This window comes from Protopterus annectens, chromosome 15.part0 (genome assembly GCF_019279795.1).
Source record: "Protopterus annectens isolate FY-2018-M chromosome 15.part0, PAN1.0, whole genome shotgun sequence".
Classification (NCBI taxonomy): Eukaryota; Metazoa; Chordata; order Ceratodontiformes; family Protopteridae; genus Protopterus; species Protopterus annectens.
In genome coordinates this window covers 730,271,122-730,847,837 of record NC_056749.1, presented here as the reverse complement: position 1 = coordinate 730,847,837, position 576,716 = coordinate 730,271,122, and the positions used below count along the sequence as shown (strand labels likewise).

At 39.6% G+C, this 576,716-nt stretch overlaps 1 long non-coding RNA gene across 1 annotated transcript; it reads left to right on the top strand.

Moving 5' to 3' along the window:
- Positions 1 to 270,078: 270,078 nt before the first annotated feature.
- LOC122789669 lies at positions 270,079 to 563,280 on the top strand. The gene is made up of 2 exons (XR_006362854.1): positions 270,079 to 270,243; positions 561,334 to 563,280. It is a non-coding gene; the product is annotated as an uncharacterized LOC122789669 (long non-coding RNA).
- The last annotated feature ends 13,436 nt before the right edge of the window (positions 563,281 to 576,716 follow it).

Sequence of the window (576,716 nt, the reverse complement as noted above, 5' to 3'; positions counted from 1 at the left end):
TTGCCTTAAGTGTTTGACCTGGCAACATACGTCTGTTATCGGGAAATTGAAGGAACAGTGTATGTGTATTTTCTGTGGAAATTTTAAAACTGTACCTGCATGAACTGTAAAGATGTTCTAATTCAAAGACATGTAAATATGGAGAGGGTGGTATGCATATATTATTCAGGCAACCGTTTTGCTTACTACTAAGTCATGTGCCACATTCGTCATACATGCATAGTACATACATGCATACATGCTACTATTTTATATATAAAACACCAGAGGTATGTGTTTGGGTATCTTCTTTGCTATTGCTATTACATCATGTTTACGTATCATAGTTAAATCAGCATTAAACAGAATGTAACCTCTGGTCAGTCAGTGGCCTCAGGCTGTACAGAATCTGTATTTTTTAAGTGATGACAAATTTGGCATTGGGTGTGGCAACATTAGCAGTTTTCAAAAGAGTTATTACCATTTTTATTATCATGTTATCATACACACAAAGAAACATTTAATGAATCCACTTTTTAATGGAAAAAAAAAAAAAATATATATATATATATATATATATATATATATATATATATATATGGGTTCCCTGCAGAAGACCGACAGCTCACAACACTGACACCCACATTGTCGACACCAAAAGCCCGACACATGAAATACCGACAACAGCGCTACTGCAGAAAAAAGGAAAATAACATTTCCTTTTTTCTGCTAGCGGGGGGGGGGGGGCTATGCCCCCTTCACCCCTCCGTGGGGGGCTCCACCCCCACCTCCCCGTAACTTTCATATACCAACTCTGAGATCGCACTACAGTGCAGGAATGGAAATATTTCCATTCTGCACTATGGAGACATACCGTTTCCCCATTGTCAGTATTTCGTGTGTCAGGCTTTTGGTGTCGGCAATGTGGGTGTTGGTGTTGTGAGCTGTCAGTCTTCTGTAGGGGACCCATATATCTATATATATATATATATATATATATATATATATATATATATATATATAGTATGGGTTTTGAGAGTTACCAGATGTTTTATTATGTATCTAAAATTTCTAATCAAACTATCCATTCACTGAGACTGCATATCATCAGAATTCTCTCCATCAAACATACTCAAACATAACCAAACATACCTGCTGCCAAATTACAAAATACAATATAAAACAATATACAGCTTTCATGTGGGTGGTCCTTGCCTCCCACCCCTCTAATGTTGTTGTTTGTCTTTCTGCTTTTCCCGGTTAGGGGTCACCACAGTGGAACTCCGGTCTGCTAATGATTGGCAGTTTTTTTTGTTTTTTGTTTTTATGGTGTTGAGTTGCCAGCCTGACGCCCAACCTTTAATAAAGGCACGCCCATTCAATGCATGTCTTTCAAACACCCACTCAACCGCGGGGAGGACATGCAGACTCCACACAGAAGACACTCCCAACTCAAGCCGAGAATCGAATGGGAGAACCTCTTGCTGTGAGGCAACAATGCTACCGCTGCACCACTGCGGAAGTACTCCCACCCCTCTAATATATATATATATATATATATATATATATATATATATATATATATACACTCAACAATCACAAAATATTGCAAACAATGGCAAGCCCAAGAACAGTAAATCCCTGTCACTGTGCTGTGAGGCAATGCATCCCTAACCCCAGACTTCTACGGCCTAATTCCAGTATTGTGTCAGCACAAACTCCCATGAACGTGAATCAGTGCTGGTTCCATACCATGCAATATTGTGGCAGTGACTCTACTCACCACCTTACATCTACATTCCAACTCTGCTACAAACTTATACACAGGCAAATGCTGTTATTGATACACAGATGTTTGATAATAGCCTATAACAATAAAAATAGCATATGATAAAACAACAGCCTACATGCAGTATCTGAAAAATGAATAATTTGATAGCTTGCATGTCTTCCAGGTATATGCTTTGGTCATTTAAATGCATTGAAGACCAGAGTCCCATCAAAACAAACATAAAGGTAGTAGCAGTAGTGAAATATTCACCCCCTCAAAAAAAAACAGAACAAATAAATAAATACAAACAACTGAAATTGTAGAAATAAGTTTTGCATCTAACTTTCTGGAATAAAATTTAATGTAATACAGACTACTAATAGCACCTTTTGTTTCAAAGGTCCCCAGAAAAGAAGGCCACTCCTACAAAAGAAAAAATTAAAAGCAAACAAACAAAAAACAGGGATTATTTCCACAGGTGGTGTCAGGAAGTATCTCTCCCTCTCAGATTCCACGGGTTTCCCTTTTCTTTTCCAGGAAGATGTCCAGTTCTCTCCATGAGTACTCTATAAATTTTCCATGATGCAGTGTATTCCCCAGAGCTGTGTATTGTCAGCATCTCCCACAAGAGGTAGCAATGAGTATTGTGACAAACAAATTAAATTAATGTGTGAATTTAGAAAGGATACATCATAATGAATATCATATCGGCACGTCATCCTAATGGCAATTACATGAGTATGTTCACATGCAGAAAAATATGATCATTCCTATATCAATGTTCCGTGGTCAAGGATGGCTTCTTTGTATGTCTGTACACATAGCACCCAAGAACTGGAGCATACACATGTAAACCACAGTAGTTATTGCATGTGCCATGGTAGCACTATTACCATTACATTGGGAGAACAAATGTGTACTTTCATGAAATCCAAAGCTACATTCACATGCATTTGTGGAACATATCAAAGGATAACACTGATGTGATGTAATGGTTGTTGTGCGATGTCAGTATGTTCACACAAAATTAATCCTGATTATATAATTGAACATCAAGCTGTACAATCTGTCCAAATAACAAGATGGCTATTAATCGCATTCTCCAAAGTGGAAATGTTATCACAGCTGTTGATCTCCACTTGTGTCAGGTCATTCAATCAGCTGTACATTATCTGGCCATACAGTTTATCTGACCGAAGTTGATGGGGAGGCCTCTGTCGCACTTCACATACAAAGTATAATGGACGGTGGGGGGATGCCTTTCCTGTAGAACAGTTAAGGACACAAATACTTACAGTCACTCTATGCTATAGTTTTGAACACTTGCCTAAGCATTGAGAAAATCAACACCATAGTGGGATCAATGAATATGCCCTGGTATAAGTGCATCACCAATTGTCATATGTGTGGTTATGTGAAAGCATTACTTCATGTGTATGAATTAAGGAATATGTGCCCCTGTAATTACTTAGAAAGAATCTTGCTGCATGTCAAATGACATTGTCTGATGCTAGGTATACTCAAACACACCTGTAGCCCCCTTCTGTTGACACTGTGATGGTAGGGCAACACTTATGTCCAATGTGGATATAATCCCATACTGTATCACATGCCTTACTTAGACAACAACATACATTATATCATCTTATGTCCTCAGTCATGAGGAGGTGTTTCACTACAAGTGTGATATAATGACAATCTACTCAAATGACAGCATCAGTCTTCAATACAGCCTTTCCAAGGGAAATGTACACTAAACTCTTGTAACAGGAAACATCCACACCTGAACACAGCACTGCAGGTGACAACACTGTTAACAACATGTACACTGACTGTAAGCAGTCACATCAGGATTTGGACTATATGCCTAACATTACAGGCTAATGAAGTTTTGCTAAAGCACAAGGGAAATTACAGATTTATTTGATGACTGATATTGCATATTTTAATGGATGACATCACCATACTGTATTACCTTCATGCTTCCACTAAAAAATGGTTGCACAGCACAATGTATAGATATACCTCATATGTGTATTTGCAGCCTGTTCTGCACAGTAAGAGGAAGAAACACACAACCACCGATGACAGTCACTCCTGTATTCAAACGCCCTACCTATGTACTTAAATAACCTACACACAAGTGTACGTAACACAGGAGACTGCATGTGACCCATACTGCATCTTTGAAAGGATGACATCAGCTGTGTGATTAAAAGGAGATGTGTGTCCAGAAAAGACTTCTACAGCTCTGTGGAATTCTAAATGTCATCAATACTAAGAGGTGTAAGGCATTCCTGCATCTGCTTACACACACACACACACACACACACACACACACACACACACACACACACACACACACACACACACAAAACGCCCTACCTATCAGCTGAAACAATCTACACACAAGTGTATTATACACATACATCATACAAGAGGTCTGAATGTTGTGGTGTGAGAGCACATTATTGAAATGATGACCCCATAAGTGTGTTGAAAATGGTATGTGTTTATGGACAGAGTGAAAAGAGGATATGGGATTGATTTCTCTATGTAAATGATTCTCATGAGTGGGAGTCAAATATGCATCCCTGTTGAATTGCTCCTACAGTGATGCTATGGACCCACCGTCACACATACAAGTTGATTGTTATGAGATTCGAATCCTTTAGCTATCTAGCTATGCAATCTCTCTGGAGGACACAGTACATAACACAAGCACCATGGCAGAAGTCTAACTTATGCAGTGTGAGTGTGCACTTTATACAGGATGACATCAGTGCAGTTAGGCAGAGTATATGATATTGTAAAATGGGTCTGAAATTGATGTGGACTCACCCTGAGGTTTAAAATTAATTCCAGGTTACTACTGTATTATAGACAATGGTAGTTCAGATCATATCTGAACAATGTGATACACAAACAAGTGCTGGGTGTCTGTACAGGTGAATCCGTAGTGGTTGATCTACCTCTCTGTGGTGCATGTTAGGTTATGTATGAAAAAATGTCTGACAACAGAACATTTTCAGACATATAAAAATATTTCCCACACCACAAAAAAAAAAAAAAGAGAGAGAGAGAGTGAGAGAGAGTGAGAGAGAGAGAGAGAGAGAGAGAAAGAAGGGTGAGGTGAGACAAAAGAGAGAGACAGTTAGATCCATGGCATGTCACATGACTATATAATTTCAGACAATGAACACTTATGATTATCCAGTCTATACACCTTTGTCACATCCAGGTATGATGGGAAAGTCTTACTCTGCTGCACCATTAATCAATTGCACTGCTGTGATATCTTATATACAACCATTTATTTCAGTACTGACATAATGCTCATAATTACAATAGTTATTAGACTCTAGGAAAACCTGATGCATATGTACCTGGTGCCTCTCTGAGGTGAATTAACCTCTCTTGGTGCACCTCACAGTTTGCTGCAGTGTCTTCAGCAGATGTACAAAACAGAAGAAGACAAGAAGAGACTTAAAAGCATATTGAATAACAGTTTTGCCTGGGCACTGTATTCTCCATCATTTAATACAGATAGTACACTTACACAAGTGAGGGATGTCATCAGTTCTAAACTCATCCTCCCATTGGGTATGGATGTCCTTCTTGCGTCATTTCAGTTCACAATAGTGGTAACGGCAATTCTCTCCAGTGTGTCGGATGCCAGTTGCACTAGAGACAACCTTGGCTAACTTGTGCCAAGCCTCAGTCTTATACTGAGGCCCAATGTAGTCCGGGTCTATGTTATTTCATCGAATGGCTATCCGGTGAATAGCCATTCATCAAACACCTATTTAGAGAAGCTGCTCTTCATCGAACATCAAATTTTAAGTAGGGCAGACAACGGATGGCCAACAGAGTGACAGCAAAAAAAATAAATAAATTAAAACCTGCCAAGGTGGGAGGCTATGCACCCCACACCCCCCAATGTGTGGGGGTGTGCCACCCACACACACCCCCTAACTAAATATACCAACTCTGAAATCACACTGCAGTGGGGAAAGGGGCAAATTCCAGATGATGGCCAACTGCTGGTTTGCCCTAGTTAAAATTTGCAGTTTGATGAAGAGTTGCTACACTAAATAGGTGTTCAATGAATGGCTATTTGCTGAATAGCCATTCAACAAAATAATATAGACCTCTGTAGTCCTCCTGCAGTAGCCACAAAAATCCTGGATTCCTCCACACCCCACATCTGTTCTCTAAATTTAGCACCATCATCTCCTGCACCAGCCATGCCTGCATAAGTGAAGTAGCAACTCTAAGAATGAAATGGCACCAAATCCCAATCTCGTGTTTAACAGTTAGTGCGCAAACACACACAACCATGCTAACTGCATTTGCATGATGGTAAGCAGAAAAAGGCATGTGTAAGCAAGGTGAAAGGTACTTTATCAAGCAGCAGTGAAGGCGTGAGACATGGCAGTGAGAGTTGCCATGTGTGATACTGAACAGTCACACTTTTACAGATGGGCATCACTAACAGCCTCATTGTCTTGGCTGGTTATCCTTGGAGTTTTGGAGGTTAAATAGAATGACTTAGCACATAACTTACTGGAGTTGCATACTTTAAAAAGTTAGTTGACCAATGTGGGAATCAAACCTAAGGAATACATAATGCATAAAAGTGATTATTTGTTAGTGCTGTTTATTAGTGTTACCTTCCTAATCAAAGTTTTGTTAGAAATTGTATTCTGACACCCTATTTAAAAAACAAATAAAGATTGGTATCAGGATCACCTGTGTGATGTCATTAAAGACACTGCACTTATACCTTGTGCTACTGAGAAAACTAGGTTAAGAGATAGATTTTCTCCATTAAGTACTGTCCAGAGTGCTGACGGCCATGCTTTGCTGCTAAGTCTGTTTACGCTACAGAAGGCTGCCCAAATAATGTTTTTCACTTTTTTCCTTAAACAGATAAGCCTTTTTGCATGACACTCTGCAGTGATTAAGTGCACAAGACATAAATAGTAAAAATAAGCACATAAAATGATGGTGACAGTGAATCCTACATCTGAAGTAATTTCTGCAGTTCCTTCACATTGTATGGATTTGAACCCCAGAAAACTATGTAAAGGGGTCAAAGTCACTGCATTTATAGCTTCTGCCACAGAAACAGGTATACAATATGTGCACATCACTCATCGGAATTACTGAGCATTGGTCCCAAACTGTTTGCGATAATGAACATTTCAGATTTAGTTTGTACCTTGGACAGTGGACTCTCATTCACTGCCTTGAAACACTACCATTCAACAGTGTGCTCTGCCAAAAGCAGTGCAAATGATGAACACACAAAAAGAAAAAAGAAAAAAATAAAAAATAAACAATTATCTTGTCAGTAGTAACACATATAGGGTAATAAATCTGAAAAGGCAGGATTGTGAAGTGTCCCAGGTCTGTGTGTAGTGCAACCTGATCATATGCTCAGAAAATATGCATTAAGTCTATCCGCCACTACATCATCTGCACCTGAACACTTAACTCAGCTCAATGATAACACACACTCAGTTGTGTTTCTTATCCCTGTTTTCCACCAACACAGGACTAGAAAGTTTTATTATCTCATTTGCTTAAACATGCTTAGGATAATGTCATATTGGCCAGTACTTTACAGTAATAATGGTCCATACCACTGTAATGCCAGGTTGACAACACTCCCAGCTGTTTCTTCTCTTTACTTTCTGAACATCTTCCCCTACTCTCAGCATAGCTACATAAATGCAATGTCAGGGCCGTTTATTTGTATATTAGTTAGTTATTAGTGTAAGAGCTGTTAGTAGGGGAGGATTTCTTTGCTGGTGAAAAACTTTCAGCTTTTTTTAATTTTGAAAGCCAGGAAAATAACTCAGTTATGGCAATGAAAATTTACATGAACATTAATGAGCAATGAGTTATGGTGAAGTAAAGCAGGTTGTGATACTGGGTGTAAAATTAAAAGGACTTATTATCCCAGAGACAAGAGGTCATGAGTGAAAAAGCTGGAAATATTTCAAAAGAATAAAATAAAATTACAGTTCGTGATTGTGGAAATTGGACAGCCTTTATTGTGTCGGAGCAGCGTTGAGTTTATTTCAGTGCCTTGTGGTGGATTTTTGATTTTGGTTATTTGTATATTTGTTTCAATGAGTAATATAGCTGATCAGTATTTCAGACAGATTTAAAGCAGAGGATGGATAGTGTTGTCTTCCTACAAGGATGTCAGTGTTGTTAAGGTTGTTCTCATAGCTCTCAAGGTGCTCATAACTTTTTATTGCAAGTCTACTCTGCATGATACAAACACTTTAGAGAGAACAGTCACTTCAGTATTGCGTGTTGTTATTGTCAGATCAATCATAAACAGTTGCAAGCCACTAGCAGCTAACAATTGTTATTGCTCCTCCTTGCAGTCCTAGGGCATGTGCATGCAATTGTGTAGGTACCTACACAATGTTTACATCCTCTACACCAAGCATTTCCTTGGTATTCATGAATGCTAATGATTTAACATCTCATTAGCACCTTAACAGTGCTCAGAAGGCTGAGTCTATGATAGGAAGGTAAAGATGCAGCTATGAAAGTGGAAGGAGGGGAGTCAGATTGGATACAGACAGAGCGTTGTTAATAGTTACTTGGAGGAGATTCTATAAATCACTGCTCTATTTCTTAAGTTATGTTTGTTCTCTACACACACTGCTTACATTTCATATTTGGAATTTATTTCAATATGCAATGGAAAAAGATTTGTGATGTATGCAAATTTTAAATTCCACTGCTGCTGTACTGCATATATGGCAGCACTTATGGTACCCCCAGCCTGTACGAATGATGATGACTGTGCCATGGGCTTTGTTCCTTTCTGTTTGACTTAGGGTTACATATATGTGTGATGCATAAAGCTGATAGGTACAAGATGGACAGTATGTGGGTAGTGTATCTTTTCTACACATTTCTTCATATACTACAGGTTTCACACTTACCTTAACATTACTGTAGTTACAAGTTGTCAACTTTGGGGCTGTCTATGTTTGATGCTATCCATACACAGCCATTACATGGTTAAGTAAAGTATGTGGACATGGAAAGGCATCACTTTTAATATTTGTATGTGCTTAGATTGTTATGTGTATTCCTTTGCTGTGAGTGTGTGTGCTATCATTTGCCTCTTAGTAGCTGGGTATGTACGCTGATCTTTCAGTCTTAGGTGATGACTGTGTGTGCTATCCTTTGCCTCTTAACCATGGCAAGGGAATATTGTGCATGAGTAAGTCTGCCAGGTCCCTCTGAAGTTGGAGGTTCTTCCACAGATTACTCACTTACAGTCCAGGAATGTGTTGTCCTGGCCCTTGCTGTTCCTGTTGCAACTGTTTCCTCAAGATGAAATTGTGCAAGCTATGAGGACTTCTGCACAGGTGCCTGGATTGTACTGCAGGGTACCCCCTGATGTGTCTGGATTGTGAAACGTGACTTCAGTATGCCAAACACTCACTCCATGATGTTTCTAGTTTGAGCATGAGCATCATTGTATCCTTCCTCTGTGGATGTGCTTGCATTTCTGGTGGGTGTCATGAGCCCTGGTTCCAGTGCATACCATGCATCACCCAGTAGATGGCCCTGTGGAATACCACCCCTAGCAAACCTTGTGTAAAGCCATGATGTATGCCATATGTGTGAGGCATACTAACTGCCTGGGTTGCTAGCATAGGCATTGAGGATGATCTCTCAGGCATTATAGACAACCTGGCAGTTGACTGAGTGGACCCCTTCCTGTTGATGTATGTCCTTCCCTGTTCACCAAGTGGGGCTTCTATTTCTATGTGAGTGCATTCTACAGCCCCCCAAAACTTCAGGGAAGTGTACTACAGTATGGAATTCCTGCATTGTTCTTGCTCTCTCCTCTTGTGTGTGTGTGTGTAAATAGATGTACTCCCTTACATGTTAAAGAGTAGCAGTTAATTGGTGAAATATTCTGGAAGCTGAGGTCTGTGACACCTCTAGTATATCCCCTGTGGGTCTTTGGAATGTGCCATTTGATAATATCCTTAATGCTACACATACCATAGTTTTCACTGGTATAGGTTACCCTCAATTTCCCCTGGATCTGAGATGAGGGCGTCAGAAGCTGCAGATTTTCTTTAGGGTTTCCCTGTCAACCCTGTATTGCTCTACTCTTTTTATCATGCAGTCCATGATATGTTAAATGGGGTTGGGACACCCTTCTTCTCCTAAAACAAGGCATATCTGCAACATCACCATCATAGCTTTGAACCTATTGCACATACACATGCAACAGAACAGTAGCAGCCCCTAGCATTGTCTTTTTTCCCCTAAGTGCAATGGTGGCTGTATTCCAGTAGGTTTTGGTGATCATAATCAAGGGCTACACCATCTCTACACAGTTACTTTATAGCTTTCTGAATGGCTCCTCCATACTGGATAGACTAATTTGCATGTGATTTAGCTGCTTATACTTTAATTAGCATACTGTGTTGTTTACCTTTGTTTGGCGATTCTACACAATGTGTAGAGCTGTTTAATGAATAGAAAACAAAGCTCTATCAATTGGGCATCATGCCACTTCATGCACATGATAGCAACATGGAAAGAACCTGTTCATGAATCCGGCCCATTTTTTTCACATCAATTAACACAAGTAAGTCTTAAGAAATTTGAAAATTAATAACTTGTAAGACAACATGGGTGGTCTACATGTTTCAGCCTGATTGACTGGATAGTTATTTTGGTATCTTCAGACGGCACACATATTTATGTATTTATTTATTGGTATTTGATTACTGGGAAAGTCTGACTAGGTAGAAGCCCATTTTAGCAGAGGCCCAGAGAGAAAAGCTCAATATTATTATAAAACATTTTATGAACAATAATTTTACATTCTTCACAATTAAAACAAAACCATTCCTTATTACATCCAAGTGATGCCTCCAGGTGCATCTGCAATTAACTCCTACTGATGCCTCTAGGCATCAAATATTGCTTGTTCATATTTACATCAATAATTCTAAAACCATGCTATGTGCAAGGTTTTAAAATATTACACAATAGCAAACTCAACTGCATTAATATTTGACCTCTGTAGTGCAGGTAAATAGAGATTAACTGTTGTTTTATGATATTCATTTATATAGGTATAATTTTCACATTTTTCTAAATATCTCAACAACCAAGTAACAGACAGAACTCCTTAGCCTCATATGAAAGCTCTCAGCTAGATGAATAAAATGCTGCTGACAGTATGTGTTCAATTTGAGTAATTGCAGAGATATTTAAGTTGTTTACACAATTTTACAAGTGTAATAGTTACTGTGTTTACTGTGACTTATAAAATTCAGTTTAAGACCTAGAACCTAAAGAATACTACCACTATAAAAATAGTTTTTGCTGAAGAGTTTGCCATTTATACTTCTTTCAGAATCCCTGTGGTTCCAGACATATGAACATTTGTTTGAAATGTGAGGACATCATTTGATTCTGTGAAAAGGCTTAGGCTCCGCTCATTGGAAGTTACAGTGCAAACTTCCTGTGCTCCGTTGGAGTGAATGGAACAAATTAGACATAATATAAAAACATTGCTTAAGAATTGATACAAGTTATATGACAAACATTTAATATTTATAGAACCTTTAGACAGTAAGTAGAGAAATTAAAGGTAAGTTAGTCTAATACAAACAGGAATTGCAATATGAAGTGAGGGAAAAAAACAAGCTTATGGTATATTTAGAGAAAGTCAGGGAAGACAATTTGATAGCAGTAAGAAACTAAATGAAGAAGATCCATGGTGGTGGTGCTGTGGTAGCGCTGTCGCCTCACAATAAGACGCTGTCCAGTTCGACTCTCAGCTAGAGCGTCTTCTGCGTGGAGATATGCGTGAATGGGCGTACCTTCTTTGAAGGTTGTGCATTAGGGCTGGCAACTCAGCATGTAAAAATCAACTGCCAATCATTAGCGGACCGGAGTTCCGCTGTGGCGACCCCTAATGGGGAAAAGCCGAAAGAAACAACAACAACAAGAAACTAAATGAAGAAGGGAGAGTAAGGAAGTATAAGGAATGAAAAAGTACTTGTTCACATTTAGGGATATAGTTTATCCTGGTTTTGAGGAAGAACAGAGCCAGATTTTAGCTAGGATATCTTTCAGAGTGGTTTTAAAAGATAGGAGGGAGGATATAGACCAGTTAGAAACAGGTAAAGAGTTTCATGCCTTAGCAACATTGTACGCGTACAGACAATGCCCAGCAGATTTGCTAGGTTTGTAGATGAAAGGAGTTTTTGGTCACTGGATCACAATGACTGACATATGATAATTACTAGTAAATCAAAGTCAATTGTGGTAATATACTGACTTTATGCTGCTACAGAACTAAGGAACTGTTGTTTCAATATTCAAACTATGACATACACTAAAGATGTGACAACCCATTGTTTTGTTAGCACTGTTGGTGAGCATTAATAATATGGCTGTTAAGGGCAACAAGTGTATTTATTTCCCAGCTTCACCAAACATTACTATTTCTGATTATTTTAGGAAAACATACTATCATACGTTTTCGTTTGTAAACTGACATAGAATTCTGATCTGAGTGGGTCATTTTCAGTTTTGGTCTAGGTTGCATAGTACCAAAAGCAAATAATCGCAGTATTTAATATATGTGTTAAGAGTTAGAAAAGGGGTTAATATTGTTAAGCTAAAAATAGTGACATGCTGTAGTATTTTTATTTAGAGCAACTTGATGTTTACTACATTATTTTTAATTATAGTGTTGTAAAATTTTAATATTATTCACAATGTAGTAATGCAAAGTTGTTTGACAGCATTGAATATGAGATGTGTCAGCAATGTAGCCATTCTATGCTTCAAATTTTTTATAATTAAGGTTTTACCATGTATTAGTATTTATGAGCATTCTAGTAAAAATCACTTGCTGTAGGCATTGATTTTTTTATTTAATAACCTTCCCTTGCATTGATAACACTTCTGTTTTATTAGCATTTTTTATTAGCAGTAACTTGATATTTAGCCCATTTAGTAACTGGAAAAATGACGTAATAATTATCAAGATACTATATTTTTATGCCACCATCATCATATATTTTCTGAATTTATAATAAGACAAACTTTCTGAAAAATAACTCAGGACCTAACTAATATGATGTGAATGGCAGTACCTGCACTACTTTGGTGTGAGCTGATATTTATATTAGTGATGAAAAATTCTTTACTGTGTTTGTCAAGCCAGGTTAAGCCATCTAAGAAGTTTGGCCATGTGAGGGCAATTGTCTTTTTAAACAATGATCATCTATTTCATTACAATTCTATTGGGGGACAACAACTGGGTTAAATAGTGGTCTGCTGTCTTATTAATTATGTCAATAACTATAGGAGGAAGAACTGTCCTTTTGTGCTGGATGTATTTTGTTTATACATACATGTGTATATATATATATGTATCTACCTTGCTTAATCGAAATTACATTTACCCAAATTTGAAAAACGCATAAACAAGGCCATGTCGAACCTATGAACCTATAAGATGACTTCACCAAAACCTTACTATTGTGAATCAACAGATCACCAGTATTTTTTCTAAGGAAATGAACCACTTGGCCACCAGGGTAAACTCTGCCCTTTTTCCCAGTGTAGTGTGATCTCGGAGTTGGTATATTTAATTAGGGAGGTGGGAGGTGAATCCCCCCACTTTAATATGTTTAATTTGTGTATTTTTTTTTCCCCTGGTGACCAAGTGGCTCATTTACCTTAGAAAAAATATCTGTGATTCGTTGCTTTTCAATTCTAAAGTTTCAGTGAAGTCGGTTCTATTTTTAGTGGTTCGGGTAAGTGTAAATTCAATTAATGAAAGTAGACCCATATTTATTTATATCTATAGCTATCCCCAGGATTCATTAAACTAAAGTTTCCGTGCAGGAACAGTGTTAAGCCGCTCCTGCACGGAATATGGCCACCGAGCAATTCAGGAAACAGCTGCTCTGATGTGCACGAGCCTGCCGACACTGTTCCTGCATAGAAAGCCGCTCAGACTGCTAATTACCTCATTTGCTGGTGAAAACCATGCAAATGTGGTGAATTAGTGATTCAGGAAGCAGGCAGGCATCCGTGCAGGAACAGTGCTAGTTGAAGAAATGTGTTCGGTTGCTAACCGAACGCATTTCTGCAAATAGCAAAATGGAGGCATGACAGCTGAAATAAAAGCATGTATTATAAACTTTAGGCATGCCAATGGCCAAATATATGGCCATTGGCATGGGAAAGTGTTTAAATTAATAAAAAAAATCTAAGTTTTTTTTTTTTTGGCTGATCTCGGCTGTTTAAGCATAGGGCAGAGAAGAGCAAACGGGATCGTGCCGAAAATAAAAAAAATGTAAAAACTCAATTTTAGGGGAAATCTGCATTTTGCCATTATAGTCAATGGCATGCAGAATTAAAACATTACCAGGGTACACCAGTTGTCAAGGGGAAAAGCTCCATGTCAGAGCAGTAACTATGGACTAAGGCAGTAGGGTATGCAAATGAGGGGAAATTTACTGAATCACAAAATATTCTAAGTCCACACACTGCACCTAACCATGTAGGTGCTAGAACAGGATAGTGTATGCAGGAGGAGCAGCTAACATGAAAAGGGGGTGTGTCATGCTTGCTGTAAGCAGATTGGAGCTCCATTGCCCGGGTTTGTGCTTAGCTAAGCACAGCTAAGCATGGGAGGTCTGAGGCTGTAATGTCTTACACCATGAAATGAAGAGCATGTTCACATCCAGGTAGGGCCATTTCTGCTAAAATGTGTTTACCTTAGCTAAACAAGTGTGAGCGGGCACACTGGGATTTAAACAAAAAAAAATGGAAATAGCACTGTTTATATTTAGGCAGTGGGTTTGCACACCCCGAGGCTTAAAAGGGGCAGAGATGGGAAGAGGGAAAAGAAAAAAAAGGGAAATAGCAAAATACAGCCACCCAAATGCAAATAAAATAGCTGGCAGGTAGAATGTCTCAAAGTCAGCCAATCACACAGGCAGCAACTGCAGCACACCACTATAAAATATGCAAACACCTTCCAGTCTGGTTTTTCCCACAAACTCTGCACCATAGGTGTACACATAAGGGAGAATTTTAACTGATAAAACTAGCAAACAATGTTAGGGGCTGCTGTCACTTTGATCTATCAGTATGTGCAAGAGGCCGAGGGCACTGAGGAAGATAATGCTGACAACCAAATCAGACTGAGGAGGAGGAGAAGACTGTTCAGACCCAGGGTAACCTATCAGGGGCTACATGATCTGGAGATCATAGAGCACTACAGGGTGGGCACGGACATACTTCAGCAACTTGTCGAGCTGTGACAGCCTCACCTCAGATGCAGAACCAACAGAGGGTACCCCATCCCAGTTAATACCAATGTATGTGTAGCCTTAAAAATAATAGCTACAGGTACTTTCCAAAGACCATCTGCAAATATCATGGGGGGTCTCACAGGCATCTCCTTCCCGGATACTCCAGCAGTTCCTGGATGACATACGACCACATGCCGCTGAGTACATTTACATCCCTGGCACCCATGAGGAGAGGACCAGCAATATGCATCTCTTCCACCATGTAGCAGAATACCCAGAGGTACTGGGTGCCATAGACTCCATACACATTGACATCAAAGCACCACCCAGTGACCTGGGTAGGGTCTACCTAAACTGCAAGGGGTTCTGCTCCATCAACTGCCAGGTCATGTGGGATGCCCAGGGCATTATCATGAATGTGTGTGCTGGCAGCCCTGGAAGCTATCATGACTCCCACATCTGGTATTTGTCACAGCTGTACCAGGCATTTGCCAGTGAAGACATCCCATATGGCCATCTGGTGGGGATGCTGGCTATGCACTGGAGCCATTGCTGATGACACCCATCAGAAATGCACACACACACTCACACAAGAATGCTATAATGAGGCACAAGGAAACCAGGATCATTATACAGCATGTGTTTGGGATGCTCAAGTCACGGTTCCACTGCCTCGATATACCAGTGGAGCCTTACAGTACTTTCCAGCCGCATGTGCACACATGTTCATAGTATGTGCCATGCTGCACAATATGATCCTGTGGAAACTGCTGCAGCAGGAACAAAATGGGGAAGGGCCACACAGCCCCCCACCATTACCAAGGTCTCCACAGGCACAGAGGGACTCAAAGGAGGAACATCCTGAGCCTGCCCCTGTAGGCAGATGGAGGCATGCCCTATATGCCCTGTCCTTGGCAAAGAGGCAATGCATAGCACATACACTGACACTATAGGGCCCGAGGGACTGATATCTGTCTCTGACTCACACACACAGTAAAATGGATGCCAAACATCACACCACCTATACCTTACCATGTATAGGCAGTGAACTGTGTTTATCTGACATAGTCAGCCTTCAAGCACAGTCGTCACAACTGCCTCAGGCACAAGGTAAGTCAGTCTTCTTAACAATAAATGAATGGCGTAGAATGTTCTGATAGCATATCTATGGTATTGATGCAAGCATGCAAGGGAATGGGGTGGCATAGTGGGATAGCAGCAGACAACTGACAGCTCTGTGGGACAGCAGGAAGTACTAGCTTACCCACACTATGCAGTACCACCCTAGTTGACAAATACCACTGCAGTGCATGTGGTTAGCCAAATAACTGGGGGGGTCATAGGTCACATGCATGGATGTCAAAGTGGGGGTCCCATACTCACCCCCAGCCTTACCCAGCAGATCAGCTGTAGAAAACCATACAGAAATGTCTGGCAAACCCCCCCACATGGCAACATCCATGAAATACCCACCTACAGACTTACACAGTGATATCACAGCAGGTCTGGCAGTGGCAGTAAATCTCTGAAAGGTAAGAAGTCTGAAACTAAAAATGTTTATGCCAGAACAATCTGACCTGTGGTTGATACTTTTATGCATGTAGTCTCAAAGATAGGGCACACCACTATGCTAAATGGGACCAAAATGTTAAGCAAATATCATCACAGTCTCTACAAATGTGTATTGTGTACAGCTGTGTCACACCCCCACCAATAGTCCCATAGAAATGCAGTAACATGTCCCTAGCCTTAAGCAGCATCCAGCTGTCAACTAGAGCGACGGCTCAACATGAACAGAAAGCAATTGTCAGTAACACCCAGTCAACTTACTGGTGCCATCCCAGGAGTGTCCACTGCAGGCAGCATGGGAACATATGATCATTAGAATGCACTGCCTTGCTACAGATGGCCTGCCTCTGTCACACCTGGCCTACAGGGCTCTGGCAAATGCCCATACCTAACCCACAGTGCCCTGTTAGGGAGTGTCATGGGGTCCATAACACCAACATAAACAGTCTACAAAATGCAAAGAAAGGCCATGCTACTAACTGCTAGGAGCAACCCTGCCAGCCTCAGAGACCCAGAAATCTGGACAAAGCCACAGATAATGGGGTGATAAAGGTCCAAAGAGAAGGACACCTTTGAAATACTGCTCTAATAATGTTAGAAAGTTGATGGAATGACTGTATTAGCATGGAATGTCTGAAGGGTATGAAGTCTGAAACTGCAATGTCAACTGTCAGTAATATCTGACTTCAACCCTGAGTGACTTGCAGAACACTTTTCCTTGAAAATCACACTTGTTTGGGTAACCAACCAGATATATGAGTCATGAATCTGGACATTCTGTGATACTCTGTAGAGTCAACAGGCAGTGCTAGGAGTCTAAACATGGGAATTGCCCTCATTGCAGGCAATCCTAACTCTGGAAGATGGTGACATATCTGCACCCACAGAACCCTGGCCCACAGCCATGGGGAGTAACACACCCTTCCCTGATCACTCATTCTATGCAGCATCCTGACTGCAAAATGTGGCCAGCCAAGCAAAATGACCTGGGCCATACACATAGGTGAGACACACACACACAACCTTCAGGCTGGTCAAACAGTCTGACACACACAAGACCCTCCATGTGCAGTCAACCTTTGAGAAGACCCCTATGCAAAGTACTGGTAGCTATAGGCCAACATATCTGACCCAGGACACCCCCCACATCCCTTATCCCCTCCAAATCTATCTGGAGTCCGCCTGTCACCCTGATCCTGCCTGACATATATTACCCAACAGTGGACTGGAAATCAGACCATGCCAGGACAGAAATGCACAGAGATTCCACCATCATAATATATCACCAAGGTGCTGGACCATTTCTACAGATACAGCAGTCAATTGGTTGTAGGCACACCTCTCAACAGGGTGGATTGTGCAAGAATGCATAGAATTTGACCCATAATATTGGTGTGTGCATCATCCATCCTGTATTCCTCTGGTAAATCACTGTGATGATCTGAGGAGGTATGTCACGAGGTACTGAAGCAATACATGACAGTGTCAAACATCATATATGTCAGATGTCTGCTAAAACAAACCCTGTAACCCTAGCAACTCATACATTACTGAGAGAAATAGTCACAACCACCGTATGGCCCATTGTCTCCCCATTTTGATAGGCTATCTCCAGATATCCTGCACCAACATGTTGAGAAGTATGGCTGTAGCACAAAACAAACCAGACTGGAGTACAACAATCCCTGGAATGGAGTCACACATTTACTATAGAAGGTCACACTGGGCATGCTCATGAATTGTCAGTAGGATATAGGAATTAACAGGCCTTTCCCACCCAGTGCACTTCCCGTTGCTCTACTTTAGCAGCCCTGAAGATGTCTGTCACCATAGATGTCCCTGTCATCAGGCCTCAGCCCTATAAGCTCTGTGGCACATGCAATAACTGTGTAACACTATATTAAAAATAAATAGTCAGGTAGAAGTTGTAATCTCAATCCTAGTAAATGTACAAGTGTGTGTGTGTGTGTGTGTGTGTGTGTGTGTGTGTGTGTGTGTGTGTGTGTGTGTGTTTGTGTGTGTGTTTATAAGATAAAGCTTTTGGGTCCATTCAAACTCAGTACACTCCCCATTGCCCTACTTTAGCAGTCCTGCAGATAAGCGTCATCTTAGAAGTTCCTTTCATCATGTCTCAGCCCTATAAGCTCTGTGTTGCATGTGATAACTGTGTAACACTATATTACAAATAACTAGTTAGGTAGGAGTTCTAATCTCAGTCCTGGCAAATGTAAAAGTGTGTGTGTGTTTATACGTTAAAGCTTTTGGGGCCATTCAAACCCAGTACACGTCCAATTGCCCTACTTTAGCAGTCCTGCAAATAACAGTCAACTTAGAAGTCCCTTTTGTCAGGCCCCAGCCCTATACGCTCTATGGTGCATGCGATAACTGCGTAACACTAAATTATAAACAACTAGTTAGGTAGGAGTTCTAGTCCCAGTTCTGGAAAATGTGTGTGTGTGTAAGTATGTATATGTATAGTTTAAAGTGTTTTGTGGCCTCCCTCACCCAGTACATCACCCATTGTCATAATTGGCAAGGTCTGGTGATGTCCCTCACCTTAGATGTACCTTTGGACAAGTGTCACCCCATAACCTCCATGGCTTGTGTGATAAATGCATAACAATAAATAGATAGGGGTTCTAATCTCAGTCCTGGCAAAGGTGTGTGAGAGAAGAGTATTGTGTGTGTGTTTGTGTGAGAACAACATCCATTGGATGGGCATGGTTTCATATTTATGCCATGGTACTCACAGTACACATTCCTAGGTCTACTGTATGAGGTCTGCTGTTCACATCAACTGTAGTCTGTAGACACTCTTCAGCCCTATAAGCCCTGTGCAACAGTATGGAATAGTATGGCATGAATAACAAGATAGGTTGGTCTGCTAATGTCAGTACTGGCAAGTGTGTGTGTGTGTGTGTGTGTGTGTGTGTGTGTGTGTGTGTGTGTGTGTGTGTGCGCATTGGTATGTATAGCAGTGGTTGTGAGTGTGTAGACTTGTATGTGACACTATTATGAGTATTCTCACACCCAGTACAGTCACCATTGCCATACCCCACAAGGCCATGTGATGTTATTCACCTTACAGATACCTTGTAACACTCATCACACTAGCAGTCCTGTGCCACCTGCAATAACCGCATAATAGTGTGGTACCACAACTTGATGGGTAGAGATTCCAAACACAACACTGGCAACTGTGATTCTGTGAGTGTGTGTGTGTGTGTGTGTGTGTGTGTGTGTGTGTGTGTGTGTGTGTGTGTGTGTGTGTGTGTGTGTATGTGTGTGTGTAAACAGTTTTCTCTGTGTGTTTGGTCAACACAATATCCTCTAGGGTTGAGAGTGTTAGCAATCTGAGGTGTGTTTCATCCACCAAACTTACCACTGTCCACTCTACTAGAGCTGTAAGCTGTGAGGCACATGCAAGAACTGTTACACAGACCTAGTAAATGTGTGCACATACAACTGTACCTTGGCAGTGACACGGTTGATATGTTACAACACTGCCATACCCCTCGTTGGTGATGTCTGCAGGGCCACAACCTTCTGACACACAGACACCTGGAACACAAACAGAAAAGAGCATGTGAGAACACATTCGCTTAGTGTTACTAACACCAGTAATGCATCATGGCTGAAAAGGTACCCACACACATTCTGTGTACCCATTACAAATGCCAGATGACAGCACCTTACACAGCATTAAATAGCTACACTCTACTAAAGTTACCCTGTGCATCAGACCCATATTAGCATGTCCCTGCATAGATGGTAGGGATGGCATGGATGTGGTACCGGTATCATCATATGCACAGGGTATTGTGTGAGTTTGCCAGAAGCCAAGGCTGGGCCATATGGTTGACATCATGTGTGTGTGTTTGGGGGGATGTTCATTAAATGGGCTGTGCAGGTGCAGGGGTGGTGTGTGTGTGTGTGTGTGTGTGTGTGTGTGTGTGTGTGTGTGTGTGTGTGTGTGTGTGTGTGTGTGTGTGTGTGTGGAGGTGATTTGTCTGATGGTGATGTGTGTGTGTTTGTATGCACACAGTCACGCCATGTGGGTGCCCTACACAGGGGTATTTTGGACAGCTGTGGGTCATACATGGCAGGGTGTACAGTTCACCATCTTTGGCCATGGACACAGGAACTGGGCCTGCCAAGGGTATCACCGGTATCAGCAGGGGCATGTCCAGATGCAGTACTACTCCCCGATGGTGACTGCTGCCTGCTGGATCTGCATCCTTGTTGGGACCACCAGGATTACATGCCCATGGCCTGCTGCATCATGGCATGGACAGCAGACCCCCTTCAGTAGTGATGGTGGTACTGCCAGTATGGGAACGTGATGGTGCATGGCCACATAGACCCTCAGCTGATTGTGGTGCTGCCCTACATCCATGTGGCTCCTGGCCATCATCTGCCAAATGCTTAAGCACAGATATTCCACGGTTGAGGAATGCCAAGGTCTCTTCCCACCATCTATACATGGCCTCAGTATGCTCACAGATGGCTGCAGTGAGTTTACGAATATTGCCACGGACACGAGGGACATGCTAATCCATGACCCTGTGTATATGTCTGGTGTTATGTTCATTACGTACCTGGGCCCCATGATGGCCTGAAACATGTGTCTGGTGACTGCTGCTGTGGCACTTGCAACAGGTGCATGACAGGCTGCAATCATCCTCCAAACACCCCTGCCCATCTGCCTGTGTGGGACCTTGCCAGCACTCTGGCTATGGCTAATGTTTGCACCCTCACTTACCATAGTCACTACAGTAGCCTGTTCCATGCCACCACCCACCAACTGTCCATTATCTGTGGCCACTGGTGATGGGGTATGTGTGGGCATTGTGACCATATGCGGGAATGGGATTGACAATAGTGGGATGAAAACCAATGGCACAGATTCAGCCCATGACAACCACACCTGTGCCTCAATATGACATCAGTATCAGAGTGGGAGGGACCGCAGCCACCATGTCCACCTGTGAGGGAAAAACAACATATGTAAATTACTACTGGCACTATAAAGTTTGCTGGTATATACACACACACACACACACACACACACACACACACACACACACACACACATACACATGTGAGGTGCTTCAAAGACATTACACAGACCTCACAATAGCTGACTGGGGGCATTCACAAAACACAGTCAGACAATAGCATACACACCCTGGACAGACCCTCAGCATCATGCAGTGCAGCCCTTTCTAATTACCGTTACTACTAATATACACCTCTGGGATACGTGAATGGTATTAGTAGGTGATGGCCCTTCACCTAGCACATACTGCACCCATGTAAATTATTGCTGTTCACCTGTATAGCACTGTGGTAACTCCTACATAACATACCTTCCAACTGTACAGGGTTTTGCTGAATGTCTACATGTGTGGTTCATATATTTGGTCTGTTCCTCATAACTCCTGTGTTTGTCTGATACATTACTGGGTCAACCTGTGGATTGGTGCCACTCATTAATGTTCTAATTTGAGGTGCAGAGTGCATAATCTGCAGTACATGTATGTTAAAACAAATCTGGTTACTCAAACAATTTCCCAAGCTTACAGTGGATATAGTAAGTGTACACACACCTGTTAACATACCAGGCTTTTGTGATATATCACACGAGACCTCAGAAATCAAGTCATAACATTGCCATCATTTCATATGACATATAACCTGTGCAATCCAACTGAAGAACATACACATCAGTTACAGGTAACATATGGTAAATGAAATAGGTACAATAGGCTGGTTGCATGAGTGTGCACACCCTTAAAGTAATACTCTGTTAAAGCACCTTTTGATTTAATCACAGCATGCAGTCCTCTTGGGAAGGTGTCTATCAGCATGGCACATCTTGACTTGCCAATGTTTGCACACTCTCCCTTGCAAAACACCTCCAACTATGTCAGATTGCAAGGCCATCCCCTGTGCACTGCACTCTTCAGGTCACCCTGCATATATCCTATTGGACATAGGTGTGGGCTCTGACTCGGCCAGTGCAGAACATTGCATGTGTTCTGGTGAAGCTATCCTTTTGTTGATTTGGATGTATGGTTTGGGCCATTGTTGTGTGGAAAGGTAGAATTCCTCACTATCCACAGTTATGTGGCAGATACCAGAAGGACTGGAGCCACAAGGGACTGGTGTTTGAAACTGTTCATAATCCCCCCTAACTTGGCTACAGCCCCAGTTCCAACTTGTGAACAGCAACCCCAAAGCAGGACACTGCCATCACCATGTTTCACTGTGGGGGTGGTGTTGTTGTGGTGATGTGCAGTGGTGTTATTGTGCCAAACACACCTGTCAGAATTGTGGCCAAAGAGTTCAACCATGGTCCCATATTACGACAGCACATTTTTCCACTTGTTTTTTTGGAGACCTGATGTATTGTTTTCAGAGTTTCACCAGGCCTGGATATTGTTTGGTGTGAGGAACTTCTGCCATCTTCCAACTCTACCCTATAGGCAGGACATATGGAGATCATGGAAGATTGTTGTGACATGTAATACACATCCAGTACTTGCCAGAGATTCCTGCTATTCCTTCACTGCTGCTGTAAGGCTCCTGGCAGCCTCCCTGGCCGGTTTTGGTCTTGTATTCTCATAGACATTTGGTGGGATGTCCACTCCTTCACAATGTCACTGTAGCCCCATATTTTCACCACCTTTTGATGACTGTCTGCACTGTGTTCCATGGTATGTGCAATGCTGTGAAAATGTTTTGGTACCCTTCTCCAGGCTGATACATCTCAAACATGTGGTCCCTTAGCAGCTTTGTCAGCTCTATGCAAACCATGGCTGTTGCTGTAGCAGACAACTCGGTATATGTTAGGATAATCCTGGTAGGACAGCTGACTATTATTTGCTGTTAATCAAAGAGTCTCTGTAAATGATGGCAGCTGTGTACCCAATAAGATGTACTGCTGTAGTTATATCGAAAGCTGCCTCAACACAGTAGTAGCTTCAGCCTGTGCACACATACGCATCTAGTTGTTGTACTATTGTTATGTGTCATTGTTCCCCTAACATATTTGTTTGCTTTACAATTGAATTGTACAGGGTATAGGTCACATAACAGGTTAGTAGTATTTTGAACTTGTCTATTGTGCTCTCATTTTTGTATATCACAAATACCTGGCATTCTAACAGGTGTGTACACCATTTATATGCACTGTATACCACTAATTTATACAATATGATCCTAGTTTTGGGCCTATCCCCCCACCCCATTTTGCCAGTCTTTGTCCAGATGACCTGCAATGACAAGTTGTAAGATATGCTACAGATATGTGACATCTCCTGCAAATAGGCCCCTGTGATGACCACTGTGATGCAATGCAGTAATCACCACCACAAGTGAACATGCAGATATTGCTAAATGGCTGAGTGTAACAGTTGTGTGCATGGTCACATGCATTAACTTTAGCATGTCTGGGGTACTGTTGAGCCACAACAGAAAAATCCCATACTTACTGGCTTCAGGCTGCTGTCCCATGTGCAGACAAGAGAGACCTATGTATTTGTGAGGGAGAAGTATCTTCAGCAGATTCACATTAGGCATTGGTCCAAGATGAATGCTACATTTCTGCACAGGTACAGTACACACTATGATATTGCACAATTTGCTGTCCTTCACCATAGATGTGCACTAGTGTGCATTACTAAACCCCACCCACTAATCCATTTTGCACTGACATATGCATCTAGAGACTCTGTAGAAGACAGTTTAAATGCTACCTCATTATGTTATTGTGCACTTTGGCCTTACCTGGATGCTCCTCGCCTATTGTCTGGGTGCCACCCACCTCCACGACTGCTATTTCCTGTGTTTGAGTTTGTGTGGGGGCTACCCCAAGGTTGGCAAGGAGCTCCTCTGTTGCCGTAAGTGAGACCTGCGTGGCTGAACCCCCACCAGTAGCAGTACGGTCCCTCACTACAGCAGCAGCCCTTTGCCAGTCATGACGTATCAGGTCAGGCTCTATGCCTGACATGATCGTGTGTGTATCCATGGTGGCCCAAGATGTTCAATCTCTGGATGATCTCATCCCACAGGGTAGTCTGCTCCCGCAGAATTTGCCAGCTACGTCCAGAAAGGATGGCATAGTTTAAGATTACATTTTCTGTGATGGCTGCTATCTCCGCATCGGTGTAAGCCAATTGCCGCTGCATGGCACCTGGAAGACATAAACAGGGAAACACATCACAGGACCTCATACATTACCCAGAGATCTTTACAGAGCCAGCACATGAATACGGACTATCATTAGCCGCCACTTAAAAAACACATCATACCCCTGTACCTGGCAGCACTGTATGAACATGCATTGTACTCCTGGTCCTGATGTGTCATGTTCCCCCAGTACATTGCATAAACCACCATTCATCATTCACATTTGTGTAGAGGGATGACAGTAGCCGTGTTCCTTGCAGATTGGATGTCAATGGTGCTCAGGCTTTGCTTGCACACAGTGTGTAATGGAGCTGGAAGCATATGCCTGGGTTCATGTAAGATGCAGACAGGAATGTTATCAGGCCCCAAGGGGACTTGCTTTTGTTAACTTTGATTAGGCAGTTTGCACTTGATCCATGATGATGGGGAGCTGAGTGTGCTGTGCATATCCAGCTATACTGATGGTGAGCCAGGGGAGTGATGTTTGCCCTAAACCTGTCTGTAGCAGGTTTGCTGTAGCCATGGTGTGTGTGTATATGCTGTGATTGACCACCATTAGAGGGTGGGTTGGGTTGTTGCCTCTGAGACTGCAGACATATGTGAAGATGGCCTTCTGATTGCCCTTAGTTGATGTGTCCAATTTGTACTCATAGTTAGCCTTACAGTAATCCACCTGTTACCTAATATGGTCATTCAGACAAAGGTTGACATGCTGCCCAGTTGGTGCCTGCTCCTACTTTGCCTTGTACAGCCAATATAGCATCACATTATGTACTTTGTGCATTGCTGCTGTTCAGGAAAGGGGTTTACTCCACTTTGGTGGAGACAGGTTTTACAGGTAAGGTATTGCTGAGGCCATACAGCTATGTGGGTGGTCATATATCTGTTTGTAGTAGGCATGGACACAAGGTCAGAACACAGTTGGCCACCTCTACAATTTCAGCTGTAGAAATCTAACTCTGTTGGATGCACAGAAACTAAGGTTACACACGTGTACAACATGTGCAGCTTATTTACCTGATGTTTTTCATCCCATGTCAGTTATCAGGCAGCCAGGTACACCTACCCATACATACATATGCACAGGTAATACCTGCTATACATTTCTATTCTATGTCAGTATGGTACACTGTAATTACAGTCTTGCTGCTCAGTCAGTCATGTCAACCTGTTCTGGCAGGACATCTGGAGGACACCGCACATACATGGTGAGCTATGGGCCACAATTAGTGACACTTTCTTCATATTGCTGTAACACGCATATGCCATTTGGGGTCTATATTATATTAGTGAAAGTTGATTTCAGCGAACGCTCACATGAGCGAAAACACTGGAAATCAAACTTCTTATTGTGGGGGGTTGCGTCCCCCACACCCCTCACTAGCTAAATATTCCAACTCCGAGATCACACTACAGTGAGGAAAGGGCAAATATCTCACTCCTCACTGTACCACGACCCCACAAACACCCTTTCGATTTCCAGAGTTTTCGCTTATGTGACCGTTCGCTGAAATCAACTTTCAATAATATAATAGGGAACCACTATTTGATAGTGTAGTAGCCTTTGCATTCGCAGACATACCCTGGAGGATGTCTGATGCTCATATGGCAGGCAGAGAGGAGAAAGGCTAGGGGTGTGGTAGTGAGAGTAGGAACCGTTAATGTTGTGAGTATGACTGGTATGGGGACAGATCAAGCTGATATGCTGGACAGAGGAAAGGTAGATATATTGTGTTTGCCAGAGACCAGATGGAAGGGGTGTACAGCTGTGCATATCGGAGTCTGGTACAAATAGTTATATCATGGTGTGTATGGGAAGGGAACTGGTGTAGGAGGTTACCTGAAGGAACATTATGTTAAGAGTGTTTGTGGAGGTGATGAGAGTCTCAGGTAGAGTGATGTTTAGGAGGCTGGTAATCGATGGTATAATGATGACAGTTGTTAGTGCATATGCACCACTAATTGCGTGTGTGATGGATGAGACAGACGTACTTTGGTGTGGTTGGATGAAGTGGTGATGAGTGTATCCAAGGGTGAGAGAGTGGTAATTGGAGCAGATTTCAATGGGCATGTTGATGAAGGGGACAGAGGGGATGCAGAAGGGATGGGTAGGTATGGTGTTAAGCAAAGGAATGCAGAAGGTGAGATGGTTGTGGAGTTTGCAACAGAGGTTGGACATGGCTGTGGTGAAAATGTAGTGTTACAAGACTGAGGGGCATAGGGTGACATACAAGAGTGGAGGAAAATGCACGCAGGTGGATTATCTCCTATGAAGGTGGGCCTGTTGAAGGGGATTTGTAACTGTAAAATGGTGACAGGGTAAAGCGTAGTTAGGCAACATGAAATGTTGGTCTGTGAGATGACGTTGGTGATCAAGAAGAGAGGGAAAAGTGTGAGGGCAACACCACGGATCAAATGGTGGATAATGAGAAAGGGTGACTGTGAGGCTGAGTTCAGAGAAGAGTTAAGACAGGCAGTGGGTGGCAGTGAAAATTTAGAAAATATCTGGGTAACTACATCCGAGCTAGTAAGGGAGATGAGTAGAATGGGGCTTGGTGTGACATCTGCACAGAGGAATGAGGACAAGGAGACCTGGTGGTGGCATGAAGGAGTACAGGGGAGTATACATATAGGATTGTCAGACAGATGAAGGAAGTAGATAGGTGTATAGGGAGATGGGGTGCATGGCAAAAAGAGTGGTGGCAAAGGCTGAGGATGGAGCATCTGAAGGGTTGTATGTAAGGTTGGACACCAAGGATGGAGAATAGGACCTGTACCAATTGGCTTGACAGATTCACATAGCTAGTAAGGATGTGCAGCAAATAAGGCTGATAAAGGATAATGGTGGAAGTGTACTCACAAGCGAGGAGAGTGTGTCGAGCAGTTGTAAACAGTACTTTTTCATGGGCTGTTGAGTGAAGAGAATGAGAGAGAGAAGGCTGGATGATGTGGGTATGGGTGAATCAGGATGTACAACAGATTATCAAGGGGGAAGTAAGGATAGCTATGAAGAGGTTTAAGAATGGAAAGGCTATTGGTCCAGATGACATACCTGTGGAAGTATGGAGGTGTTTAGGACAAATGGCAGTGGTCTTTTTAACTGGAGTGTTTACTGCAATCTAGGAAAGTGAGAGGATGTGAGGAGTGGATAAAATGTGTTTGAGTACTGATTATGAGAATAAGGGTGGTGTGCAGAGCTGTAGTAACTACAGAGGGATAACACTGATCATTCACAGCATGAGGTAATGGTAAAGGGTGGTGGAAGCTAGGTTAAGAAGGGAGGTGAGGATTACTGATCAGCAGTATGGTTTCATGCCAGGAAAGAACAGTACAAATGCAATGTTTTCTCTGAGATTGTTGATGTGGAGATACAGAGAAGGTCAGAAGTAGCTGTGTTGTGTCTTTGTGGACTTAGAGACAGCATATGACAGGATGCCTAGAGAGGAGTTGTGGTATTGGGTGAGGTGGTCAGGAGTGGTGGAGGAATCCATAAAAATGCTACAAGATATGTACAAGGCTAATGTGACAGCGGTGAGTTCTGCATTGGGAGTGACAGGTGCGTTTAAGATGGAGGTGGGAGTACATCAGGGATCAGCTATGAGCCCTTTCTTATTTGCAGTGGCAATAGACAGGTTGACAGACATGATCAGACAGGAGTCCCCATAGACTGTGCTGTTTGCAGATGACATTGTGGTCTGTAGTGAGAGTAGGGAACAGGTTGAGGAGACCCTGAAGAGGTGGAGGCATGGTCTAGAGAAGGGAGGAATGATGGTCAGCCAGACTAAGACAGAATATATGTGCGTGAAAGGGAGGGAGAATAGAGGAATGGTGAGGATGCAGGGAGTACAGTTTGCAAAGGTGGATAGGTGTAAATACCTGGGAACAACAGATCAGAGTAATGGCTAGTGTGGGGGAGAGGTGAAGACTAGAGTACAGTCAGGATGTTGGTGGTGGAGAAAAGTGTCAGGAGTGATTTGTGATAGACGAGTACCATTAAGAGTAATAAGGTAGGTCTACAAGAGGGTAGTGAGACCAACTATGTTATATGGGTTGGCGATATTGGCATTGAAAACAGAGGCACAAGTCAGAGCTGAACATAGCAGAGTTAATGATGCTAAGATTTGCACTAGGTGTGACGAGGGTGGACAGGATTAGTAATATGTATGTTAGGGGGTCAGCCCAGTTGGACAGCTTGGGGATAAAGCCAGAGGGTGGTAGGATTTTGTTGGTTTGGACGTGATGAGGAGGTATGCTGAGTATATTTAGGAAAGGATGGGGCTGCCAGGTAAGAGGAAAGAGGAAGGCCTGAGATAAGTTGTATGTGGTGATAGCGGACATGCAGGTGGTTGGTGTGACAGAGGAAGATGCAGAGGACTGGAAGAGATGGAGACAGATGATCTACTGTGGCGAACACTAACAGTTACAGCCAAAAGAAGGAGAAGGTGATGTTGTAATGTCAGTGTTCACAGGTTTACAATTATTTGCCAGACATAACACAACTCTTGATGACATAACTACAAATATGAGGCACACATATGGTCAGTGTGCATAACACTGGACAGTTGAATTGTATGAGCTCAGTATATTACATGCAGTTCAACACACACAGCTGCAACAGTATTTCAGTATGCAAATACCCTGTATAGGTCCATCACATGCCTTAGACACACATGTATATCATATTTGTATTGACAATTAACATATCGATATCTGCAACATCCCAGTAGCTGGCATAGCAGTGTCACAGTCAGTACTGTGCAGCACATGCTCCAGTAGTTGTCATATGTGAGATATCCTTTCCTGGGGTGACTCAGGGCCCTGAGCTGTGTTCTATGTCACTACAGACAGACACAGATGCTATGGCCATAGCTTCTGCTCAGCAATATATCAGTGCAGCATGTGTTGTTGAGACATAATATTGTTTGAACTTCCTATTTTCCACGTTTACATACCCCCTACTACATTCCATTACATGCTTAATTATTTGACATACTTGAGTTTTTTTTTTGGTTCAGTTGATATACTCCATCAGTTTCAGTGTGTGTGTCCGTCTGTTTGTTTGTTTGTTTGTTTGTCTCTCTCTCTCTCTCTCTCTATCTCTCTGAGACAGATGTAGGATATACATCTGTTTTGTATAGGGAGCAGCTTGCCTTTAGTAGGTAATGCTCATGAGCAGCTGATGGCCTGTACACCAATTGGAGTCCCCCACTTGCTAATTGCATGTAGAACAGCTGTGGTATCATTCCCATAGCCAATAGCATGGAAGCACACTCCTATAACTGAGTACTTCATGTGGGCGTTGCCCCTTTTCCTTGCCTGTGAGGGGGACTTCATGGAGGTGTGTGACAAACAGCATCACTGAGGGTAGATGGAAATACCTCTTACAACAAACACTGTGGAGACAGCCCAACAAAGTGGAAGAGAATATTCCAGACATAGGGACAGAATGTAAGTATTGCTGTTATAGAGTAGAAGTAATGCTAGTTTGACAGGTTTTGCATGGATATGGCTGCTCTACATGAATTTAAGTCTGATAGTGTTATGTGGTTGACATAACTCTCAACTGTAGGGCTATCTGCAGACTGGCCAGAGTTTGGACTCTTATATTTGGTGTGTTACTCACACATGTTTTGGCCTTGGAAATTCAGTAGCATACTCTGAGGACTGCAGTCAGTAAATGGTAACATCCATGTGTGTTTCTGACTTCATATCCCTCAGAACAGATATGTTACAACAACCCTGTTACACCAGCAACTTCCTCAGTGTATGACAGCAATATGTCAATAATGCCCCTGTGTTTGGGCCTTTGCCCCCAAGTATGTCAGGCTTTGTCCAGATGTCATGCTGTAAGAGGTGGATAGGTATATCATTATATAGTGACTTAATTCCTGATATCGTCCCAGTGATGTATAAGAATGACAGACATGTTATGTGTAGGAGGCCTTATATATGAGGACAAAGCCTGGATGTTCTGTGGGACTCTATACAATTGAGGGGACAGTGTATTTCTGGCAATTGATGACAGACTGTCAGGACTGTGTAGCAGTGTATTGTGAATGTGTTATTTGGCCTTTGTAGGGAGGGGGCTAGATGTAAGTGTTATGGGTCCTTTTCTATTTGACTTTGCATGCTGCTCCAGTTTCTGGTGCTTCATCAGCTGTATATGTTTGTAGGGGCAGACTGACACATGTCCCATACCACATTCAGGCATCAGACTACACTGTGAATTGGGCCAGTGTATGTAGGGGTAGTGTGTGAGTGGCAAACATGCTGATGATTTTATTCACACAGTCCATATACTCTACTGTTCCTGTTTACCAGTATGTCACTTTGAATGTGGTGAGATTGGTTATGGGTATGCACTTTCACACTAGTGTATGTCAGTGCTGTTACATCCCTGTAGTGCCTGATATATTTGCAATTACATGTGTATTCCCCCATAGCAAAATTAGGTTAGTGTTGTGTCAGTCTGCCTGTAGTTTAGACAGTACTTGGTGACATGCCTAACATCTCAGTGTAGTTTCCCTACTGTGATGTTATGTCCAGATATTTATCAGATATACTGTTGCCCAGCCCCCATACATGTTGTGTATTTCTGACACATCAGTGGGATGATGTGAAGATTTATGTCAGTAACTAGTGGAGAGTAATTTAGTTTTGGACTTGGGCTATTCCAGTCAATATATTTTCCAACTGACAGGAAGGTGTTACTGCATCAACTGTGTCACCTTATCTACTTCAGTATTTAGGATATGTTCCCAGTTTCATGGCTTTACCCCCCCTTTTGTAAGGCTTGGTCCAAATTTGTTGCATTAAGGGATTCTGAGCATACCGCTCGACTGGTCAGATTGTTTCACACTGTCCAAGTTTATTGCTCATATTTCTGGTCTGTTCCACAGAATCATTATTTTCATTTCTGTAGTAAATCACTGTGATGTGAGGATTTCTGTCAGTAAATGATGACATACATTTCAGTTTCAGAACTCACATCCTTCTGAACATGTATGCTGACACAAACCCTGTTACTGTAGCAACATTCTGCATTTATAACTGCAGTATGTACATTATGTCCCTGGTCTTGGCCCATTGTTCCCCCATTTTGACAGCCTTTGTCCAGAATTCTTGCACTAAGAGGTGGAGAGGTATGGTGCTGGGTATGACTCCACTACATGTTATGAGTATATATATATATATATATATATATATATATATATATATATATATATATATATATATATATATATATATATATATATATATATATGTATATTCCTTTTTTGATATCTATACATATATCTATATAACAATATATATGTATATATTCTATATGTATTTGTTTTATATGTATAGCTCCATATACCTGATGTATATACTTTTTCATATTTATCTATCACCATACACATCTATATGTGTATATTTATAGCTACTAAACATGACTGATTCCACAGTGTTTGTTCCCTACTATTCTATACCTGTACTGAATGATATATTTGAAAAAGCAGCATTCATTATTACAGCTCAGATGGTATAGTGGTACATTGCACTGACTATGGTGTACAGGGTCCTGGATTCAAGACCTTACAGGGCTGATTATTTTGTTGTTGGGCAGACCACTGGCTAATGGACACAGGGTGATTAAGGCAGTTTTAAGTAGTTGTAAGTGGGTTTGCACAGGATTGCACAATGGTAAGCGATGCCAACACACGGTTAAACGAGAAACTGTTTAATCTGTGTAGGCATCGCTTAGCATCACGCAAACTTGCTTACTACTGCTTATTGCTGCTTACTGCCACTTACTCCCATTTACCCTGTGTTAATTTTTTTAAAAGAAAAGAAAAAAGGGGTGATAGAAAAGAGGTGAAAAAGGGGGCACTCAGAGGGAAAAACAATATGAGAGATAGATAGGGATGTGCAGGACAGGTGTAGGGAAGGTCTATAGCTGTCCATTTCTGATACAGCAACAGCTGTGCATGTGTACAAAATTTGGAGGAGAGTTTGAACACTCAAGCCCCTGAGAGGGGTGAGGACAACAGTAGTGTGTTGTTAAGCCAATTAGACCAGATTGCATGTGTCCAGTGGACATGTGCAAAATGGACAGCTATGTATGGGGCGACATTTTTTTTAGGAACAGATTACCCTTTTTTAATAAGGTGAGAGTAGGATGTTGGGGGAGGATAGTAGGTATATTTGGGGAGGTAAGTTGGGTAGGAAGACAGACAAGACATACAAGACAGCAGACATGGGTGGTATATGACACATGTGGGGGGTAAACACCTTGAACAGGGAGGGTGGTTGGGAATTGCATGCCCACGAGCCCCAAATGGATACAGTGGGACTGAGGTCCACACTCGTGGGCAGTCACCACTGCACCTTCATGGCCCCAAAGGTGGCTGTGCTGGGAGCTGATCAGGAGGGGCAGGCTGACCCTCAAGATGTGCCACATGGCCCTCAAGTTGGTGTAGTTGATCACCAAACTCCTTCAAAGCTCTCTACGGACCAATCCACAGATCTGACTATGGGTGATGGTGTCCTGTCCATGCCCGCTCCCAGGGGGGGACAGGCCACATCCCCTGAGATGGTTCCACCCGAAGGTAGTACAGGACAACTAGATGAGGAGGTCCTGGATTGGGCCTCAGATATGCTGGGGCCTGGTGCCATGGCCAGTCAAAGTGGGACAGGCGGATCCACTGGGATCAGTTTTCCCAGATGTGATATAGTGTTGAGGTTTGTTGTAGTATGTTGGTTAGTCATGAACAACACATTCCAGGATTAGTTATAACAGCATGCATGGGTGTTCCCATTAACCCAAAACAACAGATTTGAAACAGTTGCGTAGCAAACAGAACACATGTATATATGGAACCACAGTGGTCATTATAACTGCATGCAGGTTACATTAATAGCAACAGGCCACCAGTGATAGTATTTGAACAGGGAACATTAATAATCAAACATTTAAATATTTGTAGAGCAATTGTAAAGCAATATTTGTAGAGAGATGTCAATTAACAACTGTATAGGCTTCAATTGCTCACAGTTTTAATGATCATTGCTCTAATCATTACTCTCCAGGTATTACCTGACTTTACATCGACCTATGGCCTTGGGTTGGGCAGTGATATGTTTGTACACAGTGTATAATTACAGCCTTCTTACAGCTAATTTATGCCTTTTCTTACCTGGCAGCCTGTGGAGGAAATTTCTGTTAACACTACCTGATTGTTTCTACCCATATTCACATAGTCAAGGTTACATATGTGCACTCATGCTGTGTGTGTGTGTGTGTGTGTGCGTGCGTGCGTGCGTGCGTGCGTGTGTGTGTGTGTGTGTGTGTGTGTGTGTGTGTGTGCATGTGTGTGTGTGCTACTGCCATACTCCACCTTGATTTCTATTGGTCACCCTTGGTGTTGGTGGCAATGACCACTAACTGTGACAGCTTGATACTTGAGGGACATTTCTTGGAGGAGAATACTTGGTGTATGTACTTATCTTGCTGTCATTTGCAGCCTTGGGGTTGGACAGTGGGTGTTGTACACAGTGTATAATTACAGCCTTCTTACAGCTCATTTATACCTTCTTTTACCTGGCAGACCTGTGGAGGAAATGTCTGTTAATACTACCTGACTGTTTCTACACATATTCACATATTCCTGGGTGAAATTATGCATACAGCTTACTACCACTCCCAGGATTCGAACTGTTTCTGTTTGTGCAAAAAAATACAACAAGTTTGTGTTTCATCAGAATGAGCTATTGAGGAACTGCTGTCTCTTGTTTGATTGTTTTCTGCCTAATGCTCTCTTGGTTGTACAATCTGATCTTGTAATTCTGACATTCATTAATGGCAGATAGTTCTTATACTGTGTATTCAGTTTGACATAGCACAGTCTGGGAAACACTGGGTAACACAACATTACTATTCAGGTATCAGATCTTGGTGCATGGAACATTTCATGTAGTTAATCTCCTATTTTACAACTCCACAATCTTTGTCAGATGATCCTCGATTATTTAATGCTTTCAGAGCTATAGTTGCTGTACAGAACCTGTACACATATAGATTAATGCCACCACATACCAAAGTAAACACAACCAGTTTGGGGTTTTGAGTTTTATTGACAGGTACTGACACTTTTATCGATATATACCCTGTATGTCACTATTACTCTGCTAATGTCTCATTTATTCAGTACAAACAATACCCATTTTTAAGTACTGACAGGTGACATTCTACTCCTTTCTATTTATTTGCCCTGAATACTACAAGCTAGATTTGTACTCACCAGCCATGCGATGCAGCCTTAGCCGCCTGCTGGCTTGGACGTCCAAGTTCATATCCTTGTCATCTGCAGCTGTACAGGAGATAGAGAAACATTTATGCATACCTATTCACCAGATACACAGGCTGGACTTTGGCAAACACTAATTGATACTGATACTTACATGCGTCTGGGACATTCCCTGCCAGTGCATCATAGACCCACTCATCCAAGAGCTCCCTCTTCCTATGCTTCAGGTCAGTGAAATGGTGCTGACCTGCTCACCAGTCTGAAGGATGCCAGTGGCACTGGTGAGATCAAGTGTGAGATAGTCACAGGTCTCCGCTTTGTATTGGGATCCTGGGTACTGGTCCTGCAGCAGTCTCCCTTCATGGTCTTTTACTAGGAGTCCAACCATGATCCTGCACTCCTGAATGCCCAGCTCTGTGCCTGAAAGTGCACACCCTCACTAACCCCAGCCATAGTGCCTGCAGGGATGAGCTACAACTGGTTATGGGCTGTATTCCTGCCTGCGAGGTTTAAATAGGGCTGGTTTCCTGCCCTTTACTGTGATTGGACAATTTTGAATATGCTGAGCTAAGCTAAGTGATGGGCAAACCCGCTTAGCAAAGATAAGCATTGCTTAAAGGGGTAGATGCTAAGCACTGCTTACCAGTGTGCAAATCTGCTTAGCTACGCTAATTATTGCTAAACATTCAAATTTAAGCAATGCTTATACTGGCTAAGCATAGCTGAGCAGAATTTAGAATTGTTCAGCTTTCATTTTTTGGACTATCAGGATTGTGGGGTTGATTTCTCATTAATGACATATTATGATATGTATGTTTACCTTCCATAACATCCCCCTATGTGCTTTCCTTACATTTTATTCTTGTGTGGCTATACTGTATGGGACACTTGTGTTTATATGAGGGTTTCACATCTTTACTACACTTACACCTTACATTTGGACCTGCTACTACTGATTTATAAAAAAAGGATTTTTTAGTGCTGCTTTCATATATAAAACTGAATTGAATGCATTGGGGCTTGCACCATGAATGACTGCATGCGAGGCAAAAGCTCTAACCACTATGCTATCTACCTTTCTTTTTTTGGCTATATATTTCTATTTAGCTCCTTCAGATGTTTAAGCTATGCTGCACACAGCTGAGCGACATGCACACCCAGTCAGCTACACTAAAACTTTAGTGGGGAATGAGAAAAAAAAAACTTGTTTTATTTTTCTTAGTTTAGGCATATGCACATAGCTAGCAGTCATACCTCTCCATCTCTTACCACATAAGATCTGAACAAAGCCTAACATGATGGGGGACAAAGAGGGACAGATTTTAAATATTGCTCTTACAAACTTTGAAAGTTGATAGAATAATAGGTTTTGCATTAGCATGACTTATTTGAATGATGTGGAGTTTAGACTCAAATGTTTGTCATTATTTAATGACTTTGAACCTCAACTCTTTTCCAGGACAGTAGGGGGAACACACCTAACATATGAGGCACAAATCTGGACATTTTGCGAATATCTGTTCAGTTGAGAAGTATGCTAACAGTGTCCATGGACACTGTTTTTGTTTTCCAAGTGCTGTACAGCACTTCCTGAGTGCAGGGGGCATGTTTACTGTGTGAGCACTGCTTGGCCATACCCCCTACACTCATTCACGGATCGTGCCCATACAGGTTATAAAGCAGCGAGCCTTCATGAATGTGCAAGACTAGAATTACCCACTCCAGTGATCTAAATCTGGCCTGTGATTTAAATAGGACATGCTGGAGAGACAAATTCATCTCACAGAGGTTGCTGCTTCTCTGGAATAGGCTACCAATTCATGTTAAGCAGAGCACCTCTATGACTGTTCAAAAGGAGCCTGGAGGAATGGATGGCAAACCACAAATTCTTGCCAGGAATAGCTCCCACATCCCTCTTGGACATAGGCAGTCATTACTAATAATAATCTTAGACACTGAGTAGACTTTTTCTCTTGAAATATAATAGGTATAATAGGCTAGCCTTAAGATGACTCTTAGGTCAATAGTCTAGTAACCTCCTATGAACCTATGAACATAAGTACTGGGGTGTTGAGCAGCACAGGGGCTTACCTTCCTTCAAAAAAGATGTTTTATTTATTTTTTTTGTATTTTGAAACAGTGTTGGTTTAAAGATTTTTTTAATATTTTTCATTTTAATATTTTTAGCTCAGCTAAATTAATTAGATCCTGTATATATCTGTATATATATATATATATATATATATATATATATATATATATATATATATATATATATATATATATATATATATATATATATAGTTTAACTTGACAATCCCGAAGTACTGAAATATCGAAATTTAGTATCTTGAGACTGTAAAGACGAGCACTGAAAAACCCAAAACCCTAAAAGTGCGAAATTCAAAATCGCGACTGCCCACATACACACTCCACACACAAACAAGCATACATACACCTTCCTCCCTACACTACAAACCAACAAAATACACACAAACACAACAAAACAAACACATGCATGGACCCTACATATAAGCAGCTGTGCCCCCCACAACCCCGCTACTTATATATACTAACTCAGAGGTCGCAATAAAAACACAAACACACAAAAACCATCACTACACATTCTACACTCCCACTGCAAAAACACACATCACATATGTACAAATACCACCACTTTAAACACTTACACACTCACAATCTTACCTACCTACCCTAACCCACACCTCAAAACTCCAAACACACTCACACACACTAAAATCCCTAGCCAAAACCCCTAGTAAAACATCTCTTACTTGAACCTCCAGCTACATCCACATATCACACCGCATATAATGAACACAGGGAATCCCATGGCACGTTCGCACCTCCACAACCACAGATTCAACATTTCCGCATTTGGGATTCTGCACTTTCGCGCAAGTGCATTTTCGACACTTCGGTCGTGAGCTACTGAAATTCAATATTTCAGTAGTTCGAGATTCTGAAGTGAAACTATATATATATATATATATATACACACACACACACACACACACACACACACACACACACACACACACACACACACACACACACACACACACACACACACATTTGTGTGTGTGTATATAACTTTATAAATTCATGCCATAATTCTCTGCTGTACAAAACATAATGTGTTGTTGTTACAATCATATCCTCCTCTATCATCGTATCACCTTTATCTTCCTTGTTCTTCCTCGCCCCTTCATGTCTTTGGGCTGTTATAACTCTTTATGTCCTAGATTTTGTGTAAGTCTTTATAGTAAAAAATACTTTTATGTGAAACCTGATAATCTGTGCATACTGATGATACTGTACTGCATATACCTCCCTGTATTTAAAAATACATATATATTCATATACAACCCATGTAACTGTCATTTTTAATCAGAACTGTTTGTAAATGCTGTAACTGATGGCAAGCATGTCTACATAATGGAACTATTGCTCATTAATGTAAGTGAGTGTAAACAAATGGTGTCCATGATGTTTGTATTATGGAGCTTTACCCCCAAGGCCTTCGTTGAAAAAGGCCACTGCTCAGTCAGACATTCCCAGTAAAAAAAGGCCAATGAATAAATAAAATAAATACATGTCAATTCAGTACAGGCACTAGCCTATGATAATCAAGTCATAGTTCAAACAAACAACATGAACATGAACAGTAGATGGTACTTTTGGGCGAATGGTGACATCTACAGTTAAAGATGGTATAGTTGGAATTCACATGGAAACCATCACTGTCAAATGGTCAGAGATTGACTTACTGAAGAATGTCACAAAAGGTTATGAAAAACATGAAATATTTTACATATATAAAGCAATACATGCAACTTGATACTGTCAGATAGGTGGGCCAAGGGAAGTATTGTGAGTTAAAAAAGTATGATATGAAACACTCTTGGTTAAAATAAACTGTTACATATATAAAGATTTATTTAATGTACACCGTATTAATGTTAACATTATCTAATATTTAGACTAATATTTGTTGAATGTTATGATATGTATTAGGAAGTAAGGAGGCATCTGCAAGCTCACAGGAAATGATATGAATTCACAGTGAAATCCTAACTGTGGGATGCAAAGGGCATGAGTTACAGAAAACTATCTACAATTGGTTATAAAAATGTGGAATAGTTCTCATATTTGTGTTAACAAATTATAAATGGAGTATGCTGTTGCCAAATAAGGGAGGACTGAACAAGCAGTGGATACTGAAATATATAATGGTGGTAAACACACCTCGGCAAGAGAAATACTGCAAGAATGTAACTTTTATTTGAGGTACACTGCATTAATATTAAAATTAGTTATATTGACAGTAATATCTCAAGAAAAATAGGTTAGGGGTTAGGAAGTATGGAGGCATTTGTGTGCTGACACGATATTGTAGGTATCCTCAGTGAAAACATTCCTTTGGGATAAACAGGACATGAGTTAACAAAGAATGTTTTCCAAACATTATTGGCATTTTACTGAACATAATTGCCTTAAAGACAATGATAATAATAGTAGCAAAGACCTAATCTTAAAATATGTTAGCTTAATGTCTTCTAGTACATTTTAGAATGTTTTTACTTGGAAATATTTATGCTGAGTGTTTACTACTCCTCATAAAATGCTATAATGTTCAGAACTATTCTTGCTGGGGGTGTAAGAAACTTGTTAAGGCTTTCTGGTGCCATGTATTTTAAACGTGAAAAAAATATTGGTAAGATTTGTGTTCATTTTTAAGAGCATTGTGGTCTGATTGGTGTATAATATCTGATACTCTGATACTAACAAATGCTCTGATGTCTGTATAAATGCTTCACAATACCATTTGATTTGGAGTTTATTAGTATTAGCAAGGAGGATAGTTACTTTAAACAGGAAAAGTAAATCACTGTCAAACTTCAGGGTGTCTCTTTGCTAGACCACTACTGTATGCCATCAAGAAATGAATGTTATAATTTTAAAATCAAATGGTAAAAAAGCCCAATTTATGATTTTGGATCAAATTAAAATTATTATTAGACACATATAATTAATAACGAACTACCGGTAGCACATTTTCAAATATTTTTTACAGTTTAAAGTATGATTTATATATATTTGTGCCCTTCTGAAAATATTGTGCATAATTTTACATATGTTATCTTTGTATAAATAAACAGATCTGAAAAAAAGAATGTAATAGGTTATGAAAAATATTAAGCATTTTAGATACTTGTAATAATAATTCAGAAACAACTGTGATACTGTCATGCCTGGGGTGAGACGCATTGAAAAATAGCACTAGACATTCTTGGGGAAAGACAAACACAGGCACAGTCATAACCACTGGTCTGAGGCACACTGTATCGATATTAATAATATTCTAGTATTGGGCCTAATATCTCAGGAATAATAGGTAATTTATGATGGACTAAAGTACCATCTAACGCCTGATATGATTTGCTAGGCATGCATGATGAAACAGTGAGAGTGGGATACATAGGACTGTAGTTTTTAATGAGTGCTTGCAAAACTTTATGAATATTTGATATGTTTTCCATATTCACATTAATAATATAGAAACTGTGTATGATACAGCCATGTTTGTGGAGGCATATGCAAGCCATGGATGTTAACTAAAAAGGACGAAAAAGCATGATGGGTAATGTGAAGGCTTACAGAGATATAAACATTGACTACATTTTCATCTTCTTTCGGTTGCTCCCGTTAGGGGTTGCCACAGCAGATCATCTGTTTCCATTTCATCCTGTCCTCTGCATCTTGCTCTGTCACACCAACCACCTGCATGTCCTTTCTCACCACATCCATAAACCTTATGTTAGGCCTTCCTCTTTTCCTGTTACCTGGCAGCTTCATCCTTAGCATCTTTTTCCCAATATACTCTGCATCCCTCCTCAGCACATGTCCCAACCAACGTAATCTTGCCTCTCTGGCTTTGTCTCCAAACCTTCCAACCTGGGCTGACCCCCTAATATGCTTTTTCCTAATACTGTCCACCCTCGTCACACCCAGTGCAGATCTTAACATCTTTAACTCTGCCACGTCCAGCTCTGACTCCTGCCTTTTTGTCAATGCCACTGTCTCCAACCCATATAATATAGCTGGTCTCACTACCCTCTTGTAGACTTTCCCTTTCACTCTTACTGGTACTCGTCTGTCACAAATCACTCCTGACACTCTTCTCCACCCACTCCATCCTGCCTGTACTCTCTTCTTCACCTCTCTTCACATTCATCATTACTCTGAACTGTTGATCCCAAGAATTTAAACTCATCCACCTTCGCCACCTCTACTCCCTGCATCCTCACTATTCCTCTATCCTCCCTCTTATTCACGCACATATATTCTGTCTTAGTCCTGCTAACCTTCATTCCTCTTCTCTGTAGAGCATATCTCCACCTCCCCATGGTCTCCTCTACCTGTTCCCTACTCTCACTATGGATCACAATGTCATCTGCAAACATCATAGTCCATGGGGACTCCTGTCTGATCTCGTCTGTCAACCTGTCCATCACCATTGCAAATAAGAAACGGCTCAGAGCTGATCCTTGATGTAATCCCACCTCCACCTTAAACGCATCTGTCACTCCCACTGCAGACTTCACCGCTGTCACACTACCCTTGTACATATCCTGTACCACTCTTACATACTTGCTGGAACACAGCAAAACAACACCAGGAAACCGGACTCTATGCTCGAACAATAAAATTTATTGGTACAAAAGTTGGTTAAGCGCTTTCCACAGTCCACGACTGTCTTCATCAGAACAACATATAACAAAAGTAAATACCTTATATACAAACTTAAACAAAATCAACAATTAATCAATTATATAATTGACTTTTGGATAATGTGCAAATCTTAAAGTTGTACCTTACTCATCCATACATAAAATTAGATCTAGCATTCCCTAAAAATCTGAAGCTAGAACAATGAATAATTCCACACTCATTACTTATATAAAAAATTTTTCAAAAACATAAAACTGTGTTAAAAAGTAACACCTAGCTATCACTTGTAACAAGTTTAAAAAAATATTTTATATGCATTATAAAAGAAAAAGAAAAACTTTTGCATTAACATTGTGTTTGGCAATTATCAATCAGTTTTATGCTTATACATGAGATTCATAAAATTGGGACAAGTAAATATGCAAATCTGCCACCAATTCACATAAACATAACATATGAATAAAATAATGGAGAATATATTACAAATTGCACCAGATTACACCTTTACTAAGGGTTTAGTGGGAATCATCTCATTAAGCCCCGGAGGGGTGGCCGCATCCAACCTAATCTGCCACCTAATCTCCCTCTCACCCACGACTGCCTTGATATTGCCACCTCGTGGGTTGGGGGTAACCACATCCAATATTGCAAATTTAAACACCTTACATTTGGGGCTATTAATGAGATGCCTCGACAGAGCGTTGTTCACGTCACACTTCCTCATGCAGTATGTGTGATCATAAATTCTATTTTTCAAGCAGCGATCCGTCTTCCCCACATAAAAACTCATGCATGTTTGGCAAACACCTAGATACACTATATGCTTAGTCAAGCAATTACCACCTGCAAACCAAATCTTGCTTTTCAAGCAATTTTTGAGGACAATGCTGGACGAATCCAGTATATATTTACAAAAATTACATTGGCCACATTTTTTAGTACTAGTTCTCTGAACCCTACCACTTTGTTGATATTTAGATTTAATTTCAATAATTCTTTTGATATTGTTACCAGCTTTATAAACAAAATGTGGTCTGTCAGTGAGCTTATTTTTTATAGACTGGTCACTAGTCAATATATTCCAGTTTGCTGAAATTATATTCTTCACTTCACTAGAATGTTTGCCATATTTAATAATACATGCCTTTTTGTATTCATTAGCTCGTACCAACTGGTCAGTCTTGTTGGTCTTATCGTAACCTACTGGTGTTTTGTCAATACCCACCCCTAAAAGAGGTTTGTATTTCCGTCCCCATTGATTGCTAACATAGAGAATAATATCCTTAATCATCTTAGAGGGATATCCCTTGTCAGTAAATAACTGCCCTATATAATCCAATTGCATAGCATTCTTGTCGGGCAGCCCGGATGCACTGTCCCTTGATAATGCCCCTTTTGGTGTTGTATGTATGTGCACTGTTGTAATGAAGATACCCGTTACTAAATGTATTTTTCCTATGGATACGGGATTGAAACTCCTCATCTTGACTATAGACAAAGACATCTAGGTAATTAATACCACTACAGTCATACTGATGGGTAAATTTAAGATATTCGGTGGTGTTATTGATGAATTGCATAAAATCCAATAACACCTGTTCCTCGCCCTCCCATAGAATAAAGATGTCATCCAGGTATCTGACATATCTCTTGATATGAGACATCCATACCGAATGCAGTATGTGCTCAGTCTCCCAATCCAACAACACCAGATTGGCATACATAGGGGCACAGGCAGTGCCCATTGCTACCCCAGTAGTCTGCCGATAATGCTCACCCTCAAAATAGATGTAATTATAGTCCAAAACAATGTCCATGAATTCCATCAATAATGAAATTTCATCCTGGCCCAAACCACTTACTCTACGGACACTATTATTGAACCTAGAAAGCCCATCCTCTTTGGGGATGCAGGAAAATAAATCCTGGACATCGATTGTGACAAAAATAATATTAGGGGACCACAATTCTTTCTTGAAAATGCCCAAAAACTCCCAGGAATCCTTAATAATGTGCTCCACAATATTGTAAATGTGTTTGAGCTTGTGGTGAATAACCTGACCAAAAGGAAATGACTTACTAGCACTTCCTGAAATAATGGGACGAAATGGTGGATCTTGTATGTTTTTGTGAACTTTAGGGATGCCTGTTATAGTGGCCAAAATGGGGAACTCCACCTTCAAAAATCTGTATAAATCCTCACTAATTCTATCTTCCACTAAGAATTCTTCTAAATATGAGTCAATTCGACCGTGAGCAATATTCACTTCATTTAAAGAAGAAGGTGTATATTGTGAAGAATTGTTCAATAAGTCGAAGATTTTATTAGTATATTTATCCTGATCGTAGAAGACTATTCCCCCTCCCTTGTCGGCAGACATGATGCGAACATTGTTATCACATAGTAACTGAATCGCTTCCGAGATATCATTCCCAACATGTTTCCTAGTTCTTACTTGCTTGTATTTATTGTGAAGAGAATATAACTGTGTATTGACCACCTTCTCAAAAGAGGTTAAAGTACTACACATAGGTGGTGTAAATGTACTTCTTTTCCTCAATTCATCCGATTGTACCCCACTGGTAACATTTTGATTTCGAAAGAATATTCCCAAATTTAATTTTCTCACAAAAAGCTTGAATTCCACAAGGGTATCAGTCACATCTAAATTAGAATCTGGTATGAATTTCATACCCTTTGAAAATATTTGAAAAAATTCAGGTAGGACTGGGTGGTCACTATAATTATAAATTTTAAACTCCCCACTACTGTGCACTATATCGCATTCATTGGCCATAGCTGATTGCCCCCCATCAATATTGTCCATCCACGAACCACCAGGAACAGTATGGTCCACCTGTTGAATATCAACTATTGATGGAATCGGCGGTTGTTCCATACTTTCCGCCCTTTCCCCTTGCGTTCTACTGTTCTCCATTCCTCTCTTCCATCCTCTAAAAAACATTCCTCATTATTAGTATATTCTCCACCTGCATAATAGGAACCAGAACGCTGTTCAAATCTTTTCTCCACAACATGTTTTCTACCATTATTCTGATTCCATCTATAGGCAATTCCTTTCTCATATTGTACTATATCTCTCTGCATCTTTTTACATTTCCTCTCATATGTTTTTTTATACATGTTTTCTGCGTATTCATATTGTTTAAAATACAACTTGTCCCATTGGTTGAATAATACATCCTTTTGTATTAATCTATCAATTCGCTCGATCTCATTAAGCATTACACTTATTTTAGAATCATTGCATTCAATTATGAACAACATGAACTTTTTGCCAAACTCATCAAACATATCATTGCAACGTTGAACATTATGTACATTCATTTCAACTCCCATAGGTTCTTTGAAGAACCGTAAACCCATAGGAATGACCCCATTGTCCAAACATTTGCGTAAGTATAAGTTCTCCACTTGCAGGTTTTTAACCTTAGTTAACTGGTTGCCAAACGAATAAATTAACTTTTTGAGAGAAGGAAATTCACCTTCCCCTCTGACATACATATTAGAAGAAGCAGCCCTAGAGATATCCTTGAAATCTAGTGGCATTAGCATAAACTCATCCAAGTTATAAGGCTGCCTCAAAATATGTTCCCCCTGTGTGGAAGAACCTGTAACAATGTGCTTGACAGTACCTTTGTTTAATATATTGTTCGCCGCTCTGCCCTTCTCCTCCACAGCATAAGTACGGACTGGCGGTTGGCGCTTGGGTTTGGCGCCTGAGATTAAACACACATCCTCATTAGTACTCTCCACTGTATTGAAAAACTTAGTTGGAACATCACGGTAGCTGTTGGATTCAAGACAATCCTTCCTCGGCGTTAGCCTAGCCGACCCAGACGAAGAAACCCTCCTCTGACCGTTCGGTATGTCATCATCGCTGGCATTGCCAATAGAGGAACGGATTGACGCACTAACCGGCGGGTTAGGTTGCACTCCTTTGCTGTTTGAAGCACCGGGTGGCGTCAACAACTCCACCAGGCGTGTAATTTCGCCTTTGAGAATACTCATTTCCGAATGAATCTTTTCAATCTCATCCCGAGATACATAGTTCGAGGTGTTCAACATCTCGGACATAGAGTCCATGGTAAACGACAATAGAAAAAAGTAATCCCAGTGGTCAACAAACAGGAAAAACTAGCTGGAACACAGCAAAACAACACCAGGAAACCGGACTCTATGCTCGAACAATAAAATTTATTGGTACAAAAGTTGGTTAAGCGCTTTCCACAGTCCACGACTGTCTTCATCAGAACAACATGTAACAAAAGTAAATACCTTATATACAAACTTAAAAGCCCGCCAAAATCAACAATTAATCAATTATATAATTGACTTTTGGATAATGTGCAAATCTTAAAGTTGTACCCTACACATCCATACATAAAATTAGATCTAGCATTCACTAAAAATCTGAAGCTAGAACAATGAATAATTCCACACTCATTACTTATATAAAAAATTTTTCAAAAACATAAAACTGTGTTAAAAAGTAACACCTAGCTATCACTTATAACAAGTTTAAAAAAATATTTTATATGCATTATAAAAGAAAAAGAAAAACTTTTGCATTAACATTGTGTTTGGCAATTATCAATCAGTTTTATGCTTATACATGAGATTCATAAAATTGGGACAAGTAAATATGCAAATCTGCCACCAATTCACATAACCATAACATATGAATAAATTAATAGTGAATATATTACAAATTGCACTAGATTACACCTTTACTAAGGGTTTAGTGGGAATCATCTCATTAAGCCCGCATCCAACCTAATCTGCCACCTAATCTCCCTCACCCACGACTGCCTTGATATTGCCACCTCGTGGGTTGGGGGTAACCACATCCAATATTGCAAATTTAAACACCTTACATTTGGGGCTATTAATGAGATGCCTCGACAGGCGTTGTTCACGTCACACTTCCTCATGCAGTATGTGTGATCATAAATTCTATTTTTCAAGCAGCGATCCGTCTTCCCCACATAAAAACTCATGCATGTTTGGCAAACACCTAGATACACTATATGCTTAGTCAAGCAATTACCACCTGCAAACCAAATCTTGCTTTTCAAGCAATTTTTGAGGACAATGCTGGACGAATCCAGTATATATTTACAAAAATTACATTGGCCACATTTTTTAGTACTAGTTCTCTGAACCCTACCACTTTGTTGATATTTAGATTTAATTTCAATAATTCTTTTGATATTGTTACCAGCTTTATAAACAAAATGTGGTCTGTCAGTGAGCTTATTTTTTATAGACTGGTCACTAGTCAATATATTCCAGTTTGCTGAAATTATATTCTTCACTTCACTGGAATGTTTGCCAAACCCAAGCGCCAACCGCCAGTCCGTACTTATGCTGTGGAGGAGAAGGGCAGAGCGGCGAACAATATATTAAACAAAGGTACTGTCAAGCACATTGTTACAGGTTCTTCCACACAGGGGGAACATATTTTGAGGCAGCCTTATAACTTGGATGAGTTTATGCTAATGCCACTAGATTTCAAGGATATCTCCAGGGCTGCTTCTTCTAATATGTATGTCAGAGGGGAAGGTGAATTTCCTTCTCTCAAAAAGTTAATTTATTCGTTTGGCAACCAGTTAACTAAGGTTAAAAACCTGCAAGTGGAGAACTTATACTTACGCAAATGTTTGGACAATGGGGTCATTCCTATGGGTTTACGGTTCTTCAAAGAACCTATGGGAGTTGAAATGAATGTACATAATGTTCAACGTTGCAATGATATGTTTGACGAGTTTGGCAAAAAGTTCATGTTGTTCATAATTGAATGCAATGATTCTAAAATAAGTGTTATGCTCAATGAGATTGAGCGAATCGATAGATTAATACAAAAGGATGTATTGTTCAACCAATGGGACAAGTTGTATTTTAAACAATATGAATATGCAGAAAACATGTATAAAAAAACATATGAGAGGAAATGTAAAAAGATGCAGAGAGATTTAGTACAATATGAGAAAGGAATTGCTTATAGATGGAATCAGAATAATGGTAGAAAACATGTCGTGGAGAAAAGATCTGTACAGCGTTCTGATTCCTTTTATGCAGGTGGAGAATATACTAATAATGAGGAATGTCTTTTAGAGGATGGAAGAGAGGAATGGAGGACAGTAGAACGCAAGGGGAAAGGGCGGAAAGTATGGAACAACCGTCGATTCCGCCAATAGTTGATATTCAACAGATGGACCATACTGTTCCTGGTGGTTCGTCGATGGACAATATTGTTGGGGGGCTACCAGCTATGGCCAATGTATGTGATATAGTGCACAGTAGTGGGGAGTTCAAAATTTATAATTATAGTGACTACCCAGTCCTACCTGTATTTTTTCAAATATTTTCAAAGGGTATGAAATTCATACCAGATTCTAATTTAGATGTGACCGATACCCTTGTGGAATTTAAGCTTTTTGTGAGGAAATTAAATTTGGGAATATTCTTTCGAAATCAAAATGTTACCAGTGGGGTACAATCGGATGAATTGAGGAAAAGAAGTACATTTACTCCACCTATGTGTAGTACTTTAACCTCTTTTGAGAAGGTGGTTAATACACAGTTATATTCTCTTTACAATAAATATAAGCAGGTAGGAACTAGGAAACATGTTGGGAATGATGCATCATGTCTGCCGACAAGGGAGGGGGAATAGTCTTCTACGATCAGGATAAATATATTAATAAAATCTTCGACTTATTAAATAATTCATCACAATATACACCTTCTTCTTTAAATGAAGTGAATATTGCTGACTCATATTTAGAAGAATTCTTAGTGGAAGATAGAATTAGTGAGGATTTATACAGATTTTATTTTGGCCACTATAACAGGCATCCCTAAAGTTCACAAAAACATACAAGATCCACCATTATTATTTCAGGAAGTGCTAGTAAGTCATTTCCTTTTGGTCAGGTTATTCACCACAAGCTCAAACACATTTACAATGTTGTGGAGCACATTATTAAGGATTCCTGGGAGTTTGGGCATTTTCAAGAATAATATTATTTTTGTCACAATCGATGTACAGGTAAGTGGTTTGGGCCAGGATGAAATTTCATTATTGATGGAATTCATGGACATTGTTTTGGACTATAATTACATCTATTTTGAGGGTGAGCATTATCGATGTATGCCAATCTGGTGTTGTTGGATTGGGAGACTGAGCACATGGATGTCTCATATCAAGAGATATGTCAGATACCTGGATGACATCTTTGGATTTTATGCAATTCATCAATAACACCACTGATTATCTTAAATTTACCCATCAGTATGACTGTAGTGGTATTAATTACCTAGATGTCTTTGTCTATAGTCAAGATGACGAGTTTCAATCATCCATAGGAAAAATACATTTAGTAATCTTCATTACAACAGTGCACATACATACAGGGGCATTATCAAGGGACAGTGCATCCGCTGCCCGCATGACGACCCATTAAAGAATGCTATGCTTCGTGAATTGATATCCTCTAAGATGATTAAGGATATTATTCTCTATGTTAGCAATCAATGGGAATACAAACCTCTTTTAGGGGTGGGTATTGACAAAACACCAGTAGGTCGATAAGACCAACAAGACTGACCAGTTGGTGCGAGCTAATGAATACAAAAAGCCATGTATTATTAAATATGGCAAACATTCTAGTGAAGTGAAGAATATAATTTCAGCAAACTGGAATATATTGACTAGTGACCAGTCTATAAAAAATAAGCTCACTGATAGACCACATTTTGTTTATAAAGCTGGTAACAATATCAAAAGAATTATTGAAATTAAATCTAAATATCAACAAAGTGGTAAGGTTCAGAGAACTAGTACTAAAATGTAATTTTGTAAATATATACTGGAAAAGCAAGATTTGGTTTGCAGGTGGTAATTGCTTGACTAAGCATATAGTGTATCTAGGTGTTAATTTATGATCACACATACTGCATGGGTGTTTAAATTATGCCCTCCGGGGCTTAATGAGATGATTCCCACTAAACCCTTAGTAAAGGTGTAATCTGGTGCAATTTGTAATATATTCTCCATTATTTTATTCATATGTTATGGTTATGTGAATTGGTGGCAGATTTGCATATTTACTTGTCCCAATTTTATGAATCTCATGTATAAGCATAAAACTGATTGATAATTGCCAAACACAATGTTAATGCAAAAGTTTTTCTTTTCTTTTATAATGCATATAAAATATTTTTAAACTTGTTACAAGTGATAGCTAGGTGTTACTTTTTAACACAGTTTTATGTTTTTGAAAAATTTTTTATATAAGTAATGAGTGTGGAATTATTCATTGTTCTAGCTTCAGATTTTTAGGGAATGCTAGATCTAATTTTATGTATGGATGTGTAGGGTACAACTTTAAGATTTGCACATTATCCAAAAGTCAATTATATAATTGATTAATTGTTGATTTTGGCGGGCTTTTAAGTTTGTATATAAGGTATTTACTTTTGTTATATGTTGTTCTGATGAAGACAGTCGTGGACTGTGGAACTTTTGTACCAATAAATTTTATTGTTGGTGTTGTTTTGCTGTGTTCCAGCTAGTTTTTCCTGTTTGTTGACCACTGGGATTACTTTTTTCTACTCTTACATACTTCTCTGACACTCCTGACTTCCTCATACAATACCACAACTCCTCTCCAGGCACGCTGTCATATGCTTTCTCTAAGTCCACAAAGACACAATACAACTCCTTCTGACCTTCTCTGTACTTCTCCATTAACACTCTCAGAGCAAGCATCACATCTGTAGTGCTCTTTCCTGGCATGAAACCATACTGCTGATCACTAATCATCACCTCCCTTCTTAACCTCGTTTCCACTACTCTTTCCCATAACTTCATGCTGTGACCGATCAGTTTAATCCCTCTGTAGTTACTACAGTTCTGCACATCACCTTTATTCTTAAAAATCGGTACCAAAACACTTTTTCTCCGTTCCTCAGGCATCCTCTCACTTTCCAAGATTTCATTAAACAATCTAGTTAAAAGCTCCTGCCATTTCATCTAAACACCTCCATGCTTCCACAGGTATGTCATCTAGACAAACAGCCTTTCCATTCTTCATCCTCTTCATAGCTATCCTTGCATCCTCCTTTGTAATCCACTACACGTCATGATTCACTATCCACATATCATCCAACCTTCTCTCCCATTAATTTTCTCTTCAGTCATCAGCCCCTCAAAGTACTCTTTCCATCTGCTCAACACACTCTCCTCGCTTGTGAGTACATTTCCCTCATTATCCTTTATCACCCTTACCTGCTGCACATCTTTACTAGCTCGGTCCCCCTTTTCATATCAGAATTAATACTGTGAAAACTGTGTGGCCTACAGGTAAACAAATGTTTCCATTTTATGTACAGCATTGTGGCACACAGTTTTATTAAATAACCAAAAACCGGACAGTAGAAGAGCTGCACGTAGAACCAAAACTTTAATCAGTTTTATTAATCACAGCGTACATGTAACGTGAATGGTTTTATAGACTAATATTATGACAGAAAATATTGTGAACATATGATATGCATAATTTGCATCATTTGTGCAGTATCACAAAATAGCAGTGTATTACCTACTGTTGTCATACATTACCAGAAAACTCTTGAACAGATAAACAATTCAATCTCTGATATATACTGGGCCTGTATTGTATAGTTATAAAATATTACCCTTTGTTTGACCATAATGCCAATAACGTTTGGCAGAGGAAATATAATTTTTTTAATAAATTTGCAGTATAAATTCAAGGCTAGAAATATTTTTTTAATACATTTGCAGTATAAATTCAAGGCTACCAGACAGAATTTTGATGCTATCTCCAGTGCATAGTGCATTGTTTAGTGAACTACTTTTGTGTTTTGCATTTATTCGTAATACTTAGCATTTATGAGATATTGCAAATCATACAAGGTATGCTTTTAATAGAGGATTTGGGAGAAAACCTCTCAGGAAGAAAGGGATTTCCTACTATGAAAGACTTCAGGAAGTAAGGAAATTAATTAACATCTGAATGAGTTAATCATACTTAAGATCTGCAGATCATTAAAGCGAGAAAAAGCCATTGTATTTTCTCTCTTTTATTTAGTTTTACTTATTTCATATCAATAACACAGTGCATTTTTATTTTATAATTGAAACGATACACACATAATCTAAAAAGTCTACAATTTTACCTTTTGTAATATCTAAGTCTAGTGTGTGTATATATATATATATATATATATATATATATATATATATATATATATATATATATATGGTCTTGTGACATCTTGTATAAAACAATCAACATAAGTATTGCTGGCAAAAAGAATCCCCAGTAACAATTTTAATTTTCTATTAATTTCTGAAAGTGTGTCAGTTTTTCTTCTCCCAAACATTATGAAATGCTGGTTGAACTGGTAGACCCCAATTAATGGTAAGGCTTAGAGCGGAACACTAACTTTTATTTAAAAGACAGCAGTATTTGTCAATAACTACTGGTTCAACCGCTTTAATAACTTGTTTTGTATATACACTCATAGAATCATGCAATGTACAAGGCAAGAGAACCTTTTTCTTTTGAACTTTGCCAAAACCCTCCCATAGGCTTTACTTCTTTTCTCAAGGAGTGAAAAGCCTTTCAAGTTGGGGTAAAATTTATGAATAACCATGTAATCATCCAATGCCTTTTGAAGGAAGACAGTGTGTCACATTGTGTCATCTGGAGTGGGAGTTTTTTTCCAGAGAAGAGTTAGTCTTTGTGAGAGAAATCTGTCTTTCCATCATGATTTCTTTATTTGCTGCAACAGGTTTAGGTCTCTGGTTCTACTGTTAGCTGGACTGTTTGACTTGTGGTGATGTAAGATGTCTTGGACTGTTTGATCTTTAATGACCTGGAAAGCAAAGCACAGATAACCCCTTTGTAGCCTGTAGGACACACACACACACACACACACACACACACACACACACACACACACACACACACACACACACACACACACACACACACACACACACACACACACACAAAGAACAAGGTCTCTATCATCTCTCAGTAGCTTGTATTTTAGTCCTGATATTTTCAAGGACTTTTTGGTCTCTTCAGCTGTTCAATATGTCTAACAAAATACATCTCAAAAGGGGCATTGTGTTTGATGACAGGCCTGATGAATGTGAATTGCCAAGTTTGCTACTAATTCATCCTCCTTTACCCACAACTGTAAAGCTCTGCATACCCTGAGCTGTCTGGAACTCCCTTCCACCTCTCCTACATTCAAATTGTAACAGTACATAAAATCATACACCAGCCATTAGCCTTCCCATTACACCTTTAATCAACATATATTTTCCAAAAAGAACTCTTAGGTTGGAAGACTGACAACATCTCACCATAAATAATCTAAATAAATCCCCTGGACAAAGCCTATACTCATACTCAGTAGCAGGAAAATGGAACACCTTACCTCTAACCACCAGAACTATTTCTAACCTAATCACCTTTAAATGTTCCCTGAAAGAATACCTTACAAAATCATGGGCCTGCTGCTGTGCCAATCCTGGCTGAACTTACTCACAATGTTTCACTCACCCCTTCAGCCTAGATCACATCTCACTACACTCTGCTGTCTCTTACTCCACTCCTTTTTTGTTTTCCCCACTACCTAACCTTATTTAATTAATCTCTGTACACCTTTCCTCTTTCCTCCCTCCTTACCTAAGCTACCTGAAGACACCCTACCTGCACTCTTCTTATAACCTCTTTCTCTCCATCCTTCTTCCTTCTGTAACCATAGTATGAACACCTGTCTCATACTAAGACATCGCTTAATTCCAGCTCACTGTCGCTAATCATGTAGTCTCTGATATCTTATTAGAATTGTCCCAGGTCTCATTTACCACATATTAATTTGTGTAACAAATAATATGACTATTGAATTTTTCCTCATATGTTCTCTTTACCTCATGTTATTTTCATTGCACCCTGCTATGTTTTCTCATTATTACATTCTTTCACTCTTATGTTTGTAATGTAACATGATACTTCTGATTTAAAATATCTGTACTTGATTTTGAAATATTATGATTGTGGAGCTTTTCTCCGCAGGCCTCCACTGAAAATGGGCACTTTCTTGCCCAGTTGGACTTTCCCGGTAAACAAATGTCAAATAAATAAACTGCTTTTGCTGTGTTTTTCCATTAAGAAATTCCAGGATCATCCATTCTGTGGCAGAAGGTGTTTACCTGGTCTCTCTGAGTGGGGAAGGACTCCAAAGAGCTTAAAATGTGGTCATTTATTGGCTAGAATGCATAGAAGTCAGTTTCCAAGCTTTTTTCTTCTATAAATCAGACAGGTTTCCACTGGACTCCCCAGTGAGCAGCAGCAGTTAACAGGGGCCTGTATAGTAGGAAATGCCTAGACAGTAAAATTTCCCTATACAATTAGAGTTAGGTCCAAAACCTGTTACAGCATGGCACTGGAAGGAAGTAAGCTAAGAGCAGCTAGCTTGTGCATCAAATAGCACTACCATACCCTACCACTATATAACTTCTTGCCCATAACTCCAGAAACTACCCTAGGAGACCCCTGTTAAAATCCAATCCTTAACACTAAACAGCCCACCCTATTACAGGACTGGACAACATGGATATACAATTTCCAAATGTTTTTGTGGCCAGCTTGGTAGATTTGGGCATCCTAAGGCAATGTAGCAATTCAATTGTCTCTTGTTCTCATACAACAAGTTATTCATTAAAGAAAATAGCACGGTATTTGACAGACGTAAATGTACAACTTCCTTGGAGCCGAAAAATCTTGCATACAAATGAGATTGTCAAGAATACCAACACTACTTTCTTCACATATACCACATACCACACGCCGCTCTTATGATGAGGCACTTTAAAGAAGCCTTCCCAAATCTCAAAGACTTTCAAAGTCACCTAAGGGCAATAATGCTCCTCACCAGTCACTAAAATACACACCAAAAGCATCACCAAACATCTCACATAGGCCTAAATCCTGTGGTCACCCAAGAGCAAAGCCCATAAGACAAGCATATACTTTAGCTGATACTCTTGTCATCAGGGATGCCATTGTGTGACAAACTGAAGTTCCACTCACCAGGTTAGACAAAGCTAAGACAATGGTTAGTTGTCTATCTGCAGCCAGGATCCATAATATCACATATGCACTCAAGTCATTGCACCCCAGGTACCAATATGATACTATCATAGTCCATGTGGGTGTAAATGACTTGTGATGTACCTCACTGGACTATGTGAAAGCCTCATAATGGATCTCTTGGAATGTGTGTCACAGATAGGTATGAATGTTGCATTGAGCAGTATTCTGCCTTCACCAAGGATGATCCCACAATATGAACATAAATTGACTGATTTTCATAATTGTCTTAGTTTCTGGTGTCACTACAGGAAAATCCAATATGTGTCAGCATCAGGGGACATGGTTCACAGACCATGTTGCTTTGCCAAGAATGGGGTGCACCTGTTCCCCCTAGGCTTTCTGATAATGGCTAAAACTTTATCCACACCCTTAGAGCTGTTTTCAGGCAATTGCAAAAAGGCAGAACTACCAACATAGTGAAATAGTCTCCAAGCAATCTTAAGGTGTTACTGCTCAATGCTAGGAGCCTAAACAAAAAACTCCACAACTTTCAAGCCCTCCTGACAGTGGTGAATGTAGACATCTTTGCAGTGATTGAGACTTGATTTAAATCCATAGAAAGTATTCTGGCAGTGCAAGACAACAGTGCCTTTCACACATTTACACCAACAACAGCACAGACTGGGGTCAAAGTTGTTGTCTTAATGTACATTGGCAACAAACATACCTCCAGGTTGGTTAAACAGGATGATACCATGGAGCTCATTCACATGCTGGTCACCATAGATAAGGTGTCTCACCATAACATAGCTAACTACGGATCACCATCTATGCCCCTAGAGTCTCACAACTCTTACCTAAAGCTAGTAGAGGTGCTCACCATCCAACCAATCACTCTATTCGTGGGTGTCTTTAACTACCCCTCTATGGACTGGGAAACTTACATTGCCTCACACTCACATGCACTATGCTTCCTGGACTTTACCAGCATAAACACCCTGGAACAGATAGTGCATGCTGCAACCACAGGTTCAAACATACTAGATCTGGTACTCACTACCCCCCCACACCTCAGTGTCACATCCTCATCAGTGAGGTCAGATCACAGAGCTGTCTCCTTTGAAGTAAAAATTAACTGGGAAAACACAGCTAAACCAGTAACAGTCAGGAACTATTTTAAGGCAAACTAGATCCAATTAAGTAACAGTTTTTCAGAATTCAGGAGTCCTACTAACCCCAAGACCACAGCTATCTATACAGAATTATTCACAAAGTCCCTATATAAACATGTGAATGGCTACACAGAGGCTGTCATACCTACCAGAATTAAACCCAAAAGAAACACTAAAAACAAAAACCACTGGTGGAATCCTTACCTAAATAGGTTATGTAATAAAGACAACTGCTCTCTTATGCAACTAAACAGGAAACCAATAGGTCTATTTAAGTCTAACAGGGCCAACTACGAGGTCAGGATAAGCATAATGACAATTACAAGGCCTTCCTCAGCTATGCCCAGAACTTTAAAGGTAACACAGAGCAGTGTGTTGAACTGGTGGTGAATGGTACCTCAGGGTGACATAGGAAATCTACTGGTTGATAAATTCAGCTCAAACGTCACCCCCACTCCTCCCAGGTCCAAAAGGTGGAATCCCCTCCAACATACTTCCTCAACTATTAGCAGGGATGAGGTGCTGGCAGCACTCGCTAAAGCCAAGAACACCACCTCCATGGGTCCTAACTACAAGATGTGGCCACTCTGGACTTGAAGTTTGCTTTGGAGGATTTCACTAGTGCTCTTATTTGCTTGATCAGGCTAAGGAGAGATTGCTTCCAGTTAGACACCTGCTCCTTCTTGGTCCTGGGCAGTAATTTTTTCCTTTTACTATAGAGTTTATTTATTGTAGATGTCCACCAGACAGGTTTACTCTTCCTTGAGGAGGAGGATTTCATCCTGTCTGGTATTCCTGATTCCATGCAGCTATATAAATGCTCATATAGTACTTTGGTGTAAGTTTGGACATATGTGTCAGTTTCTGTGGAGGGTGTGGGGCTGTGAAGCTGTTTATACCTTTCCTCAGGAGGTTGTAATCAGCTTTGGAGAAGTTTTTTTGTTTGACCCTAGCTAGAGGGGAGTTGTGGGAGATGGTGACTTTGAAAGTGACTGCTTTGTGGTCGGATCTTACCAGGGATGATGACACTGTATGAATGTTGGTTAATACCAAGTCCAAGATATTTTCATCTCTTGTGGGGGTGTCAACCAAATGGTCCAAGGGATTTGCATTGACAAATTTAAGGAATCTCTGGACATTTGTGTTTTGGCATGAGTATTTCTTCCAATCTATTTTTGTATAGTTAAAGTCACCCAGGATCAGGGTAAAGGGTTGAATCTTGATAGATTCAAAGAGGTCCAGATAGGTGGAGTGGGGATCTTGAGTCAGAGCTGGAGGCCTGTAGCTAGCTATGATTTGAATAGGGGTCTTATCAGTTGTTAACTGCGCCTGGAGTATTTCCTGTGCATCATACTGTTTGACCAGCCTAGAGGTATGTATGTCTTTTATATATATTGCAACTCCACCTCCTTTTGTTTTGCTGCCCACGGCTTGGGGTCTGAATGAATGATGGGATGGGTAACATGGTATGGCTGGGGTGCTCTCCACAGCTTTGAACCAGATTTCTGTGAATGCACATATGTCAGCTTCTTCCAGGGTTAAGAATGCTTGCAATGAGTGCAGTTTCATGTTTAGACTCCTAGAGTTTAGCAGCATCACCTTTGATTTACGCTTTGATGAAATTTTCATGTTGGTAGTTTTGACCTCATGGCATTGCCTAAAAAAGGCACTATGGGGGAGGCAAGAACCTTTGCCAGGAGCCTGAAGCCCAAGGGAGACAGATGCAGGCCAACCCCGGCAAAACATCGTGGCTTGTCAGTTATGTCATCCCAGGCTGTCAGGTACTGGCTCTCCATTGAATGACACCAGAAAATAAGCCAGTAGTTAAAGCCAGTCATTTTCTGTTTGTATTGAGGCATCATAGTGCTGGGAGGTATGTCTCAAGTCATTCACTCCAACATGGATTATGACAGAGTCATAACAGTACCTGCTGAGAGACTTGAGTGCACTGGTGATATGGTGGATTCTGGCACCCAACAAATAACTAACTGTGACTTTCTGCTTATCCAGCCTGGTGAGAGACACATTTGTGTGTCTCACAATGGAGTGTCCTATGACTAATATGTTGGTTTTATGTTTAGGCTTAGTGGCTGTGAGACACAAGTGCATGGACTATGTATGGTGTGTGGTGTGGTGAGCAGTGGAGTTTTTCATGCGTTTATGCCTCGGAGGTCTCTTTTGTTTGGGTATGATTTTGTTGAGAACTTCTGCATATGTGGAAGCGTGTTGTGTAGGTGTTGGTGGTGTTTGAAGTGTGGTGTTCATGTGTTGTTCATGTTGCCATCCTTCTCAGTGCCATCTCAAGTTTCTTATTGACAGAGGCCATCAATATGAAAAGTATTACCTTAAGTAACATCCACCCTGAAGAAATCCTTAGTTACCCCATGTGACAAAAAGAAGTACTGCCAGCACAGCTAGCTGGAATTTTGTAAATAATTATATGTCATTTGTGAATATCAAACTAATTTATATAAGATGCTTGTGTAACAAATGTATTAGAACTGTATGTCGTGTATATCAAACTGCTCTGTATAGATGTTTGTATTGAAAAGGTATTTGTAAAGTGCTGGTGCTTAAAATGTATCCACAGTGTGCCCTACTGGAAGATAACAGAAAAGTACATGCACTATTGTATCTGTTTAAATGTATATATTTTAACAGTGGAAACTTGAATACAAGAGGTTAACCTCAGTTCAACAAACTTTAGAAAAATATCTGAAAATAAATTACTTTATAGACTAGACCATAAAGAGGCTATCTGACAGGTTTCAATTCAGTTAGAGACAAAAAGTCTGTACTAGGAAACTTTCTGTATAGTCTCTGGGGTGAACTAATTGCTACTTCGGAAGCATGAAGGAATGCAATTGTTTTATGACTTCCAGCACCTGCCAAAGATCTGGGCAAAAGCCCTTGTCTTTGTATTTTTGCATGTAGATGCTAAATGCTATCAGCTCCACCAATGGGGGGTTTTCCCTGGGAACTAAATCTCAGATGACTAGAAATTATATCATTCTGGAAACTATGTCAGTAGTAATATTTTAGATATTATTTTGAGAAGTCTCTTAGAGAGACAGAGCATTCTGTCTTGGACCTGACAACAAGAACCATTCACCACATCTGCCTTGCTCTAATAGTAAATTACTAGGGAATAGTATAATTCTCTTAGATACAGTCAGGAACATAGTGAAGCTTAGTTTAGATATTTTTCTTTATTTGAGTGATCCTGTATTGCAATGTTATTTTAAATATTTCCTGTGGTTTTGAACTCTGATGTCACTGTAACTATATATTTAGTATTGTCTTGTTCTTCTATTATTTATTATTAAATATATTTAAACCTTTCATTGTGGCTGATCTGTGTAGAGATAGTTAAGTTCTGAGAGTACTTGCATATTTATTTGGTGACACTGTGTGGGCCACTCCTAATAGCCTTGGTCTTGGTCAAATTACCATTTGTATTCGTATTAATATTGCACAATAACATTGGACACCCTTTGTTAAGGACCCTAACGTAGCTGATAAGGAGTGACTGATGGCAGTGGTAACTACCTTATATTCTGGGCAGAAGGGGGCATAGCTAGTAAACCTGTGCCAGCCTTTCCTATGTGTGTGCTTGTGTAAATCAAACCTCATAGTGTGTGTGTGTGTGTGTGTGTGTGTGTGTGTGTGTGTGTGTGTGTGTGTGTGTGCGTGCGCGCCCGCTACTTGGGCAGGGGCATGAAGCACTGGTTGGACAGAGAGGGTGCTGGAGATCTTGGCTTGGTCACTCAGCTGAGATCTCAGTTCTATAGCTGTGCCAGTGAGGAGTCTTACTGGGGATCTGGAGGAAGAGGGAGAAACCAGCCCCAGATGGACTGTGGTCTCTGTGTGCTCTTAAGGGAAATTGTACTTGATACATAGAGCTGCAACTGGAAATACTGTGTGTGTACTTGTTATCCTTTCAGTGAACGTCCTTCCACAGGTGCCAGTGGTTGGGATCAAGGCTCCTTGATTACTGGTCCAGTGGTGGGTCATCATATCCCCTACTAACATGCTCCCCCCTATATAAACATCCATGATACTTGGAACCATACCTCTCAACCTCTTAGAACAAGAAATATGGACAGAACCATAAATAGTGGGGGACAAAAGCCCCAAAATAGGGACAATTTTTAAATATTGTTCAAACAAACTTAGAAAGTTAATAGAATAACAAGTTTTGCATTTGCATGCATTTTATGATGGGTATGAAGTCCAAAACTCAAATGTCTGTCATTATCTTCTGACTTCAGTCCTCAATGACTTGCCAGAAAACCAAATAAATTATGAGGAGCTGACCCAAAAATATGAGGTAAAAATCTGGACATTCTGTGAAAATCTGCACAGTTGAAAGGTATGCTTGGAACCCAAATGATTTGGGGAGTATGGCTAGGCTTGTAAGGGTGCTAGTGATCATTAGCTTATTAACAAACTATGAACCTATAATAAACAAGGACCTCTTTGGATCTAGAGGTGATACCTTTTGTGATTAGTTGTGCCATGTACTAAGGCAGAGACATTATCACATAAGAACACAACCTGGGAGCACCACACACCTTCTCAATCCTACACTAACACATACAAAAATTATTGTATGCTGAGTCTGTATAACATTGCTGATAAAAGAAATAATAAGGCTGAAGGTACCTTGGAAACTTATCTGTAAACTGCTTTTAGTGTTAATCATTGTGTAGCATTTAAAGATGTAGCTAGACTTCTCCTGTTTTTTTAAGCTGTGGCTAGACTAGGTGAGCAACTTCCACTAGTGGTGCCACCTCTCACGTGGGGGGGTAGCAGCCATGCCTTGACATACCAGACAGTATGTGATAATGGGTCTCTGAGCCATGAAACTTTTTGACACTTTTATTAATATCATCTTATCTCCTATTTACATAATTTCTGTGACAATTGTTATCTGCATGACATTTTAATGTATCACTATCTTTAAATTTGCCTTAAAAAAGCAACTTTTTATTAACATCAACATTAAACCTAATCAGAAAAAAGGGTGTATCCAGAGGAGACATCCAATCATATGAAGCACTGATAAATTTTGCAAGATGACAATATCTTGAATGTGCCTTTACTTGTTAAAACTGTGTTGTTGATATAAAATTATATATATGAACATATTACTTTTGTGAATACTACGTTTAATTTATTTCTGATATGATAAGTCTATATGAATACTATAATTCTGACTTTTACTAATTTTTCCAGTCAGAGTAAATGGCACATATACATTACTGTTATTAACGATGTATCAAAAACAGAGCAGCATGTCTGGGTAGCCTTACTGGTAATATCTACAAATACAGGACCATACCACTGAAACCATTTGAAATTTTCTGTCTCATTTTTCAGATAAATTTCATAATCATGACACTCAGTTAAAGAATAGACTTAGCTGGTGATTTCAGAAATAAAACATGAATGCTTATCTTCATATAATGTATGTCAGTGCATATCAGCCTAAATTTGGCTGAGGGTGAGCATATATCCAAAGTCAGATATAATGATATAATGACAAATGAGTACAGACATGTTTCAGATGTATTGCTTTCCCCACTATGAACTGAAGTTATATATCCAATTCTAATGGAAGCACATTATAATGCAACATGCTGCACTGTCACTGTGAAATCCATATAAAACGTTGTGCTCTGTGCATCTGTATAAAAGATTATATGATAAACACCCTTCAACAACTCTTGTTAAAGTATCAAATGAATTATACTTTGCAACTTAGGTAACAAAACGCACCTATGATTCCTTTTCTGCCCTTAAGGAATTAAATGGATTTTAGTCAGGCCAGGTAGCCATGATCGATATAAGGGTTTTGGTGGTGGCATCATTTTATGACAGAAATATTCTCGTATTGTAGATAGATATGTACTTTTTTTTTTTTTTTTACTTTTGATATAATTCTATCTCTGTGCACCTATATCCTGGACATAATGCATTTCACACCCTTTTTTCTGATTAAGTTTAATGTTGATGTTAATAAAAAGTTGCTTTTTTAAGGCAAATTTAACCTGCTGGAGGTGCAGATTCATAACCCAGAGGATCCCTTCGCTCTGGAATAGAATTCCAATTCATGTTAGGCAGAGCACCTCACTGACTCTCTTCAAGAAGAATCTTGATGAGTGGATGGGGGATGTAGGTTTGTCCCGGGGATTACTTCCGTGTCACTATTAGACAGAGGCACAGTAAACTAAACTTTAAAAAGGGCACAGTATACTCAAATCAAGGGGTGGCGTAAGCCAAACACAGTCGGGCTAGGCTTATAAATGCCCCAGGGCAGATAGCCTAGTATGAACCTATGAACCTATGAACACTATGAAAACATCCATATACACATACCTTATGCAATTTGCCAGGTTGTCATTGTAAAATGGTTCTGCGTACCTATCACAGCTTTCTCTTTGACATTTCTTAGAAAAACATTCAAAGCATTCTACCTATGATTGGTATTCTTCTCTTAAAACTTAATATGCAACTTTGTATTGAAACTGGCTGGGTAAGTTCAGTGTGCTATGGTGAACAAGGCTCTGTCATGTGCTAAATCTAGTGCCTTACATAGTACGTATGGCCTCATTGGCTATTTTTTTGTTCAGGAAATATTTTCTTCATTCTACATGTTTCACTTTTTCGCATTCTTTGTACACAGTAATTGAAAGGTGTCAGTTCTTGTACGCATCCACAAAAGTGGTATATCTGGGAATATAAGTGATTACAGACTCATTAGCCTAACTAGTTTGATTGGGAAGGCTTTTTAAAGAGTACTGTTCTCTCTGTTTAATGGCTCATTTAACAACTTATATAGGCAACTGTTAGATATCTACCAACATGACTTTTTGTGCAACTTTATAGATTTTTGTGATAGTATTGCTTTCTTCTATGAAACTGGTGTACCAGTAGATGCGGTATAATTGGCCGTTCCAGGATCTTTAACTTTGTTCTTCAGGATACTGTTCTTGTGATTATGGCATCATTGAATACTAATAGGTATGTTGTTAGATGGATTTGTCTTCAGCTTATATACAGGAAATATAAAGTAAGGGTGCCAGATTTTTACTCTTGTATGCATTATGTTTCTTATAGTGACAGGTTAAATGAATTAAAATTGGTTTCTATTAGGGATAGACTACTCAATGAACATGGGATATTGATATTTAAATGTCTCAGAAATGAAATGTAGGCTGCTTTAATTGGCATTACCTTCATTTAAATTATTAGGGACATAAGAATTCAGAGTTTATAGATTGATCTGTCATGTGCAATGTCTAATGTTATGAGGAAAATTTTAAATTTAGAAGAGGTATAATTTGGAATTCCATCATGCTTTAGGTTAGACAATTACATTCCTTGTCTGTAATTAAGACCCGATTAGACGCTTATTATGTGTTTGATGTTCATAACTTGGTATAGACTCCTTGATAGCCTCTTTGAGGCTTGGAGTCTGTTGAAGTATTACATCAAACATTGGTCAGAATAAGAATTTGTTATTTGTTCTGGCATTTTTCTAAATTTAGAAAATATTACTTTCATAGAGGAAACAGGTTCATATATGTGTACAAGGCTAGCAACCACTTGGGCCCTTAAAAGCCTAGCTGTGCAACCCAAATGTGACCCACACATGTGATTTAAATTTGATTTATAGGGGGTGATTTACTGACTGCCTCTGACCATCAGAGACATAGAAGCAAGACCAGGGGTGAATTTCTGATTACCAACCCACAGTTTCAAGTTGCACTTAAATAGGGAAAGGGAGGAAATCTGCTTCACACGGATGGGGAGCCTGTTCCAGAAAATGGGAATTCTCTGACAAATATATTTATCTCGCCAACATGTCCTATTTATGTTGCAAGAAAAATTATGTTTTTCAGTCTAGTAGCTCTGATGTTGCTTAATTTATGGATGTGCAAAAGTGTCATCAAAACAGGGTCCAGGGGTACCTTGTATGTCACGCAAAGATCACCTCTCGGAAGTCTAATACTGAATAAAGAGACAGGGATTTGAGGTGATCAGCATAGGGCATGCTGTTTAGTCCCTGCATTCTTTTTGTAAAGAACCATTGTGGACATTCCAGCTACTGCATGTGTCTGGTCAGTTACATACCGAAGGGAGAATTATACTCTATGATGGGTCTGATAAGAGAGTAGTACAGCTGCATGATAACCTCTCTGGACTTAGATGCCATGCCCTTGTTTATAAACTGAGAAACATAGAAGGATTTTCTTACTACCTTGGACACATGTTGGCTGAAGACTAGGTTACTATCTACATGGGTTCTTGACTAGTGAATCAACTTTTAAGGGTGTGTTATTTATGACATAGTCACCTGGGGTGGCAGAATTCCCAAAAGGTGCTAAATGCATTTCTTGGTATTGAGTTTTATGCCATGGCTTTGATGCCAAGTGTTTGTATTAGACTTTCCTGAAGGTTGCTCTCATTTTGGGGGTATTCAATGACTGCCAGAGGCTTTTGACATTGGCTTTGATGTCAGATCACCTATGTGCCAAAGAGGTGTGGACCTAGCATAGAAGCCTGGGGGGATTCCAATGGTGACTGGCCTTTTTGTGGAGGCGGTCTCACAGATTCTAATCTCATGGGTCCTATCAGGGAGTCAGCTAGATATCCAGCATGTAAAAACAACAGCCACTAGTATCCAGGTGACTCCGCTCCAAAAAAACAGAAATACTATGATAAAAAACAACCACCGTAGGCAAGGCTCCAGGTTCAGGAACAGTATTTTAATAAAACACACAAGCGCTTTCACCAAATGCTTCTTCAGGTGTAACATAAAACTGAATGACTAAAACACCGTATTTAACCATTAAGCTAAAATCACATGACAAGACAAATTACACATTTAAAGATACACATCCTAAAATTCATCCAAATAAAAATATTGAAGAGATATATATGAAAAAATCTGTACATACATCATACAACATCAAATATATATATATATATATATATATATATATATATATATATATATATATATATATATATATATAATCATGAAGGTAGTGTCCAATCATATTACCATTATTATACAAACTATTTACTTTCTACATAGCAGTCTAACTTTTAAAGCAGGTCTTAATGGTATACAATCATTCAAGCCATGTCCAGTATTCGCTCTCAACCTTATAATCCATTGAGCTTCCATTTCTTCTTTTATTTGTAACAGTTTCCTTGAATAAGCACACATAAAGACCTCTTTCTGGATAAATCAGAATATATCTTGAGAGATACAAAACACTTCCTCAGGGACTTGTATGCATACACAGTGGAGAGTAGCTTGGGAAATCATGTGATATAGGCACAATCATGTGATATAGGCATAATCATGTGATATAGGCACGCTAGATGTAGACTCATTATTTAGCAGTATCGCCAATGACGTGGGTACAGAGCATGCGATTAAATATATGGAATCTAATCTGTGTACTAATAGCACTAAGATAGCACAAATGAGGGAGTTACTATGTTTAGTAATAGAAAATAATATGTTCATGTTTAAAGAATCCATTTATTGGCAAGTCAATGGTGTAGCGATGGGTACCTCGTGTACGAACAGCTATGTAAATGCAGTGATGGCCACTTGGGAGGGTGAATACCTAGTAGGAGGTCCCTTTAACAAACACATTTTGTTTTTCAGAAGATTTGTAGATGACCTCTTTTTTATTATGGGATGGTACATCTGAAACGTTGATGGAGTTTGTTGACTTCCTTAATAATTCCACCCAGTTTTTGGCATTCACTGTGAAATGGTCTGATATGAATTTAGACTTCCTAGATGTGACTATTTTCAGGGATGATAGGAATATGCTTGGTACTAGGCTTCATAGGAAAGCATGTCGGGTCAATCGTCTTCTCAGTAGAGAAAGCATGCATCCACAATCCATTTTTGAAATGTGGTCCAAAATCAGTTATATAGGGCCTCTAGACTTAATGTCAGTTATAAAGATTTTCAACAACAGATTAATACTACCAGCATGGAGTTAATACATAGAGGGCACGACAAAGACATGATACATAAGAATATAGAGAATGTGATAAATATGAGAAGTACTAGAGCTAAACCTTATTTTTCTGGACCTAGACAGGGTGACAGTAGTTATAATTTGAGAAGGAGACAGAATAACAATTTAAGAATGTCATTCTGTTATTCTAGCAACATTAGTCAGTACACAAGCATTATTGGGAAAAACTGGAATATCATAGCAACAAATGAGCAGGTTAGTAAATACTTGGATCCTGTACCCCAGTTTATTTTTAGAAACAAGAAGTCCTTGAAGAGATGCCTTTGTGTTACAATGGATGCTAACAGGCTAGTTACACAAGGGATAACTATTCCCTGTAGGAAGTGTTCTTTTTGTCCATATATTAATAGTAGTTCCAGCTTTATGCATCCAGACACAGGTGAGCAATTTAGTTTTAACATCAGGGCTACCTGTACCAGCATGCACATGATATACCTAGCTGTATGTAAAGTATGCAGCTAAGTTTACGTTGGGAAGGCTGACAGGATGCTGAAAGACAGGATCAGGGAAAATATATATCATATAGGCAAGAAAAGCATGTTTAATGCATTAGCGAAATGTTGTTAACACAGATGCTACACATTGTTTTAGTTTTCTGGCTATAGGTATTAATGGCAATAAGAGAGGACGGGATATGAGGCTGAGGATGGAAGAAATGGAAGCTCAATGGATTATAAGGTTGAGAGTGAATACTGGACATGGCTTGAATGATTGTATACCATTAAGACCTGCTTTAAAAGTTAGACCGCTACGTAGAAAGGGAATAGTTTGTATAATAATGGAAATATGATTAGACACTACCTTCTTGATCACATATATATATTTGATGTTGTATGATGTATGTACAGATTTTTTCATATATATCTCTTGCATATTTTTGTTTGGATGTATTTTAGGATGTGTATCTTTAAATGTGTAATCTGTCTTGTCATGATTTTAGCTTAATGGTTAAATTGGGTGTTTTAGGCATTCAGTTTTGTTACACCTGAAGAAGCATTTGGTGAAAGCGCTTGTGTGTTTTATTAAAAGACTGTTCCTGAACCTGGAGCCTTGCCTATGTTGGTTGTTTATTATCACATATATCCAGCATGTTACAAAGGGGTTTATACTTAGTTCTGTATGTTTGTTGACAATGCCTATGTGGGCTATTTATCAAATACCTTCATCAGATCTAGTTAGGCAGTATGTACAGTTTCCCCCTCATCAATTTCCTTGGTGACCTTTTCAAAGAAGTCCATCAGAATCAGTACGAATAACCTTCCTTTGAGAAAGTCAAACTAGGATGGATCCAATGTCTGGAGGTCTCCCATGTCCTTGCTGATAATTTAAATGATAATTCTTTGCAGGGCTTTGTAAATAAGACTAGTCAGGCTAATAGGTCTTTGTTTTCCATGATCTGCTGAAGGTCCTCCCTTAGGAAGAGGGGTGGTGGTCGTACCCCTCCATTCACATAGTATAAAGCCTGTTTTAAGACTCTAGTTAAATAGTGACTCATTGGGGCCTGATAAGTCATATTTTAGACTATTCAGGAGGCATCCTGGGATGTTTATAAGTTGAGCTTTAGTAAGTGCAGTCAGTACATGCCCTCTTGTTATAGTTGGAGGGATTAAGTCTGATGGTATCTTTGAGGGATGGTTGGGGGTGAGAGGGGAGTAAAGTTGGAATTGAATTTGTGAGCCAACAGATTTGCTATTATGCCAGGCTAAGTGAATGTGGCACCATTAACCAGCAGTTCAGTACATTGTTGTGTGCTGACCTTGAGCTTTCTGGCACAGCTATAGAAGGCCTTATGGTTATCTTTAACCTGGGAGGATAACTTAACTTCAAAGTTAGCGTTGCTTGACCTAATTAGCCCTTTTAGCTGCCTATTTACTTTGATGAGAGAGTATTATCTTTATGGGAATTACCATTCCTGATTTTTGCCATAATGTTTTGCCTTTTGTTCTATAACATGTTTAATTTGTGATGCCACCAGGGTGGTTTGTTTGTGGGGTTAGTTCTGAGCTTACTTCTAATAGGTACAGCAGCCTCTGTGCAGCCATTGACATGGTTGCACAGAGTTTATGGGAACAATTCAACATAGGCTGGTGTGTTCTCAGGGTTTGGGGGGAGCATTGAATTTTGACAAACCTTCCATCAATAATAGGTAATTTGCCATGGAATAGTTTCTGACTGTTACTGGTTTTAATGGGATTACAGATCTGATTTTGATTTCAAAGGAAACAGCTTTGTGGTTGGACCTTACCAGGGAGAATACAGCATGGGGGGGGGGCGCAGTGTCCTCTCATATTTGAGGTCCAGTATGTTGGAGCCTCTAGTAGGTGTATTCACTATATTTGTTTATATTTACAAAGTCCAGTAATCTCTGAGCCTATGGATTTGAGGCTGTGTAGTATTCCCAATCTACAGAGGGCTAATTAAAGTCTGCCATGAGTAGATTGTTAGGTTGGATAGTAAGTGTCTCCAGGAGGTCAAAATATGCATTATGAGCTTCTTGGGACTTGGAGGGTGACCCATAGCAGGCTAAGATATGGTACAGGATTTTGTCTCTGGTGATTTGCATGTGGAAGAGCTGCAGCATGTTATCCTGTTTCACCACCTAGTGGTTCACCTGTTACTGATGTATATTGAGACATCTCCACTTTTAGCCCTTGTCTATGGAGCTACTGGTGTAAAAGTGTGGAAGGCACTGAAACCTATGCCAAGCTAGTCTCTGCCACTTTAAGCCATGCCTTGGTAACTGTACAGATATCTCCATTCTAACATGTGAGGAGGGTTTGGAGGGAGTGTAGTTTTTTATATAAGCTCCTGACATTGAACAGTAATACCTTGAGGTTCCATTCAGTTGATATTGCCAAGTCAGTAGGTATATCAATTTTGCATAGCCTAAAAAAGGTGATATGGGGTAGACAAAGCTTTAGCCAGTATTCAAAATCCTAGAGGGGAAAGGTGCAAACTCTCCTTGGCAAAGCAACATAGTCTGTTGACCATGTTTTCCCAAACTGATAGATATTGGATCCCCTTAGAATGACACCAGAAAGACAGCCAGTTGTTAAAATCAATCATTTTTTGTTCATATTGTGACATCATCCTCGGTCATGGTAATATGCTGCTTGGTGTCAGGATCATACATGCCTGAGACACATAGTCTGAAAACTCTGTAATGCCTCTCTTCATGTAGTCCAAGGACTTACATCTCAGGCCATTTACACCAACATGGACTATGATGGAATCAAACTGGTACCTATGGTGTAATGACTTGAGTACATGCGTGATTTGGTTGATCCTGGCTCCAGATAAGAAATTAACACTTTTCTTCTTGTTCAGCCTGGTTAGAGGGGCATCAGTATATCTTACAATGGAGTCCCCTATGATGAGAGTCCTGGGATGTGAGTTTGCTTGCCTTAGGGGCTTACTGTTTGGGGCAACACTGAGAGTGACAGTATGTTTGGTGTTATTTTTTTAGATTGCCTTCGGGCTTGCTGAGGCATAGCTTTGACAGTGGGTGGTCTAGGTGATTTTTGTTGTTTAGAAAGATTGCTTATGTTAGCCTATGTGTGTGTTGTGTGCTATGTGGCGTGGGTGTTGTGTGTGTGGTTTTGACAACCTGATGTGGACTTGTATGTGAGAGTTTAGCCTCCACTGTCATTGTGTAATTACACTTCTTGCATACTCTGTCTGATTCTTTAAGGATTAAGTAATTATCAGTAAATATGAGACAATTGCTACATTGTCTGAAGATACCCATATCCACCAAGATGGCTACAGAGAAGTTAGAAAACTGCATATTCAAAATGTCCAGTCCTTTTATTTGTGAGCTACAAGGGGTGGTGTATGGGTTTAGAAGATGATTAAGGGGGCTCTGTTTGTGCAGACTAATAAGGGTACTTTATTGGGGTAGATTATGCTATACAGTACCAAATTCTATTAACTTTAATGTTGACACAGTACTGAACTCTACTAAATCAGTAGGTATTGTCACAACACCCAACTAGCTGGTCTAAGCACTATATTGCTACTATTGCTGTTTTACAGGTTACAGTTTTTTGGATTGTTCTACAGAGAAAATGTGCTTCCTAGGTGTTTGCTGCTGTACATATAATTGTACTTTTAATGGAATGCCACCTTGGTGCAGATATGTTCCATGTTTGTACTGCATTCCACACCCTGAAGGAATGATTATACCCACACTTTATAGAAACCAAATGCAAGAAATCTCAGCAGCTAGAAATATTTTAATAATCCTGTAGGCCTATTGGTTGTGCAGTTTAGAATAATGTCATATCTCTTCAACTCTCTAGCATTTAATAAAGACAGGCAACATATTCGGAAAGCAAAGATGATGACCTTACATGAAGCAATAATTGTATTAGGAAAAAATACTACCCAGGAAGATGCTGAAGAAAGACAGAGCATCAAATAATTCAAACTATCATTAACAAAATCAGCCAGTAAACCAGCACCATTTACATAGAGGGATAGAGTCCTGGAAAATAAGGACGGTACAAGAACTATGAATAGACTAGCAATAAAAAAATATGCTAATAGTGTGAGAAATCATCATTAGTGTTAACCAGAAAAGGAAGACAAGCAAAACAGAAATAGTAAATCACTGTAGTGAAGGGGACAAGACAAATGAGAAGTATTAATAGAAAATTGTAAGACTAGAAATTCTAAAACAACAGTTATTGAGAAGGAAATTAAGTCTGCATCACTAAATGATGCCATACAAATTATTTCACATTCAGAGACAGTATAGTTAATACTTATACTAGAAAATCTGGCAACCATTAATCATGCAGATAAGAAAGCATAAGAAGTTTATTCCAATTAAAACCAAAGTTAGGCAAGCTATAATAAATATTCTACTGAAAATTTAACAGAAATATTCTGAGGTGTAGATACGACTGAATAAAACAAGGAGTCATCAAAACATTTATCAGCAGCAAGGACCACACACAGAAATGCTGATACAACTGGAGTTAAATAATGGCTAGACATTGCTTCTTGAGTAAATGGTTACCATGCTACCAATATTTGGACATTGGCTCCAATGCCCAGGATTATAAATGAAGTGTTGAAGACTGTCTATTTGATCATTTAGGCAGTTGTCTATGTACCTTGCTATGTACAAGCCTATGTCTATTTCTAATGAATGCTCATATGCAAGCTATGTACATGCTCTGCTTCCAAATTATGTTTATGCAAGTTATTGTATTTTTATCTCTCATGAAATGTATACATTTACTTACATTTTGTATTCCTGCTGATATAATGTACCTATATTTCATGTATATGTCAAAACTGGTATTAAATGTGGAACTTTACTCCCCGGGCCTCCACTAAAAAAGTTTTTTTTATCCCAGTTGGACTTTCCCTGTAAACAAATATAAATAAATAAATAAATAAATAAATAAATAAATAAATAAATACCTTGGAGTAGGGCTGGCACACTATAAAATGGCATGAAAACAGGAAAGAAGCAGAAAATAAATTTTATTAAGTTTGACAACTTTTATATCTTTGTATAGTTACAAAAGAGTTCTGTTGAGTAAGGTTGTCTCTTTGAGATGTATTTAAGTATTAATCATTATTAAGATTAGAACTAGATATAATATTAGGTACTTAGCCATTGTTCCTAAAGCAGATGCAGCTATTTTTACCAATGAGGTATGTAATAAGCTTACTTTTTTTTGTATGCTGGTTATTTAGTTACTTTTTAAATTCCTGTTGTAGGTGATTATGGTAGGCTGGAGTAATCTTTCATAAATATTTTCACAGGTTCATAGGTTCATAGGTGTGAACTAGGGTAATGGCCCTGGAGTCTTTACAAGCCTAGCCCCAAAAAAGTGCCCAGTCACCGTGCCACCTGATGTTAGTTCACAGTGCCCCTATCCAATAGGGTAACTGGAATGATCCCTGGAGTGAACTTTCTGTTACCCATCCACTCGTCAAGATTTCTCTTGAAGAAGGCCTGCAAGGTGCTCTGCTTGACATGAATGGGAAGCTTATTCCAGAGTATGGGCAGTCTTTGGGAGATGAACCTGTCCCTCCAGCATGTTTTGTTAATTGTGGTAATGAGGTTGTGATCTCTGGAGTGTCCTGCGCGGGGGGATTGGGATTTCTTTAGGTGTAGCATTTCAAGTAGGGCTGGGTCAGACATAACTTTGTAAGTCAAGCAGAGATCACCTCTAAGTAGATGATAAGAGACTGAGAACAGCTGAAGTTTCTTGAGTCTGTCCACGTAGGACGCGTGTTTAAGGCCTAGGATTCTTTTTGTGAGGTACTTTTGTGGCATCTCCAGCTGTTGTAGGTGTCTGGTCAGGTACATATCAAATGAGGCGTTATATTCGATGATTGGTCTAATGAAGGATGAGTAGAGAGGGATGATGACCTCTTTCTTCCTGGATGCGAAACCTTTGGTTATAAGATGTGCCATGTAGAAGGACTTTCTGACCAAAGTGGAAATGTGGTGGTCGGAGGTGAGGTGGCTGTCAACCTGGGTTCACAGATCTCTTATGGCTCCTTCAGTGTTCAGTGGGTTCCCATCAATGTGGTAATTCGTGGGAACTCAGTTTTTCCAAAGGGAATTATAACACATTTTTTGGCTATAAGCTTCAGGCCATGGTTCCGACACCAGTCATTGGTCTCAGAGAGGCCCTTTTGTAGGATGTCTGCATCACTTGGGGAGTAGATAATGACTCTTAGCTTGCAGTCATCAGTGAATTGTTGTCTGTGCATGGTTGAGTACCTTTCCTGAGTTTGCTCAGAGGTCATAGTAGAATGTTTTATGTGAATTTGTTGGAGAGTGAGGGGAAGTAATTGTTCTAGAACAGATATAAGGTGAAAGAGAATAGTAGGGGAGTGGCACATGCTGGAGCTGGGAGTCAGCTTTTTGAAGAGTATAACAGTACCTGTGAGAAAGATGGATAAACTTTCAGGATTTTTCTGTGCAGTTTTGTATCCATGCTGCTGATCATCGGGCTTCCCCGATGAGAATTGAGTCAGTTTACTGCTCCATACCTGGTATCTTTAGCTTGGGGTGGAATAACTCTGCATGAAGCCATCATCCAGGCAATTGTGAGAGTGTTTTCTTCCCTTGCTGGTATATGTTATAGGCCCTAGCCTCTCCTCTGGGTGATGGACATGTCACTTACATCATTGTAGGGGCCTCTTTGCCTTCTCCCATGTGACAGTACAGTTTATTCGACCACAATGAAGGCTACTCATATACTACTTGATGGTCAGACACTTGCCTAGAGGATGTCTTGTATGTGACTGCCTCTTCTCTGAGGGATTGTGGCTTTTGGTGGACCCAGCTCCCCCCCCCCCCCCTCAAGGACTGCCACACGCATCCTCCACATGACATTTTAAACAGACACCTGAGCTGCTATTCAAATGTAGTCACCGGGACTGCAGTCAGGGATTTAACACTTTTTGTCAATGAGAAGTCCAACTGGCAGGGTTTGTTTATGGTTGTTTAAATTATTTCAGTGTTGGTACTAGAATTCATGATTAGGATGTGGAGAGCATATTCTGCTTCAGGGAATTAAATCATTTCTGAGGTGAGCTTTTCTTGAGCTGTGGATATAGAGAAAATAACAAGCTCCATTAACTTATTTGTGATGTATTTAGGGAGTGAATGAAATGGATGGGTTTAGCTGAAGTCCTGTCTGTGTGGATAAGCTTGATTCACTTTATTGTTTCTTGCATCTGTTAAGTTTAGGGACAAATAATGTCCTATATTCTGTGTCCTGCCAAAGAGTATATAGGCAGTTTTGGAAATGTTTTATCTTGTTTTTGAGAGCCAAATATTTAGTTTTTTGAAGTCTGTTGGTAAATGTCTTTGTCTAATGGCAGATATGAGATAAATCTATGTGCAGAGTGAATGTAGGTAGGGGGTGAAGCTAATAACACTGTTAAAAACAGTGAGAAGATAAATGCTTCCATCACTGATCCTTGTGGAACTCCTGTACAGAATGTTCCTGTTTGTGACATTCAGTTGCTATTCTTTATATTAATGGTTCTAGGACTTAGATAGCTTTTAACCACTTGAGTGCCCTGAAGCTTAAGCCAAATAGTTCAAGTTTATGATGTAAGAAGGCATGGTTTTCAGACTCAAATGCTGTTTTTAGATAAACACACCACCTGTGAACCAGTTAATCAGTTACAATGTAAATGGCTATAGGGTATTATTACCTGACCAAAAACCCTGCTGGGAGTCTACCAGAAGTACAAAATTGCATATATATTCTATAATTTTAGAGTATTTGATCTTCTCTTGAATTTTTTTGATGAAGTATAATACTGAAGTGGGTCTATGTTCTTCTGGTAAGGAGGGAAATAGGATTTTAGTAAGGGTATAATTAATACAAGTTTAAATTGTGATGGAACTAGGTCTGTAGTTAATGTATGGCTGAAAATGCTGGTAAGGGGCTTAGCAATACTAGGGATAGTCACCTGGAGAATAGTGGATGAAATAAGTCGGCAATGGTATTTATTTTGCTTTGCAGTTTTTCTTGAAGCTTTCTTACAATTTTTAAATACATTTATTTAAAGTAGAAATTTGTATTGTTGGCTTGATAAACAGGAGTTTTAATTTGTTCTAGGGGAAGAGGATTGAGTCTTCAGGTTGTATTAGGGTGTTTAAGATGTGTTGTCAGTGTCTAATAATATGTTTTTGAATTTTATTAGTAGAAACTGATTCTTTGCTGTGGAAGATTTATTGGTGGTGGTGATGTTTTCAAAGTAATCTATATCTTTGATAACTTTCCAGCACAGTCTAGGCTGCACTTATGTAACATCTTGATTTTGAGCAGGGATAATTGGATTTGGCTTATTTACTGGCTATTTTGCATTTTTGTCTCAGGATACTGAGCACCTGGGGGGGCATTAGTGGAAGATTGGAAGCTTTTGCTCAGATTTGTCCTTTTGCCTCACCTGAAGTTTTAGGTTTTGGTGTTGTCAGGGAAACTTTTTGCCTCATACTCTCCTAGTTGTTTCTTGGAATAACGTTTCTGTAAATAGCATTAAGTATGTTAAGGATTGTGGAGGAGTTCGTTTTTTGGTAGATACATGATCAGCTTGTGTTTTGCAGTTTTTCCATTAATTTTATTTCCTTGGATTCTAGGAATGATCTCAATGTTATTATAACTGGTAGTAGTTTTGGCATTCTGCATATAGTATTGCCTCCATCTGGGTTATAGTTACTCAGAGAGTTGAGGATTCATCTAACCTGTTGGCATCTTTGATGTATATTTTTCATTAACAAGGCCAAGAAGGAGTAATTATTTACTACTGGATTGGAAGTCTGCAGATGATTGTAAGGTTGGATTTTTCCCAACAGCAATTATGTTTTTGAAGTTATTCATTTTTATATTGCAAAAATTTGTTAGTCAACTATAGACATGGACTTTGAGTTCAGTGAAAATAAATGCAATGCAATGCAGTTTGGAAAATGAAGTATTAAGACACTGATAATTTTTATCTTCATTCACACTTTTAGAAGTTGATAGTCATGAAGATATGGGGATTATCATCTCTTCCAATTTTTCATTTGAAAGACATGGGAGCATCTAAAAGTAATGCTATGAAGAAATTAGGTTGTATTTTGAACAAAATTTACTATGCATGATACAAATTGCTGAATTTCTTCATTTAAATCCTATATTTGACACATATTAGAATTTAATGGAGAGCGTTGCTCATGTAGTGTGAATTTAATAATATAGGGAATATACAGAGTAAATTTAATAAAATAATTTGTAATGTTAAAGAAATGAATTATATGAATCAATGTCAAGTCTTAAAATTATATTCCCTCCATGATAGATATCTACATGGCAAACTGTTACCTGCATTCTAGGTTTTTCATGATTTAGAGTTACAGGCAATTCTTAATATAAAAACTTTTCAATCTAATAAAATGTATAACATTATAGCAATAACCCATGCCTGGGTGTGGGTAATGCTGGATTTACCCACGGTTAGTGTGGTTTGGTCACGAGGGCGAAGCCCGAGTAGCCAAACAAAGCCAATCGTGGGTAAATCCAGCATTACCCACACCCAGGCGTGTATTATATTATAATGACATTATTTAAGAAAAAAAATAATTACTTTTCTTAAATAATGGCATTGTATAATGCCTCCTTGCTGCCCTTCCGCAGCTGTCTGGTATTCTGCGGCAGTTCTGATGTACTGTGCATGCATATGCCTACGCAGTACATCAGAGATGTGGGCAAAAGCAACAGAGAAAGCAAGATCTCTGTTGCTTTTTACAAACTATTTCGCTATGTTAAATGGGTTTAACATAGCGAGACTGCTTTAAACAAAGCAACGGAGAATCTCCGTTGCTTATTTTAAAGCTGTCTCGCTATGTTAAACCCATTTAACATAGCGAGAGTTTGAAAAATGCAACGGAGAAAGCAAGATCTCCGTTGCTTTTTACAAACTGTTTCGCTATGTTAAATGGGTTTAACATAGCGAGACAGCTTTAAAAAAAGCAACGGAGAATCTCTGTTGCTTTTTTTAAAGCTGTCTCGCTATGATAAACTCGTTTAACATAGCGAGACAGTGTTGCTGTAAGAGTTATAGTAATGGAAAAAGTCTGGGCGAATGGACCTTTTTCCATTACTATAACTCTGATTTACAACATGCACGCTGACCAATCAGCATGCACGTTTTTGAATATTAATGGTGGGTCATTGTATAATAAGCTTTTACAGCTAGATGTCATAAAAAGGTGAGAATATTAATGGATGGGAACAACAATTTATAAACCAATGATTTTGGAAACAATGTTCTTTGATGGTCATTTGGCCGGAACACTTTAATTATTTATGAACTTAGAAACATATGAACATATTAAGTAATGCACATCTGTTTCAAATTACATGCCATTATGTGTATTGTCAATGCATCAAAATGCATAGAGAATGCCCTTCTTATTTACTGCAGTCCAGTTTAGACACACTGGAATCTGAGGATATTAAACAAATATATTAGGCAATTTACATCTAAGAAAGGATATTCAGTTCAACAAGCCAGTCACTCTCTAAGATAAGGTCAGCCAAAATTTTAGGAAGGCCCTTGTATCTGTACATACATACATACATACATACATACAAACAAATATTTCAAGCATGGGCATTAATGCCCTTCTAGCTTGCCAATATACCAAAACATTTGTTCCCATAATAAGTATCCAGGCTGTTCTTAAAAATATCTAAACTAGTACTTGCTTTAATTAATTTGGCACTCACAAGCTACTAGTTTAATAATCATTGAAGACAGCAATGAACAAACATCTAGTGGCATGGATCCAGTAACGGTTAAGATGGTAGTGGGGAACAAATTACTCTAGTTAAAGGAATTATAGATAAGACAGTGCGCGGTCCATATTTATTAATTCTGACATCTGTGAAATGTACAGAGTAACTGTAACAATATACCGCTGATCTAAATTTCTGCAAGGAGACTTTGAAGAGCAGAAAAGCAAAATAATACAAACTAAATTACAGATGATAGCTTGGTAGTCTAGGGACAGTAATATTTTGATCAATATCAGCAAAGTGAATGCATTATACTTTGGCAAATGTACAAACAGGTATAGGTACAAAATAGGTTATGAAAGTATTACTCATAGAAATTATTACAAGGACTTGGGTATAGCAATGGATGTGTTCCACAAAACAGCAAGGAACCACAGTAACCACAGGAATAAAGTAAAATGAAAAACCAAAGGGCCAAAGAAATTCCCAGATGTATACCAGCACCTTTTATTAAACAAAACTTAGGTCCCAAAGCTGCCGACGACGCTTCTCCTAAGCTAGTCACCAGTGCGCCGGTACTCAGTGAGGTGCTTTCGCAGCCCCTGATAACTGCTAATTCAGATTCACAGGCCTCTACTGAGACCCATTCAGAGTCCGGTATACCGCAAGATGCTTCTTCAACTGTGGAACCTGTGGATGTCTCTACCTTGAATGGGTCCAGAGCCACTGTGCAGGCACCGGCTTCTGAGGGTGTATTCAGGCCTACTGACTTGCATATTAAACTGATGCCATCTTCTTCTTCAAGGCCTAAAACTCGATCTATGCCTAAAACACTGATGCCCAGACCACATGGTCAGGACCCTATGCCTAAAAAAACAAATGATAAGAATGGCTGAGGACCTTATTACTCTAATTAGGGGAAGCCACCCTTCTCCCTCTAAGAGACCTAGGACTGATTTTCCTTCTGATTATTCTGATCAGGATTCTGAAATTTCTGTTTTCTCTGATGACCAGGATTTGCCCTTATCTACCTACGAGGATTCTGATGCAGAGGACTCCATTCCCTCTGCTTCCCCTCTAGAGGATTTCTCTTTTGGTGAAACCTTGCATACTCTTAGGGAGCATTTTGTTGGGAAAGCCAGGATTACTTTGACTCCAAAAAGAGGCTTAGGGAATTCTTACTCCTGCCTCAGCACAGGCCTTTAGCTATCCCTCCTGTACTGGACATTGTAGATGATGCCTTCTTGGAATTTAGCCTGGCCCCTGACACTTTACCTCCTGCTCCCAGAAAACCTGATAGGTATTACAGAGTACCTGACTCTCACAAGTTCCTCTTTAAAAATCCTACTGCGGATCCTGAGACCATTTCACAGGGACCCAAGGGCATTAAGGCTACTACTGCCAAAAATTCTATCCCCTCTGATAGAGATTCCAGGGCGCTGGATAGATAGGGTAAGAAGGTATACACTTCTGCAACTTTGGCCATTAGGGTTTAAACTGCCAGTTTCATATGTTAAAGTATCAGCAGCATATTATTGGATTGCTTAAACAGAAAATTATGTTGATTCCTGACTGTGCTGAAAATAAAGGCTTACAGGATTTAATGCATTCTGCTGAACAAGTTGGAAAGCATACTTTGCAATGTGGTTTTGATTCATTAGAGGCATCTTGCAGGGCTGCTGTCCCTGGGTCTGTACTTAGAAGGCATGCTTGGCTTAAGGAGCAATCTTTGCCAGATCATGTTAAAGATAAATTACTGGATGCTCCCTTAAACCAAGACCGCCTGTTAGGCAACAAAGCAGAAGAAGTACTTAAAAAGATGGAGGAAAAAGCTAAATCTGTGCAAACTATTAAAGATTTCCTACAAGTACAACCTCCCAGATTTAGTAGGCATTGGCCCTCTAAGAATTGGCCCTTTCCTGCCTCTTCCAGGCCTTCTCAGTCCAAACCCAGAACCAGCAGAACACCCAGGCTTCAGTCCTAAGGTATTCACAGGCCTCAGCAGTGGGGGGCTCCCACTTCCAAAGGATGGAGTAGTAAGACTCCCCCCATGGTAAACTGTCTCAATTACTTAACTTTAAACCTTCCAAGCCCTGCTCAACTGACTGCTCCTTTAAGGGGAAAGATTGCCCTGCATGCAAAAAATTTGGAACTCATTACCCAGGACAAATGGGTTTTAAATAGTTTCCCAAGGATGCAGATTCCACTTCTACTTCTTACCAACCCCAAACGGCTGGCCAGACCTACCCCCAAATCAGTGGGCAGAGGCTCAAAAGCAAGTTCTCTCTCTTTTAAGCATCAGGGCTATTCAACCGGTCCTAGAAGAAGAATGGGAACAAGGTTTCTACTCAAGACTTTTCCTGGTACCCAGAAAAGGCAATTCCTCGCATCCTATCCTGGACCTGTCTATACTAAACACATTTTGGTAATCCCATAATTACTCTTCATCAGTTGCTTCCCATGCTAGGCAAAGATGCCTGGTTGGCAACACTGGATTTAAAGGAAGCCTACCTACTCATCTCAATAAGGGAATCTTGCAGAAGAGACCTACACTTCCGAGAAGGCTACATGCACTATCAGTTCTCTGCACTGCCCTTTGGCTTATCTACTGCACCCAGGGTATTCACAAAGTGCCTAGCTCCAGTCATTGCATTTTGCATGCAAAGAAATATTCAAATATACCCATATCTGGACGATTGTCTAGTTCAGGCAGAAAGCCAGGACATACTATTAAAGCATCTGGCATTTGCAAACAAATTACTAAATTCTCTGGGGTACATCATAAATGAAAAGAAATCACATCTTGTACCCTGCCAACAAATTGTATTCCTGGGAGCAAGCTTGAATACAACTTCCCAGATGGCCTACCTCACACCAGAGAAAAAAGTTCATTTGACAGCCTACTTCAAACTACTGGCCACAAAGACCCAGCTATCTGCAAGGAAAATTCTGCAAGCCCTTGGGTTCATGGCCTCCTGCATTCTACTAATTCCATATGCAAGACTGTATAAGAGGAAACTACAATGGTATCTAAAAAGCCTATGGTGTCAACATTCTCAGGATCTAGAATCAATGATTCCTATCATACCTTGTCTACAGATAGAGTTCCTTTGGTGGGCAGAAGCCTGCCACCAAAACAAGGGACTGCCATTCACTCTACCCCCTGCCGCCCAAACCCTAGCAACAGATGCATCAGACTATGCATGGGGGGCTCACTTGGGAGGGCAGTGCATGCAGCGTAAATGGAACCCAAGTCAAATGCACCTGCAGATCAATCAAAAAGAAATGTTAGCTGTACAGTATTCTCTGACAGCCTTCAAGGACCACATTCTTCCAGGGCAATTATCGGTAAAGACGGACAACACCACTGTTATGTGGTACATACACAAGCAGGGGGAACCCACTCATACCCTCTCAGCAGACTAGCTATGGCTCTTTGGAACACAGCCTTGAGCTACCAAGTGCACCTACAGGCTCAATTCCTGCCAGGAAAGCTAAATACACTGGCAGATGACCTAAGCAGAAATCTCATGGACCCACACGAGTGGAAACTGGAACCAAAGATATTCAACATGTTGAGAAACAAATGGGGAGCCCAGAGATAGACCTGTTTGCCCCCCCCCCAGAACTACCATTTGGACAATTTATGCACAAGGACTCCCCACAAACAAGCTTGTAAAGTGGATGCCCTGTCCTTCACCTGGAAAAAACAGTTTATGCCTTTCCCCCTCTGCCTCTCCTCTCCAAGGTACTACTAAAGATCAAACAGGACAAACCAAGGATGATACTGATTGCACCAGACTGGCCACGCCAACACTGGTATCCCCTTTTGCGCAGTGTGTCACTGCTGGCACCATGGCCCCTGCCTCAGACCCCTGCAATTTTGCACCCACAGCTTCAAACCCTGAACCAGGCAGCCTGGTTATTTACCTGATCTCTCCTTTACCATCCCTCAGTAAGCAAGTGTTGGATGTCATTCTGGAGGCAAGGAGGCCTAGTACTAGAAAATCTTATGCTGAAAAATGGAAAAGATTCCGTGCCTGGAACCAAACTCAAGGGATGGCCACTGCAGTGCCCAATTTACCTCAGATTTTTCAATACTTAACTGAGATGCTTCACAAGGGACTTTCCTTTTCCTCCATCAAAATTCATGCCTCAGCCATTTTAGCTCATTACAACACAGAACCATCCCTCTTCTCTCATCCACTGCTGAAGCAGTTCCTCAGAGGAGCCAAAAACTTAAGACACCCAGGAGATCCCCTACTCCAGCCTGGGACCTTAACTTTGTATTGGAAAAACTCACTCTACCTCCTTTTTAGCCAGCTGCAAATGCAGAGTTGAAATTCCTTTCTTGGAAAACAGCCTTCCTTTTGGCCATCACTTCAGCCAGAAGGGTGTCTGAATTACAGGCACTCATGGCAGTGGAGCCTTTCTTTATCTTTCATGCAGACAGGGTGTCCCTCAGGACCAATCCCTCCTTCATACCCAAGTTGGTATCCAGTGTGGCCCTTAGTCAGTACATTCATTTGTCAACCTTCTTTTCTAATCCACAGAACAAAGGGGGACGTATACTGCACTCCTTAGATGTGCAAAGACAACTTAGATTTTACATGGACAGGACTAAACCTCTCAGGAAATCTGAACAGCTGCTGGTTGCATTTGTTGCAGTGGCAGAGGGGAAGGCCATTTCAAAGCAAACCATTTCTAAATGGATAAGCCATTGCATTCATTTCTGCTATAAGCACCATGGAAAACCTACCCCACAGGGGATAAGACCACATTCAACCAGGGCGGCATCTACCTCTACAGCCTTTCTCAGAGGTGTCCCCACCAGGGGCATCCTAGAAGCTGCTACCTGGAGTTCTGTACATACCTTCACCAAGCATTACCATTTGCCAATTTTCTCTAAATCCAGAGCTGGCTTTGTCACTGCAGTCTTGCAGGGCCTTTTAGCTGGTCCCAGTGCTATCTAATTTCCTCTTCCCATCCTTAGCTTTGGGAATCTACCCAAATGTGATAACTGCAACAGTGAAACATGAAGAACATAGTACAGTTGTGTACACTTACCATAAATGTAGATGTTCGAGTGTATTCACTGTTGCAGTCCTAGTTACCCTCCCTCCAGCCCCCTGACTTTTATTGGCTATACATCTATTCTTGTTTACTATGCTTAAAGCTTTTTGGTGTATTTGGTATTTGCTTTTTTGTTGGAGGTGTAACCTTGTATATATAACTGCTTCCCATTATGGGGGCACCTTACATCTGGGGCAAGAAAAATTGATGTAATGGCGTTGGCTGCATGCTTTATACCCCTGACTATGTGACGTCATGGAAGATGAGGCAACAACCAGCACAGGACCCAAGACTTTGATAAGCAGGCCGACTGAGGGCTACTGCAAGCAGATAACCCAAATGTGATGACTGCAACAGTGAATACACTCGAACATCTACATTTATGGTAAGTGTACACAACTGTACTTTTAGGTCTTATTACTGATTTTTTTCAGCATTGTGCAATGCCTTTTTGATGCAAAGGTAACAGAACAGCTATATCTTGAACTTCTGAGTATCCACTTACAATTATTGGTAATGTTTTATTTTCTTTTTCATTCTGAACATTTTAAATACCCCAAAACATCACTGTTTAGGAAAATAAATGATAGATTCAGTTGTGATGTTATAACAGCTGAATCAAAATAATACCAGTACAATACTGCCTCTAAAATAACTGCCAGTAACAAGAAACTTGCTACTTCACTGTGTAAGATTTTGGAAACTTATTACTGCCAGCCATTAGAAGGACACCTACCTATCAGGGAACAATCCTATTCATTGAGAAGTAGCCAAGATAACATAATATTACTGGACTGCCCCACTATTTACAGCAACCATTGATGAATGTGGCTTCTCTAGATTAGGCCTAGCTCTGTGGGACAAACTACCATCTGAAGTTATGTCTCATGATTCTGTGTCACTTTCCAAAATGACATTATTAGAGCACTTCTTTAGGGAGGCTGAGTGCTATTGATTTAAGGATAGTGGCTGAGAATTACCCATCAAAGCACAGCAGCTATTTGATATATAATTTGAATGATTTCTTCACTTTACTGAGGCTTACATTGTTTCCCACTGCACACGCTTTGCATACTTTCCTCATTCTTTGCATAAAATGCACTTTCTATTATTATCTTCCTTAGTTGTATTTATATAATCTTAGTTCAGCCAGTTACCTCTGTTTGTGAAGCATAACTCCTCACAGTTTTGCATATTATGTATAACTTCTCTCATTTTTTCCTGACTGACATGTACTTACACTTACTGTTATCATTTTACCTATGTTTGTACTGTATATTTATTGTAAATTTATTTATGCCTATGTGCCTAGGTGGTGTTTGAAAATGGTTGTCAGACCAGCCCACCTACCTGGTTATGAAATAGTAAAATAAAATAAAATAAAATAAATAAACAGTTTATTTATACTTTGATGAATTATGTATTTTCCTGTGATTAAAAATGATTTTTTTTTGGTGTGAAGTGACTTTAACAAAAGTTGCTTTAGGTGTGCAGTGAATGAAGTAACTATTCTACAAGCCAAATCATAAACTGTGTCTTCACTTTGTTCATAAAATATCACAAAATCTTAGTTTTTCATTCCTTTCAAATGCAGACTGTTCTGGTAGAACACACACATGCACACATGCACAAACACACACATGCACACAGGCGCGCGCGCACACACACACACACACACACACACACACACACACACACACACACACACACACACACACACACACACACACTTCTCCTGACAGGCTATCCCCAATAATCAGTTACCTTCATATAGGAATACTTAACCTCATAACCATTTTTGTATTTGGTACTTTTCTAATTTTCAATTAAGTGGTAGAAATTGTGTCTGCAGTAATGTCTTTCAGTTTGTTTCACAAATACACACATGGTCTCCAACTCTTTCGTTCTTTCTGTTTTTCCTCTCATAAAGACATACACACACACACACACACACACACACACACACACACACACACACACACACACACACACACTCACAAAGTGCGTTTGATAAGCTAGAACAACAGTCAGTTACTTTCACACAAAGCTTACCACCATGTGCTCAAGTTTTCTGATTGGATACCTATCTATTGTTTGACTGTGGTCAAGTAAAATAAATTCTGGCTGCAATCATGTATACAATTTTGCTTCAGTGAAGCATACACAGTCAGAGCAACAGTCAGTTGCTTTCACACACAAACTGCCTTTGCACCAAAACATTCTGACTTAGCACTCTTGTGAACTTTGAGCGAAATCAAATGAAAATGTTTTGGTCACAGTAATGTATTTCAGCTTGTGCCACACAAATGCACACATATGCACACACACATATTCTTTCTCACATAGACATGCTGATATTGTCCCTGATAATGCAGATCAATTATCAGTTTCTCTGTCTCTCTCTCTCTCTCTCTCTTTCACACACACACACACACACACACACACACACACACACACACACACACACACACACACACACACACACACACACACACACACACACACACACACACACATGCGCACTGCATACCACCCATAAAATGGCCATCTTCTGGCTATGTGTACTAGTGATGTTTGACTGTCATTGTCTGGTTTCCTGCCAGAAGCAGTATCTATTTATTATATAGCAACCTTAAAAGTAATTCAAAAAGAAGTAAAAACACGGGTTGTCTTTGCAGATAGTGCATGCTGTTAATACTGCTCACAGATTTGTTTAGTTTCTTACTGATAATTTTATTGGTTTTAAAATTGCAAAAGAAAACCGCACCTTGATCATGAAGCATCTGCTTCCTTTAGCAACTTCTCTTCAAATGACAAAAGAATTGCTGGTAAGCACCAGTACTTATTCTCATATAGTAACATGCCATAGATTAACTAGCCATGACATGTTATGATGAGACAGGCGTGGATGTGAGTCAGCATGTTAATGAATAGCAAACTGTCACACATCTTGATTCATTTTTGGGTTATCATTTTTTTTTTTGTTTGGGGTACATCTTTCATTAGTACTTGAATTGTAGTGACACAATATTTAACCTTAAACTGTTATGAGGGGCAGAAAGTTTTTTCTAATTTTGAAATCTAAGTTTATGATCTTAAAATTAAAAACATGGGAGGGTCAATATACATTGGCATCCAGTGCTCTGGCATTATCTGTTGCTGTGAATATCTGTAGTAAAGAGGTTAAGTTTTACTAGTCCGCCTTTCTTCATTCTTTGTTCCCTTATATATCTATACATTTTTTTCTTGGTTGAAATAGTTGCCTTTTTCCTCCATTGAGTCTTTGTTCTTCTGAAATCTGAAACCTATAATTGTTTGGTATAACCAGTGTTGCAGGGGTTATCTGTTGTGTACTCAGCCCTGCATTACATTTAATTGATTTTTTTCAGTGCTGCTTTCCTATATCTACTCATTTTCCTGTGATCCTTACATATTGTAATGATGTGACTTTTTATGTTGTTATGCCAGCTTTGTTTCTTCAAGACTGCTTGTCACTGTTAATGGGCTGTGCATTTGCACGGGGCTACTTCTACAACCAGCACAGCTGCCTGCTGCAGTATTTGGTTATGTGTTTGTGTCAGTATCAGCAGTGTCATGTGTTTGTCTACAAGCATTTTTTGGAAGGGGTGATGGGGATTGAACTCATCCAGTAGATCCTTTACAAATGGTACCTAAGAAGCACTGCAACACTGAGAAGGCCAAAATGAAAAATACCTAATAAAAGAATAAATGAAGATTAGTGAATAAAGACATATATGCTAGTTAGAGATAGTTAAACATATAAAAAATACCATAATAACAAATTTAAGTTTGGAATGGAACTATCTAATTTATGCCTGCAGTGTAAGAAACTGTAAATACATGATGATTTAAGAATCTAACTTCAGACAGAATCAGAAATAAGCACAGAAATATGTTTCTGGTGTAAAGTCTTTACAACTGTTGGTCATTGGTACAGTTCATATTATTTATCACTGTATTCTCAATTTCTGTTGTGGTGCTTGTTATACATACGAGGCTTTTGAAGACTTATATGTTAACTTAAATTATGGGAGTGGAAATAGTAATACTTTATTAGCTTTACATTTTTATCTACTTGTTAGGTATTTAGGCAATAACCCACGGATGGGTGCGGGTAATGCTGGATTTACCCATGGTTGGTGTGGTTTGGTCACGAGGGTGAAGCCCAAGTGACCAAACAAAGCCAACCGTGGGTAAATCCAGCATTGCCCACACCCAGCCATGGGTTATTGCTGTTATACAATGACATTATTTAAGAAAGAAATACATACTTTTCTTAAATGTCTTTGTAAAATGCCTCTGTGCTGCCCTTCCTCATTTTGAATGTATCCTGTGGTTATTTTGATGTACTGCGCATACGTATGGGACTTGTGCCCCAGTGCTTATGCAGTACATCAGTGCTGTGCAAATGTTGCAATGGAGAAAGGAAGATCTCTGTTGCTTCTTTTTTTTTTTAATACAAAAAGGAAACTGGGAGACTTTTTACCTTGGGGAGAGTCAGGACAGACAAAATAAAAGGATAATTAGGTAAGTTTTTTTAAGTTTTGCAAAACTTACCTGATTATCCTTTTATTTTTATCTGCACCATCTCCCTCTGTTGGTTTAAGTCTTCTGGTTTCTTTTTATAGTAAAAAAAAAAGTAAAAGTAAAAAAAAATGCGAGATATACTAACGGGAAAAAGTCTGGGCGACCGGACTTTTTTCCGTTAGTATACTCTCTGATTTACAACGGGCATGCTGGTTGGGCTGGCCAATCAGTGTGCTCATTTTTGAATATTTTAGGCTAGTCATTGTATAATTATCTTTGTTATGTTACATATATAGTTAAACCTTTAATTCTCCCCTTCAATGGTTTTGCAGCAATGACATCACAACACCCTTACAGTTGTCAGAAGAAAAACACGTCTCTGTATGCAATCTCTTTCTGTAGTGTGAAATGTTCTATACTGTAACATAATCTCTCTTTTCTTTAATCTTTTGTCTGACAATGGATAAATCAAAATAACTTTGTCTTATTCTTTTGCTTACAGATTCCACACATATAATCAGTGATGAGTTAAACAACAAAGGCTTCTTAATCCCACTTGGGATTCCAAATGTTCCAAACATTCAGTTTCCAACAAATTCTCTGTGACATTCCAGTTAAATATAGGTGGGTGACCTGAGTGCAGAGTAAAGGTCTGAAGTCAATCCCTGACAGGCCAACTACTGAAATTATTTTAATATGCATAGCCATTTTGATAGCCTCTTAATCAAATATGCAGGTTATCAAGAAAAAGCTAACTGACTTGCACTTCCTGCAGTTTATATCAAAGAAATAAAATAGAATGCAATTTGGTGGGTTTTACCCTCATGCCCCTAACTACATCTTATTAACTCCAGGTGTAAGAAAATCTGTTGTAAATGTGAACTGGCAAAAGGAATTTGCCAGCTTGCACTTTTGATTATAGCTCTGTAAAAGTAACAGTTTCAGATAAAATCATTTCAACATACATTTGTCAAAATATGAATGGACAGTCCACTTGTCACATTATATAAAGAAAATTACCTCAGGCCAATGTTTTTTCATATAACGTTTTTACATATTTAATTTCCTAAAAATGATCTGCATGTATCCCCCAACACTCCAAAGTGCTATAATTTTAGTATAGTTGATATAATTTCTGGACCAGTATGTTATACCAGCTTTACACATACAAGCACCTGCAATACAGTAGGAGTTTGTCGATTTAGAAATTACATTTTTTATTGAATTCTGATTCTCTTCTTGTTTGTGTTTATTAACTCATGTGAAGACATTCATTGTTTACTCTTCAGACACTGCATATCTTTGATTTTCTTTTGCAGTATTAATATATGTACCTTTCAATTCTTCTGTGGGTATATTCAATAAGAAATCAATTTAGTTTGCAATTCAGTTAGTACTTTAAAATATCTGAAGACTTCTAGCAAGCATCTGGACTGGTAGTCATACAGTGCATGGAACTGTAAGATGTTTATACATATAAACAATATTTAGTATGTATGAAGTGTCAAAACAGCTTTTAATGCTGTCATTCTTCAGACATACTTCAATACTTTGAAAAAATAGAGTGCCGTTAGCCAAGATGTTAATTTGCTTGTTTTATGTAATAATAATAATTACACTAATAATAATAAAAGTTATTTTTTTAAATTATCAGGCATCTATGGTGTAGATTGAAAAAATGCTTTATTACCTCTTGCAGTCTGTTTGACTGCATTACTTTGAAAGGTGGTAAAACACTTCACTTTCCAACATTTTTTTGCAGCTGTCAGTACTTGGAGCAGATAAAGCTTCATGCACTACAAAAAACTAAGAGTGGGTATCCAACCATAACCCTTTATGTTGTGTCCTTAATGTTGATGACAAGATTCACCTCTAAAGCCTCACTCCTGAGGTGAATTTCTGGACATCCATGTCTTGAACACATAAGACAGATGATTATGACTGGGTCCTAGTCATAACCAAGACAACTTTATGATGAATGGATGACATATGAAACATGTAAATGATTAGTCCATACTGCCCGTTTTAAGGCTACGGTTTAAAGCTGGACTAGATGTTGGCACTCATAAGAGTTGGGGAAGCCCTATATCATATGTACATACAGTGCTTTTGGGATGATTTTGTGTGAATACCACACTGATTTCATACTGCACTTTTATTTTATCTGTCGGGGTGAGTTATTCTCTGTAAAAACCTTCTTGATGATTGACATGATTTGTATGCTTATTCCTTTTACCATTTGCCATCCTTCAGCCAATCATCATCATGTAAGCTGCTTGTCTTCCCAAACCATATATACAAGATCTCCCGTATTGTCTAAATGGTGTAAGTCTGTGGTACTAGCCTTTGGTGCTAATCAAGAAGTACAGCTGTTGTCTAGTGTAAGGAATTTCATCATAAAGCAGGCAAATGTGAGCTTACTGGCAGTCTTCTATACAGTAATACAATGTATTGTATTAAAAGTGTCATCTTCTATACAGTGTTACAATGTATTGCATTAATAGTGTCATTGTCTGTACAGTGATGCAATTTATAACATTAGCTGTCTCATTTTCTATATAGTGTTACAATGTACTGTATTAACAATGCCATCTTCTGAAAACTATTACAATGTATTGTACGAGTGTCATTTTTTATACAGTGTTACAATGTACTGTATTAACAGTGTCTTCTGTACAATGATACAATGTATTGCATTAGCAGTTACATCTTCTACACAGTGTTACAATGTATTGTATTAACAGTGCCATCTTTATACAGTGATAGAATGTATTGTATTAACAGTGTTATCTTCTATATAGTGCTACAATGTATTGTATTGATAGTAATATCTTCTGTACAGTGATACAATGTATTGCATTAACAGTGTTATCTTCAATACAGTGGTACAACATATTATATTAACAGTGTCATCTTCTGTACAGTGATACAGTGTATTGTATTAGTAGTCTCATCTTCTATACAGTGTTAGAATGTAATGTATTAACAGTGTCATCTTCTCTGCAGTGTTACAATGTATTGTATTAATAGTGTCATCTTCTGAAAAGTGTTACAATGTATTTTAACAGTGTCAACTTCTGAAAAGTGTTACAAAGCTTTTTTTTATTAACAGTGTCATCTTCTGAAAATGTTACAATGTTTTGTATTAACAGTATCCTCTTCTGAAAAGTGTTTAACAGTGTTATTTTCAGAAACGTGTTACAATGTATTATATTAACAGTATCATCTTCTGAAAGTGTTACAATGTATTGTATTAACAGTCTCATCATCAGTGTTACAATGTATTGCATTAACAGTGTCATTTTCTGTACAGGGTTACAATGTATTGTACTAGGAGTGACATCTTCTGTACAGTGTTACAATGTATTGTATTAGCAGTCTCATCTTCTATACAGTGTTACAATGTATTGAATTAACAGTGTCATCTCCGTTACAGTCATACAATGCAATATACTGATTCATCTTCTTTACAGTGATACAATGTATTGAATTAACAGTGTTATCCTCTGAAAAGTGTTACAATGTATTGTACTAAGAGTGTCATCTTCCATACAATGATACAATGTGTTGTATTAACAGTATAATCTTTTGTACAGTATTACAATGTATTGCATTTTATTAACAGTGTCATATTCTATGCAGTGTCACAATGCATTGTATTAGCAGAGTCATGACCTTTAAAGGTTATCAGTAAGTCTACATCTAGGAGAAGTCTGGGTTATATACCCATTCCCAGAATGAGTCAGGTGAAATCTTAACATTTTCTATGTTCATAGCCTGCCTTATCAAAAATGGCAGTAGTGTACTGGCAATACAGTATTTCTGAGTGAAGGTGTTGTCAACCAAATGTAACACTGTTGCATTTTTAGCTTCTAATTTAGGCCCTTTTCATCACACCAGGGGTTTAAAAAGAGCAACTCTTGCCGGAAGGTTTGGGTATCAGAGGGGAACTTAACAATAATTCCCAATTTGCAATCGTCTGCAGACGTAGTAAGCCATAGGTCCTGCCTCCCTGCCTGAAGACCAGAAATGTAAATGCCAAAAAGGAGGGGTCCCAACACTGAGCCCGAGGGATAGCACTGTTCACCTTTATACTTTCTGATGAGGTACCTGCAACTTGTACTGCATGGATTCTGTCGTTTATGTACAGGTTCACATATAAGTACTAGACTAGCTGACGTTCTGGACCATTTTCAGCACCGACAGTTTCCCTTTTTGTGCTTGAATTAACCCATCCCATTTGGCTAGAAATTGACCTTTTACTCATCCCGTGGTCAATAATTATATATTAACCCTAATGAGAATAACTGAGATCACACATTATGTAATTACCCATCCCATGGTCAATAATTATATATTAACCTTAATGAGAATAAATGAGATCAAACAGTATGTAATTACCCATCCCAAGGTCAATAATTATATATTAACCTTAATGAGAATAACTGAGATCACACAGTATGTCATTACCCATCCCATGGTCAATAATTATATATTAACCTTAATGAGAATAAGTGAGATCACAAAGTATGTAATTACCCATCCCAAGGTCACTAATTATATATTAACCTTAATGAGAATAACTGAGATCACACAGTATGTCATTTGAGGGGACACATGTATGGAATAAAATATTTAGGAGCTGCCTCTGTCCATTAGTAGTAGAGGGGTAGTCCTGGGGTAAATTTTCTGTTTCTCATCCATAGGTCTGAGCTGCACTTGAATATGGGCAGGGATGAATTTGTTTTATGTAGCTGGGAAGCCTGTTCCAGAGAAGCAGTATCCTCTGTGACATATACCTCTTCCTCCAAACCATTCTGTTGATGTTACAGGATACGTTTAGATCTCTAGACTGAGTATTTCTGATGCCATTTGATTTGCTGCTGTGCAGTAAATCCATCAGTAATGGTTCAGAGGATGCCTTGCACACCAGACACTGGTCACCTCTTAGTCTGTAGGATAATGATTATAGTGACAGGGCTTTGAGTCAGTTCATGTAGAACGACTCTGTATCCTTTTAGCAAGGTATCTATGTGGGTGTTTCAGTTGTTGCATGTGTCTGTACAGATGCACACCAAAGGGGGCACTATAGTCAATGACTGGCCTAATGAGGGCTAAGTAAAGGCTATACAGGTAACTGAGGATACAGTTTTCTATCTATCTATCTTACCATACAGTGATCTATTTATAAATCATTTAACTTGGTAACTGTTTGAAATGTTGGGACTGAGTAGAGTGAGTCCCAAAGCACATATACTGAATGGTCAAAATAATGGACTTAAATATACTAAGTCCAAGATGGCCATTTCTGGGACTATCCCCTTTTTACTGAGATATAGCAATCTCAAAGTTGGTATATATATATATATATATATATATATATATATATATATATATATATATATATATATATAAGTCTGGGAGTGTGGTGGGCTTGCTCCCCCCTTCAAGAAAGATGTTTAAAGGAGAACCACGATGTTCAAGATTCGCCTTCGTTTTGATTTGCAATCTGTCTTTGGTCTGTCAGCACTTGGCAGTATGAGTGCTGACATTTCAGTCAGGAGACATTTAACCTTGTTATGATGTCAGCATCAGGTATGGAATAGAATGCCTTGGCCAGATCTAGATATGCTGTGTGCACTACCTAGGTACTGTCAACTTGTTCTGTGACCGTATTGAAGAAGTTAATCCGATTTAATAGGCAGGATCTTTCCTTGACAAAGCCAAACTGTTGAGGGTCTAGTTTAAGAAAGTTTTCGATATCATAGTTTAAAAGATCAGTTATAAAATGTTCCATGGTCTGCCAAATGAGGCTGGTCAGGCTGACAGGTGTGTAATTCCCAGAGTCAGTGGTACGGCCACCCTTATGTAAGTGCATCACAACTGCAGTGCACTGCTCTTCAGCGGGAAAACCTTATGTTAAACAGTTTGTGAAGTGCACCAGTAGGGGGTGTGCTTAGCACTGCTTATTAACCATCCAGGTATGCTACAAAGTCCTGCGGAGGAAGTATTTCTGAACTTATTCAGCATCTTAAGTACATGTTCCTTAGTGATAAAAGGGGAGTTAAGAGATTCTGGAATTTGTGGACTATGGGTAGTAGTAACAGGGGTGGTTATCACTGAATACGTTGACAAGTACCTTGGCAATATCGTTTGTGTCTGAATGGGAGGTGCCATCTTGAACAAGTTCTGAATGCAGGTAAAGAAGGATTTATAATCATCTTTTGCTGCTGATGCCAACCTAAGTTCATAATTAGTTTTAGTAGATGGTGATTTTTAATTTCTTTGTAAAGTTCTTAATGGTCTGCTGTTTAATTTAAGAAGTTTCTTTTGTTGTAAAGCTTATTAATGTTAATAGACCAACATGGTGGTTTACTATTAAACTTCTCATGATATTTAAGTCTAGTACGGACTGCAATTTCTATACCTTTATCTAAATGGGTGTAGAATTCCTTCATGTAGCTAGCCCTGCATTGTAACTAGGATTAGTGCAATCATAAGAAAATGTTTATTTTTCATCGTAGAGTAGAATGAGATTTGCATCTTTGTGATCCTTGCATTTGGTGATATTTTCTGTGGTGGGTGTTAGAAGTTTTGAAGGTGAACATTGCAAGTTTGTGGTCCGACTTCACTGGCAGAGTGGATACCAGATGAGGAGCAGTGCATAGGCAGCTATATCCCTGAGGTTCAGGTCAGGGATGCTGTGCTCAGTGATAGGTTTATTTACAATTTGCTCCAGAATGTTTTTTGTTTACTAAGTCATAGAAATTCTGGCCATACAATGCCTTTGCCTTATAGGAGTTCCAATTTATTTATGGGTAGTTTAGGTCACCTAATATAATGGAATGTCTGGTCATAGGGGATCATCAAGTGTACTAAAGGATTTTAGGTGATTATCGGTGTAAATGATGGGTGTCCACTAACAGGCCATGAGGTGATAGCGTTTTCTGTCTAGGATGATTTGAAGTTCAATGTGTTCTGTTTGTGGGGTTCTAGGAATCTGTCTGGAGGTAATATGGCTCTTGACAAATAGAAATATGCTGTCAGTTTCCATTTGGCCTGCAGGCATGAAAAGTGCAAAACTCAGGTATGAGGGGATCACTTCTTTACATTTAAACCAGGTTTTGGTAATTACACAAACAAGGATGTTTCCAAATACAGGACAGCCACAAGAACTGGTAATTTACTGCTGAGACTTCTGGCACTGAGGAGATCTCCCTTAATGTGATCTAATTCTGGGTTTCATATGTTTGTCATTTGGAATGTCCATTAACTGGGCTCTACCTGTAAAATACACTATGGTGGCAGCAAAGGCTTTAGCCAGTATGCAGGACCATGGGGATAAGAAATGCAGGCCATCCTTAGCAATATACACATAACGGATCCCCCCAGAATGACACCAGCTATTTAGCCAATTGCTGTAATAAGTCATTCACCCCTGCTTGATCAAATTCCATGTTGTAGTCATATTTTATAATAACGTCTAATCTTCCAAGGTAGTTACTAACATCTGCTAGTTGACTTGTCCAGTCTTGTGTAGAGGGTGGTACAGCTGACATAAAAATATTAAATAAAATAGTTTTGGAAATGGTATCCTATACTCTGGTCAAATGTGGCATTTCAGTTAGAATTGTTGGGTGTTTCTCACAAATTATGTATTATTTATTTATTTATTGTATTTGTTAACCAGGAAAGTCCACTGGGCCAGAAATAACCCATTTTCAGTGGAGGCCCAGGTAGAAAAGCTCCACAAAGATACATACAAAGCACCACAAGATACATACAGAGAGAATAAAATCACGTAGATACAAAAACAAAAATCATACAGAACAGTTACATTGCATGAGACTGGTAAATAGAAGCAATGGTGCAAGAAAAATACAGTCATTGATGTATAAAAATCATATAGTACAATTACATTGCATGAATTTGTGTAATAGAACATATATATAGAAATAGTTGCATACATAGAAATACACACTCCTTAGAACCTGCATGGAGGATTGGACCTTCTTCTGTGTAGGGCTCTCTCAGAGGGGAGACCCATTTTGTGTAACACCAGAGACCATCAATGCATGGAGTACCTCTGAGGACGTGAACATCAGGAGCTGGCACGAGGAAACCAGAGGTAGGTAGTGTGTAAAAAAAAATATTTATTTTTTCTGTAAGACAAGCTTTGAATAATTGTCATTTGTACACCAGAGCCTTTCTAGGCACACACTAGAAACAAGGTAGAGGACAAGGTAGAGAATCAGTCCTAGATAACTAGACACATACACATGCACACACACACACACACACACACACACACACACACACACACACACACACACACACACACACACACACACACACACATGCACAGACAGACACACATAGGATCATAGGCTCATAGGAAGTTACTAGGCTATTGACCCTGAGGCCCTTATAAGCCTAGCCAAGAGTTCAGCCCATGTATAGACAAATCAGTACCCAATGTCCCTGTCCAGCAGAGACACGGGTGGAATCCCAGCGATGTATTTTCTATTTCCCATCCAGTTATCCAGGTTGTGTTTAACAAGGGGTAAAGATGTACTCTGTTTGATGTGGAGAGGGAGTCTATTCTACAGATGAGGGAGACTCTGGGACACAAATCTGTCCCACCAAGTCCTACTGATGTCACAGACCAGGTTGAGGCGGCATGTGTGGGTTACTTGAGTGGAGCTTGATTTGCGGATATGCAGCAGTCCCATCAAGGAGGGGTCCGAGATCACCTTGTATGCCAGACAGATGTCACCTCTGAGGAGTCTGTCTGAAACAGAGTAGATGGATAAGGTTTTTAGTCTATCTGTTTATGGAAGATTTTTGAGGCCCTGTATTCTCCTGATGAGGAACGTCTGTGGTCTCTCCAGCTGCTGCATGTGCTTTGCGAGGTACATGCTAAATGGGGCATTGTACTCAATAATGGGCCTTATAAGGAAAGAATACAGGGATGTTATGACCTCCTTGTCCCTGGATGAGATACCCTTACTTATGAGGTGGGCCATACAGAAAGCTTTCCATACAATGGAAGCAACACGGTGGTCAAATGTTAGGTTGCTATCAATCTGAGTGCCCAAATCCCTCACGACTGACTGTGTGCTTAGGACATTTTTATTAATGTGATAATTTTTGGGGACATCACTTTCCCCAAAGGGGATGATGATACATTTTTTTGTATTCAGCTTGAGGCCATGTTTTCCGTCATTTGTTTGGGTGAGACCCTCTTGGAGGATGTCCACATCAGGGAATTGAGGACAGCGCCCAGCTTGCAGTCGCCTGCAAACTTGGTCAGCCATAGCCCACTGGTTTTGGCCTGCACCTCAGAAAAGTATATCCCAAATAACAGAGGCCCCAAGACTGAACCCTGGGGTATGTCACTCGACGTCTACTGCTTGAGGTGGCTTCCCCTATTTTGACAAGGTGGGGTCTGTCAGTGAGCCAGTTAGCTACCCATCTGGTAACATACATATTGATGCCTAGTTGAGAGAGTTTATTTATTAGGCCCAAGTTGGGAATAGTGTGGAAGGCTTTGGCCAGGTCAAAGTAGGCAATGTGCACTGTCTTCCCCTTGTCCATGGCTTTGGTGACTGTCTCAAAAAAGTTGACCAAATTTAACAGACATGACCTCCCCTTGACAAAGCCAAAATGTGTGGGATCAAGTGTTTGGAGGTTGCCAATGTCTTTGTTAATGAGGTCCATGATAATTCATTCCATGGCGCGCGCGCGCGCGCACACACACACACACACACACACACACACACACACACACACACACACACACACACACACACACACACACACACACGCACACGCGCGCACACACACACACACACACACACACACACACTCACACACACACACACGCATGCACATGCACACACGCACGCACATGCACACACGCACAGACAGACAGACACCTTTACTTACCCACACTCTGCACATGTATCTATGGATACTTGATAGAACTGACAATTCATCTAATGGCTTGTCTTTGAGATGTAAGTGGAAACTGGAGCAGCCAGGCAAAAAGTCATGGAGATAAAGTGAGGACAGACAGACACTGCAGAGCAGATAGATATAGCACTCAGAACTTATAAAAACTTCTTTTGTTATTTACATTATGCAAAGTTAAAAAAATGCAGCATATCACAACTGAAGTATTTCTTGCTTTGAACTGGTAAGAGCGAGAATTTTGTGTAATAAGCTCTTTAAAGTTCACTTCACCTGAAAAACCCAAATACTTTCTGCCCTTAATGTTCTGCGAGTTAACTCATTATGAGTGCACCTCCAGGCATTTCTGCAGGTACCTCCTACTACACCTCTAGGCGTCAGATATTACCTGCTCATATCTGCATTAATAATTCCAAAACCATATTACATACAAGCTATCAGAATATTTTATCTTGAAGCATGCATGATGGCAAACACAACTGTATTGATATTTGACCTCTTATTAGAACTGTAAGGTAATAATCTCATTTTTTTAAAGGCTCAATCAAGCCACACCCACTGGAAATTAAATGTACACACTGAAAAGAGCTGTACTGGAAGGAATGAGTTAGGTCACAAAACAAGTGACAAGTTATTGCAGGTATTTCAGTGAATTATCTTGGACATTAGGGAAGTGTATTACATTGCACTATTAATTATAAGGTAATTCTTACATTCTTGCAGTCAGTGAAATGCTACAGACGTGAGCTGTGAGTGTAATTAATGTAGCAGAACTTAACCACCTAAAATGGTTTGTGGAAGGAGAGTTTATGCCCAAATGTGTGGTACCCCATCTTCCCACTACTAGAACAGTACCGCTGCTTAGGATAGTTAGGGACAGTTTTGCAGAGTATACATTGAAGATCTGTGATGTTATTTATTTATTTTGAAAAAAAAAGCTACTTTGGATATAGACAGATATGGATTTAGGGGTAATATATGGATATACTTATGCAAATTTCAGTAGGATCTCTTCTTAAGTTTCTAATTACTCATAAATAATGAATGTCTTTCACATGAATCTTCATTATATTTAAATAAAGGAGCTCCTGAACTCACAATATAAAAAGGTAAACACTTTTATGCTGGCAGGGGTCCCTGAGTATCAAAAATGATATATTATGTTCAATATCTTTAGAAATGATCTCTGGATAAAGTGGCCAGAGCTAGCCTGGTGTCACATGCTCTGTAATGTGCAGAGCAATTCCCTTGCCTTAGAGTTATGCCATTTAAATTATGATCCTTTGCTAACTGTTGAATGTTTTGGTAACTAAGTGTATAGTCAGCACTATACAAACTGACTTGTATAGGGTCTCTCCCTCTAGAAACACATTGCTTTCTGTTCAGCAGAAGTTGCAATCCAAACTCAGAAATAAGCAGTACACCAGACACTCAGTTTTTACAAGCGAACCACATATATTCATATCCATTTCAGTGTGACATGTCCTTTGATGAAATGCCAGAAACATTTCTTGACAGGCCTATACCACTGATGCACTGAATGATACCAGAACACATGCTTCTCAAAGCTAGAATGTAATTATTACAGACACAGAGGGGATTCTCCTAGGAAAGCACGACAGAGACAAAATGTCAGTAATAATGTTTCTAGGTTTATTACAACTAGGTTTATTACAACTTACAGCAAAAACAGCAGTGACTGATGTGGTGACCTCATATGTTTGGATGTTTTGGACAGGAGTTTTAGAAATTGCTTCAAAGGCAATAACTTTAAACCAGCATATGTATTTGTAAAAGTCTAGGAGAACTAATGCAAATGCATTTACAGGTAATTAAGTGACAAAGCTTATTATTACTGGTTTACCAACTCCTGGAAGCTTTGTTTTGGGCAGTATTTGTGATAGCTAAAAATATGTCCATATATAGCTAAAAATATGTCCATATTGCAGATTCATGCAATCACCCCTAGTCTGAATTTATTTTAGCTAATTATTTTATTATGTGTATAATGATGTTCAGCCAAATTCAATAAACCCTACACTGTTCATTTCTACCATGTATGCATCATGCTGCAATGCACACATGGTAGCACAAAGGTTTAGAATCAACAAGCATCATGTAGAGGCACGCACCACCATGCAAAGTAGGTAAACAGCATGGCATGCTAATTACAGCATAAGCAGCTGAATTGCATGCTAATCAACTGATCCAAGGTGGAGGAGCTATTCAACACGCTATACAGCAACCGTGTAGACTCAGTGCTGATTTTCCCTGTGAATTCCAAAACCTATTGGAATACAACCATGGAAAGGAGTCTACGCAGAAACAATGTTAGGGGCTGCTGTTGCTTTAATTAATGTGTATGTGCAATGGGCTGAAATCTATGCTGCTGCCTAGAGACCTAAGCCTAGAAGGAGAAGAGTTGTCAGGCCCCATTTAACTTTTCACTACCTACATAATGTGGAAATTGTAGAATGCTACAGGTTGGATAGGGACACACTACAAGAACTCTGCAACTTCTGCCATCCTCAAGTGAGAGCCCTAAACATACATTGAGTGGCATGGGAAGAGACACTTGGAGCAGGTGGAGGAAGGACAGCAGGCCTCCTCTGAGCACCTCTAACAACCTTCCTACATGGCACCTCATCCACACTTTGGCTATGGCCAGAGTCAACAGGCACTGAAGCCACAGTAACAACACTTCCCTGATCAATTGTCTCGCCCTCCACCTGTCTAATACCAATGGGCTCACTGGAATGGGTAGGCTTAGGCCTACTGGCTGTGTCCAGTGGAATTCAGAGGATGGCTGTATGTCAACCTCAGTGTCAGATTCAACCATGCACACCCTGACTGTGCCTCTGTTTGGCCACCATCATCATCAGAGTCTGCTGATATACTGACATCAGGTGGCAGAGGTCCCACACTTCCACTGTCATGATCACCTATGTTGAAAAGCAACAAACACAGGAAAAAATTAATACCTACACTATTATAGTCCAATATATGCTAACAAACTAACAGTGGTGTCACTATTACAGACAGTACAGCAATAGACACAATAGGTCTGACATCAACATGACACACTAAAATATTTCTTTAAATTGCTCAGCAGTACTGACATAAAAATGTTTGGCTTACCATCTGCAGATGGAAGTCTCCTCTGTAAGCCAGATGGTCCTGGAAGAAGTTAAGCAAAAGGTAAGGGCAACATCATCACAATTAACAGTAACACAAAGGGTAATACTTTCACCCCTTTATAAGTCCATTAATTATACTTTCAACAAGAACTTGTCTGACAACTCCAACCTAAGCTAATCAATCAGAATGTGCTGTTGACTGCAGCAATCTTCAATGCCCCCAACAAAAAAATCATTTCATGTGATGCAGAAGTAATGAACTGATTTCAGTTGTTTTACTATAAAAAAGTATCCAACTGTTGAGATAACAAAGCCTACCTGGAAGCTCCTTCTGGGACATTCTTGCAATCCCTGACACTGTGGCACCAGCGTCCAGTACATGCTGTTCTGCACTCTCCTTGAAGCTGTCTGGATCCCTGACAGTGGCCAGGAACTCTTCATTCAGTGTTCTTGGTGGCTCTATAGCAGGCCATCCCCTGGAAATCATCTGGTTATGGCCCACTGCAGCTGCTCTCCTCCATACTGATATGATAATGTTAGTGGCCCTGTGGTGCACCTGCTCATATGTCCTGCCATGGCCAGTCACAGCATTCACATCATCCACAATCTGGCACCAAATTTGCATTCTGTGTGTCATATCTTCCCGTCCCCTTTCAAGCAGGAAGGCACCATGTTGCCAAAAGGCATCCAATATCACCTGATTCTCAGCACTGGTGAATGGGGGGTCTCTGAGGATTGACATGCCTGGGTGGCATACTCCTAGGTTTCCTAAAAGACAACAGGAGGATAATACACATAAGTATTAAACAATTACAAAATAACGATTCCCAGATTAAACAGTAAAGGTAGTCTCTCAGTATTACCCACTGGGGAAACATAAAAGAGTCTAGAGATGTGAAATAAAAAACAATAGGCTGGATGAAATAAAAAGGAGAGCAACGTCAGCAAAATATCCTTGTTTGTGCCATAACAGTAACTGAACTTCCCCCAAAAGAACAGGCAAATGACGCATGTTGTTAACAAACTACCTTTGAAATGCTAAAAGTGTTATCAAAGGAACTGTCCCTGAAATATTTGCGCATATTTATCACAGAACGTTCCATTTTAAGGTATTGGCAATCATGTTACCTATAAAATGCCTTGACAAATATGCCGATGGCATTGGTACACTTCTAAGTGATGCATATAGATACAAGTGTAACAGCCTTTGCTTCAGATTTTTCATAAGTACATTCCAGCATACCAGCTGACAAAATTCAAGCACACCTTCTGAAGTTCATTAATCCTCTGTGCAGATATATCCTGAAGAAATAACATATGTTTAGACTTCTCCATATAAACAAGCCTCCTCACCATCAGTTTGATTTATGTAGACATATCTCAAGTGGACCATGATTTTCTAGTGTGTATGTCATAGATTGAGTTTTCCTCATTTCAACTTGTCCCTGTTTTTCCCCTTTTTTTGCCACTGTTTGTATGAGGCAGTGAGTAGCACAATCATTGGAAAAGAGGAAATGAATGGCAGGTATGGCTGTGCTTATCTCATTTGTGTGAAGTGTGGCAGTGTGCAAACTGGACAACTGGAGCACCCAGGAAGCAGACAGGACCCAGACAGCCAAAGATAGAAATCAATACATTCAATTAATTCTACTGGGCACCAGTCAAACACACTAAGTGGGATTGCACTGCACTTAACAGAGAGACCTTCAGAATGATTATTAAATTATGGAATGTGATTTAACTAGTCCTGTGGCAGCAGGTGTAAGTGTAGAGCTGGAGTATGAATGGTCTTCGGTTCTAGTACAGGATGTGCAACCTTTTTTTTTTACTGTTGTGACACTGCAGGTGATAGCAATGAATACAAACATTAACAACTGTTCTTTAAACTTTAATGTGGCAACAGGTGTAAGTGTAGGACTACCATGCACATGGTCCTGGGCTCTAATACAAGGTATTCCATGCACTTTTACTGTTGTTCCACTTCCCATTATATTTACTCTCAGTTATAAGACTTTAGATATGGAACTGATGTTAATTATATGTATGAGGAATGAGGCACTATTACTGTTTTATCAGATTAATCTTCCAATTGCAATTATTTCATTCCTTACTGCTTGGCACTTCTGTTCTCCGTGCACCATAACTCAAATACATTGAGTGGCTGTGTGCACTCCAGTAAAAGTGATAACTGGAATGGGTGGGAAAGCATCAGTCTCCATTGCTCTAGATCTTCTGGTAGATAGACATGGCTGATGTTAGTGGGGAAGGTGCCAGGTTTAGGGCACAGAGGTGGGGTGTCCAGGATATTTATTGGACTCCTAGTAAAACACCACAGCCACAGGCTTCTGCAGGAAAACTATTCTGGCTCCCAGTACAAGTCTAAGGCTTGGTATAGTTTATCCCAGGCTGTATCCAGTGCCACTGGTATCCCGTGCACTGAGAGTTATGTAGGCAACATTTTAAGGACCTACAGAGAAGGGAGAGGGATAGTCTTGACAGTAGGATTGAGGAATTTAGAAATGAGGACATCCCACACCTCTGTAAGTATCAACTATAGAGAGTGCTTGTAAGAATTAGAAAACTGAATATAGTCATAACTGGTATGCAGAATGGTCTTCTGTTCTGTTCTGCTTTTTCCCCAGCTGCCACTGATTTGGAGTTCAATGTCCAGGCTCAAGGGGCTAGATTGGAGAGACTGAGGGAAACAAGTAGTATGAATGCAGCATAAGAGAAGTGTTACTGTAACATTAAAAGTTAAAGATAACGGGGAGACAGAGCCAAGATGACCAACTAAAACAGCAAACTTTTAGACCTCTACAGAACTACTTTCAAAAACAAGAAAATAGTTTTTTTGTAACCAAATTTGCCAGAACTTATTAATAATAGCCTAGTCTTCAACTTTTCCAGTTCTGGTGAATTTACACAAAAATGTTCCTATCAAAGTCAATCAGAGACTACTTCATCAAATGAAAATGAACAGCTGTAAGCAATCCCACACTGACATATCGTTGAGGAAAGATTTGCAGTTGGAAACTTCCACTCTTCAAGAACTGTCTTTGAGAATGGATGGCTTTCAAGAAAACCTCAGAGAAAACTGTATTAAACAAACTGATGTCTTTAACCAAGCTAAAATATCTGACATTGAAACTTCCTTGAATGATATTGATGGAAGACTTAAAGAAGAGGAATCTCAAACTGACTTTCTCCTTAAACAGAATACATGCCTCCTTAACAAACTAGATGACCTAGAAAACAGACAAAGAAGATACAATATTAGAAATTTTGGTCTTCCTGAAAAATCTGATGGTGAGGACATTATTTTTTGCTTAAATTCCTGGATACCTGAAATGTTGGACTTACAACAGGGTTTCACCTATGGTATAGAAACAGCTCACAGAGCTATAGGGAAAATGGCACCAGTATCATCTTCATCACCACCAAGATCTATGATAATAAAATTTCTATTTTACATTGTTAAAGAACTAGTACTTAAAACTGCCCGGAGGAAAGCCTCTTTGAAGTTTAAACAAAATTTAATCAGGTTTGATAATGATTACTCCATCAAAGTAATGGACATGAGGAAAAAGGCTGCCCCCTTCTCAGGTTCCTTAAACAAAATAACATCAAAACTCAAATCATTTACCCAGCTAGAATCAAAATTCACCTGTCTAATGAAATAAGAACTTTTAACAACCTAGAGGAAGCATCTTCCTTCATCAAAAACAAATCCATCCCAGAAGACATGGACTGCTCATCTTCTTCCATGAAAAGATCTTCAGAAAAAAAATTTTTGGACTGACTTAAAAAAGAAGAACCAAAAGGCAGAATCTGCTATTGTGAATAATATCAAATCTTTCAAAGCATCAACTTCCAAATGACTTCTGTTAAGCTAATTCATTATAGGTTCATAGGTTGGTACTAGGCTATTGGCCCTAGGGCCTATACAAGCCTAGCCATAATAATTCCCTGGCTATTTCTTCCCACAGAATTTATTTCCCTGGACCCCTGTCTAGCAGGGTGACTGACGTGATCCCCAGGGTGAATTTCCTATCTCCCATCCAATCATCAAGGTTCCTTTTGAAGATGGCCAATGAGGCGCTCTGCTTGACATGTATGGGCAGTCTATTCCAGAGTCTGGGGAGTCTTTGGGTCAGGAACCTATCCCTCCAGCATGTTTTGTTCATTGTGATGACACGGTTTAGATTCCTGCAGCGTATGTCTCTGAGGGATTGGGATTTCTTTAAGTGTAGCATGTCCAACAGCTCTGGGTTTGACATGGCCTTGTATGTTAAGCAGAAATTGCCTCTGAGTAGACGATATGCGACAGAGTTTAGGTGGAGTTTTTAAGACGGTCAGCATAGAGCATCTGCTTTAGGCCTGTGATTCTTTTAGTGAGGTATTTCTGCAGCCTTTCCAGTTGTTGCAGTTGTCTTGAGAGGTACATACCAAATGGGGTGTTGTATTCTATAATGGGTTCAATGAGGGATGAGTACAGTGGGACAATGACCGCCTTTTTTCTGGATGAAAAGCCCTTAGTGATGAGGTGTGCCACATAGAAGGATTTCCTGACTGTTGTGGCGATGTGGTTATCGAAGGTGAGACCACTGTCTACCTGTGTCCCTAAGTCTCTTATCACACTTTCGGTATTTAGTGTACTGCCATCTATGTGGTAATTCATGGGTACATGTTTTTTCCCAAAGGGGATAACTATACATTTCTTGGCATTCAGCTTGAACCCATGGCTCTGGCACCAAGTATCTGTTTCTGTAAGGCCTTTTTGTAGAATATCCACATCATTTGGGGATTCAATAATGGCTCCCAGTTTGCAGTCACCTGTGAACTTTGTTAGCCAGAGTCCCTTAGTGTTGGTCTGTACTTCAGAGAAGTAGATGCCAAACAAGAGTGGTCTCAGGAATGCGCCCTGAGGTACTCCACTTGTCACTTGTCTGGAGCTGGATTTGGATTTGGCTGCTTTTACAGTCTGGGTTCTGTCAGTAAGCCAGTTGGCAACCCATCGAGTGACGTAGGGATTAATGCCCAGCTTAGTAAGTTTATCTATGATTCCAGAGTGGGGGATGGTGTTGAAGGCCTTGGCGAGGCCCTGATAGGCTGTATGGACCGCCTTACCCTTGTCCTTGGCTCTGGAGACTGAAGATTTAATTTCATCTGATTTTAAATGCATAACTTCATTTTTATTAAGATTCAGCCAAACACAAGTATCTTTAATTTGTTTAATATGTTAAGTGAACAATTTGAAAAGTTACTCAAACCATCAAATAACAGTTGCCTGCTTAACACAGCAGTACTTCTCACAGGTAATCTCTTTACTTCCATGCCACTTTTAGCAATAATGGATTTGTTACAGTCTTGTACTGTTATTCACAGATGAACTATTCCCTTTGCTGTGGTTTTATGTTTAAATGTAATTTCAAACCAGCCCAGAAGTTGAAAATGTTGAAACACAGGTGCCCAGTAGGAAGGTAGCTGGAATAAAGAAGCTGAACCACGACAAAGTAAAAATCTTCTTTTTTAATACAAAATGGTGAGCGCTTTTGCAATGGTAACCATTGCTTCATCAGACAGTTCATTCAAACAGGAACAGCACTTAAATACTTTAATTCATTACTAGAACAACCAATCCTATCACTCAAAGTTAATTCAGCACTCAGCAATCAATTAATTACTATGGTTACATTTTGCCCTTGGTTAATTGCTGAAGTCAGAAAAACTCTGTTTAAAAACCACATACACAAAATGTAAAGACAAGGATATGTGGATAAATATAAATAAAATACATAAAAAGTCAATGAATAAATACATGTACTCATATTCCCCATTTAGTAACTACTTATGTGCATAGATATAAACATAAAAATATATATAGGTTCATAGGTAGGTACTAGGCTATCTATCCGAGGGCATTTATAAGCCTAGCCAGAGTGTTTCAGCTTTTGCTGCCCCATTGATTAATAACTGATCCTCTGTCAAACACAGCCAATGAAGTGATCCCAGGGGTGTATTTTCTGTTACCCATCCACTTGTCAAGGTTTCTCTTGAAGAGTGTTAGTGAGGGGCTCTGCCTAATGTAGTTTGGAATTTTGTTCCAAAGCATGGGGAGTCTCTGTGACAGGAATCTATCCCTCCAGCATGTTCTATTTATTGTTGTGGTGAGGTTTAGCTCACTAGAGCACATGGCTCGCAGTGACTTGGATTTCTTTAGGTGGAGGATGTCAATTAATTCTGAGTTGGACATGGCTTTGTAAGTCAGGCAGAGATAACCTCTGAGTAAGCGATATGCCACTGAGTACAGCCGGAGTTTTTTCAATCGGGCTGCATAGGACATATGTTTGAGGCCAGTAATCCTCTTGGTGAGGTACTTTTGTGGTCTTTCCAGCTGTTGGAAGTGTCTTGTGAGGTACATCCCAAATGGGGCATTGTGCTCTATGATGGGTCTTATGAGTGACGAGTAGAGGGGCACTATAACCTCTTTATTTCTAGATGTGAACTCTTTAGTAATTAGATGGGCCACATAGAAGGATTTCCTAACTACTTTGGCAATATGATTGTCAAAGGAGAGATTACTATCTACCTGGGTCCCCAGATCTCTTATTACCTCTTCTGTATTAAGGGGGCTGCCACCTATGTGGTAACTTGTGGGTGTTTTGTTTTCCCAAACGGGATGACTATGCATTTTTTGGCATTTAGCTTGAGGCCATGACTTTGACACCAGGTGTCCGTCTCAGTAAGGCCCTTTTGGAGGATGTCCGTGTCAGCCAGAGAGTCAGTTATGGCTCCCAGTTTGCAGTCATCGGCGAACTTGGTTAGCCATAGTCCTCCTGTACTTCTGAGAAGTATATGCTGAACAGTAGGGGTCCCAGGACCGAGCCTTGCGGGGCACCACTTGTGACTGGTTTAGAGTTGGACCTGGAGCCCGCTATTCTTACCGTGTGAGTTCTGTCAGTAAGCCAGTTGGCAACCCATCTCGTGATGTAGGGGTTTATGTTCAGGCTGGTAAGTTTTTCTGTAATACCCGAGTGGGGAATGGTGTTGAATGCCTTGGCAAGGTCAAGGTAGGTTGTGTGAACCACCTTTCCCTTGTCTATGGCCTTAGTGACTGTCTCGAAGAAGTCAACCAGGTTTAGTAGGCATGATCTGCCCTTAACAAAGCCGAACTGGGTTGGGTCAAGTGTTTGGAGGTTCCCAATGTCTTTGTTAATGAGTTCCATGATGATGCGCTCATAAAAAATATATATAAAAGTCATTCAAAGATGGCCGCCGTTATGTAAGCACTGCTAACCTACAGCTCTTCAATACTCATGGAATAAACTCAATCCAGAGGAAATACCAGGACCTATCCAATAACAATTTTTTTATGAATTAACAACTCTAATTAATATCCAGAAACCCAGAAGGGGTAAATGAACCTGAAGAACTAACAAATCTATCAAGATTAAAACAGATTACCTGGGACTGAAGAAAGACTCAAGGAAATAAGCCGTGTGCTCAGGACACTCTACACATTTACATTTCACTATAATCGAAGAAGTTTCTATTTCTACTTTTACAAAATGTCAAAAGAAGATAAAAATATGGACACTACAACAACAAAAACTAAACTCTCAGAACTGTTATCACCTGAGAAAGATTTGAACTCTAAAAGACAGAAAATAACAAAGCAACACGACACTGCAAAATCAGGGAATAAAAATAAAACAGATCAAATGGCAAACCTGGATGATATAAAAGCAGCCTTACTACATATCCAAGAAGCAATAAAAGAACTATCTACTCAAGTGCAACTCTTTGGAACTTCCTTCAATCAAATCTTGGAAAGAATGGACAAATCTGAAGCCAAAATCACAGAGAATGAGGACAAAATAGCCCTGTTAGCCAAAAAATCTGACTCACATGACTCACATGAAGCAAACATTCAAAATATGCAAGCTAAAACGATTGATCTTGAGGCAAGATCTAGAAGAAATAACATAATCATCAGAGGCATGCCGGAAAATATACAACATAATGATCTGATCCCATCTATCATTCAAATACTTGCAACACTACTCAAAGACCCAAAAACTGCACATCAAATAACAATTGAAAGAGCACACAGAGCCTTGAGAGAATCTCAAGCTTCAAGTATTCCAAGACCTGTCTATGCCAAACTTCTTAACTTTCAAGATGTTAATAAAATACTATTATCTGCAAAAACAAATGGAGGATCTCTAATATGGAACAACAACAGAATATCTCTAGCCCAAGACTTGCCTCTACAAATTAGGCAAGCCAGACAGCTTCTATCACCTTATTGCAGATTTTTGATTGATAAAAAACTAAAATTCCAAATGAAGTACCTAAATTCTCTAATATTTTTGGTCGATGGGGTCAAATATTCAGTTACTAACAGGAGAGAAGCAAAATCTACCTTTATGTCTGTTTTCAAATCTATTCCTGCCATAGATGACTAGCTTCACGTTCCGTTGCGGTATACATCTCCTAGCAACAGCCGAGGACTTATTTTTCCTTTATCTGGTGTTTGCCTTGCCCTAGGCCGTATTTTAGGTCTGGTGCGACCTTTTTCCCGTTCTACAAAGTGTGAGAGCTTCAACAGGAAGTACACAACCTGCGCGTCATGCTGGCTTTCCCACGAGAGGAACCAAAAGCTGTTTTACAGCTCTAGAGGTCGTCTTCAAGAGGTGGCGCTTCCAGAAGTCCGTCTGCAATCTGAGTCCCCCTTCGAGAAGCTAAGCGATTGGCTTAGCTGTCTGGAAGCTCAGAGGGAAGATTAAAGGATCTACAATTGAAAAACAAAACAAAAAAAAAGTAACTATTGATACAATAAACACTAAACATATTGATAATACTGTTAAATGACACTCCCATCGCCCCATAGCTATTTATTACCAATTTTAACATATGCATGTATAAATAAAGTTGTGCAGCTTATTATGTTGATTTGAGATGTTAAAACATTTTACTCTGCTGACAGATTTGAAAGCAATATATCTCAATGCAACAAAATACATTTACACAAGGTAGCATAACATTGACTTCATGAACACAAGATTCAAATTTATTTAATTTTATTTATGTTAAATCCATCACAGATTACTATGCATCTTTTGAAATTTTATACAGACTTTATAAGAGAGCCTACATTAAGCATGGTCCCTTATATGAAAGTAAATTTATTTTCTAACTGAAAACTAAACAAGCCATATACTAACAGTCTCACTCACACTAGTGCTGAGTGCTTTAACTCATATAAAATCAGCAATTGACTACTAGTATGTCAGGACTTCGATATGTGTGGCCAAGTGGTATTTCGAAGGTAGTGAATCAGATAATTTAATTCGGAATGAAAAATATAAAAATAGTCATAAGCTCATACCCACAAAAGCACTTGAATAATTTCTGAAGATTCAGCTTTGAAAATGCTAACTGGTATACCTTATTACAGATCCTGACAAATATAAATATATAAACTAATTATGGAGTCTACACCTAGATATGAGCATAGCTTTGTGCTGAATACTTTACAAGTTACTACCTCGAGCAAGTGTTATTGTGAAAATTTGTACCTAGCTTCAGGTCTCTTAAATTCACTTGGTTCTCAATGCCTGCTGGATCGGAACTCAATATAGAATGTGTTGGGATAACTTGTGTGATAAAGAAAATACATATATTAATATATGAATCCTATTACAGAGATTGGAATGGAACAAGGTCCTTTACGATTAGATATAATGGGTGATTTACTAAGGGTAGTAGAACTTTTACTTTCTTTCTTGTTATTAACCCACTTGGCATAATCCCAAAATATTACTGAAAAGGACCATTTTAGATGGTTTATGACCCCAAGAATATATTACACATACACATAACCTTAAAGTTTCAGGGGCCTGAAGCTAGAAGAAACATCTATATGTCACACCTTTATTAAACCCTATACTATGATCCATCGAAGTCTTATACGAAAGATTTTAATCTACTTTACTTTAACAAATTATGGGCTACTAACTACTAGTTACTCAAACCTTTTTGGATTTGATCTCTAATTGAATGTTGAATTATTTATGTTTATGTTTATATATATACATGAGCCTGAACTGCTGTATAACTATATTGTTTTCTCCAGGACTCAGTAAGAATATATAAAATACATTATCTGATGAATATCAATTATATGGTAGAGAGAAGTCACCTCTTGACCTCTTTAACACAGTGCCATTCAAAACCTAAATATTACAGAGCTAAGGTAATTAAACTGAAGGGTTCAATAAGTCTTGATTCACCTGAAGTGAAAAATTTGATTACTCCCCCCCCAAAGCAAGATAAGGTATAATCGGAAATATAAGTATCTGGCCTAGAGAAGGAAGAATCACACACAACTAAGTTTAGACAAGGAAGGAATATACTCCATGAATATAGTTATTAAACTAAACTTGAGACAAAAATCTATAGTTGACAATCTCTCAAATATTTTTAGTGATAAGTTGCTTAAATGGATGTTCCCTGCTTTTAGTTATAACCAGGACTGGTGCAAATGATTATTCAAACTTAATTATGTCAAAATGAACAATCTGGCTTTTTAACATCTAGGCAATCCAGTGATAATACATTAACACTACACACATTAATTTCATATGCTAACCAAAACAATCTAAACATGTATGCACTCATTATAGATGCACATAAGTCCTTTGATAGAGTCAATATAAAATTTTTATTTCGGATCTTACCCTACTTTAATATTCCCCAAGAATTTATCTTAACTTTACAAACACTATACAATAATCCTTATACAACATTACATATAAATAGAAGGTGGTCTAACAGAATCCAAATCAGAAATGGTACGCGTCAAGGATGTCCTCTATCTCCCTTATTATTTAACCTATACCTGGAACCCCTATTCTTAAACATCAAACAAAATGTATATCATAATGCCCCAGTAATTTATAGCACAAAAATCTCATTGTCAGCTTTTGCTGATGACCTTAACATATATTGTACAACACCAATACAGATACCAAAAAAATACTATCTGCCATAGAAGACTTTGCATTAATAGCAAACTATGAAATAAACCTTAAAAAAAACGACATTTTTCCTTTAAAAACTCTGAAACCTTTCTCACTTTTACCATTGATAAGTCAATTAAATTCCGAGGAAAAGATTAAATACTTAGGAATTACATTCTCTACAGATAACAAAAATTTTTATCTTAATAATATTAAACAAAATTGGGAACACATTTTATGTGCTCTAAAGAGGTGGAAAAATCTGAAACTACCACCATTAGCAAAAGTCTCGATTATTAAAATGAATATCTTGCCCAGATTATTATACATTTTTAGGTCTTCATAGTTATTAATACTCAAGATTTTTTTTAAACAAATTCACATTGAATCCGCTAAATTTATATGGGAACCAAAAAAAAGTAGAATATCATATGATAAACTGATGAACCCGAAAACCAAAGGTGGCTTAGATCTACCTAATTTTGAAAATTATTACTTAATCATAAATGCAAATAGAACTTTAAGAATTGCAAACTACGATACACGAAGCAATAATTGGTCCCCACACTGGTTAAGATTATGCTTTAAGCATATTGAAAGTCTGAATATAAATCCAAAATCATTACCCTTTTTAAACAGCGATAATACTAAAACATATAATCTAATGGAACCCATTAAAAATTATATAACATTAACGCAAAATCTTTTTAGATCAGTAAATCTCTTCCAACACATGATGATCCTACAACCCATACACAAAAATCCTAACTGGAAAATTAATAACCAGCTACTAGATCTGAAAAGATTCCCACTTATAATCAACTTAACAGTACAAGACATATATCCATATTTAAACTGTACCACTCATGAATTAAGACATCAACTGGGCCTTCCCAAATCATATCTACTGATCTTGAGACAGATTAAGGAATTGTGTACAAGTTACCTACAAAACGTAAACATTAATGAAGATGACTTAAGGAAATGTATCTCATTATGGCAAGCCCTTCTTCAAAATAGGAAATTAATAACATGCTCATACAAATTGATAAAAGACCTGAAATATCAAGAACATATACTCTTGTCTAATTATTGGAAAGAAAAAATACCATTGGTTGAGGAAAATAAAATAATACAAGCAATTAACCTAACAGTAAAATCCATATCCCTTCAAAAGTTAACATTTACCCAACTCATGATATATAATAATGCCTACTACACACGCCTTAGCTTGCATAAATTTAATCCTAATAATTCTCCAAAGTGCCCACATTGTAAAGATGAAAGTGCTGACCTTTTGCATATGTTCTGGAGCTGTAAATGTATATTTAAACTTTGGAACTCTCTGAAACTACAACTACAAAAGATGGGATATTAATCATCAACGCTTACTTGGGAATTTATGATATTACATATTCCCCCAAATAACCTACCTAATACCCAAATGAGCATCCTCATTAATATTTTTCTACTAATGAAACTTTACATAGCTACTAACTGGCTGACCCCATCTAAAACCTCATGGAAAAGTTTTAGGATATTAGCGATAAAACATATATTCGCCCATAAATACATAATAAACAAACAAAAAAAAAATTCCTATAATCTGAAACTCTGGGAACAAATTTTCAATATTATACTGGCATAAAGCATTGATATTGAAATACTTTTACATTATACATAATAAAAAACATAACATTATATAAGACTATAGATAACCCTGGAGAAAACATCCTTTATTTCCTCCATTAAGAGGGAAGTATGGAAGCATTCATGTAAATAGTGTAAATATGTTTTAAGAATATTGCTGTTATTACTGTTTGATCATCACCTGTGTATTCTCTTGTGAAATGTTATGTAATGGAAAAAAGGAAAACAATAAAGAAATATTATTGAAAAAAAAAAAATATATATATATATATATATATATAAAAGTATAAGCAGTACAAACTCAACAACTTAATGAATGCATATATTCTGCCTAATAAATGCCCATGTTGTCCACCTAGTAAATGCATATACTTTAATACATACATCTCAACAAATGCTTGTCTTTAATAATATCTATGCTAAAAACAGCTCAAGAAATGAGTGAATTGAGTGGTAGGATTGGTTGCTCTAGTAATGAATTAAAGTATTTAAGTGCTGTTGCTGTTTGAATGAACTGTCTGATGAAGCAATGGTTACCATTGTGAAAGGGCTCACCATTTTGTATTAAAAAAGATTTTACTTTGTCGTGGTTCAGCTTCTTTATTCCAGCTACCTTCCTACTGGGCACCTGTTTTTCAACATTTAAATGTAATTTGTTGATGAATAGTTCATGGAGATCACTTGCTTTACTATACTTGATAATTGTTTTTATTGTGTTGGACTTTTGCTGTGTTTGGAGAGAAAGGGTTTGTTTTTGGACTTTGTGTGGTTGTATTGAGTGGTGCTCTATGTATTTGTGGAACAAGTGAATTGCAGTTAAGCGAGTTTGCAATGCATTATTATTTCCTTTGTATTGTTGGTTGCTCTTTTCATAACTCAGTTGGCCACTTTTCTTTTAAGAAAAAAAAAGTCCATGTTGGATCTAGTCAATTAGTCTCAAAGAATGTTTTAAGTGAAGCTTTTACACTTACCTCGTGATGCTTCACAATCTGTTACAATGATTGGTTTCTTTTATTCGCAGCTGCTGAGCATGTTGTCACCCCTTACCCTGCAGTGTTTAAAGGGAAGTTGTGGGACCTTCTGCAGTGATGCTCTTCCTGTATTGTGCGGTCCATGACTACTTCCTTTTCCCCTATGAGGCAATACAAATGAAATGGAGGGTTGAGTGGTTAAATATGTTCTGTACTATGGCAAGAGTAACACGTTTATTTACGAAATGTCTAGACTTCAGAGGGAGCATGGTTTGCATCATATGGATGGCGATTATATTCTCATTAGTTCAATATTTAATATTTGAACTTATACACGTATTTGTAGGTTAAGTGCATCTTAATATGTAACTTGACAATCTGTGTGTTTTATTGTCTGCTGTAACATTGCTAAAGATGTGGGAACATACGGAGGATGGAAATGATTTGCAGCATTTTTAGTCATTTCACTACTGTTTTGAGTACCACAGTTCTATATTTCATAAGGTTTCTTTAACATAACTTCTTGATACACCATTATGAACCATAATTGTGGCTCTTTTAGCATATTCTTAACTTTTAAGCCCAGCCTTTTGGTAACTAGCAGTGATCAGGAATTTGATGATGATCTTGGTATAGAGTGACTGGAAGCTTCCTGGTACAGGCAAGGTTGGGAATAATCTTTGTCTAAGTAAGTGAGTATTACCTCAGAGCAAAGCTGTGACACCCACCAAAGGATGCATACAGTTATGTATTGCAGATTGTGCATCCCATTTGCCACCACATGAATTATAGCAGTATTCTTTCAGGGGTATAAAGAATCTAAATGCTTTTATCACTTCACCTTCATGGATGGAAGTAGTACTCTTTGTACCTGTCAAGACTGTCAGGGGATCTTTTGCCGTATGTGTCATTGTGGATACATTTCTTAATTACCATGTCATCTACCTTTAACTGCAATGTCTGAAATGTCACAAAAGGGCGAGGAGAGGTGAACAGAGGGAGAAGTGGGGAAAAAAGATACAAACAAGTACCTTTATTAGAAGGGAAAAATAATGTGGAAATATATGCTTGTGGTTTAGATTGTTGGTGGATAACTGTATGGAATGGTACTCTTGCTTTTGGAAGTAATGGGGGTTGAATTTTCCAATTATTATAAACATATATGGTTCATAGTAGTATATATTTATGAGATCTTTAACTAGTTTACTTATTTAAAACATCTTAGAGTGTTTTTAAGTTTAAACACGAAGTCTAATATTTAACTAATAAGTTTTATGAGGTAACAAATCATATTTCTGTGATAGTTTAAAGTGAAGAGGGGAAAGTTGTATTGTTTCCTTATATTGTGGGGTAGAGTTGTAATGCATGTTTCATGAGTACAATAAGATGTCTTAAAGTGGTACCCTTTAGTAATTTAATTCTGCCGTATCAAAGATGTAATTGTTAGTAGGAAGTTGTGCAGATCTGGCTTCTTTCTTTTACCTTTGATTTCTTGAGTTCACTTTAAGATTTATATAGACATATATAACAATAATTTAATATGTCAAGTCCCTCATTCGCATTGTTTTATTTAATACTGACATATTGCTTAGTATTATTAATGTATAATGCAATTAAGGTCACCTTTCAGGTAACCAGGGTTAAATAAAGCTGAAATGCTATAACTGTGCAAAGTCAATCCCCAGGATTCATTAAACTTTGTGTAGGCTCCTTGTAGAGCTTACATAGAGTGTATACATGTACATGACGCCATTAAGTACACAGACTACAGTACTTACACACTCACTGCTCAAATATGACTTGGTGTGTGTCAAACAACACTTCATAGCTGATGACATCAGCAGCAGTGTCTGGGGAGGAGAATATGGCAATAACAAAAAGGTACTCTGTAAAATCAGTCACCAGTTCAAACAACCCCCCAAGTTGGCTACATTGAGAAGAGAACCCCCTACCTATATAAGTATACAGACTGCAGACCACAGTACTGAATACATGTGCCCCTACTCATGTCTAAGTAGGAGTGTGTCAAATGACACTTTATAGCTGATGACATCAGCAGTGTCTGGGGAGGAGAACATGGTAATAACAAAAAGGCACTGTGCAACATCAGACACCATTTCAACACCACCAAGGTTGGCTTCAGTGAGAATAGAACCCCTACCTATCTAAGTACACAGACTACGAACCACAGCACTTAACACACACAACACGGCACAAGTCCAACTTACACGTGACTGAAGGTGAGCTTATAGCATATGACATCAGCAGGCCATGTGAGAGACATAAGGTTGGGAGGCCTGCATGAAATGGATGTGTAGGCATGTGCAAGTATCAAAATACTGGCCATCCATGACATTGGAAAAGTAACTGTAGGGTACACAACGGTCTTCTGTCTAGACACACACACACACACACACACACACACACACACACACACACACACACAGATGCACACACACGCACACACACGCGCACATGCATGCACACACGCGCACATGCATGCACACACACACACACACACACACACACACACACACACACACACACACACACACACACACACACACACACACACACACACACCAAGTTGGCTACAGTGAGAGCAAAACCCTTACTTATCTAGGTACACCTACTGCAGAACACAGGACGTAATGCACGTGCCATGGCACAAGTCTGATTTGTACCTGATTGCAGTGGAACTTACAGGATATGACATCAGAAGGCCATGTGGGAGACAACAGGTTATGAGGCCTGCATAGGCATATAGCTTCATATAAGGCTAATAGCCTATTAGCACTAGGGTGTGTAGAAGCCTAGCTGTGTAAAAACACAAGTACCCTTATTGAGCACTGTTGGATGGCTGGATTTAGCAGACCATGTTTGTGAGCAGCACCAGCTGGCCCTGTGCATGAGAAAGATAGCAGCCAGCTCAGAGGTGACTGCACAATCACCCAACCAGTAGTAAAGGTAGCCATTGAACAGGGTCATTGAGGAGTACCACTTCACACACAGTGGGAGCCTATTTCAGCAACAGGCCCAGTTGGTGTTACTCACAAAATTACTCTGCTAACGACTACCGACATATGCTTAATAAGGGTACTTGTGTTTTTACACAGCTAGGTTTCTATGGCCTCATGTATAGTGATAGCTATGTACTCTTACAACTTACCAATACAATATGTGAGAGATGCAAGTATACAATGAATCTAGAATGAATGCTCTCTCTCGGGTAACAACTAACCATATATCAAACAGGTTGTCAGCACACACACTTCACCTCCTTAGCAAACCAAATGCACAACACATAAACCCAAATATGCAGAGGAACTCATTAGAAGCTTACCAAAAGAGCAGAGACCTCACAAATGCAAACCTTCTACACATATTACAGTCCCAACAGAACCCACTACATGTAAAAAGGCAAATACCTCAAAACCAATGTCTTGGTCATAGGTGAATCTGTAATGAGACACACAGAAGTCCCCTTCACCAGGTTGTACAAGAACAAAGTCATGGTCAGCTGCCTGTCAGGTGCCTGGATTCACAAAGTCATGCATGCACTCAAGCCTCTCAACAACATAGTACAGTCATGTAAAATCTTACCATAATGGTAGATGCCCTTGCCTTCATTGCTGTACTATTCTAACATATGGGATTCCCTGCCGTGGAAGGCTGACACCTGGCCAGTGTACCAAAGACTCCTGTTTCTTTAAAGGTACAGCAAATGTCACGAAAATGCTCCTTGCATAGCATATGGCAGGAACAGCAGTCCAAGGAGCCAAGGAGGTAATCTGTACATCCAGGAAGGCAAAGGACTAGGGGGATGGAGGGAGGGAGCAAATACTGCAGCAGTGAAGGCAAGGACATCTACTGTTATGGTAAGACTTTACACAACTGTGCTATGTCCTTATATTCACTGCAGCAGTATTTCAACATATGGAAGAATGCCAAAGATCAACAGGTAGCTTGGGGGGAAGGAGCAGAAGAGTTCCCTAAAAAGCCCTGAAGAACAGCACTCGCAAAACCAGCCCTAGGTCTATAGATAACATTCAACTTGTAATGCTAGGTAAAGGTATGCACACAAGTCTAGGTAGCTGCTTTAAGAACCAAATTAGTGTCTAAGCCCTGGAAAAAAGCATCAGAAGAAGCCACAGCTGTAGTAGAATGAGCATTAAGTGAAGAAGTTTGCTTGGATGCAGCAAGTCCCAAGGATCTTGGATGAAAATGTTAAGTTAAAAATAAGAGGACATCACATCTGTTAAAGGTAATAACGATTTTTTATTTTACTTGTACAAGGAGCCACCAAATACTTAGCTGCAGTAGAAAATGTCTGCCCAATACTGTTTTTGCTCTTGCTTTTATAGTGAGTCCTGATACAAAACAAAGGAAATTTATCAGGGTCAACTGTCAACTTGAGTACTGCATAGCTAAGCAACTTAAAGCTTCATCAAACATGAACTTGTTATCACGTGTTCCACCCACATAGCTAGTAGGTGTCAGACACAAACGGTACTTTTTTTAGACAAACATGACCTATATCAAATGTCAAGCACAAGCTGATAATTTCCACATTTACTGTTTTGCTAGGCTGCTTTTAATCTAGGTCAAACCTCAAACTCTTCAACACAGTTTGTTCTTTTGTAGGTTAACGCCTTTAAGCTTTTGCACGTACTTCACACAAGCAAGCCTAGACATGTATAAGAAATACAGAATGAAAGCTGTTATCAAGAATAATATTATTACATTTATTATTACATTCCCCCCTGTTAACACTTTTATTTCTGTTAGGTAAATGATTATTAACATCCTCACCTGACTTTTCCAATGGATTTTCGTTCAGGAGATTCATAAAGACATTTACCCTTAGTTAATGAAAAGGATTATCCTTTTTTTTTTTTTTTTTTCTTCATCTTGAAAAAAGATTTGCAAAACCTTTGTGCAATACCTTCCATAACTCATTCTGTTTTTGCCCCAATCAGGGCATGCCAATTTTATGCAAGAGGTGAATGCCAGTTTTATGCAAGAGATGAATGCCTTCGAAGCGCCGGACCTGTCTCTCTTCTGGTTCCTCCTTTGGTGCATTTCCGTTTTTCTTATGTCCTTCTGACTTTATCCTTTCAGATCTTGGGTCACTCCTCCTTCTTCATTTCTTCTGCTTCATTGTGTACTTCTTTATTTACTGGCCTGTCTACCCCCTCACCCCCTCCCTTCATTTTTATCTTAGGTGGGTTATAGATGATTTTGCACAAAGGTCACTTTATAACTCTTATATTTCAGTATATGCATCATCATACAATTCAGCATACGCATCATTGTCTACTGGCTGCAATTGTTGGTACATTGTTTTTGTGACAGCAGTTTCAACCAGTTTTTGCAGTAGTCCCCGAATGCAGGGAATACAACAGCATCCACATGTTACAAGAATAGCTGCAGCAACCCCTATGGATATTAGCAGGTTACCAATAAGGTGGCTCCACTTTCCGAACCATGCCTGTAAGAAATCAGTAAAGGGGTTATTTATGCCTGAGTTTTCTGCCAGTTCTTTGGACAGCATGTCAAGTCCCTGTAGAGCTCGTGTGATGCTGCCATCTGGTGCGGTGTTGTTTGGGATGTAAGTGCAACAGAAAGTCCCAAACATCTTGCATACCCCTCCTTCCTTTGCCAGTAACATGTCCAGAGCAAGGCGGTTTTGCCAAGCCACTAGAGAGGTTGCCTCCAGCTGTTCAGCAACACCTTTTAGAGCATCTTTTGTGTAATTCACAAAGCGCTGTTGGTTGTAATATATGTAGTTGATCCAATCCACATTTTTGTTAGGTTGTACCCATATAAAGATGGAAGCAAAACCTGCAGCTATTTGGTTTATGGCCTTATATTCATTGGGAACCCCTCTCAGGACCCCAATGCTATCAATATAAACACCATCGTCAAAAGCTTGTCTTGGAGCTTGTCTTTTCTTTTTTCTTTTGCTCTGCTGGGTTGCTTTGAGGGCCATGGTGGGAAGTTCATCAGCCGTCATGGGTAAGATGTAAAAAGGCAAAATCAATTTTACCACAGTACACGTTCCCTTCCAGGATTCTATTAGCCAAGATCTCAGTCTATTATCTCCGCTGAGCCACCAGACGTCTGCCAGACTGTGTGTTTGACCTGTCAGTAGTTTATTGTCATTTTCGACAGTGGTCTTGTTGCAATAACCTGGGGAAAGAATGCCATAATCTTTCCCAGTGCCATTCCTAAAGAAACAGGTGTAAGTACCAGGATAGTCAAGTGCTGCAGGTGGCTTTACTGACAACTTTGTCAACGGGAATCGTTGAGTTTTATTTTTACAGTCCTTGTGCATTTGGTTATGGAACAGTTTCAGTAAGCAAGTATAGTTTGCTTCCTCAGGGAGCAGTGGAACAGTAGCCAGTTCCTGCCTGCCTTCAGCGCAGGTAACACAGTCCTGATGTTGAGCCTATTTAGTACTAAATCTTACCCATTGCATCCAGGCATTTTTCTGTGCAAACCCTGTTTTTATCATTAACTGTTCTTCTTCCATCATTGGTGCCCGGGTCGTATTCATTGCAGTTTGAATTTCGATTTTGATTTTCCCCAATGGGTCAGTTACTGCTGCTATTGAGATTCCGAGCCCATACAGTCCTGAATCACTCATCTGTGGGTTAAGAATGGTAATGCTAACATATGGGGAAGAGTGTTGAGCAGCAATTTTTATTCTTCTCTGTCAATTTTGGTCTTTTTCTGGGATTCGCGCTGCACTGGTCTCCCAGTTTCCTTCCGATGTCCACCATACATTTTCCCAGGAGGCACAGTTGATGTTGCATAAATATTTTACTTTAGCTCTTCCCGTGGCTCTAGCCCTTTCATAGGCGGAAAATGTTGAGCAGTCCACTCTGGTGTCACAGACATTAAGATAGAAGTTGGTGTTTACGCCTCTCTGGGTTTGTAGTAAGACATGATAATTTTCCTTGGTTATTATCCCTTGGTGCAGAACTGCGCCCTTTATTGTTTTTAAGAGGGGAATGCTGAGAATGGTTGTTACCCAAAGCTTCATCATTATGTTCTTATGCAATTATGTGTCAGCAGGTGGGAGATTTGATGTCGAGCCCAGGTCTTTGTCTATCTGGAAAGTTTTGACAATCTTGCAGTGTGTCAGATGTATTCACGAAGTTCGTTCTGCTATTCTTACTGCTGTGGGGGTTGAGATAAGCACTTGGTATGGACCTTCCCACTTTGGTGATGCCCAGTTCTTCCGCTTCACGATTTTGATCCACACCCAGTCTCCAGGCACAACTTCCACTGGTTCCGTTACTTTTGGACTTGTAAAGCAATCATGAGTTAAGAGAGATTTTTTGTTGGTCAGCATTTTTCTCATATAATCCGCTAGCTCCTCACCCCCCTCACGTTCCGCCAGCAAGATACTGTGCCACTGCAGGACATAATATGGTCTTCCGAAAAGGACTTTATATGGAGCCAGGCCCTTGAAAGAGGGTGTAATTTTCATGTGGAGAAGAGCTAGTGGTAGGCAGTCCATCTATGTAGTATGTGTTTTTGCCATGAGTTTTTGTAACTTGCTTTTTAAAATGCCATTGTGTCGTTCAACCAACCCTGCTGACTGTGGGTGGTAAGCACAATGATTTTTTAAATCAATGTGAAATACTTGGCCAAGTCTTTGGACAATTTGGTTAACAAAATGCGAGCCATTGTCACTATAGATACGTTTGGGTATACCAAAACATGGAATTACGTTTGTGGTAAGTATTTTTGCCACTGTCAGGGTGTCTGGGTGTTTTACAGGACAAGCTTTAACCCATTTAGAGAATGAGTCTATTATGACTAGTACAAATCGCTTTTTTTGGGATGGTGTCAGTTTTATAAAATCCATACATATGGTGTGGAATGGGTATGGAGGCACTGGGAAGGTCTGAACAGACTTTCGTATTTTTTTTTGTCCATGATATTGTGCGCACAGTAGACAGGAGAGGGTAAACCTTTTGCATAGGTAGAGAATTTTTTACACCAGAAAATCCGCGACATGGTCTGTGTCATGACTGATGGTCCTGCATGGGCAATTTCATGACTTACTAAGGCTGCATACCTAAAAAGATTTGAAGGCAATACTAACCTACCATTCTGTGCTTTATATACACCTTTCTGCTGAGTTACTTTATATTTTATTCATCTTTTCTTTTTCTTACTTGTTGTAAGAGTCTGCATGACTTTTAGCATTTCTAAATCTAAAACATTATTGGGTTGTAACTCAGAATTGCTAAAAAGGTGGTCTTCCTGTTGTGCTGCATTTTTTGCTGCCTTATCTGCAAGCGCATTTTCCAGTGATATGGGATCCTTATTGCTGGTGTGTGCAGAACACTTACATAGGGCGAGTTTCTGTGGTAACTGGACTGCGTCCAGAAGACCCAGAATTAGATCCTTGTGATTGATAGGTTTCTCCGCCGCTGTTACCATTTTCCTATTCTTTTACTGCTGTGCAAAGACATGCACAGTGGAAAAAGCATATTGACTGTCCGTATAGATTGTAACTCTTTTTCCTTGTGCCACTGTGCAGGCCCTGGTCAGTGCTACCAATTTGGCTGCCTGAGCGGAGTAATGTCCAGGTAACCATCCTGCCTTTAAAATTGTGTCTTCTGTGGTGACTGCATACCCCACCAATGCCTTCCCTGTCATGTCCTTTTTTGCAGCTCCATCTACAAAAAGTACCAGATCTGCCTCAGTCAGAGGCATATCTTGTAAATCGGGATGGGGAAGAATCTTTTCATGTATAGCGTCTAAGCAAACATGAGGTATATCTTCCTCTGGTGTGGGTAGTGATGTGGCTGGATTGAGTGTGGTGCACCGTTCAATTGTCATATGTGGCTGAGTCAGTAATATTGTCATACAGGAGAGATGCCTACTCGGTGACAGAAATGTAATTCGGTCCTGTAATAAGATTGTAGCCACTGAATTTGGGACCTGAAGTGTCAATGGGTGAAATAGTACCAAAGAGGCAGAGGCTTGCACTGACATGGCGGCTGCCACTACTGCCTGTACACAGTGCGGCAGTGCTCTTGCTACAGAGTCCAGTTTTGCGGAGTAAAACGCAATAGGTCGCTGCTTAAGCCCATGTGTCTGAAGTAAGACCGAAGTCATATAGCCTTTTCTGCAGTCTACCATTTGTACAAAGGGTTTTGAGTAGTTTGGGAGCCCTAGTACCGATGAGCTCACTATAAGTTGTTTAATACGCGTAAATGCCTGTATAGCCTTAGTTGTCCAAGTCAGCTGGTCACCGGCTGACATGGGGGTTCTGTAAATTAGAGCCGTTAAGGGCTCTGTTTCTTCAGCATAGTTAGGGATCCAACTCCTGCAGAAATTTGTTATTCCCAGAAATGACATAATTTCTCTTTTGGTTTGAGGCATCGGGACCTGCAGAATAGCCAGTTTTCGCATCTCTTCCAACTGTCTCCCTGCCTGTGAGATTAAGCATCCTAGATACTTAACCTGTGGTTTCCACAATTGCAATTTTGACTTATTTACTTTATGACCTTCTTTTGCTAAAAACTGAAGTAGTGCCACCGTGTTCTTTTGGCATGCTTTTAATGTAGGAGAAGCCAATAGGATATCATCTACATATAGTAGAATTTGGCTTTTTTTTTGGGTGTGAACTGAGCTAAATTGGCCGCCATTTTTTGGGCAAATATTGTTGGGCTTTCACAATATCCTTGGGGTAGCCTAGTATAAGTATAATGTTTACCTTGATAGGTAAACGCAAACCAGAACCTGCTGTCCTCATGCAGGGGTATGGAGAAAAAGGCGTTGCTGATGTCTATGATGGTGTAGTACTTATTCCCAGGGTTTAAGTTATTTAATAAGGTGTGAGGGTCTGGTACTACAGGTGCTCTTGGGACTACCGCTGCATTGACCGCCTGTAGGTCTTGCACCATTTGCCATGTTCCGTCAGGTTTCTTGATGGGAAACAAGGGCGTATTACACGGAGAGTCGGGGCATTTTACCAAAATTCCTGATTTTCTTAAAGAATTTATCACTGGTGCTATGCCTTCCTCTGCCTGTTCGCTAAGCGGATACTGGTGTTTGCGCAGTCTAAATCCTGATTTTGGTGTTATATGTACCTTTCCTGCCGTTTTTATCAAGCCCACATTCCCCTTATTAAGTGACCATAGACATTGTGGAATATTTTTCAAAATTTGCTCTTTCTTTTGTGTAAGGAGGAAATTTTAGCTGGGAGGAGAGTTGCACTCCCTCAGGTGGGCCATTGGCCTAGCTTGTGTTACCCAGTTTAGCCTCTGAACTTGAATCTGGTGCTCTTTTAGTTGCCTCTTTGACATTACATTTCAATCGGTGACCTTTTTTTCTAAGTCTACCCACTTAGTGCCTTCTGCTTTAGTATTTGAGACATGTGGTTCATAGTGGGATCGGAATAGCTTTGCCATTTTTTTAGTCAAGGTGCAAGTTGCCACAGCATTGCCTTGTATGTCCCAGAAGAGATTGTTTAGCACTATTTTAGTCACCTTGTGTTTTAGGAATTGTTTTTTGAATTTTCTATCAGGCCCCGCCACTTTCCGGTAGTACATAGTGCAATGTAGTTGCCCTACCACCGTAGGAGGTTGGTCCCCATATTTACTTAGGACTAAATTAACCAGATCTTTGGTTATGCTACCCGGTCCCGTGGCTATCAGGTCCTGACTATACCAATAGTGTAATTCCCGTGTCCCTTGGACCATCATTTTCTGGGTGACAACCATTCTCTTGGCTTCAATTCTTCGTGGTGTGGGCACTGCCGCTATACCAAAAATATGCATTAAATCCCTGCCCAACAAATTAACTGGGCATACTCTTGATATAATTACCCTGTACCGAACTGCCTGATCCATTTGCGGGTCAGTGAACAAGAGTGGACAGGATAGCGGTTCCTTATACATGCGTCCATTTGCTGCCTTAACAAAAATGAACTCTTCTGTCTCACAGTTAGGAGGCAGGTCCGTTGGCCTTAGCTGGGTCCGCGAGGCCCCTGAGTCACATAGGAATTCTACCTCTCGGCCCTCCACCATAAGTTTTATCATGGGCTTCTCATCCAGATGCATGGTGGTCTCCAAGGCCGCCAAAGTGATGACCTCACATTCTTCTGACTCGTTATCCCAACCTGCACAATCACATTCTCCTTCCTCATTTTCTTCCCTTATGCATTGGCAGGAGTTAGTTTCCTCCTGACAAATATCACAGTAAGTATCCTCTTCTTCACCATATTCCTCATTCTCCTTTCCTTCAACTAAAGAGCCGCAGTGACTACAACAGTTTTCACCATCATATAGTCATGCAGAACTTTGTTTATGTTCCTGCTGCGACTGTTGTCGCTCCTCGCAATTTGCAGAAAAGTGTCCCTTTTTTCTGCATTTAAAACATTCACCCCTCTTTGCTCTACCTTCATAATCCTCCAAATGTCCTCCCTGTCTGTTTCCAGAATCTCTACTTGCCCCGCGTCCTCCACATCCCCTCTGTTTGCCTCTCTCTCTTCCTTTTTGATTTTGTATCAGGAATACCCCTCCATCATCCCCAACAGCAAACACCTGTCCCTTCTTTTTCTTTTTCTGTTCAAGGTGACGCTCAGCATGTCTGGCATACTCCAACAAGGGCTGTAACCGGGATGTACGGTGATCTATCATGTGCTTGGTAATAAAACTACTTATAGGGGCTCGGCAACCTTTCAAAAAAGAATTTTTAAGTTGTTGTTCATAAGAACTATCATTTCTTTGGTCCTGTGGGACGTCCATGCCACAGTGATTGTTAAATGTCTCAGTTAATCGGACTATGTAATGGTCAACCTTTTCATCGTCGGCCTGAGTACATTGGTTTATGCGTGTCCAATCTGCCCGTGGGCGCCATTTATCTGACATTCTGTTTAGAATGTCGGTGACCCTTGTGTCTAAGGTGCCTGAGTCATGTTCCAGGATGGCTCCATTGTCCGTCCTGGATGACCAATTGCCGGATATTAAATGCCAATATGGCCCTAAAATTTGTTGCAATACTTGTTCAATTTCTAATCCATTTAAATGATAACTTAATCTCATTCCAATCAGGTCTTCGGAAAATTTCCGGAAATTGATTTTAGGGTGAGGTATTCCCTCTGTAGCTCGTTTTATGTCTTCCTTCGCCCACGGACGGAATACCAAAATAGTGGGATGCTGTCCCTCACCCCCTGCCTGAGGATTTGCTACCTGTATGAGGGGAAAATTTTCCATAGAATTCGCCTCTTTCTTTACCGCCCATTGTCCCTGTCCCACTGGACCTGAATGCAGCTGCCTAGGGGAATCAACCTTTTGTAATACCACCTTTGGGACTAGCGGAGTATCCACTGTTTGCCAAGACAGTGGAATAGGTGGATACAATTGTTCCATCCCCTGTCCCTGAGTCGGCCCCTGTTGGTGCTCTATCTCTGGTCTACTCGGTTCGTACTGGGGGGTCTGTCCCTCACTTCATTTCCCACTGTCCCATAAGGTGGGGCTGTGGGCCCTCATGTCACTGCACACACTGTATGTTCATCTTCCTTGTCCACAAAAAGAGCCACCTTTTTATCATCTGTATTAGTTTCACATTCTTTTTGCCTTTTTACTCTCTCTTCCTTATCCTTTGCTGATTTATTTTTCATAAATCTCCTGTTGGCCTCCTCCAACCACCCTTGTGCTTGGGGAAACCCCAATTGTTTCTGTTTTTTGGTCCTAGTTCCTGCGTCTATTTTCACATTTCTTACTAATGCTAGACATGAGGTTTTATCTAATGTTCCATTAAAGCCATATTTGACTTTCCATTTCTTAAGAAATTGTACATTTGTTTTATCTAATTTTTGCATATATTTTTCATCTTCATTTAAGTCTGTATTAGTCTGACATTTGCCACATCCTGACCCCATCTTAAGATATTAAAGTTTTTTCAGTCCTTCCTTATATTAAGATTTGTCCTGGTCCTCTTTTTTTTTTTTTACTAAGGTCTTATTTAAAAATGACCTGACGCACAACAACCGGTTTTCTAGTCCTCCCTAAAATTTTTCCTGTCGACAATAAAAGAATCTTACCTGTCTCAGGCGTGTGTCCCCTGTCCCAGTTCGGATACCGTCTCTTGGATAGGAATCAGAGAGCGACTGGCCTCTCTTAACGACAAACTAGTCGGAGGTCTTTCGTTATAAGGGAGCCGTAGATTCGACACCCTTCCCGCATGGGTGTTACAGCCTCTCTGTCCCCTGATTCGTACCCTCGAAGAGGTAGCTCCACGTTGGGCGCCAAAATGTTAAGTTAAAAATAAGAGGACATCACATCTGTTAAAGGCAATAACGATTTTTTTATTTTACTTGTACAAGGAGCCACCAAATACTTAGCTGCAGTAGAAAATGTCTGCCCAATACTGTTTTTGCTCTTGCTTTTATAGTGAGTCCTGATACAAAACAAAGGAAATTTATCAGGGTCAACTGTCAACTTGAGTACTGCATAGCTAAGCAACTTAAAGCTTCATCAAACATGAACTTGTTATCACGTGTTCCACTCACATAGCTAGCAGGTGTCAGACACAAACGGTACTTTTTTTAGACAAACATGACCTATATCAAATGTCAAGCACAAGCTGATAATTTCCACATTTACTGTTTTGCTAGGCTGCTTTTAATCTAGGTCAAACCTCAAACTCTTCAACACAGTTTGTTCTTTTGTAGGTTAACGCCTTAAGCTTTTGCACGTACTTCACACAAGCAAGCCTAGACATGTATAAGAAATACAGAATGAAAGCTGTTATCAAGAATAATATTATTACATTTATTATTACATTCCCCCCTGTTAACACTTTTATTTCTGTTAGGTAAATGATTATTAACATCCTCACCTGACTTTTCCAATGGATTTTCATTCAGGAGATTCATAAAGACATTTACCCTTAGTTAATGAAAAGGATTATCCTTTTTTTTTTTTTTTTTCTTCATCTTGAAAAAAGATTTGCAAAACCTTTGTGCAATACCTTCCATAACTCATTCTGTTTTTGCCCCAATCAGGGCATGCCAATTTTATGCAAGAAGTGAATGCCAGTTTTATGCAAGAGATGAATGCCTTCGAAGCGCCGGACCTGTCTCTCTTCTGGTTCCTCCTTTGGTGCATTTCCGTTTTTCTTATGTCCTCCTGACTTTATCCTTTCAGATCTTGGGTCACTCCTCCTTCTTCATTTCTTCTGCTTCATTGTGTACTTCTTTATTTACTGGCCTGTCTACCCCCTCACCCCCTCCCTTCATTTTTATCTTAGGTGGGTTATAGATGATTTTGCACAAAGGTCACTTTATAACTCTTATATTTCAGTATATGCATCATCATACAATTCAGCATACGCATCATTGTCTACTGGCTGCAATTGTTGGTACATTGTTTTTGTGACAGCAGTTTCAACCAGTTTTTGCAGTAGTCCCCGAATGCAGGGAATACAACAGCATCCACATGTTACAAGAATAGCTGCAGCAACCCCTATGGATATTAGCAGGTTACCAATAAGGTGGCTCCACTTTCCGAACCATGCCTGTAAGAAATCAGTAAAGGGGTTATTTATGCCTGAGTTTTCTGCCAGTTCTTTGGACAGCATGTCAAGTCCCTGTAGAGCTCGTGTGATGCTGCCATCTGGTGCGGTGTTGTTTGGGATGTGAGTGCAACAGAAAGTCCCGAACATCTTGCATACCCCTCCTTCCTTTGCCAGTAACATGTCCAGAGCAAGGCGGTTTTGCCAAGCCACTAGAGAGGTTGCCTCCAGCTGTTCAGCAACACCTTTTAGAGCATCTTTTGTGTAATTCACAAAGCGCTGTTGGTTGTAATATATGTAGTTGATCCAATCCACATTTTTGTTAGGTTGTACCCATATAAAGATGGAAGCAAAACCTGCAGCTATTTGGTTTATGGCCTTATATTCATCGGGAACCCCTCTCGGGACCCCAGTGCTATCAATATAAACACCATCGTCAAAAGCTTGTCTTGGAGCTTGTCTTTTCTTTTTTCTTTTGCTCTGCTGGGTTGCTTTGAGGGCCATGGTGGGAAGTTCATCAGCCGTCATGGGTAAGATGTAAAAAGGCAAAATCAATTTTACCACAGTACACGTTCCCTTCCAGGATTCTATTAGCCAAGATCTCAGTCTATTATCTCCGCAGAGCCACCAGACATCTGCCAGACTGTGCGTTTGACCTGTCAGTAGTTTATTGTCATTTTCGACAGTGGTCTTGTTGCAATAACCTGGGGAAAGAATGCCATAATCTTTCCCAGTGCCATTCCTAAAGAAACAGGTGTAAGTACCAGGATAGTCAAGTGCTGCAGGTGGCTTTACTGACAACTTTGTCAACGGGAATCGTTGAGTTTCATTTTTACAGTCCTTGTGCATTTGGTTATGGAACAGTTTCAGTAAGCAAGTATAGTTTGCTTCCTCAGGGAGCAGTGGAACAGTAGCCAGTTCCTGCCTGCCTTCAGCGCAGGCAACACAGTCCTGATGTTGAGCCTATTTAGTACTAAATCTTACCCATTGCATCCAGGCATTTTTCTGTGCAAACCCTGTTTTTATCATTAACTGTTCTTCTTCCATCATTGGTGCCCGGGTCGTATTCATTGCAGTTTGAATTTCGATTTTGATTTTCCCCAATGGGTCAGTTACTGCTGCTATTGAGATTCCGAGCCCATACAGTCCTGAATCACTCATCTGTGGGTTAAGAATGGTAATGCTAACATATGGGGAAGAGTGTTGAGCAGCAATTTTTATTCTTCTCTGTCAATTTTGGTCTTTTTCTGGGATTCGCGCTGCACTGGTCTCCCAGTTTCCTTCCGATGTCCACCATACATTTTCCCAGGAGGCACAGTTGATGTTGCATAAATATTTTACTTTAGCTCTTCCCGTGGCTCTAGCCCTTTCATAGGCGGAAAATGTTGAGCAGTCCACTCTGGTGTCACAGACATTAAGATAGAAGTTGGTGTTTACGCCTCTCTGGGTTTGTAGTAAGACATGATCATTTTCCTTGGTTACTATCCCTTGGTGCAGAACTGCGCCCTTTATTGTTTTTAAGAGGAGAATGCTGAGAATGGTTGTTACCCAAAGCTTCATCATTATGTTCTTATGCAATTATGTGTCAGCAGGTGGGAGATTTGATGTCGAGCCCAGGTCTTTGTCTATCTGGAAAGTTTTGACAATCTTACAGTGTGTCAGATGTATTCACGAAGTTCGTTCTGCTATTCTTACTGCTGTGGGGGTTGAGATAAGCACTTGGTATGGACCTTCCCACTTTGGTGACGCCCAGTTCTTCCGCTTCACGATTTTGATCCATACCCAGTCTCCAGGCACAACTTCCACTGGTTCCGTTACTTTTGGACTTGTAAAGCAATCATGAGTTAAGAGAGATTTTTTGTTGGTCAGCATTTTTCTCATATAATCCGCTAGCTCCTCACCCCCCTCACGTTCCGCCAGCAAGATACCGTGCCACTGCGGGACGTAATATGGTCTTCTGAAAAGGACTTTATATGGAGCCAGGCCCTTGAAAGAGGGTGTAATTTTCATGTGGAGAAGAGCTAGTGGTAGGCAGTCCATCTATGTAGTATGTGTTTTTGCCATGAGTTTTTGTAACTTGCTTTTTAAAATGCCATTGTGTCGTTCAACCAACCCTGCTGACTGTGGGTGGTAAGCACAATGATTTTTTAAATCAATGTGAAATACTTGGCCAAGTCTTTGGGCAATTTGGTTAACAAAATGCGAGCCATTGTCACTATAGATACGTTTGGGTATACCAAAACATGGAATTACGTTTGTGGTAAGTATTTTTGCCACTGTCAGGGTGTCTGGGTGTTTTACAGGACAAGCTTTAACCCATTTAGAGAATGAGTCTATTATGACTAGTACAAATCGCTTTTTTTGGGATGGTGTCAGTTTTATAAAATCCATACATATGGTGTGGAATGGGTATGGAGGCACTGGGAAGGTCTGAACAGACTTTCGTATTTTTTTTTGTCCATGATATTGTGCGCACAGTAGACAGGAGAGGGTAAACCTTTTTGCATAGGTAGAGAATTTTTTACACCAGAAAATCCGCGACATGGTCTGTGTCATGACTGATGGTCCTGCATGGGCAATTTCATGACTTACTAAGGCTGCATACCTAAAAAGATTTGAAGGCAATACTAACCTACCATTCTGTGCTTTATATACACCTTTCTGCTGAGTTACTTTATATTTTATTCATCTTTTCTTTTTCTTACTTGTTGTAAGAGTCTGCATGACTTTTAGCATTTCTAAATCTAAAACATTATTGGGTTGTAACTCAGAATTGCTAAAAAGGTGGTCTTCCTGTTGTGCTGCATTTTTTGCTGCCTTATCTGCAAGCGCATTTTCCAGTGATATGGGATCCTTATTGTTGGTGTGTGCAGAACACTTACATAGGGCGAGTTTCTGTGGTAACTGGACTGCGTCCAGAAGACCCAGAATTAGATCCTTGTGATTGATAGGTTTCTCCGCCGCTGTTACCATTTTCCTATTCTTTTACTGCTGTGCAAAGACATGCACAGTGGAAAAAGCATATTGACTGTCCGTATAGATTGTAACTCTTTTTCCTTGTGCCACTGTGCAGGCCCTGGTCAGTGCTACCAATTTGGCTGCCTGAGCGGAGTAATGTCCAGGTAACCATCCTGCCTTTAAAATTGTGTCTTCTGTGGTGACTGCATACCCCACCAATGCCTTCCCTGTCATGTCCTTTTTTGCAGCTCCATCTACAAAAAGTACCAGATCTGCCTCAGTCAGAGGCATATCTTGTAAATCGGGATGGGGAAGAATCTTTTCATGTATAGCGTCTAAGCAAACATGAGGTATATCTTCCTCTGGTGTGGGTAGTGATGTGGCTGGATTGAGTGTGGTGCACCGTTCAATTGTCATATGTGGCTGAGTCAGTAATATTGTCATACAGGAGAGATGCCTACTCAGTGACAGAAATGTAATTCGGTCCTGTAATAAGATTGTAGCCACTGAATGTGGGACCCGAAGTGTCAATGGGTGAAATAGTACCAAAGAGGCAGAGGCTTGCACTGACATGGCGGCTGCCACTACTGCCTGTACACAGTGCGGCAGTGCTCTTGCTACAGAGTCCAGTTTTGCGGAGTAAAACGCAATAGGTCACTGCTTAAGCCCATGTGTCTGAAGTAAGACCGAAGTCATATAGCCTTTTCTGCAGTCTACCATTTGTACAAAGGGTTTTGAGTAGTTTGGGAGCCCTAGTACTGATGAGCTCACTATAAGTTGTTTAATATGCGTAAATGCCTGTATAGCCTTAGTTGTCCAAGTCAGCTGGTCACTGGCTGACATGGGGGTTCTGTAAATTAGAGCCGTTAAGGGCTCTGTTTCTTCAGCATAGTTAGGGATCCAACTCCTGCAGAAATTTGTTATTCCCAGAAATGACATAATTTCTCTTTTGGTTTGAGGCATCGGGACCTGCAGAATAGCCAGTTTTCGCATCTCTTCCAACTGTCTCCCTGCCTGTGAGATTAAGTATCCTAGATACTTAACCTGTGATTTCCACAATTGCAATTTTGACTTATTTACTTTATGACCTTCTTTTGCTAAAAACTGAAGTAGTGCCACCGTGTTCTTTTGGCATGCTTTTAATGTAGGAGAAGCCAATAGGATATCGTCTACATATAGTAGAATTTGGCTTTTTTTTTGGGTGTGAACTGAGCTAAATTGGCCGCCATTTTTTGGGCAAATATTGTTGGGCTTTCACAATATCCCTGGGGTAGCCTAGTATAAGTATAACGTTTACCTTGATAGGTAAACGCAAACCAGAACCTGCTGTCCTCATGCAGGGGTATGGAGAAAAAGGCGTTGCTGATGTCTATGACGGTGTAGTACTTATTCTCAGGGTTTAAGTTATTTAATAAGGTGTGAGGGTCTGGTACTACAGGTGCTCTTGGGACTACCGCTGCATTGACCGCCTGTAGGTCTTGCACCATTTGCCATGTTCCGTCAGGTTTCTTGATGGGAAACAAGGGCGTATTACACGGAGAGTCGGGGCATTTTACCAAAATTCCTGATTTTCTTAAAGAATTTATCACTGGTGCTATGCCTTCCTCTGCCTGTTTGCTAAGCGGATACTGGTGTTTGCACAGTCTAAATCCTGATTTTGGTGTTATATGTACCTTTCCTGCCATTTTTATCAAGCCCACATTCCCCTTATTAAGTGACCATAGACATTGTGGAATATTTTTCAAAATTTGCTCTTTCTTTTGTGTAAGGAGGAAATTTTAGCTGGGAGGAGAGTTGCACTCCCTCAGGTGGACCATTGGCCTAGATGTGTTACCCAGTTTAGCCTCTGAACTTGAACCTGATGCTCTTTTAATTGCCTCTTTGACATTACATTTCAATCGGTGACCTTTTTTTCTAAGTCTAGTGTAATTCCCGTGTCCCTTGGACCATCATTTTCTGGGTGACAACCATTCTCTTGGCTTCAATTCTTCGTGGTGTGGGCACTGCCGCTATACCAAAAATATGCATTAAATCCCTGCCCAACAAATTAACTGGGCATACTCTTGATATAATTACCCTGTACCGAACTGCCTGATTCATTTGCGGGTCATTGAACAAGAGTGGACAGGATAGCGGTTCCTTATACACGCGTCCATTTGCTGCCTTAACAAAAATGAACTCTTCTGTCTCACAGTTAGGAGGCAGGTCCGTTGGCCTTAGCTGGGTCTGTGAGGCCCCTGAGTCACATAGGAATTCTACCTCTCGGCCCTCCACCATAAGTTTTATCATGGGCTTCTCATCCAGATGCATGGTGGTCTCCAGGGCCGCCAAAGTGATGACCTCACATTCTTCTGACTCGTTATCCCAACCTGCACAATCACCTTCTCCTTCCTCATTTTCTTCCCTTATGCATTGGCAGGAGTTAGTTTCCTCCTGACAAATATCACAGTAAGTATCCTCTTCTTCACCATATTCCTCATTCTCCTTTCCTTCAACTAAAGAGCCGCAGTGACTACAACAGTTTTCACCATCATATAGTCATGCAGAACTTTGTTTATGTTCCTGCTGCGACTGTTGTCGCTCCTCGCAATTTGCAGAAAAGTGTCCCTTTTTTCTGCATTTAAAACATTCACCCCTCTTTGCTCTACCTTCATAATCCTCCGAATGTCCTCCCTGTCTGTTTCCAGAATCTCTACTTGCCCCGCGTCCTCCACATCCCCTCTGTTTGCCTCTCTCTCTTCCTTTTTGATTTTGTATCAGGAATACCCCTCCATCATCCCCAACAGCAAACACCTGTCCCTTCTTTTTCTTTTTCTGTTCAAGGTGACGCTCAGCATGTCTGGCATACTCCAACAAGGGCTGTAACCAGGATGTACGGTGATCTATCATGTGCTTGGTAATAAAACTACTTATAGGGGCTCGGCAACCTTTCAAAAAAGAATTTTTAAGTTGTTGTTCATAAGAACTATCATTTCTTTGGTCCTGTGGGACGTCCATGCCACAGTGATTGTTAAATGTCTCAGTTAATCGGACTATGTAATGGTCAACCTTTTCATCGTCGGCCTGAGTACATTGGTTTATGCGTGCCCAATCTGCCCGTGGGCGCCATTTATCTGACATTCTGTTTAGAATGTCGGTGACCCTTGTGTCTAAGGTGCCTGAGTCATGTTCCAGGATGGCTCCATTGTCCGTCCTGGATGACCAATTGCCGCATATTAAATGCCAATCTGGCCCTAAAATTTGTTGCAATACTTGTTCAATTTCTAATCCATTTAAATGATAACTTAATCTCATTCCAATCAGGTCTTCGGAAAATTTCCGGAAATTGATTTTAGGGTGAGGTATTCCCTCTGTAGCTCGTTTTATGTCTTCCTTCGCCCACGGACGGAATACCAAAATAGTGGGATGCTGTCCCTCACCCCCTGCCTGAGGATTTGCTACCTGTATGAGGGGAAAATTTTCCATAGAATTCGCCTCTTTCTTTACCGCCCATTGTCCCTGTCCCACTGGACCTGAATGCAACTGCTTAGGGGAATCAACCTTTTGTAATACCACCTTTGGGACTACCGGAGTATCCACTGTTTGCCAAGACAGTGGAATAGGTGGATACAATTGTTCCGTCCCCTGTCCCTGAGTCGGCCCCTGTTGGTGCTCTATATCTGGTCTACTCGGTTCATACTGGGGGATCTGTCCCTCACTTCATTTCCCACTGTCCCATAAGGTGGGGCTGTGGGCCCTCGTGTCACTGCACACACTGTATGTTCATCTTCCTTGTCCACAAAAAGAGCCACCTTTTTATCATCTGTATTAGTTTCACATTCTTTTTGCCTTTTTACTCTCTCTTCCTTATCCTTTGCTGATTTATTTTTCATAAATCTCCTGTTGGCCTCCTCCAACCACCTTTGTGCTTGGGGAAACCCCAATTGTTTCTGTTTTTTGGTCCTAGTTCCTGCGTCTATTTTCACATTTCTTACTAATGCTAGACATGAGGTTTTATCTAATGTTCCATTAAAGCCATATTTGACTTTCCATTTCTTAAGAAATTGTACATTTGTTTTATCTAATTTTTGCATATATTTTTCATCTTCATTTAAGTCTGTATTGGTCTGACATTTGCCACATCCTGACCCCATCTTAAGATATTAAAGTTTTTTCAGTCCTTCCTTATATTAAGATTTGTCCTGGTCCTTTTTTTTTTTTTTACTAAGGTCTTATTTAAAAATGACCTGACGCACAACAAGCGGTTTTCTAGTCCTCCCTAAAATTTTTCCTGTCGACAATAAAAGAATCTTACCTGTCTCAGGCGTGTGTCCCCTGTCCCAGTTCAGATACCGTCTCTTGGATAGGAATCAGAGAGCGACTGGCCTCTCTTAACGACAAACTAGTCGGAGGTCTTTCGTTATAAGGGAGCCGTAGATTCGACACCCTTCCCGCACGGGTGTTACAGCCTCTCTGTCCCCTGATTCGTACCCTTGAAGAGGTAGCCCCACGTTGGGCGCCAAAATGTTAAGTTAAAAATAAGAGGACATAACATCTGTTAAAGGTAATAACGATTTTTTTATTTTACTTGTACAAGGAGCCACCAAATACTTAGCTGCAGTAGAAAATGTCTGCCCAATACTGTTTTTGCTCTTGCTTTTATAGTGAGTCCTGATACAAAACAAAGGAAATTTATCAGGGTCAACTGTCAACTTGAGTACTGCATAGCTAAGCAACTTAAAGCTTCATCAAACATGAACTTGTTATCACGTGTTCCACCCACATAGCTAGCAGGTGTCAGACACAAACGGTACTTTTTTTAGACAAACATGACCTATATCAAATGTCAAGCACAAGCTGATAATTTCCACATTTACTGTTTTGCTAGGCTGCTTTTAATCTAGGTCAAACCTCAAACTCTTCAACACAGTTTGTTCTTTTGTAGGTTAACGCCTTAAGCTTTTGCATGTACTTCACACAAGCAAGCCTAGACATGTATAAGAAATACAGAATGAAAGCTGTTATCAAGAATAATATTATTACATTTGTTATTACAGAAAAGAAAAAGTTAACTGATCAGATTTTCTATTAGCCTTAGTGTTACTGAAATAAACTCTGAGTTGCCTATGCACTTCCAAAGTATGCAGAACCCTCTCGCTGTCAGCTTGCGAAGAGGGGAAAAAAGTAGGCAGATTAATAGACTGGTTAAGTGATAGCTCATTAACTACCTTAGGCATAAAATAAGGGTTAGTGTGTAAGGACAGTCTGTTCTCATGAAAGATCACAAAAAGAGAGCAAGCCATAAGGGCCTGCAAATTAGACACCCATCTGGCATAAGTAATAGCTAACAAAAGAACAGTCTTCCAAGAACAATGTTGCAAGGAAACTGAAGCAGCTGGCTCAAAAGGAGCCTGAGTTAACTTCTCCAAAACAAAATTAAGATCCCAGGGAGGAGGAAAAGGCTTTCTGGAAGGTGTAATATTAAGGACACCTTTAAGAAATTGTTTTGCCTCAAATCTAAACGCTAAAGGAGGAAAAAAAGTTAGACAAGCAGAGATAGAAGAATAGGCCAAACTAGCATTGAGAAACTCACACAAATAAGAGAGAACCAAAGGAGCATCCACAGGAAGTGGGCACAGGTTATGAGACAGGCACTGAATGAAAAACCTCTTCCATTTTGATAAGTAGGACTTCCTAGTAGTACATTTCCTGGCCTTCTGCAGGATTTGCAGCACATCCGCAGACAAAAGGTGTCTATGAGGGATCAAAATCCTATAATCTGCAGTGTGAGATGAAGCGTGGAGAGATGGGGATGGATTAGATCCACTCTGTGAGGTAACTTGTGATGATTGCCTCTGGTTAGATCCAGAAGTAGAGGGAACTAGTGCTGTCACAGCTAAAAGGGAGTTAGCAACAGCATTTTGGGAGCATCCTGTTGAATATGGACCAGGACTTTCAGAATGAGAGGAAGGGGAGGGAATGCATAAAGAAACATCCCTTTCCAAGAAAATGAGAGGGAGTCCACCTTCCATACCAGAGGACCTGAGACTCTGGCACACAATAGAGGAAGTTGTCTGTTCAGAGGGAAGGCAACCAGATCTACTAGAGGAGTACCCCAATGGTGGATAATGCCCAGAAACACCTCCCTGTGAAGCATTTATTCAAGGAACTGAGTTAAGGACCCACTCAGAGACTGGAAGGGATATAAACTTCCTGAAGAGTCACTTAATACTTAACAGCAATATCCCATACCAGATGTTCCAACCAGCAAAGACAATAAGATCTCATTCCTCCCAGTTTGTTTATATACCACATCACTGTGGTATTGTCTGTGAACAACTTGAGAGGTCCTGGGGAGAAGAGACTATGAAAGGCCTGAAGAGCCACCTACCATGCAACCATACATAAACCCACATATGAGGAGGTCCTCTTTAAAAACAAGCCCAAAGCATGGAGACCTCCCAAACATAAGCATACCACAAGTAGCTCACTTGCAGATAAACACAAGGTGTATCAAAACTCACATGACAGTGTCTCACCAAGTAAGCCCCTAAGGAGTAACACTAAACCATGTACACTAGTCATAGTCTATCATGAGACACACTGATGTGCCCACTCACCAAGTTGTTTAAGGAGAAAGTCACAGTCAACCGTCTGTCTGGTGCCAGGATCCAGAACATCACACATACACGCATGTTTCTCAGTAGCAGGTACTGTTATGACTCTGTCATCGTACATGTTGGTGTGAACAACTTGAGATGTACCTTTCTGGACTATATGGAGAGAGACATGATTGAGCTCTTCGATTATGTGTCCCAGGCGGTTCCACTTGAAACCATTGAATGTTCAGAACATCAAAGTTCTGATCATCGAGACCAGAACATCGATGTTCAGAACATCAAAGGTTCAAAGTGGAAGTGCCAGGTAAGTAAAAATGTCAACATTTGGGTGCATATGCAGGGCAGCAAGGTGCCCTGCATGTTGTGTGTGTGTGTGTGCGTGTGCCATCTGAGTGTTGGCATTGCAGGTAGGGTATGGGAAATCTCCTGTTTAGCGCTACTGCATATAGCGGTAAACAGGAGATTTCCCTTACCCCATTGTAGTGCGATCTCGGAGTTGGAATATTAAAGTAGGGGTGGGTGTGGGGGGCACAGCCCCCCACATGGGGGTGCAGGGGGGTGAAGCCTCCCTGCATAAAATAGTTTTTGAAAGTTTATGTCTTTTTCTGTGGTTCACTTTGAACCTTCGATGTTCTGAACATCGATGTTCTGGTCTCGATGATCATAACTTCGATGTTCTGAACATTCAATGGTTTCAAGTGAAACCGTCCCAGGTAGGTATGTCCCTACCCTTAAGTAGCATACTATCCTCACCTAGGATGATGCCGCAATACAAGCAAAATATGATTGACTTTAATAATTGGCTCTGTCTCTGGTGTCATTCCAAGAGGATCCAGTTCCTGTCAGCATGGGATGATATGGCTGATAGATCTCGATGCTCTGCCAGAGACAGTCTCCGCCTGTCACCTTTAGGTTTTTGGCTTCTGGCAAAGGCTCTTGCCTTCCCCATGGTGCCTTTTGTAGGCAATATCACAAGTACAGCATTTTAAATACAAATTGTTCCTCTAAAACCAAAATCCTATCTCTTTACTTGTTTCCCGTCTTTCTATAACTAGTAGAGTCTGGTTTTTAGATTTTGCTGAATTCTGGGATGTTTTGTAGTTTCTGTGTTGCCCAGACCTTACCAAGATAGAAGAAAGCTTCTCTGTTCATCAGTGAGAGTGTTAAGCTTTGAGCAGCCTATCTGTCACTGGAGGAGTGATTTCAGCTCAGAATTGTTAGTTTTATTGGCCATTTTGGGCTATTTCTATCCTTTTCATCTTTCTGTTTAAAAACCTGTGTTTGCGCAGGTTTTGCACTTGTATTACCTCAGCAAGATCCTGCCTGGGTGTCCTGTATTGTTCTACAGCAGCAGAGAGAGAAAAGAGAAACTTTGAGTAGATTAAGTATCTCTGTTTTGCTTTTTATTGTTTATTTTCACTAAATGCACTATTTCAAACGTTTTTATTAGCTTTGCAACTTACTTGAACTGTTTTTTGAATTCTGTTACTGTTTGTACTTTGATCGTTTTTAAGTGTTTTCCAGTTGTTTAATTGTTGTGGGCTACCCACTCAAGTGCAATAGCCATTTTTCTGCCTTGAAAGTGTATTACTGTATCTGTTTTAATTTTCAAGAAAATAAATCCCATCTCTTTACTCATTTCCCACCTTTCTATAACTAGTAGACTCCGGTTTTCAGATTTTGCTGAATTCTGGGCTGTTTTATAGTTTCTGTGTTGCCCAGACCTTACTAAGATAGAAGGAAGCTTCTCTGTTCATCAGTAAGAGTGGTGAGCTTTGAGCAGCCTGTCGCTGGAGGAGTGGTTTCAGCTCAGAATTTGTAGTTTTATTGGCCATTTTGGGCTATTTCTATCCTTTTCATCTTTCTGTTTAAAAACCTGTGTTTGTGCAGGTTTTGCACTTGTATTACCTCAGCAAGATCCTGCTTGGATGTCCTGCAGAGTTCTACAGTAGCAGAGAGAGAAAAGAGAAGCTTTGAGTGAATTAAGTACCTCTGTTTTGCTTTTTATTGTTTATTTTCATTAACTGTACTATTTCAAGCATTTTTATTAGCTTTGCAACTTATTTGAACTGTTTTTTTGAATTCTGCTACTGTTTGCACTTTAACTGATCATTTTTAAGTGTTTTTCAATTGTTTAACTGTTGTGGGCTACACACTCAAGTGCAATAGCCATTTTTCTGCCTTGAAAGTGTTTGTATTACTGTATCTGTTTTATTTTCAAGAAAAAAAATCCTATCTGTTTACTCATTTCCCACCTTTCTATAACTAGTAGACTCCAGTTTTTCAGCTTTTGCTGAATTCTGGGCTGTTTTGTAGTTTCTGTGTTGCCCAGACCTTACCAAGATAGAAGGAAGCTTCTCTGTTCATCAGTGAGAGTGGCGAGCTTTCAGCAGCCTATCTGTCATTGGAGGAGTGGTTTTAGCTCATAATTTGTAGTTTTATTGGCCATTTTTGGCTATTTCTATCCCTTTCATCTTTCTGTTTAAAAACCCGTGTTTGCAGGGGTTTATGCATCATGCAGCACCATTTAACTAGTGTAAACTATTACCGACGTCAGGAAGTCTGCTCTTCAAATTTTCCCTTAGAACTAGCCAGTTCAGTTTTTAAGCACTCAAACCTGTTCCTTGCAGCTTAGCACTTGCTTAGAAACTGTTGTAAGCACTAGACAGATCATAAATTGCTACAGCACACAACTCTTCTTACCAAATAAGATAAAACAGTTAGTACTTAAATAAATAAGCACCTATCCAGGCATGTCCAAGGGTCAGCTCCCAGTGTTTTCTCCTGTCCACCTGGTGAACCTGGGCATCCTGAGGCAATGTAGCAATTGCCTCATGTACACAGACAACCATCTCCTCCTACCACCTAACACTACAACCTGTGAGAGATGCACTTATATAGCCAAACTGGAAGCCAAGCTATCTTCAGCCAAGACTGGACTAGTCAGTCAAGAGGAGAAGGAAAACACTCGCACCACACCACACACAACACATAATCCTTCAAAACCTCCACCCACACATAGTAACATGAAACACACACCTACATTCATGGAGGTTCTTAAAATAAATCTGTCCAAACAACAGAGACCTCTGAAGATGAAAAGCAAACAACCAACACAACCCAAGTGACACGTAACTCACAAAACCAGTGTGCCACTCAACCTCAGGCCCTAAGAAAAAACAATGTACCCAGCAGACTAGTAATAGATGAATCTATAGCCAGGCACACTGATGTCCCACTCACCAGGCTAAACAAGGAGAAGGTTACTGTCAGCTGCATGTCGGGTGCCAGGATCCGACACATAGCCCAGGGCACTCCACAACAAGTACAAATATGACTCTGTCATTGTTCTTGTTGGAGTGAATGACCTGACATGTACCTCTCTGGACTACATGAAAAGAGACATGTAGAAGCTCTCAGATTTTGTAGCCCAGGCAGGTATGACCCTAGCCCTGAGTAGCATCCTGCCATCACCCAGAATGATACCTCAGTACAAGGACAAAATGATTGACTTCAACAATTGGCTAAACATCTGGTGTAATTCAAAGGGGATCCAGTATCTGTCAGCCTGGGATGACATGATCGACAGGCCATGATGCTTTGCTGAGATAGCCTGCACCTGTCAACCCTGGGTTTCCAGATACTGGCTAAGGCTCTTGACACCCCTATAGTGCCTTTTTAGGCAAGGTTCAAATGACAACACTACCACCATAACAGGTACAAGCAAGCAAAATCTGAGGGTAAACTTCAAAATGCACTCACTCGAGGCACTCCTTAAAATGGAAAACATTGACTTCTGTGCAGTGATAGAGACCTGGTTCAAGGCTCCAGAGAGCACCCCTGCAATACCAGGCTACAATGCATACCACACCTTTCGGCCATCTAACCTGGACCGAAACACCAAAGGAGGAGGTGTGTCCATATTCACCAAGGATATCCACACCTCCAGGCTAATTGCCCAACATAATGCATCTGAAATTCTCCAGGTGCAACTAACACTGGGCAAGACTGCAATCTAAATTGTAGCTTGCTACAGATCCTCCACCATGCCTCAAGACTCCCACTCCATTTTTCTTAACAAAATGGAAAATATTAGGGTACAACCCAACATCCTCATACTGGGAGACTTCAACTACCCTGCCATTAACTGGGAAAATTACTCATGTACCAACACATTTGCACAGTGTTTTTTGGAATTCATAAATTCCAACGCCTTGGATCAACTGATCCAGACCCCCACCAGGGCAGCAATATCCTAGATCTGGTCATTGCCAACATGGGCAACTGGTGCTCCACACTAGAGGTCAGCCCCTCGTTGGCCAGATCTGACCATAAGCTAATCACCCTAGACATCCACATCCCACCCCCTATTAAGGAAACCACCATAAAAAACATCTCCAAAGCCAACTTCATGCTTCTTAAGACAGAAGTGGCTAACTTCACCACACCTATGCAGACAGAAAGTAATAGTATGACTGCTGAATCCTACATCACATACACGAGTGCATGAACCATGCCATCTCAAATAGAACCAAGACGCTTTCCTCAAAAAAAAGAAGCCAATCTGGTGGTCCCCTACCATTAGCAAACTCTACAACAGAAGGAAGAAACTGTTGAAAAAAAAAAAGAGTAAAATCCCAAGATTGGAAAAACTCCCTTGTCAGCCTCAATAAGAAGCTGAGATCCCTCATAAAATTGTCCAAAGCTAGATATGAAAACAAAATTGCCATAGATTCTAAAGACAACTACAAGGCATTCTATAGGTATGTCAACAATCTCAATGGCAACACTCAGATGTGCTCAGAGCTACAGCACAATGGCACTAAGCATACAAAACCAGCTGATATTGCCAACTTCCTGGCAGATAGGTTCAGTGCAAATTTCACCCCCCTCCCACCCCTGAAAGGGCCCATTTCTATACCGGATGAATGCCAAGTCCCTGTAATCATGGCCACACAGGTGAAAAACAAACTTGCCAAAGCCAAGAATACAGCATCCATGTGAACTGAGAACATCCCAGGCTGTGTTCTGCATGAACTACAAAATGAACTGGCACCCCACCTAAGTACCATGTTCAATCATAGCCTCACTACAGGTTTTGTGCCTACTGAATGGTGCACAACTACGGTGATTCCACTCCACAAGGGGGAATCCACCACGGACCCTGGGAACTACAGACCCATCAGTCTGAGTCTGATCTGCAAGGCCATGGAACGTATCATCATGGAACTTATAAACAAAGACATAGGTAACCTGAAAACTCTAAACCCCATCCAGTTTGAGTTTCTGAAAGGTAGATCATGTCACCTAAATCTGACTGACTTCTTTGAAGCAGTCACCAAAGCCGTGGATGAGGGTAAGGCAGTTCACACAGCCTACCTATACCTTGCCAAGGCCTTTGGCACCATCCCCCACTCTGGTATCATCGATAAACTCACAAAACTGGGCATAAACCCCTATGTCACATGATGGGTGGCCAACTGGCTCACTGACAGAACCCACACCATGAAAGTAGCCAATTCCGAATCCATCTCCAGACCAGTGACAAGTGGAGTACCACAAGGTTCAATCATGGGTCCCCTCCTGTTCGGCATCTACTTCTCTGAAGTCCACGCCAACTTAGAGGGCTTATGGCTAACAAAGTTCTTAGATGACTGCAAACTGGGAGCCATTATTGAATCCCTTAAGGATGTGGACATTCTACAAAAGGGCCTTGCTGAGACAGATGCCTGGTGGCAAAGCCATGGGCTCAAGCTCAACGCCAAAAAATGCATAGTCATCCCCTTTAGGAAAAATCCTGTGCCAATGAACTACCACATAGGCAGTAGTCCACTCAACACCAAAAGTGTGATACGAGACCTATGGACACAGGTAAACAGTAGTCTCTCCTTTGATAACCATATCACCACAGTGGTCAGGAAGTCCTTCTATGTGGCATACCTCATCACAAAAGGTTTCTCATCTAGAAAAAAGAGGTCATTGTCCCCCTCTACTCAGCCCTCATTAGACCTGATATAGAGTACAAAGCCCCTTTTGGGATGTACCTCACAAGACATTTGCAGCAACTGGAAAGACCACAGAAATACCTCACAAAGAGGATCACCAGCCTCAAACAGATGCCCTATGCAGACCGTCTTAAGAAACTCCAGCTCTATTCCACTGCATATTGCCTACTCAAAGGTGATCTCTGCCTAACATACAAAGCCATGTCAAACCCAGAGCTGTTGAACATGCTACATTTAGAAAAATCTCAATCCCTTTGGGTCACACACTCCAGGGACCTTAACCTTGTCACCACAATAAACAGAACTTGCTGGAGGGATAGGTTCCTGTCCCAGAGACTTCCCATACTCTGGAACAAGCTGCCCATTCATGTCAAACAGAGCACCTCATTGGCCCTTTTTAAGAAAAATCTGGACAACTGGATGGGAAATAGGAAATTTACCCGGGGATCACTTCTGTGGCTCTGCTCGACAGGGGCACAGGAAAATAAATTTTTGGGTGGCTGAAGCCAAGGAATCCTTATGGCTAGGCCCTGGGGCCAACAGCCTAGTACCTACCTATGAACCTATGAACATCAGGGTCATGCTGCTAAATGCTAGGAGTCTTAACCGAAAGCTGCACTAGTAAGAAACTACCCTTACCTTGGAGAATGCCATAGATTGTGCTGTCACAGAAATCTGGTTCAAGGCTCTGGAGAGCACCCCGGCCATTCCAGGTTACAAAGCCTTCCACTCGCTCCGACCATCAAAGGAGAAGAGGACATCCAAAGGTGGAGGAATATCAATTTTTATTAAAGACAAATAGTCCTCCAGATTGCTAAGGCTAAATGAGTCCCTTGAATTTCTCCAACTACAACTATCTGTAGGTAAACCTCCCCTCCAAATTATTACCAGCTATATGTCTCCCTCCATGAACTAGGACAACCACAATGCCTACCTGGATCTCCTGGAGTCCCTCAATATAATGTCTAACACCTTAATTCTGGCAGACTTTAACTACACATCAATAAACTGGTCTAACTACACCTGTACCAATGCTCTTGAACAAAGATTTGTGAACTTTGTGAACTCTAATGCCCTGGATCAGTTGGTGACCATCACTCTAGGGAGTCAAACATTCTGGATCTTGAACTTATGAACATGAGTGACCACTGCACCACCCCAGGTGTACAGTCATCTCTAGTGAGATCTGACCACATGTCAGTCACACTAAGAGTTATAATAATGTATGACCCTCCCCCAGCTGAAATTAGACTAAAACACTTCTCCAAAGCAAACTAAAATCACTTACAAGAGGATATTACTAGATTCACAGCACCTACGCCTACTGGTGACAAGTAAAGCAATACTGATGCGTATACCAAATCCTTCTATAAGCACCTACACAGCTGCATTGACTTAGCTGTACCCGACAGGATAAAAGTAATCTCATCATGTAAGAACAACCCTGCTTGTTGGTCATCCGCCATAAAAAGACGATGTAATAAGGAGAAATAAACTCCTGTCCAAAAGTAGTAAGAGATGGTCCCCTAACTTAACGGAATCCCTCCTTTGCCTAAATAAGCAAATAAGGCACCTAGTAAGAAAATGCAAAAGCTGACTACAAATCCAAATTGGCCACCCTAGCTAAAGATAATCATAAGGCATTCTTTGGCTACGTCCAGAATCTCAAAGGTAAATCCCAGAGTTGTACAGAACTTGTTGTAAAAGGCATAACATATACTGAACCTGGTGGTATTACTAACCTGCTGGCTGCCAGGTTCACTGAGAACATCTCCCCCCGTCTTTGCCCAATTTACTGTAAGACATCCCTCCTTCATGTCCTCCCCAGAAATCACTAAGGAGGAGGTAATTAATGACCTTTCTATGGTTAAAAATATGGCCTCTATGGGACCAGACAACATCCTTGGGTGCACTCAAAATTGCTTAAAGCAAGAATTAACTGCACCTCTGAGTACCCTCATTAACCATAGTCTAAGTACTGGGTTTATTTCTGTTGACTGGAAAACTTGCACAGTCATCCACTCTACAAAGAGGGTTCCTCTGCTGATATTGGGAATTACAGACCCATAAGTCTGACCAGACTCATATGCAAGACAATGGAAAGATTTATCATAGATCTTATTAATAAGGATATAGGTGACCTCCATACAGTAGACCCATCCCAATTTGGCTTTGTCAAAAGTAGGTTGTGTCTATTAAACTTGGTGAACTTCTTTGAGACAGTTTCCAAAGCCCTGGATGAAGGCAAATCTGTGCATAACACCTACTTAGACATAGTGAAGGCCTTTGACACCATTCCCCACTCAGATATCATAGATAAACTTACCCAATTGCAAGTACAACCTTCAGACCAGTAACCTGTGGCGTGCCACAGGGCTCGGTGCTGGTGCCCCTGTTGTTTTGAATCTACTTCTCAGATGTATAGACCAATACAAAGGGCATGTGGTTAACAAAGTTTGCAGACAACTGCAAACTGGGTGCAATCATGGAATCCCCGTGCAACATTGACACCTTCAAAAAAAGTCTTACTCAAACCAAGCACTTGTGCCAAAGCCATGGGCCCAAGTTAAATGCTAAAGTGGTAAGGAAAGGTTTCTATGTTACCCATCTCATCAATAAGGGCATTGCCTCCAAAAAAAGAGAGGTTATAATCCCTCTGTACTCCTCCTTATCAGGCCTATTATAGAGTACAATGCACCCTTTAGTATGTTCTCACCAGGCAGCTGCAACAATTGGAGAGACCTCAGAGGTGCCTTACAAAGACAATTCAAGGTGTCCAACACCTGTCCTATGCTAATAGACTGAAATCTCTGTCACTATACTCTGTGTCATACAGACTGCTCAGGGGTGATCTCTGCCTAGCATATAGGGCAACCGTGGATCCCACCATAATGGAAATGCTACACATTAGTAAGACACATGGTACCCACTGTACCCGCACCAGCGATTTCAATGTGAGAAGTGATATTAACAGAACCTGCTGGAGAGACAGGTTCATTTCCTACAGGATACCCTTACTTTGGAATAAGCTTCCAATCCAAATAAAACAGAACCCTTCCTTGACCCTTTTAAAGTGAAATCTGCATGATTGGATGGGGAATCACAAACTCACCCCTGGCATGTCACCTGTTTCCCTTCTTGACAGGGGCAGCAGGTATTGAGCCAGGCATACTTATAGCACTATTACAAGAGGGTACAACTTGGCTAGGCTTTTAAGAGGCTCAGGACTATTATCCAAGTAACCTCCTATGATCCTATAATAAGAACAGCTCTCACCTCTTTGACATTGTTGTGCTCCTTCTGTTGACAAGGTGACAAAACCTCCTGTACCTTTAGGGGGGCCAAATATCCCCACATTCCATGTCTGAAGGATCTCTGAACAATTCCTGAGAGGGAAGATGCGGGTAAAAATGGATCCCTGGATTCAGAGACAACTGCTACATCTACCATTGAAGTTCCTGTCTGAGACAAGGAAGAAGAGGAACTACAAAGACTAGAGGATGTGCATGTTGAAGCCACACTGACTTCAGAAACCACTGAAAACTTTCTCATGTGAAGTTTGGACAGAAGGAGCATCAGAATAGTAGATGACATGAAAGCCCGAGCTCTCAGAAACTCCCTGGTGATAATGGAAGCCAGAGAAAGAATAGTGTGAAAGAAAGAAATGAGAGTTAAAGCCTTTGGAGGTGGCAGGGATGCAAACAATTGCACCATCTCAATTCTGCAACCCAGGAAAACATGATCCTGAGAATGCGTTAGAGAAGAGTTTTTGAAAGTTATAGTGAACCCCAGGCTCTGAAGAAGGGAAACAGCAAACTGAAGATTTGGCAAAAGGATCTCTGGACAAGATGACTGAATCAATTGATAATCTAAGTAAGGAATTATTTGTGTCCCTTGAACCCAGTAAGGAGCAATCACAGGAGCAAGGCATTTGGTGAACACACTTGGGGTAGTAGAAAGGCCAAATGGCAAAGCGGAGAACTGAAAATGCTAGGAAGAAACAGTGAAACACAAAACCTTCATGAAAATAGAATGGTTTGGAATATGGAGATAAGCATCCTTGAGATCCAGAGACACCATATAAGCCTGAGGGAGCAAGAGAGGAAACAGAATCTGAAAGGACAATATCTGAAAGGAAGGCACTTTTAAAAAGTGTTAGGATGAGAGAGGTCTAGATTAGGTCTCCAAGTGATCTCTTTTCTGGGTACTAGAAACAATCTAGAGTAGAACCCTTCCCCTCTTTGGGACACTGGCACCTCTTGAATTGCATGCTGAGTCAAGAGATTTTGAAAAATCTATGGGAAAAAGGGAAGTTATTCTTGAGGAGACTGAGGAATGCCCATAAAAAAAAGGATGGGATTTCCACACCATAAAATACTGCTGACAAATGATTGACAGAAACCAATCATCCTGAGCGATCTGAAACCAAACAGGAAGAGAAAAAGTAAGGTGAAGAGGAACAGGAATGCTGCTGGAAAGAGACGGATAGTCATACAGCGCCTGGTTTCATACCTCTCAACCTCTTAGCACAAGAAATTTGGACGAAGAGTGACATAACGAGAGGACAAAGGCTCAAAAATATGGACAGTATTTAAATACTGCTCTTATAAACTTAGAAAGTTGATAAAATAACAGGATATGTCTTAGCATGCATTTTTCTGAAGAATATGATGCTTGAAACTCCAATAGATGTCATTATTTAGTGACTTTAATTTTCAGATGATCCCAGTGATTTGCCAGAAAACCACAGATGTAATGAGAAACTGACCAAAAATATGAAGTAAAAATCTGGACATTCTGTGAAAATCTGAACATATCTGAAGTATGCCTGGTTTGTCTGGAAAATAAGGCTTTGGAGTCCCTGAAAACTGAGCAGCCTTAGCAGGAGGAGCCCATTTGCCACTCTTCTTACCATTAGCAGAAGGGTGTGGTTGCCTACGAACAAAGGCAGGCTTAGAAGGGTAGTTTCTCTGAAATTTAGGCACAGGAGAAACAAACACATGTTCAAGCTCCTGTAAGGCCTCAACCTTATCCTGAAGTTACTTAACAAACCAGCAACAGATTCCCCAACAAAAAGTCTAGAATCCAAGGGAGCATCCATTACCTTAGCTGTAATATCATCAGGTAGAGGTTGAAGCCTAACTCAAGAATATCTTCTCATCACTAAACAAAAAACAGCAGCCCTAGAAGAGGCATCTGCTGCCTCATAACTACATATAATATTAATGGCGAACGACTCAAGAGGAAGTCCCTAGCAAGGAAGCAACAGATGTTTTACCCTCAGAGTCTAGAAAATCAGAAATAAGTTGACAGGCCTGAGAAACAAGAGCCAACACATACCTAGACTTGTGTGTCTGATAATTAATAGCCTTAAAAGCTAGGGTAGCAGAAGTGTAAACCTTCTTACCCACCCTTTCCATAATTTTGCTGTCCTTGTCAGAAGGCAATAACTTGGGTGAAGGAAGCAATTGAGATGGCTTATCAGAGGCTACAGACACTACAGAGGGGTCAGCAGCAGGACATTTATATAAAAAGTAACAGTCATCAGACACCTTCTGAAACCTGTCAGGCTTCTTGGGTGCAGGGGGCAGAGAATCAGGTGCATGAGAGGCCTTGGAAAAAGCATCCAGCAAAGCAGCCAAAACAGGAGGGATAGATGCAGATTTAGGAGATTCTGACTGCAGCGACTCATAGTACCTCTTATGGGGGTGTATATTACATTCTCAAAAGCCGACAATGTAGAATCTGACATTGTCGACACGAGAATAGCAAAACTGCAGAACATCGAAGAGATAAACGGAAATCTCCGTAAGGGGAGATTTCCATTTACTTCAATGTAGTGTGGTCTCGGAGTTGGTATATTTAAGTAGTGGGGGTGTGAGGGGTGCAGGGGGGCTTGCCCCCTGCCTATACCGTTTAGTTTTTTTTTGTTTTTATTTTTTTTTTCGGAACATTTGATGTTTTAACAGTTTGATCACTAAGGGTCGACCTTTAGTGATTCGAACTGTTAAATATTCGATGTTCTAATATAGACCCTCTTATGGATATCAGAGACCTGTACACAATCCCGCTTAAAAAAATCCATCATCTTAGATAGTGTATCCCCCAAGAAAATTTCCTCAAAAGGAACATCAAGACTAATATAAACCTCCTCCTCTGACCCATAGTCCAAAGGAGAATGACTCTGAGTATAATAACTGAGGGAATCATCATCAGAATCTGATTTATCCTGAGAAAAATATTGTTCTCAGGCTTTTTAGGGGAGTAGAAAACCATGGAGGAGCAGGAACTGAAACCCCCTGAGGATGTTCTAAGGACATTAAAGCAGTAAATATCTCCTGATTGAAGGCCTGCCACTCACTTTGTGGATCCATAGGAGTAGAAAAAACATGTTCCATTTGTTGTTTATTTTTTAGGGGATGGCCTTACCAAAAAATTGAGAAGGCTGAGACCCAGGGTGACAGTCGAGGACAGTAGTAGGAACTTCTTCCTCAAATAAAAACTGAGGAACTCCCCTACACCCTCAGGGAAAATAACTGTGGTTCCCCTTGAATGTGCAAGAAGGACGCCTGCAAAGCCTCTTCGTACATGTTCCCAACTGGGTCCTCACTGGCCTCCAACATGGTTGCAGCAGAGAAATCAAACAACACACCTGGGCAAGTCTCTGGGTTTGTAAAAACCTTAGGAGACACACCTGGCAGAGTCTGGACAGCAGAGGATTCTGGCTGTACCTTGTTCACCCTCTTCTTCCCTAATGGTTGATCCTCAGGGCAGGAGATTCCATCCATTGTATCATTAGCGAGAAGCTTAAAACTCTGGTTCTCAAGATACAAGGAAAGGGGAGAATGTCTACTGCGAAGGGTTTTCTGGACAAATGCCTGACAATTAAAGCAAGACATATGGTCGTGAGAAGCTCCTAGGCAAAAAAAGACACTTATTGTAGCAGTCTTTATTGGGAATCTGTCTCCCACACTGACATTTACCCTTCCTGGATGACATTAACCCCAAGGAGCACAAAAAAACAAACAAAAAAAAAAAAACAGATCCCCAACAGGACACTTAACTGCAAAGAAGTCAGCAAGCAGGTGCAGGTAGTCACTGTAGAACAAAAATGAGTTAAACTGGAAGAAAATGGATGCATGTAAATAGAGTGATGGTGAAAACAAACAATCGGATTTGCGGCAAAGAAGTTCTGTTTTTAATAGGCCTGAATGTCACCTTTATACCCCATGCTAAGCAAGCATCATTTGGGTGATGTTCAATGTACCTATAAAGTAACAGGAGACTGGCCAAATGTCAGTCTTTCTTGGCAGGGAATCCCATATGTTAGAATACTGCAGCAGTGAATGTAAGGGCATCCACAGGTACATCTCTGTCATACTCAATGTTGAAATAACTTACTTGGGACGTACCTCACTGGATTATATGAAGGGAGATAGACTAACCTCTCAGATTATGTGTCTCAGATGGTTTACTATTGAAATCTCGAAAGTAAAAAAAAAAAGGTACTTTACAGCAAACTAATTCGCCGAAAGTACACATAACCTAACCGTCCTAATGTCGAAAATCAGCTGTTAATGCCGAAAATGTCAGACACAACATTTTCGGCACTTAACAGCAATGCCACCCTTGCCACTACTCTCTAGCTAGCACACCTAACATCCAGATTATGCAGGGGGGCAAGCCCCCCTGCACCCTCACCTCCCCTCTAACTATATATTCCAACTCTGAGATGCACTACAGTGAGGAAAGGGATGTATTTCCCTAACCGCACTGTACCGTGATCCCTGTACATCCCTTCGAACGTTATATTTGCAAATGCACAGTCCATTCGCAAATATAATGTTCACTCATTTAAACTGCACACATATGAAGTATTCAAACATCTAAAGTTCGAATACTTCATAGCCGTGCAATGGTATGGTGACATTACAATGGTAAACCTTCCCAGACAGGTATGCCCGTAGCCCTAAGAAGCATTCTGTCTTCACCCAGGATGATACCTCAGTACAAACAAAAGAATTCTTGATTTCAACAATTGGCTTAGCTACTGGTGTCACTCCAGGAGGATCCAATAGTTGTCAGGCTAGGATGATATGATTAACAGACCATGCTGCTTTCCCAAGGATGGTCGCCATTTGTCACCTTTTGCTTTTTGGTTAATGGGCAAGGTACTTGCCTCTCCCATAGTAAATTTTTTAGGCAATGTCATAAGAACAAACCTCCTGATGTGGAAATATCCTCAAAAGACAAACTCTAGGTTATGCTGCTTAATGCTAGGAGTCTAAATCAGAAATTACAATCATTGGAGGTACCTCTTACTTGGAAAATTGTCAATGTTTGTGCAGCCACAGAGACATGGTTTAGGGCCACAGAGAGTACTCCAGTCATGAAAGGCTGTAATTCCTTCCATATGTTCAGGCTGTAAAAGAAATATGAAAGAACCAAAGGAGGAGGTGTACACATCTGCATAAAACACAAGTACAGCTCAAGAGTGGTTCAGCAGTAACACTCTCTAGAGTTACTACAAGTACAACTAACTGAAGGAGAACCCCCCCCCCCCACGCACACATCATTGTTAGCTGCCCGTCCACCAACATGAACCATGAAAACCAAACAGTGCCTTCATGGACCTACTTGAGTCAGTTATAATACAGCCAAACACCCTATGCATGAGTCAGTGTAACTATCTTTCCATCAGTTGAGATAGATATATGTGCTCAACCACGCTCAACCTAAGGTTCCTGCACTATATAAACATGAAGGCTCTGGAATAGGTAGTCTGCACACCCACAAGGCCCCCCAATTGCCCTTGACGTAGAACTCATCAACATGAAAGATTGCTGCACCACCCAGTTTGTGAGACTTTCACTGGTAATGTCTGACCATAAATCAGTCACATTCAGTGTAGCAATCATACCTGACCCCCCTTCAGGATCCAAAAGGTGGAAAATTCTCTGTGCAAACTATAGCCTCCTAAGTGATGGCATGTACAGTTGAAAACCTACTGCCACCACTGACAGTAAAGACTCCTATATGGAGGTGTACACAAATGGACTGTATAAACAGCTTTACAAGTGTATAGCCTCAGCTGTACCAGAATAGATCAAAACTTGCTCATGGAAAAAAAGCCACCACGGTGGACATCTAGCACAAATAGATTATACAACACAAGAAAAAAAACAGATGTCCAGAAAGAACAGGTAACAGTCTCAGCACAACACCCTCCATATCTTGAACAAGCAAAGTAGACAGCTTGTAAAATGCTCTAAAGTTAATTACAAAACTAAATTAGCATCCATATCTAAGGATAATCACAAGATATTCTTTAGCTATGGCTGTAATGTAAAATGGAAGGCCCGCATTGCACCAAATTCAGAGTGGACAGTACCACTCATACTGAACCGGAGGACACAATCAACCTGTTAGCACACAGGTTTGGCAACAACTTCATAGCCCTGCCTCCACTAATCATACCCTGCTGCATGCCTGTCAACAGTTCTCTACCTAGTATCTCCAAATAACTGGTCCTAACTGCACTTGTCAATGCCAAAAACACAGCCTCTATGGGACTGGCAAACATCCCAGGCTGCTTACTAAACAGTGTAAAGCAAGAGTTAGCAGAATGACTGGGTACTCTCTTCAACCACAAAACCTGGATTTTTCCCGGCAGAGGGGAAGACAGCAACCATAATACCCTTGCACAGAAGGGGTCCTTCAACCAACCCAGGATACTAGATACCCATAAGCCTGACCACACTTGTCTGTAAGGCCATGAAGAGAATCAACTTGAACCTTATCAACAAGGATAATGGTGACCCTCAAAATCTTTACCTGACCCACTTTGGATTTGTCAAGGGAAGATCATGTCTGTTAAACCTAGCAGAATTCTATGACAGTGTCACAAATCCCTGGATTAAGGCAAATTATTACATACTCTGTCTCAACCTGCCAAAAGGCTTTGACACAATCCCCCACTGAGGCACTGCAGATCTCACCCACCTGGGGATTAACACATACGTTGTTAGATGGGAAACCAACTGACTCACCAACAGAATGCATACAGTTGTAGGTGGGGATTCAACCTCTACCAGCAGACCTGTTACCAGTGGTGTCCCATGAGGGTCTAGGCTGGGCCCCCTACTGTTTGGAATGTATTCCTCAAAAAATCAGGGGAATAAAGATGACCTGTGGCTCAACAAGTTTACTGACGATGACAAACTGGGGGACTATCACTGAATTCCCAAACAATGTCAACATATTACAAAATGTGCTTACATACATAAATGATTGTTGCCAAAGCCACAGACTTAAGGTTTACCCAAATTAATGCACTATTATCCCTTTTGGCAAAGGAGAAGTCCATGCTAATTACACTATTAATAATACCCCTCATGTTCTAACTCAATGGTGAGAGATTTGGGAATGCAGGTTGTTGTCAACCTCACCTTTGATCACCAAGTGTCCACAGTGGTAATGAATGCCCTGTACATTGCACAACTCATAAGTGAGGGCACAGCATCCAAGACTAAGGATGTTATCACTCCACTGTACTCATCATTCATCAGACCTATGAAAGAGTACAATGCTCCCTTTTGCATGTACATCACCAGACACCTGCAGCAGCTGGAGAGACCTCAGAGGTTTCTCACTAAGAAAATCCAGGGCCTCTAAAACATGACCTACATGGAAAGACTGAAACACTGTCAATGTACTCTGTATCCTACAGGCTGCTGAGAGGCGACTTGTGGCTGGCCTACAGAGCAGTCTCAAACCCTGCCTTTAAGGAAATGCTGCACCTCCCCAAATCACATAGGACAAGAGTCACTCACTCTAGGGACCTTATCCTAACCTGCAACATCAGCAGGACATGCTGGAAAGACAGATATGACTCCCAGAGATAGCCACTCCTATGGAACAAGCTCCCAATTCACATGAAACTGAGCTCTACAATGACCCTATTTAAGGGTAACTGGGACAATTGCATGGGAAATTATAAATTTACCCTGGTGTTTTCACCTATGTCACTCTAAGACATGGTCAACCAGTTATGATTGTGGCTTCACAAATATGGGCTGCATATCATGGTCTATAAGGTAACAATGCTACAACTTGTGTAGGCTAAACAATGCCCTAGGACCATTAGTGTAGCAACCTCCTACGACCCTATGAACCTAGGGTCATTATGGTAGTAGCTTTGCATGAATCTATGAAGCTATGAACCTATGCAGCCTGCCAACATCTTGTCACACACATACGCTGCTAATGTAATGACCTATAAGCTCAGCTGCGGTCTTGTAAGCATCGGACTTGTGCTGTGGGACTTGCTTTAAATACTGTGTTTTGTAGTCTGTGTACTTAGATACATAGGGAGTCTATTTTCACCACAGTTAACTGTGTGTATGTGTTTGTGCTTGACATTACAGAGAGCCATTTTACCGCAGCATGTGGAACACTGCGTATTGCCTAATGAGCAGGATTCAAAATAATTCACTTCACACTAAGGACATCATTTAGTAACAAACTTTATTTCTGTCACTAAACAAAAAACTAAATAAACTCTATGTAATTGAATAGTAAATCACACTAAAACAGAAAACTAAGTAAACTCTATTTAACTAAAATATGAAATTACACAATATATTTAAAGAAAAAGGTATACATCACCGATAAAGAAAAATCTTCATCCTGTTTTTCGTCTTGACTGGGAAGCCCCATTGCAGTCAGGCAGGAGTCTTCATTGGGAAAAGTCCTGGGCAGTGCATCTACTCCACAGGTGAGGCTTCTGCCTGAGTGCAGGGAGCCCTAGCTATATATAACCAAACTGTTTACCACGAGTCATGAGAATCAGTACTTTCCCAGTGTAGGCTGGATCTTGCTAGATCATTCTGTGGTGTTGGCCACCCACCCCAGAAAGAACAGCAATTCCTGCCAAATACAATGATTTTGCAAGTATTGTTGCGGTAGCAGTGTCGCCTCACAGTAATACGCCATCCGGTTCGATTCACAGCTAGAGCATCTTCTGCGTGGAGACATGCATGAATGGGCATACCTTCGTTGAAGGTTGTGCGTCAGGGCTGGTAACTCGGCACGTAAAAATCAACTACCAATCATTAGCGGACCGGAGTTCTGCTGTGGCGACCCCTAACCGGGAAAAGCCGAAAGACACAAACAAACAAGTACTGTACTGGAATATGCCAGCACACATACACATACAAGACATATTTGGTAATCAAATGTAGTGACTTTGCTGAAATCACTAACTGTTCTGGAACACAGCATCATCTCTCATGCCTGCGGACACTTCCAGAATATAGCATTACTTCATATGTCAAGGAAGAAATAAAGAAAATAAAGAGAATGTCGAGATATAGTGAGGCAACAGCCAAATCATCACACTCTCTCAATGTACCCCTCTTTCGTATCACATTCGTATCACACACTGTTATTACCATATTCTCACCAGACACTGCTGATTTCATCAGCTATATCAGATGTTTGGGTATACAGTAATCCCACTAGGGCATGGTAAGACATTGGCCTGGAGGCCAGGCAGATGTCACCTCATCCTATACCAGAAGGATGACAGTGACATTACTTTTAATCTATCCACATACATCGTTATATGGTTTGTAGGCCCTGTGTTATCTTGCTGAGAAAGGCCTGTGGTCTCTCCAGCTGCTGTATGTGTCTGTTGAAGTACATGCAGAAGTCAGCATTATACTATATTACTGTTCTGATGAGGTTTGACTGCAATGCTGTCATGCAATCTAAAGATCTGAATATGATGGCGTGACCTATGATGTGCACCATATGTTTGTACTGGGAAATCTTTAAAGAGAAGTTAGAAAGTAATGATACACATTGCAGTTTATGACCTCAAAACCCTTACAAGAGCATTTACTATAACATTGTAAAAGTCTGATGCTATCAACTGTTTAAGTTTCAAAGGCTAATATAAGTCAAAGGTACAATGACCAGTTCAACAACACAAATGCAGGTATACTAAGCACTAAGTTAGCACTCTGAGCATCAGACTTAGTTTTTGCATCCCTGACTCCAAATATAGAAAACAGGGATACAGAAGAGTTATCATCACTTATACAAGGTGTTGGAGGGGGGTGGGGGGGGGCAGGAAGCCTAGGCTGACACAGAAGGTTTGTGAGTGTGTGTGAGTAGGAAGGAGAAGAAACCAGACATTGGAATAAAACAACAAATAGCCAGTGAGACAATTTGAGTAAGTGTTGTGTGTTTGTCTGTAGGGGACCCCCGGGTGAAACTGGTGTGTGAGTGTCTGCATAAACACAGCCAAGCTCTGTGCTAGCTCTATGTCTTTGTCTGTTGGACAGGTGTGAGCTGTGCATAGTAGATGTGGCAGTTCATTGTTCTCATCCCTGATGACAAGAACTGGCTCTGCCAGGAGTTGCACTGGCATGTCCATGCCCAATGTCAGATGCATTGCTGCTACCTGAATTTGAAGGCTATCTGCTAGACAAACTCTCTACAAGGAGATACCCAGGACCATGACCCCATGTCCTGCCATGTCTGGATGTGGACAGCAGACTCACTGATGGAGCAGTGGAACTACTGCCACTAAGGGAGCTTGATCGATCACTGCCACATTGGGTGACAACAGATGATATGGCTGACCTGTGGTCATGTGGATGCTGTTCCCCTCCCAGTAGATGTTCCATCACAGACACTGGTCATTCCATCACAGTCAGCCCTCAGTCCATCACAGACACCCCTTGTTCCAATGTGTCATTCACCCGATAAAGTGAATCAGCAACTCAGTGGAGACAGTCACGCATGTCAGACTGTGCCCACATCCAGAACCCTGAGCATTTGTCTGGGACAGCTATGAGATCATGCCTGTGCCTCCATGATGGCCCCAAACATATATTAAGTGGCACAGGAGTTGGCATCTACACCAGGTGAAGGAGGGACAGCAGGCCTGTCCAAGCACCCTTGTCAATCTTCCTGTGTGGCACCTTGCCCACACTTTGGCTATAGACAGACTCAACAGGCAATGAATTCACAGTAACCTCACTTCCATGATCAATGTCCTCACCCTCCACCTGTCCAATATCTGTGGCCTCAGTGGGCTGGATTGGTGCAGGTCTACTGGCTGTGTCTGATGGAAATGCAGGGGATGGCTGTATGTCAACCTCTGTGTCAAAGTCAACCTCTGCACCCCCTAAAATGTGCCTCAGTTTGTCCACCATCATCATCAGAGTCTGGCAATCCACTGTCACTGGGTGGCACAAGGCCCACACTCCCACTCTCATGATCACCTGTGGTAAACAGCATGAAACACAGGGATACATTAACACTTGCACTACTATAATGCAATATATGCTAACAAACTAACAGTGATGCTACTATTACAGAAAGAACAGCAGTACACACAACAGGCCTCAGATCAAAATCACAAACTAAAATCTTCTTTTCCTGGTTAGGGGTTGCCACAGCAGATCACCTGTCTGCTCATGACTGGCAGTGGAGTTTTACAGTGTCAAGTTGCCAGCCTGGCACCCAACGTTTTACAGAAGGCACACACACACACGCACTCACACCTAGGGCCAATTTAGAGTGTCCAATCCACCTACAGCATATCTTTGGGATGTGGGAGGAAACCGGAGCACCCGGAGGAAACCCACGCGACCACAGGCAGGACATGCAGAGTCTGCACAGAAAGCACCCCAGCCGAGGATCAAACCAGAAAACCTCTTGCTGTGAGGCAGCAACGCTAACCACTGCACCACCATGGCCACCCCAAAATCACAAACTAAAATATTTCTTTCAGTTGCTCAGCACTACTGACATAAAAAATGGTTTTCCATCTGCAGAAGACATTTTGCACTGTAACATCATCACAATTAACAGTAACACAGGGGGTAATACATTTACCCTTTATATGTGCATTAATGGTACTTTGAACAAGAACGTGTCTGACAACTCCAAAGTAAGGTTATAACTGTCACAATCTTCAGTTCCCCACCCAAAACAAGACATGTTGATACAGAATTCACTTATTCATTTCAACTGTTTTACTATTACAACAGTATTCAATTGTTGAGATATCAAAGCTTACCTGGAAGCTCCTCTTGGGACACACTTGCTATCTCCGGTGTTGCTCCCACATCCAGGACATGCTGTACTACATCATCATCCTCATCAGCCCCCTTTTTCCTATTTTCTACATGGGGTTGGGGTATCATGTTAACTGTTGTCATCTCTCTTGATAGTGTCACATTCCTGCCTTCCTCAACACTCATGCTTGACTGTCGCAGATCGTTTTTCACACAATCATTCCACCTCTTTGCTGGACATCCATGCTTCCTCTTACCTTCTTCTTGTTTGTTCCAAATCTTCTTCACAAGATTGTCTTCTGCTTTTCTGCTCACGTGTCAGAACCACCGTAATCTGTTCTCTTTGATCTTTTCTGCAATTGGAGCTACTTTATTTTTTGCTCTTATGTCCTCATTTCTTCATCTGTCCCACAGTGTGCATCCTACCACCCTTCTCAGGCACTTCATTTCCATCACCTCTAGCTTCTTCATCTGCTCTGCTTTTACTGCCCAGGTTTCTGTACCATACAGTAGTATTGGTCACACCACTGTCTTGTACACCTTACTTTTCAGCCTTTTTGGCAGTCTTCTGTCATAGACTACACTTGAGACTCTATGCCAGTTGGCTGCAGCCCCTCTAATTCTAGCTTTGACCTCTTCATTCAAACTTCCCTTCTCCTCAACCACCCCTCCCAGATACTTGAAGCTGTTTACCTGTTCCACTATCTTCCCTTCTATCTCCATTCTCAGCTTCTTCTGATTTCCCCAATTTGCTGCCATTACCACTGTCTTATCTGTGCTTAGTTTCATCTCATGTGCCTTCAGTTTTGCATTCCATTCCCCTATCCACATCATCTGCATACAGTAACTTTCTTGATCTGTTCCCTACAACCTGTTTGCTAATGTAGTCTATCACCAGTATGAACATCAGTGGGGTCAGAGATGAACTCTGTTGAACACCCATTCCCACTGGGAACCCCTCTGTGAGGTTGAACACTGTCTGTACTTGAGTCATTGGGTCCTTGTACATAGCCTGCACAAATTCTACCAATATGGGACTTCAAACCACTGCAGTACTGCCCAGATCAGCTTTTTTGGGACCTTGCCAAATGCTTTCTCTAAGTCTAGGAGTGCCCAGTTGGACTCTTTCCTCATCTCTAGCTTCTTCTCAACTATTTGTCTCACTGCAAACACTGGATAAGTTGTGCTGCATCCTGATCTGAATCTGAACTGCTCATCTCCCATCTCACATTTTACTACTCTGCATAACCATTTATCAGTCACCCTCTCCAGAACTTTCATGCAATGTGATAGGAGTTTGATGCCTCTGTACTGCCCACAGTTGTGGATGTCCCCTTTGTTCTTGTTCACTGGCACAAGTATGCTTATTCTCCAGTCATCTGGAATACGCCTTTCTCTCCACACTGCTATGAGTACCCTCAGGAGCCATTTCTCCCCTATCTCACCCAGCATCTTTATCATGTCTGCTGTGACCTCATTTGAGCCTGTTGCTTTCCCTGACTTCATTTTCCTTAGTGCTATTCTTACTTCCTCTAGGGTTGGCTCCTCTTCTTCTCTCATTGTAGGCTGTTTCTAGGGCAGTGCAGCTTCTGTGGTGTTTCTTTATTTAGAAGTTACTGGAGATACTCCTTCCTTCTGTCTTTGATGTCCTGTGGTCTGTTGATCAAGTTGTTGCTGGCATCCCTTATGAAGGGTGTCTGACTATCTTCTTTATCTTTCTGTCTTTGCCTTGTAACCTGATACAGCTTTTTTGTACCACCTACTGAGTCACTTTCCAGAAGTTGGTAGAGTGCCTCCGATGCCCTATTCTTTGCTATTGCAACTCCTTTCTTAGCTTCTTTATTATCCAACCAGTATCCCTTCCTAGGCTGGTTGGTCTTTTCTATCTCTCATTTTTCCTGCACTCCTCCTTTCTTTTGATCACTTCCTGGACTTCTGCATTCCACCACCACCTTTCCTTATGTACCTTATTTCCATACATGGCTTGTACACGTATCTGTTCTGTAGTCCTAACACATGCTGTTTTGAGGTGCTGTCATTCTTCTTTAACTCCACCTATTTCCTCCTCGTCTTGGGGTGCTAGAGCCATGAATAATTCCTTAAACTGTTGTACTCTCTCTCTCCAGTCAACTTCCAGGTCTTCAGCCTGGTTTCTGTTGACCTTTGACCCTTCTCTGACCACTGCTTGTGGCAACCAGTGGTTTATGCTGTAGGCCGAATGTTTCACTGGGGATGACTTTGCAATCATTGAGTCTACCCCAGTGCCTTTTCCTTACTAGGAGGAAGTCTACCTGAGTTGCATGTTGGCTACTCTTGTGACTACAATAAACACCGTAGCAGGCTCCAAACCTTTTGTATAGTCCAGGATATATGAAATAACTGTTGAAATATCACAGCACAAATAATTCCACAAGAAGTTCAGGCTCCAAACCTTTTTTAAAAGTCCAGGATATATGAAAAAAACTGTTAAAATGCCACTTTTAAACAAATTCAAAAATTGTCAGCCAATAGTAACATCTCATGCATAATTAATTAAATAAAGACTGTAAAAAATTGTATTTTCAAGTTCTCTGAACATGAACAAGTGAAACCAGATATAAGGGGTGGACTGTGGGAAGCCCTTTTAGAATACAAAGAAATATACTGGCAGCTTAGGGTGGATTCAACTAAAAAAACGGGACTGAATGATCATGTTAGTATTAACAGTGTCCTTAAATTAAGGGCAGCTAAACTTTAGAAAAGGAAAGAGTATATGCATCATATGCATTCATTTTGTTTGTTATTGTTTTAAAACAAGGATTCATGACAGCATGTATGTTATTGTGGCAGCTAGAATATGTGCATTCATTTTGGTTGCTACTGTTTTAACACACGGGTTTACTACAGCGTATATTTTACTGTGGCTTTAAATAATACAGGGGAATGAATGTATTTAATTAATTATGCATGAGATGTTACTATTGGCTGAGAATTTGTTTAAAGTGGCTGATTGATTTTATTCCATGTTCTGATGAAGCTTGGGATAGACCCAAGTGAAAGTGCTTAACTTTTTGTGGAATTGTTTGTGCTGTGGCATGTTAACAGTTTTTCATATATCCTGGACTATTAAAAAAGGTATGGAGCCTGAACTTCTTGTGGAATTGTTTGTGCTGTGATATTTCAACAGTTATTTCATATATCCTGGACTATAGTTCAGTACTAAGCTAACTGCCCTTGTGAGCCATTAAGCCTAGCTAATTATCCCATATAAGACTCAAACCCTGCACCTTGTGTTTGTAAGGCAAACACCTTAGCCATTAAGCCACCCTCCCAACCCCAAATATACAAAAGGTCTGGAGCCTGCTATGGTGTTTTTTGTTTCAACAGTTTACCTTTTGGTGCTTTTTTTCTAGTCTTGTGACTATCTCCCTTTCCGAGCCATTTGCCAGACAGAATATCTTGTTCTATCTGTCCCAATATGTGCATTCAAGTCACCAGTTATCAACACCAATTCATATTATCCTGCTTTATCTAGTAGGTCCTGCAACTGCTGTCTGAATGCACTCATTTCCCTTTTCCTCACTATCGCAACCCTGCTGTGGCATAGGCTGAGATTATGAATACTGCCCTATCATAGGCTGAGATTATGAATACTGCCCTATCATAGGCTGAGATTATGAATACTGCCCTATCATTACACTGGAGTCTGATTGCCATGAGTCTGTCTTTAATTCTGATGACATCCCTCACTGCCTTCTGAAGCTTCTATCTCACCACAATTCCCACACCATTTCTAGCCTGTCCCCCTCCTGAGTAGTAGACTCCGGATCCCAAGCCAAGTGACTTTGCTGCACTGCCTTTCCATCTTGTCTCTTGGATACATAGAATGTCCAGCCTCCTCTGTATCATCATGTCATCCACTTCTAAGCTGCATCCTGTCAGTGAACCTACATTAAGTGTAGCAATTCTCAGTTCATGTTTGGCCGGTTGATTGGTTTTATTTCCAGCTTTTGCTCAACAGAGATATCCCAGGTAACCCAGGCTGGGCAACTAGACACCAGCTGGCCAGTAGCTTATTAACTTAGGGCTGCTGGGCTTTATGGCAGGCACACACTAGCCAATAGAGGCACATACACCCCTCCCACCATTAGCATGGTACCCTGGTGTAGGTCAGAGTAGGCCAGGTCTTCAACCAGCTTATCAATGGCAACTACTCATGCCTCTTTTGGCAACATTAGTCAACATGACTGAATCACCTAGAGCCATATTTTACACCATCAAGTGGCTAGATCTGCTACGGTGCACAGTCTGTGATCTATGTTCTTCTATCTTGAGGATACTGTGCACCACAGTAGATGCCCAAAGCAGTTGGTCTGTACAACTCTTCCCCCTATAGGGCACCATGTAAAGTCTGTGCTACTGCCCCCAGCTCCATTCACTGAGTCTTGAGATGGAACAACTCAGCATGTTTTTTGGAGGTGGGAGGAACCCCACAGAGACACAGGGAGAACATGCAAACTCCAAACAGGCATTGGACAGAGGTCAGGATCAAACCTTGTACATGGGAAACGAAGACCATAACCATTATGCCAACTGATCTCCCAGTACTACAGTCTCCTGGGATCTGTCTGGATCTGTCAGACTGACCAGCAACTCTTCATTGGGGGTAGTTCCCTAGCAGGCCCTACACTGGTAACCATTTGGTCACAGGCCACTGCAGCTGCTTGCCTCCTTGCAGATGTTATCATGTCAGTGGCCCTGTGGTGCACCTGTTTGTATGTTCTGCCATAGCCACCCACAGCACTGACATCTTGAACAATCTGTTGCCATATTTACATCCTACGGGCCATATCTCTTCATCCCCTTTCCAGGAGAAAAGCAACATGTTGCCAAAACCTATCAACTATGACTTGATTTTCAGTATCATTAAGGGGGGGGGGTATCACTAGATTAACACACCTGAGTGATATACTTGTAGGAGTCCTAAAAGACAACAAAGGTATAATACACTTACGTATCACAAAGTAACCTTTTCCAGATCAAACAGAAAAGGTAGTCAGTCTGTATTACCCACTGGAGAAACATAAAGATGTCCAGAGATGTGAAATCGTCACAACAGGCAGGATGCAAAACAAGGAGAGTAACAAGAGGAACATGTCCTTGTTTGTGTCAGAACAGTAAAGTCGCCTTTACTCCCCCAAAAGAACAGTCCATTTTTGTTTGTGCCATAACAATAACACATGCGTGCCCGGTCTCCCCCAAAAAGAACAGGCAAATGATCCATTTTGCTAACAAAAGGTCTTTGAAATGCTAAAAGTGCTATCAAAGGACAATGTCCCTGACACATTTGTACATATTTATCAAATAGGATTCCATTTTCATATATTGTCAATCATGTGTACCTCTGAAATGGCTTGACGCACAGGCCCATGTCATCATTACACTTCTAACTAATGCATACAGATGAAATGTGTAAAAGCCTTTGCTTCACAGTATTCTTAAAAACATTCCAGCATATGCAGTCATACCTCTCAACTGTTCAGATTTTCGCAGAATGTCCAGATTTTTGCCTCATATTTTTGGTCCATGGCTTTCTGGCAGATTAGGCCAAATCAGTAAAGACTGACGTTAAAAAATAATGACAGACATTTGTGTTTCAGATTGCATAACCTTCAGAAAAGTTGTGCTATGCAGAACTTATTATTCTATCAACTTTTTAAGTTTATAAGAGCAATATTTAAAATGAGTCCCTATTTTTGGGCCTTTGTCCTACTTTTATTTATGGCTGTGTCCAGATTTTTTGCTCTGAGAGGTTGAGAGGTATGTATGCAGTGTGCAGCTGACAAAAGAGGATCATACCTGCTGAAGTTTAGTATTCCTCTGTACAGATATAGCCTGAAGAAAAAGCATTTTTGTAGTCTTACAAATATATACAACTCTCCTCACCGTCATTCTGGGCTAGCTACACACTTTTTTTTACAATGGAGTGGATTATTAATGGATTGCACCTGTATTTGTCTGTTTTTCAAAGATGCAAATTACAGCATAGGCAGCTGAATTTCATGCTAATCAACCAATCCAACACAGTGAAGATATTCAATGTAGATTCCATGCTGGTTTCTCCTGCAGATGTCAAAACCTTTGGAGTTTAGACAAGGAAAGTCTACACATACAGAATGTTATGGCCTGCTGCTGCTTTAATCCATTTGTATGTGCAAGAAGCTGAAGCCAATGCTATTTCTGCTGCCAATAGGCCTAGGCTAATAAGGAGAAGAGTTGTCAGGCTTGTTTAACATATCAAAACCTACATGACATGGAAATTGTAGAATGCTACAGGCTGGACAGGGACATAGTACAGAAACTCTGCAAAATCTGGCACTGGCAACTTGGAGCCAGAGCTAACCATGGAGAACACATCCCAGTGGAGACTAAGGTATGTGTATAGCCCTTAGAATATTGGCTACAGGTACCTTTCAGAGACCAAGAGGTGACATGCTGAGGGTGTCACAGGCATCAGCATCTGGGATCCTTCCCCAATTCCTGGATGCTATACTCCAACATACCAGTTAATATATATATTTTCCCCATAGTTCTGAGGAGAGTGCCAGAGAAATGCAACAGTTGTATCAGGTAGTGCACTGCCCTGCAGTACTGGGTGCCAAAGATTTTACTCATGTAGAAATGAAGGCACCACCTAAGGAACAGGGTAGGCTCTACATTAACAGAAATGGCTACCACTCTATCAACTGACAACTCATGTGCAATGCCAAGGCAATCATGTTGAATGTTTGTGCTGGCAACAATGGCACCAACCACAACTCACATATCTGGCACACCTCCCAACTGTACCAGATATTTTCTAGGGGGAGATACCCCAGGATCATCCACTGAGGGATGCAGGCTATGCACTGGAGCCGTGGCTGATGACACTCATCAGAAATGCATGCACACCTGTGGAAGAACAGCCTAATGATGCATACATCTATATATAGGAAAGAGGTACAATCAACTAGATATGTACATAATTCCAGTATGCACCCCACTCATGTTTATAAGGGTGTAGTAAAAAGTCAATTCTTGAGAGCCAGTAGGCTAAACACCACTGAAGAAGGGTTTGCAGCTGAAATAAGTACTATGACACAGGACTTTTTGGCAAGAGGTTATAGTAGAGATTTATTAACTAAGAATGTAGAATATGTTAAATTTGAAAGGCCTAGTATGACTAAACCATATTTACTTAGAGAAGGCAATAATGCCCAGAAGAACAGCCCAGTGAGAGAAGCTGGGTTTAATAAATCTGGATATATGATGAAGTACGACAGACATTCTAGGCAGATTCAGTCCATAATTAAAAGAAATTGTACTGTTCTTAGTTCTGATGTTAATGTTAGGAAAATGTTGTGTCTTTCGGCTTTTCCCAGTTAGGGGTCGCCACAGCGGAACTCCGGTCCGCTAATGATTGGCAGTAGATTTTTATGTGCCGAGTTGCCAGCTCTGACGCACAACCTTCAACGAAGGTATGCCCATTCATGCATGTCTCCACACAGAAGACGATCTAGCTGAGAAGCGAACAGGACAGCGTCTTACTGTGAGGCGACAACGCTACCGCAGCACCACCACCACTGTGTTAATGTTAGGAAAATAGTAGGAGAAAAGCCTTATTTTGTATATAAGAAAGAGAAGAACCTCAAACAACTTCTTTGCTATAAAGATTTTGATAAAAATGAAGAGTTACGTTGATTTAACAAGGGGACAGTCCCCTGCTATAACTGCACCTTTTGTAAGTTCATTAATATGGGAACAGGATTTATACACCCTATAACACAAATTAATTTTATTTTAAGGCATTTGGGACATCCAATAGTGAAAATTTAGTTTACTTGGCTAACTGTGAAAAATGTTTGTGTTTTTACATTGGAAAAACTAACTCTAAATTCAAGGAAAGAATTGCATCTCACTTACCTGATATAAGTTGGGAGGGTGGCTTAATGGCTAAGGTATTTGCCTTACAAATACAAGGTGCAGGGTTTGAGTTTCACAAGGGATAATTGGCTAGTCTTAAAATGGCTCATAAGGGCAGTTAGCTTAGTACTAAACTATGAACTATAAGAAGGGGGGTTGAGACAAATGCACTTAGTAAGCATATTTTACATTGTGGAAATGAACACACATTTAAATTTAGGATACTGCAGAGAGTTTGCAAAAACAAGGGGGGAGGCATTGTGAATGCCACAGAGAGAGCAGAATACAAACGGATAAACTTTTTTAGATCTGATGTCTGTCCAGGGCTTAATAAAACTAGTAGTATTAAACCCATTTTGAAATTAAGACAAGCATATGTTAAAGTATTACAGCTGTCCTGTGGAGCTTTTTAGGCAGTAATAAAATTTGACCATTGTTTGTAATGAAGTTTTTTTAGTGAACTAGGCTTAGTCAACTATATTAATTATGTAAATTGTATAAGTATATAATGTGTTTATGAGATATGTTATGTGATTGGTTGGTGTTCTATATTTATTCTGTGGTTTGAATGTACTCATTCATTCTTGAAAAAGAGTTTCAATTCAAAAGCTTGAAGTAATAAACCTTGTTTTACATGGATGGTTGTGCTGTGCCTTTTTGTTACTGGATTTCATTTTGTGTTGGTTCACCAGTATGTTTAGCTGTTCTACACCTGCTTCCTGCACAATACAAAACAACACAAACACCAAGAGAGTACTTACACGATGTGAACATTCCTACTGGGAGAAAACTTTCGGGATTCAGCAATTCTCATGAGTTCAGGTCTCATTTGCATCTTCACTGTGTTGAAAGCATGGAAACTACACAAAACTCTACAGGAAAAGTCAGCCACAGATATTACATTTGCTGCAGACCTCTGGTTCTATCAATTTTCTGAGTTTGTCAGAGCAATGATTTAAACAGTTACACTAATTATGGCCCTTTCCCCCAGTATTTATGCCTTTTTCCAGAGGTCTTGCCCTAAGAGCTTGAGAGGTCTGCTAGACTTACGATGTGTACTGTTCATTGGGGTATGTGGCAGCAAAGGTGCTTTCTGCAAAGCCAATGTCCTCTCAATTTTCTAAGTTTGTAGGTGCAATATTTATAAAGTGTCCCTAATTTTGGCCCCATTCCCTACCCCATTATTGATGGCTTTGTCAAGATTTGCTTCTCTAAGAGGTTGAGAGGTCTGCTACCATTCCTTGGGGGAGTGGCAGCAAAGCTGCTTTCTGCAAAGCTGGTGTCTTCTCAAATTTCTACGTTTGTAGGTGCAATATTTATAAAGTGTTCCAATTTCTGGCCCCTTTCTTCACCCCATTACTGATAGCTTTATCCAGATTTGTTGGTCTAAGAGATTGAGAGGTATGCTCTGTAGTGCAGTTCCTTGCATACCTCTCAATTGTCCAGATAGAGTTTTGCCTCATATTTTTGGACTATTCATCATAAAATTTGTGATTTTCTGGCAAATCACTGGGATGATATGGTGATCAAAGTCACTAAATAATGACATACATTTGAGTTTCAGACTTCAAATCCTTTAGACACTGCATGTCAACACAAACCCTATACTAGCAGCTTTCTAAATTAATATGAGCAATATTTTAACATTTTCCCTGTTTTTGTGCCATGTACCACCCTTTTGACAGCCTTTTGCCCAGTAGTTGTAGCACTAGCAAGGTTTAGAGACATGGTTCCATGGCTGTATTCAAAAAGTTTTTGAATACAGTGGGAACAGCAGCATAGAGCCTACATAGTTGCTTTCTATTGTGTTGAATCATTCAAGCCTTTTTCCCTGCTTCATTTGCATGCTATTTGGCTTCTTATGCAGCCAATTAATGTGCCACAATGTTTACATGGTGTCCGGAGGGTCTCCATGGTTATCCCCAGGGTGCGTGCCTCTACAAATTACTGAATATAAAATCTCCTGCTCCTATGTCCACAGACATGGGAAAAAAGACCATGTAAGCATTATTGAATTACCCCCAATGTAAATTCCATTCTTATACATGTTAAGACTTTCTAGGAATGCTAGTTATATCTAACAAATCTATTTGTAACTATAAGGAGTAGTCAAAAATACTTGAGCACTAATATTAATTATCTAGTTTTGAAACACATTTTAGTGGATGTTTTAAAGTGTTATCTTTATTTATTAAAGAGAATATGGTTTCTTACATTAACATTGTCATAATAGTCAATTTCTTTCCTGGTTTGAGCAGTGTCATTTAATAATTATCCTATTTATTTAATATAGTCTTCTTTACTCATACCTTATTCTGTACAGCTCATCTCAGCATAGTTTATTAGTTATGTAGGTAGTCTGATGGATCTTTGTTTATGTGTTAGACTAGGATTTTTGATAATTCCATGTATGATGTTAAAATTCATATTGTTAAAATGTTTTATATACTATTTTTGTCTTTTTTTTCTTTAGGTGTGAATCAGCATTTTTTTAAATTCTTAATTATAAATAGTTTCACTTTATTTATATTAACTAACTATTTAAACATTTACACATTACTTTATGGAGAGGAGAGTTAATGGGATCCAGTAACAAGGATTATTATCAAGCTTAATTCTTTATACATACACATATGGAACTAACTTTATTATTTTTAAACACTAATGGTTAAATAATCCAAGGAAAAGGTCAAACATGATAAGATATCTGAACAATAATAAAGAGCAAGTGGTTTTCTTTCAAGAAACTCACTTTAAAACAGCTGAAAAAAATATGGAATTCTGGTAACTTCTTAATTCTTGCTCTTTCCTCTTATAAAACCAAAAGTAGGAAGTTATGATTCTTTGGAAGAAAAATATTATTAATCCTCAAATAATCTATAAATATGATGACCAAGATGGACTTCTCTCTCTTGTTATCTCAATAATAGGATTTGGGCATTGGTCAACGTTTATTGGTTTCCTGGTATGGAAATAAATATTGCCAAAAACATCTAGATTTTATCATAAACACCTATAAAGGTAATTTAATACTAGGAGAAGACTACTGCATTCTGGATAACTCTGTCACTACTAATAATATAATACTAAGGCTTACTTCCACAGCAAAAATTCTTAAAAAATAGATTGAGTCTCTTAATTTACTTGATACATTTACTGTGAAAGGTAGTAAATCTTTAAGTTTTTCACATCAAGATCATAGATTTGGTACCCAAACAAGAATAGATAGAATTTTAGTTTTCCATAATTTATACTCTGGAATTTCACATTTCACCATAATCCCTTGTCCTATGTCTAATCATGATGCCTTCAACTTTAAGTTTCAGACTGACTTCAAATGACTAACTTTTTTGACTACAATCCCAGCCTATATAAATAAAATTAAAGATTTTAAACCATGATTAATCTCAGAGCTACATTTATTTCTCAAAACAAACTTTACACTAGATGTTAATATAGATATTATTTAGGATACATTAAAAGTTTATATTTATGGTAAAATTCTAACATGGTTTGAAAATAAAAGAATGGGATTCAGAATTACAATACATCCAATCTCAACTTTTATTAGTCAAGTCCAACCTTTCCAAAAATAAGATTGATAATAAAAAGAGCTTAAAAATTAAATAAGAAATATCTTGATATCTTATCTCATAAGTCAGATATGGTGATGGAAATATTAAAATTGAATTCCTATTCTTTATTACCTAAACACATGCATAACTTATCAAGGAGAGTTAAAATGCATTATAAGTCTAATAATATTGTAAAAATAATACATAGAGGTACAAAAAATAAAATATTAGAGATTGGAAATATTCTTGATGCTTTTAAATACCACTATGCAGACCATAATAAGCTTATTAAGCTATAGGCCAACCTCTCAAAATTAAGCTTAGCCTCTACTAATATTATGAAATAACAGAGGAATTAAAATCAAATCTTCAATTACAAATTTCATATAAAGAAGTTATTGACAAAATTAAAAATTTTAAGCCTAACAAAGCATCAGGGTCAGATGGTATAATTATAGAAATATACAAACTCCCTCCATCTATTATGTTTTTCTTCTGTAAAAAATTGATTGAAATTCAATCATAAGGCAAGATTTCTCCATCTTGGAAATATGTGTTAATTACCCCCATTCTAAGAGAACAAAGACCCTCAAAGTTGTAACTCTTATAGAACCATCTCTGTTCAAAACAATGATTACAAGATCTTCATGTCTATTTTCACTGACAGAATACAGATTTTATACACAACAGACATATATATATATATATATATATATATATATATATATATATATATATACATATATATTAGAATGATATTAACCATTACTGAGTATTTAAATAGAGAAAACAAAAAGTCTTGATAATTGGTCTGGATATTCAAAAGGCTCTGGATTCTTTAGATTTGGATTATTTATTTAAAGTCCTAAACCTGTTTGATTTTCCCTTTTCCTTTACTTCTCTTAAAAATTATAATAACAACTTAGCTTATATTAAACTAGGACCTTTTTATTTCAAAATCTATTCCTTTATCAAAAAGGCACCAAACAAAGCTGCCCTTTGTCTCCTATCTAGTTTTGACTTACCCTTGAGAATTTTGCCATTCTAATTTGAAATAATCCAAGAATTGTTATTTGCAGATGATGTTTTATTAACATTACCTAAATAGGGAGTTACTCTATCAGAATTAGATTCCTTAGTAAAACATATTCAATCAATGCCTGGTCTTCAATTTAACAAACTAAAATCAAAGTACATGTTACTAAACAAATAGAAAAAAATACAAATTTGTAAAAAATCATATTATTGGGAAACAAACGAGCTTGATTATCTAGGTATTGTTCTACATAGTGCACTGGAAGAGGCAACAACAACTAACTACCATAATATTATAAATATAATAAAACAATACTACAGATAAATGGAACAACATTTTTGTTTCCTTTGAGGACAGGCTTCAATTAATAAAAATGACCCTTTTGCCTAAAATATTATATACAACCCAAGCTCTTTCTATACTTCCTGAAAAAACATGTCATCAAGAGCATAAATAAGCTCTTATTAAATTTCCTTTTTTTCCCTAGTAGAAATAGAATAGCTTTTCTATATCACATCAGACCATAGGAACAGGGAGGTATAAACCTTCCAGATATTGAATCAAAGCTTCAACATTTAAATCATCTTTAATTGGGAGGATCCAAATTGTAATTCTAACTGGAAATCTTTACATTTAACTATTATGCAAAATGAAAACAATCTCTTAACGAATTTCTCTTTAGAGGATCAGACAAATACATTTTGGTACCTTCTCTGTTATATTTCACAATACAACAGCCACATACTTATAAAATTTAACTCTATGAACTCTATTCTTTACAATTTTAAAATTGTATTATTTCTAATGTTGACATTAAAATCTGGTTTGAAGTTTAATACCTTTCAGTGTTACATTTTTTATAAAATACACAATATATTTACTTCATGGGAAGTTAAACATTTCATTTGTTGGCAACATTTTATTAAATATTACAAAGTTATAGAAATTCATCATCTTATGAAAGATTTTGATTTGGCATCACATGACTGGCTACTCTTACGAAGTATACTCACTCTTACTTACTAATTCCTTTTTCAAAAATAAACCCAAGCTAATAGGTTATTTATATGAAATTTGATATAACAAATCCAATATAGGAAACATTACTTCAAAACTATATAACATTTGAAAAAATTATAAAACAAAACTGCAACATAAATATTGGAATTACATCACTATGGATATTTTCCTTGTTTAGCTCAAGAAAATAAATCTAACATCTTATCGTCTGTCAAATTTACATATTGAACACAATATTGGAGTATATTTACTTGGAAATTTTTACATAGAGCATTTCTAACCCCTAATAAGGTAGCTAAGTATAGTAAATCCAAGAATATTTCTTGTTGGAGGTGTTCACATGCATGTAAAGCAGATTGGTTACACATTTTTGACTGTCCTATGTTTAAACAATTTTGCAGTTGCCGAGATGACTTTTTAAAAGGTTTGTTTTTGACTCTTTCTCTCTAACAAAATTCTTAGTCTTATTTAACATTAATGATGACCATCCTTTGATCAAAGATAATATTTTTTTACTGTGGTCAATACTTGTGATTGCCAGCAAAAGTATTACAAGGAAATAGAATTCCACTGCTCCTCCACTCATCAAAGACTTCTTATCTTTTTGGAAAGAAACAGCACTTAAAGAAACAAAAGTCAAAGAATACATGACTTATCCCAAATCTTTCATCAACAATCCTTGGAAGAAAGTTATATCTCTTATTGACACTCTACAAATGGATTTCACCTCTCTTCAGTGAAAATTTTAAAGTTACCTTTATATTGTTTATTTACCTATCTAGTAATGTAACATTTAGAATTCCTTCTTTATTTTCTTTCTGGCCATTGTACATATTATATATAGTTAAACTTGTGTAATCTTATATCTACCAGTTATTATGCTTTAAGAATGTATTACTCATTATCTTATCAGAAAATAAAAAAAAAACACTTGAGGAAAAAAACTAATACACATTCACGCACACATGCTGTCTGTCTCTGAGGTGTAGCTTGATCTGTATGTTTTCCATCCTAGCATTTTGCAATACTTATTTTAGTCACTTGAAAAATAAATGATGTACTTCCCTTTATAGACACAAGTGGATATTTAAGCACTGTATTGAATATCAGTAACTTGACAGCTCTTGATGAAGGACTCATGCCAGCTAAAATGCTTGAGTAATTGCAAAACTTATGTTGGTCAAGTAAAAGATATTACATAAAAAAGTTAAAGATAGCTTTTGTTAGTATTTTACACATTTGTATTAAACGCACCATGCACATCCTAACTGTAAATGCAAGTAGGCATGCATTAGTTGGTAGCACAAACTAATTGTAGGAGTACAATGTTAGACTTTAGTCAGAGGTTGTGGATTCAAATACCACAATTCACAACTATACCATACTGTTATGTCTTCAATAATATTTACATTAAATTAAATCCTCTATACCAGTAGCACAAATGCCCTGCTGTAAACTGTAATCTGTATAATGTGAGCATGCAAATGTGCAATATATGCACATTTCAAAGATTACTAGAAGCAATCTGTAGTATAGTGTGTATCTGTTAGGACGTAGACTTAAAATGTGAAAATTAAGATAATGGAGTTGTATAATTGTTAATGCATTGTATGTCACATATGATGGTACTAATCTTATCTCTTTCTCTCACCCAACCTTTATTTCTCTTTTTATTTTCTTTATTTTTTTACTTTATTTTAAAAAATATTTTTATGTTATTGTTTTATATTTTATAAATAACTATTCTATTTTTATTTTATTTTATTGCTAAAAATAATTTTATTTTATTTATTTTATTTTTTTTATTTTTATTATGTGTAATCAGTATGTGTCCATGTCATGCATATGTACATCATTAAATGCTCAAAATCACATTGAGGTAGGTCAGCCCCATTGGATCAGCTTGCCCTGCTCCACCGGCTGTAGCACCAATGCCCAGCACATCTGGGAGCCAATCTGACAGCACTGCCTCTCTGCACCTGTACTGCCTGTACCCTCAGGTAGTCCTGCCTTGGAGTTCGGTCCAGAGGTACCCTCCAGGAGCAGTGGTGGAGGTGGTGATTTCATCACTTGCAGCAAGTTATCAGGGATGGTGCATAGGGTGGTGCACTGCACCATTGGTGCACGCCTGAACTGGCTGGAGAGGCTGCTCTCCCTCATGTTGCATACTAGGAGGAGGAGGAGGCATCAAACACTCCAGTCACCTGCAGAGTAAGGTGACAGTGATGACAGTCCAGAGGGTGAGGACTCAGTTCTCACTGTCTCCAAGCTTAACAGCTGTGGGTCTGGGTTGTTCCCAGCCTCACCCCAATTATGGTGTCCCCCAATCTTTTTTGTCCTTCACCATCCCAGTGTCTTGTCTTATCTGTCTGCAATTGCTTCCTCACCTACACAATTTACCTGACCCACACATACCTACGTCCCTTCCCCAACATTCCTGTCTCTTAAATAAAAAAATAAATGGACACACCTTTCCCACAAAAAAAAAAAAAAAAAAAAAAAATTCATACCATACTTAGCTCTCCATTTGGCACATGTGTCTTCTTGGCACACTTGATTCAGTCCAATTGACTATACATGATTGCGTTGTGGTCACCCCTCTTTCTCTGGAGTTGACAGTCCAAATTCAGTTAATAGTCTGCACATATTTTCAGTTTACACTGTTAAAGAAATGGATGCACATTCATGTCCTGCTTTCCCTTTGTTCTTCCTCCTACTTGCTCCCCATATCACAACTTTTCTATCTACCCCATTTCACTTTAATCTGGTCAAAACATAGAATCACACACAACACACATAAGTTGCTGCAAAAGAAATGGATCCCTTTATTTTTTGGGCTCTGTATTTGTGCAGAGGTGCGCAATGCACACCAATGTGCAGTAATGGTGAGAAGTGACAAAATGATGCTGTTACCTCTGCGCAATGCCACTTAACCCCTATGCCAATGCATAGCTACACATGTACTATAAAGAATTCATGTTATTGCATTATCAATGTTTAAATAATGCATTTAAAATTATTAGATAGACCTGGATTTGAACCCAGTACCATCTTGGCCCAAAAAGGAATGTATCAATGCATTAACACATGCTGCCACAAAAATCAGTTAAGCAACAGGTGTGTTGCACAGACTAAATATTTTGTGTCAGACTCTAGCACTGCAGCTCACATTTGCGCACTTCTTAGCTATGCACAAACATGCATATCTTACATGCGTATACACTTTGCTAACTGTAGCACAAACCCACACTCACTGCGCTATGGAAGAGTAAATATTAAGTATTACTACTCTTTACTGTCAATTTCCTGTCTATGACATAAAATTACATGTGGAAAAATTGCAAACTGAAGGCCATATCCAACAATATGTCATATATTTATAATACAGCCACCCCCAAAGCACTGCAACCCTGGTGTCTCAGTACTTTTCCCACACATATATCACCTACATCACAGAAAGTAATATCAAATGTGTGATATGCAATGAACATCAATTTGGCAACATGCAGAACTACAACTATTGAACCATAAGCCTAAAAAGCCTTATCTGCAAGGGTAGGAAAGAAATCAGCATGGACCTTATCCACAGGAACATAGCTGACCTTCAGCACACTTGACCTGACCCATTCTGTTATTATCAGGGGTATATCTTGCTTATTGAATCTTGTGGACTTCTTTGATATTGACTCCAAAGATGATGGATAAGAGGACATACCACCTATGCTGAGTTATCCAAGACCTTTGACACTATCCCCCATTCATGTCTCATAGTGAAGATCTCCCATCTGGGAATTAGGCTATACAGTATTAGATGGATAGCCAACTGGCTCACCGATAGAACACACACTCTCAAATTTGGGGACTGCACCTCCACCACTAGCCCACTTACTAGTGGAATACCACAAGGATCTGTGCTGGGCCCTCAACTGTTTGGAAACAACTTCCCTGAAGCACAGGCAACAGTAGCTGGCCTGTGGTTTACAAAGTCTGCAGATGACTGTTAACTCGATGCACTCATATATAGTCTCCCAGTGATGGTAACACATTACAGAAAAGGCTGACACAGACAAATGATTGGTGTCAAACTCATGGATTGAACCTTAAAGCAAATAATGCCTCATTGTCCCCTTTGACAATGAAGTATCCCTGCTAATTATGACATACATAGCACCCCTCTAAGCTCAAACACAGTGTTGTGAAACTTGGTAACACATGTTGATAGCAGTTTAGACTTTCATCACTATGTGTCCATAATGGTGAGGCACACATTCTGCATTGCGCACTTCATGCATATGGACATCACATCTAAGACCAGGGAGGTGATAGCTCTGTACTCTACCCTTATCAGACCAATAATGAAGTACAATACTGCTTTCTGTCTGTACCTCATCAGACACCTACAGCAATTAGGGGAAACACAGAACTATCTAAGTACTCCAGGGCCTCTAAACATGATATATATGGAAAGACTGAAGGACATGTCACTGTACTCAGTATTAAGCAGGCTGCAGAGAGGTGACCTATGCCTGGCTACACAGCAGTCTCGGACCCTGCCCCACTATAAATACTGGACATCTGCAAATCAAATAGGACATGAATAGCATGCTTCAGTGTTCTCAACCTAACCTGTGACATAAACAGAGCATGCAGGGTACACAGATATATCCCCCAGTACTCGACACTTCTCTGTAATAGACTCCCACTGTGTGTGATGCAGTGCTCCTCACCCTGTTCAAGCACAACCTTGACAACTGGTTGGGTGATTGTAAAGTCACCTCTGGGATGGGACCTATGTCCCTCATGGACAGGATCAGTTGGTGCTGCTCACAAAATCACTCTGTTAACAGTGAGCCTCTAACTATGCTCAATAAGGGTACTTGTATTTTTACACAGCTAACCTTGTAAACACCCTAGGGCCATTAGGCTAGTAACCTCCTATGAACCTATGAACCTATGCAGGCCTCCTAACATCTTGCCTCCCACATGGCCTGCTGATGTCATCTACTATAAGTTCACCTGCACTCTTATAAAAATCAGACTTGTGCCATGGTGCTTGGGTAAACTACTGTGTTCTGTAGTCTGTGTACTTAAATAGGTAGGAGTTCTGTTCTCACTGTAGTCAAAATGGTGTGTGTGTGTGTGTGTGTGTGTGTGTGTGTGTGTGTGTGTGTGTGTGTGTGTGTGTGTGTATGTCCAGACAGAAGAGCAGATGTGTGTATCTTACAGTTACTGCTCCACTGCCATGGGTTGGCAGTATTTTGATACTTGCACATGCCTACACATCCATTTCATGCAGGCCTTCCAAACTCTTGTCTTCCATATGGCCTGCTGATGTCATCTACTATAAGTTGGCCTGCACTCTTGTAAAAGTCACACTTGTGCCATAGCATGTACTTAAAATATTGAGTTCTGTAGTCTGTGTACTTAGATAGGTAGGGGTTCTATTCTGACTGCAATTGACTGTGTGTATATGTGTGTGTGTGTGCATGCTCTTGCTTGACATAAGAGGGAGCACTTTACACCAGCATGTGGGACACTGTTATTACCATATTGTCCTCAACAGACACTGCTGATGTCATCAGCTATAAAGTGTTGTCTGAGATGGTCCAAGTTGGACTTGTGCCGTTGTGCTTGAATAAATTGCTGAATTCTGTGTACTTAGATAAGTAAGGGTTCTATTCTCACTGCAGTCATCTCAGTGTGTGTGTGTGTGTGTGTGTGTGTGTGTGTGTGTGTATGTGTGTGTGTTTGTGTGTGTGCTCTTGCTTGACATTGCAGAGAGCATTTTACACCAACATGTGAGACACTGTTATTACCATATTGTCCTCAACAGACACTGCTGATGTCATCTGCTATAAAGTGTTGTCTGAGACACTCCAAGTTACACTTGTGCAGTGGTGCTTGTGTAAATCAGTGAGTTCTGTAGTCTGTATATTTAGATAGGTACAGGTTCTATTCTGACTGAAGTTAACTGTGTATGTGCTCTTGCTTGACATTACAGGCAGCATTTTACACCAGCATGTGGGATACTGTTATTAGCATATTCTCCTCAACAGACACTGCTGATGTCATCAGCTGTATCAGACTTGGGGATATGCGATATTCCCACCAGATCAGGGTCAGAGACTGTCACCTCATCCTATGCAAGACAGATTACAGTGACATGCTTTTAATCTATCCACAAACATCATGGCATAGTTTGCAGGCCCTGTGTTTTATTGATGAGAAAGTCCTGTGGTCTCTCCAGATGCTGCATGTGTCTAGTGAGGTACATGCAAAAGAGAACATTATACCCTATTAGTGTTCTGATGAGGTCTGAGTACAGTGCTGTCATATAATCCTAAGATTTGAATATGATATTGTGACTTATGATGTACACAACACAGGCTTTCCGTACCAGTGTGGACATTTGGTGGCTGAAGTTCAGATTACTATCTACATGTGTTCTTAGTGCTTGCATCACTGGGTTTCATCATAGCATGACTGTTGTCATGGGAAGGGATGTTATATAGTCTCATATTTACAGAGGGAGGGGAGGGGGTACAAGAAGCAAGATGTTGATGAGGCAATAATATAATCAAAAGTAAAAGAACTGCAAGTGCTATGTCCTATTTTTCATCTCTCCATAGGGAAATCTCAGCTAGTAGTTATGAAAGGAAGAATGTTATAGATCCCTTAGTTTATAGCATGGATGCTGATCAAATAAAACACATTTTTGTGAGAAATTGGCATATACTACACACTGACAGAGAGATCAGTGCGATGGTGGAGGAATCTCTGAAGATTTGTATTAAAAAAAAATCTGTTAAAAGAATAATTTGTTACCATATGAATAATGATAATATTCATTCTAGATTAGATAATGGCATTACAAGTAAGTGTGGGATGTCTGCTTTTTGCTGCTATATAAATGAATCAGGGACTGACACAGGTATAGTGTATATATTTACAGCAACTAACTGTGATGCTAAGAATTTGATATATCTAGCTACCTGCACTTGTTGTAAAAGCTTTTATGTTGGTAAAACTAATAGATGACTAAGGGACTGCATAAGGGACCATCTTTATTATGTAAGGAAAGGTCTCAGATAAAGTGCCATTACCAAACATTTGGTAGAACATAGAGAGTCACATACCTTTTCATTTCTAGTAATGAAGACTATTAGAGACAAGGGGACAAGGTTAATGACACAGAATTTCCTGAAATGAGATGGATTTTTAAGTTAAGATCACACTTGGGACATGCCTCAGTGAATATGTATCTATGAAACCTGTTTTGAAAAGAAGAAGTCTGAAAGTGTGATTTTTAAATGCTTTTTCTTCTGGTTTGCTTTCATAAGGGTTTTATTTATCTATAACTGAAGTTTCTTTCTGTGTATGCAGTAGTTTAGCAATTTGTGTTATGCCTGAAAAGGAGAAGACTGGAAAGGTGACTTTTACATGTCTTTTTTGGTTTGTTTTTATGTGTTTTTTATTTGCAACTAAAGTTTTTTGCTGTGTATACAGTAGCTTAGCAACTTGTGACATGTTTGAATCTCATTGGTGAAAACCGCCACCATTTTACTTGGTAGTATCACTTGTTTGTAATTATGGTCTCATGAAGCTTTACAGTGAAAGTGCTAGCTTTGTTTTATAATAAACTATGCTTTTATTCTTTGATTACTGGTCTGTGATATTTACAACTTGGACTGCTACTAATAATGCTCTGCCTCAGGTATAATTTGCCATCTGTATTTTATGATATACTGAAACGAAAGTATTTATCCTGCTTCTATACCTGTGCTGTGTTTCTGCAGGGATATTTTTAGTGACTGTTGAATGTATAGAGACGTAAATAAGTTGCTTATCCTTCACAGGGTCAAGAGTAATAAATAGCCAAATCCATACATTTAAAACAGTTGCAGTTATTTTCTTGACATAGATAAATATTTAGATTCTTTTGAAGAGTAATGCATTGTCTAGTCCAATTCTTTCTTTGGGGAGAGTATTCCATGTTTGTGAAAGAATCTTCCATAAGTAGCTAGAGTAAACTGTGGCCTGTTAAGTTTGAGATTGCTACTATTGCAAAGAGATAGGTTGAGCTATGAACAGATAGTGAGTTGGCAAAAAGATGGCAGTAACACTCTTTCGCTAGCTTGAATGCAGGGATATTAAGCAAGTACATGGCTCTAGCAGCAACTGGTAGCCATTTAGCCTTTTTGATGGAACAGAAATGCTGTCCACTAGGTTTAGCATGAATAGTTTGTAACAAAGTAATGTTTTTCCCAGGGAAGGAAGCAATGACGGGTAGATCCTATTCGATTCTGGGAAACAGTATGTTAACTCATTCACTTCAATGGAGCTCAGGAAGTTTGCACTGTAATTTCCAATGGGTGGAGCTTAAGCCTTATGACAGAATCAGATTATGTCCGCACATTTCAAACAAATGTTCATATCTCTGGAACCATAGGGGTTATGAAAGAAGCATAAATGGCAAACTCTTCAGCACAAACTACTTTTATAGTGGTAGTACTCTTTAGGTTCTAGGTCTTAAACTAAATTGTATAAGTCACAGTAAACACAGCAACTATTACGGTTTACCTTTGAAAGGTTGAAAATCAACCTACCGAACGGCCCTTTGTGCGAACCGGAATGACGAAAACTGTCATTCCGATTTGCACCAAAGTTCGAAAATCAGCAAATCAAAAACCAGATTCGCTGATTTTCAAACTTCAATTCAAAGACAAAGCGTAAAGCAAGGGGGGCTGCACCCCACTGCACACCCCCCTACTTTATTATTTTAACTCCAAGGTCGCACTACAGTGGGGAAAGGGTCCACTTCCCAAGCCCCACTATAGTGCACCTCACACCAAAAATGCTGAATCTGCAATGAGCGAATGTTACTGTGCAGTCGCTCATTGCACATTCGATGCATTCTGTATTCGGCTTTCCGAAAACTTGAAAAAGTCCTTTCGGACTTTTGTATTTCATTCATGTGCATTATGCACATGTGAAGGTAAACCAACTATTACATTTGTAATATTTTGTAAACAACTTACAATATCTCAGCAACCAGTCAAGTTACACACATACTGTCAGTAGCATTTTATTCATCTAGCCGAGAGCTTTCACAAGAGACTAAGGAGTTCTGTTGGTGTTACTTGGTTGTTGAGATGTTTAGAAAAATGTGAAAATTATATTTATGGAAATTAATATCATAAAACAGTTAATATCTATTTACCTGCACTAGACAGAGGTCAAATATTAATGCAGTTGTCTGCTGTTATGTAAGCTTTAAGATGAAAGCTTTTAAAACCTTGTACAGAGCATGGTTTTGGAATTGCTGATGCAAATATGAAAAAGCAATATTTAACACCTAGAGGCGTCAATAAAAGTTAACTGTAGATGTATCTGGAGATGTCACTCAGATGTAATGAGTTAATGGCAGTGGATTTTCCTGCTTCAAGTGTGAGCAAGTCTGATACCTTGTAGACTGCTTTGAGCTGTTGTGTGACTGTCATGTTATTCTTTTGTTGTGTGACTGTCATGTTATTCTTATCTGTGTGGCTAAGGAAGGAAAGAGTCATTAGCCAGCACTCTCAGCTATTTATGCTGTCTTGGATGTGGAACAATAACACCTAAAGTGGCATTACTGTGTGAATAAGAGATTTCAGCTAAACTTTTGGAGGTACCAAATGGCATAGTGGTGGACCTGGCAGTGAGTATAATTAATTTATTAGCATGAATCAGTTTCCTAGTTATGAAGAAGTCATGTTGCATGGCTACTAGCTAGTACAATATTATGTGCTTACACAATGACATTAAGCTTGGGTAGATCATGGAGGTAAACGGTTTATGTATAAGGAATAGTGTAAAGTTCCAAGAATAGACTGTTGTGGCACAAGTAAGTGTGGCAGATTCACATGAAGAATTTGGTGCTGACACTGCAAAAATGTGTTGTGCAGATAATATGTGAATCAGGCTGTTACTTCTGTGGAAAAATACTTATTATTTATGTCTACTGTAAAAGATGTTGCTAGTACTATTTCAAATTCTAAGTTCTTTTCTCTACTAGACACCACAGTTTTGGAATATTATGCCATAAAAGGAACATCCAAGCTACATAAAAATGTACCCATTAGAATATTCAAATTCTTTAGAAAACCATTTGGCATGTTGTCAAAACCTGAAGTGTTTAGAGTGCTGTAGTCCAGATGTTGTAAAGGTTGATGGTATTGTTACTATGACTAATGATATTGTATAACACGTGTGACAAGAGATTAGTATGACAGAATAGTGATTCATTTATTGAATGAAATAAAGCAATTTAATAACAAGCTGAACAAGAATAAATGTATTTTATTTATGTATTGGTTACTAGGTTGTTCCTACAAACGGCATGCCCATTGTCAAAGAAAGTTGTGGGAATGCATCCAGACCCTCAGCTATACTGTAACTTGATCAGATGAAATCCAAATTCTGGGTGAAAGTGGGGACCTACTACAGTTTGAACATCCAGAAGATATCATCTGTAATTTGACTTAAGCTGTGTTTTGCATAGACATGTAGTTGCATTGGCTTTGGAATTGATTTTCTCTTGTCTGCAGCATTTAAAAGCTATTTTAGTAAAATAAAGCATTCATATCTTACATTAATTGCTCAATAAAGTTCCCCGATAGTGCACTCAGCCTCTGTTTTTATTTTATTTATTATTGCAAAATAACTGATCAAGTCACAATGAGAAACTTAAGCTTTAACCAAACCGTAGCCAACTTCTTGGTGTAGAGGGATAAAATGCTGACTTTAGTGCAGATGATATGGGTTTGATTAGTATATCAGTTCAGGCACTGGACATACCAGCTGGGGAGATGGAAAGCTTGTTCTTCAATGGTTTGCCCATCTTCTGAGGGGAGGACACATGATCAAGTTGACTAGGCCTGCTGATACCTAGAAGAGGGTAGGCAAAGGATCATAGGCGATACAATGGCTTGACAAACAATATGTAGTGCTGTAGCTGGAAGTGGCATGGATCTAGCTGGCATTTCAAGTCCATGTTTGGTGACATGCACATCAACCATGATGAGGAGTGGGACAGACCAAAGGAAAACCAAAGCAAAAGCAAAAACACCCTGGTGGCTGCCTGGATGATAAGTTCCCTTTCAAACTGGGATATGGGAACCTGATGGTCAGCAGTCAACACAGGGAAAAACTCTGATCAAGGTATATCTAGTCAAGTTAGAAAAGCATATTATGCAGCCTATTTCATTGTAAATGCCATGTCTAGTGACTCCAGGGAGATCCCCATGCCAGTTTTTACCTCAGCAGTCTGACTTACTGACCCATAAATGAATACATATTACATTCTGTATCCTGCAAGCAAACTGTCTGAAAGAACTTGAAATGGTCCAATAATTTCTTACTAGGAAAATTATATACCTGGAAAACTTGGAACTATAAAGAAAAATTTCAGTGACTATCAACACTTTTTCCTTATATGTCACTTAGTGGTGACCTCTGCCTGGGGTCATTGATTAGACACTTATCTTGTAAGACTTATTTAAGGTGTGGTGACAGCGCCCTTGTTTATTAATCCTTTTCTCTTTCTTTGAATCCTTTCATGTTTCTGTTTCTTAGTCTATGATGAATTTTTTTAGAAGGCATCAGCATGGTTGTGTAACAGGTTTGTATACTTCCCTGACTTAAGATCATGCCGTTGGTCTTGGCTATGTGTGTAGGTTGTAGTGGTCAGATGAGCACAGCTCAACACATTGATGACATACTGGCTTTGTACAAAGCATTGCACAGGCTTGTTGGAGATTAGCCAAGATAAAGATAACCCATGAAAAAACAGCAGCAATGAAGCATTCTAAAGGACAGTTTGTGCAGAAAATTGTGCTGTGTCAAATCCATTAATTGTTTTGATCAGAGATGCATGATGAAATCCTGGAGTTGTGAAAAAGATGAGATCCTGGAGATGTGAAAACATAATGTATTGCACGACAAATTGGATGACACATTGATATCTGTTAAAATAGAAGGTCCCTCTGAGATATAGCTGCGAGTGTAAATCGACATGGAACAGCAATAATGTTTGCTAGTTTAGCTCAAATGGCTAAGACTTTGAGCTGTTAACAAACTGCACATCCTGTAATCATGACTTTGATTCTGTCAACTTCCACTTGCAAATGATGTGATCGATCAAACCATTGAATCAGATAGAGCTTGCTGGATGCTTCTAAAAAGTGATACTTATTCCTAGTTGTGTTACCTAGTTAAATTAAACGAATTATAAAACATTTGAGTCATTTCCCGTTTTATTTCAGTACAGATACAAAGCTTCATTTTGTGTCATTCCATTAATTTTTGTACTGATGTACCCATTTTATGACTGCTTTCTAATGACTATATCATATAAAGTGCTCTTAGGTACAGAGTGAAATATTTAAAATCACATTTTTTCTTACAGTGACATAGAAAAAACTGCATATAATATCACTGTAACACCTTGTAATGAGCCATTAAGGATTTTTTTTAAATCCTCAAGCTTTTGGACTAATTACTTTATAACCAATATTTGAAAAATTAGTGAACTAGTCTGAAATCCTGAACACTTCTTTTAAAGGAATTCTATGCTGAACCCTTGTAGGATGCTACATTAATTACTCTATTGCCTTTTCATGGGCCCTGCAAGGAGGACATACCATTCTATAGTTGTTTTCCTGTGGCAGTGAGCTTTATTTCTAACATTAAACAAAACACCACTGGGTGGCAGAAAAATCTCACAGATGAAAAGGCACAGCAGAGCAAAGCCAACAGTCAAATGAGACTTGAGATACAGTAGAGAATGTCGACTAAGGTACCCATCTTAACATGAAAATATTATGAGTGCTATTGTGAGAGGTGGGATCCTTACAGCATTAAATATTTCAGAATGTATAATGCTTACCATCCTATGAGCTAAAGTAAGTACATTTGTCACAGAGAATGAAACATTCCTGACTTGGAAAAATTAGAATATTTGATACATGCTGGCATATTTTTAATGAAAATGTATTAGTTTGTCTCAACTGATAACTGAATAGAAACCATGAAAATAGTTTACTATTTTGGAAAATACTTGTTTATACAACTCTCTCCAATTCCTTGAGCCATGCATAATTTTACAGTCACACGTAACAGTCATTTTTTTTTTTTTTGCTTTTATTTGTTTCTGCTGTTTTATTTCATAACAATACTATTCCACTGATCTCAGTATACATTCCTGAGACAAAATCTGGACACTAAGGATAAAAAATACACAACATCAGTGGTGGGCTACACAAAGATGTGATCATACAGCAAGACGTGTTTGCCAACGCTATACGTCTGGATTCAGTTAACTAGGTACTGAACTGTGGAATTTATGTATGTAATGTGACAAAGTGACTACTGTGCATTGAATGTTGTAGGGTTGTGTTAGATAGGGCTGCCTTTAATGGAGGGAGTATTGTGAGGGAGATGATAGAAACAGTCAGCTAATCAAAATTAAGTAAGGCTCTATAGCAATCAAAGAGGAGCAAGTGAATGTTAGCATTGCACTGACCAATACCCATGGAAGAAATAAGATTCCTGAATCCTGCACTAAATGAGGGAGCCTAGAGGGAGCTTTGTGAGGGTATCCTTGAAGTCTGAAGTCTGGTGGTTATCCCAGTTGCCTGAAAAGGTTTGGAGCTATGGGAAGTTACCTTCTGTGTATGTGTGCTAAAGCCTGTGGAAATTGCAGCTCAGTATAAGTACTGCTCGCTTTGAAAATCCTATAGGAAGTATTACTTCAGTAAATATTGTTTGTTTTGGAGCTTTCTGTGTGAAAGAATACTGGAATACTGCAGCCATGAACTACATTCCGGAAACACTACTGTGGAGATACTAGATTCATTTCTGTTATTTCTCTCGTTTTGTTGCAAGAAAACGCTTGCCTAAAAACTGAGAAGCTGTTTGCCTGGGCTCATTTTCTTTCTGTAATCACAACAGAATTCTAAATTGGTGACTTTAGTGGGCAGAACTATTTTTTTCCCAAATCGTGTACATAACATGCATTTTCTTAAGGATTTAAAGTCTGATACTCAAAGGTATGGTATTATTTAGTGACTTCAATCATTAGATCATCTCAGTGAGTTGCCAGAAAACCACACATTTTAACAGGAATAGACCAACAATCTGAGGCAGAAATATAGACCTTCTGTGAAAATCTGGACATTTTGGAGGTACGATTGTGTATTTTTCAGTTACTAGAACTGACCTCACCACCCTTCAAAAGTAATACACCTGTATTAATTAAAGTGCAACAGCTTAAAGTGATACTTGTTGAATGGAAATTGACCTTTGTTCACATACAGAGATTTGCCCTGATAAAGGGAATTCTCTGGGTAGTGAGAATGGTTGCTTTGAAAAACATTCCTGTTGGTTTCTGAAGTCAAAAGTGTCTGGCAAATGACTTAATGGTAGCCAATACAATTTCAACAAGAAAGAGAGAGAGAGACAGTCATATGTCAGTCAAAATATCATACAAGAGTGGTCAGCATATAATTCAGGAAGACTTCCTCTTAGAAAGGCAAGGGGATTGGTATGAAATCTGAGATTGCAAAATCATCCCTAGTGACATGGTCAGCCACCACGGTAAAGCAATGGTGGCCACAATCGGTTGCAAACAGTGGTCAGAGAAGGTGTTAAGATCAACAGTGACTAGGCTGCAATCCTGAAAGTTGACTGGGTGAAGATTTAGTATGTTTGTTAGATACTAGGTGTGTAGAAAAAGTAGAGAAAAGTTTGAATTATTATAGAGGAAACATATTATGGCTTGTAGGGCAGGATGTATGTACTGTTTCTGCCATTTTGGTTAAACATTTGGATACTAAGGTTTTGGATGTTATGGTTGGTGTTTGAGAGAGAGACATGGGTTTCTGATGTAAGAGTGTGAAAGAAGCTAATAAACATTGCAGTTTATGCTTATACAAACATGGAGACAAAAATGTTATTTGAAGAAATGAATAAGCATGTTATCATAAGTATGAATGTTATTTTGATATGGGGCTTAATTGTAATTTGAGTAAACAAATGGATAGAGTAACACAGGATATTAGGGAAATTATTCAGAATAGGGGACCACTATTAGGCAAGGAAAAAAAGTGTATGCATGCACAACGTTAATTGAAGATGGAAATAGATTTTATATTATTTTCAGAAGATATGAAGGAAATGTGGGGAGAAGAATGAAGAAGGGTTGACTACAAGTATACCGTATATAGGAAGAGTGTTCATGCTAATCGATATGTGCATAAAAGTAGTATGCATGCACCTCACATTTTTAATGGAATAGTAAAAAGTCAAATGTTGAGCGTGAGTAGGCTGAACACAAATGAGGATACATTTAAACAACAAACGAAAGAAATGGCTGTAGAATTTAAAGAAAGGGGATATGATCAAGGTTTGATAGCTAGAGCTATGCATGAAACAATGTTGCACAGATGTGGGATAGCAAAACCGTTCTTTGGTAAAAAAGACACTATGTCTGGAAGTCAAAGTATATCACAGAATAAACAAGAACAATTAAGATATGTGACTACGTATAACAACAGAACATCAGAAGTAAGGGAAGTAATATCCAGGAACTGAGATATATTAAGAGCAATGCCGGGTATAGAGCGATTTATTGAAGATGGACTGAGGTTTGCATATAGGAATAGTAGAAATTTGAAGCAGAGGTTATGTTATAAGGAAATGAAACAATCTGGTAGAAGTAAATTAAGTAATAAGCAGGGTATTTTTCCGTGTCACAACTGTAGTTGTTCTGCAAGTATTATAACTGAGAATATTTTTGTTCACCCTTTAACATCACAAGGATTTACATTTTATTGTTTTGCAACTTGTAACACTGAAAACATAATATATCTTGCAACTGTATAAAATGTAATGTGTTTTATGTGGGTAAATCTAGTAGGAGATTAGAAGATCGTATTATAGAGCATTGATCAGAAATGCATAGAAATATTTCCATGAATGCATTAGCTAAGCATGTATCAGAGTTTGATACAAGCCATGAGTTTAGGTTTAGAGCTACAGATGTAATTATAAAGAGCCTTAGAGGGGGCAATACCAATAATGTTTTAGATGTAAGAAAATATGAATGGATAGTGAGGCTCGCTGCAGATAGTTACACAGGAATTAATAATGCTGTTAGTTTGAAGCCTGTTTTGGCCAAAAAACAGATGCAATATAGATAATGAATGTACTATATTATTGAAATTTTATGTGAATGGTGAATAAGTTATATTTTATATTTTTTGTATTTAATTATATGTTACTGACTTGTCATATGACTGGGTTGTGTCACATGATTGCAATTTTAATTATTTAACTGGGATTGGTGAGATTAATTGTTAGTATTGCACTAAAGAAGGGCTATGCCTGAAAGCTTTGCATTTTTATTGTTTTATTAAACTGTGGATTTTGAAACTGTTTTTGGCCTATGTTTTGTTTTGGGATTGTTGTTCTACTTGAGACTGAGTTAACCACTACGCTGCTCCTTTTTTGTCATAATCTGTCAGGTGACAGATTTTTTTTTCAGGATAGAGAACCAACAAGCTGTTTAGTTAGTTATGGAAAAGTCAGAGATAAAATTTTACATACTTTAAATGGGATTTTAGTCAGCAAAGGGTTGCCCCTATTTTAGATGTAAGAGGTAGTGAGCCCTGTAGAATGTACATGTACTGTATGTATATAAAACTGAGCCTTTTATCTCATTTAATGCACATAAAACTTTCCAAATCAGGCAACATATTACATGCTATAAAGACTAGATAATTAGTTTAGTGGTATGCACAGTGATGCAATGAGTAGCTATACTGCCTCACAACAAGATGCTCCCTGATTGTTCTCATCTGAGGTGAAAAAAGAGAGAGAGAGAGAGAGAGAGAGAGAGAATCTCTCCATGGCAATCAACAGGAACAGATGTCTCTTTGGACATACCATGACCCTTTCATCTGGTGGGAATCAGACTCCTGGCCTCTGGGTCTAGAGAGGGTTCTGAAGAGATGCATCCAGGGCAATATGTGTAAAGGATGAAGCCAGTTTACAAATTGTCCGGGCTTAAATGGTACTTTAAATGTAAAATGTCTTTTAAGTGATAGACACTACTATTAAATAGTGTTAATGTACTTTTTTTTTTAAAGATTTTTTGACTGATGTAGAATTGGTTAATTATTCAGTTAACTGAAGTATATTTAAATGAATGATTGTTGAATGTTGCTGCTAGAGTTCTGAAGAAGTTCGTGTAATTAAATCAAATGAAAGTACTAAACTATATATTTTGGTGTTTGCAGTCATTTATCTGTTCTTACTTCACATTTTTTCTTTAGTTGCTTACTTAGTTTCTTGTGTTGGAGCGGTGCTTTGTGTTTATTTACAAATTGTCCTTAAAACTGGGAAAGGAATAGAAGCTGTTGTTGTACAGAGAGAAACTAGAGGAAATTAGTCCTGCTGTATTTTAAAGAATGCTGATGAGAAAGAACCCCTGGTGCCTGTAAGTACTGTTTGAGTTACTGACCACCCTGGGGGAGGTTAGCTGTGTATTCAAGGAATATTGAAACTATTGATCATTATTCTGAATGCTGAAAGTCCTCTATTTTACTCCACATTTTTCCTTATTCGTAAATAAACCTCTTCTGAAACCTGAAAAGGTGCTTCTGAAGATTTTAAGTATGTACGAGTTGAAGCTAGTTGACTTAACTAGCAGCAATAAAAAATAATTTTTCAAACATCTGAGAGGTTACGGACAGTCACTTGGGAATCAGCATAACAGTAAGCAATGTAGTCATTACTGACCATAGTACATGGGCAATGTAGCCATTACTGACCATAGTACATGGGCAATGTAGTCATTACTGACCATAGTACATGGGCAATGTAGTCATTACTGACCATAGTACATGGGCAATGTAGTCATTACTGACGATAGTACATGGGCAATGTAGTCATTACTGACCATAGTACATGGGCAATGTAGTCATTACTGACCATAGTACATGGGCAATGTAGTCATTACTGACCATAGTACATGGGCAATGTAGTCATTACTGACCATAGTACATGGGCAATGTAGTCATTACTGACCATAGTACATGGGCAATGTAGTCATTACTGACCATAGTACATGGGCAATGTAGTCATTACTGACCATAGTACATGGGCAATGTAGTCATTACTGACCATAGTACATGGGCAATGTAGTCATTACTGACCATAGTACATGGGCAATGTAGTCATTACTGACCATAGTACATGGGCAATGTAGTCATTACTGACCATAGTACATGGGCAATGTAGTCATTACTGACCATAGTACATGGGCAATGTAGTCATTACTGACCATAGTACATGGGCAATGTAGTCATTACTGACCATAGTACATGGGCAATGTAGTCATTACTGACCATAGTACATGGGCAATGTAGTCATTACTGACCATAGTACATGGGCAATGTAGTCATTACTGACCATAGTACATGGGCAATGTAGTCATTACTGACCATAGTACATGGGCAATGTAGTCATTACTGACCATAGTACATGGGCAATGTAGTCATTACTGACCATAGTACATGGGCAATGTAGTCATTACTGACCATAGTACATGGGCAATGTAGTCATTACTGACCATAGTACATGGGCAATGTAGTCATTACTGACCATAGTACATGGGCAATGTAGTCATTACTGACGATAGTACATGGGCAATGTAGTCATTACTGACCATAGTACATGGGCAATGTAGTCATTACTGACGATAGTACATGGGCAATGTAGTCATTACTGACCATAGTACATGGGCAATGTAGTCATTACTGACGATAGTACATGGGCAATGTAGTCATTACTGACCATAGTACATGGGCAATGTAGTCATTACTGACCATAGTACATGGGCAATGTAGTCATTACTGACCATAGTACATGGGCAATGTAGTCATTACTGACCATAGTACATGGGCAATGCAGTCATTACTGACGATAGTACATGGGCAATGTAGTCATTACTGACGATAGTACATGGGCAATGTAGTCATTACTGACCATAGTACATGGGCAATGTAGTCATTACTGACCATAGTACATGGGCAATGTAGTCATTACTAACCATAGTACATGGCCAATGTAGTCATTACTGACCATAGTACATGGGCAATGTAGTCATTACTGACCATAGTACATGGGCAATGTAGTCATTACTGACCATAGTACATGGGCAATGTAGTCATTACTGACCATAGTACATGGGCAATGTAGTCATTACTGACCATAGTACATGGGTCGAGTCAGCATAACAGTAAGCAATGTAGTCATTACTGACCATAGTACATTGGTCGAGGAATTTAATGAACAATATTTTGGACATGCTAATTCATTTTGTGTGATGTATAATGACAGGATAACATACTAGCCAGAAGAATGACCAGTTTTTACTTCTGGAAAGGTGTGTAAAGAAATTAAAGCAATAAAAAACAAGTCAGCATTGGGTACTAACGGGTCTAAATGGCTTCTTTCTGTTCCTTATAATAAAACATGTGGTAATTGTGAAAAACTGAGGGGCTGCCAGCCCAACTAGATATAATTTTGTAAATAAGTCTATGTCATTGTAAATATTAATATGATCCACAGGCTTGTTTTTTACAAATGTAAGAAAAGTAAATGTAAGAAAACTGTGTTATATGCTGAACTTTAAAAATTTAACCACAATACACCCTGCTGGAAGAAAGCCGATAAGCAAAAAAATTTTGTGTTTGAGCTCAAGCTCGGAGACAGGATGTCTGGGCTAAGAGTTTCTTTCTATTGTTTTAAGACAAATAAAATGACTAGGTTTCACATGTAAAGTGTCTTTTATTGCTGTGACTTCCTGGGAGCTGTAGAAATGTTAAAAGTGTCAGTTCTGTGAGCCTGGGAAACCTCAGCAGGGGTGTCAAGAATGATATAATATGAAATGACTCAGCAGTACTGTGTATTATCAATTTAAGGGCTATCTCAGAAAGAGAGAATAGCATTGTATATCTCGTCTTGGATCTAGTAAGAACATCCACTCACCAGTACTTGCCTGCTCTGTATGTAAGTAGTATTTAGAACGGTGATTTCTCTTAGAGTTAGATAAGAATTTAGCCAGATTAGTCTAGCTGCTTTCTATATTTATGTCAGACTATCCTACAATATTGTTTTAAAGCATTTTCCTGTGATCTCTGAACTCTCATTTCATTGTGTTGAATTCATGAGTATTGTCTTGTGTTTTTATTATTTATTATTAAATATTTTTAAACCTTTCAACTGTGGCTATTTTGTGTAGAGATAATAGTATATTGCATGTATCTGGGGATACTGTGCAAAGCCACTCCAATAGTCTTGCTCTTCATCACACTTACTAATTGGATAATAAGAATATTGCACAGTAAAATTTGACACCCTTTGGAGTTACACATATGACATATAATTATTTACAAAATTCTAGCTAGCTGGCAGTATCCCCCTTTTGTTACAATCCCAATGAACACACAAAGCAGATTGTATATCTGCTCCTTGAAAATAGTACCCAAAGGAAAGACTTGCATTTCTGTGGACAACTATTATCCAGTAAGCCTTATTTGTATCATAGTTAAAAACTTTGAAAGATGCTTCCTAATCAAGTGAAACAAAGCCTAGAGGTTTTTTTTAGTAAATGTTTGTTAGAGATGTGGTCATCCCGTACGTCTGCAGGCAACAAGGTGTGTCTGGCATTCAGATGTCCTGAAGAGCTTAAGTGTTTAAAGAAGGAGCTATGGATATGCTTACTGAGTGTGGCATAAAGGTAGTGATATATGCTTTGGGACAGTTTTCTTATGGTTTTCTCCAGTATTAAAGTTCACACACACACACACACACACACACACACACACACACACACACACACACACACACACACACACACACACACACACACACAAAGACACTTTAGTTAAGATCAATAAATTACCATGGTTGAGGAATATGCCCCTTCCACGGCATTGTCCAGTCTAGCAGTTAGAATATAAAATTAGTATTTGGGGGGGGGGCTCAAGTGAGCTTGCCTCCTAAAAAAGTTGTTTATTGTTGTGTGCCCCGTGGTTATTCACAATGATCACCAAACAGGCCGTGGCCTGCTTCTCTTCTTAGGATTGGCGCTAACATTTTCTTCTGGTGAGAGAAGAAGCAAAGGAGCATTGTATCCCAACAGAGTGAAGTTGTACTGAGACCAGCATTAGTAGTAGCCAGGCAGTAGCCATTCATATGACTCCACTCTTTTCATCTTTCCTGACAAGCTAATTCTTTATTTTTCAATAAGTACTGCTTGATTTCTTTCTAACTTCAGAATATCTGCCTAAATACTTCATTCTTAAATTTTCAGGGTCTATGTATTAGTTTCCCCTCAAGTGGTTGGCAGTGCTCTATACAGACTCAGACACCTTGAGTGACATTTTTCCTGTAAAAGGAAGATATTAAGAAACAGCTCCAGTAATAATAATAACCATCCCTCCTGACATGTCTAAAGGTCAGTTCCCTGTGCTTTCTCCTATTAACCTGGTGAACTTGGGCATTCTGAGGCAGTGTAGCAACTACCTCATGTACACAGACAATCCTCTCCTCTTATCTCCCAACACTCAGACTTGTGAGAGATGCACTTATATATTCAAACTGGAAGCCATGCACTCTCAAGACAAGACAGGAATAGCTGGTCAAGAGGAGAAGGTCAACACCTGCACCACACCACATGCAACACATAGCCCTCCAGAACACTCACCATCACAGCTCTTACATAAAAACACAAACCACACACCCAACTTTGCTGAGCCTCTCAATAGAAATCTACCCAAACAGCAGAGACCTCCATGGCAGAAATGCACTTGACCACCACAACACAGCACAAACCACAAGACACATAGCTCACCTACACAGTGTGCCCCTCAACCTAAGCCCCTAAAGCAAAACAGCTTTCCCAATACACTAATCATAGGTGACCTGATAATGAGGCACACTGATGTCCCACTCACTAGGTTGAATAAGGAGAATGTATGAGTCAGCTGTCTATTAGGTACCAGAATCAGACACATAACACACACACACACTCAGGTCACTCCACAACAAGTGCAAGTACGATTCTGTCACTGTCCATGTGGGTGTGAATGACCTGATTAGCATCTCCCTGGACTACATGAAAAGAGACATGGAGGAGCTCTCGGATTATGTGGCCCAGGTAGGTATGAACCTAACCCCGAGAAGCATCCTACCATTGCCCAGAATGGTATCGCAGTGCAAGCAGAAAATGATTGACTTCAACAATTGGCTATGTTTCTGGTGTCATTCTAAGGGGATCCAGTATCTGTCTGCTTGGGATGACATGATTAACAGACCTCAATGCTTTGCCAGAGATGGCCTGCATATGTCACCCCTGGGTTTCTGGATACTGACAAAGGCTCTTGCCACCCCTATAGTGCCTTTTTTAGGTGATGCTCCAAAGACCAAATTACCACCGTAACAGCTATAAATAAATGCAATCTGAGGGTCATGCTGCTCAATGTTACAAGTCTAAATCTCAAGATGCATTTGCTCGAAGCACTCCTCAAAATGGAGAGCATCGACATTTGTACTGTAATGGAGACCTGGTTTAAAGGAGCAGAAAGCACCCCTGTGCTACCAGGCTATAACTCATTCCACACCTTTCAGCCCCAGAACATGGACCAAAGCTCCAAAGACAGTGGTGTCTCAATATACATAAAGGATATGCACACCTCCAGACTAGTAGTCCAGCATAACGCATCTGAGATACTTCAGGTACTACTAACATTGAGTAAAATGACTATTCAGGTCGTAGCTTGATACAGGTCCCCAACCATGTCCCAAGACTCTCACTCCATGTTCCTAAGCACACTGGAAACTATTAGGGTCCAACCCAACACTCTCATACTAGGTGACGTCAACTACCCCTCCATCAACTAGGAAAACTACTCATGCACCAGTACACTGGCCCAACGCTTCCTGGAATTCATCAGTTCCAATACCCTGGACCAACTCATTCTTACCTCCACTAGAAGAAGCAACATCCTTGACCTGGTTATTACAAACATGGGCAACTGTTGCTCTACATCAATAGTCAATTCCTCCCTGTTCAGATCTGACCACAAATTAATCACCATGGAAATCCACATCTCACCCACACTCCCTGAAAAGGTAATCAACATGAAAAACTTCTTCAAAGCTGACTTTGGACTCCTAAAAACAGAGGTGGATAACTTCACAGCACCCATGTCAATGGAAAAAAGATGCATAACTGCCAAATCATACACCAATGCACTGTACGAACACGTACATAAATACATGGAACTAGCTATACCCAACAGAACCAAGACACTCACCTCCAGAAAAAGGAAGCCAATCTGGTGGTCCTTTGCCATTAATAATCTCTACAGCAGAAGGAAGAAACTGTTGCAGAAAAAGGTGAAGTCCCAAGACTGGAAAAACTCCTTTATTAACCTCAACAAAAAGTTGAGATAACTCATCAAAACCTCTAAAGCCAGCTATGAAGGCAGAATTGCAGCAGACACTAAAAACAACCATAAAGTCTTCTATAGTAATATCAAAAATCTCCACGGCAATACAAAAGTTTGCTCTGAGTTACTGCACAATGATACCGCCTATAGTGAGCCAACAGATATTGCCAACATACTGGTGACAGATTCAGTGCCAACTGTACCCCTCCCCCAAAGGACCAATCACAATACCAGAGGAATGCCAGACACCCAGCATTACTGCAGCTCAGGTTAAAGGTGCATTGTTCAAGGCCAAGAATACAGTTTCCATGGGACTCAACAATATCTCTGGATGTGTTCTGCATGAACTATAAAGTGAACTGGCACCACATCTGTGTACCCTGTTCAGTCACAGCCTTACCTCAGGCTTTGTCCCTACTGAATGGCGCACTGCTACAGTCATCCCTCTCCATAAAGGGGGAGTGACTACAGACCCTGGGAATTATCACGCCATTAGCCTAACGAGTCTGAGATGTAAAGCTATGGAGTGCATCATCACGGACCTAATTAACAAGGATATAGGGAATCTCCAAACAATAGATATAGATCCCACACTATTTGGTTTTGTGAAAGGTAGATCATGCCTGCTCAACCTGGTTGACTTCTTTGAGTCAGTCACCAGAGCTGTGGATGAGGGCAAGGCAGTTCATACAGCCTACCTCAATCTGGCCAAGACCTTTGATACCATTTCCCACTTAGGAATCATTGATAAACTCACCAAACTAGTCATCAATCCTTATAACTAGGTGGGTTGCAAATTGGCTCACTGATAAAACCTACAGTGTGAAAGTAGCAGACTCCAAGTCAGACTGCTGACCAGTCATGAGCGGAGTCCCACAGGGATTGGTCCTGGGTACTCTACTGTTTGGCATCTACTTCTCAGAAGTCCAGGCCAACATGGAGGGACTCTGGCTGACCAAGTTCGCAGATGACTGCAAGCTGGGAGCCATTATTAACTTCCCAAGTGATGTAGACATCCTACAGAAAGTCCTCACTGAGACCAATGACTGGTGTTGAAACCATGGCCTTAAGCTTAATGCCTAAAAATGCATCGTCATCCCCTTTGGGAAAAACTCAGTTCCCACTAATTACCACATTGATGGGGAGCCCACTGAACACTGAAGGTGTTATAAGAGATCTGGGGGCACAGATTGCCAGCAACCTCTCCTTCGGCCACCACATTACCACTGTGGTCAGAACGTCCTTCCATGTGGCACATGTCATTACCAAGAGTTTTGCATCCAGAAAGAAAGAGGTCATCATCTCTCTCTACTCTTCCCTCATTAGGCCAATCATAGAGTATAATGCCCCATTTGGCATGTACCTAACTAGACACATGCAACAGCTGAAAGGGCCACAAAAGCATATCAAAAAAGAGGATCCTAGGCCTTAAACACATGCCCTACATGGACAGACTCAAAAAACTCCAGCTATTCTATGTCTCATATTGTTTACTAAGAGGCGATCTCTGCTTCACTTACAAAGCCATGTCTGATCCAGCTCTGTTAAAAATGCTAGCTCTAAAGCAATCTCAATCCCTCTGTACCACACGGTCCAGAGATGTCAACCTCATTACCAAAATCAACAGTACATGCTGGAGGGACAGGTTCATAACCCAGAGACTGCCCATGCTCTGGAATAAACTTCCCATACATGTCAAGCAGAGCACCTCACTGGCTCTCTTCAAGAAAAATCTTGATGAGTGGATGGGAAATAGAAAGTTCACCCCAGGGATCACTACAGTGGCTCTACTTGAGAGAGGCACTGGGAACTAATGTCAGGTGGCATGATACCAGGGCACTTCTAATGGCTAGGCTTGTAAAGGCTCCAGGGCCATTAGCCTAGTACACACCTATGAACCTATGATTTATCTACTTTTGTTGTAATATTTTATTGTGGCAGTGTTAGCAACACTGACATTTGGGTGCCTAGTCTATTTTAAGTACACCTATATATGTCAATATCACTCCCATGGATTGTTATTACTAGGGTAATGAAGATCATCACAGTTGCATGGATAACAGCAGACATTACAGTTATCACAAGGAAAAGTACCAATAAACAAATATATCTCTGGGTGGAATCACATATTCTTATCTAGGTACTGATAAATGTAGTTAACTCTGTTTTTTTTTTACAAATCTTAATCAGCTACCTAGCCAGTGAGCCAAGCAGTGGTTATTCTCTTTTGCACTCCAGTTTCTAATGATAATATCTTTAATAGCACTAAAATCTAGTCAAAACATAATGAACAGAGGCAGTGCTTAAACATCTTATGTACAAGTGACCTAACATTTAATGCTGCACAAATATTTATTTAAATAAAGCTATGACAAGGGTTGTTAAATACTTATGGGACAGCACAGCTAGGCAACAAATGGACAACATCACTAGGGTTACCAACAAAACTAGGGTTACCAACAAAAAATAAAAATAAAAAGGACTGAACTCCAGTAGTATAAGTCAATAAAAAAGTTTTAATAAAAAACACAATATTTCATAAGCGCTTTCATCTCCCACAGAGACTTCATCATCATAAATATTTTATTTTTGTTGGTATTTTGAGTTTAGCATTACTATGGTTGAAATGCCTTATCAGAGATGGCAGCCTAGTATATTGCTATGAAGTTATGAACCTATAAAATAAGATTTTAATTGCCCTGCTCTGATAATCTCTACCCAGTTCTTGAAGTCTACTCTAAACTCATAGTTTTCTTCCTTTTTTGGAGATAGGGAATAAAAGGTGGTTGAGTTCCTTTTGTTAATAGTTGGTTACGAAACCCTATTTTTAACAATTGCCTGGTTACCTCTCTCTGGGAACTCTTGTTTTAGTTATACCATTCTGTACAGGAAGTGTTCCAAGTCTGTAGTGACACTAATAATCCTTAATATCTGGGGTCTGAGCACGTTATTTTTGTGGGTTCAGATGCATGCTGTCAACATGAAGATAGCTGGTATCTCTGTTTTGTTTTACTGTAAAGACATTTGCAGAGATCTGCAACTTCAGGAACTGTATTCACCCACATATCTAAAAATGCTACCCTTCTGGGGACAAGAGTTAAAAGTAAATCTAAGAAAGTATGTGGAGTTGGAGATTTGCTACTGAGAAGAAAATTCAGTGTCACTCCCCTTTCAAACTTGAAGATGTCATCAATAAAGAAGTAAAAGCAATTTATTAAATCCCAGTAAAGAGAGATTACACTTGCTGTTTTCCTAATAATTAAGGGCATTGTTAGCAAACCTATGAACCATAACTGTATTCACTGCCATCCCTTTAGAGTGTTTATAGAATCTGTAGTCAGAATAAAAGTAGGAGCTGTCCAGCACTAGGTACTGTAAGGTGCCAATCAATTCAGAGTTGCAAACACTCCATCTGTTTTATTTAATTGTATATTTATTTATGCATTTGATAACCAGCGTAGAGTACTGATCCATGTGAACAATTTTGAAGCTGATCCCAGAGTTAACAACCAAATAAAAGATGTACACAAGGTAATTGCTAATTTTGAGAATTGTCTTTGTTGCAGTAATGCTACAGTTATAGGTAAGGACAGTAGATTCCACATCAAGAGTAACCAGGATCTCGTTGAATGGTGTAATGGTTAATCTTATTTAAGAAGTGCAGCGAGTTAAGGATATGGCATTCATCTGCCATGGTATGGAGTTTTAAATTAGATCCCAAGTAAATATACATAGTTTCAACTGCAGAACCCCTGTTGATGACTACTGGATTACATGATGGATCATATTTATTTTTGTGTGGCTTTGGAATGCAAAAAAAATTGGGTATCCAGTTTCCTTTATTAAATCATTTTTCAAATGATTCAAGTTTCATAGTTTCATAGTAGTGTACTAGGCTATCTGCCCGGGGGCATTTATAAGCCTAGCCAACAGTGATGTGGCTTTACGCCACCCCATACTATATAGTTGCGCCTCTCTAGTAGTGACACATGTGGAACCCTATTATTTAGTAAACTATACCTCTGTCTAGTAGTGACACTGAGGTCACTCCCGGGGTAAACTTGCGATCTCCCATCCATGCATCGAGATTTTTCTTGAACAGTGCCAATGAAGGGCTCTGTCTCACGTGAACTGGGATTTTGTTCCAGAGTATGGGTAACCTCTGTGTTATGAATCTATCCCTCCAGCATGTCCTGTTCATATTTGTGCAGAGGTTGAAATCTTTAGCTCGTGTGGTTCTGGTGGATTTGGATTTTTTGAGATGGAGCATGTCCATCAATTCCTGGTTGGACATGGACCTGTATGTTAGGCACAAATCACCTCTGAGCAGGCGGTATGCTACTGAATAGAGCTGGAGTTTCTTTAATCTAGCTGGATACGGCACATGTTTTAGACCTATGATCCTCTTGGTGAGGTACTTCTGGGGTCTTTCCAGTTGTTGCATGTGCCGGGTGAGATACATCCCAAATGGAGCATTATATTCAATCATGGGCCTGACAAGGGAGGAATATAGAGGTACAATGACCTCCTTTGATCTGGATGAGAATCCCTTCATGATGAGATGGGCAAGGTAGAATGTCTTTCTGACCACTTTGGCAACATGGTTGTCAAAGGAGAGGTCACTATCGACTTGAGTCCCCAGGTCTCTGATTACATCTTCTGTATTCAGTGGGTTATTGTCTACGTGATAGTTTGTGGGTACTTTGTTTTTCCCAAAGGGGATGACTATACATTTTTTGGCGTTAAGTTTGAGGCCATGATTCCGGCACCAGTTGTCCGTTTCAGTGAGACCTTTCTGTAGGATGTGTGTGCCGGCAGGTGAATCCACTATGGCACCCAGTTTGCAGTCATCTGCAAACTTTGTCAGCCATAATCCTTCCATATTTGCTTTCACATCTGAGAAGTAAATGCCGAATAGGAGTGGACCCAAGACAGAGCCCTGTGGGACACCACTTGTGACGGGTTTTGAGTCTGACATGGCTCCAGCAATTTTAACCTTATGGGTTCTGTTTTTTAGCCAATTTGCTACCTATCTTGTGACATATGGATTTACCTTTAGGCTGCTGAGCTTGTCAATGATGCCAGAGTGTGGTATTGTGTCAAAGGCCTTAGCTAAGTCCAAATAGGCAGTGTGGACAGCCTTGCCCTCATCGATGGCACTAGTGACTGTCTCAAAGAAGTCAACCAGGTTTAAGAGGCAGGATCTGCCTTTTACAAAACCGAGCTGTGTGGGATCAAGGGTCTGCAGATCCCCAATGTCGCCATTTATGAGTTCCATGATGATTCTTTCCATAGCCTTACAGATCAGGCTGGTCAAACTTATGGGGCGGTAGTTACCTGGGTCAGTAGAATTTCCCCCTTTGTGGAGTGGGACCACTGTTGCTGTGCGCCAGTGTTCAGGTACATATCCTGTAGTGAGGCTAAGATTGAATAGAGTTCTTAGGGGCGGGTTTAGTTCATCTTGAGTTCACGTAACACGCAACCGGGATACCATCGGGTCCCATAGATGCTGTGTTTTTTGCCTTGTTGAGTGCTGATTTCACCTGTGTGTCTGTGATGACTGGTAGGTTACATTCAACAGGGATAGTTACTTCATCTTTAGGGGGTGAGGGAGGGGAGAAATTTGCACTGAACCTATCTGCCAGAATGTTGGCAATGTCAGTAGGGTCAGTGAATTTTTTGTCATTGTGTACTAGCTCAGAGCATATCTGAGAATTTCCTCCCAAGGTTCTGACATAATTGAAGAAGGCTTTGTGATTGTCTTTGGTATCCTTGGCAATCTTTTTCTCAAAGTTTGCTTTAGATGTTTTTATGAGAGAGCGTAGTTTTTTACTTGTGCTGATCAGGGAAGCCTTTCCCTTGTGGGATTTGGCTTTGTCCTGCAGTAGCTTCCTTCGTTTGTTGTACAGTTTGTTTATAGCCGGGGTCCACCAAACCGGGCGTTTTCCCTTGGTGGAGAGGGTCTTGGTTTTAGTTGGGATTGCTTGATCCATGCATTCTTGGAGATGTCCGTAGAAGGCTTTTGTGAAGGATTCAGCATTTTGGGATGTGGATTCCATTAACCCAGTAGGCTTAAAGGATATCATTTCTGACTTAAGGAGCGCAAAGTCAGCTTTTGAAAAGTTTTTCACTGTAGTCTTTTGTTCTGGGGGTGGGATATGTACATCCAACGTGATCAGTTTATGATCAGATCTTACTAGTGAGGGGTTTATATCCGGTGCGGAGCATTTGGACCCCATGTTTGTGATAATCAGGTCAAGTATATTATCTCTCCTCGTAGGAGAGGTGACCAGTTGCTCCATAGCATTTGAGTTTATGAATTCCAGGAATCTTTGGGCTAGGGTGTTAGGGCTAGAATAGTGGGCCCAGTCTATGTTGGGGTAATTGAAGTCACCCAATATGATGGTGTTTGGTGTGACATTCATATCCTCCAGTGTTTTCAGGAATGCTTGATGGGATTCCTGGGATTGGGAGGGTGTTCTATAACATGCGACCAGTTGTATGGCAGTTTTGCCTATGGTGAGTAAAACTTGTATGGTTTCTGATGCTTCATGAGTAGCCACCAATCGAGAGGTGTAGGTGTCCTTTATGAAAATGGACACTCCCCCTCCCTTTGTGGTTCGGCCTGGAACTTGAGGCCGAAACGCATGGTATGAGGTATAGCCTGGTAGCGCTGTAGTGCTCTCAGGAGCCTTGAACCAGGTTTCAGTTACTGCACAGACATCGATGTTCTCCATACTGAGAAGTGCTTCGAGTGCCTGCATCTTGAGATTTAGACTTCTGGCGTTGAGCAGCATTACCCTTAATTTTTTTCCATTTTTGTTTTTTATGGAGGTTGATTTGTCTTTTGAGCATTGCCTAAAAAGGCACTATGGGGTGGCAAGAGCCTTGGCCAGTATCCGGAAGCCCAGTGGTGACAGGTGCAAGCCATCCCTTGAAGCAACGTGGCTTGTCCAGCATATCAACCCAAGCTGACAGACATTGGATCACCCTAGAATGACACCAGTGATTAAGCCAATTGATAAAACTGATCATTTTGTCTTTGTACTGAGGCATCATTCTTGGCGAAGGCAGGATGCTGCTCAGGGTCAGGGTCATACCAGTCTGGGCTACATAATCGGAGAGCTCCTCAATGTCTCTTTTCATGTAGTCCAGGGAGGTACGTCTCAGGTCATTCACACCCGCATGGGCAATGACTGAATCATACTTGTACTTGCTTTGGAGTGACCTGAGTGCGTGTGTAATGTGGCGGATCCTAGCCCCCGATAGGCAGCTCACCGTTACCCTCTCCTTATTCAGCCTGGTAAGTGGAACATCGGTGTGTCTGACTATAGAGTCACCTATTACTAATGTCTCTGGCATAGTATTTTGCCTTAGGGGCTGTGTTTGTGTGACACACCTGTTGCTTGAGGTATGTGTTGTAGGTGTTGTGTTTTGTGGGGGTGTATTTCTGGGTGTCTGCTTTGGAGGCCTCTGTTGTTTTGGTAAGTCTTTACAAGAGCCTCGAGTATGTCTTTGTGTTTTATGTGTTTGGTTTGCATTGGTGGTGGTTATATGTGTGACTGGTTTTGCTTTGGGTGTGGGTACCATCTCTTCCTGACTGGTCTTGCCAGTCCTGAGTTGAGAGAGTTCAGCCTCCAGTCTGGCTATATAGTTGCATCTCTCACAAGTATATGTGTTAGTAGGAAGGAGGAGAGGGTTGTCTGTGTACATGAGACAATTGTAACATTGTCTTAAGATTCCCAGATTAACCAGCTGAACAAGAGAGGATGCTAGTGGTCTACCACTCGACATACTAGAATATTATAAGGAGTGTTGTGCCTTTAAGGGAAGTGGGTATTCACAGGGGTAGTGGCTGCCTGTGGTGCTTACTTTAGGGTAAGAGTGCTTGGTTTTATTATGAGTGCTTGCTAAGGATAGAAGTTCCGAAAACAAGTGCTAAATATATACAGCTAGATAGACTGAGTAGAGCTTCTAAGGGAAAAATTGAAGAGCAGACTTGGCGGAGCCAGAAAAAGTTAAAACCTGTATAGAATAGTTTACACCTGTATAACCGCTGTTGCGCTAGGTGCCCGACCGCGCAAAAGCGCGCAAAACGCCCTGAGGCGGATTTTTATACAGGGAACTTGAAAAGAGCTAGAAATGGTCCAAGGCAACCAATGAATTACAGCTCAAGTGCTGAGATCACTTCCCCCAGGGACAGATAGGCTGCTCAAGGCTCCCCACTCCCACTGGTGAGCTCAGAAACTTCCTTCTATCCAAGTAAGGCAATGGCCAACACAGGAACTACACACAGCCCAGAATACAGCAAAGCCTGTATGCTGGTCTTAACTAGTCGAGCAAAGGCGGGAAAACAAGGAGTATTTTTTTTTTGTTTTTTGTTTTTTTAGAAAAGAACACAGAAATGCAGTTAGGCAAACAGTAAAATCGATTAACACAGGCTAGCACACTTTAGTGAGCAGCCTCAGCAATTAAATTAGCAAAAAAACAGTAATATTCGACCAGAGTCGACCAAAATGCTACTTTTAAGTGCAGATACTTTAGAATACAGCAGAAAAACACAAAACAGTTGTATCTTATTAAATGAAAGCCAGAGAGGACAATGCAGATAAAAAAAGTCTAAAAGTACTTAAATCAGGAAAGTGGTCGCTTCTTTCAGTTCTCTGTAGCCAGGACCCCTCTGCAGGACCACGTGGAGCTCTGCCTGGGTATATAGCCAAAAACGCCCTGAGGTGGATTTTTATACAGGGAACTTGAAAAGAGCTAGAAATGGTCCAAGGCAACCAATGAATTACAGCTCAAGTGCTGAGATCACTTCCCCTAGGGACAGATAGGCTGCTCAAGGCTCCCCACTCCCACTGGTGAGCTCAGAAACTTCCTTCTATCCGAGTAAGGCAATGGCCAACACAGGAACTACACACAGCCCAGAATACAGCAAAGCCTGTATACTGGTCTTAACTAGTCGAGCAAAGGCGGGAAAACAAGGAGTATTTTTTTTTGTTTTTTTTAGAAAAGAACACAAAAATGCAGTTAGGCAAACAGTAAAATCGATTAACACAGGCTAGCACACTTTAGTGAGCAGCCTCAGCAATTAAATTAGCAAAACAACAGTAATATTCGACCAGAGTCGACCAAAATGCTACTTTTAAGTGCAGATACTTTAGAATACAGCAGAAAAACACAAAAACAGTTGTATCTTATTAAATGAAAGCCAGAGAGGACAATGCAGATAAAAAAGCCAAAAAGTACTTAAATCAGGAAAGTGGTCGCTTCTTTCAGTTCTCTGTAGCCAGGACCCCTCTGCAGGACCACGTGGAGCTCTGCCTGGGTATATAGCCAAAAACGCCCTGAGGCGGATTTTTATACAGGGAACTTGAAAAGAGCTAGAAATGGTCCAAGGCAACCAATGAATTACAGCTCAAGTGCTGAGATCACTTCCCCCAGGGACAGATAGGCTGCTCAAGGCTCCCCACTCCCACTGGTGAGCTCAGAAACTTCCTTCTATCCGAGTAAGGCAATGGCCAACACAGGAACTACACACAGCCCAGAATACAGCAAAGCCTGTATACTGGTCTTAACTAGTCGAGCAAAGGCGGGAAACAAGGAGTATTTTTTTTGTTTTTGTTTTTAGAAAAGAACACAGAAATGCAGTTAGGCAAACAGTAAAATCGATTAACACAGGCTAGCACACTTTAGTGAGCAGCCTCAGCAATTAAATTAGCAAAAACAGTAATATTCGACCAGAGTCGACCAAAATGCTACTTTTAAGTGCAGATACTTTAGAATACAGCAGAAAAACACAAAAACAGTTGTATCTTATTAAATGAAAGCCAGAGAGGACAATGCAGATAAAAAGCCAAAAGTACTTAAATCAGGAAAGTGGTCGCTTCTTTCAGTTCTCTGTAGCCAGGACCCCTCTGCAGGACCACGTGGAGCTCTGCCTGGGTATATAGCCAAAAAAACGCCCTGAGGCGGATTTTTATACAGGGAACTTGAAAAGAGCTAGAAATGGTCCAAGGCAACCAATGAATTACAGCTCAAGTGCTGAGATCACTTCCCCCAGGGACAGATAGGCTGCTCAAGGCTCCCCACTCCCACTGGTGAGCTCAGAAACTTCCTTCTATCCGAGTAAGGCAATGGCCAACACAGGAACTACACACAGCCCAGAATACAGCAAAGCCTGTATACTGGTCTTAACTAGTCGAGCAAAGGCGGAAAACAAGGAGTATTTTTTTTTTTTTGTTTTTAGAAAAGAACACAGAAATGCAGTTAGGCAAACAGTAAAATCAATTAACACAGGCTAGCACACTTTAGTGAGCAGCCTCAGCAATTAAATTAGCAAAAAAAACAGTAATATTCGACCAGAGTCGACCAAAATGCTACTTTTAAGTGCAGATACTTTAGAATACAGCAGAAAAACACAAAAACAGTTGTATCTTATTAAATGAAAGCCAGAGAGGACAATGCAGATAAAAAAGCCAAAAAGTACTTAAATCAGGAAAGTGGTCGCTTCTTTCAGTTCTCTGTAGCCAGGACCCCTCTGCAGGACCACGTGGAGCTCTGCCTGGGTATATAGCCAAAAAAAACGCCCTGAGGCGGATTTTTATACAGGGAACTTGAAAAGAGCTAGAAATGGTCCAAGGCAACCAATGAATTACAGCTCAAGTGCTGAGATCACTTCCCCCAGGGACAGATAGGCTGCTCAAGGCTCCCCACTCCCACTGGTGAGCTCAGAAACTTCCTTCTATCCGAGTAAGGCAATGGCCAACACAGGAACTACACACAGCCCAGAATACGGCAAAGCCTGTATACTGTATATAGTGCCTAAATAAGTTTGGAATATCCTTGTGTAATTCCCACAGTAGACGTTTGTACATACAAATTATGGTCACTAGGCAGGTTTAAATTTTTTCCACATACTTTGACTTATCACAAATGACAAGCTCACCACCATTGTCTGTGTGCATTTTTCTGACAGACTGATGAGCTTGGAGAGTTTTAAGAGCCTTTACTTCCTGTGGAGGGATATTAAACCTTACATTTTGTAGTGGTTTAGCTAAAAGATGATGGATTTCATTATTACAAATCTATTTACAAGTGTGATGGATGGAGTGCATAGGATGAATAAAGCAACTGTTTAGTCTGTGAGATAGCTGTCCTATTTTGATCGTGTTTTACAAACAATATCTTATAGTTCAGGTTTCTGGTGAATAATAGTCCACAAATGGCAGTGACTGGGTCTAGACATTGACTGGGATCAAATGTAAAGCCTTTTCAAGTGCCCTTAGTGTATTACTAGAAAAAATTCTGATGCAAATATTGATTATGTAAAATCTGATGGGTAGCTTGGATGTGTGGTAAATATGGTTGTTGATTTGCGGTGTGTGGAACCTGCATTTAATAAAGTTTTATTGTTCTTCCCATTTTGGTGAAACTACTTATTTTGTTATAATTCCTTTTGTGGGATTTTTGAATGGAATGTTAACCTGGAAATGGTGTCTTGCTGAACTTGCCTGTGGGATATTGGTAGTCATTGTTGATTCACTAATACCTAGCTGAGTAGATTCTAAGAAGTTTGATGCTGTTTTTTCCTTGCCAGGGTCCCCTACTAATTTGTGGATCCTTATTGAAGAGGTTATCACTTAATCTTTGGCTAAAGAAAAAATGGGTCAAATGAACAATGTCATGCAAGGGGGAAACTCCTGGTGTTTCATCTGATGGTGTGGGTGGTGGTGTAGTAACTGTAAATCCATAGACTATCCAAAGATAGAATCTGCTTTGTAGATCAGAGTGTGTGTATGTACCTTTAAGAAGCATTTCCTGATGTAGCACGTGCATATAAATACTGAGCACGTGCAGGCAGCAGTGCCATTTTGAGAGAACAGCCAGACTGTTAACCTGTATGAGTGTGGTATTCAGTCTGTCTATAAGTTTATTAAGTTTAAGTTACATAGCCTCATTTCTGATGTGTTTGTGTGTAATAAAGCTGCTTGAACAGAATCCATGAATGTTCATCTGTTTTATCCTGACCAAATGAGCGATAGGCTTTTTATGCAGCTTTTGATTCTGAGGGGTGGATAAACCATTTCAGAGCTGGAATTTGTTTTTTTTTTCCTAAACATTATGTAGTCATTAAGATCCAGTTGAAACTGTATAATCTCAAGAAGGGCAAATCAAGTCAATTCCTAAGTAAATTTATGAATACCAATTCAATCATCTTGGTTTACTTTGAAGGATGTTAGAATATTGTCTTGTTTACTCTACAAGGGAAATTTGTACCAGAGGTGGGGCAGGTGTTGAGTAATAAATTTGTTTCTCCAGCATGTTTTATTTATGTGTTGGTAGAGATTTATGTCTCTATTTCTGATATCAATGGATCTGTTTGTCTGTTTGTCTTATGAAGATACAGGAGATTAAAGAGGACACGGTCCCTAATGGTGAAGAATTGAAGGCATTGATCACCCCACAAAAGCCTACAGGAAAGCAATTAAAGGCCGAGTGATTTAAGTCTTTCCTGGTAGCTCAGGGACATTAGGCTAACAATCGTCTTGGTTAGAAACCTCTGAGGCCTTTCATGTTACTTAATATGTCGAGAAAGCTGCATCCCGAAGGGGACATTATACCCAATAATTGTTCTAATTAGGGGACATTATACCCAACAATTGTTCTAATTAGGGGACATTATACCCAACAATTGTTCTAATTAGGGGACATTATACCCAATAATTGTTCTAATTAGGGGACATTATACCCAATAATTGTTCTAATTAGGGGACATTATACCCAATAATTGTTCTAATTAGGGTTGCATAAAGAGGGATGATGACTTCTGTCGATCTGCATGATATGCCTTTCAATATTAGTTTTACTAAACAAACGGATTTTCTGACTACTGCTACTACATGGTGGTTGAAGGAGATGGACTTTTCAACCCAAATTCCAATATCCGTGATTATATTATCAATATGAAGTGGGGTATTATTTATATTGTATGTTGAGGAGGGAGAATTGTTTATCAAAGGTAACAATAGTGCATATTTTCTTATTTAATTTTAACCTTTTTCCATACACCACTTGTTTATGAAGGTTAGTCCCTGCTTAATGAATGGGCATCAGAGAGGGAAAGTGATATAATGCTGCATTCACAGACATATGCAAATTTAGTTCACCAAGTTTCCAACTCCAGGTCTGGAGATCAGAAAAGTAGATGCCCAAAAGGAAAGGTCCCAGAACTGCACCCTCACTAGGTACCTTTATACTTTTGAGGAAGCACGTCACCTTAACTATGTGGGAACTCTCTTTCATTCACTTGGCTATGTACCTCACTCCATCTGGATCTACATTTAATTCACTTAGCTTGTTAATTTTGCCCGAATGGGGTATAGTATGAAAACATTTAGTCAGACTCAGTTAAGCTGTGTGAACAGAATGAACAATCTCTACAGGTTGTACATGTTCTTAAAGAACTTAACTAAACTGGGTAGGCTGGATCTCCCTTTTACAAAGCCAAACTGATGCATGCTTAGTCTGATAAGGTTTTTGATGTCATAGTTTATGAAGTCAGACATGATGTATTCCATGGTTTTGCAAGTCAGACTAATGATTCTGTTGTTTCCCAGGTCAGTGACATGGCTGCGGTTGCTTAGGGTCATTACCAGAAAAGTTACCATACCTTGGGACCAACTCCTGTAGCTAAGCTTCTGTTGAACAGTTTAAAGAGGGACTTCTCAAGAGCAAACTTTACAATATTTATTAGACATGCAGATAAATCTTCAGGGCCCATAGAAGTAGTACTTTTGATTTCAGAGAGCATCTTCAGTATGAGCTCCTCTGTGATATTAGGACGTGTAAGGGATTGGAGAATTCAAGGATTTAACCACAATTGTTTCATTGGTAAAGTTTACACTAAATCTGTCTAATTATTTTGTAGGTCACAATGTTCCTTTCAGCTAGGCACTTTAAACGAGATGCAATATAGTTTAATAACTACTTACTTTCTCTGTTGGATGTTGGGGGTATTGTACCCCACTTCATCTGTACTGCATAAGTGGTGAAACCAGTGAATGCAACTTAGTACAGGTTTTCATACGGCCTCCAAGGGGCATTTCAATGACATTTTATTTTTGCTTTTGTAATTACTCTTACTGTGACTCTTCAGAGCACAGACCATCCCAAGGGAATAGCAAAGAGCACAGCAGCTGAATAAAAGGAATTTGAAGGTCAGTATTGCTGAACCCATATAATAAAGGGAACACATCAGAACACATATCTGAGTGCTATAAATAAATCCTGCCCTTCCAGTTCTTTTAAGCCTATAATTATACACCTAAAAGGTAAATCCTTTCATGGACTCGCATATGTTAAAAAAGAAACAAAGCAAATACATATTTTAAAACTCATCATTTTAAGTCCACTAGTTATTATATTAAACAAATACCATAACAAGTTATTGTTACATTGTTTCAGTCCAATAATGGAATTGTAAACCTTATATTTGGATACTATACTTATAAAGCACATTATAAAATCAGCAGCACAGAATAATTGTTTTCTGCCACTTTATGCTGCCATGAGCAAATTAATTATTTTCAGTTGAAACATAAAACTGAAGCTGTGTAGTCCACCTATGTATTTTCCAAATAATATATTTAAAAAAGCTGCATATCCATATTAACATGACTGTCTCATTTAAACATTTCAACTTCTTTCTTTGTTGTATAACATCATATTATTTAAATAGCAACTCTCATTGCATCTCCTTTTTATGAATGGGTCTTTTTTCCTTTCAGGATGTAAGCCCTGAAAGAACAGGGCCACAGGCAGCTAACAATGTAACACATTCAGTTATATATTACAGCTCTTATTAAGATGTATCTCTGAGTATAGTGGTATTGTTATGAAATTACTCATTTTGTTGAAAAGTTCCTTTATTATTCCCATTGTAAGAATATACTTTTCTGTATAAGTATTAAGAAAGCAGTTCAACAGTGACATCTTTCTGTAAAGTATCAGACAGCTTGTGTTCAAAGGCAATTTTCTGGCCAAAGACATTATTGTTAGCTTAGAAGAATGATTATTTGCATGAAACATATATCTTTTACTGCTCACAGCAGGGCTGCTTAGATCAGGTACTGAACTGCAATATTCTTGCATCACTTAAGACCAGAAAGAGAAAAGCAGATGAAGCATATATGAATAATTACAAGCATGTTGTTGACAATTTTACTTTTCTGTAACGTCTAACTGTAGAAATAACAGGAAAGTAATGCTCTGTTTATCTGTTAATTTTTGGATAAAAGCAGGATTGATTTAGTGGGAACATTCAGGGGATATGAAGTACTGTATATCAATTATTTGCAGCTTTTTATCTGACTTCAACAACAACCTGCAAATATGTATGAGCTCCTTGATGGTATGAGGGTTACTTGAGAGAATACCACTCAGTGCTGCGTAACTATCAGATACTGTTCCTAATGCGGAGAACAACATACCTCGCATACAAATGAGACAGCACTTCATCTTAGGGCTTCAGTGAACTATTGATGCAGCTAAACAACTGTTAACTCAATACTAGAGTTACAGATGTCCTGCAAAGAGCTGCTCATGGCAGCTGTGCTCTCATTATTCCTGACCTGAGATGCAGTTTAATGTCTCGCTAAACATTCCGTGCAACTCAGGAATGGTTCAGTTCACAGCAAACATGCTATAAGAGCTTGGAAAGGCGCATGGATACAATATAACTGAATACAGATAAAGCAACATGGAGGTGACCCGGTAGCTCCTGTCTCTATAAGGAATTACAGTTCAGCTTGGTGCACTGACATTAGCAACTGGTGACCTAAATGTCATCTGTATCAGCACTGGGCTATAAACCCAGGCACTGACACTCATTAGATTAAAGTAAACCAGTGACACATTAATCAACTCATATCAATTAATTAAAGACAAAAAAATGCCACTTTTGTGATAGCCTAAATATGGGACATGAGTGACTTCATGCTAGATGAGATAGTAATATAAAATGCACAATAAACCTTTAAAACCACTAACCCTACTAACATTCTGTTGTTTCACAAATATATTAATGAATTTAATTTTCTTTATTTAGAAAATCTGCATTATAGAAAAGACTGAAGGCTGCTGTCTTCTTTCTGGTAAAATGTCTGTAATTAACAATAGTTTGCATCAATGTATTTCACATCCCTCTGTAGTACTGTTATGCAAATTAAAGTATTGCCAATGAACTGTATTTCCATAATGAACTGTATTTTCATAAATAAAATTCTGGAATACAAAAGAAAGTAAATTTATAATTATTCATTGGATAATCTGTATGCTGTATATTGTACAATGTAGTAACAAAGCAGTTAAATGTTTTTACTAGCAGTACTTGTTTGTGCAATATGTCTGTGTATTGGTTTTTATTTTTTTATAGTGTATTTTTCTTTATTTCATTTTAAATACGTAGACATGGGCCAAGGATTCTTTTTTTATAGTTATGACCTCTTAGAGTAAAATTAAAGAAAGCACACCTTCCATATAAACATTAAATGAAAAATAAATAAATGTTGTTACGACCCACCACTGGATCAGTAATCAAAGAGCCTCAATCCTCACCACTGGCAACAGTGGGGGACATTCACTGACAGGGTTACAAGTACATGCACAGTATTTCCAGATGCAGCTCTCTGAATCAAGTGCAATTTCCCATAAAAGCACACAGATTCCACAGTCAGTATGGGGGTGGTTTCTCCCTCTTCCTCCAGATCCCCACTGGCAAAACTATAGAGTTAAGAAATCAGCTGCATGACTAAGCCAAGACCTCAAGCACCCTCTCTGTCCAACCAGTGCTTTGTGTCCCTGCCCAAGTAGCTGACACACACACTCTATGAGGTTTGATTTACACATATACACCTGGGAAAGGCTGCCACAGGTTTACTAGCTATGCCCCCTTCTGCCCAGACTATAAGGTAGTTACCACTGCCTCCAGTCACTCCTGCCAGCTACCTTAAGGCCCTTAACAAAGGGTGTCCAGTCTTACTGTGTAATATTAATATCAATACAAATGGTAGTTTGACCAAGGGCAAGGCTATTAGCAGTGGCCCTCACAGTGTCACCAAATAAATATGCAAGTATTCTCAAAATTTAAATATCTCTACAAAGATCAGCCACAATGAACAGTTTAAATATATTTAATAATAAATAGTAAAAGAACAAGAAAATACTCAGTATATATCCATAATGACATCAGAGTTCAAAACACAGGAAATATTTAAAATAACGTTGCAGGACAGGCTCAGACAAATAAAGAACAATATCACAACTAAGCTTTTCTATATTCCTGGCTGTATCTAAGATAATTATTATACCCTAGTTAACTTACTTAATTAGAACAATGCAGATGAAGTGAATGGTTCTTCTGTTGCTGTCAGGTCCAAGACAGAATACAGAATGTACTGTCTCACTAAGAGACTTCTCAAAAATAATATCTCAAATATTACTGCTGGGATAGCTTGCAGAATTACATCATTTCTGGTCATCTGACTTCTAGTTCTCATGCAAACCCCCATTGCTAGCAGCTGGCAGCATTTACCACCTACTTGTAAAAATACACATACAAGGGCTTATGTTCAGATCTTGGAAGGTGCTGGAAGTCATAAAACAATTTTATTCCTTTATGTTTTTAGAGTAGTAATTAGTCCACCCCAAAGACAATACAGAAATCTTCCTAGTACAGATTTTGTGTCTCTAGCTGTCTTGAAACTGCTCAGATAGCAACTTTATGGCCTAGCCTATAAAGTGATTTTATTTCAGATATTTTTCTAAAGTTTGCTGGACTGAAGTTAACCCTCCAGTTTCCTCTGTTAAACATATACATTTAAACAGTTACAATAGTGCATGTACATTTCTGTTCTCTGCAGTAGGCACACTATGGTTACATTTCAACACAAGCACCTTACAAATACCTTTTCAACACAAACATCTGTACCAAGCAGTTTGATATACACATGACATACAGTTCTAATACATTTGTACCACAAGCATCTTATATGACATACAGTTATAATACATTTGTAACACAAGCTTCTTATATAAATCATGTTGATATTCACAAATGGCATATAATTATTTACAAAATTCCAGCTGGCTGTGGTGGCAGTACTTCCTTTCATGACAAATGTCATAAGGCAGGTCGGGATAAAGCCAGCTATACATAAATAATACTTTGGCTACATAACATGCACATTCATCCTCTGATTACTTGATTTACCTAGTTCAGAGTCATGAGGAATCTAGCATTTATCTTGTCCTTCAGTGGGCTCAAGGCAATAAGATATTTCTGCATAAGATATTAGTCTATTGTGGGATGCAAATAGATACACAGTCACTCACACATGGTACGCACACCTATTGGCAGTTTGAACAGTTACCATCTAACCTACATCTTGTCTTTGGGATGTAGAAGAAAATTGGAACTCCCAGTGAGAACCCACATCGACAAAAGGAAAACATGTAGATCTCTCACAGAAGGTACCCTAGCCAAGAACTGAATGACAGAACTAAATGACGCAATATTAACACATTCACAACAGTGCACTACATAAACTATACAATAATGTAGAAAATACAAACTGATATCTTATTCAAGCAGTTATATGAAAACAAATCATGACAATGTGTAAAGAGTGTGTAAAGAGTCTATCCTTAAAATTGTATTATGAAATAAATGTTCTAATATGCACAGGTAACAAGTTCCATACTTTTGGCAACCAGTAGGAGAAAGCTTTAGTGAAGAATTTCAGAAAGTTCTGTGACATGATCAGAAAGCTTGCAGTAAAATAAAGTCAGCAGGAAAATTATTTTACTTTCAGCAAGGAACTGAGATGACACAAGTTATTTTGTATACAATGCTCCAATAACACTCTTTCAAAACATAATAAGGAACTCTGGATCCAGAGCGAATCACCCAAAGCCGGGTAAAATTACTCATCCACATGAAGGATAACCGCAAAGCCTTCTTTAACTACAGTATGTTAGAAACTTCAAACACAGTGCTCAGCACTGTGCAGAGTTAATATTAAATGATACTACATGCTTACATGATATTACATACTTACATTCAGACCACATAGCCAGTCTACTTGAAGACAGATTTACGTCAAACTTCATCCCCTTTTCTCTCCTGTATTCCCAGATAACATACCCACATCTACACCTCCCTCAAATCTCCCAAGATCAAGTCCTCAAGGCACTATCCAAGGCCAAGGACACCACTTCTATGGGGAAGGTAATATACCAGGTTACCTAATGGTCAGTCTGAAACATGACTTTTCTGACTCCCTACATAGGCTATTCAATATCAGCCTCCAAACAGGCTTTGTGTCGAATGAATGATGGACAGCAACAGTCATCCCCCTGCACATTGGTGGGGTGGAAATAGATGTGGGTAATTAAAGACTGATACTTCTGACCAGTCTTAACTGTAAGAACACAGAAAAGATTGTTATGGAATTAATAAATATGGACTTAGGTAACCTGCAATCTCTTGCCATAGCCAGTCCAGATTCAAGTGCAGATTCTGCCTGCTTAGCCTGGTCAACATCTTTGAGGTTACCAAAGAAATGGATGAGGGCAAATCAGTTCACACCACATATCTAGACCTCACAATAGCATTCAACACCATTCTCCACTCAAGTATCATAGAGTAACTCTCCCAGCTAAGTCTTAGTGAGTACCTTCATGAGACGGATCCTGTTTTCCACAAAATCTCACCAGGGTGACACATATATGGCAATATCATGGACAGAAGTAGGTTAAAAAAAAATAAAAAAGATAGCTGGGTGCACAAGCTCCAGGATAAAAAAGTGCCCAGTCCTGGTAGGCACACTAGTGTCAGGAATGGAAAAAAATGACAGTGTAAAATCCTCAAGACATGGAAACATTCCTACAATGAGGCCAGGCCAGGCTCAGGGGGAGGATGCTCCCCTCCACTGTAGAAGGAACTAGTAGTCAGCAAAAATCACAAAAACTGATAGGCCAAAAAAGAGCCAGAAAGATGATAGAGTGGACTATTGAGGATAAGAAAGAAATTAGGTATAGTTACTATTATGCAAAAAGCCCAGAATTTCCTTACAGACGATATACAAAGAGATTAAGAGAGAGAATAAGATTAGAGGGAAAAAATACTTGCATAAGAAAAACTGTCAGAAGCTTCAAATAAAAATTTGTATTCATTAATACAACAGATTTGTGAAAAAACATTATTTAGACCAAGAAACCTTGAGCCATTTGGAAAAAGAAGTGACTGAGAAAGTGCAAAAACATAAAGAACAAAATCAATAGATCTTTGAAAAGTATAAAAAAGAAATATGGACATGAGAAAGAAAGAAAGAGAGATCTGATATGGTACAATGTGCAAAGAAGAAAGCCAAATTAATCAATAAAAAAGGAGCTGCAAAGATATTTGAAGAGAAATACAGGCAAATGCATCCAGGTATGAAAAAATTCACAATACAAAAACTAAGATCACAAAGAGGGAATAGAAGATTATCAAAGTAGAAGTTAAAAACCAGAAGCTGAAGATATGGAATACCTTCGAAGTGTAGGATTTAGTGTAGGAAGTCTAACATGGGTTATATCACAGCATGATGGAACAAGGAGTCCCCCAAGTAAAGAGAAACAGGAGGAGCAGGAGACGTCTGAAGAAGCAATATGGACATGGGAAAGAGAAAGAGATTTAAGATGGTGCAATATTTATGCAGAGGAGAAAGCAAAACAAGTCAATACAAAAAGCGCATCACCAAAGATATTTGAAGAGAAATATAGGCCAAAGCATTTGGATATGGAAAATTTTACAATACAAAAATAAGAAAACCAGGAAGGAAAGTGGAAAAGAGGATCAATAATGGAGAAGTTAAAGAAATAGAAACTGAGGTTATGGATTACCTGCAAAGTGAAGGATTTTGTGTTGAAAATCTAACTCTGATAAGGGTAGAGCAATGGATCCTCAAATTAAGGAGAAACAAGTGGAACAGGAAACATCTGATCAGTTGTCATATGTAAATGCTTTGAAGCCTTTCATAGGAAATCAGTATTTCAGTTGGAGTTGCACAGAAAGGGAAGGAACAGGAAACTGTGGCAACCCTGGTGCAGTCAATGTTGTGGAGTGATAGGCCAGTGGGCTCCCATATGAAACAGCAATGGATGACACAGGATGAAACTGAAGAGAGTGTGGCACAGGTAGATGGTCTGGAACTTTCTGTAGAATGCCCACAGGAAATGGAAGGTGCCCACAGTTTTGAAGAAAATGATCTAAGAGAAGAGTTACTAGATTTAATAGAGATGGGCAGATATATTAAGATCAATGAAAGAAATAGACTACAGAAAGTCAAAACCAAAAAAGTTAGAAATTTGATAAAACAAATGAACACAGTAGTTAGGACTGTTCATAGAGATTCATGTGATATAACAAAAGTAAATAGGATATATTAGTGTGCAGCTAAAGTAATAACAGATAAAGTCTTACCACAAAAACACAGAGCAGTAAGGGAAAAGAAGTTGAGAAATCAACTATAAAGCAATTACGACAAGACGTGTCACTGTTAGAAGAGTAAAGAAGAGGGAATAGATCAACAAAAATACTTAGAAAGATAGATGTGATTAAAGCAATGTGCAGTATTAGAACAGATCAGGATCTATCATGCACTATCGCAAATAACAAACTAAAAATCTCAGCACAGGCAGAAAAATTTAGAAGATATGCAGATAAATATGAAGGAAAAGTACAAAATAGGCAATTTATTGATGACCTCAAAAAGTTTTATAGAGAACTGGGAAATAAGGTAAAAGGAATTGTGAAAGACCACCAAAAATGTATAGCAGAAGTGAAAGAAAGAATCAGAAGTTCAAATGTTCAGGATATGAAACGGCATGAAGTAACAGTCAGAGAGATTGAAACAAAGTTTAAGAAAAGCTCAGAATTGGGAAACCCCAGGCCCAGATGCAGTACCTATCTTCTGGCTAAAAGTATTAACATCTTTACATGAAGATTTAGCCATGTGTAAAAACTATTTATATGCACACCCTGAACAGACACCAACCTGGTTAACAACAGGAAAAAGCAATACTCCTACTTAAATGCGAACCTGCAAGCTATATTAAAAACTATAGACCAATAACTTGCCTTCTGATGACATATAAACTATACACTGGAATTGATGCTGACACACTCAATCATGGAAATAGACTAAAAGGGTAACAAAAGAAAGTCATATGGAACAAAAGATCATTTGTTGCTAAATAAAGTCATAATGGAGAACTTTAAAAAGGGAAGTATCTAAGTATGGCATGGATAGATTACAACAAAAAATTGACAGTATTCCACATTCATGGATAAAAGAGTGCTTAAATATTTATAAGATACACCCTGCACTGATCTATTACATTACAGAGACCATGACAGAGTGGCAAACCACTTTGCAGTTAAGCCATGATAAAGGACAATTTATTATCCCAGGGATAACATTTAAAAGGGGGATATTCTAGGTGACTTTTTGTCACCACTGTTCTTTTGTCTTACCCTTAAATTGTTAAGCTGTCTACTTAACAGATTAGTTCATGGCTACAATTTGGCACCCAGATAACAACAAAGTGTAAATACTTCTCATCTTCTTTTTGTGGATGCTTTAAAACTGTATAGTTAATCAGAAGATGAACTGAAATCACAACTGCAAGTAGTCAAAACTTTTAAGATGATATAAGAATGTTGTTTGGTCTTGATAAATGTACGAAAGCAACTTTTAAAGCAGGAAAGCTGCAGCACCAAAAAAACATCAGTCTGGGACAGGAATGCGATATAAGGTTTACACCAATAATCTAGCCTCTGCCACCAAACATGGCACACTCATACAATACGCAGATGACTCGACCATCATCTGCTCAGCCCAGTCCCTACCCAAACTGCAAAAAGTCACACAGGAAGCCTTTTCCTCTGTTGAAACATGGTTATCTGATGCCCAATTAATACTCAACCCAAACAAAACTAAACTACTCATCTTCCAACTCACCAAACATACTCAAAACAACTCTCACTTTAACATCACAGCAAAAGACAACACCACTATATACCCAACTGAACACACCAAATTGCTAGGAGTGGAAATAGACAATAAACTAAAATTTGACATTCACATATCCATGACCACAGAAAAAGTCCACAAAAAACTAGGAGCGTTATACAGAAATAAGCAATTTCTCACCAAAGCAGCAAAGATTTCAATAGCAAATTCCCACCTTATCTCCACCCTACTTTATGCCTCTCCAATATATACCAACCTAAGGCAATGTGATCTAAACAAGCTAGAGACCTGCTACAACAAAATCACCAAATTTGCCACAGGGGCATCCTACCGTAGTCACCACTGTCTCTCACTTGCTGAACTGGGCTGGCTTGAACTCCCTCACCTCCTTCAGTGGTATCAACTCTCACTCGCCCACAAACTAGTAAACCATCCACTAAATGTCCCATCCCTCCAGAATCTATTCCAACCCTATCGCACCACCAGACCACTAAGATCCAGCAACAAAAATCACTTGCAGATCACTAAAGCCAATAACTCTGCTGGTGAAGCACTATTCTCTTGTGCCATAGCCAAATTATGGAACTCACTCCCACCTACAATTACCTCCGTACCATCATGCACCCACTTCAAAACTTTACTAAAAGCGCACCTAAAAACATGCTGGCTATGCCCTTGCAACTCCCACTCTAATATCATCCACCCCAACCAACCACTACCTTTCTTTCCACTCCACTAACTACCTTGACTATAGCAAGCTCAGATGCTCATAAGCCTAGTATTTATTATACAGCAGGAACTTCTCATTGTAACATTTGTTAATGTCTGTTATGTACTTCACAGATAAAGATTCTAGTTGTCTACTGATGTACTTTGTTCTTCATCTGTAAATATGTTGTAAGTAATTGCTATGTTAAATTGTTAATCGCTATGTAATCCAATGGAACTACTGTCTGTTTATTTTACTGTGGAGCTTTTCTCCCCGGGCCTCCACTGAAAATGGACCTACGTCTAGTCGGACACTCCGGTCAACAAATTTAAATAAATAAATAAAATAAATAAATAAAAGAATCTGAGCAAGAGGCAGTGTATAAATATTTGGGAACTGATGAAGAATCAACAATAAGGCATGAACAAATGTGAATAAAACTTAGTAAGGAATATTTTAGAAAACTAAAACTACTACTGAAATCAGTGCTGACATCTAGGAAGAAAGTCCAGTCTATAAAACAATTTGCTCTTCCTGTCCTAAATTACAGTTTTGGAGTGATTGACTGGTTCAAAAAGGTGTTGGATCATTTGGACAGGAAAACATGAAGGAAGCTTCATGCTCATCAAATGATTTATAAAAATCAGTGCATACCAAGACTATATATTTCCCATTCTGCAGGAGGTATGGGCCTCCTTGAAACTGATTGCATGTATAGATCTGCAATCACAGGACTGCATACATATCTGCTGACCTCACATGACCCAAACATTGCAAACGTTTTAAAACATGAGGAGAATAAAGCTAAGATGACTTCCAGACTTAGTTTAGCAGACACCTATCAGTGTCAAGCGGGAATGCAAATCAAACCAGAAGTAGATAAAAATCAGGCCGTAACTAAATATGCCAAAAAATATAAGGTGAAGGATGAATTGAGAAGGCAAGAAATGTGGAAAATACATACATATAGTTGCAAGTATAGAAAACTCTTGGAACAACCTCATATTGGTCAGGACTGAACACAGGAATGGTTAAGAAGAGGTGAATTTAAACCAAAAGACAAGAAGTTAATATTGGTGGCCCACGATAGTGGACTACATACACGTTAGTTTACAAAGTTCATTGAACATGTGGGAGAAACAGACAAATGTAGGTTTTGTAAAACAGAATTGAAAACAGTTGCGTATCTTTTTCAACTGTATACTGAAAGGCATAATAAAGTAGCAAGATTGTTGCATTGGGGACTGTGAAAACATTATAATATTGAGGTTGCTGAGATGCATTGGAAACATGATCTACAAAGCATTATAGAAAATGAAGTTTGTATCACATGGGATCACCCATTAGCAATAGTTCAAAAAATAGATGCGAAAAAAACAGATATAGTAGTCCATGAAAAGAAGTCAAAAGTAGCATCGATCATTGAAATTGCTACACCCAGTGACTACAATGTCTTATATACAGAGAGAGACACAAAGTCATAAAATACCAGGATTTGCAGGCAGAAATGAGGGCGATGTTGAAGCAGAATACTCAGACAGTTCCAATAGTAGTAGGAGCAGCCAGTCTTATAAAAAAAGAATTTACAATCGTACTTAGATATGTTACCGGTACATGTAAGTCCATACGAATTGTAGAAGGAGTCATTACTAGGGACATTGCAGGTGCTGCGAATAGTACTTCTGGCTAACATCAAATACTGAAACAATACTAATTTCATGAACTTTAGTCATACTTTGACTTAGGAATGGGGTCCATTCCTGTCATAGTATTAAAACCCAAAAGACTTGGACAAATTAAAAAAAAGAAACTAAGTGTAAAACCCTATTTAACTCATTGGATAGCAAGGTATCTCACTAACAGAACCCTGGAAATTAGGGTGGCAGCTCTACCTCCTCCAAAACACTAGAGGTGTATCCCAGGGCTCAGTCCTCTTTGACATTTATTTCTCGGAGGTCAAAGCAAATGTTAAGTGTTTAAGGCTGACTGTATTTACAATGACTGTAAACATAGTGCCATCATAAACTCCCTAAAGGACACCAATACTACAAGAGGGCCTTTCCCAAATGAATACTTGGTGTCAAAACCATGGACTAAAACTAAATGCCAAGGAATGTATAATCACATCCTTCCGCAAACATGACTTCCCTTGTAACTTTGACATTGACGACACACCCCCTGAGTGCTGATACCATGGTCAGGGATCTGGGAACCTATGTGGACAATGAACTTTTTTTTTGGAGTACCATGTGTCCACTGTTGTAAGGAATTCCTTTTTCATGCAGAGTTTATATCTAAAGGTATAGCACCTGAGTCCAGGGATGCAGTCATTCCATTGTAACCACCTCTCATTAGGCTGATCACTGAATATAATGCCCCTTTTGGTATGTATGTGTCCAAACACTTGTCACAACTGGAATGCTTTCTCACTGGAAACAAGAATCAATGGCCTACATCATAAAAACCATGCAGACTATCTCAAAGCCTATTACCTCCTCCCTGTATCATAGAGGCTGATAAGAGGCGAGCTCTGCCAAACGTATAAATCCTAAACATACAACATCCTGTCAGAACTATTGCACATTTGCAAGTTCAATGGTAGAGTGAACACCTGCTCAAGGGTCCTCAGTCTCTTTTGTTCATAGGTTCATAGGTGTGTACCAGGCTAATGGCCCTGGAGCCTTTACAAGCCTAGCCCATAGGATTACCCTGGCATGGTGCCACCCAAATTTAGTTCCCAGTGGCTCTGTCGAGTAGAGCCACTGGTGTGATCCCCGGGGTGAATTTTCTGTTTCCCATACACTCATCAAGATTTCTCTTGAAGATGGCCAGTGGGGTGCTCTGTTTGACATGTATGGGAAGTCTGTTCCATAGCATGGGCAGTCTCTAGGTTATGAACCTGTCCCTCCAGCACGTTCTGTTGATTGTGGTAATAAGGTTGAGGTCTCTGGAGAGTGTGGTGCAGAGGGATTGGGATTTCTTTAGATGTAGCATTTCTAACAGAGCTGGGTCAGACATGGATTTGTAAGTCAAGCAGAGATCGCCTCTAAGTAGGCAATATGAGACAGAGAATAGTTGGAGTTTTTTGTGTGTCCATATAAGACAAGTGTTTAAGGCCTAGGATCATCTTTGTGAGGTACTTTTGTGGCCTCTCCAGTTGTTGCAGGTGTCTAGTGACGTACATGCCAAATGGAACATTGTACTCGATGATTGGCCTAATGAGGGAAGAGTGGAGGGAGACAATTACCTCTTTCTTCCTGGATGCAAAACCCTTAGTAATGAGATGTGCCACATAGAAGGACTTTCTGACCACAGTAGCAGTGTGGTGGTCAAAAGAGAGGTTGCTGTCAGCCTGTGTTCCCAGATCTCTTATAATGCCTTCTGTGTTCAGTGGACTACCATCGATGTGGTAGTTCATGGGAACTGGGTTTTTCCCAAAGGGGATGATAACACATTTTTGGGCATTGAGCTTAAGGCCATGGTTCTGACACCAGTCATTGGTCTCAGTGAGGCCTTTCTGTAGGATGTCAACATCACTTGGGGAGTTAATAATGGCTCCAAACTTGCAATCATCTGTGAACTTTGTCAGCCAGAGTCTCTTTGTGTTGGCCTGGACTTCTGAGAAGTAGATACCAAACAGGAGAGGACCCAGAACCAATCCCTATGGGACTCCACTCTTGACTGGTCGGCAGTCTGACTTGGAGTCAGCTACTTTCACACTGTGGGTTCTATCTGTGAGCCAGTTTGCAACCCACCTAGTTATATAGGGGTTGATGCCTATCTTAGTGAGTTTTTCTATGAATCCTGAGTGGGGAATGGTATCAAAGACCTTGGTCAGATCAAGGTAGGCTGTATGAACCACCTTGCCTTCATCCACAGCTCTGGTGACTGACTCAAAGAAGTCGATAAAGTTGAGCAGGCATGATCTACCCTTCACAAAACCAAACTGTGTGGGATCCAGAGATTGGAGACTCCCTGTATCCTTGTTTATTAGGTCCACGATGATGCATTCCATAGCTTTGCATATCAGACTTGTCAGGCTAATGGGATGATAGTTCCCAAGGTCACTCCTCCTTTGTGGAGAGGGGTGACTATAGCAGTGCGCCATTCAGTAGGGGCAAAGCCTGAGGTGAGGCTGTGATTGAACAGGGCACACAGGTGAGGTGCCAGTTGACTCTGTAGTTCATGTAGAACACAGCCAGGGATATTGTCAGGTCCCATAAAGCTGTATTCTTGATTTTGGACAGTGCTATTTTAACCTGTGCTGCAGTAGCACCGGGTGCCTGGCAATCTACTGGTATTATGATTGGTCCATTTGGGGGAGAGATAGGGGTAAAGTTGGCACTGATTCTTTCGGCCAGTATATTGGCAATATCTGTTGGCTCGATATAGGAGGTATGATTGTGCAGTAGCTTAGAGCAAATCTGGGTATTGCCGTGGAGGTTCTTTACAGAACTATAGAAGGCCTTGTGGTTGTCTTTACTATCTGCTGCAATTCTGTTTTCTTAGCTAGCTTTAGAGGATTTCATGAGGGATCTCAACTTTTTGTTGAGGCTGATAAGGGAGTTTTTCCAGTCTTGGGACTTCACCTTATTCCACATCAGTTTCCTCCTTCTGTTGTAGAGTTTGTTTATGGCAGGGGACCACCAGATTAGCTTCCTTTTTTTGGTGGAGAGCATCTTGGTTGTATTGGGTATGGCGAGATCCATGCATTTGTGTATGTGTTCATACAGTGCATTGGTGTATAATTCGGCAGTCATGTAATTATTCTCCATTTGCATGGGTGCCATGAAGTTAGCCACCTCTGTTATTAGGAGCCCAAAGTTAGCTTTGGATAATTTTTTTCATGGTGGTTTCCTTTGCGGGGGAGGGGGTGTGTGGATTTCCATGGTGCTTAGTTTGTGGTAGGATCTAACCAGGGCGGAGTTGACTATTGGTGTAGAGCAATGGTCGCCCATGTTAGTAATGACCACGTCATGGATGTTGCTACCGCTAGTGGGGGTAAGAATGAGCTGGTCCAGGACATTGGAATTAATGAATTCCAGGAAACGTTGGGCAAGTGTATTGGTACATGAGTAGTTTTCCCAGTTAATGGAGGGGTAGTTGAAATCATCCAGTATGTTTATAACATAAATAGAACATGTTGGAGTGAAAGATATTTATCACAGAGAATAACCCAAAAGGTGGTGCAATGGTGCAAAAGGAAGAACAAATAAACCAAAAAAATGCACCATCAGGGTTTCTGGACTCCACACAGTTTTATCCAACACAAATTGTTAAGCGCTTTCATGAATCCAAGTTGACTTCATCAGAACAATTACTACAAGGAGAAAAAATCATTTAAATAGGTTAAAATCAACTACTATTGGCTAAAAATAAACCAATCAGTTTACACTATTAAAATTAAGTTGACAAGTCTAAAAAAATAAATTTTCATCACCATTATAAAATGCATGAGAAAATACAAATAATTTTTGCACTATAAATAAATTATTTCAACAAATTGTTCCAAATGAACTAAAATGTTAATTTAAAGTGCTTATGACTTTATATTTTTCCTGCCTTTTCCTTCAATACTGGTATAATAGATATAAAATCATTTAAACCAGGGTGCAGGTTAGCAGCTAGCCTTAGTTGCCACATTAACTCTTTTTTACATAAAATGTTCTTCCAGTCCCCACCGCTCAGGTCTATTTGCACCATGTCCAAAATAGCAAATTTAAAACCAGAAAAATTCTCGCATAACATGCTGTGCCTATACAAGGCATTTGCTTCATGTAAGACTAGGCTTCTTAAGATTCCCATGGGTCAATAGCCTAGTAAGTGCCTCTGGACCTATGGTACTATGTAGGACTTTATAGATGAAGACAGATAAGGCCGTTGTTTCTGTGAAGTTGGAAGCAGATTGAATTTCAAAAGGGTGGTACAGTGATCAGTGCTGCATTATGGGACTCATGCGCCTAGAGCTGAAAATGTGGGGCTATTCATTTGGTGTGATAGTAGAACAGGATTTCAGACTAAGCTGGGAGTAGAAGCAACAGCGCCTATTTCAGACATCTGGGCCTGGAGCTCCAGCTTCATCGGAGCCTTTGTTAAACTGGCCCTAACAGCAATGATACATATTAAAGGAGAGAGGTGTAATATGACCATTTCTGTTTTATGTTACTCATAATGGATTACAGTTATAAACACAACCTGTGGTTATAATCAGTAAACTACATTACATTCAGACATATTTAGCATGATCATCTGTTATGATTCATTCTGGCATCTAGAATAAGCAAATGTGTAACACTATAGCTAGTGCCTAAGAGGCTTTTCATCTTCATTATTGTTTTATCAGTATGTCTGAAGAAGGATTGATGTTGGTCTACAAAGGAATCAAGGCTCTAAACTGAATAGCAGCACTTAGATACCTTCAATAAGATGCAGCTAGAATTCATGACATACCAATATGAGACATTTCTGAGCGTCATTCATAGGTTCATAGGTTAGTACAAGGCTAACTGCCCTTGTGGGACATTTTAAGCCTAGCCAATTACCCCATGTGAGAATCAAACCCTGCACCTTCTGTTTGTAAGGTGAACACCTTAACCATTATGCCAACCTCCCAACCCGAAGTTGGGATATTCACATAGCATTGCTTCAGCTTTTTGAAATTTAAGTTGAGGGCAATGAAAGTAAGCTAACTATTTATGTTTTTCAGTTCAGCAGATACGTCTTAGGTTCATAGGTTCATAGGTTCATACTAGGCTATCTGCCCGAGGGCATTTATAAGCCTAGCCCATTGTTTTGTGGCTTACGCCACCCCTTTAGTATGGGGAACTATACCCATTATTTTGCTGTGCCTCTGTCGAGCAGTGACACTGAGGTAATTCCTGGGGTATATCTGCGATCTCCCATCCATTGGTCAAGATTTCTCTTGAACAAGGCCAGCGAGGTGCTCTGCCTCACATGTACCGGGTTTTGTTCCACAGCATAGGGAGTCTTTGGGTGATGAATCTATCCCTCCAGCACGTCCTATTAATAGCCGTGTCGAGGTTTAAGTCTCCGCCCTTGTGGCTCTGATGGATCTAGATTTTTTGAGGTGAAGCATATTCATCAAATCTGGGTTTGACATGGCCTTGTATGTTAGGCAAAGGTCACCTCTGAGCAGCGTGGCGACTGAATAGAGCTGGAGTTCTTTCAGTCGGGCAGCATAGGACAGATTTTTGAGACCCTTTATCCTTTTGGTGAGGAACTTTTGTGGCCTCTCCAGCTGCTGCAAGTGTCGGGTCAGATACATTCCGAATGGGGCATTGTACTCAATCACTGGTCTGATGAGTGATGAGTAAAGGGAGACTATGACCTCCCTTGATCTAGATGAGAATCCCTTCATGATAAGGTGGGCAATGTAGAAGGACTTCCTAACTACTTTAGCTACATGGGTGTCGAATGACAGACTACTATCAACCTGGGTCCCCAGGTCCCTGATAACTTCTTCTGTGCTCAGTGGATTGCCACCTATTTGGTAGCTAGGGGTAACCTTGTTTTTCCCGAAGGGTATGACTATGCATTTTTTGGCATTTAACTTTAGGCCGTGGCTCTGGCACCAGTTATCCATTTCTGTGAGACCCTTCTGAAGGATATCTGTGTCAGATGTGTTTTCTACTATGGCGCCCAGTTTGCAGTCATCTGCAAACTTTGTCAGCCATAACCCTCCTGTGTTTGCTTGTACTTTGGAAAAGTAGATGCCAAACAAGAGTGGGTCCAGGACTGAGCCCTGTGGGACACCACTTGTGACAGGCTTTGAGTCTGACATGGCGCCAGCAACTCTGACCCTGTGGGTTCTGTCACTCAGCCAGTTTGCAACCCATCTTGTGATGTATGGGTTAACATTTAAGCTGATGAGTTTTTCAATGATACCCGAGTGGGGTATTGTATCGAAGGCCTTAGCCAGATCGAGGTAGGCTGTATGGACTGCCTTTCCCTCATCAATGGCTTTGGTGACTGTTTCGAAAAAGTCAACCAAGTTTAAAAGGCATGATCTGCCTTTGACAAAGCCAAACTGGGTTGGATCCAAAGTCTGCAAATTCCCTATGTCTTTATTTATGAGGTCCATTATGATCCTCTCCATGGCTTTGCAGATAAGGCTTGTCAAGCTAATGGGCCGGTAATTTCCAGGGTCTGTGGAGGCACCGCCTTTGTCTTCACTAATGGTGCCAAAGTTTAGCCTATTACTGGCATAGTATGTAGGTGGGATGTCTGAGAGGAAGATTTTGAAGAAGTGTAGAGCCTTGGGGGATATCAGTGTCCAGCTGCACAGTATGCAAAAGAAACAATGTTTAACTTTAAAAATTTTCCTTGAAATGCGTTTTAAATAACTATATAAAATTTTATATATATAGAGAGGTGGGACTATAATGTTTCCTTTCCATGATTTACTTGCTATAATTGGCAGCCAAAAACCTTAGTTAAATCCATAAAACTGGCCCCAGTTGGCCTTTCCTTAGAGCATACTTAGAAGGATACTGTAAAAAAGCAAACTTGTTGTTTATCATGTCCCAAATATATGCTGGTTTCTGCTGAGGAGCCCATAGTTTTTGAGATATGTGGACAGTTGGGAGGGAACATATCTTTCTAAAACATCAGATAGAGGAGATAGAAGATAAAATGGCTTGTGTGAGTTTAACTGTTTTGAAGGGTCTTGCTTAAGGATTAGAAATATTGATGCACTTTTCCACAGGTCATGAAAAATAGTCTACAGTTGAGGAATCACATCGCCACAGTGGTCAGGAAATCCTTCTACGTGGCACACCTCATCACAAAAGGTTTCCATCCAGAAAAAAAGAGGTCATTGTTCCCCTCTACTCATCACTCATTAGACCCATTATAGAGTACAACGTCCCTTTTGGTATGTACCTCACAAGACATCTACAACAACTGGAAAGGCCACAGAAATACCTCACAAAGAGGATTACTGGCCTCAAACAGATGCCCTACGCAGACCGACTCAAAAAACTCCAGCTTTACTCCGTCGCATATCGCCTACTCAGAGGTGATCTCTGCCTAACATACAAAGCTATGTCAAACCCAGAGCTGTTAGACATGCTCCACTTAAAGAAATCCTAATTCCTCCGAGCTACATGCTCTATGGACCTAAACCTTGTCACCACAATAAACAGGACATGCTGGAGGGATAGATTCCTGTCCCAGAGACTTCCCATACTCTGGAACAAGCTACCCATCTATGTCAAACAGAGCTGCTCATTAGCACTCTTCAAGAAAAATCTTGATGATTGGATGGGTAATAGGAAATTCACCCCGGGGATCACTTTTGTGGTTCTGCTTGACAGGGGTGCAGGAAAATAATTTTCTTGGATGGCGAAAGCCAGTGTACCTTTTTGGCTAGGCTTGTATAGGCTGTAGGGCCAATAGCCTAGTACCTACCTATGCTAATAAAGATACTGCATACCTTTAGGAACTTTGGTGTAAAGCCAGCAGACCCTGCAGAGCTATGGTTTGGTGTTCTTTTTGCCACTAAGTTGCATCTCAGATGATGATCCTGGGCAAAGAAAAAGATGAGGTACACTTTTTAAGTACAAATAATATTTATAATGAGTTGTGTTTATGGTGCTGTTGTCTGTTGTTTCTTGAATTAATAAGCAAACAGATCAGTAGTAGGCCATACATTTATGTAAAAAGGCTATCCTGGTCAGTACATAGTTTTCGTGAGGTGAACCTTGCAACCAAATAGCTAGACTTATTCCAATACATTTCGGTTGTCTACATTTTTTATTTACTTTTCCATCAGAGAGGATGTTTTGGCTTTGCTTATTGTTTTGTTACATTTATTTCTGTCATTACTCATATTAATCCAGCTGGCTTTAGTGTTAGACACTTTCAAACCCTGGTCACCTGGGTGGCAGTTATGGCCTCATCCTTCTGCACCATAGCCAAACTAAACCTTATTTTTATATTTGATCCCACTGCAAAATAATATTTTGTCATATTTCACATGGCAGTGTCATTTTTTGCTGCTCTGTTGCCCTGCTACATTTTATGACTGTGGAGCTTTTCTTCCTGGGATTTCATTGTAACTGGGAACGACTTAATAGTCTACCTATCCATTGATCTATCTATCTATCTATCTATCTATCTATCTATCTATCTATCTATCTATCTATCTGTCTATCTAGACTTCATTCAGCTTCAGTCTGGGAAAGAAAGTAAAGTAAAAATATGAAAATATACAAAGTATTCATAGGTTGGTACTAGGCTATCAGCCCTAGGGCCTATACAAGCCTAGCCATAACAATTCCCTGGCTATTTCTTCACACACTATTTTCTTCCCTGGACCCCTGTTTAGCAGGGTGACTGACGTGATTCCCGGGGTGAATTTCCTTTCTCCCATCCAGTCGTCAAGGTTCCCTTTGAAGAGGGCCAAAGAGGCACTCTGCTTGACATGTATGGGCAATCTATTCCAGAGTCTGGGTGGTACAAACCTCAGTGGTACAAATAGTACATCTCTCTTATGAATGCAGATAGAAGTAATAAGTAAAATGCTGCAGTGAGTGGTTGAGGCCATCTAGACTACTGGCCGGAGGGGTGAGTAAAATGGATAGGGTAGTTCATATTCAAGTATGAAAAGGGGCCACAGAAAATGATGCAAAAACAAACATGGGTGCAACTGATAATCATACCACATATAGAAAAAAGAATGAGACAAACATGTGCCTTAAGGAGCAGCATTCAGTATATATGAGTAGTGAAGTCTATCTGTGATACAGAAAGAAAACTAAAAAGTTTGAAAAAGATAATGTGCCAGGTGGATTATCTCATAAGTAGAGGAAGTCAGTCAGCATCAAGAAGGGTTGTGAATGAATCAGGACTCTTAGAAAATCTGCTGTTATGTATTTTGTAACTTTCCTTGTTTACCCCCCATTGTCATTATCCCTTTTATGGGCAGAGACTACAGGCTTTGAAACTTGTACAACTGCTGCCAGTTTTTAATATACAATTGAAACAACCTTATGGGATTTGAATCCCACCACCACTTGTTACCAGTTAATATATAAAGGGCAGCTGGCCTTAAGAGAATATGGTAAATATTCACTGCTAACTTGGGCAATAACCAAGCTCTGGCACATTCAGTTGAGCTTTACACTGTACAGCTACCAATAAGAGTTATAATCATTGACTCCCCAGGATTTTAGCTAGCATAGACTGAGCACAATGCCTTTCAATACAACCTTACCAACAGCAGTTGAAACTTTTCCAGAATTATTTTGCACATGCAAACTCAAAGAATGTTTTTTTTAAATAAGTTGTTAGATGGTGATTGTTAGCAGAGGGATTCTATGCTCAGCATTGACTACCCCTGTACATAAGGGACATAGGTGCCACCCCTCTGGGATGAATTTACAGCCACCCATTCAATTGTCAAGGTTTGCTTAAATAGGGTCATTAAGAAGCTCTGCTTCATGTGAAGGGGGAGCTTAATCCAGAGAAGTGGCAATCTCTGGGAGATATATCTGACTCTCCAACATGTTCTGTTAATGTTGCAGGCTTGGTTGAGATCCCCGGAGTGAGTGACTCTAGTCCCATTTGATTTGCAGATGTGCAGCAATTCCATTAGGGCAGAGTCAGAGACTGCTCTGCAGGCCAGGCACAGGTCACTTCTCAGTAGCCTGTGTGATACAGAGTACAGTGACAGGGCTTTCAGTCTTTTCATGTAAGTCACATTTTGGAGGCTCTGAATTCTCTTGGTTAGAAACCTCTGTGGTGTCTCTACTTGCTGCAGGTGTCTAGTGAGATATATACAGAAGGGAAAATTGTACTCAATTAGTGGTCTTCAAGTACAGTGGAGTTGTAGCCTCCTTAGTCTTGGATGCGATGCCCATTTATGAGATGCACAATGTAGAAGGCTTTCCTTACCACTATGGACACATGGTTATCAGTTTAGATTTTTATCAACCCGTGTTCTCAAGTCTCACACCACTGCATTTGAGCTTAGAGGGATGATATCTATATCATAATTAACAGGGGCTACTTCTTTACCAAAGGGGATAATGAGGCATTTTTTTGTGTTTAGTTTTAGTCCTTGACTTTGGCACCAGTCATTTGTCTGAGTCAGTTCCTTCTGTGATATATTTACATCACTGGGTGACTCAATGATTGTGACTAGTTTGCAGTCATCTGTAAACTTGGCAGGCCACAGGCCATCTACTTTCACCTGAACCTCTGAGAAATAGATTACAAACAGTAGAGGCCCAGCACAGATACTTGTGGTACCCCACTGTTAACTATTCTACTGGTGGAAGTGGACTCCTCAACTTTGACAGCCAGCTGGCTACCCATCTAATGATGTATGGGTTAATCCCCAACTGGGAGAGTTTCTCAATGATTGTTGAATGGGGGATTGTGTCAAAAGCCTTGGCTAAATCAAGGTAGGTGGTATGTATTGCTTTATCTTCATCCAGGGCTTTGGAGATATTCTCAAAGAAGTTGACCATGTTTAATAAGCAAGATCTACCCTTGAAATCAAACTGGGTCAGATCAAGAGTTTGAAGGTCACCTGTGCCCTTGTTGATAATGTCCATGATGATTCTTTCCATGGCCTTGCAGATAAAGCTGGGTAGGTTTATGATGGACCTCTTTTGTGCAAGGGGATTACTCCTGCTGTCCTCCACTCTGCCAGAACAAATCCAGTGCTCAGGCTATGGTTAAAGAGAGTGCCAACTGGTTCCTCTAGGTCTTGTTTTAGATTGTTTTGTAAGCAACCTGGGATGTTATCTGGTCCCATAGAGGCCGTGTTTTTAGCCTTGGAAAGTGCTTGTATGACCTGTTCTTTGGAGATACTCAGTAGTGGACTGGTGTCAGGAATGCTTTGGAGTATAGCTGGAGGGGACAGAGGGATGAAGTTGTTGCCAAATCTGTCAGATAGCAGGTTGGCAATTTCCACAGGTTCAGTGTGAGTGATACCAGCCACTATAAGATCGGCACACAGCTGGGCATTCCCTTTTAGGTTTCGGACATAACTAAATAATGCCTTATATTTGTTTTTAGCTAGGGATGTTAATTTAGTCTTGTAACTAGCCTTAGAGGACTTTACAAGATATCTGATTTGCTCGTTCAAGATGTGGAGGGTATTCTTCCTCTGTTGAGTACCTTCCCTCTTGTTCTTAAATATCAGTTCCTTTCTTTTGTTATATAACTTATTTATACTTACATTCCACCAGGGTGGCTTGTTTTTTCATCAGGACTTGGTTTTAGTCCTGTCAGGTACAGCTGAGTCAAAACATTTGTTTAAGTGGCTATATAGGGCATCTGTGTACTCTTCTGCATAGGAGTCATTGTTGGCTGTGTTAGCAAGAGTTTTGAAACTTTTTATACCATCGCTTAGTAAGCTATAGTTTGCTTTGGAGAAATTTTCAGTTTTATTGCTCCTGTGGGGGACTCGAGTCTGCTCTTTACTTCAAACGAGACTGATTTATGATCTGACATTACCAGTTAGGGCAACACACAGGGGGTAGTGTAGTGACCTTCCCATGTTGGTGAGCACTAGTTCTAGGATATTTGAGCCCCTTGGGGGATGAAGACCAACTGTTCCATGGGATTTGAATTAATAAAATCCAGGAACCTCAGAGCAATTGTGTTTGTGCTCATATAAGTCACCCAAATTGATGGAATGATAGTTGAAATCTCCCATTACCAAAGTGTTTGGCGGTATGCTGACCGACTCTAACAAGTCCAGATAGGTGGTGTGCTGGTTCATGGTGGGGCACCTTTAGCTAGCGATGATATGGTAGGGTATTTTGCCTATAGTTATTTGGACCTGGACTAGCTCAAAAGAGTTGCACTGTTTTACTACTCTGGAGGTGTATTTGGTGAAGATGGATACATCCCCACCTTTGGTTCTTTCATGCTCATTTTGAGGTCTGAATGTGTGAAACACATTGTAGCCTTGTACAGCTGGGGTGCTCTATGTGGCCTTGAACCAAGTCTCAGACAGATGTCAGCATCTTCCAAGGTGAGGAGTGCTTCCAGGAAGTGCAGTTTACTGTTTAAGATCCTAGTACTAAGCAGCACGACCTTGAGTTTGTTTCTAGTGGATTTCTTTACGATGGAAGTTTTGTTGTTTTGACATTGCCTAAAAAAGGCACTATGGGGGAGGTAAGTGTCTTTGCCAGTATCCAAAAACATTGAGGAGACAGGTGAAGGTCATCTCTGGCAAAACAGCATAGTCTGTTGATCATGTCTTCCCAGGCTGTCAGATACTGAAGTGACATCAGAAGCTAAAACAATTATTGAAATAAATCATTTTTTGTCTGTATTGTGGCATCATCCTAGGTGAAGATAGAATGCTTCTTAGGGTTAGGGACATACTCACCTGGGGCACATAATCTAAGAGTTCAATCATGTATCTCTTCATATAGTCTAGAGAGGTATGTCTAAAGGGGTCTACTTCTAATGACCGAAACGCCGATTCGCCGACAGTGAAATCACCGACGCCAGAAAACCGACAACACACAAACCCGACAACGCGAAACACCGAACACCATAACACCGACACACTACACGTAAACAACACAGTACACTACAACACATATCCACTAGCCCTAACCCAAACCCTAACCCTAAGGTCCGACACTACCGCACACTCTCCCTACCTGCACCCTAACCCTAACTCACTTACACACCCCAAACCCCAAGCTCCGACACTACCGCACACTCTCCCTACCTGCACCCTAACCCTAACTCACTTACACACCGAACCCCAAGCTCCGACACTACGCACACTCTCCCTACCTGCACCCTAACCCTAACTCACTTACACACCCCGAACCCCAAGCTCCGACACTACCGCACACTCACCTATCACACACCCTAACCCTACATCCCTGAGTATTGCACACTTACCTGTCCGCTCCCTACTCCTAAATCCCTCACTATCGCATACTTACCAGGTCGCGCTTACACATTCCCCTTGTCGGTCTTCCGTCTGTCGGGATTCGAGCGTGTCGGTCAACTGCGTTGTCGGTCGTTTCGTGTCGGTGATTTCACTGTCGGCGAATCGGCGTTTCGGTCATTAGAAGGAGACCTGTCTAAAGTCATTGACTCTAACATGTACTATGATGGAGTCACAATGATAATTGCTGCTGAGTGATTTGATTGAGTGCATTATTTGACAGATCCTGGCACCTGACAGGTAGCTGACTGTGACCTTCTCCTTGTCCAACCTGATGAGGTGGACATCTATGTGTCTCACTATTGAGTCGCCTAAGACTAGGACATCAGGTTTTGAGGTGTTTTGCCTTAGGAGCTTAACTGTTAAGGCACTGATATGTGTCTTGTTATGTGTGGTGGTGAATTCTGTTCATGTACCAATAGGTGTAGGTTGTTTGTGCTTGGGAGTTCTCTGGTCTTTTGGTAGGTTCTTAGTGAGTACCTCTGCATATGTGAGTTTATCTGTCTTGACCTTATCTTGTGTGAAAGGAGAGGTGTGTGTGCTGACAGTCTGTTTGATGTCTTGTTTATGTTATGCGAGAGGACTAATTCTAATTTCATGGTATAGTTGCATCTCTCACACACTGTATTTGTTTGCTTTAGGAGCAAGTGTTTGTCAGTAAACATGAGGCAATTGCTACATTGCCTCATTGTACCTTTTGTAAATATATTTATACAAACAAATAGTTCACCTCAATGAACACCAGTAAAATGTACAAAATTAGAAATTTAATTAACTGCACCCCAGACTGGGTAATACATATGGTGGTCTGCACATGTAGTTCTTTCTAAGTGGTCCCCAGACTGGGTAATACATATATTGGTCTGCACATGTGGTTCTTTCTAAGTGGTCCCCTGACTGAGTAATACATATGGTGGTCTGTACATGTGATTCTTTCTAAGTGGCACCACAGACTGGGAAATAGATATGCTACTCTGCACATGTGCTTCTTTCTAAGTGGTCTCCAGACTGGGCAATACATATGGTGGTCTGCACATGCATTTCCTTCTAAGTGGGTTAGATTAGGTACCTATGGAAAAATGTATTTTGTTACACATGAGAAATATGAGATGCCATAGGGACAGAAGTGCTCTTTGCAAACAGGCTTTAAACATGAGTCAGCTAAGTTTCCTTTTATAGGGATTGAACAAGTTATTGTTAAGAAGTCACACAAATCAGAATGGCAATACATTTTTAGACAGGAAGACAAGGAAACAACTCCAGTACTTATTATTAATGCCCACCCCTCCAGGCATGTCTAAAAGTCAGTTCCCTGTGCATTCTCCTATTAACTTGGTGAACTTGGGCATCCTTAGGCAATGTAGCAACTGCCTCACATACACTGACAACCCTCTCCTCTTACCTCCCAACACTCATAGGTTGGTACTAGGCTATCGGCCCTAGGGCCTATACAAGCCTAGCGATAACAATTCCCTGGCTATTTCTTCCCACAATATTTACTTACTCAGACTTGTGAGAGAAGCACTTATATATCCAAATTGGAAGCCACGCACTCTCCAGCCAAGACTAGAATAGCTGGTCAAGAGGAGAAGGTCAACACTTGCACCACACCGCATGGAACACATAGCCCTCCAGAACACACACCAGCACTGCCTTCACATAAAAACACAAACCGCACACCCACCTTCGCGGAGGTTCACGAGATACATAACTTTCCTAAACAGCGTGACACTCAACCAAAGCCCCTAAGGCAAAACAGCATGCCCAACACACTACTCATAGGTGACTCAATAGTGAGGCACGCTGATGTCCCACTCACTAGGTTGCCAGGCACCCAGTATTACTGCTGCACAGGTTAAAACAGCACTGTCCAGGCCAAGAATACAGCTTCTATGGGACCTGACAATATCAATGGCTGTGTTCTACATGAACTACAGAGTGAACTGGCACCTCACTTGTGTGCCCTGTTCAATCACAGCCTCACCTCAGGCTTTGTCCCTACCAAATGGCGCACTGCTACAGTCATCCCTCTCCACAAAAGAGGAGCAAATGCAGACCCTGGGAACTATTGCCCTATTAGCCTGACGAGTCTGATATGCAAAGCTATGGAACGCATAATCATGGACCTAATAAACAAGGATATAGGGAATCTCCAAACTCTGGATCCCACACAGTTTGGTTTTGTGAAGGGAAGATCATGCCTGCTCAACTTGGTCAACTTCTTTGAGTCAGCCACCAGAGCTGTGGATGAAGGCAAGGTGGATCATACAGCTTACCTTGATCTGGCCAAGACCTTTGATACCATTCCCCACTCAGGAATCATAGAAAAACTCACTAAGTTAGGCATCAACCCCTATATCACTAGGTGGGTTGCAAACTGGCTCACGGGTAGAACTCACAGTGTGAAAGTAGCTGACTCCAAGTCAGACTGCTGACCAATCATGAGTGGAGTTCCACAGGGTTTGGTCTTGGGTCCTCTCCTGTTTGGTATCTACTTCTCTGAAGTCCAGGAAAACATGAAGGGACTCCGGCTGACAAAGTTCATAGACAATTGCAAGTTGGGTGCTATAACTCCCCGAGTGATCTTGACATCCTACAGAAAGGCCTCATTGAGACCAACCACTTGTGTCAGAACTATGGCCTTAAGCTCAATGCCAAAAAATGTGTCATCATCCCCTTTGGGAAAAACTCTTCAGAAATCTAAAGTAAAGCATCCAGTACTAAATATGTAAGAAGTGCTAAGTGATGGGCAGGTGAACGGGGTGGTGCTAAACTGTGGGCAGTCCCTTTACCTATTCCATTTTATTAATCATTTTATGTTAAGGTTGTCAATGAGCCCTGGAGGAGTGTCAACCATCAGGGCAATTTGCCATTTGAGTTCTCTAAACTCCAGTAGGGTGTCAGATTCACCATTGAAAGTGGAAACTTGTTCAAGGACTAGAAAATTGAATGTAGGGGTAAGGTGGCACACCATATAGTGCCTGGCAAGGGCATTGGAGGTTTCGGTGTGGCGGATGTTGTGACTGCAACAGGACCGATGTGATCTATTTAGGGATTTGTTCACAATGCAACTCCTTTTACATGGGCAAAACCTCCCGTAAATTGAGTAACAGAATCAGGAAGCATTACCAAGCTATCTGCCACACTGACACCTATATATATATATATATATATATATATATATATATATATATATATATGGGTTTATCATGTATGACCAAATCTCCCTAATGTTTAATGTAAAACACTGACAAAATAAGTTCAATCATACACAATAGAGAAAAAAAAAAATGAAAACAATAATATGAGAGGAAAACTGTTTCTTCTCCCAGTAGTAAAGCTATCCCTCCATAACACTGCCCTCAAATTTTTTTCAGTGTCAGTTTGAATGAAAGCGCTTAAACATGTTTATTTTATTTCTAAGTGTAATAAAATCAGGTTGATTTAACCCGAGTGGCAGTTTTTGTTTTTTTCTTGTTTTTGTCGATGTTTTTGTGTCAATTATTAAACATCAGCTAGTCATTTTATATTTATATATATATATATATATATATATATATATATATATATATATATATGGGTCTACTACGTTTGGTTGAAAACACACATCTGGTCAAAATTCAAATAGGTGAGGACACGACTGAAAGCTCACTTCACTGAAAACTCATTTGGTCGAAACTCATTTAGTCGAAAGTTATATATGGCCCCTTCCCCATTGAAGTGCGATCCAGGAGTTCAAAAATAAAGTAAGCGGGGTGGGAGGGCACAGCCCCCCACATTGGGGGTATGGGTAGCGTAGCCACCCACCTATTCTAAATGTTTTAAACCATAGACATGGATACTGACAACTGCAATGAACACGTATTTCCACAGGACAATATATATACTCAAACTATGTGGGGGTATGCCCCCCACACCCCCAATGTGGGGGGGGGCGCTCCCCCCACACCCACCCTTACTTTATATTCTTACTCCAGGATCGTACTTCAGTGGGGAACAGGCCATATATAATTTTCGATGAAATGAGTTTCGACCAAACGAGTTTTCAGTGAAGTAAGCTTTCAGTCAAGTGTGCTCACCCAATGGACTTTCAACCAAGTGTGTTTTCGACCAAACGTAGTAGATCCATATATATATATATATATATATATATATATATATATATATATATATATATATGGGTCTACCTGACAACACCGACGCACTACTACACCGACAACGAAATCACCGACACCACATAACCGAAAGTTCACAAACACGAAACCTCACATGCCCGACACACCACAATCCCGACAATTAACAAACAAAACAAATCCCCTATCCAAAAAGCATACACACAACACAAGCACACCAAAATCCTTACAAACCCACACTAAACCTTACGTACACAACTATCTATAACCTTAACTCAAACCCTAACCCTTAGGTCCGTCACTATTGCACACTCACCTAACCTGCGCCCTCACCCTAACTCACTTAACCCGCCCCTAACCCTAAAGATTGTCACTATCGCACACTCACCTAACCCACGCCCTAACCCTAACTCACTTAACCCGCCCCTAACCCTAAAGACTGTCACTATCGCACACTCACCTAACCTGCACCCTAACCCTAACTCACTTAACCCACCCCTATCCCTAGAGTCCGTCAATATCGCACACTTACCTTACTCACACCCTAACCCTAACATCCGTCACTACCGCATACTTACACAGCCTTTTCACATGTCGGTGTTCTCAGCATCTGGGTTTTCATCCGTCGGTCATCTCAGTTTTCGATCTTCTGGTGTCGGTGTTCTCATCGTCGGCGTTGTCAGCTTTTGGCGTTGTCAGGTAGACCCATATATATATATATATATATATATATATATATATATATATATATATATAAAGAGAGAGAGAAACTGGAGGCAGAGATATCTAAAATCATGTTTGTATATTAATGAGATAAAAAAGCAGCCCAGTTTATCTTTGTACAGTTAGTACTTACTCTACTTACTCAGCACCTTTGTCTTATCTTCCTTCAGGCCATGTCCATCATAGGCCCTGAATGAGCCATTCACCTCTAGGAACCACACATCTTCAGGTAGAGCCTCCATCATAGGCCTTGAATGAACAATTCACCTCCAGGAACCATTAATTGTCAGGTAGATCCCCCTCTCTATCCCATTATAATTCTCTTATTTGAACATCTACTTTCCTTTTTTGCTGTTGTAGCCTTTTATACATCAGAAATAGGAAATAAGTGCCAAAGCCGCAGTGGTGCAGCGGTAGCATTGTCGGCTCACAGCAAGAGGTTCTCCCATTCAATTCTCAGCTGGAGCGCCTTCTGTGTGGAGTCTGCGTGTCCTCCCCACGGTTGAGTGGCGTTCGAAAGACATGCGTGAATGGGCATTCCTTCGTTGAAGGTTGGGTGTCGGGCTGGCACCTCAGCACTGTAAAAATTGACTGCCAATCATTAGCGGACCGGAATTCCACTGTGGCGACCCCTAACCGGGAAAAGCCGAAAGAAAAACAAGTTATTCTATGAATTACGGCCAATTATCTAACTAAGATTGGGTTACACACACACACACACACACACACACACACACACACACACACACACACACACAAAGAGGTAGCTGTATCTATGCACATATTTTTTATCTGTGTATCTGTCTATATATATATATATATATATATATATATATATATATATATATATGCGTGGATATGTACATGGATATCTATATGCAGACACATATGATATTGTGTGTATATGTTATGTAAGGTCCGCAGTAGCATATATTATTGATATGTAATGTCTGTAGTATGGAAATCATGCTATAATGTCTGTTTCACAGAATTTTTCTTCCTGGGCTTTCTGTTTTGTGGAATTTTTCTCCCCCAGCCTTCAATGAAAATGGATAGTGCTTAGTCAGACTTTCCTGGTAAACAAATGCAAATAAGTAAATAAATGTTTACAATCCCACCGAGCACATTCATCTTCTAATTCTTTTTCTAATGCAGGAAATGACTTTGGCTCCAGCAGTCCATTTATTGTTTAATGAAGACATGAACCCCGCTCTGCTGAATATATGTGGACTGTCACCATATTTGCAGCACAGAGGAATATTCTCTGCCCAAAACACATGTACGTCTCATTGTCTTCCCACTTTCTCATGAGAGTCATTTGTAGTTTTCATCAACTGGCTAATGGTTATGAGTTACAACCACTCCCCCCCCCAAAAAAAAACAAAACAATAAATAAATAAACAAACAAATAAATCTAGTGAACCTTCATTAATAATTTAAATAGTTTTCAATACCTCTTAATTCTAAAATACAGAGAAGACACAGAAGATGATGCATGAAGCAATCCCTGCCTGTGCATAAGTTAAGTTCTTGGCACATCAAATTAATTGTAAGTCAGATTGTCATTAGACATTGTTTAAGTACATAAATGTTTTCCGGCTAAAGAATAAAATTTCTGAAGCAGTAGCTTTTACTAGAGCACATTTTGAATGCTGCCTGTTTTAAAGAATGAGTATAAATCCTGCCTAAGGAAATGCAGTTGTATGCTATTTTGTTTTATCTTGAATACTCAGATATATGCTGCCATAAAACTTCTTACATATTTGCAACATTGAAAAGGTTATTTACTCCCTTTTATCAATCAGCTTTTGGAATACAGCAGAAAATGAAGTCCACGGGCATGCTTAGCATGATATCAACATTCACTTGCTAGAGTGCTTTATTTTTTCATAAAAGTTTGGTCTAAAATGGGCTTTGCCGTATAATTCCAGCTGCACTATATATCGTTTTCCAGTACATAACCTACCGCATTTTATCCATCATTTGTGCTTCTAAGAAACATGTGGTTTTAAATATATCTTAACGTTTTTTACTGTACTTTACTGAATGTAATATATTCTGTTTATACATGTGATCAAAGCATTGTTTTTAAACAGGAATTAAAAAAAAAGCTTCAAGGTTTCTTTTCATATGTTGACAGTACAAATAATATATATTAGACTAGTTAAAGTGGTGCTGTATTATTAAATGGATTTGTGCAAGTTATCATTTTCACAGCATTTTAGTGGCTTGGTTTACAATAGGAAAAGCCTGAATTGTGTTTATATAAACCTGAGCATTTTGGCACGGAACTGGTTAATTTACTTGTTAGGAATACTGGTTTCCATGGCAATTCTGTGCTTTTCCTAGTTGTATAAATGGCATTACATTTTTGAGTTGTGTAACCCCACAGGGCATTGATTTAAAATCCACTAATTTGATCTCACTTGTTTATAATGTACTACTAATTTATGCTCATTTTCTTTCAGTACATAACATTCCCTCATGGGGGAGCTACACATTCATAAATGGTTTTGAGTCATTTAGCCACATTCCCTGAGGACCGGATTAAATTTGCCATATGCCTGAGAATTTTCCTTTTGCCTGCAAGATTCTTTTCTGTGTTATTTCCCACAGGAGCCCAGGAACATTTTGTAATATGGTTTACAAGTGATTTCCTCTTTTATGAGAAGTAACTATGAGAAAAATGAAACCAGGCCAGAATGCAAAGGCAACATTAACACCAGTTTGGATAGATTAAATTTAAAAACTAATGATGTTGCTTTTTTCTCTCTCTAATTCTAATTGCTTGCACAATTTTCATTGCCCTTTATTGTGCAGGATCTAGTACAGATCGGCACTTTTATTACACTTTGTTTTTTTAATTCTTCCTCAATAATGAACATGTTATTTGATACACGGGTTTACTAGTCTGACTATACAAAAGTCATCAGTGGCACTGCAAATGGTTTTGTTGCTCAGGGGCAAGAAAAACAAGTTTAGTTTGGCAGACATTTGTTTCCTAAATTTTGATTGGTGCTATATTGAAGGTGGGTGGTTCGTACAGTAATATATTACATTAGGAAATCCATCCAGTACACTAAATCTTAAAAAAAACTAAAAGTTAATAAAAAACAGTTTTTCACTGTTGTGATTGTTATTTTGCTTTTAACAAAGGGATGTTGTACTGAATTCAGAGTTTAGCTCAGTAAAATGAAGACATTCTAAAATACATACTATGCAGTATTTGCTTTGGAGAGAAATAAAGCTGCTTAGCAATGTTTTCAAAGACAGTATTCCCATGACACATAAAAAGAGATGAATTACTTGTAGTTATATTAAAATGAGTCAAGCACCATTTTAATTTGTGTTTTTGATAGTACCATCCAGAAGTACTGTGAATCATCCCTGTATTTCCTAAAATTTTGTATGGTTTTGATCAGTGGCTATGAAGGTATATACATTTTGCTATTTTCTTACTTTTTCAATTAGATTTATTTATTTGGAGATAACAACCACTTGTATGTTGATTCACTGGCTAGGGCAGCCTTTAGACTTAGTTTACATCTGTCAACTTATGGAAGAAATCTAGGATCATAGGATCATAGAAGATTGCTAGGTTATCGACCCAGAGGTAATTTTAAGCCTAGCCATTTCATCCCAATGTAATACCACAGAAATGCTAGTCAATACACAAGATTGCATTTAGTGATGACTGCCCATGTCCAGGAGGGTTGTGGGCTCTATCCCCAGTATGAATTTAAAGGGATATAAGTGATTTACCATTCTTGCTCTGTTCTGAATGATTATCCTGTTATTTTAATTGAAACAACAACAAGAACTAAGAAACTTAGTGTTTTGTTGCAAACATACTCCTGCATTAATATGTTTGCATTATATAACAGATAAGCAAAGTGCCTTTCATTTGGGTGATGTTTGACTGCTGCATGTGGAAATTAAGGCAGTACTGTACATTATCTTCCTATATGTGCTGCTATTTACTTGATTTCTGTTTTGTAAAGTACATCTGAAATTTTTAGCTAAATATTTATTGTCTAGAGTAGATTGTGCTTTGAAAATTGAGACTACACCTCTACATCTAGACTTTGGAATAGACTACACCTCTACATCTAGACTTTGGAATTTTTCATGACTGCAGTGTATCCATTAATTGTATAAAATGCATTCTGTTTTTACAGGAACATCAATAAATAGTTTAAAGAATGATGACTGGAAACCAGTTCTTTTAGGGTATAAATTATTTTACTGAAACAGACATTCTAACAAAAAATCTGGCGAATGTGTTATAATAGGGATTAAAAACAGTTATGAGATCTGTTATGGATGGGCATTCGAAAGACATGCGTAAATGGGCGTGCCTTTGTTGAAGGTTGGACATTGAGCTGGCACCTCGGCGTTCGTGAAAATCTACTGCCAATCATTTGCAGACCGGAGTTCCGCCGTGGCGACCCCTAACCAGGAAAAGCCGAAAGACAAACAACAATAACATGAGATCTGTTATTAAGTGTTTAATGATAACACCAATACTGTAGTTTGTGTAACTTTGACAATAAAGACAACCCTGGAACATATAATAATTGGTGAAGTGTGTAGACCACCAAAGTCAAGTGCTGATGGCCTAAAGGAATTCATACATTTCTTGCATGAAACACAGAAGGGAAGGATTATAGTGGCTAGAGACTTAAATTTACCAAAAATGGACTTGAATAATATTGATTCAATAATTTTAGTAGGAAATTATTCACAACATATGTTCAGGAACAACAGTTGTTTCAGACTGTAAAAAACGGCTACCAGGGAATGCATCATACTAGACACTGTTTACATTCTGAAAGAAATTACTGTTACTTCATGTCAAGTTTTACTGCTGTTGATGTGCAATGATTATGAGAGTTATAAAGGTTAATTTGTTGCCAGATAATTCTGCCAAACTGAAATCTAAACCAGTGCACAGAAGATTAATAACAGTTTATATGGAAGCAAAGAGTCACTATCTAAAACTAATTGGAGTGATGTGTTCAATGGAAAAACTGCAGAAGGAATGTGGAAAGTTTTGAAAGAGAAATTGTTTGAATGCAAAATAAATAAATGAAACAATGAACAAAACATTACCAGCACGTACCAAAAATCCAAACTGGAAGCCCAAATGATAAAAAGATAAAAAAACAGCTGGATAACTACAGCAATAAAAATAAACATATTTTCCCTAACATTGTGAAAAGTCAATTGTTGAAGGTGAGGAGGATATGTGAAGGAAGCAATACACTGGATACTGAAATGGAAAAAATGAGACAGATGTTTGTAGACAGAGGTTATAAAAAGCATGTACTACAGGTTGCGGAACAAAGTGTGGATCAACAAGCACAGAATTTGGATTATGCAGGTATAACTGATAATCATATAGATATTACAAATTCTTTTGGCAAGAGATATTCTTGTTCCTTTGTGACTAATTTTACCAGTAGTAACAATGCTGTTGGAGAAATTATTCGCTAACACTGGTCTCTTTTAACTACTGATAATTCTACAGCAAGGATTGTGGGTGATACTCCATGCTTTGTATATAAAAATAATGCTAACTTAAAAAAGCTGTTATGTCATGACAATAAGAAAGTTTACCCTACAGTATTAAATCCAGGTACATATCCCTGTAGAAAATAGTGTGTTAAGTGAACAATAGGAATTTGATTGTCCCAATACAGCCTTTGTTTTTAGATCAAGATTTCATGCAGACTGTCATAGCAGCAATCTGGTTTATTTGGCTACATGTGCTTCATGTACCTGTTATTACATAGGGAAGACAACCCAGAAATTGAAAGAACATATCAGTAAACATCTTTATGAGATACGTAAGCAGAATGACAAAAATGCCATGGCCAAACATATTGCTATGTGGCCAGGACATCATTTTACTTTTAAAGTATTGCAACTAGTAAACATTAACATAAGAAGAGGGGACATCAATAACCATCTAAAACAAGTGGAATTAAAGTGGATTCTAAGATTACAGGCACATAGATACCCAGGGATTAAAAGTAGCATTAGCCTTAAACCTGTTTTAAAAGCACGCAGGGTAAAGAGGTCTTAAACATGGTTTACCTTTACATGTGTGTATTGCACAAGGGTGAACAGCAATTTTCCGAAAGGCAGTTTGCAAAGATTGCAAACGCCGAACGGAAAAAGGTTCGAATGTGCAATGAGCGAATGCACAGTGAGATTTGCTCATTGCACATTTGACATATTGGGGCAGAGTGCACTATAGTGGGGATCAGAAAATGGTTCCTTCCCCACTGTAGTGCGATCTCGGAGTTAGAATAATAAAAAAGGGGGGTGTGGGGGGGTGCAGGGGGGCTTGTCCCCCTGCATTACACTTTAATTTTTTTCGACATTAATGTTCGAAAATCAGTGACTCGGCTTTTCGATTTGCTGATTTTCAAACATTTACAACTGTCGCTATTGTAAGTTTCGTGGTTATGATTCGCTCATATGAGCAATCGCACCACTGTGTTTCGCTATTATGAAGGTAAACCCTTAAACATATGTACACCTTTAAGATGGTTTTTAGTAATTAAATCTTAATTGTCTGTTGATTGGTTTCTGCATTGTATTTAAATGGATGTTTCAGTTTGTTTTTTAGAAGACCTGAAGAAGCACATGCAAAAGTGCTTGTTTTTTGTTTTTATGGTGTATTTTATTAAACTTATTTTTATTGCCATGGTTATCCAGTTTTTTGTTTATATTTTTATAAGTAAAAAATAGCTGTTCCCAGATAAAAAAGAAAAGGTAACATTTCACTTTTATCCACTGGAGAAACATAAAACAGTCTAGATATCTGAAATATGAACAACAGGAATTGTGTGGTTGTAACATAATACATTCACACACAAATCAAGGTTGGATGCAAAACAGGGATAGTAACAAGAGCAGCATATCCTTGTTTGTGCCAAAACAGAAATGCCCCCCGCAAAAGAACAGGCAGATGATGCTTTTTGCTAACAAATCATTATTGAAATGCTAAAAGTGCTGTCAAATGAACTGTCCCTGAAACGTGTACAGATTTAATACAGAACATTTCAGTTTAAGCTATTGCCAATCATGTATACCTCTGAAATGCCTTGGCAAACTTGCCCATGCCATCAGTACACTTCTAAGTAATGCATACAAATAACAGTAGCATTTGCTAATTAATATATTATATAAATATGAAACAGTTTTTTTCTCAAATGACATTTCAGCATCTGGAGTACAGAGCTGAAAAATGCAAGCATACCTTCTTAAGTTCAGTAGTCTTCTGTGCAGATATATCCCAAAGTAATAGCCTCTTCTGTGTTCTACACATAAACAAGTCTCCTCACTTTCAGGTTCCCCAGCTACACCATGCCTTTTTATTGTGTAGATTCAGGGCTGTTAGTATATGGCGAGGAATCAAATGAGGTGTGAACTCATTAGAACTGCTGAATCCCAAATGCTTGGCTCTGTGTAGCAGTTGCAGATGTAAACATAGTGCAGACACTTTCTCAGTGTTTGTTGATAATGGATTGCAACTGTGAATGATTACTGGTAGGGAGTAGAAAAACACAACAGCAATGTAGACTGCCATACCTCCAGTGGGTGTGTCAGTTTAGACTTACAACATGTATAAAAGTAACTTTATCAAGGTTGGAAATGTAAGTAAGCAGCACACAATTCACAGGTTCTGCTCATTATCAACCTGCTTTTCATTTGTTGACAACTGTATATTATCGCCATTTAATATTCTCACACATTTTAAGCAATGATATAGAATGCCTTATGACTGCATGTCTCAGATTACTGGTCAGATAAGACAAGGTTGAGTAACAAACACAGATATTTAAGACAGAGCTGCATTTTTGCAAGCAATAGTCATAAATGGTTATGTGACCACTCAGTGCACTACATTTGAAATTTATACTTGTACAAATAACATAATATTTGGTGTCTTAGTACTGTGGATGAAATTGCAGTTGTTTGCATGAAGAATGATTTCAGTTCCCTGTTGCAAAGCTGTTTATTTGAGAAAGAGGCATAAGGCACCCTTACTGTATTCTGAAGTTTCATTGGAGTGCGAGTTCAAATCCAGACCTATGTAGAAATATGTCATATGTACTAACAAACATTTTGTAGTATTTATTTTATAGATTGCTTTTCTTCATTTCCACTATTTTTCCTTTATAATTTTATTGTTTGGCAGTGTTTACGAGATGTGCAGCTTAGCATAAACAAGGGAAACAGAGAAAATCAATGCCAGGTTTGGCAGTGCTTATCTCGTTTGGGCAATGCTTAGCAGTATGCAAACCAGACTAATGGCCCATACAGGAAGCAGACAGAACACCTGCAAACAGGATGTCTGTAAAAGTGCAAAGTTCCCCAACAGCTGCAGTCATTAAACACCTGCAGACAGGAAATAAACAGCCAACAATTAAAAACAGATACATTCAATTAATTCTGTTGGGCACTATGCAAACACACTAAGTGGCATTGCACAGTGGTTAACACAGAGAATTTAAGAATGCAAGGAAACAAAGATCTGAAACCACTGGAACCTTTAAAAGTCTTGTTTATTGAAGATTCAAGATTCAAAGGACGCATTTTCTGAATCTTGAATATTGAATAAATAAGACTTTTTAGATTTCAGTGGTTCAAGTTGTATTGTTTCCTTGGAGTCTTGTTATTTTAAGCTTACTGGATTTATCACCACTCACAGTTGTTTTTCAGAATTTAAGAATGAGTAGGAATTTATGGAAATGTCATGTCATTAGTCCCATGGCAGCAGGTGTAAGTGCAGGGCTTGAGTACAGATGGTCCTGAGCCCTAGTACAGGGTGTGCAATCTATTTTTATTGCTGTGACAGTGCAGTTTATAGCAATAAACTGTAAAACAGACACGTTTTATTTCAACATTTTTGTGGCAACAGGTATAAGTGTAGGACTGACATCCACATGGTCATGGATTCTAATACTGGACATCCCAGACATTTTTACTGTTGTTACGTTTCCCCATTATATTCACTCTCATTCATAACACTTTAGATAGTGGAGCTGATATGAATTATATGTATGAGGGATAAGACGCCCTTAGTGTGTTTTTAGATGTATGACTGAGGGTATACTGTCTACTATATTTTTGTAAGCATAATTCTGCTATCTGGACTTGGATGGCCTTCACAATTAAATAAGACACATACACAACTAGATCTATATCCAATAACCTTGTCAGATTATACACATACATGTGTAACACTTCAAAATGTCAGCTGTATTTGTGAATTATTCCTATGCCTGAGCAGCACTTCTTCTGTGGAAAGACAGAAAATCAATGCTAGGTAAGAAAATATTTTGTCTCTTATGCCTAGGTTTGAATCTCACACTTTAAAAATCAATTTTGTCAGTGTATAAAGCCAAAAACAAATGTGTCAGGTCATGACATTTATGCCCCCAGTTGATGTCTGGAAACTCAACTCACCTAATACTTATCTTACAATTTTCAAAACATATTTTCAAGCTACATCACCAGACAGCCCTCAAACTAAGGTCAAATGTCAGAGTAACTTTCCTATTTTAAATATTTATGTCACCTCTGCTTGGCACTGCTGCACTCCGCATAACATTATGCAAACACATTTGGCATCATTGCTCTGATTTACACCCTACCAGTAAATGCGATAAATGGAACTGTTTGGGAAAGCGTCATTTTTTCATTACTCTTGGTCAGGTGTTAAACATGGCTGGAGTTAGTGGGGAAGATAAAACAAAGCAAAAGGTGCGTCACATTTACAGTAAACCATGGAAAATAAAATAAAAAAATGCACCACGGAGTAACCAGCCAACAATCCACTTTATATGACAGACATTAAGTGTTTTTGTCCCTCCACAATGGGGACTTCATCAGAATGTAAAAAAAATCAATAAACAAATAAACATTTTAAACAGTTAAAAAAAACATATAACTTTTTTACTTTTCAAACAGTATTGTTTGACAACAGTAAAATACATTTCTTTTGCTGCAATACATATCAAGATAAAATAATATAACACGCCCTCTCAGAGCCTGTCAGCTTTCTCTTTTAAGACTGAAAGTATAGACATAGATTCATTCAATCCTGGGGACAATTTGCCGCTAACCTCAGTTGCCATTGCAACTCCCTTCTATGTAAAAGCTGACAGGCTCTGAGAGGACCTGTTATATTATTTTATTTTGATATGCATTGCAGGCAAAAGAAATTGATTTTACTGTTGTCAAATAATACTGTTTGAAAAGTATAAAAGTTTTAAAACTGGAGGTTAGAAGTAAATACATTTTTTACATATATATATTTTTTAACTGTTTTAAAATGGACAACCTTTGATGTGTGACATACTGGTTTCAAATTAGCATGTCATTGGTGAGGTTTTAACTAATTACAGTTGTATGTAAGGTATTTAGCAGGACTGTTTATTAACTTTTTACATTCTGATGAAGTCCCCATCGTAGAGGGGTGAAAGCGCTCAATATCTGTCTGTGGATTGTTGGTTGGTTACTCCATGGTGCATTTTTTATTTTATTTTTAGTGGAAAAGATGCCCAGTTTAGGGCACGGAGATGGGGTGTCCAGGAGTCCAGGATATTTATTGGAATCTGGTAAAGTGCCACAGTCACAGCCTTCTGCAGGGGGAGTATTCTGGCTCCCAGTACAAATCTGAGGTGTGTAGTAGTTTGGGCCAGGCTGTATCCAAAGCTACTGGCATCTTACACACTGGAAAACAGTGTAGGCATCATTTTAATGGCCTACACAGGCAAAAAAGGGATACCCTCAACCGTTGGTTGACTGAATTTGAGACTGTAGACATCCCACAGCTGTATAAGTATGGCAATAAAACAGTATTTGTAATGCTTAGAAGGTTAAATACAGGCAAGACTGGTATGCATAATGCTCTTCTCTTCTTTTCTGTTCTTTCCTCAGCTAATGCTGGCATAGACTTCAACTGATGTGCTCATGCTGCTCGAATGGAGAGACTGATGGAAGGAAGTGCTATGTATGCAGCACAAGAGAAATATTATTGTATCTCTGAAAGTTAAGGATGGATTTCTGTGCATACATATCCTAACTGTAAAAGCAAGTATGCCTGCATTAGTCTGTAGCACAAACTGGCTTTAGGAGTCACATATAAGACTGTAGTCAGAGGTTCTGGGTTCAAATACCATGAGTCACAACTATACAGTACTATATTTCTTTAATAATATTTATATTAAATTCAATTCTATACAAGTGGCATAAATGCCTTGCAGTTAACTGTAATCTGTATAATTGGAACATGCATATGTGCAATATATGCGCATTTCAAGGATTACTTTCAACAATCTGTAGGTATAGTGTGTATTTGTTAGGACATATACTTATATGTAATACTTCAGATAAAATAGTTTTAAAATTGTGCTAATGCATTGTATGTCACATATGATGGTGTTAATTTTATCTTTTTCTCACACCAACCCTTATCTCTCTTTTTTATTTTGTATTACATGTTGTCAAAATGTCTCCATGTCATCCATATGTACCAAATCACTAAATGCTACACAGCACAGTGAGGAAGGCCAGCTCCAATGAGTTAGTCTGTCCCTGCTCCACCGGCTCCAGCTCTGATGCCCAGCAGGTCTGGGACCCAATTTGGCAGCACTGCCTGTGCTGCCTCTGCACTACCTGCAACCTCAAGTAGTACTGCCCCAGCAGTTGGTGTAGTGGTAAGTTCCATGAATAGTGGTGGAGGTGGGAATTTCATCACCCACTGGGAGATGCCAGTGGTGGTGTGTAGAATCATGCACCACACCATTGTTATACACCTATGCTGGATGGAGATGCTGCTGACTCTCATGGTATATAGAAGGGGAAGACATCAAGCTCTCCAGTTGCCAGTGGAATAAGGAACAGCAATGACAGTCCAGTGGGTGAGGACTCAGTTCTAACTGTCTCCATGTTTGACAGACATGAGCGCGTGTTGTCCCCTCTCTCACCCCAATCATGGTGTTCCTCAACCTTCTGTGTCCCACACCATCTCTGTGTCTTGTCATGTTTGTCTTGTTTGTTTACATTTGCTTCTTCACCTACCCAACTTACCTATCCCAGAAATACCTACATCCCTTATCCAGCATTCCTCTCTTACTGATTTAAATAAAATGGGCATTTGTCCCACAAAAAAAAATATCATCCCATATATAGCTCTCCATTTCACACACATGTCATCTTGACAGAATTCCTTTAGTCCAATTGGCTATACAACATGATTATGTTATTGTCACCCCTCTCTGTGGAGGTGACATTCCAAATTCAACTAATATTCTCCACATATTATCAGTCTGCGTGTGGCTGCTGAGCATTCCCTGGCTTCTAGATTTGTATTTAAATGTGTTCATACTTCTTTTACCTAATTTCTCTACCTTGGGCTGTGCCCTGCTGGACTCCAAAGACCAACTCTACTCACCTACCTAAGCCTGCTTGTGTAGCTCCTCACCTGGGTAACCAAAGTACCCCCCTGGATTGAAAGCCAAGTTAAACTTAGATTGTATGTCAAATAATATTGTATCTTCTACTAAATGTATATGTTAATCTTGTGATACTTGCTAGGTGTCCAATTTAAACTGCCATATCAGCCAGCAGCCATACTCCCACCCTCTGCTTGCTTTTCTTGCACTTTGTCTCCTCTTTCCCTAGTCATCGCAGTCTTTCCAGTACTTCTAACCCCCTCCAGACTCTCCCTTCGAAATCCCTTTTTCTTTTTTAGCCCTGCTGTAACCTATTCCTCTTATAGCCTGCATCTCTTCCTACTAGCCTCTTGACTTTCTTCCACACTCCCCCACTCCAACTCCCAGATCTACCAAACTTACCTGCTGAATTTCTCATACTTCACTGATTGTCTTCCTTGACAGACCACTTTCTTGTCTCTACCCGCTCCGTTCACCCTTTGGGCTCACTCACAAGACAGACTGACATCCTCCTTTATCTTTTATCAATTTACTCTTTCTGTCTCCCTCACCTCTCCATACTACCTTCTTGTTTCTTTACAAGCTGTTCTGACCTCCCCCTTTCATCTTTCATTAGTTCTCTCTTTTCTATCTCCCTCCCTCCTCTCTTCTACTTCCTTGGTTCCATTCTATTAGAGCCTTGGAATCTCTTTCTATCCTGCACCCCCACCCTAGTCTAGTCTTCCGGTCTGCTTCTGCTTTTCCCCACTTTACTCCTCCCCCCTACCTTGCTACATCCACTCTAAGCCTATTATATGGAACTAGTTCCCTGGAGGCGCCATCTTTAAATCCTCTTCTCTGTGCGTGGCTGCTGAGCGTTCCCTGGCTTCTAGATTTGTATTTAAATGTAAGTGTGTTACTGCCTTTATTTTCTCTGTGTAACTTAACGTATTTAATTGCTATGCTCTGTTGTTACTGTTTTTTCTTTTCCACATCACAGTTTTGTGAACTGTAATACTTTAGAATACAGCCGTTTAGGGACTCTGTACATTATCTATCTGTTGCGCTCACCGCGGCCCCTTTAACTGACTCAGTGCTAAGCCAGTAACCTGCTCAGCACTTCTAACTGCTTGGTTTTTGTGTCGCTTGTTTATTTGGATGCAATAAACTATTATTCAGTTCGTCCAAACAAATTTGTATATCTTATACAGTATTAAAGGTGCCCAGATACTGGCTCCGACTCCACTCAGCTATCTACCAGCATGTGTAGGTTTGCTTAAGTTATATGGTCCCCCTTGCGCTCTCAAATGGCCGCAGTGTACTCTTAATACTCTGGTGTAGTTTTTAGTCGCAATTTCAGTTGCAGGACTATCCTGTTCATAAAAGAAAATATTTATATGGTTTTGCTGAGGTTTTACAGATATCTTTGTGCTAATTAGCGGCTGTAGCATTAAAGTACTCCGGTGTACTTTTTAATCATTGGACTGCCAACCTGTTAAAAAAAAAAATTGGTTTATAACCTTGCCGGGGTTTTACACACACCTTGTGTTTGCAAATGGCAGGAACTTGTAAATAGAATTCTGGTGCAGTTTTTAATGCCAATTTCAGCGTAGGACTCCCTCTCCAATAAGAAAAATTGAATTTCTTATCCTTGCTGAGGTTTTACAAATACCTCGGCGCTTACAAACAGCAGTAGCGTGTTTGGCATTCTGGTACAGCTTTCAGCATCAATTTTAGTCGCTGAATAGCTACCCTGTTAAAAAGGAAAAATACAAACAAAAAGGAAAAGAGATTAATAAGCTATTGGTCTTAGCTACAAACCCTATTCTATACTATAAGCTCATGGTACCTGCTTACTTTTCTACACTCAATGTGAAATAGTCATGTACCTATTGCGCTTCCCCGAGATACTAGATTGTAAGTCTATCTGTGTTGCGTTTAATCTATTGGGGCACATGCATGTGTTTTTCTATTTCACTGTTTTGTGCCTAGTGTCTGGTTGAATTTGTACCTGATGCTGAAATAGAGCTAAATGTACTTTTTCTGTTCACTGAATCTCTGGCTAAAATTGTATTGTCGCTAGCTCCCGAATTAGAGTTAAATGCTTTTACTGATCATTGAACTCTGGCTACAATGTTTTAGTCTCTATCTGCTGCATTTATAGTTAAAAAGCCTTATGCTAGATTTGATATTTCCTTTTAAATTGCTAGTTTCAATGTTTATATATAGCTGCTATTATCCAGTTCTATAGAATGAAACAAAATACAAAAGTGGAATGTTCTAGTGCTAATACCTAGTTTCAGTTGTTACTTCACTTGATGCTGATATTGCTATGTTATTGAACAAGCTCATGTGTTTCTGTTTTACTTTTACTGTTTAACTAATTTCTCCCCTGTTTCCATACCCAGTATCCATTATAACTTTCTTCTCTCTTTATGTTTTTTTATTTTCTCCAGTTGTTCATACTTCTTTTACCTAATTTCTCTACCTTAGGCTGTGCCCTGCTGGACTCCAAAGACCAACTCTACTCACCTACCTAAGCCTGCTTGTGTAACTCCTCACCTGGGTAACCAAAGTACCCCCCTGGATTGAAAGCCAAGTTAAACTAAGATTGTATGTCAAATAATATTGTATCTTCTACTAAATGTATATGTTAATCTTGTGATACTTGCTAGGTGTCCAATTTAAACTGCCATATCAGCCAGCAGCCATACCCCCACCCTCTGCTTGCTTTTCTTGCACTTCATCTCCTCTTTCCCTAGTCATCCCAGCCTTTCCAGTACTTCTAACCCCCTCCAGACTCTCCCTTCGAAATCCCTTTTTCTTTTTTAGCCCTGCTGTAACCTATTCCTCTAATAGCCTGCATTTCTTCCTACTAGCCTCTTGACTTTCTTCCACACTCTCCCACTCCAACTCCCAGATCTACCAAACTTACCTGCTGAATTTCTTATACTTCACTGATTGTCTTCCTTGACAGACCACTCTCTTGTCTCTACCTGCTCCGTTCGCCGTTTGGGCTCACTCTGCTCCCCTACCCTGCCCCCAAATCTCACCCACCCCAGTACTCCTACAATTATTCCCCTAAAGGACACACCCCTCTATACCTACACCTATCATACAAAACACATCATTAACACTCCCAACACCCTTTCTTTCACAACCCACCCACTTATACCTACCTCTCATCCCTCCTTTTCCTAACACCTAACCAACTACTATATCTCTCCAGTGCTTTTAATACCTACCTCCCATTTCTCCCTCACCTCACCATCCTTTAAAATGTCTATGCCAATCATCCCCCACAAAGTACATTTATTAATTTGGGTCTTTTTATTACCTCCTCTAGCCGTCACCTATCTCTTTACCTCCTATGAATATTCACTCCACTATACCCTTCCCTTCCCACCCAAACACACCTCAACACCAACAATACCTTTCTCTCAAAACTTCCTAAACCTCATTTTCAAACCCAGCTACCTACTAGCCAAATATCATAGACTAGCACACATTAAGTTCGCTAACCTGAAAACTAGAAAATTATTTGACTTCTATTGTAAGCCGCAACAGCCTAACCCTTTAACACTCTCCCACTCACTATTAGATGGAGACATTCACCCCAACCCTGGCCCTAACTATCCCCCTACCACTGCAAACAACAACCAAGACAAAAATATGACCCTATCACCTACCAAACCTACCAACTCACTCTCAATAGCACATCTGAACATACGTAGTATTTGCAATAAAATTGCTCAAGTTCACGCCCTCCTACAGGCTCACCCATTTGATATCCTATGTTTATCAGAAACATGGCTAAAACCTACCATTAAAGACAATGAAATCATCCCACCTGGTTACAATATCATTAGACTAGACAGTACTTCCAAAAAGGGAGGGGGAGTAGCAATCCTCTATAAAACAGAGCTACAAGTCAGCATTTTAAATCTTAACTTACCTATAGACACTAGTGCAGAAATAATTATCTCCAAACTTCAGGTAAACACATGTAAAGCCATAAACATTATCTGTGTTTATCTTCCCCCAGGAAATAACATTAATACACTAGAGTATATCCTTAACTGGCTTTCTATTAATCTCCCACAAGAAACCATGGTCCTTGGGGACTTTAATATAGATTGGAATTCCTGTACTAATACTAACCCCACTATCCATATTAACCTTTATGGCTTCTCACAACTTATAAACTCTACTACCAGAACCAATAGACTCAATAACAAAGAAAGTACCTTGGACTGGATACTTACTAATACTCCTCAGAAAACCTACACAATAGGAACCCTTCCAGATGACCTAAGTGACCATTCACTAACATTTATTATCAGACATAAAAACCAACATAATATTCCCTAACACTTTCAGAACAATACGCTCTAAAAAGCAATTTAACCCAGAACTTTTCCAAACAGAACTGAAACAATGTAATTGGACACCATTAAAAACTCTCCCTCTAAATGAAGCAGTGGAATACTTTAATTCCACATTCTTAGCCGCCCTGGATCACCACGCTCCAACTCGCTCTATTAGAATCAAAGCTAAACCAGCCCATTGACTCACTAACAATACTAAACAAAAAATCCTACTTAGAACTAAATCCTGGGCAAAATGGCGTACTACTAAAAATCTGATAGACCGCCAAACCTTTAGAGAACAAAGAAACAGTACAAAAAAAGCCATCCTGCTCGATAAAAAGAAATATTATCTCCAATTAACAACAAACCTCTCCCAAAGAACCCAAAACATTTTGGACTAGTATTAACAATCTTCTTTACCCAGGCCAATTGATCACACCCAACCCACTAGGCTCAAACCCTGAGAATCCCACACAAACAGCAAATGCCTTTAACTCTTTCTTCACAGATACCATCTAAACTCTAGCTAGCCACCTATCACCCGATATATCTAACCTGCCCACTTCTTCTACAAATCCACCCCATCTATTTCACCTACAACCAGTGTCTACTTCCTACATTTCCTCCCTTCTCCAAAAGTTAAAACCGACCACCCCCTCAGCTGACAAACTCCCAGTAGAATTCTTGCAAAAAGGAGCTAAAGCCATAGCCTACCCTATTTCTATTCTGATAAATAGAACAATAAGTGAAGGAACTGTCCCATTAATCTGGAAAATTTCGCATATCATCCCACTACATAAAGGGCGGAACTCTAATGACTTTTCCAACTTTCGTCCCATAGCTTTACTATCCCCTATTGCAAAAATTATGGAAAAATGCATCCATAAACAACTACTCAACCATCTTCTCCAGAACAACCTACTTGCTAACTGTCAACATGGCTTCAGACTTTTCCATAGTACCACCACTGCCTTGCTATCATTCACAAACTGCATCAACAATAATCGCAACAATAATTGTCTTTCATTTGCAGTCTTCATTGACCTATCCAAAGCTTTTGACATGGTTAACCACCAACTACTCCTTCATACACTAAATTCTCTTTCACTTGATCCTCTATCTTTGAACTGGTTTACATCTTACCTTGATAATCGTCAGCAGGCTGTACTCTGGTAAAATAAACTATCTAATCATCTTCCTATCTCCCTCGGTGTCCCACAAGGCTCCATATTAGGCCCACTCTTATTTTCCATCTTCATTAATGACCTGCAAACAGCTATTCAATACTCCACTTGCATTCAATATGCAGATGACTCTACCATAATCTGCTCAGCCACTTCTCAAACTGAACTTCAGTCTCTTACCCAAAAAGCGTTCAGCACTGTAGAACTTTGGTTTTCTCACCGCTGCCTCCTTCTAAATCCCAAAAAAACTAAATTGCTACTCTTCACACCAACCCGAAAGTCCACCTCTTTACATTTCAATCTCACTTCTAACAATGGTACTGTTATCTCTCCTGACCCTACCACTAAACTGTTAGGAATAACAATAGACAACAATCTAAATTTTGATACTCACATAAATGCTACAATAAAGTTAGTTAACAAAAAACTGGGATCCCTTTACAGAATTAAACCCTATCTTACACCAGGAGCTAGGTCCGCTATAGCCAGAACTCACCTAATATCCACTCTGCTTTACGCCTCTCCCATTTATACCAATCTCTCTAAAAACAACCTCAAGAAACTAACAACTTCCTATAATAATATTGCTAGACTTGCTACAGACTCTCCTTTCAGAACCCATCACTGTATAAATCTTAAACAATTAAACTGGCTTCAATTTCTTAACCAGCTTCAATTTCACCAGCTTACAATAGCCCATAAGACCCTGTATCAACCTAGCAATACTCCAATACTCTCTAGCCTCATTACACCTTATAATAATCTCAAAAATCTACGCTCCTCAAACAAACTGCTGATTAATACTACTAAACCCAACAACTCAGCAGGTGACTCCTTGTTCTCTAACTCTGTAGGAAAACTATGGAATAAACTCCCCTCTGAAATCACATCTCAGACTTCTCTCTCACTTTTTAAAAGGAATCTAAAACTATATCTCAGTAATCACTGGCTATGCACCTGTACTAACCCTGACTAAAACTTCTCCTATTCACTTATCTCACCCCATCCTATAGTAACTACCTTTTATGTATCGATAAACTACATTATTGCATATAACATATATGTATACTATATCTCTGTACCTTACAAAATGACCATGGTAATTCCAATTTGTTCTATTTGTATAAAAAAAATAAATAAATACATTTTTGTGATAATTCTGTTCTTTCAATACCTGTATAACTTCTATTTTAACTTTGTATAAACTCTGTACGATTTCTTGGAGCTTTTCTCCCCGGGCCTCTACTGAAAATGGACATGTCTCCAGCTAGACTAGCCCAGTCAACAAATGTAAAATAAATAAATAAATAAAATATTTTATTGTTGAAGAAATGGATAGCTGTGGTTCTTTCTTACCTTCCTCCTGCACATTCCTGTATTGTTTTCTCTTTGTTCTTCCCCTGTTTGCTCCCCATTTCGCCACTTTCCTATCTACCCCATTTTAACACCTATAATCTGGTAAAAAAATAAAATCACACACAACATGCATAAGTACCAGAATAAGCACTGGATCCCTTCACTTTTTGGCCTCTATGTTTGCACGGTGTTTGGCATCATACACCAACACCAAGCGATGGTGAGCAGTTGTGCAGTGGTGCAGTTACCTCTGTGCAATGATGCTTAATCCCTCTGTGCTATGGCAACAGACAGCAACATATGTAGTATAAAGAATTCACATCATTGCATTATCACTGTTTATTTAAAAGTATAAGATACACATGGATTCAAACCTTGTATCATTTGGTCTCAAAAATATATGTGTTAATGCATTTACATCTGCTGCCACAGATTCAGCTAAGCAGCAAGTGTGTTTTATAAATTCAATAGTAATTCTCAGACTTTTAGCAATCCAGCTCATGTTTGCACACTGCTTAACTATGCTCAAACATGGAAAGCAATGGAAATGTGTATCTTGCAATGCAAACACTTTACAAACCATCACACAAACCCACTGCTTGCTGCTGCGCTATGCAAAGTAACTATTAGCATATATTAATACCGTTTCTGTCAATTTACTCTTTATGCCATGAAATTATATGTGGAAACATAAACTGAAGGCCCTATCTAACAATATGTCACTTATTTACAATGCAGCCATGTGTCCCCTCCTCGCATGCACTGCAACCCTGGTGTCTCAGTACTTTTTCACACATATATAAACTACACTACATAAATTAATATCAAATGTTGTGTGATATGCAATGCATGCCAGTCTGATAACATACAGAACTAGAACTATCTTCACAACTGAACATACCTACACATCCATCATCTGACCTTCGAAACTACTGACACAAGACTAAACAGCCTTATCTGCAAAACTATGGAAATAATCATTATGAACCTTATCCACAGGGACATAGGTGACCTTCAACACTCATGACCCAACCCATTTTGGGTTTGTCAAGGGCAGATCTTACTTATTATACCTAGTGAACTTCTTTGATAATGATCCCAAAGCCCGGGATGAGGGAAAACAGGGCATACTGCCTATGTTTATAAAGCCAACACCTTTGACACAATGCCCCATTCAGGTATCATAGAGAAAATCACCCATCCTGGAATTAATCCATACTTTACTAGATAGGTAACCAACTGGTTCACTGACAGAATGCACACTGTCAAAGTTGGGGAGTCCACGTCCACCAGTAAACCATTTACCAGTGCAGTACCACAAGGATCTGTGCTGGGCCCTCTACAGTTTGGAAACTATTTCTCTGAAGTCCAGGTGAAGATAGATGGCCTGTGGCTTATCAAGTTTGCAGATGACTGTCAACTGGGCACAGTCATATAGAATCCCATAACAATGTTAACATATTATAGAAAGGGCTGACATAGACAAATGATTGGTGTCAAACTCATGGATTGAAACTTAACCTAAAAAATGCCTCATTGTCCCCTTTGGCAAAGAAATACCCCTGAGAGTTATGATATACATACCACCCTTCTAAGCTCAAACTCAGTGGTGGGAGACTTGGGAACATAGGTTGATAGCCATCTAAACTTTGACCTCTATGTATCCATAGTGATAAGACGCACATTCTACATTGCACACCTCATAAATGAGGGCATCACATCCAAGAGCAGGGAGGTCATAGCTCTGCTGTACTTGACCCTTACCAGACTACTAATTGAGTGCAATACTCCCTTCTATATGTTGTACCACATCAGACACCTGCAGCAAATGGAGAAACCACAGAGGTTTCTGACCCAGAGAATCCAGGGCCTTCAAAACATGACATACATGGAAAGACTGAACCCTGTCACTGTACTCAGTATCATACAGTCTGCTGAGAGTTGACCTGTGCCTGGTCTACAGAGCAGTATCAGACCCTGCCCTACTGGAAATTCTGGACATCTGTAAATCAAATGCGACAAGAATAACTTGATCCAGGGATCTTAACCTAGCATGTGACATAAACAGAAAATGCTGGAGAGACAGATATATCTTCCAGCTATTGCCACTCCTCTGGAGTAGGCTCCCACTACATGCTAAGCAGTGCTCCTTAATGACCCCATTCAAGTACAACATTGACAACTGGAAGGGTGATTGTAAATTCATCCCAGTGTTAGCAGCTATGTCCCTCATGGACAGGGGTAGTCAGTGCTGATCATAAAATTTCTCTGCTAACAATGCGCATCTAACTGTGCTCAGTAAGGGTACTTGGGTTTTTACATGGCTAGGCTTGTAAAGGCCCTAAGGCCATTAGCCTAGTAAAGTCCCATGAACCTATGAAGCTATGAATTTATGCAAGCCTTCCATCATCTCTCTTGCATCCAGCACTGATGTCATCCATTATAAGTTGTTCTGCAGCCTTGTAAAAGTTAAACTTGTGCTGTGGCACTTACACAAAGTAGTGAGCTCTGTAGTTTGTGTACTTAGGTAGGGGTTCTGTTCTCACTGCAGTCAAATGTGTGTGTGTATGTGTGTCTATCTAGCCAGAGGAACATAAGTGTGTATGCTACAGTTACCACTCCAATCTCATGAATTGACAGTATTTTGACACTTGCACATGTCTACACATCACTTTCATGCAGGCCTCCTGATATCTTCTCTTCTACATGCCCTGCTGATGTCATCCACTATAGGTTGTCCTGCAGCCCTACAAAAGTCTGACTTGTGCCATGGCACATGCGTAAAGTACTGAGCTCTATAGTCTGTGTACTTAGGTACAGGTTCTGTTTTCACTGCAGTCATCTGGGAGAGTGTGTGTGTGTGTGTGTGTGTGTGTGTGTGTGTGTGTGTGTTTGTGCACTTGCTTGACATTACAGGGAGCCTTTTACTTCAGTATGTGGGACACTGCTATTACCATATACTCCTTACCAGATCTGCTAATGTCATCAGCTATAAAGTGTTGTGTGAGACAGTCCAAGTCAGACTTGAGCTGTGGCACTTGCCTTAAATGCAGAGTTCTATAGTTGATGTACTTAGATAAGTAGGGCTTCCATTCTCATTGCTGTCAACTGGTGCATGTGTGTGTGTGTGTGTGTGTGTGTGTGTGTGTGTGTGTGTTGTGCATTTGCTTGACATTACAGAGAACCTTTTACACCAGCATGTGGGACAATGTTATTACTACATTTTCCTCACCAGAAACTGTTGATGTCATCAGCTGTATCTGATTTGTGGATGTGCACTATTCCCACCAGGGCAGGATCAGAGACTGGCCTGGAGGCCAGGTAGAAGTCACCTCATCCTATATGATCCAGATTACAGTAACACGGCTTTCAGTCTATCCGCATACATCATAGCATGGTTTGTAGGTCCTGTGTTTTCTTGGTGAGAAACCCCTGTGGTCTGTCCAACTCCTGCATGTATCTGGTGAAGTACATGCAAAAGAGAACATTATACTGTATTAGTGTTCTGATTAGATTCAAGTACAGTGCTGTCGGACAATACTAAGATCTAAATATGATGGTATGACTTATGATGTGCACAACATAGGCCTTCAATACCAGTGTGGACACTTGGTGGTTGAAGTTAAGACTGATATCTATGTGTGTTCCCAGTGCTTGTATCACTGGGTTTCAGCATAGTGGGGCTGTTGTCAATGTTGTAATTACCAGGGAACTCCACTTTGCAAAAGGACAAAATAAAGACACATTTTTGTATTTATTTGCAGACTGTGTGGCTTTGTCACCAATCATTTGTCTGTGTTAGCCCCTCCTGCAGTATGTTATCATCACAGGTGGACTCAATGATTGCACCCAGTATGCAAGAATCAGCAAACTTAGTAAGCCAAAGACCATATACTTTATCCTGAACTGTCAAGAAATAGATTCCAAACAGCAAAGGGCCAAGCACAGATCATGAGGTTTGCCAACGGTGAGAGGTCTACTGGTGCAGGTTGATTCACCAACTTTCACAGTATGTGTTCTGCCAGTGAGACAACTGGTTACCCATCTACTGATGTAAGGGTTAATCCCCAGCTGGGAGAGTTTCTCAATGATACCTGCGGGGGTGGGGATTGTGTCAAAGCCCTAGGCCAGATCAAGATAGGCAGTATGCACTGTCTTACCTTCATCCAGGCCTATCATACAGAATCAATGGATTGTGACAACATCACAGATCACCTATCGCGTGACTCAGTACATACACCTTCCTGACACAGTTTAATACACACTTCAACACACCCTCCACACAGACAATGTTCCTGTAGAAGGGAGTACATCAACATGCATCCATGTGAGTTGGGGGGGACACCTGTGTAAGTTGTTAATACTACATCAAGTCTGTTACATCTGTTAGATGTCTTCAAAGAGGTCAATGAGGGCCTGCATGATGACAAGATTATCATTCTTTTGAACTTGAAAAGCCTAGGACATTTGACACAAATCCACACTGAAGTATTCACTCAGCACTGTCACATGTGGCCATAAACACCTACATCACCACGTGGGGAAACCACTATATCACATACATGGCATTGAAATATGTGAAGTGAAGTATATCTCAGGTCCAGAGATCAGGTCTATACATCAGGGCTGTCTGCTAGGTCCTTTTCTTGTCTATTATTTAAGTCATAGACCTTACAAATGACATACACATCTTGTGTCTAAACAGCTGTCTGAAGAACTACATATTGTGGGCAATCATTGACTCTAACTGTGATATTAGTATAATACAGACAGTAGCAACACACACCAAAGATTGCTGCCACAGCCATGACAACTCCTGCAATGATACAAAAAGATGTGGGGGTGTTATTACATCAGGGAAAACAAACACACAACCCAGTATAATACAGACATCACACCCTATAAATCAGACCAGTAGGTATGTGACCTGTGCCCTGGGGTAGATGGTATGTGGAAAACACATATGCATGTGGCCACAGTTCTGACTACTCCCTTGTATGTAACACAGCTACTGAGTAGGTGAAGGACATCCACATCACAGGCCATAATACCTCCATAGTTCACAGCCTTCATTACACCAATGCACCCTTCTTCATCTACTCACTACACATCTTCCAGTGATGTGTATCTGAAGTGTACCACATTTGCCACAGTGAGCTCTCACACATTGTTGGCCATATCTAGGTATTCTTTTTGTGGATAAACATTCCTGTCTGATGGTGAGGAACCCCATCAAGTTTTTACATCAAATGCATGTGTGATACCTGTGCTGGTGATCCACACAGTACATACATAGCTGTTTGACAAGATTAATGACATGTGTAACATTTGTTACAGTGTGGATTGTGCTCTCTCTCTCTCTCTCTCTCTATATATATATATATATATATATATATATATATATGCCACGCATACCAGTCAACTAGCCTGTATAGATCATAATGTCACATACAGGTATAGCAGTCATACCTCTCAACTTGGAAACATCAAAAATCTGGACAAAGGCCCATGAAAGGTAGGTACAACTGGCCAAAAATCAGGACACTCATTAACATAAAATTTACATACATACTCATGTAACCACACACACTCTATTGGAATTGTGGGATAACAACACGAAGGCTGAAGTCACTAAATAATAGTAATTAATGGTAGACATTTGAATTTCAGACTTCATATTGCTCAGAAAATACATAATAACGCAAAGCCAAAAAAACCGAGGCATGGCCAAATTGCACTTAGTAAATAATGATAGCCATTCGAGTTATAGACTTCTTTTAGTTAAGAAAATGCATATTAATTCTCATTCTCTGATTCTGTTAATGTCTCGAGTTAGTAGCGCTAATATTTTAAAAGTGACCCTGATTATTTTTGATATGTCCACGATTCAGTTGAGATTTGTCCCTGATTGGCTGAGAGCTAGAACTGAAGGTAATTATCAGCAGATACCCACCAGCCAAGTTTTTCATTCTTTCACATCAGGTAAAATCATCAGATGCGTTACTGCTTCTGTTATTTAAAATAAACCAGTTTATGTCAGACAAATATGAGTGGAACTAAAGCTCGAGACCACCACATAACTATTGTAGTGGGAGCCATCTTTAGCATTCTTAATTTCCAAAAACCACTTTGAACATAATTTGCATTAAATTACACCAAGCAAAAAAAAAAAAAAATCAATGTTATATGCAGTCTAACTCCATGGTAGCCGCGTAGCTGTTAGTGATTCTTCCTAACCTTGTTAGATTGACAAGACCTCAGCAACAGCAAAGAAGCAAAGAAAAGAAAACAGAAGAATGAAATGAAACGGAGAATATTAAAAACATGGACTCATGAATGATGACAAATAAAATATAATATTTACCTAGCAGAACAAAATCAGTGGTTATTAAAACTTGCATTTCTGTTTAAGTAAACATATTAAAACTATACTACAGCCACAATATAGTGTGAACTGAAGTCCAGCCCAGCTAGTAGCTGCCAGCTATTGATCACCATCATATCATTCACATTTCACACGAAACACAAACGGTAACTACTTTTAACAATAAAAGAAGTGTGCACTGTGCAGCAGTCAGAAGCAGAATCATTTTCGATTCTTTTGTTGCAGTTTCCATTAGGCCGGGCAGGCACACATAAAATAAGCATTTTATTTTTCTATTTTTACTTACCTGGAGGTCAAGGTCGAACAACCAGATGGAGAAAGTATATATTCTCATCCTGCAGTGAGACACGGGTGGGCGGGCACCGGGTGGACTCTGCTGAACTTAAATTATAATGTGTGCACTGTGCACAGCTATGCTCACTGCTAGTGGTATTCATTTCAAAACTTCCAAACAGTACAGGCAGTCTGCCTCACAAAGCTGCTGATGTTATCATGCATGACCCCCCCCCCCACTGGCGAAGCATGGTGATGCCACTAATAACATTAAACTTGTAAATAAAAAAAAAATTTAAAAAAAGTGAAAATTGAAGGGGCCACTCGGGAATTCATGGCATCCCATTATTTTGCCCTCAAAATTGGTAAATACCGAGGAGTTTGGTATGGTTGAGAGGTATGCTAGCAGTGTCCCTGCTAACACCTCTATCAGATGTAACAGTGGCCGGACAGTGTGCGTGACTACCCTCATACAGTGCAGACATATCATAATAGTTGTACAACTGTGTGTCTACAGAACCCTCTCTGATCACTCTAAATCACATATATTATATCAGAGACATGGGTTACTGGTGGTATTATTTTGATATTATCTGTGATTTTACATGCTCCTTTTAATGTTATCCATGTGCTTTTACCTGTCCCACTTGCTGGAGCCTTCTGCTGAAATTGCACTCATATTCAGGGAAATCAATTTGCATAGCTTTACAGTATGCACCCCCCCCCCCAAGTGTATATCACATCCCTAATAGAGGTCCTCTGCATTGTTCATGTAAGGATGCTTATCTCACACAGACATCTTGACCATTATTATGTCACCTTGTGTGACAGTCACATAATACACATTTTCACTGTACAGTCCCTACTGTACTGTATTGATATGTGATTGGTGCTGCTGCTACAGCTGTCTTCCATTGACATGGCCTCATGTGCTGTACATTAGGTTGTTTCAGCTGTCCTCTTTCCCTGTGTTCATTCCTACAGTTGATCTGTGTGTCTCCATTCAATACACATACTTCCCCTGAGTGTTTATTTTACATGGCAGTGCATGTACCCTTACAGATCATTTACACAACATCAGGACAGAGTGTCAGGAATGGGATTTCACAAACCTCTGCATTGTATACACTGTCCTGCACTGTTTGGACCACATACATTCATACCTGTCAACTGTCCAGATTTTTGCAGTATGTCCAGGCTTTTGCTTTATATTTTTTGGTCTGTTCTTTATAAAATTTGCGGTTTTCTGCCATTTCACTGGGATGATCTCAGGACTGATGTCACTAAGTACATACATTTGAGTTCCAGAATTTAAATCCTTCAGAAAATGTATCAACACAAACATCCTGTTATTCTAGCACATTTCTAACATGCAAATATGTGGAATCTGTCCCTATTTCTGGGTCATTGTCCCCCTATGATGTTGGCCTTTGTCCAGATTTCTTGCACTAAGAGATTGACAGCTATGGAAACTTATATGTCAAGCCTTGGTGATCATTGTGGCACTGCACACAAACACGGTAACAGACTGTGCTCTGCTGTAAATAGGTTTGCTGTCCATGTTGCTTTACATGGTTTCCTGCCCAGCAGCACTGTTGCCAAACACAAAACCATGCTTATTTACATCTAGACACTGTGTGCGGCATGAATGTGTAAGTAGCGCTGCTGCTCACTGCACATCACCATGCACACATGTAAACTCCACAAAGACTTTGCACAAAGCTTACGCAGAGTTTACTGAATCCCAGTGAGAGTATAAAGAATGTAAAGGAAGTTTACATAAGAGAAGACAGCAATATATTGGAATCTTTAGTAGCAGTTATTACAATATTGAATAAGTAGCAATTGAGCATTTATACCAGCTACAGAACTGAAGAGGTATTAAGGTTATCAATAGAAATGGAGCATGCATTAACCCCACACTTGCCTGAAAAGCAGAAAGAGAAGTGTTTCCAGATATTTAGATATAAGGCTGTAAACTTCTTCCTATAAGATAGCAGGATGTAATGCAGTCTAAATGAGTTTGTATCCATCTAAGATGAATGCACTGAACATCATTTGTTTAGATTTTTGGAATTTTTAATGGCATATGGAGTAAAACGAATTTGTCTAGTATATCATATTATGATCTGAAAAGGAAGAATCCCCAGTACTGGTTGGACATTAGCAGTGATAATATCCCCTGGAATTGTCTTAGCTGAAAACACAGTGATTGTATCTTTTTTAAATTGTTTCTCAGTATGTTCATTATTAACGAGGAATAAGAAACAAAGGGTATGCATTGTCATAGGCTATAGGTCTGTAGAGCACTCAGCTTTATTTTCAGCCTCACATGTCCTTACAAGTTACAACAATATCTTGGGTTAGAGCACATCCTGCCGGTTGTTATTCTTTAGATAACGTCACTCCAATGAGCGCAAAATGCAAAATAAGACTAGGGCCATAATTCATACGAAAAAAAGCATAGCAGTATAACTTGCAGTGCAGGGATAAGCCAAGTTTAACTGGTCCATTATTTATTGATGCATAGTCATGACAGACCTACACGCACATCTCATTAAGTGAGAATGTGTGTGACTATAAATCACTCAGCTGAGTGCCCTTGGTCATAGCAGACCACATACAGATACTCACTCCTCCTACACACAGACAGACAGACAGATGCATATACAGATATACATACTTGTGCATACAGCTGCAAGCAGTAACACATTCACATGTGAATGAGCATGTGCGTGCGCACACGCGGACACACACACACACACACACACACACACACACACACACACACACACACACACACACACACACACACACACACAAGTTGACATTCATAATGTACCTGTTTCTGGAGTAGTCAGAGAACAGAGGCTGAGTGCAGCCAGGGCTGTTATCAATACATTAGCAACCTACACCCAGCACAATTTTTTTAGGACCATACAAGGATTATTTTAAATTATATTATTTAAGAGTTAGGTTTAAAATTTGTAAAGTCTTAAACATTTAACAGCAATAAATGAAATAAAATGTACTAACCAATAATGATAGAATTGGGATATTAGAACATGTAAACTGTAAAGTTTTTTTTGAGCTGCCATTATTATAACTCCAAAAAATGCAGACAAGGGTAAGTCAAGAGATAAACAGGTGGTTACATTTTAAGAAAATGTTGCTTAATTTGAGCCATGGACTGAATGGCACACCACTAAAGTTTGAAGGTCGTAAGCTGTTAAATTCAAACTGGGTTGTACAGCCCTAGTTTTGTTAAGAAAAAAAAAAGAAGTCTATTAAAGCAAAGTGTATTCTCTGAAGACTGCGTCTACCTTTACTGATACTGCTACAACTCCTGGAATTACACCTGTGCTCTATTATATAGCCAGTTTACACTATAAGCAAAGTGTATTCCCTCAAGACTGCGTCTACCTTTACTGATACTGCTACAACTCCTGGAATTACACCTGTGCTCTATTATATAGCCAGTTAACACTAAAAGCAGTGTATTCCCTCAAGACTGCGTCTACCTTTACTGATACTGCTCCAACGCCTGGAATTACACCTGTGCTCTATTATATAGCCAGTTTACACTATAAGCAAAGTGTATTCCCTCAAGACTGCGTCTACCTTTACTGATACTGCTCCAACACCTGGAATTATGGTTGTGCTCTATTGCATAGCCAGTTTACACTAAAAACATGTTATAAGTTCATACCACAAAGAAGTCTTACTTTGTCTACTGTACAGGATACCTGCATACCACTGAGAGCCCCCCCATACTCACCAGTTTAGAAACCTTGCCTCTGTCTCTCGCTGCCATCTATAAGTTAGTCACTACCCTAGTGTCAGCTCTCTCTTAGTTAGCTATACTCTTTTTGTTTTTCTTTTTGTGGTTTCCTTTTAACTGTTTTTATCGTACTGCAAATACCTGTGTACACCTCACTATTACATCTCTTTCTTCTCTGTCTACACCTCCCCACCTCTTCTACTTAGCTTCTGACTCTCACTGGGTGCTCCTTACTCTTTCCCTCCTGCCCTGCTGATTGGTTCTTGTTGTGACTCTACCTGGCCCAGAATACCCCTTTACTCTCATGTCTATCACACTCTGCATATACTACATTTCCCTGCATCCCACACTTTCTCTATTACCCTTAATCCTCTGGGGCATTTTTAAACTGTTAGTGTTTCTGCACCATTTTGTTTTCCTCTTCCTACTAGTCTGTGGCGTGCAGGTCCCTAATATTAGTGATGTAAACCACTTTTCGCTTGTACTCAGCATTTATTTTACCTGGAAGAGTTTTGTATGCTGTTGCAACTTATTTGTGGGACTTTGGTAAGCACCTTTTCAAATATTTGTGAAGTCATGGTTTGGCTGAGTTATTGTCTCATGTCACACAAGTGAAAGGCTGTACATAAATTGATAAAGGTTATTTTTTATCTGCTTTTGGATATATTTCTACTTGTGTAGCAATTGCTTTTTTGTACACTTCTACCATATATCTGTAGATTGCAGTTTGAATTTCTTTAGAAGTGTTAACTGGTGACAGTTGGTTTGTAGAATCTTAGGTATTGCATTATTGGGCATTTAACTTGTACAGTGACTGCTTTACATGTTGTCTATGTCAAATACTTTTAGTAGCAGTCTTATGAATGTGAAGTATAGCTCACTTTGTTTAGTTCTAAGTTCTGTTGCTGTGAGACTGCCAATTGTTTTAACTCCTTAACCTGGCTTGTAGAATTCAAGAGTTAAAGTATAGAACTTCTTTTTCGCTATATTCTCGTATCTCAGTTGGATTATTTCAACTACAAAATGGCACATGTTTTACATGAACTATAGCAGACATTTTTGTCAGTTGTTTTTACACTAAGACATCATGGTTAATAGTTTTTTACCATTGTTTGTGAAAGTGTTATAGCAGAATTAAGTTACTGCTCTAAATTGTAAAGTTAATATATGTATTTTATTTTCAAATGTTATCTCCATTAACTAACTCCTCTCTAGCTGTTATCAGTAGTTGCATGTATAGTACCCCTGTTTTTTTCCCTAAGCTTTTATATTCAACACTATCTCTCCACTCCTTTTTTCCCTAGGTTTTAAAGGGAAGTGTATTCCCTCAAGAGTGAATCTACCTTACCTGATACTGCTCCAACTCCTGGAATTATGCCTGTGCTCTATTGTATAGCCAGTTTACACAAAGTATGTTCTAAGCTCATACCACAATGTAGTCTGTCTATTTTACAGGATACTTGCATACCACTGAGAGCTCCCCCCCAATACGCACCTGTTTAGAAACCTTGCCTCTGTCTTTCTCTGCCATCTATGTTAGTCACTACCCTAGTGTCAACTCTCTTAGCTATACTCTTTTTGTTTTTCTGTTTGTGGTTTCCTTTTAACTGTTTTCATCTTACTGCAAATACCTGTGTATATCTCGCTATTACATCTCTTCCTTCTCTGTCTACACCCCCATTATGAAACCTGTCCCATCCTTTTCTCCTGCTTACAGCTAACCTTAAAATAAATGACCACACCACTATCACAGTAGCAGCCATCTATATTCCTTCAGGAGACAAAATATTCTTTCATACTTTTCTCAACACATCCCCAATGAAACTATCCTCCTTGGGATGTCAACATTAACTGGTTAACTCTCAGAAATCCATACTCTAATACTCATATTAATTTATATGGCTTTACATAGCTAATCTCCCAACCTACTCATACAAACAACTCTCACACATCTAGTACTCTTATTGGCTGGGTACTTGTATCTAATCCTTCCAAATATCATAATCCTGAAACCCTACCAAACACCCTGAGCGATCACTCCCCTATAAAACTGCTTAGGTTCACTCCCCACTTCTCAAAATCTCCTAAATTTATCACTTGTTGTAAACTCTCTAACTTCCATCCAGAAACCTTTAATGCCCTCCTCTCTAAAGTAAACTGGAAATTCCTTACCCAACTCCCACTAGAAGAATCAGTCTAGCTTTCAACTCCACCTTCCTTAGCATCATAGACTCACTTGCTCCCCCTCACAAAGTCCGAATTAAGTCCACCATATCACCGTGGGTTTCAAAAGCCCCTCGTACCCTTACAACTAGACAAACTATGGAAAAAATGGTCACAAACTAAGCTCTCTGCAGACTTGCAAAAATATAAAGAACTCAGAAATATGACAAAAAAACACAAACAAAGATAAAAACGACTTCTATAACAAACCTCCCACAGCCCTAAAATATAATTCTAAACAATTCTGGAACTCTGTTAACCAAATATTACATCCCGGTCATCTTAGCTCTCCCACTCCATGCCCAGACAAGACATCTGAAGAAACTGCCACTATCTTCGATACCTATTTTATCTATTCAGTATCTAAGCTACTGAACCCTAACCCAAACTCCTCTACTACTAACATCTCCAACTTTTCTGAACCTACTCCTAATACTATCTCCTCAAATACCTTCTCCCTCAAACCTGTACCTACTAGCTACATCAAAACTCTACTCTCTAAATTAAAACCATGCTCGGCATCAGCAGACTATATTCCTTCCACTTTTCTTCTACTATCAGCTGACTCTTGCTCTCCCTGTATTTATCCTAATCAATCACTGAATCTCTAAATCTAAAGTCCATTCCATCTGGAAACAATGCTACACTCTACATATACACAAAGGAGGTAACTCCTCTGATATCTCCAAATTTAGACTTATTGCTATCCTCTCCCCTCTCCAAAGTACTAGAGAAATGTATTCATAAACAAGTTATGCAGTATCTAATACAGGAAAATCTGCTTACACCCACTCAACAAGGCTTCAGACCCAAACATAGCACCACTACAGCTCTATTATCCTTCCTCAACACAGTCTCTATAGCCATGGATGACCATAAACTTATTTCTTACCTATTCTTGAACCTCTCAAAAGCTTTCAACACTGTCTCGCACTCTTCTGCTGCACAAACTGCATAACCTCAACTTTTCCTCTGTTGCATGGTTCTCCAGCTACCTCACTGATAGATCTCAATCGGTGAGATGGCACTCTGCACTCTCTCCTCCTCTCCCTGTCAAAATGGGTGTACCTCATGGGTCTATCCTAGGGCCTTTACTTTTTAATATCTTTACTAATCAGCTCTGTACCTCCTGCCCTCAGTCATCTTTAGTGCAATATGCAGATGACTCTACAGTCATCACCACATCCAACTCTCCCTCTAAGCTTTTCTCAGCTACCCGGGCATCTTTTAACTTGGTTGAAACATGGCTCTCCAACAACCATCTCATCCTTAACCCTAAAAAAAAAGCTATTACTCTTCCTACCTAAAAAAGTTCATAAATATTAAACCCTCCTTCTCCATACAGTCCCTTAATAACACTCCCATTCAGGTAGAATCCAGCACTAAGCTCTTAGGTGTAACCATCAACGATCAGCTTAAATTTGACTTGAATGTTAATAACTGTATCAAAAAGACACATTCAAAACTAGGGCTCCTTTACCATAACAAGAAATTCCTTACCTCTGAAGCCAAGATTACTCTCTTACCTACCTTCTACCCAGTCTAATGTACAATTCTCACAAATCTTAACTCAGCACTCCTGACCAAACTTGAATCTACCTACAACAAGGTAGCTAAACTTGCTGCCCAACAAACCAACAAATCCCTTCACGGTCTCTCTCTAAAACACCTAAACTGGCGTGAATTACCCCACCAGCTTCTCTCTCAGCTCCAGATCATCCATTCTATCCTATACCAGCCTTCCTACTGCCCAGCGCTATCCCCTCTCGTCTCCCATTATTCTCCCTCCAGACCTCTCCGAAGCTCTAACCAAGACATGCTACAAACCAAGTCTAAATTTGGACGCAACATGTACAGCTATCACCCCCCACTATTGCCTGGAATAGGCTCCCACTAGAAATCAGAACCCTTACACAGCCTAAATAATTTAAGACTGCCACCAAAGAGCACTTTAAAAGTCACTGGTCTTGCCATTGCACTCTCCCTCCTTAACATCCCCTACTTCTCATACCTTAATCTATGTTCTGCCCTTAACTCACTCTTCTCACTAGGTCTCTCTAATCTTCCTCCACTACTCTTTCTACTGTCTTCTAAAATCTATTAAGCAAATTGTCTCGGAGAAACATTCTATTGTAATTGTCTTGCCTTCATGCAACTACATCATGATAAAACTAACTATACTCATCTTAATGACACATTTCTTTATACATCTTGAAATAGTTATGCTATACTCCTGATTATTGACACTGTATAACATTGTATTGCTACTTAATGCTTTGTAATAATCCTGTAACATTGCTGTTTACTTGTTTATAATAAAAATTGTATAATATGTTGGAGCTTTTCTCCCCGGGCCTCTGCTGAAAAAGGGCTCTTCAGCTCAGTTGGACAATCCCGGTCAACAAATGTAAAATAAATAAAATTAAGTAGTGCCTGTACATTATCTGCCACTCCAAATGTAATATATACACAATGTAAATGCAACCCAAAGTAACATTGTTGCAGTGCAGTTTGCATATAACCACTTCATTTGACTTTATTACTGATACGATACAGATGAAATGCAGGTTGCTTTTTCACATAATGGCATCTATGGTATCTTATTTACAGTTAGAAGCTGCATGTGATTGTTCTAGCAAATTACATATATCCTTAGTTTACTAAGCATTTTCTGAAAATCATGTTAAAGAAACCCATTTCAGTATTTACTGAACTGTATGTACCATCAGCAATGATCTTCTGCAAATATTTAGGAAACTGATAATAGCCCAAAAATCATGTTAAAGAAACCCATTTCAGTATTTACTGAACTGTATGTACCATCAGCAATGATCTTCTGCAAATATTTAGGAAACTGATAATAGCCCAAAAATTCAGTGTTTACCTAAATACTGCTTATATTATAACTCAAAACCATCAATCCAGACTTGTATTTTTAAGTCTTCGCAAATGCATTTTCTAAGAAGAGTAGCAACAGTGGGGTGAAGGGTGCAGCCATCATAGGCACAAGGTGTTAGAGGGCATGATTGTGAAGTGCACCTCCTGCCCACCCCAGGCACAAGTTGTCAGAGGGTGTGATTGTGAAGTGCACCTCCTGCCCACCCCAGGCACAAGGTGTCAGAGGGTGTGATTGTGAAGTGCACCTCCTGCCCACCACAGGCACAAGTTGCCAGAGGGTGTGATTGTGAAGTGCACCTCCTGCCCACCCCAGGCACAAGGTGTCAAATGGCGTGATTGTGAAGTGCACCTCCTGCCCACCCCAGGCACAAGGTGTCAGAGGGTGTGATTGTGAAGTGCACCTCCTGCCCACCCCAGGCACAAGGTGTCAAATGGCGTGATTGTGAAGTGCACCTCCTGCCCACCACAGGCACAAGGTGTCAAATGGCGTGATTGTGAAGTGCACCTCCTGCCCACCCCAGGCACAAGGTGTCAGAGGGCGTGATTGTGAAGTGCACCTCCTGCCCACCTCAGGCACAAGGTGTCAAATGGCGTGATTGTGAAGTGCACCTCCTGCCCACCCCAGGCACAAGGTGTCACATGGCGTGATTGTGAAGTGCACCGCCTGCCCACCCCAGGCACAAGGTGTCACATGGCGTGATTGTGAAGTGCACCTCCTGCCCACCCCAGGCACAAGTTGTCAGAGGGCGTGATTGTGAAGTGCACCGCCTGCCCACCCCAGGCACAAGGTGTCACATGGCGTGATTGTGAAGTGCACCTCCTGCCCACCCCAGGCACAAGTTGTCAGAGGGCGTGATTGTGAAGTGCACCTCCTGCCCACCCCAGGCACAAGTTGTCAGAGGGTGTGATTGTGAAGTGCACCTCCTGCCCACCCCAGGCACAAGTTGTCAAATGGCGTGATTGTGAAGTGCACCTCCTGCCCACCCCAGGCACAAGGTGTCAGAGGGCGTGATTGTGAAGTGCACCGCCTGCATTCTTCCTGTTGTACAGGCATTTTCGAATGCCGGTATACAAAAGCAGTTCAGTGCTACGGCACTTTGTGGGGGAGCTGCGGCACTTTGATTGCTACAAATGAGGCAATCAGTTGGCTACAGTCTTAAAAGGAATAAAAGATTTAATATTTATTTATTTATTTATTTTTTGAAAGGGGGGGGTAGGGATCTGGCTCAATTCCAGAGTTATGGAGAAGAGCATTTTTTTCAGTGATAAGCTGAGAGGGTGGGTGTCTGGCTTGGAATGCCAGAGTTAAGGAGAGCAACTTTTTTTGTTTTGTTCAAACAATGAGCTTGGAAAGCAGAGAATCAGACTGGAGAATGGTGTGGGCACTATAAGAAAAACTATAAAGCTTCTAAACTGTCTTCAGACAGACTTGACCTTTCATACATAGGAGGTAGGGAATTAAAGGGAAAACACTCCCGTGCAGCAATGTTACACTGCCCAGCTGCCTCAGTCTCCTTGGCAGCCCCAAACATGGTTCAGAGATAGAACAGTAAAATGATCAAATCCAAAAACATGAAAACCTTTTTTTTTTTTTTTTTTTTTTCAGAGGGCAAGCCCCCCGTGTACCACCCCCCCACACACATTCCATGCTACTTATATATACCAACTCCAACATCATACAACACTGAGGTAAGGGCAAATTCCCTTATGCTGCTGCATAAGTGATCTCAGAGAAAGGGCAAGCCCCCCGTGTACCACCCCCCCCCACACACACATTCCATGCTACTTATATATACCAACTCCAACATCATACAACATTGAGGTAAGGGCAAATTCCCTTATGCTGCTGCATAAGTGATCTCAGAGAAAAGGCTGCCAACAAAAATGCTGTAGACCAGAATGTACGCTCACAAGAGCATTTGCTCTTTACAGGTAAGAACTTTTCGCTCATATGAGCATTCACTTTTCAAATCTGTAACTGACTGTATTTATACTCAAATGAGCACTGAGCACATCATAGATATCTCTTTAGTCAGCACCATTTTGTTGACAGAAACAGATGATCAACATGCACCACAAATGTATCATTCCTGAGGTAGGGGAACATTCCTTTTCCTGGAGATTGTGCATTCTCAGAAGTAGTGTAAATAATTGGCAGGGAGTGTGGTATGGAGGTGAATGGGGGGGGGGGGCTTGCCCCTACAAAAACACTTGCTGTTGGTTTAACCTGCTTTGGGGTAATCCTCAGAACATGTGCAGAGGATGTCAATGTTTCTTGTTTTAACTTTAGTACATTGAAATTTGGAACGTCAACATCATTATGGCCATTCAATGACAAATAATATATATCTCTAACTCTCTCTAAATATAATATATATATATATATATATATATATATATATATATATATATATATATATATAAAATGTGTGTGTATATATATATATATATATGTAATAAAACAAAATATTGAACAGCAAATGACTGAGCACAAATGCTCGATCACCAGCCTATAAAAAGAAAAAGTAAAACTTTTTTTTTTTTTGCAAGGGTAAGCCACCTGGCTTCCCCCACACCTCCTGCTAATTATTTATAACAACTCTGCACTACAGAGGGGAAAGGGCAAATTCTCTGAACCACACACTATCACTACCTTGCGCAAATTTCAAAAGCTGAACTGTGCAATCACCTGATTTTCAATCACAAGTACTGTCTTTCTTCCTGGTTGATGATAAAATGTTCACTGAAGGTACTATAAACCATATATAAAACATATATACATGTATATGGGAGCAGAAGATTGTCAATTGGCTGGCTTTTTCAGTATGACCTTGCAGTACAATGTACAGGAAGGATCAGGGAACAGCAATACAATCTCTGAGCTGGTATATTTAATTAGCAGTGGGTATGAGTGGTGCAGGTGGCCGTAACATCATGCACAAAAGATTTTTTTAGCATTGCTGGTTTGACTTTTTGTCATCAGTGATTGTTGGTTCATTGCTTTGTGCTGTCAGATGAATGATTCTGCTTACCCAAACAGGCAGGCATTCTCACGCAATTTCTCACACTGCATGCTTATCTATAGATAACTTGCAGGAATGCTGTTTCACATAAGAGACATGGTTGCGGTATTGGAGGACACCAGTGCACCTGGAAAAAACTGCCTCAGTGACATGGAGGCCATGCAGAATCAAACATCAGGAACCATATCCAAGAACTCAACCACAGAATCAAGCACTGTAACACAAAGATATTTGCCAATGTGGCAATGATCCAGTTACCTTCACTCACATCCTACCTGGGGAAAGAAAATATGGTTATCTTCTTACTCTTAAATATACTGCAACCCCCCCCACCCCATACTCTCATACAAGTCTAATGATCTTTTTAGACTAGATTTTAGCCAGAACAATATGCTGTGGGATTCAACTCCTGCTGAGCTATTTCACTTTAACAAAGGTCAAACAGTGGTGTGATCACTTTTATCCACAGACAGCCTCCATGCCCATTTACTTTTATTGTATACATTTCTTAATCAGATAAGCCCAAAGATCACAAGTATTCCTTTTCAGGGAGTGACCCAGGAGCACTGTCTAAGTGACCCAGAGTGTCACAGTTGGGAATTGGAGGTAGAAGGAATCAAATCCTGTAACTTGGGCTACAGGAAACAGCTTGTTAAAAACTCACAGTATTAATCACAGAGTGATCTAACTGCCAGACACACCAGTTAGTTACAGCGATGTGTTATGCCTCAGACACACCAGTTAGTTACAGCGATGTGTTATGCCTCTTTTTCATCTCTGATTTTGTAGAACATCTCTAATTTTGTCTGATATTTTTTGCCTGCCCTTTGGAAGGTGTTTGAATTTCTGGTATGTCAGTAATTCCAGACTTTTTCTTCAGAAAATGCATGTTAATACAAAACCTATTGCTCTATTAACTCTAACGTTTGTCCCATCCCACACTATTTTTGTCTTTGTCCAGAATTCTTGAGACAAGAGTTTGACAGGTATGACATGGGTATATCTCAGATGTTAGAATGTTCGATGGTGATTTAAAAGAAATAGCCACTGTAGAGTATTCCAACTAGATTTACAAAAAAAATAAAAACACATCAGTCCTGAATGTTTAATTTGATCCCAAGAAGTTGCTGATTTTCATCCATAGAGGGCCCCTGTACAAAAAAAGAACACGGCCATAATGAGCACCAGTCAATGGCAAGCTTCCCACCCTAACCAAAACATTATTAAGCTGGCTGTTCTTACCTACTGCAGACTCCTCGGCCTTCCAAGCCAGTGAATTGTTTGAGGAGAAAATGGCAGAATTTTGAGTTTATTTACAGCTGAAATAAATGCCATCACTGCAAGTAATGCAGCAGTTCTCAAAAGTATTAAATAGTACTGCAACGAGCTGAATCTGTTCATGCATTCGTGGAGTATGGACTCACAAACTTGCACCTTTGATTATGTTCTAGTGCCACTCGTACATGAATGTGTTAACTATCCTTCTAACACTGAGATTGCACATTACTAGGGATAAGGCATGTTCACTAACCCTGGGGTTTTGTGTGATCTTGCACACCCTTTGATCATCTGTTTTACAGCCAAACTATGTCGACAAGACAGATGTTGCCTTTAAGCAAATTTGATTAGATTTTTATTTATATACATCTGTGGTGATTCTTTTTATGCTAGTTAAGAACAACTGCTCAGAAAATTGAATGCTCTATTTCTGTGTTTCAGCCTGCTGGCTACACTTGTGTGAGATCGAGTTGCATCAGGGCAGGGAATATGTCATTACTCCACTGCTGTGCGATCTTGGAGTTGGGTATGGGGGTGCAGAGACCTTGCCCCTGCAAAAAAATATTATTTTTGTTAGTTTTCATTTCATTCTTTTTTTCTTTTCTGAAGTGTTCAGTATTTGATATATTTGATCTCTCTCTCTCTCTCTAAATATATATATATATATATATATATATATATATATATATATATATATATATATATACACGCGCATACATACATACACACACGCGCACCATACATACATACATACACACGCACATACACTTTCATGCGCACCTATTAAACTAGTTACCCAGACTGGCAATGCATCTAGGGTGAAGGTGCTCTCCTTCTCTTGTATAAGGGCACACTAATAACTAAAGGTATTCACTTATTTATTAATTTTTTATATATGTTTACCAAGAGAGTCATACTGGGTCTTAAAGGACCCCTTTTCATTGGAGGCCCATGTGAAAAGCACCAATAAGTTAACAATAGCAAGCAAAAATAATCAAATTACGTAGCACTAAGCATAACATTTTGACTATAGAGACTAAAAAATAAATACACATTGAAATATAGAACTACATTAGAAAATGAAGAAAAAGCATAGAACACTAGCAGCTACAAGTTATAAAATAGTAAAAGTCAGCTGGAAACAGGTGAAACAACTTTATATTCACAGAATGGAATGATGTTAGGTTAGTTTAGTTTCAGTTGTAAAGATGCTGAAAAAGATTTGTATTAGCATTAGACAATCTGGGTTGGTATTATACTGAATTGCATACTATTAGTTGTTTGTTTTTATTTATTTGTTAACTGGGTAAGCCCACTGGACACAATCATCTCTTTTCAGGGTCAACCTGAGACGAGTGTACAGTTAAGTGACTTGCTCAGAGTCGCACAGAAGGCAAATGGAGGCTGAGGAAACTAAACAAACCTTGGACTAGTGGAAGAGCAGCCTATTAACAGCACATTCTTTTATTCCTCTGTGCTAACTACCAGGAAATCCTTTACACTAACCTGCAAACTTATACATTTTCTGCTCTGCTCTTCGAGGTAGCGTCTGTGATACGGGCTTCATTTCTTCCATGCTATGCAAGTTTCTTAACTGAGAAGGCACCAGACTTCTTATAGGTCTCATTAGCATATCTTACCATGGCTATCACATTTACATAGCTATGCAACTGGGTAGTCACCTGACTATGAATCGGGACTAGTGTCCCTAGTATAGAAGTCATTTTTTACAGCTTTAGGTAGTAGGCAACTTGTCTAATAAATCCCAGCCTAGGTGTTTTGTCCACCCTAAAAGGGCTTTCACTATTCAATAACATGCACCTTGACATTCTTTATGGCTTAAATAATTACGCAAGTAAGATGTCTTTGTTTTAGACGGGCGCTGCTGATTAAAATAGCATAAAGCATGTAAGCTAACCATTTCCTGTTGATAATATACTTTTAAAGTTTCCCGTTAATTGTTTTCAGTGGTCAGACAAATTATCCATAAATCGAGTAAAAGGACCTTAGCTCCTAAAAATCTCATTGATGCATTGCTAATAGCTGAGGAGGCATTTTTCAGGTTGAAAAGCTTGCTATGGATTTTGGAGAGTTGGCATAGTAATTTTGGTATGGAGAAAGAACATGACAAAACCTAAATCCTTGACCTAGTAATACATTCAGGTGATTAAACTTCAGGAACTCTTTGATAACTATACCAAATAAAATGTTAATACCAAGTAGGTTAGATTTCTTATTCTTTAGATGTCTCGGATCAAAGAGCACAATTATGGCTTTGACATGGTTAATGAGAAGTTGATTAATGATCTGTTATAAGTAGAGAATGGACTGTTATATAAGGTGCATACCATAACTAAATATATAAAAGAATCTCCACAAATTTAACCTGGGACTGACTGGTATGTCCCTCCTGGAGAAAGGAGGTGTGGCCTGAAGGAGGCAGTGAGGGTTCTAGAAAGACATAAACATTCTAGAGACGTAGTGGTCTTGGAATGTCTATAAATCAATGACTGTAGCTGTTGTCTTCAAAGTTTCTAGCCTGTTTAGGTATTAGCTAGCCTGTAGGCAGTAGTTCTGGCTCAGAATTTTCCCAAGCTACAAAATAATGAAGTCTCTTGACTTTGCAGGTTGTAATACGAGTTGAATATCAGACTATGCATGTAAAGATTCAACAGAGGTTTTATCTAGCATCCCTTGGGCAATATACATGTCAGAGCCATGACCAGCTTTGCAAATGCAGCTCAGTTTGTAATCTCTGGCCAAATAAATACAGGCATAGACAAAATATACTCTGCTATGGAGAATAGCTGGTTGGTCAGAAGCAAATTGACTAACTTAAAAAGGGCATTCAGTGTCAGTCACACCGTCCTTCAGCATAAGCTTTATGAATGTAGCTCCCACTGTATTTCATTGTAGAAGTAATAGACTGTAGTTTTCCATTACACCACAAGGTGGAGCTCCTTTTCAGGAATATAAAAGACAATTTCAAAAGTGAAAGGGGACTGAAACACCAGCTGAAGGAGGGAAGACTGAAACGCATAGCTAAAGGGGAAAAAGGGCCTTGCAGCATGACTGGATTTTCTTTTCTAGTGTTTTGGGACAGGGAAGTGAAGAAGCAGATTGTGTCGGTCTCTTGCTGAAATCCTGGAGGATGGTATTTTGTGGAATTAGGACAGAAGTCTGAAACCAGTAGTTCCATGCCTGTTATGATTCAGCAAGAAAAGTAGTTCCCTTGGGCCTAGTACCAAGAAGCCATAGATGATTACCAGAGTTCTGGTAGGGGATTTTCTACTTTTCTCATCAGGGGAACGACGGCGCCTGGTCACTAGGATATTCTCGATGGAGTGGTGAGGCGCTCTGGCTGTCATTTCTTATTTTTATAAGATTGTGGTCCCCCCCTTAAATGCTTTGTGAATTATAAATACCTGGGATCCATATGAGCTCCAACTTGGGCCCCATCATGCCAGCAGCAAGACTGTAAGTAGTCACTGGCCAGTGAACAGGGTATAATGGAATGTTTCATAGTTCTGTTTAGAATTGATCAAGTGAGTAGAGGGTGTTAGTACTGACATTGCATTCTCTCATTTGTAGTGTGGTACTATAAATCTTTATTATTCAATGATGATGCATTTTGCCATGTTAGTACTGCTGCCTTAAGGGTGGCCACAGTGGTGCAGCGGTTAGCATTGCTGCCTCACAGCAAGAGGCTCTCTGGTTTGATTCTCGGCTGGGGTGCCTTCTGTGCAGAGTCTGCATGTCCTCCCTGTGGTCGCGTGGGTTTCCTCCGGGTGCTCCAGTTTCCTCCCACATCCCAAAGACATGCTGTAGGTGGATTGGACACTAAATTGGCCATAGGCATGTATGTGCCTTCCGTGGAAGGTTGGGTGTCGGGCTGGCAACTCGACACCGTAAAACCTCCACTGCCAATCATGAGTGAACAGGTGATCCGCTGTGACGACCCCTAACCAGGAAAAGCCAAAAGTACTGCTGCCTTAAAGAATCTCTCTACTGCTCAATGACATTGCATTTTCTCATGTTTGTATTTTTGCATTATAAATCCTCATTGTTCAATGACATTGCATTTTGCTCGTGTTAGTACTGCTGCCTTCAGGAATTTTTCTGCTCAATGACATTGCATTTTCTCATATCTGTATTGTATTATGACTCTCTATTGCTTAATGACATTGCATTTTTTCCCGTGTTTGTATTGCTGCATTATAAAGCAGTACTGCTCATTGATATTGCCTTCTTTGTGCATGCTTGAATGTCAAGACCTTCTGTTGAGTTCTGGGGAAGAGGGTGAATGTATGTTTTCATTGCATGCATATCTCACCTTGCCTTATTGCTAACTGGTGCACTGTTGAAATAAGTTGTTTATGGTTGTGGTATTGCTTTTTTTTTTTTAAACTAGATGTCACCTAGAATAAAATCTGTCCCTCTTGCCACCTTGGTGTGTTGGGCCTAATAGGGGTGTCACCAGAGTCGGGTAGGAAGGAACCCATATCTCTTCAGCTACACCTGTGGGTGCGCTACATGAACATTGTTTGCAACCAAATATAGTCACTTTGTTCTAGGGCTATTTCCAAAAAAAAAAAAAATCATTATCATAGTGCCAACTAGCCATCAGAGTTTGAGAGATTCTTATCAGGTGACCTACAATGACCTGCACTAGGGCCTTTCCTTTTCTCACTTTTTATTCTTCTTTCTGGTTTTTCCCGGTTAGGGGTCGCCACAGCGGATCACCTGTCTGTTCATGATTGGCAGTGGAGTTTTATGGTGTCAAGTTGCCAGCCTGGCGCCCAACCTTCCACAGAAGGCACACATATGCACACACTCACACCTAGGGCCAATTTAGAGTGTCAAATCCACCTACTGCATGTCTTTGGGATGTGGGAGGAAACCGGAGCACCCGGAGGAAACCCACGCAACCACAGGGAGGACATGCAGACACCGCACAGAAGGCATCCCAGCTGAGAATCGAACCGGAGAACCTCTTGCTGTGAGGCGGCAAAACTTAACTGCTGCACCACCATGGCCGCCCCCTTTTTCTCACTTTTTATTTATGACTAATCAGTAATAAACCCCTTCACAGCTTTGTACATGAGTGATATAATTTTACACTGCACTTCAGTCACACTTACTAGTTTTGTCAATGGATGTCAGTAAACGGATGTCAGTAAACAAGCTAACAGTAAACATTACTAAAACGGCAGTTATGCTGTTTTTTTACTCAAATTAAATCACTTTTTCCTCTTTGTCTCAGGCCTTGATAACCATAAGGTTAGCTGGTGTAGGAGTACCAATAAGTGGGTTACTTATGGACTACACTTCCATTAAGCAACTCATAGAACACATCATAACATGAGTAAATGATTCAGAGCTTGCCACTCCATTTCAAACCTTTAATTCCTCAAGCACAGACAGCACTACCCATAAATGCCGTCATACCCAGAGTAGAATCTACCCTACTTGTATCTCCACTAAACTCCATGCAGAACAACTCATTTTACTCATTTCAAAAAATATTAGTAATGTCTGTTGATTTTATCACCACCTACCCCAGGACTATACAGTATTGCACTACCCTTTCATCATAGCTAGGGCCTATCTCCTACTAACCACTCCAACATACAAGCCCCTTTAATCCAGCTAATGAACAGCACTTTTTTAAAAATAAACTTTGAATTAAATCTTCTACATATGATGTACAGACTCTGATAACTCCCTTTCATTGAAGATATTGCAGTTTAAGGCTACAGGACAAAACAGCTTTTCCAAAATCACTCCAGTAAGTAGAATAACCACATAAATACATAGATTTACTATGAAATGTACGAACAACACAACATAATCCGTGCACTATATCAACTCCAAATACCCACTTCCTGCATATTAATTAGGTCAGAATGTTGAACTGCATTTAGTGACAAAATCGCAATAGCACTTTCGACATTTTGTTTTGCAGTTGATTATTGCAAATCACCTGACATTTTTGCGACCACGCCCCCTGCAAATTATGTATTCCACCTCTGAGTTCGTACTAGTCGGGGAAAAGGGTAATTTCCCAATCCGCACTGTAGAACGATCTCTAATCAAAACAACCACATGTGCGAATGCACAGTGGCATTTGCTGCACAGAACACTTGCAGTATTGAAGGTCAGGAATACGGGAAGCAGCCAAATAACTTTTGATGTTTCAGTTTTCACTGACCCTTCATTCTACGTTTTCAAAGTAAACCAAATACATACAAATGATAACTGACAGTATACCAATCAGTTATGAAAAAGTAATTTATACCATAGTGACTGCTTGTCTGCTATCATTTCATTGCTAAAAGCTAGCATATTCCCTTTCCACAGCAGCTATGCTAAATGTTCAGTCAGTTAAACGAATTTAAGTACTTGTAAAAAGGGACATCTCCAGTAATCCCAAATAGGTATGCACTAGGCTCACATAACGGGGACTGTTGAAGAGCTTAGCCCAAATTCACAACTGCTCCTAAGCATTGTCTGGTTAAGTGACTTGGTCAAGGTCTGACAGTAGGCAAATGAAGAGTAACGGAATCAAATCCTGTTCTAAAGCTTCCAGCCGTACCCCTTTGTACAAACTGCCAGGCGCATTGTGTATAAATAAATATTTTGTAAGTTTCGTCAGTGCAGCAATGTGTTTTCGATAACTAAGTATATATCGATAAGCTTGTAACTGTCTTCATCGTTTTTGTTATTCCTTTGTTGGACGTCTCCCCAGTCCACAAGTACTCTTCTGTTTTACCATCTGCACATAACTATTCTCTTGTTCAGTCTTCAGCTCATTATAGCGATCATCTGTGTGTTAGAAAACAATAGTACTTGCACTCTATCAGAATTCTGAGACTCTTCAAAAGTTCCACAATTCTAAATAAGTGGCATCCTTGGAACATAACAGCAAAGTGCAACGACTGGTGTTACACCTAAAAACTGTTTTTTGCAGGGGGCTTGGCTTCAACACCCTGCTGTTAAAAGAAAAGAGAGAATAATTTGAAGTACAGCAATTCTGGACTTCGTATATATTTCTATTGAATCACATTCATTTTTGATCGAGTACAGCACTTATGATCCTCAGACATACAAGGGGAACCTAGCAGGGCTATATGTGTATTAGAAATTAAGGTAATACACTGTTAATATGAGTTAACTCGGTAATGTTTCCAGTTTAGCAACGTACTGTGAGATCAGTTAGTGCGAAATACATTCAGCTATAGTTAAGATCTTATTCTTATTTATTTTTGATGTGCCTTATTATAAGAGTGCAGAGCCTAGTATAACTCCTCAGCAGCTACCAAAACTGTTATATTCCTATTTTATTGAATTTGTCATCCTGCATTTGCTGGGTGAATTGTGCAGTGAGTGATTTGTATAGGTAGTCTAGAGACATAAGATTCATAAATAAATAGATTCATAGACTGTTGCTAGGCTAATGACCCAGGGGCCTTTCTAAACCTAGCCAGGTTTTCCTAAAAGAATAATGATGCCCTGCATCCAACTAGGTCATTAAGGGCCAGGCATTTATAAGCTACTTTTGTCCATAAGGGACATGAGTGCTTGGTCCAGTGTAAATTTTATATTCCCCATCCACTGGTCTAGGTTGTGCTTAAACTGGGTAATAGATGAACTCAGCTTCACATAGATAGGAAGCCTGTTTCATAGGAGAGGCAGTCTCTGAGACACATCTGCATCTCCAGCATGTTCTATTTAATTCAAAGACAAAATTCAGGTCCTTAAATCTTGTATTCCTGGTACTGCACTGCTTGACTTATGAAAATGCAGGAGATTCAAAAGTGTGGGGTTTGTAGATGCCTTGTAAGCCAGAAATAGATCACCCTTCAATCTATAGGAAACTGAGTGGAAGGAAAGGGCTTTAAGGCACGCTGTGTAAGGCAGGTTTGTTACGCCTTGCATTCTTTTTAAGGAAACTGAGGTAGCTCTAGTTGCTGCATATGCCTGGTCAGGTACATACTGAAGGGTGCAATTGTACTCTGTGGTTGGTCTTATAAGGGTGCAGTACAGTGAGATAATGACCTCTCTATGGGGTAGATGCTATGCTCTTACTTATAAGTTGTGCAACATAAAAGGATTTTCTCACCACTGTGGCCACATGAGTCAAAGGTAAGACTACTGTCTACATGCTTACCCAGATCCTAACTCTTAGGGGTGTATTATCAACATTGTAATTAGCCAGGATGGTTGACTTTACAAAGGGAACAATCGTGTTTCTTAGCACTGAGTTGATCATGATTTTGGCATTATTTGTCAGGTAGAGATGAAGAATGATAGTGTCTGCAGGAGCGTTGATGATAACCCCCAGCTTGTAATCATCTGCAAACTTAGTCTGTCATAAACCTTTAGTGTTTGTTTCCACTTCAGAGAAATAGATGCCAAAAAAGAGTGAGCGCAGTACCGATGCCTGGGGGACTCTTGGAGGTGGCCTCACTTATTTTTACCTCCTGGGTTCTATCAGTGAGCCAGCTGGCTATCCAGTGGGTGATAAAAGGGTCTATACCTAATTTAGTGAGCTTGCCTAGAAATGCCTGAGTGGGGTATTGTATTAAAAGACTTGGCTAGGTCAAGATAAGCTGTGTGTACAGACTTGCTCTCATCTATTGCTTTGGTGATCTTCTCAAAGAAGTCCACCAGATTTAATAGAAATGTCCTTCCTTTAACAAAGCTGAACTGTGATGGGTCCAGGGTTTGCAGGTTGCTTATGTCCTTATTTTATCATGTCCATGACCATTCTTTCCATGGCTTTACATATGAGGCTGCTTAGACATATGGGCCTGTAGTTACTCAGATCGGTGGTTGGACCTTTATGCAGGGGAATGAGTGTAGCCATCTTATATTCCTTGGGCACAAAACCTGACTATAGGCTCCAGTTAAACTGAATCAAATGGTCCAGAGATGTCCTGGTGTATGCTATTTAGTAAGCATCCCAGTATGTTATTGGGGCCCATCAATGGGGTATTTTTGGCCTTGGAAAGTGCATTGAAGACCTGTTCCTTAGTAATGGTTAGGGGAATTGTGGTATGTGGTATTTCCTGTGAATTATCAGGCAATTGGGGGGAGTAATTTGAGCTGAACTTGTCAACCAAAAGGTTGGTAATGGCCTCTGGTTTATTGTGGGTGATGATATTTACAGAAAGTTCTGCACACTGTTGCATATTTCCCTTGAGGTTATGGACATAGCTGTAGAAAATGTTGTGAATGTCCTTTGCCTAAGAAGCTATTTTTTCCCTTCAAATTTAACCTTTGAAGTATTATTTAACCCTCTTAGCTGGCTGTTTAGATTGGTCAGGATTTTTTTAATATGTTGGGCTTTATGCCTATGCTTGACAACATTTCTTTTCTTTTGTTTTATAACCAATTGACATTGTGATTCCACCAGGGTACCTTGACTTTTGAGTTTGCCTTATTTCTAATATGAGTGGGCACAGCTCGCTCTATACAGCTATCAATATGGCTATAAATAGATTTTGTAAATAGCTCAGCATTTGTTATGGTGTTTACTGGGTTTAGGGGTCCTTGGATTTTAGCCAATTATATTCTTGTGAGAAGTTGCTTTTTGGTATATTTTTACTTGAATGCAGAGCCTGGGGTAACTACTTAGCCAGGCTCTGCAGCTCTTTCTTCTTAGTGACCTTCAAAAGGGCTACATTTTTTATGTTATTTTATTAATTTATCTATTGCTGGGGTGAATTTTTCAGTCCATAATTCCTATCGTTTGCCTCAATTAAACAATATTGCTCTTGTGAGCAGCTGGGATTATGAAGTATATGACATGTAGGGTAGTGGGGCATTCAGGTCAAAGTATCTTGTATAAGTTTTAAGTTTAAGGAATTTTATATCTATGCTTAAGCAGTAACCAAAACAATCAGCTCACAAGAGCTTTACATTTCTGAAGCATTACATGTTTCATTCCATGTTTATTTCTAATGGGAAAGGACTGAGGTAATTCTTTGCAGTATGAATTTATTTCATTTCCTGATCAACCTTGCAATAGCAACAAAAGGGGGTGTGTTTATATAGAAATGATTAGCATTTCTTCAAAATCCCTTAATAATCACAATGTGGTTTGTTTTTATTTTCAGTATTTGAATGGAAGGCAGCTAGGATCTGCATCTACAGTACAAGTTTTTGCACCAAACATATTTGAGATACAGATCTGGCCACATTACATTTGACTTATGATGCTTATAAGTTTTTCTGGCAAACCGTGCTGGTCAGTAAAAATACTGGATTAAATATTTCCTTATGTTTTGAACACATCTGCATACTTTCACCCAGCAATATCAGATGTATCATTCTATTTCTCCATTAGACTTTGATGGGACCTATTTATTCAAGTATAATTGTGTAGTTCAATAATGGTAATTGTTATTGGCTCAAAGAGAAGTGCTTACGTTGATACTAACACATTGTCTTCTACTTAGGTTTGACTTTTGCTTAATTACAACAGTAGCTATGCACAAACATTTGGACATGCACCATTTTTCCCTTGCTTTTCATCAAACTACACTTTTGTATCCAGATCAGTTTATTTTCTTCAAGGTTCACACAGAAAATAATAAACACTTTAAGTTCAGAGGAACTAGCAGCTTGTTCAAAAAAAGTGGTATTAGTTAATTAAATTAGAGTAATATTATTACTTTTGTTAAGCTTTTCTACCAGCTCCACATTTGATTCCTGTTTGCTGACATTTATGGTTAAAGGTGAGACATTTGAAACTGCTTGAATATGGGGGAATCTGTGGTGTGTGAATAAAAGTGACTTGACAGCTGAATGTTTAGAACTTGTTCTTACAGGATAATAACTTTGTGAGTTGCTAATAATTTGGTCAGATTGATGGACATTTAATCCTTGTTTCTTACAGAACAGTATAATTCCTGTTATTTATATTTCAAAGAGGTAATGTGAATTTCCCAAACTATTTTCTCTGCTTATTTCAAGATTTGAAAACAACCGATTGGAAATGGGTTAGATGTAATCCTTTTCAGTAGGTAGTTTCTTAAATACAAACATTTTTGAAAATTTCCAACACTGGAAATTAGTAGCTTAATCTTGTTTTTTTTTTGTCTTTTGTAAGTTTTGATCTCATATTTAACATAATCATCACCAATAATCCCTTTATCCTATTTTTTCCTTTATGGGGTCAGGGTGCCCCATCAGCTGTTGCTACCCACACCACAGAGTCTCCTGTATTTCAAGATTTGTTAATTTCTGTGTAATCCTTGGCAGAGGAAAAAAAAGATTTGTCTTTTCAAATGTCCCACCTCTAACCTCAGATGTGATCATCACTCTCCCACCTTCTTCAACAGTCATTCCTGACTCTTACAGGTCTTCTTTAATGCAGTCAACCTCCTCAAAGGCTAGTCATCATAGTTCCATTTTACCTTCTTCCTTTTTATTTCATATCGTCTTCAACAAATGAACATCAAATCAGCATCTATAGTCCTGCTTGTCTACCCACAAAACACTATAATCAGTTCTTTGAACTCCTCTACACTTGGATCTACTTTGACTTCTGCTCTGGTGTCCTCATTTTTTTCTCCCATCATGTGCATTCTACCACTGGTCTCAGGCACTTCATCTCCAACTTCCTGAAATGCTCTGCCTTTACTGGTCAGGTTTCTGTACCATACAGCAGTACTGGTCATGCCACTGGCTTGTCCACTTTACTTTTCAGCTTCTGTCACACACTACCCATGATACACTGTGCCAGTTGACTGCAGCTCCTCTGATTCTAGTTTTGAGCTCTTCAATCAGATCTAAAGTCTCTTAAAGTGCTCATCACAGATACTTGAAGCTGTTAACTTGTTTTATTGTTTTACCATCTAATTTCATTTTTTATGAACATTATTATGATAGTAAAACAAGGAACACCAACAATGCATTGTTTAAACACAAATTTATGTGCACGAAAAACTAAGTTTTGTTCCTTTATTTTGGACTAGGTTCCTTGCAATCTTAGGGGTGGTCTGTTGGAATTTAGAATAGAGTATAAAGAGCTGCTATGGCAGATTAGACTGAATGCATGCACAGCCCCAGGTTTAAATGATGGTATATCTTTAAAAAAAGGTTTAAATGATGGTATATCTTTAAAACGTGTGCTGCAACTATGGGCTGCCAAGTTGTAAACAGGTTTCAGATTACTACATTGCTGTTTTGCTGTATTTTTTTATTACAACATGGGTTCGATTTTATTTCTCTGAACTGTGTTTATTGACTAGGGTTATTTAACTGCCTTTACAAGGAGTCATTCTTAACTAGGTTTTAAGCTGCAACAAAGTTGATTTGTTTTTATTGCATAATTAACCCTTACTGTGATTGTTTTATTGTGTTTTGTATTTCATTGTTCCTATTTGACCACTTTTTTATTAAGTGTATTTAAATTTGTTCTAATTAACTAACACCAGCTCTGACGAAGTCCTGTTAAATCGGATGAAAGCACTCAACTTGTGTTTATTAAAGTTTTGCTTCTAACATATGGGGCTTGCTGTGCATGCTTCCTGAAGATATCAGCGGTGCCTGCAGTTTTGTTTTGATTGGCTTCCTTCCAGCCAGTCATCCCGTTTGTTCATTAAAGGACCTGATATTTTTTTTGTTTTTTTGCAATGTTCTTATGCATGTTCTAGTAGCTAAGGTTATTGACATTTGGGAAGTACTATTTGGCTTTCATACTGTGAGACTTTTGATTTTTTTTAAATCTGTTTATGGTAACTAAGGTTACTGACATTCAGGAAGTACTATTTGGCTTTCTCGTACTGGGAGAAATTGATATATTAAATTTGTTTACATTGTCCTGTTGAAGATTCAGAAGAGACCTCATTTTGGTCTTTAAGGCCTCTTAAGGATCTTTTGATCTTTCAAATTCATAGGCTTAAAATCTTATGTGCATATTTAAATAGAAGACTTTTAAGGACCTTCAGTAGACATAACACAATGAAATAGTTCTGTAATACAATAGTTCAGCATTGGAATAAACTTCTTAAATTCACTGCTGAATAAGTTAATAGACATTTAGGTGAGTTTCATGGTTAGGTGAAATTCAGAGCATTCAGTACATAACTGCCAGGCTGTTATGGGCTGTATTCCTAGATGGTAAACAGACCGTGGATGTACTAATGCAAACTTTTTTGAAGATGTTATGGATCGCCCATTCTTATAACATTTTTAAAATCATTCTAAAAGTTTTCTGTAGCTATTATGTAAATGCTTTTCTTAGAGATTTATGTAACAATACTGGAGTCTGCATGTCCTCCCTGCAGTCGAGTGGCATTCGAAAGACATGCATGAATGGGCGTGCCTTTGTTGAAGGTTGGGTGTCGGGCTGGCACCTCGGCACCGTAAAAATCTACTGCCAATCATTAGCAGACCGGAGTTCAGCTGTGGCGACCTCCTAACCGAGAAAAGCTGAAAGAACAACAACACTACTGTTTTTCTATTGCCTTTGTGCTCATGATATGGCTGGAAAAAGGCCCATGAGCCAGTCTACCCATTTGTTTATCAAAATTAATCAATAAAGCTTCAGTCTAAATTGTTTCACAGACTGGATTCAGTAATATCCTTCAGATATAAGTTATAGAGGTGACAACCCCATGTGGCATGATCTCTTATTGGACCCTGAATAAATATTGTAAAAACTCCAATAACTTCCCAGTGCTTTGAAATAAAATGCTAAGCAGTCTTGTATCTCATGTGTACTCAGACTTGATCTCAAATCCACTTTTTTTTTTTATCTTTTTTCCTGGGATAATCCTGAAAAAAGTCCATGTGGATCAGTGTTTTGCCCTGGTTACCCAAGGAGTGAGTGAATGAATACATAAATAAACAATTCTATAAGTAAACAAGTAAGTCTTGCAAGTGGTTATCTTTGAAAGTTTTCATAAACTCTGCTTGGTCATAATTAGATTGGTTACAGTAAACCTTCAGTTAACTGGCACCCATGGGGATTGGTAGATGTCAGAAACTGTAGTTTCTGGTTGCTTGAGAGTTGCTATTAAAATAGGCCTGATTAATACTGTGCCCTATACTATTTATTTGGTTTGACTTGTTCTCAGGTTGGAGAGAGAGGGAATTTATTCTTATCTTCCTTTTTAAAACTTTAACACACTCTAAAAAATGTAAGGTATGTTTCTGCAGGGGGGAAACAGAAATTGCAACACATGAAAATTATACTGTATTTCTTTGATTTTTTTTTTTTTTTTTTTTTTTGCTAGTTCCTTGAGAGTGCCGGCTGCTTGAGTTCTGGTTAACTGAGATTTTACTGTATATAGATTAAAGATAATGTTGGCTTGTTTCCAGAATGTTTTTGGATTAGTTTGGTGGGTTGCTGGTATGAAGGTATTATTATTATTTATTTATTTAATTTATTTAATTTGTTTTTCAGTAGGTTCTCTGACTGCTCCCATTAAGCCATACCTCATTTCTGACTTAAGTAGTGCTTTTTGCTTTGAAGTCAACTAGCTGTTTTTGCCTGGTTTTATGAATCTAGGAATGGTTAAATATTTATTTTGCAGGTTAAGCAGAATGCTTGTTAAAATGTTGATATATGCTCCAGAATCTTTATATTGCAAAACTGATTAACATTTAAGGTAGGATTTTAATTCTTTTGAGTCTTTATGCATAAGGAAATCTTTATTTGATATTTCAGACAGACTGTTGGAACTGAGAATGAGATGGAAGAATGATTGCTGAGGATGGGGCCGAGAACTGTGGAAAGGGATCTGGAGTTAAAATTTGGGGGTCTACTTCATTTAAACGAAAGACCACTTCACCTTCACGAAATTCAGGCAGACTAAATCACTGACAATGCAAATAAGTGAAAAACCACTTGATCGACTTTCAAATCACTGTATTTCCATTTAGGGAACTACAAGTACTGAAGTAACATCCGTTGCTTTCGTTTGCCAAAAATATTCACAAGAGCAGGTTTCACTATATACTGTCTAGTACAGATCAGAAGTTATGGTCGATAATGTCATTAATGCTCCTGGAATTAATAACACTTGTCATATTGCAATGAAATGGAGATGCTTGTTATTGATCCTTTCATTTATCATTTAGGACAAGGAACAGATGCAAATACTGGGGGTATAAGTATAAAATAGCAGACAAATGCAGAGGTAGAGCTGTGACAACTATAGTGTCTGACAGGGAACGCTTGGAGAAATCTGTTGTGCATAGCCCTGCAGATGACCCAGGTGATATTCAGAAATATACAGTTTGTAATGACCTCAGACAAAGAGCTAGATTAAGCAGACACCCCATGCCTACTGGTGGATGATGCTTTAGCGTATACCTCATTACATACTATGCATGGCTTATCCCCTAGAAAAGCTCTGTTGCAACAAGTCGGTCGTGTGAGATGGAAAGCATTTCATAAAGAAAAAGATGCAAATGTAACATTAGATAATATAGATTTCAGTCACTATCCCTTGAAAAGTGGTACATTTGTCAGCAAAACTTTGAGTGATAGCACTATAGGAACGACAGTAGTTGTTTACTACTTCCAACAATCTGTATGATTTAAGCCGGGCAAGTATATGTCTTATGGATGGCACTTTCTTTTGTAAAGGTGTATGCTGTCGATAACTTTATTCTGTCTGTGGATTAGTTAAATTTGGAAGTCATAGTAAAGCTATATCATTGATATTTTGCTTAAATGTCTAGAAAGTCTTTGAAATCTTGCAATTACATGGTATATGGTATCTTCCATTTATTATCTGAACTTGGGTTTCAAGCTACAGTTAGATATGTGTTGTCTGACTATGAAATTTCTGCAATGAAAAGTGTCCATCTCCATGTCAGTGGTGCTATTGCTAAAGGTTGTTTGTCATTTTGGTCAAACTTTTGGCGAAAGGTGCAGCAACTTGGACTTTGTGCTTTATACAATAGTAATATCAGTTTCCAATTGAATGTATAAAGTGTAGTTGCATTAGCATTTCTTGAAGAAGAACTTGTGCCTGAAACGTTCCAAATGCTTACTCCGCTATTTTTCTGACTGGTATATCCATGGAAAATTAAGGAAATTTAATACCAGAACTGCCTCATCTTTACAGTTTCCACCTTTATTTCCAGTGTCATTCTGGAATATTGCGGAGTTGAATGAACTGTTCCTCCCAAGAACTCAGAACAGTGTGGAGGCATGGCATAGATGCTTTAAGTGTATCCTAGGTAGTAGAGGTACTGATTTGTGTATTTTGATTCATGCTGTATGAAGGGAACAGGATAGGGTAGATTAATTCCACACTCTTATGGCAACTGGTGTCCCCCCTTCTCCAAAGAAACGTAAGTTACTGCAAAGACACTCGCAATTTCAAAGTGTACTAAGCAATAAAGACTCGTACTGCTGTCTAAAATTTGTTAAAACTATTGCCAAACTGCTGAAGATTTAAAGGTGGTAGGTTGTTCACAATGTTTTCTAATCTGTCTTGTAACTTCAGTGGTCATAATTTACAAGAGTATCAATTATGTATGTTTGTAGCTCATGGTATGGTATACAAATGTCTGATTTTGTTTTACTGATTGTTAAGAGAACAATAATTATAACAGAATGGCATGCGCTGCTGCAGAAGGAGTTTTGAACACACAGTTTGCTGTCATCGGTGACTTATTTTCTGGAGAGAAGGATGATTGACAGAATGGCATCAGTTCCTAAAAAACACTTCGGAGAAATTGTAATTGTATGGGAAGAGTTTGTTTGGTGGTGGTGCTCATTTGAATGAGTCGGTCATGTGGTATTTGAGTTTAGCATGCTCGTTAGTGTTTTGTATGGATTATGGGTATATTCCACTTTAAACTACATCAGAATTCCACTTCAGTTTGATTTATACTTGGATAGGTTTGCAAGTAATTATATGCTGGGAAGAGATGTGATTACATTACACCTTAATTTGTCAGAGAATTGTGCAGAAAGTACAACAGAAGGGGATGCTCAGTATGAACTTGTGAGCAGTTGCAAAGGTACGGCATGGTGTCATTTGGATGGTCATTGATTTGAGTTTCGGTTATTTAATATTCAGCCTATAGCCAGTCGGTGAAGTGGATTTTCAGCGATTTGTATTGTCGGTGATATGATCTCGGTAAAATGGGTGTCTGTGAAGTGGTCTTTCATGTAAATGAAGTATACCGCTTCTGCAAATGCATTTGTTCTAGGTCTGACATTGTATATTCCAGGGGTGTCTAACAGGAGGCCCTAGGGCCACAATCCAGCCCACTGTAGCATTTTTATATGGGGCTTGGTATATTTTATAACATTGTTTTGAATGTACATAGACATTTTGGACTTGGTAATGTGGCCCTCCAAACCTTGGCAAGTAGGGTAAGTGGCCCCTGAGCCAAAAAGTTTGGATAGCCCTGGATATTCTAACAGCCAAATAACACAGCTAAATACATTTGACAAATGCTATAATAAGTTTGCAGCATATCCAAACAGACAACAGCGTATATTCCTGAAACCACTACAATGATTAGAACTCCAACCAAATATAAATATAGCACAACTAAAAACCAAATATTACATCCTTGCCAAATCAAGTTTGTTGAGCAACAATTGACCTATCAGCAGATATAAGCAGCCTGGTATACTTTGATTATAAAATATTTGCCAAGGAATTTTGTGAAGTCAAACTATTTTGACTGTATTTGTTAAGTTGATGTATCCAAAATATGGAACTCGGTACATTCAGAAATGGAATAGTTTCATAGTTTCATAGTTTAGTAGTAGGCTATCTGCCCTGGGGCATTTACAAGCCTAGCCCTAGTGATGTGGCTATCGCCACCCCATGTAGTGGTACTAGAGTGTACAGAATAGATTTAGAATACTGTGCCTTTGTCTAGTAGTGACACATTGAAGACCCCCTTACTTATTAAAATTATTTTACTGTGCCTCTGTCTAGTAGTGACACAGGGATGACCCCCAGGGTAAACCTACGATCTCCCATCCACTCGTCAAGATTTCTCTTGAAGAGAGTCAGTGAGGGGCTCTGCCTAACATGAACTGGGATTCTGTTCCAGAGTATGGGAAGCCTCTGAGTTATGAATCTGTCCCTCCAGCATGTCCTATTCATATTTGTGCTGAGGTTTAAATCTTTAGCTCTCATGGTTCTAATGGATTTGGATTTTTTGAGGTGGAGCATGTCCATCAATTCCTGGTTGGACATGGCCTTGTACGTCGGGCACAGATCACCTCTGAGCAGGTGGTATGCTACTGAATAGAGCTGGAGTTTCTTTAGCCTGGCCAGCATATGACATATGTTGGAGACCCTTGATCCTCTTGGTGAGGTACTTCTGGGGTCTCTCCAGCTGTTGTAAGTGCCGGGTGAGGTACATACCAAATGGGGCATTGTACTCAATCATGGGCCTGATAAGGGAGGTGTATAGGGGTACAATGACCTCCTTTGATCTGGATGTGAACCCCTTCATGATAAGGTGGGCAAGGTAGAAAGTCTTTCTAACCACTTTGGCAACGTGGGTGTCAAATGAGAGGTCACTATCGACTTGGGTCCCCAGGTCTTTGATTACTTTTTCCGTACTCGGTGGGTTACTGTCTGTGATAATTTGTGGGTACTTTGTTTTTCCCAAAGGGGATGACTATACATTTCTTGGCATTCAGTTTAAGGCCATGATTCCGGCACCAGTTATCCGTTTCGGTGAGGCCTTTCTGTAGGATGTGTGTCAGCTGGTGTATCGACTGGCACCTAGCTTGCAGTCATCTGCGAACTTTGTCAGCCACAACCCTCCCATGTTTGCTTTCACATCTGAGAAGTAAATGCCGAACAAGAGGGGTCCCAGGACAGAGCCCTGTGGGACACCACTTGTGACTGGCTTTGAGTCTGACCTGGCTCCCGCAATTTTGACTTTATGGGTTCTGTTCTTTAGCCAGTTTGCAACCCATCTTGTGACATATGGGTTTACATTTAAGCTGTTGAGCTTGTCTATGATGCCTGAGTGGGGTATTGTGTCGAAGGCTTTAGCCAAGTCCAGGTAGGCTGTATGGACTGCTTTGCCCTCATCAATGGCTCTAGTGACTGTTTCAAAAAAGTCAACCAGGTTCAAAAGGCAGGATCTGCCCTTTACAAAGCCGAACTGGGTGGGATCAAGTGTCTGTAGGTCCCCAATGTCGCTGTTTGAGTTTCATAATGATTCTTTCCATAGCTTTGCAGACCAGGCTGGTTAAGCTTATGGGGCGGTAGTTCCCAGGGTCTGTAGCGGAGCCTCCTTTGTGGAGTGGGACCACTGTTGCTGTACACCAGTGTTCAGGTACATATCCTGTAGTAAGGCTAAGGTTAAATAGCATTTTTATATGCGGGTTTAGATCCTCTTGGACTTCACGTATCACGCAACCGGGGATACCATCAGGTCCCATTGATGCTGTGTTTTTTGTTTTGCTGAGGGCGGCTCTCACCTGGACATCTGAGATGACAGGGAGGTTACATTCAGCTGGGATAAGTATTTCTTCTTTTGGGGGTGAGGGAGGGGAGAAATTTGCACTGAACCTATCTGCCAGAATGTTGGCAATATCTGTGGGTTCGGTGATTTTTTTTGTCATTGTGTACTAACTCTGAGCATATCTGAAGGTTTCCTCCCAGGTTTCTAACATAACTGAAGAATGCCTTGTGGTTATCTTTAGTGTCCTTGGTGATTTTTCTCTCAAAGTTTGCCTTGGATGTTTTTATGAGAGAACGTAGCTTTCTACTAATGCTGATCAGAGATGCCTTCCCTTTATGGGATTTTGCTTTGTCTTGCAGTAGCTTCCTTTTGTTATACAATTTGTTTATGACTGGGGTCCACCAGACAGGATGCTTTCCCTTGGTGGGAGAGGGTCTTGGTTTTATTTGGGATTGCACGATCCATGCAGTCTTGGAGATGTCCGTAGAAAGCATTTGTGAAGGATTCAGCATTGTGGGATGTGGTTTCCATTGGCCCAGTGAGCTTAAATGATACCATCTCAGTCTTAAGAAGTGTAAAGTTGGCTTTTGAGAAGTTTTTCACTGTAGTCTTTTGTGCTGGGGGTGGAGGTGGAATATGTATATCCAGGGTGATTAGTTTGTGGTCAGATCTCACTAGTGAGGGGAATACTTCCGGTGTGGAGCATTTTGTCTCCGTGTTTGTGATGATCAGGTCTAGTATATTATCTCCCCTTGTGGGAGAGGTGACTAGCTGTTCCATTGCATTTGAGCTTGAATTCCAGGAACCTTTTGGCTAGGGTGTTAGGGCTAGAATAGTGCACCCAGTCTATGTTAGGGTAGTTGGAAGTCTCCCAATATGATGGTATTTGGTGATACATTCATATCTTCCAATGTCTTCAGGAAGGCTGAATGGGGTTCTTGAGATTGGGAGGGTGGTCTGTAACATGCAACCAGTTGTATAGCAGTTTTGCCTATGGGTTAGTTGCACCTGGATGGTCTCTGATGCTTCATGAGTTGCCACTAACCTGGAGGTGTGGGTATCCTTGATGAATATGGACACTCCCCCTCCCTTTGTGGTTCGGCCTGGGTTTTGGGGCCGAAAAGCATGATACGAGGTGTAAAGCCTGGTAGTGCTGGAGTGCTCTCAGGAGCCTTGAACCAGGTTTCAGTTACTGCACAGACATCAATGTTCTCCATACTGAGGAGTGCTTCAAGAGCCTGCATCTTGAGATTTAGACTTCTGGCGTTGAGCAGCATTGTCCTTAATTTTTTTCCATTTTTGTTTTCTAAGGAGGTGGGTTCGTCTTTTGAGCCTCACCTAAAAAAAGGCACTATGGGGGTGGCAAGAGCCTTAGCCAATATCCGGAAGCCCAATGGTGACAGGTGCAAGCCATCCCTTGTGAAGCAGCGTGGCTTGTCCAGCATGTCATCCCAAGCAGACAGACATTGGATCCCCCTAGAATGACACCAGTAATTGAGCCAATTATTAAAGCTGATCATCTTGTCTTTGTATTGTGGCATCATTCTTGGTGAGGGCAAGATGCTGGTCAGGGTCATACCAGTCTGGGCTACATAATCAGAGAGCTCCTTTGTCTCTCTTCATGTAGTCCAGGGAGGTACGTCTCACGTCATTCACGCCGGCATGGACAATGATGGAGTCATATTTGTACGTGCTTTTGAGTGACCTGAGTGCGTGTGTTATATGGCGGATCTTAGCCCCAGATAGGCAGCTTACCTTTACCCTCTCCTTGTTCAGCCTGGTAAGTGGAACGTCGGTGTGTCTGACTATAGAGTCACCTATCACTAGTGTATCAGGCATAGTGTTTGGCCTTAAGGGCTGTGATTGTTTGACACACCGATTTATTGAAGTATGTGTTGCATGTGTTATGTTTTGAGGTGGTGGATTTTTTGGTGTCTGCTTTGGGAGTCTCTGTTTTGGTAATTTTTTTATTAGAGCCTCCGAGTTTGTCTTTGTGTTATGTGCTTGATTTGCAGTTGGGGTAGGTCTATGTGTGACTGGGTTTGTTGTGTGTGTGGTTACCTTCTCCTCCTGTCTGGTCTTGCCAGTCCTGAGTTGAGAGAGTTCAGCCTCCAGTTTGGCTATATAGTTGCATCTCTCACATGTATTTGTGTTTGTTGGGAGGAGGAGAGGGTTGTCTGTGTACATGAGACAATTGTAGCATTGTCCCAAGATTCCCAGATTGACCAGTTGAACAGGAGAAGATGCTAGTAATCTACCACTCGACATGCTAGAATATTATAAGAGAGTGCTGTGCCTTTAAGGGAAGTGGGTATTCACAGGGGTGGTAGGTGGATGTAGTGCTACTTTAGTTTGAGAGTGCTTACTTAGAGAATTTTTGAGAACAAGTGCTAGGCTTATAATATAACGAGTAGACTGGTTATTCTAAGAGTAGAGCTTTCTAAGGGAAAATTTGAAGAGCAGACTTGGCGGAGCCAGAAAGTTTAACTGTGCGCATAGCGCAGCACCGATCGCGCAAATGCGGATTTTAAACAGGGAACTTCAAAAGAGCTAGAAATGGTCCAAAACAACCAATTACTACAGCTCTTGTGCTGAGGTCACTCCTTCAGGGACAGATAGGCTGCTCAAGGCTCCCCACTCCCACTGGTGAGCAAAGAAACTTCCTTCTATCCAAGTAAGGTAATGGACAACACAGGAACTACACCACAGCCCAGAATACAGCAAAGCCTGTAAACTGGTCTAAACTAGTCGAGGAGAGGCAGGAAAACAAGGATTATTTTTTTGTTTTTTTGTTTTTCAGATAGAAAGCACACAGAAATATAGAAAACAGTAATAAATCAGTTACACAGGCTAGCACACTTTAGTGGGCAGCCTCAACAGTTAAATTAAACAAACAACTTCGACCAAATTTCGACCAAGTATAATTTTAAATGCAGATATTATATAATGCAGCAAACCGTTAAAAAAACAGTTTAAGCTTGTTCAAAATAAGCAAGAGAAGGTATTTCAAGTAAAAAAAAACAGAAAAAATACTTAAATCAGGAAAGTAGTCGCTTTTCTCAGCTCTCTGTATCTAGGGCCACGTGGAGCTGTCTCTGAGTAGTATAGCCCATATCAAACAAGCCCGAAAATCCTCACCAAGAAAATAAAAACACACTTACCTAACCAATAGAATTGCTCCTGTGATACAATTTATCAATTATACTCTGTAACACTACATAATTGTATAACTACCTAAACCTCCTTATAGTTGAATTAAGGCTCTATTTAGCTGCTACATATGAAGCACATAGTTTCTCCTCTTTCTCCTTTAATCTGAGCTCTTCTTTTTTTCCTTTGTACTTTCTACCATATCTCTGACCAATTGTTTCTTCTTCTACTTGTTTGCATGCATAAAATAGAAGATGGCTGTGACTATTCAATACCTGTACATGCCCCGTGAAGGTTTTCACATGAATGACATTTGACAGTACCAAATGCATATCCCTCTCTGAGCCCATGTATTGCATGCCATGCTGAACTTTCTCCAGTAGGTGGCTGCACTGCAGCAGGATGTTCCGCCCTCTGGGGTGTATGAGTCAATGTTGGTTATTCATTCCCAACATCCCTTTCATAGGTTATTTGTCTTTCGGCTTTTTCCCGGTAAGGGGTCACCACAGCGGAACTCCAGTCTGCTAATGACTGACAGTAGATTTTTACGAAACGCTGAGGTGCCAGCTCAACACTCATTTATGCACACATGTCTTTCGAATGCTATCCAACCGTGGGGAGGACATGCAAACTTCACACAGAAGGCACTCCCAAGCCAAGCTGAGAATCGAACGGGAGAGCCTCTTGCTGTGAGGTAACAATGCTACCGCTGTACCACCGTGGCAATCATCCCCTTCATAGGTACTCAAGCTTAATTTCTCAGTGCCATAGAACCAAGCATAGGAACATCATATTCCTGCAGTCTACTGGTCTCTTCTGAGTAGAAACACACTGACCATAACCCTTCATTTAATGCTTCAGCTCACAACATGTGTGACAACTATGGGATAGCCAAGGTATTGTATGTGAGTACTAAACTCAACATTATCCCATATGTGAAACTTGCATTTAACAGTTCTTGGCAAATGCTAAGAAGTCTTTTTATTCCACCAGATAAAACAAAGTTGTGTTCATTTAGCTTACTTCTGTTTCTTGTTATCCTTCTGTTTGTTGCCTCTTACAAGAGTCTGCATTCTGGGCACCCTTGACATCATGCCCAACTCTCAATAGACATACAGTTAACACATCGGCTTTGCACTGCAAATCTTGGGATATCTAACATAATTACATTTCCTCAAGTTAACAAGCAGCAACAATATGAAATTCCAGCTAAAATTACGTATATATTTCTGTTTACCAAATTTAAATGCATAAGGTGAAAGATTCCTCTGACACAATGAAAGTTGGAAAGTCCAAAAAAAAGAGGGAACAGTGGAATTGCTATGCAGTATTTTATACTGTTATTACAATACCATGTTTCTGATGAATAGATGAGCTTGGTTGAGGAAGTGGACTGGTAGTGTACAAAGCCCATGCGAGGCTGAAATATATTATACTTGTTTTTAAGCTCATATATATAAGATTCATTACCAAAGACCAGACACAGATTATTGTATATTGGAGCAGATGTTCTTCTGTCATCCATAATCACTGCCAGTCAGTTGATGCAAAAAGTTAAGGCTGTGAGCTGTCATTGCTATGGTGCAGGCCTTGATTCCTTCAACTATCATTTGTGTCCTGTGTGACTTTGCACAAGTCACCTAGCCAATCATTTCTTCCAGGATGTTACTAAAATGGGACTGTGGTCTTATCTGGTTAATAAATTGGTACTATTATCATTCTTGGTGCCACTGTTGTCCCAAAATAGCATGAAGTCACTTGTTTCATACTGTCAGAGCTATTTAGGATAAATACCTTTTGGCTTTCAGAAAGAGCTGTCTGCAATACCCCATATTAATGACAAATAACTACTCTGGAGGTAGGAAGTGCTGACGTAATATACCAGCAGCTCATAAGGTGCTGAGACAGAGGTAATGGTCTATCAAGGCAAGGCTACTCTATATTAATACACCTACATGCATGACTTGGACAAATCTTATTCCTTCTGAGGTTGTTATAACTTCAGAGAAAAGAAACCTCACTGCAAATGAGATATTTTCTTATTCTGGAAATTGGCAGATTGACAGTGAAATAAATAGAATAAGAAATGAGAACCTGAGGATCTTTAAGATATAACTGTTAGTATTGCAGTGCAAACTCATATTTCAGTACCAGACCTCCAGTGTAGCATATTTTTAATTAATCCCCATGATAGTTTCTCTTGACTGAAACAAACTCTGAAAATTGATTTCAGAGACTTGGGAAAACACAGAGCAGAGTTATTTATATATATATATATATATATATATATATATATATATATATATATATAGATATATATAGATATATATATATAGATATAGATATATATATATAGATATATATATATATATATATATATATAGATATAGATATATATATATATATATATAGATATATAGATATAGATATATAGATATAGATATATAGATATAGATATAGATATATAGATATAGATATAGATATAGATATAGATATAGATATATAGATATAGATATAGATATAGATAGATATAGATAGATATAGATAGATATAGATATAGATATAGATATAGATATAGATATAGATATAGATATAGATATAGATATAGATATAGATATAGATATAGATATAGATATAGATATAGATATAGATATAGATATAGATATAGATATAGATATAGATATATATATATATATATATATATATATAGATATAGATATAGATATAGATATAGATATATATATAGATATATATATATAGATATAGATATATATATATATATATATATATATATATATATATATATATATATGTGAAGGAAATTCATGTGCTGTAAAGGAAGGGACCCTGGAATATTTATGGTCTCTTCTGTTCAGAAGAGATATCTGACAGCAAATTTATAAACGTGTTACTGTGGTTATAGATATGCATCTAGTGGTGTAAAATAAAAAGTACTCCTATGAGGTAGGCAGTATAAACAGATTTCTGGATAAGAAATATGTCTGGTAGTTTATCAAACTGGTTGACTGTTACTCATACAGAAGGTTGCTAAGTGGAACCTTAAAGCTATGCTGCAAATTATCAATCCATTCAATAGCACAGTACGAACCTATGGGCCTTTATACCTACAGCACCAATATCAAAATAACTAGCCAAATGTTACCTGCCCAAGAGGTCTCTGTGCAGCTTCTAAATTAAAGAAAACCACTAATATTAATCCATCATCTAGTGACTTAAGAATGACAAAGTTATGAGGTCAAAGATCAACTACTCTAAATAGCCCCAGTCAGGCTTTTCAGTATAAACATCACAGCTTAATTACTTTGTCCTCCCTACAAGCACATGATAATTTGGAAAGAATGTTGCAACTCAGCTGAATTATCTAGGGTATAGAAATTATAACTAATGTGCTAGCTGTTTTTAACTGGTCAGTCTGCCATAGCAGTCAGTGACCCCACCCTAAAGTTACTTTTGTAACATCATTGCTATAGTTTTCATGTGCCGTCAGCCCCCAAATATTAAATTATACACGATTCTCTCCCCCATGGCCCTTACAGTAACTTAGACCTTGTACTTATCTGCATATTGGAATGCATCCTTACCTGCGCTGACAAAATATTTCCCATACTACTCGGCTCCTTACTATCCTTTAAACATCTGTAGTCCAGTTTGTGTAATATAGTAATATAGTATTTGTGCTGACTAGGAAGGGCAACCACATGGTACAAGCATGTGCTAGCCCTTTAATGAAACTAGATGCGTTCTTATGAACGTCCACTGTTAGGATGCCTGACCTTAAAAGTGTAGGAAATAACACATGTACTGGTGCACCAAAATGCTGCTGCTTTTCACCTGCCAGAGAAATCCAATGGGTCCTGTCAATCAAATGCCCTTTATCATTTAAGCAATATGGATCATCTGTCCACCACACATAAAGATGTTTTAATAAATGGCAGGTCTTTCTGTAGCCAGCTATCATGCCCAAGTTGAGTTATCACGCGTGACATGCCTTTACATTAGCTAATAGGTGGGTTGTGTGTTTGTATTCAGTGCAATTGGGACTGGGATTAAACTAAGGAGCACTGAGTATATGCATGTCGCATGAATAAAGAAAAAGTTTTTTCACAGTAATAATAATAATGCCCAAAAATGTCAGAAGAAAGGAAAAACATTGCCAGCCTGATATCACCGCATATCTCAAAATATTTTAATATTGTGTGAAAAAAATTATATTTATGTAGCAAGGCGTATTATTTTAATGCAGTAGCATATTTATATGAAACTGACCACAACAAAAGATGCCCCTCCTTGTCAGATCTGAATGACACTCTGATTATAGCAGCCTCTCTCTTCACTGCATTCATATTTCTGTTCATGTCTCCTGTTTTTGTTTTCATTATAAACCCATTTCTTTCATTGTTTGAAAGCATATATAGAGCTGCCATGCAACTCCCTCCTGACACTGGGAGGGTTGCAGAGCTGTTCCAGAAGTGTGATACCTTAATTTTTTAGGTTGAGTAATTATTCATCCTTCATTTTTGCTTCCCTTTTAGCAAGCAAGTACTTCTTGGAAAAAGATCCATCAACCTCTGGTGAATGAAAATGTAAAATCTGCTTTAGTGCTATGCATTCTAATTTTGATGCCCGCTGTAAATGTTAGTCTGAGCGCAGTGTGCAATATTGTCATAGTTGCTTTATTCTGAGTTGTTAAATACGTCACACACTTTATATAAAACTCATTATTCTCAGAATGAAACTTTGTTACGTATGTGATGATTTGTGCGCTTTTCTCATAAGGGATTTTTGCAGACTAGTCTCTACAATGCACGGTCTCGATGAACAATAGATATACAAGGGTCAGTTTTTCTGTTTTTCTTCATTATAGTTTTCTTGTTTAAACCATACTTTAGAGCTTCTCTAAACATACGATGCACATTTTGTTCTGTATTGTTTTTTTGACTTCATTGATTTGAAATAACATGTGTGATGTGAATGCATCAGTGAGAACTCGTGCGGTTAATGGTTATGTAAATCTACTGTAAAAACTATAAATGTAATAGCAAGATGTCATCTCCTTTTATTTTTTCTTTATTACCATCTGTAAAAAAAACTTCTGAGTCCTTTCTGCCTTTCATAAACAGCAGTTTAAAGCTGGGCTAAAAGCTAATAAAATACCAATTGATGTCATGCACTTCTCTGAATGGCAATTTTAGAGTAATACCCTTGGGGTATGCAGTAGACAAAATACAGTTATTCATGATACACCAGTCTCCTCAAGCTTGCTTCTGAAGAAAAATGTAATGATTTGGGGAGTGAGACAGTTTGCAATAATACAGAATTGGCTGACAGATGTACATATTGCTGGTTTGGTATACAGCTGGTCAAAGTGACACAAAGCTGACTAAACCCGTGCACAGCTGGTTGAAATTACGCATGACCAGCTAAAATAATGCATAACCAGCTTAAATGTTGCCAGGCTAAACTGCAAATTGTGCGATTTATGTTTTAGAGGTCAGGGATTTCTCATTGCTGTGAGAGACAGTAACTTCCCAACTTATGCTTAAAGTACATTTGGAGATTGGGGAATTTGGGGAGTTTTCCCCCCTGCAAAAAGTCTTTTCATCACTATCATCATCAATGCCCTTTTTCCCATTGCACATGTACCCTAACCACCACAATCTGTTCAATTTGATCTTCTCTGAAATTAAAGCTACACAGGCTTCTGTGCTGATGCAGTGTGAATACTGCCATCCATTTCAGGCAGTTCATCTCCAGACAGAATTAGTAATAATGACCCAAGAACACTTCAGCATGGACTTACAGTACCATTGTATATCTTATTTACCAGGTCGTGTAAATAGGAGATTCCTCAAGACTGGAGACATGCACTTGTTAAACCTGTGTATAATAGAAAGGGGAGTAGGACAGACCCAGAGTCATACTGACTCTTAAGTTTACGTTCGTGTTGTGAAAAAAATAATGGAGGTGGTAATATTTGATAAGTTATTGCTAGAACTGGAAAGTTTGGGACTTGAAACCATATATCAGCATGCATATGTTGAAAATAGATCTAGTACCACCTGTAATATGGTCTATAACAATATGACAGCTATGAATGAAAAATTGTGTTATGATGCAATTTATATTTAACATCAGCATTTGACAGGGTCATACACAACACTGATCCATAAATTAGTACAACTAGGTATTGATGTACTCTTGATAAGATGGGTAGATGAATGTATTATAAATAGCACATGGCAAAAGATGGGTAGATGAATGTATTATAAATAGCACATGGCAAGTATCACAAAGCAACTAAATGGGTGAAATTCAAGGTTACAATCTGGGTATACCACAGGTCTCCATCCTTGGTCCATACTTGTTTAGACTGTATTTTTCAGAGCGATCCTTTCCGTCTGAGGTATTCTACAGTCTGCATAACTTGAAATTTGCATAACTTGAAATTGGGTAAGCTGATTACGTGTGTTACAGATTGTGCATGTCTGCAAATGCACATAACTAAATTGACCATTTGGGCACAGGAGAATAATATGCTGATAAACAGATCAAAAACTAAGCATATATGATTTGGGATACATAAAACTGAAAGGTGAAATTTTAATGTAGCACACAGTGAATGAATGTCTAGATTCATTAACGGACATAGGTATATGGGTAGATCTACCTTTGTGTTTTTATAATCATATTAACCAATTGGTTAATGAAAGTTATAAAACCATAGGTTGTATAACAAGATCTATAAAGTCTAGGAAATCATAAATGGTGAAGTCATTGTTTGTTGTATTAGACCCAAACTTGAGTATGGAATAACAATATGGAAACCTTATAAGAAAAGAATGAATAAACCAGAAACGGTACAGAAATATACCAATGGCAGCCATGGATATGAAAATGTATCTGAACTCGTACAGTGTCTCATATAGATATTTACTTTATCTCAGTCACCAACTTCCTTCACTGTGCAGAACCTGTGGTCACTTACATCTGACCCCAATACTGCAGGAGCTCTGCCATAAGGGCCAACTCCCAAACATTTTCGAGAATTTTGTCTGTGTACAACAGCCTCTTCTCTTCTTTCACCTCAATAATTCAATGCAATTTTATTGCCCATTCCCATATGACTTTCAGAATAACAGATGGACTTTTTATTCAAAAGCTGCTGTACTAACTTCTCATCCTGCTCCCTTCACCCTCACTGCACTTGGGCTCACTCTGCTCCCCTACCCCCATTCCTACCCACCTCACTTCATCTGCACATATACCATTCTATCCCCTACCCTCTACAATAAAACAACCAACCACATTCACTGAGGCATCCAAGTGGCATAACTCCTTAACTTTCAAGCTCATGTCATAGGTGCACCTGACTCACCTCTCCTAATCTACTCCAATGAAAATAGCATATAAATTCCATCCATCTAACTCTGTCTTCCCCCATCTTAATTATAATATGCTACTTCTGCAATCTACTCTCTCAATTATACTAAGAATACTCACCATTGCCGCATCCTACCACACCCTCTTCCCCATCATTCAATTTTCTCAACTCTGTACTCCTAGTCAACAAATAACCAACCCATCAACTACAAAATTACACAGTCTCTACCCATTAGGAACTCTGGCCCTCTTCAGTTACAGCTAAATCAGAGAATGACCAGACCCATATATCAATATCAGACCTAGTACAATTTCTCTCACCACACTTCTATTCTCCCACTCTTGGAGACTGTGATGCCCCAGCACTGGATCAGTAAACAGAGCCTCAATCCTCAGCAATGGCAACAGTGGTGGACGTACACTGAGAGGATGACGAGGTACACACACCGTATTTACAGATGCAGCTTTCTGCATCAAGTGCAATTTCCCTTAAGAACACACCAACCACAGTCAGTGTGGAGCTGCTTTCTCCAGATTCCCATAAGACTCTCCACTGGCACACCTATAGATTTGAGATCTCAGCTGAGTGGCCAAGTCAAGACCTCCAGCACCCTCACTGGCTAATCAGTCCTGTGCATCCCTGCCCAAGTAGCTGATACACATACACTCTGAGGTTTGATTTCACACACTTGTGAAAGGCTGGCACACGTTTACTAGCTATGCCTCCTTTTGCCAAGACTATAACTATCACTGTCACTAGCCAACTCTTATCAGCTACTTTAAGGCCTTTAACAAAGGGTGCCTAGTTTTACTGTGTAATATTAATATGAATACAAATGGTAGTTTGTCCAAGAGCAAGGCTATTAGGAGTGGCCCACATTGTCACCAAATAAATATGCAAGAACTCTCAAAACTTAAATGTCTCACAAAGATCAGCCATAATGAAAGGTTTAAATATATTTAATAATAAATAATAAAAGAACAAGAAAATACACTGTCTATATTCACAGTGACGTCAGAGTTCAAAACCACAAGAAATATTTAAAACAACATTGCAGGACAGTCTCAAAGAAAAACATCTAAACTATGTTTCGCTATATTCCTGACTGAATCTAAGAGCATTACTATACCCTAGTTGTCTCTCATCTAGTTAGGATGCAATAGACTAGTCTTTGTGGGTTCTATTCAAGTGGCTTTATTATGTACAAAACACATCAGGATTGAGGCTTAGTGACTTTAACTTAGCTAGTTTGTACATAAGTTTATCTATTACATTCATACATGCTCACTCCCTGGCTGCACTCTCAAAATGGCACTGAAGCTAGCACGTGCTTGCTATTAATGCATGTCCAGTCCTTGAACCGTTTCTTAGATGCAGCACACACACTCTGTTCTACATCCTCTCTCTTTGAAAAATAGGTCATGCAATATTGACATTAGTTGACATGCAATCAATACAAATAATTCTTTGTCATGCAATTATACAGAACTCTATACACATATACAGTTATATTCAGGTCATTGTGTATTTCACACTAGGTCTGGAAATGACCAAATCATGTGACCTAAAATTTAGAATAAAATTTAGAATAAAAGTTAAGACACTTTTGTCAACAGGAACATATGTGAACTACTCTGAGATCTAAAGTCTGTATCACAGGAACAATGTTGCAATATCAATTCTGGTACAGGAAGAAGATGTCTGCAATTTCTCCTATACTCCACACCCTCAGATTATGTGAAATAGGATCTCTGCTTTGTATATATACCTGTTACTTGACCAATCCGGTCGAAAACTTTTGCCTTATGTATCCTCACTGTTTCTCCTTTCAATGGATGAATAAATCTGCTCTATTTATCATAACTGGACTTCTGGAAAGAATGCTTCCTGAATAATTGGGCTCTAATACTTATGTTCTTAGCTTTATGCCTCATCAAACTGGAACTAATAGGCAGTGTTGTTCTGGTTTGCCTGGATAGAAGTCACTGAGTAGACGAGCCAAGTATATCAGCATGGAGTATGTTTGAGATTAAGTAAATTCAAAAAGACATCAGTATTGTCACACGTTGACCTTTCAAGTAATTTCTTTGCACTCTGTACTATTCAGCTAGTTCATGTGACTGTGGATATTCTAGACAATTAGTAACATGTACAAAGTCCCATTCTCTTACAAATTTCTGAAACAACTGACTAGTAAATTGAGTACCATTGTCAAACAACTTTATATGGACGACCATGGACTGAGAAATGATGTTTCAACTTAGTGAAAACAGCAATGGACGTTAGATTAGGTAGTAAATCAATCTCAAACCAATTCGAATAAGAGTCTAATACTAAGTAATGCTAATTGTTCCACTCGAATATGTTGGTGGCTACTGCTGACCAATGTAGTTCAGGAACTTGACTTAGCTGAAGTGGTTCTCTTTGCAAATGTGGTTTAGTACTACTGCATTCTGAACAAGAAGAATGTACTTTATCAATGTCTTTTACTAGAGAAGGCCAAAATACTAGTTCTCTCAGCCTTCTTTTGGTAGCTTTGGAACCTGGGTGACCACGATGCAAAATTTGGATAAATTCATGTAAGGAAGCAGGCACAACAATTCTAGGACCTTTGAAAATAATGCCATCTTCCATCAATATCTCATCTCTGTAAGGAAAATACGTTTGCATTTCAGGTGGTGCACTAGATTCCTTTGACTGCCATCCAGCATTAATGTAGTGGTTGAGCTTTTGCAAATTTCGATCAGTCTTTGTATGATCTGTCAGCTCATCAAGTCTTGTGGTAGAAAAATTACGCACATCCATTACATCAAGATCAAAATTCTCTTCATCAAGCTGTTCTGTTGCATTTCTGTGTGATCTGGATAAGGTATCAGCCGGATAAAGAAGTTTGCCTTTTGTATAGACCATTTTGAAGTTGCACTTTTGCAATTTGAGCATCTTTCTTTGTAATCTTGCTGGAGCTGAATGCATAGGCTTCTTTAGAATAGTAACTAGAGGTCACTGATCAGTTTCAATCTAAGTAGCTTGACCATAGATATAATCATGAAACTTTGAACATGCAAGTACTATTTCCAAAGGTTCTTTCTCAGTTTGTGCATATTGCATTTCAGTTTGGGTAAGGGTTATAGATGCTTAGGCTACTGGTCTGCCTTCTTGAATAACTGCAAGACCAAATGTTGAAGCATCACAGAAAAAAGTGACTGGCTTACTGACATCATAGTATCTTAATGTAGGTGGGGTGGCGATTTTCTGCTTAAGGTCTTCAAATGCTTTCTGGTGCTCTTCCAACCAATGTTTCTTTTCGGCTTTTACCAATACCATGTAATATTTTGGCATGTCTGCTCTCTGGAAGCTGCTGGCAACTCATTGACGTCTGGTATAATCTTGCCTAAATAGTTGACCATGCCATGAAAACATTGTAGAGCTTGTACATTATCCAGTGCTGACATCTCAAGAATAGCTGCTTGCTTGGATGGGTCTGGTCCTAAGCCAGTGCTGGTAAATGACCTACATACGTAACTTCTGGTAGTATGAATTTGTACTTTAGAAGACTGAGCTTTAAGTTCACTTCACGTCCTCTGTCTAGAACTTTCTTAAGGTTTCTGTCATGCTCTGCCTCACCATTGCCTCCAACCAATAAATCATCTATTATGGCACAAGGATAACTGGAAAAAATTTGCTCCATTGCACGCTGGGAGACTTCACTTGCAAAATTTATTCCATATGGCATCCTTGGGAATCTATATCTGCCAAATGGAGTACTTAAAGTAGTCAGTAATGAGGATTTGCGATCAAGCATCACTTGCTAAAATGAACTTTTTACATCCAAGACAGAAAAAACAGTGGCATTCGGTATTAGAGCTGCGACTTCCTTGACTGTACACATTGGATGATGGGGTCTCTTTAATGCTTGTTCAAATCTCTTGGGTCAATACATATACTGATTTTTGTCTGAGCATTTTTTGAGGGCTGCTACTGTAGATGACATCCATTCAGTTGGTTCTGTAACTGGACAAATTACACCTTGCTGCATCATTTTATTCAACTGAGCTTTGAGTTTATCCTGTATAGCTATCAGGACTTTTCTTGTTGATCTGAACACTGGACTGACCTCTGGGTCTAACTTTATAGAATACACAACTGGAAGCTTGCCTAACTTGTCATCAAAAACATCTGCATATTCTGAGAAAATGTCTTCAGAAAAATTGGAACTAGGATATGTGCTTATATGATTAACTTCTTTGGTAAAAGAAAGCAGATTCATTCTCAAACCCTGAGACCTAATAATGACTTTGCGGGTCTTTGAACTACATGGAATAACAAGCTGTAACAGTTCCTAGCCACATAACATGAAAACACAACTGAGACTGCAGTTTAAATTTCTTCACCTCCATAAGCAACAAGTTTTGCACTACTAGCCACATTTAGTTGTCCATTAGTTCTCACCTTAGCAAATGTGTCTGCTGACATAACATTACACTTTGAACCAGTGCCTACTTTGAGCGTGGTGGATTTGCCTTTGATCTGGATAGTACAAAACACATTCTTTGCCAACAAATTCACAGCATCAACCTTTTCATCTATTATTGATGTGCTATCTAGATAGAAAGTAGCATTTCAGCACTCTATATGATCAACTTGCTTTTTTGAGTGACCCTTCTTTATAAATGAGGTTTACGTGATTTGCAAAACTTTTGCAAATTGTTCCATTTTTTTACACTTGTGGCACTGCTGACCAAATGCTAAGCATTTCTCTCTCTTAGACTCATGATTGGCACCACAATTGGGTTTTGCTGATTCACACTTGTATGGCATTGAACATACTTATTTCTTAGAACTTGCTGGAAAACTGTGGTTTCCCTGGAGAACCTGCAGGGGCTGTAGCTACCATGTGCATAGGCCTGCTTTTGCTTGCCATGTGTTGTATGCTGTCTACATTTACTCTGGAACATGCTGAAACTATGCTCATATCACTCGCAAACATACTCATGGGCCTTTCCGTAACCTCATGGATTTGGCAAATTGCAATAGCTTTACTCAGCATTAAATCACTGTCATGAAGCAAAATCTTTCTCACAGCAGCACTATTAATACCATACACAAGTCTGTCCTTTAACTCGTCTTTTAAGTCACCAAACCAACACATTTTAGCTTTGCTCCTCTGGTCAGTAATATAAGCTGCAAAAGTTTCCCCTGGTTTCTGATCTCTTGTGTAAAATAAATGCCTTTCTAATATTTGTCTGGGGGTTGCACATTTCTCTGAATTTGCACTTCAAACACTCAGGGTCTTCCCTTGATTCAGCATGTACAACAATATGGTGATTTTCACCTTCTCCCTCAAAGACTGCTGGTGCATACAGAAATGAATACTCTCTTTCAATAGCCTCTGACCAAGCTAGGTTTAGCAAAATGAATGCCCTGGTGCATGCATCTTTGTCAGAATAAGCTAGTTGTATAAAAATATACTCTTGCTCAAATATTCTCCAATTCTCAGCAATATTATGATCAAATACAAGTGGGGAGGGCTTTCAAAATCCATCTGCCATTATTACCACATACCAGTGAAGGGTTTTGCAAATATGCATGACCACACAAGCATATATACATATGCCAGAAATGTATGCCAGTATTCGTAACTTTGCCCAATAGCACAAGCCTCTAAATAACTGAACTTTGCAAAATAAGTCTCTTGGGTGCTATAATACTCTTGAAATCCCTGTACTGCAGGAAATCACCCCTTATCAGCATAAGACACATTTCAAAATAACTGCGTTGTATGAATGAACTTGGCAGAAGTTGTTCAGAGTGAGAAACATTTCAAAGTAATTGTATTTTGCAAATAAACAGCACACTGAAACATCCCAAAAATGATAGTACTTTGCTAGATAATTCTTTACAGTGCAAGAAACACTCTAATGGTGGCACTTTGTGAATAAACACACCCAGCACAAGAATCTTTTTGAAATGGCTGTACTTTGACTGTAATTCATGAAATAGTTTCACTTTGCACACACACTCTTTGGAATACATGCGCTGTAATAAGCACAAACTGTAAGCACTTTTACACACTTTGAGATGCTTCAAATAACTCTAGTTATGCCCTGAATACAATATAAAGTAGTAGTTATGCCAAAACGCAGTACTTTGGCAAAAAAAACATGCAGTCATCTTGCTTTATGCTTAATGTGCCCTTTTTGTCCTTATTATATTCATTTTGCTTGTTTTAATCTCTTTTCATGCCCATTGTACTTTTCTTGTGCTTGTTTTCCTCTAAACTTGCTCATTTTGCTTTAAACATGCTCATTTTGCAATTCCAAACCTTATATCAAATATCTTAATTTTAAATATTTTGTTTAATTAGTAAACCTTTTATGCTTCTCACTTGTCTAATAATGTGGTTTGTGCCTTTAATGCTCTGTTTTATCTTTTTTATAAAATAAACTGTTCGTGCAAGTTTTCATTACCTTAGGTTCTTTTCTGGCTCTTTTTCATGCTCATTTCTCTTAGTTTACCTTCAGTTAACTCTGCACCTTGTAGTTCTGGAAAGCAGTCTCTGGAATCCCGGTTTTGACACCGTCACACCTCTAGTCAGGATATAATAGTAGAGTCTTTGTGGGTTCTGTTCAAGCAGCTTTATTATGCACAAATGCATCAGGATTGAGGCTTAATGACTAACTTAGATAAACTTAAATACAAACTAGATATTACATTCATACGTTCTCACTCTCTGGCTGCACTCTCAAAATGGCACTGAAGCTAGCACGTGCTTGCTTTTTATATGTATGTTCTGTCCTTGAAATGCTTTGTAAAGATACAGCACACACACTGTGTTAATGCAGATGTGTGTTGAATGGTTCATGTTATGTCCAATACAGAATGTTCTCTCTAAAAGACTTCTAAAATTAATATATCAAATATTACTGCTGGGGTAGCTTGCAGAATGACATAATTTCTTGTCATCTGACTTGTAGTCCCCAGGCCCAAAATAACCATTAATAGCAGCTGATGGCATTTAGCATCTACCTGTAAAAAACAGAGAATAGCTTTTCCTCAGATCTTTGGCAGATGCTGGAAGTCATAAAACAATAAAACACTTCCAAGACAATACAGGAATTTTCCCTAGTTACAGACATTCTATCTCTAGCTGCCATAAAGTAATTTCATTTCAGCTATTTTTTTTCTGATGTTTGCTAAACTGAAGTTCTCCTGTGTTCCACTGTTAAAATCTATACACAGTTACAATAGTGCATGTACATTTCTGTTCTATTCCAGTAGGGCATGCTGTGGTTACATTTTAAGCATAAGCACTTTATAAAATATCTTTTTGAGACACATGTCTGTGCAAACCTAGTTTGATATACACGTGATATACAATTCCAATACATTTGCAACACAAGCATCCTAAACAAATCATGTTGATATTCACAAATGACATATAATTACTTACAAATCTTCAGATAGCTGGGCTGTCAGTATCTCCCTTCATCACAGAGACTGTGAAGATATGTGAAGGCTGCCAGCCTAGCTAGATAGAATTTTGTAGATAATTCTATGTCATTGTAAATATGAACATAATCCACAGGCTTATTCTCTCAATGTAAGAACTTGTTAAATGTTAAACTTCAAAAATGTAACCACAGTGCACTCTGCTGGAAGAAAGCTGATGGGTCAAGCATTGTATGACTGGTTGATCTCAAAGCTCGGAGACATAATGTCTGGACTCGGGACTTCCTTCTATTGTTTGGAGACCAGAGTTAATTTCTAGATTTTACGTATATAATGTCTTTTATTGCTGTAGTTTCCTGGCCAGGGGCAAGATCAAAGAAATGTTAAAACTCTTGAGTTTCTGTTAGCCTGGGAACCAGAAAAGAATGATGTAATCTAAAATGAGTCAGCAGTGATGTATTATTTTTAAGACTTTCTCAGAGAATCGGAGCATTTTGGATTTTGTCTGAAGAACATCTGTATGTAAGTTTATTTAAAACTGTGATTGCTCTCGGAGTTAGACAGGAATTTAGTCTAGCTGTTTTATATATTTGTCAGACTATTCTACAATATTATTTTGAGCACTTTCCTATGATTTCTGAACTCTTGACTAGCACTATCCCAAACAATTCTGGACAACAATAAAAACCACCACCCCATCTCCTGCCGCAAACAATACAGTCACCATAGCCATCCAGTTTAACACATACTTCATTCAGTCTGTCCTCTGTTTATTAGAATCTAATGCACCATCCCATCTCTCTGTCCCCACCAGCAATAATCACAATACCCCTCTCTTTTCTTTCCACCAATTAACTACCTCAGCTTTCAAAAATTACCTTCAAAAACTGAAAACCACAGCATTAGCTGCTGTTAAATTCCCACCCAAGTACTTTACGTAAGCTACCAATGCACTGGCATAACTCATCTCATAAATAGTTGTATCACAGAAAACTATGTACCCACTATCTGGAAAAAATCACATATTATACCACTTCAGAAAGGTGGATTAGCAACAGACCTCTCCAATTACCACCCCATTGCAATTCTTTCCCCTCTGTCCAAAATCTTAGAGATGCCTACACTACCAACTCCTAACCCATGTCACGAGCAACAAACTACTCTCCCCAAACAACATGGCTCTTGACCACAACACAGCACAACATCTCTGCTTAGTGTCTCAGAAACCATAAATGCCAACAGAAGCAATGGTTATCTAATCTCCACCCTGTTCCTGGATCTGTCAAAAGCATTTGGTATGTATCTTACCAAGTCCTAACAATGAACTATCTTCCCTATCACTGTCTCATTCAGCTCCTACCTGGTTCTGTAGATCTCTCCAACAGACAACACGCTGTAAAATGGAATCAGGACTTTTTCCACTTTCCTCCCTCCCTTTTTCTGTTGGTGTACCACAAGGGTCAATTTTAGACCTAGTATTTTTCAATATTTTCATAAACAACCTGCACAAAGCCAGCAAACTTGCCACCTTGGTACAATATGCTGATGATGCCACTATCGTCTGCTCATCTTCAAACCTTCCACTACTTAAAGAAATGACTCAGAACTCCTTCACTTCCACAGAATTACAGCTAAAGGCTCATTAGCTAATCCTAAACGTGAAAAAAAAAACAAAATTAATGCTTTTCACACCAAAATCTCTCTTAACAATTTGCACACCCTTTAATATTACATCAACAAACACCACCGCCATAGAGAAACTACTAGGGATCATAATAGACAATAACCTAAAATCTGACCTGCACATATCACCCAGGCCATCACAAAACCTAAACATAACCTGGGCTTCCTCTAGCAGAACAAAACCTACCTCACAGACTCATCAAGAAAATCCTTAGCATCATCCTACCTTCTCCCCTCACTTGTCTATGCACCACCCAAATTACCCAACATTCAATCTACCCTGCTAAATAAATTAGTAGCAGCTTAAACAAAAATGGCCATATCTGTAGCTAATGCATCCTACCATATGTACCACTGCTAAACATCAAAGAAGCTCAACTGGCTAGAACTAGCTGATCACCTTACATTTACTCATCTTCAAATTGCCCACAAAATAAACAAACACATGCCCTTCTCTACAAAGCATTCTCCAGCACTAACCCCCCCACCATGTTGCCTTCACTCAGATAATCAGAGCCTACCAATAATTTTCAAATCCTGTAATATAGCTGGAGACTCACTGTATTTGTTCTATGTCACCAGACAGTGGAACTCCTTGCTTAACCCAATAGAACAGGACAGCTATGCACCTAGCATTAAGCATAACCTAAAACAGCACATAGACTCCTCCTGGCTCTCTTCCAATTCACACCCTACCTGACTCTGTCAGATCTCTGGACTATTACCAACTCCTAACTTTTCAGCTCTCCTACCTTAGCATGTAAATAAATCCTATATATATTTATAATTCTATACTGCTTTTCATCACTCCTTTGTAAATAAAATTTGTTTATTGCTGTCTGTGTATATGCAACCTGTTTATTATTGTATAACACTCCTACAGAAAAATGTATTAATCTCTGTCTTGATTGAATTCCCAATTGGATGATTCTAAAATCCCATTTCTACTGTTAAGAAACTAATTCTCTTTTTTCTTTGTAAATTCTTTGTAATTATTATAATTTTAACTCTAATGGAGCTTTTCCCTGTGAGCCACCACTCAAAATGGGCCTGAGTGCCCAGTCAGACCATACCAGTAAATAAAAGGCAATACATAAATGAAAAATGTTACTAGGTGATGTGAGTTTCAGTTTGGTTGGACATAACCTCTAACTCTTCTACAACTGGCATGGTCTAACTCTTCTACAACTGGCATGGTCTAACTCTACTACAACTGGCATGGTCTAACTCTACTACAACTGGCATGGTCTAACTCTACTACAACTGGCATGGTCTAACTCTACTACAACTGGCATGGTCTAACTCTACTACTACTGGCATGATCTTATATGATTTCATGCAAGTAATTAATAGCCCCACACATCAACAAGACATCAAACTCCCTATTAGACCCTAACAAATATACCACCTCAGACTGTCTCTGTGATCTTTTCCCAATCCATACAACCAGACATCACACACATCCACTTAAACATCATGTTTTTAAAATAGCATGTAGCCTTTCCAAGTTGAACACAGAAATGTTCATTACTAAACTATTATCTATTAACTGGAACTTCCTAAAAAAACATCCCCTTAGACGATCCTGATTTTCTTGAACATTCTAAATAACCTTGTACCTCCTTTATCCAAAGAGAGTAAAATGCTAATGCACGATAGAGGAAAAGAATGGAAATAATATAAAGCGCCGCAATATCGTAAACTTTAGAATACTTTGCAATCATACCAAGAATCAAATTAAAGAAAAAAAATATTATAACTTTCAGAATAATAGTAAGGGAAACACAAACCCTAAAAAATTCTTACATCCCAGCCATAAAATCAGCCCTAACTCCTCCCCCAGTAACTCGTCACTCGAAACTGCAATACAATTCAACTTATTTCATAGATAGAGCATCTCTTATCAAGGATTCCCAAACATATAATCCTAACCCCTGCCCAGCAGCCATGTATCACCACCATACCTCTCAACCACTTAGAGCAAGAAATCTGGACAAAGCCATAAATAAAAGTGGGACAAAGGCCTAAAAATAGGGACAATTTTTAAGTATTGGTCTTACAAACTTGGAAAGTTGATAAAATAACAAGTTTAAAATTAGCTTGACTTTTTCTGAAGGGTATGAAGTCTGAAACTTAAATGCCTGTCATTATTTTCTAACTTCAGTCTTTAATGATGTGCCACTAATTTGCCAGAAAACCACAATTTTCTGAAAAATGGACCAAAAAATAGAAGGCAAAAATCTAGACATTCTGCAAAAGTCAGTACAGTTGAGAGGGATCAGCCCATCCTTTTTCACTTTCAAACCTGTGCCCATATCCTATATAAAACTACCCTTAAACATATTTAAACTGTGTTCTACTTCAGCTGATGCCCTTCCAAGTAACTACCTTAAAATAGCAGCCAAATGCATTGTCTACCCTGTCCCAGTCCTTATAAACAGGTCAGTCCAGGAATCCCAGGTGCCATATCTCTGGAAAAAGTATTCTGTACAAAAGAGAAAATTCAACAGACATTACTAACTTTAGACCTATAGCAATCTTATTCCCATCTCCAAAATACTTGAAAAAATATTCAAAAACATTTGCTAGACTATCCCCTACAGGAAGAACTCCTATCCCCTACACAGCATGGCTTCTGTCCTTCCCATAGTACTAACACTGCACTTCTAACCTATATAGACAATAGGAGGAATTCAATAAAGCCTACATGGATTAATTGTCTATGTAGGCATAGTGGCACAGAGCTTACACAGAAGTATGCAGCCATGCGATTCGGTAAACAGAGCTGAGGGGCGTGCCCAAGCATGCCAACACAACTGTCCGTGGCATGCAAATCACCTCATAAACAGGTGAATTGCATGCAAATGAGGGTGTAGAGTGATCCAACAAGCAGATAGGCAGGCATGCAGATCCTGTATTGGTGTACAACATGTACATGGAAAACATCTGTGTACATGAGTGTACAGGGGCTGTAAAAGCCCAGTTAGAAGTTCAGACATAGCAAAGCAGACGGACATGTTCAAAACTATGCCCTGTGTCCAAAATGGTATGGAAAACAATTTTAAAATCATTTTTTAATACCCATATTATGTTTGCATGGTGCACAGCACTGCACAAACATGCCATTATGCAAAAAAAAAATGTAAGTGTAAAAACAAATGAAATAAAACCTGTGACAATGCATTATAGGGCCTTGCATGGAGTATGTACAATGGTAGATGTCTGTGGTTGCTAAGAAGGCAGGTTCTGGAATAGTGTAGTATCCAATTTGTGTGCACGGATCTGTTGAACAGCAAAAATGGGTATCCATGCCTGCAGACCAAACCCGTGTAGCTCCTGAACCATGTTTGTGTCCACAGAAGAGGTAGATGATATCAAAACAGTGTGTCTTTATTTCTTTAAGCACATTGGAGCTCAGCGGCACCGGTTTGTGCGCCGCACCGCTGAGCTATGCGGGGAGGGTGTGTGTGTGTGTGTGGATCCAGTGCTGCTTAGCTTTGGTTAGCTAGAGGGTGTGTGCTTAGCAAGGAAGGCTGTCAAAAAAAGAAAAAAAAATGGCTGAGAAAGCCAGTCATATATAAATTACTGATGTCCCCTGTACCACCTAAATTGGGCCAGTCCAACCCCTCAATGATGTGCTAGGCAGGTGGAATGCATCATAATTAGCCAGCCACACAGGCTCCATCTGCAGCAGAGCACTATAAAAGTATGCATACACCCTACAATCTGATTTTCCCCTCATACTCTGCACCATTGGAATACAGACTTGGGAATTTTAACTGAGGGAATGCTAGGGGCTGCTGCTGCTCATCTACATCTGTATGTGCTAGATGCTGAGGTCAATGCTGATGCTGACAATACGCCTTTACTGAGAAGAAGAATGTTCAGGCCCAGGGTAACCTTCCAGAAGCTACATGAACTGGAGATTGTGGAGCGCTACAGGTTGGACAGGAACATACTACAAGAACTCACTGAGCTCTACCACCCTCAACACAGACCCAGAGCCAACAGAGTTGAACCTATCCCAGTGGAAACAAAGGTATGTCTAGCCCTTAGAATACTAGCTAGAGGTACTTTTTAAAGACTAACTGAGGACATGATGGGGGTCTCGCAGGCATCATCATCCAGGGTACCACACCAGTTCCTGGATGCCATGCACATTCATGCCAGTGAGCACATTTATTTACCCTGTACACCGTGAGGAGAGCGCCAGCAGTATGTGTGTCTTCTACAGTGTAGCACACTACCCTGAGGTACTGGATGCCATAGACTGCACTCATGTCCACATCAAAGCACTGAATAGTGAGGACAGTAGTGTCTAAATCAACCACAAAGGGGTATCACTCCAACTGCCAGGTCATGTGCAATGCCTAAGGCATTATCATGAATGTGTGTGCTGGCAGCCCTGGCAGTTATCATGACTTGCATATCTGGCATGCATCACAGCCTTACTAGATGTTTGCCAGGGGGGCATCCTATATGGCCATATACTGGGGGATGCCAGCTATGCACTGAAACCATGGATGATGACAGCCATCAGAAATGCACACACACCTACCGAAGAATGCCATAATGAGGCACATGCACAAACTAGGAACATCATAGAATGTGTGTTTCTGCTGCTCAAGTCATGGTTTTGGTGCCTTGATATATCTGGTGGAACCTTGGAGTACTCTCCAACCACATATGCACAGATGTTCAACATATGATCCTGCCGAAACACCTGTGGCAGGATCATCACAGGTAAGGTACACACAGGCCCTCACAGGAGGATGTGGGGGAGGAACCCCCTGAGACTGTTCCTGCAGATGTAGGCATGTCCAGTATGCCCTGGCCTTGGCCAAGAGGCAATGCATAGCACATGCACTGACAACCTAGGGACTGACACCTCACTCTGACTAACATACATATATGTAAAGTGATTTTAGGCAACCCACACAACCTGTACCTAATCGTGTATGGGCTGTGTACTGCATGCATCAGACAGTCATCCCTGAAACACCGGTCTCTCAACTTCTACATTTGCAAGGAAAGTCGCTCTCCAATACATGTATGGGCTACTAGACTGTGGTAGCATATGTATGGACCTGCTGGATATTTGCAAGGAAATAGTGAGCTACTGGGCAACCTGCGGAGATCTAACAGCCACTTGGGAGAAAAGGTACTCTGTCCAATACTCAGTGCCCATATTTGTTAGGCCACATGGCTAGAAACCCCACTGCATTATGGAAGGAAAATACAAATCAGTGGGGTCATAGGACAGATGCACGACTGTCAATACCAGAGTCCCCTAACACATCTATGTTCCCATACAACTGCAGTAACAGAGTATGTTTGCAAGGATATAGCAGCAGACCATAAATTTCCTGGGCTGTGACATATCACCTGGCCACAAATTTTACACAAAAAAATGCAGGGTCAGTGTATTTCTTGCCCCCGCTCAGCATGGGTTCCGTCCAGGATATAGCACCATCACAGCCCTGCTTTCATTCACTGATACTGTTTACAAAGCCTTGGATGCTGGTCATCCTACCTCAGTAATTTTACTGGACCTATCTAAGGTTTTCGACACAGTATCTCATACTAAACTACTAAGCCAACTTAGGTATGCAAAGTGTCACCTTGTATGTGGTGTTACAGCATGTACCCAGTCACATCAAACCTCTCCACCTCTTATGGCAACATATCTGGCCAAAGCCATGAATATAAGTGAGGCAAAGGTCCATAAATAGAGGCAAGTGTTAAATATTGCACTTACAAACATAACGAATCGATAGAATAACTGGTCTTGCATTACCATGAATCTCCTGAAGTGTCTGCAGTCTGAATCTCAAATGTTTGTCATTATTTTCTAATGTCAATCTTTAATGATTTGCAACTAATGTGCCAGAAAACCATAATGTTATGTAACACGGACCAACGATATAAGGCAGGTATCTGGACATTCTGTGCAAATCTGTACAGTGTTAGGTATGAGTAACATATTATGTTCAGCAGACAGCCAGGGAATGCCTTGGATAAAATATCAGGGAGGTGCTGGAGTGTAGAAACGGGTACAGCAGCCAATGGTCTGTAGCACACAAAATCCTGGACTGGAGTGCAGGTATGTCCTGGAGTCACCTTGTAAGTACTGACAGTCACACTGGGCATGCTTCTACACTTGGCTAACTTGAGCCCATGTAACTTGCTCTTCTGCACAAAGAACAGCTATGTGGAAATATGTCTGTGCATACAGATAGCTATGCATGTCTCCCCCTATCCCCTTCACACGATTACCCTAGCTGTCAGTGTGTGTGTGTGTGTGTGTAACAGACCAAGGCCACAAAAGGACATAAATCACACCCCCACAGAAACCTGTGCCTGTACAATGTCACTCTGTAGGTAGACAATGGTGAGCAGATGGTGCAATATACAATGGTTGTACCGCAGACCTTAGACAGGCCATGTTGTCAATGGCCAATTGTCCATCTACCAAACTGCAACCAGCCAGACATGGCCATATTGAGAACTGTACACACAGCAGGGGTATTAACAGGTATCCCACTCGTATAACAATAACAGCAGCATGCTGGAGTACTCTGCAGGCCACACATGCTGTACAATACAAGGACACTTTGCGTAGGCTACAAGTACTGTGGCTGCGTCCACAAATACAACAGAAATATCCGGTGGTGCACGCAATAAATACTGCGAGCTATAGTGTGTACAACTAGATAGGTAGGGGTTCTAGTCTCAACAGGTAACTCTGTGCATGTGTACAGATATATCCCCTGCAGCAGTAAAGACTTGTCCATCTTGCCTATGTCTGTGCAATGGTTATTCATTTTATAGCCCTGTGACTACCTGCCAGGCTTCTACATTGGCCTCCTTTACAAAGCCTGCTATGCCATCCACCTTAAGAGCACTGGCTGAGAGTCTATTTTCAAGTAATCTCCATGGTGCGTGCAGTATACTGCAAGCTGTAGTGTGTATTACCTAGATAGGTAGAGGTTCTAAGTTTACAACAGCCAAGTCTATGCATGTGTGTGTGTGTACAAATATCACTCCTTGCTACAGTACAGAATCTCTGAGCAACAGTTATACATTTATAGGCCCTGTGACTACCTGGTGGCTCCTACATTGGCCTCCTTTACAAAGCCTGCTGATGTCATCCACTTTAACAGCACTGGCTGGCAGTCTACTTTTGAGTAATCTCCATGGTGCATGCAATAAGTACTACAAGCTGTATTGTATACTACTGGAGAGGTGGGGTTCTAATCTCGCAACGGGCAACTGTGTGTGTGTGTGTGTGTACATGTATCAATCTGCAGCACTATGGGAAAGCCCATATGGACAATTTCTGTGCAGTGGTTGTGCATTTTATGGGCATAAGACTACCTGCTGGCCTATTGATGCCCTCCCCTACAAGACCTGCTGATGCCATCCACCTTAAGAGTATTAGCTGACAGCACAAACTCAGATAAACTCCGTGACCCATGCAGTAATTACTGAGAGTTAGTGTGTAATAGTAAGTAGGTAGGGGTCCTAATCTCCCACTAGCCCAACTGTGTGTGTGTATGGTTATACATATAGTCCCCTAGTAGTATCACTATAGACATGCCCATATGGGCTATTTCTGGGCAATGGTTATGCATTTTACAGCTCTGTGACATGCTCCCAGTCCTATACAGGCATCACTGATGTCTGCCACCATTTAGGTTTCTATGGTTGGAAAACCATGGTGACATGTATAAAGGGTAGCAGACCTTCTCACAAAGTATAGATGCATAATTATGCTGGCTGCCCCCATTGTCCCGGACATAATCTACACATATGTACCTAGGGAACCATGCACAAATACTGTCATACCTTGCTGATGTCCTATTTCTGCTGTGCTGCCATGCCATCCAGTGCCACTGTACTGCTGGCATGTGTCCATAGAATAACCACTCAAACCCCTGAAACATACACAGGTCCGTGATACACCTGTCATTCTGTCACACTATGACCAGTCTAACATCATGTACCTAAGATACACAAAGTTTGCTGTGTAGTCATGACACAGGCCAGCACGGAGTACTGTCATGCCTTACAACAACTAAAATGGCATAACAATACTGCAGTACACAACTACATTGAAAGTAATATAGTCATCCTGTGTATCACACACATTTGCATGCCCCCACATCAATGGCATGGATGATAGGGTTGTGGCACAGGTACATCACATGCACAGGGTGTGGTGTGGGGGAGCGAGAGGCCTAGGCTGTGCCATACACTTGGCAGCATGTGTGTAAGTCAGGAAGGGTGCTGGTCAGATGTGCCATGGAGACATGCCATGTGTCTCTGTTGGTGACCTGGATGTGACAGTGATGTTTATGGGTATGCGTGTACACAGTCAAGCCCAGTGCTTAGCCCTACATGTGTGTGTTTGATAGCTGTGACCTGGATGTGACCGTGATGTTTATGGGTATGCGTGTACACAGTCAAGCCCAGTGCTTAGCCCTACATGTGTGTGTTTGATAGCTGTGACCTGGATGCGACCGTGATGTTTATGGGTATGCGTGTACACAGTCAAGCCCAGTGCTAGCCCTACATGTGTGTGTTTGATAGCTGTGGACAGTACATGGCAGAGTGAACAGTTCATCTCCAGCCATGACCATGGGAACTTGCCCTGTCAGGAGTGGCACTGGCACCATCACACCCAAGGTCAGATGGTGTGAGTACCTGATGGTGACTGCTATCTGCTGGGCCTGTGTCCCCTATGGGACCACCCAGGAGCCCATGGCCAGGCACATCATGGTGTGGACAGTACACTTCCCTCTGTAGCGCTGGAGGTTCTGCCACTACAGGGATGTGTGTGTGCATGGCCATGTGGACTACCAGCAGATGGTGTTGCTGGCCTATGTCCACATGTCCAGTGCCCATCCCCAACCACATGTTCCAGCACAATGTGTGCTCAAAGGCAGACACTGTCTGAGCCCACCATCTGTCCAGTGAAATGTTCCATGGAGTCACCAATGTGGTGGAGGCTGTCACAGAAGTCTGACTATGCCGCACCCATAACCCTAAGCATCCATCTAGTGTTGCACTCACCTCATGCTTGTGCCTCCATGACAGCCTGAAATGTGGCAAATGACCCACGAAGTGACACCTGCAACAGGAAGTGGATGGGCAGCAGTCCTCCTTTGAGCACTCCTGTCGATCTGCCTGTATGAGACCTCATCAGCTGTCTGATCATGGCCAGTGTCCACACTGCCTAACACCATAGTTCTCACACTGTCCTGTACTGTGTGACCACCCTCTGACTGTCCAGTATCTGTGGCCTCTGGTGACTGGGTATGTATGGGCATATTGACTGTCTGCAGGGACAATGGGGGCAGAAGAGGAATGTCAATGTCTGGGACAGATTCAGCCACCAAAACCCCCACTTGTTTCTCACTATGGTCACCACCATCATCACAGTCTGAGACACTGACAGCAGGTTGTGAGGGACAGACTCCAGCCCCCCTGATCACCTGTGAGAAGCAAGACAAAGCAGTACTTTACCACCTGCACTATTATGTATGGTAATCCACACAGATGTGGATCCACAACTGCATTTAGTGTCCCACATGTTCTTCTCTGATCCCATGCACAACACATGCAGCCACAACAACACCCAGATGATCCCAGGCCCTGTATAACATGCACATCAGCGATATACGGGTAACATTACCAGTTCAATACACCTGTGAGGTATGCAATATGACAGTGAGAGAGACAGAACTACACATAAAACCCAGTACACCTATCTTGACAATATGAGAGGTGTAGTACCACTGACTCAGGTATGTACCTTCTCCTTATTGTGTGTGAATGGGCATCTTGCAGTAAATGCCTCGTACAGCAGGCAGAGTGGTTGCTCTTTATATGTGCAAACATGTTCATGTTTGTACAACTACACAGCTGTCATTCCCTAGACTATGCACTGTAGTTAACTGCTAAGAAATGGAACTTACAATTATTCTACTCCTAGCTAAGCAGAACACCTGTGCAAAAGGCAATATGGCAGCCCTTAACATTGATAGAGTATCTGATCAGGCAAAAGAACAGTATGACACCTACCAGATATAGGACCACAAACACCGGCCACACCTGACGTACCTCTGAGAAGGTGTGGGAGAGTTATTGTCAGCAACACCAAATGCTGCAGTATTACAAGGTACTATGTGCATATATGCATATGTACAGTAGCCAATGTGCTACTGGCTATATTGCTGACATTCTGGGTATGTGTGCACTACTGGGGCTAAAAGGCAACTCCTCCAATGCAGCTAGACCTGACACCCATGTACTTGTCTGTAGAGTCTGCCACAATGACTGCAAATATATCATACTGGTGAACAGAATTGGCTTACCTGGATGCACCCCTGATGTGGACACTGTCACCCTCTTCCAGGATGTATGGCATGATGGTTGACTGGGAGCTGTGGGTTGATTTAAAGTTCACCAGGGATTTCTCTGTGGCTGAGTGTGGTTGTTGTGTTGTAAGCCCTCCACCAGTGGCAGCACAATCCCTGGCAACAGCAGCTGCACTCTGACATTTGGCAATGACTATATCTGTGGCTTAGTGTCGAACCTGTTTGTAAGTCCTGTCCTGTTGGTCAATGTCACTGACAGCCCTCACAAGGTTGGACCACAATGCTGCCCACTGTTCTCAATTGAGATGCCCCTGTGACAGTAGGATGTGATGGTTGAGTCTGAGGGCATCCACTATAGCATCATTTTCTGCAGATGATAATGGAGGATGTCTCTGTTGATACATCGTACCTGCAAGACATTGACAGGGGAACATATTACAGGACCAGATACATGGATGTCCACTATGTACAGACCCTGCACAACCAAAGTGGGCTGCACTTTCCACCACCCCTTTACATGTTATACCCTGCAGTCTATCAACACACACTACGTGTTGCTATCACCAAGATAGTAACAATACTGGTTATACCCCTGTGTGCCATGGCAGTCTGCTGTATGTCTTTACACCCATCACTGCAGTCTACTGTGGTGTGTCCCTTATGAGCAAAGTCCCACTACTATGTCATACATCCATTGACAGACAAATGTATGCATGCTATTACAACAAGTATATTGGTACACTCCAGCAACACCAGTGTGCCACAATGACAGCAATGCAATCCTGCTGTAGTACATCTTCCCTGTACGCATCCTACATCTTCACTACACAGATGTTTCCGGAATGTGTGCCTCATAGATGCGGTCCTTTTGGCGCACACATGTAGATGTCTGACAAATGGTTGGCCAATCATTGATGGTTGTCAGAATATAGAGAATCTTGCTGTCACACACCAGACCCCCTCAGAAAACACTTATGCAACAGTAATATCTGTTAGCCTATTCATACTCTTCCTTTGTATGGCCAATATGTATACTCTGTCACTGAGTTTGGGCCTGTGTCCCCCCATTAATTATGGTTATGACCTAAATTCCTGCTGTAAGGGATTGATAGGTATGTTAGCCATAGTTCTCGAGCAATGAGGTACAAATGTTAACAGTGACCTAGCCAGACCACATCAGAGGCAGTCAGGGATATCTTTACAGTGTCAGAACTGTGTGTGTGACATTGACCGACTGACAGGAGGTGATTTACAGTAAATTGTTTGATATTACAGCTGTGTACACCCTTACATACTGTCAAAATGTCTAACTTATAATCCACTACCTTTCCTACAACAGCCGACCATTGTAGAAGGGAGTGACAAGGGAGAGCTGTGATGTGATTCAAAGCAGGGACAGTTGAGAGGCATACCTGTAGCTGTTGGACAGCAGAGTATCACCATGTCTATACCATAGATGTACTACAGGCCTGCTGCTGTAATCCCTATTCCTCATACCTCAATCCTCCCATGTGCATCCCATTATGTGGGGACATGTATTACATACCTGGTAGAGTGAAATAATCCTATTTTGACCAGAACCCTACTGCAAGCACCTTGCAAAACCAATGCTGTCTGAGTAAAGCAACATAAAGACCTGTTCTCCATACACAGGTGATTGCCTTTTGTAGGTAATGCTCATTAACAGGTGACAGTATCTGTCTGCCTGGGAAGACATGATCGATAGGCCACAATGCTTTGCCAGAGATGGTCTGCACCTGTCGCCCCTGGGATTCAGGTTACTGGCTAAGGCTCTTGCCCACCCCTATAGTGCTTGGGATTCAGGTTACTGGCTAAGGCTCTTGCCACCCCTATAGTGCTTTTTTAAGCAAAGTTCAAAGGACAACACCACCGTAACAGGTACAAGCATGCAAATTCTGAAGGTAATGCTACTCAACGCTAGAAGACTAAACCTCAAAATTCATTCTCTGGAGGCACTCCTAAAAATGGAGAACATCGATATCTGTTCAGTAACTGAGACCTGGTTCAAGGCTCCAGACAGCACCCCTGCAATACCAGGCTACAACTCTTACCACACTTTTCGGCCACCAAACTAGGACCAAAACACTAAAGGTGGAGGAGTGTCCATATTCACCAAGGATATTCACACCACCAGGATAGTTGCCCAACACAATGCATCTGAAATTCTCCAGGTGCAACTAACATTCGGTAAGACTGCAATCCAAATTGTGGCTTGCTACAGATCCCACACCATGCCCCAAGATTCTCACTACACCTTTCTAAACATACTGGAAAATATTAAGATACAACCAAACACTCTAATACTGGGTGATTTCAACTACCCTGCCATTAACTGGGAAAACTACTCTGGTACCAACACCTTTTCCCAACGGTTCTTGGAATTCATAAATTCCAATGCCCTGGACCAACTAATCCATTGTCCCACCAGGGGCTTCAGTATCCTAGACCTGGTCATTGCCAACATGGGAGATAGATGCTCCACACCAGTGGCCACCCCCTCATTGGCCAGGTCTGACCATAAGCAAATCACCCTTGACATCCACATCCCACCCCCCAGTAAGGAAACCTACATAAAAAACTTCTCCAAAGCCAACTTCATGCTACTCAAGTCAGAAGTGAAAAACTTCATGGCACCCATGCAGATGGGATCTGAAAGTTCGACTGCTGAATCCTACACTAAGGCACTGTACGAGCACATCTACCCATGCATGAATCATGCCAGCCCAAATAGAACCAAGATGCTCTCCTCCGAAAAAAAAGAAGCCAGTCCGGGAATTACCATCCCATCAGTCTGACGAGCCTGATCTGCAAGGGCATGGAAAGCATTATCATGGAACTTATAAACAAAGACATTGGCAGCCTTCAGATACTGGACCCCACCCAGTTTGTGTCCGTGAAGGGCCGATCTTGTCTCCTGAACCTGATTGACTTCCTCGAATCAGTCTCCAGAGCTGTGGATGAGGGTAAGGTGGTCCACACAGCCTATCTGGACCTAACCAAGGCCTTTGATACCATCCCCCACTCTAGAATTATAGATAAACTTACTAAGCTGGGCATAAATCCCTATGTCACTTGAACTTACTAAGTTGGGCGTAAATCCCTACGTCACTTGATGGGTTGCCAACTGGCTTACTGACAGAACCCAGACTGTAAAAGTAGCCGACTCCAAATCCAGCTCCAGACAAGTGGGCAACTAGCCTGGAGGTGTGAATATCCTTGGTGAATATGGACAGTCCTCCGCCTTCAGTGTTTTGGTCTTGGTTTGGTGGCCAAAAAGTGTGGTAAGAGTTGTAGCCTGGTATTGCATGGGTGCTCTCTGGAGCCTTGAACCAGGTCTCAGTTACTGCACAGATCTGTTCTCCATTTTTAGGAGTGCCTCGAGAGATTGCATTTTGAGGTTTAGACTTCTAGCACGGAGTAGCATTACCTTCAGATTTTGCATGCTTGTATCCGTTATGGTGGTGGTTGTCCTTTGAACTTTGTCTAAAAAAGGCACTATAGGGTTGGCAAGAGCTTTAGCCAGTAACCTGAATCCCAGGGGTGACAGGTGCAGACCATCTCTGGCAAATCATCGTGGTTTGTCGATCATGTCTTCCCAGGCAGACAAATACTGGATCCCCTTTGAATGACACCAGAAGCTTAGCCAATTGTTGAAGTCAATCATTCTTTCCTTATACTGTGGTATCATTCTGGGCAAAGGCAGGATGCTACTCAGGGCTAGGGTCATACCTGCCTGGGCCAGATGATCCGAGAGCTCTTCCATGTCTCTCTTCATGTAGTCCAGGGAGGTACGTTTCAAGTCATTCACTCCAACATGGATAATGACAGAGTTGTATTTGTACTTGTTGTGGAGTGACTTGAGTGCATGCCTTGCTTGACAGGCATGGGGATAGCACTCAATAGCAATGACTGTAGAGAGCATCTGCATCAACTGTATTACTTGACTACAGCAACCTTTAACAGACACTCCAGGCATACAGCCATAGCAATGATTACATTATTTTATTAGTATTATATTTCCTTTCTTATCCTGTATATTCACATACCTGGCAATGATTTTAACTGTGTGTGATATCTAAATACACAATTGTTTACCAAGACTATGGTCTAACTTGCCCAATTTCTTCACAAAGGTGGGCCTTCCAAAGAAATTACAAACTATCGCCCCATTGCCATCCTCTCACTCCTTGCAAAAACACTTGAAAAATGTATCCATAATCAACTCCTCCACCACATTCTGACCCACAACCTATTATCCAGCTCCCAGCATGGCTTTAGACCTAAACATAGTACTATAACTGCCCTATTATCTTTCACCAATCCATTAATCACCTACTAAACTAAGGACAACTTGTCTCTTCTATCTTCCCTGATATGTCCAAAGCTTTTGACACCATGTCCCACCTACTACTTAACAAGCTTTCTTCTTTTGGTCTACAGCCCACATCCCTGAACTGGTTCCATAGCCATCTCTTCAATCATCAGCAAGCTACCAAATGGGAAAACAATCTCCCCCCTACTTCCTATTTCTGTAGGCATACCCCAAGGCTACATTATTGGCCCTCTTCTCTTTAGCATATTTACCAATGACCTCAACTCCTCAACGGATTATGCCACCATTGTCCAATATGCTGACAACTCTACACTTATCTGCTCAGCCTCATCTTCCCAAGAACGCCAGGTAAAAATGCAGTCTTCCTTCCTAGACATTGAAAAACATCTAGCCAAACATCAATTTATTCTTAACCCAAACAAAACCAAGATTATAGTCTTCTGAAATAAAGAAATCGACTCCTTGCCAACCCCCACTCTGTCCTCTCCTCCAATGGAACCAGGTTACTTCCCTCTAACCAAACTAAACTTCTAGGCATAATAAATGATACACATCTACAATTTGATATACATATCTCATGTACAATTAAAGTGCATTCCAAACTAGGCGCCCTCTATAGAGCAAAACCATTCCTAACCAACCGTGCCAGGCTGGCCACTGCCCAGTCTCACCTGCTCTCAACTCTCCTGTATGTGTCTCACATTTTCACTAATCTGTGTAAGAATGACCTCTATAATCTAGTAGCCTGTTGCAACAGAATAGCAACATTTGCCACTGGTCACCCATATAGGACTCACCATTGCACAGCTCTCACTCAACTAAACTGGCTTGAACTCTCTCACCTTTTATCCCTCAGTCAATTGACCATAGTCCATAAAATTATCCACCAACCCAATAATATCCCTGCACTGGCTAGCCTAGTACAACCAAACTGTAATCCAAGACCCCTCAGATCATCTGATAAACTTTTACTAAATGTCACTCACTCCCACAACCTTCATGGAGATTCCCTCTACTCTTATAAAATTGCAAAGCTCTGGAACACACTTCCTCAGACCATCACAAAAAAAACAAACAATCATGAGTTCAAAAAACTCCTAAAGATGCACCTAGCAAATCACTGGCTTTGCTCCTGCCTTAATCCAGGTTAAAATTCTTCAAGAATTCCCACATCTGTACCCTGTCTTTTAGGCTTCCTCTTGTGTTATCACACCCATTTAGACAACACTCCACTGCCTTGTTGGGACCTATTCCCTCTTAAAACTGCTCACAACGGTTATGCTCTGCTACTTACTGTTACCTACATGTAACCTCTGTATTTTTCTCAGGAACTGTTTGCCAATTTCTACTTAACCTCTCATCCTCTTTAGTGTGTCCTTATATTTACACTTGTACATAAGTTTAACGTCATTGTAAATAGTTTTCTGTTCCTGTATTCATCTATAATTTGAGTGGCTCCATATTAGCTAAGAATTTGTTTTGTTTTTTCTGTTTTAACTTATTGTAATGAATATTTGACACTGTACTTGTATCTCTGTGGCTTCTTAGACAGTACTGTTTAATCTGTATTATGCTGCACCTCTTGCTATTCCTTGATCATCTGTATTAGCTACCTCTTAGCTTGTTTGTATTTTGGAGCTTTCCTTCCCGGGTCTCAGCTGAAAATGGGCTTCTTGTCCAGTTGGACACTACCCGGTTATCAAAATAAATAATTTTCCTGTAGTTCTTGTGGAGAGAAAATTTGTAATCATTTTGTGACTGCTACACTAATATATAGTGTTACAGGGCACTGGATTCAAACCCTGGTCTATGGCAAAATGTACTTCAGACAGAGCATTTAACAAACTGAACTATTGAGTCACTGCTGCTTACTTACTGATTTCTGCCTAGAGCTCACCTGGAAACCATATATGACCTGGTATCAGTAGTACTGTTTAGTAGAGGACTGCAGTGCAAGTTGAACACACAGGCATGAAGTTCAAGCATGACAGAGATGCTAGGTAACCTATACATTACTACTTGGAATGCAGGTGAACACAATATATTTTTAGTGGGTTGAGATATCTGTGAAGTGTACAGACCATATCTGATTACTGGGTTGGCTATCTCACCCATCTACATTTGCAGACAGAATATTCACAGTCTACAGCTATTACACTGTTATACCTGCCTGCAGCACCATACTTCAGAGTGTGAATGCATATTGCCAAAATTAAATGGTTAAAACAAGACAATCTGCATATACACAATATACTCTTGGGTGTTATTTTCATTGCTTCATGGTGTTTTTGCAGTACAGGTGACATAATTCATTTCCGTAAAACAGCTCTGCATCTACACTTATTGCACAATACTCTTGGGGCAGACACTGGTATGGTTTAGTGTTTTTATTGCAGAACAGTGGTTATAATCAAGTTCATGCAAAACAGCCCTAATTCTGCACATATTGCACAACACAACTTTATTTGAAGTACCTACGTACAGTTACTGGTGTAGTTTCACGTTTTTATTGCACAACAGTTGTTTAATGCAGGTGTAGCAGTACAGCTGTAATTCCACAGTTATTGCAGTAGAAACTTTATTTCATTTACTTCAGCAATGTTAATACTTTACTCTTCCCTGCTTATTGCACTTCAGTTGGCAGTAGTCACTTATTGAATTGCAGGTCTACATCCACATTCACTGCAATACTATCTTTAGTGTATGTACCTACTAGCAGGTAATGCCATACTCTGTCTTGTCAATCTGGCTAGAGATTGCAAAATACAACTGTACTCCTCACACTCACAGTGCAACCTGGCTAAGCACCCAGCATGCGCCTCAATGTTGCGAACCCTCTCCTCTGCAGCTTTTGGGAGAGAACAACACCATTATGCATACCTGTTTAGCAGGCATTCAAGTTTAGACATTGGTGAAACACAGGTAATGGTACTTACATACATGTGGGACAAGAGAGCCCCCTTTCATCTTTTCAAGTCGTGGTGACGACACTGCTCACCTGTGCAGGGGATACCAGTTGCACTGGTGAGATCCTTTGCCAGCCAGTCCCAGGCTTCTGTCTTGCACTCTGAGCCCTGGTAACCTCCCTCCATCAGCCAGCTTTTATGTTTTTTTACAAGGAGTCTGACCATGACCCTTGACTCCTGAATGCCCCAATGCTGTGCCTGAAAGGGCGAACCATCTCCAGTGCCAGCTATAGTGTATTCCTCAGAGAAAGCACTCTAGTGATTTAAGCTGTATTCACACCTGTTGAGCTTAATATAGCCTATTTTCCCACCCTTATACACCACTGGGCAATTTTTAAAAATGTGGTACATGCCAAACAGTGCCTAAACAGAGATTACTTGAGCAATGCTTAGCAGTTCTTAGCAGCTCTTAGCAGAGCTTAGCTGAATGCAACAAATTCAGATTCAAAAATAATCATGATCATTTTTCATTACAAAATAAATGCTTACTTTCCCTTCCATATATTCATACCCTTCACTTCCTGCACATAAGGCTATAACTCTAACCACTTGGCTACATGGATATATGGACTACTGCTCTACTTTTACATATAACTAGGTAACCACAAGACCGAAACAGACCAAACTGTATGACACAGCAGGTCAGCCCAAAGGTATAGCCAAGAACACACAGGAGATAATTTAACTGATTTATTAAAATAATTTAAAGGATTAAGCGCTTTTGTAGAAAAACTTCTTCAGAATCTATACACATCACCCAAAAACATCCTTAAATACCTTCCCCCTACAATCAATTACCCAATAAAAACTCTCCCTTAATACATTAAATTCAACTCCTCAAAGTTGTTTTAAAAAAAACCACACACATATAAGCGTATATTCCTTTCAAATATTTTAATAAATCAGTTAAATTAGCTCCTGTGTGTTCTTGGTTATACCTCTGGGCTGACTTGCTGTGTCGTGGTACAGTTTGGTCTACTTTTACATATACCTCTGATCTAACTTTAAGTACTGCTAAGCACTGCACCACACCACACATCTGCTGAGCTATGCTTAAACTTGATCTTTGAATCACAAATTAAATGCATTCGTTTTCTATTTTTAGATATCTGGTGTCTCAGCACCACTAAGTACTGCTGCGCTCCGTGCCATGCTGCACAAACTTGCAAAAAAAGAGAGAGGAAAAAAAAATAATGAAATACATTGCTGTAATGCACCTGACCAGTGCAGGGGGTGTGCTACTCCTCTTCGGACACAGTTGGTCACATACTCCCTGCACTGATCCAATAACCATGTTCCACGGGTCTCCCTCAGCAATGTGCCATCATTAATATACATTGCGTGCTACCAAGGGGGAACCACAAACATGGACATGGTAATTTCCGTGTAGGGTCTACACTATGCCTACATGGATTTTATTAAATCTAGGAAAAATACTTATTTTGCTTATTTATTGACTGGGTAATACCACTGGACAAATGGCCTCTCTTCAGGGGTGATCCAAGAACATTTTCTGGTTAAGTGACTTGCTCATATACATATCAGGTGAAAGGTATCCTACACTGTACACTAAGCACAGGAAGCAGCTCATTTACTGCTCAGAGCTTTAGTCCTTTAAATTAATTCCTACCAAATGCACTTCATGCAAATGTGCACTAGCTTGTAAAGAGAGATTTTTAAAATAAGAGAACAAGATGGAAAGTTGTTTACATCCATAGCCATCCATTTAGTGATTGTAATCCTTGGTTTGCCATCAAAATCTCGCAACACACTTGTGCGAGTGATTTCTTACCCAAATTTAAAAATCCAAATAATGAACAATCACAACACTGAAAGTAGTAATTTAAGAAAGATGACAGTCAGCAATGTCAACTTTACCGAACCTACCTAGACTTCCAGTTATGCCCTACCAGTGTTTTACAGGGGGCAGCCCCCCTGCACCCCCATGTGGGGGGCTGCTCCCCCCAAACCCCCTGCTACTTATAATACAGACTCTGAGATTGCACTACAGTGAAGGAAAAGGTAAATTTCCTGATCCCCACTATAGTGTGATCTCCATTCAAAGCAATTAATCCACAACCGTGAACGCTAGTGAGCATTCGTTGCTGTGGATTCAAACATTTAAAAATTGCCATTACAAAAACCTTGAAAGAGATGCATTCAACCTTACAAGGTTTGAGTAACTGTCTTCCGAGATTTTGATGGTAAACCTAATCCTTAATGATATGCTATAAACCCATAACGTTTTTATGAGGCACAGACCAAAAAAGACCAAAAACATAAATGAAATTATGATGATGATATGGACAATTTCAGTTTTGCTTCACATGGCAGAGCATAAATATTCCAATGTATTTCATAAAAAACAATCCCAGGAAAATAAATATTCCAATGCATGTCATACAAATGCGCACGAGTCTTGTAAAGCCAGATTTAAAAATAAGCAAACTACAAGATAGTAAGGTGTTTTCATCCATATCCCTCTTTCTCATTTAGTGGCTGTAATCCTCAATGATTTGCCATAAAGTCACATATTTTTAGGTAAAAATATAAGGCAAGGTCACAAACATTTTGTGATATCAGGGACAGTTTCAGCTTTGCTTCTCAGAAGGACTCCTCAGAGAATAAATATTCAATAAAGTTCACTCAAATGCACAAATGTCCTGTTCATAGCCTAGTACCAACCTATGAACCTATCGGCCCTAGGGGCCTATACAAGCCTAGTCATCATAATTCCCTGAATATTTCTTCCCACCCCTGTCTAGCAGGGCAACTGACATGATCCCCTGGATGAATTTCCTATCTCCCATCCAATCATCAAGGTTCCTTTTTGAAGAGGGCCAAGGAGATGCTCTGCTTGACACGTATGGGCAGTCTATTCCAGAGTATGGGGAGTCTCTGGGTCAGGAACCTATCCCTTCAGCATGTTTTGTTCATTGTGATGACAAGGTTTAGATCCCTGGAGCATGTGGCTCTGAGGGATTGGGAGTTCTTTAAGTGGAGCATGTCCAACAACTCAGGGTTTAACATGGCCTTGTATGTTAAGCAGAGATTGCCTCTGAGTAGACGATATGCCACAGACTATAGCTGGAGTTTTTTTTAGATGGTCAGCATATGGCATCTGCTTTAGGCCTGTGATTCTTTTAGTGAGGTATTTCTGTGGCCTTTCCAGCTGTTGCAGATGTCTTGTAAGGTACATACCAAACTGGGCATTATACTCTATAATGGGACTAATGAGGGATGAGTACAGTGGGACAATGACCTCCTTTTTTCTGGATGAAAAGCCCTTAGTGATGTGTGCCACAGAAGGATTTCCTGACTGTTGTGGCAATGTGGTTATCAAAAGTGAGACCACTGTCCATCTGTGTCCCCAAGTCTCTCATCACAGATTCGATGTTTAGTGTACTGCCACCTATGTGGTAATTCATGAGTACATGTTTTTATCTAAAGGGGATAACTATACATTTCTTGGGATTACGCTTGAGCCCATGGCTCTGGCACCAGGCATTTGTTTCTGTAAGGCCCTTTTGTAGAATATCCACATCATTTGGGGATTCAATAATGGCTCCCAGTTTGCAGTCATCTGCAAACTTTGTTAGCCAGAGTCCCTTAGTGTTGGCCTGTACTTCAGAGAAGTAGATGCCAAACAAGGGTGGTCCCAGGACTGAACCCTGAGGTACTCCACTTGTCTGCAGCTGGATTTGGAGTTGGCTACTTTTAGTGTGTTTTTCTGTCAGTAAGCCAGTTGGCAACCCATCAAGTGATGTTAGGGATTAATGCCCAGCTTAGTAAGTCTGATTCCAGAGTGGGGGATGGTGTCAAAGGCCTTGGTGAGGTCCAGATAGGCTGTGTGGACTGCCTTACCCTTGTCCACAGCTTTGGAGACTGATTCGAAGAAGTCAGTCAGGTTCAGGAGACAAGATCGGCCCTTCACAAATCCAAACTGGGTGGGGTCCAGTGTTTGAAGGTTGCCAATGTCTTTGTTTATAAGTTCCATGATAATGCGTCCCATGCCATTGCAGATCAGGCTCGTCAGACTGATGGGATGGTAGTTCCAGGGAGCCAAGATGGATTCCCCCTTGTGGAGTGGGATAACTGTAGCTGTGCGTCACTCAATGGGCATGAAGCCTGAAGTGAGGCTATGATTAAACATGACACTTAGGTGAGGTGCCAGTTCATTTTATAGCTCATGTAGTACACAGCCTGGGATGTAATCTGGTCCCATGGATGCTGTATTCTTAGCTTTGGAAAGTGCGGTTTCTACCTGTGTGGCCATGATTACCGGAATTTGGCAATCTTTTTGTATTGAGATGGGCCCTTTAGGGGGTGAGGGTGAAGTTGGCACTAAATCGATCTGCCAGGATATTGGCAATATCCTTGGGATCAGTATATTTAATGCCATTCTGTTGAAGCTCAGAGCAGATCTGAGCATTGCCATTTAGATTCTTGACATAACTATAGAATGCCTTGTGGTTGTCTTTGGAATCTTTGTCAATTTTATTTTCATAACTAGCTTTTGAGGATTTTATGAGGGATCTCAGCTTCTTACTGAGGCTGGTGAGGGAGTTTTTTGCATCCTGGGATTTTCCTCTTTTCTGCAACAGTTTCTATCTTCTGTTGTATAGTTTGTTTATAGTAGGGGACCACCAGATTGGCTTCCTTTTTTTGGAGGAGAGCATCTTGGTTCTATTTGTGATGGCACGATTCATGCACAAGTGGATGTGCTCGTACTGTGCCTTAGTGTAGGATTCTGCAGTCGAACTTTCAGGTCCCGTCTGCATGGGTGTCATGAAGTTTGTCACTTCTGACTTCAGTAGCATGAAGTTGGCTTTGGAGAAGTTTAAGGAGGTTTCCTTACTGAGGGGTGGGGTTGGGATGTGGATGTCAAGGGTGACTTGCTTATGGTCAGATCTGACCAATGAGGGGGTGACCACTGGTGTGCAGCATCTATCTCCCAAGTTGGTAATGACCAGATCTAGGATATTGGAGCCCCTGGTGGGACAATGGATTAGTTGATCCAGGGAGTTGGAGTTTATGAATTCCAAGAACTGTTGGGGAAAAAAGGAGCTGGTACCCGAGTAGTTTAGTTTCCCCAGTTAATGGCAGGGTAGTTGAAATTGCTCAGTATTAGGGTGTTTGGTTGTATCTTAATATTTTCCAGTATGTTTAGAAAGGTGTAGTGAGAATCTTGGGGCATGGTGATGGATCTGTAGCAAGCTACAATTTGTATTGCAGTCTTACCTAGTGTTGCACCTGGAGAATTTCAGATGCATTGTGTTGGGCAACTAGCCTGGAGTTGTGAATATCCTTGATGAATATGGACACTCCACCTTTAGTGTTTCAGTCTTGGTTTTGTGGCTAAAAAGTGTGGTAAGAGTTGTAGCCTGGTATTGCAGGGGTGCTCTCTGGATCCTTGAACCAAGTCTCAGTTACTGCACAGATATCAATGTTCTCCATTTTTAGGAGTTCCTTGAGAGAGTGCATTTTGAGGTTTAGACTTCTAGCATTGAGTAGCATTACCTTCAGATTTTGCATGCTTGTATCTGTTACAGTGGTAGTTTTGTCCTTTGAACCTTGCCTAAAAAAGGCACTATATTGGGTTGCAAGAGCTTTAGCCAGTAACCTGAATCCCAGGGGTGACAGGTGCAGACCATCTCTGGAAAAGCATTGTGGTTTGTCGATCATGTCTTCCCAGTCAGAGAGATACTGATCCCCTTTGAATGACACCAGAAGCTTAGCCAATTGTTGAAGTCAATCATTTTGTCTTTATACTGTGAAGCCAGATTTTAAAATGATGAAACAAGACAGGAAGGAGGTTTCATCTACAGCAAGGGGTCCCCCTGTATTTTTTGAATACTGTTTCTTTGACAAATGCAGGAGGTCTGATTTAAAGTCTACAGGAGGTGTGATTTAAAGTCTGTGGTACGGATAGCCAAGTGGTGGAAATGTCGATGGTGTGCAATGTCAAGGCAGGTAAGTGTGGTTGGATGGGTGAGAGTATTTGTGTATGTGTGTTAGGGCTAGTGTCAAGGATGAGTGAAGGATAGGTGTATGTTTGTGTACATGTTTGTGCATTTAGGGTTAGGGTCAGGATTATGTTAGAGGATAGCTATTGTGTTTGTGTGTTTGTGAATGTTTGTGTACCCGAGTGTGTCTTCTGTTGTGGCAGTGTATTATAGCCTGCCACTAATCTCGGGAGTATCATTCTTGTTAAGGACCTTATTTTTAATGTAGTTGTATATGTTCTGGTATTTTCCCACTTGGACTGCTGTCAGATTCTGTATCTGGAGCTTTCAGATACAGATGTACATTACCTGCAGCTTGTGTAGTGTTCAAGAGGCTGGCTTCTAACTGGGGCATCCAGATTCTGCCATATCACAGTGTGTCTTTGTGGGTTCCACTGACTTTCTCATAGACAATATATCTATGTGATAGAACAATTCTTATTATTCCCTACTTTTTGGGGTTTACTACTCTACTTATCACAGTTGCTACTGTTCTTACTCTTCTGCTTGGTAGTTGCTGCTTTATAGTTGATTTACTATTGTACAACAGGTTTTTAGTAGATAACTGACTAGCAGACTACAAGCTAGTGTCATGCAGGAGCTACCTTGCAGTTCATGGAACAAGGCCACTGGCCTGTTTCTCTGACTGTTCACTGACTGTTGTTCAAGTCCAATGGATGCATGACGCTGATAGATATTCTTATTCCATAGGCCCAGGCTTAATTTACAGACCGTATCTGTAAGTGTCAATAAGTATTAAATTGTTCAACAGTCTCCACGTAGACCAGACTTACTCAGATGTTTCTTATCACCAGTGCTCCAAGGGAAGTTTTATACATCATTTTAGTTATGGATTAGCGATGTAATTGTTTCAGACAGTTATATAAAACCATTAAAAATATATTCACCCAGCCCTTGCTTATATAATAGTAGGAGCAGATTAACAAAGGAACAATATTAGGGAAGTTATCACAGGGACTATAAGAGGTCTAGGCATGTACACCCTTAAGTAGATACACTTAAAATGTATTGCTTTCCTTTGAGTACATATCAATGCCCAACTCCCAAATCAAGCAGGGCTGTACCTGATGACCCTGGTATAAATTTGTGCCTACCCATCCAGTTATCAAGGCTGGCCTTAAAGGCAGACCAAGTAGTACTTTACTTGTCCTGTAGTGGTAACTTAGGATACAAAGTCATTTGTGAATAATTTATATGTCTGTTATAACAATCTCCCAGACAAACATGATCTATTCTTAGTCACTTTGGATATAGCTTTGCTATTTACTGTTATATCTAATAACTTAAGTGGAGTTTTTTGACTATGATAAAATGTATGTCCAAAAGTAAAGTCTTTTTGGTTTGTTCTTTACTTGAACTGATTCTCAAAAACAATGCCTTTATTTTTTATGATCTTTTTGCAGAAGCTTGGAGTTGCCATGGGGACTGTCTGTGCTAACTCTTATGCCAGTATTGTACTGGCATATTGGGAATTTGAGTATGTGCACAATAGTAGCCCCTCTTCAGATGATCTTTATTCTAAACATTTTGTTGATCTTTTTATTGTCTGGAGGGGCACAGAAAAATATCTACATCAGTCTGTAGATTCTTTGCATTCTACCACGATTTTTCTTAGATTTTCTTATCAGTTTTCATGCTCTACTGTTAATTTCCTGGATGCATCTGTTAAGATGGATGAGTTAAATGTGAGTATTGCTGTTTATAAGAAATCATGTAAAACAACTTATTACATAAATTGAGCATGCTTCCACAGCATGTACCTAAGAATGGTTTAAAGGGGCAGTTTCTGAGGATTAAGCAGTTACAGGATAATGATGCAGAAGTTATTTCAGCATTGAACCATGCAGCCAATGAATTCACTCGGAGGTTATTCAGAATCTGAGGTATGTGAGACCTTGGATACAGTTTGTGCTTTAAGAGGTTCTGTTGCTCATCCTAATTTTTCTAAGAATGAAGATTTCATGTTGCGTTGAAATGATATACAAGTTGTTAGGATACTTTTCACTTTTACTAGTAACATAGGTAATATATTTAAATAGAGTTGCTTACTACTGAGATTTGTCTGCATACATCAACTGGACATAAGCTGATTTAAGTATATTTTCTGCATTTTATTGTGGTTTTATAATTTGGACTGATTCCTCAGATCTAGCTCTGTTGAAACTGTCTTGTGTGTGTCTCTGAAGCTCTGCACTAGCACTAGTTGTTAAACTGCTTTGAAATTCCTTTAAGTGTTAATTAGCTTGGGGGGTTTCTGATAACATTAAAACCTGTGTTGGTTACATTTCTTGTAATCATTTTAAATAGAGTTGCTTGCTACTGAGATTTGTCTGTATACATCAACTGGACATAAGCTGATTTAAGTATATTTTCTGCATTTTATTGTGGTTTTATAATTTGGACTGATTCCTCAGATCTAGCTCTGTTTAAACTCCCCCCCCCCTTTTCTTGGTTGTAGTTTAAATTTGGTGGCTTTTGCAGTGCCCGCCCCACTGTAGATTTGATCTAGGACACTCCCCCAGTCCCATCTCTTTACCGCATTCTATCTAATAAACCCTTTCTGCACTTGCTTTTAGTCCTTTTTAATTTAATTACATTTTTTTCAAACTGTGTGTGGACTAATATTGCTACATTCTCAAGTGTGCCAGCTTGCACTGCATGTGAATTGTTTTTACTACTGTTTTTGCTACTTTTTTGAAAAAAAAAAAATTATCTGCTTTTACTGTATTTATGTTTCTTCCTAATTTATTTTGCTTTTGCGTCATCTTAAAAGTACTCAGTTGTATTTATTACTTCTTGGTGCAACTCATTCTAAGCCTTTTAGTTTAAGCACTTGGGCTTCAGACCAGTTTTACATTAAGAAGGTTTGTGGTTTGCACTGTAGTGGCAGGACAGGTAGCTTACATCCTTCTAAGTTGGGAACTGCTGATTTGAGGGCTCAGTGTCAGTTATTCTAAAAGTGTATTAATTCTGGTTTAAGCACTTGGGCTTCAGGCCAGTTATTTTACATTAAAAGGGTTCGTGGTCTGCACTCTTGTGGGAGGAGAGGCTGGACTCTGCCCTTTTGAGCTGGGAATTTCTGGTTAAAGGCTTATAGTGCCTGCATATTTGAACTGCTTCTTACTGAAATTGGTACACCTTGTTTGCTGTAGCGTAGACTAGATCCAGGCCTGCTGAATCTAGCTTTGTTTGTATAACTTAAGCACTAATCCAGGCATTCTTCAAAGTATTCAATTGTATTTATTACTGCTTGGTAGTAACTTGATTAAAGTTTAGCTATCATCCCAAGTCTTTTGGATTAAGCACTTGGGCTTCAGACCAGTTGTTTTACATTAGGAAGGTTTGTGGCCTGCACTGTGGTGGCAGGACAGGTGGCTTACATCCTTCTAAGTTGGGAACTGCTGATTGAGGGCTCAGTGTCTGTTATTCTAAAAGTGTATTAGTTCTGGTTTAAGCACTTGGGCTTCAGGCCAGTTATTTTACATTAAGAAGGTTCGTGGTCTGCACTCTTGTGGGAGGAGAGGCTGGACTCTGCCCTTCTGAGCTGGGAATTTCTGGTTAAAGGCTTATAGTGCCTGCATATTTCAACTGTTTCTTACTGAAATTGGTACACCTTGTTTGCTGTAGCATAGACTAGATCCAGGCCTGCTGAATCTAGCTCTGTTTGTATGCGTGTTGTTTGCTTGTTATTTCCCTGAAACGCTAATACCACCTAAACCGCGGCTTTTCAGCGCTGCTGTGGATCCCTAGTGATATCTGCATTGCTTACTGTACTCATTTCCTTGTTTCACTTAAAAGAAAGTTACTGTTTGTCGTTTTTGCATTTGTTACCTGTAACACATTGCATTTAAGTTACCTGGCACTTGCTCACTAAAGGCACTTGCTCACTAAAGCAATTATATAAGTCAGCACTAAAAAATTAAAAGCACTACACTCTCACAAAGTCCTCTCGAGTACCTTGTTCCCCATTGGCCCTTTTTTTTTTCACTTATAAAGGAATTCCCAATACTATTCTAGCATGTCCAAAGGTCAGTTGTCAATCTTCTCTCCGGTCCAGCTGGTGAATCTGGGAATCTTGAGGCAATGTTACAACTGCCTCATGTACACAGACAACCCTCTCCTCCTCCCAATAAATTCCAACACATGTGAGAGATGCATCCATATAGCCAAATTGGAGGCTAAGCTCTCTCAACTCAGTACTGGCGTAACCAGTCTGGAGGAGAAGGAAACCACACTCAGTACAATTCCAGTCTCACATAGACCTACCATGACAGCAGACCAAACACATAAACACACAAAAACATACTCGGAGGCTCTAAATAAAAATCTGCCTAAGCAGCAGAGACCTCCAAAGCAGACACCCAAGCAACCGCTACCCCAAAACAAAACACGTGCAACACATATCTCACAAAGCCAGTGTGCCGAACAGTCACAGCCCTTAAGGCTAAACAACACACCTGATGCACTTGTAATAGGTGACTCTATCATCAGTCACACTGACGTCCCGCTCACCAGGCTGAACAAGGAGAAGGTCACGGTGAGCTGCCTGTCAGGTGCTAGGATCCGCCACATAACACAAGCACTCAGGTCACTCCAAGGCAATTACAAATATGACTCGGTCATTGTCTATGCTGGTGTGAATGACCTGAGATGTACCTCCCTGAACTACATGAAAAGAGACATAGAGGAGCTCTCTGAGCATGTGGCCCAGGCCGGTATGACCCTGACCTTGAGTAGCATCTTACCCTCACCAAGAATGATGCCACAATATGAAGACAAGATGATCAATTTCAACAATTGGCTTAATTATTGGTGTCATTCAAAGGATATCCAATGCCTGTCAGCCTGGGATGACATGCTCGACAAGCCACGATGCTTCGCTAGGGACGGCCTGCACCTGTCACCCCTGGGCTTTCGGATATTGGCAAAGGCTCTTGCTACCTCCATAGTGCCTTTTTTAGGCAAGGCTCAAAAGACAAACCCACCTCCATAGGTATCACAAGGGATAAGAAACTAAGAGTAATGCTACTCAACGCCAGAAGTCTAAACCTCAAGATGCACGCACTCGAAACTCTCCTTGGCATGGAGAAAATTGATATCTGTGCAGTAACAGAAACCTGGTTCAAGGCTCCCGAGAGCACCCCAGCACTACCAGGTTATACCTCATACCATGCTTTTCGGCCCCAAAACTTGGACCGACCCACAAAAGGAGGGGGAGTATCAATATTAGTCAAAGATACCCACACCTCCAGGTTGGTGGCACAGCACGAAGCATCAGAGACTATCCATGTGCAACTAACAGTGGGTAAAACTGCCTTCCAGTTTATAGCCTGCTACAGACCACCCTCCCTAACCCAGGAACCCCACTCAGCCTTCATGAGAACACTGGAAAATATGAAGGTCTCTCCAAACACCATTATATTGGGCGACTTCAACTACCCAAACATAGACTGGGAGCATTATTCTAGCTCCAACACCCTAGCCCAAAGGTTCCTAGAATTTATAAACTCAAATGCTATGGAACAACTTGTTACCACTCCCACAAGAGGGAAAAACATACTGGACCTGATCATCACCAACATGGGGACTCTATGCTCCAGACCAGAAGTGTATCCCTCACTGGTAAGATCAGACCATAAACTAATCTCACTGGATGTTCACATCCCGACAACACCCCCTTCCCAGAAAACCACAGTGAAAAACTTCTCTAAAGCAAATTTCACACTCCTCAAAACTGAGGTGGAATCCTTCAAAGCCCCCGGGCCTGTGGAAAATATGGCCCAGACCGCTGAATCCTTTATAAACGCATTCTATGAACACCTTCAGGAATGCATGGATCATGCGATCCCAAATAAAACCAAGACCCAATCCTCCAAAGGCAGACGTCCTGTCTGGTGGACCCCAGCCATAAACAAGCTATACAATAGAAGGAGGAAGCTACTAAATGATAGAGCAAAATTCCAAAAAGGGAAGGCATCTCTGATCAGTATTAGCAAAAAACTACGGGCACTCATAAAATCGTCTAAGGCCAGCTTCGAGAGAAAAATTGCACAGGACACTAAGGATAATCACAAGGCTTTCTTTAGTTATGTTAGGAACCTGGGTGGTAATTCCCAGATTTGCTCAGAATTAGTCCAAAATGACAAAAAATACATCAAACCCACAGACATTGCCAACATCCTAGCTGACAGGTTCAGCGCAAACTTATCCCCCCCCTCCCCACCAAAAGGGCAAATATCTATTGCAGCAGAGTGCTGCCCCCCTGACATCTCGGATGCTCAGGTAAGAGCCGCCCTCTCCAAAGAAAAAAACACAGCATCAATGGGACCAGACGGTGTCCCGGGCTGCGTCCTACATGAACTCCAAGAAGAGCTAAACCCAAACATAAAACTACTGTTCAATCTCAGCCTTACTACAGGATATGTACCCAAAGAGTGGCATACAGCAACTGTGGTCCCTCTCCACAAAGGTGGTGCCTCAACAGATCCTGGAAACTATCGCCCCATAAGCCTGACTAGCTTGGTCTGCAAAGCTATGGAAAGGATAATCATGGACCTCATAAATAAAGATATTGGGGACCTACATACACTGGATCCTTCCCAGTTCGGCTTTAAGGGCAGATCCTGCCTCTTAAACCTGGTTGATTTCTTTGAAACAGTCACCAAGGCCATTGACGAGGGGAAGGTGGTCCACACAGCCTACCTGGACCTCGCAAAAGCCTTCGATACAATACCCCACTCGGGCATTATAGATAAGCTCACCAGCTTAAATATAAACCCCTATGTCACTAGATGGGTTGCAAACTGGCTCAAGGACAGAACCCACATGGTTAGAATTACTGGAGCCATGTCAGACTCCAAACCAGTTACAAGTGGCGTCCCACAAGGCTCAGTCCTGGGACCTCTCTTGTTCAGTATATATTTCTCGGAGGTACGGGCCAACACGGAAGGACTGTGGCTGACCAAGTTCGCAGATGACTGCAAACTGGGCGCCATAATCAACTCTCCAGCCGACACAAGGATCCTCCAAAAGGGCCTCATAGAAACAGACAACTGGTGCCAGAGCCATGGCCTCAAGCTAAACGCCAAAAAGTGTATAGTCATGCCCTTTGGCAAAAACAAAGTGCCCACAAATTACCACATAGTTGGTAATCCATTAAGTACAGAAGAAGTAATTAGGGACCTGGGGACCCAAGTTGATAGCAATCTCTCATTTGACAACCACGTGGCCAAAGTGGTTAGAAAAACATTTTATATAGCCCACCTAATCATGAAGGGATTCACATCTAGATCAGGGGACGTCATCATGCCTCTTTACTCATCCCTCATCAGGCCCATAATTGAGTACAATGCCCCTTTTGGGATGTACCTTACCAGACACCTGCAGCAACTGGAAAGACCCCAAAAGTACCTCACCAAGAGGATCCAAGGGCTCAAACAGATGCCATATGCTGCCCGGTTAAAGAAACTCCAGCTCTACTCAGTGGCATACCGCCTGTTCAGAGGAGTCCTGTGCCTGACGTATAAAACCATGTCCAACCTGGAATTAATGGACATGCTGCACCTCAGAAAATCCAAATCCTATCGAGCTACACGCTCGAGAGACTTGAACCTTAGCACTGAAATAAATAGGACATGCTGGAGGGACAGATTCATAACCCAGAGGGTCCCTTCACTCTGGAATAAAATTCCAGTCCAGGTTAGGCAGAGTCCCTCATTGACTCTCTTCAAGAGGAATCTTGATGAGTGGATGGGAGATCGTAGGTTTACCCCGGGTATGACTTCTGTGTCACTGTTAGACAGAGGCACAGTATACTAACCTCAAAAAAAGGGCATAGCAAAATTAATTTAAAATGGGTGGCGAAAGCCAAACACATTCTGGCTAGGCTTATAAATGCCCTAGGGCAGATAGCCTAGTATGAACCTATGTAACGTCATTAAGAAACACTGGTCTGTTCTTATGATGACTGATGATATAGCGGATATAGTAGATCCAGTACCAAAGTTTTCTTTCAGGAATAACCTTTCGCAGAAATGTCAGCTTTGCTATAAGAATAGCTGTGTTAGGTCACGAATGAATGTTGAGAAATAAGGCACCTTTTCTTGTCGTAACTGCTCTGCATGTAAGTTTATTCTTGACACAAGTATCCGTGTTAGATCTGATAATAGAAGGATCAGTGTTAAATATTATATGGACTGTAATACGGATAATGTAGTCTATTATGCCACCAACTCCTCTTGTCATTGTTATGTAGGCAAAACGAACCGCAGCCTAAAACATAGACTTTGAGCATGCTGGCGATATTAAGAAGGGTAAACAGACTAATGCTTTAGCAAGACATGTTTGAGTATGGTGCTCATATGTTTAGATTTGTAGCTTTGGAAGTTTTATATGAAAGTCTTGCATTTGGAGATCTTGTTAATATAATGGAATGTGCTGAGTTGAGGTGGATTGTTGCTTTAAATGCAGACAGGTTTTCAGGCTTGAATGGGCATGTGTCATTGAGACCTGTGCTTAAGAACAAGAACTGACTTCATTGATGTGCTTGGATGAAGTAAGAGGTGTGGATTTCCTGTTTTATGAATGAACTTATGTGATGTTTTAGCTAGTTTACTATTGGTTGGTTTTAGTTTTAAATTATATGTGTATTTATCATATGAAAGTCTGATGAAGCAGCAGTTTTCTGAGAAAGGGATTACTTTGTTGCAGAATAAATACATATTTTCAGTTTTTTATCCCTACAGCCATTTTGGTCAATTTTCTGCTTTTGCTTTATAATTGCTTTCTGTGCGTTCAGTCTACCTTTACTGATCGGTTACATTTATTTATTTTATCTATGTGTGTCTTATTAAGAAGACTTGGTTGAAAGTATTGCTCTTGAGTTGGTGTATAATCCACGGAAGAAGATTCAGTTACTTTTCAACATTTTCTGATTGCATTAAGAGAGTTGGAGAATTTTTTGTTGTCTTTTGGCTTTTCCCGGTTAGGGGTCGCCACAGCGGAACTCCGGTCCGCTAATGATTGGCAGTTGATTTTTACGTGCTGAGTTGCCAGCCCTGACGCACAACCTTCAACGAAGGTACGCCCATTCACGCATGTCTCCACGCAGAAGACGCTCTAGCTGAGAATCGAACCAGATAGCGTTTTACTGTGAGGCGACAACGCTACCGCAGCACCACCACCGCTGAGTATTAAGAGTTGGAGAATTGTAAGCACTGCCATTGCAGTCACTTGTATTTAAACAATTTATTAAGAGAGTTGGAGAATAAATTGTTTAAATACAAGTGACTGCAATGGCAGTGCTTACATTTAGAGGGAGCTCTAGTGCATAAAATTGTTCTGTGTGGCATTAGTCTTTTGAATGTCAGTTTATAGTGACAGCCATCCTGAGCTATTGAAACAGTGGCAATCTCATAATCTTCAACTTAGTTTTGATTATATTTGTTTATTAATTGAATATTTTAAGCCTTTAGAGCTGCAGCTACTTGAAGAAATTAAAGTCATAAAAGCTGAAATGATTCCTCAGAACTTCATAGAGCTTAGATGACATGTATGATGTGACTGCTTATGAAAATACATTACAAATGGCTAAACTTAAGAAACTTTTGGAGGTTTTGGCTAAACTTAAGAAACTTTTGGAGGTTTTGAATGATTTTAGTAAAGGTCATGTCTTCTCTTGGCCACGTGAAGTTAAGGAACCTGTAATGTCCTCTCCTGATGTAGCTGTTACAACTGAAGTGGATGCTACTGCAGTTCATGGAAAGAGTTGTTTCAACATAAACTTTAGATACCGCAACTATTGCTATTATGCATATTCCTTCACCTTCGTCACAAAAACCCATTTTTGGACAATCTTTGTTATAATAAACATTTTGTTGATCTTTTTATTGTCTGGAGGGGCACAGAAAAATCTTCATCAGTTTGTAGATTATTTGCATTCTGGCATGACTTTTCTTAGGTTTTCTTATCTGTTTTCATGTTCTGTTAATTTCCTGGATGCATCTGTTTAAGATGGATGAGTTAAATAATCAGAGTATTGCCGTTTATAAGAAATCATGTAAAACAACTTATTGCATAAATCGAGCATGCTTCCACAGCATGTACCTAAGAATGTTTTAAAGGGGCAGTTTTTGAGGATTAAGCGGTTACAGGATAATGATGCAGAAGTTATTTCAGTATTGAACCATGCAGCCAATGAATTCATTCATAGAGGTTATTTAGAATCTGAGGTATGTGAGCCCTTCGATACAGTTTGTGCTTTGAAAGGTTCTGTTGCTCGTCCTTATTTTTCTAGGAATGTATATTTCATGTTACGTTCAAATGATATACAAGTTGTTAGGATGCCTTTCAATTTTTTGAGTAACAAGTGATGTATGTAACATCATTAGGAAACACTGGTCTGTTCTTATGATGGATGACGATATAGCAGATATAGTAGGTCCAGTCCCTAAGTTTCCTTTCAGGAATAACCTTTCGCAGAAATGTCAGCTTTGTTATAGGAATAGCTGTGTTAGGTCATAAATGAATGTTAAGAAACAAGGCACATTTTCTTGTCACAAATGCTCTGCATGTAAGTTTATTCTTATTACTACAAGCATCCATGTTAGATCTGTTAATAGATGGATCAATCTTAAATATTATGCGGACTGTAATATGGATAATTTAGTCTATTATGCCAGCTGCTCTGCTTGTGATTGTTATTATGTAGGCAAAATGAACCGCAGCCTAAAAGATAGTTTTAGAGCATGCTGGCGATTATTAAGAAGGGTAAACAGACTAATGCTTTAGCAATACATGTCTCTGAGTATGGTGCTGATCTTATGTTTAGATTTGTAGTTTTGGATATTTTATATGAAAGTCTTAGGTTTGGAGATCTAGTTAATGGGTCTACCTTGACTCATCGAAATTGCGTTTCATCGAAAAAGCAACTAAGCAACCAGCAATGTGGACTGTTCCTTAGATCATGGCAAAGTGGAGATAAGGGAATATTTCATTTTCCCACTGTATTGCAATCTTGGAGTGAGAATATAAACGTAGCGGAAGTGTGGTGGTGCTGGGGGGTTGCCCCCTGCATAAATGTGGTTAGGGTTTGGTTGTTTTGTGGGATTTTTGTTTGGTTTGTTTGTATTTTGTGAAAGTGCATTTTTGAAAAAAATGCACTTTCGGGAAAAAGAGTTCGGCTGTTTACGTTTCATTGAAACGTAATTTCGATGGGTCAGTGTTGATCCCTTGTTAATTTAATGGAATGTGCTGAGTTGAGGTGGATTGTTACTTTAACTGCAGACAAGTTTCCAGGCTTGAATGGCATGTGTCATTGGAACCTGTGCCTAAGAACAAGACCTTACTTCATTGATGTGATAGGATGGAGTAATAGGTGTGGATTTCCTGTTTTATGAATGAACTTATGTTTTAGCTTGTTTACAGTTGGTTGGTTTTAGTTTTAAATGCTATGTGTGTGTATTTATCATATGAAAGTCTGATGAAGCAGTAGTTTGCTGTGAAAGCACTTTGTTGTAGAATAAATACATATTTTCAGTTTTTATCCCTACAGCTGTGTTGGTCAATTTTGTGGTTTTGTTTTTTGTTTTCTGTGCATTCAGTCGACATTTACTGATTGCTTACATTTATTTGTTATTTTAACTGTGTCTTACTGAGAAGACATGCTGAAAGTATTGATTTTGATTTGGCGTATAATCCACTGAGGAATTTGAATGGATCTGCAGATCATTTTTCTTGGATTTTGACTGTTGAAAACAACCCATTTAGTCTTATTAACCCCTTCCATGACCTTGGCCAATCCTGAAGGGGATTCAGTTACTTTTCAACATTTTCTAATTGCATTAAAGTAGTACCGCACCCACAGACTCAAAAAAAAAAACATGTTTATTTTGTCATGGCTTGATGTTTCCTACATTTTAACAGCACTCTTGGACTATTTACAGCATTTTATGTATTTTTGTACACAATTCCAGGGTCTGACCACATGGGGTGTAGCATCTTGACGTTGTGTCTTTCGGCTTTTCCCAGTTAGGGGTCGCCACAGCGGAACTCCGATCCGCTAATGATTGGCAGTGGATTTTTATGTGCAGAGTTGCCAGCCCTGACGCACACAACCTTCAATGAAGGCACGCCCATTCATGCATGTCTCCACACAGAAGACGCTCTAGCTGAGAATCGAACAGGACAGCGTCTTACTGTGAGGCGACAACGCTACTGCAGCAGCACCACCACAGTCGGTACATAGGGTTAATCAATAGTGTGTAAGGAAGAACAAACTTTGTGTGTTATAAAGCATTTATGTATTAAGCAGGTTAGGTAGGTGGAGTGCAATTGCATTTCCATTTTTGGGCGAGGTAAGAATGCAGCTGGGTTTTGAAGTGTTCAAAGTTCTCAGAAATTCTTAGAGATGGAGGGAGAGAATTCCATTTTTTGGTGATGGAAAAGGATAGGAGAAGCTGACCAAGTGGGATGGTTTGGTCTATAAACCGAGATTAGACTCCTAACACGAGAGGATTTTGTTATGTTGGGAGGTTGGTTATTTTAACACTGCCTAAAAAAGGCACAATAGCATCTTGACGTGGTTTTGTTAAATCAGTTTGCCACTCAGTATCCCGGAATGCAGTGTTTGCCTATAAAATGTTACATCATGCAGGCCTCCGTTTTGCCTAAAGCTCCTGTCATTCCATAGATGTTGCATGCATACACTGCTCTCTCCATAGATATTACATGCATACACTGCTCTCTTTGAGACAGTACTTTGTAAGTAACTTTCCCTGCTGCTTAAAACAGAAATAGTGCAAATGTCACAGAACAGACTTTCAAAGTGCTTTTTACTGCTGATTTTTTTAATTACGCTTAATGGCACTAATTTGTGAGACTAAATTCCAGTCCATCTATTTCTCCCCTCCCCTGTGACACTTAGCTTCCCTAGCTGTCAAAGTCCTGAGGGTAATTTGAGCTCTTAATTCTTGTGATTGACAGCTCTCAGCAGGTTTCTTGACTCATCTAATTTTCCATTGTTTTAGCATTTCCATTGACAGATGGGACCTTTCTTTTTGATGCACTATAACCATGGCCTTACCTGACTGCATTCAGATGCAGTTTCTGAAGTAGTAATTTAAGGTTTAAGGTATCACTTACTTTATTACTTTATCTCCTTAAATACTTGAGATTGACATGTCCAAACTATGTTGGTATGCAGCGATTGCCTACATACTTTTTTATTCCACTTGTTTTTCAAAAATGCTGTTGCACTGTCCCTGCATTTATCTTTGTACATAAACCACATCACTATATTTCCTTTCCTTTTTGTTGTGTGCAGAAACCACTGTGTCCATTGGTGAAGGCTTCAATGTCACTTTTCACAAAGAATGTATTTTTAAAGCAAGGACATCAAGGTCAATTTCCTGAATCAGATAATAGATGCCACTGCAAGGACTGACTTCTGAAATAGTGATGTGCATGGACAAAATGCATTGCGTCTTTTGGCTTTTCCCGGTTAGGGGTCGCCACAGCGGAACTCCGGTCCGCTAATAATTACTTAATCCATTTGCCAGCCTCCAGTGCAATTGGTGCTATGGCTGTAATATACTGGTGTCTTAGATGATCCCTTCAAGAATGCCCACTATTACATATCAGTTTTGCAGTGTAGTAACAACCCTACATGCCGATACACCTTTATCCCACAATATGCAGCTAGTCCTGTATATCCAACAACCCTGTGAATATGTCTATTCATTTTCATCAGAACAAACCAAGAAGGAAAAAGACCAAACCACGACTATTGGATGCAGAAGAGGACAGAAACCAGTAGCAAACTAGTTCACAGCAAACAGTTTATTGAGCACTTTAGTCGGCCTTAAGCCATTGACATCATCAGAATTCACTTATTCCATTGCTTGACCTGCTTAAATAATCCTTCCCCATCACATGATCATCAAAAACACTCCCCTCTAACTTTTTTATACAAAATATTTTTTGCAAACAGTTGTCATAAAGTGCTGCAAGTGCCATAAATAACACTAATCTACTATTCATACCTAAAATGTAAGTAGCCAAGAAAATATATTTGGTTATTACCAACAATATAAAAACAATGGTAAATCTGTTAAGTAAATCTGGATTTGCCAAACCTTAATAAAAACTCTATTTACTAATCCTAAAGACTGTTAAAATCCTTATAACCTATTGCAAATTAGACTTTTACATATGAAAATCTGATTTTAATTTTAACAAGCTGGAAATATATACAGTCTCATTCAAACCCGGGGGGGGGGGGGGGGCTGTTGCATTACATCTGAGCTGCCATATTAATTCTCTATATTCTAGGTATATTTCTTTTGGTCCACCCCTTTTATCCTTGTCCACTATTTGCTCTAAACCTACAAATTTAAAGGAGTAACCACTATATTCAAAAATGTGCTTGGCCAGTGCAGTACTCAACTTTACTCTGCGTATATCATAAATGTGTTGGTATATACGTTTGTTAAGGGCATTTTTTGTTTTCCCTATATAAAACTGTCTACATTGTTGACAAATTGCAATGTAAACTATGCATTTACTGAGATAGTTGAGCTTTTGTCTCAATTTAACCTCTCCATAACCCATAATAAAAACTGTTTCCACAACATGACAGCACATTTCCCACATTTTCTCATACGCCCTGAACTCTCCCCAGGGGAACTTCTTTCTATTAAATTCTTAATGCTGGAGTTCCTCTTGTAAATAATCAGTTGTTTTTCACCTACCTTTTCCCTATTTTCAAGGTCATTAGTCAAAATACTCCAATTACTTATAATAATTTCCTTATTGTCATAAAACACTGGGCTATATGTGAATGTCATAGCCCGGTTGAACATCTTAGCTGTTGTGTCACTCATATTGCTAATGGTCACTCTCTCAACCTCTACATTGGTATCTTTAAATTTCACACCTAACAATGGGAAAAAATGTCCATCTATTCTCTGTTTTCACTTCCAATAATATGGGGTCTATGAATACACCTGGGTACCTCCTTCTTAATAACATGTCCCTCAGTTTATCAAGTTCTTCACTAAATGTTTCTAAATGTTTCTAAATCACTCACCATTCTAGCCAACCTCACCCCTTGACAACTTTCAAAGTGTAAGAGGGTGTTGGAATAGGTCGGCTTTCTATAAATAGTTGAAATAAAACTTTTATTAATGTTGTCTTTCTTTACCTCTATATCAAAGTAGTGAATTATATGCATTGCTGTCTCCATGGTGAAAGATAAAGTTGTACAGTCCTTGAGATAGTCGAAAAACCTGTCCAAAGGTTCTTGTGTGCCTTCCCAAAAAATAAGCATGTCGTCCAGGAACAGATCATAACATTTACAATGCTTGAACAACTCATTATTGAACACTTAATTTCCCATTGTGTTAGGACAATATTGGCAAAAAGGGGGGCACACGCTGCCCCCATTGCCACTCCTACCTTTTGTTCGAAAAGTTGATTGTCAAAAACTAAAAAGTTATTATTAAGAATCAATTCCATCAATGTTCTAAACATTAAAATCCTCGTGTGACTCAACGAAGTGTTGAAACAAAGAAAGTCATAGAACCAAGATGTGACTCAACGAAGTGTTGAAACAAAGAAAGTCATAAACCAAGATATGCCAATGTCATGAGGAATGACTGTAAATAAATATTTGATATCAATAGTGACTAACATTAAATTGTCACTATATGAGTTTGCATTAATTTTACTTACAGTCCCATGAATCTTTTAGAACATGTTGTTTTTCCAAAACATTTTTAAGATGAGAATCCACAAACTTAGCCAAATTGAAAGTCTTGGATGCTTTAGCATCCACTATGGGTCTCAACGGGGGGGGGGGGGTCCACAATATTTTTGTGGATTTTGGGGATGCCGAATATTGTCTGTAATCTGGGTGCACTTTGCTGTAAAAAAAAAAAAAAAAATTGTACTCACTGTTTTGTAATTTGCCGATCTATCAGCAAGTCATTCAAGGTAATATCAATATACACCAACAATATCCAGGGGTCCAACAGCAAGGCAATAGTCAGCACAAAAATCCCCAAAGATGAGCCACGATCCAATAACTTGTTTAAAACCGCTTTAATAGCGACACAAAACGAACTGACATTACAAGTTGAGCGCTTTCATGTACGTCCATACACTTCATCAGAACAAAGATAATTGTTAAAAACAAGGTTTAAATACCAAAAAAAACGCCAAAAATCTAATCTAAATACATAATTACACTCAGATACTTAAAGCCATAGTACATGATTAATGCAATAAAATTAACCCACACATTCTTTTTTTCTTTTCTTTTTCTCTGTTAAAAACCTAAGTTAACAATTTATCTGTCACATCTTCACTTGGACAATTAAAGACATTGACAAAGAACATATAAATACATAAATAAAAATTCTCCCCATTGAATGAAATGAATCCATATTCTTCTCTTGTTTTGAATGCATAGTAATTCATATGTATAAACATACTTAATAATGTATTTAAAAATCAACTATTTTATCTTGTAAATTGATAAATTTAAATACATATGCACTTGTGTATTTAAACATAAAAATACTATAATGAATAATTAATTCATACTAATATGAAAAAATAAGAACAAAAATGAATGAAATAAAATACAGTAACCTGTGGCTGTCAACTTTTAATAAGGGGTTTTGTGGGGATGACTTCATTAAGCCCTGGGAAACAACCTGCATTTAGCTTAATTTGCCATTTAATTTCCCTTTCTCCCACAATCCTCTTGATGTCACCACCCCTGGGATTAGGCTTCACAGTTTCCAGAATAGCAAACTTGTAACTGTCACAGGTATTACTACTGACTGACTATACAAAGCATTGTTCTCATCCTTTTTCTTTATACAGTACATGTGATCATATATTCTGTTTCTAAGCTGCCTGTCAGTCTTCCCGACATAAAAACAAAAACATGAACTGCACAAAGCTAGATAGATCAGATGCCGAGATTGACAATTACCATCAGCAAACCATAACTTATTCCTGTTAATATTTTTTAAAATAAAGCTTTTTTCCTCAAATATGTGTGTACATTGAGAACAATGCCCACATTTCTTAGTTCCTGCTTTTGTATTGTGCCTTATTGAACATTGCCTACTAACTTTCTGTTCAATAATCCTTTTTAAATTAGACCCTGTTTTGTACACAAACATAGGTCTATCACTGATGTATTTATTTATGCCCTCATCACTGGTAATGATATTCCAATTGGTGTTAATTATATCTTTGACCTTACCAGCATGCTGTCCATATTTCAAAATAACAGGATTTGGAATATTTCCCAACACTCCCACTATTCTTACCAGTTGGTTCACTGACCTCATCTCTGATATTATTTGAATTAGATGGGATGAATCCCTTCCCTAATAGTGGTGGGTACTTTTTACCCCATTCCTGTATCACGTACTGGGTCACATCTTTAATCAAAAAAATCAGGATAACCCCTCTCTTGGAACAGGTTTCCAATGAACACCATTTCATATTTCATTTTCTCTTCCAGGGATGTCATCCTGGCAGCTCTTATACACTGCCCTTTGAGTATGCTGCGCTTCTGAAAATATGGATGAGTACTTCCGAAATCTAAATATCCATTACTAAATGTATCCTTTCTGTAAATCTGAGATTGAAAAGATGTACCATCATTATAAATATACACATCTAAATAATTAATCCCTGTGCAATTGAATTGATGTACAAATTGTAAATATACAGTAGTGTTATTTATGTAATCAATAAAATTTTGGAGTTGAGTTTCATCCCCCTTCCATATTAAAAATAAATCGTCCAAGTACCGGACATAACATATTATATATTCCATCCAATCTGTGTCAAAAATAAATTCCTCTTCCCAATCCAGGAGCACAAGATTTGCATATATGGGGGCACAAGCTGCCCCCATAGCCACCCCTGCAATTTGTCTGTAGTACTCCCCTTCATAAAAAATGAAATTATTCTCGAGTACAATCTCCATGAATTCCGAGAGAAGTTGTATTTTCTCCCAACAGAACCCACTGTGTTTACGTAAACTACTGACAAATCTTTGTAACCCTTCAGCCTTGGGAATACATGAAAACAAATTTTTTATATCCACTGTGACAAAAATCATATTGGGACTCCAAAGGTCCTGGTCCTGATGACAAATCCCCAAGAATTCCCATAAATCCTTCATGATGTGTTTGATCCTACCTAGAACGTGTTTGAACCAACAGTCAACCACCCTGCCAAAAGGAAAGGTCCTACTGTGGCTCCCAGATATAATAGGCCTAAAAGGTGGATCCGACACATCCTTGTGGACCTTTGGAATCCCAAAAATAGTGGCTAATTCTGGGAAGTCAACTTTCAAAAACCTATACAAATCTTCGTCAATTCTTTCATCCAGTAAAAATTCTTCTAAATAAAGATCTATTCTATGGTGTGCTATATTTATTTGGTTAAGAGAAAACACCTCATATTCAACAGAATTGTTCAATAGGTCAAACATTTTGGCTGTATATGCATTCTGATCATATAGCACTATACCACCCCCTTTGTCTGCTGACATAATCCTGATATTACACTTACATAGGGTGTCCAAAATATTTTCCATTTCTCTATGGTTACTGCTATGTACTTTTTTACATGTGTCTTGATTGTTGTTAATAAGGAAATATATGCGTTGTACATTCTCAAAGGATACCAAAGTTTTGTGCATTGGTGGTGTAAAGGTGCTTCTTTTTTTAAGTGTATTTATAACACCTGTGTTAGAAGAACAATCTTGAAAAAATACACCAAGGTTCAACTTCCTTTGAATTCCACTAAGGTATCCACCAGATCAAAAGGCTTGCTTGGAATATATTTCATACCCTTTGCAAAAATCGAAAAATGCTCTGTATTAACTGGAAAGGAGGTATAATTATATATTTTCAAATCTCCTTTAACATTTACTACCCTGCCACTTTCTACATTGATGTTGGATGGACAGGATGAAATGTCATTATTCAATACTCCCTGTATTTGTACCAATGCCTGTTCATTCCCTGCCTTGTTCCTGCTTCTTGCCACTGATTGAACCTCCTCCCCTCTTGAACTAAAAAACCTTCACTGTTGACAAAGTCACTACAAACTTCATTATCCACAACCCTACGAGTTTCATTGTAGTTCCCCCCATTTTTCCTAGAATTCCATTTATAAGCAATGTCATTTTGGTATTGTTTTAAGTCTCTAGAGAATATCCTACATTTTCTCTCAAAGAACTTTTTTCCATTGTTTTCAGCATATTGAAATTGTTTCACAAAAAGCTTTTCCCATTGTGGAAACAATAAATCACTAGTAATGGATTCACTAATATTTTCTACCTCTTTTAACAACACACTCAATTTATGATCATTGCAAGATATAATAAACTCAATAAACTGCTTCCCAAAATTGTCATATTGTTACATGTTTTAATATTTGCAGCAGTTAAATCAATCCCAATAGGTTGTTTAAAAAATCGAAGCCCCATAGGTATAATATTACACTCTAAATTCTTACGAAGGTACATATTGTCCACTTGAATGCTTTTGATTTTGTTAAGCTTGTTACCAAACGTAAAAATCATTTCCTTTAGAGTGGGATTGAAGCCTGCATTATTGTTAAAATTGACATTAACATTGTCATTGACTTTGCCCCTAGAGCCAAAGTCATACGGTATCTGCATGAATTTGTCTATATTTGTTTTAAAATTACAATTAAAACCTTCCCTGGAAGTATGTGAAGGTTTAGTAACAGTACATCGATCATTCTTAAATGTTCCGTTTTGCGATCCTTCAACAACGGAATATGTTCTCTTGGGTGGTACACGTTTGGGTTTTGCTCCTGAAATCAGGTGCACATCGTCCAAGTGGTTGGTAGAACCACCAGAGAAGTTGAGAAAACCTCCGTTACTTCCATATCCAGTAGCAGGTCCCGCCGAAAATGATTTAGTAGACGCCACAGGTCTCTGACCGTTAGGTATGTCGTCCAGGCTCCCATTTCCGGAAATAGAACGTGGTGACGTAATCGCATCTTCCCCAATCTGATTGGCCTTCACTTTAGATTGACTGGTGGGCGGTGTCATCATTTCGAGTAGGCGAGTAATTTCGCCCTTGAGAATAACTAACTCTGAATGAATCTTGTCAACTTCATCCCTCCAAACAGGGGAGAAGTTACCAGGTAAATCATTAATGGAATCCATGGCAAAAAGAACCACAACTGACGCCAACAATATCCAGGGATCCAACAGCAACTGACATTAGTTGAGCGCTTTCAAAAAAGAAAAAAAGAATGTGTGGGTTAATTTTATTGCATTAATCATGTACTATGGCTTTAAGTATCTGAGTGTAATTATGTATTTAGATTAGATTTTTGGCGTTTTTTTTGGTATTTAAACCTTGTATTTAACAATTATCTTTGTTCTGATGAAGTGTATGGACGTACATGAAAGCGCTCAACTTGTAATGTCAGTTCGTTTTGTGTTGCTATTAAAGCTGTTAACAAGTTATTGAATCGTGGCTCATCTTTGGGGATTTTTGTGCTGACTATTGCCTTGCTGTTGGACCCCTGGATATTGTTGGCGTCAGTTGTGGTTCTTTTTGCCATGGATTCCATTAATGATTTACCTGGTAACTTCTCCCCTGTTTGGAGGGATGAAGTTGACAAGATTCATTCAGAGTTAGTTATTCTCAAGGGCGAAATTACTCGCCTACTCGAAATGATGACACCGCCCACCAGTCAATCTAAAGTGAAGGCCAATCAGATTGGGGAAGATGCGATTACGTCACCACGTTCTATTTCCAGAAATGGGAGCCTGGACGACATACCTAACGGTCAGAGACCTGTGGCGTCTACTAAATCATTTTCGGCGGGACCTGCTACTGGATACGGAAGTAACGGAGGTTTTCTCAACTTCTCTGGTGGTTCTACCAACCACTTGGATGATGTGCACCTGATTTCGGGAGCAAAACCCAAACGTGTACCACCCATGAGAACATATTCCGTTGTTGAAGGATCGCAAAACGGAACATTTAAGAATGATCAAGGTACTGTTACTAAACCTTCACATACTTCCAGGGAAGGTTTTAATTGTAATTTTAAAACAAATATAGACAAATTCATGCAGATACCGTATGACTTTGGCTCTAGGGGCAAAGTCAATGACAATGTTAATGTCAATTTTAACAACAATAATGCAGGCTTCAATCCCACTCTAAAGGAAATGATTTTTACGTTTGGTAACAAGCTTAACAAAATCAAAAGCATTCAAGTGGACAATATGTACCTTCGTAAGAATTTAGAGTGTAATATTATACCTATGGGGCTTCGATTTTTTAAACAACCTATTGGGATTGATTTAACTGCTGCAAATATTAAAACATGTAACAACCTTTCCAGTTAATAGAGCATTTTTTGATTTTTGCAAAGGGTATGAAATATATTCCAAGCAAGCCTTTTGATCTGGTGGATACCTTAGTGGAATTCAAATTATTTCTTAGGAAGTTGAACCTTGGTGTATTTTTTAAAGATTGTTCTAACACAGGTGTTATAAATACACTTAAAAAAAGAAGCACCTTTACACCACCAATGCACAAAACTTTGGTATCCTTTGAGAATGTTGTTAATAAGGAAATATATGCGTTGTACAATCAAAGGACATGTAAAAAAGTACATAGCAGTAACAATAGAGAAATGGAAAATATTTTGGACACCCTATGTAAGTGTAATATCAGGATTATGTCAGCAGACAAAGGGGGTGGTATAGTGCTATATGATCAGAATGCATATACAGCCAAATTTTTGACATATTGAACAATTCTGTTGAATATGAGGTGTTTTCTCTTAACCAAATAAATATAGCACACCATAGAATAGATCTTTATTTAGAAGAATTTTTACTGGATGAAAAAATTGACGAAGATTTGTATAGGTTTTTGAAAGGTGACTTCCCAGAATTAGCCACTATTTTTGGGATTCCGAAGGTCCACAAGGATGTGTCGGATCCACCTTTTAGACCTATTATATCTGGGAGCCACAGTAAGACCTTTCCTTTCAGCAGGGTGGTTGACTGTTGGCTCAAACACGTTCTAGGTAGGATCAAACACATCATGAAGGATTCATGGGAATTCTTGGGGATTTTTCATCAGGACCTTTGGAGTCCCAATATGATTTTTGTCACAGTGGATATAAAAAATTTGTTTTCATGTATTCCCAAGGCTGAAGGGTTACAAAGATTTGTCAGTAGTTTACGTAAACACAGTGGGTTCTGTTGGGAGAAAATACAACTTCTCTCGGAATTCATGGAGATTGTACTCGAGAATAATTTAAGGGGAGTACTACAGACAAATTGCAGGGGTGGCTATGGGGGCAGCTTGTGCCCCCATATATGCAAATCTTGTGCTCCTGGATTGGGAAGAGGAATTTATTTTTGACACAGATTGGATGGAATATATAATATGTTATGTCCGGTACTTGGACGATTTATTTTTAATATGGAAGGGGGATGAAACTCAACTCCAAAATTTTATTGATTACATAAATAACACTACTGTATATTTACAATTTGTACATCAATTCAATTGCACAGGGATTAATTATTTAGATGTGTATATTTATAATGATGGTACATCTTTTCAATCTCAGATTTACAGAAAGGATATATTTAGTAATGGATATTTAGATTTCGGAAGTACTCATCCATATTTTCAGAAGCGCAGCATACTCAAAGGGCAGTGTATAAGAGCTGCCAGGATGACATCCCTGGAAGAGAAAATGAAATATGAAATGGTGTTTATTGGAAACCTGTTCCAAGAGAGGGGTTATCCTGATTTTTTGATTAAAGATGTGACCCAGTACGTGATACAGGAATGGGGTAAAAAGTACCCACCACTATTAGGGAAGGGATTCATCCCATCTAATTCAAATAATATCAGAGATGAGGTCAGTGAACCAACTGGTAAGAATAGTGGGAGTGTTGGGAAATATTCCAAATCCTGTATTTTGAAATATGGACAGCATGCTGGTAAGGTCAAAGATATAATTAACACCAATTGGAATATCATTACCAGTGATGAGGGCATAAATAAATACATCAGTGATAGACCTATGTTTGTGTACAAAACAGGGTCTAATTTAAAAAGGATTATTGAACAGAAAGTTAGTAGGCAATGTTCAATAAGGCACAATACAAAAGCAAGAACTAAGAAATGTGGTCATTGTTCTCAATGTACACACATATTTGAGGAAAAAAGCTTTATTTTAAAAAATATTAACAAGAATAAGTTATGGTTTGCTGATGGTAATTGTCAATCTCGGCATCTGATCTATCTAGCTTTGTGCAGTTCATGTTTTTGTTTTTATGTCGGGAAGACTGACAGGCAGCTTAGAAACAGAATATATGATCACATGTACTGCATAAAGAAAAAAGATGAGAACAATGCTTTGTATCGTCACTTAGTCAGTAGTAATACCTGTGACAGTTACAAGTTTGCTATTCTGGAAACTGTGAAGCCTAATCCCAGGGGTGGTGACATCAAGAGGATTGTGGGAGAAAGGGAAATTAAATGGCAAATTAAGCTAAATGCAGGATGTTCTTCATCTCACATTGCTGTAGTCCGCTGTCCTCGGTCGGCCCGAATATCAAAGTATAAGGCTGACGTCGGTCAGGGCGCATTTGACTGACATCAGGACGTCAGGGTACAAATGCGCATGACCGACGTCATATCCTCAGTCTTTTTTGCCGCATGGTCCGATGCAGAAGCAGCATTGCAAGTGCCGGTTGGCGTTCTGAGATTTTTCGATTTAGAAGTTTCAGACCGAGTTCAAAGTTGGCTAAGTACCCCGTTGGGGAATATTTTAGTTTTTTCTTGCCTCAGTCATTTACCGGATGTCAGAAAAAGTCAATAATTGCATTTCTTGTGGGAAACAGATACCGCATAGAGATTATCATACTTTGTGTATTCCTTGCTTAGGGCCTGAGCACGACGTTGTTGGCTGTCGCTCTTGTGCTAGATTTAATAAATGCACTATAAAGAGAAGGTTGGATTGTGCAAGGTTAGTCTTTGGGAAGCGGTGCAACTATAAAATGCCGGCGGATGCTCCGACGCCCGCTTCTTCGAAGAAGCGCAAGGACAAGGCAGTTAAGCCTAGGCTATAAGAACCGTCTGTACCAGACGCCGGTTCTTTAGAGGTGTCGGTGGAGCCGGTGGCTCCACCGGAGGTTTCTTTGTGTTCCCAGGGTGAGACCTTATTATTGCAAGATGTGGCCTCTCAGGAGACAAGTCAGGCTGAGGGGGCTTCTCAGGTTACTATACTCCCCTCCCTTCCTAAGGTGGCTAGGCCCTCTCCTTCTGTTTCAAAGGCTTCCCCCAGGGGCAGGCCAGGTTTAGCTTCAGTTGGTGTTACCCCTAGCTCTTCAGGTACTGTGCCCAAGAAGCATATGCTTAAAATGGCAGAAGATTTGATTACTTTGATTAGGGTTCTATGCCCCTCCTGATAAGAGACCTAGGGTGGAGCCTGAGCTGGGGGTTTTGAGCAGGCTTCAGATGTTTCAGAGTCTTCGGCTGAAGACTTGCAGGAGTACTCTCCTTATTCTGATTCTGATGTGGATGATTCTACTCCTTCTGCTACTCCTCCTGAGGATTTTTCTTTTTCAGAAACTCTTCATTCCATGAGGGAGCATTTTAAGTGGGAAGGTCAGGTCTTCTCTGATTCCAGGAAAAGGCTTAGGGAATTTCTGTTTTTACCCCAGCATAGGCCTTTGGCTATACCTCCTGTTTTGGATGTAGTGGAAGATGTTTTTACAGAGGCTTCTCTTAATCCTGATTCTTTGCCTCCTGCTCCTGTTAAACCGGATAGGTATTACAGGGTGCCTGAAGCTCATAAGTATCTTTTTAAGAGTCCTAGGGCAGACCCAGAAACTGTTAGCCAGGGGCCTAAAGGTGTTAAGGCTTCTGTTGTTAAAAATCCGGTTCCTGCAGACAAGGAGGCTAGGGCCTTGGATAGATGGGGAAAGAAAGTCTATACTTCTTCCACTCTTGCTATGAGGGCTCTGAATTGCCAGTTTCACATGTTGAAATACCAAAACTATCTCCTTTCACAATTGAAGTCTAAGGTTGATGCTCTGGCAGTAGGTATTGATTGTAAAGAGTTGCAAGATTTAGTGCATGTTTCTGAACAGGTGGGTAAGCATTCTTTGCAATGTGGTTTTGATGTTGTACAGGCCTAGTCTAGGGTGGCTGCCACTGGGTCAGTTCTTCGCAGGCACGCCTGGCTGAGGGATCAGAATTTGTCTGAACATGTTAAAACAAGGATTTTAGATGCTCCTTTACAATCTGACGTGTTGTTTGGTCCTCCTGTTGAGACAGTTTTAAAGAAAATGGAAAACAAGGCTAAGTCTATGCAGTCTGTTAAAGATTTTTTGCAGGTCCAGCCTCCAAAGTTTAGTAGAAATTGGCCTACTAAAGGGTGGACGTATCCTTCTTATGATTCCCAGTCTAGGGGTAGATCTAGACGTGGTAAGGGCAGAGCTCAGGGCTCTTTCAGGCCTAGAACAGGGAGTTCTCCTGCACAGGCTTCGGGTGAGGGCAGGGGTCAGTCCTTTCGTAAGCAGACCCAATGACCTACCTTTTCAGCTGCCGGAGCCTGCTCGTCTGGCAGCACCTTTGGGAGGAAGGTTGGCACTTTTCAAAGAAAATTGGAGTTTAATTACCCAGGTCAGATGGGTATTGGATATCATACACCACGGCTACAGGTTTTATTTCCATACCTTGCCTCCTTTCAAAGGCATGCCAGACGTTCCTCCTCAACAAAGAATAGAGGCTCACAAACAGGTTTCTCTGTTGCTCCAACTAGGGGCCATACAGCCGGTCCCTCTGCCAGAAGTGGGCCTAGGATTTTATTCTCGCCTGTTCCTAGTACCAAAGAAGGGGAACACGTGGAGACCAATTTTGGATTTATCTATCCTCAACACTTATCTGGACATTCCCAAGTTCAAAATGTTGATGTTGCAGCAGCTTTTACCTCTGCTGGGCAAAGTTCATTGGATGGTAACTTTGGATCTCAAGGAGGCTTACCTTCATGTTCCTATCAGACTAAGTTGCAGAAAGTATCTGCGTTTTCGAGCTGGGACTTCTCACTATCAGTTCTCTGCATTGCCCTTTGGCTTATCTACTGCACCCAGAGTGTTCACGAAAGTTCTGGCTCCAGTGATAGCTTTCTTCAGACTAAAAGGAATACAGATCTATCCTTATTTGGATGACTGCCTAATTCTGGCTCAAGGAAGGGAAGAGCTTCTTCATCATTTGGAATATGTGATAGCAGTGCTAAGATGCCTAGGGTATTCTGTGAACGAAATAAAGTCCAGTCTAGTACCCTCTCAAGACATGTGCTTTCTGGGTGTGAGACTGAATACAGCATCCCAGATGGCCTTTTTAACCCCGGACAAACAAAAGAGTCTATCCCTTCACTTCCATCAACTATCTCATCAGTCCGGGCTGACTGCAAGGACAGTCCTTCAAGCCTTAGGGTTCATGGCATCTTGTATTCTGGTGCTTCCCAATGCCAAACTGCATATGAGGAAGCTACAATGGTATCTCAAAAATGTATGGACACAGCACTGCCAGGATCTGGACACTGTCATTCAAATAATACCTTGCATTCAAAAGGAATTTTTGTGGTGGGCTCAGGAATGTCACCTAAACAAGGGACTCTCTGTGACCCGGCCAGAGGCGAGTCAGATTTTAACGACAGATGCCTCAGACAAAGCTTGGGGAGCTCATCTAAATGGAAAGTGGATACAAAACAAGTGGCCTGTCAGACTACAACATCTACATATCAACATGAAGGAGATGTTAGCAGTCCAGTTTGCATTAATAGCTTTCAAGGAATTACTTCTTCCAGGACAGGTGTTGATTCTAACAGACAACACAACTGTCATGTGGTACATCAACAAGCAAGGGGGAACACATTCTTATCCTCTATGCAGGCAAGCAATGATTTTGTGGGAGACTGCTCTCAGTTTACAGCTCAATCTTCAGGCAAGGTTTCTGCCAGGAGCACAGAACTCCTTAGCAGATGTGTTGAGCAGACGAATTATGGATCCCCACGAGTGGAAATTGGATCCTCATGTATTTCAGAAATTGACAGTGTCATGGGGAACTCCAGACATAGATCTGTTCGCTTCTCCACTAAACCATCAGCTGCCAAGGTTTTGCACAAAAAGGTTTCATCCCACAGCTTGGAGAGTGGATGCTCTTTCTTTCAATTGGAGCAATCTCCATGTGTATGCCTTTCCACCTCTGCCTCTCCTCCCAAAGGTACTTCTAAAGGTCAGACAGGACAAGCCAAGGATGATTTTAATAGCTCCGGATTGGCCTCGACAGCACTGGTACCCATTACTGAGAAGTCTGGTACGGAAGCCTCCATGGCCTTTGCCTTCGATTCCACACCTGTTGTCGCAGGAGGACAGCCATTTGCTAAATGTCAAGCTTCACTCTCTGCACCTAACAGCCTGGCATATTCTGTTTTGAACCATAGTGGGCCTCCACTTCCTCAGCAAGTTTTGAATGTTATTTTGGAAGCTAGAAGGCCTAGTACAAGAAAAGTGTACGCAGACAAATGGAAGAGGTTTTTATTTTGGAGTGCAGCAAAAGTTTTTGATGTTTCTGAGCCTAATTTGTGTGTGGCTCTTCAATATCTTACTGAGTTACTAGACAAAGGTTTGTCTTTCTCTTCTATTAAAGTTCATGCTGCAGCAATTTCAGCTCACTATGATTGCGACCCACCATTGTTTTCTCATCCTTTGTTCAAGCAATTTCTTAGAGGGGCAAAGAATATAAGACCCCCACGAAGAGCTCCTACTCCTGCTTGGGATCTCAATTTTGTGTTGGAGAAACTCACTCTACAACCTTTTGAGCCTGCAGCTACTGCTGAGTTGAAATATTTATCATGGAAGACTGCTTTTTTGTTGGCCATTACCTCTGCAAGAAGGGTTTCTGAATTACAGGCCCTTATGGCGGTTGAGCCTTTCTTGATTTTCCATAAGGATAGGGTATCATTACGTACTAATCCTTCCTTTATGCCTAAGGTGGTTTCTAGTGTGGCTTTAAACCAAACTATTCATTTGCCTACTTTTTATGCAAATCCCCAAAATAAAGGGGAAAAGATTTTGCACACTTTAGATGTTCACAGGCAGTTGCGTTATTATTTGGACAGAACTAAAGGGTTCAGGCAGTCTCAGCAGTTGTTTGTTTCTTTTGCTTTGAGTTCTCAGGGCAAGCCTGTGTCAAAACAAACTATTTCTAAGTGGATTGGGTTTTGCATTGCTTTCTGTTATTCCCATCATGGCAAGGAGATTCCAGCTGGGATTAGGCCTCATTCCACTAGGGCTACTGCCACTTCTACAGCTTTTGAGGGAGTGGCAACCAAGGATATTTTGGAGGCAGCTACTTGGAGTACTGTGCATACTTTCTCTAGGCATTATCACCTGCCACTTTACTCTAAGTCCAGGGCTGGTTTTGCCACTGCTGTTTTGCAGGGCATTTTGGCAGCTCCTGCTTCCTTGTAGTTAGCCATCCTCCCTTACCTCTGCTTTGGGATTCTACCCAAGTGTAAGGACTGCAGCAATGTGAGATGAAGAACATAGTACAGTTTTGTACCTACCATAAATGTAGATGTTCGAAGATCCACATTGCTGCAGTCCAATTTACCTCCCTCCTTCCCTCTGTAGTTAGAGGTGGTTGTGTGGGTTGGGTTGTACATATTGTGTATATTGTATATATTGTACATATAGTTAGTGCAAGGGTGGTTGGTTGGTTGTTTGCTGTCTTTTGGTTTTGACCTTTATTTTTAGGCTCTTCTGACATCTGGGGCAAGAAAAGACTGAGGATATGCCGTCGGTCATGCGCATTTGTACCCTGACGTCCTGATGTCAGTCAAATGCGCCCTGACCGACGTCAGCCTTATACTTTGATATTCGGGCCGACCGAGGACAGCGGACTACCCAAGTGTAAGGACTGCAGCAATGTGGATCTTCGAACATCTACATTTATGGTAGGTACAAAACTGTACTTTGTTTCCCAGGGCTTAATGAAGTCATCCCCACAAAACCCCTTATTAAAAGTTGACAGCCACAGGTTACTGTATTTATTTCATTCATTTTTGTTCTTATTTTTTCATATTAGTATGAATTAATTATTCATTATAGTATTTTTATGTTTAAAGTACACAAGTGCATATGTATTTAAATTTATCAATTTACAAGATAAAATAGTTGATTTTTAAATACATTATTAAGTATGTTTATACATATGAATTACTATGCATTCAAAACAAGAGAAGAATATGGATTCATTTCATTCAATGGGGATAATTTTTATTTATGTATTTATATGTTCTTTGTCAATGTCTTTAATTGTCCAAGTGAAGATGTGACAGATAAATTGTTAATTTAGGTTTTTAACAGAGAAAAAGAAAAAAAGAATGTGTGGGCTAATTTTATTGCATTAATCATGTACTATGGCTTTAAGTATCTGAGTGTAATTATGTATTTAGATTAGATTTTTGGCGTTTTTTTTTGGTATTTAAACCTTGTTTTTAACAATTATCTTTGTTCTGATGAAGTGTATGGACGTACATGAAAGCGCTCAACTTGTAATGTCAGTTCGTTTTGTGTCGCTATTAATGCGGTTTTAAACAAGTTATTGGATCGTGGCTCATCTTTGGGGATTTTTGTGCTGACTAATATCAATATACCTATAAGCAATATTTATCTAATTAACAGATGTTTCTTCCTATGTGTCACCATACAAATGTAGCAACATTTTTTTCTACATAGACACGTTGGTCCATGATCACATTGTGGACCCCCCGTTGAGACCACTTTCTCCTCCTACTAGTACCAGAAAAGTGATGTATCATTACAAAACCTGGTTCATGTTCAGCTGAGGACACCTATTCCCCAGGGCAGCAGCACCTCTCCCTTCACAATAATCTCTACCCACCAAATTTTACAGTTCTCGACAATCCCAGACCTGACCACTCACCCTTCTTTTTTTAAAACAAGACCTATCTTTACTGAATTATCACTTATGACACAGGCATGACACAGGCAATCATATATAGGATCATAGGGCATTACTAGGCTAATGGCCCTAGGCCCTTACAAGCCTAGCCAAGTTCTAATGCCCTTATTTGCCAAGTTCTAATGACAGTGTCCAAGAGAGATAGTGATGGAACCCCCAGGGTGAAATTAGTCACCCATCCAATCGTCCAGACTGAATGTGCAGAGGGCCAGTAAGTTGCCCTGTTTGACATGAAGTAGAAGTCTGTTCTAAAGGTGTGGGTAACCTCTGGGAGACAAATCTGTCCCTCCAGCAGGTTCTATTAATGTCACATACCAGCTTAAGTTATTTACAGCGAGTAACCCGTGTACCATTTGACTTGCGGATATGCAGCATTTGGAATAAAGCAGTGCCAGACATTGTTTCATACAGACTACTCTGAGACAAAGTGACAGTGATTTCAAATGACCCACATAGGACACATGCTGAAGACCTTGAATTTTCCTTGTGAAGAACCTTTGTGGTTACTCTAATTGCTGCAGGTAACTGGAAAGGTACATACCAAAAGGGGAATTGTACTCTATTGTCCTGATGAGGGAAGAGTACAGGGAGGTTATAACTTTTTATTTCTGGAGACAATACCCTTGCATATGAGATGAGCGATATAGAATACCCTTCTTACCAATGTTTACACATGATGCTCAAAGGTAAGATTGCGGTCAACCTGGGTGCCCAGGTTTCTCACCACTGAGTTCGGGAGTGCTGCAATTGATGTGTTAGTTAGCAGGAACATCTCTTACGAAAGGGATGATAAACACAATGTAAAATAATGTATTAAGGCCATGACTTTGGCACCAATCACTTGTTTGTGTAAGACCATCTTGTAGTATGTAGACATCATTTGGAGATTCTATGATTGGTCCCAGTTTGCAGTCAGCAAACTGTCAGCCACAGACCTTTAGTTTTTGCTTGTACTTTGGAGAAATAACTTCCAAACAGTACAGGTGCCAGGAGTCATCCCTGTGGAACACCACTGGTTACAGTTCTGCTGTTAGAGGTGGATTCCCCTATTTTGACTGTGTTCAATCAGTGAGTGACCCATCTAACGATACAAGGGTTGATACCTAGCTGGGTGAATTTGTCAATGAAGCCTGAGTGGGGAATAGTGTCAAATGCCTTGGCTAAGTCTAGATAGGCTGCATGCACAGATTTGATTTCATCCAAGGCCTTGGTAACTCTCTCACAGACGTCCAACAGGTTTAACAGGCATGATCTCCCTTTGACAAATCCAGACTGAGTAGGGTCAAGTGACTGGAGATTACCTATATCTTTGATAAGGTCTATGATGATTCCCTCCAAGGCCTTGCAGATAAGGCTAGTCAGGCTAACAGGTCTATAGTTCCCGGGGTCAGTGGGAGCACTACCTTTATGTAAGGGAATAATGCTGGAAGTTTTCCATGCAGCTGGGAAGAAGCCAGTGTTTAGACTAGACTATGATTGAAAAAACAGTACTCAGCAGTGTTGCTAATTGTTTGAGCCCATATAGGATGCAGCCTGGGATGTTATCAGATCCCATTGATGCTGTTGTTGACCTTAGAGGGCCTTTATGACCTGCTGTTTAGAGATATAAGGTAGAGGACAGGTGGTAGGGATGTCATGGGGTACATGTGCTGGGGAGAGGGGAGTGAAGTGTTCACAGAACCTGTCAGCCAACAGGTTAGCTATGTCCACAAGCTTAGTAATATGTGTTATCATTAACTACCAGTATGGCACATATCTGTGCCTTTCCATTTAGGTTACGATTGTAACTAAAGAACACCTTGTGGTTGTCCTTAGTTAAGGAAGCTAATTTGGATTTGTAGTTTGCTTTGGAGGACTTCACAAGAAGTCTTATTTGCTTGTTTAAGCTGAGGAGGGAGTGTTTCCAGTTTAGGGCTTGCTCCCTCTTAGTCAGCAATTTCTTCCTCTTGTTGTAAAGCTCGTTAATAGCAGTGGTCCACCAGGCAGGTTTACTGTTTGTTGAGGAGCTTGTTTTAGTCCTATCAATTACAGCTGATTAAATGCAGTTATACAGGTGTCTGTATAAAGCATTTTTGTAGAACTCTGCATAGCTGCCAATTCCATCGGGGGGGGGGGTGCAATGAATCTATTTATAACATCCCGTTTATAATGTTGTTTGGAGAAGTTTTATTGCTGCTGGGTAGGGTCAGGTGCAATAGTAACTTAAATGAGAGATTTTGGCCAGATGTCAGCAGAGAAGACCTCACAGTGGGGGTGCTAGAATGGTCATTTACATAAATGGACAAAAAACATATTGACATATTTTCAGTTGCAAACACATCACATATCTATACAGTCACTGTCAAATTGAACACAAAGCTCATTCAGTTCCCGCCTTACCTCAAACCTCATTCCTCCTCCCCAAAACACTATTCTGCATGTATTACTCCCACAATTCACATCTCATACCTTTTTCTAAGGGGTGCATTGCATTGAATTGCAGAACAAAAACCCTGATTGTGTCTATATTATAGCTGGCGACTATAACCAGCCTAATCTGAAAACATTTCTAACGCACTACTACCAACACATACTTTGCCACCAGAGGTGCCAAGGTACTAGATAAGGTGTACACCAATGTCAAGCAGGTGCTCAGGGCAAAGCCCTACCCACAGCTTGGTAATTCGTATCTATCCCTTATGTTGACTCCAGCCTACAGACAATTACTAATCGGAGAGAAACCAACCAAAAATAAGATACGAGTCAGGCCAGAAGGAGCAATTTCTGCACTTCAGGGTTGCTTTGAATACACAGACTGGAACATGTTCAAAGAAGCCGCCACTGCAGAGCAGCACACCAGCCTGGAAATGTATACTGAGTCAGTAGTAGGATTCATATCAAAGTATGTGGATGACCTGACAGTCAAGTTCATCATGACGCGTGCCAACCAGAAACCCTGACGCACAAGTGAAGTGTATGAGCACGCAACACAGCCTTTAAGTCTGGGGATAAGGAAGTCCTCGGGTCAGCCAGAGCAAACACGAACAAGTGAATAAAAACAGCAGAAGGTGCATATGGTCAGAAGATCCAGAGTCACTTCAAAGACCTCAGAGACTCAAGGCAAATGTGGCAAGGAATACAATCCATCACAGATTACAGGCCCACATCAGTACAGTGTGATGACAATACTGACTTCCTGAACACACTAAACACCTTCTGTAGGTCTGAGGAAAAAAATAACATAACTGCAATGAAAGCCCCTACCAATCAAGGGAATGAAGTATTACATCTCAACCCTAATGATGTTGGAACAACTCAGGCGGCTTGATCAGACAACATCCTAGGACAGGTGCTTATGGAATGGTCTGACCAGCTGACATGTTCTTACAGATATCTACAACATTTCACTAAGTCAGAGCATCGTACCCAAATGCTTTAAAACTACATCTATAATACATATCCCAATGAAGTCCACACCATCGCACCTAAATGACTAACACTCACCTTGGTAGTAATTAAGTGCTTTGAGAAGCTGATCAAGGACTATATAGCATCCAATGTCCCTGCATCCTTAGATCCACTCAAGTTTGTATATTGACCAAATTGGTCAACAGAAGCCCATCCAGAAAACAGGAATTGTTTGTTCTTCATAGACTTTAGCTCTGCCTTCGACACAGTGATCCCTGACGCCTGATAAACTTGACCAACTGGGAATAAACACACCCCTATGCAACTGGATACTGGACAGACCTCCGACAGTACACACTGGAAATAGCACCTCAGAGAGCAACACTATGAATACAGGGGTTCCGCATGGCTGTGTACTGAGCCCTCTGTTCACCTTGTTGACTCATGACTGCTCAGCTACATTCAACTTGAACCGTATCATCCAGTTTGCAGACAACACAACTGTCAAAAGTCTAATCTGCTAAATATTTGAGATTTGGCCGGCTAAGATATGCCTGCAATCAACTGGACGTATAAGTGAATTTAAGTACACTTTTTTTTATCTGCACTTATTTAATATAGTACTGCATTTTGTGTTTTGTTTTGTTACTGAATATTGAAATGAAAATTGTGGCTCTCTGTCTCTACAGTTAGTTCTCACCCCCCCCCCCCCACATTCTTGTTTTGGTGTTAATCTTGGCTTTGAAATTGCATGCCCCTGCTGTAAATTTGTATTTGGATACGCCTTCTGGGCCCATCTCATTTGCTCAGTGAACTGAGTGCAGTGAGGTCATATTCTGATTTCAGGCACTCCTACTGTGTATAAGGAGAGTATCTGGGAAAGAAAAAAAAAACATTTCTAAGTTTTCCTGCCTTTCCTGTAAGTACTCTAGTCCACATACAGGTTTGCTGTATCCAGAACTATATGTAAGCTTCTGAGCCCCCAAACCTTTCTGTGTTGGAGAGAAGCCTTCTAGCTTAATTTTGTGTCTTAGAACTAGCCAGTTTTTTAGTTTCAGCACTTTAATCTGTTTCTTTGAGCTCAGCACTTGTTCAGAACTCGTAAGCACTAAATAAGCTACAAATTACTACAACACTCAACTTTTAAATAAGCACCTATTCAGGCATGTCAAAGGGTCAGCTCCCGTTTTCTCCTGTCTACCTGATGAATCTGGGCATCTTGGGGCAATGCAGCAATTGCCTCATGTACACAGACAACCCTCTCCTCCTAACACCCAACACTACAACCTGTGAGAGATGCACTTATATAGCCAAACTGGAAGCAAAGCTCTCTTCACCAGAGAGTGGAATAGACAGTCAAGAGGAGAAGGTAAACACTTGCACCACACTGATCACATAGTCCCTCAAAATCTACACCACCAAAGCACACAAACACAAAACACACACCTACATTCACGGAAGCTCTCAATAAAAACCTGCCCAAGCAGCAGGGACCTCCAAAGTAGAAACGCAAGCAAACTCCAACCCCCAACACAACCCAAATGAAGGACACAGCCCACAATCTGTGTGCCACTCAGCCACAGCCCATAAGGCATAACAACATATCCAACACTCTAGTCATAGGTGACTCTATAGTCAGGCACACTGATGTTCCACTCACCAGGCTAAACAAGGAGAAAGTTACCATCAGCTGCCTATCAGGTGCCAGGATCCGCCACATAATGCATGCACTTAGGTCACGCCACAACAAGTACAAATATGACTGTCATTGTCCATGTTGGTGTGAATGACCTGAGATGTACCTCTCTGGACTACATGAAAAGAGACATGGAGGAGCTCTTCGATCTTGTAGCCCAGGCAGGTATGACCCTAGCCCCTCAGTAGCATCCTTCCATCACCCAGAATGATACCACAGTACAAGGACAAAATGATTGACTTCAACAATTGGCTAAGCTTCTGGTGTCATTTTAAGGGGATCCAGTATTTGTCTGCCTGGGATGACATTATCGACAGACCACAATGATTTGCCAGAGATGGCCTGCACCTGTTGCCCTTGGGATTCCAGATACTGACTAAGGCTCTTGCCACCCCTATAGTGCCTTTTTTAGGCAAGGTTCAAATGACAAATTCACCACCGCAACAGGTACAAGCAAGCAAAATCTGAGGATAATGCTACTCAATGCTAGAAGTCTAAAATGCACTCACTCGAGGCACTCTTTAAAATGGCGAACATCGACATCTGAGCAGTGACGGAGACCTGTTTAAAAGCTCCAAAGAGCACCCCTGCATTACCAGGCTATAATTCATACCACACCTTTCGGCCACCTAACACAGACCGAAGCACTAAAGGTGGAGGCGTGTCCATATTCATTAAGGATATCCACACCTCCAGGCTAGTTGCACAGTATAATGCATCCGAGATTATCCAAGTGCAACTAACTCTGGGCAAGACTGCAATCCAAATTGTAGCTTGCTACAGACCCCCACCATGTCCCAGGATTCCCACACATTTCTTGATACACTGGAAAATATTGGGGTACAACCCAACACCCTAATAATGGGCAATTTCAACTACCCCACCATTAACTGGGAAAACTATTCGTGTACCAACTCTTTTGCTCAAAGTTTTCTGGAATTCATAAATTCCAATGCCTTGGATCAGCTTATTCGCACCCCCACCAGGGCAGCAATATCCTAGACCTGGTCATTACCAACATGGGCGACCTATGTTCCACACCAGAGGTCAATTCCTCATTGGTCAGATTGACCACAAGCTAATTACCCTAGTCATCCACATCCTGCCCCCACCCCCCATTAGGGAAGCCACGTAAAAAACTTCTCCAAAGCCAACTTCACACTTTTTAGGACAGAAGTGGCAAACTTTGACACCCATGTAGACCGACAATAGAGGTACAACTGTTGAATCCTACACAAATGCACTTTATAAGCACTTACATGAGTGCATGGATCCCTAACAGAACCAAGATGCTGTCCTCCAAAAAAAGGAAGCCAATCTGGTGGTCTTCTGCCATAAACTCTACAACAGAAGAAAGAAACTGTGTTGCAAAAGAGTAAAATCCCATGACTGGAGGAGCTCCCTGGTCAGCCTCAGTAAGAAGCTGAGATCTCTCTCAAAATCCTCCAAAGCTAATTACGAAAACAAAATTGCCACCAACACTAAAGACAACCACAAAGCATTCTATTGCTATGTCAAGAATCTCAATGGCAACACTCAGATATGCTCTGAGTTACAGCACAATGACACTAAATATACAGAACCAACTGATATTGCCAACATCCTGGCAGGTAAGTTCAGTGCTAACTTTACCCCCCTCTCACCCCCTAGAGGGCCCATCTCTATACCGGAAGAATGCAAAGTTCTTGTAATCATGGCTCACAGATAAAAGAAAACGCTCTCCAAAGCCAAGAACACAGCATCCATGGGCCCTGACAATATCCCAGGCTGCATTCTACACGAACTACAGAATGAACTGGCACCCCACCTAAGTACCATGTTCAATCATAGCCTCACCTCAGGCTTTTTGCCCACTGAATGGTGCACTGTGACTGTTATCCCACTCCACAAAGGGGGAGCCACGATAGACCCTGGAAACTACCGTCCCATTAGCCTCATGAGCCTGGTATACAAGGCCATGGAACATATTATCATGGAACTCATAAACAAAGACATTGGTAATCTCCAAACTCTGGATCACACCCAGTTCAGGTTTGTAAAAGGCAGATCATGTCCCCTAAACCTGATAGACTTCTTTGAAGCAGTCACCAAAGCCATAGATGAGGGTAAGGTGGTTCACACAGCCTATCTAGATCTTGCCAAGGCTTTCAATACCATCCCCCACTCTGGAATTATAGATAAACTCACTAAACTAGGTATAAATCCCTATGTCACATGGGTTGCCAACTGGCTCATGGACAGAACCCACACTGTGAAAGTAGCAGACTCCAAATCCGACTTCAGACCAGTGACAAGTGGAGTAACACAGGGTTCAATCCTGGGTCCTCTCCACAGAAGGTCTTTGGCTAATGAAGTTTGCAGATTGCAAACTGGGAGCCATAATCGAAACTCCTAACGATGTGGACATCCTACAAAAGGGCCTTACTGAGACAGATGCCTGGTGTCAAAGCCATGGCCTGAAGCTCAATGCCAAAAAGTGCATTCATCCCCTTTGGTAAAAACTCTGTACCCATGAACTACCACATAGGTGGTAGTCTACTTAACACTGAAAGTATGATAACCGGTGGATAGTAGTCTCTCCTTTTGATAATCACATCTCCCACAGTGGTCAGGAAATCCTTCTACATAGCACACCTCATCACAAAAGGTCTCTCATCCAGAAAGAGGTCATTGTTCCTCTACTCATCACTCATTAGACCCGTTATATTGTACAGCGCCCCTTTTGGTATGTACCTCACAAGACATCTACAACAACTGGAGAGGCCACAGAAATACCTCACAAAAAGGATTACTGGCCTCAAACAGATGCCCTATGCAGACGGTCTCAAAAAAACTGCAGCTTTACTCCGTCGCATATCGCCTGCTCAGAGGCGATCTCTGCCTAACATACAAAGCTATGTCAAACCCAGAGCTGTTGGACATGCTCCACTTAAAGAAATCCCAATCCCTCTGAGCTACATGCTGTAGGGACCTAAACCTTTCACCACAATAAACAGAACATGCTGGAGGGATAGATTCCTGTCCCAGAGACTTCCCATACTCCGGAACAGACTACCTATCTATGTCAAACAGAGCTCCTCATTAGCACTCTCTTGATGATTGGATGGGAAATAGGAAATTCACCCTGAGGATCACTTCTGTGGCTCAGCTCGACAGGGGCACAGGAAAATAATTTTCTTGGGTGGCGAAAGCCAGGGTACCTTTTTGGCTAGGCTTATATAGGCCCTAGGGCCAATAGCCTAGTACCTACCTATGACAAAGCCTATAGAGAGGAAGTCTGTCAACTCAGTCTGGTGCGACAACACCACGCTTTCACTAAATGTGAACAAGACCAAAGAGATCATTGTCGACTTCAGGAGAAGGCATAAAAAAATTCTTGGGGGTACACACCACAGATGACCTAGCATGGAGCGTTAATAACTGTCTTTGTAAAGAAAGCACAACACCTTCATTTCATGCGAAATATGAGAAGGTCAATCCTCCCCTCTCCAATCATTGCTATCTTGTACAGAGATACCATAGTGAGTAAACTAACCAACAGACTCACAACCTGGAATGGTAACTGTTCCACTTTGGACAAAAAGGCCCTTCAGTAAGTGGTTAAGGTAGCAGAGAAAATCACTGCAACAACACTCCCTGCCATCCAAGAAATACACCTGTCGCGATGTCTCAGGAGGGCCAACACTATTATCCAAGACATTACCCTCCCTGTCCATGGACTGTTCACCTATTTATCTTCTGGTTAAATGGTACCGTGGTATGAAAAGCAAAACAGCCCACTAAATGAGCTTTTTCCTGTAGCCATCGGACTACTAAAGTCATACTAAGTCAACACTATGCTGAACTCTGAAAAGGCTGTTGTAATTTCCAATAGCAGTATCCTATATTTTTCTGCAATAATCACAACGGGATTCTCTTAGGATTGCATGAGAATATGAATTAAATGTGCAGTAATGATTACTGTGAAAACTTTGGTCTTTCTGTGCAGTTTTTATGCATGGTTAAGAGTATAAATCAATAATGTGTGTCATGTCTGTAGTACCTGTGGTAATACAAAAACTGTGTGTAAAAATGCCTCCACTTTGAGAAGGAGTAATTAAATTTTGTTCAGTGATGCACAAGTTGTATAATCTGACAGTTTACTTTGACTAAAGATCTTGCTTCCAGTTCGTTGATCTGTTACTGCGTTCACTACTTGACTGATTTCCATTTTCTAGTAATTGCTTTTTTGGCAGACACCAAAATTAAACTCAGCAAGGCCTTAATATGTCTAGGCAATTCCAATTCTGTACCACAGTTCAAAAACCATTTCCTTAGCTACACCAACTTACTCACCCAGTATTTCTGGCAGAGTAGTCTTGAGGGAATTTTTAATCTGCCAACTCATAATTCAACAAAAAAAAAAAACTGTTCCCAAATACCTTTTCCTTTCCCATCACAACTCCAACATTAACAATCTACTGATCACACATTTTAAGCACACAACTCTTCCATTTAGCCATTTGTTTACTTGCTTCACACACAAACAGCAGTGCCAGGGGTCCCTAGCTGGTTGCCCTTCCACCAAAACAAATTGCAATAAAACACCTGACCATCATAATTCTCCTTCTACAAAATCTAAGAAATCACTGAGGTTTTAAGATGCTCTGATGCATGCACATAGGGTCTATATCATATGTTTGAAGTTTGAAAACCTTGAACATTAAATAATCGAATTTAAATGTTCGAAGTTTCAAACATCGAACATATGATTAAAAAAAAAAACCCAAACCTAACTGTTGTGGGCAGGGGGCAAGCCCCCTGCACCCCCTACCCCCCCGCTCTTTAAATATACCAACTCCGAGACTGCACTACAGTGCAGTAAGGGAAATCTTCCCTTTACCGTGCTATAGTGCAGTCTTGGAGTTGGTATATTTAGAGTGGGGGGGGGTATTGGGTGCAGCCCCCCATGTGGGGGTGCAGCTTTCTTACAGTCAGGGTAAGTTCCCTTTCTTTTTTTTAATCATATGTTTGATGTTTGAAGCTTCAAACATTTAAATTCGATTATTTAGCGTTCGAAGTTTTCAAACTTTGAACATATGGTATAGACCCTGGACATGTACTCACCACTCCAAGTCAAACTCTTCTCAAAAACCTTGATTAGAAAAGTTTAAATTATTGCTGTCAGTGAATCAACAGGTAAGCACACTTAAGTGTGTGGATTTCCACAGCTCCTAAGCAAATTACTCCCATTCAGTAGGGATATTATCTGGGATCTCCATTGAAAACGGAAGCAACACCAATCTAGTTAAGTAATGCACATTATTTTGGTGCCTCTTGAAACGTGGGTCTTGCATCATAATTCTATTGCTATATAACCTTATCAACATCACATAAATTATTCAATGCCTGACATTTTTTAACAAAAAACATTGTTATTAAAACATCACTTATAAGATGGGTAATCATACACTTTTATAAATGAAAATAATCCACAGTGACACAATCCTAGTTGCAAGCATTTTACATCACAAACCATACTGACACACTCCCAGTTGCAAACATTGTATATCGCTTACAATCTACCCAATTATATTCAATCAAACATTAGATAGTCTTTCTCTTCTTTGTCCTGTTTGTAGAGGCTTCACCCCCCCATACCTTCTACCCTCACCTTACTCTGTGCTAAATCACATGCCTGTATTTGTCTGAAAATCTCTGCCTATGTCATCTAGCCCTCTGCTTAATTCCCCCAACTTTCCCCAATCCATCAGGTCTGCCATCCTTGTGCTGCCTCGTCTTTTCTCACTTTACTAGCCATTCTCCAATCCTCTTCCAGCTCCCATTCTCCGGCATGTCCCACATTCACCGATAAACCCCAGCTCCCTAAGCCAATCCCTTTCTCCACAGCCTGTCCCACCTCCTTCACACTCTCCTGCCCAGTATTTTCTGCTTCTTTATGATGCCTCCGTGAAGAGCCAACAATTGTCATTTATTTTCACAATTACCAGAGATAGTGAGAAAATACCCATCAGCAGCTGAGTTTGGAAGGATATTTGCAGGTCTTGTCGTGCTCAAATCATTTTACATACTGGCACACAAAACTACTTCTGTCTTAAGCATCTCAATAAACATTTAACTGTCAAAAATTTTACAGAAAACTATCAAATATGCAAAAATAGGACTAACACCAAGATAAACTGCAAGTACTTTTTACACCAGTCACTGCAAAAAAAAAAAAAAAAAAAAAGTACTATGCCTAACCCACTTCAAAAGACACAGGCTGAAGTATACCTTAAGTATCTTGCACCAACCATAAAAATAAAAAAAAAAAAAATTTTAGAAATATAAATCCGTATACAACAAACTGATTTACAAGATCACAGAATAACTATAAGCCCAAAGGTGTCAACTGTAAATCAAGAAAAGACAAAATAGACACTAATGCCTTTTTGCTTCATATATATATATTTACAACATCAACATGGCCCATACAACCAATCCCTATTTATCAACAATTTTCTTATCCGTTTTCTATTACGGAACGAAAGGCCACTAAGTAGGCCAGTGCTTTGAAGGTAAAGAACAGGATTTCCTGGATACTTCTGTGTGCACACGAGCTATACAGTTAAAATAACATCCTGCTTATCTCATCTCTGTATTTATTTATTTTCACACAATTGTTCTAATAAGCTATCAATTTGTTCAGTAAACCAAAGATAATTGTGTGACAGCATACTTTATTTACATTCATGCTCATGAAAGGTGGTAGGCGCTAATGATATGCTACACTATTTACATACTCTGTGATATTCATAAAACGCAAGCTTGATTAAGCCCAATTCTGCCTTTACATACAATGACATAGATACATGAGTGGACAGGCATCACCAAAAATTAAATCCCTATTTTCACCCATAAAATTTAGATAATTTTTGATCCCTCCATCCCAGGACTATCATGCCCAATTAAGCTACTTCATTCTCTTCCACTTCCTGGCATCCAAAATACTACAAAATGGTGACCAGAGTAGATGCTCATCATCCTGCATGGACTCAGATTATTTATTTATTAATTTTCTCCTAACCTGTTCCTTGCTGGCTGGCTGACTTCTGCCCACCTTCTCTACTTACCTAGAATGACCATATTATTGGCTATTTTCTCACAGATCTTTTCCTAACAGTCAACAAAAAAACAAGTTTGAAATACTGTGCAACTCTTGCAAATAGCATCCCCACATCTAAAATGTTGAGATCATGTTCTTACTAAAACATGCACAAATATACTTCAACAGTCAGTGTAAACAAAAAGTTTAATTTGATGCCATTTTAAAGCGCTGAAGGTCACATAAATTTGAAACGGAACGTCCCAAAAACTGCCAGATCCAAGACAGTTTGCAAATTAGGTTCAGAAATGTACAATATCAGAAACTATGCTAAAATGATGCTGCCGTTTTCATAATCATAAAATGTAATTCAGCATTCTCCAAATGCAAACAAGATACCATGATTACTCAAGCAGCAGTAGCATGGTAGCAAGCATTAATGCCCGTTAAACAGTTGCACCATAAACATCAAAACTGTCCATGTCTAGTAGTACATCAGAACCATGCCAGTTGAGCTTCCTCTTTAATATTCCCTCTCTATTAATATTAATATAAATAAACCATTGCTTAAGTTTTGAATGCTGTCATAAATGTGCTTTTATATACCCTAATCTACAAAATAAGCTACCAATGGAGTCCTTCCAGATTACACAAATTTCTGGTTAGCACTATATATAACCTCAGTTCTAATTACCTGTCATTTAGCTGATCCTCTGTTTTGGGGAGTGAATGGACCACAAAGTGAACGGACATCATAATTATACGTCAATAAATAAAAACAAGGTGCATAAGATGAGAATTTCTTAAACACAACTAACTTTAATAACAGAAGTGTTTAGCTTGCCAACACTAGGCATGATATGAGAGAGGGACAGAGACAGAAAATAAACCATTTGACGTACGACTCTTACACACACGCATGCACACACGCATGCACACACACATGCGCCCATACACACATTCCAATTAAAGAAATATAGCACTTCAACTCCATTTTTTCAGGAATAGGGAACAATGAAAAAAATGGGGTGGGCGGGTTCACAAGCAAGGACATTGTAACGTATTCTGTACTTAGAACGGTGTTAGAATAACTGGTTCTGCATTCGCACATTATCTGTAGTGTCAGAAATCAGACATGAAAAGGTCTGCCATACTTGGTTACTGCATTCCTCACCTTTTTGCTGAATACGGCAAATTATGAAAACATAAGGCAAGTCAGACACCTTATGCATAATTAGGTGGATACGAGCACTAGCAAGAACTTCCTGCTAGATACTGACAAGAAGGTAGCATCAGGTCTTTCTGCTCCTGTGAGATTGCTGTTTTCAGTGTCTAACTTTTAAGTAAACTGGATTATATTGCATGCAGTGTGATTGACAACCAGGAAACGCAAAGTTACAATTGCACTACAGTGTGTCTGGCACGGATTCCATACACTAGATCGAAGGTTCACAACTTTGAAATCGTGTATGGAATGCACACTGCAGCGAAAGTGCACTTAATCGAAAGTGCACTTAAATGAAGTTCAGTACAACGAACGGGCATTGTACTGAACTTCTGTGCGGTACTCACGGACCTCACAGACCTTGGGGTTAGGGCACGGGTCGTGGTAAGGGGATAGCCCATAGGGCTATCCCCTTACCATGACCCATGCCCTAACCCTAAGGTCCATGATGACTGCAGAGCAGTGAAGGACATAGCAATGTCCTCCACTATGGTGCGATAGTCACGAACCTTAGGGCTAGGGCATGGGTTAGGGTAAGGGGATAGCTTTACTAACTGTCCCCTTACCCTAACCCTAAGGTCCGTATCGCATCGTACCATAGTGGAGGACATAGCTTGTTTTCTGATGTCCTCCACTGTGCTGCGGTACTTTTTGGTGAAGTGCACTTTCACGGAAGTTCACTTTAGTTAGTGAACTTTCGCGTAAGTGAGGCTTCCTATTACAAGTTCGAAGTTGTGAACTTTTGTTCTTGTAATAGGAATCAAGTTTGGCACACGGGAACTGGTACTTTTGTTTTAACTTTAAGTGAACTATGAAATGCAATTGCAACTTTGGATTATTTATATTACATGCAGTGTTATCCACAACCGGAACTGCAGTTTACTTTCAAAGTTGAAGAAGCTGAAAACAGCGATCACTGAGCAACTAAAACACCTAATGCAAAGAATAGCACTGCTACAAAATGCAAGCCTTAACATTGGGAGAAAAGAGTTTTTTTTCTTAGAAAAACGTAGAAGAAATGTCAATTCCTGTTGGCTACTGACAACTGCAATTTCCAACGAAATTTATGTAAAAAAAAAATCACCATTTCAAACGTCATGCAAACAATGCTCTTTCTATAACGAAAGGTGCTGAGAGAAATTAAATATTTACACTAGAGAAAATATTATTCCTTATTGTACAAGACAAGTAATGAATACATTGGGAATGATGGTTTGGAACAATAAAGAGCAAGTGTTGCTTTCCCAGGGGAACCAAATCATGCTGCGATTAAGGAAATCTGTTGCCAGTGGCAACCAAAACCATGTGCACCAGCTCCAAAAGGCAGCAAAGGTAAAAAAAACGCACTTTACAGTAGAGCAAGTAAAGTGCTGGACAGAATGTTTCGAGTTTCATGGAAAAGTCCGCATGTGGACTCACAGCAATTTTATGCAAACAGGATCCAAATATGCAATCAATTATGGTTTGTGGATGCACGTATGAACTACAGTATAGAGAAATGACACAATTATTGCAGGAAACACATTAAGGTGCAAACTAATACTTTGCCCTAGAGCACACTTATGTAAAGAATACCACACTCACCAAATTTATTAGCCACGAGAGAAGGTGCTGTACACAGACACTCGCACAAGAGGTTGCAATGCAAAAACAGTACTGGGAACAAAACCAGTGAAAGAACTTCCCTACCTCTTGCAGCTATATTTGAGCACTCAGAGTGGGGGAAGGACAAGGCAGCTGTGACATCGCATAATGGGTGGCCTTAATTGTTTTACTTAGATTCATCAGAGGCCGTCTGTGGTGATGTCACGGCTGTGGTGATGTCACTTTGGGGGAGGAAACTGGTCAGAAAAAGTACCTGAACTGCCTGGCTGTGATTACGTCAATAATTGGGTGACTCCAGCAGGCTTTTTTAAAGCGCGAGACATCCTATTTGAAAGGGAAACCATCACAGTACGCTAAGGTAGGCACCTATTACAGAAGTGAGGTGAATTAGAACTATTTTAAAAGGCGCATTGTTGTTTTATGGAGGGAACTGTAAATAGGGAGGAAAAGGGCTGAGAAGTTGAGGAATGCTTTATAGAAACCCTTGTACTCTAAGAGTTGGAGAAGAAATTGTTTAAATACAAGTGACTGTAATGGCAGCGCTTGCATTTAGAGGGAGCTCTGGTGCATAAAGTTTTGCATGGCCTTAGAGTCCTTAGAATGCCAACTTACAGTGACAGCCATCCTGAGCTATTGAAACAATGCAATTTCTTAATATTTGACTAAGTTTGATTATATTTGTTTATTAACTGAATATTTTAAGTCTTTAGAGCTGCAGCTACTTGAAGAAATTAGTCATGCAAGCTGAAATTATGGTTCCCTCAGAATCTCAGAGTTTATATGAGATGTATAATAATGTGGCTGCTTCTGAAAATAGATTAAAAATGGCTTAAACGTAAGGAACGGTTGAGGGACTTGACAGATTTTAGTAAAGGTCGTGTCTTCTCTTGGCCACGTGAAGTTGATAAGGAACCTGTAGTGCCCTCTCCTGATATAGCTGTTACAACTGAAGTGGATGCTACTGCAGTTCATGGAGAGGCAGTTGTTTCAACATAGACTTTAGCTACCACAACTATTGCTATTACACATATTCCTTCGCCTTCAACACAAAAGGATGCATCTATATCTGTGTCTACAGCTCCTATTATTTCCCTTAAAGAACCATTTTCTATTCAGTAACATTTTCAGAAAGTTAAGTACTGGTGTCATTCAAACGGGATTCAATGCCCGTCAGCCTGGGATGACATGCTCGACAAGCCACGATGCTTTGCTAGGGACGACTTGCACCCATCACCCCTGGGCTTTCGGATATTGGCAAAGGCTCTTGCCATCCCCATAGTGCCTTTTTTAGGCAAGGCTCAAAAGACAAACCCATCTCCATAGGTATCACAAGGGATAAGAAACTGAGTAATGCTACTCAACGCCAGAAGTCTAAACCTCAAGATGCACGCACTCAAAGCTCTCCTTAGCATGGAGAACATAGATATCTGTGCAGTAACAGAAACCTGGTTGAAGGCTCCTGAGAGCACCCCAGCACTACCAGGTTATACCTCATACCATGCTTTTCGGCCCCAAAACTTGGACCGAAGCACAAAAGGAGGGGGAGTATCAACGTTCGTCAAAGATACCCACACCTCCAGGTTGGTGGCACAGCACTAAGCATCAGAGACTATCCATGTGCAACTAACAGCTGGTAAAACTGCCTTCCAGTTTATAGCTTGCTACAGACCACCCTCCCAAACCCAGGAACCCCACTCGGCCTTCCTGAGAACACTGGAAAATATGAAGGTCTCTCCAAACACCATTATATTGGGCGACTTCAACTATCCAAACATAGACTGGGAGCATTACTCTAGCTCCAACACCCTAGCCCAAAGGTTCCTAGAATTTATAAACTCAAATGCTACGGAACAACTTGTTACCACTCCCACAAGAGGGGAAAACATACTGGACCTGATCACCAACATGGGGGCTCTATGCTCCAGACCAGAAGTGTATCCCTCACTGGTAAGATCAGACCATAAACTAATCTCACTGGATATTCACATCCCGACCCCACTCCCTGCCCAGAAAACCACAGTGAAAAACTTCTCTAAAGCAAATTTCACACTCCTCAAAACCGAGGTGGAATCCTTCAAAGCCCCTGGGCCTGTGGAAAATACGGCCCAGACTGCAGAATCCTTTATAAACACATTCTATGAACACCTTCAGTAATGCATGGATCATGCAATCCCAAATAAAACTAAGACCCAATCCTCCAAAGGCAGGCGTCCTGGCTGGTGGACCCCAGCCATAAACTATACAATAGAAGGATGAAGCTACTACATGATAGAGCAAAATCCCAAAAAGGGAAGGCATCTGATCAGTATTGGCAAAAAACTACGGGCACTCATAAAATCGTCTAAGGCAAGCTTCAAGAGAAAAATTGCACAGGACACTAAGGATAATCACAAGGCTTTCTTTAGTTATGTTAGGAACCTGGGTGGGAATTCCCAGATAATTTCAGAATTAGTCCAAAATGACAATACACCGAACCCACAGACATTGCCAACATCCTAGCTGACGGGTTCAGTGCCAACTAATCCCCCCTCCCCACCAAAAGGGCAACTATCTATCCCAGCAGAGTGCTGCCCCCTGACATCTCAGATGCTCTGGTAAGAGCCACCCTCTCCAAAGCAAAAAACACAGCATCAATGGGACCAGACTGTGTCCCAGGCTGCGTCCTACATGAACTCCAAGAAGAGCTAAACCCAAACATAAAACTGCTATTCAATCTCAGCCCTACTACAGGATATGTACCCAAAGAGTGGAGTACAGCAACAGTGGTCCCTCTCCACAAAGGTGGTGCCTCAACGGATCCTGCCTCAACGGATCCTGGAAACTATCGCCCCATAAGCCTGACTAGCTTGGTCTGCAAAACTATGGAAAGTATCATCATGGACCTCATAAAGATATTGGGGACCTACAGACACTGGATCCTACCCAGTTCAGCTTTAAGGGCCGATCCTGCCTCTTAAACCTGGTAGATTTCTTTGAAACAGTCACCAAGGCCATTGACGAGGGGAAGGTGGTCCACACAGCCTACCTGGACCTTGCAAAAGCCTTCGATACAATACCCCACTCTGGCATTATAGATAAGCTCACCAGCTTAAATATAAACCCCTATGTCACTAGATGGGTTGCAAACTGGCTCAAGGACAGAACCCACATGGTTAGAATTGCTGGAGCCATGTCAGACTCCAAACCAGTTACAAGTGGCATCCCACAAGGCTCAGTCCTGGGACCTCTCTTGTTTGTTATATATTTCTCGGAGGTACAGGCCTACACGGAAGGACTGTGGCTGACCAAGTTCGCAGATTACTGAAAACTAGGCACCATAATAGACTCTCCAGCCAACACAAGCATCCTACAAAAGGGCCTCATAGAAACAGACAACTGGTGCCAGAGCCATGGCCTCAAGCTAAACGCCAAAAAGTGTATAGTCATCCCCTCTGGCAAAAACAAAGTGCCCACAAATTACCACATAGGTGGTAATCCATTTAAGTACGGAAGAAGTAATTAGGGACCTGGGGACCCAAGTTGATAGCAATCTCTCATTTGAAAACCACGTGGCCAAAGTGGTTAGAAAAACATTTTTTATATAGCCCATCTAATCATGAAGGGATTCACATCTAGATCAGGGGAGGTCATCGTGCCTCTTTACTCATCCCTTATCAGGCCCATAATTGAGTACAATGCCCCTTTTGGGATGTACCTTACCAGACACCTGCAGCAACTGGAAAGACTCCAAAAGTACCTTACCAAGAGGATCAAAGGGCTCAAACAGATGCCATATGCTGCCCGGTTAAAGAAACTCCAGCTCTACGCAGTGGCATACCGCCTGCTCAGGCGATCTGTGCCTGACGTATAAAGCCATGTCCAACCCGGAATTAATGGACATGCTGCACCTCAGAAAATCCAAATCCCATCGAGCTATGCGCTCAAGAGACTTGAACCTCAGCACTGAAATAAATAGGACATGCTGGAGGGACAGATTCATAACCCAGAGGCTCCCTTCACTCTGGAATAAAATCCCAGTCCTGGTTAGGCAGAGTCCCTTATTGACTCTCTTCAAGAGGAATCTTGATGAGTGGATGGGAGATCATAGGTTTACCCCGGGTATCACTTCTGTCACTGTTAGACAGAGGCACAGTATACTAACCTCGAAAAAAGGGCGTAGCAAAATTCATTTAAAATGGGTGACGAAAGCCAAACACACTCTGGCTAGGCTTATAAATGCCCTAGGGCAGATAGCCTAGTATGAACCTATGAACCTAAGATTGAGGGGAGGTCAAAAAAGACGCCTGAGGTCAACAACTCGGAACAGAAACACAGGCAACAAGAACGTGGTAACCTAGTTTTTAATATTTCCTCTTATGTTTTTATCTGAGGATGAAACTAATTAATTCAATAAGGGGCTTTCGTTTGCACCAGCCTGCAAGTCTGATTTGACTGATTCCACCAGTGATTTGAAAATGTTTGCTCGCAGTGTCACATTATGATCACTATTTCTGCAAAATAAATGTACTGGCTTAAATATGTTTAAGAAACCTAATGTTTCTTCACCATAGATACACCTTACAGTCGATGCTTTTGTTAAATTATGTGAGCGTGATCTGAGGACCAATATACAGCATGATTCTAAAGTGGTGGTTAATCATGGCTGGGGTGCCTTCTGTGTGGAGTCTGCATGTCCTTCCTGCATTCGTGTGGGTTTCCTCAGATGCTCCGTTTTCTTCCCAAGTTACAAAAACATGCATCTAGAGCACTTCTCCCAGGCCTCCACTGAAAATTGGTTTCGTTCCAAGTCAAACTTTCCCAGTTAACAAATGTTAAATAAATAAAATCTTACACCAGGGAAACAGCTTGCACTTAAGGAGCTTTGTAACTGCTCCTTTATTGAGATACAGCTTGCTGATAAAGCAGGAGCTGTTACTGTGATGGACAAAGAAAATTATATGAGTAAAATGAACGTGATGTCAGATGAAGAGACCTATAAGTTAACATATAGGTTTCAGGTTGATGGTGCTATTAGAAAGGTTGAATTCCTGTTGTATGACCTTCTGATGACTGGTGTTATTAATCAAGAAATATATGAATATTTGTGTTGAACATCCTTTTGGTTCCTTATCTGTATGGATTTGCTAAGATCTGTAAAGATTGTAGAGATCCTCCAATGCATCCCATTGTTTTGAGTAAGGGTTGGGTAACTGAACCCCTCTCGATATATGTAGAGAGGATGCTTTCACCGGTTTTAGACACTGTTCCTAGTGTGTTAAACGGTACAAGGTCTTTTTTGAATGATTTATATGTCTGGTATAACAATCTCACAATCAAACATGATCTATTCTTGATCACTTTAGATAGTGCTTTGCTATTTACTGTTATACCTAATGACCTTGATGTGGAATATGTTATTTTTTTTGACTATGATAGGATGCATGTCCAACAGTAAAGTCTTTTTGGTTTGTTCATTACTTGAATTGATTCTTGAAAACAATGTTTTTATTTTTTTGTGATAAGTTCTTGTTACAGAAGCTTGGGGGTTGCCATGGAGACTTGTCTGTGCTAACTCTTATGCCAATATTTTATTGGCATATTGGGAATTTGAGTATGTGCACAATAATAACCCCCTTTTGGACAATCTTCGTCATTATAAACATTTTATTGATATTTTTATTATCTGCAGGGGCACAGAAGAATCTTTACATCAGTTTGTAAATTATTTACATTCCACCATGACTTTTCTTAGATTTTCTTATCAGTTTTCATGCTCTACTGTTAATTTCTTGGATGCATCTTTTAAGATTCATGAGCTAAATCTGAGTATGGCTGTTTATAAGAAATCATGTAAATGCAAATGCATAAATCGAACATGCATCCACAGCATGCACCTAAGAATGTTTTAAAGGGGCAATATTTGAGGATTAAGCGGTTTCAGAGAAATGATGCAGAAGTTATTTCAGCATTGTACCATGCAGCCAATGATTTCATTCATAGAGATTATTCAGAATCTGAGGTACATTAGATGTTAGATGCGGTTTGTGCTTTGAGAGGTTCTGTTGCTCATCCTTATTTGTATAGCAATGAAGATTTCATGTTATGTTCAAATGATATACAAGTTGTTAGGATGCCTTTCACACTTACGAGTAACATAGGTTATATATGTAATGTCATTAGGAAACGCTGCTCTTTTATGATGGTTGATGATATAGTGGATATAGTAGGTCCAATACCTAAGTTTTCTTTCAGGAATAACTTTTCGCTGAAATGCCAGCTTTGTTATAAGAATAGCTGTGTTAGTTCACTAATGAATGTTGAGAAATAAGTCACCTTTTCTTGTCATAACTGCTCTGCATGTAAGTTTATTCTTAACACTACATGTATCCATGTTAGATCTGATAATAGAAGGATCAGTGTCAAATATGCGGACTGTAATATGGATAATGTAGTCTATTATGCCAGCTGCTCTTATTGTTATGTAGGCAAAACGAACCGCAGCCTAAAACAGACTTTTAGAGCATGCTGGTAATATTAAGAAGGGTAAACAGACTAATGCTTTCGCAAGACATGTTTGAGTATGGTGCTCATCATATGTTTGGATTTGTAGTTTTGGAAGTTTTATATGAAAGACTTACATTTGGAGATCTTGTTAATTTAATGGAATGTGATGAGTTGAGGTGGATTGTTACTTTAAATGCAGACAAGTTTCCAGGCTTGAATGGGCATGTGTCATTGAGACCTGTGCTTAAGAACAAGAACGGACTTCATTGATGTGATAGGATGAAGTAAGAGGTGTGGATTTCCTGTTTTATGAATGAACTTATACGATGTTTTTGCTTGTTTACTATTGGCTGGTTTTAGTTTTAAATGCTGTGTGTGTATTTATCTTATGAAAGTCTGATGAAGCAGCAGTTTGCTGTGAAAGCGCTTACTTTGTGCAGAATAAATATATATTTTCATTTTTATCCCTAGAGCCGTGTTGGTCGATTTTGTGCTTTTGTTTTGTAATTGCTTTCTGTGCGTTCAGTCTACCTTTACTGATTGATCACATTTATTTGTTATTTTGGCTATGTGTGTCTTACTGAGAAAAACATGGCTGAAAATATTGATCTTGATTTGGCATATAATCCACGGAGGAATTTGAATGGATCTACAGATCGTTTTTCTCGGATTTTGACTGTTGAATACAACACATTAGACTTATTACCCCTTCCACGACCTTGGCTGATCCTGAAGAGGATTCAGTTACTTTTCAACATTTTCTAATTGCATTAAGAGAGTTGGAGAATAAATTGTTTAAATACAAGCGACTGCAATGGCAGTGCTTGCATTTAGAAGGAGCTCTGGTGCATAAAATTGTTCTGCGTGGCCTTAGAGTCCTTTGAATGTCAACTTACAGTGACAGCCATCCTAAGCTATTGAAACAGTGGCAATCTCTTAATCTATAACTTAGTTTTGGTTATATTTGTTTCTTAATTTAATATTTTAAGCCTTTAGAGCAGCAGCTACTTGAAGAAATTAGTCATGCAAACTGAAATTATGGTTGTTTCCCTCAGAACTTCATAGAGTTTAGATGTATGATGATGTGACTGCTTATGAAAATAGATTACAAATGGCTAAACTTAAACTTTTGAGGGTTCTGAACGATTTTAGTAAAGGTCATTCTTGGCCACATGAAATTGATAAGGAACCTGTAATGACCTCTCCTGATGTAGCTGTTCCAAATGAAATGGATACTACTGCAGTTCATGGAGAGACAGTTGTTTCAACATAGACTTTAGATGCCACAACTATTGCTATTATGCATATACCTTCACCTTGGACAAAAAGGGATGCCTCCTTATCTGTGTCTACAGCTTTTATAATTTCCCTTAAAGAACCACTTCCTATTTAGTAGGATTTTTGGAAAGGAAGATTGAGGAGCAGGTTGATCAAGAAAGGACAGCTGAGGTCAACAACTCAGAATCAGACAACAGGAATGTGTTAACCTAGTTTTTATTATTTCCTCTTATGTTTTATCTCGGGCTGAAATTAATTTATTGAATAATGAGCTTTCTTTTATACCAGCCTGTAAGTCTGATTTGACTGCCATCATTGACTTGAAAATGTTTGCTTACAATGTCACATTATGATCACTGTCCACAAAATAGATACTTAAGTGTTAAAGAAACCTAGTGCTTTTACAGCACAGATACATCCTACAGTTGATGCTTTTGTTAAATTATGTGAGCGTGATCTGTGGAGTAATATACAGCATGATTTTAAAGCGGTGTTCTTTAATCTCATGCCAGGGGAACTGCCTGCACTGAAGGAGCTTCATAACTGCTCCATTATTGAGATACGGCCCAACGATAAAGCAGGCGGTGTGATGGACTAAGAAAATTATATGAGTAAAATTAACAAAATGTCAGATGAAGAGACCTATAAGTTAATATATAGGTTTCAGGTTGATGGTGTTATTAAAAAGGTTGAATTCCTGTTGTAAGACCTTCTGATGACTGGTGTTATTAATCAATAATTATATGAATATTTTTTGTGTTAAACATCCTTTGATTCCTCTTCTGTATAGATTCTGAAGATTCATAAAGATTGTAGAGATCCTCCAATGCATCCCATTATTTCAAGTAGGGGTTGAGTAACTAAATCCCTCTCGATATATGTAGAGGAGATGCTTCGACCGGTTTTAGATACTGTTCCTATTGTGTTAAAGGATACAAAGTCATTTTTGAATGATTTATATATCTGGTATAACAATCTCAGACAAACATGATCTATTCTGGGTCACTTTGGATAGCGCTTTGCTATTGACTGTTATACCTAATGACCTTGATGTGGAATACGTTAGTTTTTTTTGATTATGATAGGATGCATGTCCAACGGTAGTCTCTTTGGTGTGCTCATTACTTAATTGATTCTCTAAAACAATGCTTTTATTTTTTATTAGAAGTTCTTTTTACAGAAGGAGTTGCCATGGGGACTGTCTGTGCTAACTCTTATGCCAATATTGTATTTGCATCTTGGGAATTTGAGTGTGCACAATAATAGCCCTTTTTTGGACAATCTTTGTTATTATAAACATTTTGTTGATCTTTTTATTGTCTGGAGGGGCATAGAAGAATTTTTACATCAGTTTGTAGATTTGTATTCCACCACGACTTTTCTTAGATTTTCTTATCAGTTTTCATGTTCTGCTGTTAATTTCCTGGATGCATCTGTTAAGATGGATGAGTTAAATAATCTGAGTATTGCTGTTTATAAGAAATCATGTAAAACAACTTATTGCATAAATCGAGCATGCTTCCACAGCATGTACCTAAGAATGTTTTAGAGGGGCAGTTTTTGAGGATTAAGCGGTTACAGGATAATGATGCAGAAGTTATTTCAGCATTGAACAATGCAGCCAATGACTTCATAGAGGTTATTTAGAATCTGAGGTACGTGAGACCTTAGATACAGTTTGTGCTTTAAGAGGTTCTGTTGCTTGTCCTTTTTCTAGCAATGAAGATTTCATGTTATGTTCAAATGATATGCAAGTTGTTAGGATGCCTTTCACTTTTTTGAGTAACATAGGTAATATATGTAACGTCATTAGGAAACACTGGTCTGTTCTTATGATGGTTGATGATATAGCGGATATAGTAGGTCCAGTCCCCAAGTTTCCTTTCAGGAATGACCTTTCACTGAAACGTCAGCTTTGTTATAAGAATAGCTGTGTTATGTTGTGAATGATTGTTGAGAAACAAGACACGTTTTCTTGTCATAACTGCCCTGTATGTAAATTTATTCTTATCACTACAGGCATCCATGTTAGATCTGTTAATAGATGGATCGATCTTAAATATTATGCTGACTGTAATAATGTAGTCTATTATGCCAGCTGCTCTGCTTGTGATTGTTACAATGTAGGCAAAATAAACCCACAGTATATAAGATAGAGTTTTTGAGCATGCTGGTGATATTAAAGGTAAACAGAATAATGCTTTTGCAACACATGTTTTGGAGTACGGTGCTGATCATATCTTTAGATTTTGTAGTTTTGGAAGTTTTATATGAAAGTCTTAGGTTTGGAGATCTTGTTAATTTAATGAAATGTGTGTGAGTTGAGGTGGATTGTTACTGTAAATGCAGACCAGTTTCCAGGCTTGAATGAGTGTGTCATTGAAACCTGTGCTTAAGAACAAGAACTTACTTCATTGATGTGATAGGATGGAGTAAGAGGTATGGATTTCCTGTTTTATGAATGAACTTATATGTGATATTTTAGCTTGTTTACTATTGGTTGGTTTTAGTTTTAAATGCTGTGTGTATATTTATCATATGAAAGTCTGATAAAGCAGCAGTTGCTGTGAAAGCGCTTACTTTGTTGTAGAATAAATACATATTTTCAGTTTTTATCCTTAGTCATGTTAGTTGATTTTTGTGCTTTTGTTTTATAAATTTGTCTGCCCATATCAAGTCTGGCCTTAAATGCAGACCAAGTAGTACTTTACCTGACCTGTATAGTGGTAACTTATTCCATAGGTTGGGAATACATTGAGTTAGGAGCCTATCCCTCCAGGGAGTTTTGTTTATTTGTTTGTGTAAATTTAGGTCCCTAGTAAGCGTGTTTGTAGAGATGCTTGTTTTACAAAGAAAGAGGAGGCGAAATAGGAATGGGTTACTCATGGCTTGAAAAGCAATTCACAGGGCACCTCACAGCACCCGATATACTACTGAGCATAGAGCTAATGTATCAGGATAGTTGAAAGATTTAAGGGTTTTAATTTTTGTGGCCAAAAATCCCTGGGGCCTTTCCAGTTGAATGATATGCACAGATTTGTTCATACCAAATGGGTTGCTGTATTTGATGATGGTTCAGATAAGGGAAGGGTACAGTTGGCAATATGATGTCTTTGGATTTTGAAGATAATCCTTTGGAAATTAACTGGGCCAGAAGGAAGGATTTTCTAAGTATGGTCAGGATTACCTGACTATTTCATAATAAGTGAAAATTAGTGTCCCATCTGGCTGTTTTCATGCAGGTAGGTACAAATGTTAGTGTTAGCACAGCAAACATCTTTCTCATTCTGCAGTAGGTTTATTGCTGGTCCTAACCTTTGAAGTTGATTAGGTATGGACCCAGTTGTCTGCCAGGTATAGCTTCAGCAGACATTCAGGTGGCCTTGTCAAGATTCCCACTACACCCTCAGCTGCTATTTATACTGGAGTCATGTCTTTCCACCTCAGCAGTCTGACACCAAACTGTTACATACTGAACTGATAATAAATCTCAGACAAAGCCTTCAGGACAACCACATGGCAAGCTTCAGTCACATGCAGTCATCCGCTGCATCCTCACCTACTACTCCTTGTTCACTCATTTCTAGCATTACTAGTGCCCATAGGACTCATAATTCCAAATATGAATGTGAACTCATGGCAGTCAACACTGATATGAGCTAGGCATTCCACATGGCATTGAGGGAAATGCAGAAAGATGCTACTGAGGTACCATGCTACATCATCAAGGAAGGAATATTGCAGGTACTGAATAGTATACCACCTTCTCAAAGAATTATGTCAAGTTCAAAGATAAACTATGGTTTCAACAATTGTCTAGGTAACGGTGATCATTCTAGGAGGTTCTACCTGACACCAGATGGTGAGCATTCCTTTGAGATTCACCATGGCTGGTCTGCAGCTCCTGGCTCAAAGCTTTCACATGCAACAACTTTTGCATCACCAATTGAATCTTTTTTACTCAATGCCCAATTCATGCACATACCCATATAGCAAATTCTAATCCAGATTCTATCAAAGTAGTATTGCTCAGTGTCCGAAATTTGAACAATAAAATGTCTGATCTTGAAAGGTGTAGATATTTATGTAGTTACTCAAACATTGTTTAAGGCCGTGACAACACTCCTTCCATGCCTGGATTCAACACCTATCATGCCTTCAGTGCAATGGGAATCTATTGGTGAGTATCCATATTTAATAGGAATCCCATTCTTACACTCAAAGTACAACATGGCACAAATCTGGAACTTATTGATGCCACTGTGACCATCAACAAAGTCTCCCATCACATCATGGCCTTATAACTCTGGGGTTAGCGCACTGGCCTTATAAACCAGGAGTCATGAGTTCAAATCTCATCAAGGCCTTTGCATTTGCTTTATAACTTACTAAAAGCCCAAAGGCCTCTCAAACACTGCTTTCAGAAACCACATATACACACCACACAGCAAACAACAAACACAACATATAATAATGCACACACCAGTATCTCAACAAACAATCCCATAAGGTGTAACAGCACAAAACCCAACATACTGGTCATATGTGACTATAGTCAGACATGTGGATGTTCCCCTCACTAGGTTGGATAAGGAGAAGGTTAAGGTCGCCTGCCTGTCAGGGGCCAAGATCCATCAGGTCACACAAGCACTCACGTCACTCCAAGTGCCAATATGACTCTGTCATAGTCCACATGGGTAAGAATGACCTGAGTTATACCTCCTTGAACTACATAGAGAGATACATGACCACTCTCAGATTGTTTCACAGGCAGGTATAAGCCCAGCCATGAGCAGCATTCTACCCTCACCAAGAATGATGCCACAATACAATCAAAAAATGACTAACAATTGGCGTAACTTCTGGTGTTAGTCCAATGGAATCCAATATCTCGATCAGCCTGAGAGGACATGGTCAACTTTCCACTGTGAGGACATGGTTGACAAGCCACACTGATTTGCCAGAGATGGTCTGCAGCTTTCTCCTCTAGGCTTTTGGATACTGGCAAAGGCATTAGCCACTCCTATTTTTCCTTTTTTAGGCAATGTTAAAAAAAAAAAACACTCCCAAAGTAACAAGACTTTCACTAGATAAACTCAAGGTACTGCTTCTCAGTGCTAGGAGTCTAAACAAGAAACTGCACCCCATGGAAGCATTCTTCACCTAGGAAGATGCTGATGTCTGTGCACTCACAAAGACACAGTTCAAAACCACAGAAGCACCTCAGCTGTGCAGGCCTACAACACCTTCCATACATTCAGACCACAACCTCAGCAGGAAAGAACCAGAGGAGGAGGAGGTGTATCCATCTTTATAAAGGATAAGTACACCTTGAGACTGGTCCAACAGTATGACTCTCTTGAGCTACTCCATGTCCAATTAACCACAGGCAAAATCCATTACCACATCTTCATTAGTTTTAAGTCCCCTGCCATGAATCACAACAAGCATACTTTGTATCTGGACTTACTGGAGTCGCTTACCATGCAGCCCAACACCTTACTCATGGGTGATTTTAACTATCTTGTCATTGACTGGGAAACATACACTACCACGAATATGCAGGCTCTGAGGTTCATGGGCTTTGTCAATGTGGATGTTCTGGAACACCTGGTCAGAACACCCACAACGGGTTCAAATATCCTGGACATAGTAGTCACTAACACAGAGGAAGCCCCCACTGTGTGATGCCTTCCTTGGTAAAAATCAGGTCATGAATCAGTTTCTTTTGAAATAATTATAAGTCCAGTTACTACATCAAGCTCAAAGAATTTTTCCAAGACAACCTCCTCCTAAACAATGGCATAAGAAATTTCAAAGCTCCCATGAACCTAGAAAACATGGACTCCTGTGCAGAGGTGTACACCAGTTCCCTATATAACCACTTAAGTAGTTGCATAGAATTGGCTGTACCTGACTAGATTAAAATCAGGTTTGCCAGAAAAACAAGCCACCCTGGTGGACCCTTGGAATAAACAGGCTATACAAAAAAAAAAAAAAAAAAAACATATGTCCAAAAATAAGTGAGAATTGGCTCAGCATATGAAGTCCCTCACTAATATAAACAAAGAAATTATTTGACGTTGTTAACCAGGTTAACAAGCAAATTAGAGATCTTATCAAGCCCTCCAAAGCACATTACATAGCAAAAATAGCCTCCATTGTGTCAAATGCCTTGGCAAGGTCAAGCTAGGTGGTATGAACAGTCTTTTCCCTGGTCTTGGTGCCCTTCTCAAAACAAATTTACAAGACACCTTTTAACTACATCTGCAGTCTCCAGGAGACTACTCAGCTATGCTCAGAGCTGGTTGTGGGTGGCACTACCCATACTCAACTGGAGGAAATTGTCAACCTGCTAGCTGACAGATTTGGATCAAACTTCACCCAATGTCTTCTCCAATCATCCCCCAAAATATACCTACCACCATTCCTCAGCCTACTATCTCCAGAGAGCAGGTCATTTCTGCACTCTCTAAGACAAAAATCACAGCATCAATGGGACCAGACAACATCCCAGGTTGCTTTGTAAACATCTCTTAAAACATAACCTAGCATCCCCACTTGGATCCTCATTCAAGCACAGCTTTTTGACAGGTTATATTCCAGCAGCATGGAGGACAGCAACACTCATTCCTTTACATAAAGGGGGACATTTAATCGACCCCGGGAATTATAGATCCACAGCCTGACTAACCTCATCTGCAAGGCCATGGAAAGAATCATTATGGACCTTTTCAACAAGGACATAGGTAATCTTCAAACACTGGACCTAACCCAGTTTGGATTTGATAAGGGTAGATCATGTCTGCTAAACCTGGCTGACGACTTTGAGAAGGTCACCAAGGCTACGGATGAGGAATAAGACTTGTACATACCACCTACTTTGTCCTAGCCAAGACATTTGACACAATCCCCCATTCTGGTATTATAAAGAAACTATTTAAATTGGGAATTAACCCCTATGTCACCAGGTGGGTAGCCAAATGACTCACCAACAGGACACACACTGTCAAAGTGGGTGACTTCACCTCTAGCAAAAGGCTAGTCACCAATGGCATACCACAAGGTTTGGTGTTGGGCTCTACTGTTCAGAATTTATTTCTCAAGTCCAGGCAAATGTGGATGGCCTGTCGCTTACCCAGTTCACTGATGACTAAAAATTGGAAGCATCAGAGTCCCCAAACAATACTAATATACCACAGAAAGGATTAACGCAGACAAATGATTGGTGCTAGTCATGGATTTAAACTAAATGCAAAAAAATGCATAATTATTCCCTTTGGGAAAGCTAACATCCATGCTAATTACAATATAGATAACACCCCTCTAAGAGCAGACCCAGTGATACGTGATCTGGGTACTCAGGATGGTAGCAATCTGAACTTTGACCATGGGTCCACAGTGGTGAGGAAGTCCTATGTGGCACATCTCATAAGTAAAGGTGGACATTCAGATTAAAGCAAGTTATAATTTTCTCATCAGGCCAATAACTGAGTACTATGAACCCTTTTGCATGTACCTCACCAGACACCTTCAACAGCTGGAGAGATTCCAGAGGTTTCTCACCAAGAAAATACATGGTATGCAAAACCAGTCCTAATCAGAAAGATTCAAAGCCCTATCACTATATTATGTCTTCTGCATGCTACTAAGGAGTGATCTGGGTTTGATTTACAAGGCAGTCTCTGACCTAGCCCTGATGGAAATGTTACACATTTGTAAATCAAACTACATGAGCATCACATGCTGGAGGGATCTTAACTTAGCCTCTGACATGAAAATATCATGCCAGAGAGACAGATACATCTCTGAGACTGACACTTCTCTGAAACAAGCTTCCTATTTATTTGAAGCAGAGTGCCTCTCTGACCCTCTTCAAGACAACCTGGATCAATGGATGGGTAATCATAAATTCACTACTGGGGATGGATGGGTAATCATAAATTCACTACTGGGGTGGTGCCTATGTCCCTCAGACAGAGGCAGTTGATATTAATTACCATAACATAAGCTCATACCTCTGTGAACTTTGTTCACCTAGCTATTGATAATTGGGAAACTTGGGATAAATATGGCTAAGCTTGTAAATGCTCTTGGGCTGTTAGCCTAGTAGTCTCCTATGAACCTATCATTGCCAACTACAGGTCCTTCTCATGATCCCTTAAAGCCCCCAGACCATGTAAATCATTTTCAAAGGCTTGCCATAACAGTAAATATTATAATTATGAGTGACTTTAACTATCTGTCTTTAAGTTGGTTGACCTATACAATCTGTACTAAATATGCTCATTACTTTCTGGATTTCCCAAGAGCAAATTATTTCCTTCTCCCACTGGAGAAATCTCATCCTAACCAACTGTTCTTCCTGTGCTACTGTGGTCATGTAATCCCTTGTCAAATCTGACTACCTTGCTATAATTTTTCCCTTAAAATCTAGCATACCCTACTAGAATTTCTGTTTCAGCATTTCTCTACAGATAACATTTTGCTGCTTGCTGACATTCATAATAAGCATACAATTTTCTTACCACCCCATCCAGGGTGTTATTTTTTCTGTTCTATTCCCTCATTGAAATGTATGTCAGTGAGACTATCCCCCTCTGTCACAATCATGGTGACAAATTTAAAAGTAAAGCTGTGTGATGGAACTCCCTCAGTTATAGGCTATAACAAAATGAGAACTCCCTCAGTTATAGGCTCTAACAAAATGAGAACTCCCTCAGTTATAGGCTCTAACAAAATGAGAACTCCCTCAGTTATAGGCTCTAACAAAATGAGAACTCCCTCAGTTATAGGCTATAACAAAATGAGAACTCCCTCAGTTATAGGCTATAACAAAATGAGAACTCCCTCAGTTATAGGCTATAACAAAATGAGAACTCCCTCAGTTATAGGCTCTAACAAAATGAGAACTCCCTCAGTTATAGGCTATAACAAAATGAGAACTCCCTCAGTTATAGGCTATAACAAAATGAGAACTCCCTCAGTTATAGGCTATAACAAAATGAGAACTCCCTCAGTTATAGGCTCTAACAAAATGAGAACTCCCTCAGTTATAGGCTCTAACAAAATGAGAACTCCCTCAGTTATAGGCTCTAACAAAATGAGAACTCCCTCAGTTATAGGCTCTAACAAAATGAGAACTCCCTCAGTTATAGGCTCTAACAAAATGAGAACTCCCTCAGTTATAGGCTCTAACAAAATGAGAACTCCCTCAGTTATAGGCTCTAACAAAATGAGAACTCCCTCAGTTATAGGCTCTAACAAAATGAGAACTCCCTCAGTTATAGGCTCTAACAAAATGAGAACTCCCTCAGTTATAGGCTCTAACAAAATGAGAACTCCCTCAGTTATAGGCTCTAACAAAATGAGAACTCCCTCAGTTATAGGCTCTAACAAAATGAGAACTCCCTCAGTTATAGGCTCTAACAAAATGAGAACTCCCTCAGTTATAGGCTATAACAAAATGAGAACTCCCTCAGTTATAGGCTATAACAAAATGAGAACTCCCTCAGTTATAGGCTATAACAAAATGAGAACTCCCTCAGTTATAGGCTATAACAAAATGAGAACTCCCTCAGTTATAGGCTATAACAAAATGAGAACTCCCTCAGTTATAGGCTATAACAAAATGAGAACTCCCTCAGTTATAGGCTATAACAAAATGAGAACTCCCTCAGTTATAGGCTATAACAAAATGAGAACTCCCTCAGTTATAGGCTATAACAAAATGAGAACTCCCTCAGTTATAGGCTATAACAAAATGAGAACTCCCTCAGTTATAGGCTATAACAAAATGAGAACTCCCTCAGTTATAGGCTATAACAAAATGAGAACTCCCTCAGTTATAGGCTATAACAAAATGAAAGTGGTCCAATTCACTAAAAGCCCCACTGTACAGTACAAGGAGGGCTGTCTTGCTTTTAAGCAAAGCGCTAAAATGAGCCGTCAGTGCAAAGCCAGTCACGAACTCATGGTTCCACAAGCACAACAGGTGACAATGAGGCTTTCTTTTGTTATATCAGGAAACTCAGAAATAATTTCCACCCCTGCACAGTTCTCTTGTATCATATTTCTCAGTTGACCCCTTCTCCATTTTCAAACATCTTTGTAGACAAATTCAGCTCTAACTTTACTCCACATATCCACATAAGTTCTTTTCATTTCTTGCTGAATTACCCATAATCAAGTTATGGCGGGTCTCACCAGAACCTAATATAATAGTTCTACAGACTCTGATAACATCCCCAAATGACTGATAATCAGTACCATCAGCTAGTCACCCCCATTAAAGCTCTTCAACCTTAGAGATTATCCAATGTCTCTGTATCCAAAGAATGGTGGTCTGCCATCATGATGTATGGACACAAGGACAACACCATGGTTGAAGCATGAAACTGCTGACTTTAGTCTAACTAGTCTCATATACAAGGACAATGCAGTACATAATTGCTGAAAGGAACATCAAAGATGGTGGTAGCTTCCAAACCCTTGACCCTGGCCATTTTGGATTTGCCAAAGGCCAGTCATATCTATGTAAAGTAGCAGTCGGTATAGGATTAAGGCCTTGAGTGGTTAATCAGCTATATCCTGTTACAGATGGTTTGATTCATTCCACCTTTGTTTTCCAACTGTCATTGCATTTGGTGGTGTTTAGTGGGCACCTCTGAAAAGTGACACTTGTGATCACGTCTGAAAAGGGGCTTTCCTGGTTACCAAATGTATAAAACTGGTGGACTTCCTTGACAGAGTTGAAGTACTTGATGATGGGATTAATGGTGTATACTGCTTATCTTGACCTGGCTAAGGCTTTCAATACCATTATTCCCCATGCTGGTATTAAGTACTATAAACTCAGTATCAGCACTTTACACTCAGTGAGCATGAATGGCTCTTCCTTCCACCAGAGAAGTGTGACTAACAGTGCCCCATAAGGTTTTGTACTGGGAGTGTGTGGTTAACCAAATCACAGATGATTATAAAGTGGGAAGAGTCATCAACCCCCTTTCAGATATCTAAATTTTGCAACAGGGGCTGGACCACGTCAATACCTGGTGCATCAGTCACAGGCTTACCCTCTATACAAACAATTCAGTATAGTTATTTTTGAAAGCCTTCTCCCCAGCCTTGCACAACACTTTTGATACTCCCCTTAAAATAAATATTATAATCAGAGACCTCAGCACCTTTGTTGATGAGCTCTTCTTCATCATATGTCTGACATGGAGAGTGTCTATTTCTCTGAGCTCATCACTCAAGGTATATCCCCTAGATTCAAAGAAGTCCTCCTTTCTTCATATTTTGCACTTGCTAGGACCAAACACAATGCCTCCTATTAGATGTACCTATCTAGACACCTAGATCAGCTTGACAGACCCTAAAACATTGCCTGTTTCTAGGTATACAAGGCAAACTAGATGCATGATATAGTCATCACTGTAATAGGAGAATGGCAATCGGGTACAATGTGGGGATAATAATGGATTCGGATACATGCAGAACATTGTATCATGTCCTCACACAACAGGAAAAGCCCCAACAGTTCTCATGGGAAAGGCAAATGTCATTCAGTAGCATCATCATTATAAAAGAAGGCATTTGTGTGAAAAAAGATCAGAAATCATTGTAATAGGAATCCCCATCCATACAGGCCCACAGCAGAGTGCTGGCTAACCTACCTGCACATTCACAGACATGACACAAATGAGTCTGAGTGATGGCTTGATTTGAACGGACTAAGATCGCAAGCTGCATAAAATTGCCTGAATTGCATTCGCCACACAAGATGTACAGTTATGACGGTGCACATCTGAATGGATGATATTGCCATTCTTTCATATACCGATGTTCTAAAAATGTATGAAGGTAATTGAAATGCACAGTAACATTACACAGCTGCACACATTGTTTGCTGTGATTTGTAGAGAAAGCTTGTAAACACCCCTGAACAGTAGTCCCTCATTGCTGGATTCAAACCTCCTCCCTCTGTACTTATGTACTCTAGACAGCACAGTGCCAACAGCCAGCACCACACGGTAACTCATATACCCACTTTGGTGTGGTTCTCTTTTTTAGCATGATGTAAGCATTGTGTTTCCAAACATGTTTATTGCCTGGGGTTGATACAAATAATCCACTGCCAGGCAAAATGTCACCCAAGTGGAATTTTACATAATGGGTGTTGTCATGGACAGAATTATATATGGTAGTACACAGACATTTTTTTACCCAGATGTGTAAAGACCATGCTTTTTATTTTATGGCTATATATAATGTTTCTCCAACAGCAAGAGGGGAGCAATGGATTTTAGATCTGGAGAAAGAGCTAATGTGGCAAATACTCCTGAGTGCTAATTATTGGCCCGGAATTAATGAACATATTTCCATTAGTTTATTAAAATTAAAAGCTGTGCTGAGATGTTATTTTTATGATATCTTTATAATACTGGTCTGAGTGTTTAAGGAGACCACCAAGTAGCTAAACCACATTGCCCATCTTTTTTCTTCCATTACTCCTGTTCTTAATATCTTTGGTACTGTCCCCTGGACATAGGAAAATAGAGTGGTGCCTCCAGCAGAATCATATATGCTGTTATGCATGTGCAGGCCTTTTTGCAATGCCCTAACTGGGTAGAGTTCTTGACATCATGTGCGTCATTGTAGATAACATCTGTCAGCTTCAATTCTACTCTCTAATGTGGAATTCTTAACAGCTAACTGTCTTGCAATAATGGTATGCCCCATCACTGAGGATGCACCCAGTCACAAACAGAAATCCTTATTCTCTGTCCTAGAGCAGACAAGCTGGCAAAAAATGCCATTCCTTCACACCTCACTATCCCTAGTACCTCTAGCAACTGAGCGGCAAATCTGTTTCAGGTCATCTGCATGACCATGAAGACTTCACCCCTTTATGCAATGGGGATGATAACATGCAACATTTTAAAATGTTTGTCCAAACCAACAGTTGACACTGTACTGTTGAGCGGCAGAAATGATGGGGCACATGGTACTATTAACACAGCCCATATTCTGAAATACCCAGTGGAGGATTCCTATCAGTGGCTGTGGTATTTTGCTTTGCTCTTTATTGTGATGAGGAAGCAGTATGTACTATTCTGAAATGATGCCCCAGAAGGCAATATTTAGTAAAATATTACTGAATACAAAAATGCAAACACACAGTTCTCAAGAAATAAAATGGCAGTCCCTTTCCCGCTGACGTCATAATACAAGACAATTTTCTTCTTTAATATTAATAATAAATGTATCTGGACTGTGTTGCACTACTGTTCAGCATAGTCCTCAGACCTATTACAGGTTTTTTTTAGCATCATCAGTACTGAAAGATGCATTTGAAGCTACAGTTGCGATGCATAGCTCTCAATTTCAACATCAGTTGCATATGTTCAACCATTTGATGTTTTAATTACTTTTGCATGCTTCCTGCAAAAGAAGCAATACAGGGGCAATGTATTGCCTGTACATGCATGCAAGCCAGTATAAAAACTGTATTATTAAGTCCCACAGCTGTGTTGTTACTGATTATACAAAACCTGTTAGCTATCATAGAGTAACATGAACTACACTGACTTTAACCATGCTGCTAACTATCAATAACAAAATAATCATTTATTCAAAGGCTTCCCATGGGTAATCAGTCATGCTACACATGATAATCATAGGACCTAGTCCACTTTCCTCTATTCAGACTGTAGTCATTGCACTCAATCACAATAAGCTCTCTTATTTCTTTGCCCCAGCACAACTGTATCTGAACTCTAAATGACTATTCTTCAACCCCATTCTATAAATATCCCATCTGTTTTGCATGGTAATAATTTCTTACTTAAAAGTCTTGACTACTTCTAGTACTACTTGTAAAATTATTGTAATCGTTTTGCAATATTACTTTCGTCATGATTTTTGTACTCGATTCCTAACTCTTATGCATAGCATTTACATGTTTTAGAGATTTTCTTCCTGGGCATCTTCTGAAAATAGACTTCAGCACAGCAGGACTATCCTGGTCAAGGGAAATAAATAAAACGATAAATGAATGAAGTCAATTTCTAGAACAATTTATGTCTTAACTGAATCCACCTATGTAAAGTGGAATTATGTGGGATGTTATCAATAATTCAGGGACATATATATTAGAAAAGATTATTAAATATCATTGTTGGGGACGGACATTTATAATGTTTCAGTTAAGTTAAAAAGAAAGCAAATATATTGTCAGGTCTCATTATAGTAGTGAATTGATTACAAAGTCAAGAAGGTAATGTATGAGAGTTTTTTGATTTTAGACATCTCAATATTTTCAGCACACAACAGGCTGATATATGATGATAGGATCATAGGAAGTTACTAAGCTAATGGCCCAAGGGCCCTTACTACCCTAGCCAAATTTAGCCTTGCTACCACGATCAACACCTACTGCTCCTGTCCAAAAGGGACACAGATGGAACCCCCAGGGTGAATTTATGGTTACCCATCCAATTATCCAGATTGCATTTGAAGATGGCCAATGAGCTGCTCTGTTTGACATGAAGTGGGAGTCTATTCCAAAGGTATGGTAACCTCTGGGAGACAAATATGTCCCCCCAGCAGGTTCTGTTGCTGTCATATACCAGGTTTAGGTCCTTGGAACAAGTACCCATATATGCCTTCATGCAATATTTGACATGCAGTTGTGCAGCATTTCCTATAAAGCAGGGTCAGAGATCACCTCTGAGTAGTCTGTATGAAACAGAATAAAGTAACACTGATTTTAGCCGATCCACATAGGATAGCTGCTGAAGACCGTGGATTTTCCTTGTGAGGAACCTTTGTGATCTGTAAATTGCTGCAGCTGCTTTTTAAAGGTACATACCAAAAAGAGCATTGTACTCAATTATTGGCCTACTGAGTTAAGAGTACAGGGAGGTGATAACTTCTCCTTTTCTGGAGGCAATGCCCTTACTTAGGAGATGAGCCATATAGCATGCCCTTCTTACCACTGTGGAAACATGGTGATCAAAGGGAAGGTGGCTGTCGACCTGAGTGCCCAGATCTTTCACCACTGAGTGTGTACTTAGGATATTGCCATTCATGTGGTAATTTGCAGGAACGTTGCTCTTTCTGAAAGGGATAATACATATTTTTGCATTGAGTTGATGGCCATGACTTTGGCACCAGTCATTTGCTTGTGTAAGACCTTCTTGAAGGATGTTGACATCATTTGAAGATTCTATGATGGCAGCCAGTTTGCAAACTTTGTTAGCCACAGTCCCTTGGTTATAGCTCGTACTTCAGAGAAATAGATTCCAAACAGAAGAGATCCCAGGACTGATCCCTGTGGAACGCCAAAGGTTACAGGTCTGCTGTTGGAGGTGGATTCCCCTATTTTAACTGTATGGTTTCTATTAATGAGCCAGTTTGCAACTCACCTTATGATATAAAGGTTGATATTTAGCTGGGAGTGTTTGTCAATCATGCCTGAGTGAGGGATAGTGTCAAATGCCTTGGCTAGGTCTAGGTAGGCTGTATGCACATACTTCCCCTCATCCAGGGCTCTGGTGACTATCTAGAGGAAGTCCACCAGGTTTAACAGGCATGATATCCCCTTGAAAAATCCAAACTGGGTAGGATCTAGTGTTTGGAGATTACCTATATCTTTGTTGATAAGGTCCATGATGATTCTCTCCATGGCCTTGCAGATGAGGCTTCAGGATAATAGGCCTAGTTCCCAGGATGAGTAAAAACATCACCTTTGTGTAAGGGGATAATGATGACTGTTTTTCATTCAGCTGGGATGAAGCCAGTGCTTAGACTGTGATTGAAAAGAGTACCCAGTGGTGATGCTAATTCTTGTTTGAGCCCATGTAGGATGCTGCCTGGGATGTTTTTGGGTCCCAATAATGCTGTGTTTTTAACCTTAGAGAGGGTGTTTGTGACCTGCTCTTTAGAGATACAAGGTAGGGGACAAGTGGTAGGGATGTCATGAAGTATGTGCGGTGGGGACAGGGCGGTGAAGTTATCACCAAACCTGTCAATCTGTCAGCTAGCAGGTTAGCTATGCCCACTTGCTCAGTATATGTGTTACCATTAAAAACCTGTTTGGCGCAAAGCTGGATCTTACCTTTTAAGTTACAGACATAACTAAAGAATGCCTTATGGTTGTCCTTTGTTGAAGAAGCTAACTTGGATTCAAAGTTTGCTTTGGAGGACTTCACAAGAAATCTGATTTGCTTATTTAAGCTGAGGAGGGAATGTCTCCATTTTAAAGCCCACTCCTTCTTACTCTTAGAAAGCAGTTTCTTCCTTTTATTGTAAAATCTGTGAATGGCAGTTGGTCCACCAGGCAGGTTTGCTCTTCCATGAAGAGATTGTTTTGGCCCTAATAGAAACTGCCGAGTCAATGCAGTTATACAGGTGCTTGTATAGGGCATTGGTGTAGAGCTTGCCATAGTTACCGGTTCCATCTGAGGGTTAGGTGCAGTGAATCTATTTATACCATCCTGTAAAAGGTTATAATCTGCTTTGGATAAGTTTTTTAGTCTAGTTGCTGCTGGGGGGTTACGTGTGATAGTTACTTCAAATGAGACTGATTTTTGGTCAGATCTCACCAGGGATGAACTCACAAGGGGGTGCAACATTGGTCTCCCATATTTGTAGGCATCAGATCCATGATGTTGGCACCCCTAGTAGGGGTGTCAACCAGTTGCTCCAGGGCATTGGCATTGTCAAAGCTTTGGGCAGGTGAGTATGAACCCGAGTAATTCACCCTGTCAGTGCTCGGGTAGTTATACTCGCCCAAAACCATGGTGTTCGGATGTATCTTGATAGACTCAAGTTGATCTAAATAAGCAGAGTGGGTGTCCTAATTCATGGAGGGAGTTCTGTAGTTAGCAATGACTTGAATAAGTGTCCTACCAACAGTTAACTGCACCTGGTGTACCTCTAGGGCATCATACTTCTTAACCAATCTGGAGGTGTATTTATCTTTGAATGTTGATATACCACCTCCTTCAGTTTTCTTGCCTTCTGTTTTTGGTCTGAATGCGTGGAAGGAGGTGCAACCCGATATGGCTGGGGTGCTCTCCACAGCCTTGAACCAGGTCTCTGTGACTGCACAAATGTCTGCATCCTCCAGGGAGAAGACCGCTTCCAGTGAGTGCAGTTTCATGTTAAGGCTATTAGATTGTTTATTGTTAATTGCCTCTACAAAAAGTAATTTAAAACTCTTAGAATCCTTCGTGAGACCAGCTCCAAAATGTTGTCATTAGTTAGTAATTCAAAAGAAAAAGATTATCCTAAATAAATTTACCTAGTCAAATACATTTCTAGTTGTTTAATTCACATAAATCAGAAATATAATCCTTTTTATTAAATTTCCTAAATAGGTTCCTCTAAGTACCAAAATGAGGCTGGGGAGAGTTGGCAATTCCTCGCTTTCATTTTGTTTTTTAATTTGTGTGTGAGGTTTGCTACAGTGGTTTAGTTCTCTATTTCTAAGTATTTACTAATACACTTTTTTGCACGTGTATGATGGTTGTGCATAGGCTAACGCAATATGATAGTTAACATAGAAAATCAGGTAGATAATCAGAAATGCTTTAGGATTTCAGAGTTTCATTCATCAAAGATTATGTCTCCAAGTCTCTATAAGTAGAAATACACGTAGATATTAATTTTGAAATAAACAAAATGTACAAATAATACAGTGGACTGAGCTATTACGTAGCACTTGAATGAGAAAGTATTCATATGTAGAAGAATATGTGAAGAGAGGGTCCAAGACAGTACCTGTTTAGCAGGAATCATCATACATTTGAAATAAAAGTCTCCAAAATTTAAGGCATCTCATTTTTCATCACACTAGTTCTCCCAGACAGGCGCATGATAGTTAATATGACTTGGTGCACTCTTCTTCATTGCATCTACCATTCATTCAGTTAAGCCGAATTTGTACTGACATTCACAGGCTGCGGAAGAAGGCAGCATGTCCCTAAGATTAGTTATGATGCAGCATATCCACAGGCTAGGGGAGTATATGCAGATTACAGTATAGGATGTAGCATGCTCACAGGATGGGCATAAGATATAGCATGTGTACAGCATGGGATATGATGGAGCCTGCTCACAGGATGGGAGTAAAATACAGCATGGGATAGGATGCAGCATGCTCGTGGGATGGGGTAAGCTACAGTATGTCTACAGTATGGGGGGTGATGCAGCATGGGTTATGATGAAGCATGCTAACAGGATGGGAGTAAGATGCAGCATGTCTACAGCATGGGATAGGATGCAGCATGATCACAGGATGGGAGTAATATACAGAATGTTTACAGCATGGGATAGCATGCAGCATGGTCATGGGATGGGAATAAGATACAGAATGTCTACAGCATGGGATAGCATGCTCACAGGATGGGAGTAAGATGCAGCATGTCATAGGATGTGTCATGCTCACAGGATGGGGGTAAGCTACAGTATGTCTACAGCATGGGGGAGATGCAGCATGCCTACAGCATGGGTTAGGATGCAGAATGCCTACAGCATGGGTTAGGATGCAGCATACTAATAGGATGGGAGTAAGATACAGAATGTCTACAGCATGGGATAGCATGCAGCATGGTCACAGGATGGGAGTAAGATACAGCATGTGTGCAGCATGGGACAGGATGCAGCATGCTCACAGGATGGGAATAAGATACAGCATGTCTACAGCATGGGATAAGAAGCAGCATGCTCACAGGATGGGATTAAGATATAGCATGTCTACAGTATGGGATTAGATGCAACATGCCCTCAGAATTGGAGTAAGATACAGCATGTCTACAGCATGGGATAGGATGCAGCATGTTCACAGGATGGGAGTAAGATACAGCATGTCTGCAGCATGGAGCAGAATGCAGCATGCTCTCAGGATGGGAGTAAGATACAGCATGTCTACAGCATGGGATAAGATACAGCATGCTCTCAGGATTGGAGTAAGATACAGCATGTCTACAGAATGGGATAGTATGCAGCATGCTCATATGATGGGAGTACGATACAGCATGGGATAGTATGCATCATGCTCACAGGATGGGAGTAAGATACAGCATGTCTACAGCAATGGATAGGATGCAGCATGCTCACAGGATGGACATAAGATATAGCATGTGTACAGCATGGGATATGATGGAGCCTGCTCACAGGATGGGAGTAAGATACAGTATGTCTACAGCATGGGTTAGGATGCAGCCTGCTCACAGGATGGGAGTAAGATACAGTATGTCTACAGCATGGGACAGGATGCAGCATGCTCACAGGATGGAAGTAAGATACAGCATGTCTACAGCATGGAATAGGATGTGGCATGCTCACCGGGTTGGAGTAAGATGCAGCATGTCTACAGCATGGGATAGGATGCAGCATGTCTACAGCATGGGATAGGATGCAGCATGTCTACAGCATGGGATAGGATGCAGCATGTCTACAGCATGGGATAGGATGCAGCATGCTCACAGGATGGGAGTAAGATACAGTATGTCTACAGCATGGGATAGGATGCAGCATGTTCACAGGAAGGGAGTAAGATACAGCATGTCTACAGCATGGGATAGGATGTGGCATGCTCACCGGGTTGGAGTAAGATACAGCATGTCTACAGCATGGGATAGGATGCAGCATGCTCACAGGATGGGAGTAAGATACAGTATGTCTACAGCATGGGATAGGATGCAGCATGTTCACAGGAAGGGAGTAAGATGCAGCATGCTTACAGCATGGGATAGGATGCAAATACTCATTGGATGGGTGTAAGATACAGCATGTCTGCACATGGGATAGAATGCAGCATGCTCATGGGATGGGTGTAAAATACAGCAAGTCTACAGCATGGGATATGATGCAGCATGGTCATGCAATGTGAGTAAGATACAGGATGTCTACAGCATAGGTTAGGATGCAGCATGCTCACAGGATAGCAGTAAGATACAGCATGGGATATGCAGCATGCTCACAGGATGGAAATAAGATGCAGCATGTCTACAGCATGGGATAGGATACAGCATGCTCACAGGATGGGAGTAAGCTACAACATGTCTACAACACGGGATAGCATGCAGTGTGCTCACAGGGTAGCAGTAAGATACAGCATGCTCACAGGATGGGAGTAAGATGCAGCATGTCTACAGCATGGGATAGGATGCAGCATGCTCACAGGATGGGAGTAAGATACAGTATGTCTGCAGCATGGGATAGGATGCAGCATGCTCACAGGATGGGAGTAAGATACAACATGTCTACAACACGGGATAGCATGCAGTGTGCTCACAGGATAACAGTAAGATACAGCATGCTCACAGGATGGGAGTAAGATGCAGTATGTCTACAGCATGGGATAGGATGCAGCATGTTCACAGGATGGGAGTAAGATGCAGCATGTCTACAGCATGGGATAGGATGCAAAGACTCATTGGATGGGTGTAAGATACAGCATGTCTGCACAATGGATAGAATGAAGCATGCTCATGGGATGGGTGTAAAATACAGCACGTCTACAGCATGGGATATGATGCAGCATGCTCATGCAATGTGAGTAAGATGCAGGATGTTTACCGCATGGGATAGGATGCAGCATGCTCTCAGCATGGGAGTAAGATGGAGCATGTCTGCCGCATGGGATAGGATGCAGCATGCTCACAGGATGGGTGTAAGATACAGTATGTCTACAGCATGGGATAGGATGCAGCATGTTCACAGGATGGGAGTAAGATGCAGCATGTCTACAGCATGGGATAGGATGCAAAGACTCATTGGATGAGTGTAAGATACAGCATGTCTGCACATGGGATATAATGCAGCATGCTCACAGGATGGGCATAAAATACAGCATGGGATATGATGCAGCATGCTCACACAATGTGGTAAGATACAGGATGTCTACAGCATGGGATAGGATGCAGCATGCTCTCAGGATGGGAGTAAGATACAGGATGTCTACAGCATGGGATAGGATGCAGCATGCTCTCAGGATGGGAGTAAGGTACAGCATGTATGGCTCAAGATGCAAAATATCCACTGAATGAGCAGGGTGCAGCAAGTTCACTGGACTGGACAGGATACAGGCTGGAGCAGGGTGCTAGATGACCACAGGATTTGGTGGGATATATTCTGTCCACAGGATGAGGCAGGATGTCCACAGGGTAGGACAGGATATAGTATGTTCACAGAACAAATGAAAACAGGCTGGAGAATATTGTTGAAAACAATACGCTGTTGCCAACACTCAAAGTGAATTGCAGAACAATCTTTGAGGGTCAGATGTGGCAATCTGTTCTGTGAGACATAAATTCAGTAGATGGTCACAAATATGCAGAGTCAGGTTGACCATCACTCGCTGACATGCTAGCTTTGCCAAACAGAAGACACAAGAGGTTGCAAGGGAGAGGTCCACCACAGTGCGTGATCCATCAGGGTCAATCAGAGTGACACAGGTGGTGGAATTCTTTGCATCAATGGATGGAGAAATTGAACAGGATTTATCTCCATTGAGAGTACTGATATTGGTGCTGGAATGAGCCATACCAGTTAGTAGTACACAGCAATGGTTTGACTACACATCTGTGAAACTAGTAGGCATGCCTTAACAAAGTAAGCATGTTGACATCACAGAAGGTAATGTTAGATAAGAAGGACCTGGCTTCATGTAGAATCTTGTCCTGCATGTCACAAGGTGCCCTTGTAGCATATTAAAAGTTGTTTAGTATAGTGTTTTCTAGGTTGTCATTTAGTTGTTTGTATTCCAGCTCCTTGTAACTCAGTTGCTTGTAGCTGAATGCTTGTCTTGGTATTTGAGTACGAGATGCTTGAATACACAGGTTTTATCTCTAAACATACTTTTTCCACATTGGTACAACCATGGAGACATTCTATGATGTTTAGAGCTCAGGGACGTGGGGGCAGAGCTACCATTTCAGGGATGAATGGAGGCTTGCTTTTATTTAACTCACTGCAGATCAGAATTAGAATCACATTTATTGGCCATGTATGCATGCATACAAGGAATTTGATTCCAGTTTCAGTGACTCTCCAAGTATGAAATACATAAATGACATACATACAATTATTAAGAGGAAGATCAATGACATACATGCAACTATTAAGAACAAGACAAAAAACTAAATATACATACAAGGTGCAAAGTGCAACTCAGTGCAAGAAATACTGAAATAAACTCTGAAAGAAACAAGTATTAAGAATATGTAGACAATACTTTAGAATCATCGGAGGCATGGGAAAAAGAATACCCCAACCTAATAAGCTGAGTTAACTGTTTATGAATTTAATGGCTTGTGGAAAAAACTGTTATTATATCTGCTTGTTTTGGTGAGTATTAATCTATAATGCCTGGCTGATGGTAATAGTTCAAAAAGATGGTGGCCTGGATATGAAGGGTTGGTGATAATCTTCCTTGCCCTTTTCATGACTCTGGAATAGTACAAGTCCTGTAAGGAGGGCAAACTAGCACTAATGATATTTTCTGCAGACCTGACTATTCGATGTAACATATTTTTGTCAAGATTAGACAGAGATCCAAACCACACTGTTATGGATGAGCTGAAAACAGACTCAATGACTGCTGTATAGAACCAAATCAACAGTTCCTGTGGGAGGTTGAACATCCTCAGCTGTTGCAGAAAGTACATTCGCTGTTGTGCCTTTTTTTATGATGGACCCTACATTGGTCTCCCACTTCAAGTCCTGGGAGATTACAGATCCCAAAAACTTGAAGGATTCCACAACTGACACAGCAGTATTAAATATAAAGAGGGGGCATACTATTGTAGTACCACTCTTAAAGTCCTCTGTCATCTCCACAGTTTTAAGTGTTCAGTTCCAGATTATTCTGATGACACCATACCTCTTAACCTGGAAACATCAAAAATCTGGACAAGGCCCATGAAAAATAGGTACAAACCTGTATGCTGATTAACGTAACATTTGCATACATAATTACATTACCTCACCCACTCTGATGGAATTGTGGGATACCAACTTTCAAACGCAAACTGAAGAACGGACAACCAAAATATGGCACCAGAGCCCCCCTGCACCCATTCCAATGTCCCATTACCTGGCTATTTCACCCCATTTACCATAAACACTAATGTGTGCATACTGCTTTAATTCTACAGTGATTATTTGGATTTTATTTTTACATTTTATAGCAAAATGCACAAACACTAAGATATCTGCTAAACAAAGCAATACTGTCTCACAATGAAAATAGACTTGGCATTAAAACTTCTCTGCCCTTGAACCTCATTCATTGAAACCCATACCACATCTAAAGAAAATGCATCTGACCAGTGGTGGATAAAGATTACCTTTGGGCTGTTTTCAAATCATAGGCCCCTTGCACACAAAACAAGAAACATACATGGGTTCTTTGATACATCTTCTTGACTTTATTAAATTATATGGCTTGTATAATACAGAACACATGTTAGACTTGAGTTAGAGCGCATTTTATTGTTTGAACATTTTCCCAGTAGGCAATGAAACAAAATGCATGAACCAATAATGACAAAACCACCAAATTCAGAACATTTCCATCATAAAAGTCTACTTCCACATACACACACTATATATATATATATATATATATATATATATATATATATATATATATATCTATATATATAAATAGAATGACAGTAGTGTAAGCCATAGGCATCTTGCACAGCTTCTCGCACTTGTTTTCAATTTTAGTTTTTTTTTCGGGGGGGGGGGGGGGACGACAAAAGACCAAAAATCAGAAACTTTTGAAACATTGCTTGTATAATTTTGGAAAGTTTCTAGAATACAATGTTGTGTTACCACCATGCATTTCACTGCCAAGTCTTGAACCCAGGATCCTATACACTACAGTCAGAGCAACATACTACTATACCAAATCAGCAGTTTCCTGAAAGACAGTAAGACAAACTTAAATGGCTATCATTTACTGAATTTAGTTCTCACTTCTCACCATAGCTCTCAATGTCTTAGCACAAAATACATGGACAAAGTCAATAATGGGGGAATACAGCCCCAAAATAGGGACAAATTTCAAATACTGATCTTATAAACTTAGAATATTGCTAGAATGAAAGGTTTTGTGTTACCATTTATTTTCTGAAGAATATGAAGTCTGAAATTCAAAAGCCTGTCATTATTTAGTGAATTCAATCCTTCGGTGATTTGCCACAAAAATCCTGAAAACCACAGATTTAATGAGGAATAGAACAAGGGTTTGAGCCTGAGTACCTCTAGCCACCAGGTGTATTCCCTTGGGGGCATTTACACACACACACTTAAGCAAAGCTCTCAGCAAGCAATGGCAAATACCTTAATCTCCATAAAACACAGCCCAGCCAAAGCAACTAACTCGATGAGCAAAAACTCTGTGCAGATTAAAACTCTTGAGTCCACTAGCAGCACCATAAAATGGATAACTCCACACACACCCCTTAAGCAAAGCTCTCTGCAGATACATCAGTGCAGATAAAGGATAACTCCACCAGAATGCAACACACACACTTACTTAAGCAAAGCTCACAGCAGGCAATGGCAAATACCTTAAGAAATGCCATAAAACACAGCCCAGCCACAGCAACTAACTCCACCAGCAAAAACTCCATGCAGAATAAAACAGAGTCCACCAGCAGCACCAAAAAATGGATAACTCCACACACACACACCCCTTAAGCAAAACTCTCTGCAGATAAAGGATATCTCCACCAGCAAGAACTGGCAAAGAAACTCCCCAAAACACAGCCCAGCCAAAGCAATGGCAAATACCTTAAAGCTAAAGCTCCATCCATGCAGATAACTCCACAGCTCCAGATAATTCCACCAGAATAAACCTTCATTGAAATAAAACTGAGTCCAGCAGCATTATAAACTCCAAACCCGTTCATTTCTGCACTTAAACAGCCACAGCCAGAAATGTGAGCCCTTGAGCTCAATTTCAACAGGCTGATGGAGCTGACATCATTGCGCACATGATGATGTCAGCTCAAAAAAGTGCGAAGAAAAGAATTTTTTAAAAATCAGAAATGAAGGGGTGCCACTCAGGAATCATGGCACCCCATTATTTGGACCCCAAAACTTGGTAAAAAACATGTAATTTGGTACTGTTGGGAGGTTTGGACTACACCAAAAGGCCAGCTGCTCAACCTCCCATCTGTATGCAGACTCATCACCGTTCCTGATGAGCCCGATGATAGTTGTATCATCTGCATGTTTAATAAGTTTGACAGAGGGGTCCTTAGAGGTGCAGTCATTAGTGTAGAGGGAGAATAGCAGTGGGGAGAGCACACGTCCCCTGGTGCACTTGTATTGATTGTGCAATAGCTAGATGTAAATTTCCCCAGTTTCACCTGCTGTTTGCTATTGGTTAGAAAACTGGGATACATTGACAGGTAGAAGCAAGAACAGAAAGCTGGGAGAGTTTCAAGTGAAGAAGTTCTGGAATTATTGTATTAAATGCAGAGCTGAAGTCCACAAACATAATCCTTGCATATGTCCCTGGTTGTCAATATGTTGCAAGATATAGTGCAGGCCCGTATTAACTGCATCATCCAATGACCAGTTCTCTTGATAAGCAAACTGAAGGGGGGTCCAGTAAGGGAGCTGTAATATCCTTCAAGTGAGCTTACACCAGCCTCTCAAAAGTCTTTGTGACCACTGATGTTAAAGCAACAGGCCTGTAGTCATTCAGTCCTGTTATAGTGGATGTTTTAGGCACTTGAATGATTGTGGCTTGTTTGAAACATAAGAGAACTCCACACAGCTCTAATGATTTATTAAAAATCTGAGTAAAAACAGGACCAATTGATCAGCACATGTTTTAAACAGGAGGGTGAAACCCCATCTAGACCAGCTGCTTTCTTAATTTGCTGTCTTTTAAAAAATTGATACACATCCTCCTCAGAGATAATTAATGCAGGATGAATGTGTGGAAGAGCGAGTCATATGTCTGAACACTGACAGAGTTGGTTAACACTGTCATTTGTAGACTCAGGTTTATCAAACCTGCAGTAACAAACATTCATGTCATCAGCCAGCTGGTAAATTAGCTGCAGTGGAGAGGGATGGTTTCTTGTAGTTTGTAATGTTTTGTAGACCTTTCCACACTGATGCAGGATCACTGGCTAAAAACTGTTTTTGCAGCTTTTCAGAATAGTTCTTTTTAGCCACTTTGATTTCTTTCGTCAGTGTGTTCCTTGTCTGTCTAAAAAGTGTTCTATCCCCACTTCTACAAGCTGCTTAAGTTTAGCAGTAAACTAGGGTTTGCTGTTAAATTTTAACCAGGTCTTAGTGCAGACACACACATTTTCACAGAAGCTGATATGAGATGTTACTGTGTCTGCCAGTTCATGCAAGTTAGCAGCAGAATCTTCAAAGACACTCCAGTCTGTAAAATCAAAGCAGGCCTGCATCTTCAGCTTTGCCTCAATAGTCCACCTTCTCGCTGTATTGATCACAGGTTTAACAGATTTTAACTTACTCCTATAGATAGGAAGCAAATGAATTAGACAGTGCTCAGAAAAGCCCAAAGCTGCATGAGGGACGGCGTGATAAGCATGCTTTAACACTGTATAACAATGATCCAGTGTGTTCCTGGCTCTGGTAGGGCACTTTATATGCTGTGTAAATTTAGGAAGCTCATGGCTAAGATTTATTTATTTATTTTACATTTGTTAACTGGGAAAATCCAGCTGGACCAGGTCCATTTTCAGTGGAGGCCCGGGGAGAAAAGCTCCACAATTAAGAAGACATTTATACAATTACAGATATACATACATTTATACAATTTGAGATATTCATACAAAACAGGTAGTAGTGAAAAATGTATTTACAAGTAGAGTTATTCTTACTTTAACTATAGTTAAACTTGCAGCGCAAGACTAAGATGCAGTTTTGAGAAATAGTACAAGGGTTCAGTGAATGGGTTTAGACAGATATTTTTCAGAGTTTGACTTCCAGTAGTTACCTGGATTTTGCAGGACAAAAGGTACAGTTTAAGATAGTTTTACAAAGGTAGTAAGAACTGCTTACAGATGTAGTAAGTATGTATAGAAGGGAGCAAAAGAACACTATGATATGTGATGAGTCAGTGTGTCAATGTGCCTAGATATAGTGTGGTATTTAGACTGGAGCAGATTTGATAGGAGATCCATGTGCATAGATATAGTGTGATATTTAGACTGGAGTAGATTGACAGAAGAGAGTATAGGGATTGTCATGTGATACATGGGCAAATCCAAGTTGTCCTGAGATGAGATTTGAGTGATTGTTTGAAGTTTGCATTTGTTGTTGTGGAGGTTATATTGGTGGGGGGATTGTTCCATTTTTTTGGCTATGATGTGGGAATATAGGGCTTTTCCTGCAGTGTTGTTAGCAGTAGTAACACTGAGTAGGGATTTATTGGAAGAGCGTAGAGGGCGACTGGAAGAGTGGGAGGTTATTAGGTTACTGAGGGCTGGAGTTTTGTCTGGGTGGTTTCTGATGTTCAAGGCATAGGTGAGTTGTTGGTAAGATAGTAGGTTAGGAAATTCCAGCCATTGAATTTCTTTTAGTACTTGGCAGTGATGTGTTCTAAAGGGGGAATAATTGGCATATTTAGCTATTTTGTTGTAGCATGCTTCTAACTTATCCAGATCTGATTTTTTAGTGTGGGTTAGGTGCAGCATAAGTAAGTGTTCATAGGAGGTGTGTTTGAGCTAAAGTGATTCGTGACTTTTCTGTGAGATAGTTTTTGTGCCTGTATAGGGTTCCCATTTTCTTATGGACCTTTTGAATAGTTTGTGCTATGGGGAGATCAAATGCTAGGTTGTTGTCTATTTCAACTCCTAGGAGTTTTGTGTGAGTAGATGGAGAGATGATAGTGCCATTCCTAGATGAGATGGAAAAAGTGGCGGGGGAGGATTTAGTTTTATTAGGTGTGAACAGCAGAAGTTTGGTTTTGTTAGGGTTAAGTAGAAGTTGGATGTTGGGGATCCAATTTTCAATAGCAGAGAATGATTCCTGGGCTAGTTGTTGGAGGGTATTGAGAGATGGGGCTGCACAGATGAGAGTGGAATCATCTGCATACTGAATTAGTGAGGATTGCTTAGAGGAGGTATATAGATTACTTGTAAAAATTGTGAAAAGTAGTGGGCCAAGTATAGAGCCTTGTGGTACCCCTATTGAATTGGGGAGAGAATGGGATAGCTCATTATTCCATTGTACAGATTGTTGTCTGTTTGATAGGTAGCTATTGAATCAGGAGATGGTAGAAGAAGTAAAGGATAGAGAATGAAGGCTGTCCAGTAATTTAGGGTGTGAGACCATGTTGAATGCTTTTGAGAGGTCTAAGAAGGTAGCAGATACATAGTTGTTGTTTCTATGTTGGTTAACCAGTTTGGCGAATGAGAGAAGAGCAGAGGTTGTACTATGGTGAGGGTGGAAACCATGTTGGGTGGATGAGAGAAGTTTGTTAGTGTCTAGGAATTGCATAACCTGAGAGTGTATACATTTCTCTAGGAGATTAGATAATGGGGAAAGAATAGCTATTGGCCTATAGTTGGAAAAATCGTAAGATTTTTCTCCTTTGTGTAGAGGTATAATGTGAGATATTTTCCATATTTGTAGTACATAGGCTTCCTGAATGGACCTGTTTATTAGGATTGATACTGAATAAGCAAGAGAGTCAGCTGCCATTCTTAGGAAGTTAGCGGGTATACTGTCAGCAGCTAGTGTGGTAGGTTTTAGTTTGTGGAGCAGGTTTCTAATTTTTGATGTAGGGACTGGAGAGAGGGAGAAGGATGGCTGGTTGGTAGTATTGTCAGGAGTGGTTGTAGATGAGGTGTTGGTATTTGTTAGCTGGTTGAATAGAGTTTGGATTGATTTTATGAAGTTAGAGTCAAGCTGGGAGGCAATATCTTTGCTGTTAGTATATGGGGAGGTGGGGGTGGGGGTAGCAATTTTTCCAGGTTTTAGCAGTGAGTTGATAGAATGCCAAAACTTTTGGGGGTTGTTTGTGTGTTTGTTTTGAAGGCCTAGGAAGTAGTTTTGTTTGTCCTGTTTTATTTGTATTTTGGCTAGGTTTCTAAGTTGTTTGTACTTTTCTTTGGTTTGTTCAGAGTTGTCTTGTTTCCATTGCTTCCAAGTCTTGTCTCTGGTTTTAAGGAGGGCTCTTGTGTCCCAAGTTATTTTTAGAGCAGGATTCAGGGAGGTCAGTTCCACTGTAGTCCTTATACACCAAGTGGAATGCTTTCGTGGGCCCCCAGAATAATCAGAAGGGGGATTGGATAATTATGCTCCAAGCACATTATCTGATCAGTTTTTGTAGTGCCTCCCTCACACAGGCTTGAGGTGGAATGTAAACACTAACCAGAATAAATGAAGAGAACTCCCAAGGTGAATAAATAGGTCTACAATTAACACAAAACATTTCTAAGTCAGGGCAGCACATTTTAATTAACACTGTGACATCAGTACACCAAACTTAATTGATATAAAAGCAGATCCCACCTCCTTTACTCTTCCCGGATGTCTCCAATACTCTGTCCACTCTGTAAAGTTGAAAGCCAGGCAGATGTAATGCAGAATCCGAAATAGATTAATTTAGTCAGGTTTCTGTGAAACACAGTACAGAAGAAAGTGAAAAATCCTTGTGAGTTTGAGAAGTAACCGTTCATCCATCTTATTGCATAGGGAGTGGAGGTTTGCCAGATGTAAACTTGGGAGTACTTTTTGAAAACCTCTCTGTCTCAGCCTAACCAGTGCACCAGCTCGCTTCCCCCCTTTTGTGATGCCTGTGTCTACCTCTGCTGCTGATCTGACAGCTGCTTTTCCTCCAGCTAGGATCTCCAGAAAATTTCCTAATTGTGAAAAATCCGGTGTCAAATTGCATGAAATGAATTGCTGAATATTTAACAATTCTTTACGAGTATACTTAATTACAGTTTAACACCAAACAACAGGACAAATAAACAAAAGTGAACAGAATACTAGAGAGCACTGAACCGAGGCTGCCATTCTTGGTGCCATCTTGTTTTTTTTTTCTTCTTTTTTCTTCATTTTTCTTTTTTCATCAAGCTATTAAAGTAAATCCTGTATTCTTTGTGATGCATTTATGAACAGAAGTGGTGATGGGCAACATGTACTAATGACTGAGACTGGACAAGGTACTGATTTATTACACCTTTTTTAGTCTTCAGTGATACTATATCTGGAGATTTCTCCCATTCTGAAGACACAGTGCCAGTAGTGCCTGTGGCACTAGTGGTTGGGGAGCAACCCTCTAAAAAAATTAATATACGTATGGTTCATGATAGGGTCATAGGTGAGTACTAGGCCTTTATAAGCCCAGCCATATTAATCCCAAGTATCCCCATTTGTTCTTTTTGGGTAGTTCACAGGATGAATTTATGAAAAGAGCCAGTCTGCAATCAACACAGGCTACCCCTGTCCATAAGGGACATGGGTGCCACCCTCCTGTGGCTGTACTAGTTGAGTACACACCATCTCCTGTGTAGGAGGGCTCTTCTGTAACTGATAACTTCAGAAGTGCTCCAGCTGTGTTGAAACTCTGGCATCACAGGTGTACACCACTTCCTTGGTGGCATACCTGCCATAGGCCACAGTACAGAGGTACCTGATGCCACTGGTCATCACACATTAATCAGCAGATGTACAGGTGTGAGAGCTAGATATAGTCTGCTGCCTCACAGTGTTTATGGAGCTGGTAAGAGTATTATGTGGTCTGTAAATTCATGATGTCCAGTTATTTAAAGTCATGAAAACCAGACATTGTGAGATGATGTTTATGCTGAGAGCAATGAGAGTAAATGGTGCTGCAATGAGCAGCTGCCTGTGTTGAATTTCAAGTGACAAAATGCCTTCCTAGACTGGCAGTGCTGTCCATGGCTGGGATACAGCAAAGACATGTAGGGGCTGTGGATATAAGCCATTGCACGGCACACCTTCAACTTTGTCTGGAGTTCAAAAGATAAATCCCAAAGCACAGGACCCAAAGCCAGATGTTAAAATATACAAAACTTTTAATAAGTCACGATACACCAATAGTAAACCAAGCGCTTTCACACGGCTCCTGCCAGGCTTTCTCAAGGAATGAATAGAAACCACAGTATCATTAACATTTATATATCACATTACTTGGTCAGCTGACCAGTAAATTAGTTTCAATTAATTAAAATTCCGTTACTTTGCTTTAAAATCATAAAAAAATTCTAATACATGTTAAAACTTAATACATGAAACATTTCACATTTTCCTTGTTATTGAACTATTATATATTACTTAAGTTAAAAACGAATGGTATAATAATAAATGAATAGTAGATGCAAAAACAAAATCATATTCATTCAAAGCTTTGCTTTTCTAAGTTTCAGGACACATTCTGTATTAATATTATCATTTAACCCAGGAGAACTGGTAGCATCCAATCTCAGCTGCCAGAAGAGTTCATGAAATTCTAAACTAGTCTCCCAACTCCCCCTCTCACCTCGGGGGTAATTTGCTCAAGCACTATAAACTTCAAGTTCATGTTTTCACACTTTTGAGAGTGTTTAAAGAATGCATTAGTTTCCTTACTTCTAGAAATATCATAGAAGTGTTCATACACCCTTTTTCTTAAAGATCTCTCCATTTTACCAATGTAAAAACTTGAACAGTGCGTGCAAACTCCTAGATATACCACCCCCTTGGTTCCACAGTTGTAATATTTGTTAGCTCTCACTGTGAAATTCCTATGTGGTAAATGAAAAGTGGCCTGATTTAACATAGCAAAACATTGATTGCAACTACCACATCTATATGTACCCCACTTCATTTTATTATTAATATTAACTTTCCACTTTCTTTCAAAAAGCTCCTTTAAGTTACTACCCCTCTTTCTAATAAAATAAGGGTGCTTCGAGAATAATTGTTTCATTTCCTCATTCACCCCCAGAATGGGCCAATATTTGAGAATAATAGATTCCACCTCATGCGAATTACTGGGAAAGGTGTGTAAAAATTTATTTCCAGATTCAATATCCCTCTTCTGCTCAATCTTCTCTTTTACTTTATCTAATCCTAATAGTGCTGGACATTTGGAGTCCCTGTTTTCAGAAATTTCCTGGGTTATAGCATCAATCAGATGCTCAGGATAACCCTTTTCTAAAAACAATTTTTTAATAATCTCAGCTTCCCTACTGAAACTTTCCATAGAGCTTGATATTCTTGAAGCTCTAATGAGTTGCCCCTTAATAATGGCCTTTTTTGATAAAAAGGATGCCCACTACTAAAGTACAAGTAAGAGTTAGAAAATGTGGGCTTCCTATATATTCTTGAATGAAAGTTAGAATTAATGTAATCCTTTGAAAGGGTAATATCCAAATAATTTAATTCATTTAAATCAATAGAATAAGTAAATTTCAAGAAATCTGTGCTAGAGTTGATATGCTCCATAAATCTCTTGAATTCATCTTCTGTGCCATCCCATAATACACATATATCATCCAAATACCTTCTGTAAAATTTTATTAACTTGTTTTAGGGGGTCCGCAACACAAACTTTTGTTCCCAATGGTAAAGCACAAGATTAGCATAAACTGTAGCACAAGGGCTCCCCATAGCTACGCCTTTTCTTTGTCTAAAAAATTCACCATTAAATAAAATAAAATTGTTATCCAATATTATTTCCATAAATTCGACAACCAAATTAGTTATTCTGCTATCAAGCCCTGATTGGGCAACCAGAATTTCATCAAACCATTCCAATCCTGTATCATGCGGGATGCTGGGGAACAGTTCAACTACATCTATGGTTACCATAAACATATGAGCGGTAAACCAAGCTTGATCTATACTTCTCAAACAGTCCCAGGAGTCCTTACAAATATGTTCAATAGTGGAAACAAACTTTTTAAGTTTGACATCAATAAATTTAGCTAAAGGTTCCGTGATACCTCCCGAGCCGGCCACAATCGGTCTAAATTTAAGTGGATCCAGGCCTTTGAGCATTTTCGGAATTCTGAAAATAACTGGAACCCTAGGCTTATCCACATAAAGAAAATTGTAAAGATTCTCATTTATTACCCCTTGTAATAAGTTGTCAAACAGTAGAAAACTAATCTTGGAATACGCAATGTTAATTTCATTTTTAGATACAATTTCATACTGCTCAGCATCCTGCAACATTTCATAAAAATGAGCATCATAATCTACTTCATACATTAACACCAACCCCCTCCCTTATCCGGTTTCATAATCCTACAACAGTCCTTTTTCAACAAATCAATCAGCTCCAACTCTGCTTGATCTAAATTACTAAGATAAGATATGTGTGTTTTACCTTCCATTTCTCTTACCTCTTTCTCTACCATTTCACTAAATACATTCAAAGTAGAATGAATAGGGGGATTAAATGTGCTTGACCTAGTAAAAGTGTGGTCACTTTTAGGTTTCCCCTTAAAAAATAACTGAAGATTCATTTGCCGAATAAACATTTTTAAATCCAAAATTGTTTCTACTGTGTTAGATGCCTTTAAGGGGACAAAATGCAAACCTTTTGAAAAAAGATTAAAAAATACCTGTGTGGGAATCAAATTTGTGTAATTAAAAATAGAAAAATTATTATTCCTAAAGATAATTTGCTTATCAGTGTGTAATTCTGTTACTAAGGGAATTAATTCTTCCTCTATACTCGGTTGTAATGACCGGTCCATGTCAATTGCTTTTGTCTTAATACCCTCCCTCCTCTGTTGGGGGGATGTTGAAAATCCTGAACTGAGTTCTTTCTGCCTCGTTCAGCCAACCTTTCACTTCTGGGTGGTTCTACAACATTATTCGAGTAATTATTATTTTTATTCACCTCCTCTACCCTGTTCGGGTCTGTATTCATGGTATCTTGCACCCATCCGCCTCTACTTGGATTAGGGTAGGCCTTCCCATCCCTGTAGTCCAACAAATCCCTTTAAAACTTCTTAATTTTGCGGTTTAAAATTTTGTTGCAAAACTGATCCACTTCAGCAAACACATTTTCATAATTTCTTTTAACACAAGTAAAACTTCTATCATTAACAACTTTATCATTCAAAGCATTTAAATCTTTAAGCAACATTTCCGTTTGATTTTCATACTCTAAAATCATTAAATTTAACATTTCAAGCCCAGCGCTATCAAAAATTGCACATAACTTATCATAAAAAAACATTCCAGGCTGAACATTATTAGGGAATTTGTAAAACCGCAATCCTTTTGGTATGTATTTCACACAAACACATTCCCTTAAATAATCAATCTCTAATTGTTTGTTTCTTAATAAATATAACTTGTCTTTGAAAGTGATAAAGTTTCCTTCAACTCCTTCATTAAAGGAATTAGTCACAGTACCTTGCTGAAAAAAGAAATGTTTGCCAGTCCATGCATCGAAGTTAAATTCTTTCCTTCCTTTCTCCGCAACAGTTCCTTGCACACTTTCAGGTTTTCCTGAACCCATCGTACCAGTGTTACTGCGGTTCATATTCTCGGCAGAATCTCCGTTTAGAGTAAATCCGGAAGCTCCTCCGGAACACCCAATACGCTTATTACGTATTTCCGGTAACATTAACTGATTGCACGGTAACCCAGAATCACTGTCATGGTTCCGTGCATTAATATAATTAGACAATTGAGTTAGAAGAGCCATCATTTGATTAAATTCAGCTCTGGTTACCGGGCTGTCCTCAGCAACATCCTTAAATACATTAGGCGTATTACACAGACTCAACTGCTCCGTTCCTTCAGCCATGTGATAACAACTCCGACTAAGAAAACAGCTTCAACAGAACCAAATCAGCTAACAAAGCAAATCAAAAGATAAATCCCAAAGCACAGGACCCGAAGCCAGATGTTAAAATGTACAAAACTTTTAATAAGTCACGATACACCAATAGTAAACCAAGCACTTTCACCCGGCTCCTGCCAGGCTTTCTCAAGGAATGAATAGAAACCACAGTATCATTAACATTTATATATCACATTTACTGGTCAGCTGACCAGTAAATTAGTTTCAATTAATTAAAATTCTGTTACTTTGCTTTAAAATCATAAAAAAATTCTAATACATGTTAAAACTTAATACATCAAACATTTCACATTTTCCTTGTTATTGAACTATTATATATTACTTAAGTTAAAAACGAATGGTATAATAATAGATGAATAGTAGATGCAAAAACAAAATCATATTCATTCAAAGCTTTGCTTTTCTAAGTCTCAGGACACATCCTGTATTAATATTATCATTTAACCCAGGAGATCTGGTAGCATCCAATCTCAGCTGCCAGAAGAGTTCACAAAATTCTAAATGAGTCTCCCAACTCCCCCCTCTCACCTCGGGGGATAATTTGCTCAAGCACTATAAACTTCAAGTTCACGTTTTCACACTTTTGAAAGTGTTTAAAGAATGCATTAGTTTCCTTACTTCTAGAAATATCATAGAAGTGTTCATACACCCTTTTTCTTAAAGATCTCTCCATTTTACCAATGTAAAAACTTGAACAGTGCGTGCAAACTCCTAGATATACCACCCCCTTGGTTCCACAGTTGTAATATTTGTTAGCTCTCACTGTGAAATTCCTATGTGGTAAATGAAAAGTGGCCTGATTTAACATAGTAAAACATTGATTGCAACTACCACATCTATATGTACCCCACTTCATTTTATTATTAATATTAACTTTCCCCTTTCTTTCAAAAAGCTCCTTTAAGTTACTACCCCTCTTTCTAATAAAATAAGGGTGCTTCGAGAATAATTGTTTCATTTCCTCGTTCACCCCCAGAATGGGCCAATATTTGAGAATAATAGATTCCACCTCGTGCAAATTACTGGAAAAGGTGTGTAAAAATTTATTTCCAGATTCAATATCCCTCTTCTGCTCAATCTTCTCTTTTACTTTACCTAATCCTAATAGTGCTGCATATTTGGAGTCCCTGTTTTCAAAAATTTCCTGGGTTATGGCATCAATCAGATGCTCAGGATAACCCTTTTCTAAAAACAATTTTTTAATAATCTCAGCTTCCCTACTGAAACTTTCCATAGAGCTTGATATTCTTGAAGCTCTGAGTTGCCCCTTAATAATGGCCTTTTTTGATAAAAAGGATGCCCACTACTAAAGTGCAAGTAAGAGTTAGAAAACGTGGGCTTCCTATATATTCTTGAAGAAAAGTTAGAATTAATGTAATCCTTTGAAAGGGTAATATCCAAATAATTTAATTCATTTAAATCAATAGAATAAGTAAATTTCAAGAAATCTGTGCTAGAGTTGATATGCTCCATAAATCTCTTGAATTCATCTTCTGTGCCATCCCATAATACACATATATCATCCAAATACCTTCTGTAAAATTTTATAAACTTGTTCCTGGGGTTCTTATTAAATGATTTGTACATTTTATCATCTGGCTTCAGGTCCTGTGCTTTGGGATTTATCTTTTGATTTGCTTTGTTAGCTGATTTGGTTCTGTTGAAGCTATTTTCTTTGTCTGGAGTTGTCAGATGCTCTAGTACTCCTCACTGTAGGTGGCCATGGCATGGGTGGACAGAACTACCTACTTCCTAAACTGGCACCCCTCACCAGTGAACATCATCCCAGGTTGAGTTCATGTAGTAGCACATAGCAGAACACCAACCTGCCATATGCAAGCAAAAGAGCAGCAGGCTAACATCATGAAATTAACTCCAATCTGCTCCACAGGAGTTCTTGAGCTTACCTTCCAGCAACAAAGAAACAGAAGATGGGTATGCAATGTCTGCCTGTCCATGTCACAGGAGGAAATACTCCTTCTCAACTGGGGTAACATCTAATGATGTTACCCCAGCATCCTGTCCCAGTGACCTGTGTCCCACAACCATTTTCTTTTGCCACTGTTCTGTTATGGTAATCCACTTTCCTATGCATTTGATGGCCTTTTTCCATACCCTGCACTTTATTACTCTCATCCAGTTTGTATCGACAGGCTTTTGTTACTGTGTCCCCTGATGACTGTGACCCACAACACCCTCTATCTTGTGTGGTATTAAACTAATATCTAAAGCACATTGAGACCAGACCATACGCTGACCACCAAAACTGGACAGGAACAATGCATGCATCATGATTATTGTTTTTCCCTATACATGTAGCAGGCATCGCCACCTTCCTGCTGCTGCTGCATATTGCCCCCCTCCCAAATTACTGTCTAGGGAGTCTTGCTGGATGTACTTCATCCTGCTGATGTTGATGATGCAGGTAAATGGCAGAATGCAGACATATTGTTGGGATGGTGACCTATCTCAATAATATCATACTGTGGCATATGACACAGACAATAAACATGTTGCTGACTGCATTGGATGAGTGTTGGAGGAACCCACTGGTGTCATAAATAAAGGATACTTGGAAGTAATTACGAGTGACAATGAAAGTTTATCTTTCTTGGTGCTGCTAAAAATCTGTTATTCAGATTTACAAATAAAACATTGAAATCCCAAAATATTTGTAATGAAGTTGGCATTTATTAATACTGACACCTGGCTGTGGACTTTGTGATGGTAACATTTAGATAGCAATCACCATTTTTCAAATCACAGCATTTTTTTCTGTATAGAATTAGGTTTAAAATTGGTTAAAGTCTTTAAGTAGGCAATTGTCATTTAAATTAAGTGTTATCTAAGCATACAGCTGCATTGTGATTTAGAGTTAAATCACAGAACTTGGTTACATGCATTATATTAAATGCCAGGCTTATAATCAGGCAGTTCATTACTTTAAATTCCAAACGTTAGCACAACATTTCTCTAACCTTACCTCCTAAAATATATATCGACATTTTTAGTTAAAAATGACTGTAAAGATGGTTTTATATAGAAATGCATACTATTATTCCTACAAGAATAAAATTAGTTTGAAATGGACAATTCTTTATATTTATTGTGCTCATTAAGCAGTCATGTTGTGAATATATCATTGTCTTATTCAAAATAACTGAAAACAACAAAGTTATTAGGCTATGCCTGCAATAATAAATATGACATCTAATTTTGATAGTTAACTGTGCTTTTAATGCTAAAATTTTAAAATAATGTTTTTATTACTTTCAGGGCTGGTCTTAGGCCAGTTGGACTGATTTGGCCCAATAGGGCTCCATTCTCTCAGAGGGACCCACACTAAACTATGACAGAGCACAGCAAACTGCCAGACATTTTCCTACTGGTAGCTCCCGTAGTAGTTATGAGTCTTATTAGTGGAGCAGACATTTCCCATCATGCATTGCACTAGTGACTAGTACAGTATTATTAATAACTGCTGCATCACACCTCTCGTATGGCTTACAGTGCTAGCTGCTCACATTTCCATATTGGACAGCTGCTTTTGCTAACTGCTCCAGTTACTGTCTCAGAAGACCAGGCTTAATGTGAAGACTGATAGGTACTGTGTTTTCTTTTACTTCTCTTGCTCATATGGGGTTAATGATTGTTTGTTAGTGAATACAATCACAATATATAACTGTGGAATAATATGCATTAAGGAATACTCTGATGTGAGATAACTTCTGAGCAATAAGACTTGTGACACAATGTTACCAAATGCAACAACATGGCAGAAAAATGCTTGGTGAAGTCATGGACAGGAGCAACATATTCCCTGAAAAGAAAATATGAAATGTGTGTACTGAGTGGTAAAAAGCAGAAGTAGATAGAGAAAAAAATAATGTATTTGCTTGAAAGTGGGAAAAAACAGTAACAGAAACAGGTTGACTCATAAATGTACTGCATGGGTATCAGAGTCACATACAAAATCCGACAGTCACGCAGAAACTTAAAGCTAGAAAATTACTGAACTAGGCTGGGGAAGATTTTTAGGTGGAAGTGTGTTCTAGAAAGCTGCAGTAACTATGTAGGTTTTGCATATTCTCCCTACATCCATATAGGTTTCCTCAAGGCATTCTGATTTCTTCCAACCTGCAAAAGCATGAAGCTTAGTGATTACTCTAAATTATACCTGTATATAATATTTCCTGTTCCACTTGTGACCTGTGATATGACTGGAAAAGATCTACATGCATTAGTTCATCTACCCAGTTTAACAACTAATTAAATAAAAATAAACTTTCAGAAATATTTATAAGTGGCATGTGAACAATGTCATTTGTAAGGAGGTGCCCGTTATTAATATTGCTGAGCATTCTGGGGAAGATTATCTGTTTTGTGTGGTTTTATGGAAGCCCATTGAGTGTAACAAGGTATGTGGATTAACTGGAAAGGGACTCTAACCATTCAGAGCAGGTGCAGTAGGTGATTAGAAGCCCATGAAGAAAGAAAGGGGGTAAAATGGGAATGTATAATGGAGGATAGAAATGTCGAATGTTATTTTTCAACCCCAATTCTTCCCACAACCATTAAGTGAAAACCCACTAACTCATCTGTCTAGTACTTCCTGGCATCTGTGAACTTTTGTACAGCAGTTTGCTTGTAACTTTGGGTGAGCTGTTTAAACAAAGCTTGATTTTAGAGTTACTGCATTTGTAATTTTATATCATTGAGCTGTTCACTGGGACCATCACCTGACTGCCTTTTACATTGGAATGCTTCACAAAGCTCTAAAAGAACTACTTGAAGAGCTTTGTGCTTTCATAATTCTTCATTTTAATTTATTATATTAATTATATCAATTTCTTTAATGACAATTCTTTATATCATTTCTTTAGATAGTTACTAACTGCTGCATATAATAAACCATACTCAAAATGCATTTGCACACTCACTCTATCCCCCCCCCCTCTCTCTCTCTCTCTCTATATATATATATATATATATATATATATATATATATATATATATTGTTTGTTTTTCATCCCCTCCAGGACCTTTTCCAATAGTTCCTATACCTTGATAAATTTAATCTATTTGTTTGAGTATTCCTGGCTTGTGTGAGAACCCTGTGACCCATTCATTCCTGCTTGAAAATCCCTAACATTCCTCCCTTCTTGATGAGAGTTGGGTAGTAAGTAAGGGCCAGATGTATGGTCCTGAGAATGGTCTACCTTGGGGGTAAGCATTCATCAACAGACAATTTTCCCCTTAATTGCTTGGTGTAAATCCACTATGACAGGTTGGCCTTGGCCAGATTGGAAGTCCAGCAGGTAAACAACTAATTCCCACAGCAAGTATCGGTGAGCCAGTGCCACTATTTTCTGTCCAGGATGAGTGGGCTGGCAGTGGTCACTTATTCCCATCTTATATGGCCAGCTCCTACAGATATCTGAGATATTAACTGAAGTTTGGTCACATGTGACATAATCAGGGCATTTTCCCTCAATGCCATGGAGTTGGGCATTTGCTCAAAATATTGCAGAAATCTGTATTCTTCTCATTCAATATTACATTATACTTTTGTGCATCATTTTACATGCAGTCCTTTGGTAATTAGCAGTAAAGTAAAGCTAAAGTTGAGGGTGAAGCATAAAGACTGATCAAACAATGGGCAGGCTAGTTAAAGCGGTAGACCTTACCTTACCAACACCTGTAGATGCATGCATACCTCACCTTATCAATATCTGTAAATGTATGCATTTCAAGTAGTTTATAAGTGCACTATTAAAATAATTAAATTGGGAATTGGAAGTGTGTGTGAGAAAAATAAAAAATACGAGAAAGAACATAATACAGTGTATCTATAATGATGCAAAGGAAAATTATGTGGTACACAGGAATCATTAGATATGTAAAATTCAATTATCTACTGCTAGGCTCATATCTAATTATGACAGACAAAATTGTCTTGAGTTTAGTCAGTTTTGTATATGCTGTAATAAAAGGAAACATTTGCAAACATGAAGCAAATGAAAGACAAAGGTATCAAAAATAATTTGCATGTTTCTGAATATAAACATAAAAGCTTGTTGCTTGTATGGACTATAAAAATGATAGACTGTAGACCAAAAATCTGCCAGAAATAGTAACACAGGAGTTCAAATGACATTGCTTTTAAAAAATGCTGAGGATTAATAAATTGTTCAAGTTAATTTATACACTGCTGCAGAGTATAATATGGTATCTGAAGATACTTTTGAAGCACCTGGGATAAAGGGTACAAAAATATATTAATGTATTTTAGGGCTTTTAGAAAAAACACTGATCCTGATGTTATGCTAGTGATACTTGCCCTAAGCAAATTGCCAATATCTCTTAGCAGTAGAAATGCACAGATGGTGGAAACAAATAGAAAGATTATTTGCCATTAAGAATCAATTTAAAGCACCAAGATGAGTGACTAGTATAGTTACTGTTATGAAAGAAGACCAAGATTTACATTTGTGTCTGGGGAGGTCATTAGAAAGCATTACAACTTGTAAATTATAATGATTAATTGGAAATAAAATTCCCCTGCAGTAGTGCATTAGCAAAGCCTTCTCTAGTCTTGGAATGTATAGCTAGACTGTAACTCTGAAGAAAATGTGGATTGAAGACTTGCATTGCTCAGTGAGATCTGAACAGAGTGATGAAAACAGAACATTAAGCAATGCTTGTACTCATTGCATAGATAGATAAAACCCTTACTATGGCCCAAGTGAACCAAATTCAGATAGCAGTTTAGACACTTATTTGTACAGGTAGGGAAGATGGATATGCCCATTCTGTGGGAAGGTAATTATGGTTCCCATTTGGCTCACACAGTTGCATTAATAAGTGAACCTCATCTGAAGATGCTTTATCATGCTGGATGAAAACGCCCAAGTCACTGATGTCAGCCATTGTTGGAGCACGTGAAGGACCATGCATGTTCTGAAAAAGAAATACATAGGTAGTTATTCTGATACATGTTGACATATCATGGATTCCTATCACATAGTCAAACGTTTACAAGTTCGTACCACATATGGTCGAGACCATATGTTCGAATTTGTAAAAGATTCAGCATGTGAATGGAAATCTCCATAAGTGGAGGTTTCCATTCACTTCAATGTGGTGCAGTCTCGGATTTGGTATATTTAAATAGCGGGGGGTGTGGGGGGTGCAGGGTGGCTTGCCCCCCTGCATACAATAATTTATTTTTTGTCTGTTGCATTTTTATTTTTTTATCGGTAGTAGAAGTTCTGTAACTTCAAACTTAATGGTACAACCATTAGGTGTTCAAAGTTATGGAACTTTGACTATCTGATATAGACTCACATATCACCACCAGGGGATAGATTAGAGCCATAAAAAAAGAAAAGAAAAAAAAAACGTCAGTGCTTGGCAAGAACACAAAACATCCTCATGACTGCCTGGCTAATGATCACTCAGACAACATAATGTCTAATTGAAGAGAAGCTTGATGGTCATCAGCCATGGGGCAAAATCTTATAACAAATGAGAACATTAGCAATTGTTAATGAATAAGTAGTCTCAACAATGCCAAGTGTTATTTTCTGCATTAGATTTTAAACCCAGGATTTTAGATAACAAGAGGGGACAAAGACGCTTCAAATTCTGTACTTTTAATATGCTATTTGGAAAATGCAGTTTTTAGACTTCTGTTTGTTATTTAATGAGCACCTGAGGTTTTCCAAAGAGTTGTTGCAAAAGTAATTTAAAGTTTGTTAGATGGTTGGAAATTTACTGATGATCAGAGAGTATGGTTTAAAGTGCAACATGGATATGATCATCTTCTTTTCTTTCGGCTGTTCCAGTTAGGGGTCACCACAGCGGATCATCTGTTTCCATTTCTTCCTGTCCTCTGCATCTTGCTCTGTCACACCAACCACCTGCATGTCCTCTCACCACATCCATAAACCTAATCTTCGGCCTTCCTCTTTTCCTCTTACCTAGCAGCTCCATCCTTAGCATCCTTTTCCCAATATACCCAGCATCCCTCCTCAGCACATGTCCAAACCAAGGCAATCTCGCCTCTCTGGGTTTGTCTCCAAACCGTACAACCTGAGCTGACCCTCTTATATACTGATTCTTAATCCTGTCCATCCTGTCAATCCATCTGTCTCAAATCACTCCTGGCACTCTCCTCTACCCATTCCACCCTGCCTGTACTATCTTCTTCACCTCTCTTCCACACTCACCATTACTCTCAACTGTTGATCCCAAGTACTTAAACTCATCCACCTTCACCAACTCTACTCCCTGCATCCTCACCATTCCTCTATCCTCCCTCTCATTCACACACATATATTTTTTCTTAGTCCTGTTGACCTTTATTCCTCTCTAGAGCATATCTTCACCTCTCCAGGGTCTCCTCAACCTGGTCCCTACTCTCACTACAGATGACAATGTCATCTGCAAACATCATAGTCCATGGGGCCTCCTGTCTGATCTCGTCTGTCAACCTGTCCATCATCACTGCAAATAAGAAAGGGCTCAGAGCTGATCCCTGATATAATCATACCTCCACCTTAAACACATCCATCACTCCTACTGCAGACTTCATCACTGTCACACTATCCTCGTACATATCCTGTACCACTCTTACATACTTCTCTGCCACTCCTGACTTCCTCAGACAATACCACAACTCTTTTCTAGGCAACATGGATATGATATGAGGCTGATATAATTGTTGAAGAATAGATAAAAATAGTATAATTCAAGTTAAGTAAGAGCAGATATAAAATTATCTGGTAGCACAGAGGATTAAGGCTATGTTAATATTTTCTAGGGTTTGATTCCTTTAGTCCCCATTTGCCTACTTGTCCAATTCTGAACAAGTCACTCAAGCAGACAGTAACTGTGGATTCAGCTTAAAAATAAATACATAAATAAATATGATTGACTTGTCTGAAATCAGAAGAACTAAAGCCTGAAATAGACAAAGTCAGAATAACTGTGAAAATGCCAAAGCTAAAAAATGTAGCATTACAGAGGTTTCTAGGGATGATGCAATATCTTGCAAAATTTGTACTTTATATATGTGAGACAACTTTTTCTCCTAGAAAGCCTAAAAACAATGTATTTGTTTTGAAAAGTTTTGTACATTTACACAGTAGTATTCTATTCTTACTGTGTAAATGACAGTTGAAAGTACTGTTTTAAAGAAAACTGGGAGACTTAACCTTTACTGCTTTTTGTTTTCACTTTATTTTCCCTTTCATATAATATAAAATGTTCATAATTATGAAAGTTTCATAACAACAGAATTATTAGTTTAATTCATCCAATGTTATTGTGAAATGTTTTGTTTATAAATATTCTTCCAGTTGCATTTTGTCATGGTGATATTTTTGCTGTCTGGTTAATATTAAGCATCTGATTGGAATATTTTAATTAAAACTGTTAAATGATTAGTTAGTTCTTTGATATGCCTGGTTAGAACTATTTTTTAAACCTGCCATTGTGAACCATCCTGAAGGAAAAGGAGTCATTGCAGTTCAAAATTTTTCATTTTCTAGTTTTATAAAAAGCATAGTGGTTTCAGTTCAACAGATTTATCTTTCAGTCTTTGGTTCCATCATGAATTTAAGGTAGCGGAATGGAGCTGTAAGCCTAGCAAGTTACAGTGGCTAAAAAACGAAAGCATGAGAGTAGGTGTGGAAAGGGGACAGAGACTGGCTAAGGGAACAGGAAGAGGATTAAGCAAGAAATACAGACATTTAAGAGAGACCAGTATCTAAAGTAGCGCAAAAAGGGTGCTTATAAAACCTTACCTTGGTAGGGGTCTCACTGTTACAATAATGGTATGCCTATTCTTTGTATCAGCAAGATGTGGAGGAAAGAGCAGGAGTCATTTTACAGACTGTCTCCTCAGTCTTCCTACCTGGAAGTACCTGGGAAGGAATTTGCTCAGAAGAAATAAAAAGGAAAGCAATTCAAAACTGATAATACCCAAGTATTTAATTGGTGACTGCAATAGAGTGGAGCTGCTTCTAGGCAGCTGGGGGAAACTTTACCAGGGATGGAAAGCAATATGACAATATAGATGGCCAGAGACCCCTGGAGAAATTGTGTTTAGGGATTAGGGTATATATTCAAGTATGGTAAAACTCAAATATACAGATGAGCATTCAGCTCGGAGTGGATAGCTTGTGGGCAGCTAAAATGCAACCTGCAACATAAGGACTGGCTATAACTGTAATGGAACAATCAGAGTACCATAAAGGATACTAGTGGACTGGGTGAGATGAAGACTAGAGGAGCAGATAGACAAGATGGAATTTGCTCTACCTTCAGTGAATCATTAATGTTTATTATTGTTCACTGAATTATTGTATTTGATATAATTTATGCCTGACTGCAATATAAGAATAAATATATTTTATTCATTGTAACATACTGAATGTCTGCTTTGATAAAATCATGTTTCTAATTTTGTTTCGCCCATTCTTAATAGTTAAACATATTAATTTAATATGTTGTGTTTCCGGGGCCTTCTTGCCTACTTGCCAAGGCTTTTGACGCAATCACTGGGAAATCATACAGAAACTTACTGATTTAGGCATAAACTCCTACATTATCAGATCAATAGCAAACTGGCTTACTCACAGGACACGTTGTCAGATAGGTGAATTCCCTTTCAGTAAGAAACCTGTTACTTGCAGTGTCCCACAGGGCTCAGTGTTTGGATCCCTCTTGTTTGGTATACACTTCTTTGAAATGAAGGTCAATGTTGGGGACCTTTGGCTCACCAATTTTGCCACCGATTGTAGGGTTTGTATTATATAATTGAAGATGCAATTCTCTGAATGCATTTTGATTGAACTTGAAAGCACAAAACAGTAAAATAGTGAAACGGCATAGAAGCGATTTCTTTCTCTGGGAAAGAAATCACTTGGCCACCTCCATTATTTTGCTGTTTTCTTCACTGTAGTGCGATCTTGGAGTTGGTATATTAAAGTAGTTTTGATTTTTATTTATCTATTTTTTGTGAACAGCGATTTTTTTCCTGGGGAAAAAAAAAATCACTGTTCTGAGTGTTCGGGATTGTAAGCTTTCGCTTACATGGGGGTTGATAAACCAGCGTTTGCCTTTTTAAGCATTTGCTAATTAAATATAGACACCGACTGTAAGCTAGGAGCAGTTATTGAATCTCCAGATGATGTTGAATCCTACAAACAGGCCTAAAAATGACAAATGGTGCCAAAACCATGGTCTGAGACTGAATGCTAAAAAGTGCATAATCATACCCTTGGTAAATAAGATATCCCTGCAAATTAAAACACTGATAACAAACCCCTAAAACTAGACCCAGTGGTGAGGGACCTAGGAACACAGATAGATAGTAACCTAAACTTTGACCACCAGGTAACTACAGTAGTGAGGAAAACTTTGTGTGGCTCAACGTATAAGCAAAGACATGGCATCAAGATCAAAGAAAGTCATAGTGCCATTGTACTCAGCCTCATCAGCCCCATAATCAAGTACAGTGCTCTCTTCTGCATGTACCTAACCAGGCACTTATACCAGCTGGAGAGGCTCCGGAGGTTTTTCACTAAAAAAAAGTACAAAGCGTAAGACTCATGGCTTATGCAGACAGACTCCATCTCATATTGTTTAATAAGAGATGATTTATGTCTGAACAACAAGGCATTCTCCGATCTGGTCCTGATGAAAATCTTACACATTTTGTATGAAACATTGTATGAGGGTTACGCATTCCATGGGCTTGAACCTTATTTGTGACTCTAACAGAACTTACTGGAGAAACAGATTTATATTGCAAAAGCTACTTCATCTTTGGAATAAACCTCCCATTTGAACACTGGAAGTTCCAGTGTCGAAAGTCCATGTTACTGTTAAGGTTATATATACCAATTCCAAGATTGCGTATAGTGAGGAACAGAAAACATTTCTCTATCCGCACTGTATCGCGATCACAATTCAAAACATCAACTTCATATTAATGAATATGTACTCACTTTCACTAATATGAAGTCATATATTTTCAGTTTGACATTACCGATGTTGGTAGAACACAGATTCGACCAACCCGTTTTTCATCGAACTGCATTTCCACATTTTGATTGTAAACCATGCATTCTAGTAAAAATCATTACATCAGGCAAGTTTAATTGCTTTGTTAAAACTATGACCTGCAACTGTCACCCTAGATGCTGTTATTTCCTTGGTTGGTTCAGTTATACTTTTTAACTTCATTTAGGTGTTTGAAGCTAGGACATAAGGAGTTATTTCATGGGGCTATATGTAGCCTTTGTAAAAACTATGTGGTTTTAAGGCAGTCAATGCAGTATTATTTCGTAGTGGGAGACCTTACCATTCATTCTGATTAGTGCTGTAGTACAAAGTCTATAGTGTGAATAGTTTCGGTTTTCAGTACTGTTTCATCAATATCCAAAACTGTACTTGAATTTTTATTAAAGTAGCTTTCACACATTAAATAACTACATTTCATACTCAGCTTTTAGCACTGAAATAATCCAGCAGGATGAATCATACTGTTTCTGCCCCACGTTACACTGCTTAAGCATGCCAGTAAAAGAAAGAACAATGCCATCACCGTCCATGCATCAGTTTCAGATAAGGACTGGACTGCCAGCATTTCACTATGATGGCTATTATTAATTGGTTTAATATTCATAAGTGTACATGAGATATATGCAAAATAAGACCTCATATGCATCAGATGAACATCACTGGAAAGTGAGCACTAACCCTCCAAAATCAAAACAACACCAGTAGGACTGAGGTTAACGGCACGGTTTCAGCTGGAATGCACAGTTATTTCTGCTAATAATATGTTATGTATTCCACAATGGGTTATTTAGCAATGGAAAACAGCCTGAGTCTACAATACAGCAGCTGGTTTGTTTCAGCAAATTCTGCCCTCCATAAAAGTTCAAATGGAAGATAAAAATCCTGTCTTTGTTGAATGAATATCAGTTACTCTCATTTCTCATTTGTCAGCCAGTCAGTCCTTAAAGTAGCTCCAGGACCAGACTGCTGTTCTTGTTTGATTGTATTGTAGAGTGCAATACGAAGTTTAACAGTGGACAAAAAAACATTGGCAGAACAATGCATGTGTATGTGTGTGTGTGTGTATGCGCAGAATGTATGTTTATGGATTAAAACAATAAAGGTAATTCTAGAACAACAGGCATACATTTTTTAAAGTTTAATGCAATTAGCTTAACTATAACTAACTATAGGGATAACTATATGGATGTACACACGCACACACATATATCTATGGGAATTGGACATTTGGTCAAAATGCTAGATGGTCAACATCTGTTAATCAGTGGTCCACAAATGCAGATGGTTGACAAGTGTGCTACATTGACAATCCCCAAGTAGGGATATATTCCCTTTCCTTGAGGACTGTGAGATCTCAGAGTTAATATATATAATTAGTAAGGATTAGTAAGGGGTCTAGGGATGAGGCTGCGAGGGGGGGTTGCATTTGTTTCTTTTTTTATTTAATTTTCATGCAGTGAGGGTGTTTCTCAGAATATGTGTAGTAAATTGCTAACATTTGCATTGTCGAACCTTTGTGGTTGACATTCTCCTGTCAACTTTGTTGATTTTTCAAACAACGTAAGTAAATTCATATATATCTGTATCTATCTATCTGTGTGTGTGTGTGTGTGTGTATGTGTGTGTGTTTGTGTGTGTGTGTGTGTATTTACACTAAACTGGCTTTTCAATATAGCAAAACTGTTTAATCATACCTGGATCAAACAATGATCCACATCAAAAATAAAGGAACATTTTTTTTTCTAGGGGAGCAAGCTCCCTCTGCACTCAAAACATCCCCTCTATATTAAATATACCAAATCTAAATTTGCACAACAGGGAAGAAAAGGCAAATTTTCTTATCTTATTGTCTGCAGTCTCACAAAGAACATAAATGGCTCTGCAAATCTGCAGCAGCGTAAGTGACGCTGAAGGCAAAATGCTTATACTGCTAAAAGTCACCAAGATGCAAGTGGTCAAGCATTTGCATGCATTGATATTATACATTTGACCATGTGCATTGATTGTTTATATGGTACTATACATATGCTGTATACTTACATCTTTTATTACATATGCTGTATCCTTTTACATCTTTTATTTCTCTCTCTTTATTTATGTGTGTGTGTTTGCATACATATATACATACATACATATATATATATATATATATATATATATGATAACTATATACACTCACTTATCTATTTTAAATATATATGTGTGTATGTATATATATATATATGTATATATATATATATATATATATATATATATATATATATATATATATATATACATATATATATATATATATATATATATATACATATACACCCCCCACACACATGCACACTTTCAGTTTCACGTCATCGCAGACCGAATGATGGACATATCAGAAAAAGGCGACTCTAGAGTAAAGTTCCTAAAAAGTGGACATGCAAACAGATAGGTGAACACAGGACAGAAAATTTCAAGTTACTAAGTCCTCATTGGAAAATGACAATAAAACACAACAGCACAACTAGAAGAAAGCATCTATATTTGTAGCTGTGATGATCACTGCTCTTCACTGAGAGATACTTTCTTGTTCATCCCAGCAGAAGGAGAACAATGTACTAGTGACAATGTAGTGCAGGGTGTATCTCTGTTGGTGGATATTGCAGTGGTACAGCTGCAATGTGCTGCTTCACATACAAGGCTATAGATGGAGATTGGTAAAATTTGCAAAATGCCAGAAAAATGCAGGTATGTTATTAAACACCAACCTTCTTTACATTTGGTGATGGCTTGGATTTTATTTTATCTGTGTAAGTTGGTAATTTCTAGAAATAAAAATGGTGTCAATACTGCTTCTTTTAGCATTCATTCAGGAACCCAGAGCCATACTGTATTCACCCCCGTTACTTTGCAAAAAGAAAAAAGCATGAAGCTGGAGGGGGGATGAATGAGTTTGAGGGCAAATAGAGTGTGTGATTCCTGAAACGGACAGATAAAGTAAAGTATAGACATTGTCCCATGTTTGTCCTTTATGCCGTGTGTAATTCCAGGAACTGTCCAATGATCTCAGCATCTAGTATCAAGTGCTATCATGGTCTGCTAACAAAAACAGAGAATGCCATTGTCACCAACTCTGGAGAGTTATAAACTTTTGGCATTCTCAACATGCACATGATGTGCATAGTAAAAATGACTGTCCAGGGCTCCTGGTGTCCTAAGGATGACGTGCAGTACCAAGCTGGCACATAAACTGAACCGGACTAGTCGTGACTATCTACCACATATAGCATAGTGACCATGCCATTTGGCAAGGCAAACAAGCTTTTTTAAGAAACAAATAATGGGCCTCTGCCCTAGTTTTATTAGAAGTACCTGTGATCCCTGAGTCCTTAGAAACTGGAACCTATTCACTCCCCAAAATGAGCAAAGTACTTGAATTCCTTCTTCAACTTTTGTTTTAATTCAAGCAAAAGTCAAAGTTATGATCAATATGTGCATCTAGGTTCATACAAGGGAACTGCGCCGCGTACTAGAAGTAGCATGGAGACCATCTAGTACGCATTAATAAATGGTTGGTTGCTGCCCATAAGTTAGTGCACTTTGAAACAAATGTACTGGATAGGATAACATAGGATAGGATAGGATGACATAGGATTGGACAGACAGGAGAGAGAGAAAGGTACACATAGGCTTGGTATGAATATGACAGGCTGACCTGGTAACATGCAACCCAGGAGAAGACATATGAAATGCAGACCAATACAGATGGAAAGAAAGATGCTATGGGGTAGCTGTTCTGACCTGCAATATACATGTTGTAGTGAGGTGTCTGTGTGACAAATGGACAGCAGATATGTTTTACTAATTTAATATAAAATAGCATAAAACAGTACAAAGCTTTCGCATTTCCCCTTCATCAGTGTATACACTGATGAAGGGGAAACTCGAAAGGTTTGTACTGTTTTATGTTATTTTATATTAAATTAGTAAAACATATCTGCTGTTCGTTTTTATTATTTTACTGACTAAGATTATCGGTCACAGTTTGCTGTAGTATTCTTTTTTCAGCTATTTTGTGTGAGAAATGGAACAGATCCCCTGATTAACCATGATCCTAAGAAGACATACATACGAGTGCCAGAAGGTTTACAAAGTTATGTACTCACTTGCATCTGCAAATGAGAGTAGTAGGGTGGTGTCATGTAAGGTAGGCATTTATTGGGTATACAGCAGTATTTTCACATTAGGCCCCTATCACAAGCACAAAAGTCAGTATTGCAAGCCTTGATATTGTAAAAAATAAAGTGGGATTACATATCAAAAACAGAAAATTCTGAAAGCTATTGTTAAAGTTTAAAAGCTTTTTTTTTTTTCAGGTGGGCTTCAGCCCCTTCACTCCCTGGAGTTGCCCCTGTTAACTATATTGACTAACTCTGAAGTGACTCTACCTGTCAGAGTAGAGAGAGAGTAGTTAGTGATGTAACAACAACAACATCCTTAGTGTATGTTACCCCAAAATGTGCAAATAAATTCTCACTACTCTAAGGATGACAATTGTTGTTCTCAGCAGTGGCGGATTATAATATAGAAGAAATAAGCAGCCCTCCCAGGGTCCACAACTAGCTAACAGTCCCTCATTCTATGGCTTTGCATCAGTAGTGCAGAAAATCATCACTCGCTCATTCAATCAGGCTGACAATCATCTCTGTCTCCTTCTCAGAAAGCAGCCCCCTCCACACAGCAAACAGGAAGTAGAAGTATAACCAAAAGCACAGGTGATCAGACAGGTGCTGCACCTCCACACAGCAAACAGGAAGTAGAAGTACAACCAAAAGCACAGGTGATCAGACTGGTGCTGCACCTCCACACAGCAAACAGGAAGTAGAAGTACAACCAAAAGCGCAGGTGATCAGACTGGTGCTGCACCTCCACACAGCAAACAGGAAGTAGAAGTACAACCAAAAGCACAGGTGATCAGACTGGTGCTGCACCTCCACACAGCAAACAGGAAGTAGAAGTACAACCAAAAGCACAGGTGATCAGACTGGTGCTGCACCTCCACACAGCAAACAGGAAGTAGAAGTACAACCAAAAGCGCAGGTGATCAGACTGGTGCTGCACCTCCACACAGCAAACAGGAAGTAGAAGTACAACCAAAAGCACAGGTGATCAGACTGGTGCTGCTTTGACTTACTGCTTGCTTGTAACTGCTGGTGAGATAGAAATTACCCTTCTCCCCTGCATGGTTCAATTTGTATCTGTAGATGAAAGCATGATGATTGCTTATGATTAGCTTAGCATGTGCTTGTGTGTAATGCTCTAATTATTTGTTTTTAAGTCTGAGGAGCATACCGCCTGGTTTAGTGACTTGCTCAAGGTAACACAATAAGGAAATGGAGATCAAAGAATCCAACCCTGTATTCTTGACTAAAGGGAAGAGCTCATTAAGCGCTTCAAGCCTTAATCCTCTGCACTAACTGCCAGACATTCACAAAATTTATTTTTTCTGATGAATCACTGAAGATTAAAAGTCACTGAGCAGTCAGAGTTTTATGTGATATTAATGCACTGCTGCCTGTAGTCAAAAGTGCAGGGTTTGAACCCTTTCACCTCCATTTGACTGCTGACTGACTTCGAGCAAGTTATAAGTGATGGTCACATTTCTGATTGTCTGTATAAATATTTGGTTTGTGCCCCACAGCATTCCACTTACAATCTAGTGTAGTGTGGTAACGCTGCTGTTTTCTGCGTCAGGGGTGCGAGCCCTTTTCCTGTTTTTATTTTAGTCTTTCACTTGGTGCAGAGTGTTAAGGCTATGAGCTGTAATTCCTTGCCTGCAGGCTTTGATTCCCTCAGCCTTAATTTTACTTACTTTATACCCTTTACCAAGTCACTTAACTAGACAGTGCTTTGGGGCATCTGGAAACCTGGACTAGGCTTCTCCATGGTCCCATGGACAGCAAGTCTGGTAACTACTTATCTGGAGTTATGATGCAAAGGAAGGAAAGCAGTTGTAGTAAACAGAGCCGCCATCATATGAGCCTCGTTATGTCGACAGTACATTTATCATTTAGCTGTGACTAGAGTGGGCAGCATGAGATTAACGTTAATATTTTAACTGTGAAAACATTTTTAATTTAGCTTGTTTTTTTTTGCAGGTACACTGGTATGAAATCTGCTGTGTTTGGGATGCAACCATTTGTCTAGCGCTTAATGCAGATGTGTAAGGCTGAGAGCTGTTAAACAGTTGCTTCCTGTAGTACAGGATTTCATCTTCTCAGCCTTAATTTGTCTTCTGTGTGCCTCTGACTAAGTTACTTCACCAGACAGTACTCTTGGGCTACTCCTGAAAAGGGACACACTGCCCCAGGCTGTTAGCAAATACATTACACATTTGTCTTTTGAATTCCTACACCCTTCACATAGCCACTAAATAGTGCTTTATTATATTCTATTTAATTATGAATTCCACATGTATTATGGTTTAATGGGTTGCCAGATGCGTTTTCACTAAATGTGAGTTTCAAGGGAGGCTAACTTTACTATTTCTTATGCTGTCTATTTTCAATGTGACAGTGTTTTTTTTTGTTTAGAGAATGTCTGCCAGTGATTTTCCTGTACATTTTGAAATAAAAGTTTAAAGTGAAATTCAAATCTCTGTGATAATTGTAAAAGTAAAGAAGAAAATAAAATGCATACTGGCATGCTTGAACAGTGTTTTATGGTAACCGGGGAGAGACAGCCTAGTAATGCGATACTGATATGGCTGGTGGGGGCCTGGTTAATTACCATGAATAGGGCCTCATCTGACCACAGTCTGGCTCAATTGAATCTAGAGGTATATACAGCAACAATATGGCACTTTCATCCATTTAGGTAGATCCAACCAGTACTGAGTGATGTCAGAGGGGATAGCTATTACTGATTACAGGGAAGAAATATGGAGGTCAAAAAATGAGAGGTGTCCTGCAAGCATGATAACCCCACTTAAAACAGACATGAAAAACAGTATGTTATATGCAGTTACATTGTAGATTTTTGTATAACTTGAAGGTTGCTGAACAAAAGCTGTTGTAGTATATGTGTTGTCTTTAATTGTTTTATGTTAGTTATTGCACTATAGAATGAATTAATTCATTAATAGGCACTTATTGTGTAATATAGTCTAAACATGTTGCATTTTAGTAATATATTTTTGCAGTACTCCTTTTGCAGCTTCCAGTGACTGTGAAAGGGTTGCCATTTGTCAGGTCATATATAGTCTGCATTATTTAGAATAATGACCAGAACCGTCTGCTTTACAGCATTTATTATGCAGTCATTGCCGCATATTATTGTGATACAGTTTCTATAAGATCAGGCTGTGAGGGATTTCTGCATTTATTTACAAACTGCCACACTGGCTGGCAGTTAGTGTAGAGGACTAAAGCACTGATTTGCTAAAAAGCTGCTTCATGTGTCAAGGGTTCATGATTTGAATCTTTCCACCTTAATTTACCTACTCTGTGACCCTGAGAAAGTCAATTAACTAGAAAGTGCTTTGGGGCAATTGGGAATTTGGACTGCGCTCCTTAATGGTTTCCTTGACTGCATGCTTACTAACCGACTTTGAACCTGTGATTGTTTTTTTGCCACCCATTCCCTATTGCATAGCTGGTCTAGTTCAGGAAATGTTATGACAATATCTTCTCACACTGAATTTTTTTTTTTTTAATGAAATATACACCATTTATTCTGCAAGGGAAGCAGGCACTACATTTGTAGATGAAGCACTGAAATGCAAAGTTGTTTGTCAACAGCAATGCCTGCATTAATAACAGTTGTCTTTAATATAGAATTATTCAGATGACTTTTATTTTGCAGAGATCGTGCCTATTGACTTAGCATATGTTATTAGGTAGTTAATATTTCTTATGCCCTTATCATAAATACTCTTCTGTTTAAACTATGTTGCTTATGTCTAGGTCTTATGGTTGAGAATAGAGAGCTCAATACAATTTCATGTAGTTCATCCAACATTACCCATAAAGTTAAGGGGTATATATGGTAAACAGAGTGGCTATGACTGCTGTTGAGAGTGGTTGGGCTATCTGTGGATGAAAGTACCTTATGCTGTTAGCATTGTTTTTAAGTGGTCTTTAATCTGGCTTTGCAGGACTAGTCTGCATGCATGTGAACATTATGGTGGAATAGCATATGTATGTCTGCTATTGTATGTTTGTGTGAAACAATTCTGAAATATATTTTGTTCATTATTATTTTCATTAACTTTTTAGACCAAACATCTGGGAAGGATGCAGTCAATGTAACTAGAATTGCTGAGTTTAGGGATGTAAATAAATAAAAATGACTGACTCTGTTGAGTCAATTAAGTTAAAAATTCATTAGCCTACTTTGCAGGACTAGTGCATATTTGCATAAAGCAAATTGGAAAACTTTGTTATGGCAATTTTTATGATTTTCAAACATGTAATGTGTACACAGTTAATAATGTGGCTGTGATTGAGTGTGGGTACTGGTGAGTTATATCGACAGCAGTTCCGAGTGACTTTTTATGGTTGAAATGTTCTGAAATGAATACTTTAGTCATTAGTGGTTAATATATTTTGTTTCACTGCTTATTGGAAAAATGTTGAAAACTATAAATTTAAAATGCAGTTTTAGTAAATATTGCTATATTAAATAAGAAACATAATTTAAAATGACCAGGAAGGTGAATCCAAAAGAACACATGCATTTATGCATGGTTCTAAAAATATAAGTGGGAGTGTCCATGGATTTTAAGTAGCCTGAGGCCCAAGGTACACTTAATCCACCACTGGTTTGCAGAACTATAACAGACCCCCTATGGAGTAGCCTACAGTTTTTAGTACATGAAAAGGAGGAAGTTTGGGTACACACTTTCATTCCCATCCTTAGTTTGTAGAGGTTACAAGTTTAGCATTATGTCAGTGATCTTCCTTCATGCATGGCCGTATCTGATGTTCCATCCAGCCCTTATGTCCCTAGAGCAAGGTTCATATAGATGGATACCGAAACTGAGCAAACATCGCACGTTAACCGTCAGCACTACTCATAAACTATTGGGCATTATTTACTTAATCTACTATTATTTTTAGCATGCCTGTATGAACATCAGATTGCAATGGCTTCTGCAGTTCCTACCGAGTCATGTGGTTGGCTGTTTCTGTATAATTTCCATGTTTGAACTTGTTTGAAACTGTTGTTCTTTACATTCTTCTCATAGTGGCCTTCACATTAAAACGTTGCTTTGAGTGCAGTAGGTGGCCTTATCCTTCCTGTGGGATTCCTGTTTATACACCCACATCACTGGAGAGCATTCTATGATGTCCATTCCCTGCACAACATAACTACGTGTCAGGGGGAGAATCTTGTGATATGCATCTTAACAGCTTACTCTCCATGCTAATTAATCGCTGGATGTTTTAGTTAATGGCAGCTGTGCTACATAACTCTGTTCTTGGTGAATTGGATTCCACAGTATCTACACAGAAGAACTAATGATTTATATACTGTATCTACAGCATGCTAAAGATCTAAATGTTGTTCATTCATGCATCTCCTACACCAGGCTGTTACCCTCTCATTTATGGATGGCTGTCGTCTGTGCACTAACAAGTTTGCTGTGTGTATATCTAATCCCTGAGGACCTGGAATATCTTTTGCTTTAAAATCAATTAATTAATTCAGAGCACTCATCTCAGATCACCCCCCCCCCCCACAAGTCCTATATTTTATTAAAGTGACAGCAGCACAACTTGCATTCAACAACTACAGGAAGATTGATAAGGACTGATGGAAGATAAAAAATGCTTTTGCCACAATTCCCCACTCAGGCATAGTAGAAAAGCTAAATAAACTGGGAATAAACCCATTTGTCACCTGCTAGATTGCCAACTGGCTCATAGATAGCATGCAGATAATCAAAACAGGAGAGGTCACCTCCACAAAGAGACCAGTCTGTGAAGTCCCCCAGGATTTTGTGCTGGGAAGTCTCCTGTTTGGGAACCACTTTTCTGAAGTAAAAGGAAATGCCAAAGGGCAAAGGCTGACTAACTTTGCAGATGATTTTAACCTAGAAACAATAATTGAATCCCCAAATGACTGTGATCCTGCAGAATGGTTTGTCTCAAATATCTGGTGCCAAAAAATGCATTATTGTATCCTTTGGGAAATCATCTATCCCAGGGAATTACCATATTGACAGTATGCCCCTAAAAGTCGATCTAGTTATTTGGGATTTGGGAACTTATGTGGGCAGTGACCAATCTTTTGACAAGCATGTTTTTATTGCTGTAATAAAGTCCTTCTATACTGTGCAGCTTAAAAACAAAGGGATTGTGTCTAGATCTAGGGATGTAATTGTTCCCTTTTACTCAAACCTCATTAGGCCAGTCATTGAATATAATTCCCATTTTGACATGTACCTGCCCAGATACATGCAGCAACTGGAACATCCACAGATATACCTTGCTAAAAGGATTCAAGGCCTAAACAACATGTCGTACATGGGCCAACTCAAAACTCTGTCACCATACTCAGTATCCTGTAGACTCCTGAGTGGTGACCTGTTCTAGCGTAAATGGCATGGTCTAACCTATTACCGATGGAGTTACTGCACATAAGCAAGTCAATTGGCATCAGAAATCCTCAGTCCAGGGATCTAAACCTCTTCTGTGGCATCAGCAGAACAGTTTGGAGGGAGAAGTATATCTTGCAGAGGATACCTCTATTGTGGAGCAGATTCTCCATCCACATAAAATGAAGTTCATCTATTTTCAAGAGCAACTTAGATCTTTGGGTGGAAAACAGAAAATTTACCCCAACACTGTCACCTGTACGGGTCTCTATTAGAACATCGACTTTTTAAAACGTTGAATGTTCTAATATCGACCCCTATTCAGCGAACGCTGACAACATTGAACATGCAGAACAGCAAATTTTTTCCCAGGGAAAAAATTTGCTGAACTGACACACACACACACAACACAAACACACCAAACAAACAGCAATCCACACACATACAGCTAAAATCCTACATCTAACCCTAAACTAAACTGTACACACACCACTAGCTATCCACTTACCTTAGCCCAAACCCTAACCCTAAGGTCTGTCACTATCGCACATTCACCTCACCCGTACCCTAACTCTAACTCACCTACCCCTCCCTAACCCTCACGTCCACACAATTGCACACTTACCTGATCCTGACCCGTTACTTTCCACCACAGTGCTGAACATAGTGAAGCCACAAGAACGGCCAACCGAATTCCTTCCCTAGGAAGAAATTCGGTGTTCCACAGCTTCACTATTTTCAGCGTTCGCTGAATAGGGGTTGATATTAGAACATTCGAAGTTGTGAAACTTCGATGTTCTAATATAGACCCCACCTGTACTACTAATTGAAAGTTTCAACTCCTAAATGCTTTATCCCACACAGGAGTCCCCTCAAATTATCTATGGCATGATCACAGTTACTCTCAATATAAAATTTTCGACCATGGGATTGTTAAGGCCAAACTATACCCAAATGGGATAGGTTATTTTGAGCACAAAAAGGGAAATTGTCTAGGCTTAAAATGGCCCAAAAGGGCAGCTAGCCTAGTACTTACCTATGAACTTCTAAGATACAGAACTCAAATCACTTGCAACACATTTGTATACAATAACTGTTAAGGCAATAAATTAATGAACATTCTGCTATTTATAAAAATAATTATTTAAAAAAATATAAAACAATCATTATTCTAGTGAAATTGTGTGGATTTACTGAAATCCAAAATGTTTAGACTTAAAATACTTCATGCAGTTAATGAATTTGGCAGCTTATACTGTTTACAAGACAAAAAGCACTGCTGAAGTACAAAAAGCAGCAGGCATGCACTGAATTTACTCATCAGAGCTGCATTGCAAAAGAAAAGAATTTGTTTGACCCCCTGTTTCAGTTTTAATATCAGTGATGAATGTAATCTACATTGTGTTCAGACACACCAGAAATCATCTCATGGACTCTGAGCAGCGTGGTCACAATGAATCAGAAAATCAGTGGTTCTCATTAAAATAACAATTCCTTTCTACTGCTCAGGGTGGGCAAAATATCCACCTAGGGCTCTACAGACATAGCAAAAGAATCTCATCTTTCAAATTAAAACTGATCTAGCAGGTGAAATGGAAGCTTTATTTTTATGTTGAAAGTCTAACTTGGAATTTATACAACAGTGTCTGCTTTTATTCATGAAGATGAGCTTTTCTACAAAGTACATTAGCTGGTGCACCTGGATATACATGGCAGGTACTGAGAGATATCCAACATTGACAGGCAGCTGCTAGAAAGGTTCTCACCTTCCAACCCTTGTGACATTGAAATTCTGAGTAATGATAAAGACATGGTTGGCAATTCAGTATGTTAGACTACTCTAATTGAGCACAACTTCACTGCATAACCACAAGTCTGAGTTCTCATGCTGTTATAACCTAGCTGGTAGAAATGTCTTTTATTTGTTGCAAAACCTGCAGTCCCTGTTCTTTAAGTCAGTTTGCCTGCTTATCTTTCTTATTTTATTTTGTTCTAATGTCCCTAACATTAATGTCTAAAAACATTGTAAATGATATCTTAAAAATGAATCTTTAGTAACTATGTACAATTCCTTAGACACAGCTAATTCTTCCTGAGATAAATTGGAAGCTATATTACATAAATAGCTTGCTCAATGGACTTAATCGGAATCAAACTTGGGCCAGCAGAATTCATCTTATTTGTATTTTTTAACCTTAAATGCTTTTTCAGTGAGTTGCTCCACCTCTTTTCTTCACTGAATACCACTAAAGTAATTTACAGACTGCATAGAATAAAAATACATTTTGGATTACATTTTGGATTACTTCCTAGATGTTTTTTCGATGAGCTCAGAAAAGGGTGTCTTTCTAGAATATTCTTTAGTCTCAGAGTTAATTATATTAGGTGTGGGAGTAGAGTATAATATTATTTAAAAAAAAAAAAAAAAAAAAATATATATATATATATATATATATATATATATATATATATATATATATTCACTTCATAATCTGGAAATATCACATTTCAGTATCTCGAGACCATAAAGCCGAAAATCCATATTACCGAAACCACAAAACTGCGAAACACAAAATCTCGAACACACACAACACATACAAATACCTTCTGACACTTTCAAAAAAGAAATACAACACACATGCACGCATCCAAACAAATGCACACACCTACCCTTACTAAACGCAGGGGGGTAAGCCCCCCTGCACCCCCATGTGGGGGTGTGTGCCCCCCACACCCCCTCTACTTATATATACTAACTCCAAGGTGACACTAAATGCCAACACACACAAAACCCACCAACATACATTCCACACCCCCCATTGCACAAACACACATCACACAGATACAAACACCACCACTTTCAACACTGACACACTCTCACCTAAATACCCTAACACACACCTAACTCTCCCCGACACACTCACAAACACACAAACCCTCCCCAAAACCCTTAAAAAAGAACACACTCACCTAACTTGCTGTCAGTACCGCAGGTTCGACATTTCCAGGTTCAATATTCTGCAGTTTCGCGCATTTGCATATTTGACACTTTGGTCTCGTGATACTGAAATTCGACATTTCAGTATTTCGAGGTTCCAAAGTGAATATATATATATATATAAAATGTGTGCGTACACATATGAGTATATAAAGAATAATTTCCAATCAGCTTGTCTGAAACACAAAATATAAAAGAAATTCTTTAGTGATTACCATTTATTGACAACAAAGTCATCTAAAAAAGTAGTCACTAACCAATAAGTTGCATATGTGATTACAAAAAGTAAAACAGAAAACAGAGCAGACATCTCCTCGCAGTATCTTATACAAAACATAGTACAGGAGGAGGGATTGTATTCATGCAGATCAACTCAGGTGACTCAGGCCTAAGGTTTTCTTGGTAAGAAATCTCTAAGACCTATTGAGTTGATCTGAATCTTTAGAGTGGAAAATGTCAGGTAGCACATTATATTCAATGACGGGTCTATATGTAGGTCACATAAGGGCTGATGATAGTGGAACTATGACTTTTTTGTTACTAGACTAGTAAAAATGTATGGATTTTCAGAAAACATGAAGCTGAAACATTGGTATGTTCTTAAGGAGTTAATTGCATACATCCCATGGGCTCCATCACAGGAGGCTTAAGGCATTACACAGTGAAGACTCTAGCTTGGCTTGGTTTTTTGTGCAGTTTTGTTCTGAACAGTTTGTCTATGTGACCATTTTGCCTTTGATTTAGACTTCTCAGCATCTAGGAATTCCAGGAAATGTGGACTAGAACAGAGAAATGTAGCTGTCATCCAGTAGTGAGATGGGAAAATTGTTTATTGCTTCTACCAACCCCTCCCTCACAGGTTATCTGGTAGTAAACAATACCTGCTCCTCTAGGCCTGACATAGGTGTGTGCTTCTCTGGATCCATTATGTCTACTTGTCTTAGCCTGAGATGAATTCTTTCTCAAACTTAGGACTTACATGTTGCTTTTAATGCATTCAGCTCTCATCTGTGATCTAATCCATATGGGTCTATGCTGTAGGAGGACTAGGACCAGCCGCTTCCCCAAAAATGGGTAAGCTGGAGCCAGCTGCTAACTCCCATGTATTCCCCAATGAGACCTCAGTGGAGAATCACTAACTGATTGTGGGGCATCAGAGGTTCTGTGGGAGCACATCCTCCTGTGTTGTGGAGCTGCCTTTGGCTGTCAGATTTGGTTTATTTGGTAATTGAAAATGATGGAGGTAAACAATACAGATAAGCTATTTCATTTTGATAATGTGTGATATGCAATATGTCAGAAATTATAGCAAACTGCATCCTCTAGTTAAAAAAAATCACATTCCCATTAGTAGCTTGTTTGCCCAACACTGGAATACATTTACAGATATTATAGAGGATTCAGGAAATCTGATAGCTCTTTAATAACTATAAATCCTACAAAGAACATGTGGTGAGTGGGTCACCCATACTAATTTCCAATATTAAACTCTGTTAACTCATTTTCTTATAGAACACTAAAACATTACTTGACATGATGTTTTCTGTCTTAGAGAAACTCTGTCAAGGACTTAGCATAAAAATCTGTCAAAAATAAATTAAATTAGCACCACCTGTCTTCGTCATTCTTTTGTTTCAGATGTACTGTTCACAAATCTAATTAAATTAAATTGAAACTGAATGATGCCAGGCTGTTATAAGCACAAAGGCATAACATTAATGACATTTGACATATTAGCTGAGCTGTGATGTGCAAATAAATTGTTTTTGATATCCTTTGGTATATTGTAATGAAACTGCAGCATTACTGAAAAGTGTATGCTTTGTAAAATTTACATCCATCCAGAACTGATTAATAATCAAATGATATCAGGTCTTTTATTTTTCTGCATGCTTCTTGACTCATCCCCCCCTCCCCTTGTGGACTATCAGATCCACAGGGAGGGAATGACTCCACCATCGATCCTCTCCTTGTCATAGTATGTGGGGCAGTTACTTGTGGCCTGTCAGAGGGGTCTCTTCAGGAAGCACAAATGCCCATGTTGTTTCTAGTGTTCTTTTACCCTCTCCCCCTATTGGGTGAGCATGGAAGCATGCTACAGTTTCCCTATGTGCATTAATGCATGCATGTTACCACATATATATTGTGATGGCCACCATCCTCTGGTCTATGGCTCTATGGCATTACATGGCGGTGGTCACTGACAAGACCACATCTAATCCCTCCAGGATCAGTGAGTTGACATCAGGTCCTCTACCAGTCTTTTCTAACACCAAGAGCTGCCACTAGAACTTAATTATTGAAATACATCATATCAGACCATGGAAACTGGGAGTATTAAACTTTCCTGATATAGAAACATATATAAAAGCATCAATATCTAAAACAATCTCAGACTGGATAAGTCCAAATTATTCTGCAAATTGGAAAGAATTACTAACTGTAATGTCAATAAATGCATTTGATTTACAAAAAAAAATTTCAAATAACAGATAAAAACAATTTGCCATGGCACATATTATGTATTAGTGTGCAATATAATATAACTAAGCCAACTAAAACTCTTATGATTAATTATTACATTGACTCATTTAGAAAAATTATTAATGCAAATATAGATTTAAAAATCTGGTTTGATCTTTTAACACCATTCATAGTTACAAAGAGCTATCCTCATAAAATATACAGCGAAATAATTAATTCCTGGGAACAGAAAGGATTTGTTTGTTGGTTTCAATGTATCAAAGAACTAAAAGTTCTGGATATGCAAACAATAGAAACAACATACAAAATTCCACAACAAGATTGGCTAACTATGCAAAGCATTCTGATGTATTTGCAAGATTTATGCAGAATAATTAGTAATTCTTCATTTAAAGAAATACCTAAACTTACGAAATGCCTATATGAAATCATATATAATGATTATGACATGGGAAATAGTATTTCAAAATTTTACAAGATAGTGATAAATTATAAAAAAGCACCCAAATCCTCATATTGGAATTATATAACAAAAGGACACTCATTACAGCTAACTGAAGAAATTAAATAAAATATTTTATTATCAATAAAACATATATCCTGTACACAATACTGCAAAGTTTTTAATTGGAAATGCTTGCACAGAGCATTCTTAACTCCAGATAGAATTACTAAAATTAATTCTTCCACAAAGGGAATATGTTGGAGGTGTGAGCAAATACACAATGAAGATTGGAATCACATTTTTTCCGACTGTGTTAAAATTAAGTCATTTTGGAATGGTATTAAAAACTTTTTACAAGCTTTATTTAATGAATCATTTTAAATAACTAAAGCTCTTGTATTATTAAATGTGAACGAAGATCCTCATTTGAATAGGTCAAACATGTATCTAGTATGGACTATACTTGCAATTTCAAGGAAGTGTATAACAAGAAGATAGAATACAAACACAATACCAACTTTGGAAAACTTCTACAGCCTACTGAAGACCACAGCATTGTTGGAAATTAAAATTAAAAAATTAAGGATTCATCCTACGCCATTTATTAACAATCCATGGAAAACGTCTTATTAATTGACACTTTACAATAACTGAACAGATACAGTCTGATAACTGGATTGTTATACCTATAAAGTAATTGTATATATTGAACTCTGTTATAGTGTTAGGCTGATGTAAGTAGTGTACATAGTTATTTAAGATGTTACATACAAATACTATGGAATTTATTCAACTGTATTTGAGAAAAAACATTTTTTTAGAAAAAAAAAAAGAACTTATTGTTAGGACTCTACCTCTGTACACCTCAGAGCTGGGCATAGGGGAGGTCATGAAGACCTCTCTACACCCCATAGCTGGGCCACAGGGGAGGTCATGAAGACTTCTCTACACCCCAGAGCTAATCTTTAGGGGAGGTCATGAAGACCTCTCTACACGAAGAGTTGCCTTTTACTTTTAAGCAAAGCATTCTCATCTGAAAACCAAGCAAACTTTTGTTGAAGACCATATGCCATTTTGTTAACTATTTACTTCTACAGCTGTGAACATATAGCCATTAAGCTTGAAAGAATTGTACTTCTGAAAAATGCAGAAAAAGAAATAAAAAGTTATAGTAGGACCAGGGGAACCCCTTATGTGATACTCTATGAGTTTGACTGGAGCTAAGGTAATTATAAAAAAGGTCTTGTAATTTAGAAAAGCAAGGGTTCATAGGTTCATACTAGGCTATCTGCCCTGGGGCATTTATAAGCCTAGCCCGATTGTGTTTGGCTTATGCCACCCCTTGATTTGAGTATACTGTGCCCTTTTTAAAGTTTAATTTACTGTGCCTCTGTCTAATAGTGACATGGAAGTAATCCCCGGGACAAACCTATGATCCCCCATCCACTCATCAAGATTCTTCTTGAAGAGAGTCAGTGAGGTGCTCTGCCTAACATGAATTGGAATTCTATTCCAGAGCGAAGGGAGCCTCTGGGTTATGAATCTGTCCCTCCAGCATGTTCTATTTATTTCTGTGTTTAGGTTCAAGTCCCTAGAGCGCGTGGCTCTAAGGGATTTAGATTTACTGAGGTGGAGCATGTCCATTAATTCTGGGTTGGACATAGCTTTAAATGTCAGGCATATATCGCCTCAAAGTAGGCGGTATGCAACTGAGTAGAGCTGGAGTTTTTTTAACCGAGCAGCATATGGCATCTGTTTGAGTCCCTTGATCCTCCTGGTGAGGTACTTTTGGGGTCTTTCTAATTGCTGCAGGTGTCGGGTAAGGTACATCCCAAAGGGGGCATTGTATTCTATGATGGGCCTGATGAGGGATGAATAAAGGGGCACAATTACCTCTCTTGATCTAGATGTGAATCCTTTCATGATGAGGTGGGCTATGTAGAAGGTCTTTCTAACCACTTTGGCAATGTGGTTGTCAAAGGAGAGATTGCTATCAACTTGGGTCCCCAGATCCTAATTACTTTCTCTGTACTTAATGGGTTACCACCTATGTGGCAATTTGAGGGCACATTGTTTTTGCCAAAGGGTATGACTATACACTTTTGGCATTTAGCTTTAGACCATGGCTTTGGCACCAGTTATCCGTCTCTGCGAGACCTTTTTGAAGGATGTTTGTGTCAGCTGGAGAGTCAATTATGACGCCCAGTTTGCAGTCATCTGCGAACTTGGTGAGCCATAGTCCTCCCACATTGGCCTGTACCTCAGAAAAGTAAATACCGAACAAGAGAGGTCCCAGGACAGAACCTTGTGGGATGCCACTTGTGACCGGTTTCGAGTCTGACATGGCCCCAGCAACTCTGACTCTGTGGGTTCTGTCTTTGAGCCAGCTTGCGACCCATCTTGTGACATAGGGGTTTATATTTAGGCTGGATAGCTTATCTATGGTGCCTGAGTGGGGTATTGTGTCAAATGCCTTTGCGAGGTTGATATAGGCTGTGTGGACTACCTTCCCTACATCTATGGCCTTGGTGACTGTTTCGAAGAAGTCAACCAGGTTCAAAAGGCAGGATCTGCCCTTGATGAAGCCAAATTGGGTAGGATCTAGTGTCTGTAGGTCCCCAATGTCTTTGTTTATGAGTTCCATGATGATCCTCTCCATAGCCTTGCATACTAGGCTAGCCAGGCTTATGGGGCGATAGTTTCCAGGGTCCGCAGAGGCGCCACCTTTGTGGAGTGGGACCACTGTTGCTGTACGCCATTCTTTGGGCACATATTCTGTAGTGAGGCTGAGATTGTACAGCAGTTTTACTTGAGGGATTAGTTCTTCTTGGAGTTCATGTAGGACACAACCCGAGACACCATCTGGTCCCATGGAAGCAGTGTTTTTTGCTTTGGAGAGGGCGGCCTTCACCTGAGCATCAGAGATGTTTGGGAGGCTGCACTCTGCCGGGATAGATACTTGCTCTTTTGGGGAGGAGGGGGTGGAGAAGTTTGCACTGAACCTGTCTGCCAGGATATTGGCGATGTCTGTGGGTTCAGTGTATTTTTTGTCGTTTAGAATCAACTCAGAACAAGTTTAGGAGTTGCATCCCAGGTTCCTAACATAACTGAAAAAAGCCTTATGATTGTCTTTAGTGTCCTGTGCAATTTTTCTCTCGAAGCTGGCCTTGGAGGATTTTATGAGGGATCGTAATTTTTTGCTAGTACTGATCAGAGATGCCTTCCCTTTTAGGGATTTTGCTCTATCATGTAGTAGCTTCCTCCTTCTGTTGTACAGTTTATTTATGGCTGGGGTCCACCAGACTGGGCGCCTGCCTTTGGATGATTGGGTCTTGATTTTGTTTGGGATAGCATGATCCATGCATTCCTGGAGATGTCCGTAGAATGCGTTTATATAGGATTCTGCAGTTTGGGCTGTAGTTTCCACTGGCTCTGGGGCCTTGAAGGATTCCACTTTGGTTTTGAGAAGTGTGAAGTTCACTTTTGAGAAGTTTTTCACTGTGGTTTTCTGGGCTGGGGGTGGGGTCGGGATGTGGATATCCAGTGAAATTAATTTATGGTCTGATCTTACCAATGAGGGATATAATTCTGGTATGGAGCATAGAGTCCCCATGTTGGTAATTATCAGGTCTAGTATGTTTTCCCGTCTTGTGGGAGTGGTGACTAGTTGTTCCATAGCATTTGAGTTTATAAATTCCAGGAACCTTTGGGCTAAGGTGCTGGGGCTTGAGTAATGCTCCCAGTCTATGTTTGGGTAGTTGAAGTCACCCAATATAATGGTGTTCGGAGAGATCTTCATGTTCTCCAATGTTTTCAGGAAAGCCGAGTGGGATTACTGACTTTGAGAGGGTGGTCTGTAGGATGCTATAAACTGAAAAGCAGTCTTGCCCACTGTCAGATGCACATGGATGGTCTCCGATACTTCGTGCAATGCCACTAACCTGGAGGTGTGGATATCATTGATAAATATGGAAACTCCCCCTCCTTTTGTGGTTCGATCTGGGTTTTGGGGTCAAAAAGCATGATATGAGGTATAACCTGGTAGTGCTGGTGTGCTCTCTGGAGCCTTGAACCAGATTTCTGTCACTGCACAGATATCAATGTTCTCCATACTGAGGAGAGCTTCGAGTGCATGCATCTTGAGGTTAAGACTTCTGGCATTTAGCAGCATTACCCTTAGTTTGTTGTTCCTTGTGCTGTCTATGGAGGTGGGTTTGACTTTTGAGCATTGCCTAAAAAAGGCATTATGGGGGTGGCAAGAGCCTTTGCCAATATCCGAAAGCCCAGGGGTGAGAGGTGCAAGCCATCCCTAGCGAAGCAGCGTGGCTTGTCGAGCATGTCATCCCAGGCTGACAGACACTGGATCCCTTTGAATGACACCAAAATTTTAGCCAATTGTTAAAATCGATCATTTTGTCTTTATACTGTGGCATCATTCTAGGTGAGGGTAAGATGCTGCTCAAAGTCAGGGTCATACCGGCCTGGGCTACATGATCAGAGAGCTCCTCTATGTCTCTTTTCATGTAGTTGAGGGAGGTACGTCTCAGGTCATTCACGCCAGCATGTACAATGACTGAGTCATATTTGTATTTGCTTTGGAGTGACCTGAGTGCTTGCGTTATGTGGCGGATCCTAGTGCCCGACAGGCAGCTCACTGTGACCTTCTCTTTATTCAGCCTGGTGAGCGGGACGTCAGTGTGTCTGACAATAGAGGGAATCTGTCTAATCCATGTTCTTTATTTTTGGATTCAAAAAATAGAGTTTTGATCTTGAAAATAATCCAAAGATCTCCTTCTTATGTGTAAAGCTATATTATTTCTCATCAAGAAGGAATGCATTATACAACAAAACAGGTTAATTTCATTGTGGATCAGGGTAGCAGCCCATCTTTGTATCAGCCATAGTCCTTATTGAAAAAAAAGTAGATTTCTGTTAAATCCAGTCCACTGATGAGTTTCAGTAAAACTAATATTTATGCTTTTCTGTATGTGTTCTGTAAGTGAGAATATGTGCACAGAAAAAAAAAAGAACTTTAACTATAGATTTGGTCCTGTGCAGTTTAAGTAAGCAGTTTTGAATATTCTGCATACTGAGGATACTCAGGCACATCATTTAGAGCCACATAAGGATGAACTCGCATAATGAATATCTGCCAAAAGAGACATTGGCCTCAATATGTAAATCTGAAAAATACAGCAGATAGTTTTCTGACCTGCAACCCACATGCTTTGGTTTTACCCTCATGTATGTTACCGTACCATCGATTAAAACATTCTAACTTTCTACTACCCTCTCAGTGAACTAGTGTTTCATGAATTCCTTATATAGATCCCCTGTTTTGTCTCTGCTTCCCCCCATACATTTATGTAAGCTGCTCACATAGTATCTTATAGTTTTGATGGCCTAAAACCTGCTTACAGTCCTCATCCTTACCTTCTAGCTTAAGAACTTTCTGACTGCAGGTTTAATAATCTACTCCAACAACTCTGATCCATGTGCCATCTTTGAAGCCCTGTGTTGTGTTCTCGCTACCAGTATAAATATTCCTTTTATGGAACACTCTTCCAAAACTAAGTGCAGTATTCCAAGAACATCTAACAAATGTACACCCCTGTATAGTCAAAACTTAGGTCTTCATAGAGCCAGTGCCTGTGAGAATAGAAATGAGTAATGTGCTAACTTCAAATGACATTTTTGAATATGAATTTTTACATATATGGAGTGGCCCCCACCTATGGTAGTAGTGTGCAATCTCTTTTAGTACAGTACTTTGTATGTTTGATGCTTGGCATGTGTTGCTACTTCTGCAGCATTCTGCCACTGTTTCAGATCCTACAGTGTCTATCTATACTCACAATCTACTAGCCCTACCTTTGTTTTATTTATAAATAGATTCAACCTTGTCATCCACATCTGTGCCATGATTGTGCCAAATGGATGGAACAACCATGTACTGAATCACTTTTGATTGTACACAAGGTATCAAGTTTGGATATAATAGTTGCCATCTTAATAGAGTGTTTTGCATCTTGCCATCTAATCACAGTCTAGTCCATTTGATACTATGTTTCCTAGACATATCCTTTACAGGTTCTCAACTAGTGTATTGTGCAACACTGCCCAGTAAGCTTAGCTGTGACATCCACAGAGCTCTTGTGATATAACTCAGCCATCACCGGCTGGATTAAATTTGACTGGCAGAATCCTTTTCACTGCTAGCCACCCTGCCAGTTTAATATTTGATACCAGTTCTGTCTGTTTACCATCACAAATGGCTGTGTTTCTTCCTGAAGCTATATTGGGTAGCAGCACCATACTAGTAGTTTCCAGAACTCCTGGATTAAATACCTTAGAGCATGCGGAAAAGTACTACCACTTGTCTTTGAAGTACTCCTCCCCTGGACTCCCCAAAATACTGGCATGCACACTTCTATCCATTCCTGAGGGTGTGCTACTATGTCGCTCCACCAAACTCCTAAATCTTGCTTTATGTGACCCTGTGGAGTTTATGTAACACTTAGGTGTCTTTTCTTGTTGTCAAGTTTATTGGGGAATATTATGACACAATCATTTGTTGCTTTCTGTACCTCCTGGCTCCATCTTGGTCATGTAAGGATACAGTTATCACTCCAAAAATGATGGTATAAAGGTACCATTTGGCTACAGGGAAGAAAATACACATGGCAAATATTTGCCAGATGTGATGGCAAACTCAGTGATTGCATCCCCTCATGTAGCTATTTTACTTACCTTCAGAGTATGCAAATAAATGTGGTCACTAGGAATGTACGCTAGGTACAGAAACCTTTTCTTTTTGTAGTGATCTTAGGATAAAAAATCATAAGCACACCACATCAGAGACCTTATTGGCTAGCATGCCTATGCTGATATGATGCTCATGCTATGACCAGCAGTAGAATAAAATATGAAACCAGTTATTTGAATGATTTAGTATGTCCTTTCCTTCAGTAAATTCTAAAAGAATGACAAGTATTGTATTGATTTCTTGTGCAATAGTGCAAAACAGAAAAAAAACAGTGCATATACTGTTAGTTGGGGAACCTATAAAGGCTGAGAGCATTATATTCCAACCATAATTCACAAAAGTCACAGCATGTACAGACAAACCAGTCAGTGGATGTGCCTTTGTTTAGACAAATAAGATAGAGACATGGAACTAAAAACAATTAAAGACGCTTTATTAACAAGGCTATAATGTCTGAATTTGCAACAGCTAGGGAACATCTGGGAATCCACTACAAAGATGTGAACATGCTATGCTAAATGTACGCAACAGAGGGCAAAACTGCTACCCCAACACATGCACCACTTAAATTACATAATGTTAAGGTCATACTACAATGCAGAGGAAGGAAACAGTTGTATCTTAATAAAACACAAGTATTTTCTTTTATCATTGCCCTACAAATTCAGAAAAGGAAAATGAATTTTTCCAAATTTATTGCTCAAAACTGAGATTTGAGTACATCTGCAACACACTATTGTCTATACTCAGAAAAACTGCTAAGGTATAGGCACAAGCAAATACCTGATCATATCCCTCTGGGAGAAATCTACATCCCAAAATGGAAAAAATATGAATAATAATAAAATATTTACAGCCAGTATATTATCATAGTGCAACATTTTGATGGTTATTGTTTCACTTCCAGCTTCCCCTGGTTTTGCTTACTTTGGCTCAGTAAAATGAAAAGGTACTAAACCATGTAGAGAACCTAAATGGAAGAGATATAAAAGGATCTCTCCTGAAATATTCACTGACTGGAATGGAAGAATATTTATCATAAAAGCCATGCTTACATTCTTCTGCCATTGTTGTACCCACGCGGAATGAATAGATGGCTGTTAAACTGATGAAACAAGGCTGGAATGCCAAATGGTAATCATATAAAATGTACTCACTGTTAGTCATATAAATAAATAGCAGATTTATTGTATAACATTTCCTGAAGCAGAATGTAGCACCAGTTGCTTTGCCATCAGAATATTAAAGGAGGAATCAAAATCAGCTAAGAGAAGACTTTTAGTTTTTTATTATATTCTGTCATTGTTTCAAGAACCACACGCACAGACACACATGCAATGCAATCTGCTAAACTGCTGAACTGTAAATGTCCTGTATTGCTTATCTTTCTTACTTTACAGCTACTATTTAATGATTAAGGTGAACATTTTTGTCTAGCCGTATAGGTACGCGTTTTGATTAATTGGTAGGCGTTCATTAAATTTGTAGGATTATTAGAGGCTGTACCATCCCTCAAGGCAGCCAGCCTTGCTGACTAAGGCAAATGTTTGACAAGCAGCACTATATAATGAATCTACAGTAGTTTCTGCATGTCTCTGTTTAGTTTTATTTTTGCTTTCCTCACCTGAAGAAAGGGCAATATTCCTCAAAACTGATGTGAAAAATCATCTTATTAGTCGAAAAGTGGTATTCTATTACACATTTTAGCTGCATTCCTGATTTTGTTTCACAAAACTGACTGCATTAACATGGCTGCCTTATAGTATTTGTTTTGAAATTCACCATTCGGGAGCATGATCTGTCATGGAAGTGTGCCTCGTTAAACACTGGTACTTCATCATTTCCTGCATGAAAACAGAATTTACTTACTTCAATAAGTTGCTTTTGTCTCATGTAGCAGTGGAATATGTATAACAAGAAAAATCCTTGCACAGAAACATTTATTCTGGACTAGAAGACACTAGCACTGGGATACACATATGTTAGCATATAGCAGAGCACAAATCAGCCCAGGTAGCAGAAATATGGAGGGTGTCTAAAATTCAGAAAAACAGATAGCTGGGTAGAACAATGAGGCAAGCAGTGCATTGTGCAAGCCATGCAAAGGGACATGTAATAATATGGAAATGAGGAACTTAATGCAGCCGAGGCACATGGGTTATGCAAACAGTGACCTCAAAGATGGTAGGAGAATTCAGAAAAATATAAAACAGGTGCACTGCAAACTTATTCTGAGCACCAGGGCTTTATGGTGTGCAGATAACTGGAGATGCTATGAGTAGCAGAACAGCATGTGTTAATAGCTGCTACTGGGGCTAGGATACACATTGTGGTGTGATGTGGTTATCCGCACCAATGCGAAAGGTATTGTCCGTGCCATACATATTATCATTATCATTAACATCACACAGACCAGCAGGTAGTGTACAAGTACTGTGCGGACAGGAACAAGTAAAACTGGATTGTCCACAAGTGGAATTGTGGGGAATGTGTAGTACAGTCGTCTCAGTGAAAACAAAGTTATGTGTAGCATTAGAGAGCCTGCCAATTGATAGAAACTACTCATCTCAAACACAAAATGAAAATAAAATTAAGTATGTCACTGTATGAAAAAATGCTGATGGTAGACTAAAATAAAAACAACATGTCTACATAGAGTTAAAGTTATCATTTGCTTTATGGTTGCGGTTGGTGTTTGGGTTAAGGTTTGCATGCATAAGTAAGAATGGGGCAGGAGGACTTTGCCCTAGTCCTATCGCACATTCATACACACACACACACACACACACACACACACACACTCAATTCTGATATAAAGAATTTTCCCGGGTGTCTCAACCATTGGTCAGTTTTCCATTTCTCATTGCAATATTCCAGTCTCAACATTAAGAAGTTAATCACTTTCACCTTGATGTATTAACAGGAACCCAAAGCATTAACTATCTTACTTACTGAGACCTTCCACTGACCTACAGGGGGCACATTAGGGATACTGCATTTATGTATGCTACACCATATCTTTGATATCATACTGCAACACGTAGAGGAGCATGTCTAGTTCCCAGAGACTGCAGAGAGGCACCACTATGCAAGCATTTTAAAGCATAACTCATTTTTTTGAGGTTGTGGGAGCAAAAGATTGCGCACACAGTTGCATCAAGACCCTAGGTGGTTCACATAGACTAAGATATATCATCATGAAGGGCTTCCAGCTCATGAACTGCAGGGTGGCGTATAATATCTGAGCATTATATATAATGTGTCTGTATGACACCCAGTGAGTTCCTATGATACACACACACACACACACACACACACACACACACATATATATATATCGTCTATGTGTATTCTTTTCAATCTCATTATACCAAGAATTGCATATTATGTAGGATATGAGATTTCTCAGCTTACCACAATCCAGTTCAGATCCTGTCTCTGAATTGTCCCCAGCAGGCCTGAAGCCACACATCACACAAAAGAAGCTGCCATGATAGAAAAGCAGTTTCTAAATCCCAGGGAGTGAATAATTTGTATATTTACATGGAACAAAAGGTACATAATGTGATGTAAAGCAAACTGAAACATGAACCTTTAGCTTATCATGCTCACAGATGAAGAAATGTAAATTACTGACATAGATACATGCAGAAGCACAAAGCTAATTAAAATATTTATGTAAATAAAAGTTGATACTGCGGTGGTGGTGCTGCGGTAGCGTTGTCGCCTCACAGTTAGACGTTGCCCGTTCGATTCTCAGTTAGAGTGTCTTCTGTGTGGCGACATGCGTGAATGGGCTTTCCTTCGTTGAAGGTTGTGCGTTAGGCCCGGCAAGCCAGCAGATAAAATCTCTACTGCCAATCATTAGCGTACCGGAGTTCCGCTGTGGCGACCCCTAACCGGGAAAAGCCGAAAGAAACAAACAAACGTAAATAAAAGTTGATAGCTATGTACTTTTAACTAATTGGAAAGTAAACATTCCTGAGATTACCTTTGGGCATAAACATAGCACTCGAGGTATTTCATAGAAATGAAGGTCCAGGAGGATTAGCAAACTGCAGAGAAGGTTTATGTAGATCAAAAACACCAAAAATTAGGAGAAAACCTGGTTTTGTCCTGATTTTTGATCTACATTTTTCTTTGGTATACACTGCTGCTGTCCCTGCTGCTTTTTTTTTTTTTTTTTACAGAGAAGGTTTGACAAGATGCCTCGACCCCATGCAGAAAAAATTGGAAAAAGAGGGGTTGCTGATTGATGATTGATTGAACTATAGGCAGATAATATGACTGAGAGTGTGACAATGACAGAGTTTATTCTGCTGATCAGCAGCAAATACAGGTATTCTGTTGTGTGCTTGTCCACATAGATGCTGCAGTGATGAAGAGGTGTTACAAATACAGGTGCTCTGTTGTGTGCTTGTCCACATAGATGCTGCAGTGATAAAGCGCTGTTAGTAAAAAGAGGGAGGGGAGATGGTTTGACCTAGATGTGATGACTCTTGGATTTTCTGTGAAGATTGTTTTTGACCTCTGTAGTTTACCAGTTTTTCTGCTGTCTTTATCCATATAGTTTTTAATGAGTAAGACCACCTTTATTTGATTATCAAGAATGACTCCTGGTAGTTTAGAATATGTTACTTTTATTATGATATTATCAAGTGTGGAGATTATTAGCTAATTTACGCTGGTTGAGATGAATACCTACACACAGTGTAGAGTAACAGAAGAGAACATGAGACATGTTTTAGATGAGAAAAGCACTGATTTGTCTTTAAAGGTGTTGAATATATATTTATTAATTTTCATCAGAAATATACCTTGAAAATTCTCTAACATCTCTGCTTACCCTAATTCTTTATGTGACCATTGTCCTTTTAGTGTCCAAATCTCATTTAAACATATCTGGCCACATACTAAAATTGTCTTTGCCAAGTATACCAGAATCCAGAGAGCGTTAAATTCTTTCTCCAGTTCATAACATTAAATAATTCTGTTTACTAGTCTACCTACCCAGCAACTGAATAAGATGGCCTGTGTGAAAGTGTTTATGGAAACCCTCTACAAGCATGTAAATAACTGCACCAAAACAGCAATATCAAACTGAAATAACCTTAGGAGAAATTCCAAACACAAGCCCCCTTGGTGGACCCCCAGAATAAATAGATTGTTCAACAAAAGAAAGAAAATCCTGTCCAAAAATAGGAAAGGCTGTGCTCAAAAGACAAAAAAAAAAAAAAAATCTCTGAGTCTCAATAAGCAATTCAGGAAACTAATTGTACGTTCATAGGTATATACTAGGTTAATGATCCCCATGGCCTTAATAAGCCAAGCCATGCAACCCAACCCAGTTGTGTTCCTATGTATCATGGGCATTTATTAGGAGGGAATATGTTAGTTAAGAAGTTTCTTGGGGATTTTGGGGAGGGGGTATGTTAGTTTGGGCATCACTGCCTGCCTCTGTCTATCAGAGACATGGAGCCCAGACCCAGGATGAATTTTCATTCCATTGGTCAAGATTATGCTTAAATATGGTTAGGTGTGGATTCTGCTTCACAGGGATGAGGAGCCTGTTCTAGAGCATGGGGATCCTCTAAGACACATATCTGTCTCGTCTATGTGTATTATGTCAAAAGCAAAATGTAAATCCTTGGATGCAGTGGTTCTAATACTGTTCATTTTGTGAATGCGCAAAAGATCCATCAGAGCTGGATACAAGAATGCCTTCTATGCCAGGCATAGATTGCTTCCCAGTAACTTGTAGGAGACTGAGCACAGAGATAGGGCTTTAAGGCGATTGTATAAGACAATGTGTTTATATCCTGGGCTCTCCTGGAAAGGAACCTTTGTGGGCACTCCAGCTGTTGCATATGTCTGGTCAGGTATATGCTGAGGTGGGCATTAAACTCAATGATGGGTCTGATAAAGACCAAATAAAGTGACACTATAACTTCATTGGACTAGGATGCCCTGACCTTATTTATAAGTTGGGCAACACAGAATGATTTTCTTATGACCTTGGACACATGTTGTTCAAAGCCAGATTACTGTCTACGTGCATTCCCAGATCCCTGCCTAGTGGGTTAACTCTTAGAGGTGTCTTATCAATGGAGTAATTAGCCTGGGTGGCAGTTTTCCCAGAAGTCACTATAATGCATTTTTAAGCATTGAGTTCTAATCTGTAACCTTGGCACCAGGCATTTGTCTGTGTGAGACCCTGATGTTTATGCCATGGGTGGAATCAATGATAGCTCCAAGTCTGAAGTTATCTATGAACTTGGTCAGCAAAAGACACTTGACATTAGCGTTTACCAGATGCAAAATATGAGTAGTCCCAGCACAGAGCCCTGAGGTACCCCGGCCTTGACAGGTCTCTTAGTGGAGGTAATACAACTAAACTTGACTTCCTAGGTCCTGTCTGTGAGCCAGCTGGCAATCCAATAAGTTATGTAGGGGGTTATGCTTAGTTTGATGAGTTTGTCAATTGTACCCGAATGGCGTATTCTAGTGAATGCCTTTACCAGGTCAATTAGGTAGTATGCACTGTTTTCCCCTCATCCTTCTCAAAGAAGTCCACCGGGTTTAGTAGGCATGACCTTCCCTTTAAAAGCCAAAGTGGGTTGGGTCCAGTGTCGGACGTTTGCCTATGTCTTTGTTGATCGTTACCATGATAATTCATTCCGCAGTTTTACATATTAGACTAGTCAGACTAATAGGTCTGTAGTTTCCAGGGCTGGTTGATGGTCCACCCTTGGGAATGGGTATAACTGTTGCAGTTCTCCATTCTCATGCTACAAAAGCTGTTTTGAGGCTATAGTTGAAAATGGACTCAAGTGGTCCTGATACATCACATTTCAAGCTATTTAGGAGGTGCCACCAATATCTGCTTCCTGTTAATATGGGGGGTTACCTAGTAAGTATTTCATAGGGTGAAGCTCGGGGAAGTAGGGGTTACATTTGAGATGAATTTGTTGCCCAGCAAATTCGCTGTATTGCTATGCTCAGTGAAGGTGGCACCATTGACCACCAGTTCGGCATACCAGTGTGTGCTTCCTTTGAAGTTTCGGACATAGCTGTAGAAGGCCTTGTGGTTGTCTTCAGCCTGTAAGGCTATCTTGACCTCATAATTGTCCTTGTTTGACTCAATTAGTCCTCTTTGTTTCCATTTAGTTTAATTAAACAGATCCTATCATTATAGGACTTATCTTTCTGACTTTAGCCATGACCCTTTTTTAAATTTTTTATGATTATGGTTAGGATTCCACCATTGTGATTTGTTTTTAAAGTTTGTTTTGGACTGACTTCTAGTAGGTACTGCAGCCTCTATACAGCCATTTACATAGTTGCGCAGGGTCTCTGTGAACAATTCCACATATGTTACTGTGAACTCAGATTTGGGAGGGGTATTGAATTTTGACAAACTATTACTTGACAGGATGTAGTTTGCTTTGGAATAGTTCCTAAATGTTACAGGGTTTGCTGGGGTTACTGAGTTAATTTTTATTTTGAACGAGACAGGTTTGGGATCTGACCTTACCAATGAGGACATGACACTTGGTGTGTGTGTGTGTGTGTGTGTGTGTGTGTGTGTGTGTGTGTGTGTGTGTGTGTGTGTGTGTGTGTGTGTGTGTGTGTGTGTGTGAGAGAGAGGGGGTGGGGGGGTGCAGCATTTTCCTATATTGGTGAGTACTAGGTCTAGTATGTTTGAACCTCTGTTGGATGTGCACACAATCTGGTCAAGGGTATTTGTGCTAATAAATTCCAGGAATCGTTGTGCCTCAAGTATGAGGCAGTAGGTGTTTTCTAGTCTATAGAGAGTTTGTTAAATTGTCCCTAGGACTAGAATATTTGGGTTAATGGTGAGTGTCTTCAGTCGGTCTAGGTACAAACTATGGAATTTTAGAGACATAGAGGGTGACCTATAGCTTGCTAGGACATGATATGGGACTTTGTCTATGGTAATTTGCATGTGGATAAATTCCAGGGCATTGTCCTGTTTAACCAATTTAGAGTTATGCTTGCTGCTAACATAGATTGAAACTCCTGCACCTTTTGTGTATGTCTGTACAGCCGATGGTCTAAATGTGTGGAAGGCACTGAAGCCTTGCACTGCTGGAGTACTTTCTGTGGATTTAAACCATGTCTCACTTATGGCACAGCTGTCTATATTCTCTCGATTGAGGAGAACATGTAGGGTGTACACTTTCTTCTTTAGGCCCCCAGCATTGAGCAGTAATACCTTTAAATTTCTTTGGGGTTCATTTGCTATGTTGCTAGTTTTATCAATTTGGCATTGCCCAAAAAAGAGCTCTAAGGGGGGTGGATAAAGTTACGTTAATATTTACAAATGACAGAATTATCTACAAAATTCTATCTGGCTAGGCTGGCAGCCTTCACCTATCTTCACACATCTCCCCCCTGAAGAACTCAAGCTAGTTTTTCAAGTGACCCTTGAGAACATTGCTTGAGAGGGTTAGGTCTATCTGTGTATACCTTACCCCATTCCCTGTCTTGAGAGCCCATCTGCGTTGGCATTGCTAATCCCACTGCAGTGCTACACTGAGATATATGCTTGCAACTCTAGGCTCCACCTTAACAACTTGGCATTTTGCTGGCTGGCTTTGTTTAACCATGTTAGGGGATTGCGATCTGTCACTACAGTGAATTTTCTTCCATACAGATAAGGCTGCAGTGCCCACACTATGGCTAGACATTCCTTTTCTACAGCTGCATAACAGTCCTCCCTGGGTTGGAGCCTTTGAGTGAGATAATCCACTGGGTGGTCTTCTCCCTCTGAAGAAATCTGGCTAAGTACAGCCCCCACTCCATGGTTAAAAGTATCCACCTGCACAACAAATTCTGTGCTTTAATCTGGACTGGCTAACACAAGGGGTCCTCCCAAAGCTTCTTTAAGCTTCTGGAATGCCTTCTCACATGCTGTGGTCCACACTACCTTATCTGGCCTGTTCTTCCTTGTCAGATCTGTAAGGGGAGCAGCTATGGTACTATAAATGGGGATGAACTTTCTGTAGTACCCTGCTGTCCCTAAGAATGCCCTCACCTGCTTTATGGTAACAGGTGCAGGCCATGCCTGAATGGCTTCTACTTTGGCATGTTCTGGCCTGATCGTACCACTCTCCACCCTATGTCCCAGGTAGGAGACCTCTGCCATACCCACCTGACATTTGCTCGGCTTAATGGTCAACCCTGCCCTCTGTAGTCTGCCCAGCACCTCCCTGACATGTTGAAGGTGCTCTTGCCAGGAATGGCTGTAGATGTCAATATCATCTAGGTAAGCAAGGGAAAACCCTCCTGCTAGGATATGATCTACCTGCCTCTGGAAAGTTGCTGGGGCATGTTTCATCCCAAAGGGCATCTTTGTGAACTCAAACAAGCCAAAAAGAGTCCCAAAGGCTGACCTCTCTCTAGCACTGGGAGTCAAGGGGACCTGCCAGTAACCCTTGGTAAGATCAATGGTTGTAAGATACTTAGCCCCACCCAGCTGCTCTAGGGCCTCATCTGTCTTAGGAATAGGGTAAGCATTTGACTCTGTGTGGCTATTTAATTTCCTGTAGTCCACACAGAACCTGGTGCTGCCATCCTTCTTTGGCATCAGCACCACTGGGGAGGCCCAGGGACTGTTGGACTCTTGAATCACCCCTAGTTCTAACATCTCCTGTATCTCCTCCCTCAGAGTCTTTTTGACTCTCTCAGGCACCCTATAAGGGGCCTGCCTAATAAGCCTTTGGGGTCCTGTATCCACCTGGTGCTGCACCAGGTGGGTGCACCCTGGTTTCCCAGTATAATGTCCCCAAACTCCTGTAACACTGCTCGGATTTCTCGAACTTGGGTAGGAGATAGCTGCTTGGGACATTGCTACCCCTTCCACTGAGGTGTCAGTCACCAGATTTCCCTCAGACTCTTCCTGCAATCCACTGCAAATGCTTAGCACAAGGGCCTCCCTGTCATGGTAAGGTTTCATCATGTTAACATGGTATAATTTGTGCCCCTTCCTCCTACATAGCCGTTCCATCATGTAGTTAACATCACTTACCTTTCTTACCACCTTGTAGGGTTCCTCCCAAGCTGCTTGCAGTTTATTTTGTCTGATAGGAATGAAAACCATTACCTGCTGCCCCATATCAGACTCTCTACCTTGAGCATTCCTGTCATACCACACCTTTTTCTGTTGTTGGGCTACTGCCAGGTTCTTCTGGGCCAAACGCATGAGTTCCCTGAGCCTTGCCTTGTGGTTTAGGACATATGCCACAAAAGACTCCTTGTAAGAGTCACACTCACCTTCCCACTCATCTCAAATTAAATCTAGAGGGCCCCTCACCCTATGCCCATACAGCAACTCAAAGGGATGGGGGTGGCCTAATGGTTAAGATGTTCGCCTTACAAACACAAGGTGCAGGGTTTGAGACTCACAAGGGATAATTGGCTAGGCTTAAAATGGCTCACAAGGGCAGTTAGCTTAGTACTAATCTATGAACCTATGAACCTGTGGATCCCTGGGGAACCTCTCTGTAAGCAAACAACAGATGGGGCAAATATTTGTCCCACTCCCTCTTAAACTGGTCTGCAAATGCACATAGCATGGACTTGATTGTAGAGTTTAACCTCTCAACAAGACCATTAGTCTGGGGATGGTAGGGGGTGGTCTTCAAGTGCTTCATTCCACAGTACTTCCACAGGCAAGCCAGCAGGTCTGACATGAAGTTGGCACATCTGTCAGTCGGTATTTATTTTTGGAAACCTTCCCTGCTGGAAATCTCTAACAAAGCATTTGCCACCTTTTTCTGCCTCAGTGGAGGACAGAGCCACTGCCTCAGGGTATCTTGTAGCATAATCTACTACCACTAGGATATACTTTTTCCCTGTGGAACTTGGTGTACTCAGAGGCCCCGCAATATCCACAGCTACCCTTTGAAATGGCTCCTCAATCAGAGGAAAAGGCATCAAAGGAGCTCTCACCTCGTCTCCTGCCTTGCCTACCTTTTGACACTGCTCACAGGTCCTGCAGTACCCTGGTACATCTCTGGAAATTCCAGGCCAATATAAGTTCTGCATAATACATCTCTTTCTATGTTTTATGCCCATATGACCTGCAAAGGGAATATCATGGGGTATGGCTAGAAGCGCCAAATGGTAGTCTCTAGGCACTACCAACTGCTGTACCCTCTTACTTTCTAGCCCTCCCTCAGGGGTCCACTCTCTATACAGTAACCCTTTGTCCCAGTATACAGAATCCCCCTTCCCCTTGAGAATCAGGTGCCTTACTAGCTACCTGCCTCAGGCCTTGCAATGTAGGGTCTGAGAGCTGAGCCTGTCTCAACTCTCTCTTTGCGACCCTTCCCAGCTCCCCTTCCACAGGAAGCTTGGCATCCTGTGACAGTGGTTACTCAGTGTCAGCCTGGGTACTACTACTTACCTCTACCTTTGCAGTCACTCTGTCCAAGGGAACATCAGTACCCACAAGCAGTTGTGGCTCACATTCAGTCTCACTGCTACAGAGTAGCCCCCTCTCTGAAGTAACCACCTCACCAGTCCTGGCTGCAAGTATACAGTCTGTTTGGGTGCCCCCCAGGCTATCAGACCCACATGCTTGTCTCCTAGCCTGACTGTGTGTAGCTGCATAAGCACATTGTACTGCCTCATCCAAATCCTTCCCTATCAGGACATCTGCAGGATGGTAGTTCGGTACCCCCTGTTGTCTCAAGACAACCTACTACTGGCATTTTGTCTTCCCCACTTACTGGTGCTCTCACATTTTGTTCCCCACCTTGCCTCCATGGACATCTGTATGCCACATGGCCCCACTGGTTGCATTCAAAACATTTAACCCTATGTCCTGGACATGTACCTGGACTAGTGGCTTCCCCTGCTTCTGGCAGATTCTGTTGGGGCAGTCTGTGCTTCCTGCCACGGGTTCCTTTAGACACATGAGCAGTACTGGGGGTCCCTTTCCTGTGCAGGGATGCCCTGCTTGCTATGTATAGGTCTCCCTTCTTCCCCAACCCATCTGAAGTAGCACATTGTCTATCAGCTAACCAGATCCTCATGTCTTCAGGCAAAGTGCTAAGGGCTTGTTCCCTCACCAAAAGGTCTGCCAGCCCTTCAAAGTGGTGACCTGACATCCACTCACCCACCTATGAAAATAAGTGCTCAGTTCAGCAACATATTCACACACACTTTCATCTACCTTGCATCTATGCTCACGAAACTTTTTCCTATAAGTTTCAGGTGTTAGCTTAAAACATTCTACAAGCAATGCTTAACAACAGTGTAATTAAAACAGTCAACATCAGACATTTTAATCACAGTTACAGCTTTACCATGGAGTAAGGGGGCAGGAACTATACCCAGAGCAATTGGTCAACATCATACTGTTTACATACCCTCTCAAACATATGAATGAAACTATCAAAATTACCCCCCTCTTTAAACTGCAGAAGACATTTACTGACCTTTTGTGCTTCTGGGGTCCAGTTGCTCCCTTCCCCATTACCTCCATAACTCTGGTGAAGAGTCAGCATCTCCCTCTCATGCTGCCTCTGCCTCTGCTTTTCCTCAGCTTCCAGGCATAGCAGTTTCTCATTCTCCTCAGCCTGCAGACATCTCAGTCTCTCAGCTGCTTCTATTTCCTAATGCCTGGCCTCCAACTCATGTCTCTTTAGCTCCAGATGGATTTTTAAGTCCTCTGCAGAAAGGTTGAGCTGTCCATTCTCTGAGGGTGGTACATCTCCACTGCCAGTCTGAACATCCTCCTGGTTGCTATTTTCTGATGCAGCTGTGACCAAAGCTGCAATCATGTCTGCCTTAGTCGGGTTTCCATGCACCAGTCCCCTAGCCTGGCACATCTCAGCCAGCTGGCTCCTTGTCAGCTTTCTGTACTCCTCTGCTGACATGCTACCTGCCCTCCCTGACTAACTAAGCTAACAAAAGAAATAAAACAATTGTGATCTGAACTCTGAGTATTCACTGCGTGGCTGATTTAAACACCTTCAGTGATCACTGTACACAAGCTAAAAGAATTCACTCTACCCACACCACTACAAGCCAATTAGTATTTGCCAACCAATTAATATGTGGTGTGGATATCCCACCACTGTCAAACAATTAATATGTGGTGCCCGTGCACTGGGCCAGCAACAAAGGAGCCCCAATCCTCACCACTACCACCAGTGAGGGGTGTCCATATAAGAAAAAGGGTAATAAATACACACACAGTAAGGTACAATTTCCCTTAAGAGCACACAAAGATCACAGTCAGTCTGGTGCTAGTTTCTCCCTTTCTCTCCAGGTCCCCAATTAGACTCCCCACTGACGCAGCTATAGGGTCCAGATCTCAGCCTAGTGGGCAAGCTAAAACCTCCAGCACCCTCTCTGTCCAACCAGTGCTTCGTGTCCCTGCCCAAGTAGCTGACACACACACACACACACACACACACACACACACACACACACACACACACACACACACACACACACAACTACACAGACACCCCAGGGGAAGGCTGGCACAGGTTCTCTAGCTGTGCCCCTTTTTCCCAGACTGTGACATAGAAATCACTGCTATCACCCGGCTAATATTTATCAGCTACTCAAAGGCCCTTAAAAGGATGTTCAATTATTACTGTGCAATATTATTATCCAAATGGTAAGCGTGACCTAACAGTCAAGACTTATTTGGAGTGACTTGGTACAGTATCACTATATACATGCAATGTACTCTTAGAGCTTAAATTAACTCTACATAAAACAGCCACAGTTGAAAGGTTTAAGAATATTTAATAATAAATAATAAAAACACAAGACAATACTTATAACTACACAGTGCTAATCAAGAGTTCAGAGATCACAGAGAAATACTTAAATACTACCATAGCTAAAGTTCTAACATCACAGAAAACCACTTAAACTAATCTTCCTAATTCCTTGCTATTTCTAAGAGAAAACACAGTTCTAAAATCCTACTTACATCTAGAAACAGGCAGTGCTGCTGATGTTGGTTGTTCTCAAGACAAAATGCTCAGAGCTCTCTGTTTCTCTCTCTTTAAATTGATAACACAGAGCTGATTCACATGACATCATTCTTCACACTTCTCTGGTGTTCCCAGGCTAACAGAAACTACATTTACACTCTTTACACCTGGTCAGAAACCAGAGCAATAAAGGACATTTATACATGCAAATTCTAGCCATTAACTCTGGTCTTAAAACAATAGGCAGGATGCCTCCCTCTAGACATATTGCCTCCAAAGTTTGACATCAAAGACAGTTATAAAATGCTTGGCTTAGCTTTCCTACAGCAGAGTGTACTGTTGTCATATTTTTTGCAGTTCAATATCCAATGCAGTCTTTTCACATTTAAGAGAACAAGTCTGTGGCTTACATTAATATTTACAAATGACAGAATTATCTACAAAATTCTATCTGGCTAAGATGGCAGCCTTCACCTATCTTCACAAGACAAACTTACAATTTTAGGCATAAATCCTTGTGTCACCAAATGGATAGCCAAATGGCTCACAGATAGGACACTTGAAGTTAGGGTGGTGAAATCTACCTCCACCAAGTGACCTGTTACTAGTGGTGTCCCACAGGGCTTGGTACTCTCCTTTTTGGAATATACTTCTCTGAAGTCAAGACAAATGTATTTGGCCTTTGGCTGACCAAGTTTGCTGATGACTGCAAGCTGGGTGCAATCACTGAGTCCCCTAAAGATGTAGATATTCTCCAGGACCAACTGACACAAATAACTGACAATTAAAATGGCTTAGGGAGATTTTCATTTGTCATATGATTACACTGATTATTTAAACCGATATGGAGTCAGTGTCTGTAGTTCTTATGAAGTTTTTAACAGAATACCAAGAAGGTGCTTAACTCGTCTGATTTATTTATTTATTTATTTGAAATACATTTCTACTGGGCATGAATTTGAATTGGTTCATAGAAGGCACAACCATAACATTGTTTTTTGACTGTTTGTTTGATTACGCTGTGAAACATTTTTTTATTACTGACAGCCTGTGTCATGTTACAAAATATTAGTGCTGGGAAACAACAGCAGCAAGAACAACAAGTGCAAAGACAGCAGTTCCCAACACCACAGGCAGGGTCAGCAGACATAGATGAAGAGTCATATGAAGAACCAGCAGCTGTGGATGGCCATGGCAAATGGAGGTGTGCACAATATGCTACATTAAGGGAAACATAAAAAGCTAAGCCAGTACAAACAGTAACATTGGTGCATGCAAAATAATTACCCTTTACTTACCCATATAATGGCTGTGTTCTGTATGCATCATACCTCTCAACTGCCCCAAATTCCTTGATATTTAACAATTTTGAGAGCAAAATAATGGGGTGCCACAAATTTCAGAGTGGCCCCTTCAATTCCTGATTTTTTTGAAGTGGTAGTGCCAGTTCAGAGTGAAAAAAAAATGAAATGGAAATGAGACTCTGGTGAGGTCTGTGCTCCAGAATCAAGGATAAATCCAAAAAATAATCAGAGACACTTTTTAAAATATTATTATTGCTATCTTGAGAAGTTAACCAAGTAAGAGAATGTAAATTGATGTAAATTTCCTGAAGTAAAAGGTGTCTATAACTCTTATCATTATTATTTATAAAGTTCAAGCCATCACATTGTCTCCTCAGATCAACATTTTTAGGAAGGGCTGAACAACATTTAGAGCCAAATTCAGGAACGGTTGAGAGGTACGCTGCAAAGCAAGAACTGAAACAGCAACTCTAAGGTTCAATATGCCACCCAGTCAACACATCTAAATAAACCTTGCTGAGCACACAATGGAAGATGGGGGCACGGCACTGTGACGCAATCACAGACGTACAATAATTATTGAGTATAGAGGATAACTGGCCGCTATTTACTTTTTGATGGCACACACCTTGGAAAGGATAGTAGGTGAAGTTCAGTAAAGCACCATTTAGGCTTGTTTGAAGTCTACAAGTATTTCTCTGATACTTGCGCTTAGCTTAATTTGTCACACTTAAACATTGTATTGCACCATTCTATTGAGCATTAGATACTAATAGTTTGTTCCATATTCTTTGCTTGATTATATATGCGTGTCTTTCCTAAGGAGTTCATAGAAACTTGGGGGCCCAAGGAATTGCCAAGGAGCGCCTAAAATGTAACTATGAGATATTTACAACTTAACATAACTGAAAATAATGGACACTGAACCCACCATACTGAAATACCTCAGCTTGTATGACAAACATCAGTAAACGTCAACTAACACCATTCAGATGCATTTGGGGGGGGTTCAAATACATTTCTATTCTGTTCATTTCCTCTTTTGTACTCTAGGATAGTTTGATGGTTGTCAATTTAATTTATAAATTAATCATAAATAAAATTCACAGTGTATTTATCACCTGGAAACTTAATTATGTCATAACATTTTGTTTTATAGCAAAAATTCTCCCCACACTTTTTGCAAAATGGATTGGAAGCGCCTCCATATAGTCATGCCATGTGGTTGTGTTTTGGATGCGAGTTCCTTTACGTTATTAGCACAAGTTTTTGTTGATATGGGTGAAACGTTGCCTGTTAGTGATCCTAAAAAGTTTATATGCTCTTTTGACGGTTGTGGTGCTTCCTTTAATAAGTATTGGAAACTGAAAGTTCATCTCTGTAAACACACAGGGAAGGTAAGTCAGCTAATAAAGTTCCAATAAGTAGCAGGAACAATGGGTTTCATAAAGAGTTTACAGTCATGTCTAGATACCTATACAATACAAACTGAGTCATTTCTGGGCACATTGCGGGTGCTGCGAAGAGCACTTTTGGCCAACATCAAAGATAAAATACTACTAATTTCATGATCTTTAAATTATACTTTAAATTACGAATGGGGCACATACATTCCCATCATGGGATTAGAAGCCCAAAAGTCATGGAGAAATTAAACCTAGAGGTAAGTCAGCAGCTCGGAAGCTGCAGTTTTCCAGCAATTTGTATCTTTAGACACTTCAGATTAATTTCTGCAGTGTTCAATATTTTGCTCAATATGATCACCGTTGCAGTGGCCTAAGCTATGAGGGGTTGTCCCACTTCTACACAGTTTCCAAAAGGTTGGGTACCTTCCAGACATTCGTGCTGCCAGGTCCGTGTGGGATGCTTTTTATAAAAGGTAGGAAGTAGGGTTTCCACCTGTCAGGAAATCCAGAAATCTTGGTGTTTGTTAGGAAATCCGACTATGGTAAGGACTTAAAAGGTATTTTGAATCATTCTGAAAACTAACACATTTCTTTATTATATTTTCCAAAATGTTTGTTTCCCTTGTTATTTCCTACCTGCATAAAAATAATTGTTGTAGCTTGTGTTTTTATACACAGTCACAGAAATGTGGTTCAAAGCTGCAGAGAGCACCCCAGCCATACCTGGTTACTTATCCTATCATACATTCAGACCCCTTCAAAGTGAACATCATTGATGCACATTTCAAAAAAAAAATAAAAAAATGATTACCATTTACTACAGAGTCTGTGGCCATATTTTGGTTGTCTGTTCTTCAGTTTGCATTTGAAAGTTGGTATCCCACAAATGCTATGTTAATCAGCATACAGATTTGTATCTATTTTTCATGGGACTTTGTCCAGATTTTTGATGTTTCCGGGTTGAGAGGTATGGTATGCATCAGACAAACTCAGTCCGAAAAGAGGCAACTTGCATCACAGCATTAACCAAGGTAGGTGATGCACTTGTAAAGAAGAGATAAATGATCACCCTCATATCTAAGTATTATACTTTTGTAAGATAAAAACATGGCTCAACTCTACAGGGATGTCAGCAGTAAGTCATGAGTGATACGTGCAACATAAAATATAAAATCAAGTAAGCTACTGAATGGTATATAAAAATGTTTTTTCACAGCACATGTATACACCCTTTGAATTAAGCCAAAGCAGGACCAAATGAAACCAACCCTCACAATGTTAAGTTAAATTTCAACATAATCTCTTATGCATCCCTAATAAAGAGAAAATAGAGCATAACTAAGTAAGGTACAAATTAGAATATGCCATCCAACAGAGTACAAATAAGTATTGACCAAACACATATGCCTGACCTGCTCACTAGTGTGCATCAGACATGAAAGTTGCTCAAGATGGACACCCCAATAGTGCCAGAGCAAACTCAGCATCATGTGAACAAGGTGCTGAACAAGCAGTAAATCATAATGAATTCAAATGTATTAATACTAACACTACTACAACTACAATAAGGAGCACAACTGAAATAATCTGTTGAACTTGAGCAAAATAACATCATAATCATCAACCTCCCCTTTTCCCATTTTTCTACATGGGGTTGGGTGTTGTATCAACTGTTGCCATCTCTCTCTATTCAATGCCACTCTCTTACCTTCTTCCATACTTATGCCTGACTGTTGCAGGTATTCTCTCACACAATCCATCCACTTTTTTGCTGGATGCCCTTCCTATTGTCTTCTTCCAGTCTGTCCCAAATCTTTTTCACCAGATTTTCTGCTTTTGTGCAGGTACCCAAACCCCCATAATCTGTTTGACCTTTTCTGCAATTGGAGCTCCTTTGCTTTTGCTCTTATGTCCTCATTTGTTCATCTGTCCCATGGTGTTTAGCCTACCACCCACCTCAGGCACTTCACCTACATCACCGCTAGCTTCCTCAAAGCTCTGCCTTTACTGCCCAGGTTTCTGTACCATACAGTAGTACTGGTTGCTCCACTATTTTGTACACCTTACTTTTCAGCTTTTCTAACATTCTTCTGTCATGTACTACACTTGACATTCTGTGTCATTTGGCTGCAGCCCCTCTGATTCTAGCTTTGACCTCCTCATTCAGACTTTCTTTCGCCTCCACCACCCCTCCCAGATACATAGGTTCATAGGTTGGTACTAGGCTATCAGTCCTAGGGCCTGTACAAGCCTAGCCATAACAATTCCCTAGATATTTCTTCCCACAATATTTACTTCCCTGGACCCCTGTCTAGCAGGGTGACTGACGTGATCCCCGGGGTGAATTTCCTATCTCCCATCCAATCGTCAAGGTTCCTTCTGAAGAGGGCCAAGGAGGTGCTCTGCTTGACATGTATGGGCAGTCTATTCCAGAGTATGGGGAGTCTCTGGGTCAGGAATCTATCCCTCCAGCATGTTTTGTTCATTGTAATGACAAGGTTTAGATCCCTGGAGCATGTGGCTCTGATGGGTTGGGATTTCTTTAAGTGGAGCATGTCCAACAGCTCAGGGTTTGACATGGCCTTGTATGTTGAGCAGAGATCACCTCTGAGTAGACAATATGTCACAGAGTATAGCTGGAGTTGTTTTAGACAGTCAGCATAGGGCATCTGCTTTAGGCCTGTGATTCTTTTAGTGAGGTACTTCTGCGGCCTTTCCAGCTGTTGCAGATGTCTTGTGAGGTACATACCAAATGGGGCATTGTACTCTATAATGGGTCTAATGAGGGATGAGTACAGTGGGACAATGACCTCCTTTTTTTCTGGATGAAATGCCCTTAATGATGAGGTGTGCCACATGGAAGGATTTCCTGACTGTAGTGGTGATGTGGTTATTGAAGGTGAGACCACTGTCCACCTGTGTCCCTAAGTCTCTCACCACACTTTTGGTGTTTAGTGTACTGCCACCTATGTGGTAATTCATGGGTACATGTTTTTTCCCAAAGGGGATAACTATACATTTCTTTGCATTAAGCTTGAGCCCATGGCTCTGGCACCAAGCATCTGTTTCTGTAAGGCCCTTTTGTAGAATATCCACATCATTTGGGGATTCAATAATGGCTCCCAATTTGCAGTCATCTGTGAACTTTGTTAGCCAGTGTCCCTTAGTGTTGGCTTGTACTTTAGAAAAGTAGATGCCAAACAAGAGCGGTCCTAGGACTGAACCCTGAGGTACTCCACTTGTCACTTGTCTGGAGCTTAGTTTGGAGTCAGCTACTTTTACAGTCTGGGTTCTGTCAGTAAGCCAGTTGGCAACCCATCAAGTGATGTAGGGATTTATGCCCAGCTTAGTAAGTTTATCTATGATTCCAAAGTGGGGGACGGTGTCGAAGGCCTTGGCGAGGTCCAGATAGACTGTGTGGACCACCTTACCCTTGTCCACAGCTCTGGAGACTGATTAGAATAAGTCAATCAGGTTAAGGAGACAAGATCGGCCCTTCACGAACCCAAACTGGGTGGGGTTCAATGTTTGAAAGTTGCCAATATCTTTGTTTATAAGTTCCATGATAATGCGTTCCATGCCCTTGCAGATCAGGCTCATCAGACTGATGGGACGGTAGTTCCCAGGATCCAAGGTGGATCCCCCCTTTGGAGTGGGATAACTGTAGCTGTTACCCTATTCCACTATTTTCCCTTCTGTCTCAGTTCTCACTTCTTCTGATTTCCCCCACTTGCTGCCATTACAGCTGTCTTATCTGTACTCATTTTTATTCTATGTGCCTTCAGTTTTGCCTTATGTTAAATACATTGAAAATATGTATCTTGTATTTATATTCCTTTCAACACTTATTAAAAACACATATAAAGAAAGCAAAGGAAATATTTAGAAATGCATATTTAAAAGGAATTAAAAATATAGTGCTATTTATGTATGTATATTTGTTTTGAACATCCACTTGTTATTGAATGTAGTAATAGTAGTGTTACATGTATTTAAAAGTGTAAGACTTTAAAAGTATTATACTTTTACTAGTCTGTTTGATGTTTATTGAAGCACAATTCATTTTAAATGTTGACTTAGTAGCATAATAATTATTTAATTATTTAATTGTTTAAGAAATTAATTGATTGATTGAAAAAGAGAGGTGCATATATAGGGGCAGATTTGTAATGATAAAATGTTCCAACAGAAGGCAAGAAGCCGAGGTACCAGAATGTGTTAATAAAATAAGTTTTTGTGTCCTACAACTGGTGTTCCAGTTCTTGTTCCTGTTTGTATGCATGTATTGGAGACTATTGTCAGTTTTTTTGCATGTAAAAATAATATAGTCCATCACCAGTATGAACAGCCACTGACTCAGAGCTGAACCCTGATGCATATCCACTCCCACTGGGAACCCCAATGTGAGACTGAATACTGTTGATACTTGAGTCATTGGATCCTTGTACATAGTTTGCACTAATTCTACCAATGTTTCTAGGACTTCAGATCATCACAGGACTGCTCAAATCAACTTTCTTGGGACCTTGCATATGCTTTCTGAAAATCTAGGAATGCTATCAGTACCCTCTGGAGATTTGTTCCCCTCACTCATCCAACATCTTTATCATATCTGCTGTGATCTCATCTGAGCCTGCTCCTTACATAACTTTCTTTTCCTTAGTGCTCTTCTTACTTCTTCTAGGGTGGGCTCCTTTTCTTCTCTTATTGTAGGCTGTGACTGGGGTAGTACAGCACTGTGGTGTTTTCTTCATTCAAAAGTTCCTGGAAGTGCTCCTTCCATCTGTCTTTGATGTGCTGTGGACTGGTGAGCAGGTTGTTGCTGGCATCCCTTATGAAGGGTGTCTCACTATCTTCTTTATCTTTCTGTCTTTGCCTTGCAACCTGATATAGCTTCTTTGTGCCATCTACTGAGTCATTTTCCAGGAGATGGCAGAGTGCTTCTGATGCCTTGTTATTTGATATTTCAACTCCTTTCTTAGCCTCTTTGTTAGCCAACTAGTGTTCCTTCCAAGCCTGGTCTGTCTTTTCTGTCTCCCACTTCTTCCTGCACTCCTTCTTTCTTTTTATGACTTCCTGGCCTTCTGCATTCCACCACCAGTTTTCCTTAAGTACCTTATTTCCATACCTGGCTCGGCCACATATCTCTGCTGTAGTCCTAACATGCTGTTTTTAGGTGCTGCCATTCTTCTTCAACTCCACCTATTTTCTTGTCTTCCTGAGGTGTAAGAGCCCTGAGTAATTCCTTGAACTGTTGTGCTTTCTCTCCAGTCAACTTTCAGGTCTTCAGCCTGGTCTCTGTTGACCTTAGAACCTTTTCTGACCACTGCTTGCACCTGATTGTGGCAGTCAGTGGTTTATACTGACTGTTTCACTGGGGATGAATTTGCAATCACTGATTCTATCCCAATGCCTTTCTTTACTAGGAGGAAGCCTACCTGAATTGCATGTTGGCCACTCTTATATGTCATGTTGTGATTGCCTCTTTTTGAACCACTTCTTGTCTACTGTCAAGTCATTTGCCATACAGAAGTCTAAAATGGCCATTCTTTATTTATTCATGTTGCCCCACCGATGTGGACCAAGGCAGTCCTCATATCCTGTTCTGTCTCTCCCAATATGCATTCAGGTCACTCATTATCAACACCAATTCATGTTGTCCTAATTTATCTAGTAGGTCCTGCAGCTGCTTTCTGAATGCTCTCTCTTCCTCACTATTACAACCCTTCTCTGGGGCATAGACTGAGATTATAAATACTGTTCTATCATTACACTGGATTGCTATGAGTGTGCCACTAATTCTGATGACATTCCTCACTTCCTTCTCTTCCTCACCACACCATTTCTAGCCTGTTGTCCTTCTGAGTAGCAGATTCTGGATCCCAAGTCAAGTGGCTTTGCTGCACTGCCCTTTCATTTTGTCTCCTGGATACATAGTATGTCCAGCCTCCCTCTTACACTTACAAGCTGTGTTAGTGAACCTAACCTTAGTCAATGTTTGGTGAGCCCAGCCACGACATGCAGTCTGTAATCTGTATTCTCCTATCTTGAGGATATTGCAAACTACAGTATGAGGTTGGTCTATACATCTCTTCTCCATATAGGGCACCATGTAAAGTCTATGCTGCTGATCACAGCTCCATTTTGGGAGATTTTGAGATGGAATCATTCAACATGCTTTTTGGAGGTGGAAGTAACCTCTGATTGACACAGGAAGAACATGCAAACTGCAAAGAGGCATTGTCCAGAAGCTGGGATCAACCCTTGTACTTTGTGCCTGAGAGGCAAAGACCTTAACCATTATGCCAGCTGGAGCATAATAACAACAAATGCAATTCAATATAATACTTTTGATGAGGGCAGGCATCTGAATAAGTAAGCACTCTGTGCATCAGACATAGGCAACTCTAAGTCACAAAGAAATGTGCAAAGAGCAGGAAACAATCATCATCACTTGCACAGGGTTGTGGTGGTGGTGGGGTTACAGCTAGGCAAGACTGACACAAAACAAGAGTGTGTGTGTGTGTGTGTATGTGTATGTGTATGTGTGTGTGTGTCTGTCTGTATTTGTGTGACAATGTGAAAAATGGTTTAACAGCAAGTATGGATTTTCAGGACCAGTAGCAACAAATGTAAAGAAGTCAAATATTAAAGATTAATTTACTTGTGTGACTGAGGTCAGTATGAGCAAGATGTGTGGGTCTGTAGGGACACAACCAAAGCACTTATGTTAGCACTACATCTTGCAATCCATGCATTTTAAATGATTTAGTTCACTGCCACTGCCCATGACCATGTGAGCTACCTCTGCTAGGTAGTGCACTGCTAATTCATTGACCCAGGCTACAAGTCAAGGTGCTACTTGAATGTGAGCAATGTCTGCTGGATGAGCTATCATCACAGCTATATCCACAATCATGACCATGTTATGTATAAAACTTTTATAACCCCCCCTGCGATCACAGACAATGACTGCTATGCAAAGGTGTATACAAATGCCCTCTATAAACACTTAACAGCTGTATATATCCAGCTGTGCCTGACCGGATCAAAACTAGGTCCTCATGAAAAAACAAGCCACCCTGGTGGACTTCAAGTATAAACAAGTTATGTAACATGAGGAAGAAACTGGTGTCTAAGAACAAGAGAGAACTGACTCAGCAGAGGAAGAATTCCATCCACAGCTTGAACAAGCAAATCAGAAATCTTGTATGCCCCTCTAAAGAGAAGCACAAAGTTAAAATAGCATCCTAGCTAAGGATAATCATAAAGCTTTCTTTTACTACAGCCGAAATCTAAAAGTAAATGCCCAGCTATGTGCCAAATTGGTAGTGGATGGCACCACTCATACTATACTGCAGGAAATTTCCAACCTGCTAGCAGACAGATTTGGCAAAAACTTCAACCTCTGTCCCCACCATTCATACCCCAAAGCATACCTGACACCAGTCCTCTGTCTAGTATCTCTAGAGATTAGGTCATATCTGTGCTCTCCAAGGCCAGAACATGGCTGAAATGGGACTGTATAACATCCCAGGTTGCTTGCTAAGCAATCTAAAACAGGGCCTAGTGGACTTACTTGGCTTTCTCTTTAACCATAGCCTGAGTACTGACTTTGTTCCCACAAAGTGGAGAACAGCAACAGTAATCCCCTTGCACAACGGGGACCATCAACCAACTCTAGGAACTATAGACCCACAGGTTTAACCACCCTCATCTGCAAAACCATGGAAAGATTCATCATGGACCTTATCAGCAAGGACATGGGTGACTTCAAACTCTAGACCCAACCCAGTTTAGCTTTGTTAAGGGTAGATCATGCTTATTAAACCTAGTAGACTTCTTTGAGAAAGTCATCAAAGCCTGGAGTGAAGGTAAGACGGTGCATATTGCCTATCTTGACCTAGCCAAGGCTTTTGCCAAATTCCCTATCATTGAGAAACTCTCCCAGCTGGGGATCAACCCTTACATCATTAGATGGGTAGCTAATTGGCTCACCGACAGAACACATACAGTCAAAGTTGGGGACTCCACCTCTACCAGTAGATCCATCACCAGTGGCATACCACAAAGATCTGTGTTGGGCCCTTTACTGTTTGGAATCTATTTATCTGAAGTCCAGATTAAAGTAGATAACCTTTAGCTTAACAAGTTTGCTGATGATTGCAAATTGGGTGAGGCCCCCAGTGATGTTAACATATTGCAGAAGGGGCTAACACAGACAAATGATTGGTGCCAAAGCCACAGTCTAAAACTAAATGGAAAAAAGTGCATTATTGTCCCCTTTGGCAAAGCAGAATTTTCTGTTAATTACAATATTGACAACACTCCCTACATTCCAACCCAGTGATGTGAGATCTGGGATAGCAATCTGAACTTTAGTTACCATGTTTCCACAGTGGTAAGGAAACCCTTCTATGTTGCACATCTCATAAGTAAGAGCATCACATTCAGGTCTAAGGATGTTACAACAAAACTGTACTTGATCCTCATCAGACCATTAGTAGAGTACAATGCCCCCTTTTGCATGAACCTCACCAGACACCTGCAACAGATGGAGAGACCACAGTGGTTTCACACCAAGAAAATACAAGGTCTCAAAACCATAACCTACATGGATAGACTGAAAGCCCTGCCATTGTACTCTGTATCTTATAGGCTGCTGAGAGGAGACGTGTCTAGCCTACAGAGCAGTCTCTGACCCTGCCCTAATGGAAATTCTGCATATCCACAAGTCAAATGGCACAAGAGTCACTCACTCAAGGGATCTTAGCCTAGCCTGTGACATAAAAAGAGCATGCTGGAGCAACAGATATATATCCCAGAAATTGCCACTCCCCTGGAATAAACTTCCAGTTCACACAAAGCAGAGCTCCTCACAAACCCTACTCAAGCACAACCTAGACAAATGGATGGGAGAGTGCACATTCACCCTGGGGGTGGCATTCATGTCCCTCATGGACTGGTGTAGTCGGTGTTGATCATAGACTCACTCTATGAATTATGTCCATCTAACCAAGAAAAATTGGAGCAACATGGGATTAACATGGCTAGGCATTTAAGGACTCTAGGGCTGCTAGCTTAGCAACCTCCTATGAACCTATGAACCTGTCATGTCTGGATGTGGACACCTCAATCACAGATGGAGCAGCAGAAGTAGCACCACTATGGGAGTGGAATCTGGCAATACATGCCAGCTGACATCTGACAATGTAGTGAATCTTTGGCCACATGGATGCTGACCCTCCAAGGCAGATGTTTCATAACAGACACTGGATGATCCAGTGTGTCATTCATCCAGTCATAGGACTCACACACATAGTTCCATCTCACAAGTCAGAATTTATGGCATGTCATACTATGACTATTTCTTCTGGAGGTCCTGATGCTTCTACATCCACAACAGTTCTACCCATATGTTGGTTGGCACCTACTGTCACACCAGCCTCAGGGTGAGGACAGAAAGAATTCCTCCTCTGAGCACCTCTACTAATACCTCTGTGTGGAACTTCACTCTAACAATGGCTAGAGGAAGACTCTATTAGTGCTACAGCTGGGGTAACCACACTATCATGATCAACCATGCCACTCAACCTGTCCTATCTCAGGGAAAGTGGGAGCCACAATGTCAGTGTTAGATATACCATCTACAACCAGAAACTGTACCTTTTCATCACTGCCATCATCATCATTGGAGGCTAATGATACTCTGGCGTCAGGTGTTAGGAGCTCCATAGTGCTGGTGGCAGGCTCACATGTGGCATCAGGTGTTAGGAGCTCCACAGTGCAGGTGGCAGGTTCACATGTGGCATGAGATGTTAAGAGCTCCACAGTGCCTGTGGCAAGCTCATGTGTGATTATAGCTATAAAACATAACAAAAAGAGATATACAAGAAAAATTATGAGACGGCAGGCTTAAGTGCGATTATAACAATAAAACACAACAAAAAAGATATACAAGAAAAAGTAGCAGACATATGCTACTTAACCCTCAGGGAAGCAATAACTGATGCAAGTAAAACTTTTAGTATGGAGAACAATATATTAACAAAACAAATAAATAAATTATGCCTATTCTATTTGCAGGGGGTTGTGTAACTTCAATACTAGATGTGCCAAGACAAACAAAATGGAGATTGATACAGGTATGATAAGCATTAAACAAAATATATTACATGAAAGACAACTAATTATAACTGTAAGAAACCAATTTTCTAATATATATATATATATATATATATATATATATATATATATATATATATATATATATATGTGTGTGTGTGTGTATATATATATATACATACACATAAATACACACATAAATACACACTCACACAGACATGAATGGCATACTTGGAGTATCAGCAGTAGAAACCCTTTGCTTGCCTTCCACCTCTGCCCCCACATCCATCACAGCATTGGGCAATTCATCAAAGGGATCCCTTAGAGTTGACAGGAACTCCTCCATCTCTGTGAGAGGTGGTTTGTTATCAGCCCCCCCCCATAGTTTTCTGTTCTCTGCAACAGCACTGGATCTCTTTTTTGCCATTGCTATCATGTCCCTGCCCCAATGTATGATAGTTTAGTATTCATAGCCTTGACCACCAACAACATTCACACCATCAACCATCTGTCACCAGAATGGCCATGGAAGGGCTTGTCAGTAAGGTTTTCACAAAGATGTGTGAGGCATATTGATGGAGGGCCTGGACTATCACCTCAATTTCAGCATCTGAAAATGGAGGTTTATATGGACTGGATTGCTTTAAATTTCATATCCCTGTAATGCAGTAAGAAAAAATAACTATAAGACATATCAACAGGTGCTTTGTGCTTACAAGATTATCTAAACTGTGTAGAAAACAAACATGCATTTATGAAGATATCTTCATTGCAAACTTGTGAATAAATTATCTATATGAATAAAAACATCTAACATATAACTGTAAAATTCCGCAACCTCCACTCCTAGTAATAGTACAACTAAGAGTAAATAAATCCTGGAATATATAACAGCATTAGGTATGAAACAAGTGTATGAAATGACACTTTTAAGGTAAAATACCATTGTATATTTAGACATCTGTTAAAAATCCTAAGGATGTGTGAGCAGAACACAACTTTTGTAATAACAACCATTAAACTTTAATTATAAAAAGAACATTGCAAGGTGTAAACAGCACTCTGTTATGGAATAAAAATCAAAGATGATCTTCAACTAAACTACCTCAACCCAGCAACCGTAAATGGCAAGAACACAACCTATCTAATGGCATAAGAGGTGCTCACATCAAGAATATGCAACAACCTTATCATAGAACATTTTCTGAAATGTTGCTTTAACATTGCTACTTCTCCAAAGTTAGAAATGTGTCCACATCCTTAGAGAAGTGTTTCCATAAACCATGTAAGATAAATTGAGGACCATTGCAATAGCCTAGTGTTATACCTTCTAAACCAACTCAAATGGACAAAGTGCAGACATCAGTCTGAATTCTCTGGGAAAATGTACTAAAATCATAACTGTAAGTGGTACTTTTAAAAAGAATAACATACCTTGACAAGAACCATAATGCAGTTGCAGCACTTTAACTCAAACAGCTATATCTTAAGTTTTGAATCTGTTGGTGAATCGAATGATAGAATTTCCTTAGCCCCAGGTTGTGCTTATATCTTCTCCGGACACCTAGAATATGTAAATCAGGTGTAAACATGCTGTTCAACCTCAGCCTCTCCACAGGCTACGTGCCTATAGAATGGCGCACAGAAATGGTTATTCCCCTCCACATAGGAGGGGCCACAACTGACCCAGGTAACTGTCACCCCATAAGCCTGACTAGCCTGGTCTGCAAGGCTATGGAGCGCATCATCATGGAACTCATTAACAAAGACATTGGGAACCTCCAAACAGTTGACCTGATCTAGTTTGGCTTTGTTAAGGGCAGATCATGCCTACTAAACCTGGTTGACTTCTTCGAGACAGTCACCAGGGCCATAGATGAGGGAAAAGTTGTTCACAAAGCCTACCTTGACCTTGCCAAGGCTTTCAACACCATTCCCCACTCGGGTATTACAGAAAAACTCACCAGCCTGAACATAATCCCCTACGTCATGAGATGGGTTGCCAACTGGCTTACAGACATAACTCACACTGTAAGAATAGCAGGCTCCAGGTCCGACTCTAAACCAGTCACAAGTGGTGTCCCACAAGGCTCGGTCCTGGGACCCCTACTATTCGGCATATACTTCTCAGTAGTACAGGCAAACACAGGAGGACTATGGCTAACCAAGCTCGCTGATGACTGCAAACTGGGAGCCATAATTGACTCACCGGCTGACACAGACATCCTCCAAAAGGGCCTTACTGAGACGGACACCTGATGTTAAAGTCATGGCCTCAAGCTAAATGCCAAAAAATGCATAGTCATCCTGTTTGGGAAAAACAAAACACCCACGAATTACCACATAGGTGGCAGCCCCCTTAATACAGAAGAGGTAATAAGAGATCTGGGGACCCAGGTAGATAGTAATCTAACAATCATATTGCCAAAGTAGTTAGTAAATTCTTCTATGTGGCCCATCTAATTACTAAAGGGTTTGCATCTAGAAATAAAGAGGTTATAGTGCCTCTCTACCCATCACTCATCAGACCCATTATAGAGTGCAATGCCCCGTTTGGGATGTACCTCACAAGACACTTCCAACAGCTGGAGAGACCACAAAATTACCTCATCAAGTGGATTACTGGCCTCAAACATATGCCCTATGCAGCCTGACTGGAAAAACTCTGGCTGTACTCAGTGGCATATCGCTTACTCAGAGGTGATCTCTGCCTGACTTACAAAGCCATGCCCAACTCAGAATTGATGGACATGCTCCACCTAAAGAAATCCAAGTCACTGCGAGCCACATGCTCTAGTGAGCTAAACCTCGCCACAACAATAAATAGAACATGCTGGAGGGATAGATTCCTGTCACTGAGACTCCCCATGCTTTGGAACAAAATTCCAAACTACATTAGGCAGAGCCCCTCACTAACACTCTTCAAGAGAAACCTTGATGAGTGGATGGGTAACAGAAAATACACCCCTGGGATCACTTCATTGGCTCTGCTTGACAGAGGATCAGTTAATTAATCAATGGGGCAGCGAAAGCTGACACACTCTGGCTAGGCTTATAAATACCCTCGGGCAGATAGCCTAGTACCAACCTGTGAACCCATTAGCATTCCTAAATCACACAATCTGCTTGAAGTTCTGGGCAAGTAAACATGGTGTGAGGACCTACATAATACCATGCACACACCTTTGCAGTACAAGAATGAGTATTCAGAAAAGTAGCTAGCTAATAGCTTGCAAGTTAGCAGTAGTGCATGCCTAATTGTGTGTCCCCTGTTACTCTGATATACACTTACAGAGAGTGTGTCAAGGAGAAGAGGCTTACAGCAACATTTGTGAGTACATTGACTTACTTAGGAGATAACCTTTATACCACCTTTATGAAAATAGGTTTAACAGGTAACTGTGCCTCCAAGTAAAAAGTAGCTGTATATCACTGAGTCGATACTACTTAAATGTAAAAATGTAAAGTTCAAAATGAATGCAAATTATAATGCAGTCATGTTACAAATGCATCAAGGGTGACTAATGATCACAAACAAAATCGAAGAACACACTCTTGTATTGCATAAATTGCTTATAATATGATATGTTTCAGTAGCATAACTTGTACAAATATCCCATTCAGCCAGAGTTCTACTGTAAAAGAGCTAAAGACAAGTGTAAGAACATGGGTATATTACTCCCTAAATGTAAAATGTTAGATTTACAAAGCTGAGTATATGTGCTTTACTTTCTCTACCTCATAAGGTCTAAGTTGACATGGCAAGCACTGTTAATCTTGTCAATAATAATTATAATGACAATTCCATAGTTTCACAACTCAGTTCTAGAGACATTGATGTCTCTATGAAATTAGGGATCCTTAGTGTCCATATTTAGTGATATAAGACCACAGAGTTGAGAAATCATCACAGAAAGTTATTTTTGTTTGCCTTCATCTTTGCATGCTGCTTGGCATTGCATGTCAATCACTGGCAGCAGTCACTGGTAATGAATGTCAGTTCACTTCTCAAGGTAAACCTCAAAATTTAATTTGGAATGGTATCAGTAGTGCAAATGAGTCTATCACCATTACACTTGTTAGCACTCTGGACAGTAGTGTTTGCCAAAAAGACAGCTGTAATGCAACTTTCTCTGTGGATCAATCTGTTAATACAGTAAGATATGAATAACAGTACCAATAATGCAGGGTTTGATTTCAGCTTTGGATATTTTGAAGTTAATACTCACAGTTAACTATTTTTTGTGTCCTCAAAACCTGAAGTACATTTGTAATTTTCAATGTTTGTGTTGTAATAACAGAAGTATGTGTAATGGATGATACATGAGAAAACTTTGATATGTGTCTCTTGCAGTCCCCTGACTACTGATTATAGTAATAGCACATTTATATGTGCATGATGTAACAAATATGCTAATGGACTAAAGTATGAGGAAGTAAAATCAGCAACCAAATGAACTGTGAATTATGGATCCTTATTCAAAACCATTGTAAATATGTCTGAACAAGTACTCATTGCAGTAATCTGTTTACTTAACACAGGTGTAAAGTGCAGTTCTGTACATTATGTACAACATAACCACATTTAAGCTCCTGTGTGGCCCCTTCCTCAATACATCTCATGACATGAAGGCACAATGATGAGTAACACCAATTGAAATTGTCAAATGGAAAACACTGTTAAAATAGTGAATGTTTAAGAGTAATGCCATACTTGATAGGTTCAAATCTAGATTGGAATTAGAAATCCTTACTATCAACATTTCACTTTTAGAAGGCTGCCACTTGAGTAAATGAGCACTTGACATAGCATGTGGTGAAAGCTAATACTGACTTTTATAGCATTTGGATTTAGATAGTTAGTAAGTTTGAATCTGACAATGTATATGTGGAAAACAATGCTGATGAACAACAGTGACTCCCCCAATAAATGGTGATATAGCAAAATCACAGTTGAGTGAACAGCAACAGTAACATGGCTAAAATTTTTTGACCCCTCAGAAGAAATTTTAGAGCATACAGGACCATTCAAGGCATTGGTTATTACAGACCCTGAAGTGTCTACTGAGGCAGAAGCAAGTAATACACAGTTCTTTAGAGTACTGAGCTTGAGAGGCAGGGGTTGACTCTGGTAATGTATGCTTGCCAGGCAATAGTGACAAAGAGAAGTAGCTTAAACTAACAGTGATGATATGGCACACAAACAGAGGCCTCGAACTCCATTTTCATGGATACATAACCATTCCAACAGAATACTAATGCAATGCCTTCTAGTGTGTTTTTCGTGACACATCAGATAAAGATTTCTATTGATTTGCTGACAGCTTAGGTTGTCGAATGATTAATCATCGACACCTAAGCATCAAATGTTTACAATAGCAAACGGCCACATCATCAAATTCTTTCCTCAGAAAATAATTTGCATGTCCGTTATCGGGGATTTGCCATTTCCCCTATGTAGAGTGATCTCAGAGTTGGTATACTTAGGGGGGTGTGGGGGATGCAGCCCCCCACATTGGGTGATGTGGGGAGCAAAGCCCCCCACTATGTTTGGGTGTGTGTTTATTTTGTTTACGGTTGGCCACCTGAATTCTTTCCTGAGTTAAGAATTCGATGATTTTACCGTTCGCTATTTTAAGCGTTTAACACTTAGGTGTTGATGATTTAGCATTTGACAACCTAAGCTGTTGATGTTATGATATAGATGCATCAAATATGCTTTTTTCTGTGGCATCAGTGGTTGATATACAGCTTTATGATTTATGACCTCAGGCAGGTCTTTGAGTCTGGAAAGGTGTAACTATTGAGTATTCAGATAATTCTTACAGGCATGATTTGCTTTTCCAAAATGAATGATATTTAGTCTATGATGTAATGGAAACATTTGCGCATGCCTTTTATTATTTTTCTCAATATAGTAGTTAAAGACAAAAATGTTTTAAAAATCAGTTCTTGATGTATGTCATGCTGCAAAGTGGTCACAAAGTATGACTGGATCTGTGTTATGATAATTCCTTGTACTTTTTTTGATGGGTAGGTGATGATAACGCATTCATTGCTGTACTTTCTTATGAGTGTGCCCGGTATAAAGATGTAGTAGATGTGTGCCATTAAGCACAAAGCACATTAAGTAATTAATGTTATGAGAGAGTTTTTGTCATTTGATTTTATTTATCAAAACTAGATAGAATTAGCTTCCAGCAACCTGACTCTGCCAACATCCATGTAATGGAGTTAGTGACATGTGCACAGAGAAAATTTTTATTGGCTAGTGTACAGTTGTATGTGATATGTAAGCTTTTCAACTGTTCACTTAATAATAGATGTTAAAATCTGACTGATTTGTGATTTGTAATAGTGTACTGTCTCAGTGGTATTACCAATGTGTTCAACAAGGCTCACTTCAGGGCAAAATGTGATGTACAACATGATGCTATACTGCATTTGGAGGGGTAGTTTGATAGACTTTTGTGTTTCAACATGTGTTATGTGGCAGTTGCAGCAGGAAGGAAACATGTCATATGATTGATTACACACACACAAATGCATTACACTGAAATAATTTTACAATGACAGATGATACATTTCACCTGTAGCTGATGTCATTATACAATACTACTGGCATGTAAGTTGTTTTGGGCTTACTATCAATGTGTGGTCTTCATATCACACATACATACATCATATCCATAGGTATATACTGACATTCCTAAACACACAACACAGTTGTCAAGGGAATGACTACAAATGAGTTTCACCTTGAGTAATGTGCATATTAGTATAGGTCACATGACCATACCCCTCATTTTGCAAATACATACATCTCACATCTGTTATACAGACATTTGTAAGTATGGATAGCAGTGCACTCTTCTGTTGATATGCTGATCAGAGTGATAGTTCTGTATACGTGTCAGGACCTTCTGGATTTCAGTTCACAAATAGATGTTATGTATGACAAATCAAACTTTCTGCCATTCACTTTATGTCAATTGCTGCCATAATTGTTTGTTTCTAGAATTAATATTATTATTAGAATGATTTTACAGGTGTGCACTATTCTTTTCAATATGTCTCCAATTTTACATGTGCCCATTGCCACTACACCTTTATTATTGTCTGCTTCATACATATAAGGCCAAGAAAAGGTTAAATTTCCTTAACCTGCATGTGTGTTCAAACATCACTTCATTTCTCTGTAAATTATGGCCTTTGTTTACTTTCATACTATACCTGACAATGCCAGTGAAGTTTCGTAACTGGGCACTACCTGCAGTATAATGTAATGCCCCCTACTGTATCTGCTTTCCATGGCAATTGTTATTTCACCTCTGAACTTTAAATTCAATTATTTATGCAATTCAATCAATTTGTTACAATGTAGCTGTGTCCCTCTCGTCTCCTTTTGTCAACATTTCATTTTTTAATCATGTAGATAGGTCCTTGAGTGGCCATAATTACTTGTATAGTGATTAATAATTATAATTTCTGGTGTTTATATAGTTAACTATTGATATGCAACTACACTTTTCTCTTTAAGCTCCACCTGCTCCTTAATTTATGTGCTTAAAACTGCCCTTGACTTGTATTGTACCATCAGCATGTGCTCGTTTTGTGAGGTTAAGCTTATTTACACCCTATTGTTTATAGTGTGTGCTTGAGCCAGTCTGTACTTCAACGTGGTCATGAGCAGGGGCTCTGGCCACAAACAAGTGCCATTCAATGTGTAGGGTTGCTTTGAGGCTTGTATATTTGATGTGAACTTCTGCTTGTTGCACTAAAATGAGCAAAAGTGAAGGCTTAGTGAGACATGTACACACTTATTAATGAATTCCTAGGTATATATGCATACAATGCCCACTTTGGAATGTATATGTCCAGACACATGCACAAATTGGAATGCACACAGCGATACCTTACTAAAAGGATACAAGGCCTGACAACATGTCTTACATCACTTGGATCAATTCAAAGGCATGTCACTATACTTGGTATCCTACAGACTGCTAACAGGTGACCTGTGTTTGGCATACAAGGCATCCTCCAGCCCAATACTGATGGATTTACTGCACATCAGTAAGTCAAAGGAATCAGAACTACTCTGTTTAGTGATATAAGCCTCTTCTGCAACATCAACAGAATGGTTTGGAGGGACAGATATATCTCACAGATGATACTTGTTCTGGAACAGATTCCCCAGCCATATAAAACAAAGTTCATCCCTGTCCATATTTATTTGCAACTTGGAACTAAGGATGGGAAACAGAAAATTTACCCCAGGACTGCCCTCTGTTCTACTAGTGGGCAAAGACAGCTCCTAAATACTTTATCCCATACATGGATACCCTCAAATTATCTATGGTATGATCCCAGTTATTTTCATTAGGGGTAATGTATAATTATCAGACATCTCTAATCATATTGGACAGGTTGATTTTGAGCACAAAAAGGAAAACTGACTAGGCTTAAAATGACCCTCAAGGCCAGCTAACCTAGCACTTACCTCTGAATCTGTCTAAACCAGTAAAAACCTGCTCTAAACTCATATATAAATTTTCTCTTATGTTACCATATATGCTATAATGTAATCTATTCCAACAGTAAATCAAGGTGCTGTCATTATATACACTCTCTGACAAAAGCAATCACCTACAAAATGGCCTTCTCTTCCATCAAAACCTTATGTACACATTATCATGCTAACACTGTTGAAAGGACATCTGTTGATCTAGTGATTTGCTTCTAAGAATTCAGCTAGAGGTTTGTAGCTGCTAGCATCTTCCTTAACTCTATTCTAGGCTGGATTAAGCCCTTCTGCAGTAGTTATTCACTGATATCTTCAATACCCCACTAGTTTATTGATGAAAGAACACGTCCTCATATCCAACAAGTTTGCTTCATCTTACATTTATGCCCTCTCATTTTTCTTTTTATCCATCCTGTTCACAGTCCTTCATAAGATCGTATACACCAATATTATATCACTCTTTATCTTCTTTCTGTAGCCTCTAAGTCTCAAGAAACTCATCTTTTATTTATACTGCAGCCTGTCTTTTTCCTTCACTATCTTTGTCACTCTGCTCAAAACCACTTCTTCTAGTGCTGTTTCTGATTCCCTGAATAGTTTCCTGAACATGTGACAATGTGGCTTAACTGATGTCTTTTACAAGTGGGGTATTACCTCCTCATTTTCAGAATCGGCGTTCTGACCATGCACCCCTGCAACTTGCTGGGACTTGGCAACTACACCTCTCTTTGTTTAAATTGGCTCTGATTATCTGCCCCAGATCACTCAGAACTTAGATCAGCTCTTTATTTCAGTTTGAAAGCTTGAAAAAATATACACACATAGGCACACACACACACACACTTCTGTGCTTATATGTGTGAGCATACATATGTCTATGTATCCATCTGTGTGTGTGTGTGTGCGTGCGCAGGTATGTAAGTATATGTATGAAGACATGCATATATATTTGTGTGTGTGTGTGTGTTTCTGTGTATGGAGATATGCATATGTGTGTGTGTGTGTATTTGTGAATTTGTTTACATGTGTGTGTGTTTATGCATATGTTTTGTGTGTATGATTACATCTGTGTGCATGTTTGTGCCTGTGTGTGCATCCATGTTTGTGTCTATGTGTGTGTGTGTGTGTGTGTGTGTGTGTGTGTGTGTGTGTGTGTGTGTGTGTGTGTGGATGGAGATATACATATATGTGTGTGTGTGTGTGTTTCTGTGTATAGAGATATGCATATATGTGTGTGTGTATTTGTGAATTTGTTTACATGTGTGTGTGTTTATGCATGTTTTGTGTGTATGATTACATCTGTGTGCATGTTTATGCCTGTGTGTGCATCCATGTTTGTGTGTGTGTGTGTGTGTGTGTGCGTGCATGTGTGTGTTTGTGGATGCATGTGTGTGTGTGTGTGTGTGTGTGCATGTGCTTATGCATGTGTACGTGTGTAAGATTTGATAATGCAGTACTGTACCTTAATTAGCTGGAAACATTGTATACAATAAGACTCAGAAATGAAAGTCTTAATTACCAAAGCTCATGCTTTAATAGGTGTTAGTTTCTCCCTTATGAACCAAGTCTTGTGCACTGTTCAGCATGAATTATCCAAACACTGTAGTTCATTTAATAAGGGTTTTATTAAATGCTCATAATATCCAAAATACTGTCTTCATTAACAATACTGATAATTCATAGGTTCATAGATTAGTACTAAGCTAACTGCCCTTACGAGCCATTTTAAGCCTAGACAATTATCCCTTGTGAGACTCAAACCCTGCACCTTGTGTTTGTAAGGCAAACACCTTAACCATTAGGCCACCCTCCCAACCCAAATCAAATTGCTGCACTTCATATTCTGGTTGTCCTGAACAACATAAACTGACATAGTCTCTAGATGACCTGTTTTCTGTACTCATGCTTGAGTGTTAGACATCTTCCCTGAAGTAGCAGGTCGAATGAACTTACTAACCTTAACTGCCTTGCTATCCTGAACACTGCATATTATATTCTCTTTTTCAGTAATTTTCCTCTATTGACTATATCCACACCACTAGCCTTGATCCTCAAGCTACGTCTTGTTTTTTGCTTAACTCATCTCTTGATTCTTTCCTTGAGAAAGGAACATAACAGTAACTCTTTGCAATTTTCCCTTGACAAACTGTTATTTCAGCATTCATGGAAGATTCTTTGTTTCTGCTTTCTAAAATGTATTCATAAATGAAACACCATTTCCTAGCCAGCAAGGTCAACATTTGGTGAAAAAAAACTTTGTTTCTGCTTTCCTAAAATGTATGCATACATAAAACGCAATTTCTAGGCTTATTTTATTCTTTAGCCTGTCTAATAATAATTTAATTTAATGTCTAACTCTATGTTTGCCAACTCTGTTGGAAAAATATGGAACAGACTCCCAGCTGACTTGACCCTACAACCCTCACTAACTCAATTCAAAAACAAACTCAAGAAATACTTCAAAACTCATTGGTTATGTCCTTGCACTAACCCCGACTAGTGACCTCTCTATTTCTTAGGTGCCTTACCTTCAACTACTTCTAACTTTTTTCTACCACTCCATTTTAGGAAAGGTCCATTGTATAACTGCTGCTCAGTGTGTCTTAAACCTGAATGTAATGTTATGTATGTTTAACTTTGAAAATAATGTTATGTTTTGTAAAGTGTTTTATAATAAGTTAATACTATATGTGTTAAATGCTAGTATTGCTTATGAGATTTGACTGAAATGCACAATGCCTTGACTATTACTATTACTAGCTGTTATTTAAATAATAAGTCTGTATTTTAATATTTGACTGAGTATGTGCTTGAAACTAGCATTTACTAAATGTTCAATGTGTATTATTATCTTGGAGCTTTTCTCCCCGGCCTCCGCTGAAAATAGACATGTATCCATTCAGACTATCCCAGTCAACAAATGTAAAATAAATAATTAAATACTGTCTAATAACTACTGTACAATGAAAAACCCTGATCTAACAGTTACCCCTGAGGTTCCTTGATGAAAGTCTACTGGGACCTACTTCTGTAGTTACCTTATATTTATATTGCTAACTGCTGTATTTAGCTTTTATGCTACTTGACTTATAGTCTGAAAATAAAATAAAATAAAAAATATTTGGTAACCCTGCAATTTTAATTTTGACCACTAGGTGTCACTTGAGCATGTATACCCTGTTTGGATCGAAATCTCTTAACTTTATAAGTTGAATAAACTTGCAATTTTAAATTTGACCACTACGTGTCACTTGTGCATTTATGGCCTGTTTGGATTGAAATATCTTAACTTTATGACTTGATTTCATATCAACTAGATTTATAGTCTTTAGAGTATTCATGTGAGTGATATAGTTAAAGCTTGTACATTATTCCCCCTTTTTCTGTAGAAAGAGGTCTTAAAAAATTTATTTGGATACTGTACCATGTTTTTTCTGAAACTAGCCCTTTTTTTTACAACTGAGGTTTTCTTAACGTAGGGTTAGTCTGCAGACATATTATACACTCCTCCTGAATTTCTTTACTTTTACTTACTTTCTTTTTATTTAAAACTTATAATTTATGATAGGCCAAAATTCCTGAAAACCTACATAACTCAGTAGCTGATGGCTGTACTTTGTTATTTGCTTAGCCAATAATTTTGGCATGCAGGGCAAAAGTGCCCCTTGTTCTGTTTTATACACATACAACCTTACTCCAGGGACTGGACTGGTAACTTTGCATTGTGCCCTTTTATTAGCATTTTTCTGCATGTCTTGGATCTTTGCCAGATTTGCCTCAACTGTTGAGCCCACTTGGCTCCTCTGTTATACTTTTTACCTTAATTTTCTTTTACTTCATTGGATATAGAGGAAATCCTCTCCTTGGCAGCTTTTCTGCCACATACCGCATAGCCTATCTAGCATGATGGCTATTTTCTGAAGACTAATTGAGATCTGCACTAAAAAGATAACTTTATAAATGATCTTGAAGCATAATTACCATATTCTGTGTTAATTCGTGTCTATATATTTTATTTATAATGCTACTTAACTTTTTAATCTTTTATGAATATTTATGAACAATAATAGTTTACTAAAACCTATACTTTCTGTAGTTTAATTGTGTATCTTTGCATTGTCTGTTAGTGTCCTTAATCCCTGACTAATGTAGACGTGGACTGTAATCTGTAATCTTGTTTGTCTTTTCATCTTTTCCTGGTTAGGGGTCGCCACAGCGGAACTCCGGCCCGCTAATGATTGGCAGTCGATTGTTTTTTATGATGCCGAGTTGCCAGCCCGACGCCCAACCTTCAGCGAAGGCACACCCATTCACGCATGTCTTTCGGAGGCCACTCGACAGCGGGGAGGACATGCAGACTCCGCACAGAAGGCACTCCAGCCGAGAATAACAAATTAAGCCTGCCCTGTTATGCCTTGACTATTACTATCACAACCTATTATTTAAATAATAAGCCTATAAAAAATAATTCTGTTACTTTACCGTTAACTAATGACTGAATAATGTAATTAGAAATAAGTCTGTCACTTTACCTTTAATAAATGACCGAATAATGTGAAGTATTTTGAGATTTCACTGAAATGTACAATACCTTGACTATTACTATTACTACCTGTTATTTAAATAATAAGTCTGTATTTTAAGATTTGACTGTGTGTGTGTGCATGTGTGTGTGTGTGTGTGTGTGTGTTTGTGCATGCATGCATGAGTGTTTGCATGTTTGACATAATTTATCATAACCTAAAATTGCTGCTGCCGACTGATGTAACTATCAGTACAGAGCCTTTGCTATTTACCAGGTGTAAAGATGGCATTCCATAATTTTATTCCCTGAATTAACTTAAATAAACACATTTTTCTACATTGATGAATTGCACTGACTGCTGCAGCATCTCTAACTTCTCATCCAAGTGAATATTTGAACTTTGTACCAGTGTCACAGTGTCATACACAACTTCTTAGTCTCCCAGATATACAATTGTGACATCCCAACTCCATACAAAAATGGGAAAAGGAATTGTTGATGATGACACTAGTTCTGTATCCTAGTAACAAAGAATGTTCTGGGACATATTTATTGTATCTAGTTACTAACAAACAGTTTAGAAATGTATTGTCTACCATTACTGTGTCTGTTTGCTATTATACCAGTAATGTGTTACTATTGTACGTACCACCAGGCCTGGGCTCTGCCTGAAAAGGGTTCTTGGACCAGTGTGTATATTTCTCTTTACTAGTATCCATGCTTTTTAAATTAAACCTGTTCTCTTTTTTTTCTCTTTTTAAGCAATTGTGAAATAAGTGAATGACGATATTTAATGAAAGTCATTTTTTCTTTATTGTGACTATTCAAAATATGGATTTAAAGTTATGTTGTTGGCAATAGCTAGCATTTTAAATTTATGTATGATGTTTGCAAGCATTCGAGTGTGAACAACTCTAGTAATATCAGTCAAAAGTAAATGTATGCTTTAGACCTCATCTGCAAGATGATATTAGATATTAGCTACACTCAGTAATAATTAGAGATCATTGTCCATTGATTTTTTAGATATTATGTTATGATATCATGTCATGTACACTTTTTAAATTATCTGCCCTGATATGCTTTGATGTAAATAAAATACTTAAAATATATTCTTACAAAACTAGGCTTTTAATTAAATCTTGTTTCAGTTTGCTCAGCAGAGGCAGTAGTAGTTGCTGATATCACATTATATGGATAAGCAATGGGTACCTGTATTTTTCTTTTTCTTTTTCTTTTTGTCAGCGGATCAGTATTTTGTGTATTCTATTTTTTCCATTACGACACCAGCATACATATTCATTCTACCAGTTCATATCACTGTGTGTTTAAACAACTGTTATATTTATCTTGGAAACAGTAAAACACCTGCAATTAAAAGGAATTGTGCATAGTTTTTTGTTTCATTTCACATTAGAAAACACTGAAAAAAAGTACAGGTTAAAATAATGATATGCTATACACATCCACATCATCTTTGCTTCCATTTCCTCAGAGCAGCACCCACACATTTCTACTTCATTCACCCACAGCCCCATGGGAAATCTGTAAACATGCTGCATCGTGGCAACCTACTCAGACTGAAATACTTAGCAAAAACCTCAGTTTAATAGTGTTGTCCACAGAGCCTCAATTCTTGGACCTCAAATATATTATTAATCTGCCAGGTACCCAGGCACACAGCATTTTGATGATACAGTTATTTTCTATGATAACCAGCTGTTCAACATGAGAGCAATATAATGTTTAAAACTGCTTGTGTTCTGTTAAAGGAGGCAGCATTTGCAACTTAGTTCCTTAAAATGGTAAACTGATAGAATATGAACATAATTTTATTTTCTTTCTCTGCAGGTGATTAACATAGTATACATTGCACAACAAACTCATCCGTTCTTTTCCTACATACACAAATGCTACCAAACAAAGCTTATGTGCGTTTTTTTTTCAGCAGAAGGTTTATTGTCATACATATTTAACAATTCACCTGAATCAAACATTATTTATATTACAAATGCAACAATTAACAATGATAACACACTTTATAGAAATAGAGGAACATTATAATATAATTAATTCAAATAACATAGTGAGCTATTTACAAAAAAAAAAAAAAGAAACCTCATTTGGAAGAGAATGACAACAATATCATTATACAACGACCCCCCCATTAATATTCCAAAACGTGCACGCTGATTGGTCAGCGTGCACGTTGTAAATCAGACTTATACTAATGGAAAAAGGTCCGGTCGCCCGGACTTTTTCCATTAGTATAAGTATTTTTTTACAGCAACGGAGAACGCAAGATCTCTGTTGCTTTTTAGACACTGACTCGCTATGTTAAAGGAGTTTAACATAGAGAGACAGCTTTAAAAAAAGTAACGGAGATCTTCCTTTCTCCATTGCTTTGTTTAAAGCTGTCTCGCTATGTTAAACTCATTTAACATACTGAGACACTTTGTAAAAAGCAACAGAGATCTTGCTTTCTCCGTTGCTTCCACCCACAGCTCTGATGTACTGTTTAAGCATACGCATAAGCAGTACATCACAACTGCCGCAGAATATCAGACAGCTGCGGAAGGGCAGCAAGGAGGCATTATGCAATGCCATTGTTTAAGAAAAGTAAGTATTTTTTTTCTTAAATAATGTCATTGTATAATAGCAATAACCCACTTCTGGGTGTGGGTAATGCTGGATTTACCCATGGTTGTCTTTATTTGGCCACTCGGGTTTCACCCTCATGACCAAACTACACCAACCATGGGTAAATCCAGCATTATCCACACCCAGGCGTGGGTTATTGCTATAATATTTTTCATCTTGGCGTGGCAATAACAATAATAATACATATATATATATATATATATATATATATATATATATATATATAATTTATTATTTATTTATTTCACATTTGTTAACCGGGTAAGTCCAACTGAGCACAGGCCCATTTTCAGTGGAGACCCAAGGAGAAAAGCTCCAACTATAATTTTTATATACATAGTTTCATAGTTTCATAGTTTAGCACTAGGCTATCTGCCCTGGGGCATTTGTAAGCCTAGCCATAGTGATGTGACTTTCGCCACCCCATGAAATGGTACAAAAATGCACAGAATAGATTTAGAATACTGTGCCTCTGTCTAGTAGTGACACAGTGAAGGTCCCCTTATATAATAGAATTAGTTTACTGTGCCCCTGTCTAGTAGTGACACAGATGTGACCCCTGGGGTAAACGTACGATCTCCCATCCACTCATCAAGATTTCTCTTGAAGAAAGTTAGTGAGGGGCTCTGCCTAACATGAAGTGGGATTTTGTTCTAGAGCATGGGAAGCCTCTGGGTTATGAATCTATCCCTCCAGCATGTCCTATTCATACTTGTGCCGAGGTTTAAGTCTTTAGCTCTCGTGGTTCTGATGGATTTGGATTTTTTGAGGTGGAGCATGTCCATCAGTTCCTGATTGGACATGGCCTTGTACGTCAGGCACAGATCACCTCTGAGCAGGCGGTATGCTGCTGAATAGAGCTGGAGTTTCTTTAGTCTGGCAGAATAAGACATATGTTGGAGACCCTTGATCCTCTTGGTGAGGTACTTTTGTGGTCTCTCCAGCTGTTGCAAATGCCGGGTGAGGTACATACCAAATGGAGCATTGTACTCAATCATGGGTCTGATGAGGGAGGAGTATAGGGGTACAATGACATCCTTGGATCTGGATGTGAATCCCTTCATGATAAGATGTGCAAGGTAGAATGTCTTTCTAACCACTTTGGCAACCTGGGTGTCAAATGAGAGGTTGCTGTCGACTTGGGTCCCTAGGTCTCTGATTACTTTATCCGTACTCAGTGGGTTGCTGTCTATGTGATAATTTGCGGGTACTTTATTTTTCCCAAAGGGGATGACTATACATTTTTTGGCATTTAGTTTAAGGCCATGACTCCGGCACCAGTTGTCCATTTCTGTGAGGCCTTTTTGTAGGATGTATGTGTCCGCTGGTGTATCAACTATGGCGCCTAGTTTGCAGTCATCTGCAAACTTTGTCAGCCACAACCCTCCCATGTTTGCTTTAACATCTGAGAAATAAATGCCGAACAAGAGGGGTCCCAGGACAGATCCCTGTGGGACACCACTTGTGACTGGCTTTGAGTCTGACATTGCTCCAGCGATTTTAACTTTATGGGTTCTGTCCTTTAGCCAGTTTGCAACCCATCTAGTGACATAAGGGTTTACATTTAAGCTGTTGAGCTTATCTATGATGCCTGAGTGAGGTATTGTGTCGAAGGCCTTAGCCAAGTCCAGGTAGGCTGTATGGACTGCTTTGCCCTCATCAATGGCTCTAGTGACTGTTTCGAAAAAGTCAACCAGGTTCAAAAGGCAGGATCTGCCCTTTACAAAGCCGAACTGGGTGGGATCAAGTGTCTGTAGGTCCCCAATGTCTCTGTTTATGAGTTCCATAATGATTCTTTCCATAGCTTTGCAGACCAGGCTGGTTAAGCTTATGGGGCGGTAGTTCCCAGGGTCTGTAGAGGTACACCCTTTGTGGAGTGGGACCACTGTTGCTGTACGCCAGTGTTCAGGTACATATCCTGTAGTAAGGCTAAGGTTAAATAGCATTTTTATGTGCGGGTTTAGCTCCTCTTGGAGTTCACGTAGCATGCAACCCGGGATATCGTCAGGTCCCACTGATGCTGTGTTTTTAGCTTTGCTGAGGGCGGCTCTCACCTGGACATCTGAGATGACAGGGAGATTACATTCAGCTGGGATAAGTATTTCTTCTTTTGGGGGTGAGGGAGGGGAGATATTTGCACTGAACCTGTCAGCCAGAATGTTGGCAATATCTGTGGGTTCAGTGTATTTTTTGTTGTTGTGAATATCTGAGGGTTTCTGCCCAGGTTTCTAACATAGCTGAAGAATGCTTTGTGGTTATCTTTAGTGTCCTTAGCGATTTTTCTCTCAAAGTTGGCCTTGGATGTTTTTATGAGAGAACGTAGTTTTCCGCTAGTGTTGATCAGAGATGTCTTCCCTTTATGGGATTTTGCTCTGTCATGCAGTAGCTTCCTTCTTTTGTTATACAATTTGTTAATGGCTGAGGTCCACCAGACAGGACGCTTGCCTTTGGTGGAGAGGGACTTGGATTTATTTGGGATTGCATGATCCATGCATTCTTGGAGATGTCCATAGAAAGCATTTGTGAAGGATTCAGCATTGTGGGATGTGGTATCCACTGGCCCAGTGGGCTTAAAGGATACCATCTCAGTCTTAAGAAGAGTGAAGTCTGCTTTTGAGAAGTTTTTCACTGTGGTCTTTGTGCTGGGGTGGAGGTGGGATATGTATATCCAGGGTGATTAGTTTGTGGTCAGATCTCACTAGTGAGGGGTATACCTCCGTGTGGAGCATTTTGTCCCCATGTTTGTGATGATCAGGTCTAGTATATTATCTCTCCTAGTGGGAGAGGTGACTAGTTGTTCCAGTGCATTTGAATTTATGAATTCCAGGAACCTTTGGGCTAGGGTGTTAGGGCTAGAATAATGTACCCAATCTATGTTAGGGTAGTTGAAGTCTCCCAGTATGATGGTATTTTGTGATACATTCATATCCTCCAATGTCTTCAGGAAGGCTGAGTGGGGTTCTTGAGATTGGGAGGGTGGTCTGTAACATGCTACCAGTTGTATAGCAGTTTTGCCTATGGTTAGTTGCACCTGTATGGTCTCCGATGCTTCATGTGTTGCTACTAACCTGGAGGTGTGGGTGTCCTTGATAAATATGGACACTCCCCCTCCCTTTGTGGTTCGGCCTGGGTTTTGGGGCCGAAAAGCATGATACGAGGTATAGCCTGGTAGTGCTGGGGTGCTCTCAGGAGCCTTGAACCAGGTTTCAGTTACTGCACAGACGTCAATGTTCTCCATACTGAGGAGTGCATCGAGTGCCTGCATCTTGAGATTTAGACTTCTGGCGTTGAGCAGCATTACCCTTAGTTTTTTTCCATTTTTGTTTTCTAAGGAGGTGGGTTTGTCTTTTGAGCCTTGCCTAAAAACGGCACTATGGGGGTGGCAAGAGCCTTAGCCAATATCCGGAAGCCCAGTGATGACAGGTGCAAGCCGTCCCTTGCAAAGCAGCGTGGCTTGTCCAACATGTCATCCCAGGTAGACAGACATTGGATCCCCTTAGAATGACACCAGTACTTGAGCCAATTATTAAAGCTGATTATCTTGTCTTTGTATTGTGGCATCATTCTTGGTGAGGGCAAGATGCTGCTCAGGGTCAGGGTCATACCAGCCTGGGCTACATAATCAGAGAGCTCCTCTATGTCTTTTTTCATGTAGTCCAGGGAGGTATGTCTCAGGTCATTTATGCCAGCATGGATGATGACGGAGTCATATTTGTACTTGCTTTGGAGTGACCTGAGTGCGTGTGTTATGTGGCGGATCCTAGCTCCCAATAGGCAGCTCACAGTCACCCTCTCCTTGTTCAGCCTGGTAAGCGGGACATCAGTGTGTCTGACTATAGAGTCACCTATTACTAGTGTATCAGGCATGGTGTTTGGCCTTAAGGGCTGTGATTGATTGACACACTGATTTATTGAAGTATGTGTTGCATGTGTTTTGTTTTGAGGTGGTGGATTTTTGGATGTCTGCTTTGGGAGCCTCTGTTGTTTTGGTAAGTTTTTTATTAGAGCCTCCGAGTATGTCTTTGTGTTTTTATGTGTTTGGTTTGCAGTTGTGGTAGGTCTATGTGGGACTGGGTTTGTTGTGTGTGTGGTTACCATCTCCTCCTGTCTGGTCATGCCAGCCCTGAGTTGAGAGAGTTCAGCCTCCAGTTTGGCTATATAGTTGCATCTCTCACATGTATTTGTGTTTGCTGGGAGGAGAAGAGGGTTGTCTGTGTACATGAGACAATTGTAGCATTGTCTCAAGATACCCAGATTAACCAGCTGAACTGGAGAGGACGCCAGTAATCTACCACTCGACATGCTAGAACAGTATAAGGGAGTGCTGTGCCTTTAAGGGAAGTGGATATTCACAGGGGTGGTAGGTGGATGTAGTGCTTACTTAGTATGAGAGTGCTTACTTAGTAGAGAAGTTTTGAGAACAAGTGCTAGGCTTATAATATAGCGAGTAGTCTGATTATACTAAGAGTAGAGCTTCCTTAAGGGAAAATTTGAAGCGCAGACTTGGCGGAGCCAGAAGAAGTTTAACCTTGTTTAACCAGTGCTGCGCTATGCGCACAATCGCGCAAAGCCACGCAAATGCGGATTTTAAACAGGGAACTTCAAAACAGCTAGAAATGGTCCAAAACAACCAATTACTACAGCTCTTGTGCTGAGGTCACTTCCTACAGGGACAGGTATGCTGCTCAAGGCTCCCCACTCCCACTGGTGAGCAAAGAAACTTCCTTCTATCCAAGTAAGGCAATGGACAAAACAGGAAATACACCACAGCCCAGAATACAGCAAAGCCTGTAAACTGGTCTAAACTAGTTGAGGAGAGGCGGGAAAACAAGGATAATTTTTTTGTTTTTTTTGTTTCTAGATAGAAAACACACAGAAAATGCAGAAACAGTAATAAATCAGTTACACAGGCTAGCACACTTTAGTGGGCAGCCTCAACAGTTAAATTAAACAACAAACAAACAAACTTTCGATCAAATTCGACTAAAATGTAACTTTAAGTGCAGATATTAAATAATGCAGCAAACAGCTAAAAAAACAGTTTAAGCTTGTTTAGGTAAGCTAGAGAAGGTATTTCAAGTAAAAAAACAGCAAAGATACTTAAATCCAGAAAGTAGTTGCTTTTCTGAGTTCTCTGTAGCTAGGACCACTCTGCAGGACCACGAGGAGCTTGTCTGAGTAGTATAGCCAGAAAAAAATGCCCAGAGGCGGATTTTAAACAGGGAACTTCAAAAGAGCTAGAAATGGTCCCAAACAACCAATTACTACAGCTCTTGTGCTGAGGTCACTTCCTACAGGGACAGGTAGGCTGCTCAAGGCTCCCCACTCCCACTGGTGAGCAAAGAAACTTCCTTCTATCCAAGTAAGGTAATGGACAACACAGGAACTACACCACAGCCCAGAATACAGCAAAGCCTGTAAACTGGTCTAAACTAGTTGAGGAGAGGCGGGAAAACAAGGATAATTTTTTTGTTTTTTTTGTTTCTAGATAGAAAACACACAGAAAATGCAGAAACAGTAATAAATCAGTTACACAGGCTAGCACACTTTAGTGGGCAGCCTCAACAGTTAAATTAAACAACAAACAAACAAACTTTCGATCAAATTCGACTAAAATGTAACTTTAAGTGCAGATATTAAATAATGCAGCAAACAGCTAAAAAAACAGTTTAAGCTTGTTTAGGGTAAGCTAGTGAAGGTATTTCAAGTAAAAAAACAGCAAAGATACTTAAATCCAGAAAGTAGTTGCTTTTCTGAGTTCTCTGTAGCTAGGACCACTCTGCAGGACCACGAGGAGCTTGTCTGAGTAGTATAGTCAGAAAAAAACGCCCAGAGGCGTATTTTAAACAGGGAACTTCAAAAGAGCTAGAAATGGTCCAAAACAACCAATTACTACAGCTCTTGTGCTGAGGTCACTTCCTACAGGGACAGGTAGGCTGCTCAAGGCTCCCCACTCCCACTGGTGAGCAAAGAAACTTCCTTCTATCCAAGTAAGGTAATGGACAACACAGGAACTACACCATAGCCCAGAATACAGCAAAGCCTGTAAACTGGTCTAAACTAGTCGAGGAGAGGTGGAAAAAGAAGGATGTTTTTTTTGTTTTTAGATAGAAAACACACAGAAAATGCAGAAACAGTAATAAATCAGTTACACAGGCTAGCACACTTTAGTGGGCAGCCTCAACAGTTAAATTAAACAACAAACAAACAAACTTTCGATCAAATTCGACTAAAATGTAACTTTAAGTGCAGATATTAAATAATGCAGCAAACAGCTAAAAAAACAGTTTAAGCTTGTTTAGGGTAAGCTAGAGAAGGTATTTCAAGAAAAAAAACAGCAAAGACACAAATTAGGAAATTAATTAAAAAATACAGCATAATTGTAAACGTATAAGAGATATCATAGAAAAAAATGTAGAAAACACATATGATTTGAGAACAGGTACAAAGAGGTCTAGGGAATTTGCAGTCAGGAAAATTTTTGAAATTAAATAAATTTGGCCAAGGCAGAGAAAGATCAGGCAGGATCCTGACAGGGCAGGTCCAATTTTTGTGGAAGAAGTGTTTTAGTTCTTTTTTGAAGCTGTTTGTTTGTGTGATTTTTCACATGTTCGAGGGGAGGTTGTTCCAGATTTTTGTTATGGATGATTTATAAAGGAGATTACCAATGTTAATTTTGGGTGTACATGTTTGTAGAAGAAGTTTCTCTGAACTGTGGAGGGGACGAGGGGGGGGGATAGCAGTTAACTAGATTGGTGAGAGAGGGACAGGCAGTGGGTTTATTAAGTATGAGATTTGTTAAATGTAGTTGGGATAGTTTTAGATGGTGGGAGAATTCAAACCACTGTAGCTTATGGAGAGCTATGCAATGGTATATATGCAATGGTGTATATATATATATATATATATATATATATATATATATATATATATATATATATATATATACCATTGCTGACTAAATATACCATGTATATATATACCATTGCTGACTAAATTTGTAGACAATTGCAAATTAGGAGCTGTCATTGAATCTCACACTGACACAAATGTTCTCCAGGAGGGACTGACACAGACAAACAACTGTTGTCAGAGCCATGGACTAAAAATAAATGTCAAGAAATGCATAATAGTATCCTTCATGAATTCATCCACCCCTGGTAACTATCACATTGATAACACACCCCTTAGGACTGACTCAGTTGTCAGGGACTTAGGGACACACATAGACAGTGATTTATCCTTTGACCATCACGTGTCTATAGTAGTGAAGAAATCATGTCGCGCAACTTATAAACAAAAGTATGGCATCTAGGTCCAAGGAAGTCATTGTTCCACTGCATTTGGCATTCATCAGACTTATCATTGAGTACAGTGCCCCCTTTGGCATGTACCTAACCAGGCATATCTAATAATTGCAACATTCACCGAAATTTCTCACTAAAAGAATACATGGCATAAGTAAAATGTCCTATGCAGACCACCTCAGTGCCTTATCCCTGTATTCTGTCTTCTACAAGCTGTTGAGGGTAGATGTATGTCTGGAATACAGGGAATTGTCAGACTCCACTCTGATGGAACTCCTGCATATCCACAAAAAACAGCACCAGAATTACCCATTCTAAAGACTTAAAAACCTTGCCTGTGATGTAAATAGGACCTGCTGGAGAGACAGGTATTTATCCCATTGACTACCCCGTCTCTGGAGCAGGCTCCCCATCCATATGAAGCAGAGTTCCTTCTTAACCCAATTCAAGCGTAAGTAGACAATTGGATAGGGAACAGGAAATTCATCCCTAGTTTGGCACCTATATCTCTAATGGACACAGGCAACTTTTAAATGGTTCATCTCCCAGTCCCCTGCTTGTAAATGTGTCATCTCCCAAGCCCCGGCTTAAACTTATCAAGGGTACCAGAACTTGTAAGAAATCTGGGATACATGGCTAGGCTTAAAAAGGCCCCTGTGGTCATTAGTTTAGTAAACACCAATGAACCTATTTAAATATATGTTAACAACTCGAGGCTTTAAACTTATTTTTGGGTGAATCAGGACAAAGGTATTTATGAAAATGAAGTAAGGGGTTGTATGAAGGATCAGAGGCAAGAATTAAGGTAGGAAGGTTCCTGTCAGATAAGTTTTGCTTGAACAGGGGAATCAGGCAGTGGTGTTTTCCTTCCCCTTTGTTATTTGATTTATATTTAGAGCCAATTGCAAAGAAAATAAGGGACTCAGAACTGGTATGGTAATCAAGAAAAGTTGGCTTTATTTGCACAGGATATTATTGTACCTGATAAATCAAGAAAAGGACATCTCAGTGTTGTGGATCATTCTGAGACAGTTTCATGTCTTTTCTGGATATAAAATGAATGAATGTAGTCATATATTACGTACCTACACATGGACTGGTTCAGCAATATCCATATTTACTGGGACACGGTAGATGAAATATTTAGAAGTATAGATAAAAAGGCTTCTATTATAGCAGCTAAGGGTACATGGGAATAGACTAAACAAACGATAATGCAAAAATTGAGAAACTGGAAGCTCTTGTTTATGGATTTGGATAGTATGATGCAAACAGTGAAAATGTTTTTAGTACCTTTTGTTTTACATAAGGGTCAGGCATATTTTTATCAACCAGAGGTGAAGTTGTGTACAATAATTAATAAAGAGTTGAAAAAATGTATCTGCGAGGGGAGAAGGACAATAGTGATAGTTAAGCAGGACAAGTTGATCCTTCTAATGGAGCAAGGTGGTTTAGGATTACTGATTTGAAGAAATATTTTAGAGCTACACAGTTATGGTTCCTATACATAATAGAAGTAGAAGGTCATAATTCAAAATGGAAAGGGTTCATGATGAAGCAGGTGGAAAGTTCAAGAAATAAAGAGAGAGTGGGATTTTGGATCCAGGCCCTTAAGGGAAAAAATTACAACCGTACAGACAATTATATTCATAATGCTACAGAAAAGTATTCTAAGAGTGAAGTAATCAAGAGAATGGAGAAATGAGATTTTTAGTAGGAATTATTTCAAATCGGGGTACAGAAAATAGGCAAGAGGGAGCTGGAATTTACTGAAAAAAACTGGCAAAGGACATAAGATATTTAAGACAAGTAACCAGAGAGGAAAAGGTAACAGAGTGGGATGAGGCCATAAAGATGTTGGACTGCAGGCTAGAGCCTGCCTTCCCTATCATGAGTATAGGCAACGAGAAAGGACAGGGAAATCTTAAGTGAAAGACCTACCTTGGTAGAGGTTTTCAGTGAATCTACAACAGAGGCTGCTGTTATAAAAGGAATAATTAGTAGGACATAGACAATATTGCATAATAACTAAAAGAATCAATCAACCAAGTCCAGAAGGTTTAGGATCTTTGCTTGGAAGGGTTTGTATAGGTATTTTTATACCCCAAGCAAACTTCAAATAATTTTTCCTTAGGTAGATAACAAATTTTGGAGGTGTGATGGGGAAGAAGGATGCAACTGGGAACAAATATTTTGGGAGTGTAATACGTTGTCAGATTTTAAAAAGTCTCTATAGAGTACTCTATTAGATATATTGGGTGAGCAAATGGCTGTAAATAAGGAAATCAGTTTTTGAACTACGACACTGGATCTGAATTGCCATGACATAGTAAGGCCTTATTAAGTTTAATTCTGTTGCTGCCAAAAAAAATTACTAGAAAATGGAAATCAAAGTCTAAACTAACTGTATTTGAAGTGCTGACTGTTGTAATGGAGATAAAAGAACTGGAAGAAGGGTATTTAGAAAAGGAAAGAAGCAAATTACATAGAGAAAAATAGAAATTGTAGAAACAGTGCATGCAGAATAATGTTCAGGAGGAAGAAGAGTGAGGTTTAATGCAAGACAGGAGTTCAGCAATTTATGTAATGTTGAACTGATGATGGTTGCGAAGAAAGTAAAGATATGTGATATATAATGTATGTAAACCCACAGAAGGGGTAGCCACCCAGCAGTGTAAACATTGGCTCCAGATGATTGCCTCTGGTGAAGTGACCCCCAACCCTGTGTGCAAAAATGGGAAAAAGGGGTTATGGATGGATGGAAAAAAATGTTAATATGTTTTTTTCTATTAATATATAGCATGTTTGCGTATGTCTTAATTGAAAGGGTGCTTATGAAAATAACTACTTAAAGGGAAATGGTTGTAGGAAATGTGGTTCATGAGCTGAGATCTGGCTATCATATAATGAAGTAGTAAGTACTTTCAAAATTATGTTTGTTTGACTCCCCATATCTGATACAAGCCTTCAAAGCTATTTAGATAATTATTTCTCCACAAGGGATAGTTAAATCAGAAAGTCATAGTTAGAGCTGCACAAACAGGGTAAACATTGTGGCATGCTTATTACGGTATATGCAGCTGAATTGTATGCTAATCAACCAATCCAAGATGGTGGAGCTATTAAACAAGCTATAAAGCAATTGTGTACACACAGTGTAGCTTTTCCCCTTGTATTCCAATACCTTTTGGAATATAGCCATGGAAACTACACTGGAGGGAAATGATGCTAGGGATGCTGCTGCTCTTCTGCATGTGTGTGAGCAACAGGCTCAAGTCTGTGCTGCTGCTACTGATAGACCTCGGGCAAGAAGGAAGAGTATTTAAACCTCATTTAATTTTATGGCCTGCATGAGGTGGAAATAGTAGGGTGCTACAAGTTGGATAGAGACACACTCCAAAAACTCTGCAACCTCTGTTGTCCTCAGCTGAAAGAATGGGTAAATCTAGAGGAACCAATATCTGTGTAGATCAAGGTATATGTAGCACTTAGAATTTTAGCTACAGGAACCTTCCAGAGACCAACAGGGGATATGCTGGGGGTGCCACAGGCATAAGCATCCAGGAACCTACATAATTTCTGAATGCTATGCTACAGCATGCCAGTGACTAAATATATTTCCCTATTCCCCTGATGACAGACATACAACTAATTCTACCCCATAGTACAATTCCCTGAAGTCTTAGGTGCCAGAGACTGCACACACATTGAGATCAAAGCACCACCTGGGGAACAAGGAAGGGTCTACATCAATAGAAAGGGGTTTCACTCCATTAACTGCCAGGTCATATGTAATGCTAAGAAAATCGTCCTGAATGCTTGTGGTGGCAACCATGGCAGTTACCATGACTCCCATATCTGGCACAACTCACAACTTATCAGAGGTTTTCCAGGGCTGATATACCACAAGGCCACTTAATGGAATATACAAGGTATACACTCAAACTATGACTGATGATGCCAATCAGAAATGCACACACAGCCATGGAGGAATACTATAATGAAGCATACACTAAAACAAGAAACATCATAGAGTGTGTGTTTGAGTTGCTGAAGTCATGGTTTTGGTGCCTAGATACATTGTGGGAGCCCTGCAGTATGATCCCAGTATTTGTCCTCCCAGGTACATCAGCACCAACATCAATCACATGATGTGCAGTCTCCACTGAGCTGTCAGGATTTTGGACAGTGGACAGGAACTCCTCATTTGGATTTGGTGACCACCAGCTGCATTAACATTGTTGACTAACTGGTTCCAAATCTCCTTTTTGGCAACCATAACCTCATGGCCTCTCTCAATTAGAAAAGCTCCATGCAGACTCAGATCCTGTATTATGACCTCATTCTCAGCATCACTGAATGGGGTCTTTTCATGAATTTGTAGGCTTGGCTGCCATAATCCTGTGTGACATAAACCAGACAAGGATAAAACAGATAAATATCACACAAGTAATGCATTTGTTACAAAAAATAATGTCTGTGTACCCTTTGTCAACACTAAGCACTTGAAACACACTTTTCATTTAGTACAACTGAATTTTAGTTGGTCATCCCACCTCCCCCCTCCCACACAAATGAAGGTTTGTACAAACTAAGGAATACCACTTAAATAATGTATAAATGTTTTCCACAGAAATATCAGGATGTCTACACATTTTCAACAAAAAAGCACTTGATACCATTTGTTATTTTGGAGAACATACACAAACAATGGTTTGTACAAACCAAGGAATACCACATAATTAATGTATATGTGTTTTATGTTTTCCACAAAATTATCAGGATGTATACACTTTTTCAAATAAAAGTCTGTTTATGAATGCCAGTCACTTTTCATTGTGCCCACCACTCCTGTGGAGGTTTCCCTGGGCTATCTCAGAAGCATAAGACCAGTGTCAGCAACATGTACACTACATTTCTCTCCAATACCATAGGACATTGCAAAAGTAAATGTTAAGAACATAGTTGTGATGAAAGTATATTCTGTCTGTCTCACAAATGTAAATGCCTGCCAAAACTGCCTGTGCCAACAGTGAAGTACAAGAAGTGCAGGTTCCATTTTCTCCTGGGTATATAAATACATTTGTAACACTTTACAAAATGTAAAATGCTGTAGAATAATACAAGCATACCTTAGCAGAATTAAGCCTTCTCTGAAGAGAAATCACCTTCAAAGGAATACCAGTCTTCTGTTTTGTCCAAATACACACATTTCCTCACATTCAAGCTTCCTAGCTACATGTTTCCCACCTTTCCTGTAATTAGTCTAGTCCAGATACAGTGTTGCTGTATCCAGGACTGTTTGTAAGCTTCGGAGCCCCCCAAGCCTTTCTGTGTTGGAGGGAAGCCTTCTAGCTTATCAGTGGCAGTGGTAAGCACTAGGTAGCCTAGCTACCACAAGAAGAGTAGTTTCTGACCCAGAAATTGTAGTTTATTGGCCATTTGGGCAGTTTTCCATCTCTTTCAACTTTCTAGTTTAAAAGCCTGCATTTGCGCTTATTTCCCACCTTTCCTGTAACTAGTCTAGTCTGATACAGATTTGCTGTATCCAGGACTGTTTGTAAGCTTCTGAGGCCCCCAAGCCTTTCTGTGTTGAAGGGAAGCCTTCTAGCTTATCAGTGGGAGTGGTAAGCACTAGGTAGCCTATCTACCACAAGGGGAGTGGTTTCTGGCCCAGAAATTGTAGTTTATTGGCCGTTTTGCAGTTTTTCCATCCCTTTCAACTTTCTGGATTAAAAGCCCGCATTTGTGTGGGTTTACGCTTCTTTAAGCTCCACCTAGCGGCGCCAAGCTGAGGTAAACTATTACTGGTGCCATTAAGTCTGCTCTTCAGTTTTTCCCATGAATCTTGCTAGTTCTTTCTCTCTTGCACTTCAAATAGCTTAATTGCTTTGCACTTTAACAGATTTTTGTCGCAATTATTGTAGCACACCTATGCACCATCAGCACTAGTTGTTCTTCATGGAAATAGCTCCAATATTTAGTAGTTATGACCAGCCCTCCTGGCATGATTAAAGGGCAGTTCTCTGTGCTTTCTCCTATTAACCTGGTGTGCTTGGGCATTCTGAGGTAGTGTAGCAACTGCCTCATGTACACAGAGAACCCTCTCCTCTTACCTCCCAACACTCAGACTTGTGAGGGATGCACTTATATCACCAAATTGGAAGCTACGCACTCTCCAGTCAAGACCGGACTAGCTGGTCAAGAGGAGAAGGTCAACACTTGCACCATACCACATGGAGCACATAGCCCTCCAGAACACCCCCCATCACATCTCTCACATAAAAACAGGAATCACACACCCACCTTTGCGGAGGGTCTCAATAGAAATTTACCCAAATAGCAGTGACCTCCAAGACACAAATGCACTCGACCACCACAACACAACACAAATCATAGGACACATAGCTGACCTCCACAGTGTGCTCCTCAACCTAAGCCCCTGAGGCTAAAGACCTTGCCCAATACACTAATCATAGGTGACTCAATAGTGAGGCACACAGATGTCTCACTCACTAGGTTGAATAAGGAGAAGGTAACAGTCAGCTGTCTATCAGGTGACAGAATCCAACACATAACACATGCATTTAGGTCACTCCACAACAAGTACAGGTATGACTATGTGATTGTCCATGTGGGTGTGAATGACCTGAGATGCACCTCCCTGGACTACATGAAAAGAGACATGGTGGAGCTCTCGGATTATGTGACCCAGGCAGGTATGACCCTAGCCCTGAGCAGTATCCTACTGTCACCCAGAAAGATACTGCAGTACAAACAAAAAAATGATTGACTTCAACAATTGACTAAGTTTCTGGTGTCACTTTAAGGGGATCCAGTATCTGTTTGCTTGGGATGACATGACTGCAGACCTCGATGCTTTTCCAGAGATGGCCTGCATCGGTCACCCTTGGGTTTTCGGGTGCTGGCTAAGGCTCTTGCCACCCCTATAGTGCCTTTTTTAGGCAGTGTTCCAAAGACCAAATTACCACCGTAACAGCTATAAATAAATGCAATTTGAGGATCATGCTGCTCAACGCTAGAAGTCTAAATCTTAAGATGCACTCGCTTGAAGCACTCCTCAAAAGGGTCTATATCATATTATTGAAAGGAACAAATTTTGAATGGCTTAAATATCAAAATTGCAGCTCATCGATTGTTTTTTGTGAAATTGGAGTACAGTGAAGATCGGGAATTTTGCCTTTTCCTCACTGTAGTGTGATCTCAGAGCTGGTATATATAATTAGCAGGGGGTGTGGGGGGGAGGGGGCGCAGCCACCCAAAAAAGTGATTTTGATGAATGGCAATTTTGATATTTAAGCCGTTCGAGATTCGATCTTTATGGTATAGACTCCCTCAAAATAGAGAACATCGACATTTGTGCTGTAATGGAGACCTGGTTTAAAGCGGCAGACAGCACCCCTGTGCTACCAGACTATAACTCATTACACACTTTTCAGCCCCAAAACATGGACCGTAGCTCCAAAGGCATTGATGTCTCCATATTCATAATGGATATGCACACCTCCAGACTAGTAGCCCAGCATAACGCATCTGAGATACTTCAGGTACAACTAACATTGGGTAAGATGGCAATCCAGGTCATAGCCTGCTATAGGTCCCCTACCATCTCCCTAGACTCTCACTCCACATTTCTAAGTACCCTGGAATCTATCAAGGTCCAACCCAACACTCTCATACTAGTGTCCATATTCATTAAGGATATCCACACCTCCAGGCTAGTTGCACAGCATAATGCATCCGAGATTATCCAAGTGCAACTAACTCTGGGCAAGACCGCAATCCAAATTGTAGCTTGCTACAGACCCCCCACCATGCCCCAGGATTCACACTCCTCATTTCTTGATACACTGGAAAGTATTAGGGTACAACCCAACACCCTAATAATGGGCGATTTCAACTACCCCACCATTAACTGGGAAAACTACTCATGTACCAACTCTTTTGCTCAAAGTTTTCTAGAATTCATAAATTCCAACGCCTTGGATCAACTTATTCACACCCCCACCAGGGGCAGCAATATCCTAGACCTGGTCATTACCAACATGGGAAACCGGTGTTCCACACCAGAGGTCAATTCCTCGTTGGTCAGATCCGACCACAAGCTAATCAGCCTAGACATCCACATCCCACCCCCAGCCCCAATTAGGGAAACCATTGTAAAAAACTTCTCAAAAGCCAACTTCACACTTCTTAAGACAGAAGTGGCAAACTTCATGACACCCATACAGACGGACAATAGAGGTATGACTGCCGAATCCTACACAAATGCACTTTATAAGCACTTACACGAGTGTATGGATCATGCTATCCCTAATAGAACCAATATGTTATCCTCTAAAAAAAGGAAGCCAATCTGGTGGACCTCTGCCATAAACAAACTCTACAACAGAAGAAAGAAACTGTTGCAAAAAAGAGTAAAATCCCATGACTGGAGGAACTCTCTGGTCAACCTCAGTAAGAAGCTGAGATCCCTCACAAAATCCTCCAAAGCTAGTTACGAAAACAAAATTGCCACTGACTCTAAAGACAACCACAAAGCATTCTATAGCTATGTCAAGAATCTAAATGGGAACACTCAGATCTGCTCTGAGTTACAGCATAATGGCACTAAATATACAGAACCAACTGATATTGCCAACATCCTAGCAGATAGGTTCAGTGCTAACTTTACCCCCCTCTCACCCCCTAGAGGGCCCATCTCTATACCTGAAGAATGCAAAGTTCCTATAATCACAGCTGCACAGGTAAAAAACACTCTCCAAAGCCAAGAACACAGCATCCATGGGACCTGACAATATCCCAGGCTGCGTTCTACACGAACTACAGAATGAACTGGCACCCTACCTAAGTACCATGTTCAATCATAGCCTCACCTCAGGCTTTGTACCCACTGAATGGCGCACCGTGACAGTTATCCCACTCCACAAAGGGGGAGCCACGACGGACCCCGGGAACTACCGCCCCATTAGCCTGACGAGCCTGGTCTGCAAGGCCATGGAACATATAATCATGGAACTCATAAACAAAGACATTGGTAATCTCCAAACTCTGGACTCTACACAGTTTGGATTTGTAAAAGGCAGATCATGTCTCCTAAACCTGATTGACTTCTTTGAAGCAGTCACCAAAGCCATAGATCAGGGTAAAATGGTTCACACAGCTTATCTAGATCTCGCCAAGGTTTTCAACACCATCCCCCACTCTGGAATTATAGATAAGCTCACTAAACTAGGTATAAATCCCTATGTCACAAGATGGGTTGCCAACTGGCTCATGGACAGAACCCACACTGTGAAAGTAGCTGATTCCAAATCCGACATCAGACCAGTGACAAGTGGAGTACCACAGGGTTCAGTCCTGGGTCCTCTCCTGTTTGGTATCTACTTCTCTGAAGTGCAGGCCAACACAGAAGGTCTTTGGCTAACAAAGTTTGCAGATGACTGCAAACTAGGAGCCATAATCGAAACTCCTAACGATGTGGACAAACTACAAAAGGGCCTCAATGAGACAGATACCTGGTGTCAAAGCCATGGCCTGAAGCTCAATGCCAAAAAGTGTATTGTCATCCCTTTGGTAAAAACTCTGTACCCATGAACTACCACATAGCTGGTAGTCTACTTAATGCCGAAAATGTGATGAGACCTTGGGACACAGGTGGACAGTAGTCTCTCCTTTGATAATCACATCACCACAGTGGTCAGGAAATCCTTCTACGTGGCTCATCTAATCACAAAAGGATTCTCATCCAGAAAAAAAGAGGTCATTGTTCCCCTCTACTCATCACTCATTAGACCCATTATAGAGTACAATGCCCTTTTGGTATGTACCTCACAAGACATCTACAACAACTGGAAAGACCACAGAAATACCTCACAAAGAGGATTACTGGCCTCAAACATATGCCCTATGCAGACCGTCTCAAAAAACTACAGCTTTACTCCATCGCATATCGCCTACTCAGGGGCGATCTCTGCCTAACATACAAAGCTATGTCAAACCCAGAGCTGTTGGACATGCTCCACTTAAAGAAATCCCAATCCCTCCGAGATACACGCTCTAGGGACCTTAACCTTGTCACCACAATAAACAGAACATGCTGGAGGGATAGATTCCTGTCCCAGAGACTTCCCATACTCTGGAACAGACTACCTATCTATGTCAAACAGAGCTTCTCATTAGCACTCTTCAAGAAAAATCTTGATGATTGGATGGGAAATGGGAAATTCACCCCGCGGATCACTTCTGTGGCTCTGCTCGACAGGGACACAGGAAAATAATTTTCTTGGGTGGCGAAAGCCAGGGTACATTTTTTGGCTAGGCTTGTATGGGCCCTAGGGCCGATAGCCTAGTACCTACCTATGAACCTATAAGACTTCAACTACCCCTCCATCAACTGGGAGAACTACTCAAGCACCAATACACTGACCCAACACTTCCAGGACTTCATCATTTCTAATGCCCTGGACCAGCTCATTCTGACCCCCACTAGAGGAAGCAAGATCCTTGACCTGGTTATTACTAACATGGGCGACCATTGCTCTACACCAGTAGTCAATTCCTCCCTTTCAGATCTGACCATAAACTAATCACCATGAAAATCCACATCTCACCCCCTCACAAAGGTAACCACCTTGAGAAACGTCTCCAAAGCTGACTTTGGACTCCTAAAAACAGAGGTGGCTAACTTCACGGCACCCATGCCAATGGAAAATAGCTGCATAACTGCCGAATCATACACCAATGCACTGTACCAACAAGTACATAAATGTATGGAACTAGCCATACCCAACAGAACCAAGATGCTCTCCTCCAAAAAAGGAAGCCAATCTGGTGGTTCCCTGCCATTAACAAACTCTACAACAGAAGGAAGAAACTGTTGCAGAAAAAGGTCAAGTCCCAAGACTTGAAAAACTCCCTTATTAGCCTCAACAAAAAGTTGAGATCCCTCATCAAATCCTCCAAAGCCAGCTATGAAGGCAGAATTGCAGCAGATACTAAAAACAATCACAAAGCCTTTTATAGTTACGTCAAGAACCTCCACAGCAATACCCAGATTTGCTCTGAGTTACTGCACAATGGTACTTCCTATACTGAGCCAACAGATATTGCCAACATACTGGCCGACAGATTCAGTGCCAACTTTACCCTCTCTCTCCCCTGAAGAACCAGTCACAATACAGGAAGAATGCCAGGCACCCAGCATTACTGCAGCACAGGTTAAAGCTGCATTCTCCAAGGCCAAGAATACAGCTTCCATGGGACCTGATAATATCCCTGGCTGTGTTCTACATGAAGTGCAAACCAAACTGGCATAACATCTGTGTGCTCTGTTCAGTCACAGCCTCACCTCAGGCTGTGTCCCTACTGAATGACACACTGATACAGTCATCCCGCTCCATAAAGGGGGAGCAAATACCGACTCTGGAAATTATCGCCCCATTAGCCTGATGAGTCTGATATGTAAAGCTATGGAGTGCATCATCATGGACCTGATTAAGAAAGATATAAGAAATCTCCAAACTCTAGACCCCACACAATTTGGCTTTGTGAAAGGGAGATCATGCCTGTTTGACTTGTTTGAGTCAGTTACCAAGGCTGTGGATGAAGGTAGTGCATACAACTTACCTTGATCTTGCCAAGGCCTTTGATACCATTCCTCACTCGGGAATTATTGATAAACTTACCAAACTAGGCACCAACCACCTATATCACTAGGTGGGATGCAAATTGGTGCACAGATAGAGGACACAGTGTGGAAGTAGCAGACTCCAAGTCAGACTGCTGACCAGTCACATGTGGAGTCCCACAGGGATCAGTCCCAGGTCCTCTCCTGTTTGGCGTCTACTTCTCAGAAGTCCAGGCCAACACAAAGGGACTCTGGCTGACCAAGTTCAGAGATGACTGCAAGCTGGGAGCCATTATTAACTCCCCAAGTGATGCAGACATCCTACAGAAAGACCTCACTGAGACCAGTCACTGATGTCGAAATCATGGCCTAAAACTTAATGCCAAAAATTGTGTCGTCGTCCCCTTTGGTAAAAACTCAGTTTCCACTAATTACCACATCGATGGGAGCCTACTGAATGCTGAAGGAGTTATGAGAGATCTGGTGATGCAGGTTGACAGCAACCTTTCCTTCGACCACCACATTGCCAGTGTGGTCAGAAAGTCCTTCTATGTGGCACATCTCATTAGCAAGGGTTTTGCTTCCAGTAAGAAAGAGGTCATCATCTCTTTCTACTCTTCCCTCATTAGGCCAGTCATCGAGTATAATGCCCCATTTGGCAAGTACCTCACTAGACACCTCCAACAGATGGAGAGGCCACAGAAGTACCTCACGAAGAGGATCCTAGGCATTAAACACATGTCCTACATGGACAGACTCAAAAGACTCCAGATATTCTCTGTCTCATATCGCCTACTTAGAGGTGATCTTTGCTTGACTTTCAAAGCCATGTCTGACCCAGCTCTGTTAGAAATGCTACATCTAAAGAAATCCCAATCCCTCCACACCACATGCTCCAGAGACCTCAACCTCATTACCACAATCAACAGAACATGCTGGAGGGACAGGTTCATAACCCAGAGACTGCCCATGCTCTGGAATAGACTTCCCATACATGTCAAGCAGAGCACCTTGCTGTCCCTCTTCAAGAGAAATCTTGATGAGTGGATTTGTAATAGAAAGTTCAGCCTGTGGATCACTCCAATGGGTTTACCTGATAGAGGCACTGGGAACTAACGTCAGCTGGCACGATGTCAGGGCACTTCTATGGGCTAGGCTTGTAAAGGCTCCAGGGCCATTAGCCTTGTACACACCTATGAACCTATGGTTGCATTTTTATAGGGTAGATTTATCCTTCTGAGCACTGTGAAGTATGCACTCGTTAGAATTGCTGAATCTCAAACTTTTGACTTCATGTATCTGCTGTAAACATAGTGTATGCTCTGCACCCTTGTTAGGTGCTAATGGCTTGCAACTGCAAATGATTAGTGAGAGAGAAGAAAAACACAACAGCAAATCAGACAGCCTTCACTGCAGGGGGTGTGCCAATGAGAATACCCTTACAAAGTGTGCAACTAACTTCACTAAAATTTTAATTAAGCAAAATACTACACATTTATAATTTTCATCCCTAATAGGAAAACTATCCTACCTTTGCTGGAAACTGTTGTTCACTGTCATATATTTTTATCACACATTTAAAGCAAAATTATAGAAAATGTACTATAGACTGCATGTCTGATATTGCAGCAGAGACAAGGGAAGAACGACCAGCATACAAAGAGAAGACAGAGCTGCATTTCTGCAGACATATTCATAAATGGTTGTGAGATCAATCAATGCACTAAATATGTTAGCCACACATGTACAACCAACTGGGAATGTCCAAGTGTATGAATAATACTGGATATAAAATGTGAATTACTTGTATGCACTTGATTTGAGTGGTGTTGTAAAGCTGTGTCTGTAACAAGGAACGATAACACACTCCAGCTCTGTTTTGTAATTTCATTAGTCTAATGGTTCATATCCAGAGCTGTGTACCTCTTTGACCTTTGTTTATTTTTAAAAATGTCTTTACCATTTGCACAGCATGCGGCTTAGCACAAACACAGTTAAATGCATAAAAAAATTTAAATTTACTGTCAGTTCCCTAAAGAAGCACAAACATGCTTAGTAGAATTGTGTGGCATTCAGCAACTTGGATGGCAGTGACTGCAGAAATTACACTTGTGAGCTAACTATGTGTGTGTGTGTGTGTGTGTGTAGCACAAGGTATAATATAAACACATTGAGGTACACAGTAGATAAGCTGGGTAAAGCATGTTTCAGTTTCAGCAGTAGTTATTTTTACTGAATAAGGATCATAAAGAATATTAACAGAAGGAGTGTAGGTTCGCTATTGCCTGTTACATTTTCATGTTGCTCACCTCTGCACAAACACAGTTCACTAATTAAGGAAAAAAAGTTAAACATTTTTATTTGGTTTGCCATCTTTTGTGCAAACAGGCTATGCGGCAATGCATGTCTGTCAGCTCTCTGGTCATTACTGAGTGTAAAAAACAAACCTGCTGCCTCTGTTTCCCTGTGGCACCAGGTGTAAGTTCATGACCAGAACACAGGTGAGCCAAGATTCTAATCCAGCACACACCACTTTTTTATTTAGGGTGTCCCACTGTAAAAATAATAAGATAAAGATCATTATACATAATAACTATGCATAGCAGGTTGATTGAGCATACATATGGTATCCTATGTATTATATGTGTAACTGCTGTAGCATGACAATTATGGTTCTGTAATTATAAATTTATTTTCAGGCCTGGGATGGACTTCATATTTTACTGGCAGTCAAATGCACTCATCTGATAACACAAGTATAGCTATAAAACAGAACGTATTGTGTGATCTGAAACAGAACTCAAAAATCTGCTCTGAAAGTAATACAAGTATATCCATTCCAGTATATTTTTACATATCACTCATGCATTCACATCTCAGAATGCATAAACCAGGACTTGTCATGTCACACACATACATGGTTAATTGATGTACAGCACCACTCACTTTTTAATGTGTATATTAGCAATGATCATGGTTGGCAAGGCCCCACGAAATATGTACCAAGTCTTTGCATTGATCCCTCCAAAGCCATATCATTGTTGACCATTGGACAAACTGTTGTCAGGTACAGCAGCACTCATGGCATACATTAATGCTGAATGCTACATTATCCTTCCTATTTCATAAACTCCATTCCTCCTTGTTTGGCAATGTTTCTCTCTGTGTAACATTGTGGAAATGTGGTTGGCATGGTTGTGATGGCCATAAAATACGATTTCACAAATTGGCAGGAAAACACTTTTACTGTTGTTAGAGGACTTGTGCAGACATGGCAGGAGATGAAAGGATGGTGTTAAATTCAGGGCACAAAGGTGGGGTGCGGAGGACTCCAAAATATTTGTCACACTCCTCATAAAGAGCTACAGCTGCAGGGGGGCTTTACCGAGTCTCAGTATAAGGCTGAAGCTTGGAACAGTCTAGCCAAGGCTGTCTCCAGTGAGACTGGCATACCATGCAGTGGGGAGCAATGCTCGCATCGTTATAATTACCTGAAATGGTATAAGCAGGTACAACTCAACCGGTGGCTGGCGAGTTTAGAACTACCGACATCCTACAGTTGTGTAAGTATACAGATAAAGCAACATTAACTGATATGTAAAGCTGTAGCAGAACGCTTTCATGTCTCTTTTTCTCTCCTTCTTTATTTTCCAGCTGCTCAAGAGATTTTAGCAAACAGTGAGGCACATGCCAAAAGATTAGCTGGCTTTAATGCCATGTTGTTAACTCAATGTGTAGCATCTTTAAATGCAAATATGTAATATCTGCATACTACAAGGATTACTTGTAACAATTCACAGTCCTCTTTTGGACTTGGAAAGCTGTATAGCTAATATAATAATAAAAGTATATTTATTGTAATAAAGCATTTGAGTGTGGCATATACTAGTTCTCATCATCTATTTTCTTTTTTGTCTCACCCCACCCCTTATCTCTTTTTTTCAATAAATGGAAATACACTGTTCTCATATCATACTTTTCTGCCAACAAACAAAATACTTTTCAGCACAGGGAGGTGGGCCAATCACTGTGGCTCAGCCTGCCAACCAACCACTGGCTGCTGTACCAACACCAGGCACCTCAGGGATGCAACATGGCAGTGTTGCATGTATAACCCCTGCCCTACCTGGCCCATCCACATCAGGTAGCATTGCCCTGCCTCCTGGTGCACTGGTACCTTCTGGAAGTATTGATGGAGGTGATTATATCATCTGCCAGGAAGTGTGAGGTATGGTGTGTGATGTGATAGAAAATGGAATTCGTGCCTGCCTCAGCCATCTGGAGAGGTTGCTGCTTATACTGGAAAGAAGAATCCCATGTCAAGCAACCTCCCAGGGAACCAAGGATGGGGACAGCGATGACAGTTCTGAGGGTGAGAACTGGATTCTCACTGTTCTCATGCTTGACTGGCATGTGGCCCCAATGCCCCCTACCTATTCCCATAGCGTCTCTCAACCTTTTCTGTCCATCACCATCACTGTGCCTGTCTTGTTTGTCCTGTTTGTCTGCGTCTACTTCCTTACCTACCCTAACTACCTCATGTCCCTTCCCCAATATTCCTCTCTTTTTAAAATGAAAAAAAAAAGAAAAAAAAAGATGGGCACCTGTCCTACAAAAAAATTGTCCCAGGCATAACACTTTGCATATGTGTCTTCTTGATACAGTTGATTTGGTCCAATTGCTTATACAATATTATTGGATTGTCATCCATCTATGTTGTGGTGACAGTCTAAATTCATCCAATTTTCTATACATGTTATATTACACTGTTAAAGAAGTGGATATCTATGGATCTTTCCTAATTCTCTCCTGCAAATTCCTTTATTGCTTCCCCTTTCTTCTTCCTCCTACTTGCACCCTATTTCATTACTTTCTTATCAACCCCATTTTCACACCTTTAATCTGGTCAAAAAATAGAAGCACATGGCCAGAACTGCCCCCTAATAAAGCCTTCACTTTTTGTCCTCTGCATTTGTGTGGAATTTGGTATTGCACACCAAGGCCGGATGGCAGTGAATGGCTCTTCTTGCCCTAATGCAAAACCTGGTGAGTTTTTGTCACCGGCCACATTAGTACAGTTATAGCCACACAATATTGCTTAAACTTGCTGCTCTACAGGAACACAGGGTTAAATCAGTACTTTGAAACGTTTACTCTGATGGTTATTTAGACTGCCGAATGTTATAAAATGGAACTTCCTATGTGGAGTTTTGACATTAATCACCTCACTGAAGTTTTTGTTTGACAACAGCTTCAAAGGTTCGATTCCAGATGCATCTCTTATCATTTCTTAGTGTTGTGATATATGTGTATAATATATTTAATCACCCACATATTAAAATTTGGCACAGTTATGATTTCTCATGGGAATATATTGATCCTCGCCCAAAAATGAGTATCTGAAGTAACATACAGCCCCACTGCTATCATATATTTAGCTAACCTTGTTTTGCTTGTCATAAGCCTGCTGTCCCTCTCCCAAGCCTTATCTACTCTTATGTCACTCACTTCATGCTACATAACATGGAATATTAATAATGACAACAGATCAAAAACATGGACATTAAAAAAACTCTTAGGTGTATGTTAGTCTCTCCTTGTATTCATCCTATCATTCCAACTTCTATTTATGTGTATCTGTTAAGTTGATGGATGGTGTCTGCAGACTGACTTGACTGTGCTGATGGATAATACAAATGTGTTACCTTAATACAGTAGTTTATCAGTGCTCCTGTACTGTGCAATGTTTTAAAATCATCTCTAGGATTCTGTTTGTGTTATGTTCAGGTGACGATGGATGAGATCTTCATCTAATGTGATGTGGAAATGGTCCTTACTTTGACAAACTGTACTGCACACACTTTTCAGGATATCTGGCCATACACAAATAGTATATCTGCTGAGTCATAATAATCATTTCAAAAGATGTACCACCCCCTGTCATTTCTTGAAAGCTCTACACACAATTAAATAGTGATTTGCAGTGAGGCCTGCAAAACAGCTATTAGCTGTACAACTGTATTGAGATAGGCATTACGGATACAATTTGGGGACTTACATACATTACTGTAGTCATTGATTGTCATATTTGTAGTCCTGATCTCATTATTTAGACTATGCCATCATGACACCATTTGTAAAAAAAAAGACAATTATCTAGATTTGAACTCTGTCTCGTCTGTGCTTTGACCAAGAGCTTACTGCTGTTACACCTGGTGCCACAGGGAAAGCTAGTCAGTAGGTGTAGTTTCTACACTCAGTACTTTCCAGAGTGCTGACAGCTGCACATCAACACCTAGCCTGTTTGCACTGAGTGAGGTGACCCAATCGACATATTACTATTTTTTTTTCATTTAAACAGAGAACAGCATTGCTTGTTGCTCAGCTCTGTGGAAAGGGAGAAGACAATAGCACCAGTTATTAATGTAATAATATTTTTGACACAACATTCTGAACAGTGTAGTATCTATCAGCCATTTCTCCCATAACATACCTTCCAAATTACTTTGCAAGTTCAAGTTGAATTTATGAAATGGGAATCATGCATGCAATGACACTTTGCTATCATCCGCACAAATGAGTTTCTCCCTGATGCAATTTGTTTAGCATGTCTTATTATGATTATTGGCCAGTTATCTTTCACCACATAGAAGGGCATTCATAAACACAAGAGAATGGTCAGGACGTGTGCTTCACTGAAGACATACTCAGAGTCTCGTGTGTCCTGCAGCAATGCACTTGTAAATGCTATCTCAGTAACTGGTCCACTGTTAAGGACACTACAGAAATAAAGAGCCCAACTGCACTGTTACATTTGGTATGGGTTCATACTGATACTGGACATTGGTCATCCGTGATCATATCACATCGATATTTTCAAGATGTCTTTAACTGTATTTTTGCACATTGCAATCACAAATTCAAATCTGAAGTCCAGCGTTTCACACAAGAGTCCTAACTGGATATGTAACCTGCAACATTATGCTGATGTCATCCTCTATAAACACCACTATGGCAATAATAACATCAGTCTTCTGTGGTGGTGCAAATGTTAGGTACTGTCTTCTCCAGCTGGAGTTACTAGTTAGGTAGGGTTTCAAATGGCACAACAGCCGATGTGTGTGTGTGTGTGTGCATAGTCAGAAGAGCATGTGTGTATGTACTCACTCAAGTATCATTCAGAACAAATTTCTACAGTGGTACATGATACACAGCAATTTCATGTAACCCTCCCAGCATCCAGTTCTCACCATACAATGATGACATCATCATCTGTAAAGTAAAGTCTGACACTGTTAAAGTCAAGCTTGTACCTTGGTGCTAACATTAAGTACTGTATTCTCCAGCTTAGATGGGTGTTATAATCTCACAACAGTCGTGTGTGTGTGTGTGTGTGTGTGTGTGTGTGTGTGTTTAGTCAGGAGACAATTTTAGAGAAGCATGTGAGTACACAGTTATGTGAGATACCTCTAGCAACATCTTTTACTCACCATACACTGATAATGTCATCCTTTATAAAGTACACTCTGACACATTGAAAGTCAGACCTTTGCTGTGGCATTATCATTAAGTAATGTGTTCTCTAGTTTGTGGAACTAGGTAGGTAGGGATTTTAATCTCACAAAAGTCAACATGAGTGTGTGTTCAGTCAACTCTCAGTCAGAAGACAATTTTATAGCAGTGAGTTCACATCTATGTGAGACACTCCTACCAACATCTTCTACTCACCATATACTGATGCTGTCATCTACTGTAAAGTGTACTCCAATATACTGATGATGTCATCTGCTGTAAAGTGTATTCCAACAGTGGTACAGTCAAACTCTACTTGTGGTGCTAACATTAAATACTGTGTTCTCCAGCTTGTGTAACTATATAGGTATGGGTTCTAATTTCACAGCAGTCTCTGTGAGTGTGTGTACATGTTCATTCAACTATAAGTATGGAGACAAGTTTAGAATGGCATGTGAGTCCACAGCAATGTTATTCACTCCTTCAAACATCTTCTCGACAGACAGTGATGATTCGATTCCCCATAAAGTGTACTCTAACAATATTGCATTAAGATGCTTGTGATGACACAAGTATTAACTACTATGTTCTCTAGCTAGTGCATCTATACAGGTAAGGGTTCTAATCTCACAGCAGATAACTTGTGTGCTCATTCAAATATTAGTGTGAAGATAATTTTACACAGAGATGTGACTCTACATCTAAGTCAGACACTCCTCCCAAAATCATCTTCTTAGCATACAGTGATGCTGTCATCCTTTATAAAATGCACTGTGACACTGTTAAAGTCAGACATCTGTGGTGGTGCTAGTCTCATGTTGTATGGACTCTAGTTTGTATACCCACACTCCTCAGTCAACTACTGTGTGGGTGGTTAGTGTTACATTACAGCCATTATATGATCTTTTGAATCTCTTTTCATTGGAATTCCACTCAGGAGAACCTTTAACTCGACCCATGAATCCAACATCCTCTTTTTCCTCTTTGTCTCCATAAAATCTTTTCTGCAGAACACTGGAAGATGTCATAATCTCAAAGATACATACACACATTGTGGAGCAGAGTCCTTCCGTGACTGTCTGCAAGCCATCTGAGATGGTGCACATGTCACATGAACAGAGGCAGTATATAATACAAACACATGCACACAATACATGTACCCCTACTATCTTCCATCATATAAATGCAACAATTTTGATTTAAATGGTATAATAATGGCTAGGATGTTAAGTGATGTTGGCTGCTAGCCTAGTAATGTCCTACGACACTATGAATATTGCACATGTCAATGTTGCTTTCATCCACATGTGCTATGTTGAGGTGTGGATGTGTGGTAGCCCTACATTGTATTCCAATTTATGATTTGAGGTAAGGTATTGATGGCCACTGCTACCATTTAATTACATGTTCCTTCCATAGCAGCTGTAGTAATATGCCTTCTGAGGACAGTTCACATGGGATGATGCTATGTATATTGTTGCCTTAGTAAGGCATATGTTTTTATAGTGGAGTATATCCACATTCTACACAGTCCCATTCAACCATCACAGTGACAACTGCATTAAGGCACAGGTTTGCATGTGTATACCTACCATCGTGAAATGCTATGTGACATACAGCAGTATTACACCGTACTGATTACATGGACACATATGCCTTGTTTCATCCACATGTTGTAATGCTGGTATATACACAATTTATTTATTTTATTTAACATTTATTTTACCAGGATAAGTCCAACTGGACAAGCATATAACAAGTTCAGATTCACTTGCAACCTTGGGGAATTCTTTGTATGCACAGTTCTGCTGCTAATCACAAGGATTATTCAGGCGTCCCCCAGCTGCATTGTGTTGCTGTCAACATTTCTGTCATTAAGTGTTCTGCATGAACCATATTCACCTCATTTATAATGTGTCCATATATGGTATCAGGGTCCTCACACACACCTTTCAAATGATAAACATATAGACATTTGATGTGAAATTGATGTAAGGATGTGAAATAAGTAGAGTTGTATGACTGTGTTAACAGTTCAACTGTTTGGCATGTGATGCGTACCCAAAGTTGTATTTGTAAGTGTTGCAACAAATTATATTTAACTAAGTATGAAATTCTAAGGGGAATGCACATCTATGCACAAAGATGGTTGAGGATGGCAATATACATGCTCAGCCAGAGACAACCTGCTAGCTGAAAGATTTTGGTCAAACTTCACCCCCTGTCTCCACTGGCCATCACCCCAAAGTATACATGCAAACATTACTCATTTTATTTTCTCAAGACAGCAGCTCATCTGTGCACTCTCTAAGGCTAAAAACATGGCATCAATGGGCCCTGACGACATCCCAGGTTGCCTTTTCAATAACTTAAACCTGACCTAGCAGACACAGTTGGATCTCTACATAACTACAGCCTCCAGACATGCTATGTTCTGGCAGAGTGGTGGGCAGCAACATTCATCTGTCTGAACAAGGGTGGACTTTTACCCAATACAAGGAATTATTGACACATAAGCTTGACTAGCTTCATCTGTAAGGCAATGGAAAGAACTATCATGGACCTTATCAATAAAAACATAGGTAACCTTGCAACTGTGTACCAAACCCATTTTTGATTTGTTAAAGTTAGATCATGTCTGTTAAATCTAGTTTACTTCTTTGAGAAAGTCACCAAGGCCATGGATGAGAGAAAAAATGTGCATCCCATGTAACTTGACCTGGCCAAGGCATTTTACATAATTATACACTCCAGTATTGCAGAGATAATGTCTCAACTGGGTGCAAACCCCTATGTCACCAAGTGGGTAAGTGAACAGCTCACCAACAGGACACATACTGTCAAAGTGTGTGAATTCACCTCTAGTAAGAGACCAGTGACAAGGGCAGTACTGCTTACTTCTGTGCTAGGTCCTTTGCTGTTTGGTGTTTAATTCCTAGAAGTCAAGGCAAACGTAGACACCCTTTGTCTGATCAACTTTAGGGATGACTACAAATTGTGGACAGTCCTTGAATCCACTAATGCTATTGATATACTGCATAAAATAATAACACACACAAATAGTTGTCGCCAGAGCCATGAAAACACACTAAATATCCAGTAAAGCATTATTATTCCCTTTTAGAAAGAAATACCCAAGCTAATTACAATATAGACAGCACACCCCTATGAGCAGATCTAGGGTTACGTGATCTGGGTGCTCAGGTAGATAGTTCGACCACCATGTGTCCACAGTGGTGACAAATCCTTTCTATGTGTCACAACTCATATGTATGGGCATGTCATCCAGATCAAAGAATGCTATAATTACATTGTACTTGATCCTCATCACACCATTAATTGAGTACAATGCACTCTTTTGCATGCACCTCACCACACATCTGCAACAGCTGGAGTAACCCCAGAGTTTTTGCACAAGGAAGATATAGGGTGTAAAAAACAAGTCCTACATGGAAAGATTGAAAGCCTTATCACTTTATTCTGTCCCCTACAGACTGCTAAGGACCGATTTGTGTCTGGCCTACAGGGCAGTCTCCAGTCTGGCTCTGATGGAAATGTTAAATTTGGTAAAGCAAACTGCATGAGGGTCACTTGTTCCAAGGATTTTAACCTAGACTGTGACATAATAAATAATGTTGGAGAGATAGATAATCTCTCAGATACTTCCCCTTCTATGAAAGAAAACTTCCCATTCATGTAAAGCAAAGGCCTTTCCTGACCATCTTCAAGTGCAACATAGATCAATGGATGGTTAATCGTAATTGCACTCTTGGTGTTACGCCCATGTCCCACATGTTTAGAGGCAGTTGGTTTTAGATAGCATGGCATAGGCTCATAGCTGTGTGAACATCATTCAATGAGCTATTGAAAATTGTGAAACTCATGTTAAATATGGCTAGGCTTTTATGGTCTCCTGGAGCATTGGCCTAGTACTCTCCTATGAACCTATGAAGTCCAATTGTATCCTAGGTATAGCTATAATGTGACTGTACAGCATCACGGACGTACCTATAGATAACATCAGTATTACCACTTGATAGCTTGCAGGAGCAGATATGCATGCATGTCAAGATTTCATGGCAGTATAACATTTTCACTGGGAATGTCAGGACTACAGTGATTGTGTGGCCTATGTGTTGATGTTCGAGTGAGCTCCATGTGTTTGGTATGTGAACGATATCAGTGATAGCTTCCTTACTCATTGCATGTGTTTGGTATGTGAACAATATCACAGTGACAGCTTCTTTACTCATTGCATGTGTTTGGTATGTGAACAATATCACAGTGATAGCTTCCTTACTCATTGCATGTGCTTGGTATGTGAACAATATCACAGTGACAGCTTCCTTACTCATTGCATGTGCTTGGTATGTGAACAATATCACAGTGACAGCTTCCTTACTCATTGCATGTGTTTGGTATGCGAACGATATCACAGTGACAGCTTCTTTACTCATTGCATGTGTTTGGTATGTGTACAATATCACAGTGATAGCTTCCTTACTCATTACATGTGTTTGGTATGTGAACGATATCACAGTGATAGCTTCCTTACTCATTGCATGTGTTTGGTATGTGAACGATATCACAGTGATAGCTTCCTTACTCATTGCATGTGTTTGGTATGTGAATGATATCACAGTGATAGCTTCCTTACTCATTGATCCTAGACTTTGCACTGTTGTAGTTTCTATGCACATTGGCATAGTTGATGCATTGTCATTCATCTCACATATTGCTGTAACATTCATGATAACAGATCACTTCTTAATTCACACATCAGTTGCAGATGCTTCAGCAATATACACTGACATCACATGTTGTAAATGCATGGGATACCCAGCTGTGTGTAGGAAATCCACTCATAATAGTGTGTTGTTTGTAAGTGTTGTTATCCATATGGCCAATGCCTGTGTCAGCCAGGGATGCTTTAGTTAAGCGTGTCACATTTGGCACAGTGAGCTCCCACAAATCTTATTAGCCATACAGAACTATTCTTTGGGATGCATACCCATTAGGATTTATCAGTGCAGACTCCCCTTCAAGGTGTTCTAGAAAATGCGTGTGTGATACATCTTTCTGTGCTGTACCCAGTAAATACACAGCTCATTGACAACACTGATGGCATGTGTTTGATTCTTGCAGGTGTGGCTTGTGGCTTATTTGTCATGCAATCCTCTCAGGTGGCCAGGATTGTCCCTTATTTGAACTCCAAGTATAACACTGTCTTTCTTAACCCCCCCCCCAAAAAAAAAATAGGTAATTCCTGGGGAAGGGATAGTGAATTCCCCTTATAGAATACTGGCAATCTTTACAGTTGTACACATCTGTTCCTGCAAGACATGCATAACTTAAAATCACATTTTCTGACAGTGCTACAGATTAATGGTATTAATATTTTAAAATTGTCCCTACTTCTGTCTACAGTTGTCCATGAGTCTGTTGCTATGTGTCCATGATTGGTGGAGAGGTATGCTGACATTTCAGTCATATTCAAGAAAGTCATTTTTCAGATCTTCACAATATGCATATATCACCTTTTCTAAATACTGTTCTGGCTAAATGTCCTGTCCAGTGAACATGTCAGTGATGTTTATATCACACCCATTCATCTACATTGACATATAACCTTGTGTGACCATCATATATACTATCATATGTGATGATATATGTTCACACAGTAGGTATAAACAGCAGTACGTACTATGCTATCTACATATTTGCTTCATGTTATGCTACTGACTTGTCCTCAAAGTGTACATATATTGAGGTATCCTATCTTAGGTACATTGCCATAGTTAACATGCCCTCTTCCTCTTTCTTCATTCCTATCTGAAAAGTTATTTAAAATGAATGACTGAATGTCACTGACAGTCTTGTCTTATGTTACTGAAACTGCTGACTGCAGCTTCTATGTTGGTGCCTAGTAGAAAAAGTGCCTTGTAAAAAACAAAGTGTATTAACTTATTAAAATGTTGCACAGAACTATTGAAGTAACTGTCTATATAACAGATGACACATACAATAATGTGCAGCTTGCAGTGTTTAATGTCTTCAAGTTTCTTTTCAATACAACATGATAGGTGCTCTCCAGTAAAACAGCTCTAACAGATCTCCCTAGAAATTAAATTACATCTCACATATATACATTCTTATGAAAGCAGTCTTTTGGGAACTCTCAAAGTCATTACTTTGGTATTTTCTGATGTCATTTAGGGAGTCTTTCCTGTTTGAGAATGTTTCTGTGTGAAAGCAGTCTTTTGATGATGTCATGCAGTGTGTTAATAAGCTCCTTTGTGTTCTTGTTTCAAGGTGAATTACGTGACAGTTTAGTAAGTTGTTTTTGCCTCCAACTTGGTTCCTTCCTCGCACCTGTGTTCTCATCTGTAGTCCTTGAAGCCTGCATTAAACACTGAACATGCAGCTTATTTTTATCAGCATTTTTCTCAAGCTGTACCAGCATGTTACATACACATGAATGCCGGCATTTATATATTTTATTTTTTTCTTGCTTTTCAGCTAAGAACAGTTTAACCCGTTAATATATGCATGCTAGCAAACAGAAATGCATGCATCTAACTGACTATATTATTTCTACATATATTATAGCAACAGAAGTGTATACGCATCTAACTAGCAAACAAGTACATTCATTTATAAATCTCTAAACATATATATATAATATTTATTTTATTTATTTATTTAACATTTGTTGACCGGGAATGTCCGACTAGGTTCCACAGAGCCTGTTTTCAGCGGAGGCCCGGGGAGAAATGCTCCAGATGCATGTCTTTGGAATATATATCTATATATATATATATATATATATATATATATATATGTATATAACATTATCATTCAGGTGTGTGCCCATTTTCATTAGCGTACTTTCCCTGCCTAGTGCATGTTTCATTGTATTTTTCCTTGCTGTTGATCCCCCATTTATTACTTCATTCTTCAAATATTTTTTGTAGTTTACATTGCTCTTTTCTTTAATGTGTTAATACTGCTGTTACTGCAGTATTTTCACCCCTAGTAGTCATTGTGGCTATTTGCACAATCTCACCAAGAAGGTTTGCCTGTTGGCAAATGTGTATGCATCTTCTTTCTGTATTTGCTGCTGCTCTGCACTGTTTCCTGGCTGTCAACACTATTGCTGGCCATCAAACATTGTTTGTATTCATGTAAGTGCCAGGAGCAGCATGAATATGTGATTAACACTGCTGCTTATTGTCTTAACATGTAAACTCCGTGTAGGCTTTGCGCGAAGCCTACATGGAGTTTATTGAATTTCTGGGATGGTTTAAAACAACAGAAAGCACTCTAGCTGTGCAGGGCTAAAATGCCTTCAACACGTTTGGACCAGCTACTTTGCAGGAGGGGAAAAAGTTGGATGTGTCTCAATCTACATCCAGAAGGGAATCACATCAAGATTGGTAAAGCAGCGTGATGCACTACAGCTTCTTCATGTACAAATAACCATCGGAAAAGTCCCATACCATATATTAGCTAGTTATAGGACTCCCTCTGTGACATAAGAAAGGCTCACCACCTACCTGTAGGAACTAGAATCACTCAGTATTAAACACAATACCATTCTTCCAGGTGATCTAAACTATCCAACTATAGACTGGGAAACCTATGCCACCACTAGTGCACAAGCACAGAGATTCCTGGACTTTGTCAATTTAAATGCCATGGAACAATTAGTCAGAGTACCCAATAGGGGGAATAAAATCTTGGATCTTGTCCTTACTAATATGGGAGCATCTTGCACTGTCCCTTGCTTATATTCATCTCTTGTTAGGTCTGACCGTAAAGTAGTCTCCTTCAAAGTAAAACTGAAACCAGGGATCCCTTCCACCTAATTACCTTTAGAAATTTCTTTAAGACAAACTACCTACTCCTAAGTGATACATTGGCAGGCCTGAGATCCCCATCAAACCCAGTTAACTCCACTGAATTCACAGAACATACCTCTCAATTGCCTAGATTTTTGCCTCATACTTTTGGTGTGTTCCTCATAAAATTTGTGAATTTCTGGATTTCTGTGGCAAATCAGGGAGGTTTGAATTCAGTAAATAATGACAGGTAATTGGGTTTCAAACTTCATATCCTTCGGAAAATACATGGTAACATAAGACCTTTTATTCTAGCAACTTTCTAAGTTTATAAGAGCAATATTTAAAAGGCGTCCCTATTTTTGGGGCTTTGTCCCCCCACTATTTTTGGCTTTGTCCAGCTTGTTTGTGTTAAGAGATTGAGAGCTATGACACAGAAACATACACCACCACACTCTACCAGCATGTAAACAGCTACATAGATGCAGCTGTACCCCACAGGAACAAGTGCAGGGCAAACCACTGAAAAAAACACACACTTGGTAGAACCATAATATCAACAAGCCTAGTAACAAAGGGTAAAAAATGACCAAAAGTAAGAGGAATAATTCCCAGAATGTTAGAGCCCTTGTCACTGAAGTAAATAAACAATTCAGGAGCTTAATAAAACCCATCAAAGCCAAGTTTTAGGCTAAAATAGCTACCCAGGCCAAAGACAATAACAAAATATGTTTTAGTTATGCCTGTAATCTCCAAAGCACAACACAGCATTATGGTGAGCTGATTGTGAATGATGATAGCTACACTGAGGCTGAATATATAGCGAACTTACTGGCCAATAAATTTAGTTCTAATTTTACCCCATCTCCCTTCCATCTGCCCCTCAAGATATACCTGAAAACTGCCTTGCCTCCAGCTATCACACAAGACCAAGTCCTAAAAGTGCTAGCAAAATCTAAAAATACTGCATTGATGGGTCCTGACGATATCCCTGGATGCATCCTAAATAACATGAGGCATGATTTATCCACACCCCTAACAATACTATTCAATCTCAGCCTCCATACAGGTTTTGTATCAAGTGAATGGAGAACAGCTACATTCATTCCCCTGCATAAGGGAACCAGACAATTACAGAACCATAAGTCTGACCAGCCTTATGTGCAAAGCCATGGAAAGAATTATCATGGAACTAATTAATAGGAACATAGGAAAATTCCAAACACTGAAACCATCTCAGTTTGGATTCATCAAGGGCAGGTAATGTTTACCCAGCCTGGAGGATTTTTTTTTAAATGTCACCAACGTAGTGGATGAGTACTGTGGTGGTGGTACTGCGGTAGTGTTGTCGCCTCACAGTAAGACGTTGTCCTGTTCGATTCTCAGCTAGAGCATCTTCTGTGTGGAGACATGCGTGAATGGGCATACCTTCGTTGAAGGTTGTGCATCTGAGCTGGCAACTCGGCATGTAAAAATCTGCTGCCAATCATTAGCGGACCGGAGTTCCGCTGTGGCGACCCCTAACCGGGAAAAGCTGAAAGACGCAACAACAACCAATGTAGTGGATGAATGCAAAATGTTAAACACTATTTACCTTGACCTGGCCAAATCATTTTACACAATTCAGAAAAGCTAAATAAATTGATACTAAATCCTATGTCACCTGATGGTTGCCATCTCACTCACAAATAGGATGCAGGAAATCAAAATAGTTGAAGTTAACTCCAAAAAGAGACCATTCATCAGTGGAGTCTCCCATGAATCTGTGCTAGGACTTCTGTTTGACATATACTTTTTTGAAGTGAAAGCAAATATCAAAAGGGATCTGGCTGACTAAACTTGAAGACGGCTGCAAGCTAGGAATAGTCATTGACTACCTCAAAGGACTTTTCCATCCTGCAGGAAGGTTTGTCCCAAATAAAAAACTGGTGCCAAAATCATGGACTGAAACTAAATTCCAGAAAGTGCATTATTGTATTCTTTGGGAACTCATCTATTCCAGGGAACTACCACATTAGCAATATGCCCCTGAAAGATGACCCAGTTGTTCAGGATTTGGTAACTTATGTGGACAGTGACCTAACTTTTGACAGACATATGTCCATTGCTGTAAGAAAGTCCTGTATTGCACAGCTTATACACAAAGGGATTGTATCGAGATCTAGGGATGTCATTGTCCCCTTTAATCAGTCCTCATTAGGCTATTAATTGAATATAATGCCCCCTTTGGCATGCATCTATCCAGACACATGCAACAGCTAGAATGCCCACGGAGATACTTATTAAAAGAATACAAGGCCTAAACAGCATGTCTTACATGGACTGACTCAAAGCAGTATCACTATACTTGGTATCTACAGACTGCTAAGATGTGACCTGTGCCTGGCATACAAGGCATCCTCCAGCCCAGTACTGATGGTTTTACTGCACATCAGCCAATCAAATGCATCAGAAATACTCAGTATAGGGATATAAACCTCTTCTAAAACATCAACAGAATGGTTTGGAGGGACAGGTTCATCTCGCACAGGATACCACTGCTCTGGAACAAACTCCCCATCCACATAAAACAAATTTCACTTTTGTCCATAGTCAGTGGAAACTTGGATCTATAGATGGGAAACAGAAAATGTATCACAGGCCTGCCCTCTGTACTACTAATGAACAGTGGTGACTCCTAAATGCTTTACCCCCATGCTTTTGTCCCCTCAGTTATTTATGTTATGACCCCAGTCATCCTCATTAGGGGTAATATATAATTATCGACTATGGGATGGGTAAGGCCAATCTCTATCCAAATGGAATAGGGTTAATTTGAGAACAAAAATAAGCCTATGAACCCATAAATAAAACTTGATTTGCCCCAAATAGGTATTGCCGAGCTCCAAATAAATCAGGTAATTGTTTCAGAAACGGATTATAGTGCCAAATACATTTGGAATACTGAATTCCAAGAATGGTAATGATTGGGAGAGTTTTAGAGAACCAACTAAGTACCAATGTGCAAAAGAATGTATAAAATCATTAACCCTCAGAAAACCCTTAAGACAGTGGAAGCAAGTAGGATACAGCAAGTGAAATTGTTATGCACATTTGTGGGTATTTTGCTAATGCTCTTATGCACATCTCTTTTCTGAGAGTGGTACAGCAACCCACACCCCCTCCTCAAATATCAACTGTGAGCTAATTCTCATTACAACTTTGCAACAGAATGATTTCAATTTTGATTGCGTTATGGACAATATGTTTCTGATGATCTGGTATCATCATCTTCCTTGAAGTAGGATCATATTTAAGAAAATTAAATTTAAGGGTAACAGAATATACACATATTTACCATTTTCTTGCACACTACCTCATACTCCCTTTTCCCTGAAAAAGTGTGTTCTCACTTTTGTGTACTAATACTCTGCTTACTTCTAACTAGATGTCACTGAGACACACAATTCCTAGTTTCAAGCTTATGTTGTTTGGAAGAATAGAGGTTGCGTAAGTGTGCTCTAGTCATCCGTTAGCATTACTGTCACTTAGAAGAAGGGAAACCTATCAATGTGCTAGTTTGGTAGGGAGGCCGGAAAAGAATTCTAACGAATGAAAGAATTCAAGCATTGAGGCATAGTCACCTCTAACCAACAGTGGCTCTTTACAATTATCTCATAATGGTACAACAGGAAGAGAAAAAGATAAACAGGGCAAAGTTAAGGAGGTTATAATAACTCAGCCTTAATTGTTTTAGAAATGGGGAATGAAGTGAAATGAGGGGAATGCAGATTTTTGGGCTAGCATTAAGCAAACCTGTTAGCTAGCAAATGGGAAAAGATGTAGACAGAAAGATCAATGAAAGGAGAAAAACAATGTGGCTCAATACAGATTTAAATATGGTGGTCAAAGAAAAGGAAAGGGCATTGCAGAGACCAAAAATGTAGTGGAGCATAGACAGCAATATGGGAAATGTGGTATGGAAGGCTAAAGCAAGGCTAGAAATAGCATCAGGAGTCATGGAGGAGAAGAAGGATTCTTTTAGAATTTATTTATATAAGCATGAGAGTGGATAAAGGTAAAATCAAAATTTCAGTGCTGGGAAAAGGAGATTACAGGCTACAGTCAGGATGCTGACAAGCAAGAACTTCTTAACAAACTTTTTGTTTAAATCTTAATAAAAGACAAGGGGTGAGAGGGTTTAATGGGAATGAGACATGGGTGAAGGAGTGGAAAGCTATTGACAGCTAAGAAATGCTTTCTACCCAAGAAAGCTGTACAAAATGAGTTTAAACAGACAAGATGTAGGTTCATAATGGCAAACCTCTCAGGATCATGAGAACTTGAAATAAGTAAGGTTCCAGAAGATTGGAAGGAAGTCATAGTGGTACCATGCAACAAAGAAGGCACAAAAACTGAGCAAGACAATTACTGACCTAAAAGCTTCAACTTGATAGCAGGAATGGTTATAGTAAGAGGATAGGGATAAGTGTAGCTCATTCACTAGAGTTAAAATAAAGGAAAATAATCTGCATGGATCTCTGCTCAGCATATCTTGCTAAACCATTTGAACCGTTCATATGCCTGACTTATGTTGGCACTTGTCACAGTGAATTGAGTGGATGTGGTACTTTAGGCTACTGTAAGACATTTGAGACTGATAGGCAAAAGGAACAGGCTGAACATGGGAAGAAGTTAAGAAAATATATGATGGGTGAGATTGTGGCAGACAGCCAGGAAAAAGGGATGGTGGTCAAGTACTGTACCCTATCAATTAGCATGACAGGGTGAACGGTGTCACAAAAGATTCAGTCTTTGTCCATTTTTCCTTGATGTTTCATCTCAAACATCATGGAGCCTAAGAACATAATCATCTTATCTCTGGGAAACAGTAAAACACGAGAGAGACTGGGGAATAGGAAAAGCCTACTAAGAGATCTAAGGAAGAAGGGTTAGATAAATAACAACTGTGGTTTAATAAGGAAAGGTTAAGGTCATTTACTTAGGGTCCTGCAACCACAAGTTAAAATAGCAGATGAGTGGACTCTTCTGAACAGTATACAAAACCATAGAAGGAGATCATGATGGTAATGATTTTAGAAATGAACCATCAGGCACAAACTGTGAAAACTGTCAGTAAGATTTGGGGGTTTATTCTCCAAGAGATTGACTCAAGAAGGCAAAAGATTATGCTGCCAGTCTTCAGATGTCTTGTAAGGACACAGTAGGAGTAGTTTGTTCAATCCTGTTGCCCCTATAGACAGAAAGGAATCAGATTAGCTGGGGTTCCTCAGAGAATGGCTATCAGTTTATTAAAGAGGTTGGTGGATAAGGTGTGTGAGGAGATACTGGGGCACTTAAACCTTTTCATAGTAAAGAAAAAGAAAAAGTGAAAATAATATAGACACTTTGGAAACTGAGAGCCTGCTGAGATATATAGTTGTGGGCACAAACTTCAAATTATAGGAACAGACTTCTGACAAGACATTAGACAGTCTTTTTTGTCAGAGCCAACAGACTGCCAGAGAAATCATGGAAAGTAAGAACAGAGATGCTTTCCTTCTGTTGACAATAGGCTGGGAAGAAAGGCATGGGCAGGGCAAGTATAGGGTGATAGCTTCATAGAAAAGGAGAAAACCCGATAGACAGGCTGGCCTTTTTCTGCTATCACTAAAATGTAATGTAATACTATAACTAGAGAAGCAGAAATTACAGGCTTAGTTTACATATTTGAATGTACCAGATGCATTAGTCTAGGCATATCACAAGAACACAAAGTATAAACCCTAGCAACCAACTGAATGAGTCAGACCACATCTCTTAACCAATGGGTGGATGTTGAAAAGTAGGTACATCTGGCCAAAAATGTGATTATGAGCAGCTAATAGCATTAAATGTACATGAAGAATAGCATAACTCCTCCCAGCCAACATTGTTATAGTGTTACAGATAAGTTAGATGAAGAACATAGTTAAAGGTAGCTCTGATCAATGCTAGAAGCCAGTCTTATGTGCCTTCCTGCACATCTTCAAAACAAATATAACTATTAACACCAGCACAAATGAACTAAACTTCTATTGTAGCATAAATTAAACCGGCAGACGAGATAGCTATCCCCCAGAGAATCCTTCTGTTATGGAACAGACTTCCTTTTGGTATACACCCAAACAGCTCCAAGACCTTTTTAAAGTGTGGCCTGGATGAATGGAAGGGTGGGCCAATACTATGTATTAGTTATCTATGTCATTGCGGACTGACAAACTGAGACCTTGTGGCTAGGCTACAAATGACCTAGATTAACAGCTTAATATTACCCGATGACCTGTGTACCTATTATTTATGCTGCCTATGATCAAGACTGAGTGACCAAAGGTGTGCTTAGTGACATGGATCAGAGCTGGGATCATTTTTGGAAATAAGTAAAGAAACTCACATTAAGGAGTCTGGTGAATGTCACCAAGCTCAGAATGAGCAGTTTTTACCAAAAATTAGCATTTTACTGTGCAAAGTGATCAGCATGCCAAATTTCAACTATTTAGCTCTAGTAAACTGAGGTTTCATAAAATAAGAAGAAATTAAACTCACTAGAACCATTTGACATCACAAAGCCATTTGCCTGGCTAGCATGGAGGCAAAGATTTGTACATTTCAGAATATAGTGACCAACTTAGATAAAGAAACAAAAGTAATGCATGGGCAAGGAAGTGGAGGCAATATATTCTTCACTTTTCTTTCTCAGTAGGCCAGAATGTCACATATCAGTTAGTAATTAATAAGCTCAATGAACACTTTTGCCAAAAATAAATATCTCTCAAAGGGCATGCTTCCACTGATGTGTTCAAGCTAAAGGGAAAATGTTGAAGCTTTTCTAAAGTGCTTGTATGAACTGGTGAAAACTGTGAGTTTTATAAAATGACAGCTGAACCAATTTATAGTCAGAATTGTAACTGGGCTGGCTGAAATTGAAATGTCTCAAGAGTTACAATTAGGAGGGGCGTGGCCAAGATGTCCACAAGGTAGCAACATTTTTTCCTAGCTCTGTCTTTCAAATTCATTCCTGACAGGAATTTTAATTCCTATTTATCCTAAAACTGGATTTTTTAAACAATATATTAGGATAATTTTTAAAACATTTTGCTTAAATATTAAATTTTCCTGTCAAAAAATCTACAAGTAATCTTCAGTAACAGAACAACATGAGCCATAACAAATCTTCACAACAAGAATCTTCATTTAAAAAAAGAACTTCAATCATTAATATCTATTATACAAGAACTCTCTTCAAAACTAGACAAAATGGATATGAAAATAGATAATTTTAAGGAGAAATGTACGCAGCAAATGGATGTCATACATGAAGACCTCACTCAACAGAAGAAACAAATATCAGGTATAGAAACTGCTATGAATGACATTGATACCAGAACAAAGGAGAATGAGCATAATGTTGAATTTCTATTGAAACAAAATACTTTTCTTCAATTAAAAGTAGATGATCTAGAGAATAGATCTCGAAGAAGTAATATAAGAATATTTGGCTTACCCGAAGGTATTGATGGATCAGATATGGTGAAATTTCTATCTTCTTTGTTGCCTCAAATTTTGGAATTACCAGAGGCGCTCTCATATGGTGTTGAAAGGGTGCATAGATGCTTGGCAATGTCTAAAAATAACAAGTCCAATTTTACTAGATCTGTAATTGTGAAATTTCTTTCTTCACATGACAAAGAACTGGTATTAAAAACAGCTTGGGCAAAATCACCAATCAAAATAAAAGACAAAATCATTAGATTTGATAATAATTATTCCCCAGCTGTAATCTCTAAATGAAAATTATTTTAACCTTTACTCAAAGAACTTAAGAAACATCAAATTAAAGCTAGCCTTTTATTTCCAGCAAAACTAAAAAATCTTTTTTCAAGATGGTCAAAAAACCTTTGAAGACTTGGATACTGCAATTTTATTTATTAAAAACAATAAAATAATAGAAAGAATTGAAGATATGGAATGGGCTTCCACTAGTCTCAAAAGAAATGCTGAGATCAACACTTGTAAAACATTTGATTCTAAAAAGAAGCTAAAGAAATGACTTATACACATGAGGTCATTTAAACTTTTTGGTTTTGAGATACTTAACTTTGGATGATAATCTTTTTGAATATACGTTTCTAGTTACAAAGAACCTATAAATCAAGGAAATTAATCTGGATTTACAGGTGAGCTATTTAATTTTGTTTATTGTAACATGTGTTGTTGTTTTTTTTTTATTTTCTCTATGCCTTTTAATGATATCTTTCTCATAAAAAATGGTTGTGGTAATGTAACGTATTTCGTATGGCTTACTGGTTTTGTACTAACAGTCTATAGTATACATCTAGTGATTTGTTTGTTCTGATGATTTGGTCATATTATTCTGTCATATGTCTATAGAGGGGTTGCCTCTGCGGGTGTTATATTTCTTTGAAGCCATACTACTTCGTGGATGCCGTGTAGTGCTGGTTAGATATGCTCCGATGCTTAATGTGCGTTGAAAAGGGGTAAGGCAGCATTGTGGAGAATGGCTGTATGTGTTTTATTTTCTTTTTTTGCTGGTGATTTGGTGTTGTTGGTTTGGGAATGGTTATGTACTTTTTTGGGACTTGTTTGTATGTCAGTCGGGTGTTGGTTGCTTCTCTGGTTGACGTGTTGGTTGCCTGCCCATATGTGGATGGTGAAGTGTTCTTTGGGTTCTATAGATAAAGTGGTATGAAAGGTAGTGTTTCGGGAGTATGTTGGTATTGATTTCTTGTGTTTATGCTTGGTAAGGACAGCCAGTTGTTAGCTAGGATTTCTTTGTATTTATTGTTTTAATGTAGTTGGGAAAAGCTGGGTTGGTGACTGGTTCTGTTGGCAATAGTTGTGTGCTTTGACTATTTTCATCTGAATGGCTTGCTTATGGTTTTAAGCTCTCGAGTAGCAGTTGTTTTTAAAAAAATTGAAAGAGAAAATCCTTTGAAAAGTGTTACCGTTGGTTTCCCACTTCACATACATTGAGCTCGAGAGGTTCAGTTGTGTTACGAACGACCCTGCAAGATGATGAGAAGCTCGCTCACATAAATAAATGTCCAGCTTTGACATTTGACCTTGGACTCTGTCTATTCACATAGACTTGAAACTTTGAGACGCTGGCAAGAAGATGGGTGAAACAGCTGATTCCCTAATCCGAGACAGTAACAAGATACTTCATTTTTTGCTTTCTGTTCCTGTCATTCTCTTTGCCACTAGGTATATTATGTTTATGTCATTTGCAAAAAGACATTGTGAATATAATTCATGAATCATCTTTAAGAATTTAACAAATAATATTTAGATGTTTTCAAAAACATGTTTTTGATATTTAGGATCCTGTATGCTTGCAATAGCAGTAAAATGCATAAAATATGACTTAGTTGGTCTCAGTTCAATTATCAGCTCAGACACAAGAAGACCTGGGTAAGGGATGTAGAAGTAATTGGCTGGTATGGGCTCATTTATCCTGGGGATGTGAAGAATGGTGATGTCAATTAGTTGGTTACCACCGTACAAGTGATGGCTTGCTTGACACTGGAAAGGACAGGATGCAGAATGTGCTCATATTATCCCTAGCTGGTGATGATAGCTCTTTTTAACTTGTATAAAAGAGAATCCATTTTCATTTGAAGGGGGTAGAATATCCCTAACTGTGAGATGCTTGTGTCAGCCATCAGGAAAGGAGGATAGGGCCTTAACAGAAATGCTATCATTGATTGGTCACTAGTAGAGGGCACAAAATAATGTCATGGATCCTTGAATGACAGCTCTGCTGGTAAGATGTCATATCTGTGCAGGGGATATTCAGTATAGGGAAATAAATGGGTTCAAGACCAGTAGAAGGAAGGATGATGGTTGGGAATCATGGAAATAAAAAGTATACAGCAAAAACACATTTTCACAATTTGTGTGACCATTAACTTTCCACTAATTAACTTTTTGGTGTACAGTTAACTTGTTGTCATTCCACAAACAAATAAACCTAGTTCCCATCCATTTACTGTTGGAACAGGAATTGAAGTACAACCAGTGCTTGTTTAGGCTGTAAATTTTCTTTTTCTGATCATTTAACTCTAATAATTCTCATCACATATTAAGAAACATTTGGATACAATTAAATGGTAGTTTTCTTACTACACTGCTTATAGACTATTACATATCATTTTGGCATGCATTTTTGTGTTTCTTATGTATTAACTCAAAGCATTTTAAATGAGTTAAATGACTTATGCATCTGTTAGCAGGTCTTACTTCAGTGCTTTATCTCTGATGTTATGTATTGAAGAAAAAAAAACACTAAGTGATCCTACATTCTCTTTAACCACACTTATTTACCTGAAATCTACAGTCTTGTGCAAGTGCAATTCATACTGTTTCCCAACTAACTTTATGGATGTTTATTAATGCCACATAATTAAATTATAAGTTTAATATACCACAAGAAAAAGGAAAAACAACTCTTTTAGATACCTTTTTGGTAGTTCTGACATTGCAAAGAAATTACACCCAAAGCAGCTTTTAGTGAACATAGTTTGTTCTTTTCTCCTCTACTGATCAATCATAGATTTACATAGGATCATAGGAGGTTACAAAGCTAATTGCCCTGGGGTCCTTATAAATCTGGTCATGTTTCACTCTTATTTCTTATTAAATAATGGAGATACAGACTATATTTTCATGCAGAAAAAGATTAATATTGACTGCTCCTATCTAACAAGACACAGGTGAAACTCCCAGGATAAATTTGCTGTTTCTCATCCAATTGTCTAAAGTGATGCATATATAGAGTCATTGAGAAGTTCTTTTTGACTTGAATTGAGAATTTCTCTCTGAGGAATGACGACATTCATGAGATATAATGTCTCTCTGGGAAATTGTGTTGAGGACGCAGGCTGAGTTGGGGGTCCCTAAAGTGAATTAATTTTGCCCCTTGTGACTTATAGATATGAAGCAATTTTATTAAGGCAGGATCAGTGATTGCTCTGTAGGTAAGGCACAGGTCACAAAGAGTACTGTGACAGTAATTTCAGTTTGTTCATGTATGCCATGTACCTGAATTTTCATATTGAGAGATCTTAATGGTCTCCTCATTTGCTGCAGATGTCTAGTAAGGTACATATCTATGTAAGCATTGTACTCTATTATTGGCATGACGAGAGATGAGTATAGGGGGGGTTATAATTTTTTTCACTTCAGAAGCAATGCTATTACTTACGAGATGTGTAATGTGAAAGGCCTTCCTTGCCACTCTGGACACAAGATGATCAAAATAATATTATTTTGACTTTATTTTATATGCAACGTTTAATTTACAGCATGGCTTAGGAATATATATAAATGTATGGAGGTTAACCATTAGAATATGAACTACGGTTATGTTGCTCCAATTGTTTCATTTAGATGTTTCACATATTTAATCTTGAATTTTTTTGGTAGAAGTTTTTCAGATTCATCAAATGACTATAAATAATATGAGCAACAGGGATTTTATAATTTTCCTAACATGTTTAACTGCTGAATACCATGCTTTTTCTTATCTATTTCTTGTTTTATCCTGTTAGTATAAAGTGTTCACATGAATTAATGTAAAAATGTTTAATTACTACAAGATGCTTATATGTTGCTAGTACTCAGGAAATGTATAGAACATGATAATCTAGCCGGGTTGTTTATGATTCATAGTTTGATTAAATTCACAAATGTTTTTTTACACCTGCTTATTGCATTAGCAACATTTCACATATTAATAGTAGTATTGCTACAGTTTGGTATTTTTACCTGAAGATAACTTTATTTTTTAGACAGTAGCTGGTTTAATGATGCTACTAGATTAAGGGTTAATTTAGGTGAGACTATGTCACCTAGATTGGGAGTTTTAAACTCCAGAAGGGGTTGGATTGTAAATATTATTTTACTAATCAGTTATGGTATTATTTGTTTGAAAGTTTTATTGTTGTTCACCACTAATTTGAATAGTAAGTTCTTTTGAAGAGATCTGAAGATGATTATTTTATTCCAACTGGGAAATCTCATACTAAATTACTAGAAATTAATATAATATTAACACCTGATGGTCAATTCTCTGATTTATTTTGTTTAATCTTAAATGACAGCTATAAAAAGTATTTCCATTAACATTAATGGCTTAAATAATCCAGGTAAGAGAGGTAATTTATTTAGATACCTTAAACTTCATAAATCTCAACTAATATTTTTACAAGAGACTCACCTACTCTCGGAGGATTTATCTAAACTAAATAATAAATCTTATTCTGTTTTAGTAAGACCTAAACATCTTCAAAAAAGAGAGGAGTAGCCATCTTGTAGAATAACTCACTACCATTACCCAAAATAATAGATAGTTATAAAGACAATAAAGGAATGTTTTGTGCTATAACTTTGGAACTAAATAAAAAATATATACATTATTTAATATATATTGGATTCCAGGTATAGGTACTAACATGGTTAAACAACATTTAGATCAAATTGTGCATTTTACAAAAGGAAAATCAATAATAGCAGGGGACTTTAATTGTATATTAGATCATAAAGATTCTTCTAATAAAGGTAAAAGGAAGATCTCATAGTCAGCTAAGAAATTAAGAGATTTTATTGAAATATTTCTTTTAAAAGATATTAATCATTTTATGACTCCAAATTCATTATTTTATACTTTTTATTCCCACGGACATAATACATATTCTAGAATTGATAGAGTTTTGGTTTCCAATGACCTATTAGATTTTCTAAGTAATACAAAAGTAATAACATGCCCTATTTCTGGCCATAATGCTATTATTTTTTATCTCAATATCAACAATGTCTCTACTATTCAAATCAAAAGAATACCAGCTTATATTACAAAGTTAAAAGAATTTAAAGAATTCATTATAATTGAAATTCAAAATTTTTTACAACTGAATAATTCAAATGACATATCAAAAATATATATATGGGATGCTTTAAAAGCATATCTATACGGAAAAATATGAGCTGGTATTATAATAAAAAGAAATTATGGGATAAAGAACTTTGTGATATACAACATAAAATAGATAATCTAAAGCTCAATCAAAAATTAGATACAGATACCATTGATAAACAAATGGAAATAAACTCTCTAAATAATAAATATATTGAAAATTAAACCATAAAACAAAAATAATTGCAGAAAAATATAAATTAATTAATTATTCAAATAACTCAAAATCTTTAAAGTTATTGGCTAATAAAACTAAAAGATTAAATAAAATATTATCTCCTCAAAAAAAAAAAAAGAGGGTAACTAATCTTCGTAACATTCTATCGGAATTTAGAATTTTTTTTAACAATATCAACCAAAATTCTAACACAATAGATCCTAAAGAAGATATAAAAACCTTTGTTAGCAAATATACTAATAAAAGACTATCTACTGAACAGAAAGATATTATAGACAAATCAATTTCCTTTAAAGATATTCAAACACAAATTAATAAATTAAAACAAAATAAAGCCCTGGGAAATGATGGCATCATTCCAGAAATTTATAAAATATTTCCTAATATGGCACTAAAATTACTTCATGAAGTCTTTTACCTCGCACAAAACTTTATCAAAACCCCTCCTTCTTGGAAATACACTTTTATTTCTCTCATATTAAAACCAAACAAAGATCCAACCAAATGTTCCTCATATAGACCCATTTCTTTACTCAATGTAGATTACAAAATGTTCATGTCTATTTATGCTGATAGATTAAAAAAAAATTACCTAATTTGATTGACAATGATCAAACAGGATTCATAGTGAATAGGAATTCATATGATAACATAAAAAGAACTTTAATTTTGATTGAATCAGTTAAACAATTAAATAAAAATTTGACTTTTATTAGTTTAGATATTAATAGTGCATTTGATTCTATTAACTGGAATTATTTATTTATCCTATTAGAAGAACTAAATTTTTCTAATAAATTTATAAATCTCATTAATCAGTTATATATAGATAGTCAAGCATACATTAAAATTGGCACAAGTATATCACAAAATATACCATTAGTTAAAGGCACTAAACAAGGATGTCCGTTGTCCCCTTTATTAGTTGCACTAATTATGGAACTATGGGCAAACCTAATAAGATGGGATAACAATATAACAGGCTATAATTTAAATTCCACTTCATTATATAAAATACAATTGTTTGCTGATGACATTCTTATCACCATGGCTGATGAAAATACATCTATTCGAACCCTCTTTAATAACATAAATCTTTTTCAAAGGAAATCTGGTCTAGCTTTTAATAATAATAAAACACAAATTCTCTTAATTGGCCCAAAACAATTTAATTTACATAATGATTATGAAAAATATCTTACACAATCCAATCAAATTCTTTATTTAGGCATTTCAATAGCTAAAAATATTAAGGATATCATACAAATTAACTATAGCAATTATCTTACAATAATTGAAAATTTAACAAAGAATTGGAATAGAATACATTTCTCTATGGATGAAAGAATCACTATTCGTAAAATGATTTTAATCCCTAAAAGTCTTTACATTATTCAATCCATCTCTATACCTCCCCTGTACTGGATAATTAAAAAATTAAATGCAATTTTTTTTTAAATTTGTATGGTTTCCAAATAAATGTAGAATTGCTTTATCTCACCATATGAAAAACTGGGATAATGGAGGTATAGCATTGCCTAATTTAGAATTGTATTCAATTTCATCTATGGTAAAAGTGATTTCTCTCTTAATTGATACTAATTATCAAGCTAAATGGAAACATTTGTTTGAAATATTAATGTTGGATACTATACAAAATAACTCTCAAAAACTGTTGTTTATAAATAACCCATTAATTCGGGTCCTAAAAGATCAGCTTTCCACCTTTTGTTCCCTAAAATTTTAAAGTAATTATTTAACTCTTTTGTTAAAATCTTTTAGAAATTTTGTATTTAAATATAATGTTTATAAAGAATGGTTATTCCTTCTCTTTCCTATAGCCTACTCAACAGGTATTCTTTTTACATCTGACTCTAATAAAATGTGTATCTTTAAACAGAAAAACTTATTCTTTTGGTATCAATTGATGTCAAATAATGTCTTGAAATCAGTCAGTTTACTAGATGTTGAATTCAGATTTGAGTCCCTTTATTGGTTGGAGTTACATGAAGGAAGGAATTTTATACAAAATAGAATTGACTTAACAACCCCTTCAGTTAAGAAAGTTATACCAAACTTATTGCATTACTTGATTTTATCTCTTCAGAATAATTCTCCTTCCACCAATAAACTCTTGCAAATATCAAATCAGATTTAGATGTCTACTCTGACAGTTACTGGAACTTTTTGTTTTCCATTAATAATTATTTTCCCACAGACAAAGACAAATTCAATATTTTTAAATCATCTAGTATGACTACTTCTTCTTTAACATGGAGAATATTTTCCTGGAAATATCTAAATTGATCCTTTATTACTCCTCATACATTGAGTAAAATTGGGAAAAAAGATATAAACTGTTGGAGATGTAATAATAAAGTAAATGCTGATTGGTCTCATATGGTCTATGATTGTATCGAATTGAAAACATTTTGGGATTATATAAATGATTTTATGCAAGCTATTTTTACAGACAACTTTACTTTAACTAAATCCTTAATATTAGTTAATACTCCAGTTCCAGCTTGTATTAAGGTATCTGATTACCCTTTGATTTGGTCTATGCTAGCCATAGCAAGAAAAATTATCACTAGAAATTGGAAATCTAATTCCTCTCCATCTTTACAAGAATTTAAAAATCTTCTAAATGAAGTCTCTTGTTTGGAAAAACTAACCATCGGGAATAGAATTTCTAAAAATACTTCTTCTCTTCACAGTTGGAATAAAATATATGATTTTTTACAAAAGTAGTTCTATATTATAGTAAATATCATTTACATATTTATAAATTATTTTAAATGTATTGATCTATGGTGAACATATTGTATATAGTTATACATTGTTTATTGTTATGTTATTACTTCATGTAAAATGCATTTTATTTTATTTGTTTTTTAAAAAAAGAAAAAAAATGAGTTCATTTTATTTAACTTTATTGTATATTAAATTTCTCAAATAAAAATGTTTTTTTTTTAAAAAAAGAGTTACAATTAGAAGTGAATTTGAGTTTGAGAAAAGTAGTACAGATTGCTAGAGACAATGAACTAGTAAAGGAACAAAATTATGCCAAGAATATGTCAAGTGATATCTGTGAGGTAAAGCTCAAATAAATGGAAAAAAATAAAAAAATATATATGACACTGATTAAAGAAGGCAGAGTGGATATAATTTTGGCAAAGGCATAAGGTGTAATCATTAAAGCTCAGTCAGAGAAGGGTGCTGCACATGACTGAAGGTATAAGAAATATAACAAAATGGGTTCATGTTGCTATAGTTTGTAAAATTATGTTGTTTAATGAAGTGGCAGTTGAAGGTAAAACTGAAAAAAGTATACAGAAAGCATTTTTCCTGAGTAACTGCTATGCCAAACACCGAATCACACTGGGTAAAAAACTCACTGTTCATGGAACCCAAATGAGTTTTAAGATTGATACAGCAGCTGATGTTACTATGATATCATATGTTTCTTACAGAAATATTTTTCAGCATCCAAAGTTGCATGAAGAGAGGCAGAAATACATAGCCCTTTAGGTAAACCCAAGTGCACTGGTAGATTTCTACTCATGTCCGAGTAGAAGGGGATCAAGTATGAGTTCTGGGTTTATGTGCTTCATGATCTGTACATAAATAATATGCTCAGCATGGTTGAGGTATGAAAGATGAGCGGGATTGCCAGAACAATGAAGTCAGTGTATGCTCTATGTAAAGTTAGGTCTGCTTAGGTCTGAAATGGTAAAGATGAATCTTAAGACTAATATAATGTTGTATACGCTTGACTACACCCCGAAGAGTACATTCCTATGCTGTCTAAATTAAGGGCACAACTTAAATGAATGCCAGTACTAGCAAAAAATTACGATCCCTCATAAAATCCTCCAAGGCCAGCTTCGAGAGAAAAATTGCACAGGACACCAAAGACAATCATAAGGCTTTTTTCAGTTATGTTAGAAACCTGCGATGCAACTCCCAGACTTGTTCTGAGTTGATTCTACACGACAAAAAATACACTGAACCCACAGACATCGCCAATATCCTGGCAGACAGGTTCAGTGCAAACTTCTCCACCCCCTCCCCCCCAAAAGAGCAAGTATCTATCCCGGCAGAGGGCTGCCTCCCAAACATCTCAGATGCTCAGGTGAAAGCTGCCCTCTCCAAAGCAAAAAACACTGCTTCCTTGGGACCAGATGGCGTCCTACATGAACTACAAGAGGAACTAATCCCTCAAATAAAACAGCTATACAATCTCAGCCTCACTACAGGATATGTGCCCACAGAATGGTGTACAGCAACAGTGGTCCCACTCCACAAAGGTGGAGCCTCTACGGACCCTGGAAACTATCGCCCCATAAGCCTGACTAGCTTAGTCTGCAAGGCTATGGAGAGGATCATCATGGAGCTCATAAACAAAGACATTGGGGACCTACAGACACTAGATCCTACCAAGTTCGGCTTTGTCAAGGGCAGATCCTGCCTTTTGAACCTGGTTGACTTCTTTGAAACAGTCACCAAAGCCATAGATGAAGGGAAGGTAGTCCACACAGCCTATCTGGACCTTGCAAAGGCATTTGACACAATACCCCACTCGGGCATCATAGATAAGCTATCCAGCTTAAATATAAACCCCTATGTCACAAGATGGGTTGCAAACTGGCTCAAAGACAGAACCCACAGAATGAGAGTTGCTGGAGCCATGTCAGACTCGAAACCGGTCACAAGTGGCGTCCCACAGGGTTCTGTCCTGGGACCACTCTTGTTCGGTATATACTTTTCCGAGGTACAGGCAAACGTGGGAGGACTATGGCTCACCAAGTTTGCAGATGACTGCAAACTGGGTGCCATAATCAACTCTCCAGCTGACACAAACATCCTTCAAAAAGGTCTCACAGAGACAGATAACTGGTGCCAGCGCCATGGTTTAAAGCTAAATGCCAAAAATGTATAGTCATACCCTTTGGCAAAAACAATGTGCCCACAAATTACCACATAGGCGGAAACCCATTAAGTACAGAGAATTTTATTAGGGACCTGGGGACCCAAGTTGATAGCAATCTCTCCTTTGAAAACCACATTGCAAAAGTGGTTAGAAAGACCTTCTACATAGCCCACCTCATCACGAAGGGTTTCACATCTAGATCAAGAGAGGTAATTGTGCCCCTTTATTCATCCCTCATCAGGCCCATCATAGAATACAATGCCCCTTTTGGGATGTACCTTACCCGACACCTGCAGCAATTAGAAAGACCCCAAAAGTATCTCACCAAGAGGATCAAGGGTCTCAAACAGATGCCATATGCTGCTCGATTAAAAAAACTCCAGCTCTACTCAGTTGCATACCACCTACTTCGAGGCGATCTATGCCTGACATACAAAGCTATGTCAAATCCAGAATTAATGGACATGCTCAACCTCAGTAAATCTAAATCCCTTAGAGCCACACTCGAGGGACTTGAACCTCAGCACAGAAATAAATAGAACTTGCTGGAAGGACAGGTTCATAACCCAGAGGCTCCCTTCGCTCTGGAATAGAATTCCAGTTCATGTGAGGCAGAGCACCTCACTGAATCTCTTCAAGAAGAATCTCGATAAGTGGATGGGGGATCGTAGGTTTGTCCCAGGGATTACTCCCGTGTCACTATTAGACAGAGGCACAGTAAACTAAACCTTAAAAAGGGCACAGTATACTCAAATCAAGGGGTGGCGTAAGCCATACAGAATCGGGCTAGGCTTATAATTTCCCCAGGGCAGATAGCCTAGTATGAACATATGAACCTATGAGCCAGCACTTGGTGTGACCAAGATCGTAATAGAACTGATCGAATTATGTGTGCCAATGATCAGTATTATGAAAAAGAATGTCAGTATTCAAATATGTGTTGATTTTAAAAAGCTTAATGATGCAATCGTGAGAGAGATTTATTCTACCTACACTAAAAGCCATTGCATCTAAACTGGTTGATGCCAAAGTGTTTTCCACATTAGAAACTTCCAGTGGGTTTTAACAAATAGCCCTAGAGAAAGGTGGAAAGATTCAATTTTAAAAGAGTGTAATTTCCTATAACTTCCTCATTAGGAGTGCTTCAACAAGAGGTGTATAATTTGTTGAAGGGGCACAAAAGTTTTGTTGTTGTTATGGATAATGTACTAATGTTGGGTCCTGGTAAAGAGACACATGATTTGTGACTGGAGAGAGTGCTTCAAACTACTATGAATTCAGGAATTAAACTGAATAAAGATATTTTATCTTTCACAGGTTCCACTTCTATTCCTTATGACTCCTGGTGGGTGAGAAGTCAAAACTCCATCAATATATCAAGAGTATAGATGGATAATAAAGACAGAAAAGAGTTGCTTGTTGAAATGCTGGCACTTGAAATGCTAAATGAAACACCCTGAAAAAAAGATTGAAAGTACAGGACAAGAGTGAATCTTGAACATCACTATTTTCCTTTAAGCTTCTTTTTTTTGCAGTGGGCAAGCTCCCCTGCAGCCCCTCTGAACTTATATGTACCAACTCCGAGATCACCACACCTTAGGAAAAATTGAATATTCTGGGAAACAGCCGTCTTGGACTAATTGTAAATAAGCCTTTTTTTTGCCATTTAGCATATGTTTTGGGACTCACTCTAGTGGGTCCTGACATTCAAATGGTTACCCAGAAAAGTGATTATTTTCAATCTTCTTTATGTATTATGTATTTTTGTTAATAAAGCCTACCTCACTTGCTGTTGTTTAATGAATAATTGCTTATCAAGCACATGTAAAAGTTCTAGAACACTTGGATTGTTGATGAGGACTCAAGAATGTTAAATATGTAAAATGGTAGGTGCATTGGTAGTGTACTATCCCATGTTTCATAGTTTCAGGGAGAGGTCTGTCTCTTCTTGGGGAGAGAGATGTGATGATTAGACATGCATAGCTGCTTTATGCTTGTATATGCAGTGAACATGTATAGTAGCATTGCCACTTTATGAAGTAATATATTAGTACTGCCATTTTAAGAAGCATTGTATCCCACAATGCACTGAGTCTGGTTTGCCAGTTCCTAGTAATTTTACTATGAGTGAAGAAGCTGTTAACATTGTGCTGCCATTTTATGTAAATTAAAATTGCTGCTTTACTTCAAGTGCTAGTGTATCTCAACATTATTTATGCTTCTTATTAGAATGAGTAGGTATCCAAAGGTACATAATGTGACAATTTAAAACTTTGAACTCTGTGGCATGTTCATATGATGTCATGCGCCACCCTAATATGTCTACAAGAACAGAGCAGTTAGTACAAAACTGTGGCCTCTGTGATATGTTCATATGATGTTATGTGTCAGCCTAATATGACTGCATGAACAAAGAAGTTAGTACAAAAGTAAACTCTGTAGTGTGCTCATATTATTCTATGTGTCAGCCTATGACTGAAAGAGCAGAGCAATTATCACTAAACTGTGAAATCTGTGGTGTGTTCATAATATGTCATATGTTGGTATGATATGACTTTACAGATATGGCATTTAGCAAAAAACTGTGAACTCTGTGGTACATTCACATGATGTCATGCATCGGCATAATATGACTTTATGAACAGAGTAGTTTGCTCAAAACTGTGAAGTTTGTTGATTACATTATATGTGTCAGCCTAATATGAATGCAATAGCAGAGCAGTTAGTACAAAACTGTGAAGTCTGCAACATGTTTACATGATGTTGTGTCAGCCTAACATGAATGTATCCGCAAAGAAATCAGTACAAATCTCTGAATTCTGTGGTATGTTCATACAATGTCATGTGTTGGCCTGATGTGACTGTATGATCAAATGAGTTAGTATAAAACTGTAATGTCAGTAGTATGTTCACTTGATGTCATTTGTGACAGCCTAACATGACTATATGAAAGAGAACTAGTATCATAATATGAAATCTATGTTATATTCACATGATATCATGTGATGGACCAATATGACTATAGGAACAGAACAACTGGTACAAAGCTGTGAAATATGTGGTACACTCACAATGCCCTGCATTGGCCTAATATGACTGTATGAACACAGCAGTTAATACAGAACTCTAAAGTTTGTGGCATGTTCAAGAATTAAATGCAGAAAGTGGAACACACTATCCCATGGCATTGCTTCATTACCTTCACTACAGTTTGGAGATGATTTGTTTCCCTGTGGAACCATTGTAAATAAATATATTGCATGATATGGTATATGTATCCTTTAAGTGATATCTGATACAGCAGTATGAGCTTAAGCTCAGTATTCTTTTAAGGAAGCGAGTCACATGACCATGAGGTGAACGTCAATTTTCAATAAAGTATTGATAAGCAAGCAGTTCACTTTATATGCACATTTTTATTTGACCAACCTGACAATGTATGTTCTTCCTACCAATATACAAATATAACACCCAGTCTAGCTCATCAGTCCATGAGGTACTTGCTAGCAAACATAAACCTCAGGCATATCTCCAAGGGTGGGACTCGGGTTCCTTGTTCTTAATGAAATTCTTAATTTCCTTAACTGAACTATCACAAAGGCATTGTTCATATGTTCTTATATAGGGGACAATCAGTCTGCAGAGCATAACAGGAAAAGCCAATTATCCATATTGAAACGTTCCTTTGAGCCTAAAGTAGGGTAACACAAGATAGACTGGCAGAAAATTTGAGAATGCTCTTTTACTTCCTAGATTTTATCTTAAAGATGGCTAGGGTGATGCTCTGTTTGACCTGTAGTAGAACATTGTTCCAGAAGAGGGGGATATGTTGGGATATGACTCTATCATGCCAATGTGTATTAATTATCTATTGATGATTTAGTACCTTTAACTGGATATTTGTGGAAAGATTTATTTTGCAAAGGAATAGAAGATGAAAGTGGGACAGATCGTTCATGGCTTAAAAAACTAGATGCAGTTCTCCATGGAGTCTATTAGAAATTAAGTTTAGAGAAAGGGCTGCCAGTATTTCTTGATAACTAAGATTTTTGAGACCATCTTTTTTGTTAAGAAGCTCTGAGGTCTCTAACATTACATTATATGCTTAGACAAGTGCACATCAAAATGGCATTATATTCAATAATAAGTCTGTTGACCTGTGTATAAATGGGACTTATGACTTATTTGCATCTAGATGAGATGCCCTCGTTAACTATATGAGTCAGATTTAAGGCTTTCTGAACAATTTTGATACACAATGGTTAAAAGATAAGGAATTATCAACTAGAGTGCCTAGATTCCTTATGGCACTGTCTGATTTGAAGGGTGTGTTGCCTATATGGTATGGGAAAATGTTTTGATTACCAAAATGAACTATGCTACATCTTTTAACATTTAATTTCAGAACATTGTACTTGCAGCAAATGTTAACATGGTCTAAATCATGTTGAAGCAATTATGAGTCAGTAAAAGACTGAATAACAACACCAAATTTACAGTATTCTGCAAACTTAGATAACCATAGGCCAAGAGTGTTGCGCTGAAGTTCTGAAAAACAGATGTCAAACAGGAGAGGGCCCAAAACTGAGTTTCATGGTACATCACTGGTAACTTTTTTGATTTTAGAATTGGCAGCTGTGATCCTAACTACATTGATTCTATCATTGATTCTATCAGATAACCAGTTTGCTAGCCACTGTACGAAATAAGGATTTATATTCACATGTACAAGTCTGACAATAATGCCTGCATGGACAATAGTGCCAAATGCTGTGTCCAGCTCCTGATATACTGTTTTGGTGACTTTTTCAAAAAAAAAAAATAATTAATGAGATTAAAGAAGTAGGACCTTCCTTTGACGAAGCTGAAATGATTAATATCCTGGGTTAACAGATTTTCAGTGCCTAGATTAATAAAATCTGAGAAAATATATTTCATAGCTTTACATATGAGACTAGTGAAAATAATGGTTTATAGATAACTACAGTTTGTGGCTTGGTCACCATTATGCAACAGCATTACTGGTATCCAGGCTTCAGGAAACTAATGAGCGGTGAAAGCTTAGATTAAAATGAAGACAATATTATTATGGTCTGTCTCTAAACATTGTTGAACGTTAGTTCATAACTTCTTGACACAGTTCAAAAAAGATTTGTAGTGATCTTTGATTCTACTGGCTATTTTAATTCATTACATAAAAGTAACGCCTCCAGGTGCATCTGCAGTTAACTCCTACTAACGCCTCTAGGCATCAGATATTTTGTGTTCATATTTGCACCAATAATTCCAAAACCATAATATGTACAAGGTTTTAAAATATTTCATCTTAAAGCTTACACAATAGCAAACTCAACTGCATTAATATTTGACCTCTGTCTAGTGCAGGTAAAGAGATATTAACTGTTGTTTTTGTGATGCTAATTTATATAGATATAATTTTCACATTTTTCTAAATATCTCAACAACCAAGTAACACAGAAATAACTCCTTAGTCTCATATGGAAGCTCTCAGCAAGATGAATAAAATGCTCCTGACAGTATGTGTATAACTTCAGTAGTTGCTGAGATATTGTAAGTTGTTTACAAAATATTACAAATGTAATAGTTACTGTGTTTGTTGTGACTTATAAAATTCAGTTTAAGACCTAGAACCTAAAGAATACTACCACTATAAAAATTGTTTGTGCTGAAGAGTTTGCCATTTATACTTCTTTCATAATGCCTATGGTTCCAGATATATGAACATTTGTTTGAAATGTGAGGACATAATTTGATTCTGTCAAAAGGCTGAGGCTCCGCCCATTGGAAGTTACAGTGCAACCTTCCTGAGTTCGATTGAAGTGAATGAGTTAATTTCATTTTCAGCTCTAAGCTTTCTAATGGCTCTCTTAAGCCCAATACTAATTTTCTTAAGTGTGCTTTTAATGGAAGGAGACAGATAACTTTTATAAGGCTTAAGGGTACTTTCGTATTATCGCAACCAGATTTTTTTACATCCTGTAATTCCACATATTTTCGGTAAAAAACTGCAGTAGTTGTATCATCAGTTTAGTGCAGTGGCCCTCACTTCTCATAATCTGACTCCCTACATCCCCTCTGTTCTCCAATGTGTTTTTTTCCCTTTATTTCTTTTGTAAATTAATGCAATTAGTTGATTTGCCTTTGAAACACGTCTCAAGCATCAGTGATAAAAACCATCAAACAACGCATTCAATTCTGTGGCACCATCCCCAACTGTTTTTAACGACCAGCTAGTCCTGAATATCTAAAATTTAAACACCTGGTATAAACAGCAATTCCTAATTACAAATTTGGACTTCAGCGATCTAGTGATCACATACAGCTTTACTAAATGCAACACTGTGAATCTAATTTCAAAATTGGACTTGAGTGATGGATAAAAAGTCCATGATCATGGCAGTTCTATATTGAAAGGGCATCTCAAATATGCAAAATTAAGATGGCACATGTTAACTGCAGTTAGTACAACAAAAAGGCAGTGTTGATGTAGAAAGTGCTTTTCAACAGTAGTACAGAGAAGTAAAACACTTACAGGTTCGCACTTCCCCTGCTTTTCTGGTCAGTGTAGTACACAGAATGGTTGTAGGCTGAGTGTTTTTAAAAGCACACTGAATGAAAAATGTTGTCCACTAGCAGCTGGTTGACAACCTCCAGCTTGCGTTTCTTATTCCTGCTCCTGTTTCTAAAACGATGTGGTACAATACTAATTTGGAATGTACAGTCATTTTTATTTACAACTAAAGTCATTTCTTAAAAACATTATGAATTACAGGATGTAAGAAATCTGTTTGCGATAATACGTAAGTACTGGCCTAAGTAATTTATTTCTATTTTATATAATTTATTTATGCAGGTATTCCAACCTAGGGGTCTGTTTTTACATTTTTTGTTATATTTGCATTATTTATTATATTTGGAGTGGCTAGGGACTGTCTTATCAATATATTTATGAGAGAGTTGAAGTCAGTGGCATAGACAATAGCTTTAACAATGAGAGCCATCGATGAAGGGTTACACTAGAATTTATTTAGGCCATCAAGCAACTAAAGAATATTTGCTTTTGAGTAGTCTTTAACCATATAGGCATTTGCAGAGGAGTACCACCTGTTTTTCTTTAAAGGTCGTCTGATTTAGATAGGGGGTGATGATACATGTGGATGCCTGTTAGAAGTGACCATATTTATGAGGATAAGAGCAAGGGTATTGGGACATTAATAGAATGGTTAAAAATTTGAACAAGGGAGTTAACATTTATAATGCCAAGGAAGTATTAGCTATAATGACCACTGAAAGTGAAGGGCAGGCTGTTTACTGATGAATGGTTGTAGTCATCTAATAGAAATGTCATTTTGTTAGAGCAAATAAGAATGGAGGACCTTAGGATGTATGAATCAGCAGGAATGTGTGTGTCACCTCGTGAGTGTGTCATCATTAATAGGGTACAGCATTTGCAGAAGATTCTGCCAGTAGAGGTCTTACACTGCCTTGGGATTTCTATTGATCTTGGAAGGATACATGGATTTTTTCCTTCATGTGAACATATCCAAAGCATATTTTGGTTTATTTATTATTTAATTATTTATTCATTGTTCACCAGGTTAGAACCACTAGGCCATTAGCCTCTTTTTAGCAGAGATCTGAGGTAGTATTCATACTGACTAGGGGAGATTTGGCCAGTACACCAGGGAGCTTCCTGTAGAGTTTTCAAAAAATGCTTCAGGATATTTTCCATCCAACTGAGCTACCACCAGCTCAAGCAGATTGGACCTTGGTATAATGTCTCATCTGAAGGATGGACACACCACCAATATTGTGTTGTATCCAATCACCTGGGTGGGAATAGAAGCCAAAGTCTTCTGTTCTGAACTTTCAGATGCAAAGACAAGTATTCTATTTGTTGAGCAGCTGACATTGATGTTTTAGACACTTTCAGTATTTTTGCATTCAGTACTTATGACTATCACTCATTTTACATCACTATGACTGTTCACAATAATTTATTTTGGTAGCATGTTGAGTGTGTTTTTGTGTGTGTGTGTGTTGTATGTAATTTATGGCTCCTAAAGCTGTCTCTTTGTTGAACATCTACTCTGTGAGTTCTATAGGAAAATTGTTCTTGTGCGCTATCTGCAATATTACAACAGAAAATGTCACTTGAAACAGTCTTAAGGTGTTTCTTTTTTCTAATTTTGAAGTAAATTTTGCAAAAGATCTTTTGATTTGAGTATTTCAATGTGAATAACATTAAAGAATCTCTTGGTTACTGTTTAACATTTAAAGTTGAAAAAAATTATATTTTGTGTTTTGTATCTCAAGCACTCAAAGTAATCATGTTTTCCACACTTTAGGGTGAAACAATACTGATCCACCACTCTCTTTTTTTATGTTTATTACCATGAAACTCTTCATTTTGGCTCAGTGTGTCTATAATCTAACCATCACTGTCTGTGAAACTGTATGGTAATTTGTCTGGAAATTGGAAATTATGAGTTCAGAAGTCTGAGTTTTATCTCATCACAAGTGGAATTGCAGAGTAACTGTAGAAAGTTGAATATGCAGAGTTGCTATACAATGCAGGTGATGAAGAAATAAAGGCATTTGACATTTCTGGTATTTAAATTTGTTTGCCTTATAGAGAAGGAAAATACAAATTAACAGAGATAACAGATGAATATTAAGCCTGTGTTGAGCCAAAGAAAAAAAAACCCATATGTGAATCGTATCTTCTTTGCTGGAAATCAAGGAGTTAAAGATACTAGTGATGGTTATGCAAGTGATCTCAAAACTAGAGTATGTGTGTCTAATTTTGATGAATTGAATGATTCACTGATAGCAGATAAAACTTTTCTCCTATGCATCTTCAAGCTTCAATAAAATGAAAACAACTCTAAGGTAAACTGGTCTGAAATTCAACTCAACAAGATAGAGAGTTCATCATCAGTGAAATGAGGTTAACAAAAATGAAAATTGTTGGTTTAATTTCTCTAAGTCTTTTGGTTTCTAACACCATGATGGGAATGGACTCCATTCCTATGTTGGGGTATGATTAAAGTTCATGAAGTTAGTATTGTTTTTACCTTTGTTGTTAGCCAGGAGTGCTCTTCTCAGCACCTGCAATGTACCATGAATTCCCTCCTTCTGTAATTCATATGCAGTTACATTTATTTGTACATCTAAGTAAGACTGCAGCTTTTTTGTTAGACTCATTGCAACTACTACTTTTGGAACAGTCTAGTTATTGTTTTTCCACATTGCTCTCGTTTCTGCCTATAAATGCTGATATTTTATTACTTTTTGTCTCTCTGGATGTAAGATATTGTAATCACTAGGTGTAGGAATTTCAATGATCAATGATACATTTGTCTTTTGTTATGGCCTACTGTATCTAGTTTCCTTTGGTAATGGGTGATCCCACGTGATATAAACTTCATCATTCTCTACAATGCTTTATGGTTTATGTTACTAAATGCTTCTCAGCTACTTCAATATTGTAGTGTTTGCAGAATTCTCAGTGCAGCAGTTGTGCCACATTATAATGCTTCTATGTATACAGGTCCTCTGGCATGAATGTTTCACACCCAGCAAAAAGATATGTTACTGTTTCCAGGTTTTTTTTACAGAACCTTCATTTGTCTGTTTCTCCCACGTGTTCAACGAACTTTGTAAATCAATATGAATGTAGGCCACTATCCTGGGCCACTGTTATTAACCTTTCATCTTTTAGTTACAACTGAGATTGTTCCAGGACATATATATATATATATATATATATATATATATATATATATATATATATATATATATATATATATATATCTGACACTATATTTATACATTTTTCACCTTTATTTCTTTCTCATTTGATCCTTTTCTTTATATTTTTCTTTTGTTTCTTGGGACATTCAGCTGCTGTCTGATTCATATCTATCTACTTCTGGTTTTATTTCCATTCCTGCATGATATCAAAATCCTTCTACTAAACTAAGCAAAGATGTCACAGATTCATATATTATTATAGGCTAATGACTTGGGGGGGGGGGGGGTTCTAACCCTAGCCAAGTTTTCCTGAAAGAATAATGATATTTTGTATTCAAATAGGACATTGAAATTCAGGCATTTATAAGCTTCCTCTGTCTATAAGGGGCATGGGTACTAGGCCAGTGTAAATGACCTATTCCCCATCTACTTGTCTAGGTTGCACTTAAACTGCGTACTAGATTAACTCAGCTTCATATGGCTGGGAAGCTTATTCCATAGGAGAGGCAGTCTCTGATACACATATGTGTCCTTATAGCATGTTCTGTTTAAGTCACAGACAAAATTAGACTTCATCATAGACTTCTCTTTGGGCTTTAAAACTTTCACTGTTTGGATATGATGTGGTCGGCATGTGTGCAGTGCCCCAGTTGCAGATCTATACATGTAATACATTTCTTGGAGGCACATACTTCCTTCAGTGCAAGGAAAATATAATGTTGGTATACACTAACTTTTATGTATCACCTGATAAGGATGAAGCATAGGATCCCTATTAAATAATCGAACGACTGAAAGTTCGAATGTCATATGGTCGACACCATATGATTGAACTTTCAAAAGTTTGAAGGTTACAAAGAACGGCTCCGTACAGCGGAGAATGGAAAAACTTCCCTTTTCTGCACTGAAGTGCGGTCACAGAGTTGGTATATTTAAGTAGCGGGAGAGTGGGGGGGGGTGCAGTGAGGCTTGCCCCCCTGCTCAGAGCGTTCAGGTAAGTTTTTTTTTTGTTATATATTCGATGTTTCAAACTTCGCTCATATGTCATTCAACATATGCAGTTTGAGGTTTTGAAACTTTGATTATATAATATACACCCAAAGCATATTCCTTGTTTTCTTATCCAACCGATCTAATAATTTTTGGGGCAGTAGATCACCCCAAAAATTAGAACAGGAAGAGCAGATTAATTTATAGTTTAGACTTTATTCGTAGATGTCAAGGCAGTTCTCAATATTAGTTTTAGTCTTCTGAAGTATACCTTACTGAGCTTTATTTACATTTGTTAATGTTTTATTTTTGATCCATCATGTATTCAAAAATATTTATACACTCCCTCCTGCTGAAGTTCCTTTATATCACACTCCTGTCCTAGGTTTTTACTTTCTTGGTGCTGCAGCTTTGCTGCTTTAAATGTTGCTTTTGCACATTTATCAAGACCAAATGGCATTCTTATATAACCAGAGAAAGTTTTAATCATTTGTAGTTGTGCTTTTATCTCCTCATCTGATGAACTGTACAGTTTTAATTCATCCACAAAAAGAAGATGAGAAATCTTTAAACAATTTTGTTTTCTGGAAGCCAAATTGTAGCCATAACACAATGTGTTAAGTAAACAATTTAATGGGCTAATGACAAAATAAAACAACAGGTGTGGCAAAGAGTCACCCTGGAATAGCCCCCTTTGAATATTTACCCTGGGATAATAATATAGCAATAACCCACGCCTGGGCGTGGGTAATGCGGGATTTAACCACGGTTGACGTGGTTTGGTCCTGAGGGCGAAGCCCGAGGGACCAAACAAAGACAACCGTGGTTAAATCCTGCATTACCCACACCCAGAAGTGGGTTATTGCTATTATACAATGACATTATTTAAGAAAATAAATAATTACTTTTCTTAAATAATGGCATTGTATAATGCCTCTTTGCTGCCCTTCCGCAGCTGTCTGATATTCCGTGACAGTTCTGATGTACTGCGCATGCCTATACAGTACATCAGAACTGTGGGCAAAAGCAACGGAGAATGCAAGATCTCCATTGCTTTTTACTGTTTCGCTATGTTAAATGGGTTTAACATAGCGAGACAGCTTTAAAATAAGCAACGGAGATCTCCGTTACTTATTTTAAAGCTGTCTCGCTATGTTAAACCCATTTAATATAGCGAGACAGGTTTTAAAAAAAAGCAACGGAGATCGCAAGATCTCCGTTGCTTTTTACACACTGTGTCGCTATGTTAAAGGAGTTTAACATAGCTAGACAGCTTAGAAAAAAAGCAACGGAGATCTGCGTTGCTTTTTTTAAACCTGTATCGCTATGTTAAACTCTTTTAACATAGTGAGACAGTGTTTTATACTAACGGAAAAAGTCCGGGCGACCGGACCTTTTTCCATTAGTATATTGAGGGATTTACAACGGGCACGCTGGTTGGGCTGGCCAATCAGCGTGCACGTTTTAGAGGAAGAATTGTTTAATTTGCTTTTTGTCATGGCTCAACTGCAAAGTGGTTTGCCACTGTTTCCTGGTCACTGTAATGTACATCTTATACATCTGTAAGCATTTCTTTAGCCATGAATGTAAGATGATGTCAAATGCTTTTTGTAATCTATCCAGGCCATACTTACATTATACCTTTTTACAATTCTCAGTTATAGCTTTATTTAGCAACAAATATTCTTTATTCCATACAGTTTTTTTGCTACCCTTGTGTTCTATTGCCATGATTCATTTTTTTTTTCTTCAGCCAAATTCAATAAACCCTACACGGTCTGTTTCTACCATGTGCGTGTCATGCCACAACCCACACATTGTAGCACACAGTTTTACATTTGGTAAGTACCATGTAGAGGGGCGCACCATCATGCAAAGAAGGTAAACACACAGTGGCATGCTAATTACAGCATAAGCAGCTGAACTGCATGCTAATCCAATCAATCCAATGTGATGGAGCTATTCAACACGCTATAAAGCAACTGTGTAGACTCAGTGCTGGTTTTCCCTGCAAATTCCCAAACCTATTGGAATACAGCCATGGAAAGAAGTCTAAACAGAAAGAATGTTAGGGGCTGCTGCTGCATTAATTTATTTGTATGTGCAACAGGCTGAAGCAAATCCTGCTGCTGCTGGTGCTAATAGACTTAGGCCTAGAAGGAGAATAGTTCTCAGGCCCCATTTAACTTTTCACAAACTACATGATGTGGAAATTGTAGAGTGCTGCAGGGTCAAAAGGGTCACACTACAGGAACTCTGTAATCTCTGTCGTCCTCAATCAGAGCCAGGCCCAGACAAAGGTAACCCATCCCAGTGTGTAGCACTTAGAATCTTAGCTACAGGTACCTTTCAGAGACCAACAGGGGCATACTGGGGGTATCACAGGCATCAGCATCCAGGATCCTCCATCAATTCCTGAATGTTATGCTTCAACATGCCAGTGACCACATATATTTCCCTGTACTCCTAAAGAGAGGACCAGAAATATGCAAGAGTTCTACCATGTAGCACAATACCCTGAAGTACTAGGCTCCATAGATTGCACACATATAGAAATTAAGGCACCACCTGGGGAACAGGGTAGGCTTTACATAAACAGAAAGGGCTACCACTCTATTAACTGCCAAGTCATGTGTAATGCCAAGGGAATTTTCTTGAACATGTGTGTTGGCAACCCTGGCAGTTGCCACTACTCACATATCTGGCACACCTCCCAATTCTACCAGATGTTCACTAAGGGGAATATCCCACAGGGTCAATCACTGGGAGATGCCGGTTATGCACTGGAACCATGGCTGATGACACCCATCAGAAATGCACACACAGCCACTGAAGAACGCCATAATGAGGCACATGCTTAAACCAGAAATATCATAGAGTGTGTGTTTGGGCTGCTGAATTCACAGTTCTGGTGCCTAGATACCTCTGGGGGAGCCCTACAGTACAATCCACATACATCTACTGAAATATTCACAGTATGTGCCATGTTGCACAACATCATCCTGAGAAAACAGCTTCAGCAGGATCTGCAAGGGGGGAAGGAGCACACATTCCACCACCAATGCCAAGATCATCACAGCCACAAGCAGATGAGGAGTTAGAGGGTGAACCACCAGCTGCTGTGGGTGTAGGCAGATGTAGGCATGCTCAATATGCTCTCGCATTGGCTAAGAGACAACACATAGCACACTCACTCTCCACCTAGGGGTCTAAAACCTTTCTCCTACACACATATCTATAGTAACATTGATGACAAGCAACTTTCATAATCTTTACCTACCCATGTAATGGCTGTGTACTGTTTGCATCAGACAAAGTCAGCCCTGAATTAAAACTATGGCAACTGCAGCCTTTACAAGATAAACCTTTAACCTGGAGTGTATTGTGTAATAATATGAATAAGTGGCATATCCTCATATGTCATAACTTGGTACTGTAAGCAAGTAAAAGGTGGGAGATTTGTGCAGAAATTACCTTAACATGGGACATCAGCGACTTATTTGACTTATATGTGTCCATTATTAAATAGTAGGCCTCATACATCACAGATTCACACAGTCATACCTCTCAAAAGTACTGATAATCACTGAATTCCCTCAGTTTAACACCATAAGTTTGTACTGGAAAATCATTAAAGACAGATGTTAGAAAGTAATGATACACATTGAAGTTTCTGACTTCACAACCCTCACAAGATCATTAACAATAGAGCTGGGAAATTTTGATGCTATCAAATGTCTAACTTTCCAAAGCCAAAATAAGTCAAAGGTACAATTACATTTCAACACAATAAACGTAGATGTACTAAACACTAAGTCAGCTATACACCATGAGCATCAGACACAAAGCTTATATATCCCTCAATCCAAAAATAGAAAACAGGAATATGGCACAGTTGTCATTACTTGTACAGGGTGTTGTGTGTGGGGGGCAGGAAGCCTAGGCTGACACAAAAGGTCAGTGAGTATGTGTCAGTAAGAAAGAGAAGCAGGCAGACATTTGGATAAACCAACAAATGGCCAGTGAGAAAATGAGTTTTAAGCTGCAAGGCTGAACCATGTGACTGTTGTGTGTGTGTGTCTGTAGGGGTCCCCCAGGTGAAATTGATGTGTGAGTGTCTGCATAAACACAGCTAAGCTCTGTGCTAGCTGTCCACCTTGGTATGTCAGACAGATGTGAGCTGTGCATGGTAGAGGTGACAGTTCATTGTTGTTGTCCCCAATCATGAGAAATGACACTGCCAGGGGTTGTACTGGAATGTCCATGCCCATGGTCAGATGCACTGCTCCTACCTGGACATTACTGATGTCTGCTGGATGAGGTCCCTTCACAGGGACACCAAGGACCACGACTCCATGATCTGCCACATCTGGGTGTGGACAACTCACTCACTGATGGAGCAGTGGAAGTATTGCTATTATGGGAGTGTGATCTGGCACGGTGACATTGGCTAACAGCAGATGATATGGCTGACCTATGCCCATGAGTATACTGTTTCCCTCCCAGCAGACTTTTCATCACAGTAAATGCTTGTTTGACACCCATCATTCCATCACAGACACCCCATGATCCAATGTGTCATTTATCTGATCCATTGAATCTGCAACATGGTGGAGGCAGTCATGCATGTCATTTTGTGCCACATCTACAACCCTGAGCATTTGTCTGGAGCACCTATGGGAATGTGCCTTCATGATGGCCCTAAACATATGCTGAGTGACACCTGGATAAGGTGGAGGAGGGGCAACGGGCCTCCTCTGAGCACCCCCAACAACCCTCCTGCTTGACACCTCACCCACACTTTGGCTATGGCCAGAGATTGAGGCCACATTAACCACACTTCTCTGATTAATTGTCTTGACATCCACCTTTCCAATATCTGTAGGCTCACTGGAATCAGTAGACATAGGTCTACTGGCTGTGTCTGATGGAATTGCAGGGAATGGCTGTATGTCAACCTCAGTGTCAGAGTCAGCCTCTGCAGCCCCTGACTGTCTCCCTCTTTGGCCATCATCATCATCATCATCATCATCATCATCATCAGAGTCTGCTGATACAGTGACATCAGGTGGCAGAGGTCCTACACTTCCACTGTCATGATCACCTGTGATGAAAAGAAACAAACACAGGAAAAAATAATAGCTACACTACTATATTCCTATATATGCTACAAACCAACAGTGATACCACTATTACAGCAAGTAGAGCAATACACACAACAGACCTGTCATCAACACACAGTAAAATATTTCTTTAAATTGCCCAGATATACTGACATTCAAATGTTTGGCTTACCATATGTAGATGAGATTCTCCTCTGCAAACCAGATGGTCCTGGTAGAAGTTAAGCAAAAGTTAAGGGCAATATCATCACAATTAATAGTAAGACAAGGGCTAATACTTTTATCCCTATACATGTCCTTTAAGTATACTTTCAACAAGAACTTGGCTGACAACTTCAACCTAAGCTAATCAATTAGAATGAGTTGTTAACTTTTAGAATCTTCAACCCCCCCCCCAAAAGAATTCTTGTGACACAGAAGCAACATATTGATTTCAATAGTTTTACTATACAACTGTATTCAAATGTTGAGATACCAAAGCCTACTTGGAATCTCCTCCTGGGTTATGCTTGCAGTCCCTGACACTGTGGCACTGATGTCCAGTACATGCTGTTCTGCACTATCCTGGGAGCTGTCTGGATCCCTGATAGTGAACAGGAACTCTTCATTCTGTGTTAGTGGTGGCTCTATAACAGACCCTTCCCTGTAACCATCTGGTCATGGCTCACTGCAGCTGCTCTCCTCTATACAGATGATCATGTCAGTGGCCATGTGGTGCACCTGCTCATATGTCCTGCCATAGCCACCCATGGCAATCAAATCATCTACAATCTGGTGTCAAATTTGCATTGTACATGCCATATCTCTCCG